The sequence below is a fragment of the Schistocerca nitens genome, chromosome 6 (assembly GCF_023898315.1).
Source record: "Schistocerca nitens isolate TAMUIC-IGC-003100 chromosome 6, iqSchNite1.1, whole genome shotgun sequence".
NCBI lineage: Eukaryota > Metazoa > Arthropoda > Insecta > Orthoptera > Acrididae > Schistocerca > Schistocerca nitens.
This window is the reverse complement of record NC_064619.1, coordinates 466,338,185-466,755,029: the sequence shown is the minus strand read 5'-3', so window position 1 is coordinate 466,755,029 and position 416,845 is coordinate 466,338,185. Positions and strand designations below refer to the sequence as shown.

At 41.7% G+C, this 416,845-nt stretch overlaps 4 protein-coding genes, 1 long non-coding RNA gene and 1 other non-coding gene across 11 annotated transcripts; 3 read left to right on the top strand and 3 right to left on the bottom strand.

The window, feature by feature from the left end:
* The first annotated feature begins 5,092 nt into the window (after positions 1-5,092).
* LOC126262881 (26S proteasome regulatory subunit 10B) lies at positions 5,093-73,406 on the top strand. 2 transcript variants are annotated; one of them, XM_049959757.1, is made up of 9 exons: positions 5,093-5,288; positions 5,407-5,486; positions 30,518-30,557; positions 48,593-48,828; positions 50,995-51,144; positions 55,047-55,170; positions 55,294-55,394; positions 69,941-70,103; positions 73,117-73,406. In XM_049959757.1, exons 1-9 carry the CDS (start codon positions 5,174-5,176, stop codon positions 73,305-73,307), a joined length of 1,200 nt encoding a protein of 399 aa, XP_049815714.1. In that variant the 5' UTR covers positions 5,093-5,173; the 3' UTR covers positions 73,308-73,406. The 2 variants fall into 2 exon arrangements, with proteins under 2 accessions (XP_049815714.1, XP_049815713.1); XM_049959756.1 differs by lacking the exon at positions 69,941-70,103 and adding an exon at positions 69,593-69,755.
* LOC126262883 (uncharacterized) lies at positions 60,285-61,945 on the bottom strand. Its single transcript, XR_007546773.1, has 4 exons — positions 61,811-61,945; positions 61,177-61,383; positions 60,652-61,017; positions 60,285-60,508 (listed from the first exon to the last, which is right to left on the bottom strand). It is a non-coding gene; the product is annotated as an uncharacterized LOC126262883 (long non-coding RNA).
* Positions 73,407-94,064: 20,658 nt separating the features above from the next.
* LOC126262882 (tRNA (guanine-N(7)-)-methyltransferase non-catalytic subunit wdr4) lies at positions 94,065-95,552 on the bottom strand. Its single transcript, XM_049959759.1, has one exon. The coding sequence runs from the start codon at positions 95,385-95,387 to the stop codon at positions 94,188-94,190; it is 1,200 nt and encodes a 399-aa protein (XP_049815716.1). The 5' UTR covers positions 95,388-95,552; the 3' UTR covers positions 94,065-94,187.
* A 520-nt stretch (positions 95,553-96,072) lies between these two features.
* On the top strand, positions 96,073-313,350 carry LOC126262879 (protein enabled). 5 transcript variants are annotated; one of them, XM_049959751.1, is made up of 11 exons: positions 96,073-96,471; positions 270,087-270,149; positions 274,719-274,884; positions 278,435-278,590; positions 282,612-282,724; positions 288,010-288,111; positions 301,369-301,457; positions 304,366-304,829; positions 309,403-309,570; positions 310,249-310,504; positions 310,757-313,350. In XM_049959751.1, the coding sequence occupies exons 1-11, from the start codon at positions 96,467-96,469 to the stop codon at positions 310,783-310,785; spliced, it is 1,611 nt and encodes a 536-aa protein (XP_049815708.1). In that variant the 5' UTR covers positions 96,073-96,466; the 3' UTR covers positions 310,786-313,350. The 5 variants fall into 5 exon arrangements, with proteins under 5 accessions (XP_049815708.1, XP_049815710.1, XP_049815711.1 ...); XM_049959753.1 differs by lacking the exon at positions 270,087-270,149; XM_049959754.1 differs by lacking the exon at positions 288,010-288,111 and having other exon boundaries at positions 310,757-313,349.
* Positions 181,559-181,631, top strand: Trnap-agg (transfer RNA proline (anticodon AGG)). Its single transcript has one exon. It is a non-coding gene; the product is annotated as a tRNA-Pro (tRNA).
* Positions 313,351-334,543: 21,193 nt separating the features above from the next.
* LOC126263410 (dynein axonemal assembly factor 1-like) lies at positions 334,544-335,902 on the bottom strand. Its single transcript, XM_049960504.1, has one exon. The coding sequence runs from the start codon at positions 335,900-335,902 to the stop codon at positions 334,544-334,546; it is 1,359 nt and encodes a 452-aa protein (XP_049816461.1).
* Positions 335,903-416,845: the final 80,943 nt, after the last annotated feature.

The window sequence follows — 416,845 nt, the reverse complement described above, 5'->3', positions numbered from 1 at the left end:
TCATGGGTAAAGGAGGTGGTAGACTTCGGTTTATTGATAGGATACTGGGGAAGTGCAATCAATCTACAAGCAGATCACTTAAAAATCACTCATGGAACCAGTTCTAGAATATTGCTCAAGTGTGTTGGACCTGTACCAAATACGACTAACAGAGAATATTGAATGGATAGAGAGAAGGGCAGCATGAATGGTCACAGCTTTTTTTGTTCTGTGAGAGAGTGTCACAGATATACTAAAGAAACTGAACTGGAAGACTCTTGAAAATAAACGTTAACTATCCCAAGAAAGTCTACTAACGAAGCTTCAAGAACTTGCTTTACATGATGACTCTAGGGATATACTACAGTTCCCCAGATGTCGCTCACTTAGGGATCGAGAGGTTAAGATTAGAATAATTACAGCATGCACAGAAGCATTCAAATAATCATTCTTTCTGCACTCCATGCGTGAACTGAAGGGGAAGAACCTCTAACAACTGATACAACAGGATGTACCCTCTGCCATGCATCTCATGGTGGTTTGCAAAGTATACATTGCAGAGCGCACATGTAAATTGAGCATGTCATAAATCTAAATTCAAATGAATTTCCTAGAAGGCCTTTATTGTTATTACCAGAGATTCAGTGTCATGGCAACGAAAGTGTTTTGAGTATTGCTTTTCAATTCCTATTCAGCTGCAAATTTACCACTATTATGACTCATTATTGTAACTTGACAAGGCACTCTTCCTTTACTTGGAACAAGGCTATTATGAACTAACTTTCAAGTTTCATCTAAGGAAATAGGTCCCAGTCCCGGGGTAATTAACCCCTGTATGGATTATGGGAAAAGGGATTTGGAAATGACAAGAGGAATATTATTTAAAACATTAAATTAGCTTTTAAGATTATTCTGGAATATAGTATTGGATAAAGCAGAGGTTTTGGCTCTCCGAATAGTCACTGTAGCTAATGAAGAAAAAATTTAACAATAAGATTTTTATAAGAATACATAGATATAAAAAATAAATACGTTCTTATATGCCTACTGGGAACATCTGAAAGCCGTGTCATCCTCGGTGGAGGATGCAGATAGGAGGGATGTGGGATCAGCACACCGCTCTCCCGGTCATAAGATGGTATTCTTTACCAAAGCCGCTACTATTCGATCGAGTAGCTCCTCAATTGGCATCACGAGGCTGAGTACACCCTGAAAAATGGCAACAGTGCATGACAGGCCAGATGGTCACCCATCCAAGTGCCGACCACGCCCGACAGCGCTTAACTTCGGTAATCCCACGGGAACCGGTGTATCCACTGTGGCAAGGCCGTTGCCCATTCTTATATGCCTTCTTGAAATAATTTCTTATACCTCTTCAATGCTGCTGTGAACGTTGGTGTTTCCTTCCATTATTACTGGTGTGCCTTGCAGGACCTCACAATCGTCCAAACATTACAATGGACTTTCAGGGACTAATAAATAAATATTCAAACATGTTTTTAAAACTGACTTTAATATATTTTCACCCACAACCTTTACATAATACATTCATTATGTTAATAAAATTTGGCATGCGTACATTTTTACACATGCATCTAGTCTCTTTCAGGTCTCAACACAGACATACAGCTACTAATCAATTAGTGCACACTGAGTCGCTCATTAATAAGTATCGCTATCCTCGCTGTCTTTTATTGTTGTCACAGATGTTATCGTTATATAGAAGTCAGGAGGCGCGTCTTTTGATCAACTTAAAAATTACGCCACAACGTTCAGCTAACACAAAATAAGTACTGAAATTGCTGCGTATGGTCAGATAGTACGAAACTAGCGAACAAAATTGAGACTGTTGCAAAAGAAGATAGCAATCTCGATCAAAACTTTCTAATCATGTCAGTGTGGTAGAACAAAACGTCAGTATATTAGTTGGTGGTCTTGAGAATTTTTGTTAATTGGAATACCGATTTAACTGGGACCAATAACGAACTTGATATGAAGTTTTCTAGTATGAACATGCAGGTTTGCCAAAAGTGTCAGACATTCAAAAGGAACAAAGAGAAGGTAGTAGAGGTGCAAGAAGCCTTGCAAAATGAGCACAAATATCTAACCGAATTGGTCACAACTGAGCAAAGATATATAGTCGAATTGGTATCAACTTGCGGAGAATTGCCGGATGATGTCCTTAAACTCACGCAAGATGTTGATCTTTTCAAGCTGAGTGATACGTTTCTAACATATGAATGTGAAGAGCTTACGTAGGATGTAAAGAAATTAAACGAAAGAGCCGAAGAAGGAATATTCGACAGCTCACAGAAAAGTGTATCCAGCAGCACAGGACTCTTGTGGAGGCTGTAGAGAAAATGATTGGTGAGTGTGAACGAAAAACGCTTGCTAAAATTGACAATGACATGGAAACGATGGAAGATAATATTCATTTTGAGCTAATAAGCGAAAAGGATACTTCAAACGGCCCATCTGAAGATACAAACCAGAACCAGTCAGCTATAGAAAATAATCACGCGAACTCGGTTTCAAAACGATCAGAGTGTGATACAGGCGAACCGGAATAATTTGCAAATAATTACGCGAATGTCTCAGCGCTGCCAAACACCGCCATGCCGTCAACGAAAAGCGCAGAACGAAATCGCAGTTGGATGAAATAGCGTAAGGAATATCGTCAGTCCTTATTGATCAAGGTTTGCTCAAACGCAGTCCATTTCCGATCTTTTCGCATGAATCGAAAAAGTGGTATTTGTGCGAGCATTTAGGAGCATGTCTCTCAAATCGGGAATAATAGAAATGTCAGGAAACAGAAGTTTTATGTCTACAAGTGGTACGAAGACTGGAAATATCTCCAAAAGAAAGCACGAGTATATCGAAGTGAGGTTCTCACAATGTTCCTATATGACTATCACAGCTCTCATGACGATATTCCTGAAACATACATCAACTACTCCAGCAAAGGAAAAGGATATGGGCAATTTTCTCCTACATCGCACCCGGCAGAAAAGTGGGAAGGGTATCTGAAATTATATACAGATGCCTCAAAAATGGGGACGGAAAATCATGTCCGATGTGTTTCTTCTGTCCAGAATCTGCAGAAGAAAGGAAGTTTCAACTACCAGGTGATGCTTCCATATTTATTGCTTAAACTTTCGCTATTATAGAGGCAATCAAACATGCAAGATCTCTCAAAATGCCCAAGGCAGTAATAATCACAGACTTACAAAGCGATCTGAAATCCATTGAACTGGGACAAAAGAACTAGTATATACACCCTCAACATACTTGATCATTATCACAAAGCTAAGAATACTGACCAAATTATAGAATTTGTATGGGTCAAATCACATTCCGGCATTCTATACAATTACAAAGCAGATCAACTAGCGAGAGATGCGATTAATAGTGGAACACCTATGGACATTAAACTCCCATACATATAATACTTCCTAAAAGTAAAACAACAAGCGATTCTCTCATGGTAGGAAGAAAGGAATGAAAGCTAACAAACAACAGGTAAACACTATGCACATATACAGACTTTCATACCAAGACAGACATGGTTTGCGAACTTCAAACATTCAAGGAAAATTATAACGTCCATTGTGAGAATGCGTCCCAATCATGGATCTTTCCGTGCCCCACTGACATAGAATCGGCGTATCGGGAACACCCTACTGTCAATGTGAAGAGGAAACAATTGGTGATGTAAATCACATCTTATTTCAATGTAGACGCTACGAGAAAGGCAGAGTTAACTTTTTAAAGAAGCTCTTAAGACTTGGTCACTGCCAGCCGCTTTGCACGATCCCAATTCTCGGAGACACAACCAGGAGTACATACGATGTCATATCCTGGTTTCTTGCGGAAGAAGACATAAAAATCTAAAATGAATTGAACTTAACTAAAGAACTTAATTAACAAACAAATTTTTAGTAGTCAACTGTGTTTTGTAATCTGGATACAATAATTTCGATCTGAAAACATATGAATGTATGCACAAAGCAGTGTGTATGACAAAGAAAATATGTTACCTTGTTATGTGTGTCCATGGAGGTATAAGGAGGGGAGATGGCACTATGGCCGTCTGCTGTACGTCTGTTTGAAGCCGGTGGGCCGCCATGTTTGATTGGTCAAAACAGTGACAGAGCTCTTGTTAGAATTGCGTGTTCTTCATATTTAACGTTATGTCTGCGAAATAATTTCAGATGATGAGTGTTACAATGTTTACATGCATAACACAACGTCAGAATAGCTTTTTCAGGTGTTTTCGTTTTGTTGTTAATGCGGTTTTGCCCCAGCAATACAACTGATTTGGTCTCGTTAACTTAAGTGTTTCTTTTGGATACGAACTTCGAATGATGAAAAATAACAGTGTACAAAGCTCTTTTCAAACTCAAATCACCTTTTACTGTATTTGTGTCGATGTAAACTGAAAGCAGAACCCGAAAGCTATGCTAGTTTACATACCGGATGATATTTCTTACTCGTTTACACACTTATACAAAATTTCATTTGTAAATACAAACATCGTTTGTGCTTTGTCAAGAAAAATAAGCATATGAACCCACAGAGCCCTACGAGCTTCATTGATCGGAAATCTGAAATAAAATAAGAAGAAAACAGTTTCACAAAACGTAAACAAGGCCGCACATCTCACGAATATAAACGACAATATTTTACGAACGGGGCCACTTATGCATGGAACGTGATTCCTTTTAACTTGGTAGCACTATTCCAACGGTTAGTGCACCCGTAAACAACGCAAACCGGCATTTTAAAATGAAAAAACCTTCAGCAGCTCTACACAGTAGCACAATCGGAAACGAGTCTTCTGACCAAACTGCAATGGCGGAGCTCGGTTTCTGTCGGCTTCAAGTTTGTGACGTCATGGCATCTCCCCTCCTTATACCTCCATGTGTGTGTCAGTACATTTATTTGTGGTGGCTAAAAGGTTTGTATGCTAGAAGCCAATTTAAAAAAAATAGGTAATTTATGTCTGTGGAGAGACAGCTGAAGGTCACTAACTCATAGTCATGGAGGTATGCTCGTAGTGATGGAGGTACTTCGACCGGTCGAAGTGGAGGTATTATACCTCCATGCTCTTAGTCATCCATTTGTTTACATATATCTTTGGAAGCGTACGAGTGTTTGTGTGGAAAAGTAGTTGATTGTCAATTGTACGAAGAAAATGGCTAAAGGAAACGTTGGGGCAGTAGTGACAGATCCTGCTAGAGAAAAAGCGCTACATGACTACAGAAAGAAATTGCTTGAGCACAAAGAAGTGGAAGGCCGTCTAAAGGAAAGTAAGTAAGGTTAAAGGATACTGCTGATTCACCGCCCTCTTCCTTACCTACCACGATGTTGAACGGCATCAAACCATATTATTAATTACTTACACAAAATTTTTATTTAATTTTACAGTGCGAGAACAGCTGAAGGAACTGACTAAGCAATATGACAAGTCAGAAAACGACCTGAAAGCATTACAGAGTGTTGGACAGGTAGGCAAATGACTATTTTGTATTGCATTTTGTCGTAGTTATTGTTATTCTAGCACTAAATGTAATCGGCGTATTAATATTGCTGTGCCTCAGTGTAGTGTATAGTCAAAGACCGCACAGAACTAGGCTACTACGTAACATAAAATATTGAAACTGACGAAACTTCGTTTGTATCCTAGCATACCTGTTATTTCAAGAAAAGTAAAGTACTCGCCATAATATTTCACAGTTCTCAATGTGTCGTCGTATCTATTTCGAATGTAAGGAGTAGTTTAATCGTGTTGTCATAAGGCCATGTTTGATAAAGGTGTATCAGCTGTGTTTGATCTATTAGTACTGAAAATTAGCATTGTTTCTGCATACACAGGAACTTGTGTTAACAGCGAAATGACTTCACGTTTCTTTCTGGGGTTCATACGTCAAATTTATGATGTATGCCATCAGCCTACCTACTACCATACCAAGTCCTTTCAACAATTGTATGGTAATTCTTCACCCTGGAGTTTTAATATACATGGAACGCTATGTAACTCAAATACCATATTTCTCAATACATGACGCTTCTTTGGACATATCTAACATTTTAGTCTTTAATTTCACCACATCATTGTGAGCAACATCCTTTCAGATGACTTGGAACACAGAAGTGGTTTCCATCAAGGTAGTGTTTGAAATGTGATGCTGCTGTTAATACCTGTTAATAGTATAATGTCCACATAGACTGAACAGATGCAAATAAGCCTTAGCATATGAGAATTCTCTCTGGTGTAAACAGTAGGTGAATACAAACTGCATTAAGTCATGCTTGGGTTGCAGTCAATAGTATTTGCATATGTTCAACTTGTTGTCATTCCTTTGGCAAACCACTAAAGAGAGATCATAGCTTCTCTGTGCCAGTGCAAGAAATACAGAAATCTTTCTTATGCTAACTTGTCTACTTTGGTTTAATGTGAGTTGCAAGGGCAGTGGATTGATCTGAAGAGAATGTAATGTTGCCAATCGAAGAACATAAACATCACAGATGCTTTTGAAATACAAGAGATCTAAAGTACAAATGCCAATGGGAAAGAAATAGTGGTAGAAAATTGCTAAAGCACTCGAGAGGTCCAACTAGGGACTTGAGAATGGTTATAAATTCATTAGAAGCTTACATCAGGTGGGAGCAGAATGAATAAACACAAGCTTTGTATTTATCTTTATTAGAAAGGAAAAGCACAACAAATTTTCTTGAATAATAATAAGTGCAGGTATGTTTTTATTATACTGATTAAGGTTAAAAAATACACAAAAGACCTGATAATTCTCAATGTTTACATTAATGGTGGCTGTGTTTACATGGCTGGTGAGTAATTGTTAGACTTTTTGACTATAAACAAAAGTGGTTTACCTGGTATCACCTTATCTCCCCACTAACAAATTATAAAGCAGATTTTATCAAGTAGCGTGTGTGACTGATCATATGTATATTTTATTAATCATGTTTTATTGGTATTGTCTTCTTTATATGTATTCTATTAAAACCCTCGAAATGCATTGCGTGTCACTATTGACATTCGGATACAGCAGCTTTTGAAATGTGAAACAATCACTACTGATAATGTAAATGTCTCCAGTTGCTAACAACCAGAGTGTACACTGATCAGCCAGTACATTATGACCACCGACCTACTATTGATATAAATCCATCCAGGCGATAGCAGTGTCACCTGGTGAGGAGTAACTGCTGGTCAGACAGCATGGTGCTTGTAATATCAGTGAGTGTGCAGACCGTGTGTGAAAGGGGGAAGGTGCACTATATATCTGAGTTTGAGTGAGGGCAGGTTGTGATGGCCTAGAGGCTCAGCATGAGCATTTCGGAAACTGCATGACTTGGTGGGTGTTCGAGTAGTTCTGTGGTGAGTGTCTTTAACATGTAGTGAAACCACATCCAGACATCGTATGGTTAGGCATCTGCACCTAATTACATATGTTGGACATTGTAGGCTGGGCAGACTGGTAAAATAGGACAGGTGGCAAACTGTGGTGGAACTAACAACAGACTTTATTGGTGGGCAGAGTACGGAACAACCTCAATGATGGGGCTCTGCTGCTGACGCCCCACACATGTGCCAACGTTATCACGACATCAATTACTATGACTGAAAGGGGCACATGACCATCGGCTCTGAACGTTACCACAGTGGCAGAGCATAGCATAGTCTGATGAATCCCAATACCTTCTTCATCATGCCATTGAGTGAGTATAAATCTGTCCAGGGGAATAGCTCCTTGACACCTTCACTACGAGACAGAGGCAAGCTGGCAGCAGCTCCATTACACTATGGGGAACATTCACTTGGTCATCCATGGATCCAGTAGAGCTCGTGCAAGGCACCACGATGGCCAAGGAATATCGTACTCTGGTTGCAGACCATGTACACCCCCTTCATGACAATCATGTTTCCTGGCTGCAGTGTCATTTTTCATCAAGATAATATTAGTCACAAGGCAAGGGGTGGGCTATAGTTGTTAAAGGAACACAGTGGTGAGTTCCAACTGATGTTCTGGCCCCCCAACTCGCCAGATCTGAACCGAACCGAACACATCTGGGATGTGATTGAATGTGGCATCAGAGCCCATCGTCCGCCTCCCCAGAATTTATAGGAATTAGATGACTTGTGTGTGCAGCTCTGATGCCAACTCCCTCCGATGACCCACCTAGGCCTAATTGCTTCTGTGCCGAAATGCGTCATTGCTGTTATCCATGCCAAAGGTGCACATATCGGCTATTACACATAGGTGGTTATAATGTTCTGGCTAGTCGGTGTAAATTTTAGCCTATCTTTAGTTTATACTGGTAATTGGTAATTAATGTTCTCCTTTTAAATTTCTCCTTCGTATGTAATGAGAAGCCAAGGAAAAATGTCAGTTGACATTTGTGCAAAATTTTGGAGTACCACTGAAGAAAGCTAAAGCTGCAATGAAGTGTTAAGTGAATTACCTGCATGCACTTCACACTTACAGACAAATACAGAGAACTTAACAAAAACTGTGTTCACCGTGCAAAATAGTCCTGTCTTAGCATCCATAATGGCTATAACAGAATAATGTTTTACCCTATGTGCCAGTTATTAGCACCAAAGAACACTATCACGCCGTTCATTGGCTATGCTTGTGATCTCCTGCACAGCTTAGGAGTTTGCTAGCCGTTTTACCTGAAGACACTTGCTGTAGTCCACCCTAAAAGAATTGGACTGGCAATAGGGAATTTCAGAACTATCTCCATTCTATCTCTGTGTGGATACCATTGGTACAACTAGCAAATGAAATTTACAGTACTGTGCAGTCCTTGGTATCTATTATCATTGCTTTCTTCCAAAAATGGATTTAGTTAACACAGGTGTTTCCTATACCGAGGTTGGGGTTAGAGGCTGGCTTAGCCTCTTAGAAACCCAGATTATCAAGACTGCTAAATCTGAGTACAGGAGAGTATTCAATCAACCAAAAATTGAGTGTTTTAGAAAACTGCTCAAATATATGAACTGGAAAGATGTTTATAGTGCTCATTACATGAATGAAAAATATAACACATTCATGAACAATGTCAGTACCATGTTTGAAAACTGTTTTCCTCTAAAAGTTACTCAAATTAAACAGAAGTCTATAATAAAACCATGGATCACACAAGGAATAAAGATTTCCTGTAAGACAAAAAGGAAAATGTATCTGTCGACCAAGAATATAGTGAAAGAGGAGACTGGTAGAATCAGAATGGAACAGGAGCAAATAGCACTAAGGGTAGATGACACATTAGTAATCGATGGGCATAGTGTGGCAAATCTATTTAACAAGTACTTTATATCCGTTACTGATAGAATGGGATTGTCAGGATCAGTAAATAATGCCCTTGAATATCTGAAACTAGCCTTTACAAATAGCTTCAGGTACATGATTATGTCACTCACTTCATCAAAAGAAATAACTTCCATAATAAAATCTTTAAAATCAAAGCATTCTAGTGGTTACGATGAAATATCAACAATGTTAATTAAGGCATGTTCTTGTGAGTTTAGTACAATTCTAAGTTACTTGTGTAGCCAGTCAACTGTAATGGGACATTTCCTGACTGGCTGAAATATGCAGATGTTAAGCCTCTATTCAAGAAAGAGGATAAAGAGATGCCATCAAACTACAGACAGATTTCACTTTTGCCAGCATTCTCAAAAATTTTAGAAAAAGTAATGTATAGGCAGATTCTCAACCGTTTGACCACAAATAACATATTATCAAGAACACAGTTTGGATTTCTGAATGGTTCTGATATCGAGAAGGCTATTTACACCTACAGTGAAAATGTACTTAATTCATTAAATAACAGGTTACAAGCAGCAGGTATTTTCTGTGATTTGTCAAAGGCATTCGATTGTGTAAACCACAACATCCTTTTAAATAAATTAGAATTCTATGGTGTCACGGGCAGTGCTGCAAAATGGTTCAAGTCATACCTCGCTAACAGGAAACAAAGGGTGTCAGTGCAAGTGACTAGTGAATGAAGTCATCAGAATGGGGAAAAAATTACATGTGGTGTCCCACAAGGATCCATCTTAGGGCCATTGCTTTTTCTTGTGTACATTAATGATCTCTCATCAGTTACATTGCCAGAAGCAGAATTCGTTTTGTTTGCAGATGACACAAGTATTGCAATAAATAGTATGTCGAGTGTAGTTCTAGAAAGATCTGCTAATGATATTTTCATGGATATTAATAAATGGTTTAAAGCCAACTCACTGACATTAAACTTCGAAAAGACTCACTATATGCAATTCAGAACCTGTAAGAGGTTTCCACCCAGCATATGCATAAAGTACGAAGAAGAGCAGATAGAAGAGGATGACAGTCTTAAATTCCTGGGATTACAACTTGATAATAAATTCAGTTGGGAGGAGCACACCACAGAACTGCAGAAACGCCTGAACAAGTCTGTATTTGCAATTAGAGTGTTAGCAGACATAGGCGACATAAAAGTGAAAAAGCTTGCATACTTTGCCTACTTTCATTCCATAATGTCATATGGTATAATATTTTGGGGTAACTCTTCAAGTCAAACAAAAGTTTTCAGAGTCCAAAAGCGTGTAATACGTATTATTTGTGGAGTAAATTCACAGACGTCTTGTAGAAACCTCTTCAAAGAACTGGGTATACTAATTACTGCCTCTCAGTATATTTACTCCTTAATGAAATTTGTCCTAAATAATATATCTCTTTTTCCAACAAACAGCTCAGTTCATACATACAATACCAGGAACAAAAATGATCTGCACAAGGACTTAAAAGCACTTACTTTAGATCAAAAAGGGGTCCACTACTCAGGAACACTCATCTTCAATAATTTGCCAGCAAACATAAATTTAGTTACAAATAAAGATCAGTTTACAAGGAGCCTGAAAGACTTACTAGTGGCCAACTCCTTCTACTCCATTGACGAATTTTTTAATAGAAACAAATGATGTATTGTATATATTCATACTATTAGTATCGTTATTTCAGCTTTTAAAATTAAAAAATAAAAAAAGGTGACATGTTCCACATCCACGAGGATCTCCTCAACACGGATCTATGGAATGAAAACCTAATCTAATCAGAATTATTTTAGATCGGACTTTTTTTTTAAGTAAGGAAAGCAATCAGTGGAGTTTCTAAGTGATCATTGTAAGATATTTCAGAAAACCACTGTGATTTTAGTGTAGTATATAGTGATGATGAATCCAGGCAAAGGGTCACACTTGACAGCTCTGAATTTCTTCATAAAGTGCCCTCAGAAACTGCCCACCAGAAAACATCCACAGAACATAGTTCAAAACTAAATGTAGCCATGAGAGTACTGGAGGCATGATTTGGAGAGTATTGAGTAGCTTCTGAGGGAGACATTCTAATTCGTGCTGTTCTGCCATGAGATATATTGCTTCTGCATCAGTTTTTCATTAGGATTTTGGGAGGAATAATGACTGTAAATGACAGCAAGCTGGTGAAATCAACAATCTAACTATGTTTTCGGTTTTTGCACAAAGGTACAAGAAAAAAGTTCTACTGACCCATTACATTAAATACTCGCCCTCCCCTCACCTCCCACAATGACATTCAAAAGTCCTTTGTGGTTATAACATGTGACAGCAAGGGGCACCAAGCCATTGCAGCAATTCCTGTGTGTTGCAGTTTTATTCCCTGTCTATCTCTTTCCCTTTGACTGCATACCTTCCACAGATGCCCCATTCATTGGCAAGTCAGTATATCTCCAGTCTTTGCTCTCAGTTACTCAGTATCCCCACCCCCAGTCGCCTTTGTACAACAACCATACTGCACCAATCAGTTTCCTGCAGTGTAATCACCTTCCATTATCAGAACAGAATTCACACTGAAAGACTCTGTGATGTGGTGTTTACTGCGGTATTTAAGGGACCACTTCTTGTGGCAAAATACCACTTAATATCATGGCGGAAGCAGTGACATTATGCATATGAACAAATACAGAGTTCACCCTTTGCAGCGTCTCTCCCCCTCCCTTGAGGAAGAAGTGAAATATGGAGAAATCATTGATTTGATCTCCTAGGTACCTCCATCATTTCTTTAATGCTCAGAACACTTTATGGGTCATCTCTGAGGCCCCTAACCATGGTAACTTTTTTTAGTAGAGTATGTGTTTTTAAATCTTAGCTTTTGTGTACAAAATAAAGGCTCCCAACACTCATTTCATTGTAGCAGACACATAACTTTCAACCATCAACCTTGCAGTCTTCTCCTAGGTTTTCTGTTTCATTCCATCAGTCAATCAGGACTCGTGTGTGTGTGTGTGTGTGTGTGTGTGTGTGTGTGTGTGTGTGTGTGATGAGCATGGAGCCCCAAGCTATTGCAGCACCTGCTTTCTTCCTTGTTGCATTGTCCCATCTCAGTCTATTTTTACCTCTCTTGTGGTGTCAACCTTTGATGGTTGCTTTCTTTCATTGATGCCTTTGTTTATTTTCCCTGTATCACTTTTTGGCTGAAGTAATTTTTGTCCCCATATGTGTTTGGTCCCCCCCCCCCCCCCCATTTTCAAAATTTTCCCCATACTGTGGATAGACTGGAGAACACCACCTTAAATAGTGTCTACTGCCTACAAGGGTAATGACCCTGTGCGCACAATAACTATGTAAATTCATGTATATATGTAAAAGCCAACGTGGTAGCAAATCTGACGTGGTGGATCACATTATTCTCACTGGTCACTTCTGCTTGGGGGAGGGGGGGGGGGGACCTTAGACAGCCACACTTTCCGCACGCTAGGCCTGCCAATCCATCGCTCGACCAGTCTCTTATTCCGCTCAAATGAGGCAACATTCCAAGCTGTGCTCTTGGCAGCTTGCCCGCGCAACTTTGTGGCCCACATTGTCATTCGCCCCATTTGCCTGGGTATGTGTGAACCACAACTCTTATCCCGTGCTTGTAACAGTTGTCCTGTCATGGTCTGTTTAACTAGAGGAGTGTTACCGCATTTTTTCCACGCCGCCTTCCTTAGCTGCGCCTTCTTGAGGCAGTTCTGCTGACTACAAGAGTACAAAGCCTTATGCCAGATGCCCAGTTCATCCCCCGGTTTCAGCAATTGGAATAGTGTGTGCAGTGTAGTGCAAATAGTGCAGTGCAGTGCCTGCCAGGACTATCAGTCCGATTTATATTACTGTCCTATCCCCAGCCGTTTTGGCACTCCTTTGCCACCAAGTGCGCCATTGAAGTGGTTTTTCCCACAATGCCAAACAAAGTTCACAAGCCACAGATTGTCCGTCTGGTACAGACCTTCCCGAATTAAGAGGTATTAGCATGTTTCGAATGTTACTGTAGTCATTAGCTTTTTTGGTTAGTATGTTAGAACCAGTTTGTGCTGCTTCTCCAGTGCGCCCATTCATGTAGTGCCATTTTCTTAACTAGCACACCACGTGGGCATGTATGCCACGTAAGTGTATAGAAGGAAACATAATTCGTTCTTTGAGCCCTTTCATTAGAGCCTACGATGACACATTTCTGATGCCTGAGCAGCTAGTTCCCACATGTGCCAGGGAATAGAAGCCCATCTTCCTGGGACATCAATGCTCCCAGCAACACCTGTTGTCTGATGACCTTTGCTGCAGCTGGGTGCCTTTCATGGGGAGAGCACATGAAACATATCACACTGAACCAGCATAATAGCCATTCTGGTTCAGCCACCTCAACAAACAACTCTAGATATTTCAACATGGATAACAAATCTACTGCTTTGTGTGCACTGGCTACCTCATGGGAAGGGCGACCAGCCAGACAACTGGGAGGGCAACAATTTATCCTATACCTAGTGTGTACCAGAACAGATCAGGATACTTTTATGGTGATAAAACTGTTATGTTTTGTGGAAAATATAGATGAAAAATTTGGAGAACTTGACATATTGAGAAAAGTGCACAATGAGTCATTACTGATTAAGACCTCTTTTGCTGCACAGTCTAAAGCTCTTCAGGCTTGTGAGTGACTCTGTGTCTCACATAAAACTTTGAATTTGGTGTAACGAGAACTTCCACAGAGGCCGTACGCTCAAGACAGACAAGGAACTACAAGCTAATTTCAAATGGCAAGGTGTACATTTTGTCTGACACATACAAGAAGGTTCCAAGGGTAACCACACTTTCATCTTAGCCTTTGAAGGAAATGCGCTCCCAGAAAATGTTGTGTTGTACAGGATCGATGTGAAACCTTATGTCTCACTGCCCATGAGATGTTTCCAACAGCATGGCAGATCCAAAATGTTGAAACTGCAGACACACTCCACGAAGGCCATCCCTATAAACAACCACCTTTGTGTGCCAGTTGTACTGAACACTGTCTTCCACATTCACTGGTTCGCCCAATAATGAGAACGAAAAGAAAATACCAGAAAATAAGTCATTAGGCCGCCTGTTATAAGCTAAGGTAAGAAAAAGACTTGTACTCCTGGATCGTATTGATATGGTGACCAATTATTCAAAACTCACTACTGTCCCCCCCACCCATCCACCCCAACAGTTCAGTTTTCTCCAACCCAGACCTACTACTGGCCTCTACTCTGATGGTTCCTGTGACATATTTGGGAACCATTACCCACAGCATCCTTTTCCAGCAGCTTCTGGTGACAGGGCTCCCTCGCAGCCCCTCTCCCTGGAAACCCACAATCCAGAGACCTGCCACCAGCCAGTGGTTGATGGAGCTGTGACCTATTGTTCCCAAGGCTGCCAGCACTTCATCCATCCCCACACCTGAAGGAGGAGAACAATAATAGATAGAAAGCTATTTTGGTGAACCTGAAGGCACCAGATCCCACCATGCCATAGGATTTGTGAGCCAGTTTCATTGATGTCCCGCCTGCACTGTTGACAGACAGGCAGTGGTCTTGAGCTATGATTGGTGCCCCTGGTCCCGTCACTCTTAACCAAGAAAACTTCACTGTGATGGTCCATTGGAACTGTGATGGATCCTACTGTCACCTGCCAGAACTACAACAACTGATTTCCTGTGATTCTGCAGTCTATGTCGGCCTCCGAGAAGCTCACTTCACTGATGACCATTTTCCAATGCTTCGTGGTTGCCATGGATTCTAATGGAATCCCTCTCAGGGGCTCAGCATTTGTTCATTAGGTATGGGCTTAGCGGCCCCAGGTTGCTGAGCTGGGGTCTGGTAAGCACTGCCCATACTCTGTTACCATAAGCTCTGGGCATGATTCAGTAACCACGTTGCGACATGGTGGTGGAATGTTGTGTGTTTCTGAGAATGGGAATCTTTTCTTCGCCGCCTGGGCCATGAGGGAGGTATACACCTTTATATAATAAAAAACCTCAAACTCAGTGTGTTCTATGTAATGATGAAGTGAATGGCTGTTGATATAAGTCTCTAGTGGCAACCCCTGGGGCACCTATCCCCCCTCCCCAGTTGTATGAGGCATGCTCAGGCGTACAGGGCTCTCCCTGGGTCGGTGTCTGTTTCCCTAGTGTCTCATTGGATCCCTATGGAACAGACTCATCAAACTACTACTACTACTACTACTACTACTACTACTACTACTACTACTGACAGGGCAGGTGTGCAATAAGGTAGCATCTACATCCACTCATCAGAGAGAGCTTAGTTCTCCCAATAAGTACTCTCATAATCATGGTAACAGGGCATTAGTGTGCCATAACACTTTCATTGTAATCAAGAGAACAGGGGGGAAACTTTGAGTATTCACAAGGCATTGGATGGTATTGCTGGGTTCCTAAAAAGTGTCAAATGACTTCCTAATGCACTTCTAGTGGAAACTGCTACTCCAAACCAAGTATCCAAGCTTCTGGTACGTAAGGTGTTAGATGACTCCCAGTCAATGCTGAGTTGCATAACACCCTTAACTTTTGTAGGGCATGGTTACTTTCTCCAATATAATGGAGATGGACCCTGTGGAGTTATGTAAAAAATGGAAAAATATTGGTGTCACGGAAGTGCAGAACTATATGAAAAGTGTCAGTGGCACATTGGAAAAATCTGCAATGTTTATTCTATTGCTTAGCACTCCAGAATTACCGGGAAACGTCCTTGCTGGCCGTATCTGTCTTAAGGTTCCCCTGTTTGTTCGTAACCAAATTTGATGCTTCAAATGCCAAAGATTTGGCCGTACTACTATAGGATGTAATAGAAAGGCTACATGTGGAAACTGTGGAGGCTCAGCTCACGAATCAGGCAATTCCTGTACACTTCCTCTGAACTATATAAAATGCTCTGGGAGTCACCCCATATTGAGCAGAAAGTGTGAGGTTTACAACAAGGAAGGGAAATTTCAAAAGTTGAAAGTTTAGAGACAAGCAACCTATGGTGAAGCTAAAAAAGCTTTTAAGAGCTATGCGACCTCCAGTTTTTGCTACTTCTACTTGCTACATCGGTCCTTAAGAAGCCAGTCACAAAGTGTGATGCTGCCACAAAAACTCAAACCACAGATTAAAGTAGGAGCACATGCACTTGTCGGGCTACTTGAGGGGGAAACACTACACTTGACCCAGAAATCATTTGGAAGCCGTCAGTGGTGGCCTTATAACACAAGCCACATACTGCTGCTCACCATCAGAAGTGTAATAAGCCATCCCCTAAACCCAAGCAACAAACTCCTTCCATAAGTAAGGAAAAACATCCTTCAAGAAGTAGTTCAAAGTCAAAGAAAGTGGCAGTTAAACCTTCGGATTGCTGAACTCTCTCCCTCTCAGATGGGGACTTTACTCTTGAGTACATGGATTTCCAATTGGAGGAACCACAGAGCTCTGACCTCCTTGGTAAATCACCACTCTTGAGAGAGAAAGAAAAGACTTATAATCACTAATCAGTGGCTCCCACAGGGACTTTCGTGTTGTAGTGGAATTTAAATGAGTACTGCTCACATTTGGAAGAATTACAGCTCCTTGTCCAGGAGAAACCATTCTGCATCTGCTTTCAAGAAACTCATTTTAAAGTCCCTGACACACCTGCATTAAGGTGTTCCACCCTTATAGGAAGCAAGGTATTACTGGAGACAGGGCTAAAGGTGGAGTGGCTGTTTTCATTGATGATTGATGTCCCTCTTACCATGGCCATACAAGCAGTTGCCATGCAAGTTCTAGCACATCACAATGTGTTCTTTATATATTCCGCCTCATGATACATTGGCTGCAGATACACTGGCAGAACTCTTCTGGGCACTCCCATGCCCATTCCTCCTTGTGGGAGACTTCAATGCATACAACACACTGTGGGGCTTATCTATCACATTCTCCAGGGGTTGAATTAATGAGCGACTTGTCCATTCTGAGAATATCTGCCTTTTTTAACTCGGATCAGACGATGCACTTCTCTACACCTATAGGGTCTTTTTCAGCCATGGACCTTTGTTTCTGCACCCCAGCTATTGCCAACTCAGTTTAGTAGAAAGTGGCTACATATTTACATTCTAGTTACTACTTCCTAGTGTGGATTTGTCTGCCGACTCAGATAGTGGTCGACAGGAGATCACGAAGCTGGATGATTCAAAGGGCAAATTGGTTGCTGTGCAGTCGACAGGCTGTTTTTGAACAAAAGGATTGTGCACAGGAGATGGTGACAGACATCACATGTGAGATCCAACGGGCTGCCGCAGAGTCCGTCCTCCAGCCTATCAACCTCCTCAGTTGATGACCTGTACCTTGGTCAAATGATTACTGTGGATTGGCAATCAGAGCTAGACGAATAGCTCTATGGAACTTCAAATACTATCCAACTACAGAAAACTTTCATGCCTTCAGATCTGTGGGAGCATATGCGAGGCGAGTGATAAAAGAATGGAAGAGGGATTCCGGGGAGGAATTCAAGACTTCCATTAATGAGTCTACTTCAACTTTGCAAATTTGGGAATAAATAAGGTTGATTTCAGGAAAGAGCAATACCTGTCCCCTTATGGCCTTGTCGAGAAATAGGGTCCTGATGGATGTGTCTAAAGACTTGTCTCACATTTTAACAGAACACTTTTTTACAGTCACTGCATCGTCCAGACAAATTCCTGCCTTTCAGGTGTTCTCTAGGACTGTAGAGATGGCAAAGCTCCATTTCTTCTCGCATAATGAGGAAGTCTACAACCTTCCATTCTATGTGTGGGAACTGGAATCGGTTCTTTCTGTGGCCAGAGACATTGCTCCAGGACCTGATGAGATTCATTATGACATGCTTCATCATCTCTGCTCTGAACTGAAAGGACAGCTCCTCTCTTGTTTTTATCAGATCTGGTTTGATGGACAGTACCCCACAACTTGGAAGGAGGCAATATTAATTCCATTCTGGAAACCAGGCAAGGATTGTGGCGTCCCTGACAGTTACCAGAGTGTAAGGCTTACCAGTTGTGTGGGTAAGACTCTTGAACGCATTGTCAGCTGCCACCTTGTCGGGGTTCTCGAACCCCGATGTCACTTGAGTCTCTCCCAGTGTGGTTTCAGGAGCTATCATTCCACCCTCGACAGCTTAATTCTACTGGAGTCTGCCTTGCACTGAAACCATTTGGTTTGTGTCTTTTTTTGACCTCGAAAAAGCTTACGACACTACGTGAAGGTACATCCTTTGCCAACTTCGTGAATGAGGATTACCATCTGCTGCTTCTTATCCAATCCTTCCTCGAGGACTGGCATTTTCGCTATCACATTGGTGATGTCTTGTGTGACTGTTATGTTCAAGAGAATGAGGTCCCCCATGGCAGTGCAAACAGTGTTTCATTGTTTGCTACTGTTATCAGTGGCATTTCCTCCACAGTCAGGAGCCCTGTCAAATGCTCTTTGATTGTGGATGTCTTTGCAATCTAGCCGGGAATCGAACCTGGGCCCTTAGGATTGACATTCTGTCGCGCTGACCACTCAGCTACTGGGGGCGGACTATAGTGCTAATAACATATGTGATAAAGGTAATGCTTTTCTCAACACATTTCTCACACTTTTCCATTAGAATGTTTAAAGCAAGGTACCAACACTAACTGGCAACCCTTATGCCTGACTACTGAGATGATGTAGAACAGAAAGGGAATTGTATCAAAACATCAAAAATCGCTACAATCAAGCTGCTGTAGGCCTTTACAAACAGGACTGTAAGTCGCTTAAAATGTTGAAGTTGAAAAGCATGTGGTATACAAATAGAATAGTTAATTATCAAGATAAAATTAATACCATGTGGTCAATTGTGAAGGAACTATCTGGCCAACAGTGCAAGGTTGAGGACATAAAGTCAGTACATAGTAAAAAAGTTTTTGTTACTGACATGTCAAATATATGCACAATATTTAAGTCAGTTTCTGAATACAGAAATTGACTAAAATAAAAACTTGGTCTCTACAGTGAATCATTTAACTTTAATAGAAAATTGCTTCACAAGACTGCTACTTGAAATACACTTCAGTGATACAAGAGGGAGACTGAGCCAGTAATTAAATCACTGAAGTCTAAGGACTATCATGAATAAGATGGGGTATCTAGCAGAATACTAAGGCACTGTGCTACATGCATATATGCTAACTCAGTAATTTGCAACATTTGTAATTTTTCCATCTGAAACGGTCAGTTTCACTTCTGTGCCACTGTTGCTTGTCATTGCCAACCATCTGGTGATGCACTTTGCCCAAGCATTGGTGTATATAAACCACACCCCACCGTACCCATGTCCCCCATTTCCACAAAAACTGAGCAGGTTGGTGTCACTCTAACACTTGAAATCATGTAACAACATTTTTCTGAGTGTGAGCCCCCACCCATTCATCTGCTACCAGCACATTTACAATGTGCTGAAACACAACTCTGGTTCGTGATTGAATATATAATCAAATGTTACACCATCTACATGTAAAATGCGAGCATTGCTTCCATGCTATTTTCAACACTGGCTGGAGGGTGAGTCCCCTTCCTAGCAGAGGTTAAGTACAATTATCCCGGTTTTGAAAGAAGAGAAAACCCTCAAGAAGGGGATGACTACAGATCTATCTGTATTAATGACCTTTGCAAATGGCTGGAGTGCATGTTAAGTTAATCACTGTGGTGGGTTCCTGAAATAAAAGACCTCTTATCTAACTCAGTGTGGATTTCAGGAGAGCTGGCCTACTAGTGATCACCTACTTCACTAGGAGCTTGCTATCAGAACGGCTTTTACCCATTGCCAACATCTCATCACTGTCTTCTTTTACATGTGTAAAACCTGTGAGATCTCATGGTGTCACCATTTCTCACCACCTTACATGAATGGGGCTTCTGTGGCACACTCCAGATTTTCATCCAAAATTTGCTGTCTCGGCAATCCTTCTAATACCAAACCAGTAATGCCTACATTGATTCCCACACACAGGAAAATGGAATCCCACTAGGGTCTCTTCAAGTGTCACCATCTTCTTAATAGTGGTCAGTGTACTCCATAGGCAATCTAATGTCTCATCATCCTTATACATGATGATTTTGGTATCTATTATAGTTCTTTCAACATGAAGAGCCACTGAACGATAACTACAGGATGCTGTAACAAAAGCCGAATATGTACACACAGCTTCAGATTTACCGCTATTGAAACTTCCGTCATGAATTTTTGCTGACAAGAACTGCTCATCCGCACCCAGATCTCTACTTCAAAATGAGCGCTTCATGTGGTCAACACATATGGCTTCTTAGGACCCATATTTGATGACAGGTTAACTTGGTTATCCCCAGACGGCTTAATTGGACATGCCGTTTAAAACATAATGTTCTGAGATTATGTCTCAATACCAGTTCCTGGGGTGTGGATCATTCCACTACTTTGCTACTCTCCAAAGCCAGGCCTGTGGATCAGCAGGACCATTGGCACTGCAACTCCTCGACTGGATTCACCATTGAGGGATCAGGTATAAACCTGGTGTCTTTTGTATGAGCCCTTTGGACAGTCTCTTGGTAGTCAGGGATTTCCCCTGTATGAATCAGATGCCACTAATTACTCCTCAACTATGCCATACGTGTTCGAAGACAACCAGAATATCCAAATCAATACCTTCTGTTTCCTGGTATGCAAGCAAAACTTCCAGAAATGATCTTGGTCTGGAAGCACAGTATTGGTCCCATCAGTTTTGACTTTTGCTTACCTGCTCTCAGTGTGTTACTCATAACACACCAATGATACATGTATGACACACAAATTAACATGGATCTTTCTCTCAACCCAAAGGATGTGATCAAAATCCTCATTTTTCTGCTGATTGTTCCTCTCAGTACTTAGTGGATAGTTGAACGTAGTGCAGGCTACACCTCTGTGTATAATGGCACCAGTGAACAACACACTCTGCCAGTTAGATGCAGTGTCTTTCTGGTGGAATTGTTGCCATTTGTCCATGCTCTGCACTACATCTGAGACCAGATACTCAGCAAGCTACTGTACGGTGCCCCCCCTGCGGGTTCGGGGGTAAGAATAGGCCCGCGGTATTCCTGCTTGTCGTAAGAGTCGACTGAAAGGAGTCTCAAACTTTTGGCCTTATGTGATGGTCCCCTGTCGGGTTTGACCTCCATATCTCAAAATTTTTCCGAAGAGTGAGCTGACTGGGGAAGGGCGCCTTACTTGGTGCATTGTGTCCATCTTGCACTGGGAACTTTCGCCAGCTTATTCGTCGTTGCATTGCAGTCCTGGGCATGGATACGTTCCTGCGTGCACTTTCCGCCATGCAATGTGCAGTGCCACTTTCTGCACTGACGGCCTCCATGGACTACATGCCACCTAAAATCCAGCACGGTAGCCAGTGCGTTGTGGTGGGGCCGCCATGTACCCTGTTGGTTGTAGCCCCCTGACAACACAGGGATCGCTCTATTGATGCCTGCACCATTAACTCCCCACGTATGCCAAGGAGTAGATGCCCATCTCCCTGGGGCATCAGGACTCCTGGCAATGGCCATCCTGCCAGGTGGCCTTTGCTTGTGGCTGGGTGGCTGGGTGGCGCCCGTGGGGAGGGCCCTTGGTCGGAGTAGGTGGCATGAGGGTGGATGACACGCAATGAAGCGTGGCACATCTTCTCTTGCTGGTGGCCAGCAACCAGCAGTCTCTAAGCGTTCAAAAGCTCACTTTAAGGCTAATGTGTATGACCCCAAATCGTTCCACTCCCTGGCCACACCATGGGAGGAACTAAAGGCTATGAATGACAGCGAAAGGTATTCGCCCCGGTGTCTCATCTGTACCAGAGCTGATGGAGGGAATCCTTTGTGTCCGTGAAGCCTCAGTTCTTCGTAGAACATTTAGAGGACAAGTTCGGGTAGATGGAGGGCTTGTCCAAAATGTGGTCAGGGTCAGTCTTAATAAAAACAGCATCTTCTGCCCAGTCACAAGCCTTGCTTGCTTGTACGAAGCTGGGGGATGTTTCTGTTACTATCACCCCGCATAAAAGCTTAAATATGGTCCAGGGCATTATTTTCCACAGAGATCTTTTACAGTCTGATGACGAGCTGCGCGCCAACTTAGAGCGACGAGGTGTCCATTTCGTCCGGCGCGTCCACCGGGGTCCGAGGGATCACCAAGTTGCCACCGGTGCCTTCATCTTGGCCTTCAAGGGTGACACATTACCTGATAAGGTCAAGGTGATGGTGTACCGTTGTGATGTCAAGCCATATATCCCTCCCCCAAGGCAGTGCTTAAAGTGTTGGAAGTTCGGCCATATGTCTTCCCACTGTGCTTCCAGCCTCATATGTCGCGATTGTGGTCGACCATCCCATCCTGATACTCCATGTGCCCCGCCTCCCATCTGTGTCAACTGCGGAGAGCACCATCCCCCTTGCTCTCCGGACTGTCCGATTCTGCAGAAGGAAAGGAAAATAATGGAAATAAAGACCCTGGACCGACTGACCTACACAGAGGCTAAGCGGAAATTTGACCGGCTTCATCCCGTGCACATGACGTTTTCTTATGCCGCCACTGTCACTCCTGCTACAGTTACATCAGCTGCAACACTTTCAGTCAGCTCTCAGAGTCGAAGGACCACACCTGCCCCCTTGATGGTGGAGGGCACTTCACTCCCTGTTGCTCCTGCTCCATCTACTTCAGGAGCAACCTCCCCCCCCCCCCCCCCAACCATCGGGGACATCAGTTCCCCCTTCCCAGCTGGAGAAGCATAAGACTTCTTCGGCTCCTCTCGCCAGGAAGGGGTCCCTTGGGGACCTCCCTTTGCAAGTTCAGACCAGTGGAAACGCGGATACCTGCAAGTGGCTGAAACAGCCACCGGCCGCTGGTCATAGGGCCTCATGGTCATCGTCCGTCCCTGAGACTGACCCAGGGAAGCCCTCCCAGACTGAACCACCAAAGGCACAGCGAGAGAAGCAGAAAAAGAAGAAGGTTCCCAAGAATCCCGACATTGCGGTGGCACCCGTTCCACCACTTCCTACAAGCTCCGCGTCTGAGGACGAGGTCGAGATTCTGGCATCTGCTGAAGACCTGGATCTCGCTGGTCCCTCAGACGCCATGGATGTCACTTGCGTGGGTACTGAATCAGTGGCAGCGAGTGAACAAGCGGAGTAAACTGCCTTCCCAGTCCCTTCACACCTTTCTCAGCCATGGACAATACCATCCTCCAGTGGAACTGCAGCAGTTTCTTCCACCATCTAGCTGAGCTCCGACAGCTTATCAGCCTTCACCCTTTCTTCTGCATTGCTCTTCAGGAAACTTGGTTTCCAACAATGCGAACCCCGCCCTCTGTGTCTATCAGGGTTATTATAAGAACCGGGCAGCTTATGAAAGGGTATCCGGTGGCGTCTGCATCTATGTCCTTCACCCTCTTCACAGCGAGTCTGTCCCTCTACAAACACCTTTAGAGGCTGTCGCTGTTCGGGTGTGGATGCCACAGGCTGTTACTGTCTGCAGTCTCTATCTTCCACCGGATGATGATGTCCCGCAGCATGTCCTGGCGGCGCGGATAGCCCAATTGCTGCCACCTTTCCTTTACTGGGCGACTTTAACGCCCATAATCCTCTGTGGGGTGGGTCAGTGGCAACAGGTCGAGGCGCCACCGTTGAGAACGTATTGGCACAGCTTGACCTCTCCCTCTTAAACGATGGTGCCTTCACACATTTCAGTGTGGCACATGGCACGTACTCTGCCATCGACCTTTCACTCTGCAGCCCTAGCCTCTTACCGTATCTTCAATGGAGTGTGCATGACGGCCTGTGTGGTAGTGACCACTTTCCGATCTTTCTGTCACTACCACAGCGTCAGTCTTCTGGGCGCCCTTGCAGGTGGGCTATGAATAAGGCTGACTGCAACTTGTTATCCTCCACTGCCGCTATTGAACCTGTTTCTCATGAAGCCATTGATGCGGTGGTTCACTCAGCCACCACCGGCATCGTTACTGCCGCAGAATCTGCCATTCCCAGTTCTTCTGGGTCCCCTCGGCGGAGGACAGTGCCTTGGTGGTCACCAGCGATCGCCGAGGCGATTAAAGATCGCAGGCGGGCACTCCAGCATCACAAGTGGCATCCATCTTTAGAAATCCTCATCGCCTTTAAACGGCTCCGTGCGCGGGCCTGCCGCATTATTCGCCAACACAAGCAGGAGTGCTGGGAACGGTATGTTTTCACCATTGGCCTCCATGTCTCTCCACCACAGGTCTGGGCAAAGATTAGAGGCCTATATGGCTATTGGACCCCTGTCGGCATCCCTGCACTCTCACTGAGTGGGGCAATTTGTACTGACTCCGACATAATTGCCAACCGCTTAGCAGACCATTTTGCTCTCGGTTCCGCATCTGTGAATTACCCACTAGCTTTCCGCTCCATTCAAGAGCGGTTGGAACATCGGAGCCTTTAATTTCACACGCGTCATCCTGAATCCTACAATGTCCCATTCAGTGAGTGGGATTTCCACAGTGCCCTAGCCGCTTGCCCTGAAATAGCTCCTGGGCCAGATCGCATCCACTGTCAGATGCTGAAACACCTCTCCGTGGACTGCCAGCGATGCCTCCTCGACCTTTACAACCGTATTTGGGTCGAGGGAGTGTTTCTGTTGCAATGACGGGAAGGTATTGTTATCCCCGTTTTGAAACCTGGCAAGAACCCATTGGAGGTGGACAGCTACCGCCGCATTAGCCTCACAAACGTTCTGTGCAAGTTGCTCGAACGCATGGTGAGCCGGCGGTTGAGTTGGGTACTCGAGTCTCGGGGACCTTCTTAGCTCCGTCTCAGGGTGGGTTCCGTAAAGGCCGCCCTGCCACTGACAATCTGGTGAGCCTAGAGTCAGCTATCCGTACGGCCTTTGCCCGCCGTCAGCACCTCGTCGCTGTCTTTCTCAACATGCGGAAGGCGTACGATATGACATGGCACCATCACATCCTCTCTATGCTTCATGGTTGGGGTCTTTGGGGTCCACTGCCGATTTTCATTCAAAATTTTCTGTCGAATCGCACCTTCCGCGTGCAAGTCGCGGCCCCCCATAGTTCCTCCCGAGTTCAGGAGAACGGGTTGCCACAGGGACCTGTTTTAAGTGTCTGCCTGTTTTTAATTGCAATTAACGGGCTCGCTGCGGCGGTGGGAACGTCTGTCTCAGCGTCCTTGTATGCTGATGACTTCTGCCTCTACTATAGCTGCATTGGCATTGCAGCTGCTGAACGTCAGCTGCAGGGCGCTATCCGTAAGGTGCAGTCGTGGGCTGTTGAGCATGGCTTCCAGTTTTCAGTTGCCAAGACCTGCGTTATGCATTTCTGCCGGCGACAAACAGTTCACCCTGAGCCACAGCTTTATCGTGCTGGCGAACTTGTTGCTGTGGTGGAGACACATCGCTTTTTGGGTGTGGTTTTTGATGCCCGGTTGACTTGGCTCCCACATATTCGGCAGCTTAAGCAGATGTGTTGGCAGAATCTTAATGCTCTGCAATGCTTGAGCCACACCAGGTGGGGCGCCGACCGCTCTACCCTCTTACGGCTCTACCAGGCATTAAACCAGTCATGTCTGGATTATGGGAGCCTGGCTTACTGTTCAGTATCCCCATCTGCATTGTGGGTGCTGGACCCAATCCTTCACAGCGGGATCCGACTTGTGACTGGTGCTTTCGGGACCAGCCCTGTGGACAGCATACTTGTGGAGGCAGGTGTCCCTCCACTGCGGTTACAGCGCCAACGTCTACTGGCCGCTTATGCTACGCATGTTTGTAGCTTGCCCGGGCATCATATTTATCATCTCCTGTTCCCGCAGTCGGTTGTCCGTCTCCCAGAACGTCGGCCCCGGTCGGGTTGTACGATCGCAGTCTGCGTCAGGGAGCTTCTCTCAGAGCTTGGGGTTTTCCCTCTTCCACCTCCTTTCCGAGCCCCTCTGCGTACACCCCCGTGGTGTGTGCCCCACCCTTGCCTTCAGCTGGAATTGGCACAGGGCCCGAAGGACTCAGTCCCTCTGGAGGCCTTCTGCGGCCGCTTTTATTCCATCCTAACCACCTATCAGGGCTCTGGCGTGTTATACACTGACTGTTCGATGGTTGCTGGTCGTGTTGTTTATGCTCTAACTCTAGGGGACCATTACGAACAACGATCCTTGCCAGCTGGCTACAGCATTTTCACTGCTGAGCTGGTAGCCATCATTCGTGCCCTAGAGTATATCCGCTCCTGCTCAGGTGAGTCCTTAGTTATCTGTAGCGACTCCCTGAGCAGTTTACGAGCTATCGGCCAGTGTTTCCCTCACTCTCGTCTGGTGATAGCTGTCCAGGAGTCCCTCCATGCTCTTGCCCGTTGCGGCCGCTCTGTGGTCTTTGTGTGGACCCCAGGCCATTGGACCCCAGGCCATGTTGGAATACCCGGCAGTGAACATGTTGACAGCATGGCCAAACAGGCCACCAGTGCACCAACTCTGGACGTTGGCCTCCTGGAGACTGATTTGCGAGCAGTCTTACGCTGCAAAGTTTTCGCGCTATGGGATGCTGAATGCCACAACCTGACCACACCAAACAAACTCGTCCTATCAAGGAGATGACGGATGTGTGCCGTTCCTCCATGCGAGCCACTCGTAGTGACTCAGTTGTCCTTTGTCGGCTCCGTATTGGCCACACCTGACTGACGCACAGCTATTTACTGCGTCATGAGGACCCGCCTCTATGTCGCTGCGGGGCGGTCTTGACGGTGGTCCACATTTTGTTGGCCTGTCCCCTTTTAACTATGCTCAGGCAGACATTGGCGCTGCCTGATACGCTCCCTGCCCTTTTAACTGATGTCTCTGCTATGGCAGGCTTAGTTTTTCATTTTATTCAGGCAGGGGTTTTTTATAACTTGATGTTTTTTTGTTTTGAGTCTGACCTTTGGCCTACGATTTTAGACTGAGTTTTAGTGTGTTTCTCGGTGGTTGGCTTTTCCGTTTTGTCTCTATGTTCGGCCAACCACTGTCACACTCTGTGTGATTTTAATTCTTTTTGTCCGATCTCTGAGTCTTTATTGTCCTGTGTCGTCTGCCGTCTTTTCTGTTGTTTGTTTTTTATTCTCTGTGGGTGTTTTTAGTTTTTGGAAAAAGGGACTGATGACCGTTGCAGTCTGGTCCCTTTCATCCCACAAACCAACCAACCAACCAACCAACCACTATACGGTGCGTGGTGGAGGGTACCCTGTACCACTACTAGTCATTTCCTTTCCTGTTCCGCAAACAGATAGTGAGGGAAAAAACGACTGTCTGTATGCCTTCGTATGAGCCCTAATTTCTCATATCTTATCTACATGGTCCTTATGCGCAATGTATGTTGGCAGCAGTAGAATCATTCGGCAGTCAGCTTCAGCTGCCGGTTCTCTAAATTTTCTCAATGGTGTTACTTGAAAAGAACATCGCCTTCACTCCATGGCTTCCCATTTGAGTTGCCGAAGCATCTCTGTAACACTTTTGTGTTATTCAAACTTATTGGTAACAAATCTAACAGCCCACCTCTGATTTGCTTTGATGTCCTCCTTCAAACTGACCTGGTACGGATCCCAAACACTCAAGCAGTATTCAAGAATAGGACGCGCCACTGTCCTGTATGTGGTATCCTTTACAGATGAACTTCCTAGAATTCTTCTGATAAACCAAAGTCGACCATTCACCTTCGTTACCGCAGTCTTCACATGCTTGTTCCATTTCATATTGTTTTGCCCAGATATTTAAACAATGTGATTACGTCAAGCAGTACACTACTAATGTTGAATCCAAACAGTGCAGGTCTGTTTTTCATACTCATCCGCATTAACTTAAGTTTTCCCTCATTAAGAGCTAGATGCCATTCATGACACAAATTAGAAATTTTGTCAAAGTCATCTTGTATCATCCTACAGTCACTCAACTTTGACTTCACACCATACACGACAGCATCACCAGCAAACAACTGCAGATTGCTGCCCACCCTGTCTGCCAAATTGTTTATGTATATAGAGAACAACAGCAGTCCTATCACACGTCCATGGGGCACTCATGATGATACCCTTGCCTCTGAACACTTGCTCTCGAGGACAACGTACTGGGTTCTATTATTTAAGAAGTCTTCGAGCCACTCAAATAGCTGTGAACTTATTCCATATGCTCATACCTTCATTAAGAAGCTCCAGTGTGGCACTGTGTCAAACGCTCTCTGGAAATCTAGAAATATGGGGTCTGCCTGTTGCCCTTCATCCATAGTTCACAGTATTTCATGTGAGGAAAGGGAAAGCTGAGTTTTGCACGAGTGATGCTTTCTAAAACCCTGTTGATTCATAAACTTCTCAGTCTTAAGAAAGTTTATTATATTCAAACTCAGAATGTGTTCAAGAATTCTGCAGCTAACCAAAGTTAGTGATATTGGTGTATAATTTTGCAGGTCCGTACTTTTCCCTTCTTATGCACAGGAGCCACCTGTGCTTTTTTCCAGTCACTTGGGATTTTGTGCTGGGTGAGAGATTCATGGTAAATGGAAGCTATATAAGCGGCCAATGCCATAGAGTAATCTTTGTAAAACTGAGTTGGTATTCCAACTCTATTAATGTGCAACAGTGGGCGGGGAGCCTGGTCTCTAGGGGTGCCCTTCCGCCACATGACAACGGTGGGTCTCAGATTGCTCCCAGCTGATGTCTACTGTACCATATTATATCTTACCCCCCTGACTCTTTCAACAATTTAGTCTTAACGTGTCTTATGACCATTCTCTGTATTTCCTTTTGCCCACTTTGTTTGTGGTTTAAAATTGAGTGACTTCCTCCCATGTTTCTGACATGCCCAGTATAGAAGTGCTGATGACCATAGTAGTTTGTTCCCTCAATATTCCATAATCCATCCACCCATGTAGGTAATTTTTCTCTGCTACGTGGCCTTCTATTGTGGTGAGAGGACCCACCGGTTTCTGATGCATGTGGTATATGTATTTCATTATGCCTCATTTTAATGGAGTACATGTTACATTCTGAGATGTTAATGGTTGCCATGCCTTCTGATTTAATGGAAGAGATTATTGTAGTTTTTATAATTCTGTGAACTGTCCAGACTTGGATCTAAACAAATAGCATTGGTATTGCAGTGAGTTGCAACTGTTTGCATAAAGAATAGTAATCAGCCAAATAGATGTACGTGCTGTAGTTTTTAGTCTCTCTCTCTGTCAAATTCCATATTAACATTTGGCTCAAATGTGATACTGGCTTCTCTTCTCTGAGTGTAGTAGAAGGGCTAGGTTTCAGAATGAAATTTCACTCTTCAGCGGAGAGTGCACTGATATGAAAATATGAAACTTTGTGGTAGATTAAAACTGCTTGCCTTTTGCAGCAAGTGCTCTACTGTCTGAGTTATGCAAACCCGACTCACAATCCATCCTCACACTTTTATTTCATCCACTACCTCATCCCCTACCTTCCAAACTTCACAAAAGGCAGGAGATGAGGTACTGACGGAAGTAAAGCTATGAGGACAGGTCGTGAGTTTTGTTTGGGTAGCTCAACTGGTAGAGCACTTGCCCGTGAAAGGCAATGGTCCTGAGTTGGAGTCTTGGTCCGGTATGCACTTGTAATCTGGCAGAAAATTTCAGGTCTAGGTTTGCTTGAAAGATGATTTTATTTTTTTTTTTTTTTTTGAAGTGCTGAACTCACTGAATAGGAGATCTTGTTTGTGTAAACAGACTAATAACAGCATACGATGGGGTCCAAAATAAATATTGGTTCCATTTTAACACATATTATGATAAGTGAATTATGCTTTGTCATTGGTTCAACCATTTACAGTTTTCAGTAGATTGCTGTACCCAACTCTAATTTTGAACTGAGCCTGTTTCTGCAAACATATGCTTCATGTTTAATATAATGTCCTCCATAAGAACTCATATCACAAGGTAAAGTATTTTGGTGCACGTACCATCGGCCTGCATCAACAAAATATTTGAGGAAGGAGAGGGTGTGTGTGTGTGTGTGTGTGTGTGTGTGTGTGTGTAAAAGGGGAGAGGGAGAGAGAGAGAGAGAGAGAGAGAGAGAGAGAGAGAGAGAGAGAGACTGCTGCTGAAAAGCCTTTCATCATTACTTGCAGTAGCATTTTGCTTCAAATACTACTAAAAATAAAAATTTCATTTGCAGATTGTTGGTGAAGTTCTTAAGCAGCTAACCGAGGAAAAATGTAAGTTTGTATGTTCATGTTGCATTCAACTACTTTGATTTAATTATATTTTCATTGTTTCTCTGAGTAGCACATCTCTAGTGACCCTGTGCAAATAAGCTTTTTGTTTCTAAAATAATACTTTCTTTAAATGTCATTGGCAAGAAATGTAATTTTAGTTCGATACTAATGCCAGTAACAATAAAAGAAGGGAAGGATCAAAGATGGACAGGACTTGCAGGCGTGCTGTAAAAGGAAAGAAAATATGGAAAGTTAAGGGGGTGAAAATGAGATATACTGGGACAAGAACTTGACAGAGCACTAAGAGACCTAAATTGAAAGTAGGCTTCAGGAGTTGACGACATTCTCTCAGAATTATTTAGATCTTTGGAGAAACCAGTACTGTTCCACCTAGTGCATTGATTAAATGAGATGGGCAAAATACCCTCGTTGTTGTTGTTGTTGTTGTTGTTGTTGTCGTCCTCAGTCCTGAGACTGGTTTGATGCAGCTCTCCATGCTAATCTATCCTGTGCAAGCTCCTTCATCTCCCAGTACCTACTGCAACCTACATCCTTCTGAATCTGCTTAGTGTATTCATCTCTTGGTCTCCCCCTACGATTTTTACCCTCCACGCTGCCCTCCAATACTAAATTGGTGATCCCTTGATGCCTCAGAACATGTCCTACCAACCGATCCCTTCTTCTGGTTAAGTTGTGCCACAAACTTCTCTTCTCCCCAATCGTATTCAATACTTCCTCATTAGTTATGTGATCTACCCATCTAATCTTCAGCATTCTTCTGTAGCACCACATTTCGAAAGCTTATATTCTCTTCTTGTCTAAACTATTTATCATCCGTGTTTCTCTTTCATACATGGCTACACTCCATACAAATACTTTCAAAAATGACTTCCTGACACTTAAATCTATACTTGATGTTAACAAATTTCTCTTCTTCAGAAACACTTTCCTTGCCATTGCCAGTCTACATTTTATATCCCCTCTACTTCAACCATCATCAGTTATTTTGCTCCCAAAATAGCAAAACTCATTTACTACTTCAAGCTTCTCATTTCCTAATATAATTCCCGCAGCACCACCTGATTTAATTCAACTACATTCCATTATCCTTGTTTTGCTTTTGTTGATGTTCATCTTATATCCTCCATTCAAGACACTGTCCATTCTGTTCAGCTGCTCTTCCAGGTACTTTGCTGTCTCTGACAGAATTACAATGTCATCGGCGAACCTCAAAGTTTTTATTTCTTCTCCATGGATTTTAATATATACTCCAAATTTTTCTTTTGTTTCCTTTACTCTTGCTCAATATACAGATTGAATAACGTTGGGGATAGGCTACAACCCTATCTCACTCCCTTCCCAACCACTGCTTCCCTTTCATGCCCCTCGGCTCTTACAACTGCCCTGTGGTTTCTGTACAAATTGTAAATAGCTTTTCGCTGCCTGTATTTTATCCCTGCCACCTTCAGAGTTTGAAAGAGAGTAATCCAGTCAACATTGTCAAAAGCTTTCTCTAAGTCTACAAATGGTAGAAAAGTAGGTTTGCCTTTCCTTAATCTTCCTTCTAAGATAAGTCGTAGGGTCAGTATTGCCTCAAGTGTTCCAACATTTCTACGGAATCCAAACTGATCTTCCCCGACGTCGGCTTCTACCAGTTTTTCGATTCGCCTGTAAAGAATTCGCGTTAGTATTTTGCTGCTGTGACTTATTAAACTGATAGTTTGGTAATTTTCACATCTGTCAGCACCTGCTTTCTTTGGGATTGGAATTATTATATTCTTCTTGAAGTCTGAGGGTATTTCACCTCATACATCTTGCTCACCTGATGGTAGAGTTTTGTCAGGACTGGTTCTCCCAAGGCTGTCAGTAGTTCTAATGGAATGTTTTCTACTCCCGGGGCCTTGTTTCGACTTCCTGACACTTTCAGTGCTCTGTCAAACTCTCCACGCGGTATCGTATCTCCCATTTCATCTGCATCTTCATCCTCGTCCATTTCCATAATATTGTCCTCAAGTACATCGCCCTTGTATAGACCCTCTATATACTCATTCCACCTTTCTGCTTTCCCCTCTTTGCTTAGAACTGGGTTTCCATCTGAGCTCTTGATATTCATACAAGTGGCTCTCTTTTCTCCAAAGGTCTCTTTAATTTTCCTGTAGGCTGTATCTATCGTACCCCTAGTGAGATAAGCCTCTACATCCTTACATATGTCCTCTAGCCATCCCTGCTTAGCCATTTTGCACTTCCTGTCGATCTCATTTTTGAGACGTTTGTATTCCTTTTTGCCTGCTTCATTTACTGCATTTTTATATTGTCTCCTTTCATCAATTAAATTCAATATTTATTCTGTTACCCAACGATTTCTACTATCCCTCGTCTTTTTACCTACTTGATCCGCTGCTGCCTTCACTACTTCATCCCTCAGAGCTACCCATTCGTCTTCTACTGTATTTCTTTCCCCCATTCCTGTCAATTGTTCCCTTATGCTCTTCCTGAAACTCTGTACAACCTCTGGTTTAGTCAGTTTATCCAGGCCCCATGTCCTTAAATTCCCACGTTTTTGCAATTTCTTCAGTTTTAATCTACAGTTAATAATCAATAGATTGTGGTCAGAGCCCACACATCTGCCCTGGAAATATCTTACAATTTAAAACCTGGTTCCTAAATCTCTGTCTTACCATTATATAATCTATCTGATACCTTTTAGTATCTCCAGGATTCTTCCATGTATACAACCTTCTTTCATGATTCTCGAACCAAGTGTTAGCTATGATTAGGTTAAACTCGGGGGGGGGGGGGGGGGGGGGGGCAATACACTCAGACTTTTAAAAAATAAAGTAATTCCAATACACTGAGGTTGCAAAAGTCATGGGATATCACCCTAGCGCGCTGCCTCTATAACTGTCCACAATTGCAAAAGTGTTGCAGTGCAGGAATTTGTGCACAAACTGACCTCTTTATTATGTCCCATATATGGTTGATGAGGTTCATCTTGGGTAATCTGAGTGCCCAAATAATTCACTCGAATTGTCCTGAATGTTCTTCAAACCAGTCGCAAACAGTTGTGGTCTGGTGACATGGTGCATTGTCACCCATAAAAATTCCATCCTTGTTTGTGAGAATGAAGTCCATGAATGGCTGGCTGCAAATAGTCTCTGAGTAACCAAACACAGCCATTTCCAGTAAATTCCAGTCCATTCCATGTAAACACAGCCCTCATAATTATGGAGCCACGACCAGCTTGCACGGTGCCTTGTTGACAACTTGTGTCCATGGCTTCGGGGGTCAGTGCCACACTTAAACTGTACCATCGACTCTTACTAACTGAATTCAGGACTCACGTGACCAGGTCACAGTTTTCCAGTCATCTAGGGTCGAACCGAGGATCATGAGCCCAGGAGAGGAGCTGAAGGTGATGTACTATTTGGAAAGGCACTCAAATTGGTTGTTTACTGCCATAGCCCGTTAACACTAAATTTTGCCACACTGTCATAATGATCATGTTCATTGCATGTCCCACATTGATTTCTGCAGTTATTTCACAATATGTTGCTTGTCTGTTAGCAATGACAACGTAATGCAAACGCCGCTGCTCTCCGTCATTAAGTGAAGGCCATCGGCTACTGCATGGTCTGTGGTGAGATGTTGTTGTTGTTGTGGTCTTAGTCCAGAGACTGGTTTGATGCACCTCTCCATGCTACTCTATCCTGTGCAAACTTCTTCATCTCCCAGTACCTACTGCAACCTACATCCTTCTGAATCTGTTAAGTGTATTCATCTCTTGGTCTCCCTCTACAATTTTTACCCTCCACGCTGCCCTCCAATACTAAATTGGTGATCCCTTAATGCCTCAGAATATGCCCTACCAACCGATCCCTTCTTCTAGTCAAGTTGTGGCACAAATTTCTCTTCTCTCAAATTCTATTCAGTACCTCTTCATTAGTTACGTGATCTACCCATCTAATCTTCAGCATTCTTCTGTAGCACCACATTTCGAAAGCTTATATTCTCTTCTTGTCTAAACTATTTATCATCCGTGTTTCACTTCCATACATGGCTACACTCCATACAAATACTTCCAAAAATGACTTCCTGACACTACCCCCTGCGGGTTCGGGGGTTAGAATAGGCCCGCGGTATTCTTGCCTGTCGTAAGAGGCGACTAAAAGGAGTCTCAAATGTTTCGGCCTTCTGTGATGGTCCCCTCTCGGGTTTGACCTCCATCTTTCTAAATTATTCCGAAGAGCAAGCCAATTGGGGAAGGGCGCCTTACATGGTGCACTGTATCCATCGTGTATTGAGACCTTTAGCCGGATTTTTCGTCGTTGCAATGGTGTCCCGCTCGTTTTCCATCTCTTGGGCTAGGATACGTCCCTGGGTGTGATTACCACGCTGCACTCTGCAGTGTTGCTTTTAACTGCGACGACGACCTTGGACATTTTTGCACCTAAGATCCAGCACGGTAGCCAGTCCGTTGTGGTGGGGCCGCCATGTACCCTGTTGGTTGTAGCCCCCTGACAACACAGGGATCGCTCTACTGATGCCTGCACCGTTAACTCCCCACGTACGCCAAGGAGTAGATGCCCATCTCCCTGGGGCATCAGGACTCCCGGCAATGGCTATCCTGCCAGGTGGCTATTGCTGCGGCTGGGTGGCACCCGTGGGGAGGGCCCTTGGTCGGAGTAGGTGGCATCAGGACGGATGACCCGCAATGAAGCGTGGTACATCATCTCTCGCTGGCGGCCAGCCACCAGCAGTCTCTAAGCGTTCGAGGGCTCATTTCAAAGCTAACGTTTATGACCCCCAAATCGTTCCCATCCCTGGCTACTCCATGGGAGGAACGAAAGGCAATGAAGGACAGTGACGTCTATTCGCCCAGATATCTTGTCTGTACCAGAGCTGATGGTGACTCGTTTCTATCCGTGAAGCCTCAGTTCTTTGTAGAGCATTTAGAGGACAAGTTTGGGGAGGTGGAGGGCTTGTCCAAAATGCGCTCTGGGTCAGTTTTGATAAAAGCGGCATCCTCTGCCCAGTCACACAGGTTACTTGCTTGTGACAAGTTGGGGGATGTTCACGTTACCATCACCCCCACATAAGAGTTTAAATATGGTCCAGGGTGTTATTTTCCATAGGGACCTCCTTTTGCAGTCTGATGACGAGCTGCGCACCAATTTAGAGCGCCGAGGTGAACATTTTGTCCGGCGTGTTCATCGGGGTCCGCGGGACAATCAGGTAGCAACCGGTGCCTTCATCTTGGCCTTCGAAGGTGATACCTTACCAGAGAAGGTCAAGGTGATCGTCTACCGGTGTGACGTCAAACCCTATATCCCTCCCCCGATGCGGTGCTTTAAGTGATGGAAGTTCGGTCACATGTCCTCTCGCTGTACTTCTAGCTTCACATGTCGAGATTGTGGACGCCCATCTCATCCCGATACTCCATGTGCTCCACCTCCCATCTGTGTCAACTGTGGAGAGCCTCATTCCCCTTGCTCGCCGGACTGCAGTATCTTACAGAAAGAACGCAAAATCATGGAATATAAGACCCTGGACCGACTGACTTACACTGAGGCTAAGCGGAAATTTGAACGGCTACATCCCGTGCGCATGATGTCATCTTATGCCTCCACTGTCACTCCTCCTCCAGCTCCTTCAGCTGCAAGATATACAGTCAGCTCTCAGAGTCAGAGGACCTCACCTGCCCCCTTGACGATGGGGGCCCCTTCTCTCGCTGTTGCTCCCACACCATCTACCTCGGGAGCAGCACCCACTAAACCACCGGGGACACCAGTCCCCACTTCTAAGCTGGAGAAGCGTAAGTCTTCTTCGGCTTCTCTCGCTTGGAAGGGATCCCTTGGGTCACTCCCTTCCCAGGTTCCTACCAGCGGCACAGCAGACACCAACCAGTGGCTGAAGAAGCCACAGGTCGCTGGTCGACGGGCTTCGCGATCCTCTTTGGTCCCAGAGACTGACTCCGATAAGCCCTCTCAACAACGGCAACCAAAGGAACAGCGAGAGAAAACGACTTTGAAGACCCGTAACTCCAAGACACCTGCGGTGGCACCTACTCCACCGCTACCTAAAAGCTCTGCGTCTGAGGACGAGGTGAAGATCCTTGCGTCCACTGAGGACCTCGATCTCACCGATTCCTCAGACGCAATGGATAGCACTTGCACGGGTGCTCCATCAGCGGCAGCAGGTGACCCAGCGGCGTAATCTGCCTTCCCAGTCCCGTCACGCCTTTCTCCGCAATGGACAATACCATCCTCCAGTGGAACTGCAGCGGTTTCTTCCACCATCTAGCTGAGCTCCGCCAACTTATCAGCCTTCACCCTTTCTTCTGCATTGCTCTTCAGGAAACTTGGTTCCAGCAATTATAAGAACCGGGCAGCATATGAAAGGGTGTCTGGTGGCGTCTGCCTCTATGTCCTTCACAGTCTGCACAGCGAGTCTGTCCCTCTCCAAACACCTTTAGAGGCTGTCGCTGTTCGGGTGTGGACGCCACAGGCTGTTACCGTCTGCAGTCTTTACCTTCCACCGGATGGTGATGTCTCGCTGCATGTCCTGGCTGCGCTGATAGCCCAATTGCCGCCACCTTTCTTGCTATTGGGCGATTTCAATGCCCATAACCCTCTGTGGGGTGGGTCAGTGGCAACAGGTCGAGGCGCCATCGTTGAGCATTTATTGTCACAGCTCGATCTCTCGATTTTAAATGATGGTGCCTTCACACACTTCAGTGTGGCGCATGGCACATACTCCGCCATTGACCTTTCAATCTGTAGCCCTAGCCTCTTACCGTCTGTCCAATGGAGTGTGCATGACGACCTGTGTGGTAGTGACCACTTTCCGATCTTTCTGTCACTACCACAGCGTCACTCTTCTGGGCGCCCTAGCAGATGAGCTATGAATAAGGCTGACTGGGCCTTGTTCTCCTCCAATGCCGCTCTTGAGCCTCTCTCTAATGACGACATTGATGCGGTGGTTCAATCGGTCACCACCAGCATCATTACTGCCGCCGAATCTGCCATTCCGCGTTCCTCTGGGTCCCAACGGCGGCGGACTGTGCCTTCGTGGTCGCCTGAGATCGCTGCAGCGATTACAGATCGCCGGCAGGCGCTACAGCGTCACAAGCGACATCCCTGCATTGAACACCTGATCACCTTCAAACGGCTGCGTGCGTGGGCCCGCCGCCTTATCCGCCAAAGCAAGCAGGAGTGCTGGGAGCGGTACGTGTCCACCATTGGCCTCCATGTCACTCCATCGCAGGTCTGGGCCAAGATTCGACGCGTCTACGGCTATCGGCCACCTGTCAGCGTCCCTGCGCTCTCACTGAATGGAGCAGTTTGTACTGACTCCGACGTCGTTGCAAACCACTTAGCAGAGCATTTTGCTATGAGTTCCGCTTCTGCGAATTACCCTCAGGCCTTCCGCTCCATTAAAGAGCAGATGGAACGTCGGAGCCTTCCGTTTCGCACCCACCATCCAGAATCGTACAATGTTCGATTCAGTGAGTGGGAATTCCGCAGTGCCCTTGCCGCTTGTCCTGATACCGCTCCTGGACCAGATAGCATCCACTGCCAGATGCTGAAACACCTCTCAGTGGACTGCCAGCGACGGCTCCTCGACCTTTACAACCGTCTTTGGGTCGAGGGGGAGTTTCCGTCGCAATGGCGGGAAAGCATTGTCATCCCCGTTTTGAAACCTGGAAAGAACCCTCTGGAGGTGGACAGCTACCGTCCCATTAGCCTCACCCAACGTTCTTTGCAAGTTGCTTGAACGGATGGTGAGCCGGCGCTTGAATTGGGTACTGGAGTCTCGGGGCCTTCTGGCTCCGTCTCAGGGTGGGTTCCGTAAAGGCCGCTCCGCCACCGACAATCTGGTGAGCCTGGAGTCGGCCATCCGTACTGCCTTTGCCCGCTGTCAGCACCTGGTCGCTGTCTTTTTCGACATGCGGAAGGCGTACGATACGACATGGCGTCATCACATCCTTTCTACGCTTCATGGATGGGGTCTTCGGGGTCCTCTGCCGATTTTTATCCGCAATTTTCTGTCGTATCGTACCTTCCGTGTGCAAGTCGCGGCTTCGTATAGTTCCTCCCACGTCCAGGAGAACGGTGTGCCACAGGGTTCTGTTTTAAGTGTCTGCCTGTTTTTAATAGCCATTAACGGGCTCGCTGCGGCCGTGGGAAATTCTGTCTCTGCTTCCCTGTATGCTGACGACTTCTGCCTTTATTACAGCTCTATTGGCATTGCAGCTGTTAAACGTCAGCTACAGGGTGCTATCCGCAAGGCGCAGTCTTGGGCTGTAGCTCATGGATTCCAGTTTTCGGCAACCAAGACCTGCGTTATGCATTTCTGCCGGCGACGTACTGTCCACCCAGTGCCGCGGCTTTATCTTGCCGGCGAACTTCTTTCAGTGGTGTAATCACACAGGTTTTTGGGGGTGGTTTTCGATGCCCAGTTGACTTGGCTGCCTCATATCCGGCAGCTTAAACAGGCGTGTTGGCGGCATCTAAACGCTCTGCGATGCTTGAGCCACACCCGCTGCACCAGCCCTGTATACAGCATCCTTGTTGAGGCAGGTGTCCCTCCACTGAGGTTACGACGCCAACAATTACTGGCTGCTTATGCTGCCCATGTTTTTAGCTTGCCCGGGCATCCAAATTACCGTGTCCTGTTCCCGCAGTCAGTTGTCCATCTGCCAGACCGTCGGCCCCGGTCGGGTTGTCCGATCGCCGTACACGTCAAGGAGCTTCTCTCCGGGCTTGGGTTTTTCCCTGTTCCACCTCCTTTCCGGGCGCCTCTGCGTACAACCCCGTGGTGTGTTCCTCGCCCTTGCCTTCGGCTCCACTTGGCACAGGGCTCGAAGGACTCGGTCCCTCCAGAGGCCTTCCGCCGCCACTTTTATTCCGTCCTGGCCACGTATCAGGGCTCTGGAATTGTTTACACCGACGGTTCGATGGTTGCTGGTCGTGTCGGGTATGCGCTAACTCTAGGGGACCATTCCGAACAACGGTCCTTGGCGGCTGGCTGCAGCGTTTACACTGCTGAGCTAGTCGCCATCTTTCGAGCCCTAGAGTATATCCGCTCCTGCTCAGGTGAGTCCTTTGTTATCTGTAGCGATTCCCTGAGCGGTTTACGAGCTCTCGACCAGTGTTTTCCTCGTTCTCGTCTGGTGATGGCTATCCATGAGTCCCTGCATACTCTTGCGCGTTGCGGCCGCTCTGTGGTCTTTGTGTGGACCCCCGGTCATGTCGGTATCCCGGGCAATGAACATGTTGACCGCCTGGCGAAAGAGGCCACGAGACAACCGTCTCTGGCTGTTGGCCTCCCAGAGACTGATTTGCGGGCAGTCCTCTGCCGACAAGTTTTTGCGCTTTGGGACGCTGAATGGCGCGATCGGATCACGCCCAATAAACTCCGTGCCATTAAGGAGACGACGACTGTGTGGCGGTCGTCCATGCGAGCCAACCGCACGGACTCAGTCATTCTTTGTTGGCTCCGCATTGGCCACTCCCGGCTAACACACAGTTATTTACTGCGCCGGGAGGACCCTCCTGTATGTCGCTGCGGGGCAGCTTTGACAGTGGCCCAAATTTTGTTGGCCTGCCCCCTTTTAGCTGTGGTCAGGCAGACATTTGCGCTGCCTGATAGCTCCCTGCCCTTTTATCTGATGACCCTGTTATGGCTGCCTTAGTTTTACGTTTTATTAGGGCAGGGAGTTTTTATTCTTTAATCTGAGTGTTTCTGTTTTATTTTATTGTTTTGTGTTGATTCTGGCCTTTGGCCTACAGTTTTCAACTAAGGTTTTAATGTGTTTTCGGTGGTTGGCTTTTCCTTTTTTTTTTTTTTTTTTTTTTTCTTCCTATGGTTGGCCAACCACCGTCACACTCCGTGTGATTTTATTTCGTTCTGTCTGGTCCTTGTCTATGTTTCTTTTGTTCTGTGTTGTCTGTCTCCTATTCTGTTGAACATTTTTTATTCTCTGTGGGTATTTTTAGTATTTTGGAAAAAGGGACCGATGACCTCTGCAGTTTGGTCCCTTTAATCCTTAAACCAACCAACCAACCAAGAACCGGGCAGCATATGAAAGGGTGTCTGGTGGCGTCTGCCTCTATGTCCTTCACACTCTGCACAGCGAGTCTGTCCCTCTCCAAACACCTTTAGAGGCTGTCACTGTTAGAGTGTGGACGCCACAGGCTGTTACCGTCTGCAGTCTTTACCTTCCACCGGATGGTGATGTTTCGCAGCATGTCCTGGCTGCGCTGATAGCCCAATTGCCGCCACCTTTCCTGCTATTGGGCGATTTCAACGCCCATAACCCTCTGTTGGGTGGGTCAGTGGCAACAGGTCGAGGCGCCACCGTTGGGCATTTATTGTCACAGCTCGATCTCTCGATTTTAAATGATGGTGCCTTCACACACTTCAGTGTGGCGCATGGCACACACTCCGCCATTGACCTTTCAATCTGTAGCCCTAGCCTCTTACCGTCTGTCCAATGGAGTGTGCATGACGACTTGTGTGGTAGTGACCACTTTCCTATATTTCTGTCACTACCACGGCGTCACTCTTTTGGGCGCCCTAGCAGATGGGCTATGAATAAGGCTGACTGGGACTTGTTCTCCTCCACTGCCGCTATTGACTCTCTCGCTAATGATGACATTGATGCGGTGGTTCAATCGGTCACCACCGGCATCGTTACTGCCGCCAAATCTGCCATTCCCCGTTCCTCTGGGTCCCCTCGGCGGCGGACTGTGCCTTGGTGGTCGCCTGAGATCGCTGCAGCGATTAAAGATCGCCGGCGGGCGCTACAGCGCCACAAGCGACATCCCTGTCTTGAACACCTCATCACCTTCAAACGGCTGCGTGCGCGGGTCCGCCGCCTTATCCGCCAAAGCAAGCAGGAGTGCTGGGAGCGGTATGTGTCCACCATTGGCCTCCATGTCTCTCCATCGCAGGTCTGGGCCAAGATCCGACACCTCTATGGCTATCAGACCCCTGTCAGCGTCCCTGCGCTCTCACTGAATGGAGCAGTTTGTACAGATTCCAGCTAAATTGCCAACAGCTTGGCAGAGCATTTTACTCTTAGTTCCGCTTCTTCCAATTCCCCATTGGCCTTCCGCTCCATTAAAGAGCGGATGGAATGTCGGAGCCTTTAGTTTCGTACCCACCACCCAGAATCTTACAATGCTCCATTCAGTGAGTGGGAATTTTGCAGTGCCCTAGCCGCTTGCCCTGATACCGCTGCTGGGCCAGATGGCATCCACTGTCAGATGCGGAAACACCTTTCAGTGGACTGCCAGCGGCGCCTCCTCGATCTTTACAACCGTCTTTGGGTCGAGGGGGAGTTTCCGTCGCAATGGCGGGAAAGCATTGTCATCCCCGTTTTGAAACCTGGAAAGAACCCTCTGGAGGTGGACAGCTACCGTCCCATTAGCCTCACCCAACGTTCTTTGCAAGTTGCTTGAACGGATGGTGAGCCGGCGCTTGAATTGGGTACTGGAGTCTCGGGGCCTTCTGGCTCCGTCTCAGGGTGGGTTCCGTAAAGGCCGCTCCGCCACCGACAATCTGGTGAACCTGGAGTCGGCCATCCGTACTGCCTTTGCCCGCTGTCAGCACCTGGTCGCTGTCTTTTTCGACATGCGGAAGGCGTACGATACGACATGGCGTCATCACATCCTTTCTACGCTTCATGGATGGGGTCTTCGGGGTCCTCTGCCGATTTTTATCCGCAATTTTCTGTCGTATCGTACCTTCCGTGTGCAAGTCGCGGCTTCGTATAGTTCCTCCCACGTCCAGGAGAACGGTGTGCCACAGGGTTCTGTTTTAAGTGTCTGCCTGTTTTTAATAGCCATTAACGGGCTCACTGCGGCCGTGGGAAATTCTGTCTCTGCTTCCCTGTATGCTGACGACTTCTGCCTTTACTACAGCTCTACTGGCATTGCAGCTGTTGAACGTCAGCTACAGGGCACTATCCGCAAGGCGCAGTCTTGGGCTGTAGCTCATGGGTTCCAGTTTTCGGCAGCCAAGACCTGCGTTATGCATTTCTGCCGGCGACGTACTGTCCACCCGGAGCCGCAGCTTTCTCTTAACGGCGAACTTCTTTCAGTGGTGTAATCACACAGGTTTTTGGGGGTGGTTTTCGATGCCCAGTTGACTTGGCTGCCTCATATGCGGCATCTCAATGCTCTGTGATGTTTGAGCCACACCCGCTGGGGTGCCGACCGATCTACCCTGTTCCGGCTCTACCAGGCGTTAATCCAGTCCCGTCTGGATTATGGGAGCCTGGCTTATGGCTCAGCTTCCCCATCTGCGTTGCGGGTGCTGGACCCAATCCTCCATAGCGGGATACGCCTTGCCTCTGGTGCTTTCCGCACCAGCCCTGTGGACAGCATACTAGTGGAGGCAGGTGTCCCTCCACTGCGGTTACGACACCAACAATTACTGGCTGCTTATGCTGCCCATGTTTTTAGCTTGCCCGGGCATCCAAATTACCGTGTCCTGTTCCCGCAGTCAGTCGTCCATCTGCCAGACCGTCGGCCCCGGTCGGGTTGTCCGATCGCCGTACGCGTCAAGGAGCTTCTCTCCGGGCTTGGGTTTGTCCCTGTTCCACCTCCTTTCCGGGCACCTCTGCGTACACCCCCGTGGTGTGTTCCTCGCCCTTGCCTTCGGTTCGACTTGGCACAGGGCTCGAAGGACTCAGTCCCTCCAGAGGCCTTCCGCCGCCACTTTTATTCCATCCTGGCCACGTATCAGGGCTCTGGAATTGTTTACACTGACGGTTCGATGGTTGCTGGTCGTGTTAGGTATGCGCTAACTCTAGCGGACCATTACGAACAACGATCCTTGCCAGCTGGCTACAGCGTTTTCACTGCTGAGCTGGTAGCCATCATTCGTGCCCTAGAGTATATCCGCTCCTGCTCAGGTGAGTCCTTCGTTATCTGTAGAGATTCCCTGAGCGGTTTACGAGCTCTCGACCAGTGTTTTCCTCGTTCTCGTCTGGTGATGGCTATCCATGAGTCCCTGCATACTCTTGCGCATTGTGGCTGCTCTGTGGTCTTTGTGTGGACCCCCGGTCACGTTGGTATCCCGGGCAATGAACGTGTTGACCGCCTGGCCAAACAGGCCACCAGTGATCCCACCCTGGACATTGGCCTCCTGGAGACTGATTTGCGGGCAGTCTTCCGCCGCGAAGTTCTCCCACTTTGGGACACTGAATGGCGCAATCTGCCCACGCCAAACAAACTCCGTTCTCTCAAGGCGACGATGCGTGTGTGGCAGTCATCCATGCGAGACACTCGCAGAGATTCAGTTGTTCTTTGTCGCCTCCGCATTGGCCACACCCGACTGTCTCACAGTTATTTATTGCGTCGTGAGGACCCGCCTCTCTGTCGCTGTGGGGCGGTTTTGACGGTGGTGCACATTTTATTAACTTGTCCGCTTTTAACTGTGCTCAGGCAGACATTTGCGCTGCCTGATACACTCCCTGCCCTTTTACTAGATGACTCTGCCATGGTGGACTTAGTTTTGCGTTTTATTCGGGCAGGGGGTTTTTATAGTTTAATCTGAGTGTTTGTTTTTTAGTGTTGATTCTGGCTTTTAGCCTCTGATTTCAAACTGAGTTTTTAATGTGTTCTTGGTGGTTGGCTTTTCCTCTTTTTTTCTCTATGGTCGGCCAACCACCGTCACACTCTGTGTGTTTTAATTTGTTTTGTCTGATCTCTGTCGGAGTCTTTCTCGTCCTGTGTCGTCTGACGTCTTTCCTGCTGTTCGTTTTTTATTCTCTTTGGGCAGTTTTAATTTTTTGGAAAAAGGGACCGATGACCATCGCAGTCTGGTCCCTTTACTCCCACAAACCAACCAACCAACTTCCTGACACTTAAATCTATACTTGATGTTAACAAATTTCTGTTCTTCAGAAACACTTTCCTTGCCATTGCCAGTCTACATTTTATATCCCCTCTACTTCAACCATCATCAGTTATTTTGCTCCCAAAATAGCAAAACTCATTTACTACTTCAAGCTTCTCATTTCCTAATATAATTCCCGCAGCACCACCTGATTTAATTCAACTACATTCCATTATCCTTGTTTTGCTTTTGTTGATGTTCATCTTATATCCTCCATTCAAGACACTGTCCATTCTGTTCAGCTGCTCTTCCAGGTACTTTGCTGTCTCTGACAGAATTACAATGTCATCGGCGAACCTCAAAGTTTTTATTTCTTCTCCATGGATTTTAATACCTACTCCAAATTTTTCTCTTGTTTCCTTTACTGCTTGCTCAATATACAGATTGAATAACATCGGGGAGAGGCTACAACCCTATCTCACTCCCTTCCCAACCACTGCTTCCCTTTCATGTCCCTCGGTCTTATAACTGCCATCTGGTTTCTGTATAAATTGTAAATAGCCTTTCGCTCCCTGTATTTTACCCCTGCCACCTTTAGAATTTGAAAGAGAGTATTCCAGTCAACATTGTCAAAAGCTTTCTCTAAGTCTACAAATGGTAGAAAAGTAGGTTTGCCTTTCCTTAATTTTCCTTCTAAGATAAGTCGTAGGGTCAGTATTGCCTCAAGTGTTCCAACATTTCTACGGAATCCAAACTGATCTTCCCCAAGGTTGGCTTCTACCAGTTTTTCCATTCGTCTGTAAAGAATTTGTGTTAGTATTTTGCTGCTGTGACTTATTAAACTGATAGTTTGATAATTTTCACATCTGTCAACATGTGCTTTCTTTGGGATTGGATTTATTATATTCTTCTTGAAGTCTGAGGGTATTTCACCTGTCTCATAGATCTTGCTCACTAGATGATAGAGTTTTGTTAGGCCTGGCTCTCCCAAGGCTGTCAGTAGTACTAATGGAATGTTGTCTACTCCCGTGGCCTTGTTTCGAGTTAGGTCATTCAGTGCTCTGTCAAACTCTTCACGCAGTATTGTACCTCCTGTTTCATCTTCATCTACATTCTCTTCCATTTCCATAATATTGTCCTCAAATATTGCCCTTGTATAGACCCTCTATATGCTCCTTCCACCTTTCTGTCTTCGCTTCTTTACTTAGAACTGGGTTTACATATGAGCTCTTGATGTTCATGCAAGTGGTTCTCTATTCTCCAAAACGCTCTTTAATTTTCCTGTAGGCAGTATCTATCTTACCCCTAGTGATGTTACTGATATGCACCTCTACATCCTTACATTTGTCCTCTAGCCATCCCTGCTTAGCCATTTTGCACTTCCTGTTGATCTCATTTTTGAGACGTTTGTATTCCTTTTTGCCTGCTCCATTTACTGCATTTTTGTATTTTCTCCTTTCATCAATTGAATTCAGTATATCTTCTGTTACCCAAGGATTTCTATTAGCCCTCATATTTTTAATGTTCTTTCAGTTTATCCAGGTCACATCTCCTCAAATTCCCATTTTTTGCAGTTTCTTCAGTTTTAATCTATAATTCATAACCAATAGATTCTGGTCAGAGTCCACATCTGCCCCTGGAAATGTCTTACAATTTAAAACCTGGTTCCTGAATCTCTGTCTTACCAGTATATCATCTATCTGAGACCTTCCAGTATCTCCAGGCTTCTTCCATATATACAACCTTCTTTCATGATTCTTGAACCAAGTGTTAGCTATGATTAAGTTATGCTCTGTGCAGAATTCTACCAGGCGGCTTCCTCTTTCATTCCTTACTCCCATTCCATATTCTCCTACTACATTTCCTTCTCTTCCTTTTCCTACTATCGAGTTCCAGTCACCCATGGCTGTTAAATTTTCATCTCCCTTCACTATCTGAATAATTTGTTTTATCTCGTCATACATTTCATCAATCTCTTTGTCATCTGCAGAGCTACTTGGCATATAAACTTGTACTACTGTGGTAGGTGTGGGCTTCGTATCTATTTTGGCTACAATAATGTGCTCACTATGCTGTTTGTAGTAGCTTATCCGCATTCCTATTTTTTTTATTCATTATCAAGCCTACTCCCACATTACCCCTATTTGATTTTGTATTTATAACCCTGTATTCACTTGACCAGAAGTCTTGTTCCTCCTGCCACTGAACTTCACTAATTCCCACTAAATCCAACATTAACCTATCCATTTCCCTTTTTAAATTTTCTAACCTACCTGCCGGATTAAGGGATCTGACGTTCCACACTCCGATCCGTAGGATGCCAGTTTTCTTTCTCCTGATATCAACGTCCTCCTGAGTAGTAGCCCCCCCCCCTCCCCCCTCTCTGTATACTCTAGACTGTGAATCTCAGAAGATTGGTTTCCCTAATGATTTCCAAAATGGAATGTCCTATTCGTCTAGCTCCATTTATCATTCCACAATCAGTTAATTCCCATTGTGCAGTCTTAATATGTTGGAAATATTCTAACATGAATCAGCTGAGTACAAATGACAGCTTCGCTAATGCACTGCCCTTTTATACCCTGCATATGCGATACTACTGCCATCTGTAAATGTGCATATCACTATCCCATGACTTCTGTAATTTCAGTGTGTTAAAGAATACAGATGTTAGCGTAACTGAGTCATCATTTAACAGAGTCATGTATGCAGAACACTAAAACAAAATATCTACAGAGGAATGGAAAGATTGGTAAAAGCTGGCCTGTGGGAAGGTCAGTTTGAGCTCCAGAGTAATGAAGGAATATGGAAGGCAATTCTGACCAGATGACTACACTCATTGCATTTGTAGATCCAGAAAAAGCTTTTGAACATGTTGACTGCAATATAAACTTTCTATTTCTGAGATAATAGGGATGAAAGACTTGGAGGAAATGGCTATGTAAAACTTAAAAGGGAACTGGACAGCAGTTATAAGAGTTAAACATGAAAGGGGAGCTATAGTTGAGAAGATTCAATCAGGATTGAGCCACTTCCTTGCATTATTCAGTCAGTAATGAACATCAAGGAGAAATTTTGAAAGGGAATTAAATTTCAGGGGAAGAAATAAAAACTTTGAGATTTGTGGATTACATTTTGATTCTGGCAATGATAGAAAAGGACTCGAAATGAGTAGTTTCCTGAAGTGGGTTACAGGAAGAACATTAAGAAAATGAAACAAGGGTAAGAGAGAGTAGTTGCATTAAATCAAGCAACACTCAGTGAGTCACTAAAAGTGATAGATGAGTTTCTATGTGGTCAGGAAAGCAACTGATCATGATATAAGTAAAGAAGATATAAAAGTCAGATTGGCAATAGCAAGAAAAACTTTTCTGAACTAGAAATTTAACATTGAATATAATTAAAATGTTAGGAAGTCTTTTCTGAAAGTATGTGTCGGGAGTGTAGCTTTGTGTGGAAGTGGTATGTAGATGCTTAACAATACAGAGAACAGAAGCTTTTGAAATATAGCGCTATAGAAGAATAAAGAAGACAAGGTTTGTGAACCTGCTAACTAATGAAGAGAGTTGAATCAAAGATTTGTGACACATCGTGACTAAACGGAGAATTTGATTGGTAGGACACATCCTTGGGCATCAAAGGATAGTTAATATGATAGTGGAGGAAACTGTGCGAGTTAAAATAATTGGAGACTATAGGTTAGACTGAAGTAAACTATTTCAAATGGATGTAGGTTACAGCGACTTAACAGAGATAAAGAGACTTGGTAAAGGTAGACTAGCATGGAGAGCTGCATCAAACCAGTCTTTGGACTGAAGACCACAACAACAATATTAATGCCTTTGACTGTTGTTGGTGATTCACTCTTGATTAGTTGCAGTTGTTACCTCCCCACCACTCCCCAATTTCTATTTTTCCTTGTCCACTGTCTTATCTCACTTTAAAAGTAGTGCATTGTAGCTGTATTTTAGTTGTAGTTTTTGCTTTTATCAGTATCAACCAAAAGTCACTTCAAAATTACAATAAATGTAGGAAAGCTATTGCTACACTTGAGTTTAATGTTGTATTTAGTAACCATCTGAAATACATAAAAAATGTACTACTTTATTTACGTATACAGAAATAGATTATGGAAGTCTTTGATATAGTTGTTTGTTTCATTGTGCTCAAGCAGTTTCTTTTAACAGTTATAGTGAAAGCAACAAATGGCCCTCGATATGTAGTGGGCTGCAGAAGACAGCTGGACAAAGCTCGCCTAAAGTCAGGTACGCGAGTAGCACTGGACATGACAACACTTACAATTATGCGTTACTTGCCAAGAGAAGTTGATCCATTAGTGTACAACATGTCACATGAAGATCCAGGAGAAGTTACATATTCTGCAATTGGTGGTCTCAGTGAGCAAATAAGAGAACTAAGAGAGGTATGGCTGATAAATACTGATATATTAATCGTAAAGTAGAGGCAGATTTAGAATTAAAACATTATTGTAAATGAAACAATTACTAATAAACTTACAAGTTATATTTTTTTCATGTATATCACATTGAAAGTTGACCGACAGTGCTTCAATTGTCTATTTGATGTAGCAATATTCTGAGTAGTAACTTATACATAATCTTCCCTTAGCTGTCAAATAACTTTACCTGATGACTGAATTCTAAAGAACATAATCGTTTCTCATTTCATATACATGAACAATATAATTGTGTGCATGTAGAGTGTTATAAAGATTTATTTTATGTCATTAAGTAGTTAATATCTATTTTTGTGGCACAATATACATTTCTGTTTTTGATTTTATACTGTCTTGGGGGATACAATTGTTAAACAATTTGCGTTGGAGCTCTCCTTTCCCACAAATCTCTGGATCTGATGGACGACCACTTTCAGAACTAAAATGATACACTGAATTAAACACAAGCTTCTTTATTGTCTTAACATTTATGTTATGAATGCATTTGTAAGGCACATGACAGGATCTTTCAGTATTGTTTGCCTATCTTCTTGTTGTGAATTTGATGACTAGAAATTGTCTCACTGCAGAAAATTGTAAAGCTGTTTCTCCTTTGACATTGCACAAATGTAGAACAAACAGATAAAGAGGAGTGATTGTGAAACATGTAATCGACTAAAATTACTCACCAATGAAAAGGCAATTGGATATGATAGATTACCTTAACAACTCTATTTGTAAATTACATGGGAGAAGTGACTTCTTTTTAGCAATAGTTTATTGTAAGTCATGGAGCGGTGAAGCATTCCAATTGATTGGAGTAAAGTGGTCATTTCTGCTTACTAGAATAATAGTCAGAAAGATTTGTATAAGTATAGGTCTCTGTATTGCTGACATCAATGTGTTCTATAATTATGTAATATGAATTGTGATTCTGTGTTGCAAGCTTTTTGCAGATAGAAAAACTCCTCTGCAGGAATAAAATGGATTTAGCAGAAAGCATCTCCCTCTGTTTATCCGTGAGATTTAGAAGATTGTAGGTAATGGCATGCAGATTGATGGCTGTCAGCAGAAGAGGAAAACAAAATAGCCTCAGGGATAGGGAGATGGTGGGAGAGGGAGATAGGCCAGGAAGAGAATGAGGGTATGCTGGAAGGTCAGATAGCATGCTCTGGGCAAACCACCTCACCGAACCGAAAGTAATAGTTTCAGGAAGCCTTTACCTAGTTTTTCAAGGGGCGTTAAGGTCTGTAGTTCATGCCAGGTCACACTTCACTGCAGAGTGAAAAAATCTCCGTGGTTACACTACTTATTATGCAGTGTCATTCCTCAGTTTACAAAACATTGCTTTTTTGTGCTTTTTTAATCAGGTAAATAACTTCAACTTGAAGTTCATTTCATTATGGGAACCTTGATAATATAAGTGCCATATACATGTTATAATAATCATAACTTTTCAGAAAGTGTTTAGATACTGAAATGATTATATTACAAACTAGAGGTAAATACAAGGAATTCTTATATGTTGTTATAATACACACACGATAATTATTTCTCACTTTTATGACATTTGTGATCTGTTCATCTATATTTATATTTACATCTGCATGGATATTCTGCAAATCACACTTAAGTGCCTGGTAGATGGTCTATCAAACCATCTTTACAATAATTCTCTAATATTCCACTCACAAACAACATGCGGAAAAAACGAGCACCTTTATCTTTCCGTGTGAGCTCTGATTTCCCTTATTGTATTTTGATGATCGTTTCTCCTAATGAAGTTCAGCGTCAATAAAATATTTTGGCATTCGGAGGAGAAAGTTGGTGATTGAAATTTTGTGAGAAGATTCTGCTGCAGTGAAAACCGCCTTTGTTATAATGGTGTCCATTCCAAATCCTGTATCATGGCCATGACACTTATCTCCCCTATTTCACGATAAGACAAAACATGCTGCTCTTTGTTGAACTTTCTCAATGTACTCCGTTAATCCTATCCAGTAAGGATCCCACACCGAGCATCACTACTCCAGAAGAAGATTGACAAATGTAGTGTAGGCATGAGTTATGACCTCTTTAGATTGTATTTGAAATTGTGTACTATGTACATTTGCATATGTGTTCTCATTGCAGGTTATTGAACTACCACTGTTAAATCCAGAGCTGTTCCAGAGAGTTGGCATCACCCCACCTAAAGGTTGTCTTCTTTATGGACCTCCAGGCACAGGAAAAACTCTTCTTGCACGTGCAGTTGCAAGTCAGTTAGATGCCAATTTTTTGAAGGTAGGTCATTTCACTAACCTGCGGCAGCAATGTTGAAAATACTGGAATGGTATATATTCAGTGGAATGAGTGTAAGGGAACTCCTCATTCTAGAGAGAAAGCAATTTGTATTAGTGTAAATGAATACCGAGATGATTATTTTTAATGGCTGTGTCGTTTTTGTCTAATTATCATCAAATTTAATGGGTGCTGTAGCTAATTAAGGCATTTTCAATAAAGTGCTAATAGTTCTGCAAAGGGAATTAGCATTTCTGTCACCTTCAGAAATGTAGCAAAGTAAGACAGTGGAAGGGAAAGGGAGTGACTTAGAGAGAGAATGGACAGCAACTATGCATTACCTCCTGTGTCAGGGTCAAAATAAATCAAAATGCAGTAAATAATTTCAAAGCACACTATCCAAGTATACGGAATGTAGTACATAGATGTACCATTGGAGGTTGATGAGAGAAAAATTTTATTGAACTCTGATGGTATTTCAGGAGTATGAAGTGGGATAACTGACACCAGCCAGTCGTAAATGTACTGTTTCAGAAAAGAATGAATAATAATATTTATTCACATTATCTGTGTGCCTTTCACTACACTGAGATACAGAATGTCACGGATTTTTAGGTTGTAAAAAAGTATATTTTAGGCACCTAAAATAGGCTCCTTCAGTAGTTCATTTATGCTATATAAAATCTAAAATAGGCTCTAATAAAAATGATGCACAGAAAATAAAAATAAATTAAAATACACAGTGTTGACAGTATGAACATCTTATTAGTCATTAAAACAAGGAGAATGAATATTTATACAGTTACAGAGTACAGCAATCTACAACATTAATGTTGAACATAACTCCAAATATTTTTGAGTTCCTGCAAGATAAAGGTCTCCATAAAAAAGATGTGGCAATAGTTTAATTAATACATTCGTAGTTTCACATATTCTGACCATAGTTGGCTTCACAATAAATAACCAGAATCTTTTCTGGGTTTTCTAGTGAAAAGCTGTGGCGCTTGTCAGTCAGAATCAATTTATATGCTGAAAAAGAATGTTGGACAGGAATGCTGCAGTCAGGAGTGCTGGATTTTCCACTAAGTATGTCGACAGCTGTACACAACTCCTTCAGGCCAGTGTTCTTCTGCAAAACCATTTGCATTTTTGCCCGTACTTTTCCCCCTACTTCACCTTGCGCTTCATTAATTTTCATTTTGACTTCTTCAAGCAAAGAAATATTGTCGTAGATAGGTCTCCCTGAGCCTTCTAATTGTGAAATTATTCTTGCCATAAATGTGTAATGGGCCCTAATGTAAGATCAAGTCCCGTTTTAAAGAAGAGTCTTTGAGTAACTCAATTGCTGCATTTACGGATGCAGCATCCTCCGGTATATTTTCAACCACCTTCTGGACAGCTGAGAGACGCGTACTATAGTATTCTGCTGCTATCAGCCACGTGCCCCAGCGGGTGACAACAGGCTCTGGCGGCAATGGGACATCTGGAAGCTGTTCTTTGAATGTCTATATTCTTGATGGTGCCTTAACAAAAATTTTCTTCACCATAGAGATTACTTTATTTACTTTAGGAAATTGTAGCCTTACTTGCTCTGCTATGTGGTTGATCCCATGCACTACACAAGTTACGTGCAGCATCAATGGGTAGAATAATTTTAATTGTTGAAACGCTGCTATCATATATGCAGCAGCATCAGTGACGGCCAGAAGCACCTTATTCTCATCCACTCTGTTTGGGTATAGCACCTTAAGCCCATTGTTCACAAACTGTCCTATTGTTTGTTGGTTAGTTTTTGCAAGCTGTTTTGAGTAAATCAAATGAGCCCTGGGTGGAGTGTATGGATCTAGCTTGCCAATAATCAGGTTTGCAATGTAACGGCCAAGACTGCCAGCAGTTTCATCCACAGAAATCTATATACAAGATTCTCCAAGAGTTTGCTTCAATTTTTACTTTCGTTCAACATTAGATTTATGTGCGATTCCATCTGCATGCTAAGTTAAGTGAGATTTCTTTAACACTCGAAACCTAATATGAGAGAAAAGGGAAATGCAGTTTAGAATCGCATATAAAGAGTATTTCGTATTACTAAAGGATAGCGATAAAAAAGAATCCTAAGTGACAGGAAAATAAGAAGTCTAAGAAAAACAGCAACTAACCTCCTTGTTGCATACTTGGCAGAAAATAATTTTCCCATCTGTTGTATAATGCGGAAAATCTTGCAGCCACTGCCTTACATGAGTAGACTTTGAACTAGCTGTTTTTGGCATGGTGTAGTATTCTCACACACAAACTAGAATTTATTTTGCACTTAGAATGTCAGTAACACTTGACATGTCGGTGGTTACACAGTGTTCTGAACTACTGATTTGTTTTCGCTGCGAAAAAGTGAATGATGACCCTTTTTTACTGCGGTGCATGGGAGCGGTAGGGAAAATACCGTACTCGTTGCTGGACATTTGGCACCTGACAGATGGCCGCCCCTTCTGAACAAGCGAATGGAATCTACCGGTGCTTCAGATGAAAACATCTCACTACTGGCAAATTATTTTTTGAACCGGAAAATTCACGTATAATACCGTTCACGAAACAGAGTAGTTTGATAGGACTGCCTGTAGACAGCAGCGAGAAAATGCGCGAAGGGCAGTAATTTAGCTATAGAGGGCGTCTACGATTAACATTGTGATTTTTTAATCCGTGCTCAGCTTAAGGCCTATGAAACCGTTTCTTTGCGAAAATACATAGCTGGCCAGAATCCTACGAACGAAATATTTTCAAATATAACATTTAGTACTCCCACGTTCGATTCTAATGTGTAACTCAAATCTGTGACTGGTTCCCATTCGCTCACCGAAGTTAAGCACTGTCGCGCTCGGCGCGTATTTGAATGGATGACCATTCAACCGTGCCGAGTGCTGTTGGTAGTAAGGCAAGCAAAGGAATTGTAAACAGTCTCTAACGACCTTCGCCTTCGACGAGACGTAAAGCCCTAAGTTTACTCCCTTTTTCTAATCTTTGAAAACACAAGAACTCTGTCAGATTAACGAAATAGGTACTATTTAGGATTTTGATGCCGAAATAGGCAAAATTAGGCGTCAACGTCGGAATACGCAATTTTAGGTCCTGTAGAACTAATGGTATTCAGTTTAGTTAGTCATGAGACGCATAAGTACCAACTTATATGCAAACTGGAGTTTAGGAAAAAAAAAAAGGTTTTAACCTAAAGATCCGTGACCTATTTTTTACATATGAATAATAAAACACCTATAAAGAGTATTTGGTATTATCAGGGATAGCGATATAAAAAAATAAAAAAAGACCGAAGTGTTAGGCAAATACAAAGCATGAGCGCATATCAACTAGCCACCTTGCTTCACACTGGGCAGAAAATATTTTTTCCATCTGTCGTATAGTGTGGAAAAACTTGGAGCCACTGTCTTATATGATGAAATAGGCACTTTTTAGGATATTAAAGCCGAAATAGGCACTAACGTCGAAATAGGCTTTTTTAGGTCGTATAGAATTAACGCTATTAAGTGTAAATAGTCATGAAACGCATAAGTACAAATTTTTATGCAAATAGGAACTCAGGAACAAAATAGGTTTTTACCTAAAATCCGCGGTCTAGTTATTAGCTGGGAGGTTGTCTTGAACACAGTAGTGCTCTATTTGCTGCTGTTTTATAGGTTTTGGGTGGGAATTGGCAAAATGTTGGGAGTATTAATCTGGTATGAAATTAGGTTAGTGAAGCAGTTATCATAATGACATAGAATGTGAATAATTCACTACTTGGTATTAAGGGGTCTGATTTGTTTGCATAAAAAGGAAACACATAAGTTCTCAGTATCTAATTTGACTGCTAATAACACTTACTGCTTAAATTAATTGGCATATTTTTTTGTTTCTAGGTTGTCTCTAGTGCTATTGTGGATAAATATATTGGAGAAAGTGCTCGTCTGATTAGAGAAATGTTTAATTATGCTCGTGATCATCAGCCATGTATCATCTTTATGGATGAAATTGATGCTATTGGTAACTATCTAATGTTCGTGAAATACTAGAGGATATAGCTATCAAAATATTTAAATAATTAACCTATCATAGACAACTGAAACAGCTGTACATTTTGGGTAAATAGTAACATATTTCATTCAGGTGGTAGAAGGTTCTCAGAAGGAACATCAGCAGATAGAGAAATCCAAAGAACTTTGATGGAGCTTCTTAACCAGATGGATGGCTTTGATTCCCTGGGTCAGGTATGTTTATGTTAAAGTAACTGCATCCTTTACAGTAAGCGTTAAAATAAGCTAAAAAGTAATTTTACTCTTTAAATACATCTGTCATATTTGTGGGATATGGATAATTGTAGAAAGTACACTGGGTGACTGATAGTTGAAGTATGTTAATAGAATGTCTACTATGTTAATTTTGGTGACTGAAGCTCAATGGCTGTTATCAGAAGATCCAGATTTTGCTTTATCTCTGTAGATGATACACTGAGGAATAAAGAAAATAGAAGGATACAAGAATAAAACATAGTTCTAGTCATTGGATGAAAAGGCTGTCAGGAAATATTTGAACTTAAACAGATAGTTCCTAGGAAAATGGGTTGTAATTAAATTTTGACAAGATTTGGTACATACAGTGCAGTAGTTCTCTACAAGCTGTAAAATTAGTATATTCACACAGTGAGGTGAAAGATGTAGATAGTGTTAAGTTATTTGGACTACAGATAGATCATAACCATAACTGCAAAACCCACATGCTAGAATTTGTGAAGTGTCTAAGCTCAGCCACATTTTCAGCATTTGCAGTTAATGCTATAGCTGATGTAAAATGAAGAAACTAGTGTAGTTAGCATATTTCATTGACCAATGAGTTTTGGAATCGTTTTTTGTGAAACTCAACTTAAAGGACTAATAAAGAGTCTTTCATTAATCCTTTAACTGCCCTGGTTGAGTTAATTGCTCATGTGCTGCCATTCCACATGTGCTGAGGACTTGTTTAAAACTGACCCCCTAGGTTTTCGTGAAGCCCTGTTGACATGTTTACGCATCCTATTCTGCCGACCTCTCACTGCTACAGATAAGTTATTTCTGTATCTCGGTGAATAAAAAAGTTTTGAGTATTTTATCAAACATCACATGTGCCTCTTTGCATGCTATCATTTGCAAAAAACCTTGGTTGATATCCTGAACAGTTTATGAAATATGATGACAGTTAAGACAATGATTCGTGATGCACTGGGATGGAAATGGGCGCCTTGCATGTGTCCGTTCATCAGATATAAAAATCAGCAACTCAAGACTGAAGTGAGATATCATTCTGATCTAAATTTCAAGTAAATTTTGAATGTATTACCTACATTTCATAAACTGCAATGTATGAGCTAAAATCTGTTATGCGCTAAGTTTACGTTATTACCTCTGCAAACTCTAAAGTTTCGTTCAGTGTTTCACTTAATATGGTGCAGCGCAACAATATATCATATAACGAAAAGAAATTCAATCCTTTATTGAGGGAAGGTGTTAGATTGTAAGGTGTGCAAAAATCGAATTTTTTTCACCTAATTGTTTTCTTAAAATCGGAAGATAAGTATCTCATAGTGGCCACATTATCGTTTCTCATTACAGGTATTAGCATTTTGCGAGCAGTACAGCCATAACAAAGTTGCACTTGGTGCAGAATGCAGAGAGCATGTCTGTAGCAGTGAAAGGATTAAGAATGATACTCCACTGCAGAGTGAAAATCTCATTCAAAAATGATACTTTTTAAAGTTTGAAAAAAGCAATAAACCACACAATGCATAAAAGTGAATGGTACTTTATTTGAAGCTTAGACATTGCAGTTATGTTGTGAACAAAATATCATTTGAAAATGTCCACCATAGCTTTGAACATGACAAACGCAATGTCTCCAATTGTTAGTCACTCTGTCCAACACTAGTGGTTTTAGCCTGTCGAATGTTCGCCTCCAAATGTTCCAAAGTTCATGGCTTGTCGGGATACACCTGGACTTTGATGCTACCCCAAAGAAAAAAATCCATGGATGTTAAATTACCTGACCGCGCAGTCAATGCACAGATCCACGCTTCAGATGATCTGGTTGCCAAACTTTTCTCTCAGCAAATTGAGCATAACATCAGCTGTGTGGCATGCTGTGCCATTCTGCTGGAACCACGTTTTCAATACCTGCGGTCTCAGTATCTGGCCACAGAAACTCACATAACATGGATCTGTAGCTGTTGCCGTTGACAGTAATGGTTTTTCTCTCATTATCTCGAAAGAAATAATGTCCGGTGATGCCCCTGCATCATAAACCGTGCCACATGGTGAGTTTTTCTGAATGCAGTAGTACTTCATGGACCACTTGTGGGTTCTCTCTCTCTCTCTCTCTCTCTCTCTCTCTCTCTAATAACAATTATTTTTGTCATTGAGACAGCCACTAAGACAAAAATGTGCCTTATTTGATATGATTTTTCCATTGTAATCTGTATCAGCTTCCACTGCTGTATGTCCCAATCATCGAACTTGTGACACAATCTGTGATTGTTTGGTTTTAACTTTTGAGTCGATACAACTTTATACAGATGCGGGCCTAAATCCTTTTGTAAGATTCAACAAGTTGTGTCAGATAGCCACAACTCTGAGATCATCTTGAAAATGATAATTTTGGCTTTGTCTCAATACTGGTTGCTATTACTGTGTGCTTTACTTTGTGACTTGATGACTTTGGTCATGTAGAGTGAAATCCCATTCAAAATTGGCCTCTGTGTGGCACATCGCTGAATACAGGAATGGGGTTTGTGACCCGATTCTCTGCTGACAAACGACGAGCACCCACAACTTAGCTGCCACTTTGGCATAGTTTTCTAATGAGTTATAAAAATTCAGAAAAAGTGAGTTACTGCATGAAGAAACTGCAAATTTTACTCGGTATTTTCACACCTGGAAGCACACAAAAAATACCTTAGAAACTGGAAATTACAATTTTAAAAAGCATCACTCTTAATAAAAGACCCTTTATTTTCAGAACACAGTAGCATGTCGTAAGAAACACACCAACATCCATACTTGGCAAACCAGTGTGACAAGCCTGGTAGTTGGTACTTGCCATTAAGTACAAACAGTGAAACCCCACTTTTGCACTTTTCAAGGGACGTTCAAAAAATGGTGTAAAATGCGCGAAACTGTAAAATGGGGGAAATAACATTTTAAGCTGTAAAAGTTATGTATAGGATACCCCCTTGCATTTTCAAACTTTGTGGATGATATACAAGGGATGGAACTTAAATAGTGGCAACTATTTATTCACAACCGATACAAGAGTGTTACATGTTTGCACCTGTTACTGTCCTTCAAAGTAGTCACCAGCATTGTGTAGAACCCATTGCCAGGCGAAGTATACCGTTAGCAGAGACTGTTACGTTGATGGTGCAAATGGAGCTGTCTAAAGTTATGGTGATTCTCATGAACGACTGTGATGGTGTTATCCTAATGCATTACGTTCGGGGACTGATGACCTCAGATGTTAAGTCCCATAGTGCTTAGAACCATTGTGAGCATTACGTTCCTCCACAGCAAACCGTCAATGCACAGTATTACTGTTCGTTTTTGGAGCATCACCTGCAACCAGCTTTGCGAAAGAAGCGGTGACACACTCTGTGGAACCCACCCATCATTTTGCAGGACAGTGCGCGGGTGCATACAGTGCAAGTTGGGCTGCTCTGTTTGGTCGATGGGACTGGGAAGTACTGTACTATCCACCATACTCCCCGGATTTAAGTCCTTGTGACTTTGATTTGATTCCGAAGATGAAGGAACCACTTCGTGGCATTCGCTTCAGAACTCTTCCAGAGATTCGACATGCAGTAGACCGCTCCATTCACACCATCAACAGAACAGGCTCTGCTAACGGTATACTACGCCTTCCACATCGCTGGCAATGGGTTCTACACAATGCTGGTGACTACTTTGAAGGACAGTAACAGGTGCAAACATGTAACTCTTTTGTATCGGTTGTGAATAAATAGTTGCCACTATTTAAGTTGCAACTCTCGTATGTACATAACAGGCATCAAAAGACTTGTCAGGGGCTTGTTTATCATCTAATAAAGGTTTATTACCCAATAAAAACCTCTGATATAACTGGAACTGATAAGTGTCTGGGAAGGAGGAATGTTTGACTCAATTTCATACATCATAATCAATGTTTTTGAAAGCCTGCAGCTGTCATTCATTATTTAAGTAATGAAATACTGCACTAGTTACGTATTTTTTCATGCTTTGCACGGCACATTTCAAGAATTTTTTTCACATTGTCAAGTGCAAATATGTAGCTACATATCTTGTGTTGTTTGCATTTTTGTTCTATCTCTCTCTGCTGTAATAGTCTTTTTGAGGTTACCAGGTACTGTGCCACTTTAGTTATGCAGAAAACCACACACACACACACACACACACACACACACACACACACACACACACACAAATTATCACTCACATTGTCTGTTTGTGTAACATCGCAAAAAAATACATATGTAAATACTGCTCTTGACAACAAGAATAAATTCAGCATGAAAAAAAATATGTAACCGGCACTGAGTTTATACTAAAAATGTTTGGGTGACGCAAAAATGAATGACAGTGTCAACTAGTGCTACAAGTGGCCAAATGCCAAAACACGCTAAATATGTTTTGACAAAGGTGTCACGATCACAACAATCGTGAAAGTGCGTTTGCACAGTATAGGCAATTTGGATGTGGCTGTGATTGGTCATAATTAGTGTTTGTATCGATATGCACTTAAAACCCATGAAATATGCGCCAAAACTCCTCGAAATATGCAGTTAAAATATGCTCTTACTGCCAGTATATGCCTTTAAATATGCAGCTAAAATTCTTTAATTATGCATGTCTCTTAGATAAATTCTTTAAAATATGCATCTTACATGGGAAAATTAATGAATAACCATCAAATATTTTCAATAATGGCTATAATTCAATGAATAAAATGAAGTACAACATAGGTACTTGCATGATAAGTTTGGTAAATTCTAAAAATTAGTTTGTTTGGACTACCAACATTTTTTCCATATTCTCTACATGAAAATTTTGCTGTGGTCAGATAACATTTTCAGTCTCTCACCAATATGACCTGGCCAACTCTTGCTCTGTGTCCTGAGTCCTTCGACAAGAGCCACTGCCTTAGTATCTTCCATGTTAAGAGTCTCAAGTTTCTCATTTAGGTCTGGAAGGCCACCCAATTGCGCTCAGATGCAAGATAGGCTGTGTAACACGCTGGAATTCTTCAGGGCATCCTTGGCTTTTCGTATGGCTAAATTTTCGCTATCTTCAAAGCCCTTTAAGGCCTGGAACAAGAAAGTAGTAATCTAGTGAATGTCGGTTTCAAGCTGAAAACTGCTATACAGAGAAATAAGCTTAATATTGAAATTATGTTTTGTTTGTTTTCTTTGCTTATTCAATTTATCCAGAAATACATATGCACCCATACCTCTTCAACTTTTCTGTGGTTGTCTGCAAAATAGTTTGCAGCTGAAATCCATGTTCCCCACCTCATCAAGACTGGCTCAGGTAGCAGAGGACAGTCAGGGAGAGCAGTCTTGAAAGCTCTCACTCTACTTGGTGCCTTGATGAAACCTTCTTTGCTGAAGATATAAGGCTGTTGACCTCTGGCAATGTGGTTCTGACCTCTTCAGCAACTCGATGGATGCCATGACCCAGACACGTGAGGTGAATAATTTTAGGGTAAAACACACGGAGACACTCTGCGGCCTTCAGCATATATGCAGCACTGTCCATCACAATGGCCAAAACCTTGTTCTCGCCACATTTCTGATCTTCCTTTCTCCATAGCACACTTGAAAGAAAATCAAAGGATTTTACAATTTTTTTTATTTTATTATTGGCTCAGTACATAATGTGAAAACCTAATTATTGGCTCGGGATATGATGTGAAAAACTGTGCTCTTATATTACCTACATTTACTTTAAACTATTCAATATTGGCAAAACTTACACAATGCTTCCTGCATTGTGCATGTAGTCATGGCGTGTATCGTTTGTTCCATGTCTTTGCACAGTATGAGGTGTCCTCATCCAGCCTCGTAAGCAGAGAGTTTTCCAATTATGGCGTGCACCATATACCGACAGCAAGAATCAGTGATTTCGTCAATGAATAGCCAGACTGGGGAATGGCCAATGTCTTCCTAATATTCTCCAATGTCTGTAATAGAGAAACTAAATTAAAAAATACATGTAAACATGTGGACACTACACAGGAGACGTACACATGAAAACAAACTATATCCATTTTAGCTCCTACCTATATTTTGACTGTCTTCTTATGTATATACAATGACCAAAATAATAGTCATTTAATTTGCAAAAAAAAGTTATATTCTTTAAAAATAAATTTAGTTCCTTTTTTTTTGCAGTGAACGTTCAGAGACAGACTCTCTTCTTCTCAAGTCCTTTCTTCATTTGTCTTTTCCTTTCTTGAAAAACTTCACATACTTTAAGTTTAGTTTTTTTTTTTTAATTCAAGTAACAATGTTCATTTTACAATAAATTTATTTTTGGAGTTTTTTAAATTAATGACTGTTATTTTGGCCCATGTATAAACCAAATTATATCCATTGATTTTCACATACCTATGTTCATAGAAATTACCAAAAACCCTTTTCATACAATGGGTCCACATAGTTCTTTCTGAGCGTTGACTCGTGAGGAATATCTTTTCCTGTGTATTTTTCAAGAAAGCCCTTAATCCTTCATTCTCCAACTTAGTCAAGGAGATGTTTGCTTTTATTAAAGCCTCACAAAGATCTTCATTGAACTCATTTTTGTTGTCTATATGCTTCAAAAATGAGATGATCAGTGGTTGCTGTGAAGTTTTAACAATGTCTTGGTTACGTTGTTCTGGTGCTGAGATGTCTTTTTATGCTGATCCAGTTGAAATTTTTTCCCATCCCTGACCTAAAGCGTTGGAGAAGGGAATAAATATCAATAAGTACATACAATTGTACAAAAATGTAAGAGAACAGTGTGTACCCGCGAGATGGTCACTCAAAAAAGTGAATTAAGACTACAAATTGGAACGTCTATCCTCTCACAACATTTAACATTTTTTTTTTATTTGCAATAATGCTGAAGGTAATTCCTAAATGTTTTTATCTTTTCTTTTCTTTACTTTTGTACATAGAAAACATGCACGCAAATTTACGAATGAATTTAATAATTGTTTTAATTTCTCGGAAAAATTATCTAAAAAGAAAAAAAATTAAACTTACCTCTTTTTCACATAGCTATATTATTTTTCCGTCCATTGTAAAAGCACAATTGCTCCCGATCCATTTCCGTAAATTATTGGTTTTTGGCTGGGTTGTATTCATAATTCGAAGAAGGTAGCAAAGTGTCAATGTGAATAGCACGGAAACATACGCAAGAATGATTCATATTTCAAAATGCCAACAATAACGAGTAGGGCAACACAAATACTGGAGCACGTGTCTACTCTGATAATCCATCTTGCATCATTGAACCATCACAAGTCCTTAGCATCCTTATCAGAGAGACTACCTAAGTGGAAAAACAAGACTGTGTCCCTCCATAAGCTACCCACGTTTACCTGAAAGGCTTTTATCCTGATGGATCATCTCGTATTATCTCATTTTGGAAATTTATTGGTCTAATATTCTGGGAGGTTCTTGGGTTGCCAGGGAACTAAATTAACCTCAATATGACCTCTAAATATCAAAAATATGCACCTTTATGGACATTTCCTCTAAATATGACAATAGTATGCTCAAACACTAAAAATACGCAAATATATGCAATTTAAATTTGAATTTAATATAATATCATAATTCGTAAAGACACAACACCAGGTACCGTAAGAAAATGATATGCAAAATCCAAACTCTAGTCATGATATCTTGAATAAACAAACCTAGTTACTCCCATCAGCCACCACGCCAAGTAGAGCTTGGCAGCTGCGGCAGATATGGTACAAATTGTTCAAACTTTTACACATTTACCGGTTCAAATCCCTGGTGTGAAGAAACTTAACCACGTAATATTTGTAAACACTACTGGATGGCCAACATCGTGCCAGAGTCATTTTTTTTCTGCACAAACAGTTTTTTGTAACGCGTAAATCGCAGGAAAATTCTAAATATGTTGACACAAAATCGGGTGCAAATTAATATTTTGGACATAGGAAATTTGACTGGAATGAAAAAAATGTTGTAAATGGCAGGAAAATGTTAATTCCAGGAATGTAAAACTGGGGTTATACTGTATAAGATTTTTTGTGTAAAAGGGAAATTCAGTTGAGTGCTTTATGCATTATGAGATAAAATTGTTGGCCAGTGCTTACCTTCAGAAGACTGGTGATAGACAGGTACAAAAGGACCACACTACCTAGTTTTTGGAGCTAATAGTTCCCTTGTAGGGGAGAAGAGGTGGGGGGAGGGAGGGTGGAGGGCTATGTTGGGAAATGTTAAAAAAGGAGGGCAGGTCACTCTGATCCCATGATGACAGAGAACCCAACATAACTCCCTCACCAAGGGAAATGTTGCTTCCTAAAGCTGCTTTGTGTGTCTCTTATAATTATATTTGTATCCATCAGTGTTACTATACATTTAGTCTCCTGGATGTAAGTACTAGCAAGCAGTCCTATCTCGTAATTTATTAGATTCTTTCCGTGCTCCATTTGCGTATGGAATTATACAGTGAGATAAGAGTCGTTGGATACCTCCTAATATCGTGTCGGAGCTCCCTTTGCCTGGCGTAGCACAGCAGCTCGACGTGCCATGGACTCAAGCCTTTAAAGGCCCCGTACAGAAATACTGAGCCATGCTACCTCTATAGCCATCCATAATTGTGGAAGTGTTTCTGGTGCAGGAATTTTGTACTCGAACAACCTCTCAATTATGTCCCTTCTATGTCCAGTGGGATTAATGTAGGGCAATCTGAGTGACCAAACTGTTAGTTCAAATTTTTCAGAATGTTCTTCACACCAATCGCGAACAATTGTGGCCCAGTGATGAGGCACATTGTCATTCTTAAAAATTCCATTGTGGTTTGGGAACATGAATTCCATGAATGAATGGTTGCAGGTGGTCTCTAAGTACCCAAACATAGCCATTTCCAGTCTTTGATCAGTTCAGTTGGACCACAGGACCTAGTCCACTCCATGTAAACACAGCCTACACCATTATAGTGCCACTGCCAGCTTGCATAGTATCTTGTTGGCAACTTGGGCTTGTGGCTTCACGGAATCTGCACCACACTTGAACCCTACCATCAGCTCTTACCAACTGAAATCTGGTCACATCTGACCAGACCACAGTTTTCCAGTCATAGAGGATCCAATTGATATGGTCACGAGCCCAGGCGAGGTGTTGCAGGCAATGTCGTGCTGTTAGCAGAGGCACTTGCATTGTTTGTCTGCTGCCATAGCCCATTAACACCAAATTTCTCTGCACTGCCCTAACGGATACATTCGTTGTACATCCCACATTGATTTCTGTGGTAATTTCATAAGGTGTTGCTTGTCTGTTAGCACTGACAACTCTATGCAAACGCCCCTTCTCTCAGTCCTTAAGTAATGATTGTTGGCTACTGCATTGTCAGTGGTGTGGGGTAGTGCCTGAAATTTGGTATTCACAGCACACTCTTGATCCTGTGGATCACAGAATATTTAAGTTCTTATTGATTTCCGAAATGGAATTACCCATGCGTCTAGGTCCAATGACTATTATGCATCAAAAGTCTGTTAATTCCCATTGTGCAGCCATAATCACATTGGAAACCTTTTCATGTGGGAGTCCAAATGACAGTTCCGCCAATGCACTGCTCTTTTATACCTTGTGTACACCATACTACCACCTTGTATGTATATGCGTGTCACTAGCCCATGACTTGTCACCTCAGTGTATGTGCTTAATTGCCTCTGTAAATACTATAATTATCTCAAATTGTCTTCACAGTCCCTAAGGGACCAGCATATGGTGGGTCATAGTGTATTCCTGAACTTCTCACTTAATGCTGGTTTCAGAAACTTCATAAGTCTGTAGATGTCTATAGATAATTGGTGTTTACCTTCAAGTGGCTGCCATTTTGAGTTTCCAGCATTTCCATTAGGTTCTTCCATGAGTCCAACAAACCTGTGAATGTTTCTGCAGCAGTTCTTTGAATACATTCAACATTGCCTATTAGTAGTATTTGACATGGCTGCTACACATTTAAGCAGTATTCTAAGATAGCTTGCAGAGTGTATTGAAAGCAATCTCCTTTGCAGATGGATAGCATTTTGCCAGTATGCTACCAGTGAAGTTGAGTATGTCACCAGCCTTTCTCACAGTTGAGCCTACATGATAATTTCATGTCATATATCTACAAATTGCTACACCCAGGCATTTGTATAAGTTAAATGATTACAATTGTCTCATTGATAATGTAGCCATAGGATACAGCATTTCTGTATTTTCTGATGAAGTGCACAATTTTACATTTCAGAACATGTAAAACATTTCACGATTGCACCATTGCACCATTTTTAAATCTTATCAAGATCTGACTGACTGTTTGTGCATTTTTTTCAGAAATTAATTAGACAACTACGCCATATGCAAAAAGCCTGAAGTTACTATTAAATTGTCTGCCATATCATTGAAATATATGAACAGTGATGGTCCCAACGCAGATTACAGGGGAATGCATGACATTAATTATACACCTGTCATCTAAGATAACAGGCTGTGTTCATCAAAAAATCCTCAGATCTCTCTCAAATTTATTCATCCCCTGATGACCATATTTTAATTAATAACAGTATAGTACTGAGTCACATCCTTTCAAAAGTTAAGAAACACTACAGCAGCCTGGCTGCCTTGATCCATGACTTTCAGGATGTAATGTTTGAAAAGCACGAATTGAGTTTCACATGAACAATATTTTCAGAATCCATGCTTGTTGGCATCGAGGAGGTCATTCTGTTTGAGACACCTCATTACATTTGATTTCGGAATACATTTTAAGACTTTTCAGCAGATGGATATCAGTGTCATAGGAGGGTAGTATTGAGGACCACTTCTGCTACCTTCTTGTAGCTGGGTGTGACTTAAGCTTTCTTCCAACTACTAGTATTTTATTTGATTAATCAACAGTGTATTCTATTTAAAATTAGGCTAACTCACCTGCAAATTCTGTATAACATCTGATATGGATTCCATGAGGCCCCTGGAGCTTTGTTCAGTTTTAGCAATTTTATCTCTTTCGCAACACCACTGACAGTAATATCTGTATTACTCATCTTTGCACTGGTGCAAGAATTGAACTGGAGCAGTTCTTGTGAAAATACCATTATTGCTTTTGCTTTGTTGTCTCCAGTCTCAGTTTGTGTATCAGCCAAGAGTATTTGGACACATTAACATTGGTGCCACTGACAGCCTTTACATATCAACCGAAATTCTTGGAGTTTTTTGAGAGTTATTGTGACAAAGATTCTGCCATAGGACTAAATGTTTAAAGTTCCTCATTGAGGTAGACATTGCTGCACCTTTATCCAGTGTACTAAAGGTCTAAATCTTTTTACAGTGTTTTAAGTTCCCCTCTGTATTTTGGTTCAGTATAGACGTCCTCAGAGAGGTCAAATCTATATACCGTTAGATCTAATGTACTGGGTGTTTTCATCACAGTGGTTACAAACTTTCAGGAAAGATTGAGTGCACCTAGATGATGGGAAATTACATAGCAATGGATGGTTGGAAACACTTTCTTAGCACGGTAGTGATGACGTGAATCACTAGGAAGGAAGGATACAAGCAGGGTAAGAAAACATGTTTATTATGTAAGAACAAAAGCAGACAACAATAACTATCAAAGAAGGTGTTCGAAATTACGACTCTGAACCGTGATGCAGGCCTCACATTTCTGGTGCAAGAAATATCTGATCGCCTGGAAAATGCTGAGCATGCCCCAGACTTCCCCAGCAGTTGCCATGATGCATGCAACAAGTTCCTCAGCACTGTTAATGGAGGTTTAATACACTAGTGTCTTGACATATCCCCAGAGGAAGTAGTTGAAGGCAAGTGAGGTCTGGCGGTTTTGCTGGCCAGTACACTGGAGCATCCTGGCGGATCCAATGTTGACGACACATTGCATCCGGATGATGACGCACATCAAGACTGTGGTATGTGGGGGACCATCATGCTGAAATCACATCGCAGAATGCATTGCAGCGGGTATGTGTGCATCGTCCAATAGCTGAAGCAATACTTGCTGAAGAAAGATGAGATAGGTTCCATGTGACAAATGCTGGGCACGAAGTACAGCCCAACTAGATGGTCAATATAATACTGGTCTATACAGTAACTGAAAATTGTCTGTGGACTGCACAATTCTTGTTGCGTCATATGCACATGGGTGTTGTGGAAGTTGGACATCTACCCCCACCCCCTCCTTCCCGCACTTGCGTCACCTCATCAGTGAAATAAATGGTGGCTGGAAAATGGAGATCTGTTGTATACATCTTTAAATACCGCCGTGCAATTGCGACTCATTGAGCAAAATGGTTTTCATCCAGTAGCTGCAGATGCAGGGTCTGTTAAGCTACAATAATTGCAAGTGCTCTTTAATAACTGCAGTAATTAACCTTGAAGAGACTAGTTTCTCTTATAACAAACGAAAAGCCTGGCATTAAATTTCCTGACTTCGTGAACTTAGTTGGAACGTTGATTCTCGAACTTTCTTTGTTTTAGAGGCTGTGTTCTCTAACAAGCTCAAAAATTGGGCAATTTATGATGAATGCACCTGAGACAACATTCTGCTATTGAAGGAGGAGAACATAGTATGGTATAACAGTTCCAGTCATTGCAAAACACTATTACGCCACAGAAGTTGCCTTCAAGAGATTTGTTTGTGTTGCAATCCTACACTTTCAAACACTTCCGTAGAACAAACTGGTTTAACAAGCAAAAAAAAGGTGGATATATTCTATTGATTACATAAATAGCTACACTACAATCAAGGGGAAATGATTTTCAAACCGGATATTGCTGCTGAACTGTGTAGAATACAGAACTGTAACTCACAGTAGTCAATTTACTATGTAAAATATTATGCACAACACTCTAAAAAAACCAAAAATATGTAGAAATATACCTTCATTTGTAAAGATGTACTTTAAAAGTAACTGGAAGGATTGTCTGCAGGACACTAATGCCAAAATTGTTTAGAGCACAAATGTAGATTACAACTAATGCTGCAGTACGAAACATGTAAGTAGATTTTAGTATTCAAAAATAGACCATTTATCATGACACATGCACAAGTTTTGATTCAGTCAACTTATATAGCGCATTTAAATTTAATCTAAAATGTTGGAGTCTAGACCATCTATAAATGAAACTTACACACTTCATCGCTATGTTGCAACATCTGGCAAAGACGTCTTAGTGCAGTTTGAGAAATACAACTAACATAATTTAAAGGGTTGTGGTGTAAGACAGTCATATCCAAGTGACAGAAAAGTTCAGTGATAATGTTGCACACTCAGATGAAATTGTATTACAGGAAGTACTCTCATTTCAGAGTGGAAGTTGTGTAGAAAGCATCACTACAGATTTTTCTATCATTTCTTATTGACTACAAATAATTTAATGGTTAAAGATAACTATTAACGGAATAGTAGATGGGCTGATAAGTTTAAAGGCACATAGACAAAAGTATTTTAGCTTTGGACAAATCCACACACACACACACACACACACTCTTCTGTGCAACTACATTATCCCTGCACATTGTTATTTGCATCATACTAGGACTTTCAATTACCATATTTAAAGCTTACTAGTGTTCCAACAGTGGAAGATCTGAGATTGAATAACAAGTGTATAAATTAGGTTACTGTTCACTACATAAGGAGGCCTTAAGTGGCAGGTAGTCACATTTAGTTAGATAACGTCCAGTAGTCTTAACTTTAAATGTGCCTTTCTGCCACTCAAAACATGTATGTGGTGAGTAGCAATCTACCCAATTTACAATGTGTACTGTTATTCCACTTGTCTGACAAGATTTATTTTCTCTGGTTACTTTTACACTGTTAGAACAAGTTTGTTTTTCTACATTTTCTAATGTGCTTAAACATTCAAAACGCTTGTTGACTAATTTTTGTGGCCTTACTTTACTTTAGTTTTTCAGTAATATATTAGTCTGTTATATACATAATATTGCATACATTTTATTTTTTAAAAAATTCTTTGTAAAACTTATACACATCACACATGTCAGTATTTCTGTATTTATAGTGAAGGCTTTTCCTTGTCACGCAAGAATTTTCACATGTAGTCAACATAGCAGAACTGTGTTTACTTTAACATAACAGTTTTAATTCATGCCAAAAAGCATATCTCATCTTCTAATAACAGGTGAAAATAATTATGGCCACCAACCGTCCAGATACTCTTGACCCTGCCCTGCTAAGGCCAGGCCGCCTTGACAGAAAGATTGAGATTCCTCTTCCTAATGAACAGGCACGCCTTGAAATTCTTAAGATACATGCTGGACCAATTGCAAAACATGGTGAAATTGGTCAGTGTTTCTTAGCTGTATTATATATCTGTATATTCAGAAGTCACATATCTTATCTATTAGTTCAGTTTTTGTGAACTTCCATAAGTGTACCACCTATATCCATTGAAGTATAAGGGTAGTTTAAGATGCAGATGTAATAATACTTCTTTTAATAAAGTAATGCTTGCCAATTTTTGTTACAGGTGAAAATAATTATGGCCACCAATCGTCCAGATACTCTTGACCCTGCCCTGCTAAGGCCAGGCCGCCTTGACAGAAAGATTGAGATTCCTCTTCCTAATGAACAGGCACGCCTTGAAATTCTTAAGATACATGCTGGACCAATTGCAAAACATGGTGAAATTGGTCAGTGTTTCTTAGCTGTATTATATATCACCTAGTCTATTCCATATGGTTGTCTACGTGAGGATGTCATTCATGTGCATTACTTCTTTACTAGTTGTCTGTATATTCTGTGAATTTTTGCACTTTCATTTATTTTTGAACCCATCTTGTTCAAGGGAAAAGACAAGGATTCTATGAAAATCACCTTGGCTGTGGGCTATTCAAACAGATTTTACTATTCCGCATATACAAATGGCACATACTTATTAAAGACCACATTCTGTGCAAATATGAGTCGCAAAGTAACTTAAATATACAGAGGACATTTAGCAATGGTTTTGTCATTTCTTATTGAAGAGTTCATTTGGTTTATCACTTAGTTGTGGTAATAATACACTGGGTTTATATCAAGTTTGAATTAGACATATTGACTACAGTAATAAAACTGCCTTAAGTAACTCTAGATATTTCTATATCACAATCTGATCGTGTTCGTGATGAGTGTTTATGCAGATCATTATGCATGACCCATATTAGAGCTATTGCTGTCTTTCATTGTGTAGTATTTTATGTAGGCCCATTACATTATGAATATATTTTGTGTTTCTGTGCTCACTAAATTACAAGATGTTAGTCGACTTGTTTACATGTAAATCATGCCAAAATAATTTCCTTGTCTCCCTTCTGGCCTTACACTACTGTTTTAATAACAAAACAGGCACTCTGGATGGAACATTGTTGTAATAAGTCACAAAGTTTATTTTACTTTACAAATATAGTACTAAGAGATTTTGTAAAATTTGTTGAGTCCAGTATATTTTTGTTGTGAAGGATCTGGATTTTTGTATTGGTTGATAACATTTTCCAGAGCAAATATACAGTCCAATACTTCAATGTAACCGATGTGTGGCAAAATGATCAATGTGCTGCACATCACTTGGAGTCAGTTGTGACATTTTTTGATAGGGCATTGTGTTGACACTACTTATCAAAGATTCATGAAGAAATTTTTCTTCCAAGTGACCATGCCGAACTCTTGCCTCCATTTTTCAAGTCATAAAAACTTGCAATTGTATTACAACAAGAATATTTCTACTATACCCTCTTGAAGGTACTAAGGCTTTCTATAAGTCCGTGCATTGTTAGATTTTCAAGCTTGTTCCTTATGACATAAAATAATGTTGCTGGCATTCTAATTTCTATTAATAGCGTAATTACAGTGGTATAAATGTTGCTATAATTCTACTTTCAAGAGTGTGCATATTTAGTATTCTATATGGTGGGTAAAATAAAACTGGCCTGGAAAATATTTGCAAAAGGATATCACAGGGTTGTCCCTTGTTAATGAACATCACAGAAGATGCTGGAAATGGTCACTGTCGACATTGATGCAGTGCCGTGTGCTCAATTTATCAATCTGCGAGACACATGTAGCAACTCTGCATGAGGGATAGCAGCAGTTGCATTTCGAATGTTCTGATGTAGCTCTTCAGTGTGTGAGGATTATTTTAGTATGTCTGATGGTTCAGTTTGCCACACAAGTAAAAATCTCAGGGCCAGATAGTTCTCTTCACCTTGTGCAGTCGCAACGAGGTTGTCAAGGCTGGGTGTGCTTCTGCTCCATCTTGCTGAAAATATCTGCACTATCATTCATCTTCTGTAAACTGATCCCCATATAGAGTAAACTGATTCTGAACATACCAGTTAGCATTATCGGTGTGGTGAAAGAATCATGTTGCGCTGCAAAGCAACAGCTCTTCGTAATAGCGATGGGGATTTTCTGATGCATAATGGCACATGTTCTGGTAGTTCACATACCCTGATAGGCTGAACCAGGCCTCATCTCAAGATATGAAAAACTGAGGAATCAAAAGTACTGATTCCACTTCACTCAGAAACTGTAGTCAGAGCTCAAGATAGAAAAGATCGTCTGGACGCTTTTGACTTGTGCACGACATTAAATTTCTAAGTATGCAGATGCAGGCTGTTTTTTGATAATTGTTCAGTGTAAGAATCTTTTAATTCCCACTTGCACAGATAAACTGTGTAGAGATTTCATCAGACTTTGTTCCAGGCTTCCCTTTACTTGAGCTGTTTTCTGGTGTTTGAAGTCTTTTTGGACAGTTGCAGTTTTTATTCATTGCAGAGCTTGTTTCACACCATTGTGTTTATAAGTCTTGCATTGCAGACATTTTTTTGTAGGTCTTGACAAAATATTTCTAGTCTTAAACTATTGTATAGGTATCTTCAACTTTTATAATCCTGTCTTCCTCAGTTGCGTGTAATATTACGGTATATTGATAATTTTTACTTATGTTGCTGTCAGACGGTCCATAAGTAAAAATTATCAATATACCGTAATATTGTATAGATAGTTCCACACACATTTTCCACAAATTGTGCATAACTCCTGACAGTGAACACGAACTGGTTTATCGTGAGCACCATTTTGTGTAGCATTCAGCTGATCACTAAACATGTTTGCTACTCTTACTCAGTTGTATGCGATTATGCATTGTGAGAAATTCAAACATAACTTGCAACAATAATTGTATGTTGCTATGGCATTAGAGAGTAGATGATATCCATTAAAATCTGCCCTCAGCAATCCATTCTCATGATAGTTTATCTGTTTTTCAGTTTCAAATTCAGCACTCTGAGCTTCTACACTAGGTGTCACGGTTGGTCAGTGAAATCAAAACATTCCAGTTCATTGTTTCTCATTTATTACTGTCACACTTCTGAAACAACATGGGCGTGTACCAGCACCTCCTTCCCCCTTCCCCAAGAAACCTTAAGCAGGCACTTCAGAAATACTGAAATGTTTGATTTAAGGATCTTGATCTAATGCTGACATTAATTATGTAGCAAATAGCAGTACCAGTTGTCTCTTGTAGTATGATTATCTGATAAACAGTGTGTTTTACACTGGCCTTCACTGTACGTCCCACTTATAAGGAAAAACAGATAAAGTATTTAAAAATATATCACCACATAAGAAAAACTATTAATACATAAAATTTTTGTGTTCTAGATTATGAAGCAGTGGTGAAGTTATCTGATGGTTTCAATGGAGCAGATCTGCGGAATGTATGTACAGAAGCTGGTCTTTTTGCTATCAGAGCTGAACGAGAATATGTTATACAGGAGGACTTCATGAAAGCTGTGAGGAAAGTAGCAGATAACAAAAAGCTGGAATCAAAGTTGGACTATAAGCCTGTGTGATTTTTTTTATTCAGTACAATTATTCTGCTTACTGTGTGTTAGCATTTTTTTTCCGATTTTGTGTTCAAATACAATGAAAAAGTAAAACTTTTAACCACATACCTTGTGATTAATCTCCCATGTTGTTCCTTCAGGTGATTTTATTGTTTGCTTTTTTTGTTACAGTGCAGATGTTTCACATTCAATAAATTATCATTTTTTATTAAATTCAAATAATATTTGTCATTATTCTGTTTTATACACATCAAAGTAACACAGTACATGATATCTCTATAAGAACCAACTGATACATAACTCAATTATATAAGTTGAACTAAAACTTAGACAATACCCTGCACGATTTACTCCAATTAGGTAAAAAGTTCTTTCTTGGTTAATTTTTTTGTAACATTTCAGAGGCCTTGTTATTTAGTAGTACTGTCATTACTTTAGTGTCTTTGTACATCCAGGTAAGAAGTAGAAAAAAGTATAATGATGGCTGTGCATAAATTCCAAATACTGCAAAATGCAAAGAGAACGAAGTCAAAGCTGACATTATGATATTACTATCAAAATGAGTCCCTCGGGAATACCAAAATATGTTTTAAATAAGGAACAATTGTTTACTTGAATTTTATAATCTGTCTTTTACGCCCAAAGATGTTTTGTGCTGTGTCAAAGGAAAATTCAGTTGAGAAAACCAATTAATTATGAGACAGAGTTACTGGCCAGTGCTTGTGCACTGGAGGCAAAAGTTTAGTAATGCCAATCACCATATAAAAGTGATTACATTATCCTATTTTTTTTAACTATAAATTCCTTCTTTGTGGGGAGGGGGGGTGAAGGGGATAATGCAGGGCAAATTAAAAGGCATGCCACTCAAATCATAGGTTGAGAAGAAGCAGAACAAGGGTAGTGTGTGTATCGGCAGTATTAAACATTATACTTCCTGAAGGTAAATCCTGGCCAGCAATCCTGTCTCATACTTAATACCTAGTGCTGTGTTGTTCTAACTATATTTAAACTCTTTCCACCTTCTTTGACCCTTAATATTCACAAATTTTATTTTTTATCAATACAGTTATCTTCAAAATTAAATAAATAATTATTAGTAATATTTGTGGCAGACAATGCACTTCATGTTACAAGCTGTTGATGCATTACCGACTGGAACACATGACAGATACCAAATGAATACGTTAAAAAAGGTTGGTCTTGTAGGAAGCACCCAGGTTATCTAAAATATGTCTTTTTATGCTATAACTTGTCCATATTGATATGTACAGTGGAACCTCGCATAATGAGCATAATTCATTACAGAATTTTACTCGTGGAATAAAACACTCGTCAACCAAAAAATTTTATCCCATATAAATTAATGTAAAATATGATGATGCGTCCCACACAAAAAAGTACTAAAATCTTTAACTTATTCATGTCATTTATTCAAAGAAAATTATATTCATGATACATAACTAATTCTTTTTTACTAGGAAGCTATCTAATCATTTGTTTCTGCCAATGCTTCAACACTTAGCAAAAATGCAATGCAGCATTATCGTCAAATTTGTAGCGTGCTTAGCCACTGTGTTGTTGGAATGATTTTTTTCATTGTGTGATGAAACCGATTTCCACGCTTTCAGCATTTCTCTTATTGTTCCAGTTTGCTGCTTTGCTGTTACTGCCGTCTCCTCTTCCACCTCTTTTTCTGAAGAACTCCTCTCCATAACTTCCTGCTGTGAAACACACTGCAACTCCATAAGTTCTTCATTTCTTGGCTGTGATCTTCCACAAGTTCATTGTTATCCCCTTCTAGTCCCATGCTCTTGCCCAAAGACACAATCTTGTTGACTACAGGCTGACTCAAATGCCTCAGTCACACTTGACAACGCACTCTGGCCAAAGCTTGTTCCAAGCAGAAGGTATAGTTCTCTTTGTAACCCCTTCCAATGCCTTTTCGATAATCTTGATGCAGGCAACAATGTCAAAGTGATATTTTCAGAACTCACTGAGATTGAGATGGGTAGCTTCAGTCAACTCAAAGCAATGTTCTAATAGTGCTTTAGTGTGAAATAATCTGCCGGTCCATAGGCAGGAGTAATGGAGTTGTGTTGGGAGATAATTCCTCAGAATCTACGCTCATCTTGAAGTTGCTGATGACGTTCTCTGCTGCCTTTGTGTCTGAGCTGGCTGCTTCGTCGTGCCTCATAATGCTGTGGATGCCAGTTCTTCTCTTAAACTTCTCGAACCACCCACAGCTTTCTTTAAACGCTTCTGCCCCTGATGATCCTTACAGCTTATTAATGAGGTCGGCAAAAATCATTCTTGACATCTCACAAATGATGTTTCCATTAATAGTGTCACCTTGCAATTGCTTTTCATTTATCCACATAAGGAGCAACCTTTCAACACTGTCCAGAATTCGAAACCATTGTTTAGACACTCCTGTCACTCCCTTTAAAGCATCTATCTCCTTAATCTTGTTCTTGTTCTTGAGAATAGTGCAACTAGTTGATGTAGACCGATTGTATGTGCGTGCTAAATCAGCAGTGCTTACACAACATTAAAGTTTTTCAGTGATTTTGTGTTTAATTTCTAATGTCATTTTCTTTCATTATAGTAGTCTTTTTGCGGTTTTATCTACAGGGACATTTCTACAAAGGTTATTAAAATTTGCACACAAAAAATGCCATGTGATCACAAGCTGCACTAAGATGGCAGCAGAAAGAGCGCTAAATCCAAACTGCTATGTGTACTAAAGACACTGTTCATATGCTGCTGCCAACAATGAAAGGTGTTCATATTGTTGAATGTTTCCTCTGCTGCACACGAACGGCTGGTGATGTCACACTTAATTGTCGTCACACATTATGCGAAACATCGCTCGTTAAGTGCCATTTTCTTAAGGTTTGTTTTGCTCGATTTGCAGATTACATGTTATGGGAGGTGCTTATTAACCAAGATTCCACTACAGTTCAAATTTTCATTATGTTAAGATCTTTGCTTTCTGATATTAATGATAGTGTTCAAATGAGATATACAGATGAAACTTCCATTCAGCTGTCTTTATTGTGCATAAAAAAAACTGGAAAACTAATTTTTTATTTAAATACATAAGAAAAAATGATTTATTTTCTTAAATTATTCATTGACACACTATCCTTGCTCATCCACTACTTACCTGTGCCTGTGCACATCTGGCTCGTCAAATGTAAATACCTTGTTTACAGTTATTAGTTCAAACTGCCGCTGTAGTTACTGTGTTGACATCGCTTAAATGCCAGGAATGAAATCTGTCCTGGAACTTTTGGGATGGACAGTGCAGGGTCCCCTGCAAGTCATTCACAGGGTTCGGCCTTCTTTGTGACTAATTGACACCCCCCCCCCCCAAAAAAAAAAAAAAAAAAAAAAAAAAAAAAAAAACAGAATTTCTTGTGAACTACTAGAGCCTTAAAAGTAGTGTCAAGTTACAGAATGGTACAATAGTGTAGGGATTACATTATTTGGTTGGTATGTTGAAGTTGAGTTAATCCTGTTATCCCACCTCCCCAATCTTTATTGGAGTGATTGTATCCATTATTGTTATTGAATTTCTTTGGTTGAAACACAATAACTTATTTCTAACTCGTGTCACATCAGTTTAATCATCATATTAAGTTATTAGCTTGTTCTCATTTTTTTAAATTTTTGTCTATGTGATTTTAATTATTTTTAATTATCTCTTGCAATATTTAAAGGTTTAATACTGATACAACAGTTTAAAAAAGATGAAATAATCTAGTTGTATTGCTTGTGCAATGGTGTCAAAAATTTAGTTTTCATTACGAGATGTAATCATTGTACAAATGTTTGAACATAAATTGTTGTTGCACCCTGGACAAAATAACGCAGACAAAGATTTTAATGAAAGAGTGCAGAGGTAATGGAGGACAGAAATATGAAATGATTAAAAGAAATTGAAATAAATACATAAAAATAATTAAAATATCTTTGTCAGTGATTCTAACTTGAAAAATGAGGGGGAAATAGAAAAGTAAATATGGTGAGTTACAGCAAAGTTTTAGAAATGAAAAAAATGTTTAAATATAATTAATTAAAATAACTTAAGACCCAATTATTTTGATAAGACGGGACTCAAACCCATAACCTTTAGCTTACCAGTCAAGTAACTTTGGTACTGCTATGCTGCAATGCTGTTCTGCAATTTAAGGTTACTTTAAAGGCTGTAGTAGATAGCAAAAAAATTCTGAAACTATTTTTTGTCAGTTAATCACAAATGACAACTACTGTGAATGGCTACAGATTGCCTGATACAAGGTATCCTACCCTTCCATCATATATGTGGTTTGAAAAGTTGATGCCATCCCAAGGGATCACCCCCTTATAAGTCTTCAGCTAATTGTGCATGCGCATGCCCCTCCTCCCTCGGCAGGCGCGCGCGCGCAGTTATCCAAGCTTTCTAAAATGTATTTCCTTCCACAGAGAGAAAAAAGGAAATGGTAGAAAAAGAGGAGCGGGTCACTCACAAGGGGAGGCCCTCGCACCCCCCACAGATTGAGTGGTAACATGGTCATTAGAAAACTGAACACAGATCAAACATGAAAACAGGAAGAAGGTGCACTGGACTGTGAAAAACAAAATAGAAATGGTGAATGCTCCAAGCTCAACAAATAAAACATAGAGTAGAGTAAAAGTGCTGTGATGTTGTGGTTAAGTGGTCATGGTGTGGGACTGCAAAGTGGGCGAGCCAGGTTGTAAACCCCCTCATGCTATTTATTTATTTTTTTTTCCCACAATTTCATGAAATGTCCAACCAGTCATTGAAATGTTTCTTCTTTCTGTAGTCTTGGCAGTTGTCATACTATATGTTGGTTATAGAATGTCTTGTGGTAAGAATACATTACCACCACAAGTAAATGTGATGAATAGTGAGAACAGGTGAGGTACCATGCAGGCATGTCACAGAAAAGAAAACAACATATAAACCAATGTGAACTATGTTACAACAATGGAATTGAAGAGTCAAAAGTTCCAAAACAGAATGCAACTTCAAAAATGTTAAAAACATATGTTTTGACAGAACAGAGAGAAACTGTGTGATTGTGAAACTGTTGCATTTATTTGTTGCAGCTTATGTGACGAACCATTGTTTTCATCATTTCCTTGGGAGTGATCACATCCACATTCATACGAACACCTAAATCAGGCAAGGAGGCGCATCTCACTCACTCACATACAAATTAGGTCCTTTCATATGACACACATACTGTCACTAATGCTGTGTATGGCACACCAGGCATGTTTTCTGGCGGAGGATTCGGTTGACTTGTAACCTTGTCATCAAATGTTTGCATTTCCCTTACAGAGGCCACTTCTTTTTGACTGTTAATAGAGTAGTTGTGTAGAACCAACTTTCATTACAGGTCCCTTCCTTATGCCTTTCTGTTGCAAACGGGTGTTACACTACAATGCAGACAAAGACTTTACTCAATATCGCACTTGTTAAGCTTAGACTGTTCACTATTTCCATTATTATTATTTCCCCACAGTTCAGTACACCTTCCTGTTTTCATGCTTGATCTGTGTTAAGTTTTTTGATGGACTGTCCACTGGGGCCTCTGACCACTAAATCTGAGGGAGGTGTGATGGGGAGTTTCCCCTGAAAGCGACCCACCTTTAGTGAGGACAGGGGAGAATCTCAAACTAAGATCATAATGACCTGCCTCTCATTTTGATGCTACCCCTCTTTTCTCCCTGCTCATGGAGCTAAAAGCTAGGTAAGATTTTCTACTTTCATAAATGCACATTGTTAGTACTTCAAATTTTGCTTTTTTAAGGTAAATGCTGGACTGCCTTTCAATCTCTCTGCAATTTTTCAGTGTTCTCGACTGCAGTTTCTTCTAAATACAATGTACTGGAAACATAATTTGTGAGGGGGAAAACTTAAAACTTCTGCAACAAGTGATCACCATTGTAAAAAGGTTGGTGGAAAAGCATTCCAATGGTGTCCATGCAGTAGGTAAGCTTCACTTACAAAAAAAGAACTGCGGGGAGAAATTTTGGTAATTTCCCACTTTCCTCCCACCATATTTGTTTAAATCCTTTGTTTCCTAATAAGGCAATTTTGGGAATAATTTTGCTGAGTGTATGTCACCAGCACCACATAGCTTTCGACATGCAGATTTTTTGAGTGCTGTGATGCATCTCGTGTAGAAATTGGTTAGCCAAAAACTATCCTCTGTCAACATCTGCATATGTGAATATGCAGAACCGTTTTGGATGATGTGAAGGCAGCAACTCACTGATGCAAATCCATGTGATCTCTCGTAATTGTCATTAAGCAAGGGGAAAACAAGCATGTACTTTTTGCAATTATTAAAATATGGATATAACACAGTAAACAAATGAGAATAACTTAAAATAATAAAAAACATCAGCTATAGTCCATGAATGAAGTTTTTTGTAGCACACACAGAAAAGTCACCATACGAAGACAGCAAAATACATAGGTTATAAGAAATTATGGCAGCACTCTCCAGTTGTAGCTGTATCAACTTCTGTAGCAAGGTCTCTTTCACCATGAAGAGTATAGACCATTTTGAAAGTCAGGATTTTGTATCGGAAGCGGCTGCTCTTCACTTCGACAACCACATCGTTATATGAAACTGGCATTGCTTGATGCATTTACCAAGTAAGGAGAAGGAATTTTACATACAAGTTAGTTTCTGAAGTAAAACAGAAAAGGTGCGAGAATCATTTAAGTACAAAACAGGCCAAAATTGACTGGGTATTTCACATGAAGGACAAATGCTGTGTCCTGCATTGTGTGGGGACCAATATCACAAAGGTAGCCTGTACATGCTGGATATGTTTGTGAGGATCACTCCAAAAGAAATAAGTACACACTATTAAAAAAAATCCAACTTTTGTTCTACACCTTTTCTGTTCAGCAATCATAAAAACATTCTTCCCAGTTATATTTAAATTTAATTTAACCTGTTTCTGCAAGCTGCGCCCTCAAAGCACTCCATTAATATGACTGCTGCACTTGGTGTTTTTCTAAAGCAATGTGCTGTTAATACAGTTCCAGTGTTGTGAGAAAGAGATAGTGACAAGTACTCGCAAGAGACTGAAGAATGTGTATGGTGATGACGACATAGCAGTTTTTTCCATCACTCGACAAGCAAATTATATGGTGAAAGTGGGCATGCCAATATTCAGAACCTCCAACACAGCAAGCAGACCAAGCAGTGCACAGACTTCCGAAAATGTTCGGCATATTCTCAATCTGATTTCGGCTGACAAATGTGTAACAGTGAGCAAGCTATCAATCTGAGTGGGTGTAGGAGTGTCTACATCTACATTTATACTCCGCAAGCCACCCAACGGTGTGTGGCGGAGGGCACTTTACGTGCCACTGTCATTACCTCCCTTTCCTGTTCTAGTCGCGTATGGTTCGCAGGAAGAACGACTGTCTGAAAGCCTCCGTGCGCGCTCTAATCTCTCTAATTTTACATTCGTGATCTCCTCGGGAGGTATAAGTAGTGGGAAGCAATATATTCGATACCTCATCCAGAAACGCACCCTCTCGAAACCTGGTGAGCAAGCTACACCGCGATGCAGAGCGCCTCTCTTGCAGAGTCTGCCACTTGAGTTTATTAAACACCTCCGTAACGCTATCACGGTTACCAAATAACCCTGCGATGAAACGCGCCGCTCTTCTTTGGATCTTCTCTATCTCCTCCGTCAACCCGATCTGGTATGGATCCCACACTGATGAGCAATACTCAAGTATAGGTCGAACGAGTGTTTTGTAAGCCACCTCCTTTGTTGATGGACTACATTTTCTAAGCACTCTCCCAATGAATCTCAACTTGGTACCCGCCTTACCAACAATTAATTTTATATGATCATTCCACTTCAAATCGTTCCGCACGCATACTCCCAGATATTTTACATAAGTAACGGCTACCAGTGTTTGTTCCGCTATCATATAATCATACAATAAAGGATCCTTCTTTCTATGTATTCGCAATACATTACATTTGTCTATGTTAAGGGACAGTTGCCACTCCCTGCACCAAGTGCCTATCCGCTGCAGATCTTCCTGCATTTCGCTACAATTTTCTAATGCTGCAACTTCTCTGTATACTACAGCATCATCCGCGAAAAGCCGCATGGAACTTCTGACACTATCTACTAGGTCATTTATATATATTGTGAAAAGCAATGGTCCCATAACACTCCCCTGTGACACGCCAGAGGTTACTTTAACGTCTGTAGACGTCTCTCCATTGATAACAACATGCTGTGTTCTGTTTGCTAAACTCTTCAATCCAGCCACACAGCTGGTCTGATATCCCGTAGGCTCTTCCTTTGTTTATCAGGCAACAGTGCGGAACTGTATCGAACGCCTTCCGGAAGTCAAGAAAAATAGCATCTACCTGGGAGCCTGTATTTAATATTTTCTGGGTCTCATGAACAAACAAAGCGAGTTGGGTCTCACACGATCGCTCTTTCCGGAATCCATGTTGATTCCTACATAGTAGATTCTGGGTTTCCAAAAACGACATGATACTCGAGCAAAAAACATGTTCTAAAATTCTACAACAGATCGACGTCAGAGATATAAGTCTATAGTTTTGCACATCTGCACGACGACCCTTCTTGAAGACTGGGACTAGCTGTGCTCTTTTCCAATCATTTGGAACCCTCCGTTCCTCTAGAGACTTGCGGTACACGGCTGTTAGAAGGGGGGCAAGTTCTTTTGCGTACTCTGTGTAGAATCTAATTGGTATCCCGTCAGGTCCAGTGGACTTTCCTCTGTTGAGTGATTCCAGTTGCTTTTCTATTACTTGGACACTTATTTTGATGTCAGCCCTTTTTTCGTTTGTGCGAGGATTTAGAGAAGGAACTGCAGTGCGGTCTTCCTCTGTGAAACAGCTTTGGAAAAAGGTGTTTAGTATTTCAGCTTTACGCGTGTCATCCTCTGTTTCAATGCCATCATCATCCCGGAGTGTCTGGATATGCTGTTTCGAGCCACTTACTGATTTAACGTAAGACCAGAACTGCCTAGGATTTTCTGTCAAGTCGGTACATAGAATTTTACTTTCGAATTCACTGAACGCTTCACGCATAGCCCTCCTTACGCTAACTTTGACATCGTTTAGCTTCTATTTGTCTGAGAGGTTTTGGCTGCGTTTAAACTTGGAGTGAAGCTCTTCTTTGCTTTCGCAGTAGTTTCCTAACTTTGTTGTTGTACCACGGTGGGTTTTTCCCGTCCCTCACAGTTTTACTCGGCACATACCTGTCTAAAACGCATTTTACGATTGCCTTGAACTTTTTCCATAAACACTCAACATTGTCAGTGTCGGAACAAATTTTCGTTTTGATCTGTTAGGTAGCCTGAAATCTGCCTTCTATTACTCTTGCTAAACAGATAAACCTTCCTCCCTTTTTTTATACTCCTATTAACTTCCATATTCAGGGATGCTGCAACGGCCTTATGATCACTGATTCCCTGTTCTGCACATACAGAGTCGAAAAGTTCGGGTCTGTTTGTTATCAGTAGGTCCAAGATGTTATCTCCACGAGTCTGTTCTCTGTTCAATTGCTCGAGGTAATTTTCGGATAGTGCACTCAGTATAATGCCACTTGATGCTCTGTCCCTACCACCCGTCCTAAACATCTGAGTGTCCCAGTCTATATCTGGTAAATTGAAATCTCCACCTAAGACTGTAACATGCTGAGAAAATTTATGTGAAATGTATTCCAAATTTTCTCTCAGTTGTTCTGCCACTAATGCTGCTGAGTCAGGAGGTCGGTAAAAGGAGCCAATTATTAACCTAGCTCGGTTGTTGAGTGTAACCTCCACCCATAATAATTCACAGGAACTATCCACTTCTACTTCACTACAGGATAAACTACTACTAACAGCGACGAACACTCCACCACCGGTTGCATGCAATCTATCCTTTCTAAACACTGTCTGTACCTGTGTAAAAATTTCGGCAGAATTTATCTCTGGCTTCAGCCAGCTTTCTGTACCTATAACGATTTCAGCTTCGGTGCTTTCTATCAGCGCTTGAAGTTCCGGTACTTTACCAACGCAGCTTCGACAGCTGACAATTACAATACCGATTGCTGCTTGGTCCCCGCATGTCCTGACTTGGCCCCGCACCCGTTGAGGCTGTTGCCCTTCCTGTACTTGCCCAAGGCCATCTAACCTAAAAAACCGCCCAGCCCACGCCACACAACCCCTGCTACCCGTGCAGCCGCTTGTTGCGTGTAGTGGACTCCTGACCTATCCAGCGGAACCCGAAACCACACCACCCTATGGCGCAAGTCGAGGAATCTGCAGCCCACACGGTCGCAGAACTGTCTCAGCCTCTGATTCAGACCCTCCACTTTTGAAATTAGATACAAAGAACATATTGATGCTCTAAGACTTGGTAACTTGAACAAATCAGCATTTGCAGCCCATATTGCTGATGAAATCCATTCGGTGGGAAACATGGAGGACAATTTAAAAACTTTGCATCTAACAGAAAAAGGAGCCACTATGAATATATTAGAAGAATTAGAAATACACACACACAAAAACAGCACCCCAGACTATATCCTTAACGAACAAACAGAGTTGGCTAACACCCCTTTCCTGAAAAATTTCCAAAAATTACTTTCCAGCCTCCAAAGCAAATAATATTAATACACCTATCTGCAGATCAAGTAGCAAATTTATATGTTACTATAATTCTCATGCTGCCAAATGTAATAAAAATAATATACTATTTTACCTATACAGTTCTAATTATATATAAAAACTTTATAATTAAATCAGCAATATCAGATTTAAAAAAAAAAAATTCAATCTCTCTGTACTAATGTAAAAGGAATTACAGTTTTGTAAAAGAATATATGATCCTTTCCAAACATAGGACATCATCGTCAAATGTCATGATATATCATAGCATCTGTGACACTCATATGTTTGTAAGCTCTTTGTATGTATCAAAACATGTGGTGCGTGGTTGAAATGATCTCAGCGACAAATCTAAAGTGTACAGTGAGAACTATTACGTGTGCAACAACGAGGATGCAGTGGGAATGCATTTACATCAATTGGACGAACGTTATGAAAACAATCACTCGAAACAGACGTTTCATGACTATTAATCTATAAAAACACACCAAATGTCAGAAAGAAAGCGTGTAAACCGTCTGATGATGAATCGCAACGATTCGAAACCGGTAACGGTTTCCTTTGAATAAAGGAACTCAAAGTAAATTTGTGGCTGGTTGCTGTCCTAACACCATCAACATACTGAGACTTTTTTTAAGTTGAAAAGGTTTTGCACCAGGTGGATCTCAAGTATCCTGACAGAAGTAGACAAACATGGATGGCAGTTTAGTGCAAACGTTTGGAACAGTATGAGAATTCTGGAGGTGACTTCATTGCCAGAATTGTGATGGGTGATGAAACATGGTTCCACCACTTTGAATCAGAGATGAAAAGGCAAGTAATAGAAGACATCCTGCCAACTCGTTGACAAAGAAGAAGAAGAAGAAGAAGAAGAAATTCAAAGATGCTCCTTCAGCAAGAACAGTAACTGCTACTATGTTTTATCAGAAGGCCTGTTGCTTGTGGACATAATGCCACAAGGAACCTCTATCAATTCTAATGTGCAAGTGGCATCCCTTAAAAAATTCCACATCAGTAAAATTACAATGTTTTGCTATTGCATAATAATGCCTGGTTACACCTGTGACATAATCACCACTGATACCACACAAAGCTTGGTTGGACAATGTTGCAAAACCCATCCTATAGCACTGATCTGGCACCGTGTGATTACCACCTCTTCGGTAAACTCATGAAATCATTTTGCGGAATGAGATTTGAAGATGACCCTTGTGAAGGCTGACTGAAAACATGCATATCCTGACTTCTTCTGTACAATTATACAGGCCTATGATTCCTGGATGTGTAAGGTAGTTGAAAGGGACAAAGATAATGGAGAAAAATGACATTCTGTCACGTAAGAGTATATTAACAAACCATAAAAATGTCAATGGTATTGAAAATAAATGTAATTTTAAAAAAAGAAATTGTCCATTTATTTCAGTGTGAACACCCATTCATTGGACATTGCAGGTAGCATTGCTAGACATCAATACCGCACATGGTTATTGCAGCCTGTGCTTGAGGTAGAGGTTTATCCTGAAGTGCTCTTTTTTCCAATGAAACATGGCTTTGTTAATCAGGGTCCATGACCTCTCAAAACAATTAATGTTGAAGTTCTGAAAATCCTCGTTAGTTATATCAAGTGCATCTGCATGATGTGAAAACAGGAGTGTAATCAGCAGTTGATGCAACAGGAATTATAAGACCATAACATCTGACAGATATGTGAACAATACACTGTAATCTTTTTTCAGAGAACTAACAAGTAAAGAACAAGACTTAAATTATTTCAAGCATGATAATGCAAAAGCAGACACCCTCAATGTGCCTGCGACAGTATTGAGATGTTTTTGATTATACGAACTATCCTTGTAATACTGTTGTAGGAAAAAAAAAAAAAAAAAAAAAAAAAAAAATGGATTAACTTCTCCAACATGCACAAACTGCAACAGCCAGGTGTGGTACTGATGTTGAGCACAGCATCTGAATGTCAGTCAATGCCCAACAGTTTACTTTGTAAGATTAACAATGTTTGGTACTTTTTATTATTGACAATGTAAAGTATTTAACCTCTTGATGGATTTTATGCTATTTAATGCCGTATGTTTAATGTCACAAAGTAAACTGTTTTAAATTATGTAAGATGTCAATACTTGATGATGAACAGAGGATTGCAACTGGTTATAATAAAGAATTATTTATTAGCAGCTCTTCATGAAGGAACTATGATGATGCTTTTAATTATTTTGTAAAGTTTCAGTGTGCACAGCTATGTGAGCAGATGTTATTGATACACTAAATGGTGCAATAATTTTCTCAATTTCTTCCCAATGATGTTCTAAACTTGTTTAATTTATGCCAAACTAAACCCAACATTCCACCTGCCAAGTCCAAGGCACAGCAAGACTGTATGAAGCTATCACAACCTGCCTCCCCATTACTGCTTCCCACATAATGCCACACGTGATCCATATGTGAAACATTTTTACTAACATTTGATGTAGTATGGAGGATGATTTTTAATCTTTCATGTGTGTTGTTCTCCAGATATATGCCTCTTCCATTTTTGTTACAACAAACTAGTTCACCTAGTATCACAGATTATTGCCTCCCTCTAAAGGATTCTATGACAGTGACCTTTAGAAAGGCAAGAAAACCTTGGAGAGTCTTTGATGCTTATAGCATATCCCATGACACGCTGAAGAAGAAAATTTATGAACCCCTAAGCACAGTACATATTAAATATTCATTTTCTAATGATTTTGCAGGCACTATCAGGCACAGTACCCATCTCAATGATAGATGACACAAGCAAGCACCAATCTGCAGGCTAATGTCCACAATTCCAGGATTTGTTGGGTAAATGTGGTGTGTAATGCAAAATTAATTCTGGAATTACTTTTAACATGATAACCTCTTTCGGGGGAACAGCATTAGTTTTAAGAAATGTTAAAATGTGTGTGAATTCCTAAGGGACCAAACTGCTGAGGTCATCGTTCTCTAGACTTAAACTAACTTACGCTAAGAACACACACACACACACATGCCCCAGGGAGGACTCGAACCTCCGGTGGGAGGGGCCGTGCAATCCACCACATGGCACGCCAAACTGCGAGGCTAGTTTTAAGACTGCATTACAATACTAGATTTTAAAACGGAGGAACTTCCTTTTCATTGACAAGGGTACATGGCACTAACAGTTGTCACGTTAATAAGGCATTAGATAGTATCTGAAAAAAATAAAGAACACCCACAGACTTACATTCAGAGGGCGCCGAACAAACTTAATTATGTGTGTAGATAGTTCATCCATGTTTTGATGATTGAGTTTTCAAAAAATGACACAGATGGCTGTATCTTTTGGCTACAGTAACTTAGAAGCTTAAATTTCTAACACTTCCTAGGGACAGCAGACCTACACACACACACACACACACACACACACACACACACACACACACGTCCCCCCCCCCCTTAAAAAAATAATAATGGAGCAAATTAATTGGGCTGCGTTCACTTGGCATGAACACATGAAGTACAAGCAGTAAACTGATACTTTAATGTTCATTTGGTCTACAGATTAAGTTTCTTGGAGCTGCTTATCATTTTTAAGCATATGTCTGGACTCATTCCACATACTTCAATGTTTTTACTGATAATAGAATGAAAGCTACCAGATGTAATTAACAAAGGAGAAATCTATGAGGGAAAGGTCAATCGCAGTGAAGTGTAAAAATATGTTGTGGGTCCCTGTTAGTTCAAATTCCTGTTCACAGTTTGTGCTATGAACTATTGCATATACTCAATTGATGAGTAAAATCATGTCATCTTAAAGCTGTGGTGAAGATATTGGAGTCAACTGAAAGCTGGGATACCACCTGTTGGCTTTGACTTGTGACGTTGTTTTGTGCGACATCATTAAGGAACTCACTGTTTGAAATGGACCGTTTCTGCAGAGGGCATGTTGGAGTAACAGGTGGCATACTCTAGTGTGGACATTTATGATTCAAAGCCGTTTGTGAGTGCTGTGTGTTACCACTGTTTTTTGAGAGTTTGTTTTTGTTCCCCAGTCCGTGAGTTATGTCAGTGTCATCAGTATTGGCTATTGATTGGTTTTCTGTCTTGAAATTATTAGTTCATCTTATTGTTAATGGTTTGAAAACTATTTTTTTGTGTTTTGGTGAATGTGCATATATGCATGCCCTTGCCAAAACCTGTTTGTCACCTGACTTTGGATGGTAAATGTGTTCTTATGTATTTCTCATCTTTATTGCAAGAAGTATAGTTTGTTTCTTTACATTCGTAATTTTCTTTGTTGTGTGGGTATTGAAAAGTATGTCGGAGTAGTTTTTCATGGTTTTGTGGTTGGTGTTGATAACTGAAGTTCATATAAGTTGCGATCAATATGTTACCATTTGAGGGCATTACAGCATACGGTATATGTAGTGTCGTGCAACTCTGATGTGGGTATATAAGCAGCAACATGTAAGCAAAGAATTAGTGTGGCATTTGTGTCTTTCAGACGTGGGTGCGGTAAATGCAGAAATGTGAACTATGGCAGTATTATTAACAAATGCATCCAACAGGATTCATGTGGTGTTACGTTTTTCTTGGCTGCTGAAGAACAAGAACTGGTAGACATCCACCAGAGACTGAAGAATATTTATGGGGCAGTATGTTTGTCGAAAACCATCATTGTGGAATGGTGTGCGAAGGGGTGTTGCTGCTTCATAATCCAGGTTCCCATATCGTAAATGCTGTAACACAGAGGTTACACCAACTCAGGTGGGAGACACTCAAGCACCTGCCCTATAGTCCTGATCCCTCCCCAATTGATTATCACACCGAACGCCATGAAGGGTCAGTTCCTGTCACACGAGGATGTGCAGTAGCCAGTTACAGACTTCTTCAGACAGCAGGACAATGTGTTTTACCAATCGGGTAATTTCAACTTGGTGCATCAGTGGGATAATTGGCTCAATGCTCATGGCCATTTGGCCTGATCGGCATACCGATTCTGGACTATAAGGCCTTCGAACAAAAACTTTTTGATCACCCCTTATGTTGTTGTTGTTGTGGTCTTCAGTCCTGAGACTGGTTTGATGCAGCTCTCCATGCTACTCTATCCTGTGCAAGCTTCTTCATCTCCCAGTACCTACTGCAACCTACATCCTTCTGAATCTGCTTAGTGTATTCATCTCTTGGTCTCCCCCTACGATTTTTACCCTCCACGATGCCCTCCAATGCTAAATTGGGGATCCCTTGATGCCTCAGAACATGTCCTACCAACCGATCCCTTCTTCTGGTCAAGTTGTGCCACAAACTCCTCTTCTCACCAATCCTATTCAGTAACTCCTCATTAGTTATGTGATCTACCCACCTTATCTTCAGCATTCTTCTGTAGCACCACATTTCGAAAGCTTCTATTCTCTTCTTGTCCAAACTGGTTCCTGACACTTAAATCTATACTCGATGTTAACAAATTTCTCTTCTTCAGAAACGATTTCCTTGCCATTGCCAGTCTACATTTTATATCCTCTCTACTTCGACCATCATCGGTTATTTTGCTCCCCAAATAGAAAAACTCCTTTACTACTTTAAGTGTCTCATTTCCTAATCTAATACCCTCAACATCACCCGACTTAATTCGACTACATTCCATTATCCCCGTTTTGCTTTTGTTGATGTTCATCTTATATCCTCCCTTCAAGACACCATCCATTCCGTTCAACTGCTCTTCCAAGTCCTTTGCTGTCTCTAAGAGAATTACAGTGTCATCAGCGAACCTCAAAGTTTTTATTTCTTCTCCATGGATTTTAATACCTACTCCAAATTTTTCTCTTGTTTCCTTTACTGCTTGCTCAATATACAGATTGAATAACATCGGGGAGAGGCTACAACCCTGTCTTACTCCCTTCCCAACCGCTGCTTCCCTTTCATGTCCCTCGACTCTTATAACTGCCATCTGGTTTCTGTATAAATTGTAAATAGCTTTTCGCTCCCTGTATTTTACCCCTGCCACCTTTAGAATTTGAAAGAGAGTATTCCAGTTAACATTGTCAAAAGCTTTCTCTAAGTCTACAAATGCTAGAAACGTAGGTTTGCCTTTTCTTAATCTTTCTTCTAAGGTAAGTCGTAAGGTCAGTATTGCCTCATGTGTTCCAACATTTCTACGGAATCCAAACTGATCTTCCCCGAGGCCGGCTTCTACCAGTTTTTCCATTCGTCTGTAAAGAATTCGCGTTAGTATTTTGCAGCTGTGGCTTATTAAACTGATTATCCGGTAATTTTCACATCTGTCAACACCTGCTTTCTTTGGGATTGGAATTATTATATTCTTCTTGAAGTCTGAGGGTATTTCACCTGTTTCATACATCTTGCTCACCAGATGGTAGAGTTTTGTCAGGACTGGCTCTCCCAAGGCCATCAGTAGTTCCAATGGAATGTTGTCTACTCCGGGGGCCTTGTTTCGACTCAGGTCTTTCAGTGCTCTGTCAAACTCTTCACGCAGTATCTTATCTCCCATTTCGTCTTCGTCTACATCCTCTTCCATTTCCATAATATTGTCCTCAAGTACTTCGCCCTTGTATAAACCCTCTATATACTTCTTCCACCTTTCTGCCTTCCCTTCTTTGCTTAGGACTGGGTTGCCATCTGAGCTCTTGATATTCATACAAGTGGTTCTCTTCTCTCCAAAGGTCTCTTTAATTTTCCTGTAGGCAGTATCTATCTTACCCCTAGTGAGACAAGCCTCTACATCCTTACATTTGTCCTCTAGCCATCCCTGCTTAGCCATTTTGCACTTCCTGTCGATCTCATTTTTGAGACGTTTGTATTCCTTTTTGCCTGCTTCATTTACTGCATTTTTATATTTTCTCCTTTCATCAATTAAATTCAATATTTCTTCTGTTACCCAAGGATTTCTACTAGCCCTCGTCTTTTTACCTATTTGATCCTCTGCTGCCTTCAACTACTTCATCCCTCAAAGCTACACATTCCTCTTGTATTGTATATCTTTCCCCCATTCCTGTCAATTGTTCCCTTATGCTCTCCCTGAAACTCTGTACAACCTCTGGTTCTTTCAGTTTATCCAGGTCCCATTTCCTTAAATTCCCACCTTTTTGCAGTTTCTTCAGTTTCAATCTGCAGTTCATAACCAATAGATTGTGGTCAGAGTCCACATCTGCCCCTGGAAATGTCTTACAATTTAAAATCTGGTTCCTAAATCTCTGTCTTACCATTATATAATCTATCTGATACCTTTTAGTATCTCCAGGGTTCTTCCATGTATACAACCTTCTATCATGATTCTTAAACCAAGTGTTAGCTATGATTAAGTTGTGCTCTGTGCAAAATTCTACCAGGCGGCTTCCTCTTTCATTTCTTAGCCCCAATCCATATTCACCTACTACGTTTCCTTCTCTCCGTTTTCCTACACTCGAATTCCAGTCACCCATGACTATTAAATTTTCGTCTCCCTTCACTATCTGAATAATTTCTTTTATTTCATCATACATTTCTTCAATTTCTTCGTCATCTGCAGAGCTAGTTGGCATATAAACTTGTACTACTGTAGTAGGTGTGGGCTTCGTATCTATATTGGCCACAATAATGCGTTCACTATGCTGTTTGTAGTAGCTTACCCGCATTCCTATTTTCCTATTCATTATTAAACCTACTCCTGCATTACCGCTATTTGACTTTGTGTTGATAACCCTGTAGTCACCTGACCAGAAGTCTTGTTCCTCCTGCCACCGAACTTCACTAATTCCCACTATATCTAACTTTAACCTAGCCATTTCCCTTTTTAAATTTTCTAACCTCCCTGCCCGATTAAGGGATCTGACATTCCACGCTCCGATCCGTAGAACGCCAGTTTTCTTTCTCCTGATAACGACATCCTCTTGAGTAGTTCCCGTCCCGAGATCCGAATGGGGGACTATTTTACCTCCGGAATATTTTACCCAAGAGGACGCCATCATCATTTAATCATACAGTAAAGCTGCATGCCCTCAGGAAAAATTACGGCTGTAGTTTCCCCTTGCTTTCAGCCGTTTCGCAGTACCAGCACAGCAAGGCCGTTTTGGTTATTGTTACAAGGCCAGATCAGTCAATCATCCAGACTGTTGCCCTTGCAACTACTGAAAAGGCTGCTGCCCCTCTTCAGGAACCACACATTTGTCTGGCCTCTCAACAGATACCCCTCCGTTGTGGTTGTACCTACGGTACGGCTATCTGTATCGCTGAGGCACGCAAGCCTCCCCACCAACGGCAAGGTCCATGGTTCATGGGGAGGGATCACCCCTTATATGTAGTAGTTTATAGTGGTGGGCATCATGGAGGGGTTTGTAATAATTTTGGTCTCTTTAGGTTCTGATAAGAGTTCTGCTAATGCTAAATTCTTGGTATCGTGGGCTTCGTTCTAGCTATACAGCTAAATCGAAATTTGTGGCACCAGGTTTTCGAGTTGTGCGTGGGATCCTGCTATCACTGTCTGTTTGAGCTATACAGGTCAAACAAAATTTGCGGTACTGGCTTTTCAAGTTATATGCGGCACCTGATATCACTGTCTTAATTTGAGCTAGCACATATAGGTCAAGTGAAATTTGCAGGTTTTCAAGTTGTGTATGGGTCCTGGTATCACTGTTTTAATTTGAGTTAATATGTGAAGTGAAATGTACCAATGGTGTATTTTTTTGCACATTTTGACTGGGTTGATTGTTGAGGACTTTGTGCACGTCATTTTTAGGTGTTCCCCCCCCCCCCCCCTTCAGAAAGGTGTCGCGTGGTGTTAATGTTGTACATAGTTGTCCCCAAGCAACACCCTTTACTTCCTGTAGTTGTCACGTTAATTTCATCCACTGTTGAAGTTAAATATTTCTCATATTATTGATGTTAATTGTGGGTGTAACAAGTAACATTGTGGTTGCCATATTCAATATGCTTAAAATAAGGTGTCTACCATATTGATGGCGTCACATTTCAAAACCAACTGGTGGTATCCAAACTTCTGGTAATCCCACATATTGTACAGTTGATGTAAATATTTAGCGAACAAAATAATGTTCACATTGTGGAACAAGACTGTGTTCTATTCGATGAGGTCGAGTCAACTTCGATGAATAAAATAAAACACAAAACATGTTATGTAGCCATAGTAACATTAATGTAGTTAGCGACATAGCTTCAGTTTGCATCAACTGAACTGACTGATGCAGGCTTTGTTCATTATGGAATGATGTGGTGTTGTGCGACATCATGTGTGTGCAAAAAGAAAAAGAAAAGAACACTGATAATATTTGTACGATATCTATATATATATATTTTTTAAAGTACTTTTTGTACTAATCTGTAGCATAGCCTGCGGTCTAGGTTAGGTTGAAAAGTAACAGCCTGGTTAAGAGTTGACAAAGCAGTACTTTCACCCAAGTAAGAAAACAGTATTTCTTTGCAAAACTGAGGAATGTGATAACAATAGTACCTGGTAACAGCATAGGCCTACTACACTTTGTTCCATAGCCATAGCAGTTCGTCTACTTGGGCTGCTCAGTAAAAAGCAGCTGTTACTTCAAATAACAGCCATGGTGATCATTAAACTAACCTGAAAATGGACATGTGCAAATACAAGTACCCTAATGGGAGTTTTCAGTCTGCACATCTTCAACCATCTCACTCACATGAAACCGACCAAAGTACTGTAAGGTAGTGGCTCTCAAAACAAGGATTTTATGCACAAGACGATATACTGTTACTGGCAAATTGAATGAAAAATAGTTTCCTCACTGATGAACTGCAAACATTTATTGCACTGATTACTACCAGCAAAGTAGTTTGGAAAACAAATGCTGAGACCCAAGGCAGTGTAAAATATATTTGACTGACGATTATTTTTCCAGTGCCATGGCAAGCTGGAATACTTAAACTGCAATTCTACGAGATTTCTGCATCAATTCATATTTAACACAGAATTGTAGTGGTAGAGTCTTATCTTAAATGTTATTGCAACAACTGTCTACCAGAGCTTGCATAAATCACTTACAAGATATCATAGAAATAAGGGAGAAGAATGTTTCCAATAACACATTCAGCACAAATACAACAGGCAAGTATTTAATCAATAGCATCTTACCGTTTAATTAACACTGTTTCACAACAACATTTCACAATGTGTGACCCCTTCACATTTACCTGCATACATTTAAAATCATCTGAGAAAGCTATAACGATTTATCTGCTAGCCTTTGCCGCTTTCTTTCCTTGTACTCTTGCAGGTCATCAAATCTCCGTTTATGCATGACTGGTTCAATCATTGGTGGTGGTACACTTTTAAACAAATCCCACTTACTGTTAAAAGAATTTGCAAGAAACTCCGATTTACAATCAACAGATTGTCCATTTGGCAAAAATTCTGATGTCTTGTCATTATACATGTACACAGAAACAGGGTGTCTTTCGACAGAAGCAAGGCACCACAACTCTCGATTTTCAGTTAACAAAATATCCCATGGCTCAACATCAAGAGCCAATACATTAAGCAAAACTGAGTGCACTGCAGTTATATTACCTGAAATACTATATAAAATACAACCGCTGAATGTAGCAAGTGTCACAGCTAGTATATTAACACCTTTACTACTCGCCTTGGCTGAAAAATGTCTTACTGCCAATGGCTCCTTGGAACCACAATTATCATCAGCTTCACCATTACTTTCTTGGCAAGATTTCATTTTTACATCACTATCACAATGTATAATGCCTATCTGCTTTCCTTCTAAGTAATCCCAAAATCTGACTGACCCATCTCCTGAACCTGAAACCAGAATGTTCCCGTCACCTGGAAAAAATTCTATCCTGGATACAAATTCCTCATGTCCCAAACAGTATGACTGAATGTTATACGCATTTGGGAATCTCGATACTCTTATCTTTTCATCTCTGTCACACGTAACTATAAAATTTTCACACGAAGATATAATCACATCTAATAATATTGAGAGATGTCCCAGTAACAATTGGCCGTTCTCTGTGTTGTTCTGTACAGAAAACAAATATGCATCACCTGTTTTGTCTGCAACCACAATACCTTGAGCAGTTGGCGTAAATTTTACACTACTTGCTGCTCGGTTCAGTATTCTTACTGACGATAAAGTCCACGACACAGTTCGCCACTGGTACAGTCTTTTGTCATTTGTGCAGGCAGCAAACCAAGTACCACAATCTGAAAGCGATGCGCAAGTGATGCACCTTACTTTGGTCTCTTCTTCATTTCCATGACTCTCGTGAGACACATGTTGAACACTTTCATTTAATTCTGCAACGTCAATAGTTTTAACTTCATCACAATTTTTAGACGTCAGCACGGTAGAATCAACTGTTACAACCGTGCATGTTTGGTTCATATGCAACGAGGGCGACATTATCCTTATGATTCAGATTCTTGAATGGGGAAAAATTACCTCATTTTCAGAACTTAAGACTTTTGTATTAGCAACCCATCCCTTAACAAAATTAAAAAGTTCAAATGTAACAAGTTAAGCACTTCACAATGCTGCTCCGTTTACCATTCTTACGCACGTGACTACATAAACAACCGCACCAAAGATGTTAGTTGAGATTGGTGATGTAATATCGAAAGGTATTGTGGAAAAATATTTACGTATGACGACATACCTACCTGGACAGTAATTTTGATTAATTAGGGCACTATATGTTATTTGATATAATAATAACGTCAAGATCGTGGGAAGCAATTACTGTTCACATTTTTTATTTCAGATTCACGCAAAATTGTACTGTCACTATTTTCTTTTCTGCACCTGCTACGGTCATCAATAGGAATGTACGCACCCAAAAACGTGATAATCGTTTACTGGATTGTAATTGACTGCTTACTTTACTATTGATTCTCCCTCTAATTGAGTGCTTTTAGAGTCTTTTAAAGATGATGTTTTATTACCTACCACTGCAGAAAAGTAATACTGCATAGTAAAATATTTACTCTTCTATAATTTGGCAGTATCGGAAGTCAGCAAGGTGCTTATGATAACAGACAAACCAAGAGTATTATAGCTTTCCCCAACACTTCTTTGAAATTAAGTCGATTTTGTACATTTGTGTTCAAGAGACATGTTTGTGTAACGCGTAAGTACTTCTTTGTGTTTAAGTGAAGAAGTTGTACGGAACAGCGACGTTTATGAACGTAAGACAGCGGTGTGTTGGTAGTGAATGATTTTACGTTATCTTCTCACTGTTCTGCTGGTTGGATACCGGGGAAATTAACCAATCAAACAGAAGAAAGGAATTTAAGCAAAATGGACCTGGCAGGACAGACGCGAAGAAGGGCGTGATAAATGAGTTTTCAGATGGCGTGTGGTTAAAGAGCTATAGAGTCGCCAATTCGTTTTCTGGGGAAAAGCAGCTGTTCTCTTGTTTCAAACGACTCGCAGATGTTTTGATGCCGTGAATTCTTCTGGAGTATTTATAAAGCCGATCAGATATGAGGTAAGTAAAAACAAAAAAAAAAAAAAAAAAGCATTAGTGACAGTTATGATAAGGACAGTATTTCATTGTGAAAATGATCAGCAGTTATCATCGCTTACAAGTAGTATATTGATGACTATATGTGCTAGCAAGGGTTGAACCTTACTAACAGTGTTTTTCGTGAGGTAGATTGTGTCGGCTTGTGTCAGTTCACATTGTGTTACAGGAATGTAAACTTTTTAATTCTGACATGCCTTGCCGCGTCACATCGTTCTTCTACATTACAGCAGGCTTATACTGCGTGTTGTAATACAGCACAAAAATGTGACAAGAATGTATCGAGTTGTAGCGGGGCTGATGTGCATAGTGACATCGTTGTACGTTTGCAAGCTTGTGCTTGTAATTGATTTGTAATTTAGACTGTTGATTCACATGGCAGGTCTTCATAGTTTAAGTTCGAAATTAACTAATAAATTAGTATTTCGTAATTTTATCTAAAACTTCGTACAAACCGATTCGTGTCATTGGATATGCTACGTATTATTTAGTGAAAGGGACGAAAAAGCAGCATAAACTTGCAGTACACAATACGTGCATTGATGTAAGAGTTGCAGAAATGAAATAGTGTTTCGCCGATCTCTCTTCCGTTTCTGACTTTTTTTCCTGTATTACGTACGTATTTTCATGTGATCATGATTGCGGAACGTAATAGATCAGAGCCGTACATAATGTACTGGCGACACTTTAAATGATTACACATATTTTAAAGTATTGCAGGTTCATTTTATCACATCATCAGATTCCAGCCAGATTAACTCATCCTGCATTGTACTGTAAGACAGTAAAAGTACTATAATCTATTTTACCAATCACATTATGTTCTTTTTTTATTTAATGGTGGTGGGGAGATTTCTACAACTGTGAAGTAATAAATGTTGTTCCAAGTTGTACTATTTATTTAAATTTTAAGTGATTCAGATAAATTATCTTAAACGTACAACAGATGCATTTAATTTTGGGACATGTTATTCTAAATCAAAGCAAGTGAGCATTTAGATCAAATTGTTATTTCCAACCGTAAAAGTTTTACAGAAGAACTTTTGTGCAGTTAACATATTGGAAGATAGGCAGTGTGACATTGGAGCTTTGAATTATGACACTGCATGTACTGGGTTGTATTTTGTCACCCATGGAAGGGAATGAGAGGGAAAAGCCTGGATATAGGTTCTGTGTGGCATACAAATCTGTTACGTATATAAAATACATTGCAATACACATTTGCTTTAGCTGTATGGATAAAGTACACTCTACCTATTATGAAAAGTATAGATTTTAGATTGCTACACGCTACATAGTGAAGATGTTGAATGACAGACAGGCACAACAAAAAGACTGCTAAACAAGTAAGCTTTCAGCCAAAAGCCTTCTTCTGATTTGTTGTATGTTGTCTAATTCAGGAGGTCTTTTTGGCCAAAAGCTTACTTGTTTGGCAGTGTTATTTCTTGTGAGTGTCTGTGACTCAACATCTCTGCTATATGGTGAATAGCAATCTATGCTTTAAATAATACTGCAAGGAAACAAAAATAAATATTACCCTTATGTAGTGTTCCAGTTCATTAGTTATGAGAGCAGTATAGCATTTAATCAGTGGTAATGGGAAGTACCAGCTTAACACATATTGTTTCTATACCACAATATTTTATATTTTTTGTTTTATATGTAATTTTTGCCTTTAACTGTGGCATTTGATCCATGTAGTCAGTTATGGCCAGAACAAGCTCTTTTAATGAATCAGATTTCCCTGATAAACTACAGTATTTTCCTAATCAGTGGTCATTTCACTGATGACGTATTTGTAATATGATATAAAAATTGGTCCAATGCGTGAGAGAATTCTGTCTGCCTAGTAGACCTATTTACAGTGAAAATTACGAAGTCCAAGAAAACAATCTGAAGTCTCTCTCCCTTATTGCTTGCAAGAAGTCTGCTTTCAGAGTTGATCTTATGAGCCGCCTACTTTCTAGTGTTTTGCTGTTTATTGCCAGTGACATACTTACACTTTTAGTTGAACATTATCTTGCCTTAGGCCAAAAGCCAAATAAATAAAAACGAAACAAAATTGTCAGTCTGTTGGAACTAAACACTTGGGAAATACGGAAGCGTCCGATCCCGCCCGTCTGCTTTGACCCATGACGTCACAAATATGGCGGACACAAAAACAAACACACACTCTTTCCACAAGAAGCCTATTGACACGAACGGGAAAAGCGCGGGAAATGGAGTGTTTTGGGTGGGGGGCAAACTAAATGTAAACAAATTTAGACGCCTTGCGTAGCTACAACGTGTAAGTGAAGACAGCCATGCATGAATACCCACCCACCTCGCCAGGGGTCGTAACCCCTGCAACCCATAGAAGATAAAGATACTTCAGTAGCTGATTAGTGTTTTTTTGTCTTTTTTTAAAAAAAATCTCACGGGATAGAACGTACAGATCAGAAAGATAAATATAATAAACTAAAACAGAAATTGGAGGAAACAGATAATTAAAATAAGTAATAAGTGTTTTTAAATTTAAAAAAATCTCACGAGATAGAACGAACAGATCAGAAAAGTAAATAAAATAAGATAAAACAGAACTGGAGACAGCCACACTCAAACCAAACTCCGCGCCGTCATGACGTCACACACGACAACACCCTTACGTCACGGGTCAAAGCCGACGCGTGGGATCGGACGCTTCTGTCGACCCACCGATTAATTTGACTAAAATTACCAAACGATGTACAGCGAACAACACTAAATTAACCTTCACACAAAATCGTTAACTCACTGAAACGAATTCCACTAGAAAACAGACCCGACACTCAAACAGAGCCCATTGCACCATACAAACGAAAACCCTGAACATACCACCAGAGCACAACAAACCACAACACGACATCTACAAACACGCCACGCTCACAAACCAAACTCCGCGCCGTCATGACGTCACACACAACACCCTTACGTCACGGGTCAAAGCCGACGCGTGGGATCGGACGCTTCTGTCGACCCAGCACTTGCACCATCTCTTAAACTTTTCTTATTGCAGGAAATATGATAAGTTTGGGAGTATAATGTTTTTGTCTGAGTAGTTGACACCAAAGTGTAGGAAGTCTTACTAAAATTTTCACCCAAACTGTGAGGAAAGGCTTGTGTACATAGGGAGCCAGTAGTTTGCTCCTAGAATTTTAAAGAGCTGCTCTACAGCGCCTATTCCGAGTAATGCTATACTGACGAAAATTACTTGAGAATGTCTCTCAAAATGGCACCACACGCATTAACAGCTGCACTGTCACCAACCGCCATGTATGCCCCTGATCTTGCGCCTATTCTCGTAATTGTCTTTTTTTGCTAAGAGAGATGGCTATCTCATAAACGACAGTATCGCATGCGAATTCTTAGAGCCATCGACATTACTGACTTTCTTATTTGTGTATACAGGAACAGCACTCGACTCTGTTAAATTTTCATGAGGCACACCCAATGGTATCTTTGCATCCTGCGGTGTGTCTGTGTACAGGACAAAATGAGTTGTAACCGACAGAAAGTCTCAATCCAGTAATACATTGTTTCATAATTCTCCTTTGTTTTAGTTCGCTACTAGTGGAAAACAATAGAGCGATCCTTCTTTCAAATCTTAGGTAATTGCATAGCATAGGTATAAATCTAAACAAAACTAACAATCACCGCTTTGTATCAATTTCATATGAAGTGGATAACAGAAAAGAGTGCTCGCACACTTCAGTACTTGTGGTTGACAACTTTTTTGAACCTTAAATTTGTACGCAGTCGCATGTGAACTGTTGCTATATTCCTCACGAATATCGTATTGTTGTTACGTATCTCTAAGCAGTACGCCGTCTTTCGTTTGAATCATGCTACATTGCTGTGGTAGTCGTTAAGTCTGTTCTAAAGGTCATCGAATCATAACATTCAAAAGAATATCAGTAAATATGAATTGCTGATTTTGGTCACGATGATACACTCTATGGATGACAATGTTATTCACTGACGGCTGATATGTTGTGTAGGTACGAAGTAGGAGTCGACGTATGAATCACGCCCTAGGATTTAGCGATCTGCAGGAAAGTGACAGGTTAGGTAATGCTAGAAATGATAACTTATTTGATAATTGTTGTAGCAGTTCAGATGCACTAGCTTGCGGTTCTTCTTTGCGCCCACATGCTTAATGATGTTGCACGCACATTGGAATAGATAATTCATGTATATTCTGAGCTGCTGTCTTTTTAGTATCTAAATTGTTGTTATGAGTACATTTTTATACTTCAGGATTATTGATTTATATTTTCGTTGGACCCGGTAAAATGTGTTGTTGAAGTCAGCCTCTTACAAGGATGCTGTGTAGGTTGTATTAGAATATCGCTTGCGAACTGAATTCGGCATTCGGATTATGAATGGTGCGTACAATGATCTGTAAATATACGTTATATTACGTATTCTAGTTCTTGTATAGTAATGTATAAATAATAATTGGTTGGTTGGTTTGGGGAAGGAGACCAGACAGCGTGGTCATCGGTCTCATCGGATTAGGGAAGGATGGGGAAGGAAGTCGGCCGTGCCCTTTCAGAGGAACCATCCCGGCATTTGCCTGGAGTGTTTTAGTGAAATCACGGAAAACCTAAATCAGGATGGCCGGACGCGGGATTGAACCGTCGTCCTCCCGAATGCGAGTCCAGTGTCTAACCACTGCGCCACCCCGCTCGGTATAAATAATAATTCTATAGTATGTGTTAAACAGCACCAGTTAATGTTCCTTTTAATTAGCTGCTAAACAGTTTCTTGGGGGGGGGGGGCGGAAACTACTTCTGTAATGGACTGCCCTCTCAGTTACGTAGATTGTATTTTATTTGCGAAAGTACTGAAAAGAGCGAAAACAATTCACTCGATTGGCTGCTTAGTGGACATCTTTTTTCCCCTTTTTACTGTTACACTGCACCTGTTTTTTTCAAGCAATAAGTTGTTTGTTTGTATTTTATTCACTATGGGCGTATAATTGCGAAAACATTGAACGGGCAGTAAAAATGCAGCGTTTATAATTTTCATCGAGTTATGACTTGATTGGTCGTTGAATGGATGCATACAATTTATGAATTAGTTTTAAGATTTTTTTTTAAATGTAACACCCAATGAAGAACTTAAGTCTACCAGTGATGTTGGGTAGCATACATGCACGGTTTCCTGGACACTAAAAGCAACTAATGGACCCTATATTATTGAAGCCACCATATGCTTAGATAGACTGTAAAAAGTGTAGAAGTTAATTCATTCAGAACAAAAACTAGCAGTGTGAATTTGAGTATAATTTCCTTGACACATTATCGTAAAATGGACTACTGCTGTTGAAATTACCTCACAGTCATCAATTTTTTGCGTGGATAGCCGGCCGTTGTGGTCGAGCGGTTCTAGGCGCTTCAGTCTGGAGCCGCGCGACCGCTACGATCGCGGGTTCGAATCCTGCCTCGGACATTGATGTGTGTGATGTCCTTAGGTTAGGTAGGTTTAAGTAGTTCTAAATTCTAGGTGACTGATGACCTCAGATTTTAAGTCCCATAGTGCTCAGCCATGAAAGCAGGCTTGCTTGTAACTGGCAATCAGGCGACGAGTTCCTTTGGGAGCATGGTGAGCAGCGATTCATAAGGTCCACATTGTATCGTTGATTCAAGCTGCATCGCGCTATCGCATCTTTGGTGATCGTCAGAAGGTTGGAAATTACCAGTCTTTATACCGATTTTCGATTTGTGTGACATAGGTTGCAGTCTTTCTGGCAGTGATTTTAATCTCCGGACGATAGCACTCACGGAGGATTGGTTTTTCCATACTATTATTTTTCGCTAGTTAAATAAATCTATTGTGCCTCCTAGCGCGGTGCAAGCCATTCGATTTGACGCCGTTGGATGGGTCGCTTGTCAGTTACGGCACTTATTTGATCCTACAGCTTCGTATTTGGCCTTAAGAGTGAGTGGTCCTCGTTCGAGATCTTACCTTACTACTTGATTTGTCACGAATTATGTATAACGATACCCCCATCACTTGCCCCTTTCTTCACCGAATATTGTGTTCAGCAGTTCGATCACATTTCTTGTCGCAAGCTTTAAGTGAGCCTCAAAATAAACACGCACCAGCAGTAGTAAATAAGTAGTAAAGAGATCTCCAATTTTGCCTTGGCAACGTCAGTTGACACTGAACAGATAACATTTCACCTAACATGACACACACAACACACAGTTCCCAGAATGAGGAGCTTCTATGAAGTTTGGAAGGTAGGAGACGAGGTACTGACGGAAGTAAAGCTGTGAGGAAGGGGCGTGAGTCGTGCTTGGGTAGATCAGTTGGTAGAGCACTTGCCCGCGAAAGGCAAAGGTCCCGAGTTCGAGTCTCGGTCCGGCACACAGTTTTAATCTGCTAGGAAGTTTCACACACACAGTTCATTGCAACCACAAACAAAAGTAGCAGCACCGAAATCAATCATTTTAACCACTCAAAAATATAAGTTCAGAGACATTGGATTCAAATCGAATGGAGGGCCATTCAGATTGGGGGGTTTCTGTGGGATTAAGGCAAAAGAGGAAAGGATCAATCGAAAAGGATGTGGCCGAATTTGTCCACTATCGCTAAATTATCACGTTGTCGACGGGATGAAACCCTGTTTTTTGTGTTGCTGTATGTAGTCAAAAACAGGTTTCCATTATTTTTATAACTGTTTGTTTAAAACTAATTTTAAAGCTGTCAGGAACGTGAAGTTTGGTGTTAACGGCACGCTAAAAACGCCGGTGTTCGAGTCTGCTCCTCTTCAGGGCAGACCATCACGGATCAGAGTTTCGCCTTCCACACGCAAGTTCTCCAGCTGCACATAAGAAACTGTGCCATGATATACTGGTGTTACGCAAAAATGCTGTTGCGCCATCTGTGGTAGGAGTCTTTGCAACTCCAACTTCTGTCATCTGACTTTGTGAAATTTTTTTTCATGTTGTTCGCGGCATAGAATCCACAAGTACCGAGCCAGTTTTAAATTTGTGCCACTTTCACGTTTGTGAACACGCCTAGCGTCTATACAGTGACGTGCAACGTGAACAACCATTCTTTCTCTTTATGCTTCCATAAATGATAGGCACCCAGTTGTTAACCATGAACGTGCAACACACACGTATTTCTTGCTACAGTCTGTATGTAGACTGTATGTTCATCTTTGTGAACACGCGGTTTGTGTAAGCCTTTCTAATTGCCAAATAACGTGATATCGTCATTAGTCTCTTTTTTATTCTCGACGAATATCCCGGCTGACAGTGCCCTTCTTCGTTAGAGCATAAGTAATATGAAGTGTTGAGGTTCTGAGCTGAACTTTTTTTTTTCTGCGGACATTGAAAACTACTAATACGATCTGTTTATCATGCCGTGTTCGACTCCAGCAGTGTCACTGGCTGTAATACCTGTATGTTTGCTGTCGCGAAGTCACTCACCTATATGTGACAGCACATGCGTCATCTACTCGGTTAGAAATCTCTCTCTCTCTCTCTCTCTCTCTCTCTTTCTCTTTCTCTTTCTCTCGTCGCAGATGGCAGATGTTTTGATTATCAAACACCACCCACGGCCCACAGTGTGTATTTGTAAGTAGCTGGTACACAAACGTTTTCTGTCAACCCCATTCAAAGCAGGCAGATGTTCTAGCGTTTGTTTTTGCTCCGCTAATCTGCCAGTTGTTTACGTCGACAATGACTGCCGATTTGCAAACGGGTCCCAAGTTGGGTTATTCCAGAAGTCGCGTTCGTCACGAAGTCCAGCTGAAATATTTTTATTCTGAGATAAACGGCTGTGGATACTTGTTTTCTGTACGTGTTGCGTACTTTGCATCGTTTCGTGTAATGTTAAACATTTCTTAGGTACGGATTACACTGTAAAAGATCTTTGTCAAATATATTTTATGCAATTTATGGCGTGGTCCTAGCTGTTATAAAAGTTTTGTCAATGAACTTTGACAGTCTAATAAGGGCCTTACCATGTAAAAACTATTTCCTGTGTACGAAATTAATGAATAACACTCGGAACTGCTCCCGTTTCAGCTCCATGACTTTTATTTACTTGTAATCTGTATCGGTGTTCCATTCTATCTGAAAAGCCAATAATGTTACTGTCCTTGGTGTAAAGTCTGAAACCTCAAACTTACTAGTTGATCCATATAGAACTGTTTCACATCAGTACTTAGTTGGTTGCCGAATTGAGTCACGTAATGGGCGTATGAACACAATTATAATATCGGTTAACTAACCCTTCGAGTTTGTTGTTGTTGTAGTCTTCAGTCCTGAGACTGGTTTGATGCAGCTCTCCATGCTACTCTATCCTGTGCAAGCTTCTTCATCTCCCAGTACCTACTGCAACCTACATCCTTCTGAATCTGCTTAGTGTATTGATCTCTTGGTCTCCCTCTACGATTTTTACCCTCCACGCTGCCCTCCAATGCTAAATTTGTGATCCCTTGATGCCTCAAAACATGTCCTACCAACCGATCCCTTCTTCTAGTCAAGTTGTGCCACAAACTTCTCTTCTCCCGAATCCTATTCAATACCTCCATATTAGTTACGTGATCTACCCACCTTATCTTCAGCATTCTTCTGTAGCACCACATTTCGAAAACTTCTATTCTCTTCTTGTCCAAACTGGTTATCGTCCATGTTTCACTTCCATACATGGCTACACTCCATACAAATACTTTCAGATACGACTTCCTGACACTTAAATCTATACTCGATGTTAACAAATTTCTCTTCTTCAGAAACGATTTCCTTGCCATTGCCAGTCTACATTTTATATCCTCTCTACTTCGACCATCATCAGTTATTTTACTCCCTAAATAGCAAAACTCCTTTACTACTTTAAGTGTCTCACTTCCTAATCTAATCCCCTCAGCGTCACCCGATTTAATTAGACTACATTCCATTATCCTCGTTTTGCTTTTGTTGATGTTCATCTTATATCCTCCTTTCAAGACACTGTCCATTCCGTTCAACTGCTCTTCCAAGTCCTTTGCTGTCTCTGACAGAATTACAATGTCATCGGCGAACCTCAAAGTTTTTACTTCTTCTCCGTGAATTTTAATACCTACTCCGAATTTTTCTTTTGTTTCCTTTACTGCTTGCTCAATATACAGATTGAATAACATCGGGGAGAGGCTACAACCCTGTCTCACTCCTTTCCCAACCACAGCTTCCCTTTCATGCCCCTCGACTCTTATAACTGCCATCTGGTTTCTGTACAAATTGTAAATAGCCTTTCGCTCCCTGTATTTTACCTCTGCCACCTTCAGAATTTGAAAGAGAGTATTCCAGTTAACGTTGTCAAAAGCTTTCTCTAAGTCTACAAATGCTAGAAACGTAGGTTTGCCTTTTCTTAATCTTTCTTCTAAGATAAGTCGTAAGGTTAGTATTGCCTCACGTGTTCCAACATTTCTACGGAATCCAAACTGATCTTCCCCGAGGTCCGCTTCTACCAGTTTTTCAATTCGTCTGTAAAGAATTCGCGTTAGTATTTTGCAGCTGTGACTTATTAAACTGATAGTTCGGTAATTTTCACATCTGTCAACACCTGCTTTCTTTGGTATTGGAATTATTATATTCTTCTTGAAGTCTGTGGGTATTTCCCCTGTCTCATACATCTTGCTCACCAGATGGTAGAGTTTTGTCATGACTGGCTCTCCCAAGGCCATCAGTAGTTCTAATGGAATGTTGTCTATTCCCGGGGCCTTGTTTCGACTCAGGTCTTTCAGTGCTCTGTCAAACTCTTCACGCAGTATCTTATCTCCCATTTCATCTTCATCTACATCCTCTTCCATTTCCATAATATTGTCCTCAAGTATATCGCCCTTGTATAAACCCTCTATATACTCCTTCCACCTTTCTGCCTTCCCTTCTTTGCTTAGAACTGGGTTGCCATCTGAGCTCTTGATATTCATACAAGTGGTTCTCTTCTCTCCAAAGGTCTCTTTAATTTTCCTGTAGGCAGTATCTATCTTACCCCTAGTGAGACAAGCCTCTACATCCTTACATTTGTCCTCTAGCCATCCCTGGTTAGCCATTTTGCACTTCCTGTCGATCTCATTTTTGAGACGTTTGTATTCCTTTTTGCCTGCTTCATTTACTGCATTTTTATATTTTCTCCTTTCATCAATTAAATTCAATATTTCTTCTGTTACCCAAGGATTTCTATTAGCCCTCGTCTTTTTACCTACTTGATCCTCTGCTGCCTTCACTACTTCATCCCTCAGAGCTACCCATTCTTCTTCTACTGTATTTCTTTCCTTCATTCCTGTCAATTGTTCCCTTATGCTCTCCCTGAAACTCTCTACAACCTCTGGTTCTTTCAGTTTATCCAGGTCCCATCTCCTTAAATTCAGTTTCAATCTGCAGTTCATAACCAATAGATTGTGGTCAGAATCCACATCTGCCCCTGGAAATGTCTTACAATTTAAAACCTGGTTCCTAAATCTCTCTCTTACCATTATATAATCTATCTGATATCTATTAGTATCTCCAGGATTCTTCCAGGTATACAACCTTCTTTTATGATTCTTGAACCAAGTGTTAGCTATGATTAAGCTATGCTCTGTGCAAAATTCTACAAGGCGGCTTCCTCTTTCATTTCTTCCCCCCAATCCATATTCACCTACTATGTTTCCTTCTGTCCCTTTTCCTACTGACGTATTCCAGTCACCCATGACTATTAAATTTTCGTCTCCCTTCACTACCTGAATAATTTCTTTTATTTCGTCATACATTTCATCAATTTCTTCATCATCTGCAGAGCTAGTTGGCATATAAACTTGTACTACTGTAGTAGGCATGGGCTTTGTGTCTATCTTGGCCACAATAATGCGTTCACTATGCTGTTTGTAGTAGCTAACCCGCACTCCTATTTTTTTATTCATTATTAAACCTAGTCCTGCATTACCCCTATTTGATTTTGTATTTATAACCCTGTAATCACCTGACCAAAAGTCTTGTTGCTCCTGCCACCGAACTTCACTAATTCCCACTATATCTAACTTTAACCTATCCATTTCCCTTTTTAAATTTTCTAACCTACCTGCCCGATTAAGGGATCTGACATTCCACGCTCCGATCCGTAGAATGCGTTTTCTTTCTCCTGATAACGACGTCCTAATGAGTAGTCCGCGCCCGGAGATCCGAATGGGGGACTATTTTACCTCCGGAATATTTTACCCAAGAGGACGCCATCATCATTTAATCATACAGTAAAGCTGCATGTCCTCGGGAAAAATTACGGCCGTAGTTTCCCCTTGCTTTCAGCCGTTCGCAGTACCAGCACAGCAAGGCCGTTTTGGTTAATGTTACACGGCCAGATCAGTCAATCATCCAGACTGTTGCCCCTGCAACTACTGAAAAGGCTGCTGCCCCTCTTCAGGAACCACATGTTTGTCTGGCCTCTCAACAGATACCCCTCCGTTGTGGTAGCACCTACGGTACGGCCATCTGTATCGCTGAGGCACGCAAGCCTCCCCACCAACGGCAAGGTCCATGGTTCATGGGGGAAGCCTTCGAGTTAAGCAAGAAATATTCTTACCGATACTGCCGCGTAATTCGAAGGGTTTTGTCATCCATGGGTTTGCTAAGGGAAATACGGGGAACTTCAAAACATAACTTATATCTGTTGTCCCACGCTAAGACAATTTCGCAACAAGAGTGACAAATTGTCAGAAAAACCTACATGGTCTGGGTTTCCTGCAGTTGTGTGTTACTGGTAACACAGGTGCATCACCGTGTGGGAACGAAATTGTACGACCACTGGAAATGTACCCCACAGTTGAAGTATGTGAGATAGTAAAATTCTTGTGCGCAAAACGTCTGAATTGCATACACATATGTACTTTGAATATTCTGGGGTTATACGGACCAGGTATAGTGTCACGTCCAGCCGCAGTGATATGGTGTCAAACAATTTTATCAATGCCGCACAGACGTGAGTTGCTGCTGATCGGACAGGAAGAAAAACGACAACGTCCCCGGGATCGAGGAAATGATTCGCAATTTTCCGATGAGGACGTTCACAAAGTTGTTCTCGAGTGGTTCCGTTAGAACGTTCCGACCGTTTTTTGCAGACTTAGTGACATTGTTGAAAAATGTCGGATATCTGTGTCCCTTTGTAATGTAGTGCACGATTCAATAAAAGTTACTTGGCCTGTCATAATAACGTGTAACTTACATTTTGAAGTCCCCTCTTTGAAAAATATTCTAATGATATTTTCAGATATAATGGTAAAATAACAGATTGAACTACGGAACATATTCTGCCACCATTCTATTCAATGTAATAGTGATTCTCGCAGTTGCGACTGAGCGATTTATTTGATACACAGTGAATACGCCTTCTAATTTACGTTAATGTACTTCCAGACCTCCACTAAAGTTTTTAGTAATTAATTACCGCTCAGTTTTGCACTCGGATGTCTGATATTCGTTTTTTAATGTACAATGGGTGTGGTAACGATCTTACCCCCTCTGGTGGACTCCTTTTTCGTTGTGCTATAGTCAGCTTGCAAATTATCATTGGCCGTCGAAGCGCTCTTCAACAATATTATTTGTCCATTTTAATTCCAGTAGGCGAAAAATACTAGGTGTTATTTCATTGTATCCGCAGTGGACAAACTTTCTTCAGACAACTTTTCTGTTTTGAAAACTGAGAAAACTGCCTGACAAGAGTCACAGTTCGGGTTTGGGCGATAATTTCTGTTTATAAAACAAGAATACACTTTTCGAAAACTGGTACGCACTGACTGAAATTTTATGACTTGCATCTGCTCATGTATTTCACTCAACACACTTCGGAATTGCGAAATCGCACTCACACAATAGGTTTTCAATAACTGTTAGTAGAACTACTACTTCCCCGTTGCCAAAAGCAGTTATCTTTAATTGTTCCCGCAGCGTTTTTATTTTTAACTCCGCACTTATTTACTTTTTAAAGAACACAATTCTTCCGACTTCTCTGATCCACTTGATCAGACAGTTATGTCTTTCGGTTCCACTATTCTACTATTTTTAAGTCCACACAAAAACAGAAGATATCAGTGTCACTGCTCTCCATTTTAACACACATTTTCGGCTCTCCCACTAACCTCTCAGACATCAACTCTCTCTCTCTCTCTCTCTCTCTCTCTCTCTCCACGATGTTCATCCCAGACGTTAGAAGAATTAATTTTATTTTGATGTAAACGCGCAACCGGTTATGAAATATGCGTGGGATGTCAGGTTACATCTTATTTTCGAAACATTCGGATAATGTGGACGGAGTGACTTATTGTGCAGAGAAGAAGCAGAATTATTAGACCGAGCATTAGGTCTCTGAGGAGTTTATAGATACTGCGATAAGGAATAGCACAGTAGGCAGTTCGGTTGAAGAGGAATGACATCTCTAAAAAGGGCAACCACAGAGTTTGGAAAGAAAACACAGATACAAAGGAGATAATTGCGAAGAAACCTGGGGTAAAAGAAAAAAAATGTTTCAGTTAATCGATGAAAGAATGAGGTACAAGAATGTCCTGGGAAAATCAGGAATATAGAAATAAGTCAGTCAGCAATGGAATAAATACGAAGTGCATGGAAGGTAAGGTGAAATGTCTGCGTGAAAAATGTGAAGCAATCTAAAAAGAAGTGATTGTCGGAAGGTCTGATTCGGCGTATACATAAGTCAAAACAATCTTCTGTGAAATTCAAAGCAAGGGTGGCAACATTAAGAGTGAATTTGGAATTCGAATGTTAAATGTAAATGCGAGAGCGGATAGGTGGAAAGAGTACATCGAAGGCTTCAGTGAGGGGGAAGACTTGTCAGATTACATGATAGAACAATAAACAGAAGTCGATAGAGAAGAGATAGAGCATCCAGTATTAGAATCAGAATTTAAAAGAGCTTTGGAAGACTTAGGATCGAATCGGCCAGGAAGGTTCGATAAAATTTCATCAGAATTTCTAAAATCATTGGGAATTGGCGACAGAATGACTTATTCATGTTGATGTGTGGAACTTATGAGTCTGGCGATATGCCATCTAACTTCCAGAATAATACCATCCACACAACTCCGGAAGTTGCAAGAACAGATAAATGCGAGAATTATCGCACAATCACCTTAATGCAGTCAAGTTTCTGACAAGAATAATATATAGAAGAATAGAAAAGAAAATTGAAGATCTGTTGGATGACGATCATTTTGACTTTAGGAAAGGTAAAGGCACCAGAGCGGCAAGGATTTGTCGGCTTGAAAAAAGCGTTCGATAATGTGAAATGGTGTTCGAAATTCCGAGAAAAATAGGGGTAAGCTATGCGGGAAGACGGGCAATATACGATATGTACAAGAGACAGAGCGGAACAATAATAGTGGAAGATCAAGAACGACGTGCTCGGATTAGAACTAGTGTAACATAGGAATGTAGCCTTTCGTCCCTACTGTTCAACCTATACGTCGAAGAAGGAATGACTGAAATAAAGAAAATGGTTCAATAGCGGGATTAAACTTAAAGGTGAAAGGATATCAATGATAAGATTCGCTGGTGACATTGCCATCCCTAGCGAAAGTGAAGTATTACGGGACCAGCTGAAGGGAATGAACAGCCTAATGAGCACAAAATATGGATTGAGAGTAAAACGAAGAAAGATAAAAGTAAAAGCAGCAGAAATGAGAACAGCGAGAAACTCAACATCGGGATTGTGGTGATCACGAAGTAGACTAAGTTAAGTAATTTTGCTACCTACGCAGCAAAATAAATCTAGATGGACGGATCAAGAGGACGTAGAAAGCAGGCTAGCACTGACAAAATGATCAAGAGAAGTCTATTAGTATCAAACATAGGCCTTAATCTGAGGAAGAAATATTGGAGAATATGTGTTTGGAGTGAAATATCAACCGTGGGAAAACTGGAAAGTAAGAGAATCGGAGCATTTGAGATGTGATGCTAGAGAAGAATGTTGAAAATTAGGTGGACTGATAAGTTAAGGAATTAGGATGTTCTTTGGAGAATCGGCGGGGAAAGCAATACGTGGAAAACATTGACAAGAAGAAGGGACAGTGTGGTAGGTACATCTGTTAAGACATCAGGGAATAACTATCGTTACACTGGAGGGTAAAAACGGCAGAGGAAGACAGAGATTTGAATACATCTAGCAAATAATTAAGGTTGTAGATTGCAAGTGCTACTCATTGTTTCTATTCATCTGTATAACTGTTTTTACAACCGGAAGCGTCTGTAGCGCAATAGATTGCAGCAAAATCAAAAAGACAGTTGTATCGTTTTCAGGTTTCTTAAGTATCCTGGGAGTTGTGAACTGCTACATTGCAGAACTTTATTCAAGATTTTCTTGTAACCTATAGATATATACTGAAGATCGTCGTTTTCTTTTAAGAACAAAAAATTGCTATATATCTACCGAACAACGTGAAGTTTTCTTGACTCCATTTCCAGTTAAATTACTGATCGTTGAACGTAAGAAACTTGTCTGGTATGCAATACCTGCATTATTTATCTTACCAAATAACCCAGCAGAGCTGTAGTCGACACAAAATCCACACAGTCGTGAAAATAAATCAACCGAAATATAACTCCTTCCCAACACAGAAGAAGAAAATTCTAAAATTGTTGCTACATCTGGACCACAAACGGCACATATATTCAACGCATTCATTTTTGAAGTAAAAGTAATTACATTCACAAAAATACTCAAGTATTAGAAAGTAGAGTGAATTGTAAGAAAGTGCGGATGATGAGAGTCCATGCCAAACGGCTGCATGTCACAAAAGCGCCTCTCATAATGAGAACAGACAACAACAGGGGTATATGCTTCTCTTACATGAAGTATGTGTTTATATTCTCTTGCCTTCAGCGGAGTAAGCTGCAATTATACACGTATTCGAAAATATTTCTTCACGAGTTAGTTGGAACTTAACGCCATTGAGTCAGTGAGACTGGGCTATTTTTACATTTATTTCACCGTCATTCACGCATCTTGATGATTTACTAATGCTTGGAACGCAAAAATATAACAACTATTTCGTTAATTGAGTAGAAAAATTATTAAAACCAACATTAATCTTACGGCTGCTTTCTCGCCGCCTGGGGCGCTAGTGTTGTCAGACGGTAACAATTTTCCCAGCAGTGAGGGTAGCGATTGTATGTGTTAGACTGTTTCATTAACATTTATATTTATATTTTAGATTGATTACGAACTTATCGATTATTCATACATAGAATTATGTGAACTTCGTCACAGCCTACACAGAGTGAGTTCTTTGTAGCGTGAGCATCCGTAAGATGTAGAAATAAAGTTTGTCCGTTAATAGTAACCAAAAAAGAAAATTGTACTGGGCAGCTAAAACTGGTAACTTCCGTAAGGTCTTACAGTGAAACTTACGGCGAAAAGCGTCAGTAAAGTAGCTGGTCTAGATTGCAGTGAGGTCAGATTTCACTTGCTTTGAGACATAACAGGCCAGTGTGGCGGCAACTGCGTTGATTCAGAAATCTTGGTATTAACAATTAGTCCTGTGGCGAAAAGTTTCATTGTAAAGAGTAAAAAGCATCCAGCCACTGCCGTACTAATTCCAGAAGTTATTGAGTGCTCTAAAAGTTTTTTTCAGTTGTTAGACACAACTATAAGCAACCATCTCTCGGAAGATTTAAATAGTGTTGCGGTTACGCCTAATGAAATGGGGTTATATGAAAGGTAAATGGTGTTTTATGGTATTTTGCATAGCGAAATTGCTGCGCTTTAGTAGCATTGTTGTTACTGTTGCGATCTTCAGTCCGAAGATTAGTTTGATGCAGTTTTCCATCCTGCTCTATCCTCTGCAAACCTCTTCATCACCGAATTACTACTCCAACTTACATCCTTTTGAATTTGATTATTGTATTAATCTCTTGGTGTCCCTTTGCAATTTTTACCTCCTTCTGCCCCCCCCCCCCCACACACACACAGTTCCGTGTAGTGATCCCTTGATGTCTCTGAATGTGCCCTGTCAACCGATCCCTTTCTCTTATAGGGTTGTGTGTCAGAAATTTCTTTCCTCGCCAAACAGTTCAGTACCACCTCATTAGTTACATGATCTACACATCTAATCATCAGTGTTCTTCTGTAGCACCACGTTTCTGTTCTTGTCAAAATTGCTTATTGTCCATGTTTCACTACCATATAAGGCTACATCCCATACAAAAATTTTCATGAAAGACTTCCCAGCACTTAAATCTGTATTGAATGTTAACAAGTTTTTCTTCGGAAACACTTTTCTTTCCATTGCCAGTCTACATTTTATATCTTCTCTACTTCTGCCGTCATCAGTTATTTTGCTGTCCAAATAACAAACTTCATCTACTACTTTGTGTGTCTTGTTTCCTAATCTAATTCCCTAAGCATCACCTGATCTGATCCGGCTACATTACGTTTTCTAGTTCTGCTTTTATTGATGTTTATATTATATCCTCCTTCCAAGACACTGTCCATTCCATTCAACTGCTCTTCCAAGTCGTTTGCTGTCTGACAGAATTATAATGTCATTGGCAAACATCAAAGTTTTTATTTTTTCTCTCTGAACTTAAATTACAACTTCAGATTTTCTTTAGTTTCGTTTTCTGCTTGCTCAATGCGCAGCTTGAATAACATTGGGGACATGCTACAACTGTCTCATTCCCTTCTCAATCACTGCTTCCTTTTTAATGCTCTTCAACTCTTATAACTGCCATTTGGTTTCTGTACAAGTTGTGAATATCCCTTCGCTCCCTGTATTTAGTAGCATTACAGAGTGAAAAAGATCTAACTAATATGTTGGCTGGCTGAAAAATTACTTTAAAAAAGCACAAGGAGAGATAGTGAATACATGTTGACGTCAAACGAAGACAATCCCCAGAAAACTAGGAAACTTGAACATGGCTACAGTGAATCAGAAGATGAGATCTAATGTCTTAAGTGGTCAGTTAAGGAGTTGTGTGGTTGGAGGAGTAGGTGGTTGCCGACAGAGAAGGAAATAGAGCTCTACACTGACAATGGAAGCAAAGAGACTCCGCTGGACCAGTAGGCACAAAACGTGAACACACTTGACGAGCAGACAAAACTATCTACAATCTGTAAATAGGTATGAAAAATTAGGCCGTGAAATATAATCTTATGACCGAGACTTTAATTATGTATTTACGTTACAGAAATCTCTTTCAAGTTTTATGCAAACTTTTTCTGCTATTAATTTTTTTTTTCAAATTTAGTAGTCGGTGTTGCACCATCTAGGTATACTTCAGCGACGAATAAATTTCTACAGTGTAGAAACAAGGGAGCCAGTATATCCATTTGAAGGCTATGAGAAACATTCGCAGTGGAGTATGCAACAGCATTCTCAGATGTAGCTTCGTTCCATACTGGTGTGGAGCTTCAACTCATTGCAGGACTGTGGATGCGCATTGTTTAGGAACAGTCGAGCAAGATCCATATGCACAAGAAGGTTCGAAACCATTGTAAAGGCAGAGGTGTCTAAAAAGCATCAGAAAGAAATGCAGCTGAAAGTATCAAACCACTGAGAACATGAAGGAACTGGTCAAAAAAAAAATTGCTGTACCAAACAATAGTCGTAACTAAACTGCATAAACTTTGTCGTCGTGTTGGTTTGGTGTTGGTGGGGAGGGGGGGGGGGGGGGCACGTCAAGTAATATGTTTTGACGTTGACGCTGACGTTAGAGGGTGGGACGCTGGTATAGACTGCTTAGTTCTAAAGATAACCCATTTTTAGAGTGGCTTTTCCGATTTTGTGTCTTATTAAAATCTCATTTTTTTTTTTATTTTGTTTTCGAGACAGTTTTCAAAGATTCCAGAAGGACTTGGACGTTTTTCTTATGAGTATTTTGTTTTCGATCACCTTTGGTACACAGAAAGAAACTAAAACGCATTGAATAAGGTAAAGAGGCTCTATGTATTGTGTTCTAAATATGGTTATACCCATATATTTTCCTGAGCACTTTAATGTCGACGTTTCGCAACGGTTGGATGACATTTTTTTCACTTCTCAGTAGTGTGGGAAATTTGTCTGCTAAACCTTTGTCAAAAACATCCGTTATGAAATTTGATCTGGCCATCAATAAATTGTGCTAGTTCCGTAATTCTGGCAATATACTCCCCTTTTAGTGTCGCCGATAGTATTCATAAACTCAGTTTCACAGTTCGGTATTAGGCAGTGTTACGTTCTCGTTCCGGTTCGTGTGAACACACCTTCATTTCACAGTAACACTATCTCCCGTTCTGCTGTAGTTTCTTGTGAACCGATTTTAAATTTGTCAGTTCATATAAAGTACTTAATGCTTTAATACATCCTCTTGTACGTGTATTTGTCATCTATCTTCTGCATAAAAAATATCTGCAGTAAATTGAATACATTAGCGCGCTACAGCAAACAACTCTGACTTGCCTAATTGCCTACTGCCTAGATTTCACTTCTTGAACGGTTTATGAAATACTTGTCGTGTCGGCTTTATGTGGGACACCCTGCCTATCTCGAAAGAAACCAGTCATGGCTTGTATGATAGGCTGCAGTGGTCTCCACCGATTGCACTCAAGAGAGCATGTGTGTGCTGCTTGCGCAAGATACCACAGTCGGTCCTGCAGGCTGACATTCGCCGGTGCAGCCCTGTTTCGTGTACAAGTCGCCAGTCGCGTTCGGTCAGTCGGCTGGCCTGCCCAGAACGGTATTTCCGTTGCTGCGGTCCTTCCGCTGCCTATTATGATGTTACGGGCGCTTCCTGTCACGCCCGCTTTGCGGCCCCATCTGTGTGCCTACCAGTAGCGTGCACACAGGATAACATTGCCAAGGCTGAATGCCTCAGTTTCTGTAATTTATATCATTTAGTATTTCATTCATTATGGGAGAGGTGGATGGGGCTAGAGAGAACAATTTTTTTGCTAGGGCGTTGTAACAGCGTGAAATGTAGTTAATATTTTTGATCGGTAGTGTAGAGTAGAATATTAATTTCTCAGCTGATGGCAAGGGTTATTAAATTAGGTGCATGCTCGAGCAGGAAACAGTATAGATAGAATGCAGCGCAATGCCATATTGTGAAGTGGTACTGTAAGTAGGCAAACGTACAAAGAGGGACGACAGACAGTGGTAGAAAGAAGACGACGACACGTTTCATTATGATCAGAAGCAAAGATCTGACCAACTTTCACGATCACCTACTGCACCAACTTTCACGATCACCTACTGCCAGCGCAGCCGTGTTGTAACGATCTCTACGAAAATGTATCAGTGCGCGCGCGAAAGTGGGATAAGCCGATAAAGAGTCAGGGTAATACTGAAGGCCGCAGAGTGGAAAATGTACGCCTCAATAATACTGCTGCCGCTAAATAATGAGAACAAGGATCGAAGCTTTCGCTGCTGTAGTGGGTTTGAAAGCGTAGTTCAGGACTGAAGAATTTTCAAGAAAAGTTGTCTACAGTGACAAAGTATGATTCAAACTGAACAGTGCTCTAAACCGAATCTGACGGGCGGTGATGTATGGCCCTGCTGTGTATCATCGCAGTGTTTGATCAGCCCATCCTTCTTTAGGTATAACTCACTACTCATAAAACATGGATTTTCCGGATCGTTTCAGAACTGTTGGGAGATAAGTGGTTCACGCTCCACCTCCCAAGATGTGGTTGTATGCCCGTAATTGTATGAGGCACTGCCTGAAAGATGGATAGGTCGAAGTAATGCTGTTCAGTACGCACCATACTCATCATGCCTAAAAACCTCTTCAATTTTATATCTGGTGACCGTGAAAGATGTAGATTGTTGGCTCAGGACAACTACGCACTACTAGAGAGCATCCAATCGTCATGTGCTGTTATCACGCTGTGTGTATTGACAGCCGTAGTTAGCTTAGCAGGTCGGCGACTCGACACCGCCTAGTCGATGACGGCGGTCGCTTCTAGGTCCCAACCTCTTTAATAATAACGCGAGAACGAGACCTAAATTTCTTTTCGCACCACCGATTTATATTATGTCATGTAGAAGAGAGAAACAATATTAACGTGAGCAGGCGAACTACTCTAGTGACTTACTCGTCTTTCAATCGATTGGGATACACTTCTAGCTGTTTCGATGTTATCATTTTAGCGTATTTGTAACGGATCAGTTTTTAACATGTTTGAGCCCGAAACAAGTAGCATGTTGGATAGATCTGGTCATTCTCGTGTCTGGTCCTGGTTGAGCGGAATTACGTGTAACTTTCTTTAAAAATGTGTGGCTATAAAAAATAATTGTCTTATGCGCAAAGACCGGTTTTCAGTTGAACATATTCTCATTTGTTGAATAGCAAAGTACCAATAATAATAATAATAATAATAATGTAGCCTGTGTATTTACAGAATCGCGTGACATCTGTCTGGAATGCAAGAAATGAAAATCTTTTTACAGTGCATTTTTAATCTGGCATTATATTACTTTTTCCTCACACTGAACTTAATTTTAATGTCTAACACGATTTAATTAATGTTTTATTGTAAACGTGTTCTCACTTTGATCCAGAGACACATCCATTTCAGGTGTCGACGTCATTTCATTTATATTCTATGTTGCGTCGGTCTAAGTTGCCGCCACTCAGAGGTATATAGCAATCTTCTTTGGGAGTTGAGTAACTCTTTGTAACTAGTAGTATGTTAATTGTGTTTGTGTTTCGCAGTACTCTTCGCATTTAGTTGTATAATTTCGATAGACCTTTTTAAATAATATTGTACAAATATGTCAGGGATTGCATTTCGTTCCGTTTACTGTATTTCCCTTAGGTCAGTTTCCAGCAGTACACGATTCCACTCGCCCTGCTGCCTCGCTCTCCTTTCTCGCATATGTAGCATACCCTTCTACCACTGACAGTTCTTTCCTTCAGTTGTTCGATATGCTATTGCTCCATTCCTATCGCTGTGGTCGTAAAATGTGTCCAACGAGTTTCTCGTTTATCATTGGAAATGCTTTCTGAAGAATTTTGGGGAGAGATCAGGCGATCTTGCTGGTCAAGGTAGGATTTGGCAAGCACGAAAACAAGAAGTAGAAACTCGCGCCATGTGCGGGCGGTCTTTATCTTGCTGAATTGTAAACCCAAGATGGCTTACCATGAATGGCAACAAAACGGGGTGTAGAACATCGTCGACGTACCGCTGTGCGGTAAGGGTGCCGTAGAAGACAACCAAAGTGGTCGCGCTATGAAAAGAAATCACACCCTAGACCATCACTGCTGGTACTGTACGGACCAGTTTTGGCGCTTCAGTGTGCCATGTTCAGGCCTTGCAACTTTGGTTGGCTGGAGTGCTGATTAGCAGTTCCAGATAGTCTGGGTAAACCAGTCATGTTGGCCGCTGATGCAGCGTATATATGGATCGTGATAACCCCTTCAGCATCAACTACGGCCTGAAGTTGGCGTATTGAATAAGATCATAAGGACCGCTGTAGGCGTTTCATTTTCGTACAGTAGTGAAACTCCCCAAGACCTCCAGTCAAAGGCTGGGCATACAAAAAATCACTGTTGGTTGTCGGGCCATATGGCGGGCCAAAGGTATGACCAGAGACGCTCTGGACATCGGTGGGATACCAACCTGACTGTCGCCCGCCATACGGCCCGAAAGCCAGGAGTGATGGTCTGGGGTGCCGTGTCTTTTCAAAGCAGGACTCCCTTGGTTGTCAACCGCGGCACCCTTACAGCACAGCCGTACCTCGACGATATTCTATGCCCTTCATGGCAATCCATCCTGGGCTTTCATCAAGCTAATGCCTGCCCGCGCAAGACGAGAGTTTCTACCATTTGCTTCGTGCTTGCCAAACCCTGCTTTTGCCAGCAAGGTCGACTGATCTCTTTCCAATTGAGAAATTTTGGAGCAATATGGGCAGGGCTTTCCAACCATATAACGCGCCAATGACGCGATATCCCTCAGTAGGACATCCAACAACTCTATCAATCAATGCCTCGTCGAACAACTGCTTGCCTAAGTGCAAGAGGTGGACCAACGCCTTATCTACTTGCTTAATTTATGTAGTTCTTTCTATTGAGTAAATCATCCAATTCTTTTCTGGAATTGTAATGATTTGTCTGTCTTTATATTTACATCACATCTACAAATTGTCATCGCATTTAGATAATTCCTTCGTGCTGCATCGGGTCTTTTTTACAGTTACAGACTAAAAATATAGGCAAGAAATAAGAGGAAATTTAAAATTTTGATGTCCAATTGCACCAATTTCAGTTGCTATCCTGTTGGATACGTGACACAGTTGCTGCAGTCAGTGCTTGAAGAGCCTCACTATTTATGCGATTTAGTTTTCACCAAGGTTCGTAAGGAAGATTGAAATCGGGAAGTTCGACAATCGTTGGATTTTCGACCACTTCGATTTCCAGGCAGTCTCGGGGTTGAAAGCACAGGCTATAATAACAAACTCATGGCGTTTCCCCAGGTTGTTTCACGCGTTTTCAGTCGGATTATAGATCCTTGCTGCTTTATATTTTGTGTAGGGAGAGATGGATTCTTCTGCATTCCTGTCCATAACTGAGCGAGATCTTGCGGTGTTCCCGAGTGATATTGCTTAGCACCTGGAGATACTTAACAGATATAAGCAGGAACTTACTAGATAAGCACACTGGAAAAAAAAAATGGTCACCGACTGGAGACATTAGACTAATATTGTGTAAGACCGCCTGTAACCCTGATAATGGTATCAATTTGGCGAAGAAGAGAACCCACAAGTTTCTTCAGGTACGCCGCATCCAGCCGAAGCCGCTCATGATTGCATCCCGTAGAACTACCAGATTGAGGGAATGTTAATTGGTTCAAATGGCTCTGAGCACTATGGGACTTAACATCTGTGGTCATCAGTCCCCTAGAACTTAGAACTACTTAAATCTAACTAACCTAAGGACATCACACAACACCCAGTCATCACGAGGCAGAGAAAATCCCTGACCCCGCCGGGAATCGAACCCGGGAACCAATTCACTGTTCCATGTAGTCCCAGAAAATTCCTGTGGCATTAAGATCGGATGATGTAGCGCGACAGTCGAGGTGCGATCGTGTGCCTGAGACTTCGCCATACCAGGTACGTATGTGTGCAACCCTGTGATTACGGGTGTTGTTGTCTTGGAAGACGAGTGTGACCACAGCATAGATCTGCATCGACATGACTACTCTGCAATATACAATTAAGTGCCTAGAAGAGGTTTTATTAAATAGCTTTCACACTATGGCTCTACCGTTCCACGCTCAAACAGCACACAGGAAAAACGAACACCTGAATCTTTCCGTGCGAGCTCTGATTTGTCGTATTTTTTATTATTATTTTTTCCTTTGGAAATGGCGTCAACAAAATATCATTCGGTGGGAGAAAGTCGGAGATTAAAATTTCTTTAAAAGATCTCGCATATGGATGAAAGGGCAGTACTTGGGCACCGAGAATGTCGAAATAAATATCGTTGTTCATGTTAAAGAGAATGAGAGGCCGCAAGTCACATTACATAAAACACCGTCATAACGCCACAAATCACGTTCGGCAGAACTACACCCACCACATACCGCGGGCTAAGCGCCTCATAGGGTCGTCAGTGCGGTCGATGCCTTGCATCGTTTGAAAAGGGGTAAAATAGCGAGTCGTCTGCCCACGATTTACGTGCCTCCAGTCATCCACTACCTAGTACAAGACAGCTAGAGAAAATCCGTGACAGCTGTAAGCGCTGTTGCCAGTTTCAACTCTGAAGCGCAAACGGCTGCAGGCGAAAATAGTAGTCGACAATAGAAGTGTTGTTGTCGTAGAAATGTACACAAAATAGCGTTACCTGGGTGGTTGAGGTCGATGTGCAAAGCAGCCGGGTCAAGTCCACTGCAGCTGTCACTGACCACCTCTCACCGACCCTACTGCTGTTCCTATTATTTGGCCCATTGAAGGCGTGCAGCTTAGTGCTGCTGGAAGCAGTTGCCAAGCAGGTGTGACTCATATTTTGTCAGGTGGGCATGTGACTTGTCGAAGCTGATCTTCAAGTAGAACAGACGAGCCGTATTGCTGAACAGTGTCCAAGGGGGGCGGGGGGTCTGTACGAACGTTTCCTCACGGGGTTGATTCATGCTGATAGGGTGTGTAGGGCAGGACCTAAACATGTGTAAAAGGGAAGATGCAACTCTCAAATCGACTCTGAACATTTTAGGCATGCTTATATACTGTGTATGATCGCTAGAATTCAGGGAGTCTACAGGTGAGCGTGAACGCGGTTAGTTTCGTAAGCGCAAAATCCCTGGATTGTAACTGGCTACATTTTTTTATTTATTTTTTTCACATTACGCTGGCAACGAGCAGTATTAAAGTAACCCTTCCCACTTGTCCACCGATGGTGCAGCCTTGCTACGTTAATTTTCACAGCAGGCGAAGAACCTTAGAAAATGACTACAGAATTGTGCTTACATCGTCGAACAGGATATGGAGATATTTTCTAGAGAAGATTGCATAAAAATTCAATCTATCGCAGACCTTCTCCCCCCCCCCCCTCCAACCGAGTCGTCTGTACCAGTATCCGGTGATACACGTCACATGCGGGATAGGCCGCTAAATGGTATGATGACCGAAAACCATTTGTGAATGTAAACGAAGTTTGTTTTGCAGTAGACACAGTGAAATTGAAAAATCGTGCCCAAGCCAAATTCGATGTTCGTCACACGTGCTCTATGTCGCGGTAATTATTGCTATCAATGTTTGTACAATCAGGTCATCCTGGTTCGTATAGTGTTCAATAGATTACTTTTTATACTTGGCACAAATATAGATACAGTAATATGAAAGAAATGATTATACTGATTTGGTTGAAATCTATCGTGTATCCTTTTTTTATTTTCAATGCCCTTACGAAAAAAGTTTTCTCCTTTTTCAGTATAAATGTTAAGTAAATAAAAAAATGAACCATTAAATGTTGATAATTTTCAAACTCGATTTTCTCGAAAAGGGTTGAGAGTTGTCTCTTCGTGTTTACACGCCCTGTCGATGAAATCGGTGTGGAAAAGTTCATACTATCCCCTTGTGAGCCGTCGAATAAACAAAGGTTAGTGTTGTTCTTAGTGGTTTGGCGTCTGCTACACTTGAAGCTCAGATAGCCTATGCAATAAATTATTGCGCGTTTTCACTTTGTCTGTTGCTAAGTGACGCAACCAAAGTAATCCCTTGATATTGCAGTGCTGTTATACCGTAATATATACCGTAAATGTTACCTGCAGATGGTAATTTGCATATTTGTTGGTAAGAGATAATGCTGCAACTTTATCAGTGGGTATTCCCAGACCGATAGTATTGCTGCCAAGATTCTTCTTGAAATAAATGCGATTTTGGTTCAAATTGGTTAATGCGTGCCATTGACTGATCACACGGTCCTTTGTCTGTTCGCATGCGTGGTGAGTTTCACCTCTTTTCGCGAATAGGAATAATGATATTTCGTAGATAGTGTATCGAGGAGTTTTTAGCTAAGACGCCTGTCTACAAAATCACATTATTATATAGTTAATATACAAATTATGTATAGTTAATGTATGATTACATTATATAGTCTCACTAGTAGTTTGACAATGTAAACTTTCCCGACGTGCGTGTCTCGGGAGGCGAAGTTGTCACCTCAGAACCTCCCAGTTAAGACAGCTTCTAATGCGCAGCACTACCGAGGTGGCGTAGTGATTAGCAGGCTGTACTCGCGTTCCGGAGGACGATGGTTCAAATCCTCGCCCTACCATCCTTATGTAGGTTTTCCATGATATCGTAAATCACTCCAGGCAAATACCGGGATGGTTCTATTGAAAAGGCATGATTGATTTCTACCCCAATCCTTGTATCAGTCGTCGCTTGTGCTGCGTTTCTAATGGCCTCGATGCCGAGGAGACGTTAAACACTAATCTTCCTACCGTCCAACGCGCAGCAAATGTTTGGCGTAATCAGCGCTACGCCGGTGAGTGAGTGTCGATAGCCACCGAACCTCTGCCTCTATCCGCGTGTCACTTTGGAGATGACAGCATTTCGTTGAGATGGCACACTTTAAGATTAGCCATTCTACTCTTCTCGTGGGTTCTGTTGTGTTGGTGCGTAGCGTTTGTCCATACGTTTAATAAGTGCAACAGATACACATAATAGAAACTTCATTCATCAATTTGTTCTTGCTATTTACAACAGTATGCCAACGCCGGGGTAACTTTTCGGTTCCGCGACGGTAGAAATCACTTGGTTTCGGGGCGAAGAACTCGTCGAGTCGTGTTCGGAGCGTGTTTTCACCCGAAAAGGAAGTTCTTTGAAGGTTGTTCGATAGAGAACAGAAAAGGTGAAAATCTGAGAGCGCAAGATCAGTTGAGTAAGGTGGCTGCGGAAATCCTATATAGAGTTTTTTGTCAGTGTAGCGGGATGCGGGCGGGCCTTATCGTGAAGTAGCATCATTTCACGCAGTCTTCGTGGTCGTCGTTCTTGGACTGCGTGTGGAAGACGTCTCAGTTGTTGAAGTGAATGTCAGCGGTGATGGTTACACCTCTGGAAAACAATTCATAGTACACCACACCTCCGCTGTTCCACCAGATTTTTAACATATTTTGTTTATCCGCGCAGGTCTCTCTACAGGGATCTGCTGCTTCGTTTGGGCTTAAGCATTTCTTTTTTTTCCCCTTATGTTAACATAAAGACACCATTTCTCGTCACCAGTAACGATATAGGATGGGAGGGGTCGGTGTTGTTCACAAGCCAGTTGATGATGAACAGGCAGTGGTGGACACATGGGCACCCGCAGGACACATGGGCACCCGCAGATTTTTTTGTGATTCTTGCTTCGAGCATGTGGTACCCATACACCCGATTTTTGAAGCTTGCCTATTGCATGCAAATGTCGCACGATGGTGGAATTATCGCAGTTCACACGTTTGCCAGTTCTGAAGTGCATAGACGTGGATTATTGTGGATTAATGCATTTAAACGATCTTCATCAAACCCTGAACGTGGATAGTCATTATTGTCAAAACGATCCTCCTCAAAACGAGAACACATTTTTTTGCCGTGCTCTCTGCCTCCGCTACCGCCATCACTATATTGAACTCAAACAGAAGAATATGTCCGAAATGTTACTATTTCTCCACTTCGCACTCCATATTCTAACGTCCACAGCCGCACTCACTATCTCCAAGTGACAAAAACTCAGATAGCAACAGTGTACTACAAATAAAAACGACAGTCGATAAATATACCCATAATAACCGGAATACCAACATGCATAACAAGAGCGCTACGAATAACTTCAATTGGAACGATCACATAGATAATGTTGTGGGTAAAGCAAACCAGACTGCGATTTATTGGTAGAACACTTAGGAAATGCGATAGATCGATTAAAGAGACTGCGTACACCACGCTTCCCCGCCCTCTTATGGAGTACTGCTGTGCGGTGTGGGATCCGCATGAATGGAATTGACGTAGGATATCGAAGTAGTTCAAAGAAGGGTAGCTCGTTTTGTACTATCGCGAAATAAGGGAGAGATTGCCATGGATATGATGCGTGAATTATAGCGGCAATCATTAAAACAAAGGCGTTTTACGTTGCGGCAGAATCTTCTCCTAAAGTTTCAATCACCAGTTCTCTCCTCCGAAAGCGAAAATATTCTGTTGGCTCCCACCTACATAGCGAGAAATGATCGTCATAATAAAATCTGAGAAATCAGACCTCTCACAGAAGTGCTAGTTTTTCCCACGCTCTGTTAGAAAGTGGAACCGTAGAGAAATAGCTTGAAGGTGTGATTCCTGAGTTTCTCCCGGCCGGAGATCCGTACGCTATGGCTGCTCAGGGGGAGCTGGGTTCTGTCGCGGCGGCCGTTCACAGGAGCTCAGTCCGTCAATTCACCTGATGATGGCGACATGTATGATCGCCGAAATATTGTGCCCGTTGGACACTGTAGACCGGCAGTACACCCGTCGATATTTTGATTAGCTTGAAGATGGGTCGATGGACCCTCTACCACTCAATTAATTGTGCATTGTAGAGTAATCGTGTAGATGTAGAACTTACGGATCAACCTAATACATAAAGGCCGCGGTTCATTGCGGGTCGCAGTCGTAGAGTGAGACGCGCGTGTGAGTGGGGCGCGACGGGCCCTGGGAAAGCTGAAGCTCGTGAAGTGAGGGCGAGGGTGGCAGGGGGAGGTGCGACCGCGCGTGCCAGCTGTGGGCCGGCGGCTGACTCAGCCCGGCTCACCAGGAAGTGCGGTGCGTGGGGCGCGCTGCCTGCTATTCTTGCCGCCGCCACCGCCCCCCTGCCCTACCCCACCCCGCGCCACTGCCGCTGCCCTCCTGTCGCGGCGCTCCAGCCCCTGCTCCCGTATTTCTGCAAACCTCGAGGGCCGTCTGCATCTACAGCAGCCCGCTCCATATATCTTACCTGCTCAGAACCTGAGTTTATCGCCAGCACCAGAACTCCACAACTAGCAGCCGCAGAGTGATGTTTCTCTTGGCTGTTGCACGCCACGCAATAGTAAACCAAACATTCTACCAATTTTAACCCTAGAAGAACCAAGTTATTGTCGGTTACATGGAGCACTAACCAAGAACAAAATTTGGCAGTGTTACAATGGGCTAAAAATCTTGTCATATGTGCGGGGTGTACATGAATTCCGGGAACACTTTCAATTATTTATTGCACAAGAACCAAATATTATACAGATATCATACATATGTCATGCCGCGCGGGATTAGCCGAGCGGTCTGAGGCGCTGGAGTCATGGACTGTGTGGCTGGTCCCGGCGGAGGCTCGAGTCCTCCCTCGGGCATGGGTCTGTTTGTTTGTCCTTAGGATAATTTAGGTTAAGTAGTGTGTAAGCTTAGGGACTGATGACCTTAGCAGTTAAGTCCCATAAGATCTCACACCCATTTGAACATTTTTTGAACATCTGTCATTTAGAAAAGAAACCCTGATAGTTTCGTATATACCGTCCACAGCGTACTTTTGTAATTTGCGTATAGTCAGCGCTAGTCGCAAACATGGCAAGTTCAAGTGCGGAGTGAGCTGTTTCATGAAATGGCCTCCCCGATCTCCAGATCTCACTCCATGTGACTTTTTTCTGTGGGGATACATTAAAGATCTGGTGTATGTACCGCCTCTACCACGTGATGTAGCGCGGCTCCGGGAGAGAATACGGGAAGCGACTGCCACAGTCAACGATGCCATGCTGGGACGGGTATGGCAAGAATTCGATTACCGTATTGACGTCTGCCGGGTCACTTATGGTTCGCATATCGAATGTTTGTAATATATATATATATATATTCAGAATTTCTCTTCCAAATACAATATACCGGGTGATCAAAAAGTCAGTATAAATTTGAAAACTTAATAAACCCCGGAATAATGTAGAGGGGTAAAAATTGACACACATGCTTGGAATGACATGGGGTTTTATTAGAACCACCCCGTATTGCTAGACGCGTTTTAGATCTCTTGCGCGCGTCGTTTGGTGATGATCGTGTGCTCAGCCGCCACTTTCGTCATGCTTGGCCTCCCAGGTCCCCAGACCTCAGTCCGTGCGATTATTGGCTTTGGGGTTACCTGAAGTCGCAAGTGTATCTTGATCGACCGACATCTCTAGGGATGCTGAAAGACAACATCCGACGCCAATGTCTCACCAGTACTCCGAACATGCTTTACAGTGCTCTTCACAACATTATTCCTCGACTACAGCTATTGTCGACGAATGATGGTGGACATATTGAGCATTTCCTGTAAAGAACATCATATTTGCTTCGTCTTACTTAGTTATGCTAATTATTGCTATTCTGATCATATGAAGCGCCATCTGTCGGACATTTTTTGAAGTTTTTTGTTCTAATGAAACCCCATGTCATTCCAAGCATGAGTGTCAATTTGTACCTCTCTATCTACATTATTCCGTGATTTATTCAGTTGTGAAATTTATACTGACTTTTTGATCACCCGGTATATGACATCTTTACAATGTTTAGTCCTTGTGCAATAAATAATTTCCAAGTGTTCTCGGACTTTATGTACACCCTGTATTTATGTAATTGTTTTTCCAATGTGAGATAAGTTTAAAAGTGCCCAGTAACATTATGACTAAAACCGTAATGTTTGGAGGATGTCCAAAAATGTGTTAATTTAATACACCATTTTTCTCTGATCAAAGGTATAACAGGTTGTTGTTGTTGTGGTCTTCAGTCCTGAGACTGGTTTGATGCAGCTCTCCATGCTACTCTATCCTGTGCAAGCTTCTTCATCTCCCAGTACCTACTGCAACCTACATCCTTCTGAATCTGCTTAGTGTATTCATCTCTTGGTCTCCCTCTACGATTTTTACCCTCCACGCTGCCCGCCAGTGCTAAATTTGTGATCCCTTGATGCCTCAAAACATGTCCTACCAACCGATCCCTTCTTCTAGCAAGTTGTGCCACAAACTTCTTTTCTCCCCAATCCTATTCAATACCTCCTCATTAGTTACGTGATCTACCCACCTTATCTTCAGCATTCTTCTGTAGCACCACATTTCGAAAGCTTCTATTCTCTTCTTGTCCAAACTGGTTATCGTCCATGTTTCACTTCCATACATGGCTACACTCCATACAAATACTTTCAGAAAGACTTCCTGACAAATCTATACTCGATGTTGACAAATTTCTCTTCTTCAGAAACGCTTTCCTTGCCATTGCCAGTCTACATTTTATATCCTCTCTACTTCGACCATCATCAGTTATTTTGCTCCCCAAATAGCAAAACTCCTTTACTACTTTAAGTGTCTCATTTCCTAATCTAATTCCCTCAACATCACCCGACTTAATTTGACTACATTCCATTATCCTCGTTTTGCTTTTGTTGATGTTCATCTTATATCCTCCTTTCAAGACACTGTCCATTCCGTTCAACTGCTCTTCCAAGTCCTTTGCTGTCTCTGACAGAATTACAATGTCATCGGCGAACCTCAAAGTTTTTACTTCTTCTCCATGAATTTTAATACCTACTCCGAATTTTTCTTTTGTTTCCTTTACTGCTTGCTCAATATACAGATTGAATAACATCGGGGAGAGGCTACAACCCTAGCTCACTCCCTTCCCAACCACTGCTTCCCTTTCATGTCCCTCGACTCTTATACTTGCCATCTGGTTTCTGTACAAATTGTAAATAGCCTTTCGCTCCCTGTATTTTACCCCTGCCACCTTCATAATTTGAAAGAGAGTATTCCAGTTAACATTGTCAAAAGCTTTCTCTAAGTCTACAAATGCTAGAAACGTAGGTTTGCCTTTTCTTAATCTTTCTTCTAAGATAAGTCGTAAGGTTAGTATTGCCTCACGTGTTCCAACATTTCTACGGAATCCAAACTGATCTTCCCCGAGGTCCGCTTCTACCAGTTTTTCCATTCGTCTGTAAAGAATTCGCGTTAGTATTTTGCAGCTGTGACTTATTAAACTGATAGTTCGGTAATTTTCACATCTGTCAACACCTGCTTTCTTTGGTATTGGAATTATTATATTCTTCTTGAAGTCTGAGGGTATTTCGCCTGTCTCATACATCTTGCTCACCAGATGTTAGAGTTTTGTTAGGACTGGCTCTCCCAAGGCCATCAGTAGTTCTAATGGAATGTTGTCTACTCCCGGGGCCTTGTTTTGACTCAGGTCTTTCAGTGCTCTGTCAAACTCTTCACGCAGTATCTTATCTCCCATTTCGTCTTCGTCTACATCCTCTTCCATTTCCATAATATTGTCCTCAAGTACATCGCCCTTGTATAAACCCTCTATATACTCCTTCCACCTTTCTGCCTTCCCTTCTTTGCTTAGAACTGGGTTGCCATCTGAGCTCTTGATATTCATACAAGTGGTTCTCTTCTCTCCAAAGGTCTCTTTAATTTTCCTGTAGGCAGTATCTATCTTACCCCTAGTGAGACAAGCCTCTACATCCTTACATTTGTCCTCTAGCCATCCCTGCTTAGCCATTTTGCACTTCCTGTCGATCTCATTTTTGAGACGTTTGTATTCCTTTTTGCCTGCTTCATTCACTGCATTTTTATATTTTCTCCTTTCATCAATTAAATTCAATATTTCTTCTGTTACCCAAGGATTTCTATTAGCCCTCGTCTTTTTACCTACTTGATCCTCTGCTGTCTTCACTCCTTTATCCCTCAGAGCTACCCATTCTTCTTCTACTGTATTTCTTTCCCCCATTCCTGTCAATTGTTCCCTTATGCTCTCCGTGAAACTCTCTACAACCTCTGGTTCTTTCAGTTTATCCAGGTCCCATCTCCTTAAATTCCCACCTTTTTGCAGTTTCTTCAGTTTCAATCTGCAGTTCATAACCAATAGATTGTGGTCAGAATCCACATCTGCCCCTGGAAATGTCTTACAATTTAAAACCTGGTTTCTAAATCTCTGTCTTACCATTATATAATCTATCTGATACCTTTTAGTATCTCCAGGATTCTTCCAGGTATACAACCTTCTTTTATGATTCTTGAACCAAGTGTTAGCTATGATTAAGTTATGCTCTGTGCAAAATTCTACAAGGCGGCTTCCTCTTTCATTTCTTCCCCCCCAATCCATATTCACCTACTATGTTTCCTTCTGTCCCTTTTCCTACTGACGAATTCCAGTCACCCATGACTATTAAATTTTCGTCTCCCTTCACTACCTGAATAATTTCTTTTATTTCGTCATACATTTCATCGATTTCTTCATCATCTGCAGAGCTAGTTGGCATATAAACTTGTACTACTGTAGTAGGCATGGGCTTTGTGTCTATCTTGGCCACAATAATGCGTTCACTATGCTGTTTGTAGTAGCTAACCCGCACTCCTATTTTTTTATTCATTAAAACCTACTCCTGCATTACCCCTATTTGATTTTGTATTTATAACCCTGTAATCACCTGACCAAAAGTCTTGTTGCTCCTGCCACCGAACTTCACTAATTCCCACTATATCTAACTTTAACCTATCCATTTCCCTTTTTAAATTTTCTAACCTACCTGCCCGATTAAGGGATCTGACATTCCACGCTCCGATCCGTAGAATGCCAGTTTTCTTTCTCCTGATAACGACGTCCTCTTGAGTAGTCCGCGCCCGGAGATCCGAATGGAGGACTATTTTACATCCGGAATATTTTACCCAAGAGGACGCCATCATCATTTAATCATACAGTAAAGCTGCATGTCCTCGGGAAAAATTACGGCTGTAGTTTCCCCTTGCTTTCAGCCGTTCACAGTACCAGCACAGCAAGGCCGTTTTGGTTAATGTTACAAGGCCAGATCAGTCAACAGGTAGTAGTGGTCAAAACTTAGACAAGGAAAATTTGTATATTAGAAGGATAAAGTCTGTATTTGAACAACCAGGCTGTCCAAAATTTCTTTTCACTCTTTGATCTAATAACTGAACAATACATTTATGTCCTTGACGGGAAGTTTCAAAAACAGTAATAAAAACACTTGCAGAAATATATGTTACAGTATCTTGAAATCTTTCAAGAAACACTCTTCAGTTGTAGAGAATTGTCTGTTGCCCGTCCGAAGTAGAGCGCTTCAGTTCACTATATGTATGAAGCTCATAGATAGTAACGAAATTCGTGAAATTACTCATGTTATGTAGTTTTATCGTAATTCATTTGAAAAGAAACATCAGTAAAAGTTGCTATCGTGCAAGTTATTGTAATACGAGGGGCGTTCAATGAGCAATGCCACGAACTTTTTTTTTGAAAGCAGGTTGGTTTTATTAAGGATTCCAATACACCGTATGCCCACTCTTTTGATTACAAAAGTCGTATCTTTCAACATAATCTTTCTCCGCGACGGCCTTACGTGGACCTTACCGGGAGGGCCTGGATACCCGCATGGTACCACTCTACTGGTCGACGTCGGAGCCAACGCCTTGCTGTATCTCCCCATCGTCCAAGCACTGCTTCCCGCGGAGTGGGAATCAGACCAAACAGATGGAAGTCGGAGAAGGTGCGAGATCTGGCCTGTAGGGTGGGTAAGGAATAAAAGTACAGTGAAGTTTCGTTAGCTCCTCTCGCTGCGCAAACTTGTGTGAGGCCTTGCATTATCATGAAAAAGGAGTATTTTTTTTTTGTGGCGACAAACTCGCTGAAGTTCTTTCTCCAATGTCAGGAGGATGTGTACGGCCCGCCGACTCTTGGGAGATCGGACAGGTCTGCGCGACTGTGTTGTCATGGTTTTGTTGCCGTAGAAATTCTGCAAGCGCCTATGAAAGTCTGCAATACTCTGGTTTCCGCCAAAAGAAACTCAATGACAGCTCTCTGCTTGGAACCCACGTCCGTTATAGAAGGCATTTTGAAGACTATGCATAGCACCACCACCTACTAGAGACTAATGAAACTATAGGCTCTGAATATTCCACAATGTTCCATAACAAATCCCTCATTCGTTTCAACCGAAGTTGGCTGGGGGAAAAGAGTGTGCTATTTTTTGAACACCCCTCGTATATGCCCTGAACCAGAAAATTATATGAAATGTATTAAATGTCTCTAAATATCCACTTACTCCCCAAATACCCAAAATACACAAATATATATTCAGTACACACTGATCAGCCAGAACATTGTACTACCGACCTACTGTCGATATAAACCCGTCTAGGAGATAGCAGCGTCACCTGATGAGGAATGACAGTCAGACACGCACGGTGAGTGTGCTGTCAGTGTGTAGGCTGCGGTCTATCTGAGTTTGATTGTGATGACCTAGAGGCTCGGTACGAGCATTTCGGAAACTGCGCGACTTGTCGGGTGTTCGAGGAGTGCTCTGGTAACTGTCTTCAACTCGTGGCGAATCCAACGTGAAACCACGTCCAGACGTCGTGGGGTTGGGCGGCCACCCCTCATTATAGACGTCGGACTTCGTAGGCTGAGCAGACTGACAAATGAGGACAGGCGGGGACCTGTGACCGTACTAACATCAGACTTTAATGCTGGGCAGAGTACAATTGTGTCTGAACGCACCGAACACTTCTAACGGTGGACCTCTGCAGCCGACGACTTACGTATGTGCCAATGTTGACACCATGAAATCGCCAACTACGACTGAAATGGGAGCGTTACCATCGGCACTGGACGTTGGCGCAGTGGCAGACCGTTGAGTGGTCTGATGAATCCCGATCCCTTCATCACCATGGCGATGGGAGAGAACGAATCCGACGTCTTCCAGGGGAACAGCTCCTTGACACCTGTACTGCGAGTCGGAGACAAGCTGGCAGCGACTCCGTTATGCTCTGGGGAACATTCACGCGGGGATCCGTGCGTCCAGTGGAGCTCGTGCAAGGCACCATGACGGCCAAGGAGTATCCTACACTGGTTGCGCTCTACGTACATCATGACTATCATGTTTCCCGAAGGCATTTTTCGACTGTATAACACACCATGTCACAAGGCCAGGAGTGTGACGGAGTGGTTCGAGGAACACAGTGGGGAGTTCCTATTGATGTGCTGCCCACCCCTCACCACCCAACTCGCCAAATGTGAACTCAGTCGCGCACATCTCGGCTGTGATTGAACGTGGCGTCAGAGCTCAATGGTCCCCCTCCCCGGAATTTACGAAAATTAGGTGACTAGGGTGTGTAGATGCGGTGCCAACATCCTCCAGCTACCTACCAACGCCTCAATGCTTCCAGGCCACACGTCCCTGCTTTTTCCGTGCGAAAGGTGAACAGACCAGCTGTTAGGCAGGTGGTCATAATGTTCTGGCTGATCAGTGTAGACACTGCGATAAAGAATACCTCGGCAGGCAGTTCAGTTGATGAGGAATGGAGATCTCTAGAAGGAGCAGTCGCAGAAGTCGGAGAGGAAAAACATGGGTACAAGGACAGTAACTGCGAAGAAACTATGGGTAACAGAAATATTTCAGCTGATCGACGAAAGAAGGAAGTACAAAAATGTTCAGAGGAATACGGGAATAAAAGTTGGAGCAGTGTAAATTTGCGTAGAAATCATGGTTGTACATGTAATGGTCAGTTTCTTGTCATGCAATAATTTTGTATGGCATGTAATGATTTTTACATCCTTAACTTCAATCGATTTTACACTAGATTAATTTCATTCAGTCTAGTTGCTTCATCTTTAACGGATGTCTGCTTGATGATTCCAAAATTGGTTGGTATGTTGTAGCAAGATTGCGAAATTTTATTCCGGGTAAATAGAGGAGCTGACATCTGACACGAGTTATCCAACTGTGTTGTCGACGCATTATAGGCACCTCCCATTGTGGAAGGGCACTTAAAGTAGTTCACGGTATTCAATTCACAATCCACGCTCTGAAAGGCAGTCGATGAGGGGACAATACTGTCTTGAAGTACACTTTGAAATAATCAACACAGTAAAATAAGAAATACAGCTGCAAGGAAATTAGCTATAAGTAGAATAAATAAATAACAGATGATAGGCTTGTGGGTATAAGGTTGTTTAAGAAAACATTAATGGACTTTGTTTCTTCTGCGACAGCAAAAAGTGTTACTCCATTATTATCAAGCCTGTGTTGCACTTTTCTCGCCGGCGACATTTGTGCCGGCTTATTTGGTACCTAAATAATGTAGGTACTGCATCTTGTATCAGTTTCCCATTTTCCGTATTTATAAACTGGTTTGGCTCGAAGTACAGTGAGCAAAACCTCACGTTGTTGTGCAAAGACATCTACTACAGAACGTCATGTCTTCTGCTGCGTACTAGAACTTTATTGCTCCTTTATAGATAGTTAATCTTCACTAAATGAATGTAGGTTACAGGAAAATCGTGGATAAACTGTCCTATAACGTAACTTTTAATACCTCTGAGTCCACAGTGAACCTAAGAATGACAAATACAATGTCTTTTTTTTATTACTATTTGCAACTTAATTACGATACTGTTCCCATTCACCGTATATCGTTATTCAACAGTGGCACTTGATGCGCTGCTGTCGTAGTGCATAACAAAAACAAGCTGGAGTCTGCGACAGTATTTAGCCACTAAGGACCAAGGGGAGGACTGACGCTATGCCTCCCTACAGAGTACGAGGGTGAGCGGTTGATTAAGGTTGTGGCATGGCACAGGAAGGATACTCACAATACACTACAACCCCGAGCTAAGTATTCCACCAACAGAACATCCTTTTTGTCCCAGGAAATTGAATCGATTAGTTTTTGGCCGATTTCTGGATGCGAAACTTGTGGGGGTCCATGCTGACGTCATCCATTGTCTGTCCCTTAGTTTCGGGATCGTAGATGTGGAGCCATATACCAATCTGTCACTGATCTATCCTAAAAGTCCTTTGGGCCGAAACAGTTCTGGATGTTTCAACGCGTGCCTTACTCTGTTCATCAAAGGAACAGTTTTCTGCTTTTTCTGTGTTTCATATCCACTTTATTTTCGATAAAATAATTTCTCTGTTTGGGAGCCATTTTTAAGCAGCTGCTTACATATCGGAACAACACGGTCGGAATGCCAAGTACAAAGCAACCACTGGTTATAGACACCATAATAAAAAGAGCACGCAAGATGTTTAACCCATTAAAACACAAATGTGTCGGTCACAGTCATGCAGTTTCATGGGCGGTGCATGATTGGCCTGTTCTGCAATAAAGTAAAATAACAATTAAAATCAAATAAATACGGAGAGGAACTGAAGTCGGCAATAGTTGAAAACATCGTTATTGGATACGCGGTCTCGTAACCCATTTTATTACAAGAAATTTTCAATTATTGGCAACTTAACATTTTTACGTATACTTAAATGTGTAATTTTTATTTAGGTTTATTGCAAATCAGCCCAACCACGCTCCACCCATAAAAACCAGGATAGTGCAGTCACTGGTGTGGCCTTGAGTCGCAAGTTGAATAGGCAATGGTTGTCTCACCCGTCCCACCACAAGTTTTACTTTCGTAAACAACCACAGAAGGGCACCTCTCCAACCCAGATCGCAGACAGCGTGAAGCGGAGATGTTTACAACCTTCCATATTAGTTTCTGCAGCTGAAAAATGATTACATGAGAGACCTCGAGTGTCCATTATAGAATGACACTTTGTCAAAGCCTGTTCAGCATGTGAACTGATCGTATTGAAATCCGTCCTTGATATTTAGAAGCAATCGTAGATACGCTAAAACTGCTGTGAAGTGCAGTTTTGTCGATGTTTAGCATTGGACATGGGTCTCACCACACGCTTAGGCCTGGGAAACTGGTGTACCGTGGCTAGGATTGTCGGACGCCACGTAATAGTCTGTATAGTCTGTCAGAATTGATCGCTATACGTGCGTCATGTGAAGTCTGTTTCCTTCCTTATCGTAGGTAAACTGAAGATAGAGAGTTATTAATAATAGTAACACATATCTTACGAGTTTTGCAACCCTCGAACAGAAAAAGTAAAAGGTGTACAAATACATAAAATTTATAGTCTTGTCCTCTCTGTTAAGTTCATTATAGATAGTAGATACCCATTATCAAATGGTAACATTAGTATGTTTGTTGATTAAGAAAGTAAGTTGTTTTCGATAGTTAACTTTTTACCCCAGTATTTTTTAGTTTTACTTTGTATGAAGATGTACCTAGTTTGCTCCCCTACTTCCCTTCCTCAGTCTTTACTGACCAGCAGGTAACGTTCAGATGCATGCGAATACTTTCTATATTCAATTTTTTTAGGAGTTTTCGACAATGGCTGGTAACACGAGAGAGAAAACATAGCAATTTGATTGTACAACATACTGGAAGTTTCTAGAATCCACAACCATTGCATTTTTCAGCTGCATGAAGAAAAGCGAAGGACGGCGAAAAGTATAGTTCAGATACTACAATAAATGTTCTGAGTTTCCTGTACTTAACACGTTCTGGCTTTCTTCAGGCAGATACTGAACTGATGTTTCTGTATATGGCGCGGTGCTGTTTTTGGAGATCAGGATTTTAATTTTCTCGGGAGAGGGTGGGGGACGAGGTAGTAACTGGATACGCCTGTATAATAGCAATTATTTCCCTTATTAGGCAAATGGACGGAAAAATTGTTTGGTGTGCTGTGGATGAAACAAATTTTTTCCTGATTGTGAAATTCGGGCCTAAGTGCACTGAAAAAATCATTTCGGTGTAAGATAGGTCACATGTATCCATTATCGATAGAAGCCTTAAGAATACAGATTAGACCTGCGTTGCCCACAACTGACAGATATGAAGTTGGGTATTCGACTGTGACAGCAAAAAAAAAAAAAAAAAAAAAAAAAAAAAAAAAAAAAAAAACAAAGGATTGTTAAGGCTTTCGTGGCCACTTGTTGACAAACTGCATTGTCAAAGCTTCACCCGAGTTCACCACCGGCAATGGAGGGTGAAGCTTTGACAATGCCAGCCACTTGTGCTGGCGAAACGTCAGAAAAATCGTTAGATGAACGTCGGCCGAAGAACCCGAGACAGAAGCCAATAGGCAGTTTGTCAAAAACAAAGGAGATGAAACATCATCTGAGAATGACTTACGACTTGCGGCGAACATCAAACCAAATAGAACAGAAAAGATGGTTTTAAATAAACAGTACCGAGAATCTCACTGTCTCGTCAATTCTTGGTTAATCCTGAGGACATAGTGCAGGCAACAAAGGACGAATAACCTTACTTAGTAAATTCTGAAAATGACGAATTCAAAGGAGAAACATAATGCTACAGTATTTTGTCCTTGCTTGAAATGTTACGGTCCTGATTCGGTGCGATCTAATGTACTTACACCTTTCAGTGCGTTTCGTAATTTTTGCTATCAAAATGTTAAAACATCATGAGCGTTTTTGGGTCACAAGAGTCTCATTATTTGAGAAAAACGTCGATTTTCTGTCGCCTCTCTCAGCTTGGCGTCCCCAGTGGCTGCTTCTGTCGCTAGGGCCTCAAACTAGCCCTGGAAATAGTACACGTTTGTGCCCCAACAATCTCTCTCTCTCTCTCTCTCTCTCTCTCTCTCTCTCTCTCTCTGATGACGTTTTGAAGATATTTGTGAGGAGTTACAAGAACCGTTAAACAGAAGTAATTCACACAAAATTTTAAGGGCCAACTTTAATGCAAAATTGAGGGGGAAATTGGAAATGAGTTTTGGGTAGGAAAGTTAAGGAGTTGATACCGGGGGCGAAAGAGAAGTAAGGAGGTCGAAGTTAATTGCGAAATGCCGAAGCTCACAAATCTTGTATTTTAAACAACATTTGAAGAAGTCGGAAGAGGAAGAGGCAGTGGATGATAATTGGCTGATAAAGTATGTATGTCTTATATGTGGCGATTCCAGTGAGCGCGACGATATTTCCCACAATAGCAAGGATAGTGCCTCTGTCATATGCGTTCTTGAGAGTGAGTTTCCTGCGACGTCGGGTGGGTGCTTGGTGAGAGGGGGAGGGGGGACTGCATACAACGTTCCCACGTGCTCAGAATGTAATAGCAGACGGATGATGGTGTTAGGATTGGTGTCAGAGTACTATAAACAGCGACTCGTTGTGCTCTACACATGTCAGGCTGCAGATGGCAAAACGGTATTGCACACCGAGACAATATTTCCCAAGAGAGAGAAGTTGGATGCAGAGTTAATGGAAAAAGCTTTCCCAATTTAAAAAAAAAATTAATGGGGAAATTACTACAAAAGTTTATAAGAATCAGCCTTTCTAACCTTTATGGTGATTTTGTTTTCAGCTCGTTTGTAAGGGCCGGTCGGAATATGTAAATGTGAAGTTCGTAGTTAATGTCAGGTAAGAACATCAAAATCTTAATTGCGGAAGTCTGATGGAAAGCGCGTGTCATTCGCAGCAACTACAGTGAACATCGGCAGCGGATTTAATTTGAAACAAATTCCGCAATCCGCGCACGGAGAGCGAACGACATGATGTACAGATAAATCAGGTAACATGTAACTTTGTGTCATACTGCAGATATAAAGGAATGTCTACTGTTCGAAATCGTTCCCATTTGTTTCTTGCATGACACTGCGAAAGAATGCGCTACTGCTGCCTCTTTGGTGCAGAAAGTTCATTTCTTTTGGCGTCCTTTTTATGTACGTGGCCTAGAATTCTAGTTTGTAGTGACCAAGCTATGGCGGACGGCGTTCAGACCATGGTTCTACGAATATCTTGATTTAGATTAAGCTTATCCGTTACGGATCTTTTAGAATCCGTGACTCTTAACTGAATGTAAATACATAAAGCTGCAACCGGTTTTCGAGCCTTTTTAGGTTCATCTTGAGAAGGTTTTGTGGAAGTTACATCACTATCTGTAGCATAACTGTAGGTGCTGGCTTGCGACATTATGGGCGGCTTTTTCTGTTATTGTCCATCTGTCTGCTTCCATATTGATGGGCACTTGGTACATCACACACCTTTATCAAATGTGTATTCATTTACACTGTGATAGTTGTTTTTTTTCGATATTTCGGCAATATTTTTCAGTTTTGTTTTTTAAGAAATTTCTAATGCTCGTTTGGAGCACAGCATTGTATGGTAATGAAATGTGGGCCGTGGGAACATCGGAACAGAAGAGACGCGAAGCATTTGAGATGTGGTGCTACAGACGAATGTTGAAAATTACGTGGACTGATACGGAATGAGGGGTTCTGCGCAGAATCGGATAGAAAAGGAATATATCGAAAACACTGACAAGAAAAAAGGACAGGATGATAGGACATCTGTTAAGACGTCAGGGAATAACTTCCTTGGTACTAGAGGGAGTGTAGATGGTAAAAACAGTAGAGGAAGACAAAGATTGGAATACATCCAGGAAATGATTGTGGCCGTAGCTTGCAAATGCTACTTTGAGATGATGAGGTTGGCGCAAGAGAGGAATACTTGGCGGGCCATACCGTGATATCTGACAGACGATAAAGAGCCTTGATGTTACATAGTTGTAAATAACGTAAGAGATGTGTTACTAATATTATTAGATTCATATTTAGAGTCTAAGGGATTGGGAGTACTGCATGTGTCAAAGGCAAAACGAGGAGTCACGGGACGTCGGTTGCCCACTGAGGTGACACAAGTCATGGGATACCTTCTAATATAGTGTCGGACCTGCTTTTGTCCAGCCTAGTGCTCAACTCGACGTAGCGTGGACTCAACAAGTCGTTGGAGTTCCTTGCAGAAATTTGAGCCATGCTGCCTCTATAGCTGTCCATAATTGCGAAAGTGTTGCCGGTGTAGGATGTTGTTCACGAACTGACCTCTCGGTTATGTCCTGTAAGTGTTCGATGAAATTCATGTCGGGCGATCTGCGTGGCCAGATCATTCGCTCGAATTGTACAGAACGTTTTTCCAGCCAATTCGTGAACAATTATGACGAGGTGATATGCGGCGTTGTCATACATACAAATTCCATCGTACTTCGGGAACATGAAGTCCATGAATGGCTTCAAATGGTCTCCAAGTAACGGGACATAACCATTTCCAGTCAGTAGTCGTTCATTAGGACCAGAGGACCCATTCCATTTCGTGTAAACGCAGCCCACAGCATTATGGAGCCATCACCAGCTTCAACAGTGCATTGTTGACATCTTGAATCCATGGCTTCGTGAGGTCTGCGCTATCAGCTCCTACCAACTGAAATCGGGACTCATCTGATCAGGTCACGGTTTTCCAGTGGTCTAGGGCCCAACCGATCTGGTCACGAGACCAGAAGGAGCGCTGCAAGCGATGTCGTGCTGTTAGCAAATGAGCTGGCATCGGTTTTCTGATGCCATAGCCCATTAAAGCCTAATTTCGCTGCACTGCCCAAACGGATACGTCCGTCGTACGTCCCACATTGATTTCCGCTGTTATTTCAAGTAGTGTTGTTTGTCTGTTAGCACTGACAACTCGACGCAAATACCGTTGTTCTCGGTCGTTAAGTGAAGACAGTCGGCCACTGCGTTTCTCGTGGCGAGAGGTAATACCTGAAGTCTGGTGTTCTCGTGACACTCTTAACAATGAGGATCTCGGAATATTGATTTCCCTATTTACGAAATGGAATGTTCCATGCGTCTAGCTCCAACTACCATCTCGCGTTCAAAGCTGTGCGGCCGTAATCACGTCTGACACCTTTTCACAAGAATCACTTGAGTACAAATGACAGCTCTGCTAATACACTGCCCTCTTATACCTTGTGTACGAGATACTACTGCCATCTGTATATGTGCATATCGCTATCCCATGACTTTTTGTCACCTCAGTGTACAACACGCGATGTATGAATGAGCTAGGGGTGAATTCGTAGCATTACGGAATGGTGACTGAAAGGCAGATTGTATGAATGTATTGTCAATAATTGTAAGTAGCTTGGTTGTGTATGGCATTTAAACGGAATTTTTTTTGCATTTGTGTGTTACTCATTTTCTGAACTTATTTGAAAGTTTTGTACAATAGAAATTGAATTATTGTAAAATACGGATTTAAAAAATTGGGTGTTATTCTACAAATCCGAAATGTTTCGGTATTTAATCCTCGTAGGTCCTATCGTATTTCGTCACTTTCAGCTCTGCCGGTGATTGGTATATGTAAAAATACGCGAAGTTGCTTCATGCTTCCAAGTCCACATTAAACTGTGCGTTCCCTGTATGTAGCGGCTAAGCCATTTCATAGGTCGGAAGAAGACAAACAAATACTACTTCAGTAGCACCTTTTGTAGGAATACACTGTGACAGTCGCGTCAACAGTCGAGTTTTTAATAACTTTAGTCAAGATAATTGTGTTACCGTTGTAGGATAGGGAATCGGATTGTCCTCATCTTGATAACTGTTTTCCTTTGGCACACAACAGACTTGTAGAAGCTGTGTATGTAACGTTGTATTTTTGAACGTATTAGTTTCTCGTATAATCACTTAGGGTTGAAGCGACCGAATGACCGACTTGATTTGATAAACGTTGTGTTTTCATCGTGATTTCTTCATCGTCAGACATTTAGAAATATCTAGCCTCACCCAATTCCATAAATCATGCTGCATTCAAGAGGATACTTCAGGGTGCTCCTTATATCAATGTCGGAGCTCCTCTATCGGCATATTCCCGATTTCTTCCTCCTGCCTAACAGCAAACCAGTATCGCTTTCACTGCACTCCCAGCTCGTCTCATCCCAATTTTGTTTCTTTCTTGCTTCCATCTCCACTGTTTCTCTTTCATTTTGTCTACTGCAAACGTGTTCCTGTTCTTTGCTACTCCCCAGATCTATCAGATTTGATTGTTTCAGGAACTGCTACATGCCGTTCCGTTGATATATCTGTTCGCATCCGAAAGCAGAGGTGTAGTCGTTACAACGACCATCATCATTAGTAGTATAAAAATGATAATGTAAAGAACTGATAACTACCACGAGTTTAAGCGCATCGTTTCCCTTGAAGTGTTAATAACGAAATAAAAAACTTATTTAATATTAGTAGTTAAGCATAAGTAGTCCATTATCCATTTTGCTGTTGTAGTTGTAATCTCTAATTATGTGTGTTAAGATTTAAGATAGACTTTGAAAGCCTTAATCATTCCATGTACAATAAATGTAAAAATAAATAGTTTTGATTTCTTCCCGGCCCTCGGTAGAAGGCGCACTTCAGCTGTTACTCTCACGGGACTGTTTCATTAGGCGTAAACCACATCACTAACTACACACTGTTGCCCTAGAATATGCCGATCGTGGGTCCAGAAAACGGTGCACGAATTACACTGATAAGATACAGAACTTAACCAGGAATCGGCTGGATTGTTACCTGAACGTTGATATACCGATATGCTGTACTTAGTGTGTGTAACTGGTTCAACTGAACTAGTCGATTGCTTGGCATGCAAAACAGAGTCTGAAAGTGACACGTAAATTGTCTCCTGAAATCTTCCCTAAAATCCATTTTCTTGATCTTTGGTACCAACCAAAGTAATAAGGGATCCAGAGAATGCGCACGCACACGCACACACACACACACACACACACACACACACACACACACACACACAATCTTCGTTTCATCGAAATTTCTTCCCTCTGCCAGAGGTAGTTGCAGGGGGTAGAGAAAAACGTGGAAACATTACCACGTTTCCAGTCATCTCGTGATAGATAAATATAGGTCTTATATTGTTTTCAACGGAGTCTTATACTATTCTACCTGCAAAATAGTGGCAAGCTCAGGTAACTATGATGAAGGAGGAAAGAGATCACGCACCCTTGTCTCCAATGTAGACCACAAAGGCTCAATAATATTGAGATCTAGTGACGATGGTAGTGAGAGGAGATGCGGCCATGTTAACAATAGCGTCTGTCGTCTTGGAATACAGTATCACCATTTGGGAACAAAAAAATTTTGCCATTGGATGGACCTGATCAGCCAGAACTGTCACATAACCATTACCAGAAATGCGACCTCGCAAGGTAACCGTGGAACCAATGGAATACCACGAAATGGCTGCCCAGATCGTCACCGAACCCCCGCCATATTTCTCACGTGGCAGCAAGTACACTCTGTTGTAGGCTTGGGACGGCGTACGCTGGACATAAACTCAACCGAAAGTTGGAAACAGTCATCCGACCAATTGACTTTCTTCCGTTGGTCCATAGTCTAGGTTTCATGGCTTCGGTACCACGTTTTCCTGTTACGTGCATTTGCATCACTGATGTATGGTTTTGGAATTCCAGCTCGCCGTGTAATTCCCAGCTTATGGAACACACTTCTTGTTGTTTTGGTGTTGAAGGGTTCGGGGTCCGCAAGTGCGACATTCAGTTCCGCAGTGACTTTTGCAGCTGTCTTCCTCTTTTTTTCGGCACAATCCTTTTCAATGACAGTTTGTCACGATCATTCAACACACACTTTCATCCGCGCTGTGACATACCTGATGATGTTTTTCCGCTTTCCCTGTATGTTGTGTAAATCTTCAATATGGTGCTTCTTGAAACACCAAACAGTTCGCGGCTACCGTGGTTACGAAGCACCCACCATACGAATACCAGCAATTTGCCCACGTTCGAATTCATTTAGCTCCGACGTAATGCACTCACTGGTACACAAAATACTATTCTGACTACAACTGACACAATGTATGGAGGACACTGCACAGGTGGTTCGCGGTCAAATACAGCAGTGCAACATCAGGCCTGACTAGCGTCTGCATTTATGTTCAAACATGTATTTCTCGAGATATTTCTATATTTTTGTCCAACTCGTGTGCGCTATGTCCTTTACACAGGATCTGTGACAGAAAGAAAGTATGAATGTGACAGCTTCGGCAGAAGCAATAAAACCTAAAACGAAAGTAAAAAAAGTTCACAATACGAGGCGTGCCTAGATTCCCGCGTTTATTGCCGCTCTGCTACGCAAACAGTGTGGCATAGAAGTCGAGGCAGTTTCAGACGGCAAATGTAGAAAAGTTAAGAACAGGGGCTGTAAATTTGCAATAATCTGAAAACGAATGATTGCAGTGTTTACAAGGAAACGAAATAACACTTTGATAAGAGAATACAGTATGTAAGTTAAAAACGATGGAGATACATTATGGATCCTAAGGAAAGTTCGGGCACCTAAAAGCAGTGAACAGAATTGTAGCTTTTCAAAAAGGGTCCTGAAAGATATGTGCGATACTTTATGAAAGGGTAGCATTGAAGAAAGGAAACTATACAGCGTACAGATTACACTATTTCAAATGAAAACTGGGTTATTGGGAAATTTGTATTTGTGGGGAGCACACTGCACGTAGCTTTTGAACTGTTACGATCCACCGTATCAGGTCGCTGTCGATTGAAAGCCTTTGCGATAACATTCAGAATTAGGTACAACTGTCCGTTCAGCATCCTTTTTTATTAAAACGTCTTTCCTTCGATTTGCAGTTAATGTTATCACACTGTTCAGGTTCTCATGGCTGCTAAAATGAACTATTAGTCACAGTTTTAGCTCGATTTTTGCGTGTTTTCAGTTGCCAAGCTGTGACGTTGAGACTTGACAATTCTTCCCTTACCTCAAGCGAAAAGTCAGGCACAGAACTAGAATTATCATTCTGCGGATTGCGTTTATGGTCGACAATTGGTTTAATTCCATTGCACGTCAAATTTTCCTGTAGGCTGATAGTCCTTTCGAGTGTATAGCATATATTTGCCGTAGGATGCTTGGCAAACACCGTGATGAAATGTAAATATATTAAAATACTCTGTCGTGACGTTGATGTGGGTACGCTAATCATGCTCCTGAATCTATATTGTCAGTAACGTCTTGTATGATGTCATACGGTGATGTGCTAGGTGCTTTCTGCGTCGACGAATGTCTGTGATTTTTTTAAATTAAGATATTTTCTAACGGGTGCTTTGAACATCACTCATTTAACCATCTTCAGCAAGTATATCCATTGTATAGGACAGAGTAAATTCTAATTTTGTTTAGAAACTCCTTTTCGTTTGTGCTCAACTATCATTCACATGCAGGCATTTGTATAGTTTGATGTCTCAGTTCTGTTGGACACGAACACCAAAGGGGACATTATAAACGTATTCTCATACCTATGACAGGCGGAATTCGTACTGGCTACACGTGCCTGAATAGCCGAATGTGTTAACGTGCTGCTTCCTGGTTCAGGGAGACGAGCCCGAAAACTGGGCCGGCATACAAGTCCCCTCAGACAGTTGTAACGCAAACATTTAGAACACATCCCACACTTGCTCATAGGATTACCTCGTGGACGCAGACAGGAGGGATACATTGATTCCATCCTTGTGGTTAAGAGGCTGATGACTGTGCGAGTTTAATTCCTTCAACTCTTAATCAACAGCAGCGAATTGGTTACATCCTCTTTACAAGGCATTAATAAGAGACTGTTTTGATAAGTCCGGTTAAAAAAGCAAGGAAAAAATGCTCTACATTGCTTTCTTTGATGGATAGAGACTTGGTCCAGCGATCCTCCACCGGCACGGCAACTATAACTTTCTCATTTGTTGAAAATTTCTTCCCAGCAAGCCAAAGGATCATCTTAGGGAACAGGAAGAAGTCACTTGGGGCCAAGTAGGGTGAATAGGGTGGTTGAGGAACAAATTCAAAGCCCAATTCATCCACTTTCGCCGTTGTTACCGCTGATGTGTGGCTTGGCGCATTTCCTGATGAAAGAGCACATTATTGCGTGCCAACCTTGATCGTAAGATAGATTTAAGCTGACGCAGGTTTCAGACAATCCAACAGTGACGCATGATAGGGTCCAGTTATGGTTCTGCCTTTTTCCAAATAATCAGTGAGGATTCTTCCTTTGGAATAAAAACAAGGAGGGGGGGGGGGGCATCGCCTTACCAGCAGACAAAATGGTCTTGGATCCAGGTTTCATCAAGTCACAAATCGGCGCTAAAGTCTTGCGGATTGCTATTAAACATCAACAGACATTTTGTTGAAATGTGCCGGATTCGCTTTTGGTTGACTGAGCAATCGCGGCAACCACCTCTACACAGCTTCTTCAGGATATTATTCACTCGTTCAGTTGAGATGCCTATAAGTCTCACGAATTTTTATTCGGCGGTCATGCGTTGCCATATCATGATTTTGTCAATGATTTCCTGTGTGGTGACCTGAGTTGGAGGGCCGGAGCGCGCTTCGTTTTTTCGGTGCTTGTCCGACAACGTTTAAACTCTTTACTCAAAAAATAGTCTTTAGTGATTGTGCGGAGTCCGCGTAAACATCATTCTGGTCTATTTCTACCCTACCCCAAATTAGTTCGGGTTTGCTTATTAGTTTCTCACATAGATATTTCATTTCGTCTATATCTGAGTATTCTTCGACAATCGTTTTCGTATTACTGAAACACTAAATAGTGCAAACGATACGTTAATTTCAAGGAAGATATTTCGGAACATTTTGAAATTAAAACAGGAATGAGAAAAGATAATGGACTCCTTATCGCCTTTTTCTTTGAAAAACAAAACCAGATGTGGCGAAAACTAAAAACGGTGCTCAGAATCGACGAACCAGTCAAATTAGAAAGATCCAATTTTAGGAGAGACTGCTTAGCATTTGCAACCGACCTGGCAGTTTCCTGTCACAACATTCGAACAACACAAAACTAAATTCTGAAAGGAACAGCAAAAAAAGTAAGTCTCTAACATCTTTTGTCAAGAAAAACGCGTGTCTAACAACAATCTGGCACCCTAAATCTAAAAACTAAGGACGGGAAAAATCGAGAGTTTCCCAGTTCACGTAATTAGGCAAAACTATTCGGAAAGTAGTCTGTAGAAGAATAGTTATGAAATCCACGGCCTTGAAACTTTTACAAGAGATGTCTGAGCAAAAATAAATGCAACACCAAACGCACAACACAGTCATGAAATCACAGTATCCTTTTGGGAGCTGAAACACTCATTTAAACAAAGAGAGAGACACTGAAGAAACCCAAAAGAGGATCCGTGGTATTTTAGGTCGAAAGTTTACCGAAGAAAGGAGCTTATAGACCAAGAACAGAAAAGAAAATTGAAAAGTACCCCAAAGTTTATTCGGATATGAACAAACGTAGCCTGAAATTCTGTGCGCATATTAAAAGAATGGTACCAAACAGATTAACTAGACAGGTTGTGGAATTGCACGAAAGTGGTAGTAAAGCTAAAATTGAAACAATAGAATGGATCGGCGGAATAGAAGACGTGAAGGAAGCTGCAGTAAGTATATGTAGAAGGTAACGGAAAGAGATAGGCAACGAGGCGAACAGGAAGGACACTTTTATTCAAAGACAGTAATTACGTTCAAGACATCGGGATTCTTAACGGTTGCTTGGACATGACAAAAGGCGGAACATGGTTCTTAATAGGGTGTGTTATCACCACGGAACACAATGCATGCTCTGCAATGTGCTTCCATTCTTTGTACGGTAGTGCGTAGTTTGTTCAATACTTCCACCAGCGCGAGTAAGTGCCGCAGAATGGTCGTTGATGCATATGGACGTGCTGTAATATGTTTGCAACGTATCCAACATGTGGTCGGTGGAATTAAAGTCGGGGAATGAGAAGGCCAGTCCATTCGCTGAGTGTCCTCATTATAAGAGCTGCTCCACCTGCCCTGTTCGCATATTGTCATCTGTACAAAGTAAATCAGAATCGAATGCACCCCTGAAAAGACGCACATGGGGAAGCAACATAGTGTCACAGTAACGTTGACCGGTGAATGTGCAGAGTTCAAAGATGTGCAGGTCAGCACGCCCATGCAGCATTATACCTCTCCACACTCTAATATTTCGGTCCACCAAAACGATGTTATGACGATAAGTGGAAACACGTAATGCATCCACGAACGCTCAACTATAACTCCTAACCAGCGTTGTGACCAGCATGGAAGTCTGTTGCAAAGCGTGCATTGCCGTCTGTGCTGATCCCACGCGCTATAAGAACCGTTTCCTGTCTTTTGTAACCTCCCTGGGACCATCATAAATCGCGGTTACTGCAGTGTAATTATTATCTTTGAATAAAATTTTGATTTCGTTTGTCTCATTGCCTATTTCTTTCAGTTACCGTATGTACCTACACTTTAGCAGTTCTTTATGTGTGTGGTGCAAGTTTCATCGATCTTAGCAGTGACAGCACGCGAAAGCTACTTTCGTCTTTAAGTTTCATACACAAGTGTATATAATAGCGACAAATATTGTTGCGCCTGGAACCTACAACTGCTCTAGAGCGTGGTCAGTAATATCCTCAGTAGATTTCGTGTTTCTGAAACCGTATTCAGCTTAATTGAAACTTTCTCTTCGCTGAACATGAAGCCTCTTATTCAGCACTTCGTCAGAAATTTTGCCGAAAACTTGTAGTAGTCAGATGGGGTATAAGATTTTGTCTGGATGGCACCCTTATTGTCTCCCTTTTGCACGATTATGACCTCCGCTGATTTAAAAGTGTTTGGAAATTACCGTTGGGCAAGGAACTCATCGAACAGCCCATATACAGAGGGAACAGTGACTGGCTAACACTTAAATATGCTGATGGTCAGCAGTACCGCTTTATCATCAACTGTTCTCTGATAGCTGGTGTCTACGTACCTGACCTCTTTCAAAAGTGCTCTCAGTAATTAACGAGATTCTATAATCGCACAATTAAGAAATTATTCTTGTGATATTGCTCTTTTCTTCCTTAGGCTGTTAGTGTGGGTATCGTATTATCAGCGATACAGTATTTTTCATTTGTTTTGTTTAACTGATAAAAACAGGTCAAATCCTGATTAATTGAAATCAACTTTTATTCATATTATAAAGCTTAAGTCATATGCATTTCGCTGTGTGTTTGTTATTCCAGTTTGTATCAAATACATCAAGCGTGAACACTAGCTTCTCTAGGACGTGGAGAATTCTAATATCTTCACGGCATGGTGATGTGTTTCTATACTTAAATTATGGTGTTTGGTAATGAGCCTGTGTGGGCGTCTAACTCTCTTACACTGAATAAACTAGATCACAATAATAACTCTTTCGTAGTGCTCATATGTTGACTTTCAATAATACTCGTAGGAATAAAACTTTTTATTTATGTTTGGCCTCCATTCATCATTCAGCTAGCTTCTAATTCCATACATCTGCTGCCCCCCACTCCCTCCCTCCTGCCTCCCCCCCCCCCACACACACACACGGCATGTGTACTCTAGAATCTTGAATTATAGTAAAAAAGAAGGTGCAACATTGTATTCTTTCCCCAGTGACAAATGTATTTTTAGAGCTCGCACAAAATAACTTGGCCGTTGGGCAGGAACGCGTTACCTAAATATTGTGTGATGAACAGGTTGTCAGGTGACGGATACGTGGTTTCCATTTATATATTTTATACTGTCAGTGTCGTCGTAAGTGGCGTTGTCCCCAACGGTTCATTTTAACCCTTTTTCGGTTTATGAGGCTTCCTTCTGGCCGCGCATGGTCAAAGTTGGTTCGCTTTGGTTGATCCTTTTTTTATGTAACTACTTCTTTTTCGTTAATGTAGTGAGAAACTACTGACTTTGAACGTCTGTACTTGTTGATTTATTTTTTATTCTGACGTAACCTGTTAAAACGATCGTTTGCAAACTCGCTAGCTGCAACTTACAACTAATACGAAGTACACTTTTTTACGCAAGCTTCAGCTGTCGAACTGCACCTCGCCCTCGCCCACCGCGCGTTGGCCGTCCGCCCCCCCCCCCCCACCCCCCAACTACGAGTGTTGTCACCACCCATACCCGCTGTCTGTGCTAGGTACTGGCGAAGTTATTTTGCGCGCACTCTGTATTACCACAGCATCAGTTGCTAACAGTGTCTAAACACTCCAGTCGAGTGATAGCTCTCACAGCAGCAGCCGCAGCAGCAGCTCATCAGCGTACTGTGAGTTGACACAGCTTCTCATAAAATGCAACTTGATTTACTTGTTGTTTAGCTTCAAATCTTATATTTCGTGCGTGTTCGTGTATTAATCAGGAACGCTTTATTAACTGTATAGTGCATAGAACCGCTGTCAGCATCGCGCCAAGCATTTGTTTTGTGTTTCAAGAGCCACTTGTTGTTGTTAGAGCCCCCAGTCGGCTGATAGCTCTCATTGCTGCAGTAGCAGCAGCTCCTCATCAGAGTACTGCCAGTTGACACAGCTTCTCATAAAAAGCGACTTACGTTACATTTAGTCAGTCTTCTTTAGCTTTAACTTCTTTATCTCATGTGTGTGTATATATTTATCAGACCATGTAGTATGGATAGGAACTGTGATTGCAGTGTTCAGATTGGAACCGAATTTGTGACCCTTCGCTCACATCTCCAAGAGGTGTTGGCTTCAGTCACGCAGCTCGAGGCAGGCTTCAGTCACGCAGCTCGAGGCAGTTGCCAATGGGCATCACTGTGAAGAGCCGGGCGGGGCGATGCGAGGGATGTCCAGTACCACTCACGTGTCCCGTGATCGGACCTCTAATGTGGCCGCCTAGCGTCCTGCCCGCACTGACGTTGATACCTCACCCATCGTCGAGTAGGAGGTCATTCCAAGCTATGGCCGGTAGCGAAAGACTTTCCGACGGGCTTCTGTTTGTCCGACGAACTGGTATCGGGCGCTATATGTGACTGACGTAACCCCTGAGCCAGATGAAGTCGCTCGCCCTGTTCCAGAGGAACCCTGTCGGCCTGCAATGTTTGGGTATTAACAAATTTCCAGATAAGGAATAGGTGCTTTCAGATGCCATGAAGCGTACAGGTTGCAGCCAACTGCATGTGATGGCTCATGTTGGCTCTAACGATGTGTGTCGCTTTAGACTGAAAGAGATTGGTTTTGGGCGGCTAGTTGAAGTAATAAAGATGGCCAGTCTTGGTTGCGAGATGGAGACGGAGCTCAACATCTGTAGCATCGTCGATAGAACCAACTGTGGTCCTTTGGTACGGAGCCTAGTTGAGGGTCTGAATCAGAGGCTCCGACAGTTGTGCGACCGTGTAGGTTGCAGATTCTTCTACTTGCGTCTTAGGGTGGTGAGTTTCCAGATTCCGCTAAATACACTATGTGATCAAAAGTATCTGGACACATGGTTGAAAATGACTTAAAAGTTCGTGGCGCCCTCCGTCAGTAATATTGGAATTCAGTGTGGTGGATCCACGCTTAACCTTGATCACAGCTTCCACTCTCTGAGGCATACGTTCAATCAGGTGCTCGAATGTTTCTTGGAGAATGGCAGCCCATTCTTCAGAGTGCTGCACTGAGGAGAGGTATCGATGTCGGCCGATGAGGCCTAGCGCGAAGTCGACGTTCCAAAACATCCCAAAGATGCTCTATGGATTCAGGTCAGAACTCTGTGCAGGCCAGTCCATTACAGGGATTTTATTGTCTTGTAACCACTCCGCCACAGGCCGTGTTCATCGTGTTGAAAGATGTAATCGCCATCCTCGAATTGCTCTTCAAAAGTGGGAAGCAAGAAGGTGCTTAAAACATCAATGAAGGCCTGTGCTGTGTTACTGCCACGCAAAACAACATGAGGTGCAAGTCCCCTCGACGAAAAAGCACGACCACACCCATAACACCACCACCTCCGAATTTTACTGTTCGCACTACACACGCTGGCAGATGACGTTCACCGGGCATTCGCCATACCGACAGCCTGCTATCGGATCGCCACATTGTGTACCGTGATTCGTCACTCCACACGACGTTTTTCCACTGTTCAATCGTCCAATGTTTATGCTCTTAAACCAAACGAGGCGTCGTTTTTGGCATTTACCGGCGTGATGTGTGGCTTATGAGCAGCCGCTCGACCATGAAATCCAAGTTTCCTCACCTACCGCCTAACTGTCGTAGTACTTGCAATGGATCCTGATGCAGTTTGGAAGTCCTGTGTGATGGTCTGGATAGATGTCTGCCTATTACACCTCACGAGCTTCTTCAACTGTCGGCGGTCTCTGTCAGTCAACAGACGAGGACGGCCTGTACGCGTTTGTGCTGTACGTGTCCCTTCATGTTTTTACTTCACTATCTCATCGGAAACAGTTGACCTAGGAATGTGTAGGAGTGTGAAAATCTCGCGTACAGACGTATGACACAAGTGACACCTAGTCACCTGACCACGTTCGGAGTTCGTGAGTTCCGCGGAGCTTCTCTCTCACGATGTCTAATGACCTAATATGAAAAACTTATGTTTTTGGAGGCGTCTGGATACTTTTGATTACATAGTGTAGGTGAAGAGTCCACTAGAGTCTACAGCAAGCGACTACACGGGTAGAGGGACTGGGCTGGGTGTTTTTTTAAAGGTTAGAGGGTCTAGGGAAAGTGCAAGACGAACACAGGAAGAGCGTAGACATAGGAACAATCAGTTCTGTTGTTGTAAACTGTCGTAGCTTTGTTGGAAAGAGCCAGAGCTCCAAGCGCTAAAGGAAAGCACTGAATCTCAAGTCGTTATTATGTACGGAAAACTGGCTGAAAAGCTAAAAATAAGTTCAGCCGAAATTTTTACGAAGTACGTAACCATGTTCAGAAAGGATAGATTTAGTACAGTTGGTGGTTGTGTGTTTATTGCTGCCTGAAATAGCTTACCTTGTAGTGAAATTCCCGCGCTGGATTAGCCGAGCGGTCTAGGGCGCTGCAGTCATAGACTGTGCGGCTGATCCCGGCGGGGGTTAGAGTTCTCCCTCGGGCATGGGTGTGTGTGTCCTTAGGATAATTTGTGTTAAGTAGTGTGTAAGCTTAGGGACTAATGACCTTAGCAGTTAAGTCCTATAAGATTTCACACACTTTTTTTTTTTTAGTGAAATTGAAGTAAATAGTTCTTGTGAGTTGGTATGGGTAGAGGATGTACTGTGCAATCGGAATAAATTAATAATAGTTGGTTCCTTTTGCCGATCCTCCTTCCCCCGTCTCAGATGATACGGTTGTTGAACAGTTTAAAGTATCAAATAGGTACCCCACTCACATGCTTATAGTTGGTGGCGATTTCAATCTACTCTCGAAACGTTGGCGAAAATACATGTTTAACGTCGGTGGTATGCATTAAACGGCGTCCGAAAACGTACTGGATCCCTTCTGAGAAAATTATTTCGAACGATTAAGTAAGGTGTTCACTCGAAGAGTGAATGGTTGCGAAAACACGCTTGATCACTTAGCAACAGATAATCCTGACCAGATAGGGAGCACCATGACAGATACAGGGATTAGTGACCACGAAGTTGTAGATTGACTGAATACCGTAACATCCATACCCATCAAAAATAAATGCAGCATACATCTATTTAAAAAAGCAGATAAAAATTCGCTTGACAACTTTGCAAGAGATAGTTTCCATTCCTTTCAATCTGCCTGTGTAAGCGTAGACCAGATGTGGTTGAAATTCAAGGAAATAGTTTCTACGGCAGTTGAGAGATATATACCAAATAAATTAATAAGAGATGCTACTGATCCCATAAGGTACACCAAACAAGTCAGAATACTATCGCAGAAGCAACGAAAAAAGCGTGCCAAATTTAAAAAAAAAACGCAAAATCCCCAAGATTGACGAAGTTTTACAAAAACTTTAAATTAAACGCAAATTTCAATACGAGATGATTTTAAGTTTCCACAACCAAAATCCGTCTCGAAATGTGGCAAAAACCTGAAGACATTCTGATCGTACGTTGTTCATACAAGTAGCAAGACGCAGTCAATACTTTCACTGCACGAAAACAGTGGTGATGATGTTGATGACAGTGCCACTAAGGCAGAGTTACTAAAAACGGTTTTCCGAAAATCTCTCACAAAAGATGTCGAAGTAAATATTCCAGAATTCGAATCAAGAACAACTGCCAAAACGAGTTACTTAGAAGGAGATAACCTCGGTGTAGCTAAGTAGCTTAAAATACTTATAGAAATGCAAGGCTTGACGGTTCAGATTGTATACCAGTGGGATTCATGTCTGAATACGTTGATACAGTAGCTCCATACTTAGCAATTATTTGCAACCGCTCGCTCGTAGAAAGAACCGTACCCAAAGACTGGAAAGTTGCAGAAGTCACACTAGTACCATAGAAAGGAAATAGAAATAATCCGCTGAATTACAGACCCATATAACGTCGATTTGCAGTAGTATTTTCGAACATATACTGTGTTCAAACATTGTGTCACTTCGAAGAAAACGAATTATTGGACAAATAGCCAACACGGGTTCAGAAAATGTTCTTGTGAAACACAATTAGCTCTTTATTCTCACGAAGTAATGAGTGCCACATGGGACGTCAAATTGATCCATATTTTTAGATTTTCAGAAGGCTTTTGACACCATTCCTCACAAGCGACTTCTAATCAAATTGCGTGCCTGTAGAGTTGTGTAACCGGATTCAGGATTTCCTGTCAGAAAGGACACAGTTCGTAATAATTGACGGGAAGTCATCGAGTAAAACAGAAATAATATCTGGCATTCCCCAATAAAGTGTTATAAGTCCTCTATTGTTCCTGATCTACATAAACGATTTGAGAGACAATGTTAGCAGCCCTCTTAGATTTTTTTGCAGATGATGCTGTCATTTACCGTCATGTAAAGTCATCAGATGATCAAAATGGTTGCAAAATGATTTAGACGAGCTATCTGTATAGTACAGAGAGTGGCAGTTGTCTCTAAATCATGATAGATGTGATGTCACCCACACGAACACTAAAAAGAATCCGCTAAATTTCACATGCAAATGTGAAATGCTGGCAAATAACCGATGTAACCGCCAGAACGTAAATTGCAAGCATGTAAAGGTGCCGATTGTCAGCTTGTGGGCTAGAGTTCCACGTCTGTTTCTCTTGGTCGGTCAGTAAAAGCACGATTAAGGGTGTTTGTGGTTGACGCTGGAGTTGTCGCTCGATCTCCCATATGTGCTCTATTGGAGACAAATTTTGTGTTCGAGGCAACATATTGACACTCCGTAGAACATGTTGGGTTACAACAGCGGTTGTTTTCCTGTTGGAAAAAACTCTATAATGATTTTCCTGAATGGCAGTGCAGCAGTCGAATCACGAGACTGACCCAGATTGACAGTCAGAGTGCGTGCGATAATGAGAAGAGGGCTCTCGCTGTCATACGAAATCGCAACCAGACCGTAACTCCAGGTGTAGGTCGAGTGCGTAGCACGCCGACAGACTGGTTGCAGATACTCAACTGGCCTCTTGTTAACCGACACACGGGTATCAGTGTCACCGAGGCAGAACTGGGTTTCATCAGAAAACACAACAGACCTTGACCCTCCCCTCCAGTGAGTTCTCACTTCACACCACTGAAGTCGCAAAAGGCGGTGGCTTGGGGTCAGTGGAATGCACGCTGCAGTGTGTTCGGCACGGAGCTGTCCTTGAAGTAACCGATTTGTAACATGTCGTTGTGTCAATGTGGTGCCAACTGCTGCTCAGATCACTGTTGCAGATGCAGTACGATGCGCCAGAAGCATACGCCGAACACGACGGTATTCCCTCTCGGTAGGGCCACTTGGCCGTTCGGAGCCCTGTGTTCTTGAGACCGTACATTCTCGTGGTCATCGTTGAAAGAAATCATGTACAGTGGCTACATTGCTGCCAAGTCTTTCTGCAGTATCGAGAAGGAACATCCAACTTCTCATAGCCGTATTTCACGACCTCGTACAAAGTCAGTGCGGTGTTAATAGCGTCTTAAGGCGTTCTTGACTAACGTCAACTCACCACGTCCAGTCTCAAAGGTTCCTAACGCTCACGACAGTTACAACGTATATTTAAAGCAAACCTGATTCGCATCCTCAAAGTGGCTCTACTAGCGACAGTCTTCTGCCACTGGCGTGAAATTTAAATACAAGGGTGGTCTGAAAAGTTCTCGGAACGAAATAGAAAAAATGTACTTACATCACTGAAACTTTATTTTTCGGTGTAGTCTCCTTGTAGATTAATGCACTCGGTCCACGATGTTCCATTGCCTTGATCCCATTATGAAAATCGCTTTCCTCCAGGCCTGCAAAATAATTGTCAGCTCCGGCTATCAATTCTTCGTTTGAAGTGAATCTTCGTCCACCAAGAAAAATTTTCAATTTTGGGAAGAGATGGAAGTTTGACGGAGCCATATCAGAGGAATAAGGCGGGCGTGGCAACAATTCATATCTTAGTTCGTGTAATTTTGCCTTGGCGACGGCACATGTGTGCAGGTGCGCATTGTCTTGATGGAAGATGGCTATCTTCGTTGGTAAACCTGGCCTTTTTTCGCGTATCTTTTGTTGCAATTTGTCCAGGAGGTTAGCATAGTATTCTCGAGTAATTGTTTGCCCAGTGGAGAGATAATCTACGAACAGAATCCCCTTCGCATCCCAGAACACAGATGTCACGACCTTTCTGGCCGAAGGAATTGTCTTTGCTTTCTTTGGTGGCGGAGAATCAGCATGTTTCCGCGGCTTTGAGTGTTATTTTGTCACTGGTGTATAGTAGTGCACCAGAGTTTCATCTGTGGTCACAAACCAGCGCAAAAAAATTTGTTCGTTTCCCCTAAAACGGGCCAAACGTTGTTCCAATATGTCCATTCTCATGCTTTTTTGATCCAGCGTCAAGAGTCGCGGCACCATCTTGCAGAAAATTTTTTCATTTCTAATTCGTCAGTTAAAATGTGATATACGCTTTTAGATGACATCTGGCAAGCGTGAGTAATTTCACGATCCTCCATGACCCTTTTGTGCACTTTTGCAATTATTTCTGGAGTGGTGACACATCTTGGTCGACCACTGCGTGGATCATCATCGAAGCTCTCCCGACCAAATTTAAATTAATCTATTCACTTGGCAACAGTTGAATACGAAGGAGCAGAGTCCCCCAGTGTATTCTGGAAATCGGTATAAATGTCCTTTGCATTCATACCTTTCTTTACGAAGTACTTAATCATTGCTCGAATCTCGATTTTTTTCATCTTCGAAAATCACTACGCGGGAACAGCTACGGAGTCACGTCACCTCCACAGCTCTCTTCCAAGAGCACTGACGTGGCACATGTTCGCAGGTAACAGTCCAGTGAATACCACGTGAACAACTCGTTGCGCTAGCGCTGATCTCTCGTGGTGATTCCGAAAACTTTTAAAATCACCCTTGTAACTATTATCTTTGAAATGTAAAACACGCCTACCATATTTTCGTTCATGTCGCACTACTTCTCCTTGGTGTTGCCTTTTTTTCGTCTGCACATTTCATCATGGATTTGGATGCTTACAATTTCTGTACAAAATACCTAAGGCAGAAACGAAGAATTAGCCTAGCATTTGTGTAAATAATCCCCGAGACTTTTGTAAAATCCTCCTGGGTAGCTTGTGAAGCAGACTCGCCAGGCGTGTGGATTCGATCCGTGTCTGACTCATCTCCCTGCGTGGAAAGCTGACGCTCGGAGAGTGCTTTACGCCGTAGGGACAGGTCATCCAGTTCCTCATGCTGCTGAGATATAAGTACAAACTTCCACTGAAACCTTGAACGCAGCCGTAAATTCAGTTTTTTACTTTTGCGTCAGATGTTACTTTTGCATCTTCATTATTATTATTATTATTATTATTATTATTATTATTATTATTATTATTCGCGTTGCCTAGTTTCTGATTTTTGTTGTTCTAGTGATAGACATTAATGCGATCGAGGCTTTCAAAATCGTAAAATGTGAAGTTTGCTCCGTTAGCTCTCATTACTACAGAAATAATGATATTCATAAACTATTAGATTTGCCTATATTCTCTGAAATTCTGTAAACTGCACCAACGAAGATTACTGGAATGAGCTGAAACCAGACTCACAGTGTCTAATAATTTCCTGGCACAAATATTTTCATACTGTTACCAGTTTGCAGTCCAAATAGGCACGGTGCAAAATGCAGTTTCTTTCGTTTATGCGGACAGTTAGCGCCAGAGAATAAACTCATGTTGGAGGGACTCTACAGTGAGAAAAGATTTCTACTCGATCATCCTCCTTAATGCCTGGCAGGCGTAAGAAAGCGACCTTGAATGCTGGCGCGACAAGTGGCCAGAACCTGTTAGCTTCTGAAAGCAGCCGTGCCCGTTATTTCTTATGAAGCCTAGCATGGGCATGGTGTAACGGGGTTTTATATTTTTGTCAAAACTTTTGTACATAATTTGCCGCCGAGTTAAAATTTCCGTACGATGTGATACTCATATCATAGAGACACCATTGACGACACAGCATCTTACTAGTGCTTATTGATTAAACTGTACGCACGCTACTGCAGGTCGTAATGTTTTAGCATTCATTTCACTGAAGCCGTCCTGATGTTATTAGTTTAACATTTCTGTAACTTTAACTGAATTGCCTGTCAGTGCTTGACAGAACACGACGACATAAAAAGTTAAACATTCTGTCGATGTTCTGCAGCTATTACGCGGTTAACATTTATTTTTTTAAAAAATTACTTATAATCCATGTAAAAATTTGTCACCGAACTACCTTTAATTGTTGTTTATCATCGGAAATACGAATCATTTAGAGACCTCAGTCTCCACTTGTAAATCACCTACGTTCGGTCAATGTTCTTTGTTTTTTCACGAGTGAGGATCTGCATTTTATATTTTGTCATAGTTCCAAACAATAATCTCGACGGTACAGGGTTTTATCGAGTATAGTATCGTCACAGAAACATAAAAGAAATTCAGTCGTGTATGGCGGCGATATATCCCCCTGCGGGTCCGGGGTAAGAATAGGCCCGAGGTATTCTTGCCTGTCGTAAGAGGCGACTTAAAGGAGTTTCAACCGTTTCGGCCTTCCATGTGATGGTCCCCCTTGGGGTTTGATCTCCATTTTTCAAAATTCTACAGAAGTACGAGCCTTTTGGGGAAGGACGCCTTACGTGGTGTACCACTGGTCCTCAGTGCACTAAGACCTTGGCACTCAGTGTTGTAACGGCGTAGTCACCATATCCACTATTCCTCAAATTGGGCCTAAACGCCTGATGGGTTGTACAAGTTACGCCCATAGTGCGTCCCCATCTGCACCTACGATCATGATGGACTTTCCATGGCACCCGAAATCCAGCACGGTAGCCAGCCCGTTGTGGTGGGGTCGTCATGTACCCTCTAGGTTGTAGCCCCCTGACAACACAGGGATCGTACTGCCGATACCTGAGCTGCACCCTCCCCATGTCGGCCAAGGAGTAGATGCCCGTCTGCTTGGGGCATCAGGAATCCCGGCAACGGTCATCCTGCCAGGTGGCCCTTGCTGAGGCTGGGTGGCGCCCGTGGGGAGAGCCCCTGGTCGGAGTGGGTGGTATCGGGGCGGACGTTTCGCAGATGAAACAACACGTATCAGGTCGCTCTGCGGCCGAGTCTTTCAAAAGGAAAGGTACTGTCTCTGGTTCTGGTTCTCCTGCCCTTTCCCCCTTGGCCACTCCCTGGGAGGAGGGACAGGCCCGCCGGCTTGGGGCGAAGTACTTCCCCCGCTATTTGGTCTGTTCTCGAACCGATGGGGGGACGTTCGCCACCTCCAAGCCCATGTTCTTTGTTCAGCACATCGAGGACATCTTCGGGGAAATCGTGGCTCTCAGTAAGATGCGTTCGGGGTCCGTTCTTATAAAGACCACCTCCGCCACACAGTCGGCGGCGCTCCAGGCGTGCGACCGACTAGGGGACATCCCAGTGTCCATTGTCCTGCATCTGGCACTGAATGGCCGGCCGAAGTGGCCGTGCGGTTAAAGGCGCTGCAGTCTGGACCCGCAAGACCGCTACGGTCGCAGGTTCGAATCCTGCCTAGGGCATGGATGTTTGTGATGTCCTTAGGTTAGTTAGGTTTACTTAGTTCTAAGTTCTAGGGGACTAATGACCTCAGCAGTTGAGTCCCATAGTGCTCAGAGCCATTTGAACCATTTGGCACTGAATAGGACGCAGGGGGTTATTTTTCATCGCGACCTCCTGCTGCAATCTGATGAGGAGCTCAGGGCCAACCTGGAGCGCCGAGGCGTGCATTTCGTCCGGCGAGTCCAGCGCGGCCCCAAAGACCGTCGCATCGACACCGGGGCCTTTATCCTCGCCTTCGAGGGGGACGTTCTCCCGGAGATGGTAAAGGTGATGTGCTACCGGTGCGAGGTGCGACCTTACGTCCCGCCTCCTATGCGCTGTTTTCGGTGTTTGCGCTTTGGGCACATGTCGTCACGGTGTGAGGCTGAGCCCCTTTGTGGCGATTGTGGACGTCCTCTTCGTGAGGAACATACATGCACCCCACCACCTCGGTGCGTTAATTGTCCTGGCATCCACTCGCCTAGATCCTTAGACTGCCCCACGTATCAGAAGGAGAAGAAGATTCAAGAATTAAAACTTTGGATCGTCTCTCTTATTCTGAGGCCAGGAAGAAGTATGACCGCCTCCATCCCGTGACGTTGACCACTTCGTTTGCCTCAGTCGTGTCCACTCCTTCCACGGTATCCTCACCCCTATGCTGTCCCCCCCTCCACCTCCTCCCCCCATCCGGGGTCTATGCCTCCGCCTCCCAAATCCCTCCCTTCCAAATCCTCCTCCCCCGCGGCCCCCGCCCCCTCTGCCCCAGGGGCCACCCTTCCAAGAAGGCCTCCAAGAAGAAGTCTCTATCCCCCTCTCCACCCCGGCGCGTTTCGTCTGACGCTCCATCCGTGAGTCGCTGCCCCCGGCCGTCCTCAGTTTCGCCGGGACGCTCTGCTGCCAGGCGCTCAGCTGGCCTCTCGTCGGCAAATGATGCTGCCCCTCCTACACAACCCGGGACAGCGGCCGCAGCTGGCGACGACTCGATGGAACAGGATCCGCCTCCCGCCGGTTGTAGCGTTGTTCCCTCGAAACCTGGCCCTCCGCGGCCGTCGAGGTGACCAGCTCTTCCCCCGTCTCGTTCCCCCTCTTTTTTGACTAGCGATGGCCTTGTTACATTGGAACATAAGAGGTATTCGATCTAATCGGGAGGAATTACAACTGCTCCTCCGCCTGCACTGTCCGCTCGTCCTTGGTCTCCAGGAAACCAAGTTGCGCCCGACTGACCGTATTGCCTTTACCCACTATACCTCGGAGCGGTATGACCTCACCCCTGTGGACGGTATCCCAGCTCATGGTGGGGTCATGTTGCTCGTTCGGGACGATGTCTATTACCATCCCATCCCATTGACCACCCCACTCCAAGCAATAGCTGTCCGTATTACTCTTTCTGCTTTTACTTTTTCAGTTTGTACCATCTACACTCCATCGTCATCCGCAGTTAGTCGGGCTGACATGATGCACCTGATTGTTCAGCTTCCTCCGCCGTTTTTATTGTTTGGCGACTTCAATGCCCATCATCCCCTTTGGGGCTCTCCTGCATCCTGTCAAAGAGGCTCACTCTTGGCGGATGTCTTCAACCATGTCAATCTTGTCTGTCTCAATACTGGCGCCCCGACTTTCCTCTCGGACTCTACTCATACCTACTCCCACTTGGACCTCTCGTTCTGTTCTACCACTCTTGCCTGTCGGTTCGAGTGGTATGTCCTTTTTGACACCTATTCGAGCGACCACTTCCCCTGTGTCGTTCGTTTCCTGCACCACACCCCATCCCCACGTCCTCCGAGCTGGAACATACCGAAAGCTGACTGGGGACTTTACTCCTCCCTGGCGACCTTTCCGGACCCCGATTTTCTCAGTTGTGACAGTCAGGTCGAATACCTCACGGCTGTTATCATCAATGCTGCCGAACGTTCCATTCCTTGTACTACCTCTTCTTCACGTCGCGTTTCCGTCCCCTGGTGGAATGAGGCTTGTAGAGACGCTATCCGTGCTCGACGCCGTGCTTTACGCACCTTTCGCCGCCATCCTACATTGGCGAATTGTATTGGATACAAACGACTCCGAGCGCAATGCCGTAGAGTCATCAAAGACAGCAAAAAAGCTTGTTGGGCCTCTTTCACCAGCTCCTTTAACAGTTTTACTCCCTCTTCTGTCGTTTGGGGTGGCCTGCGCCGGCTGTCGGGCATTAAGGCCCACTCCTCGGTACCTGGCCTAACCTCAGGTAATGAGGTCCTTGTTGATCCTGTGGCTGTCTCCAACGCCTTCGGCCGGTTTTTCGCGGAGGTTTCAAGTTCCGCCCATTACCACCCTGCCTTCCTTCCCAGGAAAGAGGCAGAAGAGGCTCGGCGGCCTTCCTTCCACTCGCTGAATCTGGAAACTTATAATGCCCCCTTTACTATGCGGGAACTCGAACGGGCGCTTGCACTGTCCCGGTCCTCTGCTCCGGGGCCAGATGCCATTCACGTTCAGATGCTGGCACACCTTTCTCCGGCGGGCAAAAGCTTCCTTCTTCGTACCTACAATCGCGTCTGGACCGAAGGTCAGGTCCCCATGCGTTGGCGTGACGCCGTCGTTGTTCCTATACCCAAACCCGGGAAGGATAGACACCTTCCTTCTAGTTACCGCCCCACTTCTCTTACAAGCTGTGTCTGTAAGGTGATGGAGCGCATGGTTAATGCTCGGTTAGTCTGGATTCTTGAATCTCGACTGCTACTTACCAATGTCCAATGCGGCTTTCGTCGCCGCCGCTCCGCTGTTGACCACCTTGTGACCTTGTCGACATTCATCATGATCAACTTTTTGCGACGGCGACAAACGGTAGCCGTGTTCTTCGATTTGGAGAAGGCTTATGATACCTGTTGGAGAGGAGGTATCCTCCGCACTATGCACAGGTGGGGCCTACGCGGTCGCCTGCCCCTTTTTATTGATTCCTTTTTAACGGATCGAAAGTTTAGGGTACGTGTGGGTTTCGTATTGTCCGACGTCTTCCTCCAGGAGAACGGAGTGCCTCAGGGCTCCGTCTTGAGCGTATCTCTTTTTGCCATCGCGATCAATCCAATTATGGATTGCATTCCACCTAATGTCTCAGGCTCTCTCTTTGTCGATGACTTCGCGATCTACTGCAGTGCCCAGAGAACATGCCTCCTGGAGCGCTGCCTTCAGCGTTGTCTAGACAGCCTATACTCATGGAGCATGGCAAATGGCTTCCGGTTCTCTGAAGAGAAGACGGTTTGTATCAACTTTTGGCGATATAAAGCGTTCCTTCCGCCATCCTTACATCTCGGTCCCGTTGTTCTCCCATTCGTGGAAACAACTAAGTTTCTAGGGCTCACATTGGACAGGAAACTTCGTTGGTCTCCGCATGTCTCTTATTTGGCGGCCCGTTGTACACGTTCCCTTAATGTCCTCAGAGTTCTTAGTGGTTCATCTTGGGGAGTGGATCGCACTGTCCTGCTTCGCTTGTATCGGTCCATAGTCCGATCGAAGCTGGATTATGGGAACTTCGTCTACTCGTCTGCTCGGCCATCCCTCTTACGCCGTCTCAACTCCATCCACCATCGGGGTTTACGTCTTGCGACCGGAGCCTTCTACACTAGTCCTGTCGAGAGTCTTTATGCTGAAGCTGCCGAATTACCATTGACCTACCGGCGCGACGTACTGATGTGTCGGTATGCCTGCCGGCTGTTGTCCATGCCCGACCACCCCTCTTATCAGTCCTTCTTCGCCGATCCTCTCGACCGTCAGTACGGGTTGTATGTGTCTGCCCTGCTGCCCCCCGGAGTCCGCTTCCGTCGCCTGCTTCGACAATTGGATTTTGCCCTCCCTACCACCTTCAGAGAGGGTGAGAGCCCGACACCACCTTGGCTCCAGGCTCCGGTTCATATTTATCTCGACCTCAGCTCACTCCCGAAGGAGGGTACTCCGGCTGCAGTGTATTGCTCACAGTTTGTCGAACTTCGTGCTCGACTTGCCGGTCACACCTTTATTTACACCGATGGCTCCAAAACTGACGATGGTGTCGGCTGTGCCTTTGTCGTCGGAGCCGCCACCTTTAAATACCGGCTCCTCGACCAATGTTCCAGCTTTACGGCCGAGCTTTTTGCTCTCCATCAGGTCGTTCAGTATGCCCGCCGCCACCGCCATTCATCGTATGTACTCTGCTCTGACTCACTCAGTGCTCTTCAGAGCCTTGGAGCTCCCTATCCGGTCCATCCCTTGGTTCAACGGATCCAGCAGTCCCTCCATTCTTTCGCTGATAATGGTTCTCCTGTCAGCTTTCTGTGGGTTCCCGGACATGTAGGAGTGCCTGGGAATGAGGCTGCAGATGCTGCAGCCAAGGCTGCAGTCCTCCTGTCTCGGCCAGCCTCCCATTGTGTCCCGTCATCTGACGTTCATGGGGTTGTTTGTAAGAGGCTTGTGTCGTTGTGGTGGGATGCTTGGTCATCCCTCCAAGGAAACAAGCTCCGGGCAGTAAAACCGCTCCCAACTGCTTGGACAACCTCCTCCCGACCATCTCGGCGAGAAGAGGTCCTTCTGACCAGGTTGAGGATTGGGCATTGCCGGTTTAGCCACCGCTACCTGCTCTCCGGTGACCCAGCCCCGCAGTGCCCTTGTGGTCAGGCATTAACAGTGCGCCATGTTTTATTGTCGTGTCCCCGCTTTAGTCAATCTCGTGTTGTCCTGTCCCTGCCATCTACTTTACCGGATATTTTAGCTGATGACGCTCGAGCAGCTGCTCGTGTTCTGCGTTTTATAACTTTGACTGGCTTGTCCAAAGACATCTAACCTTTTTACTTATTTTATCTGCATCCTTGTCAGGACTTTCTGGTGTTCCCCCCCTCCCCTTGAGTTTTACTAGATTCCGTGTGCTCTAACAACTGTGACTGGGCGCTAATGACCTCAGTAGTTGAGCGCCCTTAAACCCCACAAAAAAAATGGCGGCGATATAAAAATGTAGTGCACACGAAACAATTACTACAGTGCCTTTAGTGTAATGTGTGTAAAAGTATGGCCAAACTTAAGATGCAGATATTTTCCATGAAAAAAGTACACATTACGTAGAAATAATACCGTATTGTAATGCCAACTTTTATACATAAAGAATATGCAGTTGATTTCGTAAAATCTCGTGAACTCCTTTGGGTATCAACTTTGACAGTATTTACGGTATTAGAGATGATGCGGTGCAAACGCAACGAATGAGTAGCAAGGCAGTTTTTTTTATTATTTACGAAATTTGTAGCACCTGATGACAGGAAGAGGAAAATTAGGATTCTAAATAATAATAATAATAATAATAATAATAATAATAATAATGGGAGGTTTTAACGTCCCGTCGACGAGGTCATTAGAAAGAACTCATTCAGATTGGACGACATTGAAATGGAAAACAGACGCCGCCTTTTTCAAGGAACTATAACTGCTTTCATCTAAATGATTTAACGAAGAAAGAAAGAAAGAAAGGAAAAGAACCTAAAATATTAACGAATGAGCGGAGCTTTGAATTCTACTGCTCCCGCGTGCGAATCCAGTTACTCTCCGCGGCACCTCAGTAAACATTCGCCTAAACTACAGACAGATACAACTGAGATTAACAAAACTGCCAATAACGTGTTCATTAAGATGTCAAAAATAAAACCTCAGTCAATTAAGTCGGATCAACTTTCTCACGGCGAGAAGGAATGTGTTTTCTGCGTAAGTTCTTGTAAGCCGAGTACCTGGTTGTTACGAGTACTCAGTGCCACTGTTAAAATGGTTGGTTACAGTGACGTATTACAACGAGCAAATCGACCGACATTTTCGGAGTGCCAGAACAGGGGGAGGGAGCGAGGGGACAGCCAGCGATCGGTCTTTGGTAGATGAGCCGTGGGGAAGCCCACGAGCTGGGGTGACGGTAAGCGCCAGCCTGAGCTGAAGAAAGTGTAGTACGTCTGTGTGGTAAGAACATGCTCACGCCGCCTAATATTGACTCACTTGTTCTCTCTCCCTCTCCCACTCCTACTCTCCATCCTTCTGTTTCTCGCTCTCCGCATTTCTCTTCCCCTGTCAGCACATCTGAGCTTGCGAGTTAGTGCATTTGTCTTAACGAGGACACAAGGCTTCTTCGGACGCAACAACTGTTTCACGATGTTACGCTAAAGGACACCATTTACCCTGACTAACCGACGTTGGGCGTATTTGTGTGCAATAACCCCCTCACGCCCCATCTCTCTCTCTCTCTCTCTCTCTCTCTCTCTCTCTCTCTCTCTCTCTCTACGCTTGCGACAGTCTTTAATGTTGCCGTTGCTATTATTTAAAGTACCTTTGGTATCTCGTGTCAACCAAGTGCAGTTCCCACCTGACTGTTTTCCGTGAATCGACCCAAATATGCATGGTCCTCTGAGTTGTCGAGCAGGATTTAATTAACTATAGGTCGAGAAAATCCCTGTTGTTTTTGACTCACCCTTGGTGCAGAACTTATTTGCGGTTCTCACAGACATTGACGGTTGCTGAGTTTGCCCATATTGTAGTCACACATTGCATATATTAAAATGGCAAAATATCTGAGAAGTAGTGTAGTACGAGTAAGTGCTGTAATTTTCAGATAGATGCACTCGTATCCTTGTCGAGACGAGAAAGACAGGCCGCGGCGCGTGCGTCACGAACGTAGGCACGAGTTCGCTCAGACGGAACTGCGTTTCTAAATCCGTTACTAATAACTGGGTATTTTCGAACAAATGAGACTTGCAGCTTCTACAGGAATCCACCATTTTGGATTCTTAGAGATTTCTAGTACCACTACAATGATAGAAAGCCCATGGACCTACTCCTAAATTTTTGCGGCCGTACTAGGTACAATAAAACTAAAACCGTGCAAAAATGATCATTGTTTGCTTGAGGCACCGCATCTTGTACGAAATGAAGACTGTTAAGCAGAAGAGAATGAATGCTGAATGCGGTAAACAAGTCTGTAGACATTTATGTCGAGCACAGATCTTAAATTATAGCTTAGTGCAAAGTTGTGTGTTTTGAAGTAGTAGTAGTAGTAATCAGTAAGACTCCATAGTAGCGAATTCCAGTAGAAGATGCAATTCTAGTTTCTGTGTAAATACCCAATTAGGAGTAAATAGGTTTAGAAACGTAGTTCGCCTGCTGAGCTGAGCGAGCGCACTCACGCCTACCCTTGTGACGTACGCGCGCGATGGACGTCGCGCCGCGAAGTTCCTCAATCTTTGTATAGTTTTGCATTGAGATGATATGCGTTCTCACATCGAATGAAAGCAACACTGGATTTGTTCTGAAATTGTAATTTGCCAGACCTCTTAAAGTGATCAGCAACCTGAATATCCGATTAAACATCACCTTATTTCGCTAATCGTCGTCCTGTTGGTGGCGTGCCTTTGCATTTTCCATCGCGACGTCACTTGGCTTTACTTTCAATCTTACGTGGGAACCGAACCACCTAGGCATTTTTCGCATATGCGCCGCATTACCAGACACAAAACTCGTGGCAGGCGCAAAAATGAGGAACAGAAGCAGTGCAAATAGGCAACGGGCCTTAAACTTTCTGTTAATATTGTTCACTTATCCACCTAGCTACCAAGCCCTTAAATTGATATTAGCACTGATTGCTAGGGAAAATGGCCTGTTGCAATGACCATGTTAAGTGTCTGCCTCAGTAGCCGAATAGTCAGCGCTACAGACCTCCATGCGGGGGACCGGTGTTCGATTCCCGGTACTGCTAGGGATTTTCCCTCGATGGGAGGACTGAACCGAAATGCGCTCAGCCTCGTGATGCCACCTGGGGAGCTAACAGACTGAGAGGTAGCGGCTCCCACACGAGAGAGAGAGAGAGAGAGAGAGAGAGAGAGAATATGGGTTGATATATACGCAGATAGCCGTCTCTGTCGTTGGTTGGGGAACCTTGAGGAGTGTAGTCGAGACGTCGTAAGAAGATCCCCGACAGCTCGCAGTCCTGTTGCGTGCTTCCAACTGCAAAGCGCTAACGGCTGGAGTCGGAAACAGCAGCTGTCTACAGAGCTGTTTCCAATACTAAGGCGTTGCCATAGAGACGTTTACAAAACAGCGTTATATTGTTAGTTGAAGTAGCCATGCGAAGCTGCCGCGTCCAACACACTGCAGCTGTCAGGATCAACACTGAACTACAGGTTCAGCAACCTGACTGGACTTTCTTTCCCTTTTTCGCTCTGTATCGTACCTTTACTTCACATATTTAGTTTAGATGATTGATGACTGTAGTACTAGCGTGTGTATTTTTGTTATTGACTGTGATGGAGAGAGAGACTGTGATGAAACTCTGTGCCACCGCATGAATAACCTGTTAAAATGGAACAACAAAGAGGATCGCCAAGCCCAACGTTCCCATTTCACGGACGGATTACCATCAGTGTCACGTAACCCCACACCTTGATACATTGTGAAGTAGACCTAGACACAGAGTGTGGTGAAACCATGTTTTGGTATCGGCATTCGAATCTCCTTTCTGAAAATCGAGCGCCAACGTAAAATCTTGCGTTAGCGGCCTTGGTTACTGAAGGCTGGCTTCAGTGAGAATGCCTGTAATTCATAGTTATTGGAATCATTGACGACGGGCACAGTACTGCGCTATCTTTTGTTCGGCGGCCGTCGAAGTTCGTAATTTTCCTGTAGAGAGAGAACAACTCAGAGGCATGTACAGTGTTTGATCGACTGTCAGCATCCTGTTTTCCAAGTCCTCCATGATGTTCACGGTACTTATGCTGGACAACAGTTTGTACTTAATCAACAAACTCAATCAGTAGTGACCAGTGATTCAAGTAAGAGATTGTCATCGCTTCGGATTCGCCAATGTTTTTTTGGAATCAAGCTAATGTGTTTTGTCATCTCTGACGTATTGTCTCACAGAGATGTCTCCTTTCTTTCTACTCCCTTTTCACATTTTGCTCTTCTATAACCTCACTTGCTATCTCTAAGGTTGGGGAAAGAAATCAGTGGATTTCGTCTGAAACTACCTTACCAGGTTGGATTAATTGAGATGGAGATGATTTAACGAAGAGCTCCGTGTTTCGTCACGGGATCGTTTAGTCGGCACGAGAGCATTACGGAGATGCTCCACAAACTAAAGTGGCAGACGCTACAAGAGAGTTTTATTACAGAAATTCCGGGAGAGTATGTTCCAGGAAGTGTCTGGCGTCCTATTACTTCTTCCCACATACGTCTCGCAAATTGACAACGAGAAAATTCGAGAAATATGAGCGGAAACGGAGGTTTACTGACAATCATTCTTTCCATGACATTGGAGCAGGGAGGGGGGAGAGGTAGTGTTACGGAAGGTACCCTCCGCCGCACACCGTAAGATGGCTTGCAGAGTATAGATGTAGATGTAGATTTAGATATAATTTGAGACCAGCTGCATCAGTCAGATACGTAACAGGAGTTTTATCGGAAACAACGTCATCGTCGAAGGGTGCGCAACTGTTTGTCACTGTAGAAGACAGAGGTGGTATTTATGTAATTATCGTGACTGAATAACAGCACTGTCTAAAATTATTTACGCAATAAAATTAGTTCAATCGTAAATTATCTATGTAATAAACTACTGTATTACAATATACACTGAAGGGCCAAAGAAATTGGTAGAATTACCAAATATCGTCTAGGGCCCCTGTGAGCACGCAGAAGTGCCGCCACACGACGTGGCATGGACTCGACTAATGCCTGAAGTAGTGCTGGAGGAAAGTGACACGATGAATCCTGCAGGGCCGTTCATAAATCCGTAGGAGTACGACGGGGTGGAGATCTCTTCTGAACAGCACGATGCAAGGCATCCCAGATATACTCAATAATGTTCATGTCATGGGAGCTTGGTGCCAAGCGTAAGTGTTTAAACTCAGAGTTTTCCTGGAGCCACTGTGTAGCAATTCTGGACATGTGGGGTGTTGCATTGTCCTGCTGGAATTGCCCAAGTCCGTCGGAATGCACAAAGGACATGAATGGATGCATGTGATCAGACAGGAAGCTTACGTACGTTTCACCAGTCGGAGTTGTATCTAGACGTATTAGGGGTCCCATATCACTCCAACCGCGCATGCCCCACACCATTATAGAGCCTCCACAAGCTTGAACAGTCCCCTGCTGACGTGCATGGTCCATGGATTCATGAGGTTGTCTCAGAATGGTTCAAATGGCTCTGAGCACAATGGGACTTAACAGCTGATTTATCAGTCTCCTAGAACTTAGAACTACTTAAACCTAACTAACCTAAGGACATCACACACATCCATGCCCGAGGCAGGATTCGAACCTGCGATCGTGGCGGTCGCGCGGTTCCAGACAAGCGCCTAGAAACGCTCGGCCACTTCGGCCGGCGAGGTTGTCTCCATACCCTTACACGTCCATCCGCTCGGTACAATTTGAAACAAGACTCTTCCGACCAGGCAACATGTTTCCAGTCATCAACAGTCCAATGTCGGTGTTTGATGGCCCAGGCGAGGCGTAAAGCTTCGTGTCGTGCAGTCATTAAGGATACACGAGTGGGACTTCGGCTCCGAAAGCCCATATCGGTAATTTTTCGTTGAATGGTTTGCTCGCTGACAGTTTTTGAAGGCCCAGCATTGAAATCCGCAGCAATTTGCGCAAGGGTTGTACTTCTGTCACGTTCAACGATTCTCTTCGGTCGTCGTTGGCCCCGTTCTTGCAGAATCTGTTTCCGGCCGCAGCGATGTCGGAGATTCGATGTTTAACGGATTCCTGATATTCGCGGTACCTCTCGTGAAATGATCGTACAGGAAAAATCCCCACTTCATCGATACCTCGGAGATGCTGTGTCCCATCGCTCGTGTGCTGACTATAAGACCACGTTTAAACTCACTTGAACCTTGATAACCTACCATTGTAGCAGCAGTAGCCGATCTAATAACTGCGCCAGACAGTTGTCTTATATAGGCGTCGCCAACCGCAGCGCCGTGTTCTGCCTATTTACATATCTCCGTATTTTAAAATGCATTCCTACGCCAGTTTCCTTGGCGCTTGTGTATAATGGACATACACGTACTGAAAGTAAAAAGAAATGGGATCACCTCAGTTGATTGTGTGGCGTGAAACATTGGATTAAACGTTGAAATCAGAGACCCGCCACGAAATTAAACTATAAGTCTTGAAGGATAATTGTTCCACAATGCAGCTTGTCATTTAATTTTATTTAGGGTTCGGCGTATCCGGTTTTCTTTTTCTCAGCAAGGATTCTTTCAAAGTTAATGTGTTCCTTAGCTTCCCGTGACGCGGCCGAAGAGGAGAAATGCGAGGGAAACCTTTTTTCGTATTAGAGTTTCCTGCATACTTCGTCTCCAGTGGTGTTTAAAGATTGTAAATATCCTTTTAAAAAACCATCTGTTGCTCCATTTGTGGATTAGCTTTCCTCACAAATTTTACACTTGCTAGCACGTTCCTGGAGTAACACAAGATCACACACTTTTCATTATGAGTACTTTTCAGGTTCAGGAGTTGACGATAAAGGCCGATTGCTTCGCACATGAAGTAAGTAAACTGTGCATTACAGAAGGTGCAACTAATTCTGCATTGTGGACGTAACTAAGGCGATTCGTAAACAGCCGTATACCTTTGTGCCAGGGGAGACAACAACCCCCCCCCCCCCCCCCCCAGACGAACAGATTGGTACTTAGCTGGCAAACTTGCTGCTACCATTTTAAGTTCGAAGATCAAATTTTGAACTTTCACCTTCGATAAAATCAGTGACTCAAAACTACCGGACCTAGAGGCGGAGGTGAACCTCTGCGACTTTTCCGACGCATTTAGAGAGGTTCCCAATCTCTCTTGGACCATTACCCCTGAGTGCAATTAAGAAATTAGCTAGAACCTCCGCTCTCCTCCCCCCCCCCCCCTCCCCCTTACTGTCGTCTGTTGCCCACTCCCCGGCCTCCACCACACTATCACCAATCTTAGCACCTAACTAAATTGTAGAATGAAAAACTATTTTTGGAACACAGGTTTAAAACGATGAAAGATGAATGATATTGTGCGTGCGCGCGCGCGTATTTGTGTGTGTGTGTGTGTGTGTGTGTGTGTGTGTGTGTGTGTGTGTGTGTTGTGAGAGGACGAATTACGGAAAAAATTCGTGCTGCTTCGCAAGTGGTACGAACTACAAACCATCCACAGTCAGGTACACACCTGTTGTAAAATGTACGTCCCCTCTGTATGTACTTCTCCTATTCATTGCGGCACTTGCTTGACCTGCAGACCGCAACACCACTTAAAATGAACCAAGCTGAAATGTGTGCACTATACTTATTGTTTGTAAATCACTTGTTGCTACACTCCTTATTTCTGAACTGTCAGAAAATGGAAGACTTCAGACTGTTAACGCTTTGTGTCTGACCACAGCCACTAGTAGTAATATAATAATAATAATAATAATAATAATAATAATAATAGAGCCCCTGGAAAAGATAAAATAGCAAATTTCTGGCTAAAGAAGTTCACCTCAACACATTCACATCTAACTAAATTATTTAACAGTTACATTGCAGACACATACACATTCCCTGATACACATGGAATAACTTATCTGAAACCTAAAGATCAGGCAGACACACCAAACCCAGCTAAATATCGCCCCATAACATGCCTACCAACAATATACAAAATATTAACTTCAGTCATTACACAGAAATTAATGACACATACAACACAGAACAAAATTATAAATGAAGAACAAAAAGGCTGTTGCAAAGGAGCACGAGGATGTAAAGAGCAACTGATAATAGATGCAGAGGTGACATATCAAGCTAAAACTAAACAAATGTCGCTACACTGCGCATACATTGATTACCAAAAAGCTTTTGATAGTGTACCCCCACTCATGGTTACTACAAATATTGGAAATATACAAAGTAGATCCTAAATTGATACAGTTCCTAAACATAGTAATGAAAAATTGGAAAACCACACTTAATATACAAACAAATTCAAATAATATCACATCACAGCCAATACAGATTAAGCGTGGAATATACCAAGGAGATTCATTAAGTCCTTTCTGGTTCTGCCTTGCTCTGAACCCACTATCCAACATGCTAAATACACTGCTGGCCACCGTAAATGCAACACCCTGAAGGAAGCATCCGAATCAAGTGAAATTTACACCATGGGTTTGCAGCGATGAGATATGCAACTGATTAGAATTTCAGCGCAGACGCACATCACGCGCGTCTGTGGCGCCACCTCATAGCGCCATTTAAGGCTTGGCGATTTCGACGAGTGTACGTTCGGCACGTGTGTTTACCTTGTGGTTGTTTCACAAGACGATCAGTTATGCCTCGTAGACAACAGCGAACATCGTTTGATCAAGTATCCGAGTTCGACAGAGGAAGGTTAGTGGCTTACCGAGATTGTGGATTATCATACAGAGAAACCGCTAGTCGTGTTGGACGAAACCAAACAACTGTAATGCGGATATGTGACCGTTGGATGCAGGAGGGTACGACGGACCGACGTGGTCGATCGCATTCACCTCGGTGCACCACTGCACGTGCTGATAGGCAAATTGTGCGCATGGCAGTGACGGATCGCTCAGTGACATCCCGAACCATAGCACAGCACATTGCGTCTGTAACGCATCATCCAGTGTCTGCGCGTACCATTCGACGCCGTTTACAGCAGAGTGGTCTGTCCGCAAGACGTCCATTGCTTCGTCTACCATTGACGCAGAACCACAGACGTCTCCGTCGCCAATGGTGTGATGACAGACGGATGTGGACGGCAGAATGGAATGACGTTGTCTTTACTGACGAGGCACGCTTCTGTCTGCAGCACCACGATGGTCGGATTCGAGTGTGGAGACACCGTGGAGAGAGGATGCTGGACAGCTGCATTATGCACCGCCACACTGGTCTTGCACCGGGTATTATGGTATGGGGCGGTATTGGATATTACTCTCGCACGCCTCTAGTACGCATTGCCGGTACTTTAAATAGCCGGCGCTACATATCCGAGGTGCTGGAGCCAGTTGGCCTTCCTTACCTTCAGGGCTCGGCCACAGCCATATTTCAACAGGATAATGCGCGACCACACGTGGCACGCATTTTCCAAAGGTTCTTCGTCAATAACCAGATTGAATTGCTTCCCTGGCCGGCTCGCTCTCCGGATCTTTCGCCGATAGAAAACATGTGGTCCATGGTTGCTCAACGAGTGACCCAGATTACATCCCCAGCTGCCACACCAGATGATCGTTGGCAACGTGTTGAAGCTGCTTGGGCTGCTGTACCCCAGGAACACATCCAACGTCTCTTTGACTCAATGCTGAGACGTGTGGCAGCGGTGATCTCCAACAATGGCGGCTACTCTGGCTACTGATTCTGGCAGGAACCACATGTCACAGACGTTTGTAAACGTAATCATTTGATACTTGGTCAACATGTTATCTACAAAATAAATTTTGTTGTCCTACCTCTTGTCTTTCTTGATGTTGCATTTACGGTGGCCAGCAGTGTAATACAAATTATGGATACAATATCACTGGAACATACCCACACAAAATCACACATTTGCTATACATGGATGATCTAAAACTACTCGCAGCAACAAATCAACAACTCAACCAATTACTAAAGATAACAGAAGTATTCAGCAATGATATAAATATGGCTTTTTGAACAGACAAATGTAAGAAAAATAGCATAGTCAAGGGAAAACACTCTAAACAAGAAGATTACATATTGGATAACCACAGTGACTGCATAGAAGCGATGGAAAAAACAGATGCCTATAAATATCTAGGATACAGACAAAAAATAGGAATAGATAATACAAATATTAAAGAAGAACTAAAAAAAATATAGACAAAGACTAACAAAAATACTGAAAACAGAATTGACAGCAAGAAACAAGACAAAAGCTATAAATACCTATGCTATACCAATATTGACCTATTCATTTGGAGTAGTGAAATGGAGTAACACAGACCTAGAAGCACTCAATACACTTACACGATCACAATGCCACAAATATAGAATACATCACATACATTCAGCAACAGAAAGATTCACGTTAAGCAGAAAGGAAGGAGGAAGGGGATTTATCGACATAAAAAACCTACATTATGGACAGGTAGACAATTTAAGAAAATTCTTTATAGAACGAGCAGAAATCAGCAAAATACACAAAGCAATCACTCATATAAATACATCTGCTACACCACTGCAATTTCATAACCACTTCTACAACCCTTTAGATCACATAACATCAACAGATACGAAGAAAGTAAATTGGAAAAAGAAAACGCTACATGGCAAGCACCCGTATCATCTAACACAGCCACACATCGATCAAGACGCATCCAACACATGGCTAAGAAAAGGCAATATATACAGTGAGACGGAAGGATTCATGATTGCAATACAGGATCAAACAATAAACACCAGGTATTACAGCAAGCATATTATTAAAGATCCCAATACCACAACAGATAAATGCAGACTTTGCAAACAACAAATAGAAACAGTAGATCACATCACAAGCGGATGTACAATACTAGCAAATACAGAATACCCCAGAAGACATGACAATGTTGCAAAAATAATTCATCAACAGCTTGCCTTACAACATAAACTTATAAAACAACACGTTCCTACATACAAGTATGCACCACAAAATGTACAGGAGAATGATGAATACAAATTATACTGGAACAGAACCATTATAACAGATAAAACAACGCCACATAACAAACCTGACATCATACTCACCAATAAAAAGAAGAAATTAACACAACTAATCGAAATATCCATACCCAATACAACAAATATACAAAAGAAAACAGGAGAAAAAATTGAAAAATACATCCAACTGGCCGAGGAAGTCAAGGACATGTGGCATCAGGATAAAGTTGACATTATACCAATTATACTATCAACTACAGGAGTCATACCACACAATATCCACCAGTACACCAACGCAATACAGCTACATCCAAACATATATATACAACTACAGAAATCCGTAATTATTGATACATGTTCAATTACCCGAAAGTTCCTAAACGCAATGTAACATATACCGTACAGTTAAAAGGAAGTCACGCTTGATCAAGGTCCGCGTCACTTTCATTTCGAACCAGACCTAAGGTCTGAGAAGGAAAGAAATAATAATAATAATAATAATAATAATAATATACAGCACTCTAGTAGACCATATGTAGTTGCTGCTGTGTCGTGCTGTCAGTTAATTCGTTTATCTGCATGTTGTTGTGGTCTTCAGTCCAGAGACGTTTGATGCAGCTCTCCATGCTACTCTATCCTGTGCAAGCTTCATCTCCCAGTACCTACTGCAACCTACATCCTTCTGAATCTGTTTAGTGTATTCATCTCTTGGTCTCCCTCTACGGTTTTTACCCTCCACGTTGCCCTCCAATACTAAATTGGTGATCCCTTGACGCTTCAGAACATGTCCTACCAACCGGTCCCTTCTTCTAGTCAAGTTGTGCCACAAACTTCTCTTCTCCCCAATCCTATTCAGTACCTCCTCATTAGTTATGTGATCTACCCATCTAATCTTCAGCATTCTTCTGTAGCACCACATTTTGAAAGCTTCTATTCTCTTCTTGTCCAAACTGGTTATCGTCCATGTTTCACTTCCATACATGGCTACACTCCATACAAATACTTTCAGAAACGACTTCCTGACACTTAAATCTACACTCAGTGTTAACAAATTTCTCTTCTTCAGAAACGCTTTCCTTGCTATTGCCAGTCTACATTTTATATCATCTCTACTTCGACCATCATCAGTTATTTTACTCCCCAAATAGCAAAACTCATTTCCTAATCTAATTCCCTCAGCGTCATCCGACTTAATTCGACTACATTCCGTTATCCTTGTTTTGCTTTTGTTGATGTTCATCTTATATCCTCCTTTCAAGACGCTATCCATTCCATTCAACTGCTCTTCTATGTCCTTAGCAGTCTCTGACAGAATTACAATGTCATCGGCGAACCTCAAAGTTTTTATTTCTTCTACAGATTGAATAACATCGGGGAGAGGTTACAACACTGTCTCACTCCCTTCCCAACAACTGCTTCCCTTTCATGTCCAGAAGCGAGTAATGAAGCAATTTGTGGACTACTGCAGTTACTATGTACAATTTGTAGAAGACATGTTCTTGAGATGTTTAGCGTTCTTTACGTATGTGTCACACTTTTATCATTAGTGATGTACGGGAAAAAGCACAGCATAAGTGCGTAGTGGGTGGACCTATAACCTCCACCACATTAATACTACTGATTGAGAAAAAGTAATTATTGATATCTTATATAATCAATATTAGTCTCACACAAAATTGTTATAATATTAATGATCTTTAGAAAAAAATTAGTTTCGGGACTGAAACAGTATTTTTGTGCATCCGTGGGTATCCACAGCCTTAATTAGAATACATTGTCCGTTGTGGGAACTATTCTGCTTTATTAAAATCGTGCTGTTAGCTGATTTGAGCCATGAGTCATTGGCAAGCACATTTGCTGTGTGATGTATTACATATCGTGCTCATTGGGTGATGAGCGCGATATTTATTTATTTATTTATTTATTTATTGTTCCGTGGGACCACATTAAGGAGAAGTATCCATGGTCATGGAACGAGTCAATACATGAAATTATAACACGATTGTAGAAACAGATAAAATGGAATATAAGAAACATATTCAGGCGGCACGTCGTAAGTTTAAATAAAGAAAATCAAGAATGTAACACTGGAATTTGCTTAATTTTTTAGCTCTTCCAGGAGCTCCTCGACAGAATAGAAGGAGTGAGCCATGAGGAAACTTCAGTTTGACTTGAAAGCGTTTGGGCTACTGCTAAGATTTTTGAGTTCTTGTGGTAGCTTATTGAAAATGGATGCAGCAGAATACTGCACTCCTTTCTGCACAAGTCAAGGAAGTGCATTCCACATGCAGATTTAATTTCTGCCTAGTATTACCTGAGTGAAAGCTGCTAACTCCTGGGAATAAGCTAATATTTCTAACAGCAAACGACATTAAAGAAAATATATACGGTGAAGGCAATGTCAGAATTCCCAGACTATTGAATAGGGGTCGACAAGAGGTTCTCGAACTTACACCACACACAGCTTGAACAGCCCGTTTTTGAGCCAAAAATACCCTTTTTGAATCAGAAGAATTACCCCAAAAAATAATACCATATGACATAAGCGTATGAAAATATGCGAAGTAGACTACTTTTCGTGTTGAAATGTCCCTTATTTCAGATACTGTTCTAATGGTAAATAAAGCGGCATTTAGTTTCTGAACAAGATCCTGAACATGAGCTTTCCACAACAGCTTACTATCTATCTGTACGCCTAGGAACTTGAACTGCTCCGTCTCGCTTATAACATGCCCATTCTGTCTGATTAAAATATCAGTTCTTGTTGAATTGTGAGTTAGAAACTGTAAAAAACTGAGTCTTACTGTGATTTAGCATCAAATTATTTTCCACAAGCCACGAACTTATTTCATGAACTACATTATTTGATAATGTTTCAATATTACACACAAGATCCTTCACTACCAAACTGGTGTCATCAGCAAACAGAAATATTTTTGAATCGCCTGTAATACTAGAAGGCATATCATTTATATAAATAAGAAACAGCAGTGGCCCCAGCACCGATCCTTGGGGAACGCCCCATGTAACAGTGCCCCATTGGGACTGAACATCATTACCACTCTCAATATTGCGGAGAATTACCTTCTGCTTTCTGTTCTTAAAGTAAGAGGCGAACCAATTGTAAGCTACTCCCCTTACTCCATAATATTCCAACTTCTGCAGTAATATTTTGTGGTCAACACAGTCAAAAGCCTTCGTTAAATCAAAATACATGTCATAGCAAATGTGCTTGATAATGGCTAACTGCCGAAATTAGCTTGAGAAAACACAATACAGCCTACAACGACCAACGTATTGTTTTTTGAGACAGAATCGAATCGTTTGGTTTTTACCCCTCATAAAATTTAATTTTATCCTTCAGGTGGTAATTACCGCATGTTGGGAATCACTGGTTTAGGGGAATACTGGGATGGTGCTTAGGAAAAGGTCACGGTCGATTTCCTGCCATGTTTTTGTCAAAGTCTAGCCTGTGGTTTCTATCTGCATCTCCGCTACTCTCTTAATATTTTTTAAACAAAGTACCTGTACTATATTTATTCGGTAATCACCATATGCTGACCCACTTACCAAAGATGACGAAGTAAATACTCCAGAATTCGAATGAAGAACAACTGCCAATATGCATAACTTGGATGTATATAACCACAGTGTAGCGAAGCATTTTTAAATCACATAATAAAACAAGGCCTCCGGTCAGATTGTATACCAGTTAGGTTCCTTTCGGTGTAGGCTGAGACAATAGTCCATACTTAGCAGTCACATACAACCGCTCACTCGTCGAAAGGTCCGTATACAAAGACTGGAAAGTTGTACAAGTCGCACCTATACCGTAGAAGGGAAATAAAAGTAATCCCCGTAATTACAGACCTATATAACTCGATTTGCAGTAGTATTTTCAAACAAATATTGTGCTCGAACATTATGAATCACCTCGAAGGAAACGAATTATTGACAAACAACCAACACGGATTCAGAAAAAGTTTCACAGGTCACTCTATTACTAAACAAAGGAGACAGGATTAATCACCTCAATTACAGTCCCATCGAGTTGCGTTAGGATTTTTAAATACTGTGTTTGAATTTTATGAATTACCACCAAGAAAACGAACTATTGACAAATAGCCAAAAAGGGATGGAAATATCATTGTAGCTCTTTATTCTCTTGAAATAATGAGTGCTACCGACAGGGAACGTCCGATTAATTCCATATTTTTAGATTTCCAGGAGGCTTTTGAAACCATTCCTCACAACCAACTTCTTACCAAATCGCGTGCTTACGGAATACCGTCTCAGTTGTGTGACTGGGTTCGTGATTTCTTGTCAGAAAGATCACAGTTTGTAATAACTGACGGGAAGTCATGTCTGGCATTCCCCAAGGAAGCGTTTTGGTCCTCGGATGTTCCTGAAGATTTAGGAGACAATCTGAGCAGCACTCTTACATTGTCTGCTGATGTTGCTGTCATTTACCGTCTTGTTAAGCCATCGGATTATCAAAGCCAATTACAAAATGAATTAGACACGATATATGTTTGGTGCAAAAAGTGGCAATTGACTCTAAATAACGAAAAGTGTGAAGTCATTCACATGAGTAATAAAAGGAATCCGCTAAATTTCGGTTACACGATAAATTACACAAATCTAAAGGCTGTAAGCTCAACTAAATACTTAGGGATTGCAATTACGAATAAATGAAGTTGGAACGATCACATAGATAATGGTGTGGGGGGAAGAGAACCCTGCGATTTATTGGCAGAGTACTTAGAAAATGCAACAGGTCTTCTAAAGTGACTGCCTACTCTACGCTTTTCCGCCCTCTTCTGGAGTATTACTGTGAGGTGTGGCATCCGCATCGGGTAGGATTGACGGAGGACACCGAAAAAGTTGAGAGGACGACAGCTCGTCTTGGATTATTGCGAAATAAGGAAGAGTGTGCCACGTACATGATATGCGGATTGGAGTGGCAGTCATTAAAACAAAGGCGTTTTTCGTTGCGTTAGGGCCTTCCCATGAAATTTTAATCACTAAATTTCTGCTCTGAATGCGAAAATATTTTATTGGCGCCCACCTACACAGGGAGAAATGAGTGTCATAATGAAATAAGTAAAACCAGAGCTCGCACGGAAAGATTTAAGTGTTCGTTTTTCCCGCGCGCTGTTGGAGAGTGGAACGGCAGAAAAATAGCTTGAAGGCAGTTCGATGAACCCCCTCCCAGTCACTTAATTGTGAATTGCAGAATAATCACGCAGATGTAGATGCCTTCTCTCTTTGATCGTGTATTGTTTTATGGATAATGGACGTATTGAACAGTTATATCCGACATATTAAAAATAAAAGTTTTCGGCACCTATTGAGGAATTTTGCCATAATTGGGAAATAGGCCAATATCTGAGCTTGACAATCAGTTCCGGCCAATCCCTTATGGTATTCAAGGATGCATGTAGTCGTTTTTATTTTTATAAACTGTTTGTATATTTATTCAACCATAACTACACTTTTGTGTTTTGTTGATATCCTATGCATGTCATCCTTGTCTTTTCATTTCAGAGCCAACATATTATTACAACTTCTCCATGAACATTCTCATTTCTTTAAAGTTTATTTTTGTATAGTTTGACATATTTGTGTGTGTTTTCGTGGTGTAGTTTTAAAAAATACGTTAGGCGAGTATTACCTGTTGACAAGAAACAAAGTATACTTCTTATTCAGTATGGATTGTGACAAGTCCATGACAGCATTCTCAGATGCACTGTTATACCGATCGGTTTTGTTCTGGCCAGTATATATTTTGAAACCGTAACAATTACCGGTACTTACCTCACATAGTTTATAGCTTTTATTCCACATCTCGCTCTTTTCGATGTATTGAATTGTTTATATGCTAAACGTCCTTTAAGGTTTAGTCTATACTGAAATTTTCAACGGTGTGCAAATATCTTTAAATTTTATAATTAAATGTTTCCTTGAGGCATTTAAGTCTTTTTCATTACCTACGATAATGATTGAAGCAGAAGAAATGAATTAAGATTTGTTTGTGCTGCAGCCGGGACTCGAACCTGGGTCTTCTTCTTTGCTAGGCAGATAATGAAGAGGCTTAAATGTCTCAGGGAAACATTTAATTATAAGATCTCCTATGGTACCGGACTTTCCCATTACGTCCAACGCTGGGGTGCTATTCCAATGTCTGAGAGCCCTGACAGTAGTGACAATGTAAGGGAAAATAAGCTGAAGATATGAATTGAAGTTTGTGTAGTGAGGGCATTCAACTTGGCTAGTTCGACCAGCAATGTTGACCATTGTACTGCGGTGGTGTAATGGTTAGCATTTCTGCCTAGGAAGCAAGAAGACCCGGTTTCAAGTCCCGGCTGCAGCACAAATTTTATTTCATTTCTTCTGCTTTGATCATTATCGTCTTTAAGCTTGTCTTTCCTAATGTCTTTGTCTTACGAAGCCGGCCAGTACTGTCTGAGTTTCATTATTGCAAAAGTGAAGAATGATGTAATTGGTTTAAAGCTTTTTAAAACATTACTTTTTAAAAAATATTGGTCTTTTAGGCCAATTCATGTGGATAGTTAGTTTTCTGACTTGAGCCATCAAGAAGCACAGTGCAATAATATGCCTTCGTTTTGTGGAAAGTAACTGGGTACAAAGTGTCACACACTTCTTTTTCCTTCGTTGTTTATTATCTCACGCGCGATGAAATTTATTGTTCTAACAAGTATTTCCCACAATTTGTCATCAAACATATTAGAAAATCGCTCTAATAATGATAGGTATTCCCTTAAATGATTTGAAATAGAAGCTTTTCTGTCATTGGTTTCAGAATATTTGCTAAAGTTGGTGTATTTTTCTCTTCCCGCCAAATGCATGATACACATTATTTAGATATTGCATTTTGCTCTTCACTCTCGTTATCTAAAATTTAACGTTTTGGCCGCATTCTTTTTCTGCAGTCACGTCGCTATCACTGCATTCTTTATCACTACTTCCACGGAACCCCCTCCCCCTTGACGTTATGTAAGGCTTAATTAATTTTTTCTTCAATAACGAAGATACAAAATCACTAGCATGCTTGCTTTGTAAGGCAGATTTAACGAATTATGTCCAGTTCTCGCGGCGTGATGGTAAGAACTAAGCTCAGATTGTAATGGACAAGTGTTTGTCTCATGGTTTTTTTTTTTTTTTTTTTTTTTTTTTAAATCTCATTTTGTTCGTTATTGTTCGTTTCAATTGTTCGTGGCGGACGTCACCTGACGGCCGTTGAAGTTCGTTGTTGATCCATTAACTCAGTTTTTTTATTACAGAGGGCAGCTAACCCTCTGACCGAACACGCTGAGCTACCGTGCCGGCAGGGTTAGACTCGCGGTGTTTATACTTGGCTCGACCTTCGTTCCCGCGCATGTGACTCGTGATGTTTACGTGTGCCCAGCACATGGCTTCTGGAGTCTGACGAGATATTCATGTTTGGTCCAAAATTGTTATCACGAGGCAGTCTTGTCAAAGTACGGCAAGCGATAGTGCGGTTTACCGCTATCTGCCTACGAGCAGTTATGAGGCACCATCATGGGGAGCCAGCGGTTGTACAATGCATTTGGATTAGTGCTCGGTTTCATGCCGCATTCAGTTCGTGGGTGTAGCGAACGAAGAATGATGGTACTTTACAGTGCATGCTCGGGACGCACCCTAATCGGCCTTACCTTGTTCTGTCCACCCCTGATGATCTCATCGCTGATGACATTAAACAGTAATCTTTCTTTCTTCAACCTCGCTCATTGAATTGTTGGGTATCACAGGACTGTAACGGAAAATGTTTCACACAACGGCATAGAATTTTATCTTAACGTGAAAGATTTTTCGTGCTCAAATGTCAAGCTATTTCGGGATTATCTTGGGCAATATTTTCTGCTCTGTAATTCCTTGGATTAAGGATTCGTATGCGGTGAAAAATATTTGTGTTTATCTCGCTGCTGATAGCTGTGAGTTGATAGGTTGCTCTCACTGGAAATTTCGCTACACACTTTCATACATTTTTGACGTTGAAAGTCTCGAAGGTGCATATTCAGCGGGTTCCGATAATTTCTAAGAAACTTTCATTATACATAACAGCACTGTATTATCATTTCATCTTTCAAAGAGATTTTCGGGTTTCTTTCTTTCTAAGACTTTGCAAAGAATTTTGCCATACTTAGTCACTGAAAATTGTCTCGATAATACTGCGAATTCTTACATTAAGAATGCAGTCGTAGGGGCAATTAGCGATGACAATTATTTATTTATATTTTTATTTATTACTGTCTAAACCTCTTGTCTGTGCTTGTATAATAGGTATAAGTAGGTACACATATATAAAGTACACACATTTACACGTACAAAATAAATTAAATACAATAATTTTTGCGCATTGAATTACATTAGGAAAGGTTGATTGAGGTGCTTGAGTGAATAAAATATACTGGGTCTTTCCATCTTCTGTAAAAAGAATTTTCAGTTGTCTCACTCGTGAGCATGCAACATACAATTGACCGTGTGAAAAAATGTGTTTTCCACATTTAATCCTCACACTTGAAGCGAATGACCTTGTGGTTTTTTGGTAGTCATTGAGAATGCAAGGCGAACGGGGGACTGCAGTCGTTAGAAATCAAATGGCATGTAGACAGCGATGATGGGAATACGTGGAATCAGCACATCTTCTCTTTTTGACTTGTCATTCAAAATTGCCGCTTCCATGGCGTCTGCCATCAGTTTTTTGACAGGGAGCCCGGTTCCATTGCACGATCGTGATGGATTAATGTCGCATAAAAGAAATATTGGTGTGCCGACTTTTATTGGTAACCCGTGCGGTGGCATGGAAACGAGGCCGCTGACGCTGTTGCAAGGCTGCAGTCCTCGTACCTCGTCCCGCTAGTTCTTCATTCCCTCCAATGATCTCTGTGTTGCCGTCTGTCAGCAGGTGTGTCACTTTGGCATCACCACTGGGCCTCCCTTCGTGGGAACAAGCTCCGGGGAATGAAGCCCCTCTCATCGGCTTGGACGACCTTCTATCGGCCCTCTCACCGCGAGATCATTTTAGCTAGTTTGCGTATTGGGCACTGCCCTTTTAGCCATCGCCATTTGTTAAATGGTGCTCCCCCAACACTGTTGTCTTCAACCTATGACGGTTCGTCATTTCCTGAAGAAATGCCCTTTTTTAAAACTACTTACGTTCTTATTTACACTACTGGCCATTAAAATTGCTACACCAAGAAGAAATGCAGATGATAAACGGGTATTCATTGGACAAATATATTATACTAGAACTGACATGTGATTACATTTTCACGCAATTTGGGTGCTTAGATCCTGAGGAATCAGCACCCAGAACAACCACCTCTGGCCGTAATAACGGCCTTGATACGCCTGGGCATTGAGTCAAACAGAGCTTGGATGGCGTGTACAGGTACAGCTGCCCATCCAGCTTCAACACGATACCACAGTTCATCAAGAGTAGTGGCTGGCCTATTGTGACGAGCCAGTTGCTCGGCCACCATTGACCAGACGTTTTCAGTTGGTGAGAGATCTGGAGAATGTGCTGCCCAGGGCAGCAGTCGAACATTTTCTGTATCCAGAAAGGCCCGTACAGGACCTGCAACATGCGGTCGTGCACTATCCTGCTGAAATGTAGGGTTTCGCAGGGATCGAATGAAGGGTAGAGCCACGGGTCGTAACACATCTGAAATGTAACGTCCACTGTTCAAAGTGCCGTCAATGCGAACAAGAGGTGACCGAGACGTGTAACCAATGGCACCACATACCATCACGCCGGATGATACGCCAGTATGGCGATGACGAATACACGCTCCCAATGTGCGTTCACCGCGATGTCGCCATCATGATGCTGTAAACAGAACCTAGATTCATCCGAAAAAATGACGTTTTGCCATTAGTGCACCCAGGTTCGTCGTTGAGTACACCATCGCAGGCGCTCCTGTCTGTGATGCAGCGTCAAGGGTAACCGCAGCCATGGTCTCTGAGCTGATAGTCCATGCTGCTGCAAACGTCGTCGAACTGTCCGTGCAGATGGTGGTTGTCTTGCAAACGTCCCCATCTGTTGACTCAGGGATCGAGACGTGGCTGCACGATCCGCTACAGCCATGCGGATAAGATGCCTGTCATCTCGACTGCTAGAGATACGAGGCCGTTGGGATCCAGCACGGCGTTCCGTATTACCCTCCTGAACCCACCGATTCCATATTCTGCCAAGAGTCATTGGAACTCGATCAACGCGAGCAGCAGTGTCGCTATACGATAAACCGCAATCGCGATAGGCTTCAATCCGACCTTTATCAAAGTCGGAAACGTGATGGTACGCATTTCTCCTCATCACAACAACGTTTCACTAGGCAACTCCGGTCAACTGCTGTTTGTGTATGAGAAATCGGTTTGAAAACTTTACTCATGTCAGCACGTTGTAGGTGGCGCCAACGTTGTGTGAATGCTGTGAAAAGCTAATCTTTTACAGCATCTTCATCCTGTCGGTTAAATTTCGCGTCTGTAGCCCGTCATCTTCGTGGTGTAGCAATTTTAATGGCCAGTATCGTATGTTTGCCGTCTGAGTTATCGGCCGTTTTAGCAAACGACACGCGGACTGTCAACCGCGTTTTACTTTTTATCCGTCTTAGCAATATGGTGAAGAACATTTAATCTGTAGTTAAAGACCACCGTCTCTCTATGGCATATTTTATGGACCTTTTCAAGACCGTGTTTTTAGCTGATTTTCCTTACGTTGATTGGCCATAACGTGTAGTCGTTTTCAACTCCTTTTTTCCCCTTTGTGTTCTATGGTTCTGACATAGGTGCGTATGACCCTAGTTGTTTTTGCGCCCTAAAACAAAACAAACAATGCTCGGTGGCACACCAGAAGGGTCCAACGATTTTATAAACTCATTGGACAGTGTAGAATTTCGTCCGCAGTCATGGCGACGTCAATCGATTTGTAGGTGTCAGAATCGCCGGCAACTGACTACATTGACGTCGGTGCTTTTTGCTGCTAAAATAGCACGTTCGCAATGCCAATGTAGTTTTTAAATGGATGGCAGTTTGCGGGAAAACTTTTTGAATTGTTCGATCGATGGAACAATGACACAAAAGTTTAATTTTCATTTAATGTACACTGCCGGAAGAAAAGAATATGTAAAACCACCAAGGAACAGGTCATTTTATTGACATTTCAGTTGATAGGTAGTTAATCATTGTAAGAGTATACAACAAACGCAGACCAAACACACATGTCACAGTACAGGGTGCCTAAACAGTCGCATCAATACACAGTGCAAGTCGTCAACGCAGGGGGGTACCCCTGCATGAAAGCTTTCTTAAAAGCACCGAATGGCATCCTCCGATAGAATATTCGAAGCATCTTGCGCCTTATGTTGCAATTCGGCAGTGGTTCTTGCACGCCCTGGAGATCGAGTAAGTTCCCATCTCATCGTGTTCCAGTGATGACTGATCTGATGATCTTACTGGCCAGGCAGTAGCGTGCATCACGAAGAGCACGTTGCGCCGCAGCCGTCGTACGTGGACGTACATTGCCTACTGAAACAGCACGTCAGCTTCGTGTCGAAGAAATGCCATTAGCACGGGGATTTTACGCCGCAGGAACACCAAATATGATAGCGATTTGTAACTGATGCCTCCCCCCCCCCACCCCCTCCCCCCCCACACACACACACACTAACATGCACGCGCTCGGCATTGGAATTGTGTGTCGTGAGCGAATGCACTGTAGAATATGCTGTACACCAGGTCTTTGACATACACGTATAAGTTTAGTCCATACAGACTGAACCTGCTGTCGTCACCGAATACAACAGAACGCCAGTCCACTCTCCAGTCACGTCTTTCGCCACACTAGAGTAGCCATAGATCGCCGTGTCGTGGTGTCAGTGGTAGCCTGGTCACACATACACGTGATTTTAACAGTCAGACTGGTGTCTGATGACACTGCAGGTGCAACAGATGTCCAGAAGTCTTCCCTGAATGGTATTCGGTTGGTCAACGCTATTCGTACGATGCGTCGTTTTGACGTGCGTCTGTACTACGCGAACGTCCAGAACCTGGTCGACACGTGCGGGAATGTTACGCAGACCACTGTTGAAAGCAACGACACACAACCGATACATTGTGTCGAGATTTGTTGAGCTATCCGCCGATACGTCTATCCAACATCCTGGAGTCCCACAATGCGACCCCGTTCAGATAGCTAAAGGTGCTCTACAAGAGAACATACTCGTCGATGGGGAATGGTTTTACCCTAGAATGAATCTTGCAAACACTATTTGCCTCTAATCTGAGCACAGTTACTGTCTACAGGGTCAAAACAGACAGTGCACACACAGGCCTCCCGGGCGCAATCTGTCACCAAGGATCGTGACAAATAAATTACACCGAGCGAGATGGCGTTGTGGTTAGCACACTGGACTCTCATTCGGGAGGGCGTTGGTTCAAATCCGCGTCCAGCCCTCCTGATTTAAGTTTTCCGTAATTTCCCTAAATGGCTTCAGGCAATGCCGGGATGTTTCCTTTGAAGGGGCACGGCAGACTTCCTTCCCCATCCTTCCCTAATCTGATGGGACCGATGACCTCTCTGTTTGGTCCCCTCTACTCAATCAATCAAACAATCAAATGAACCACCAACATTACAACCCCTCAGAATGTAATCCTTGAGTGCGTTTTTTTTTTTTTTGCAGTGTCGGTATCAACTGATAGTTCTCCGTTACCAGTGCCGAATAGTTGTCTCGAAAATATGATTGGCGCATTGCGCTGAAGATGTGCGCGCATATTGGTCTTAAATGTTTCTGGACATGCCTCCAAAGATGCGATGCTTTGAGGGAAGTGATGAGTTCATCAGCTGATGTTGATTTTGTTATGCATGATAGAGACTGTCGTAAATCGTCTGCTAGAAAAAGATAGCTCCACTGAATGGGTTTTCATTTGCCAGTAGAACTTGAAGAGTTCGATAAAACGCTTCAAGCGTTTCTTGTACGCCTTAATTCATTCATCCATGGAAATCAGTTTGCTAGTTTTCAGCAATTTCGCCGTGTCAGAACCTTTGAAAATATTAAATGTTTGAGCTTCGGCAAATTGTATAGTCAATGGTAATGTGAGCGCTGTTCATCCACAATCCAGTGATGTAGCCGCAATATCTGATGACGCAAGGACTTCTCCTGCGCCAACGGTCGTATAACTGTCTTTTTAGCTCGCCTCTACCACTGGCCACCGCATTTGTGGTTGTGTCGTAGGACGATTTTTGGTCTGCAACTAAAAATTATTTGCTTCGACAAATGCACACAGGTCATCAGCATTGAATTGTTTGTTCTCTCAATAAATATGTATCATAAAGTTCATACGCAGAACGCTTTGGTGCAACCGTGCCAATTCGAACAAGTGTTTCTTTATTGATGGTTACGTGGATGCCTCATTTATATCCGCCCTTCACTGAAAATGATGTCCAAAAATGGAATGGTGTTACTGTTGCTAACGTTTCGAATACGGAGCAAAATGTCTTCGCTCAAGTACTCCCTGAATTTTTCCCGCCGATATTTGGGATTGGATGGCGAACATATTGTCAAAATGATAGAGAATGATGTTCGTATTGGTCGCGGATGACTGCTGACAGAGGCGTCCATCAATGTAATTTCCCAATATTGCCATTTTGGATAAATGAAATTTTGGCAAGTTTCTCTGTACGTCTGGGATTCTACGCCGCCGACCATTCTCAAATTTGCAAATGCTGTTCGACCTTTTGACATTAATTAGCAGTATTGCCAACCAGTAGACTAATTTCTGAGAAAGTACGCTTGGAGCACACCATTGTGTGGTAGGAAACATGGAACAGAAGAGAATCGAAGCATTTGAGATGTGGTGTTGCAGACGAATGTTGAAAATTAGGTAGACTGATAAGATAAAGAATGAGGAAATTCTGCGCAGAATCGAAGAGGAAAGGAATATTTGGAAAACACTGACAGTTGAAGGGACAGGATGTTAGGACATCTGCCAAGTCATTAGGGAATGACTTCCTTGGTACTAGGGGGAGCTGCAGAGGGTAAGAACTGTAAAGGAAGACAGAAAATGGAATATATCCAGCAAATAATTGTAGGTTGCAAGTGTTACTCTGAGATGAAGAGCTTGGCACAGGAGAGGAATTCGTGGCGGGCAGCATCAGACGAGTCAGAAGACTGATGACTCAGAAAAATTCGGCGTTATTTGGTTGCACTTTATAAATATTGCCCAATGCGTCAGCCGAACACAGATTCTTCAACTCGCGTGCCTTGCTTTAGTCGTTGGAATTTTTTCTATGTGGTATTCCTTGTAGATCCGCGTATGGTAATGTTTTAGCACATACGCCTTCGCAGAGAGCAAAAAAAAATACTGTCAGTGTTTGTGTGTGCTGGGGCAGTAGCATCATTTCGTGCAACCTCTTCCGTGATATAGAATATTTGTCCACTTTCAGATCGCACACTTAGGTGAACAGCGTTGAGATGCCGACTGTGACTTTGCAAACTCTAAATGCGCCACCCCGCCTCATTACTGCTGATACGTCGACCTGTCTGCAATCGAATAACTTCATCCGTTCGCGCACATGGACTATCAGTTTTGAATACTGCCATATCGCTGTCCTTGTGGATTTGATGGAATTGCATTACTTCATGTTGTTAAGCGCTTTAAATGTTTTTGATAAGAGGCGAATAAGGCACAATCCATTTGTTGTCGACTCCAGTATCGGCATTTCTTATTCTGATCGTAGCTGTGCGACCTCTGTCATCTGATTTACGGTGTATGTATGGAGGATAGCCGTTATCACCGGTGCGAACTTCATGAATGAATTCTCTGGGATATTTTTTCGTGCATTTGTTGTCTGCCATGCATGGTGATTGTGCGTTCATAGCACCGCATGGCCCATGCACTGTTATTTTCGGTGGTAGTATCGAACGGCAGTCGACCTCCTTCAAGATCTGGCATTTCTGCACAAATGACGTAATCAGTTTAAGCTGAGTGTATTTTCGTTATGCGCCATATTTGAATATAGGCATGAGGAAGGCCTCTCTTGGTCTTTCAATGGAAACATCCAGCATTGAGTTTCAGAATAAACGTGATGTTTCACAATAAAATCCATCAGTAGCGTGGGTTTTTGGTTAAAAATTCGTGCAGCCAAATCGTGCCGATCGGTTGGAGCCAGACCGGGTAGTAGAAGCTCTTTTATTACTCGCGCAAATGAAGTACACACTCCGCGCGGTGACTGACGGGAGTTCCTGTAAATGGGAAATTCCTTTACGGTCGCTATCAACCACCGCGACGAGTGTTAACTTTGTTTGCGCGTGTATCTCGTCCCATTCTGGGTTGCATGTGAATGTGATGAAAAAGTCGGCATGCCTTGTGCATATTCGTTCATTTGTCGCGGACTGCCTGTAAACGTTGTTGGAAGTATGACCATTTTGCCACTGTCGCTGATTCTTCCACCGTTCAGCCGCATGTCGCAAATGAGAGTTCTCCTCTGAGCGCAACGATTTTAGATTTAATGAAATGGAGACGTTATATCGGTTTTCGCATAACGTCTACCACGTATTGGTGAAACAGTTTGACATTCCAGAATATAATTTGTTCCATTGTGAGGGATCATTATGCAGTTTGAATAACACTTGGTAGCTGATACTTTTTTATTGCAAGAGGAAATAAAATTAAACAAGCGATAAGGTAAATGTAACTCGGATTTACGGATGCGTGAAGAGTGACCATTTATTCTTTTTATTTTTATTATTATTATTATTATTTTATGATAGAATGCGTGGATAACTGCCGTTTGGCAGCACAGTCCTGATATTTCATTGTTGAATTTGTATCCACAGCAGTGTCCACACACCTTACGTATTTTGTCGGTGTCTTTGCTTTGTGCATTCTACAACAATGTCGGTTAAGATTAAAGCTTGCATCCAAGATCCAAATGCACGGTTCGGGAGATGGAGTATCTCGTAAACCTTCTGTTTTGAGTCTTACTGTCCATTGCTCTTCTGATTCTGATACACCAACTGGTAAACGACGTGCTTCATTGCAGGCTTGTCGTTCCTCTCTTGTTTGAGAAGCTCGTAATCGCTTTTTGTTTCGTGCTCCGCTGATACAGCAGTCAATTGATGTCGCGTTTAGAAAGCGTGATTATTTTGGCGGAGAACGCAACAACTACGGCAAGCAAAGTAACAAGTAATTTAGAATTTAACAGTGTTTAAACAAACAGCGTCATTTAACCACATTAAAACACAATGTTTTTACAATTTAAACTAATTAAGTTAATTTAAACTAATTAGTGCAGTTTTTGGCAACACTCACAACGTGAACGACAACAAACGAATAGGCATAAACACTTTTGGAGTGATGAATGAAAAACAGTTAAAGTCAATTATAAATAGTGCAGCGCAGGAAATAACGCAAAATGCCAAAAACTGCAGATGTGAAATGAAACCTGTCGACATCAACCACTGCTAGCAAGAGGGAAAGGCACAGGCTATGTAAAGAAACACCGTAAGTAGCTTAAAGACCAACTTAATAAAGAAAAGGCTGTTTTTAACCTAAAAGAATCAAATAAATGTACAAACGTGTGTATCAAATGGTTCAAATGGCTCTGAGTCCCCCGTGTGTTTCCAATTTACAGAAAACCACAGAAGATGCTTTGTAAATAAATGCGAAATGGTGTAATTCTTTTTAATTACATTGCAGTCAGCTCAAGAAAAATAACCTATAATAACACATGTTAACAGCTGCTGCGGAAGATGGACTCGCAAACAAACGTATAACTTTTTTTATATTTGGCACAAATTATGGCTCACTGGTATTCTCGATATGGTTGAAATATTACGATGTAGCCTAAGATGCAAGGAAGACGACAAACGAACGAACATTCGTTATTACATTGCAGCGTTGGCTTAGTAGCAGTAATAGTAATAGGGGTTATAATAGCATAATGGTGGTGGTGGTGGTGGTGGTGGTGGTGACGACGACGTCGAAAGAGTAGTAAAGATGTTGTGTGTTAGGAGTACATTGAAATACACGTAGGAAAACTAAAAAAAAAAAAGATCAGTCAATTGTAAATGGATGAAATTAACAATACGGAGCACTATAAACATAGTTAAACATGACACGAACTACCTAAATGCACTGAAGTTTACTAACGTTTTTACAAATGAAAGTACGTTAGTCAGGGCATCTTTGTTGTCAACTTCTCTTAGCGGTACTAATAGAAGTGTGTACCAAACAATAGCGGCTGCTTGGACTGTTTTTGTTGAAATCCGTAGCTATTAAAGGACTTCAGGACTAACTGGAAATGTAACCGTGGGAAGTCAATCATGTTGTTGCCCACCCTGGAGAAAATATTTTATTTCGCGAGTAGATCCACGTTTTCAGCAATATTGTAGTACTGATACTGCAGGTGCGCAGCTGTTGCCTGGGGCGAGTGTCTTTTATGCTTTGTGGTTTGACCACTTCCTGAAACGAATGGGACACAAAGAGTATAGTAGGCATGTAAGTGTAGCGTGTTTCTGGGAAACGCCGAATATTTCATCACATTTTCTTGGGGGACGTTTTTAGTGTGGTTTATTTTAAAGATTAACTAGATATTCTCACTGAGAAATACATGAAATTAGGACTATGTCAGTTAGTTAAAACAATAAGTTCTCGTCTCCTGGACATATGTATTTTTTATTTGTCCTTTTTTAGCTTTTTGGGCACTGCGGAAAATGTAATGAGATTGAATGTACGGTTCCGCGGCAGCTGCTGGGCACACCGCGCGGCGTTATCTGTTGCGGGAATTCCATTGTGGGCTTATCTTGCAGACTCGCTGTGGCGCGCCTTTCATTACACAGCGGCGTAGCCGGCGTCGCTCCATACCTGTCGGCCTTGCGTGCTGGTTTATTTGTAAAACACCAACTCTCTGCTTGTTGCTAATTAAGGAGTAAATGAAAATCACCGTGTACAGTACGAAACGAATATTTGTGCGCTCTGATACCGTATAACAAGCCGCATGGAATGAAAACAACGAAATCTGACGAATTTCTTGTTTGGAGAGGAAGTGAATTTCTTTTATGAAGAAGAAGAAGAAGCTAGTGTAAAAGCAGGACGAAATGCGCAGTGAACAATAATCTAGTCACGACTTATCTACGATTTACAGGAACAGCGGCAGATGTAAATGTTATTACTTTTTTTTCTTTAACGTAAAAACGTTTTGAAGTTTAAATACTCTGTTTATAAGCACGAACGGTTTCATAGGATTTTAGCTGCACCATGAAGTGCAGTAAAATCAGGTCATGCGCCCTCCACATGAACCTTCTGTCTGCCACTATATGGCGCTCCCGCAGTTCCGTCTTACACGCTGCCTGTTAAACATCCAGTGCTCGCGCCGGCGGTGGTAAGTGCAGTCTCTTGCCGTCTGGCTTTGCAGTGCGTTGCTTTCTGCCGATTGAATTGTTTAAGCACGACACGATATTCAGTTTCATGCTAAGGCTTAAAATAGTTTTATATGGGATTTTTTGGGGGAATGAACCACAATTTAAGAATGAATAATTGGGGCTTTAACCAGTATGTTTTTTCAATCCTTTTTATGTAAATGAGGGACCGGTGCTGCTCAACTGTACATACAGGGTGTACATAAAGTCTGGGAACACTTTCAAGTATTTATTGCACAATAACTAAGCTTTGTACGAATGTCATACATATTGCATTTTGAAGAGAAACTCTGCAAGTTTTTTTTACAAACATTCGATATGCGAACCGTGAGTGACCCGCAGACGTCAATACAGTAATCGAATTCTTGCCATACCAGTCCCAGCACGGCATCGTCGTCATTAAGCTTCTGCACTAGCTCCAATTTGAATGGTTTCATAGACTCATTTTGTAGCAGGACACTGTCATTGGAGACATTTAGAGTTCACGGGATGCACGACGCACCGATTTCTTTGGACTCCTTATGAATGTCTCTCGTAGGTGCTCCACGTGCACTTCACTCAAACTGGGACGTCCGATTCTCTTTGCTGGCCACAAGCAATCCGTCGTAACGAATTTGTTGTGCCAGTGGTGAATGGGCTTCCTTTTTGGTGGCTTCTTACCGTACTTTGTTCTAAACATCCGGTGAACAGCTGTAGCACTCTTGTTTTTGTCGAACTTCTACGTACAGAAAGCTCTTTCCTCAGCTAAACTCTCCATCTTTGCGACAGGGCGCTACTATCGGCAAATTACCAAACTACGCTGTGGCAGTATACATGAAAACAAACTTTCAGAGTTACTCTTCAAAATGACATACGTATGTTATCGGTACAATGTTTGATTCTTGTGCAGTAAATAATTGAAACTGTTCCCGGACTTAATGTACACTCTGTAATATTAGATGCTCATATGTGGTCGGTTTTTGATCGCTTCTTCGGTGTAATATTACTCGTTAGCTGATCATATACTGGTACTCATGGTACCACAAGAACATTTACGTTGTTTTATGCTATTTTATGATTGACGTCCGCTACTCAGCGAAAAATTGACGACTATGAACGCTAGGTTAACCCGTTCTCTCTTCTGGTCAGAAAAGACTTGATTTTATTGGACCTGATGATGCAATTAAAATGCTGCAAACCGGTCGTGCTTATAAATAAAGTACTTACAGCTGAAGCGGTTTAACTTCGCAATGATATTAGATTGTGGCTGCCCCTGACTACAAAGTTTTCTGCGCAATATTGTTTTTATTCGATGCTTCGATTGACTATTTTTATTGTAACACTTCATGAAAGAAGTTCCGAGCCCTAATAATGCTCTAACCAAGTTATTAAAACAGACTAGTATTACTGGAAGGAATTATTTTGAACATTTCAAATCACTCGATGATTACAGTGCTGAAATGTCTAGCCACAATCGCTCTGTACCCCTGTGAGCCACACTGTGCGCCCTTGTAACTTCAGCAGCAGCACTTAGTCTTCAGGCCACAAATGGCCCATCGGGACCATCCGACCGCCTTGTCTTCCTCAGATGATGCGGATAGGAGGGGTGTGTGGTCAGCACACTGCTCTCCCGGTCGTTATGATGATTTTCTTTGACCGGAACGGCTACTATGCGGTCCAGAAGCACCTCAATTGGCATCACGAGGCTGAGTGCACCCCGAAAAATGGCAGCAGCGCACTGCGGCCAGGATGGTCTTCCATCCAAGAGTCGGCCACGCCCAACAGCGCTTAACTTCCGTGATCTGACGGGAACCGGTATATCCTCTGCGGCAAGGCCGTTGTCCCCTTGTAACTTATATATGCAAAAAGCAAAGTACAGACAATGGTCGGTCACTTTCTTAAGAATATCGAGAAAAATTCCACGGCTTCAAATACACCACAGGTCAAAAAAAATGGTTCAAATGGCTCTAATCACTATCGGACTTAACATCTGAGGTCATCAGTCCGCTAGACTTACAACTACTTAAACCTAACTAACCTAAGGACATCACACACATCCATGGCCGATGCAGGATTCGAACCTGCGACCGTAACAACAGCACGGTTCCGGACTGAAGCGCCTAGAACCGCTCGGCCACAGCGGCCGGCACCACAGGTCAGTCGAGGCTATATATCACTGGTATCAATCAGCATTTAAGTTTAGAAGTTGAGTAGTTTTGGATCATTTGCGACTACTACAAAAGTAGCTCTATCGTTAGACGCCTGAAGCGATCGTGGTGCTAGATATTCCCAAAATATAGCTTTCCTAAGTTCATCATTAGGCGTGAATTTTGCAATGAAGAATGATCTGTATCCATACTTTTAAGTCGTGCCCGAATTTTTTCTGTCATTTATGAAACTTGCTTCTTGTGGAGTGGTGGCTGAGTGATTAACTGTTAATTTACAAATTTAGAAGTTAACGTGATTATATCCGTTGTCGGCCCAGGAAACATACATGCTGTGTGTTCAGAGAGATTTAGGGGCCTGTGAGCGCAATTAAAAGTAGACTTATCTGAACGAGAGATATATCTCATAACAAAAATAACAGCTTTCTTGCTGGTCTCTTTTAAAGTTCCATAACTCTCGTGGAGGGTATGAGTTTCGCATTCGCTTGGAAATTTCGTCGTCCATCGGATATATTTAATTTTCTTGGATGTTCAAGAAAAACAGCGAATTATGTCAGAGGAACAGCCTCCATACGCATCTGAGCTGAGTGAACTATTCTCCACAAACCAGTTGCTTACTTGTACAGCGACTGACGTTTGTTTGCTAACGGTTGCGAAAGCGCGCTTTAAACTGATAATTTTTGTCCTGGTACATGTTTTGCTTATTCTCCGTATATTTTAGTCGCGGAATTTTTATTTCACACTCTTCATGGTCGCGCCTCATAATTGCTTTAGGCAAATGGCGATAAACCTCGCCCTTTAAGTTCAAAGTGGGCAGTACTCAAGGTGCGGCGCGTTTAGTGAATATATATATAGTACTTTGACAGTAAGGTACTTAAATCATAACCAGGCATGTGTGTTTTATTTGAATCGCGTAGAAATTTTTGTATTGGAATAGATCTTAAATGCAATGATTTAACCAGGAGAAGTAACTACCTTTTCTTGATTTGGACTGGTAAGATTGTATGTGACTCACATAATCAAGCATTTAGTCATGCTCTTACTGCTTGGGCGTTACCAGTGCACAAATCAAACTGTGACGGAAGCACACAGTTACGTTCTTTATCGACTACGTGGTGTACTGACCTTAACAAAGAGCTTCTCAGTCAACAGGCAGGTCGTTAGTCAATGAGTCAGAGACAACTAAGCGGCTGAGAAAGCTTTTGTGCCGCCGATGAGTAGTAGATGTAAGTAAAAGACATTTTTTCCTTCGTGCTTCGTTTTTAAAATAGTTTTTCTTTTATGCAGTTACGAATAGAAAAGTATGAGTGTTAAGGCGATAGCTTGTGAGCGAGTGTCGTAGGGACCTGTTAAGAAATTCTGGCGCTACAGGTGGGTCCTTCGTGACTTAGCCACGTTTCTGCGCCGTCGTCTTTCTTTACTGGCTAGGACCCCGCGTATATTAAGCGGGCCATTTACTAGAAGGTTGTGTAGGGACGTAAGACGCAGACGATCCGAGTAGCTCGAATATATTTGCTGCGTATCGTAACGTTTAGCTCAACGGATCCACAAACAAGAAGAAAAATTTCTATTCATAAAATTTGCGTCAAGATGTGGCTGAAGATTTTATTACACCCACCACGAATGAAAATGGAAAGTTCTCAGCCTTTCTGAAAGGCGCTATTTCTGAGGTATAAAATGAACTTCTATTTTACGTACTCTCCCTTTAGGACAGTGCTTGTCGACGCGAGGTGGTTTCAACCGGGAAATTAGATTCTGGAAAGTTTGCAAAATACCAGTCTAATGCAACGATAAACCTCGTTATTGAATTCGAAATGTTTTCCAGATGGAAATTTCGTCGGATGTGAGAACGCCCATTTTTTGAACATGAAATGGCTTTTCGATGATGCCTTAAATTGGGAACATTGTGTACGTAACGAAGTAAACGAGTTAATGTAATTTATTGTTGAAAACGGGAAGGAAGGCTAGAGTATGACGCTTTATCCACAGCGAGGTGATTAAAAATCTCATGAAAGAAAATCGGCCATATCTTTTCAGAGAAACCATCTCAGCTTCCTTCATCGATTAGAGAAACCACGGAAAAACCTAAATATGGATGGCATGAAGAGGTTTGGACCCCTTCTCCCTTCTCCTCCTGAATCCAGTGACGTAAGTTGTCGGCACACGCCACGAGATGGTTAACGTGATTTCGCGCTCTTCAGTTAAAGGTGTCGGCTCTATTTGGCTCACGAACCATACAGTTTGTTCACGAAAATTGATTTGTGTAGAATTCCTTCGTTAGCTCTGTTAAAAGGCACATATCCTTTCTTGACCTGTTACAAAGTCACGTTGTTCTGTATGTGGTATATATAAAAATATCAATATCTGTGAACAAAAATGAAACGTGCCCACTGAGGAAGGACATCAGCTTATAAAAGTTCACCAAATCGAACAAACTCACTCTTCACAGAGCGTACTTTTATGTACATAAAATATTACGGAAATTATTTCTATTAATTCAAAGGAAACTCCTATAGCCTTTTAGCAGACGTGAACGGGGGAAAAAAAATTGGGCACAACTGGACCTGAATCCTCTTCTGTTCCATTGTTGTTTCCGGATCGGGGCGCCTCAAGCAATTACGCTGTACAGAACATCAGCATTTATCGTTCTTATATTTTATATTAGAAACTTCTAAAGGCTTTAATCACAGAAATGTTATTGACATTTAGTTACAACAAATCCTAACAAGAACGTCATTTTTTAGCGAATTTTCAGTGCCTTAAAATGACTTAGTCTCACAACACGCGCATTATAACGTGAATCAAACTAAATTAGAAAATTGTTTAACCACTAGCATGACTCTTCCCTTTATTTTATTACATACCAGTAACGATTCGTGCCCGAGACATTCAATGTCCTGGTGCTTAGAAACTGCATATATTCAAAGGGTGTAACGTATAACATAAAACCAACCGAATATGGGCTTCTCATCACGCTAGTACTCAAACACGCCAAATACAGTATGGCGCCCTGATTTCTGCTTGTGAAACAGGGAGCGTTCTTGCTTTCTTTTGTTTCTGCTTTACGTGGCACGTTGCCGAAACATCGAAGAATTTATTTTGAGTTTCACGTGACGAAAAACAGCAGGAAGTGACGTCATAAAACTCGTAGAACGCCATGTCAGCGTTAACTAATTTGTCCTGTGCGCTGGCTGACGCCTGTAACAATTGCATCACCTCGCAATGTTCTTTCTTGAAGATTTGCCCTATGATTCAAGTACGTGGCAGCTGCAACCGCTGCTAGCATGTAGCTGCTTCGTGCTCAACTCCCCAGACTCCAGTAACTTTTTCGTTTCCTAACTAGGAAGACGATCTTGACATTATGAGGCATTTACGAGCGGTCATAAAAAGAACTCGTTATAGGAAAAGCGGGTTCATGACAGACTCAGTGGAATAATCCTAAAGAGTATTTCTCATCATGATTTGTAGAGGAAATTGGCGAAGATCCAAAGAAGAGCGACGCTTATCAATATGGGTTCCCTTAGTGAGTGCGAGAGCTTCACGATGATGTCCGTCAAAATCCAGATGCAAGATCTATAAGAGAGGCTTTGTACATACAGGAAATACACTGTTAAAATACCGAATTTGTAATTTTCAAGGCGGCCGGGTAAGCCCGAGCGGTTCTAGGCGCTTCAGTCTGGAACCGCGCGACCGCTACGGTCGCAGGTTAGAATCCTGCATCGGGCATGGATGTGTGTGATGTCTTTAGGTTAGTTAGGTTTAAGTAGTTCTAAGTTCTAGGGGACTGATGACCTCAGAAGTTAAGTCCCATAGTGCTCAGAGCCATTTTTTTGTAATTTTCAAACAGTGAGGCTAAGTATTTTGCGAAATGACATTAACGAGTTAGAGTTCCTACGAATTGCCAATCGTATTTCTTCCTGTGATTCGAACATGAAAGCGTGTTGCCGAAAGTGTGAATTGTAATTTCCTTTGTGTTACGGGACGTTTACGGGACACAAGTTAATCAAAATAACATTCCCCTCGCTGTTTTATATGTCGGCTCTTGCAGAGGCGTGATGTTTCATTTTACAGAAATGGCAGCTGCGCAACAGTGAGAAGACAGGAAAGTGGGTATGAAAGTGGGAAAGCTTAAATGCAGCGCTCAAATTCTGTGACGAGGAACTGAACTGTCTTTGCACATTATCCACCCTAAACAGTAGTTGTGAAATGCTTCTGAATTCAGCCTTCATTTGCGGCTAAGTCTCAATCTTGTACATCGTTTCCTGGCTGATTTTCCGAACGTTCTAGTGATGCCTCGTGCCAGTAAAACGAAACTTCAGCGCCCGCTCTTTCGAATTGTAGGCGCTTCATTCAACTACTATTACAAATTTTTAGATCAAGACATTAGGAATTTTGTGCAGCTTATAGATATGCCCAGAATATTCGAACTTTTTTGAAAGTTTCACCGCCTCTTGTAAACTATGTAATTGGTGTGGAAACGTAATGTCTACATCGCAGGACGCCGGTAATGCTGTTACACTGCGTAGATGGTGACAACGTAAGTTATATTGAAGCCTTATTCATACTCAGAGTGATGTCACCGAAAAGAAATAAAATGAGCCACCGAATGCTTCGCCGCTGCCTTAACGAGGCACCAACAGTATTTCTGAACTACTGTTAACTGTAGTAAGCACACGGCAAATCACCCTTCCCTCTGCGTACTACAGAAATGCGGTGTTTCTATGTATGTTCACGAAATGTTTGGGATGTGTCCGTCTTGTCACTTCTAATTCCCAGTCTGGAGATTAGTTGGCAGCAATACTTTTTCTCAATTCCTCTATTTTCATTGTTTGTCACATTTCTTCGTGTGAACCTGTTTCTACATAACCTCTGATCTGCACCAAATTCCAAGTGTCTCTCTGCACCTCTTACCGCATGCATCTGTAGTCGCAAGTTTACGACCCAGACAAGACCATGCTCCAGAAGGCGCCCTGAATAATTATTTTTTTTTGTTTCCTTATTAAAGTCTTTGGTGTGACAGTATCTTTTCATTACAGTAATCTGTCTTTGGCTGTGCGCTTCTACTTTTTGTGTGGGATAAGTTTTGCCATCTGGTGTGGTTTTATTTCCCAAGTAGTTGATGGTTTTCGTATTTACTTGCCTGAGTGTTGTTCTGTCTACCGCATTATGTTCGCGGTAGCATACTATAATTTTGGATTACTTTCTATTAATTTTTATTGCTTACTTCTCTTTTCACGATACTTCTTGCGAACATATTTTTAATTTTTCTTTCCGCTCTCTTCAATGGCAGCTCTGTCATCACGCCAAGAAAACTTCTCTTCTTCTTCTTTTTTTTTTCGCTATATTAAACTTCTTTCCATATCCTCTTCATATTCGTCGACTCCTTTCTTAATAGACATGTGGAACAACACTGGCCACAAGTTACATCAGTGACGTATTAATTTCTGTATTTAAGCCTCTCGTGCTTGACCATTGATGATATGTATTGTGTGAGGGGGGGGGGGGGAGGGAGGAGAGTCTTCAGCTAAATTTGGTTCAGTTTTATTGCGTGTTGGATTTTGTATTATTCGTTTCAATAACGACCTGGGCGACAAACTCAGCGTGCGCTTAGAATGCTACTGGGATTATGAGACATGTAGCAAAATCTTATCGACTTTCTCCATTTCACAGTTTCAGACATTTGCGTGATCAGTTTAAAAATATAGTATGTGTCATCACCCAATCATTTGTCCAGTCACTTCATGACACCGTGTGTATTGGGCTTTATGTACGTTGCAACCTTGTAATTTACCTGCACAGGTGTTTAATTTTTTTTTCTCCCTCTCTTCAAAATTAACTTCTAAAGTAATGCTTACTATTAAGTAACGCTAGTCTTGTTTTACATTGTACTCTCTCATTTACTGTTTTTTTGTTTTTTTCGAAAATGAAATATTCTAGAATTAAATAATTATGTATAAAAAAATAATTATCACAAACGAATATTTAAAACTTCTTTCACTGTATGGTGTAGTTTGTCGTTTCGAGTCATGAAAGTTGATAATTTGTGGTTAGGTCTTCCGGAATATTTTATGTTCAAGAGATGAGAGTGAACGTTCACTGTGGGAATTAAATGTAGTCTTCGGCATTAATTGTGCAACGCCTTAAAACTGGGGGTTCCACTGATCAGTTGCAAACGAATATTGTGCTATGAGCAGAATATCGTGTGACTGCGCTAGCTCCAGTCCGAGGATGTAGATGACCGCCTCACAAAAAGAAGAAAGTATACAGGTAGTAATACGGTCCACTGGACCACGTAAATAATGTAGCCTTCTCAAAAGAATTTACGTGTAGACCCAGAGTTCACGATAATTCTCGGGGAAACCATTATATCAAAGCCTTCGTTTCGTCGTTTATTTTTGTTTTTAAGATACAAATAAAATTGACCAATATTCCTGAATGTATTCGTGAAAAATAATTAGTGAATAACAGGTTAAATCTTCATTCTGGGAGAAATTGTGAATAGTTGTGAAATAAACTGGCAGAATCTTACAGAAATTTACACGAAAGTTTCGTAGATAATATTGAAGGCTGACAATTGGCGCTGAGGATTCGAGTAATGTGGCTAACACAGTAAGACGTACCGGGTGGTAATAACTAAAGAGCAGCTACTCACAGAGGTCCGGTATGTGCTGTAATTACGGCATGGCAGCGAAACGTGGTAGATATGCTAATGCGTTAATGCGGAGCCGGTTTGCGCTGGATAAAAATTGTTCCCTTCTTGGGCAACAGGCGCTGTGAATGCATTAAAGTAGTATAGAAATATTTCCATGCGTAACGGACTAGGTATGGGACGTGGGCATAAAAGGTCAAACAAGTGAGAAAGTCATTATGTTGCTTTTAATGTTAACCACAACTTGCACAATTTGTTCAGTATGAGCAACGAAGACGTCGATGATATGCTGCATCCGTAAAACGACGTGATCAGCAGTTCCTCGCAGCAGTTCCGGTGGAATCTTAGCATCAGGTAGAGACCGAGCGTGTTCCTGGTAACACTTTTTTTTTTATATAGATATCCCCAGAGCTACAGAACCAAGAGTCATATGAATTCAGATCAGATGATCTTGCAGGCCTTGTATCTGAAAAACCTCTGGAGATAACACATTCGTGGAAGGTTGCTTTAAGCAGATCTTTTACCGGGCGAGCGACATGAGCTGTTGCCCCATATTCGATGAAAACAATGGTTTCCACACAGTTGCGCTCCCCAAAGAAATTACATGCTGCACAAGGGGGAATCGATAAAGTGCAGATATCACTTTTACACCTGATAGGCCCTCTGGTTATATTCTCTTCAAACAAGAACGGACCGAGAATAAAGGTGCCTGGGAATCCACACATCTCAGTCACATATGGTGAGTGCAGTGGCCCGTCGTGTACAACAAGCAGTTTAACAGTACCCCTAATACGGCAGTTGAGTGTATTCACGGCACACTGCAGTGTAAATTGTGCCTCGTCACTCCATATAACATTGCCGGACCGCGTGTCATCAGCTTCGATCCGTGTTAGAAACCAAGGAGCAAATTCAGAACGTTGCTGCGAATCGTGAAGTTTCAGTTGCTGTACCGTCTGGATCTTGTAGCAGTACCAGCGTAAAACAGACAGCAAAACTCACCGTACGGTTGACCGTGGGTGGACAATTCTCGTGACAGTGCACGTGCTCCATGGTCGGTTACAGCAACAGAACAGTAATCAGGAACTTCCACACAACGCTCGTTCGCGTTTCGGAATTTAAACCATTTAATGACATCCGAGCACTCCTCCGATCTTTCAGTCGGCGATACTCTCTCAATGCAGCACTGTAACTGCTGCCGTTCACATCAAACAATTTCACTCGAAAGCCATACTGCTCACTAACGCTATGCCTTGTCAAATGACAGCCTTCATGTAATACAGTCATACAGTATACAGCGCCAGTTTTGCACCTCGTGGCTAAAATTTAATTTTTTTTTTTTTTAAGTGTAGATCGGTTCCTCATTAACGCATTAGAATATCTATCAAGTTTGGCTGCCATACGGTAATTACAGCCCACACTGGACTTTTAATTATAACCACCCGATAGTTAATCCATCCACTCAACTAATAATATTGTGCTAGCTGTCTGGCAGAACCATTTTAACAAAGCTCATTTCTCTAAAAAGCTTGGTCATTGATAGTTGTCCAGAATTTTGGTGCGTCGTGGGTAGTATTTTCATACATCAAATATTTTTTGCTCAGTGTGGTGTTCCTAAGGTTTTTAATGTCGTAGGTCTTGAGTCCTAACACGGACACGTAACTCAAGGTGCGCAGGAACAGTGAAGACCCTGGAGAGGAAAATATTTGCTGAGCGCCTCGTCGTGCTGCGGTCGCGTCCATCGCACGGCGCTGTGTCAACGGGTCGGTTTGCAAAACGCCAGCGGCATGCCACTGCGGTTTTTGTCCGCTCGTGACAAAACAAGCACACCCAGCTGAAGGCGAGCCGAGCCCTAAATACTGCCGCCGAGGGACTCATCCCGCTTTGCGCGCAGCTGCTGTTGGAGAACTTCCCGTGTACGGCTCGCCCGGAATTCCATCGCGAACGCACACCCCGGATATTTATTGCGATCTCGTTACCAGAAGTGGCGGTACCTACTCTGCGGCAGAGACTTGGACTAAAGAATGGCGTGGGAGGGTTTCGGACGTGTCCGGCTAAGTGGCTGGTAGACTAAAAGATCAAAGGTCCGGGGTGCAATCTTCAAGCCGTACGACGATTTATATTTTTCACTTCGGCGTTTTTCACCTCTGGCAATGAGTTGTAAGTGCGCAAAAATGTTGAGTTTCACCGTGGTAGGAGTCCGTGTTAAAGTGTAGGTTCCCAATCTCTTGTGCTGTTAGCGCACATAGTTCAGAGGTGTCTGCATGTAATTTGTCTTTATTGTTCTATTTTTCATGAGCGAATATAGTGTGCAATACACTTAGGTGACAAAACTCATGGGATACCTCCTAATATCGTGTCGGACCCCCTTTTGCCCGGCGTAGTCATGCGCTTAACATTTCACTGCAAGTCCCCTGCAGAAATATTGAGCCATGCTGTCTCTATAGCCATCCACAATTTCGAAAGAGGTGCCAGTGCAAGGTTTTGTACTCGAACTGACCTCTCCATGATGTCCCATAAATTTGCAATGGGATTCATGTCGGGCAATGTGGGTGTCCAGAATGTCCTTTAAACCAATTCGCGAACAATTGTGGCCCGGGGACTTGGAGCATCATCCATAAAAATTCCATCGTTGTTTGGGAACGTCACTTCCATGAATGGCTGTATATGGTCTCCAAGCAGCCGAACGTAATCATTTCCACAAAGCCTCCAAAATTATGAACAAACTAGCAAGACTCATCTCAGTACAAATTATCTGTTAAGACTATAAGGTCCTACCACATTGCGATATTTGAATCCATCGCATGCTTCGCCGCAAGTGCGTGGTCTCACAGCATGAACATACAGGCAATACAAGACAATTGCAAGACGAGGTCAACGTAGTGTACTCCTGAGAATGAGCGGAGCCTTCAACACATCACTAGAGGCACTTTGCGTTGTGATGGGGACCTGTCCTATAGACATAACAATACGGTATAAAACTGCACTTTACTGGCTTAAGAGGGACAGGCTTGATAAGGTCACCGAAATTACAGGAACCAACATTATGAACAAAACACTAATGAAACAATGGCGGATTCAAACATGGCAGGGAGAGTGGGACGCATCCGACAAGGGTCGCCGACTACACTCTTTCTTTCCTGACGTACGCGAAAGATTTCAACTGAAACATGTCGACCCAAGCCGGGGCCTGACAGGCCACGGGCCGTAATCGGTACATTTAAACCGCATGGGACTAAATAACGATGAAACATGCGTTTGCGGAGAAACTGGGATACCAGAACGTGTCACACTGCTATGCAACACGCTTGCTTAAGTGAAACCTATACAGAACGACAGTGAGATCACCAGAATAATACGTAATCCCGATGATTGGAACACAATAAAGAGCGTAGCCGATATTGTATCGAACACACTACATGAAGAATATAAGCGACAAAACCCATATGGAAGGAAGTGTAGACAAGCACAAACAACACAACAAACCATGTGGGAAGACACAAGCACGACCACGACCACAGGATCCGAAACTTAAGGAAGGAACCAATACACTATGTGAACATGCCTCAGAAGGGGGGACGCAAACAAACAACGCATGACACTGCATGCCACAACACAGATGCAAACAACACACCAGGCAGTAACAATCATAAAACAAAAACCGACACCACATACTGAGACTCTAGTAATAACGTAACGTCGCTTGGGAGGAGAAGGCTCGAAGAACTTCTATTCCGAGGCTCCTACTCCTCAACGACATATTGCAGTGTTTAAAGTATACTGCATACAAGCAGTAATGTATTGTTCGCCTTATTATGTGTAGATAGTATATTCTCTTCTCTATTTAAAGGTACAATGAATTAATTTTCTACATCAAATGTATTTTCTATATGAAGTACGTATAAAACTAAAAATATAATGTATTAAGCTATTTAAAGAATAATGCACTCAAGTAGCAATGAACTACGTTCTTTTTCTACTAACAAATTTACAAACGTAAGTGTATTTCTCATGTAAAGCTAAAATTCATGTATTCCATGTATCAAACGCTCAGTCAGTATTTAATCTTTATAATACCAGGTGTATGTATCTGAGGTATCACATAGAGTATACCGCAACTACCAAGAATAGGACAAACAAACAGCTGCCCTGGCTTGCAGCACTCCCAGTAATATACCAATACACACAAACACAGTCAATATACATACGCACAAACCATTTCAGATGAGAATAGCACGAGGTTCCACCGAGACTTTCTCACCTGAAATAGGTAGAAATAGGCCATTACCAGCAAACTCGCTACGTAGGCTATATTACACATCCAAATACAGTACATACTGCAAATTGTTTCCACTACACTCGTTGTATCACAGTTTTCTTCGACATTTGCGTGTATAAGTTGTATTCTCATCAGCTAGGCAGAAACAAATTGTATAGAACCATTTTAACAACTGTTAAGCACTCAATTCGCTGTAACCTTAGAGAACTTTTTATATTATGTTCTTTATATTATTTAAAAAAAAGCTTTAACAACTGCATACCAATAACATTGCAATACTGAGAAGTTTTTGCTGTTGGATTCAGAAACATTCGACCCACCTTACATTTCAAGGCGGTGGGTTAATCTGTACTATTAATGAAATAAATAAAAAATAAATAAATAATTTCCACTGAATGATCGGTTTCATGTAATGTAAATACAGCCCAGACCATTAAGGGGCCACGATCACCTTTCACACTGCCTTGTTGACAACTGGGGTTTATGGCATAGTGGGGTCTGCGCCACACTCGAACCCTATCAACAATTCTTACCAACTGATCTGACCAGGTCATGGCTTTCCAGTCGTCTACAGCTCAACCGATAGGATCACTAGCCCAGGAGAGATGCTGCAGAAATGGCATGCTGTTAGTAAAGGCATTCACGTCGATCGTCTGCTGCCATAGTCCATTAATGCCAGATTTTGCGCATTGTCCTAATGGATACTTTCGTCGTACTTACCGCATTGATTTCTGCGGTTATTGCGCGCGGTATCGCTTCTCTGTTAGCATTGACAACTCCACGCTGACGCCGCTGCTCTCGGTCGTTAACAGTAGGCCGACGGCCACTACATTGTCCGTGGTGAGAGGTTATGCCTAACATATGGTGTTCTAGACACAATCTTGAGACTGTGGTCCACGGAATATTGAATTCCCTAATGGTTTCCGAAAGAAATGTTCCATTCCACCTTCCAAGTCTGCTAATTCCCTTCATGCGGTCACTATCAAGTCTGAAACATTTTCACATGAACCACCTGACTACAAATGAATACCACCATTTCTATATGCGCGTATCGCCGTCCCATGACTTTTGTCACTTTCAGTGTAATTCAGAGTTGTCTGCTGTTATTTGTCTTTATTGTTCTATTTTTCATGAACTAATATAGTATTGTATTATTTGTGTCATAGTGATTTCTAAATATTGGATACTGGATGAAATTTTTAACGTGCTTGTCGTAATAACTCTAAGGTACAATATGTTCGCTACGTGCTTATCCGTAAGAGGGTGTAATGGCTCTCAACTTGACAAGTTAAACAAATGTAACTTCCTCCATAAGCCTGTTCTAAGACAGGAGGAAGGCAAGAGCATACGAGGTGTGATCGAAAAGTAACAGGAATTTTTATTTTTCTTAAGTACACTTATTTCCTCCTCAAAGAAATCCCCTTAGATACAATACAGCTGTGCGATCGCTTTTTCCAAACTTGGAAGCACATCTGGAACTCACTTTCCGTTATTGTGTTCAGCTCCTTCAGTGACTGTTTCTTTATCTCATCAGTGATGGCAAAACGACGTCCTTTCGCGGTTCTGGTGTGCCTCGGGAATAGAGTCGTAGAGCGCCAAGATCGACGAATATAGTGGCTAAGGCATAATAGTTTGTTTTTTTGCGCGTTTACGCCACCTGTTTATTATAACCTTCTTAGAAGTTGTGAATTCTCGTCGATTTCATTCAGTTGTTGCTGAGCGATATCCGAGCGATGTCGTTTTTGGTCGAAGAGGCAGGTCCCGGCGGAGGTTCGAGTCCTCCCTCGGGCATGGTTGTGTGTGTTTGTCCTTAGGATAATTTAGGTTAAGTTGTGTGTAAGCTTAGGGACTTATGACCTTAGCAGTTAAGTCCCATAAGATTTCACACACATTTGAACATTTTTTTTTTCGAAATTCAACAATTTCCGAACAAACTTTGCTGCTACGGTCTTTGAAACGTTTATACCAGTTGTAAACTCTTGTCTTACTCGTAGTAGATTCGCCAAGAGGCACAGTCAACATTTCGAATGCGGTGGTGCTCGTTATTTCATTTTTCAAGCTAAATTTAATTCAAGTTCTTTCAGTCATCTTTTTCGTAAGTAAAAATTCGCCGAGCACTCGAAAACACAACCGTTTCGACCATCATCAGTAAACTAAATTTTCAAAGCATCTGAAAATGCAAACATACATCAAGAATATACGAGGGTTGAAACTTAAATAGTGGCAACTATTTATTCACAACCGATACAAAAGTGTTACATGTTTGCACCTGTTACTGTCCTTCAAAGTATTCACCAACGTTGTGTCGAACCCATTGCCACCGATGTGGAAGGCGTAGTATACCGTTAGCAGAGGCTGTTCTGTTGATGGTGCGAATGGAGCGGTCTAAAGTTGTGGTGATACTCGTGTACGACTGTGATGGTGTTATCCTAACGCATTACATTCGGGGACTGATGACCTCAGATGTTAAGTCCCTTAGTCTTAGAGCGATTTTGAGCATTACGTTACTCCACGGCAGACCGTCAATACACAGTATTACTGTTTGTTGTTGGAGCATTACCTGCGGCCAGCTTTGCAAAAGAAGCTGCGACACTTCTGCTCAACCCACCCATCATGCGCGGGCACATACAGCACAAACTGTGGCTGCACTGTTCGGTCGATGGGACTGGGAAGTACTGTACCATCCACCATATTCCCCAGACTTAAGTCCTTGTGACTTTCATTGGATTCCGAAGATGAAGGAACCACTGCATGGCATTCGCTTCAGAACTGTTCCAGAGATTCGACAGGCAGTAGACCACTCCATTCGCACCATCAACAGAACAGGCTCTGCTAACGGTATACTACGCCTTCCACATCGCTGGCAGCGGGTTCTGCACAACGCTGGTAACTACTTTGAAGGACAGTAACAGGTGCAAACGTTTAACTCTTTTTGTATTGGTTGTGAATGAATAGTTGCCACTATGTAAGTTCCAACCCTCGTATGTACCAACAAGATATGTTTAAAGCTGGCGAAATTAAAAAATTGCAGTTATTAACACACCTCTTTCCCCGACAGAACCATTTCCAGTAAAGGCACGGTGATGGTCTGGCCAACTTCTTGAGCAAAGAGATGTTCCCAGTGATTGGATAGGAGCACAGGTCATCCATCTGCAGAAAAGGCAGTAGAACTGATCGTTAGAACTACCGTCCTATGTCACATTAATTGTTAGGTCGTATTCTAAGTTGGTACGTGATCTTCCTGGAACAAAATATCCTCCTTCGAAATCACCATGAGTTCTGTAAAAATTGTGTGAAATTCAACTCGCGCTTGTTATACACAGTGCTATGGATTGAGGAAATCCGGCTGGTATGCGGTTTCTGGTCTATCGGAAAGCATGTGACTCGGTTCTACATTGACGCCGCCTAAACAAAATATGTTTCTGTGGGACACACAACCAGGTTTGCAATGGACAGAAAGTTTGACTGACTGAATTTCATCCGTAAACGGTACTGAGAGAATCCTTAACGTATATCAGAATTTAAAAAAATCCCTCCCCCACATATTTCAAAGCGATTTCTACAGTGTCAATGTAAGTGTAATATCGCGAAGAAAGCCACTATCATTCGATAAGCTAAAATAGTTATTAGCACAATATACTCAACAACAAATAAAGGGAATTTTTTTCAAAATACTATTTATTCCTTTTCAGCAGATGTTGCAGTCCTAGGTCTATTTTAATGCTCCTCAACCACTCATACGGTATGTGGCGGAGGGGCACCCAAACTGTATGTGGCGGAGGGGACGTACGGAATCCACGTAGTAGATATCCTTTTAAAACCCACGCCCACCCAAGAGGTTAAAGTCGAAGCCGCAATGTTCGTTCTACGAAATAGCAATGTAAGCCTAAGACAGCCCGCACGCACAATTTCAATGATAGTCAGTATGGAGTCCTTAACATATCGGAGTAGAGAGAGAGAGAGAGAGAGAGAGAGAGAGAGAGAGAGAGAGAGATGGTGGGACTATTCATACAACATAATTATGAGTAACTAGCTAAGTACCCGGCGTTAGTCCATCTCATCCTCCCCCTTTCTGTAAATCTGTTCCATTTCTGAAATCGTTAGAGAATTATATATTCCGAGATCCACAGTGTCAAGGGCGTATCGAGAATACCGAATTTCAGGCATTACCTCTCACCACGGACAACGCAGTGGCCGACGACCTTGACTTAACAATCGCAAGCAGCGGCGTCGCTTAGAGTTGTTAGTTCTAACATACAAGCATCACTCCGTGAGATAACCTCAGAAATCTATGTGGGAATACGACGAACGCGTCACTTAGGACAATGCTGCGAAATTTGGCGTCAGCAGTAGACGAACGACGCGAGTGTCTTCCCTAACAGCACAAAGTCGCCTGCAGCGCCTCTCCTGGGCTCGTGACCATATCGAATGGACCCTAGACGGCCAGGAAAACGTGGCCTGGTCAGGTGACTCGTGATTTCAGTTGGTAGGACTTGATGGTACTGTTGTGTGGCACAGACCTCATTAAGCCATGGAAGCAAGTTGTCAACAAGGCGTTGTGCAATATGGCGTGGCTCCATAATGATGAGGGCTACGTTTGCATGGAATGGACTGGATTTACTGGAAATGGTTGTGTTCTGGTACTTGGAGAAGATTTTCAGCCATTCATGGACTTAACGTTTGCAAACAACGATGGAATTTTTACGGATGACAGTGTGCCTTGTCACAAAGCCACAGTTGTTCACAATTGATTTGAAGAACATTCTGGACAATTCGAGCGAATGATTTGGTCACCCAGATCGCTCGACATAAATCCCATGGAACATGTATGGAATGTAATGGAGAGGTCAGTTGGTACGCAGAATCCTGCACAGGCTATTATGGACGGCCATCATGACAGCATGGCTCAGTATTTATGCAGGAGGTTTCCAACGACTTGGTGAGTCCATGCGATGTCGAATTGCTTCGCTACGCCGGAGAAAGGAGGTCGGCACGATGTCAAATGTTCAAATGTGTGTGAAATCTTATGGGACTGCTAAGATCATCAGTCCCTAAGCTTACACACTACTTAACCTAAATTATCTTAAGGACAAACACACACACACACACACACACACACACACACACACACACACACACACACATGCCCCACGGAGGACTCGAACCTCCGCCGGGACCAACCGCACGACACGATATCAAGAGGTATCCCTTGACAATCGTCACCACAGTGTTTAGCACACTAATCAATTTTGTACACGTGAGCCTATAGCCATAACAAACTTTTCACAAAAAACGACATTCGGAGTGACTTAATCAGAAAAAGTATTTTTCATAAAAGTAGGAGCCCTTAGTCGCTTGTGTTTCTCTCAAATAATTGACTCTTTCTCGAATATCTGAAGGGCTCACAAGAAGGCATGGATTGGAAATAATAAAAGCGTTTCCACATTAAAGCCCGTTACGTATCCGAATGATGCTCATCGTATCCTTTACGTCTAAACCAGTACTCCATAATCGTGAGTCAATGAGTGAGGGGCGGGGGCGGCGGCGGCGGCAGCGGCAGGCAGGGAGTGCATAGTATTCAAAATTACTTTGCCGCGTTCTTGTACCAGGCACGAGAACGACTGTTGGTACGTATCTGTGTGCGGCCAACTTTCTGTAAGTTAATGATGATAATCTTTGCGAGAGATGTGCATAGGAGAAAGCAATATGCTTCTTGACTCAGAATTTTAACAGTAAAATTTCCAAAATGGTCATTATTTATTATTTATTTAAGTAAATAAACCAGTCACGAATCGCGCAGCTGTTCTTTGAATCTATCGCTTTCGTTAATCCAGTTTGGCAATGGTCTTGGATTGACGAATAATACTCAAGAACCATATGCACCAATGTTCAGTAATGAACCTCTTGTTTGAATGAAGTACCCTTCGTAGTATTATTGCAGTGAATCTGTCTGGCTTCTGCCTTCCCACAAATTCATTTTTGCGCTCGTTCCATTTCTGCATCTCTCTGGGTAGATACGAATATATTTTGACCAATTACATATAGTTCAGCAACCGTGTAGTTAAAAAAATATCAACTTTTTAGCTTATTTTCTCGAATGATGTGCCATTAGTTTCTATAAAGGCCCGACGTCCAGTCTTACAGGGTGAGGGCCTGACATGTGGGTCACTAATTTTGATAAAGTTTCGCAAGGACATTGCATATTGAAAGTAAAAAGACATACGACTTGGCTCCTTGCTAGACACTCCATAACTTTTGAAAAATCGAGGTCAAAGCTGATGATGGAATATAGTATTTTCACTGCTATACATCGAAAGAGCATATAAAACAAACATTTTTCATTTATATAATATGGGGTTCAAAGTTAATGTTAGTGTGATCAAGCAGTAGCTCTGGTACCTGTCATTCAAAGTGTCTATCAGAGCGAGATTGGAGGGCGAGGATTAGATTACCATACCGCCGCTCCGTGTTCGATTCTTGCTCGTGGCTTTTTTTTTTTCATTCGATATTTTTTTCGATGTACCTAATAATATTCTGATAATCGGATTACATTTCTTTGCCATTTTTTGAAGTAAAACGTCGGTAGGTGTGATTAATAATGAAATAAGTATATATTATAATGTATTGGCAGTTCTTTTCATCGTGATACATAGTTCAAAGTACATCTAAAGTATATTATTGCGTAATCGTAACTGATCGTCTGCTCGTGAGCGTTTTCGCAATGAAGGGGATGACACATATGATAGAAACAGGCAAAACATTAATATTTCTCGCATCATACGAACACACGAACGATATTTTACCGCATTGACGTGTTTTTCAGTACATTAAAACTGGTTCAAGCTGTTCAAAAATAACTATCAGATGTCAGTTTCTGTGCGTACCAAGCTTATAAAAGCATATCTTGAAAGACAGGCGTGAAATACTGGTTATGGGCCTATGCATGAATTTTTATAGCATCCGCCCTATCTTTCAATTCACTGCCCTGCAATGATGTCACATCGTTTTGAAGTCGTGCGATGAAATTTCTTACCGTCGGAAAAAGCAAATATCACACAGTTGACAGGGAAAAGTACATTTCGGTAGTATCAGTTCCACGGTGCAGGTCGGTTGGGCATCATCAGTGAAAGTCCTATATAGCGTGTCATGAATCACGATGAAAATTTGTTTACAGATTGTTTGCAGATGATGCTGTCATTTACCGTCATGTAAAGTCATCAGATGATCAAGACGAACTGCAAAGTGATTTAGGCAAGATATCTGTGGGGTGGAAAAAGTGGCAGTTTGACTCGAAATCATCAAAAGTATGAATTCATTCACATGAGCATGTAACGCTGCGCTTTGTGGCACACGATACTCAATAAAGCCTGTACTATGGTAAGTTGACTGGCTTCACCTTATGAGAAAGGATTTTCGTATAGATATTGACCGCGTGTACCTGAATGGAGGCAAATCAGACTTACACCCACTCAGTAATAACAATGATACGTCAGGCAAGTCCGAAATGCAACTACACGTCAGGACAGACAAGAAACAACACAGAAGATGCTACCAATTTGTTAATAATGCGGTCGCCAGCCTAATTAGGCATTAACTGAGTTTCTTCCCTGTACAAGTTGATGTACGTTCATGCAAAACCACACGTAATAACACTGCATAATATGGTAAATTTTAGAACCAGAAAATCTACTGAACTGATAATTTCACTTTCTGTACTAATATGGATAAACCATAAATACATAACATTACACTATAATCTTTACTACAAAACTTCGTACTGTCTATTGATCTGATTAATATCGGGCGTAGGTTACCCTAGAAATAGCGCTTTCGAAACACACACACACAATGTCAATTTTGATAAAGGTAAAACACTGATAAATTTTGGTTTTTATATTGGCTTTAACTTTGCTGGTCTAATCAGTTTAGAACACTTCAGAATTCAAATGAATAAGAAAAGGGGGGAGGGACCCTGAAACTGTTATGATCACTGTATAAAAAAAATTTAATTACTGAAATCATTGTGTGCTCAAAATTTCCACTATATGAGTTACTACTCTTTTTATCTTATTTCCAGCTCATTTAAATACCATTATATGTCTCGAAATAATTAAACTTCATTACTAAACCAATTTCAAAATTATCTTCCAGCTTTGTCAGACCTTTGTTATTCGTCTATTAGTTCATTAACAACAAAGTTCTTTAAACATCATTCTGCAGGTAATGATTATTAACATAAACTTTAATTCTTCATTTCGGGACACTCGGATTGCGCAACATTTGGAAAGGACTCTGGCTAGGTTTGTTGTGGGGATAATTAAATGATAGGACAGTTCTGGTAAAATTTAAGTTGTTATTGAACAGTATGGAACAAAAGTAACACCGGTCCACACGAATACAGTACTAAAAGTTTCAACCTGTTTGTATCGATGTGGCGGTTGGCGGGCGGCGAGATGGCGAGGCACAGAGCACACATACAACCACAGCAATGGCTCTTGATGTATCGGCACTTTACTTCTTCATAGCGTCACAATACTTTTCCATTTAGTGTCTATGGAATTTTGCCACGCTGTATAGGCGTCGGAACGGCATATCCGAGGCTCAATGAAACTACGTCTTCCAGGAGAGCCTCCTCGATCCAGAACTTGTTGCTCAGACCAATGCCCAACTCCGACTACTACTGCTGAGCCCGTTATGCCGTACAGCGCCCGTGTGCAGTTTCCCGCGCTCGCCTGCCATCCACCTTTTACCGCTCCCCTACAGACAGGGTATTCACCAGAGGTTTTGCATTCTACATATCCTAACACATTGCCTACGTATGGACCAGACGCACAATTACAATTTTAAACATGTTACAATAGATTCAACGTTTCTTACATTTCAATTCTGTTACAATGTTGTTTGACATTTGACATAAACATTAATATTCATATTGAAAATTGTTTACAGTTTCATTAACATAATGGCATGAAACAAAAAAGAAATGAAATCAGAACATCGATTACACTAATTTATCGAAAATCAGAAGAAAAAAAATTTTATATGTACAATAGTACAGCGTTGTTGTTGTTACAAGCACTAAAACGAATCCGCTACATTTCAGTTACACTATAAATCACACTTATCTAAATACTTAGGGATTACAGTAACTTAAATAGGAACGATCACATAGATAATGTTGTGGGAAAAGAAAACCAAAGTCTGCGAATAACGTAACAGGTCTACCAAAGCCACTAATTGCACTACGGTTGTCCGCCCTCTTCTGGACTATTGCTGTGCGATGTAAAATCCGCATCAGATAGGGGAGAGAGAGAGAGAGAGAGAGAGACATGGATGTGATACACGAAGTGGACTGGCAGTCATTAAAAAAAAAAAAAGTTCAAATGTGTGTAAAATCTTATGGGACTTAACTGCTAAGGTCATCAGTCCCTAAGCTTGCACACTACTTAACCTAAATTATCCTAAGGACAAACACACGCACACACACACACACACACACACACACACACACACACACACCCCCATGCCCGAGGGAGGACTCGAACCTCAGCCGGGACCAGCCGCACAGTCCATGACTACAGCGCCCGAGACCGCACGGCTAATCCCGCGCGGCGCAGACATTAAAACAAAGGCGTTTTTTGCTGCGGCAGGACCTTCTCATGAAATTTCAGTCACCAAAATTTCGCCTCAGTGTGAAAGTATTTAGTTGACGACGGCTTACATTGGGAGAAATGATCATCATAATAAAATAAGAAAAATCAGACCTCCCACGGAAAGGTTTAAGTGTTCGTTTTCTCGCGCACTGTTGGAGAGTAGAACGGCAGAGAAGTAGCTTAAAAATGGTTCGATGAAACTTCTGCCAGGCACTTGATTCTGAATTGCTGAGTGATAGTGTACATACACATGTAAAAAATAACTGTCGGTAGTCTACGTATACGTATTTGACTATTAATCACACCTCTCTGTGAAAGAAAGGTATTCCCATTATGGAATGGTATTCCCATTATCAGAATATCGTCAGATACACCGAAAAAGTCGAATGAAAAAAAAAATAAAATAAAAACACAATCAAGAATCGAACACGGATCGGGTATCCAAGCTACAGCATGAAACAACATAAACGTTAATAGCTAGGGCGTTATTATCTTTGGACCCCACATTATTTTAACTAAAAAATGTTTGTTTTTAGACGAACTTTCGATGTGTAGCGTTGAAAAAAAATTCCTTTATCCTCTTTGACCTCTATTTTTCTCAAAAATTTGAGTTTATAGCAAATAGCCGAAACCCTTACTCTTTATTTTCAATATAGAGGGCCGTTGCAAAATTTGATAAAAATCGGCGGATGTCAGACCCTCCCCTTGTTAACACGAAACAACCATGTGTAAGTATCGTTTCACTGCACAAGAGGTTTTTGATGAGTCAGCCTCCTTGTGCACATTAGTGTCGACCGCTTTCATTAAGAGGTATAATCTTACGTTAAAGTTTTATCACAGTGAGTCAAGTATTATAGTTATGAATTGTGTCTTGAGGCAATGTAACTTATGGCACGCAAGATACCCAGACTAAATTTATCCAGTATTGAGGATGAGAGCAGTTAGCGACTTGCAACAACCTTTACACAAAATTTCAGACCATTTCTAAAACTATTCTCGCTGAAAGTCCCCACAAAATAAAGAAAAGAAAAAAATTGTCGCTTGCTACATTTTCGAGGGATGTCGTTTTAATTTATTACTTCTTTGGTACTAACTCTGTTTATAACACGCTTTGCAAACAATATCCACCGATACCACAGAATTTACCAGCATAGTTATATCATTGTACGACACAGTTCAGGAGATATGAGATTATAAACATTGAGATGCTTGAAGAACTAGCCTTTCTTAAAACAGAGTTCTATTCTTTGAGGAATCGGGGGTCGTGGAGGTCATCTAGAACTGATGGTGATTAATAAGGAGTTATGTCATTCATTTTCAACAATTAAGAAATGGACAGTTGAATTCTGCTTCTTTTGAAGGTGCCTATTCGAAGGATGTCTTAAAAGTGGCATAACGGATAACATCGAATACTAAAGATATACGAAATAGCTAATAACATAGGCATTTATTTTACATGAAACCATAATTACTACGAAAAGTCTGTGCCAAATGTGTGCCACATTTGTCGAATGTAGTCCTAAAGTAGACACAAAAACAAAAATCGAAACAGTATCAGGGCCGTTTTGAACGAATCGAACTGGTTATGTGCGCCAATTTGTTATGATGAATGAGATGCAGGTCCACCTCTTCCTAACAGAAACGAATTTGCCGTCAAAACAGTGGTTGGGAACCGGTGGTGTTGTGCCAGATATTCTTAAGGCAATTTAACATTACGGAAATGGTAAAGACAATGTTTTCTGGATTGGAAGTGAATATTCTTTTTGATTGCCATTTAAAGCTTAAAGTAGAGAACTGTATTCTGCAGCAACTGGTTAAAAAATCGTTTGGTGAACCATTCGCCTGCAAAAGGAAGTCATCTTTTTTCAGGAAAATGCTCTGTCTACAAATGCGCCTTAGCAATTGGAAAACTGATGAATTTGAGTTCGTATTGTTAGAACGTCAATTTATCCCTCAGATTTGGTGTCCTGTGACTACCACTTACATCCAAAAAATTCTGGATTGAAGATGTGTGCAGTTTAATGGAGATACAATGGCTGCCTTTGACTGGTATTTTGCAGACCTTCAAAGTCGTTCTAGAGAGAGAGAGAGAGAGAGAGAGAGAGAGAGAGAGAGAGAGAGAGAGAGAGAGAGAGAGACTTTCCTAATCAGAAGAACGTTTTATAAAACTCTTCGACGTAAAAGGATTACATCTAAAAATAAGTGCGTTTTTCACTTGAAAAATAAAAAATAAACCTGTTTTCTGCAGCCACAATGATAACTTCTTACATTGCTTGCTGATAATCAGTTGCAGCGGTTATAGGAAACTGCCTTACTGTTAAGTTAGACATTGCTTTTACTTCTCTTACCATTGAGGCAAACTTCCTGATTTCAGTTCCGGAAGAAGTCTTCCATCCTGCGGTATAATTGCTGTTATTCCGGAAGTGTGCATTTTTCTCTCTAATGAATAGTGCGAAACGTTCGCGGTGCCATATCGGGCACGAATTCTAAGTCGTCATTACCTTCATTCTTCTGGACGCAAAGTTCATTTTACTGCCTAGTGCAAAAAATTGGTTGTCCAGTTATATAATGATTATATCATATGGATGTTTGTGGAACAGATACACCTGGAAAGAAAGTGTCTAGTATCAAAGAAAAAAACTTGTTTTCGTTATTGAGCATCAGTGGCAGGCTTCCATAGCTTCTCTGAAATAGGTTCAGCTGTTGGACGTAACGGCAGGCACTTTGTAATAGTAGGGACTGACGAGTACTCTGAATCGCACAACACTTGCTATCTTTGCTATACGTCAGACACGACGATCCAAATCTCAGACAGTTATGGCACATCCAGGTCGTTGTAAGTGTGAAGAAGGCCGGTAAGCTGTGGCAGTAAGAGGAATGAGAGGAAACAAGTAGGTGGTGGCAGTCGCCGGGTGATCCCGAGTGCCCCCGGCATTAATTGCAGAGCGGCGGTCCGGTCGTTGTCCCGCGTAGCTGGCCTTGCTCTCCTAGCGGCTGCGGCTGCGACGGGCGGCCCTGCTGCAACCACTGCCTGTTCACTTGTGGCTGGCTGAAGCTTCACAGTAGCCGTGTGGAACGGGGAATGTTCGATGAACGTCGATATTAACAAAATATCGATATGTCAGTATCGATACAATAGTCTTTGATACCTTGCAACATCAATACTAAGGCGAAACATCGGCCTCCGCTGTTGGCAAAAAAAAAAAAAAAAAATAAAAATAAATTGGATTTGTTCACACTGCCGGTAATGTATTCTTCATTTAAACAAATATTTTTCTGAACATTTCTCATAACAACGCGAGTGCAACACGTAATCCCCATGTAAACGTCGCCTTTGACGAGGACGGAGACTAATGTTTTTAAACAAATAGAGAGAGAGAGACATAAGCTATTTGCTAAGTATGCAGTAATGCCTTTCATTGTTCATTCTGTTCATGTTTCGTGATGGCAAGTAGTGGCAGATGTGGGCTCTGACCACAATCTATTGGTTATGAACTGTAGATTAAAACTGAAGAAACTGCAAAAAGGTGGGAATTTAAGGAGATGGGACCTGGATAAACTGAAAGAACCGGAGGTTGTACAGAGTTTCAAGGAGAGCATAAGGGAACAATTGACAGGAATGGGGGAAAGAAATACAGTAGAAGAAGAATGGGTAGCTTTGAGAGATGAAATAGTGAAGGCAGCAGAGGATCAAGTAGGTAAAAAGACGAGGGCTGCTAGAAGTCCTTGGGTAACAGAAGAAATATTGAACTTAATTGATGAAAGGAGAAAATATAAAAATGCAGTGAATGAAGCAGGCAAAAAGGAATACAAACGTCTCAAAAATGAGATCGACAGGAAGTGCAAAATGGCTAAGCAGGGATGGCTAGACGACAAATGTAAGGATGTAGAGGCTTGTCTCACTAGGGGTAAGATAGATACTGCCTACAGGAAAATTAAAGAGACCTTTGGAGAGAAGAGAACCACTTGTATGAATATCAAGAGCTCAGATGGCAACCCAGTTCTAAGCAAAGAAGGGAAGGCAGAAAGGTGGAAGGAGTATATAGAGGGTTTATACAAGGGCGATGTACTTGAGGACAATATTATGGAAATGGAAGAGGATGTAGATGAAGATGAAATGGGAGATATGATACTGCGTGACGAGTTTGACAGAGCACTGAAAGTGTCAGGAAGTCGAAACAAGGTCCCGGGAGTAGACAACATTCCAATAAGAACTACTGACAGCCTCGGGAGAACCAGTCCTGACAAAACTCTACCATCTGGTGAGTAAGATACACGAGACAGGCAAAATACCCTCAGACTACAAGAAGAATATAATAATTCCAATCCCAAAGAAAGCAGGTGTTGACAGATGTGAAAATTACCGAACTATCAGTTTAATAAGTCACGGCTGCAAAATACTAACGCGAATTCTTTACAGACGAATGGAAAAACTAGTAGAAGCGGACCTCGGGGAAGATCAGTTTGGAACACGTGAGGCAATACTGACCTTACCACTTATCTTAGAAGCTAGATTAAGGAAAGGCAAACCTACGTTTCTAGCATTTGTAGACTTACAGAAAGCTTTTGACAATGTTGACTGGAATACTCTGTTTCAAGTTCTGAAGGTGGCAGGGGTAAAATACAGGGAGCGAAAGGCTATTTACAATTTGTACAGAAACCATATGACAGTTACAAGAGTCGAGGGACATGAAAGGGAAGCAGTGGTTGGGAAAGGAGTGAGACAGGGTTGTAGCCTCTCCCCGATGTTATTCAATCTGTATATTGAGCAAGCAGTAAAGGAAACAAAAGAAAAATTCGGAGTAGGTATTACAATCCATGGAGAAGAAATATAAACTTTGAGGTTCGCCGATGATATTGTAATTCTGTCAGAGACAGCAAAGGATTTGGAAGAGCAGTTGAACGGAATGGATAGTGTCTTGATGAACATCAACAAAAGCAAAACGAGGATAATGGAATGTAGTCGAATTAAGTCTGGTGATGCTGAGGGTATTAGATTAGGAAATGAGACACTTAAAGTAGTAAAGGAGTTTTGCTATTTAGGGAGTAAAATAACTGATGATGGTCGGAGTAGTGAGGATATAAAATGTAGACTGGCAATGGCAAGGAAAGCGTTTCTGAAGAAGAGAAAGTTGTTAACATCGAGTATAGATTTGTCAGGAAGTCGTTTCTGAAAGTATTTGTATGGAGTGTAGCTATGTATGGAAGTGAAACATGGACGATAAATAGTTTAGACAAGAAGAGAATAGAAGCTTTCGAAATGTGGTGCTACAGAAGAATGCTGAAGATTAGATGGGTAGATCACATAACTAATGAGGAGGTATTGAATAGGATTGTGGAGAAGAGGAGTTTGTGGCACAACTTGACAAGAAGAAGGGATCGGTTGGTAGGACATGTTCTGAGGCATCAAGGGATCACCAATTTAGTATTGGAGGGCAGCGTGGAGGGTAAAAATCGTAGAGGGAGACCAAGAGATGAATACACTAAGCAGATTCAGAAGGATATAGGTTGCAGCAGTTACTGGGAGATGAAGAAGCTTGCACGGGATAGAGTAGCATGGAGAGCTGCATCAAACCAGGCTCAGGACTGAGGACCACAACAACAACAACAGTAGTGTAGGCAACACATTTATTCACTACTGGGAAACGATATATAAAATGTGTAGCGCAAGAAATAATAATTTTCGAACTGCATCAGACACAGTCGTACCATTGTCACCAAAATCCATTAGAAGTCTGGAATAACATAATCGGTACTATAAGGGGCGTTAAAATGAAATCTGGTCACTAGTTGTAAAGTAACGATAACAATTTAGCTAACTCAGAACTGTAGTTATACGCAGTACACATACTGAAAAATAGTCGCCAAAACTGTTGGCACATTTATCCCATTGCAACACTAGCCAGTCGATTCCATCCATGAAGAAGCTAGTCGGCGGCTGTCAGATCCAAGCCTGGACCCAGTAGCACACTACGTCGTCCGTGGCGAATCGACGTCCGCGAATAGCTTGTTTGAGAGGTCCAAACACCTGAAAGTCACACAGTGAAAGGTGGGGACTGTACGGTGGATGTTCCAGCGTTTCCCACCGAAACTGCTGCAATGTCCAGGACGAGCATTGTCTTCCAGTGTATCGCGCCACTCAAGGAACCTTTTGTGGCGTTCCACAACAGTTGAACGACTCAGACTGTACTCACCGTACACAGCCTTCATCCGTCGATACGTTTCACGGGCTCCAACTCCCTCCGCCGCCAAAAATCGAATAACTCCTCGTTGTTCCTGCTTACTCGCCTGCATGTTCGGTAGTGGACGGTAACTTGTGTGACCATCTTCTGTTCGGCGTGAAACCACGCTGGCGCTGTGCAGCAGCAAACGGTGCGTAAGCGTCAGTCTCTCTTGGCTCTATGGTGCCACCTTACTTGTAAGGCAAAGTTAGACGCGCTGACCAGGTTTCATTTGAATGAACATCATACCTATTCAAAGTTACAAAACATTTTCCATAAATATTTGTGCTTTATAGCCCATTCTCTGCCGTATTGGCTACCCTGCACTACAGTCGTGTTTTGTGGTAATAGTGTACCACTTGCCTATCAACTTGTGGCTGCCTACAAGTCAGGGACAAGAAACTGTTTTCCAACCCCCTGACATTTAGGCGCTGCCATGTGTGACAGGTGGGAGTTGTAGTGGCCTGCCTTATCGAACTAAACTCAGGGCAGCCTATATATCATGTGCAAAAAACATTATTCCAGCCTGCAGCATGTACTCTGTCCTGCACAACAGGTGTGTTGTGGGAATAGTATTGGCCTGCTTTATGGACCTCTTTTTTGCAGTGGCTGCATATGCAGATGAGCATGGCTGGAGGAAGATAGAGATGGATAGAGGAGGGAACAGATAAGGAGAGAGGGCACGAGGGGATAAAGAGAGAGGGGGACACATGGGGATGGGGAGATGTAGGGGGAGGAGATGGACAGAAAGCTGGAAGAGGACAGAAGATGGGATAAGAGGGAATAGGTGACATGGACAAAGGAGAGTGAAGGATATGGGCAGGAAGGATATGGCAGGGAGGCTGTGTGATGAAGATCAGGAGAGGGGGAGGAAGTGGTGTGTGCATTATGTGTGATAACCATGTACGCGGCAAAACCGCAGAAAAAGGCTAGTTGATAAATCACTATGGGCAGGTGCAAAATCCATTATCCACTTACGGAGTGCATGTATCTAGATTGGTGCTACATATGTCGATATGGAGTGTGCGTAGGGTTTGTGAGATGCCAGGCATGTAGGCAACAATCACAGCTAACATCATGTGATCGCAGCGGTTGCCACGTCTGTACTGGCTAGGCAGCATAACATTGCTACCGATGGCAGTGTCAACTATGTATCTTGATATTTCAGACAGGCCAATAAGTACGTGTGGACGAAGTTGGCGTTAGGCTGCAGAGCATTACTGGACAACCACAATAAACGAGTATGCACATTAAATATTTCTGGACCCGTTGAAGCAATAAATACTCTGATGGTATCCTAAGAGCAACGATTTTGCCCTCCGGTCATTAATCACAATTATACTGCGCAACAGAACTAAAGTTTCACCCTTTCGAAACCCCGTAATTGCATCCCTTTGGGCCGCATAAGTTTCAAATTTGCCTCAAAGGTGCCTACAATCTTCCGATATGAGGGTGCAAAATTCTCAAGCTCGGCGACGCTTCCTACAGCAAGGTGTCGACACATGCGAAAAAAAGGCCACAGCTCAAAAGTTCATGTGAGCTGTAAAGTGATTTAATGGTGTCACGTTGGCACCAAATTTCACTAAAATGTTGCCCCACGCCACCGTGAACGTCTCACACGATGATTAGGTTGTCACAGCCCCTCTTACCCACATTTCAACCCTTCCTTTGACTCTCTACGATGGAGGTCAGAAACGCGACACCCAGCGTTGAAATCGCGCCATTTTCTTACGGGTGGCCGAGGTAAACAGTTCGTAGTGTAGTGAGCAACAGAAAGATGTACTTGGCATCCTTTAACATTGCTGACGCCCTCAGAAGTTTCAACCCTTCTCTAAGGCCAGTGTGGGGCTGCTTCCCCGTTAAACGCTTTGAAGTGCAGCACTACTCAATATTTGCTCTCTTGTGCAGGTTGGAACCACTAGCGACCGTTCAAAACCGTTCGATGAAATATGAACGAGATCCGAAGCATCAAAGCTTTTTTCACCCCTCTGTTTTCCGCCGTGCTGTGGCGTGATCGTGCGAGAGAGCGACATTAACATTTTGCGCGAATAACACGGCAAAGTATCCCTCTAAGACTTCTCAGTTCGGCAACCCCCTCTCTGCAACCCACCGTGCTCGCCCCACTTTAAATCGCTCCTTACGTATGCTCCTAGATATTCTATGGATGTGACTGCTTCCACTGATTGTTCTGCAATCGTACAATCGTACATTAATAGGTCTTTCCGCCTATTGATGTGCAGTAAATTATATTTTGTTTATGTTGGGAGTCAATTGTCAATCCTTGGGCTAAGTGTCGCTTCTGTGTTAGGTCTGCCTGCATGTCGCTTCAGTTTTCTAGCGGTGTGACTTACCTGTGTACAAGAGCATTATCGGCAAAAAAAACTGCCTGGAATATCTGACGTTATCCGTTAGATCATTTATATAAATTATGAAAAGTGATTGACCCGTAACACTTCTTTATGAAGTCCGTCCGAAGAGACCTCGGAAGGCCCAATGGTACCGACCGACCGCCATTTCATCCTCAGACGATAAGCATCAGTGGATACGGGTGTGTAGGGGCATGTAGTGAGCACACCGCTCTCCCGGCCGTTCAGTTTTACATGACCGGCGCCGCTACTTCGCAGTCAAGTAGTTCCCTAATTGGCGTTACGAAGACCGTGTGCATCCTGCTTGCCAACAGCGCTTGGCAGATTCGGACGGTCACCCATTCAATCGCTAGCCACACCCGACAGCGCTTAACTTCGGCGATCTAGCGGGAATCGGTGTTACCACCACGGAAGGCCGTTGGCTAGTCGAGTATAAAACAGATTCCAAAATTCTGCAACGGAAGGATACCAGAGATTGTTTTTCCCCCAATCACTAGCAGCGTTTCAATCTTCCAGCTACACTGCTAGAAAAGGAGCAAGTTCTTTCACATACTCTAGAATCGTTCAGATATCCCATCAGTTCCAGTGGGTCTTCCTCTGTTTATCGATTCCATTGCTTTTCTGACCGTGGTCACTTATTTTTGTTGACGTTAGTGCGATGACTTAAGTGCGGACTCTCAGTAGTTCTCACAGGAATTCTCTGTGGAGCGCTTTTGTGAAAAGGCATTCAGTACTTCGGCTTTCTCTTTCTCTGTCATCTTCCTTTTCGATGTCATTGTGGTCACATACTGTCCGGCTGCATGACTTCGATCCGTTTACTATTTAAGAGAAGACCAGAAGTTCTTAGGATTTTCTGTCAAGTTGGTGGATAGAGTTTCATTTTCGGACTCACCGAACACTTCGCGCATAGCTTTCGTTTCGCCAGTCTTGTTTCGTTCGTTTTCGTTTGTCTACGAGAGACAAAAAAGACGCCTTTTCCGAAAAAATGTCAATGAAATGTGTTTTGTATCGGAAGATTTCAACGTACATGACCATTATTGACCTTTTCTCATAACGCACATTATAGATCAGATTTTTTTAACAACAGATATCTTGTTTTACCCACTGGCACCTCGTTGTTGTGAAAAATGTTTACAGAATATTCCGTACATAACTTGAACAACTCCTATAGAGATTCAACAGTCTAGGTAAACTAGACGATTCAGACGCTCAGTTGGTCGTTGATAAAGCGCCACATACCGATGTGACCAGCAGCTCAGATAAGGACTATTCAAACACCACACACAAAACCTTCGTACCCGAGCGCACGAATTATCTACTTCCAGGTCTCTTTGTGTCTTCTACTGTTCCATAACCCACATGCTCAAATTTAAAGCATATTCTGTTACATTAGTCTTCACTTAAACGAGGCGATAAAGTTGAAACACTCCCGCCCACGTGGTGGGCGTATTAAATTTTCTTTTGTAAAACACCCTCGATTTCTTATTTCTTCAGTTCTATATTTATTTTTCTTGGTAACATGCCGCACAGGCAAAGTTCCTAAGTTTTCTCGAGATCCGTAACGTTTCGTTTCGTACACTCCTGGAAATTGAAATAAGAACACCGTGAATTCATTGTCCCAGGAAGGGGAAACTTTATTGACACATTCCTGGGGTCAGATACATCACATGATCACACTGACAGAACCACAGGCACATAGACACAGGCAACAGAGCATGCACAATGTCGGCACTAGTACAGTGTATATCCACCTTTCGCAGCAATACAGGCTGCTATTCTCCCATGGAGACGATCGTAGAGATGCTGGATGTAGTCCTGTGGAACGGCTTGCCATGCCATTTCCACCTGGCGCCTCAGTTGGACCAGCGTTCGTGCTGGACGTGCAGACCGCGTGAGACGACGCTTCATCCAGTCCCAAACATGCTCAATGGGGGACAGATCCGGAGATCTTGCTGGCCAGGGTAGTTGACTTACACCTTCTAGAGCACGTTGGGTGGCACGGGATACATGCGGACGTGCATTGTCCTGTTGGAACAGCAAGTTCCCTTGCCGGTCTAGGAATGGTAGAACGATGGGTTCGATGACGGTTTGGATGTACCGTGCACTATTCAGTGTCCCCTCGACGATCACCAGTGGTGTACGGCCAGTGTAGGAGATCGCTCCCCACACCATGATGCCGGGTGTTGGCCCTGTGTGCCTCGGTCGTATGCAGTCCTGATTGTGGCGCTCACTTGCACGGCGCCAAACACGCATACGACCATCATTGGCACCAAGGCAGAAGCGACTCTCATCGCTGAAGACGACACGTCTCCATTCGTCCCTCCATTCACGCCTGTCGCGACACCACTGGAGGCGGGCTGCACGATGTTGGGGCGTGAGCGGAAGACGGCCTAACGGTGTGCGGGACCGTAGCCCAGCTTCATGGAGACGGTCGCGAATGGTCCTCGCCGATACCCCAGGAGCAACAGTGTCCCTAATTTGCTGGGAAGTGGCGGTGCGGTCCCCTACGGCACTGCGTAGGATCCTACGGTCTTGGCGTGCATCCGTGCGTCGCTGCGGTCCGGTCCCAGGTCGACGGGCACGTGCACCTTCCGCCGACCACTGGCGACAACATCGATGTACTGTGGAGACCTCACGCCCCACGTGTTGAGCAATTCGGCGGTACGTCCACCCGGCCTCCCGCATGCCCACTATACGCCCTCGCTCAAAGTCCGTCAACTGCACATACGGTTCACGTCCACGCTGTCGCGGCATGCTACCAGTGTTAAAGACTGCGATGGAGCTCCGTATGCCACGGCAAACTGGCTGACACTGACGGTGGCGGTGCACAAATGCTGCGCAGCTAGCGCCATTCGACGGCCAACACCGCGGTTCCTGGTGTGTCCGCTGTGCCGTGCGTGTGATCATTGCTTGTACAGCCCTCTCGCAGTGTCCGGAGCAAGTATGGTGGGTCTGACACACCGGTGTCAATGTGTTCTTTTTTCCATTTCCAGGAGTGTATATTGCTCAAGTGTAAGCAATCGATCTGCGGGTGACTTAACGCAAGATAAATACGCTCGGCAATTATTTTCTGGCTTACCGAGTTATTGCAAGTTCAGATGAACTGCTGCTTAGATTGCATTCCACGTGTGGGTAATGTGACCGAAATATAACGCGTTGTTTCGTCGTGTAAATATCCATTCCGGCGGCGCAATAAGATGCTTTGTTTACAAGGTTCGATCGGGCGCGAAATGTAAACCACACTGAAAATCAAGAATGTTTCATTTGCAACATTTAGTTAAACCTTCCATGTGCATAGTCGCCGCACATACTTACTTAGACATTTGTGATGGACGTTGTACCAACTTTCTAATACACTCGTCATAGAAGGCAGCCGTGTGTGGTTTGCGCCAATTCTCTGCACTGGTCTGAAGCTTCTTGTCAATGCAAAATGCTCTCCTCGTAACGAGCGATTCATGCGAGCAAAGAGACGGAAATTAGAGTGAGCTAAGTCCAGGTTGTAGGGTGTGTGATCAAACACTTCCCATCGAAAACGTTGCAGGAGCGTCTTTGCTGCAGCTTCAGTGCGCGGCCGATCATTGTCATGGAGGAGGACAGTTCCTGATGACAACGTTACTATCCGCATGTTCTGATTTGCCTTTCATAGACGATTTACTCGAATCGCCTGATCCATTCGCTGAGCCAAGATCATCGGTCGATATTGGCTACCTCCCCCATTTATCATGAACGTCTGTATGCCCTGCCGTTGCCGCATTTTGCCGTCGCGCTTGACAATTACTTTATGTGGAGTGCATGAAGCGAGGTGAAACCCCGCATCCCGAAGAAATCAAATGACAGTACGCACTTCGGGGGAACTCAGTTGTTGTAGATATCTTCACGTGCTCACTGTGCACGAGGAACTGAAAGGTGTGACGTGACGCGATCGACGTACTAGAGGCACCGCACATCTGCGCAATGTTAAGTCGTATTTTCATTGTAGTTTTAATTTCACGACCGATCAGACCTTGAGGGGGAAAAAATGCAAGTTGGATTCTGAGCAAGTCGATTTTTTAATCTTATTAAAAGTGTCGGCGCATTTGTAACATACAGAATCTTTATTGTTGTTGTTGTCTTCAGTCCAGAGACTGATTTGATGCAGCTCTCCATGCTACTCTATCCTGTGCGAGCTTTTTCATCTTCCAGTACCTACTGCAACCTACATCTTTCTGAATCTGCTTAGTGTCTTCATCTCTTGGTCTCCCTCTACGATTTTTACCCTCCATGCTGCCCTCCAATGCTAAATTTGTGATCCCTTGATGCCTCAAAACATGTCCTACCAACCGATCCCTTCTTCTTGTCAAGTTGTGCCACATATTTCTCTTCTCTCCAATTCTATTCAATACCTCCTCATTAGTTATGCGATCTACACATCTAATCTTCAGCATTCTTCTGTAGCACCACATTTCGAAAGCTTCTATTCTCTTCTTGTCTAAACTATTTATCATCCACGTTTCTCTTTCATACATGGCTACACTCCATACAAATACTTTCAGTATCAAATGAGGCTCGCTGAAGTGAAGCATTACGGTACCGTGGAAAGGCAGGGGACCGTGCAGTACATTTATCCGTTTCTGATTTTTGCTAGGAAGCTTCCCTGGAAGCTCCTGAGGTGCAGATAGGTTCGTCCCTAAATGATTTGAGATAGTTGTTTGGGCTTCGGGTGGAGTACAAATTTTTCCTCGTCTGTTCTCATTTCCTTGGAGACAGAGAAACACCTGTCTACCTCCAGTGCCGTAGAGGAGGCACAACTGCCTTGGGTACCACGTACTGCCTCTCACGGAGTGCATCCTTTATTGGACAAACAGATGGAAGTTGGAAACTGGGCTGTGGGGTGGATAAGGAAGAACAGTACAGTGATATTTTCTGAGCTCGTCTGGAGAGCGGAGATTTGTTTGAGCCCTTGCGTTGTCATGGAGAAGGAAAGTTCGTTTGCATTTTTGTGGCGACGAACACACTGAAGTCGTTTCTAGAGTTTCCTGAGAGTAACAAAATACACTTCCGAGTTGATCTTTGCTCTGTGAGGACGGACATGAAACAGAAAGAATCCCAGAAGACCGTCGCCGTGACTTAACCGGCTGAGGCAGCGGCCTTGAACTTTTTCTCCGGAGGAGAGATGGTGTGGCGCCACTCCATGGATTGCCGTTCTTTTCTTGTTCGTAGTGATGAATCCATGTTTCATCGCCTGTGACGATGTTGGACAAAAAAATCGTCACGATCAGCCTACCAACGCGCAAGCAATTACGCGCGCATGGCCCATCGTTGCTCTTTATGGTCTTGTGTTAGGCGGCGAGGAACACAGCGGGCGCACACCTCTGAGTATCCCAAATGGTGGACGAGCGTGTGAGCACTACCAACGGGGACGTCCGGTTGAGCAGTGGGATGCTTGATTGTGATCTGTCGACCACTTCGAATGAGTGTGCCTGCACGTTCCAACAATGCAGGAGTCGCAACTGTGAGCGGCCGGCCGGCACGCGGGAGATGGGACTGATTTGCTAGAGGCACCCCTGGGCTCACCGTGCTTTTGTTCACTGTAAGGCCTCTGAAGATATTCTGCAAACACCTGTGTATATCTGTGATTCTCTGGTTTTCTGTCAAAAGAAACTCTATGACATCTCTTTGCTTGGAACGCACCTTCTTTACTGACGGCATTTTGAAGGCTACGTATAGCGCCGCCACTATCGCAACTTCGTGAAACTATAGGGGTTGAAACGGGAGAATTCCACAATATCCCACAACAAATTTCTCATTTCGTCAACTGAAACTGTCCGAGGAAAAAAAAATTGTTGCGTTACTTATTGAACGCCCCTCGTATTTTTCGATCTTGTCTTGTCAAAAGTTTAATCAAAATCGATCTCAGTGGCAGTGTACTATAAATATGATTTTGCACTCAGTAAGAAGGCAAGAACATCCGAAACTCCAGCGCAACCTCATGAAAAGTGAAATGTTATGTTCTGAACATTGGAAGTAACAAATGCAGACCTATTTGAAGGTGGCCACGATAATTTTATCGTATAAAGTAAGTGCACAAATTCGAACCATCAGTCTCAGTTGTTTTTGTATAGTGTCTTAACACGATTAGCAGTACTACGTGACGACGCCAATAGTGTACCGATTATTTTACATATTCTGCTTCGTCGTGGGGAATTTTAACCTGACAATGGTTGGTTATATAGACCAATATTATCGGACGCAATTTTATGGTTCTTTTTGTTCTCAGTTTTTTTCCCTTGAGTATTTCGCAGTATATGTATTATCCAATATATCTCCTCTGATTTAGTGATTTTAAGATAATTCTCATACACCTGAAAGCGGAATTGAAAGAGCACCAGGACAGCACTATGGTTCAAATGGCTCTGAGCACTATGGGACTTAACTTCTGAGGTCATCAGTCCCCTAGAACTTAGAATTACTTAAACCTAACTAACCTATGGACATCACACACATCCATGCCCGAGGCAGGATTCGAACCTGTGACCGTAGCGGTCGCGCGGTTCCAGACTGTAGCGCCTAGAAACGCTCGGCCACTCTGGCCGGCAGGACAGCACTCGCCATCGATAAAAGCAGTGTTTCTGTCGAAGGCTTAAGAGGTGTCACGTATCACAGTAATAGCTTAACTTAATCTTCTTAACCGTGTAATTTGCGTATTGTGCTTGAATGAAAAGCTTTGAAGTGAACAAATGCTAGAGTATATAGCAGAAAATACTGGGCAGCGCAGGCAGTGAAGCGCTGATATGTTGTTAAACCGAGACTGCCCACATCGCAGTTTCTGCCCTTGGTCATTACTTCAAGAAATGCAAGCTGTGCCTCTATGCAGGATACACTCCACACATAAGGAAACGTGGACAGTAATCATTAGAATCAAAGGATAAACTGTTCCCTATCATAGCGTGAGTGGTTTATAATGAATCTGAAAGCTGGCATCGTGTATCGATACATCTATTGATTGAAGGCATTTAGTATGCTTCTGCAAAGATGTATACCTAAACGTTACAGCATGAGACGTAGAGACAAAATGTGTTTATCGCTCTGACTCAGCTAAGCATAGTCAAACTTAGCTTCAATGACAGATATGGATACGTAATTTCTTGCTTCTTTAGCAATTTGCCTAAGTTCATCAATCATTGTGGCAAGAGATTGGTGGTGTAACGGCGATCATGGACGACCGAGTAAACAGTGTCTATCCTGTTGGGCGCTAGTGAAGTGCAGCCATAGAGATCTTCAATGTCGTTAAGTGAAGGCTATAATGGAACGGCGTCTGGTAGGTCTGTTCACTTCAGTACAAGAAAGATAGTGCAATGTCCCAGTGAGGTGATACGTGTCGGCGGGCCACAAATAATCGAATGAACTCACATTCAGTTAAGTGTATGGCCTCCCATTCTGGTGATACGGTTTCAGATTGTCGTCCGATCATAATTTGTTGGGTTCTGCACCCGTTCTCCAAATCACTTCCCGCAAATTTCGCCAGGATGGCTTCTTTGTAATGTACACCGAGTGGCTCCATAGTTTATTGCACAAGATCTTGCACGGGAGCCTTCCAAGAAAGCTTATCTGACCCCATTCTTACTGAACAGAAATGAAGTGTGAAGGTGGGGTTATCGTGTAAGTTCCGTTATTGTCCCTTCGCCGAAATGTAGGGCACGGGCGACAGACAGGAAAGGGCGTGGACCGCGGAGCGGTTGCATGCGGAGGCGGCAGGGCGCATCCCGTGGGAGGCGGGTCACTGGCCGCGACGCCCGGCGCCGCCGTCTCGCCGGCGCGCCGTCCCAGTACTGCGGACATGTTAATGGTGGAGTCTCTCCTCGCGTCAGTGGCCGTATACTTACACTATCTGATCAAAAGTATCCGGACACTCTTATCTAATGTGTAATTGACCACTGAATGTCACTAGATGCTGACCCGCCAGTATAAAAGTAGCCGGGGCGAAGTATTGTTTTCAGTAGAGAAACAATAACAGGGTCGGTCAGGAGAGGTCAGCGACTTCGAACGTCGACTAGTCATTCATGAGGGACATTTCAACCCATCTAAAGCTGCCAAAGTTAACTGTCAGTATGTGTCTTAAGTGGAAACGAGAAGGAACAGCCGCGACTAGGTAGATCCCATATATTGATGGACACAGGCTGTAGAGCATTGCAGACGTTGGCTGTTAAAAATCGCATGAAATCAGCGGAAGGAATTAGTCTTGAAATCCTAAGTGTTACCTGCCGTCGATGTAGCACAGTGACCGTGCGTCGGGGTTAAAAAGAATGGGGTACAGTGGTCGAGCAGCTCCTTATAAGCCACAGAGTTTTGTAGTCAGTAGTAAGTGATGACGCTTCAGGTGGTGCAAAGAGCGATGCTACTAGACATGGAGGACTGGAAACGAGTGATTAGCAGTAGTGAATCACGCTATACGCTGCGACAGTCTGATGAAAGGGTTTGGGTTTAGTGAATGTCTGGAGAACGTTATCTACCATCATGCACAGTGCCAAGAGTGAAGTGCGGAGAAGGTGGTGTGTCGGTATAACGATGTTTTTCATGGTTAAGGTGTGATCCCCTTACTACGCTTGCCGGCCGCGGTGGTCTAGCGGTTCTGGCGCTGCAGTCCGGAACCGCGGGACTGCTACGGTCGCAGGTTCGAATCCTGCCTCGGGCATGGGTGTGTGTGATGTCCTTAGGTTAGTTAGGTTTAAGTAGTTCTAAGTTCTAGGGGACTTATGACCTAAGATGTTGAGTCCCATAGTGCTCAGAGCCGTTTGAACCTTACTAAGCTTAAGGAAATGTCAAATGTGGAAGTACACTACTGGCCATTAAAATTTCTACACCAAGAAGAAATGCAGATGATAAACGGGTATTCATTGGACAAATACATTATACTAGAACTGACATGTGATTTCATTTTCACGCAATTTGGGTGCATAGGTCCTGAGAAATCAGTACCCAGAACAACCACCTCTGGCCTTGATACACCTGGGCATTGAGTCAAACAGAGCTCGGATGGCGTGTACAGGTACAGCTGTCCATGCAGCTTCAACACGATACCACAGTTCATCAAGAGTAGTGGCTGGTCTATTGTGACGAGCCAGTTGCTCGGCCACCATTGACCAGACGTTTTCAGTTGGTGAGAGATCTGGAGAATGTGTTGGCCAGGGCAGCAGTCGAACATTTTCTGTATTCAGAAAGGCCCGTACAGGACCTGCACCATGCGGTCGTGCATTATTCTGCTGAAATGTAGGGTTTCGCAGGGTTCGAATGAAGGGCAGAGCCACGGGTCGTAACACATCTGAAATGTAACGTCCACTATTCAAAGTGCCGTCAATGCGAACAAGAGGTGACCGAGACGTGTAACCAATGGCACCCCATACCATCACGCTGGATGATACGCCAGTATGGCGATGACGAATACACGCTCCCAATGTGCGTTCACCGCGATGTCGCCAAACACGGATGCGACCATCATGATGCTGTTAACAGAAGCTGGATTCATCCGAAAAAATGACGTTTTGCCATTAGAGCACCCAGTTTCGTCGTTGAGTACACCATCGCAGGCGCTCATGTCTGTGATGCAACGCCAAGGGTAACCGCAGCCATGGTCTCCGAGCTGATAGTCCATGCTGCTGCAAACGTCATCGAACTGTTCGTGCAGATGGTTGTTGTCTTGCAAACGTCCGCATCTGTTGGCTCAGGGATCGAGACGTGGCTGCACGATCCGTTACAGCCACGCGGATAAGATGCCTGTCATCTCGACTGCTAGTGATACGAGGCCGTTGGGATCCAGGACGGCGTTCCGTATTACCCTCCTGAACCCACCGATTCCATATTCGGCTAACAGTCATTAGATCTCGACCAACGCGAGCAGCAACGTCGCGGTGCGATAAACCGCAATCGCGATAGGCTACAATCCGACCTTTATCAAAGTCGGAAACGTGATGGTACGCATTTCTTCTCCTTACACGAGGCATCACAATAACGTTTCACCAGGCAACGCCGGTCAACTGCTGTTTGTGTATGAGAAATCGGTTGGAAACTTTCCTCATGTCAGCACGTTGTAGGTGCCTCCACCGGCGCCAACGTTGTGTGAATCTTCTGAAAAGCTAATCATTTGCGTATCACAGCATCTTCTTCCTGTCGGTTAAATTTCGCGTCTGTAGCACGTCATCTTCGTGGTGTGGCAATTTTAATGGTCAGTAGTGTATATGCCTACAGTAGAGGAAGAATTCGGAGACGATGACTGATTGTATTAGAATGGCAGTGCACCCTGTCATAAAGCAGCATCTTTGAGGCAGTGATTTGTCGACAGTAACGTTTCTGAAATGGACTGACCCGAACCCAATATAACACGCCTGGGATGAAATAGAACGTTGACTTCGCTGCAGGCCCCAGAGCCTGACATCGCTTTTTTTTCCGGATCTTGAAGAAGAATGGATTGCCATTGGTCCGCAGACAATGACATCTGTGTAAGACTGCAGGCATTAGTAGCCGTTATCATTGAACCTAAAATCTTCTAGCATGTTAGGCCACGTCAGTTACACTTCAGTTTCTTGTAAACGATCGACGTTAAGATCCCTTTGCTGTAAATTTCAGGATCTTATGGTGTTCACGGTTGGTTGAACACAGCTACATTTTATCTTCGTTCACATACACCATTGAAAGTGTCCCCATCAGAGTTCAAGTGTGAACATATCTCATATCCTCTAATAGGTGTTCTGAAACTTTTTATAAGTTTAGATACTACACACATCAAAAAAAGTTTTGCATCACCTCGTTTCCAAGAGTTCCGGAACTTGTACAGAAAGTTGGAATAGAGATCAATATAAAATTAATTTCCGCCCTTTTTATTGCTCATGGAAACCACACATTGCGTGTTGTACCACCATACAGCGAGACCTTCAGAGGTGGTGGAACAGATTACTACACACGCCGGTACCTCTAATACCCAGTAGCACGTCCTCTTGCATTGATGCATGCCTGTATTCGTCGTGGCATACTATCCACAAGTTCATCAAGGCACTGTTGGTCCGGATTGTCCCACTCCCTCATTGTAGCTGGTGGGTCACGTCGTCCATAAATAGTCCCTTTCAATCCATCCCAGGAATGTGCGATAGGGTTCGTGTCTGGAGAACATTCTGGTCACTCTAGTCGAGCGATGTCGATATTCTAAAGGAAGTCATTCACAGGACGTCCACGATGAGGGCGCGAATTGTGTCCATGAAGACGAATGCCTCGCCAATATGCTGCCGATATGGTTGCACTATCGGTCGTAGGATATTATTCACGTACCGCACAGCCGTTACGGCGCCCTCCATTTTACCATCAGCGGCCTACGTCGGCCCCACATAATGCCACCCCAAAACATCAGGGAACCTCCACCTTGCTGCACTCGCTGGGCAGTGTGTCTAAGGCGATCAGCCTGACCGGGTTGCCTCCAAACATGCCTCCGACGATTGTCTGGTTGAAGGTATATGCGACACTCATCGGTGAAGAGAAAGTGTTGCCAATCCTGAGCGGTCCATTCGGCATGTTGTTAGGCCCATCTGTACTGCGCTGCATGGTGACGTGGTTGCAAAGTTGGATCTCGCCGTGGACATCGGGAGTGAAGTTGCGCATTATGCAGCCTATTGCGCAAAGTTTGAGTCGTAACACGACGTCCTGTGGCTGCACGAAAAGCGTTATTCAACATGGCGTTGCTGTCAGGGTTCCTTCGAGCCATAATTCGTAGGTAGCGATCATCCACTGCAGTAGTAGCCCTTGGGCGGCCTGAGCGATGCATTTCATCGACAGTTACTGTCTCTCCTCCATGTCCGAACAACATCGCTATGATTCACTCAGAGACGCCTGGGAATTTCTCTTTTTGAGAGCCCTTCCTGACACAAAGTAACGATGTGGAAACGATCGAACCGCGATATTGACCGTCTAGGCATGGTTGAACTACAGACGACACGAGCCGTATACCTCCTTCCTGGTGGAATGGTGAACAGATCGCCTGTCGAACCCCTCAGTCTAATAGACGCTGCTCTCAGAACGTCCAGAGGGATAGGACAGAACGAAACTTTCCATACTGTGCATATACGGTGTAGTTGAAAGAAGGTCGATCATTTGAGGTGTATGCAGGGGCGAATTTAATGCACAGGGCTGCCACCTATGGCAGCAATAGGCTATAACTCAGCTGGGCACACTCGAACTCACCCTGGATGACAGATGTCATTTCATGCTGCTTCAACTCTGTGGATAAGTTCATCAGTAGTAATGGTTAGTTAATGGTGGCATACCAGTCTCTCGGCAATCCGTAACCAGATGCTTCCAATGGGTGAGGTGTAGAGCATATGCTAGTCACGATAACTTCGTAACATCGTCTCTATCGAGGTACGTATGGACACCACGGACAACGTGCGCTCTTTGGTTACCTGTAAGAAGGATGCCGTCACGGAGATCGACTCTCTCTCTCTCTCTCTCTCTCTATATATATATATATATATATATATATATATATATAATCTTTTTCTCTACAAATCATCAGTCTTCTGACTGATTTAATACGGCCCGCCAAGAAGTGCTCTCCTGTGCAAAAGCTCTTCATTTCAGAGTAGCACTTGCAACCTACGTCCTCAGTTACTTGCTGGGTGTGTTCCAATATCTGTAGTCGACTGGGAGAGCGGTGTGCTGACCACACGCCCCTCCTATCCGCATCCTCAGTTAAGGATGACCCAGCGGTCGGATGGTCCCGATGGGCCACCTGTGGCTTGAAGACGGAGTGCTTTTTTATAGTTTTTTGCTCTCTATAGTTCCCTCTAGTACCGTAGAAGTCATTCCCTAATGTCTTAACAGATGTCCTGTCATCCTGTCCCTTCTTCTTCTCAGTGTTTTCCACACATTCTTTTCTTCTTCGATTCTGCCCAAAACCTCGTCATTCCTTACCTCATCAGGCCACCTAATTTTCAACACTCGCCCGTAGCGCCACATCTCAAATACTTCGATTATTTTCTGCTCCGGTTTTCCCACAGTCCATGATTCACTATCATGCAATGCTGTCCTCCAGAAGTACGTTCTTAGAAATTTCTTCCTCAAATTAAGACCTATGTTTCATACTAGTACACTTCTCTTGATCATATATGCCCTTTTTGCCTCTACTGGTCTACTTTTTATGTCGTCCTCGCTCCGTTCGTCAAGTATTACTCTGCTTCCTAGGGAGCAGAATTCCTTAACTTCTTGTGCTGTATGATCCCCAATTATGATAAGTTTCTCGCTGTTCTCACTTCTACTACTTATCATTACGTTCGTCTTTCTTAGATTCTCTCTCAATCCATAGTCTGTACTCATTAAACTGTTCATTCCATTTAACACATTCTGTAATTCTTTTTCAGTTTCACTGAGGATAGCACTGTCATCAGCTAATCTTAACATTGAGATCCTTTCACCTTGAATTTTAATCGCACTCATGAATTTTTTTTTTTGCCGGCATTGCTTCTTCGTGTATAGATTATCTTACACCCTTCTCAATCAGTACACTTATTTCTTGGATTTACACTCTTATTGTTCCCTCTTAGTTCTTGTACATTGTTTCCCTACAGCTTATCCCTGTTTTTCTCAGGATTTTGAACATGTTGCACCAATTTTCATTGTCAGGTCGACAAATCCTATGAACGTGAACGTGTCTTGATTTTTCTTTAGTATTGTTTCCATTATCAACCGCAACGTCAGGACTGCTTCTTTGCTGCCTTTAGCTTTCCTGAAACCAAACTGATCGTCGTCTAACAGATCCTCAGTTTTCTTTTCCATTCTTCTGTACACTATTCATGTTAGCAACGTGGATGCATGAGCTGTTAAGTTGGTTGTGCGGTAGTTCTCGCACTTGTCGGCTCTTGAAATTTAGGAATTGTGTGGATGACGTTTTTGTGAAAGTCTGATGTTATATCGCCAGCCTCATACATTCTACACGCCATCGTGAATAATCGTTTTGTTGCCACTTCGGCCAACGATTTTAGAAATTCCTATGGAATGTCATCAATCCCTTCTGCCGTATTTTGTGTTAAGTCTTGCAAAGCTCTTCTAAATTCTGATTCTAGTACTGGATCCCCTACCTCTCCCCTATCGGCTCCTCTTTCTTCTATCACGTCAAAAGTCCTCGTCCTTGTAGAGGCCCCCAGTGTAGTCTTTCCACCTACGCGCTTTCTCCTTTGCATTCAACAGTTGAATTCCCATTACGCTCTTAATCTTATCACCTTTGTTCTTAATTTCACTGAAAGCTGATTTGTCTTTTATATATGCGGAGTCAGTCCTTCCTACAATCATTTCTTTTTCGATTTCTTCGCATTTTTCATGTGGCCATTTCGCCTTAGTTTCTATGCACTTCCAGTTTCTTTCATTCCTAAGTGACTTGTCTTCCAATATTCCTGATTTTCTGAACTTATTTGTACGTCCTCCTTTCGTCAATTAGCTGAAATATGTTTTCTGTTACCCATAGTTTCTTCGCAGTTACCTTCCTTCTACCTACGTTTTTCTTCTCCGACTTCTGTGACTGCCCCTTTTAGAGACCTCCATTCGTCTCTTCAACTGAACTGTCTGCTGAGCTATTCCTTACCAGAACATTATGACCAGCTACCCAATAGCCGTTATGTCCACCTTTGGCACTGATAACAGCGGCGACGTGTCGTGGTATGGAAGCAGTTAGGCCTTGGTAGGTCGCTGAAGAGAGTTTGCACTACATATGCGCATACAAGTCACCTAACTCCGGGAAGGGGGCGTGGCAATGAGCTCTGGCGCCACACTCAATCACATGCGCGGATGTGTACGATCGGGTTCAGGTCTGGCGACTTGGGAGTGGGGGGGGGGGGGGGGGCAGGCAGAACATCAATTGAAACTCGCCACTGTGTTCCTCGAACCATTCCATCACACTCCTGATCTTGCGACTAAGCACATTATCTTGTCGAAAAGTGCACTACCGTCGGGAAACATGATCGTCATGAAGGGGTGTGCGTGGTCTGCAACCAGTGTACGATACTTCTTGGGCGTCATGATGCCTCGAAGAGTTCCATTTGGGCCTTGGATGCCCACATGAATGTTGCCCAGAACATCAGGGAGCCGCCGCCAGCTTGTCTCCGTTGTGCCTACTGGTGTCAAGGAACTGTTCCCCTGGAAGACAACGGATTCGCTCTCTCCCAACGTCATGATGAAGACGGTATCAGGATTCATCAGACCTTACAACACTGTGCCACTGTGACAACGTCCTGTGCCGTTTATGTCGTAGTTGGCGATGTCGTGGTGTGAAAATTGGCACATACGTAGGTCGTCTGCTGCGGAGGCCTATCGTTAGAAGTATTCGGTACGCTGAGAGTTAGCACACACTTGTACTCTGCCAGGCATTAGAGTCTGATGTTAGCTCCGTCACAGTTCGCCGCCAGTCCTGTTTTACCAATCTGCTGAGCTACGACGCCCGACATCTGTAATGAGAGTGACCGCCCAGCCCCTCCACGTCTGGACGTGGTGTCAACTTGGTCTTGCTATGTGTTGAAAGACACTCACAACAGCACTCCTCGAACACCCGACAAGTCTTGCAGTTTCCGAAATGCTCGTGCCGAGCCTCTGGGCCATCACAATCTTCCCTAGGTCAAACTCAGATAGATCACACGTCTTTCCTGTTCTACACACAGACAGCACCGCTCACCGTGCGTGCGTCTGACTAGCTGTCATTCCTCGCCAAGTAACGCTGTTACCTCGTGGACGGGTTTATACCTATTGTAGGTCGGTGTTCATAATGTTATGGCTGATCAGTGTACAGCCTCACGGAACTTCAAGTGTATCTCTTCATTTCTTCGTACTTCCGTATCCCACTTTTTTGCGCCTTGATTCTTCCTGAGTAGTCTGTTAAACTTCAGGCTTCTCTTCTTCACTATTAAAGTGTGATATGAGTCTCTCTCTGCCCTGGGTACGGCTTACAATCCAATATGTGATTCCGTAATCTCTGCCTGACTATGATGTAATCTAACTGAAATCTTCTTGTATCTCCCGGCCTTTTCCAAGTATACCACCACCTCTTGTGGTTAATGAACAGAGTATTCGCTATTACCACGTGAAATTAATTGCAGAACTCAATTAGTCTTTCTCTTCTGTCATTCGTACTACCAGTTCCATACTCTCCCGCAGCCCATTCTTCTGCTCCTTCCCCTATAACCGCATACCAATCCCCTATGACTGTTAAGATTTTCATCTCACTTTATGTAATGAATTGCCCGTTCAATATCTTCATATTCGCTATTACCACGTGAAATTAATTGCAGAACTCAATTAGTCTTTCTCTTCTGTCATTCGTACTACCAGTTCCATAATCTCCCGCAGCCCATTCTTCTGCTCCTTCCCCTATAACCGCATACCAATCCCCTATGACTGTTAAGATTTTCATCTCACTTTATGTAATGAATTGCCCGTTCAATATCTTCATATACTTTGTGTCTTATCTTCTGCTAACGACGTCGGCCTGTATACCTGAGCTGTTGTCGATTCTGATGAGAACTGTTCGCAGTATCCCAGTCTTTGTCCTACGACCCTATTCATAAAGAATCCTACTGCCGTTATGTAGTGCTGTTGACATTATCCTATAATCGCCTGACCAGAAATACTTTTCTTCACTTATTCCTCTTCACTGACCCCCACTACATTATATCTAGATTGAACCTTAGTATTTTCCTTTTCAGATTTTCTAGCTACCCTACAATGTTCAAGCTTAAGACATTCCATGCCCCGACTGGTAGAACATTATCCTTTCGTTATTCTGCCCTTTCGTCGGTTATCCTATCTTTTTCTCTTGGTCGCCTTCCACTTGGCAGTCCCCTCTGGGAGATCCGAATGGGAAACTAGATCGGAATCATTTGCCAATGGAGAGGCCATCATGACACTTTCTCACATACAGGCCATATGTCCTGTGGATACAGGTTATGTCTCTTTAATCCAGTGGTTTCCATTGTCTTCTGTATCCTCGTGCTGTTGATCGTTGCTGATTATTCCGACTTTTAGGGGCAGTTTCCCACCCCAATGGTAAGGGAGTGTCCTGAACCTCTGTCCACTCCTCCGCCGTCTTCTACAAGACCGTTGGCGGAATGAGAGTGAGTGACTTCATATTCCGGAAGTCTTAGACCGTCATTAATTATGAGTTTTGTTCAAAGTTTAAGCAATAGCAAGCTTCGAACTCGGGACCAGGGACGTTTTGATTACTAATAAAAGATGCTACCGTAGACCACGGGTTACCACGAACGGCAGTTGGTTGGTTGGTTGGTTGGTTGTTTGGGGAAGGAGACCAGACAGCTAGGTCATCGATCTCATCGGATTAAGGAAGGACTGGGAAGGAAGTCGGCCGTGCCCTTTGAAAGTAACCATCCCGGCATTTGCCTGGAGCGATTTAGGGAAATCACGGAAAACCTAAATCAGGATGGCCGGACGCAGGATTGAACCGTCGTCCTCCCGAATGCGAGTCCAGTTTCTAACCACTGCGCCACCTCGCTCGGTCGACCGGCAGTAAGAAATCAAAAATGTAACGGTTCTGTCCAGATTACCGCCTGTAGGAAACAGTACACCGAACTCGGTCTCGTCTTATAAGATGAAGTGCTGCCTCTTCTGTTTCCAGTGAGGCCATTTGGCCATTTGTAACCGCGCGTAGCTACTCAGCCAAGGGAAGCGACGACGATGGGCCTAGAACTATAATTCACCTGCCGAAAGAAGTGTCTGCTGTTTTGAGCTTCGTTGTGCTATAGGAAATGTGTGAATGACCACAATTGATACTACTATAAAAATTTCAGCAAGGACATACAGTGGACATGCAGGAGTCTCCATGGTCTTTCCGAAGAACTATCCCGATTCGTTGTCTTTGTAGTGCCACCTGTCTACCATTGTTAGTGCTGATGGCGTAAGGAAAGTGCTCACGTTTGTTACTGACCGCAGAGGTCTGTACTCTCCACGCAAGCCATATTTTTGGAACTCTGAAGAAAGATATCCGTGACCGTCGAGTTGCTTTGGACGAAGAGGTGTACGTGTGGCTACAACTTTGGTTCCGTGGGCAACCGCATTTTTCCGTAAAGGCATTGGTCGTCTTGTCTCACAGTGGGATAAATGTAGTACCAGTTATGGCTGTTACTTTTGAAATAATAAAGTTTACTTGCTTTTTTCATCTGTCCCGTTTTCATTTGACTGCCCCTTGTAACCTGACACTCGGCGCGGTGGGTGATGGGAGCGATGTTATTTCCCATTTACGGTTAGCCATCTCAGCAGTTGTTGGTAGTGCGACCCGAGCATGGAGCGCAGTCCAAGGGCACAGGAACGGTTGCCAGTGCAGACTCTCTCCTGTTAACCACCCAAAGCGATCGGCAGAAATGTCTCCTCTCTTTCCCTCCCTCCCCCCCCCCCCCCACTTGCACGATCAATGTACAGTATGCCAACTGAGCCGTAGTGGAACAGCGTCTGGTACGCTCTGTTCACTTTAGTACGAGAAAGATAGCGCAATGCCCTCGTAAGGTGGTACTTACTGGCGAGTCACAAATAGAATAGAAACTATTTAGTCACAGTGTCAGCGAATGTCATTGGGATGTTCCAGCGTTTCAGTTTACTCCTATGTGCTCGCTTCTAAACAACAGAAGGAATACAAAGTTTGTAACGAAGTCATCACGAACAACAAGAGCGCAGAGAAAGTGCTCCTGGAATGAGCAATGCAATAAATCGCTCACAGAGATCATTCGGGGCTCAGGTCGGCAAAGACATACCACATGTGCTGCTGCTTTTCTGATGGCCAATACTATACTTTCGTTAGCTGTGCGTCAGAAACTTGGCCCATCATTTGGGAAGTGAATAATGGCTGGTCATTAACGAAAAAGTCTAGAAATTCAAATAAAATGGCCAGTTACTCTTTAATCAAGCGAAAACTGTATTCATTACATCAGTCTAGTGGACTCGTGCATGCGAATGCCACAGCAGAACCGAAACGGCAATCGTTCTCTTCCTGACGACTGCCAACTGACTTACTTCGACCCATCAGGCGCTCCTTCAGTGCTCCGGGTCCGCACAAAATGTGACACGAGCTATACTGCGCTGTTTTACGTTGTTGTAGCCAACGGTCCGAAGACCAGTTTGATGGTACTCTACATGCTAGAATTCCTACCCAAGTCTTATCATCTGTGCACAACCGTTGCCTCCAACACCCCCCCCCTCCCTCCCTCCCTCCCTCTCTCTCTCTCTCTCTCTCTCTCTCTCTCTCTCTCTCTCTCTCTTCCGTCCATTAGCAAATTGACTATTCCTTTACGCCTCTTAATGTACTCAGTTTTCCTACCCTCCTTTCGAATTTGTGTGTTCAGCTTATAACATCTTGTAATAATCTCCTTTCAAAACACATTATTTTGTAGTGTATTTACTGGCAATGACAAAAACGTTCAACCTTGGAAACACGCTGACTGTGTGACGCTAGACGACGCCACACTGCACCATGCCATCCTGTTGTCTTACGTAGTTAACCCATACACATAATTTGCTTTAGCACGGAATGAGTAGAAATATCTAGAAATTCCGTGGAATTAAGCACCTGTTTTATAGAGTACTCAATTCCGTATTTAGAGACACACTTTTTACATAAATTACAGAAAATACCAAAACAGCAGTGATATGATGGAGAATAAACAGTTGACACTAATGTTCAGTACGTTGTTACTACAATAGTACTGCATAAAAATACTGTGTGAAACCAGTGCCCCTGCTATCCCCTTGCGTCATCTGTGCATAGCAGAACAACTTGGTTGAAAGCCGTCGAGGCATCGCTTGCTCTGTGGTATGGGAGGGAGGTGTTTTTTTTTTTTTTTTTTTTTCTCCGAGACTGGCAACAATTTCCAACCACAGGACGGTATGCAGGAGGTCAGCCAAGGCCTGTGACACACTCGAGTGAGTAACGTGTGCCATTTGTTCTCGAAGGAAGAGGCTCTGTCTGTAGCCCTGGAAGGGTGACACCTTGGAGTCCTGTGTACATACAGATTCATGAAAGTAATACGCTGGCAAAACGAGCATCGACGTGTGTATCGCGCAGTGGTCGACAAGGAAGGATCGTCTGCATTGTAAACGTCGATATGTACAGTGGGCTGCAGCTCAGTAGAAGTTCATCATATTAGCAGACGAACGCTTGTTTACCCTGAAACGTATTTTGATTTCGTGAACAGCAGAAACCCGTTACCATTCATCGAACACCTGTGAAAGGACGGCGCACTCTGATAATGGAAAGCTGTATCTTCAGGTTGGGTACAGACCGCCAGATCTCGTCCTCGTGTTGGTGTTGCTGTACAGTATTAGAGAGATGACGAACATAGTTATGTAAGCTTTTAGTACGTGTTGATTTTGTCCTACAAGACGACAGCGCTTTATCGCTTTTGGGCGGATATTTTCAGCAGCAAACAATGCACACCAGGCACTGCCCGTTCTCCCGAATCGGAACCCCCCCCCCCCCATGGAACATAAGGTGCATGCTCTCTGGAAGCGTGTTGCTACTCAGTGTGTCACCAGATACTTGCTGCACCGAGATAGATTTTCAAGATTGACCTTCGATAAGAGCCTTTACAGATCATTAACAGCTTCCGTATTAATGTTACTCACGCCATATGACATATTCATGTTTTTTAAGTATCAAACATGGTCTAAGTTCTAAAATAACTTAGTAGAAACAGTAAAGCTGTCCACAGCTCGAAAGTCGGTTTGAATATCGCAGTACTCTACTAGGAGCCCGTACGTCTAGCCGCACGGTCTGACGCGCTGCTACCCGAGCGGGAAGGTGTGCCGGTCCCCGGCACGAATCCGCCCGGCGTAGTAGTATAAAGATCCGGTGTGCCGGACAGCCTGTGGATGGTTTTTAGGCGGTTTACCACGTGCCTCGGCGAATGCGGGCTGGTTCCCCTTATTCCGCCTCAGCTACACTATGTCGGCGATTGCTGCGCAAACACTGTCTCCACGTACATGTACACCATAATTACTCTACCACGCAAACATTTGGAGTTGCACTCGTCTGGTATGAGACGTTCCGGGAGGAGGAGGAGGAGAGGAGGGGGGGGGGGGGGAGAACCGCGCAATAACCCTGGGCGTTGTTGAGGTGGGTGGACCTCTGTGGCCTGGTGTGGGGTTGTGAACGACTGAGGGCTACGGTGAGACGAAGCATCTCCATCGTTTGTAGGTCCCCGGTTCAATACACGATACATACTCTTATTAGGAACGGTCCTGTTAGAGGTGGTTGTACTCTCCGATCTTTGAACTGACTGAACAATCCAGTTATAGGGATGGGAAAAACCGACTGGCTAAAACCAATACCGGTATTTTAGTTCTTAATAACCGGTATTTCTCGGTATTTGTTTGGTCTCAGTTAGAAAAGGTGTGTGTTTATTTTGTACTCATAACCAGTAAAAAAAAAATCAGTTAGCCATTGCAGCAGTACTAAAAAATTTTGTATTTAAATAAACCGTTTTTTAGAAACAAGTAATTTTTATTCGTAAAATTAACATTGATTTCATATATTGCGTTATTACAGAAAATGGGGAAAGCGATCAGTGCTATTTTAATAACAATGCCGACAGAAACGAGCAACAAACACATGGCATAAGACTTGCTGAGACAACAAGGCCCCTGTTGCCGTGTGTCATGGCTTAAGCTACACGGGTGTATGTCCAGTGTGCAAGGCTTGGACCCCACCTGGTCTATACGGTTATTTAGCAGTTACTGCAGTGAAGTACAATGCTTCATTCCCTTTAAAAGGTTGGAGATTTGTTTGCCATTTCTATGAAATAAGAAATGAGGAAGGAAGTTATGATATCAGTGGAGAGAGAGAGAGAGAGGGAGAGAGAGAGAGAGAGATTTTAGTTTTCCGTGGTTTCCTTCCACATTATTGCCTAATCAGAGTTCGCCCTGCATCTCTAATGACCTCATTGTCGACGGGATGTTACAGTCTGATCTTTTTCGTTCCCTTTGACGCACAGCTTAATTCTCACGGAGTGATAACTGAAATGAACTAAAAACTCAACAAGAACAAAAATAGAAAGTAGCTGATCGCGTGCCTGCGTCTCCGTAATATACGGAACTGAAGGCTACAGCTTTCAGAATGAAATCCTCACTCTGCAGCGGAGTGTGCACTGATTTGAAACTTCGTGGCGGATAAAAACTGTGTGCCGGCCCGAGACTCGAACTCGGGACCTTCGCCTTTCGAGGGCAAGTGCTCTACCAATTGAGCTACCCAAGCACGACTCAAGACCCTGTCATTACGGCTTCAATTCTGCCGTACCTCGTCTCCTACCTTCTAAACTTCACAGAAGTTTTCCTGCGAAACTTGCAGGACTAACATCACTGGAAGGAAGGATGTTGCAGAGACATGGCTTAGTCACAGCTTGGGGGATGTTTCCAGAACGAAATTGTGAGGACGGGTCGTGAGTCGTGCTTTGGTAGCTCAGTTGGTAGAGCACTTGCCCACGAAAGGCAAAGGTCCCGAATTCGAGTCTCGGTCCGGCACACAGTTCTAATCTGCCAGGAAGTTTCGGCTACAGCTTTCCTCACTTGGCTGTGAATTATATCTACTGGTTTCACTCCCCGTTTTTGTCAAGAGCAAGCAGTGTGCTCACTTTTTAACCCCAAAACAATAAAATAAAGCTTGTGCTGAAGCAAGTTCCTAGAGTTCGGGAAAGCGCACACTTGGTTGTTGACCTTGGAACCAACCGAAATGTAATGCCAGTGTCGTTATCATACAATATTGTTTTATGTCGGAATTATTTTATTGTTACCGTTAATTAGTAATTACAGTTATCACCATTATTTGAGATGTCACTGGAATGCAAATTGTATGATATTTGAGGATAAACTCCAGTCTCCAGCCGGGTGACATCACTGAAATACCGCGACGTTTCGAAGGGTGTCGTATTCGTCAACCTCTCAACTTGTGAATTCTTTAGCTGTGCGTTTAAGCTAAAGAAATCTTTGGATGTGGCTCTTTTGGATCATGCTGCAAGAATTTCTAACGATCTACCTTGTTAATAACGTCTGCAATAAGAAGTTTTTGCATCGGAAGCAAAAGCGTAATTTTCACAAACGATAGATGTACATCGTGTGCCACTGATAAGCGCATATTGTAAAATATCGAAGTAGAAGACAGTTGTGATTTTCCAAAAATTAACAAACAGAAACGTTAACAAAGAATGTAGAAAAAAATCATTGGCTACGTTGCTTCCTTGCAGACCCATAACGTTATTTCTTCTCCCTTTCAGCCGCACTGAGTCAGCCAGCGCGATTTGTCTGGAACTTTTCTCTTGACGTAGAGACGTAAGCTATTTGAGATACTGTTATCTCTTCCGAGAGGCTTTACTCATCGATACATGGAAGTTGAGCAATACTCGATGATACGAGGATTTAATTTTCTTTGTTGATTTGTCAGACGTAAGTTGTTACAGATGTGGGCGTGAACGTTATCTCTTTATTTGTATGTCAGTGCAATGTTTACCGAGAAACTACAAGGTGGGAACGCTAGACGTACTTAGCGTTCATTGGCACCAAGTGAAGAGGCTTTGTAAAGGTATAGTTACAGCTCTGAAACACACTTCCGCTGATCTCGCCCTTTCCTACATAGCGTGGTGATGAGGTGGCGATGGATAAACTAAAATTACTATTTGGAAGTACCGTAATGCAAATTGTCTTCCGTCCAGCATGATTTAGATTTTGCAACGTAACCCAAAACCCCGTGATCTTAAACAAACCATGGCATAACCCAAAACCCCGTGATTCTTAAACAAGCCATGGCCTATGTTGTTTGCTGTTCTGTGAGAATTAACCTGTGCGTCAACGGGAACGAAGAAGATTAGACTGTAACATCCCGTCGACAATGAGGTCATTAGAGATGCAGGACAACTCTACACGTAAATAGGACGATAGGGAGTACCTGGCAGTAGGTGGCAGCACAATGCATGCACCTAATATGAAAAACGTATGTTTTTGGGGGTATCCGGATACTTTTGATCACATAGTGTAAGTTGAAGCCTCATCTAACCAAACGTACGATCTGCTATTTGTCAACGGCTGCTTTGCTCAAACGTCCGATGTAAGGCCAACGGGAGCAGGCTTTACTTGCTTACGAGAATATTTCAAAAATAAAGTTACACATTGTTATGGAAGGCCAGTGCTGAATTATACTAAAAAGTGAAATAGACACACGACACAATTTTTCTTCATAGTCGCCGTCTCTGTAAACAACAGTTGGAACGTTGTACCAATCGTTCAGTTCCTCGTCGATGAAATCCGCTCTTTGGCCCCGGAACCAATCGAGAACCGCTGTGTGAACGTCCTTATCATCGGAAGATCTGCGATTCTGCGAATTGGTTTCTCGATTCCATGGACGTTGTCATCTGTGGTCGATGTCGATGGTTTTTCTTGCCGAGCAGTTGCGGCATTCGTCAAATTGTTGACACTATTTCACCACGACAGGACGCGACATTGCATTTGGCCCCTTTGCCCCCAGAATTTAACGGTGAATCCGTGTACAATTTAGACGTCTTTCTCTCAAAAATCGTTCCGTTCCACGTACTTCCACTGTGGACAACGTTTCCCGTTTCTGCGCAATTTCAGTCGCACGCTGTAACGCGCCTGTTCAACCGTACCGGAGTTAAACTGCGTCTGCTGGAAACCTGCAACATCTACCCTCTCCTGACAGTTCACAACTCTTCTTGCGCAATGGTGTTAGCGAAGAACGATATGTACAACTTTGTGAAATTCGCTCGTATTATGTATTTTGTTGTTATTCTAGCACGAATTGAACAGTGACAAACTAAAGCATCGAAACCCCATTGTACAATAGCTGCCGTAAACAGTAAGATATAGATTTAGTTCAGCTTTAAGTACTTTTGAAAGGTTATACAATTTGTAATTTACTTACCACAGTTGTATGTTAGCATTTACCCGACCTGATAGCCGAGCGCGTTAATGCGTCGCTTTCGGGATTAGGGGGACTAGCTTTTTTTAGACGGTTTTCCACGTCCAACTAGGTAACCGCGCTGTTACCCACTCAGATACAGGCTACACAAACATTTAGAAGCTGTTCTCACATCTGAACACGAGACATATCCTTCTAGACGCAAACATATGGGAATTCTGTCCTGGGGTGAGGGCAGGAAGGGCATCCGACCACCAGCTGTCAATAATATTTCCATAACCTGCACGGGATGAGTCAGAAGGAAAGGTACATGCTGTGAGGAGTGATATACTATGGTGATTCTGAACAAAACAACTTCAAATGAATGTATGCCTTTTACTTAATCGTATCCTATATACAGCTGAAAATAATGGGCGTCAGTCGCATGTCGTCCTTCAGCATTCACATGTGCATACAATCAAAGCGACAGAAGCTTTACTGACCATTTAAATTCGCACTCCACACAGTACCTCACTGAAACGTCTGGACATTGGTCACCCAGGTCACCGGATCTTACCCATTAGATTACTGTTTGTCGGGTTAGCTTAAGAGCGTAGTCTACAAGTGGAAAATGGACACAGATGAGGAACCTCTCGCTCGTATTTTACATGCATGGTTCAAGTGAATGACCACACGAATGAGCTCAGACCAGCATCACAGCAGCTGCCTACAAGAGCTGCAAAATGCATTGCAATTGACGGTGGACTTTTTTGTTCAGTATCAGTAACGCTGTCACACCTCAAAGCATGTATAAGGGACATGTCGTAAATAATACGCCAGCTGGTATTACTGTGTATTGTTTGATTCAACAGTAATGAAAATTACGTCAGATGTAGTTGGTAGTTTGAGGAAGAAGTACTTGTTTTTGTTTTTGCGCCGAGTACTTTAACATAAAATTGGCGAGAGGTAGATATCGACCATGCAGAGGTCTCAGGTAATGTGACTGTTGAAGACCAGAGGTTGTAAATCAAGATCGCGGCAAAAACCCGACGGAAATCGGCAGCGCGTTAAGTGAAGTTTGTGGTGAGCTTACAGTGGAACGCCGTACAGTTTCACGTTGGGTTAATCGCTTTCGTGGTGATCGTATGAGCATAGACAATAATCCAAGACCCGGAAGACCAAGAACTTCAACAGATGAACGAAGTTTGAAACTCGTGACAGATACTCTTGAAGATCGTATTGCGAGTTGTGAGGAATCTGAAGCCACGGGAATTCTCCCAACATCAGTATTCGGTACTCTGACAAATGATTTGAAGAAGAGAGAAATTTCTGCGAGATGGGTCCCACACTGACTGCTGAAGAGAAGCAGAAACGCCTAAACATTGCAACCTTGCTCAAAAGAAGATTCGACCGCGAAGGTAAAGGATTCTTGTGTCGAATTGTCTCTATTGAGGAAACGTGACTTAGAGACTTTGAACCAGAGTTGAAATCACTGTCCAATGAGCGGAGAGCTTCAGATTCTTCACGTTGAAAAAAATTTCGCCGAGCTCAGTCAAAACTCAAGCAAATGACGATTTTTGCTTATGATCGCGTAGGAATCATCATGCCAGATAGAGCTCCATGTGGAACAATTGCCACAGCAGTTTTTTAATCGTAACTTCAGGCAAAACCTGCACAGAAAAATGCACAAAACCCGACCTCAGTTGCTCGAGGTGGGCCAATCATTCTCCACGACAATGCTCGCCCGCATATCGGTAATGTTGCAACCCAAAAAATGTGCGAATAAGGATGGGAAGTGTTGCCGCATCCTGCGTGCTGCCGGGACATGATATCGCCAGACTTCGACTTGCTCCCGAAATTGAATAAAACCTCTACGTGTACTTTATCTTTCTCTGTAAGAGCTATCACCGTTACCCGAGCCATTCGACAGATGAGCATAAGTGATGTCCTGGATGGAATAATAGAGCTTAAACTGGAAAAGGCAAGGAAGAGGAAGCAGAAGGAGAATGGTGTATTTAATTTGATGTATGCGATATTTCTTGTCAAACGTAGACTAGATACAAAATTATGAAAATTGGTTGATTTGTTAATCTGCGTGGAAAAAATTGCAGGTAGAAATTTTCAGGAAGGGGAGGGGCGGGCGCATTGGTAGATCTGCCGTGTTTCGCTTGATCACGTCGGTTTGGTTGTGTGTGGAATGGTGCATCTCCACCCGAGTTTTAAACTTTTCTGATTATTTGTTTTGTTCTAAAAGCCGCCCACCTAGCCTAAAGAGCGGTGGTAACACTTCCTTTAGTTTTTGTACGGTCTGGAACGTGGCGCTGAAGTGCAAGATTCTGGATGTGTAGTGGTGGACCACGGCTTGGACCAGCGGCGGCAGGTGGGGCGTCGGCGCTGGGCGCGGGCTGCCATCTGGGCGGCGCGGCTGATCGATAGCAAGGCAGCGCGAGCGGGCGCGCCCGCGCCGACACCGCCAGGCGTAACCCACTGCCGCCGGCCGGCCGAGGAACCGGCTCAAAACCTCACGCCTTCCCGCTCATGTTGTGTTTAAAACAACCGCTTTACACTGAGCTGACAAAACTCACGGGACAGCGACAGTCACATATACAGATGACGGTATCAGATATAAAACGGTAGTGCACGGTGGAGCTATCATTTGCACTCAGGTGATCCTTGTGAAACGATTTCCGACGCGACTATCGCCGCACAACAGGAATTAACAGACTTTGAACACAGAATGGTAGTTGGAGCTCACGCATGCGACATTCCATTTCGGAAATCATTAGGAAGTTCAGTATCCTGAGGTCCACAGGGTAAAGAGTGTGCCGACAATACCAAATTTCAGGCATTACGTCTCACCATGGACAACGCAGTGACCGAACGCCTTCGCTTAACAACCGAGAGCATCGTCGTTAGCGTAGAGTTGTCAATGGTAACAGACGAGCAACACTTCGTTAAATGACCGCAGAAATCAGTGTGGGCCATACGTCGAACGTAGCCGCTAGGACAATGCAGCGGAATTTGGCGTTAATGGGCTATGGTAGCAGAAGATCGACGCGAGTTCCTTTTGCTGACAGCACGGCATGGGCTGCAGCGCCTTTCCTGGGCTCCTGACCCTATCAGTTGGACACTAGACGACTACAAAACTGTGCCGTGGTCAGATGAGTTCCAGTTTCACTTGGTAAGAGCTGAAGCTCTTAAGAAGTGTGACACAGATCCCATGAAGCCATGGACCTAAGTTGTCAACAAGTCACTGTGCTTGCTGGTGATGGCTCCATAACGGTGTGAGCTGTGTTTACATGGAATGGTCGGGGTCCTTTGATCCAACTGAACTGATCATTTACTGGAAATTTTTATGTTCGGCTACTTGCAGACCATTTGCCGCCATTCGTGGACTGTCTTCCAAAACGTGTCACCGGGCCACAGTTTTACACGATTGGTTTGAAGAACATCATGGACATTTGGAACAAATGATTTGGCCACCCGGGTGGCCCAACATGAACCACATCGAATATTTATGGGACATAATCCAGAGTTTAGTTCGTGCACGAAGTCCTGCACCGGCAACACTTCCGCAATTGTGGACAGCTATAGAGGCAGCGTGGCTCAATGTTTTTGCAGGGGAATTACATGCCACGTCGAGATACTGCACTATGCCGGGCAAAAGGTGGTTTGATACGACCTTAGGAGGTATCACATGACTTTTTTCACTTTTGAGGTCGATCGATTTGTCCAACATTTACTACAACTGGTCATACAGTTTTAATTACCACCTCTAAAAAATCGACCTGTGATTGTGTTTCCGAATGGTGGAGAACATATCGGAGACCGTGGTTGTAGAAGTCGGCATTTCGGCTCTTCAGTACAGCTTGTACCTCGTGAACCAACTCGCTGTCTTTCTGGAAATGCTTCCCAGGCAGTGTTGAGTAGAGCAAGAAGTCGCTAGATGACATGTTGGGAGAAATCGGGGGAGGAGTGGGACAAGGGAAAAATTAAAAGCACAAAGCAGCAGTAGCTTGTATGACTGCTCCATGCAGAATGAGCTGGAGCGTTGTGGAGCAAAAACACTCTCTTGGACGGTTTCCCACAATGCCTCATCTTGACATCCGTAACCCCGTCAGAGGCTTTCTGTAGTGTGCTCCTGCGTCGGTTTCTCCTGTAACGAGCATAATCTATTAGCACCACACGACAGCGGGCTCAAACACCTGGCATTACCTTGTCACTGTGCGGCTGGTCCCAGCGGAGGTTAAAGTCCTCCCTCGGGCATGGGTGTGTGTGTGTATTTGTCCTTAGGATAATTTAGGTTAAGTAGTGTGTAAGCTTAGGGACTGATGACCTTAGCAGTTAAGTCCCATAAGATTTCACACACATTTTAACGTACACATCACCTTGTCGGATCTCAAATTACATACTCACATGATTACATCCAGGATATCTGACGAGTTATGAACCGATGCTGCAGAATATTCACAAAGGCTTTATATTAAAATTCCCATAATTTAGGGCGGAAACAGAAAGTTAAAAATCTGCTGTAGAAGAAGAACGAACAATTGAGCACAGCCTCATGGATATATATTAAAAAAAAAAAAAAAACCAACGAGAAATGGGAAGTTAATAATCCTCGAAGTGGACAGACAGGGAATATACTATATAAGGCTTATTCACTTTGATGGCACACAAAACTTTACATTTGATCATGTTTATAGTTTTATCACATTATTTCCATGCTTCTATTTTTCCATTTTTTATTGTTAACTGTAGTAGCGGAAGTTAAATAAAATCTGTTTTGAAAGCTACAGTTTTTGTATTTGTCAGATAAAGTTTATCCTAGGCCATTATATGACTAGATGAACGTGGAAAATCTCTTCCAAAATCACCCTCAAATTGGGCGTTAAAATTGATCTGCAACGGATGAACTAATTTCAATCTCAAGTCTGTCAAATTATTGTGCAGTCATACCAACATGATTTCAGAATTAGACTGACTGCAGATGGCACTGATTTGCATCCAACAAAATTCAAGTGTGTCTCAGTTCATGGAGTCTGAAGTTTAATATAATAACAATCAGCCATTGCTAGAAAATCATGAAAATACTGTAATAAATAAAAAGCCTTTATCCCGATACCAGGAGGAGCCAGTTGCCCCCTCTTTGCAGACGCCAATGGTTGGGTCTTCAGCTTTTTCGGCGATGGAAAATCCACAGGTTTCCACTGTTTATTTTGGTGCTCTGTCCAGGCAGCTAAAGAAGTCATCCATTGGCCGCACACAGCCACAGCATTACCACTTTTGCCTCATTTTGGAAGTTTTGAAAGTCCATCGCATAATCCAGCGGCCAGCGACCTTTGTCATGTTCAAAGCATGCACAAGTGGTGATATGTCACTTCTTTCTTGGTCACTCAAACTGGTTTGACCACACTGGAAGCGACTATGCAACCTAATCAATGTCTTCTGATGGTGCATTATTGCTGCACACTTGCACGAACTCAGTGTTTTGTATGACTTCGTACACAATGATAAGGAGATGTGAGCTAAAGAGTGGTGTGGCAACTGTCATCATAGGAAAGCTAGACAGGAGTAGAAATGATTAACGAACAAGTTAACAGAAAAGATTTACTTCACTTGTATTCCTCTAAGCAAACAAAGGTTCATTACAAATAATGCAGCAAGAAACAGATTCCATCCGTTTCAATATCAACAGCAAAGAGGCTCCGTAAAGTAAGCATGAAAGATGGAATCGGAGCTGTGATTGGGTCGCATCTGCATAGGGTCACTTGTCATCCTATACCGTGGTGGCAGAGGATGCTCGTAGTCAAGAGCTGCTGGAGATATGGCGCAGCTGACACACACCATTTGGTCTGGCAGACCCGGCATGACCACTGTCGGCATCTAACAGAAACTTGCAATTCTGTTACCAACTGTAGAATGTCGGTGGCTTGGTATCAATACATAACACACTCAGTAGCATTAGTCCTCTTCAAATTGAGCAGATTACCACACAATACCAATGCGTACAGCAGCCGGAGACAGTAGCCATCCATGTATGAATTGTGCTTGCGTGGTTTTGTGTGTGTGTGTGTTTCGAAGGACTTCTTTGCTGGAAGCGTAAATGTTTAGCCGGCTTTTCATTGTGCTTCCTCTGTGTGGTGAGTAGCAATTTGTCCTTTCCATAATACTCTCTAAAACAAAAATAAACAACGCACCACAAGGAATTACGAGAGTGGGATGGAAATAGGCAGATGTGACATGCATGTACAGACAAATGATAAAAATTTCAGAATAATTGGGTGTTTTCTTCAAGAGAGAGAGAACTTCACAAATTGAGCAAATCAATAACGTGTTGGTTCGCCTCTGGCCCCTATGGAAGCAATTATTCAGTTTAGCATTGATTGATGAAGTTGTTTTATGCCCACCTGTGGAATATCTTGCCAAATTCTGTCCAATTGGTGCATTATAGCATCAGAATCCAGTGCTTGTTGGGGGGGCCCTGCCCATAATGCTTCAAACATTCTCAATTGGGGAGAGACTGACGGCCTTGGTGGCTAAGATACGGTTTGGCAAGCATGAAGACAAACAATAGAAACTCTCGCTGTTTGCAGGTGGACATTGTCATGGTGAAATGTAAGCTCAAGATGAGGCAAGGAAGGGCAACAAAACGGCACCTAGAGTACTCGCAGTGTACCACTGTGCTGTGAGGATGCCCCAGACGACAACCAAAGGAACCCTGATATGATATGAAATGGCCCCTAGACCATACCTCCTGGTTGTCGCACCATATGCTGAGTGACAGTCAGGTCGGTATCCCACCACTGTCGGGGGTGTCTCCAGAAACATCTTTGCTGGTCACTGGGGCTCAGTTCTAAGCAGAACTCATCACTGCAGACAGTTCTGTTCCAGTCAATGAGATTCCAGGCCAAATGTACTCAATACAACTGTAAACGGGCTTTTTAGTATACAGAGGTCAGTGGTTGTCAGCACCAGGGATGCTGTGAGCTCAGCCCCCTTTCTGTGAGCCACCTATTAATGGTCCTTGTGGTCACAGATGCACCAGTTGCATGTTGGATTAATGATAATGTATCCAGGACTCTGAGTGCTTCTCTCAAGTTTGCTCAGCCCTCATATTCTGTCGTCTTTCTAGGTCGACCGCTTCCATTCCTGCCGACATCATCCAATTATGCCATCACTCCTATTCGAATGTCGCGTGATTTGCGGATGACTCAAACTGCCTTCTTTGAGCCCAACTTCATGTCCTCTATCAGGTGTGGACATCTGCGTATATTGCTCATGTGCCTGTCTGTGAGGCATAGTTACTGTCCAACTGAATACACGGAGTGAAATTTGCAAAGAATGTCTTTATATCAACATGTACACTGTTGACTATCCTCACCAGCTGTGCGGTGAAATTGCGTTACAGTATCGCACATTTATCCATCAGCTGTCAAAGTTTACAGTTTTGCATTTTCTGTTGATACCTGAATGAATATCAATTTGTGACCAGCTTGATAACTCCTTTGTAATGTGCTTTATTATTCCAGTCTCTGATCACAAATGAATTCTTTAGGCGATGACCGGTTTCAGTCTGTAATGACCATCTTCAGATCTTTTTTACACCATGTCCTAAAGTAATACGGCCATAATGGCATCGTCAAAACATATAAATATAATCAGCATAGCATCGTCACAGATTTAAAATATGGAGTAGAATAGGCCACATCGTCCACATAGTGGTAATTGCCAACTAGCTATTCAAATGTGTTGTAATGTGTTTGTTTTTTTCTTAGTATGTATTATTCCATCCTGGACTTTCCATTGTTAGATCCTCAGTTTTCTTTTCTCCTTCTTGTTGGTAACTCGGATGCATGAGATGTTAACCTGATTTTGCAACAGTTCCCACATTTATCTCCCTTTGAAATCTTTGGGATTGTAGGGGTATTAGTCTTGTAAAAGTTCAGTGATACCTGTATGTCTTCAGTTGCAAAGATCTACACACCAACTAGAATAATCACTTGGTTGCCAATTTCTTCAATAACTTTAGATTTTACAAAGTAATGTTATCCAGCCCTTCTGACATGTTTGATCGTAAGTCTTCCAAGACACTCTTGAAATCTAACTAAAATGGAGTCGCCTATATCTTCCAAGTTGACGTCTATTTTTTTCTTCAATCTTCTCAGCAAGCAGTTCCTTGTGGCCCTCAATGTTTCAGATTATCCATCTCTCCTCTGCTTTTAGTGGAGGTATTTGACTTGATTTTTTAATGCTGACGCCTTTGCGTATAATTTCACATTAGTTCCGCTGCTAAAGAAATAGGTTTGAGATTTCATGACACAGCTCTGGGTACTAGTCATTGTCCTGTACATGTTCTATTTCTCCTCAAACTGATTTGATACAATTATTGGGGCAACATGCAAGTTCAGTTGGCGAAGAGTTTTGTTTGTATGTTGTTGTTCCCCCCCCCCCCCCCCCATCTCTCTCTCTCTCTCCCCTCTCTCTCTCTCTAGAGGAGGGAGTGCAGCTTTGTACTTACTCTCACAGGGAACTCAAGTAGTATGTAAAGCTGGATGGTCAGAGAACGATTTTGACTTTCTAACTCCCAAATGAGAGTGCAGTGTTTTACCTCACTCAATATGCACATAGGAGACTATCATGCAGCTGCATATGAACATCATTTGTGAAATGAAGGAGAATACCACCCCGTAAAATGGGAGTTTACCATGTTATTCCTCAGAACAAATACTGGTCTCTCACTATTTAAAAGTATTTACAGGTATCTTTCACCTCTCGTTGTGTGAGAATGAAATGACCAACAGCGGTAAATGGTGTAATCCAGCATCATACATATCTTCCAAAGTGATCATCAGAGATATAGTCGATATGGATACAAATGTGTTGTAACAAAACTGCCATTTGAAGCACATCATCTAACAGTTCCGGTCACTTCTAAATGCCATCCCTCAGCCACAGTGTTGGGGACAAGTGTTGGATTTGCGTTTTATATATATAAATTAATAGACTGATTCCGCAAGACCCCAGTAACCTTTGCAGGAGCCTGGTATCACGCTGTTAGTAGCAGCATTGACCACCCTTCTTCTTGCATGAGAACACACATTGTTGTAAGCAGCTAGTGGACAATTTTTAACTGAACGAACATTGTGTATCTGAACTCAAATTCATGTCTACACCATCCTTTACGCATAATGCAATTCCCAAAACTGAAATTGCACAACGATCTTGAGTATCTTTCACACTTCTGCACTGTTAGTTGACTGGTAGAAAGAAAAAACACATGAAAGGAAATCTGTGGATCTGTTGTCTATGAATGTAATGACTAAGTTTCACAATTACCTCACTAATAATAAAGTTGCAGTAATTTAGAAATTGGGAGTTATCTTATCACACAGCTTGCAGGGCTGTTGCCACATTTCTGCCACAAAGTACAAAAGAAGTCGAACATGATTAAAAAGTGTGACACCATTGAATCGTTGTCATGGAAATGTAAACAAATTCAAGTCACATGATTGGTCGTGACAAACTTACGAAGGATGTGCACCAAGCCCACTTTAACTATCCCCTTTACGACTCTCTCTCTCTCTCTCTCTCTCTCTCTCTCTCTCTCTCTCTCTCTCTCTCTCTTAAAGGGTAGCTGAATATTTAGCATTTGTCTTCTGACATCTATCTTGCCGTAGATTGTGACAACACAAAAGAAGCATGCAAATTATATGCAGTTTAACAGCGTGTAACATTTAAATTGTTGAAATTATGCATCAAGAGAACTTGCACCCTTTCCACCTTTTTATTCTCTTTATTCTTGTTTATTTCTTGGTGTTAAAGCGCTGGCAGGTCGATAGACACAAAAACAAACACAAACATACACACAAAATTCAAGCTTTCGCAACAAACTGTTGCCTCATCAGGAAAGCGGGAAGGAGAGGGAAAGACGAAAGGATGTGGGTTTTAAGGGAGAGGGTAAGGAGTCATTACAATCCCGGGAGCGGAAAGATTTACCTTAGGGGGAAAAAAGGACGGGTATACACTCGCGCGCGCGCGCGCGCACACACACACACACACATATCCATCCACACATATACAGACACAAGCAGACATATACAGAGGCAAAGAGGTTGGGCAGAGATGTCAGTCGAGGCGTAAGTGCAGAGGCAAAGATGTTGTTGAATGACAGGTGAGGTATGAGTGGCGGCAACTTGAAATTAGCGGAGATTGAGGCCTGGTGGATAACGGGAAGAGAGGATATATTGAAGAGCAAGTTCCCATCTCCGGAGTTCGGATAGGTTGGTGTTAGTGGGAAGTATCCAGATAACCCGGACGGTGTAACACTGTGCCAAGATGTGCTGGCCATGCACCAAGGCATGCTTAGCCACAGGGTGATCCTCATTACCAACAAACACTGTCTGCCTGTGTCCATTCATGCGAATGGACAGTTTGTTGCTGGTCATTCCCACATAGAATGCGTCACAGTGTAGGCAGGTCAGTTGGTAGATCACGTGGGTGCTTTCACACGTGGCTCTGCCTTTGATCGTGTACACCTTCCGGGTTACAGGACTGGAGTTGGAGTAGGTGGTGGTAGGAGGGTGCATGGGACAGGTTTTACACCGGGCGCGATTACAAGGGTAGGAGCCAGACGGTAGGGAAGGTGGTTTGGGGATTTCATAGGGATGAACTAACAGGTTACGAAGGTTAGGTGGACGGCGGAAAGACACTCTTGGTGGAGTGGGGAGGATTTCATGAAGGATGGATCTCATTTCAGGGCAGGATTTGAGGAAGTCGTATCCCTGCTGGAGAGCCACATTCAGAGTCTGATCCAGTCCCGGAAAGTATCCTGTCACAAGTGGGGCACTTTTGTGGTTCTTCTGTGGGAGGTTCTGGGTTTGAGAGGATGAGGAAGTGGCTCTGGTTATTTGCTTCTGTACCAGGTCGGGAGGGTAGTTGCGGGATGCGAAAGCTGCTGTCAGGTTGTTGGTGTAATGGTTCAGGGATTCTGGGTGGGAGCAGATTCGTTTGCCACGAAGACCTAGGCTGTAGGGAAGGGACCGTTTGATGTGGAATGGGTGGCAGCTGTCATAATGGAGGTACTGTTGCTTGTTGGTGGGTTTGATGTGGACGGACGTGTGAAGCTGGCCATTGGACAGGTGGGACGGTGTAGGCCTTCGCCTTAGCCAGATTACACTCCTATATTCTATTTTCTCAGGCTTGTCTGACATTTGGTATTACCCCCAAAGGCCACACACTTAAAGTTCCCATCTCTGGCTGCAACCCTTCTTTCCATCAGTCCCTATACCAGTTCCAAACTGAACAATCCATTGCCCTCACCCATCTAATCCTTCACCTACACATCAACTCAGCCAATGAACACACCCGTCAACTCCTATACTTAATAAAAGTCCTCAATCTTTCCTCTCCCACATCCACACCGGCTGTTCAGAGCATCCTCCTACAGGCCAACCGCAAATTAGAACAGCATGCCACCCTTCACCTCAAAAAACTATCCAATCTGCTGGTTTCCCACCTCCGGAAAGGCAACTCACTCACCCTTCACAACCTTTCCAGCAAACCTCAACCTCCTCTCATTGCACACAAACCCAGTCTCTCCCATCTACTCAATCTCCCACTTCCAGCTCCACTCCCTCCAAAACCTCAAAATTCCAATCAACACAATCTGGTACCACAACACCCTAATTCAGTAGTTAACCTTTCCTCCAAACCTCTCTCCCAATCCGAAACCTCTGTCCTATCCAAAGGCCTCACCTTCAGCCCCACTCCCAGATTCAACCAAACAGCCCTCGTCAAAGATTTACTGTCCTACACTCGTACTCTCTGCTGGAAGTATCACTTTGCCACGAAGAAAAATGATCCTAATCCTACCCATAATGATCCAACTCCCCAAGACACTACCCAAATTGAACCCTGCCTGGAACAGTTCTGTCCTCCGTCACAGCGGGACCCACCTCCTCTTCCTCAAAATCACCCTCTCCAAACCTTCCAGGAATTTCTGACTTCCAGCCTTGCCTCTCAATCCTCTTAAAAAACCTTAATCGTACTCCCAACATCACCACAGCTGAAGCCCAGGCTATCCGTGATCTGAAGGCTGACCGGTTCATCGCCATTCTTCCGGCGGACAAGGGTTCCACGACCGTGGTACTTGATCGTCGGGGGTATGTGGCTGAGGGACTGCGTCAGCTTTCAGACAACACCACATACAAAGTTTGCCAAGGTAATCCCATTCCTGATGTCCAGGCGGAGCTTCAAGGAATCCTCAGAACCTTAGGCCCCCTACAAAACCTTTCACCTGACTCCATCAACCTCCTGACCCCACCGACACCCCGCACCCCTACCTTCTACCTTCTTCCTAAAATTCACAAACCCAATCATCCCAGCTGCCCCATTGTAGCTGGTTACCAAGCCCCCACAAGCAACAGTACCTCCATTATGACAGCTGCCACCCATTCCACATCAAACGGTCCCTTCCCTACAGCCTAGGTCTTCGTGGCAAACGAATCTGCTCCAGTCCGGAATCCCTGAACCATTACACCAACAACCTGACAACAGCTTTCGCATCCCGCAACTACCCTCCCGACCTGGTACAGAAGCAAATAACCAGAGCCACTTCCTCATCCTCTCAAACCCAGAACCTCCCACAGAAGAACCACAAAAGTGCCCCACTTGTGACAGGATACTTTCCGGGACTGGATCAGATTCTGAATGTGGCTCTCCAGCAGGGATACGACTTCCTCAAATCCTGCCCTGAAATGAGATCCATCCTTCATGAAATCCTCCCCACTCCACCAAGAGTGTCTTTCCGCCGTCCACCTAACCTTCGTAACCTCTTAGTTCATCCCTATGAAATCCCCAAACCACCTTCCTTACCATCTGGCTCCTACCCTTGTAACTGCCCCCGGTGTAAAACCTGTCCCATGCACCCTCCCACCACCACCTACTCCAGTCCTGTAACCCGGAAGGCGTACACGATCAAAGGCAGAGCTACATGTGAAAGCACCCACGTGATTTACCAACTGCCCTGCCTACACTGTGATGCATTCTATGTGGGAATGACCAGCAGCAAACTGTCCATTCGCATGAATGGACACAGGCAGACAGTGTTTGTTGGTAATGAGGATCACCCTGTGGCTAAACATGCCTTGGTGCACGGCCAGCACCATCTTGGTGCAGTGTTACACTGTCCGGGTTATCTGGATACTTCCCACTAACACCAACCTATCCGAACTCCGGAGATGGGAACTTGCTCTTCAATATATCCTCTCTTCCCGTTATCCACCAGGCCTCAATCTCCGCTAATTTCAAGTTACCGCCACTCATACCTCACCTGTCATTCAACAACATCTTTGCCTCTGCGCTTCTGCCTCGACTGACATCTCTGCCCAAACTCTTTGTCTTTAAATATGTCTGCTTGTGTCTGTATATATGTGGATGGATGTGTGTGTGTGTGTGTGTGTGTGTGTGTGTGTGTGTGTGTGTGTGTGTGTGTGTGTGTGTGTGTGTGTGAGTTATACCCGTCCTTTTTTCCCCCTAAGGTAAGTCTTTCCGCTCCCGGGATTGGAATGACTCCTTACCCTCTCCCTTAAAACCCGTACTAATTTTATGAAATAATAGTCCTGTAGCCTGACACAGTTTCTCATATGTATAATTTTGTCTGAACGTAAAGGCATAGGGCATAACTTTCTTGTACTTTTTGTTTGTTACCAAGCGATGTTATGCAGTCATAAGACAGTAGCCTAGTGTTCAAGAGACTGAGTGAGGTGGCAAAGTGGTTAGTACACTGTACTTGCATTCGGGACAACAACAGTTCAAAACTCCTAATTTGGGTTTTTCTTGATTTCCATAAATTGCTCCAGGCAAATGCTGGGATGGTTCCTTTGAAAGGGCACAGCTGATTTTCCACCCCATCCTTGACACAATCTGAGCTTGTGCTCCATCTGTAGTGATCTTTCTGTTGACAGGACGTTAAACCCAATCTCTTCCTTCCTTTTAGTGTTCGAGAGATTGGTGGTTCAAATCCCTTTCTCTGCGATTTTTCCTCTAAATCGTTCACGGCGAATGCTGAGGTGGTACCTTTGAAAGGGCACAGCCAATTTCCTTCCCCATCCTTCCTAAATCCGAATGTATTTTCAGTTTCTAATGACTTTGGCCTTGTGATTAAATTTTTTTTTACTCACTTGGATAGCTGTGCATGTTAGCATGCTGCTTCCGGGATTTGAAAGACATAGAGGTCACAGGTCGAATCCCCCAGGCAGATTAACTGAACTGTGAGGGCCAGTGTGCCGGGCAGCCTGGATATGTTCTTTCGTTTGTTTCTGACTAGGTGAGTACCGGGCCAATACCCACATTCCGCCTCTGTTCCATGATTCACAAACACTTCCAAAACTGTTCACATAGTTTCAAGTGGCATAACACTAGATGCAGACAGAGGGATTACATGTTCCATTCTGGAGGAGAAGGGGAGCGTGGGCATGGAGGGCATCTGGGCACCTTCTACCACAAACTTTCATTATCCAATTCAGATCAACATGCCAACCATATGAAGATATGGGATAAGGCCAGGAAAAAGAAAGGTGACTATACTGCAGATTACTGGACTTTTGGCTAATGCAAGTAGCCCAGATTGTCAATGGCTAATGGACTATATTACCCTTCAGTTTCCATCTGCAAACTAATTGTGATGGTGATATTTTGGCAGATATTGTATGGATGTGTAAGTGGATTGTTGACCGTCGTGGCTCTACATTTAGTTTATATGAAGTGACAGAGCTTCGGCATTCTTTGTCATGATAACAGTGTTAAAAGGGAGGAAGCCAGAAAATTAACAATAGATGATGCCAATAGAATTAGTGTGCTAATGAAGACTAGTGACTTTGATAGCTCACTAGGCTTATTAAAGCCTAAATTCTAGGACCAACCATGTATTGAACCTTAAATCTTCTGCATTGTAATCTAACACTTAACCACACAACCACCAAACCAAAATCATTATAAAGTAATGGATGTTGTTAATAAAAAAAAGACTGATCATCGTGCATTTATCAAGTGCCAGATGAACATGTTTGGACAGTGATTGATTATTACGATTATGTGGTCAGGTAAATGGTGGAAAAATCTACAATTATGTGAGGGTAATTGCTGGAAAATAATTTTTTCAGGTGATTCAGAGTTTAACACAGTATAAATGTGTAATTGCTGCAATGTGTCGAAGAAAAAATATGTATGACAAAGGGTTTTACATTTGTGGGTTTCTTTTACAAAATCCCTCTTAAACTGAAACAGCTTTTAGAGACCAGGTTCATTAAAAGGTCACCATCTAGATCGGGCATCCTTGCAGGTTAAACATTCCATTGTAATGGGGATAAAATTCCAACATTCTGACAATAATAGCAAAGGAACATGTTTCCAGAATGAGATTTTCACTCTGCAGCGGAGTGTGCGCTGATATGAAACTTCCTGGCAGATTAAAACTGTGTGCCCGACCGACGCTCGAACTCAGGACCTTTGCCTTTCGCGGGCAAGTGCTCTACCATCTGAGCTACCGAAGCACGACTCACGCCCGGTACTCACAGCTTTACTTCTGCCAGCTCAGATGGTAGAGCACTTGCCTGCGAAAGGCAAAGGTCCCGAGTTCGAGTCTCGGTCGGGCACACAGTTTTAATCTGCCAGGAAGTTTCAAAGGAACATGTCTTTATTTAGCATGTGTTCAGATTAGATTAACTTTGATATGGAGAATTCTGTATTCATAATACACAACTTTAGTGGGAACGTTGATGAAAGACACACACTATTTCAAAAATGCACCAAATCCACAGTTTTCGAGATATTGCAATGAAATTTTGTACCAAGCTTTACATGAAAGTAACACATTTACTTATAAAATTCTTTGATTATATGTATTCAACTTTTTTAATGAAATTTGAAGTTTTTTGCAAAATTCCAAGCACTTTGCTCCATATCTCAGCTTGCAATCATAATTTCAAAATTTGCTCTTGAGACAACATTTATTAGGTTTACAGAAATATGTGTACAAAATTTAATAATTCTAGCATTCATCGAATCTGAGGAAAAGGTACATAAACATTAAAAAAACAAACTTCTCAGGAAACACAATTTAAACTTACACCTAACTCTTTTCCTTACGTCCCTTCTTCAGAAGGCACCACATTTGTACTCTGGGTCGTCTTTCCCTTCAAGGCTTCTCTTCTGGTTTCTTGTTGTCTGTCGTCTTTCCTTTACCAGGTCTTCAACTGACTTTTCAGCTGCAGACACATGCTGTAAATCTATTTTTATCAGAATGTCTTGAGTAAAATTTCCTATCTTGAAGCCCATTCTTTCTAATACCTTCATCCTCCCGATGTTCCCATCATTAAATACAAAAACTGCACCATAAGTTGCAATTCTGACAACTGTAGCAGATGCAAATGTGTTTTTATGGCATCGTTTCCATATGCGTGAATTTAGAGACTCATTTGGATTTTGGGTTTTGCCATGAACACACTTTTTGAGAAGTGCAGGATCGGCCAGAAACCTGTAAGTTGACTTGACAATATCCAGGATATAATTTGGAAGCCTCTCCTTGTACTATCTGATAGCCTTGCCATAATACACTTGAAGAGAGTCTATCATCTTCTTTGTGAGTCTTTTGTGTCCACCAGTGCCCTTTCCATCTTTCAACTTTTTGCCCTTAATGTCACTGCAAGTTTCTTCAATCTTGAGCCCATTCTCTTCTGGATGTGACCTGTACATTCATTTCTCAATTGAGAGTTCTCCATAAGGTTTCCTCTCATTCACAGACTTGAATGCACTGGAGTCACCATCCCCAAGATATTTCACATATCTGACACTACGTTCCTTGACAGATTTCTTAAAAATAATTTGCATACCAGCTCCATCCAGTCCACCACTAGAACCAGAAAATGTTTTGCTTCAGTTATGTCCTTTTACATCTGCTTCACATTCTCCACTAAGTACACAGTTATGGCAGAATTTGCTCATAACTTGAACATCTAGTACCTTTCCTGTGTCAATACTAATGACACTTGATATGCCATATAAAGACGAATGCCATCTTTTCATGAATGTACCATCACATGACACAACAAGATCTATTCTAACATGACCAGAATCGTTCTCATCTAACGGGTAATTGTCTGCAATAGCTTCTACTGTAGCTGCTATCATACTGTCCTCACACAAGTCAGAAATTATGTTTTCCAGTACACAGTTTATTTATGTAAGTCTCAGATGTGGCACTGGCATATTCATTATTCCACACAATAAATTTCCCCCTTCTCTCCCAACTCCAGTGCACCTCAATCCATAGGTAAACCTCATATTAGCTTCATAGTACCAGTTTTTACATTTAGAAGCTTTGAATGAGCTATCAGCATAGCTTTTTTGGCACACAATATGAAGATTGGCCGCCAAGCCTACTCCCTTACTATCATGTATAATCTGAATGTTATCACTACCACATGTCTTACAAACACAAGAAAATTTCACTGCTGCAGTCAATAATTCAAGATCAATTAATCTAAATCCAATGTACCGAGATTCATTACTGTAGTATGCACCATTCACCTCACCAGTTTTTCACTTGGACCTGCTAGGAGACAAGTTCACATTTTCAGCTGATATTCTTACTTTGGACATGGCCTCATTGCTGGTTTGTTGTTGTTTCTCACGTTTTCCATTCATTAACTTATGTTTTGTCATAAACGATGCAGCTAGTTGTTATTGTTTATAAGATATGGAACAGAGTCAAATATTATCTATAAAATCAAAGATTATGTATCATGGCCTTCTAGATGTATCCCGCATATGTTTGGTTGAAAATAATACACAGAATCATTGTTCACTGAGCTGGTATTGAAGAGCTGCTTCAAAACATGGACATGGCAGGGTGGCCGCGTCACACTTTTAATTAATTTTCAGGCACTTCGGATGCGATTTCAACATTGAAACTTTGGGAACTTATTGTCCATGAGTTATACTAACAAATAAAAAATAAATCGAAAATTGACATTTTTGGCCAATTTCATGAACGTCCCCCCTTAAGAGACATTCCATTGGAGTTAGTTTCTATTTATGACCCTTTGTATTTTTATTGTGCAAATTATCTGAAATATTATTCATAATTTAAGTTTTGTTTTAAGTATTTAACAACTATATCCACAGGGCAATAACTCATTTCCCATGAAAATTGTAGTTTACATTATTGTGGACAGTATTTTTGACAAAATATGTAGCACTGTCTTCCTACATATAATACTGTGCTTCACTAATAGAAAAAAAGGTCATGAGAGAGTAGGCTGGAGCATATCTTGTAGGACCATAGTAACTATGTGATTTGCTGTGTAAATACAACAGTTCAACTTGTTTGAAGGTCAGGTCTTGCTTTCTGAAGGAAAGTATATTTTAGCACACCAGTTTAACAACTGGTAGTACATTTCCTTTGAATAGTTAAGTTTAAAAAATCAAGGTTTCTCAGCACTGTAATTACTTAATCTTATTCAAAAAAAATTTTTTTTACACGTTTTCAATACAAATGATACGAGAAAATGGCTTCTTTCTTGCATATACTTCTCTTAAAAATTCAAATTCACGGATTCATCTAATTCTGGCAAAATTAAAAAGGTAAATAAGACATTTTGACAGCAACCGTACTGTCACCAAATATAACAGCAGGCATAACTGGAAGCAGATATGAAGGGGCATGTGGTCAGCACACTGTTCACCTGGTCAGTGTCAATTTATGAGTCTGGTACTACTACTCGGTTTGCCTCACAATGGCTTGAGTGCAGTTGCTTGCCAACAGTGCTCAGTGAGTCTGGACAATCACCCGTCCAAGTGCTAGCCAACCCCGTCAACACTTAACTTAAGTAATTTGATAGGAACTGCTGTTAACATTGCGGCAAGGCCGTTGGCTGCTTCCATTATCACTTTGTTTCTACTGCTTAGAAAAATGCTAAATACGAACAATTGCATGTTGATGTAAATTACATCATTTCCATGAATTTGTGTACACTGCATAGATGACAGGTGGTGGGAGTGGATGGGACAAGAGGGGGTACTTGGCCCTCCCCCCATGTGAAATCTGGAGTACAGAGTTTTCATACATTACACTTCTAAAAGTGGATAACGAATAACGACCAGTTCTCTTGAATGTAATAACTTTTCGTGTTGCGTATAAAATTTAGTTCCTGTAGTGTCACACTTCTCGAAAGTGAGTAACTAGTCTATATCAAAAACAGCAGCAAAATTTCTCTGGATACTCGTGTAACTCTTTAGGTTGACAGGTGGAAACATGGCTATAATAACTTTGTACTACTGCCAGTACAATGGCATAAGCAGAAATATCAGATGATGATAGTATAACCTTCTCTCAAATTGCAGCAGACACTAAATGCATTGTACGAAGCTGTAATGCATATTAAGGTTTTCCATTGAAGTTGCATCACATGATGATATAGTGATACTCATTGTGTCAGTGGTTTTGTATTCAGTTCCAGTGTGTTGCCCGTCAAATGTTGGTGAACTCTAAGAATAGGCATTTGTCTGGGTCTGGAGTGTTTATCAGTGCTCTTTTCATCTTATAATGATTGAACCATATGTGGCTGTCTCCGTATACAGCTAAAATACTGCTGGAATCATTGTTGTCATATCTGTAAAAATATGAGTATCAAGCAAATTCAGCCAGCACTTTTTTTTCCTTTTGTTAAAAGTAATTATTTGTTACCAGTTCAGTTTCTCCTAGTCTTTGTAGGGCATAACAGACAGTGACAGTGCGGTATAGTTGGTAACACTTTGTATTTTGATAAATTTTAGTTAACTGTAATATACTCAGATGTTGGTTGGGGTGGGCGCAGAGGGAATTTCAGTGGAATAAGGAAAACCTTCGTGTAGCCCCAATAATTGTTGTTGTGGCTTAATGAAAAGGTTAAGGTAATTCTTCACAATTCTATTTTGCATCAGTAAAATGTAAATTCTTTTTTTGTCTCCATTAGAAGATGCTATCCTGTTGCAGAACCTTCAGATTTGAGACTTAAACAGTGATACTGTTGAATTGTGTGCTTTAAATCTAGTAGGTTCTTTCACTTCCAGTACTATAGCTGACTTTCTATTTAAGCTGTTATCTGTTCTCAGTTCCACGTGTCGTTCTGCAGACCAGATTCAGGTTACCTCTCAGGCACAGGAAGTGCGAAAAAGGTAGCTACTGGGCTGGCTTGCTTCATATTCTATTAGATTTGTGGCATGTTTCTTTCATAAACTGTTTTACTTTATAAATATCTTGCATCTGTGACTTTACTGTAACAGTGTTGGGTAGTGCAGCAGTAAACCTAGTTCCATTAAATGTTGGCACCCTTGGGTTTCATGTTAATTCTTTTCCTCGTTTAATTTCGTCTAGGATAGGAATGCAGCACAACAAATAAAATTTTAATTTTTAGAGCCTTTTGTGTACTTACAAGTGATAGAAAATGCAAGCATAATTTTTTTCTATATAAACATTGCCATTGTAATTTCAAAATCATATTATCCAGGTATCCAAAATCTCATATCTATTGTTTCAATCATTGAAAAGTTATGTATAAAATGTAGTTATTTGAATTAGTAAAAATACTTTTTCCACCATGTAATTGGGCTTCAGTTGTGCTCCTGTTTACACGAATGTTTTATCTAGTGAATGATGTAGTGTGCATGATATCACTATAATATCTAGCCATCTTCTTTCTACTTCTAATGGACACTAACAAAGAGGGTAATAGCAGAGAATTAATTCCACATATTTGCTCCTTTTAACTCTTCTTACCCAATGTATATAAACATGAGAAGTTGTGGAAACAGTGAGTACAGTTATTCACTCTTGGTCCTTCTGTTTTGGATTCTGTCGAAGAATGCCGAATGCTGAATAGACCACGAGGACAGAACTAGCACTAAGATACGGTGGGATTTGAATTGCAGTTAAAATAACGAATTTAGAAAGATTATCACATGTATCCCTCACAGTCACTAAATCGGTGCTGTCTGAGCATAAGAATATAGTATTCATATGGCTTAGGTACTGGACATATGTAACCAACCAAATTTCTTGCTTACATTGTCGTAAGTACTGTCCTACGTAGTAACTTTGCCTTGTCATGTGACAGAAAATCAATTATGGTAAATATAGAGAATGTGCTTGTCGGTGGGGTTACTCACATGCACCACTTTTGCTTTATACAGGGTGTTTATAAATGAATTTCGGAGTTTTAACGCTTTATAATATTTATTATATTAAACTTACATTTATAAATTATATGTCAAATGAAAGAGCAACTCAAACAGTTTTACCAAGAACCTTATAAATGTTCAATGTGAGCACCATGCGTCACATAGCACACGTCAAGTCCATAGTTGAGTTCTTTCCAATGTTGATAAGTATGTCTTCAGTGATTATAGCAACAGCTGCTTCAAACCGGTTTCTTAATTCAGGGAGGTCTGCTGGTAGCAGAGGCATGTACACACAATCCTCAATGAAGCCCCAAAGGAAAAAATTGCATGGCATTAGGTCGGGTGAATGAGGAGGCCATGCAAAGCAAGCCCTGTCATTGGGCCCCTTGCTGCCTATCCAGCACTTGAGTTGCTCTTTCATTTGACATGTCATTTATAACTGTAAGTTTAATGTATGAGCTGCAGCAGTATTTGTTTAGCAGTGACTTGGAAACTCTTAGTGCATTATGGTTATGGCAGTAATGAGGAATAGTGTGTGGGACTTTCTTTTCCCAGCATTACAACATGTAATCTCGATGGGTAGGCATTTTCCAAAGTTGTGAGTTTTAAATTTGCTTCCATTATTCTAAAAGTGTAGTATGTAGTCGTTGCCAAACTTTTGCATGACTTTTGTCAGTTACCATTGATAATGATGCAAGCCCAAACTGGGGAAAACGGCCAAAGCCTGTTACACCACTTTCACCAAATTTCACTGTCAGTACAACACACACTGGTGAATATAAATTACCAGGCATCCACCAGGGTCACATCTCATCCGAGTGACGCACCATATAACCTTCCTTTTACTAAATCATCATCTCCTACTTCTCACATTAAGACTGTTATTGTTACCACCAATGTAAGCAGTTTTGGCCATTCTTGTGATCAGTGACTTCTGGGCAGCAGAACAGCTTTAAAACAAGTCCTGTTGCATCTTTAAAGATTTTTTTTGTCAAATATTTATGTACGTCAGTTGCTTCATGTAGTTTAATAGTTTTGACAGTCCGTATCAGGTAATTTCTAAAGCCTTCTCCAATATTGATTGGGGTAGTGCTTCTCTGACTCCCAAGTAACATCACAAATGTTTCTTTGACACAGTCACTTCTCGTCTATAGTAGTTTAATTTGTAGTGCAGGCTTCAATCCATTAAGCTGTCAATGAATTTCTCTCTGTATGCACTGTGTAATGACAACATGGTGACCTGGTGTCTGTAAAATATAATAATCTAACTTCATTAGGAAAACGATAAAGATTGCTACTCACCACATAGAGGGGTCTTTATGTTGCAGACAGGCTCAATGAAAAAGATTGCTAAAATATTTGTTTTCTACTTTTGAAGGAGTCTGTCTGAAAACTCAAACACACATTCACACAAACACAACTCGCAGACACATGGCCCTCTTGGCACTGAGGCCCAAATCCCTTAATAGTAATCTCTCACGGAATGTTTAGATCTTATACAATGTTTATTACCCATTTCATTCAGAGATGGGGAAGACAGAAATTGACATACACTCAGCAAACAATTAAGGACATAGGATGCAAGTTCTACTGTGAGATGAAGAGGTTGGCACTGTAGAGGAATTCATGGCTGGCCACATCAAACCAATCAGAAGATAATAACTCAGAAAAAATTCAAAAGTGCCCAGTCCATGTATGTGCTGCAGTTTTCAAGCCCAACAAAGACCTGACTTCATTATTTGCTACTGAATATCTAATAATGCTTTTTGAATACCTAAATAAATTGTTGTATATCTTCACACAGCTTTCTTGCTTTTTTAAGCAATCTGATTGACAGGATTGTTTTAGTTCATAGAGAATCCTAGATAGCCATGTCCTGTTAAATTTATTTGTTGTTCTATGTACATGATTGTAATATAGGCATCTAGCAGAGGTATCAGTGATCAATATTGACCATGGGCCACTCAGTCTGGAAACCAAGTGAAGATAAATATGAAAGTGTCACAGCTGTAGAAAATTGAATTTGTAATATGAACAGGGCCCCTCAGGTTTCTCAAATTGATGTAATGTTGTAAATCTTCTCAAATGAATTTTGGAATGGACTGTTAAAGAAGTACAATAGATTGCTTCTTCTGTCCATCCAAAACTGATATAATACTTTGTGATGTTGATGGTGATTTGACATTATACCACACTGTGGAGTCAGTCACTTCTCAGCAATAGTAACACGAATGATGATAGAATTCTTTGATTAACACCGGTTTGAACTGATAAATATTATGAAGAATAAATCTTCAGGTGTAAATCATTACATCTCTTTGTGATACAAGAGAGATGAGACCATACTTATATTATAGTTATTTCACAGAGTTTCAAGTGTAGGAGTTCATGCTCACACGTTGTTGTTGTTGTTGTTGTTGTTGTTGATCTTCAGGCTTCTCTTCTTTACACTGGACAGTAACTGCCTCTAGTACGCAAAGATTGTGTCTTCACTTTTGTTGCTTGCCATCTCTTTATCTCGCCAGGAAGAGGATATGTCCAAACCTCCGGCTCTTTATCATCAGAGTTCACACAGCAGAAAAGAGAGCAGACTGACTTGCTGTCAAATTCTCATACCCACAACAGTTCCCCAGGGTTACTTGTGTACTGTGCACAGATTAAAGTTGGATGTTCTTTTGTTTGCTTTCAAATGTCTGTAATAGAGATAGTATTCTTAGTTAACAGTTTAGTCGTGGTTAGTGTGAAGTAATGTGCTGTGTGTGATTTCTATCCATACTGCACACACAATCTACAGACATGAGCAGTCAAAGTAATAGTGAGTGGGAAGACTATTGGGCGTGGCAAGTTTTATAGTATTTTGAGTTTATGTTTTAGTATCTTAAATAATTGTATCTCATTGTGGTTGACTGCATGTTTACCATTGACAGTATAATCGTAAAATGTTGCTTGTAGCATGCTTAATCTGACTTCTCTGTTAAATCTGTCTTATCTATTTGTAGAAATTTTTTGTAAGCTGCATAGCTTTTAATATAAAGGTTATTAGTTACTTGAATTGTTGTTGAAGTGCTTGGTCATATTGTTTCTTTTCTCTTTTTAAATTTTGTGAGGTTTGCTCTTACGTTTCACTCAAATATGTTCTAAAATTTTCCTTGTTATCTGACTGCATCTCACATTATTATAATTTGTGGTCCTTGAGGATGAATGAAATCAGTTAATGTAGTCATCAACAGGTACCTTTTCACATGGATAAGAAGAGTTAAAACTTTATTTCATATACACACACAAAATTGTAATGGTGTGCTTCCTTCTTTTCTCCTCTCATAATCATCATCATCATCGTCGTCATCATCATCATATATTACCTTGCCTGTTAAAGAAATTGTAGTAGATGTTTCACAATAGGTAAAAGATGAATGTGTGTTAATAGCATTGTTATGTTCAATTAGATATTTTTTACTTTATTTAGTTTTTTTACTTATACCATTGATCTCTTATTGTTTTGCATTTAGTGTACAACAGAACAGTTCCACATGTGGATGTTGGCAATGGCTTTTGCTTTTGTTTCAGTGAACTCAGCATAGCATCAGCAAGGGCATCGGTTATGGTGTATGATGACATCAATAAAAAATGGATTCCAAGTGGAACATCATCTGGTTTGTCAAAGGTTCATATTTACCAGCATCAAGTGAACAACACATTTAGAGTAGTTGGTCGCAAACTACAAGATCATGAGGTATATGTTCATAATATTTGTAATGTCAATAATTTTAAAGATTAAGGTGTGTTTTTAATTTTTCCTCTTCTGGTTGCTGATATCTTTAATGAAAAGTTTAGTGACATCATCCTCACTTTACAATATCTTAGCGACAATCCATTTACATATTTACAAATCATAGAACACATCAATCAGTCGTCCTCTTTTTTATTTAATTTATGTTCCCAGTTGTGATTTGCTGGTATAATAACTGCTTATTATCATTTCGTGAGCTGCCAAACATAATATTCTTGCCACTGTATGTTTTGTGGTACATTGTACTTCTGTTTCATCTCATACAGTAACTTGTAATGTCTGCATCTATTTCTGTGTTATGGAAAAATTTTTCTTTCAGGACTCTTTTTAATTTAGCTGTCCCTGCTTTTTTTTATATAATTTTATGAGTATGCTTGTTAATGTTGACTTAGATACCATTGATGCATTAAACCCTTAATCTTGTTTTGTACCCATCTCTTATTAACAGATAACTTCACCTTTAGCACCATTAGTTTCCTTATTTTTTTTCCTGTGGTTTAGGCAGGAGATTAACTATTATTTCTGTACATCATTAGTAAAACTGCTTCATTTTATTGTCTTGAATTTCCAATTTCTACCTTTTCTGGTTTCTTGAAAAAGACTGAGTAGACCGAATGCAGTTGTCATCCCAGCTCTGTGTTGTACGACTTAGTAGTTTTGTGATGCAAAGGCCTGAGTGTTGATCATGAGCATTTGGAGAAATTAGTCCAAGAGAGGGGTCAAGGATGATGTGACTTACCAAATGAAAGTGCTGGCAGGTCGACAGACACACAAACATACACACAAAATTCAAGCTTTCGCAACAAACTGTTGCCTCATGAGGAAAGAGGGAAAGGAGAGGGAAAGACAAAAGGATGTGGGTTTTAAGGGAGAGGGTAAGGAGTCATTCCAATCCCGGGAGCGGAAAGACTTACCTTAGGGGGAAAAAAGGACAGGCATACACTCGCTCGCGCGTGCGCGCGCGCCCACACACACACACACACACACACACACACACACACACACACACACACACACACACACACACACACATATACAGACACAAGCAGACATATTTAAAGATATACATATTTGGTCTTATATTTATATAATATTTGAAACAATTTTTCAGATGTGGTGCGCAGTGGGCAGATGTCATGTCATGTGAGGATCTATCAACAGATTTTTTTTACTACTATCATTTACCTTCTATAAAAGTATTTTGTTGGGAAGATAACATCATGCAGTGCAGGCCCTATTTTTCCCTTTTATGGACTGTTTGTTTTTTCTTTTGTGGCTGTGTCACTCAAAGAAAACACAGCACACTCATGTCTTTAAAACCAAAATTGCGGTACCTTCCATCCCACACTTTCCGCTTATCTATTGACACTGATACCCTTCTTTATATACCAGAATAAAAATGGTCTTGGTTGTGAAATTATTTAATATCAGTGATGCAGTTCACTCTTTTGGGGCGACATCAGATTGTGTAAAAGTAGTTGGATACATAACCCATGCATTATAAAGCCATGTAAAATGGAAAATGGACACAACAGTAACTGGATATGTCGGTTGCATCCATTCTTCCATTTTATGTGACTCTATGATAGATGGGTTACATATCCAGCTACCTTTACACTATCTGATGATGTCCCAAAAGGCTGAAATGCATCATTGATAGTGTATAATTTCGCAACCAAGACTGTTTTTATTCTGGAATAACTTGAAACTGGTTGCTGTAGCACCCTACCATGATGAAATGGAATAATTTTTCCCTTCTTTTTAGTAACATTTAATTTGTAATTGAAAATCTATAACGACTTCAATCCTGATTTTGATGACTCTCAAACGATTCTTTACTCAGTTATTCTTTTTTTGGTTTGAGCTCATTATCTGTCTGAGTAAATAACTTGCATATTACTTATTTTCTTTTGTGTTACAGCAAAATATGCATCATGTTGAAGGAATTTGAACTCTTGTTTCATTAGCCCACTCCCATCCCTCCCCATTGATTGTGTATGGCCATAGTCTCATTATTGTGAAATTCTTATTCTGATCAAGACTTGAATCGCTATAAATTAATACATACAAAGTAATAGATCTGTGAGAAGTGGCACCCTCCCGCAATGACCAACAGCAGTTTTCATATGCCTCACGAAGCAAAGTAAACTATGTAATACTGTCTTGGCACACCACAACTGATCATTATAGTTTCAGTGAAAATATGGCCCACTATTTGATGCTGCAGTATGGCACAGCACAGCATCCTCAAATTTTCTGACAATGGGGGGTGTTTTCCAGAAAGATGTGTGGACTTTCGGTTACCTAATTCTTGTATTTTGACTCTTCACATATCCACTAAGGTGAACTCCTACTTCACCAGTGAAGAAGACATATCAAGTACTGTGATTCCATAGATGTCAACAAATGACCAAAACCATATAGCCCACAGTATGCTAGATGGTTTTCTTGATCTGCAACTTTAATTCCTGCACACTAAGAGCACAATATGTGTGAAATTTTAATTTCTGCCTAGCTTTTTCACAACTACATTATGAAATCTGAGGTTGGACAGGTAATCTCCTGAATATTTTGGAAGGCGAATACAGTATCATATCACTCACCTTTGCCAGTTTGTTGTCTGCCAAAATAATTGGTTGACTGCTGCTTGTCTTGTATTCAACTGTTGAGTATACTGGAAATGGATGATGAAGTTCATTATTGTGAAATTGTTCAGCACTGTGGCATCTGGATATTTCCATTGAGGTGTGTTTACAACATGTGCATATGCTTTATTGGCAAAATACTGTTCAACAGTGAATATTTGTTGTTCATGGGAAACGTTCACAGGTCATTTTGGGCATATATAGATGTGGTTTGAAGACATCATGGAAAGTAGTCTTTGCGGAGATCACTTGTCCAGATGTGAAAATAAATTCCTTTCTGCTGCTGAGCAAAATTTTATTTATCAGTTAGTTCCATTAATAAACATTCCCTTTTTTCTTCTTGGTTTTATTTCCACTATTAACATCACGAGTTACATTAGCTCGAACACTTGGTTGAACAGCTATACTGCAGTCATTACCAAAACAACAAACGTCGCTTTTTAATACTGCAACAGTGTGGCTTCATACTCTGCTTATGGCTGGGTGCTCCTCCTATTCAAGTAAGGAAACACTGGAAACACGTGCTTCAAAATAAAGTTCAACTTGGAATTTAGTAGAGAAAAATATTAATATGATGATTTGTATCCTGATCATGAATAGAGTCAGGGTATATGCGGTATGCTATTTTTTATCATTGTTTGAGATGAGCCCTTATTCCATTGAGTCACACAATTGCTTAACTCTCAAATGGACTACTATTGTCTTGTGTCTTGCAGTATTGCTGTGTAAGGCATTCATTTTGGATTTTCTATTCATTAATAAATTGTCTAGTCATTTACCCCTCTCACATACTATGTGTAAATGCTTAACTTAACAAATAAAGTGTACTGTATCTTTTTTTTCTATAGGTTGTTATTAACTGTGCCATTCTGAAAGGTCTGAAGTACAATCAAGCAACTGCAACATTCCATCAATGGAGGGACAATAAACAAGTGTATGGACTGAACTTCAGCAGTAAAGAAGATGCTGATTCATTTGCAAGAGCTATGGCTCATGCCCTAGATGTAAGTCAATACATAAGTAAATGATATCATTGTCTACCTTGCTGATACATATTAATTACACTACACACACACACACACACACACACACACACACACACACACACACTCTTGTTTGGGGTTCTCATTTGCACCACCAATAACTTTTTTTTTCTCTTCCCTGACAAAATTTTTTTCGCTCCAAGCTATTAAGAGTTACCAGAAAACTCACATGGAGTTAGTCATGGGGAACAGATGAGGGCTCTTCTGTTCCCTGTATGGGGAGCTCCTATCATTGACCTAAGCCTCAGGACTACGATAGAATTTCATGTGAAGGGTATGAACTACATCTCTCATCTCTAGGCTTTTGTCTTATCAATGCATATCAACTCCTCCACCCCCTCTCTCCCCCCACCCACCCCCCTCGACTTTGTTGGCAGTGTCTGACAAGGGTTGTAGGATTCGATTTTGATCACAATAGCACTTCAAGCATTGTTCTAGTTGCTAGACCTGACACAGTATAAATCCATACTATGTTGCCTTGCTCTTAGCTTACTGAAGAGTGTCTGGCATTTCATGTTCACGCTCCTGATCCGAGATGTCCAAAACCCATATGCATGCCAGCTGTATTGCTTCTTCAGTTCTGGTAACAAGCATGTTTGGTGTAGCCATTCTCAGTATTGTCAGGTTGAAATGGAAGCAAAATATTCATTGTTTTTTTTTCAACAGTGGGTCAGGAAAAAGGCATAAAACCTGTTGTATCTTGATTTGCTGTGTTGTATACAAATAGCATTACATGCAGTAATGTGTCCCAGTCTCCCTGTTAGACAGCAGTGTTTATCAAGAACAGATCTGCTAATTTCGTATTAAAATGTTCTGTGAGGTCATTTGTCTGCTGGTGGTAGGCAGTTGTCTTCATGCAAACAGTTCTGCATCGTGAAAGTACTTAAGACACCGGTCTTGTCTTGAAAACTTTGCATGATCAGAGATTATTACACATGATGCTTCACACTTCCAAATTATGTCTTCTATAGGAAACCTGCTTATTTTTGAAACTTTGGTACTCGTATAGCTTCGGTGACTGCATAAGGAGTGAGATAGTGCACACTATTATTCATTTATACTGATTTGTCGATTTGGGAAACCTCCACCAGATATCATTTCCAGTCTGATGAAATGGAGGAACTGCAGGGCGAATTGATACCTGATATCGTGGGGGTAATGGAGACACGTGCTTTGATCACTGAAATTCCCTCCAGTGGCTTACACAGTCACTGACAGGCCAGTGAAGATCTGGCCAAGGATACTCCCTTCTAATTTTATAAAGGGTTTTTGCATATCCCAGGTGATCTGATGTCGGAGCATTGTGAAAATATTTCAATATGGACGGCTGTAAATGAGCTGGTATGACAAATCATTTTTGGCCCATTGAGTCATAATTTATTTTATACAATGTGCCACACATTACCTTCTATTCTGCTTTGATGGCTATTCTTTCTCTAAGATGTCTGTGGTCTTCAGTAAAGCTGTTCTTCCCTTTGTTCAGAGGCATTGTTAGTTGGGGCAGCAGTGTGACATTACCAGCACTGTAACGTTCCTCCACTCAATTCTATCAAAAATGTATTTGTACTTCTGTTTGTGTCCATATGTTCGTGTCCATTTTTGTCTACTACTTTGAAAATAATCTTTATGAAGCTTTAGTGCTCATCTTGCCAGTTGTCTTGATGGGAGCCATTAGACATAAAAAAAGTGACCCGTCACAGTAGTGAGTGGACTGCTGTATAAATAGGGTCGAAACTTACTGATTGCCCAAACAACTGCAAGACTTGGAGAGTACTCTATAGGTGTAAGTAATTAGTGTTTCAGTGCCTTCCTGGATTTGTAGTAGAAATACACCTATCCCAGAACCACAGCATCAGAGCATTGCTCCATCGCAGTGTTCTCATCCAAAAGTACGGGTGGTGAACATGTCAGTGAAATTTTGCGCCTCCCTGCTGCAGTTCATGTAGTGGCCATGCTTTGTGACTGAAATTCTTTATGAAGTGTCTGTAAGGGCACCTTCCAAGGAAACCTCTCACATCATGAAAATACTTAGGAGTTAGAAATTCTGTTGTGGCTTTTCCTTTCTTGGATGAAGACAGACTCCCTTCCCATTAACTAATAGCATAAGACTTTCTCAATTTTTTGGGGTAATGAACAGGCATTTTATTGGAATTGGGCAGAGAAGTGTATCATGGATGCTTTTCAACACAGTTAAAAAACAGCTTAACTGCTCCTCAAATAGCTTTGAGAAAACAAGAATGTCATCTAGGTAGTAAAAACGCATTATCCATTTACAGCCTTAAGGCAGGTAGTCCAATGTTTGTTCAAAGGTGGTTTCAGCATTGCACAGACTTGGAACATGTTAAGGCTGTTAGGTGTTATGAAAATCTTCACCATTGAGAAGAATTGTGTGTGTGTGTGTGTGTGTGTGTGTGTGTGTGTGTAACTGATGAAATATTTTTCTTGGAAATAACATCTCCATAGGTATACTTTTTATTTATGTTTATTTATTTCTTTGTTCACTATCCCTTTTGAGGTTGCAACCCCATTCACAGGCCATCTGCCACATCAGCCTAGCTGTAGTGCAATCTGGCATTATCGTTTCCCATAGTGTGAGTGCCAGTAGTCAGTCTGCATATTCGTAATAGAAAAATACTTTGCTCTCTCAGACATTTCCAAGGTGTCATCAATTTATGCCAATGGGTATACATACTTTTTGGTGATTTTGTTCAGCTACCAGTAATCAACATAAAAATGACATGTGCTGTGTTTCATCTTTGTGAGGGCCAAAGAGTCTCTTAGGGCTGGAGGGCTGAATCGTGTACTCTCACAGTATCTTCTCAACTTTGTTCAGTGGAAGACAACTATATAAATACTGACTGATGGCTTGAGGGGGGCCGGGGGGATGGTCCTCAATGTTTGGTATATGATATAGTGTTTCACATTGGATTGTGTGTTCTTCCTCGTCTCCGATCCATGTTTTAATGTGCCCAAAATTGATGAAAAATGGCCAACAATCACTGACTGTTCCTTCGTAGAACTTGGAAGTAAAGGAAGCTGTATAATAAATTCCTCCATTGGGCTGTCTAATGGCAGTGTAGCATGGTTCTTCACTGATGGCACTGAGGTGATTTTCCAGGGCCGCTTGTATTTGGCTTCCTTCTCAAGAAGATGACAGCTTTTGCATAGCCATTTTGGAGACAAGGCACTGATGACGTCAGAGGTAAAAATGTCATGTAGAAGCCAGACTTGGGGTACTAGTTATAACAACATAACTAAACAGTGGAAAATCCAAGGTAGAATAAGGACAGTATTAGGCAAAAGGTTAGATTGCTACTCAGCGTAAAGCGGACAGATTGCAGATAGGCACAACAAAAAGACTGCCAAACAAGTAAGCTTTCAGCCATAAAGGCCTTCATTGGAATTCGACACACACACACACACACACACACACACACACACACACTCACTTTCATGCAAATGTGACTCACACACTCAAGTACTTCACACTAAAAACGCATTTAAAGATCACGCATAAAAGCGCATGTGGAGTTATTGCCTATGGCAGCAGACAATGCTCCTGTTTATACATACATAGAATGTTCTGCTAAATTACAATATTCCATAAATAAGTAAATTCCAGAAAATTCTAGAAATGAAAAAGATTGCAGATGGCTGAAATCAAACTTCTGACCCACACATTGCCAGCTAGTAACTGCAGTAACTACATCATAGCAGGCAACATACAACACATAGCAATAAAATATGGAGGTCCTAAGTAAAATCCTATGTCAGATGAATATCAATTTTGATGACTCATCCTCTTTGTTTTTAGTTTACTCTATTTTGTGGACAAAACTTTTGTTTTAAATATTAGTTTTCAGCTTGTTCTGTTTGGTAAGTTGTTTTCTTGTTTCATTGTTAACATAGTTCTGACAAATATATATAAAATGGAGCATCTTCTACTTCAGTAGTAAGATTTTCTTGTGTAACGATTTTCCAGATCCTAGGTAACGCTCTGTCTAGGTCTCTAGGACAGCCTCCTTCTGTCTCAAGCACACAACCAATCTACCAAGTCTCCAGTAATGGGCAATATGAGGAGGACATGGGATACAGGTAGGACTATTTCCTTTGTGTGTCTTATCTTGGTTTGTCTTTTGATGTGTTAGGTTAAAGTGCAATCTTTTATAATGCAGTCACTTCACTTGAGTTCTGTTAAGCAATATGTATTTTGTTTCTTGTTGATCAAAAGGATTGATTTTGGCACATTGTTCAATGTGATATAGATTTGTAGAATTTTCTAGACAGAATAAAAATTGTTGCAAAAATATATGCTCCAGGTTCAATCATTGCCCATTTATGTATATTTCACATGCTGTATATGTTTCATACAGAAATTATAACAACAACAATTAATTGAGGAAAGCACTGGATTTCTCATTTTTGCTGAAAAGTAATTTTTGTTCAGTATCTAAATGTTGTTGATGCTCTATTCTTACTGTGTGATATTTCAAACTGGAAACTAAATACAGGCCTTTTTTTGTCTGTTGTGTATTTACTGTGTCATCCAACTGTGCAACAGGTCCCAGAAACTGCTACAGTTTTGCACAAATTCAGTTTTAATATGAGTACCTTAAAACACTGCAGAACCAACCAGCCTGAAAGGTGGCAGCACATTGGACTTGCAAAAATCAGTTAACTGATTGATAACATGACATGTACACAATTTCCTGTACAGAACAAAAATAGTGCTTAAATTTCTTCACATTCGCTCGTTAATTAAAGAGCTTAACCCACATTTGTAATTCCAACAGAGGGGGTCGTATAGGAGAATAATGTGATCAAGTATACTTTATACTTTCTATGAAAAATCCCTGCTGCTTTTTTTTTGTGTTCAGCCCTCACATAGGTAATCAAAAGTATAATATATGTTGCAGGTGAACTAGATTTGTAGCTGACACAGTAAAGTAGATACCCATGTTTCTTGGAAAAACTGTAAACCATCCTCAACTTGAAACTGAAAGAAGTAGAGATAATCATTTTTGAGTACTCACAGTTCACAAATTGGTATTCTTGATGGTTCCTAAATACAGTCATGGGCCACGTGGAAACAGGAAAAGATGTGTGGGTCAGTTCATGTTATTCACCTTCAGTTAACATTCAAGTTGATAGAATGTGCCATTGTGATTTAATAGTGTATCAGTAATTGGGAATGATTTTCTCCTGGCAATAACAGTTCTACAGGTATACTTATTACTTTTTTATTTCTCTGTTTGTTACTAGTTTTGGGTTGCAGCCATGATACCATGTTCCTATGCAAAAATGGTACACGAAGAGGGAGTCTCAGATTTTTTTTTTTTAATTGTGTTAAAATGTCATAATATTACTTAATTTATGTAATACATCATAGGACATTAATCCCTACAAAACCTAAAATATATGTTCGATAATTTATTACTTTGACTTCTATCCTTATTGTAGATAAAGTTGACTCTCCATTGTCTCCAGGAAAACATAATTAAATTCCACCTAAAATACCAGGTGTAGAAGAATGAAACTGGAATTTGCTTGCAATAATTACACATCTGTTGTTGGAAACTGATAAATAATATTTTATTCTAAATAACCTCCACTGATATTTATACATTTCTCCCACCCCTCTGGCAGGCTATGAATGCTATGTCAAAAAAGCAGTTCTTCTTTTGAAGCGAACCACTCAGTGATCCATTTTCGTATATTTTCATACGAATTGAAGCATTGTTCAGTGAGAGAATGTCCCAGTGATGGAAATAGGTGATAAACGGATGGAGCTAAGTCTGGAGAAAAGCTGCATGACATAGTATTTCCCAGCTGAACGCCTTGATGTTTCCCAGACCCGTTCTGCTGTGTGTCATGGGGTGTTATCATGTAGCAATATGACTTTGTGTTGCCTTTTTCTGTATTCAGATCGTTTTTCATGTAATGCTTGATTTAAATGAATCATTTGCTATTGTTAGCAATCAGTGTTATGGTTTCATCATGTTTTAGCAACTCATAATAGATGACACCCTTCTGATCCCACCAAACACCCAGCATGTCTTCTTTCCAAAGTGATTTGTTCTTGGAGTGGATGTTGATGATTTGCCCAGATTCACCAATGATTTACAATGCTTTGGATTCTCAAAATACATCCATTTTTCATCACCTGTCACCATTCGATGGAGAAGCAACTTTCTTTTGTATCTGGCGAGCAGCATTTCACAAGTGATCTTTTGATTTGCTTGCTGTCTTTATTCAGTTCATGTTGAACCCATTTCCCACTTTCTGCACCTTTCCCATACCTTTCAACTGAAGAGAGATGGCTTTCTGCATCACATTCAATTGTTCCACAAATTCCTGTTGAGTTTGAGTACCATCTTTTCCAACAAGGCCGGCAATTCGTTGTCTTTGAAGTTTTTCGGTGGTTTCCCGCACTTGTCGTTTCTCACGTCAAAATCACTACTTTTAAATTTTTTGAACCACTCAAACCACTGTTTTTTCCAAGAGCATGTTCACTGAAAGCTTCGACAAGTGTTCGATGTGATGCTGCAGCAGTTTTCTTCAAATGTTAAAAGAAAACCAATGCTGTCTGCAAATAGTAGTTTGTAGGCACAAAACTAGACATGTTTACATGTTTGAAATGGATACCGATATATGGAAGCTGGGTTACTGTGTGTTGACATTCATCATCAGCTGTTACAGGAAGCAGATGGTGGCACAGCAGACACAGTCTCACAGGCCCTACACCGATGGCTAGCACCTTCAATAAAGAAATTCTGGTTTCATACTTCTGCACCTGGTATAGTTTAAGTTCCAGATAGCTACATAATCTGGCAAGCATAGTAATAAAATAGGAATGGTGAACTGTGAAGGAGGATTAATAATAGTAGTAAAATTGACAAGAAGGAATAATGACAACACACCATATAGTCTAAATTAAAAAAAAGTATAATCAGCATACATTGTTCAGAGCAAAGCTTCTCTCATAATGTCCATTTGGCACAAATACAAAATTGTAGAGAGCATCTTAATCCAAGCTAAACATCAAATATTCAACAGCATATTATGGAAAGAAGTGTGGTTAGTACATTTAGATGTGTAACGTCTTGTTGTACCTTGTACCAAGAATGTAAGTATTTCAATGCTTGGCAGTGTTATATCACAGAAACATCTCAAAGATGTATTAGCAAATATGTAAGTCATTGGACAACACAGAGTTAGAAAATTTTCAAATGCACGTTAACTTAAATGGGATCCAGATGTTGACATGAGTAGATGACAGATGCTGGGCTTCACCAAATAATTCTCTCTCTCTCTCTCTCTCTCTCTCTCTCTCTCTCTCTCTCTCTCTCTGTGTGTGTGTGTGTGTGTGTGTGTGTGTGTGTGTGTTGGAGGGGGGGGGGGGCAAAATGTACATTATTCAAACAAGGCAATGCACTGTAAAGACTCTAATGTCTAGCCAGATAATGTTTCTGTAACACCTCCATTTGATGAGCTTGCAGTGGCTTGATGACTGGAATTCAAAATAGTGACTGGTTGCATAATGTACCCACACAAGTCATGATTATTATTACTTACATAGTTCATTACTATTTTCATGTCATGTAACACCTATTACATTACTCTTGAAGAGTGTGATAGTGAGGGGATTAAAAAAAATTACTTGTGACTATTCATGTACCAAGGTTTTTGTGTTCTTCATTAGATTAGAAAAACTTTCCATCCACTGCTCATATTGCTGGCCTTGTTACAGTAAAAATTTCTAGTTGCAAGGACTGGAGAGTAGGGTGTATGTTGAAGGAATTCAAATTCCGTATGCGTTATGGCAGCATTAGATGAATTGGCAGTATAACAGCACAGCACAGAAGCAACTGAATGAAGATCTCCATCTGCTGATAGCAGTATGATGACATTAAATGTTCTGTCTTACTCCTGTAGTCTTCAGCCATTACTGATCTTTCATCCCAAAAAAGAATTATGTTTGAATACAAAAATTTGAGAGTCTTAATGACAAGCTAAGGTGTTAATGCCCACTCGCTTTTCTGTCTAGTGCTGGTACACTTAAGTTCCATCTCCTATGACGATAGTTAATAGGAATTCAGAACTTTCAAACCTATAAATAACACAAAAGTTGCTCATAGCAACCATAATCTTGATTTTCCTTTCTGTTGTATACTCAATCAACATGGTACCCAAATTACAACACTTTGAATGACTTCGGGCCTTGTGGGCAATATGATGTACCAAACTCACTATATCGTACATTTATGTCTGTATGTGCATGACAAACTGCTAATTTTCTTTGAAAATACTTTCCACTGTCACTCAGTATGCCTAATCATGTTCTGAAGTAACCGACACATAGGTAAAGTAATTTTTTTTACCCACGACACCACTTAAAAACTTACTGTAGCCATACTGCAGGCCCATTCTGTGGCTGACTTGCTGTGTTTTACATTTTAAGAACACAGAAAGAGTTCATCAGATCATAACACCCCTTTTAGTGCATAATATCTATGTAGTTGTCATTCTTGCAGAGCCTCTGCGTCTTTATATGATGTTCCTGCACATTTTTGCCATCTGTCACCTCAGTTTTTCTGTTCATGAGCATTACTACTGTCAACTTTAGAAATTCTTATCTCGCATTCTTTATCTCACTTTTAACATGTTCCTTTTGTCCACCTCCATAAGCAGTGTTCAGCTTTCTTAGGGCCTTTTTATTATACTTATTGTATGAATGGGTTGTAAGTGTGTGGTTTCATATTTCTTATCAAATTTGGTAAACCAGCTTAATATCTGTATGTTCTTAGTGCACTGTATTATAAAAGGATTGTAGGGTTGAGATTTGAGCCAGGTACTAGATAGTATTCAAAAATAAAACACACAGTACAGAAGCTGCATATAACTGACTCAACAATTTGACAATTGTAATGATTCATTTATATGTTATAGTCCTCTACTATTTTTATTCCACACCCTTTCTGCACCATCTCTCACAATGGAATATAATGGGTTTATAATTTTGCACACACATCTTAATGGATTTAAAGTACAGTAGCGATAATTATAACAAAGTAAATTAAAAGTGGCTAGATTTAAGTGGGGCATATGTAACAAGATGATGTTACATACGTGCTTCACACACTACTTATTAAAATGTAAAATATAAAATCTCTCTCTCTCTCTCTCTCTCTCTCTCTTTCTCTGTCTGTATCCTATACTGTTTGTCATTTTGTGTGTGCAAGTGAAAGGACAAGCTGTATAAGTTCCTTTAAATTTATTGTATGAAGTAATTATGATACTGTGTATGCTGCAAACAAATATTTACAGCAACACTGCCAAGAATATTGTGAAGATAAAAAATTGGAATGGTATTATTGCAGTAAGACGCTATGCCTCCCTCGAGTGTCCCTTCATCAACAGATGCCATGCAGTGTTGCAATAGCATCACGAATCCCAAGTCCTGGCGGGGGGACCAGTTCGAGGTATGAGCTTAATGCTCAGGGTATAATTGGGTACATTGGACATAATAGCTAACAAAACGGTGTGGGCATACGTTTACAATAGATACTTTAGTATTAAATTATAGCTGGCAATGGTTGGTGGTATTTAAACTAACCACATTTGAGATTTCTGCGTATCACTAATAGCAGCAGTAACAAAATGCTTTCCAACAAGAATTTTGCATTGCCCATCATCACACAATATTTTCTGGTAGTGACCTGAGCAGTCAGTATTTTCATTATCCAAGGTGTTCCTGCTCAATAGTAGCTGCACCCATGTGTTAATGACTGAATAAAAGAGAGGGTACTTCCATTCCCTGAAACTGGGATTACTGGGGCCAACCCGACGTTGCAGCGGAAGATACTGAACCTTCAGCTTTTGCACCCTGTTCTAAAAACATGGCCCCTGGTTGTGAGTGACTGATTACTTCTCACATTTTCTCTCGCTTTCTTACTTCTATAATTTTCTTAATTGCTTTTTGTTTCAATTCTTGCTGTAAGCTCATATTCGGTGTCTGTTGTATTTATTTTTGTTCGTGTCAGCTAAGCTCTGCTTTATTTGTATGTAGGAGCTCATCTTTTCTTAATGTAGCCATTAGCATCTAGTTTGATATTTGTCAGTATATGTCCAAATTATATTTTAAGACAGAGATCCTGATGATTTAAGTAACATTAAACACAGAGTTGATTTCTGGATTCAGTTTTCTTCCTACACAGTTGAAAGAGAAAGGAGGAAAAATCAAGTTACATAAAATGTTGACATATTTTCTTAGGAAGAGTTAACATAAAAGATATTGCAAAGATAACAAATACGAACATAAATTGGCTAGGGTAAGGTTATGATCTGTAATGCATTTTTCCCCACACTTAACCTTTTGATTTAATATTTTATTTGCATTTTTTATTAAATAGTCACTCTAGACTTTCTAGACAGCAGAAGAGTAAATCTAGAATTCTAGAAGCTCTATTTACCTTCCTCATTTTTTTTCCAGCAAGCTCACCATTTGATGTTGTATTAGAGTGTATTGTCTACATTTATGAATTATTTGCTCTTCCAGTTATTGTAGTTTTAATATTTCAAGAATCTTCGGATATATTAATGTCATTTATATAAATGATATATAAAAATATCAGACATTTTTACTCTAAATTTGCAACAGTTTGAATGAACTCCAGCAAGAATTCATAAAATGCAGCTGTAATATGAGAAGTTACACCTCTCCCTTTCAGTTGCCTATGCCTTGATGCCAGGAAACCACTACTTGCTAGATATTTAAATAGATGAGTCCCACAAGGACAGTCAGTACACTTTGTTAAAAAAAATGCTCAGTTACAAAATACCCTGTCTCAAAAAAAAAAAATCCACGCGCACGCACGCGCACACACACACACACACACACACACACACACACACACACTCACACACACACACACACACACACACACACACACAAAGTTTGAGTCTAACACACTCAGAAATCTTACTGTAAGGCAGGAAAAGACACGATGTAACGAGTCATCACCGCAGTGTAAAGGGAGAATGATGTAAATTCTTCAATTATGTGTTAATGTTTGTTAAACTAGATAGTTTAGTATCACAGAATACAGAAAAGACGTGCAGTGAAACTTATCACATTGCAAGTCAAACATTCCATCAGGATGATTAGTTGGTTGTTTAGAATTTAAGGGACTAAACAATGAGGTCATCAGTGCCATTCCATCAGGACAAAAGATTTTAGTATGAAGAAACTTTGATAGCGTTCTTCCCAAGTCTGTACCTGAAGCACCATACTGCTGCCATACATTAAAGGCAACACTAACAAAAAGTAAATGTGTGTGTGTGTGTGTGTGTGTGTGTGTGTGTGTGTGACACACCAGTTCAAACATGAATTTTTTGAGTGGATACTAAATCTCCACTATACTTTCCAGAAGTTCACCAATGACGATGCCATTAAAACAATTTGTATTTTTGATTAGTCTCAAGAAGTTAGGAATAAAATTTTCTGAAGCAGTCTCTTAAAAAAAAGGGGGGGGGGGGGAGGTTGTCTTTTTTTTTTTTTTTCAGGGTCATCTTTACATAGACAGATACTGCAGGTGACAATATGTCTGTATGTGTGAAACAATTTTTTTTCCTCCTTCTCCCCTGAAAAATGGAGCTTCTAAAATTAATTTTTCTTGGCAAATGTGGATTAACGGAAGCTATAGAAGAGACATAATATGTTGATGGACATTCTGTTATGGAAACAATTGCCAAAACTGTGCATATGTGTAGGCTATGAGCTGCTGCTCGCTTTCCACTTCAAATTCACTCTCTCACACAAATCTGCAGATGGGTATATTTTAGAGTGGTGTACTTAAAGCAGATAAAGAGTGATAAGCCAGTAGCACGAAAGCTAGTGAAATACCTTGAGCTTTTAGTGTGTCTCTGTGTGTCAAGCTTTTAGTGTGTGCCTGTGTGTCGCATATCAATCAGAAACTAAGGTGCTGATTTTAAATTCCACATTTCCATGCTGCGGCTTGCAACATGGGAATAATGTAAAGTGAAATGGATTAAAAACACAAATGTACATATGTGGCAGAACTTCAAACAGCTGTGCAAATTTCTTAATTTGTGGACACCAGTTTCGAGACACACTAAATTTGATCAAGCTATATATGAACCATGCGTGGCATGTGACTTTTGTTTTATACCAGTTATGAGGATAATGTATATGCATATGTTATTCACTTGAATATGAGCAAAACTCAAAACTGGCTAGTAGTGCCCCAGAGATCAAATAAATGATAATTTTTGTTATGGACATCAAGGAATCATAATATCAGCCCAACACTCATGTGGAACAAGTCTTACAGCAACTTATCATCATGACTTGATATTTAATCTTTACAGGAAAAGCTTCCATAACTCAAAATTTAACGTTTATTTTCTATGGCAACATAACTTGTAACATACTGAAAATGCCTTGACCAAAAAGCCGTGCCAATATATTCGTGAAGTCTGATCATGTACTTTCTTCAATCTTGTTAAAACACGAACAGACTTAAACTTATTCCCTAAGAGGAAACAACAAATACCTGCACTTTGTTTTCCTTCTCTGGAAGAGTTTTGTGCTACTGTTATGCAGATCATCCAAAGAATGAGCAGGCATGGTGTCCTGAATGAAATAGCAAAATAAATATGTAGGTAATAAAGACACTGTTATACATGTCGCTCCTTTCTACAGTGAATTGCTTAAGAACTTGCAGGTATGTTAACGAATTGGAAAGTTGTAAAAGAATGCCAAACTGCATTGCCAAACTCGCATATTTTATGCTGGTCTTAAGCTTTGTTTCTCATCATTTAGTGTTTCTATGTTCTACATCTACTACTCCATTTACGTACATATTCTGCAAGCCACCGTATGTTGCATGGTGGAAAGTACCTTATACCTCTGCTAGTCATTTCCTTTCATGTTCACTTGCAAATAAAGAGAGGGAAAAATGACTGTCTGCATGCCTCTATACCAGCCATAATTTCTCCTATTTTAATGATCAGACATCATTTTGTGAGAGTTTCGTTGGTAGCAGTAGAATCATGTTGCAGTCAACTTAAAATCATGATTCTCTAAATGTTCTCCATTTTGTTTTGCAAAAAGAATGTAGTCTTCCAACCAGGGATTTCCTTTTGCTTTCACAAAGCATTTCTTAATACTCATTTGTTGATCGATCAAAAAGTAACAAATCTAGCAGCCTGCCTATGAATTGCTTCAATGTTTTTCTTTAATCTGATCTGGTGGGAATCTTAAATACTTGAGCAGTACTCAAGAATGGGTTGCATTAGTGTTCTGTACATGACCTCCTGTACAGATGAATCACACTTTCCTAAAATTCTCCTAATAAACAAAAGTAAACCATTCACCTTCCAACCATCCTCACAAGCTCGTTCAATTTCATAATACATTAGTTATGTGGATTCTGACCAGTAACAAGACAACTGCTTGTCACAGGATGTGTTCAAAATGACCACTGGCTGTGGAAATACACGCTTCCAGCTGATATGGAATGACTGATCCACACTTGTTAGCATTTCAATGGAGATGTCTGAGCAGGTTGCAGTAATACGTTGTTGAATGTCATTGGCTTTAGTTGGTATGTCCTTGTAGACAGTGTCTTTCAGCTTTCCCCACAGGAAAAAAATCTACAGGTGTCAAATCTGGGAAGCAGTCCGGCCAAAGTAAAGGTCCTCAGTGTCCAATCCTAAGATTTGGAAACAATTAGTGAAGACATGCTGTAGTACTTCGCACAGTATGGGCTGGACAGCCATCATGTTTGTACCACAGTTTCGTCCTAGTCTGCTAAGAAATGTCTTCTAGAACCCATGGAAGAAGATGGCCCTGTTAGGTGGCTACGATACTTTTGCACTTTCGGTGTTCCATCTATGAAACGTGGGCCTATGAGCTGATGGTTCACTATCCTGCATCACACGTTTACACACAATGGACGCTGACGTTTCACCTAACGTATCCAACAGGGATCGTCAGCAAACCATTAGTACATGTTTTGGTGGTTTACCTGTCCACGATTGGTAAATGGGGCTTCGTCATTAAACAAGATACATGATACTCTGGAGTATCTTGTCTTAATGCCCATTTACAGAATATAACAAGATTCTCATAATCGTTCCCTGCAGCTCTTGATGTAGAGAGATCTAATTGCAATGGAACCAATGTTGATGGAGAATGCATCGAACACTTGCCTGACTTATACTACTTCCTCGTGGTTGAAGATAATAACTGCTGAGACATCTGTTGGAATATCTTGCCACATGCACCATACTAGAATGAACTTCATTCTTCCTACACTCTCCATACCCTATGAGCATGTTGGTTTTTCACACACACACACACACACACACACACACACACACACACACACAAAGTGACTAGGAAGCTGCAATGCTCTCGAGTATTATTACAATCTGTTTGTTGGCTAACAATATGAGCCCCTGACTACCAACTCAATCTGTCAAAAGCCACACTTCGGTACCACTTTCCATTTCAACAATGTTTGTGGTGTAAGTTTTAGGCGATTCACCCTGTGTAGAGAAGAAGAGCAGTCCTATCACACTTCTTTGGGGCACTTCTGACAATATCCTTGTCTCTGATGAACACTTGCCATTGAGGAAGATGTACTGTCTTCTATTACTTAAGAAGCCTTCGAGCGCCACACACATCTTTTCCGCATCATTTACTGATATGTCTGCAGTGGGGCCCCATATCAAATGCTTCCCAGCAATCTAGGAATATGGGCTCACCTGTTGTGCTTCATCTATGGTTCACAGGATACTGTGTCAGAAAATGGCAACCTGAAAATTTCACTTGAGTGATGCTTTCTACATCTGTGCTGATTTATGGATAGAAACTTTCCCTTCTCAAGAAAATTTATTGTATTTGAACGGAGAAAATGTTGATGAATTCTGCAGAAAACCAATGTTACGGGTATTGGTCTATAAATTTATGGGCCCACACTTTTATTTTTCTTATGTACAGAAATTAACAGCACTTTTTTCCACTCGCATCGGACTTCATGCTATGTGAGAGATTCACAATAAATGCAAGCTAAATAAGGTGCCAACGCCATAGAGGACAGAGTTGTTGTTACAGTCTTCAATCCAGAGGCTGGTTTGATGCAGCTCTCCATGCTACTCTATCCTGTGCAAGCCTCTTCATCTTCGAGTAGCTACTGCAGCCTACATCCTTCTGAATCTGCTTTGTGTATTCATCTCTTGGTCTCCCTCTACAATTTTTACCCTCCAAGCTGCCCTCCAATACTAAATTGGTGATCCTTGATGCCTCATAACATATCCTACCAACTTAGCCCTTCTTCTAATCAAGTTGTGCCACAAATTCCTCTTCTCCCAAACTCTATACAATACCTTCTCATGAGTTACGTGGTCTACCAATCTAATCTTCAGCATTCTTCTGTAGCACCACATTTCGAAAGCTCCTGTAAGCTTGTATACTCTTCTTGTCTAAATTAGCATCATGATTCACTTCCATACATGGCTACACTGCATACAAATGCTTTCAGAAAAGACTTCCTGACACTTAACTCTGTACTCAATGTTAACGAATTTTTCTTCTTCAGAAACACTTTCCTTGCCATTGCCAGTCTACATTTTATATCCTACCCACTTCTACAGTCATCATTATTTTGCTTCCCAAATAGAGAAACTCATCTACTGCTTTAAGTGTCTCATTTCATAATCTAATTCCCTCAGCATCACCTGATTTAATTTCAGTACAGTCCATTATCTTCATTTTGTTTTTGTTGATGTTCATGTTACATCCTTCTTTCAAAACAATGTCCATTCCGTTCAGCTCCTCTTCCAGGTCCTTTGCTGCCTCTGATAGAATTACAATGTCATCGGCGAACCTCAAAGTTATTATTTCTTCTCCATGGATTTTGATTCCTACTCAAAATTCTTCTTTTGTTCCCTTTACTGCTTGCTCAGTATACAGATTGAATATCACTGGGGATAGGCTACAACCTTGTCTCACTCCCTTCCCAACCACTGCTTTCCTTTCATGCCTCTCGACTCTCATAACTGCCATCTGGTTTCTATAGAAATTGTAAATAGCCTTCCGCTCCCTGTGTTTTACCCCTGCCACCTTCAGAATTTGAAACAGAGTATTCCAGTCAACATTGTCATAAGCTTTCTCTAAGTATACAAATGCTAGAAATATTGGTTTGCCTTTTCTTAACCTATCTTCTAAGATAAGTTATAGGATCGGTATTGCCTCACGTGTTCCAACATTTCTACGGAATCTAAACTGATCTTCCCTGAGATCGGCTTCCACCGGTTTTTCCATTCGTCTGTAAAGAATTCATGTTAGTATTTTGCAGCTGTGACTTATTAAACTGATAGTTCGGTAATTTTCACATCTCTCAACACCTGCTTTCTTTGGGATTGGAATTATTATATTCTTCATGAAGTCTGAGGGTATTTCGCCTGTCTCATACATTTTGTTCACCATATGGTAGAGTTTTGTCATGACTGGCTCTCCCAAGGCTGTCAGTAGTTCTAATGGAATGTTGTCTACTCATGGGGCCTTGTTTCGATCAGGTCTTTCAGTGCTCTGTCAAAATCTTCACACAGTATCATATCTCCCATTTCATCTTCATCTACATCCTCTTCCATTTCCGTAATATTATCCTCAAGTACATCGCCCTTGTATAGATAGACCCTCTATATGCTCCTTCCACCTTTCTGCTTTCCCTTCTTGGCTTAGAACTGGATTTCCATATGAGCTCTTGATATTCATGCAAGTGGTTCTCTTTTCTTCAAAGGTCTCATTTTTTTTTCTATTTTCCTGTAGGCAGTATCTATCTTACCCTTAGTGAGATATGCCTCCATATCCTTACATTTGTCCTCTAGCCATCCCTGCTTAGCCATTTTGCACTTCCTGTCAATCTCTTTTTTTTTTTTATCGGTTGTATTCCTTTTTGCATGCTTCATTTACTGCATTTTTTTATTTCCTCCTTTCATCAATTAAATTCAATATTGCTCCTGTTACCCATGGATTTCTACTAGCCCTTGTCTTTTTACCTACTTGATCCTCTGCTGCCTTCACTATTTCGTCTCTCAAACCTACCCATTCTTTTTGTGCTATATCTCTTTTACTCATTCTTGTCAATCGTTCCCTAATGCTCTGTCTGAAATTCCTACCTTTTTGCAGTTTCCTTAGTTGTAATCTACAGTTCATAACCAATAAATCGTGTTCAGAGTCCACATCTCCCCCTGGAAATGTCTTACAGTTTAAAAATTGGTCCCTAAATATCTGTCTTACCATTATATCATCTATCTGAAACCTTCCAATGTCTCCAGGTCTCTTTCACGTATACAACTATCTTTCGTGATCCTTAAACCAAGTGTTAACTATGATTAAGTAATGCTCTGTACAAAATTGTACCAGGCAGCTTCCTCTTTCGTTCCTTACCCCAGTCCATATCCACCTACTAGTCTTCCTTCTCTTCTTTTTCCTACAATCAAATTCGAGTCTCCCATGAATATTCAATTTTTGTCTCCCTTAACTATCTGAATAATTTCTTTTATCACATCATACATTTCTTCAATCACTTCAACATTTGCAGAGCTAGTTGGCATATAAACTTGTACTGCTGTGGTAGGTGTGGGCTTCATATTTATCTTGCCTACAGTAATGCATTCAATATGCTGTTTGTAGTAGTTTGCCCGCACTCCCATTTTTTCATTCATTATTACACCTACTCCTGTATTACCCCTATTTGATTTTGTATTTTTAACCCTGTATTCACCTGACCAGAGGTCTCGTTCCTCTTGCCACTGAACTTCACTAATTCCCACTATATCTAACTTTAACCTATCCATTTCCTTTTTTTAAATTTTCTAACCTACCTGCCCAATTAAGGGATCTGACATTCCACACTCCGATCCGTAGGATGCCAGTTTTGTTTCTGCTGACATCCTTCTAAGTAGTCCCCACCCGTAGATCCGAACGTGGGACTATTTTATCTCTGGAATGTTTTACCCAAGAGGGCGCTATCATCATTGAACCTTACGGTAAAGCTGCATATCCTTGGGAGAAAGTACGGCTGTAGTTTCCCCTTGCTTTCAGCTGTTCACAATACCAGCGCAGCAAAGCCATTTTTGTTGATGTTTTGGGGCCAGATCAGTCAGTCATCCAGACTGTTGCCCGTGAAACTACTGAAAAGGCTGGTGCCCCCTCTTCAGGAACCACACATTTGTCTGGCCTCTCAACAGATACCCCCTCCATTGTGGTTGCACCTATGGTACAGCTGTCACTGAGGCACGCAAGCCTCGACACCAATGGCAAGGTCCATGGTTCGTGGAGGGGAGAGGATAGAGTACTCTCTGTAAAACCAAATCAGGATTCTATCCGGACCTAGCGACTTATTTGTTTTCAACTCTTTCAGTTTATTTTTGAACTTGTGCAACATCTCAAAATAAATCTTTTGCAAATATGCCCAACAGCAACTGAAAATTAGATCGTATGTTTTTCTTGTATTACTCATTTGTATGAGCTTTCCTAAGCTTATTTTATCTGATGATGATTACTGAGAATTTGTCAAAATAAAGTTTTTAGCAATCAAGATGTTTCCATGGAATTAGCTCGTGGCAGACCTCATCAGTTGGGTGGAAGTAAATGATGTCCATTCATAGTTTAAGTGGGATGCTAACAACTACTTACGTGCTCTTTCTATTATAAATACTCTCCTAGCTTTCTCAGTGGATTTATTAACTTCACCAAAAGTCAGACCCATGTATTCCACCTCACGAATAAACAAGTAGCTGAAACCCTTCAAATCATCTTGGAGGAATTTCTCTTATACACTGTCTGACTCCAAAATATCTGCGAGTGACTCTGGACAGTATGCTTACTTATAAGAACACTGTTTATTAAACATGAAACGAAAAGTGTCTTCAGGAATAACGTAGTGCACAAACTGACAGGTACCGCATGGGAGAGCTCACCCAAGCACCATGAAAACTAACAACCTAGCGCTGTGTTACTCGTTGTTTAAAACCTACGCCATATATAAACTCCCCTGGCATAGCCCTTCCTGAAATTAGGTGTGAGATAGCTGCTGAAGAGATTCTTGTGAACTGCTAGAGCTCTTACAGGAAAATCACAGCAAGCAAGGGCCTCAAAGTGGTGAGGAAATGTCAACATTTGGAGAACTGGATGGTTTCAAAGAAAGAGCTTCCTCCTGGTCATTCAGAGAAGTGGACAAGATGGAAAGCACTCAACAGACTATGATCCAATACCTAAAGATACAAGATCAACATATAAAAGTGGAGCCTTTCTGTGGACTCAGTTTTTTGCAATTGTGATGCTATGCAGTCTCTCAACGTTCTACTGCAATGTTAATCTTCGGCCACATGCACAATGAGAGATCTGATGAAGGTGACACCAAATGCACACAATATGGCCAATTTCTATTTGACCATTGTTTAAACTGATGTCAGTGATCGATTTTCTTTAGTTGATTATATACTTTGGACTTCTTACATTATAATAAATAAAATCATGATCATTAATATGTGTCGCTGTATGACACCGTCAGTAAGGTCGGTCTGGTTTGTAACTACAAATGTATAATACTTCCATTCTGTGTGGGGAATTTTTTGAGCAATTATTGTTAATCGAACCTGTTAGCTCAACATCAACTGCCAATAAATCTATCCACCGGACCAGGGAGTTGATGCATACTGTCCTTAAATATATGATGGAAAAAGTCAGATATCTTTATTCCGGCTAAGATATCGGATTTCCAAATTTTTGCTTAGCAGCTTGTCTAGAGAAGGACCTTCTCTTTCTGCTCTTTATTCCCAGTGTTTTCGAGGTAGCTCTATCACTGTCCTCAACTGACTTAAAAGTTGGTTGTGACACTAGGATATCATCTCTGAATTTCTGCAGTATCTTCCTACACACTACTTCTGATAGTAATTCCCCAAAATTCTTCCAATAAAATATTTCATGCAGTCAACTCGCTCCTTCCAGATGTTTGGTATATTATCTTGATACATGTGAGAATCTATGTGTGTACATGTGTGCAAATACACTTAAGTGCAAGACATATTTCAACATTTAATAGTGTTGCCAATGGATTTGTAGAGATGGCTTGCTTTTGTATTATATTTAAAGAGCTCTCTCGCTCTCTCTCTCTCTCTCTCTCTCTCTCTCTCTTTCACTTTAAATTAATTTAAATTAATTGGGATAATCACTGGAGAACTAAGCTACACTGAAGTTGCTAGTTGTTGAGCCAAGTCTTAACAAGGTATCTGCGTATACCTTTCAGTATCTTACATAATTTCATTTTGTTAATGAATTTGAATAAAAGTTTAATGTCACTGTTTACTATCACCAAACCCATACCTTTTTTTATAACCTTTCGTCGGAAGCTGCTGGTAGCAGTTAGCTCCACTCCATGACCAGTAATAATTGAATTACTTCCCTAAAGTCTGACCACATAGGTTAATTATTATTTGACCTCTCTGTAGCTAATAGTACCACTGATGTGATAATTGGTAGGTTCAGGCCACGTTAGTTCATAGCCTGACCTAGCTATTTAAGCATGTAAGACAGAAGTGCTGAACAGTTGCTCTGTTGACTAGCACTAGTTGGGTATGTGTGGCTTCTAAATGATTTGTCACATCAGGATACCTGTGCAGTTAAGTATTATGTATAAAATTAAAGTCCCTTTGACATCTTCATAGTGCAATTTTTATAGCCGGGCTTTATTGAAATTTAATGTTTGTGAATAAATTTTGTTGTTTTGACATTTATGAAGTAAATATGTATATATTTAGGTTCCACATTTTCATTTTTCTTTTGTAGACCTCGATGTATGGAGGACTGAAATGCCTTAAAAATAATCAATGAAACACCATGCTATTCAAGAACCGTTCTCTTGTCAAGAATTGTAATAATGAAAATTCAGATTGTACGTAATAAACAGAAATGAGGAAAGGCAACTATTCACAAGTAACTAATTGATGCATGGTGCATAAAGGTCCCAATATTTTTTTCTAATTTTACATGTCTCTTCATAAAAAGATGCAAATATATTTTAAAAAATATGCACCAAGAGGCATTGTGAATAAAAATGAAAAAAAAAAAATCGGTTTTACTTGTGGGAATTCTGTTGCATTTTGGTGTGTGTGTTTTGAGGAAGTCACACACACATAAAAAGAAAGAGTAAAAATACATGTAAGATATACCATCTGTGCGTATGTTTCAACTCTATGTGTAACTTTAAATTTCAGAAGTTTGTAAAATTCATTAATGAAAATTGAAATGAAGGAAATTTGTGTCCATAAAAGGGTTTCTTCTCTGTCATAATTTGTGAATGTATACACATTTTTCCTTAACAGAATAAGAGACATTTTGCTTTGATGCAGTTTGTACGCAAATGAGTCTTTGTTATTGACCTTTTAATGACTTCAACAAGAAATACACATGGTCTATGTCCATGATAATTATGGTCTTTGCAAATGTTTGACAAGAACAGAATCTTATAAATATTTGATGCTGATGTGGAGTCCTGGTTTACTGATTTGAACAATGATAAGTTTACAAGCCACATTGAACAAAAAATATATTGTCACGGTTGTGTTACATTGTCATTAGCTGAGATAAAAGTCGCCAAGAACGAGTTTTGGTCATTTGAAGTCTAAAAATGCAAGTCCTCAAAGATATGAGCAGTAAAACTCCATAGAACAACAGCTACAGAGAACAAACAATACAATAAGTAGCACTCAGTATTAACCGACATGGCACAAAATCACATTTGTAGCACATAAACGAGTACAGTCTGTTGCTGGTGGCATGGCTCCTTTATTCTTTGCTGTTACCATATGACTCATTTCTGGCAGGCTGGTCATGTTGTCACAGTCCTGGCAGTGGTCTGTGAAGTTAAAGTGCACCTGGGATCTCATATGGTTTGTTTAAATCTTCCTCACAGTGAGACCAGAATTTAATATGCAGTAACTGTAATTTCAGATTAAGTAACTGGCACTTGCTTCAAGAAACGATCTGCATATCACAAGATCTGAAAGGAAACTATAGAACTCTGTTAAAACATTATACCTGCTTAACAGAACAGTTAACATAGGCATTGAAAAAGGACAAGAAAAAATTTGTGACAAGAAATGTAAGTAAAAGTAGGGTTTGTTGGTCAAGAGTTGAAATATCTTTCCCATTTCACATGATGGTGTTATTCTACTTACTTCAATTGCAGTTGTTGTATCCTTGCCTCGTTTGGACAGTCTCTCTCTCTCTCTCTCTCTCTCTCTCTCTCTCTCTCTCTCTCTCTCTCTCTCTCTCAACATAAATCACGTTTTTAGCTTTTGGATCATTAGTCTTTTACATATATAGACCAAAGGTAAACATGTAAAAAATTCATAAGGGGGTTGTTGAAGGAAACGTCCATTTGTGCTGTGAATCAGGAAGAGGTATATATGCTACAGATAAGGATCAAAAAGCAATGGTGAGCTATAATCCATTGTTTGTGAAGAAGATTTCAACAATTACTGTGAAAGGATTAGGAAGTTAGAAAGCTTTTTAGTTAAGATGTAGAAGATATGTGTAATAAGAACAGAAATTCATTTTTGAAACCTGTTGCCTTTTGTTCTGTTACTGATATATATTCATGAGCAGTGATGATAATGACAGCCAGATAAAATTTTCTTGACAGGACAATGACAAGGGAAGATGTAGCAATCATTCAAGAAAGAAGAATGTCAACACAACAGCCACAACAAGAACAGCAACAGCGACAACAGCGTAAGTGTTACTAATTCTTTATTTTTGTTTGGAATGGCATTGCAGATGATTATTTTGAGTACCTCAGAGCATGACACCAGTGGCTGTTCAGATTGCATCTATCACAACCAGTTTCACAGTCAGTGTAATAATAGAAGACCTTAAATCACATGTCTTGCTCTGCCATTTTAAAATAGCCATTGTGACTTCATTTGTATGTTTCATCCTTCTTTATGGAACTGAAAATATATAGCCTGTTTACTTGTACAAATGTTGCTCTGGTATGCCACTCAGAACTATTATTGCATTATTTTTCTATTTTTTTGTGTACATACATGATGCACACAGAATAGCACATCTGGGAGTGTTAATAGTGCTTCTTCATGAGAGGAGAGAGAGAGAGAGAGAGAGAGAGAGAGAGAGAGAGAGAGAGGTGGTACATTGGTAAGACACTGGATTTGCATTTGGGAGGACAGTGGCTCAAATACTGATCTAGCCATCCAGGATGATTTTCGTGAAATAAACACGACCAAATTCTTTCCCCAGCCTTAGCATTTATTCCTTTTCCAATGATCTTGTGTGTTAAACCCTAATCATTCTTCCATTCTTCACAAGAGAAGTGAACCAAGTTACACACATATGCAGACATAGCTACATTTTATTGAATTGGCATGAAAGGTCATTAGCAAAATTGTTCATTTTATGAGGGTAAGGTAGTTGATCTTGTGATGATAAACTGTTTAGTGTAGGTCAAAATGGTCCATGTGTTTTGACAGTCCCCTTTTTGGTCAGTGTGCTTTGTCCAACCTTTTCCTGTGAGTAGTTTCCATGCCTGAAACTGAGTTGTTTTATGGTTGGGAAATAACCACCCTTGGATTCCATAAGCTTGTCATCAGACTCAGATCTTGTTTTAGCCACAAAATTCTTTAGTTTGGGTAGGTAGACATCATAAAACGCCAAATCTGTTGAATAGGGTGGGTTTAGATGAAACTGTACTCTGCAGTGAGACATTTTTAAAACTTCTTGACAGAATAAAGTTGTTTACTGAACTGGGACTTGGATCTTTATCCTTGCCTTTGCGGGTTTTGCTTTTTCCAGCTGATCCACCTAGTCACAACCCACATTCACAGAGTCAGTTCTGCCAGTACTCCTCAGTTTTCTTTTTGCCCATGTACTATTTGGCAGTGGACTATATGTTACTTTAGATACACTTTACTTGTGAAGGATTTGCATAAATGTTTTATTTTAAAAACTGTTCATAAACTATTGTGTTTCGACCTTCTGGAGATTTGGATTTAGTGCAATGGAACAACTGTCTTGTGCATGACATATGTTGAGAGGTATTCCCGAATTCATTTACAGTATGTCAATCATAAAAATATTTATATTGGATTAATATTATGGTGACCTGTTGATGATAAGGTTGTACACAAGCTCAAGATTGGAGAAGAAAATTGGTCACCTACTTTCAAAGGAATAATTGTGATATGTGCTTTAAGTGACACAGGGAAATCACAGAAAACATAAAGCTAAATGAAAAACTGGTGATTTGAACCAGCTATCTCCTGAACGTGAGCCTAGTGTCTTAAGACTGCACACGTTTGCTAATTTGAATGTACAGTATCTACTCGAAAACAATAACATTGTTTTACGAAGGCCTTATTGTAGATAAAATTCAATGTATCTTTCCGTACTGATACATTGATTAAACTGAATTTCATGTAAATCGTCTGAAGTCCTTTACACAACTTACATGAAATTCGCATTTAAAGAGGGCCACCTGCTAGTTTTGCTTATATATTTTCCCAACAAAGTTGAAGACGTGTAAGACAACAGACACATGAATCACTTAAGTACATATCTGCAGAAATCATTTAAATAAAAATTTCATATTATTTTGTTTTGATAACTTTCTTGATAGTTTCTGATGTGTATTCTTTTTATGAAGTTCTTAACTATTTATTTTTATGATATCTCCAGCACAGTGTACATGCAGAGTGCAAGTAGATAAAAATGTGCAGTATTTGAAGTTTTACTTTAATGAGATTTTCTGCAGAAACTATAAATATTAAGCACCAGTGAGTAATTAAGCCATAGGCCTCTTCCAGCTGGTTGACTGCTGTCTGTAAGGCGATATAAGGAGCGATCTATGATCGTGGGACATGTGATGAGCATGTCACCAATCCCTCCAATCATTATTGCCAGTAGATGAACCCTGAGGATGCTGCTGCTTCTTTATTTGGCCTCATGAGGCCTAATGGACACTTTTCCAGATCTCTCTACTTCAGGAGAAATCTGAGGATGTACCAAGAATCAAACGTGGGTTCTTTTGCACTGAAGCCAGTGACACTAACCATTTGGCTATGCAGGAGGTCAAGTAGTAAGATCCGAACAAAAAGAGGAAAACAACTGCAGTTTAATTTTCTGGAGCACTGTCGTGTGTTACCAGTCCCTGATGATTTTACCCATTATTTATGAATATCTTTAAAAATGACATTATGTAACACTGTAAGCTGCAGTTAAAGATATTCTTTAATATTTTAATGCTTTTGGAAGAAGCTTGTGGTGTTGCATGGTTATATTTCTGAAGCTCATCAAAGCTGTGGAACACAACAGACTTTAAATATTTTGGATATATGAATATGTTCATTATGCTTTTCACAAACAGTTTCATATATCAGTGTAACACACTTAAAATTAGAAAAAATACTTTCTTTATAATGGATATGTAATACCAGATGCAGACACGTTTTGTGGTCTCAGTGCAGCCTTTTGGGTTTCCATTATAATAATTTATATACTGATACAATCTAATGTGGACATAAAATATTTAGTAGAGGAAGTTTACTTATTCCATTAGAAATATTTATTGTAAATTAATTATGTTGTCCTTAATATTGTATTATTCACACATTTTCAACCTCAACAGTTGTCGGTGGCGGTTCTTCACCAGGAAGCTCTTCACCCAGTAGCACTGGTGGGCCGCCTCCTTGTCAACCACCACAGCCCCCACATCCTCCTGGGTCTGGTCTTCCTCCGGGTCACCATAGGGCATCATCTGCGCCGCCGGCTCCTCAGCCCCAACCACCTCAGGTGGCTCTCCAACAGCAGACGCCTCCCGGTGGTGCTCCACCAATTACGACTGTTGGCGGCCCACCTGCACCTCCCCCGGCACCACCTGCTCCCCCCGCACCACCGTGTCCTCCATGGCTGGGTGGTGGTTTACCTTCCTCAAATGTGCCGCCAGCTCCTCCTGCACCCAGTGCCGCACCACCTCCACCACCACCACCTCCAGCTCCGAATGTCACACGATCTTCTAGCAATGATGGGCAAGAACAGGGATCGTCTCTTGCTGCCCAGCTTCAAAGTGCTAAGCTACGCCGTTCGAGCAAGGTAATTTATTGTCTTGAAAGATTAGCTGAAGCTTATTGTTCATTTTAAGTATGTTTTTCATTTATGTGATGCTCTGTAGGGAAGGAAAAAATGCTGCATTTCATCAAGTTGCCCAACTTACATTTTTGTATCTCAAGTGCTGAAATCTGTATTTTTCTCATAGGAACAACTTCATAGTTAGTGCTCCTACCAGAGGTATTAATATTTAAAATACGGTTTACAGTATCAAATGACTTAATTTGTAATAGGTTTCTGCTTGGTGCTTTCTTCAGACTATGTACTCAAAGACAGACAGCACCTATTTTCACCTTCTCCCTTTGCCAATAGTGACAAAACAGTAACCTACATACAGTCCTCTCAGTTATGTACCCTATACAGGCATATTTAGGAATCTGTCTTCCTACACTACAAAAGAAAGGTTATTTTGTCTACAAAGGAATAACCTTATCTATTTAGACAGCTGAACAACCCCTTAATCTCTGTTTCATCATGCACACACTCTCTCTCTCTCTCTCTCTCTCTCTCTCTCTCTCTCTCTCACACACACACACACACACACACACACACACACACACCTCCCTCCCTCCCTCCCTCCCCCTGTGCTGTCACCTCTGAGCCCTTCATCAGTGTCTGGATATGATTGTTAACTTTTGAACAGAAAAAAAATTTAATTTCTGTTCGTCTACATCAGTTCTGAAGTGCTTCATTGATAACTTTCACATGTCGGTTTCATTTAGATATGAGTGCAAGCACTGTCACAAAATGTGTTAAGGAAATTAAGTTCATGCACACCTTGAACTGAGACAAACAGACTACGATAGCATTCTAATTGAATGAATGTCTTCAGTTTTTGTCAAAGCTGAGAAATACTTTGCAACATTTCTGAATCTGTGGTGGACCGAAGTGTTTGTAATAACATACTAAAACCTTTAGATTTTTGTGGGTATTACTCAATTTGCTCCTGTTTTGTAACATATTTCATTAATAAGTATAAACTGCTAAAATCAAGTCATTCTGTTTGGAACACACTATATGTTCGTGGAGTAACACAATCTTTATTTGGGGTGGTGCCTACAAACTCATACGACTTGGATTTGATTCACTTTTCAGTTTCTAGTTGTTTTGTTCTCCTTTGATGGAACACTCAAAAAGGAGTTCTCTTATATCTTAACACAAAAACCCCGAACAAAACAGTATACACACACATTTCTTGAAGTTTCCCTGGCAAATTGAATATTCCTTCATATTTTAGCCATTCGTCTGGGATATTACTTATTCTTGTTCAAATATTTCAGCTGACAACCTTACAGCCATTCCCAAGCTGAATCGCAAGATTTTTAAATAACTTAACACAATACTGTGAACTAAAGCTGTGAGTATCAGAGATAATACTGTTGATAACAAGTATGTCAGTTGTAAGTCAAATTTTATATGTCTAAGAGAAAAACAAAGTACCGGTATGAAATGAGCTTTGAGATACAAATGTGTCGATAGGGAACATTTGTTGTGAACAAGCCTTAATTTTTTTTTTCTTTGGTTGGTATGACATCTGTCGAAGATATTTAGTATACATCAAGTCATGGAACAAACATCATCATATGTTTTCATCGTGTTAACAATGTCGAATATTGTACCAGAAAGTGATGATTTGCAGATAGCATTCATTTCTTGTTTTCATTTGAAAAAAAAGTGCTGCAGAGTCGCTTCGAATGCTTGTCGAGGCATATGGTGGTCATGCTCTATCAGAAGCTACATGCAAAAGATGGTTTCAACGGTTCAGAAATAATGATTTTGATGTAAGAAATGAAGAACGTGGAAGATCACCAAAAACGTTCGAAGACGCCGAATTGCATGCAATATTGGATGAAGACGATACTTCGCGTCAGAAGCAAATGGCAGCAATGCTAAATGTTGCACAACAATAAATTTCTGACCGTTTGAAAGCTGTGGGAAAGATCCAAAAGTGTGGAAAATGGGTGCCATATGAATTGAATAAAAGACAGATGGAAAACCGAAAAACCATTTGTCAAATTTTGCTTCAAAGACATAAAAGAAAATCAATTTTGAATCGAATTGTTACTGGCAATGAAAAATGGATTTATTTTAAGAATCCTAAATGGGAGAAATTGTGGGTTAATCCGGGATAACCATCAACATCGACTGCAAAACCAGATCGATTTGGCAAGAAGACAATGCTCTGTGTTTGGTGGGATCAGAAAGGTGTGGTGTATCATGAGCTTCTAAAACCCGGTGAAACTGTGAATACTAATCGCTATAGACAACAAATGATCAATTTGAACTATGCATTGATCGAAAAAAGACCAGAATGGGCCAGAAGACATTGCAAAGTAATTTTTTACACGACAATGCACCTGTACACAAAGCAAAACTGGTTGAAGATACAATCAAAACACTTGGCTGGGAGCTGCTACCTCACCCGCCGTATTCACCCGACTTGGCCCCTTCTGACTACCATTTGTTTTCATCAATGAGACACGCATTGGCTGAGGAACACTTAGATTCCTACGAAGAAGTCGAAAATTGGGTGTCTGATTGGTTTGCTTCAAAAGACGAACATTTCTATTCCCGTGGTGTCCACAAATTGCCAGAAAGGTGGTCAAAATGTATAGAAAGCAATGGTCAGTACTTTCAATAAAATGTTTTTACTTTTCAATTCAAAATTAGTGTTTCATTTTCACACACACACACACACACACACACACACACACACACAAAATAGAAGTCATTTCATACCGGTACACCTGGTAAGTGCAGAGTCATGAAACCTGCAGTGCTTATGAAGTATGTGGTTGATTATTATGCATGGCATATGTTGGAATGTCAGGCAGTGAGGACTTGGAATAATATTTCCACTGAGAGCGCAAACATGAAATGAGGGGTTTCCATAGTTTTTCGAGCTGGAAAACCTCATCTCTTTGGATCAAGTTGTTTGCCAATTGTATATCCACAGCTTCCTTGACCAGTGAATACAAATAGGGTGAGGCTCTGGCCAATATCTTACTTGCTTATAATCCATGGAATGGATGCAGATTTATTGGGCTCTAAGAGGTGGGTGTATTGCTGGTGTTCAAAGCAACATTCTTGTGCAGTGTGTATTGTTTGTCATATGTAACTTTTACCACACTCTCAACGAATTACATATGTACCCAGACTTCCTAAAAGCAGCTCATCTTTCACAGATCCCAGAAAAGCTGCTGTCTTGGCCAGTGGAAGGAAGATCACATCCACTTTATGCTTCTTTATTATTCATGCACTTTACAAAAACATTTCCCACATATGTTAGAAAGGCCATACACTTCTCTCTTCTTGATTAAACAGCCAACCTGTTGTACAAAAATATTAGGTACATTGATCTAGGTTTCAACACCTACTAGGGGTGTCTTCCTCAGAATGAAATTCCTTGAGAGTGTGGTAAAAGGTACATAGGACAGACAATACACACTGTACAAGATCAATGCACTGAACACCAGCTATACACCCACCTTCTACAGCCCAATAAGTCTGCAGTGGCTGAAAGTCTTATTTCCACTCATCCTATTGGGATACAATGGTCAAGGAAGCTGTGGAAACACAATTTGCAGACAAACTTCTCAACTGACATGAGCATTTTCAGCCCGACAAATCATGGAAATTCCTCCGTTCACGTCTGAGCTCTCAAAGGAAATGTTCTAAGTCTTTGCTGCCTGGCATTCCAACATATGCTATCCATAATAATCAGTAACATACTTCATGAGCACTATATTTTTGCTGGCTCTGTGCCCGTTTTGTTTTACTCTTAGACATGTAAAGTTTTTTCTATGGTTGATGCTCGCTACCAACAGTCTTTATCTCCAACGCTTGCACATTTACTCTGAAGTATTGTGTGAAGTGATTTAAAAATTGTGCAACTCATCTTGAGAATGGCTATAAGGTTGTTAGCCAAAACATTGAACCATAATTAATAATGTCCCAAATACGTTCCTGGAAGATGATAGAATCGTATACACACAGTCCACGCCAAGTAACAAGCCCGAGCTGTCAAATTCATAGGCACTTATGTTGACCGTTCCAACACCGGCTGGTTAAAGGCAGTATAACTTCCTAAGTATGTCTGTGTCGGCAAATAGAAATTGCCAATTTTTGGTACCTATTAAGTTTTGAGCATAATGTGTACAAGTAAAGTTTGCTGATTTATGAATGTTAACATCAATTCAACATTATCCGTAACAGATCCCTTGTCATAACCTATGCATATGTAGTGAAAAAAAATTGTGATAGAGACCTGTCCCATTTACAAGAGTTACTCGAATTCCTCACTCCCCACATCCTTTGAAACTCATTGAAATCAGAGGGATATATATTGCCATTCCAGTCTTGAGATGTCTAGTTAACAAGAAACATTAATTTATTGCCTGACACAGATTTATTATAGGTAGAAGTACTAACATCCTTTTTAAGTTGCTTAGAAGAGGGCAGCCCTCGCATGGTTTGTCAGCAGTGATCAAACTTTGTTTTTACAGAATAGTTTTTCTTGGCAGAGTAAAAGATCAGAGTCGTTTACTTCTGTTAACAGCAATCAGCTGAAAACAGTGGATCAAGTACCAGTAGCAGTGGTAGCAGTAACTATGGAACTATTGGGCGCAGTGGCATGGCGAGCATGACTAGTATGATGGATGAGATGGCAAAGACACTGGCTCGCCGCAGGAAAGCTGTTGAGAAGAAAGAGCCTGCAGAAGCACAGGTACATTGGGACACATAATGTAAATGAGATATCTCTCGTAATGAAGTGTGGAATATCGTAGCAGAAATAATAATAATAATAATAATAATAATAATAATAATAATAATTGGGGACATGTGTTAATAGTGCAATTTCTTTTCCATTTGTATGTTATATTGTTTCTAGTGACAATGAGAGGTAATGGAAATGATTTTTATTTCACCTACTTCATTTAATTATTGTGTGTAAGTTGAATAGCAAATTTCAACAGGATTGAAGTGGTAGCACAACTAGCATCCAACATTTCTTGTGTGCATACTGCCTTGCTATTGGTGTAATGGAGTAAAAATAATAATAATAAAACTTTTCTTGCCAGTTTGGTTGATACTATGACATAGGAACTGGTTCTGACTGTGCCATAGGAATAATTGATAGAATTTTCAGTTGAGTAGGTAAGGTTTGAACTTCAGATCGGAAGGTGCTTGTGGGGAGAAAATAAATAAATAGCAGACATAAAATTCATCTAATGATGACAGGATTGTTGATTGAACTTTTTATCCTCATGCTGTGCAAGGCACATCAAGGCACATGTGCGTTTTCTTACCATATCACTAGTTGTCTTTGAGAAGGTGTGTGTGTGTGTGTGTGTGTTTCTTTGTAGTATAGATCCTGGTTATATACATACAAAAATATTTTCAGGATAGTGATGCTAGTCAGGACAAAAAGTCATGGGACAAAAGTGCTGGTAATGGAAAGTTTGCCAATGGTTCTGGGTCAGAATCACCGAAGCCTTCTAGAAAACGCTTTGGATCCTCTTCAGAAGAACAAGGAATGAAAGTTAATGGCGTACAAGAAGGCACAGGCACTGGCTGCACTGACCTAGAGAGCTTGAAACAAGAAATACTCAGAGAAATGAAGAAGGAAATTAACAAAATGAAGCAAGAAATAATAGATGGTAAGACCAGCTTTCCACATATATGCAGATTAGTTCTCTCTCTTCTCTTCTCTTCTCTTCTCTTCTCTTCTCTTCTCTTCTCTTCTCTTCTCTTCTCTTCTCTTCTCTTCTCTTCTCTTCTCTTCTCTTCTCTTTTCTCCCCCCTCCCCACCAAATGCAAATGGTTAACATATGATGATGTAATTGATTTTAATTGCTAAAGTTAACAGTATGTATAAAAACATAAAACTGTTACTTTTTTTCATGTTTCAGCTTTGAGACAGGAGCTTAACAGAAGATAATGGCCGCTACTTAAAAAGTCTCCAAGTTCCTAAGCCAGGTCGTTTGGTGCTCCCTTCTCTTCCACACCCTTTGTCGATTTGGCTTTTTGCGGCCTATGTCGCAGAGTTAATCACTGCTTTTTGGTATGTGGCCAACATATGTTGGAGGAAGAGGCAGTTGTATCATTTCTCTACAGGCTCAGTGCTGTTCCCCCATACTCCAGCCATATAAATTCCAAGTGATTAGTAGTATATGTAAAAGTGGAAAATATTTAATGGTGATATTATTCAGTCTGCTGCAGTATGAGAAACAATTTCAGTCAAACTTGCATACTATTTACTTTCCAAATTTTTTACATAAAGTATTTGTTTACATTTCAGTACTGATATTTATTTTTAATGTGAATAAATGTATTGTAACATTCACTGTGTTTTGGTTGTATCATGGATTTTCTGCTTCAATGGGAACATGTGTCTGATATTTACTCTTTTTTGTAGACTGTTGAAATCTCATTGCAAATAAATGTTGTGGGATGTGGCACGTATGTTCATACTCCAAAAAAGAAAAAAATAGAATTGTTTCTTAAAAAACAAAAAAAGAGCAACTGACATAATTAAATGCTTGCAGGACCTTGCAGGGTTATATCAGGTTTGTCCATTGCCACTCAACCTAGATTAAGGCAGTGGTCAGCATTGCATCTGTCCACAATCAGTAAGCACCATTGCAGTGTCACTACTACAGATTGGTTTCATTGTATCAAATATTATATATTAATGTTGCCATGCTCCTCTGTGTGTGTGTGTGTGTGTGTGTGTGTGTGTGTGTGTGTGTGAGCGCGCGCGCGCATTGTGAGCACTGTTGATGAAAGCAGAGGGGAGGATTGGTGTATTTCATCCAGTATTCATTGTTTTTATGTAACTGCCCCAAAAGACTTGTGAAGATGTGTATCTTTCACACCTACAAAACAGCACAAGCTTGTTTTCTGAAATTTGTACAGTAGTATTACAGAATATTCAATGATCTCACTATGTTTTATGTGAGTTGACTGTTGGCTGAGTACATATAGCCTTGATTGTGAAATAAGTATCACCAAAAAATTTTGCGCATACTCAACAGTAGCTTCCTCTTGATACTGTCTGTTAAGACATATAAATAAATACATATATATGATCATCAGTGTTTATAAGTAAATATGTTTGCTGGATAAATGTGTAAAGGATAATTTACTGAAAAGATAATGTAAAATTTCAAATTTTACTGTGTGAGTGTGTGTAAAAGATATAGTTATGGATTTACAGCCATTTTTACATTCACTATTAGGCAACCATACTGCAGCTGGATCATTTATGTTGATAAATACCTCTGCATATTCATTACATCGTACAAACAAAAATCCTACTTCTGGAGCAGTTTCAGGCCTTTAATTTATTCCTTGCAGGTTCCAAGGAACTACTCAGAAGATATAAAAGAGAAAATGGCTGTAGCTTTGTTTGTACTGTATAGGTGTGTGTAAATGTGCTGTATTGATTGTCTAAGATGACAATTGGGCTCTTGCAGTTTAAGTTGATGCTGTTTTTATTGCAATTTATTCATAGTGCAGTCAGTGTATATGTGTGAGTGTGTGTATATAATATAATATGGTTTTGACAGGCAGCAATCAGGCGCATGGATTTATTTGCATTTATTTAACAGTGTTTACATTTAGGTACATAAGTGTATTATATAAACAGCAGCATTATTTAAAACTAAATGACATTCCGGAGACAACAGTCATTCCTTAGTGATGTCCAGAGTCATAGGAATTTGTATTGACATGGAACTGAAAACATTTGAAAATAAAAAGTTTTTGAAGTGATCAGTTATTACATTTAGACTAATCATGAAATTTATTTATTTTATATAGCATTGTAACTGATTATAATATGCTCAAGAATTTACTGTGGTACATGCCTTGTGAAATTATTACAAACCTATTTGATACCAATCCCCATTTTTCAGTTAAGGGCTGATTGTTTTACTTTTGTATAACAACATACTGTAGTTTGTAAACACGTGTAGTATATAATTTCTGTGAATATTGTTTGAATTATAAAAACCCAAACTGTTTCGTTTCAGTATTATTAAAAATAAAAAACCACACAAGACAAACAAAATTAAGAAGTACCACTAGCTACAAAAATTTGCCACCGAATGACTGTGCTTCCAGCAGGTGTCTCCTGTGGTAAGTCTTGGTGGTTGTCAGCACACAAATGTTTGTACAATATATATATTCTAATTTCTGTGAGTCAGTAACATTTCTCAGAGGATAAAGTGATTTGTGTTATGTCACCCTGTGATTTGAGAATGTTTCTTTAAGCACAAAGGAAGTTGTAGAAAATCATTTTTGATATGTCTTCTATATTTGTAAAAAAATAATGTTTTAATTGAAACATCTAAGACATTTAGAAATTGTTTTTAATATTATTTGTTAATATATTTATTTTACTTTTTTTGTTAATACCTGTAATTTATGCCAAATATATTTTGACTGTGTGAAATATTCTTGGACTGTATATTTGTAGCAGTGTTCTTTGTTTATATGCAAACTTTATTAAATAAAGTCAGATCAGTAGACAAATGTACAAGATTATTTCATCTACCCAGCAGACTTTTTCATGTGGGGCTGATGCAGCCTTAGATTGCTTACCCTCGGTTATTGTTCTTACTCGATGTAATAAATATCTCTTGAATATATATATTTTTTAATAATATGTACATGAAAAATCTTTTTTGAGTTGGGGCCAATTGGTTCAGATGTTTTTCGAATGGGAAATTTAAGTAGAGATTAACAGCCAAAATTCTTTTAATCTACATGGTTTGTAATTGTCTAGCAAGATTGAAAGAATGAGGGTTGGCTGCTTCTTCTCCCTTCTCCCTTCTTCTCTCTCTCTCTCTCTCTCTCTCTCTCTCTCTTTCCAGCTCTCTGCTATTTGTATTTCAGAAAAAAAAGCAATGTTCATAGATCTGTCCTCCTCTTGCTCAGTATCTGGAAATATTAGTAGATGCCTCTAGAAATGTTGAAAGACTTTCCCAATTGTCAACAGAGGTTATACCACATTCTGTTTCTTTGTGTGCTAACAGACAATTTGAAGAATTTAGGAGAATTGTTGTAAACACTATTAAAATATCCCACTGAAGAATCCAAATAAATCAAGTCTTTCTGATTATTATCTGGATGCTCATTATGATCTGAGGTACAAGACCAGTGTTGTGGCACAGACTCAGTTTTCAGTGACTGAGAGTCTGTCAAAATAAGGGTGTTGTAGAGACTAATGCAGGCTGTTCCATCTCTGCCCCTTGGGGCATGGGTGCCTGCAAACATTTGCAGGGCAGTAACCAGACAGAGACAGATGGCAGGCTTTTCAGTGCAGTCAGATGCACACAGCCCCACTCACTGATGTCACAAAACACTTAATTTACTTAATTATGACCCTTCAAGGGAAGGGTCTACTAATTACAGACTTGCAGAATGAAATTAATGCATTCATGGACAAGCTGATTCTATTTCAATGGCTTTTTTTTTTTTTTTTTTTTTTTTTTTTTTTTTTTTTTTAAGCCTTTCAACTCCACAATTACCTCCAGGCACCTATTTCATGGTTTATCAACAAAACATTGTGCAACTTCAACAGAGTTTTGAGACAAGTCAAAACCCTGAGAATTTGGCAGTTTTCTCATGAACAGGAGCAGCAACATAAGGGCGAGCATTGCCGTGAAGAAGTTTGGCACTTTCAGTGTTAATGCTGTGACAAAGGGAACAACGCAACTTAACCAAAGTTTTAATGTAGGCTGCAGCATTCACAGAGGTCCGGCATGCAGCATAGTTCCCCAAAACACCCCATGCATATCCCAGAACACACTGTCACATGTGCTTTCCTTGCAGATTGAATCACTTAGAATTTTTGTCTTGCTGGGGAATCAGCATATCTCCATTCCATAGAGGCCTGCTTGCTTTCAGGCATATAGGTAGGTATACACCCATGACTCACCACCAGTGATGAGTCCTTTCAGAAAGTCAAGCCCTTTAGTGGCATAAGACGTTAAGTGATTCAAGCTTGTCATTATTCGACGGCCCTTGTGGTTATCTATCAGGTTTGTAGACACCCAGCGAGTCCTAAGAGTCTTAACTTTACAAAATTTCACCAGGTCATGAACAACATTATTGTACACTGCACCATAGGAAATGTTGAATTACTGCGATGATTTCCACACCTGGCCATTCAAAATTGCTGCCTCAATGGATCCAACATTCTGCAGGGTTGCAGCTGTTACTGGTCGCCAGGTGTGTGGCGAATCGCTAAGGTTCACGGGGCCCTCTTAGACGAATGCACACCACTTGGTGACATTGTTTCAGTCCATACAGTCATCCCCATATATGCCACACATGTCCCTTTGAATTTCACTTGGTTTATGCCCTTTGGCCCACAAATATCGAACTACTCTTCACAAGTGGATGACGGTAACGTGAGCTTCATGTTTGTTTCATATTTCAGGCTTCTCTCGCTAGAGCTACAAGTGAAAACAAAATGCCCTCTGTAGCACTAACTTCAAACTATAGCATCACAAAATTTTGACATTTCAGCTGCAATAACAGAGGAGAACCTCCCTCCCCCATGAACCTTGCCATTGGTGGGGAGGCTTGTGTGCTTCAGTGGGGTATCTGTTGGGAGGCCAGACAAACGTGTGGTTCCTGAAGAGGGGCAGCAGCCTTTTCAGTAGTTGCAGGGGCAACAGTCTGGATGATTGACTGATCTGGCCTTGTAACACTAACCAAAATGGCATTTCTGTGCTGGTACTGTGAACGGCTGAAAGCAAGGGGAAACTACAGCTGTAATTTTTTCCAAGGGCATGCAGCTTTACTGTATGGTTAAATGATGATGGCGTCCTCTTGGGTAAAATATTCCGGAGGTAAAATAGTCCCCCATTCGGATCTCCGGGCGGGGCTACTCGGGAGGACTTTGTTATCAGGAGAAAGAAAACTGGCGTTCCACAGATTGGAGCGTGGAATGTCTGATCCCTTAATCGGGCAGGTAGATTAGAAAATATAAAAAGAGAAATGGATAGGTTAATGTTGGATATAGTGGGAATTAGTGAAGTTCAGGAGGAACAAGACTTTTGGTCAGGTGAATACAGGGTTATAAATACAAAATGAAATAGGGGTAATGCAGGAGTAGGCTTGATAATGAATAGGAAAATAGGAATGCGGGTAAGGGGCTTGTTGACTGGAATACTCTCTTTCAAATTCTGAAGGTGGCAGGGGTAAAATACAGGGAGCGAAAGGCAATTTACAATTTGAACAAAAACCATATGGCAGTTATAAGGGTCGAGGGGCATGAACGGGAAGCAGTGGTTGGGAAGGGAGTAAGACAGGGTTGTAGCTTGTCCCTGATGTTATTGAATTTGTATATTGAGCAAGCATTAAAGGAAACAAAAGAAAAATTTGGAGTAGGAATTAAGTTCCACAGAGAAGAAATGAAAACTTTGAGGTTCGCCAATGACATTGTAATTCTGTCAGAGACAGCAAAGAACCTGGAAGAGCAGTTGAATGGAATGGACAATATCTTGAAAGTAGGATATAAGATGAACATCAACAAAAGCAAAACGAGGATAATGGAATGTAGTCAAGTTAACTCGGGTGATGCTGCGGGAATTAGATTAGGAAATGAGACACTTAAAGTAGTAATTGAGTTTTGCTATTTGGGGAGCGAAACAACTAATGATGGTCGAAGTAGAGAGGATATAAAATGTAGACTGGCAATGAGAAGGAAAGCATTTCTGAAGAAGAGAAATTTGTTAACATAGAGTACAGATTTACGTGTCAGGAAGTCATTTCTGAAAGTATTTGTATGGAGTGTAGCCATGTATGGAAGTGAAACGTGGACGATAAATAGTTTAGACAAGAAGAGAATAGAAGCTTTTGAAATGTGGTGCTACAGAAGAATGCTGAAGATTAGATGGGTAGCTCACATAACTAATGAGGAGGTATTGAATAGGATTGGGGAGAAGAGAAGTTTGTGGCACAGCTTGACTAGAAGGAGGGATCGGTTGGTAGGACGTGTTCTGAGGCATCAAGGGATCACCAATTTAGTATTGGAGGACAATGTGGAGGGTAAACATTGTAGATGGAGACCAAGAGATGAATACACTAAACAGATTCAGAAGGATGTAGGTTGCAGTGGGTACTGGGAGATGTAGAAGCTTGCACAGGATAGAGTAGCAGGGAGAGCTGCATCAAACCAGTCTCCGGACTGAAGACCACAACAACAACAACAACAACAACAACCACCAGAGGAGGACAAAATTATTGTGCATTACTTTCCGAACCTGCCTCATATATGTGATAATTTCTTGTGCAAATGTGAATTAATCTTGTGCTCAGATGTGAAAGTGGGGTTTTCAATTTTGTTACAAATATAAATGTTTGAGCACAAATTTTGTCTATCAGCAGTAAGATTCAGGCTTCATTTTGTTTTTATGAGGCAATGACTATAATTTGAAGAGCACGCAGTTCGCAGTGTGGTGATTCGCTGTTATCCCACAATGAGCCTGGATGATAGTGGGTGACAGTATAGAAACTGGTAAAGTAACACTTACTCTCACATACAACAAAAGTTAGTAAAGGGGAATTTGAAGATTGGGCCTGAAGAATTTTGGAATTCTCAGGGATATCTCTTGATGAAATATTGCTTTCAACTTGCTAGAAAGTGAATTACAACAATTTAGCACTTTTTTTTCAGTTGCACCAGATATTGTACCTTTGGGAAAGCAGTTAGAAGGGGCTGATTTACAAAATTGCACTTTGCTCAATGACAGATATTATATCATACTAAAATGTAGACTTTCACGGCCGGAAATATCGTATCCATTATAATTATCCGGGCTGTTATGCCGTGGTCGGTTGATGAATTCTGTGTCGATTCAGAAGGATGTAGATTGCAGTAGGTATCGACACAGAATTCATCAACCGACCACGGCATAACAGCCTGGATAATTATAATGGACAAGATATTATATCAGCATAAATTTGTTATGATAGTAACATGACATACATATAGAAATCTTGCCCAACCTAGATAGAAATGTGGTTGACATAATGGCTGTATTTGGGTCAACACCTTGTTTCGACAACTTTTTTTTCCTTAAAAAGAGGGTCTGCCTTCATAATAAAACACTAAAGAGCATTCTGTATCTTGCAGCAATATTTTATTAGCTATGAATAAACATAACTTGTTTCACAGACGTAGTAAAATGTTAGTATTTTATACTTTGGTTGAATTTTTCTGTTGCATACATCATGTTAATTTGCATTTGCATAGTCAATGTTAACTCAACAGCTAGTATTGCTATGTGCAAAGTATTAACTATCAATGCACAGTCCTTTTGTTCACCCTTGCCCACAGGTGCCCAGCTGCCTGGTTGCTCATGCATCAGCTGTTTGCCTAGGTTTACATTTAAACAAAGAATCTAGTGCCCATATTCCTAAGATCTCACCAAGTGCCTTCTCAGTCAGTTTAGAGAATATAAGTTTCCTGAAACGACTGACACAGATGCCACAAAATAAATGCACTTCAAACGGCTGCAGCCAGTAGCAGGAGATTAAACTTTGGTATAGATAGCATTGTATCATCAAAATACCTCAGTTCAAGAAGTGCCAAAGCAAGGTATCGCAGTGGTTAAGGCATTGTGATTAACATTCAAAAGTAGTGGTATTGAAATATCATTCTGGTTGTACAGATTTTGTTATGTTCTTTTTCCTAAATTGATTAAAGTTAATGTTGGAATGATTCCATTGAAAAGATATTGTTTATAATCTTCCCCGTTCCTCTCCAGTTGGAGCATGTGCTTTGTTTGTAATGAGCTTGTCAAGAGGATGTTAAACCCTTCCTTCTGTCCTTTCCCAGGCAGTGAGACCTTTTGCTCAAACTGTCTGATAGATATCCCTATCTCTGCCATCTAAATATCTTATGGAATAACGTAATCATCACCTCAGTTTAACACCCAGAAATATATTACCAATCACATTGAGGAAACTTTAAGTTATCACAGTGCTTTAAATTAGTGTGTGCTTACAATGTTGGACTAATGATGTTTTTAGCAAAAACTGAAATTGTCATCTAATAGTTGAATTGAAGGAAGGTAGATAGGTCCTCAACTACACTATCCTGGTACCCTGGTGGCCATTCATAGAACTTATTCAAGATTTTTACCCTGCAGCTGATTAATTTTATTATAATATTGGATTCTTTTACAAGCAGAAAATATTGACACTAGGTTGGCAGGCTTCTTATAAACAGGTATATACCTTGTGGACAACATGATAGCACCCCAGTACATTAGATCATCAGATGATGATGTCTCAGTTTGATGTCGAAATGTTGTACCACTTTGACTTGAACTTACAGTATAATACCAAAGAATTTTGCCTTTGAGATGTGTGCTAGGAAAGTTCCCCATCTCATATGGTGCTTTATCAGATTCAAAATGTACTGCTGGATCTCTAAAACAAATATCCTGTGCTGTAAGTGAGCTATGTGCAAGATTTGTCAGGTCATGGACTTCGTTGCAGAGATTGACTCCACCTCTACCTCATCACCTTTCGTCACGTGCAGTTTCTCTATACTAGACAGTTTTAGAAGCACCTCTTCCCTCATATAGCTCTCTCAGCTGCATGACCATTTTTTATTTGACACTGTGTTTTATAATGACTGTTTTTTAGTAATAACCAAATGCTCTTATCAAACATAACGTACTAACACCATGGATATACTGGGACAACCACAATGGATTTTGCCTCTTTATAGTGACTGAATTTTTCATGTGTCCAGTTGTTTTATAATATAAGATATTATGAAGAAACTTTTAAAGATGTACTATACTTTTTTGGATGCCATATTGGCACAAAAAAAAAAGGAAAATTTGGTCTCAGTACTCGTCACATGTACCTTGTTTAGAGTACACAAAACAGTTTCAACTTCACAGAAATATTCTTCATATTGTGTAACCATTAACATAATAGAGTTGAAAGTGAATGAGAAGGCAAAGACAAATTTGTAATGCAAAAAATGTTAAATCATTGTCTACTAATTAGTGAGCGTAAAAATACTTTTTTTATATGGAAACAAAAAGAGCTAAACCTGTATATGGGCTTTTACCAGTTCCAGCGAAATGATGTAAACTATGAGAAAGACACATCAGAAGAACAATTTAGAAGGGAAAAACTTCTACAAAATTTCAATAATAGAGGAAGTGGATCAGTGAGAAGTAACAATACATTATCATAGCATATCTCACTTCGTCCCAAGAAAGCTAATAAATCATTGAAAAGATTTTGCTTAAGTAAACTGATTTACTTAGTTAAGTATTTTTATATTAACCAGGCAGTAGTGTGTAGGTGTGTGGTACACCACTTTGTGGTTCTAGGCAGCTGCTACGAGATGTGTGTGTGTGTGTGTGTGTGTGTGTGTGTGTGTGTGTGTGTGTGTGTTATGGGCCAGAAGGGGCAAAATGCGAGCATTGATTGATCAAGTACTTGCTTAAGTGTCAACTGATTCCAATGATGGAGATGAAGAGGATGCTATTATTGTCAGTGATCACGGCACATCATCAGAGCAGGAAGGAGAAGAAAATGATACAAGATGAAGCCAGTGATAGTTTTTACATCAGAAAAGAAGGAATTACTAAATGGAGAAAAGAATTTTCACGGCTAATGTTAGAAAAATGTTGCATATTATTACCCATCTTCAAGGCGACATTGGTAATGCTAAACAACATGCTACACCATTAAAGTGTTGCAATGTTTTTATATTTTCTGATAATATTGAAGAAATTGTTATGTTTACAAATAAGCTCATAGGGAGTCGGAGAGAAAGATGTACTCACAAGAGAACATACAAGAACTTATAATGGAGCACAAAATGAGGGCAGTGTGCCCCTGCATTTAGCAGCAACCCACAAAGCAAACAGATTCAATTTGGAATGGCTTCGGACGTCTCATGGAACTGGGATAAAGTTTTTTTGGGCTAGTGTGTCCCTCCAAAGATTCAGATTACTCTTGCAGTTTTGATGACCAAGATACTTGAGCAGCCAGGAAGAAACCAGAAACGTTGGTTCCAATTGAAAATTTTCTATACCAGTCACAAATATTGTGATTGGTATATGGCCAATAATTAATAAATAATATCCCACTTTATTATTGCTACTGTATACTAATAATATACAGTTGATAAAACCACTAATTTAAAATATTCAAATTATGTAAAAAAAAAAAACTATGTTAAGAAAAAGAGAATTCACGTAAATTACTTATTAATGAGTAAAATGGAAATTGGTGATGGAAATGATGGATAGGAGTGAAATATACATTTTGAAATGACTGTCCTAGGTGCAATAGTGTATGTTAAAATCAATAAGTAAAATCATTTTCCTGTGGAATCAAAATTATTAAACTTGGTTATAATAAACATTTTATGAAGGTTGTTTTAATGTAGTGTTCACCTTTAAAAGGATGGAAAACAATATGCATTTTGTTTATAAAGCTAGGATCTAATTCTTAAAAATAAGCATTGGAGTTGTTATTTATGACTATCTCTGTTACTCAGCAGTCTGTGTACACAACAGCCATATAAAAGGCTTCTGTTTGATCAACCATACTGTTGACGATATTTCAGAGACTGGGTCATTGGGACAGGGTCCATGCAGCCTAATGAGGACAGTTCAGCAAGGGAAGTAGCTGCTCTAGTTTTGAAAGCTGACGGTAATGACCAGAACAGTTGTGACAACACAGTCATCCAATACTCCCATTCAGCAGCCAGTATGTTGTTACATGATCAAATTGGAGCATAAAAACTGTCTTCAGCTGATATTGCTTGTCCATAGTTAGTGTTGTGTTACGCAGTTTTTCCCTCAATAGCAATTAACAGCTATCAAAGGTTTTCATCTGATATACCTGAAAAGTTTTGGAACCAGGCTAAGTAGGGCTAGAGCTACAATTCAGTGATAAATGTATTATAACCATACTTGTGGGAAAATTCAAACTGTCACTCTTTTTGCTTATCCTCTGCTGTTTGTTTACTTCATCATCAACAGCACATTCACCATACAAACTAAGAGTTGCCACAAGTTCTGGAAATCAAGGAAATCAACGAATTTCAAATGTCACCGGGAAATATCTGGGAAATTTGAAGAAACACTGGAAAAATCTCGTTTTTCTCTCAGTGGACGAAATGGTTTGTTTACTGAGATGTCGTGCATCATCGTTGGCAGGGAACAGCTGAGAACGTGCACCACTTTCCTGCTCCCTCATTCTTACTGCTCCTCCACCTCCTACTACTCGCCTCAGCTTGCAGTCTGTCCTGCCACCACTTCTTGCTGCTAGCCTAGCAGTTGCTGATGAGAGGCGGGGAGGCATGAGGAGTGGTTTGTTTGGATATGATTCTCAGAGATTGTCGACACAGTGGCGGTCATATGTGCATGAGTTGTGCCTGAATGATCATATGAATGTGTGTGCGTTGTTTTCTGACAAAGGCTGTGGCCGAAAATTTAGTTGTGAGTGTGTGATTGTCTTTTCTACATGCCTGTCTGCAGCTCAGCGATCATCTCTATGGTGAGTTGCTACCTATTCTCATTAGTATTGATTCTCCGAGTACTTGCACAAGTTATCTGTTGCATGGATTGTCACCACAGTCTCATTTCATCAACATGGCATCTGTGACACATGAATAGCTGGCTACACGAGTGGATTTCCGCGAAGGGTCAGATCTAGTTCACGAATCTGCCCGCAGGCCAGGTCTGTTTGTGTGTGCCATAATGCGGCAGATTTTCGTGGTTTATCCATGGATCCAGGACCGATGTGCTCCTTGGCAGGCAACAGGCCACGGGTGATGGATTTCAGAAACTGCAACTTTCTCACCACAAGTACATTGTACAGTGCGGCATTTTATAGACATTTTATTTGTAGTAGTACATTTTGACGCTTCGGATGTAGTTTATATATTAGAAAGTATGGGTGATAAGAGGAAGAAATTTGGGGCAGTCGCTGGTGGTTTGTATGCTATGTACTCATATATTTCTCAAATCGCGCAATACCTGCAAAAATAATAGACATAACACGGTGGGTAATAACCGACAATAATGAACACAGTAAAACCAACATTTCATTGGCGGTCACCTACAGTGTTGGTTTACACAACTCTTCACTGCCTTATACACTTCTTTCAAGAGGCCTACTTTTTTTCTGAGGTTATTTCTGAAATCATTGAAGGTATTTTCAATCTGTCTTGCAACTCCAAGGAAATACTTATTTTTGTCAGCATATGCATTACGTTTTATTGAAGTAATATAACAGTAGTGGTCTTAATGAAACACATATATCATTTGGCTTCCATTCTCCATCTAAAAACAGTTCATTACAAAAGATGTTGATGTTAGTACTCAAGATTTTTGCTCACGCTGGAGAGAGATACAGAAGTTCTTACATTTTTTTGTCAACTTCCATGCGTCTACTTACCCTTGTAATCAGGGAAAAATGCTACAACTTGTCTGAAAATGAGGGAAGTATCAGGAAATTTCACATGGGGAAACTTGTGGTAACCCTGAAACCGATCCTAGTAGGATATCAGAGTTTTTGCATTGTGTTCATTGAAACCCATATGCTGATTACTACAGCACCAAAGAGATATAACAATTGCAGTGTTTGCTTGCTTTGGTGCTTGTTCTCTCATTTTCTCTTTTGTTCCCTCCAGTGCAAACACTTGTTTGTAGGTACAAGTGAATAGTAGTGAACAAACTGTTCTGTGAATATGTTTTCATTTGTGTTCACTTCCATTTAGTCAGATGTAAACAGGGCTTAACAGAAACTAGACTTTATGGTGTGCTTTGAGATATATTGATGTAAGTATGTACACAAAAACATAGAAGGAGAAACACGAATTTCTTTATAAAATAATAATTTGAGATATCTGGCTTGCAGTCCATTATACTTTTTTTCATCACTCTTAAGAGCCATGTTTGTGTGTGAGGAAAATCAGTACTTCGTTGGTAACAAAGCATCATAATAGTGCAGAGAAAACACCCATGGACTAGATGCTGAGAGGGGTGAACATGAAAATTCTGTGTGATCAAGCAAGTTTTTGCTGCTGGTGTAGTAATTTGTACTGATACTGCACCTGCTGCATACAATAACTAGGGGGAGCTCAGGGGTAAAGACAGTAGTGTGATATTTTGGCTTCCATTGTATTGGATGGTGGGAATACAACTGTCACACGCTTTGCAGTTATGAATAAGCTGGACTCTGACTGCAAGGATAGTTATTAACTTCTTTATTGCCGAATTAAGCTTGGGACTACCACTCCCGTCTTCAAATGCACCTTAATTGGTTAGATGTATATATTATAAGGTGCAACTGAAGATAGAATCAGTAGTCCTAAAATCGATATGCAATAAATAAATTAAAAAACATACGTGCAGCCAGAGGACAATTTATTTATGATTGCAAAGCATTATTTTGAAGTTAGAGATCAACTACATTTAGGTTTAGATTTTTCTTGTTAATTAGATCATACTACATTAACACCTGTAAAAATTGCAATACAGAATACCTCAAATTAATCAAAATTCTGATTGTGTGTAAAAGAGTGTACCAGCAATAAGTGTTTAATGCAGAGGTAACATGAAATTAAGCAGCAATACACTGATGTGACAAAAGTCATGGGACAGCAATAGACACATGTACAGAGGGTGATAATATTGTGCAGACAAGGCATGAAAGCGCAGTGCATTGGCGGAGCTGTCATTTGTACTAAGGTGGTTCATGTGGAAAGGTTTCTTACATGATTACGGCCACGTAACAGGAATTAACGGACTTTAAATGTGGAGCAGAAGTTGGAGCTGGGTGCTTGGGGCATTCCATTTCGGAGATTGTGAGGGCAGTGCAGTAAAATTTGTTTTTAATGGGCTATGGCAGCAGACAACAGATACAAGTGCCTTTGCTAACAGCACAACATTGCCTACAGCTTCTCTCCTGTGCTCGTGACCATATCAGTGGACCCTAGATGACTGAAAAACTGAGGCCTGGTCTCATGAGTCCCACTTTTACTTGGTTTAAGAGGTGATGGTAAGGTTAAAGTGTTTGCAGACCCCATGAATCCATGCACCCAAGTTGTCAACAAGGCACAGAGCAAGTGGGCGGTGGTGGCACCACGAAGGTGTGGGCTGTGTTTTTAAATACAATGAACTGGGTCCTCTGGTCCAACTGAACCAATCATTCACTGGAAATGGTTATGTTCGGCTACTTGGAGAACATCTGAAGCTATTCAAGGTCTTAATGTACCCAAACAACAAGGGAATTTTATGGACAATAATGTGCTGTTTCACTGTACCACAATTGTTTGCGATTAGTTAGAAGAACATTCTGGACAATTCGAGCAAATGATTTGGCCACCCAGATCGCCCAGCATGGATCCCATCGAACATTTATGGGACTTAATTGAGAGGTCAGATCATGCACTAAATCCTGCATTGGCAACCCATTCGCAAGTATGCACAGCTATAGAGGCAGCATGGCTCAGTATCTCTGCAGGGTCTTCCAACAACTTGTAGAATCCATGCCACATTGAGCTGCTGTGCTACTCTGTGCAATAGGAGGTCTGACATGATATCAGGAGCTATCCCATGACTTTTGTCACCTCAGTGTATGATTCATAAGCCTAAAAAGGTGTCAAAATTAGTTTTTGTTGAGTGTATTCTATGGCTTTGATAAATCTTAGAAATGACATAATGTAATACATGAAGCTCCTGATAATTTATTTTTAATTGTATGGCCAGTTTCTGTCAGAGATCATTTTCCGCTACCTGATGTATAACGAAATGGGTACAGGAAAATTTTCATGCAAAAGGACTTCTGAAAATTGTAGAAAAATACAAGGAGTGCTTAAGTTAATAGCAAGTTTTACTTATATAGATATCGCAAAACAAATCTCAAAATATAATATTTGTATATATATATATATATATATATATATATATATATATATATATATATATATATATATATATAATTATGCAGACATAGCTGCATGGAATGTCAAAGACACAACTATCCAGAGAATATATAAAATAAAACAAAAAAGAATTGCCATTATGACTAGCATTATTTTTGTAATAAAATATCACAAATTTTATTATTATTATTATTTATAAATATTATATTTTGACATTTATTTTATGATATATATTATAAAGCAGCTTCACATGTTACAATATGTCATTTCCATGATAAAAAGGTGCATCATTAGTATGTGAGTGAATCTGAACTGGGCTGATCCCAGGAAATGAATTTATCATATTAGTGAAATTCAACGTGTACAGGAAATTGTGCAGTTACAATAGCTTTGCAAATGTGGAGCCATTGGTGGTAGATCGTACATAGCAATGAGTGTGTACTGGATCATGCAATATGGCCACAGTGGACCATATAGCTCCGTTCAGTGTATGCTTAGTGTGAAAGTTTTTCATCACCTTTGGAACAATTCCATCGACACCATCTGCTGTCATCCAAACTGTCAGTAGCATGCCATTATGCTGGTTTCCACAATTCCCTTAGGCATAAATGCATTTTGGATTAGTATTCTTTCGACCCACAGCCTACAGTGATGGCACATGCCAGCAAAACACTGCTGTAGGCACTGTGTGCTTCAGTCTGGATTGTCAAACAGCGTAGTGGAGCAATGCAAAGGGTAATGATTATGGGCACCACATGATGCTCCGTGTGCTCTACATTTAAAATAATATGAACAGCAGCTCCTATATCATAGATAGTATGGAGCCCCAAGTACTGCTGCTCTTTCAGGCTATTCTACAAACCATTATCTCTGCAGGTCAATTACCAATCTTAGTGGCGACAAATTTTGCATCACTTCTTTGATAAAAAAAGTGGTGGCACTGCTTCCTTATTCTGCATATTTGCCTGACACTTTGCTCATCAAACATATCCAGAATATGGTCGGTTGGACACTTATTCATCATTGTTTTCTGTAAGCCACTGGAGATAAAGTGAACATGCATACAAACTGTGTAAACGGAGATATGGATCTCTCTTGATTCCATTGCATTGCAGAGGTCCTGGCTGCAGTGTGTGTTCACTTCACACAATACTGAGCTCTGAGTCAGATGCCATGCACAGTGTTGTAATCCTAATAATGTAGACATTGTTATTAATATTATTTCATAAACTCTGGATCCTAGACCTAATAGGATCTTACTGCATTCTATATTATGGGACTCATTTTATGCTAGAATATAATGAATTTTTTGGACTTGGTAAATCTCTGAAAGGACTATTGTGGGTTCTGCACTCTATAACCATGCAAAGTAAACAAAAAGTAGTTACGAGCTATCAGCCCATGTAACACACTAGATTGTGGAATCCTGTCAGATAGAGTATCTGTATACATATTGGCTTCAAAGAGATACTTCGTCATAAGTGAAAGTTAAGATTATCTGAAGTAATTATTCACACTGTGATGTAGTGCATAATGCTGGGAGTTATCAAAGATCTGTCCCAGATGATGCTGCATATGAAGATAAATGGCAAACAATAACTTCTTGGTATGGAGATCTGTTGCTGACTCCTCATGTAAAAAGAATGTATTGTAATTGGGTACAGGAAGCTCTTTGAGGTAATTTACCAGTCAGTCACGATTCAAATAGTTGAGTGTACTTTCTCAAGATGGAACTACCACATAAATGTAGGGGTCAAGATATCTATAATAGAATAGGATGTGTAAGAATAATTATTGAAAGGCTTAACTCATCTTAAGAATCTGATTACTTACAAAACTTGAGCAACCTAATTTTAATGTTGTTCATGTGTACAGAAGTGCAGACAGAATAGGACTGGGGCTAATTATACTGTTACACTAAGTACCATCACCCACACGCAATAAGGTAGCATGTGGTATAAAAGTGTACATATAAAAGTGTGTGTGAATCAAAACACACATTCAGTATATTGCTTTCCCTTATTGTTTGACATTTAGAATGGAAATGCATTAAATAAATGTAAATAATAATGTGCTTGGGCAATAATGGTGCATGAGAAAAACAAATATTCATCAATTTAAATCTGATCTGTATACAGCCCTCAAAAGGCTATAAAGGTGAATAAGATTTTTCCACAAACACATAACTTGAAAATAAATAGGGAAAGAGCAGTCTTGGCATTGTTAAAATTAATAATTTTCAAATAACTGTTTTCACTGAACCATTATGCTCGATCATACACTATGCTACAAACAGTGGAACACAGTATTTGGAGATGCTTTTCTTAGCAGTAAGTGCCACCAAAGTTACTCAATACTTAATTAAATACAAAGATATTTATAATTGTTGCACTTTCCCTTATGTAATTAAGCAAGAAAGGGGGAAATAGGAACCACACATCAACATGAAATATCCACTTTACGACATAAAACTGAAAGTCTTGGTTTTGATAGGAGGTTTGTCAATGTACCTGGCTAGCTGATCTTCAGTTGAAATATGCTGAATGTCTGACGGTTCTCCTATCACTTTCTCCCAAATAAAAAACTGCCTTGTTAACACATTTTGTGCAATGACAGATTTCAGGATCCTACGTGTCTCTCTGTTGCTTTATCATCAACTTTAAGGATTGGAACTTCTATCAGCTTTCTCATACCCCCAAAAAGTCTATACAGATAAATTATTTCCTTTGCAACTTTTGTTGCAACTAATAATACTGCTTCAGTAGTAGACTTAACAGTCATTCCTGTCTTTGGCTACAGCAGGAATCAGCTCCGCCTGCAAGTGTAATAAGGAGACTAGATACCGACCGATCACTTTTGTTGCACCCCCTAAGTCCATATCACTATTAATCTAATATGCCACTGCCCAAATCTGGACAATAGATTCTACTTACATCACATGAACCTACTACATACTGAAATACTCTTATAGTCTCAATACATCTTCTGTTGATGCCGAATCAAGTGTTCTAGACAGGAAGCTCACGCTGTAAGCCAAATCAGATCTCGTTCCAAGCATCAGGTACATCACTGTTCCAACTGCTTTTCAGTAAGGAAAATTACACCTCTCTCCAACCTTTGCTTTTGCTTGTAATGCATGTGGTTTCTTTGCAGTAGTTGTCGAGGCAGTTTTGTGCTCTTGAAAAACTGAAACACTTCAGAATCTTCCTTGCATTAGCCTATTGATTCATCTCAACTGCACCATCATCAAAGCATATCTCAAGTCCAAAAAAGTACAATGCTGGTTTCACAGTGAACTTAAATTCAGTTTTCAGCTATTCAATGAACTTTCTGGAATAAAGCTGATCACTCACCATAACTAACCCATCATCTAGGTTACATAAAAGTGACTAACAGTGTCTTATCACATTCTTCTTTGGTTTATAAGCACAGATCTACATCATTTACCTCGAAACTTGCTGACGAGAGAAATGCTCCAAAAGGTTTACTCCAACATCTCTGTGCTTGCTTAAATATATACAGACTTAAAACTTCACCTTAATTTACAAACTCTCTCTGTCCTCACCATGTCGTCCTAGCTGCTGCATATATGGGGTGTTTGACTATTAGAGGTACAAATGAAAAAGGTGAGCGAAAGACAATGAAATAAGTAAATAATCTTAATAAGCATAGGCCATAAACAAATGGTTATGAATGAGTATGTGAACACCTTATAACCGACTCCCTGAGGATATGCACTTGAGGATAAACACGTTATTACAAGTGTTCTACATGGGAACCATTATTGTGAAGACGGGCTTTACCACATACTCTTTGATGGCCGTACACATTCAAAAATCCCATGCATTGACAGCCGTCCACAATGCATTCCTGGTGTTCATTGACACTATCAACAGCACTGGAATACATTGCTGCTTTTAACTGTCCCCACACAAAAAAATCCAGTGGCTTCAAGTCAGAGGACCCATGAGGCCACGGTGTTTGCAAGCAATGCCCAATACACTTGTTGCCAAAACTCTTTACCAGTATTTAAGTATCCTGAAAAATGTTAAAATCAAATGAGGGTAGTTTATCAATCTGTAATTTACACCTCACTTGTTGTGCTTGGAAATAAACCTAGCCTTCTACAGTAATAGTGTTGCAGCAATGGCATGATTGCCTTTGATTGTAAGTTTATGTGCTTGTTTATTTCCTACACTAGCCCCTTTTAGTTGTAACTATAACAGTCAAACACACTGTTTAGTACTAATTGTAGTCCCTGGAACAACAAAGCTGTAGACATGTCAGACTGTATTAAATGCATCTTCTCAACTGCAGCAAATTTAATATTTCAGTAATTGGACTGAAAGTTTCAGTGTAGTCTACACCATAGTATTGATTAAACCTCTTGATGACAAATCTTGTTTTAGATTTCTCAAAACTTCCATTTAGATTAGTCTTTACATAAAAAAAAACTGCCTTGAATTATGTGGCTCCATCTCCTTTTGGTAGAACAATTAATTGTAGTGACTTCATTTCATTTTCCCTAACTTGCTTCCAGCAAACAGTTTGTGTACTAATGACACCTTCTTCATATGACTCTGGATCTCTTTCAATGAGCATTACAGAGTCATTTAGCCACGAAGACTTAATGTTAAACATTTTCACAGTAGTCAATGAGTCGGGATAAACAGGCCTTCTTTTGTGTTACCGGCACTGGCATGTTCAATTCATCACACTCTTCTTTGTCTGAGTATCTCTTCCTTAATATCTTGAGCTGTGTACTTTCCCTGGTTATTTTGTTCAACTCTGTGCAATGATAATTTGCCCCGTTCTTCATTACTTCCCATGTCAGAAGCTTTCATGAACTTGGGACTGTACTTGTGAAGAGTTCAGGCCAATTCTGTCTTGTGTTCACTCACTGCCAGCCTTGGTGGTCAAACAATACTGTGTACAGAAACTCATTGTTGAATGCTATGTATAATTTCACTGTGCTGGCTGAGTAGTTCAAGGCAGAATGAATGACAGAGCAGGTCGTGCCTAACATGGACATTTCAGTTGTTTATCAGAAAAGCAGCTCATTACAAGCAGTAAAGGTAATTATTCACTATGAAGTGCGAAGTGCACATGAGGTAGTGTACTGCGTGAGTCAGGTGGACCCTTATGTCTCCACACCAGTCAGGTGTGGATCCGATGTGAAGGGGTGGGGATAGTCATGTCTCCTCCTCCCCCCCTTCACTCACACACACACACACACACACACACACACACACACAAAATGATGTTAGTAGAGGCATTTATGTTTTTCCACATACCAGTTTTCAAGAATCACAGGTAACTTTAGGAGAATATTGTAATATTAAAATTTGAGTCTCAAATATGGCAAAGAATTCTATAACTTAACCCTTTCTTCGGCTGTGGGGGATATAATTGCCAGTAACTGTATTTCTTTACCATGTTTAGGAGACTTCGTCACACCACTTCTGTACACTGCTGGCATCTAGTGGTAAGGCCACTGCAGCGTTTGTTTGTTATGAAACATAGCTTTTAAGGCTGTGGAAAATACAGATTCCACCAAATAACAATGTTTAAAATGTTCTTGGGAAGTACGCTTAGCATCAAAGTAGGTTCTCTAAGGGGCTTGGGAGTTTCTGATTGTCTTGCGACCACTACTGTTATCGGAACATAAAGACTTTGTTTTGCAGTATACATTCTTGAGACTTGTATCAGTTCACATCTTTATTGTGTGACACACACAGTTTCTTGGATTTGTTCACACTGTAGTACGTAAATTTTAATATCGTAACAAATATCATCATTTATTGTTCATTACCTTTTGTAGTGAAAATGTTGAAGAAGCAAGTCTACCCAAAGAAATACATCCCAGAAGAAGCATTGGAATTGCTATTTTCACTACTTAGTGATCCTTAGGATTCTGAAACAAAGTAATGTAGTTACAGAAGATGAATTCATTTCAGATATTGTGCAGGACTGTGATGCATGTTTAGTTTCACAGCCTGATATCAACAGTAGTGTAAAACAGTTCCTGTGCTATGGACATTGAGGTTTCTAGTGGTGGTACCATAAGTAAATAGAAGAGGAATGGCCAGATAACACAGCTATTTTCGACTTGCTTGACACTGATATACTAGGAGATGTGTTCTACATAAGCTTGAGATGAGAACACAAAATACACATGCTGCTTCTGCAGAGTACCCATTTGTACCAAACTGTGCTTCTCCCAGTTTCATGAGAGAAAAAAAAAAAAACTGTGATAATCATTTGAACATTTGTTTGGGAAAGAAATCTAACATGTTTATAGGCACCCAATTGTTAACACCAAATATAAATCACTTGTAAATATGAAATGTAAATATATTTGAAATAAAGTTAAAACACAAGTTCTGCTTCTTATTCTTTGCATGTAATGCTGAGACACATCATCTGACAAAAGGAGAGTGGGAAATCCATTTACCACCATAGTTTTAACAGCTCTCAAAGATGCTGTGATGATATATACACCACCATTATTTTTGGTCCTACATCACAAAAATAAAATTATCAAAACATAAATATAGTCAATTGATCACAATTCTAATAACATACCATAAAAATTATTTGCTGAGTTGCTACAAAAAATGCACCGCAAAGGGTTAAGAGCTATGTTTAACACAGAGTAGTTTTCAGTTGCTTGTGTGAGTGTCTGCCAACATGGATGAGCTTACGGCCTGACCATTAACATTTCAGCTAGGTAAAGATGCCATTTCACAGGCTGACTTGCTGCCAACAACAAATCGGACACGGTTCGTGAATCCAAAGATAGAATTCGGAAACTGCAGAAAACTTGAATAAGGGAAGACAGAAATGAAAAGCATCTCCATTAAGGAAAATAACAAAAGAAAAAATGACTTCCCAAACATAGGAGGAAATTATTAAGAATATGGGCATTACACTCATTTAATCACAGTCCGCTCTGTTCACAATCATAGTGCTTAGTGAAATACTGACAACTGTAAGTGCGCATTTTGATTTTATATTTTGTAAATTAAGACTTTTAAGTTGTGGAAGTTTGTGGTTATTAGTTCTTAAACTAACTGCGTTGACACTTGTGCTTCTCAAATTCTCAGACATATGCATTTCTTTACCTACATTTTTTAGATTGCAATTTCTATGCTAGAGCAATGTACTGTTTGCTGATGTAAACAAATTATTATTACTATATTAAAAAGTTTTAGATTTTTTATTGTTGTCACAATTAAAATAACTCATATTTTCGGTGTGTTAAAATTAGGTTTCACAGCAAGTTACATTTGGTGGTGTGGGATGAGGGGAGGTGACAGACAGAGTAACATACTAGTGACCCCTGCCCCAAATCAAATTGTAGATCTGCACCTGACTCCAGCTTTCTCCCCACTTGAAACATGTAAAACTTTGTCCATAAAATCAAGGAACAGTTTACAGAGTGGACATCCCCTGCCGTAAACAATTCAGTTATGGCTACTTTTAAAATAAAATTTGCTTTATTTCTTCTGTATACATTAATACTTCCATTAATAGTACATTCTTAATGAAATTCCAAACAGAACCTTTCAATCAATATCACTTTTATTAGAATATCACCATTTATTTAAAAATGACAAGTCAGTTTCTGAGTTTTAATTTTTATTGTCACACACAACTATCAATTGTAATGTTCTTGTAAACATATGAATTGCTATAATTTGATAGGATTCAGCAAGACAACATTTCTTGGAACTCATCTGTCGTGACAAAGGTAAATCAAATTGAACGGTATATATTGTAAAAAAAAAACAGATAGCTATATAAATTATTGAAAAAAACTTATGAAAAAAATGATGCAACAAGAAGAAAATGAGTTTCTGGTTTTATGTTACCACTGACTGTCTGTAATGTCAAAATCTGCAGATTGTGTAAAATTAGGATGCTGGCCAATTTAAAGAAGAAATGATAACCAATATTCTGGTGGGGTCTAAACTGAATTATAAATACCAGGCAACAATAATTTCTTAATCATGGCACATACTGACTACCACACCAAAATGTTCAGTTATGTTCCTTACTAACAACAGGTGTCAAATTATATTCAGATCTTCACAAACTAGCAAAAGAGGATAGTCACTCAGCAAAGTTGGAATAAAGAGAAACATTCAGTATGAGTCACTGGCTCTGACCAGAGACTTAAGAAATGAGTGACAAATGGCATAAACAACATGACTATAATGTGATATCAGAGCTACATATCAGGCTGTGACCACAACCATATTACATTAGTTTCACGGTCTTGGCTTTGCCAACTCTTAACCAAATTGTCACGTTCCAAGTTAACCTAGACCTCGGGCTGAGCTCCAGACTGATCTGTCACCATAACCAGATTATTTCGCTTTCACATTCCAACAACAAAACGGAGAATATATGCTCCCAAAATGTGACCTCACAAGAGTCATTAATATTCCACCGCTGGTCATAGCCGAAAACTAATATTGAATATTCCTCTCGACCACAAAATTTTACAAAAGTAGATAGTTCAAAGGTATTCACCGCTAAAAAAAAAAAAGAAGCTAACTTCAATTTAAAGCACGTGTAAGTGAATTATTCAATGCCGTTTAATATGTTCGTCATAGCAGTTTATTACAAGCAGTCATACATGACAAAATAACCAAAAAAGTCACATGCTTGTTAAATAATATCTATTGCAAACTAAACATAGTTTAGGCGTTATAATTTAAAATTATTCCTGTAATTTGTTTTAATTAAAGTATCCGACAGTGCCGCTGGCTGGTTGTGATCCTCCCTTGCTTTCAGTTAACTCCACAATGAGCGGACGGTTGGCGCGCACTGACATATAACATTCATCGTCATCTGATACTTTTAGTGTGTCACTCGAAGATCTAATCTCGAAATCTTCACCATTACAAGTAAGAGTCTCGTTAGTGATACTTACAGAACACTCATTTGCCACTTCTAACATTTCACGGTGAGGTACATGCACTGCTGGACTTTCAGGCCTTTCCGTATTTATTATTTCCTTTTCGCTACGATGTGTACATTTTGTTTCGATTATTTCCTTGCTCAACGCTGATGCCTCATGAGTGTTTGCCTGTGAACTTTTTTCTTCTTGGTCATATATGCCTTGATTTAAAACTGTATTGTCTTTAGCATCATGTAATTCCGCCTCAGAGTCTGGGCTATCACTGTCACCAACACAATTCATATTGTTGTCTTCAGAGGCGCAACTGACGGCTTCCGACTGTCCCGCAAAGAATCCATCTGATATCATTTCGTCCTTTACGTCTGAATAATTCTGAAGCTGACTTTCCCTCAGCCTGGTTAAGCCCAAAGTACTCTGGCGTAATTTCTCGTATTCTTCTGCTTCATATTTCTCTCTAACTCGTCTTTCCGCTTCAGGTCCTTGTTTATGCCATGCTTCTGCGCATAACCGGTCTTTTTCAAAAATTGGTCGGTCATCCAAATACTGCAAATTTTTACAGCTCACAGTTACAATCTTTCTATATGGTGATATCATCTTCACCACAGGATTTCCGGTCAAAGTCAATACTCGCAAATTTTCCATTTCATAAAAAACATTCATAGCTTCCTTATCATCAATTTGATTAAAAGAAATATCCAGGACGGAGAGTTTCTTACACATCCTTAAAATTTCAATATCTTCACTCGTCTGCAATTTGTTGTGGCTTACATTCAGAGTATTGAGAGACGTTAAGTGTTCTAAATTCTCTAGTTTTGATATACAATTATGACTCAACACTAATGTATCTAAATGAAATAAAACATCCAAATTTTCAATCTTCTTAATCAAATTATGATGCAAATACAAACATCTGAGTTCTTTCTGGTTATCCAGGTTTTCTATTTTACGTATGCCGTTGCACTCTAACCACAAACACTTTAAACCCGTGTATTCTTCGAGATTTTCAATTTTGCTGAACCCTTTATAATGTAGATACAACACGTCGTTGAGGTACGGCGATGAATATAAATCGAGCTTCTTGCATAAATCACGAAGAAATTTTTTCGTGATTTTGCCGAACTTGTCTCCTTCGCCTCCGTGTGCATCAATATTTGTTGCTGCAGCTGCGTCCGTCATATTTCGTGCTTGGTAGTGTGATCCACTGGCAACACACTTCTCTCTTTGACTGCTCAGAGCGCACTGTTGACAACACGCGACGTGTTACCATACCAACAGACAAAAGCGTTCACAATCCGAAAGTCTGCACTCGTAACTTGGAAACTTTGTCGTGTGCATTCTACTACACAGGTTATATAAAAAAGAGTAATGCAAATGTATTACAATTTTTCCGAATACATCAGTATCGAAATGAAAGAAAACCAAAAGTGCTGCAACATTGATTTTGCAGCTGAAAATTCTTAGAAAAGAATGGAAAAACGACGCTTCCAAGTTCTCAAAGACGTATCCAGAGTTTCAACAGCCGTCATTTATCAGGGCATGTACTTTCGTGAGCACATGCATTAACGACAGAGAGAGCAATTCTGTTAAAGAGAGTCTTGCTGTCCATGCGTGCCGACTACGTAGATGCACCGGGGCTCGAGCACCCACAAACATAATCTTGTGGGTGCGCCACACCCAAAAAATTCTTAGTTTGATAAAAAAAAAATTCTTCACTTGCCATTATCAAAAAGTAATGAACTATTAAAATACTGAGATGCAAGTTCAAATTTCTGACTTCTAAAGCATATCTATAATTTTCAATGCGATAGGGTCCGCAGCTGCGATGAATTTTTTGAATGATTTCTTGATGCCTTCAGCTGCCTTTTTCTTTATTTCCTGTACGTTGTACAGTTTAGGCCATTTTCAAGTATTTTACGGATGATTTTTTGGTAAAAGATTGTCATATACGTCGTTGCTCCTATGACATCATGTTATGCTCATAAATTAGTTCCAGGTGTTCAAGCAAAGCTTTGCAACAACTGCTCGAAAGAAACGTGCTCCTAAAATAGCGTGAACACCTGGAGGTGTTGGTCCAGCCCTTAGCCTTGACGACAGCTTCCACTCTCGCAGGCTCGCATTCAATCAGGTTTCTTGGGGAACGGCAGCCTATTCTTCACGGACTGCTGCACTTAGGACGTCAATCGGTGAGGCCTGGCAAGAAGTAGGCGTTCGAAAACATCTCAAAGATGTTCTATAAGATTCAGGTCAGGAATCTGTGCAGGACAGTCCATTACAGGGATCTCATTGTCGTGTAACTACTCCGCCACAGGCCGGGCATGATGAACAAGTGCTCGATCGTGTTGAAAGATGCAGTCACCATCCCCGAATTGCTCTTCAACAGTGGGAAGCAAGAAGGTGCTTAAAACATCAATGTAGGCCTATGATGAGATAGTGCCACGCAAAACAACAAGGGGCGCAAGCCCCCTCCGTGAAAAACATGACCATACCGTAACACCACCGCCTCCGAATTTTACTATTGCCACTACACACGCTGGCAGACGACGTTCAAAATGGTTCTGAGCACTATGGGACTTAACATCTTAGGTCATCAGTCCCCTAGGACTTAGAACTACTTAAACCTAACTAACCTAAGGACATCACACACATCCATGCCCGAGGCAGGATTCGAACCTGCGACCGTAGCAATCACGCGGTTCCGGACTGCAGCGCCTAGAACCGCATGACCACCGCGGCTGGCAGCAGCAGACGACGTCCACCGGGCGTTCGCCATACCCACACAACATTTTTCCACTGTTCAATCGTCCAATGTTTACGCTCCTTACACCAAGCGAGGCGTCGTTTGGCATTTGCCTGCATGATGTGTGGCTTATGAGCAGCCGCTCGACCATGAAATCCAAGTTTTCTCATCTCCCGCCTAACTGCCATAGTATTTGCAGTGGATCTTGATGCAGTTTGGAATTCCTGTGTGATGGTCTGGACAGATGTCTGCCTATTACACATTACGACCCTCTTCAACTGTCGGCGGTCTCTGTCAGTCAACAGACGTGATCGGCCTGTACGCTTTTGTGCTGTACGTGCCCCTTCACGTTTCCACTTCACTGTCACATCGGATGCAGTGGACCTAGGGATGTTTAGGAGTGTGGAAATCTCGCGTACAGACGTATGCCGCAAGTGACACCCAATCACCTGGCCACGTTCGAAGTCCATGAGTTCCGCCCCAGATCACGTAAGAAACTGGGATTCTGCGGAGCGCCCCATTCTGGTCTCTCACGATGTCTAACGACTACTGATATCGAGTGCATGGCAGTAGGTGGAAGCACAATGCACCTAATATGAAAAACGTATGTTTTTTGGGGTGGCCGGATACTTTTGATCACATAGTGCAACAAGTATAATTAAAATCATTCGAGCAAATGGCACAAATTCTGTGACCATTTCATGCATGGGAGCCCTGTTTTCTCTACTAAAAATATTTACAATGTGTAACAAGTTGGCCTGTTCCACTATCTTCGTTCCGCTCACATCTAGAAACTTAGCCCTAAAAAATTTTAGCCTGTCAATATAAAAGTATGCCCCATAGAACTGCAGGTTTCGATCAGCACCAATTTGACCAGTATCAAAAGCTTCAAGTTGTGACATAAGTTCCAGAACCACTGAGTCAAATCTATGATTTAGCGAATACACGGCCTCATCAGTTATTTTTTAAAAAATGTCTGTATATTTTCTCTAGCGTTTGATACGTATGAGGATCACATTACCTTCGTCGTTGCGTTTTGGCATTTTCCTTTTTCTAGGCAAAATTGGTTCATAAATGTTAAGATGCTCCACTTTCCTAATGGTTTCATTCCACATCTCAAAAAATATATCCTTTTGTGAAGCTATACCTGCAGACAAAGTTTCCAGCAATGTTTTGATTTCCTGGCATGACAACGATTTCTACTGAAAAAAAGAATGACGTTTCTCAATCCTGCGGAAACAACAAATCTGAATCGACACATGTTTGAAACATCTCCACTAACTATCTGACCGACTTCACTTTTTTTTCTTACAGATCTTCCAATAATTTCACGAGAAAATCATAATTACTTTGCAACGATTTTAGTGATTTTATGCTGACATACCACCTCGTAGGGCAGAATGGTCGCGAAGTCAGTCTGTGAACGTTTCTTACAACGCCATCCTCGTTGTCTTCTTGTAGCGATTTTGGTACATCGGTAGCCTCTTTGGCGATTGTCTTACAAATGATATTATTTCACGAAGAATCACCAAGATTTCTCGCACTTTGCATCGCATCTTGTACTACCAACATAACATTGACCACGATAGTATTTTATGTCGAGGTATGAACGACGCCGGCCGGAGTAGCCGAGCGGTTCTAGGCGCTACAGTCTGGAACCGCGCGACCGCTACGGTCGCAGGTTCGAATCCTGCCTCGGGCATGGATGTGTGTGATATCCTTAGGTTAGTTAGGTTTAAGTAGTTCTAAGTTCTAGGGGAATGATGACCTCAGCAGTTAAGTCCCTTAGTGCTCAGAGCCATTTTGATAAACGTCCTATGACATCCTGGGCGACTTCAAACGTGTCTTAGAGCTTGTTGAAGCTCCTTCGGTGAAGACTATAAAAACTTATTCAATTTGATGATTCTTATCGGCATCTCTGAAACATATGGGTAATTGTTCCTTCACTGATATGTCGGAGGTCTCATCTACAATAAGAGAAAAATATAGTGCCTCCTTAACAGATTTCACAACGTTTTGCTGCACATATCTGGATAACAACGAGGTAATTTCATTCAGTATATCGTGAGAAACGCATATACGTATATCAAGTTCGCTGCAGCCAAGATGTCAAATCAGTAGCACCATCTGTTCTAAGCAGCAGCAACTTATAAAAACATTTGATGCTTCATCGGTATGACTGCGAATTACTATTCCTTGCTTACTTGAAAACTGGCGGGACGTTATCTTTAAAATCGCCTTGTGTGCATTTTTCATATCTTCTAATTTATGGTGTACACTTTTCAGAAACTCTGAGACATTCAATTTCCTTTTGCTTCTGGGAAAATCCATTTCGAACAAACGCATTACACGACACCTTGTCTGCAGAAGTAGCAACTGCCGACGTAAGCACTATACTGGAATCAAAAGCGCTTTTACACACACTACAGAACACTTCGTTCAATTCTTTGACGTAGTAAATCAGAGGAAATGTGTCTTTCCATCCTTCATGGTATGACTTGCCTGACAGCTTCTTGATAGTTGTTGCTGTTGTACCACAGGAAGTGGCAGAAGACACATTCTCAGGTTCCTTTCTTTTTGGCTGAAGACGGTTTTCACTATTGTCGGTGTTAGTAATATCCACCTGTGGTGATGACGACAAATGTAGGACGAATTTACCCATAGCGACTAAGAAACTGTTCGAATTGGGAAGTATGTATTGAAGCAATACTCACTATTGCGCTTCAGCTTTCCACGCGCTTCCAGTTTCCACTTTTGAAAACTGCGAAAATTTTGTGATGTTTAAAGCTTTCCCGGCGTACTGCTGCAAACAACATCAAACGTAAAGCAAGCATGGCTTTGGCGAGAGAAAGGATTCGTTTTACTCGGCGTGAATTGGATTCTGTGTCAAAGGACATGTTCCACATACATTTGGAATTGGCAGCAAGAATATCTTCTCTGTCGTGGGACTGGGTGGATTGTGTGACATGGGCTAAAGCAAACTGGAGCCATGATAAAGCTGTGACGAGGCAAACTGCCAAGATTGACAGACTTTCTAAACAGATGCAGCAGGAAGTTCCAACTCGACGATCTTTTGTTAATTTGACCGAGAAAACTTTAGATGACGTGACTGTGTCTGTGCTAGCAAAAGGACTGAATTTTGCTCCCACACCTGTTTCACCGCCACTAGTGGATTTCATCAGTGCCATCGAAGAAGCTGTACGCCGTCTTGATACAGATGAAGCGGAGGAAGTTCGTCGAGAGTCTTGCCGTGTATTGACCAGGGGTGCACCAATGAAGAATAACATCTCGCCCACGGAGAGGATAGCCCTCCGTAACTTACGAGCAGATGTGGATACAGTAGTCTTAAAATCTGACAAAGGAAACGCTGCTGTCCTCATACCAAGGGATGACTATATTAATAAAATCAATGTTTTATTATGTGATTCAACGTATCGCAAAATCGATAAGGATCCCACGAGTCGAGTAGTGCGAAAAACAGCAGAACTTTTATCAAATAGTTCTCTACCGAAGGAGGTCATCAAGAGACTGAAACCAAACAGTTCAGTTCCACCTAGGCCATATGGACTGCCTAAGATCCACAAGGAAAATGTGCCATTACGTCCAATTGTGAGTAACATTGGAGCAGCCACCTACGACCTAGCAAAATTCTTGGCATCTTTGCTCAAACCAATGATAGGCAAGTGTGCACATCACATAAAGAATTCTGGTGAATTTATCAGTCGACTTCAGTCACTACAACTGCAAAGTAGTGATTTATTGGTCAGTTTTGATGTGGTTTCACTGTTCACAAAGGTGCCTCTGGTGGACTCACTACACCTCATTGGCAATATGTTTGGTGCAGGCATTACAGCGTTGTTTGAGCACACTCTCTCTTCTACATATTTTATATTTAACAACGAATTTTACGAACAATCTGATGGTGTCGCCATGGGGAGTCCTTTGTCTCCCCTGGTGGCCAATCTTTTTATGGAGGATTTTGAGGAGAGAGCACTCGACTCTGCCACTTTTAAACCGACAGTATTTTGGCGGTACGTTGACGACACTTTTATAGTGTGGCCTCATGGTCTGGACCGTCTCCAAGAATTTTTACGTCACATGAACTCCATACATGAAAACATAAAGTTTACCATGGAGATAGAGAGAGATGGTTGTCTGCCATTTTTAGACGTCTTGGTGCGACGGAAGAGTGATGGCACACTTGGTCACTCAGTGTACAGAAAGCCCACTCATACAGACCTGTATCTACAAGCTACTAGTTGCCACCATCCAGCACAAACAATGGGCGTTCTCAAAACCTTGGTCCACCGTGCCCGTACTATCTCTGACGCCGACAGTCTTCAAGCGGAACTGGAACACCCGCAAAAAGTATTTTTGAAGAATGGCTTTTCACCTAGGCAAGTGAACAGAATGATGAAGACCTACAAACGACGGAACAAGGAAGAGGAAGAGGCCTTCAGGTCGACTGTTTATCTACCATTTATTGGGAATATTTCCTCACAGATAGGCAGAATATTGAGAAAGTATCAAGTGAGAGTCATCTTCCGCCCTCCTTCCAAAATTTCATCACTGGTGGGATCCGTTAAAGACGACCTGGGCCTGCGTAAACCAGGTGTTTACAAAATTCCGTGTGAATGCGGCAAATCATATATAGGGCAAACAACACGAACTGTGCAGGAACGCATTGTGGAACACCAACGGCATACTCGCCTTCTCCAACCCATCAAGTCCGCAATCGCCGAACATTGTATTTCCACGGACCATTCCATGAATTACAACGACACAAAAATTTTGGCCCATACATCAAACTTTTGGAGCTCGATTATCAATGAAGCTGTGGAAATAAGATTGTCTGACAACGAGACTCTCATCAATCGAGATAGCGGTTATTAGTTGAACTCTGCTTGGAATCCTGTTATAGAGAAACTTCGTAGTCGACGTAGTTATCTGCATAAAGATGGAAATCGACCTGACACCGATACGCCAGGCTTTCACAGTGGAGGGCGCGAGGCGCAGCGCACGGAGCCGTTATGAACGCGCACGCTGAGCTGCGCATGCGCAATGTCAGCTCAGAAAGCTTTAAATAGCGGAGCTCAGCGCGTACTCGCCTCTTCCTCAAAGAAAAGGAAATCGAACACTACACGTACAGGACCGCCGAAGAACGGACACAGCAGTACGTGGTAAAGGGGGTGGACCCCAGTACCCCGAACAACACAGTACAAGCGGCGCTTAACTATCTTGGATTCGACTGCAAAAGTGCTTCCAGGATGACAGGCTTCCGCTCCCACCACCGTCTACCACACTACCTGGTTGAGATGGCCGACACGGCCACCTCCCGCGGCCTTCTGCAGATAAAAAGCCTTCTGCGGATGGACGTAAGGGTAGAAATCTACGAACCGCCACAGGTCCCCCAACAATGCAACAACTGCCAGCGGTTCGGTCATTCGGGCCTCCGCTGCGGCCTGGCACCCCGTTGCCGCGGATGCGCTGGCAAACACGCATCCAACACATGTACACTGATACATGAAAACATACGCCGTTGCGCCAACTGTGGCCAAGCCCATGCGGCCAACTACAGGGGCTGCAACGTGTACAGAGAGGCGCAGAGGCGCAAAAACCAACAGTCAAGGCCAACCAACGTCATAACACGACCAAGGCCCGCACCAAACCCTGTCAGGAACGGAGTGTCGTTCGCCATGGCTACACGCCCTGGAGGAGCGGTGCAGGCCGCGGAACCTCTGCGCCCAGCACACGCACCTATCACAACCGCTGCGACAGCAACACAATCGTCTCAGCCAACAAACGACACTGCACCCACACCGGTACCAACACCAGCCCCCAGAAACAACACGACCCCACCCCCTGTAGCCACTGCCTGCGAAACTACACATACCACACAAGAAAACACACTAACACAAAGAACCCCAGAACCAAAAACCCAGAGAAGGCGTAAACGAACACATGGAAACAGGAGCGGGAACACACGTGCACCACAACAACGCACCCAGCGACAACAAAACACCAACACACAGACACACAGTCAGCAAGCCAGCGACACTACCACACACACTACCCCACCCCCGACCACATCTGACACACAGGCACCTCATGTTCCACATAACAACAACACAAGCGCCAGCCCACACATAACGCCAACACCCGCACCAGCGGCCGCCAACACCACAACCGAGCCACAGGCCGACACACACAACACCAACACAACATTTGGGGGCTTATTGGAAACAATATTCCCCCGTCATACGACCGGCCAGATCCTTCACAAGATCTGGACGACCGTCACCACACTCTGCACACAGCTCATGACTGCTCAACCCGGGCAGTACTTGACTGTCATACAAACAGCATTCACCACACTGTTTGCACCCATACATGGATAATACGCCACACCCCGCCCCCATCGCAAACAACCAGACACTAACACAGATCCTGTTCTGGAATGCAGACGGGATCAACAACAAAAGGGCGGAATTCGCCGCGCTCATGGAGCGTAAGGGTATCCTTATCGCACTGTTGAGCGAAACTAAGCTCAAACCACGCAACCAACTAAACTTCACCGGCTACTGCGTCTATCGTACCGACCGACCGGACGGCTCCGGTTACGGCGGAACAGCCATCATCATACACAAAGACATAGAACACACAAACATAGTGCTCCCCGAACTTGAAAAACTAGAGGCAACCGCCGTCAGGGTCAAGTTCAACGGAGCCTACACTACACTGGTGTCAGTATACAATAGCCCTAAAAACATCAAAACACGCGACATCAGCACAATACTCAACATATCACCGCGCGTAATAGCCGCTGGAGATCTTAACGCAAAACACCCGGACTGGAACTCACGAATACGAAACTCCAACGGCAAGAAACTATACGATCACGCACTAGGACGAAACTACATCACACTAGCGCCGACCGAACCGACGCACATTCCCTACCGGAGGGGACACAGGCCAGACGTGTTAGACATGGCCCTCATCAAGGGCATAACAACGACACTCAACGTTGCCGTTGAAAACGATCTGCCCTCAAATCACCAACCCGTTATACTATACATTGAAGAAACACTGCAGCACATGGAACAACGCAGGATGTTAGACTACAGGCGCGCGAATTGGACCCAGTTCAAGGAAACGCTTGACAGTCGCATCCCACCTATCCACGCAATTAACGAGACAGCCCAAATTGACGAGGCTGTCGAAACCCTCACCGGCGCCGTCCAGGACGCAATAGCCGACACCATACCAATCCTCACGCCACAACAGCACAGTGCTGCCCTGCCCCAGGAAATCCTGGGCCTAATCTCAATGAGGAACCGCCTCAGGAGATACTGGCAGCGTACCAGGCGCCAGCACTTCAAACGGCACATTAACAGGCTCCAGGGTATAATCCGGGAAAAAATACAAACATTCAAGACACAACAGTGGGACCAGAAACTCGAAGGGCTAGACACCACGCGACCTGGCGTGTGGCAGCTAGCCCGACACTTCACCAGGGAGAAACTGTACACCCCCACGCTACAAGGGCCAGACGGACCAGCATATTCTGCGGAAGAAAAAGCGGAACTGATGGCCCACACACTCGCAGCGTCATTCACACCGAACCTGGATCCTTCAGACCCAGCGTTCACACTTGCTACGGACCAGGAGGTCACACGCATCCTGGCCCAACCGGCGCGCAACAACATCCGACAAGCTAGTACAGCAGAAGTCAAATGGGCCATCATGCATACCACCGCTAGGAAGGCCCCTGGTCACGATGGCATTCAAAACCGTGTCCTCCAGGAGTTCACGGACAAAGCTGTAGATTACCTAGCACACATTACGAATGCCATACTCAAGCACCAACACTTCCCCGCCTTTTGGAAGACGGCCAAGGTCCTGATGTTCAGGAAGCCGGGGAAAGACCACTCCCTCCCACAAAATTACCGACCCATCAGTCTGCTGAGCGCGCTCAGCAAGATCGTTGAGAAGGTAATTTTAAAACGACTCACCAGGCACTGCATAACAAACGACACCCTGAGACCGGAGCAATTCGGTTTCAGGAATCACCACTCAACAACACAACAACTCCTCCGCGTCGTTGAATACATAACACACGGATACAACACAAGCAAGGCAACTGGGGCGGTGTTCCTGGACATCGAAAAGGCTTTCGATCGTCTATGGCACAACGGCCTAATACGCAAACTTAGTGACGCAGGGTTCCCCGACGGGCTCGTACGTCTCATACACTCATATCTCACGGACAGGAGTTTCAACACTGACGTGCAGGGCAAACAATCGACACGACATGGTATACAGGCAGGAGTACCCCAAGGAAGTATCCTAGGGCCCTTACTGTTTAACCTCTACATTAACGACCTCCCAGCTACACATAACACGACGGTAGCAATCTACGCGGATGACACTGCCATCCTTGCGCAAGATTGGAAGCCGTCTAACATTAACTCACGACTACAGACCGCACTCAGAACGGCGGAGCCTTGGCTGGTGAAATGGCGTGTTAGAGTAAACGTCGACAAGTGCGAGGCCGTTCTGTTCACTAGAAGACCGAAGCAACTGCGCAAACATCAGCACTGCAACCCAATAACACTACACACACGCCCAATACGTTTCCGCGAGAAGGTCAAATACCTCGGTGTCTGGCTGGACAGGAAACTACTCTGGGGGGACCACATTCAAAACGTGACCAACAAAGCTAACGCGAGGCTCAAACAACTCTACCCTATGCTTAACAGGCGTAGCACACTGAACAGGAGGGTGTCTAGGTCCACGTACATGACACTTATTAGACCCCTGATGACGTACGCAGCCCCTGTCTGGGGATACGCTGCGCCAACTCGCCTGCGCCGTCTGCAGCTCATACAGAACAAAGTACTCAAAATCATAAGCAACGCTCCGCGCTACACACGCATCGCGGACCTTCACCGGGAATACCGGCTAGATACTATCTTGCAGGTATTCCAAAAACTCTCCACACGACTGTACAATAACACGAGACACTCGCGCAACCCGTTTATCCTTTCTCTGGGTAACTACGACCACAACCATAGATGGAAGCATAACAGACCAAAGACATTACTGGCTAGGAACTGAACATCTATGGTCCATAGAACACTAACAGGACAGTACTGGCGAGCCCCTGCAACACAGTCATTACTGGAAACCCAGATGTGCGACAAGCCGAAAAACAGGCAACCGCAGGGAAACCGTACTGTACACAGCACGCAAACCAGCCACACACACCCCCTACACCGTCTGTGAGTCGATCTATGACCGATCGCCCACTAATCCACAACGACCTTGAACTGTTGCAGGTACGCAGCAACTGCAGCGAGCGCCGCAACAGGCTCCAACACCGACAAAGGTAACGATGCACGATACCTCGAACTAACTCAACCACACCTTGCATGCACTGTCGCAGATAGCAAGCCGCTACTGCCCTTACTACCCGTCCTACTGTCGCAGAGGTTTTTTTCCCTTGGCGCTGGCCTTGGCACTTTTTTTCCTCTGCTCTTAAAACCGCTACCCTTCGATCGTTTTCGACCACTTCTATCTCCTGATGGACCATGTTAATGAGTAGTCTTACCCAGACGCATGGACAACATCACAGCCCGCATCCTGTGACGCCTGATTCAAAAACTAACATGTTTACGGAGGTGACAGTAGAACTTTTGTGTTGGTCACCACGTTGGTGTGGGCGTGGAGGGGCCCCATCCTTAAAAAAAAAAAAAAAAGCGTACTCGCCTCACCCTCGACCGTCGCCTCTCCTGGACTCCCCATCTCCAGACAATCCAAGCCAAGGCACGTTCCCGACTCCGTCTCCTCAAGCTCCTTTCCGGCCGTACGTGGGGTCTGGACCCCTCCACCATCCTCCACACCTATAAGTCCCTCATCCGCCCTATCCTCTGCTACGCCCATCCAGCCTGGATCTCCGCCCCCCCTTCCTTTTATAAATCCCTCCAAATCCTTGAACGCCATGCTCTCCGCCTTGCCTATCGCATCCGTCTCCCCTCCCCCACGCGGATCCTGTATGATCTTATCCCCTTCCCCCACCTCCTCCTCTTCCTCGAAAGGATACGAATCCTATACACCTCCCGTAAACTCGATCCTCCTCACCCGCTCGTCTCCCCGATCCTCTCCCACCCCCGCCCGCTGCCGCGCCTATACTCCCATATCCCACCCGGTCTCCATCTCTCCACCCTCCTTACCCTCTCCCAAGGTGGCTTCCGCCAGCTCCCCCTCCCTGATGATGTCCTCCTTCCCTGCATCTACCCCTCCTATCAACTTTGATCCACCCCCCCACCTCCTGTGTCCTATCCTTTAGGCACCCTCCCTCCCTCCCTTCCCTTCCCTTCTCCTTCCTTTCCCCCTTCCCTCCTCCCCTCTCCCCCGGGCTTCCCCTCCCCCTTCCTCCCTCCTCCTCTCTCCTTTGTCCATGGCATCTCTGCTCTCCCCTCTCCCATTCCCCTTCCCCTTCCTCCTCCTCCACCTCCTCTCTTGGCAGGTCCCCGGACTCGTACACGCTCAGTGAACATTCGCGCGCCGGAGATCATCGCCGTCAGTGTTTCGTGTGTGTGCCTTCGTTTGTGTGTAGTGTTGTTCGCCGTCACGCCACCACCGTTCACGTGCCGTCGCCATCATCATCCGTGTTCTGTGCATCGTGTCGCCCAGTGTTAGTGATGTTTCTCGTCCAGCGTGAACGGCTCCATGTTTTTTCGATTTTTAGTGTCTACCTTTTTTGACCACCGTTTTTACTGTCTGCTCTGTGCCATCTTTCTGTACTACTTGTTGCCAAACTCAAGGCTGAAGAGCGGCGTATTGTGCCGCTGACAGCCCGCCTTTGTATAAGGTGTTAAAATAACAATAAAGGGAAAAAAAAAAAGCGTACTCGCCAGTACTACTACAGTGGCATTCACCTGAAGATGGCCAGAAGACTCTGTGCCGAAATATCGTGGCAGGAAGTTACTGATATCCGGCAGTTCTCCCATGTTTTTATGCGAAAATTTTACCCGGCGAAGAGCTTATGCTCAACGCATTCCGTCAGTAGACCCTCTTCTTTGTACTACAATCCAGACTACATGAAAACAATTTCACTGAAATCATAAGCCACACCGTTGTTATGTTAAAAAAAAAAAGAAAAAAAAAGCTATTGAGGTAGTCTGTAACAATTGGCTTCCTTGTATCTCGGATTTTTCTTTGCTCTTGCTCAATACTGGCAAGCAGATATTTTAAAACAATTGTTGACGAATGGTCTGGGCGCATTGTCGCGTGTCACTTGTAAGGAGACATGAAAGCAAGCTAAAAAGACGGGATTCCATTAACAGTATAGTGTGACTGTTATTCTGGGGAGTACCTTTGGCCTGGCCAGTGGAATGCGAAGAACGGGGGAGTATGTTGTTTGTTTGCCTTAGCTCAAAGACATCTGAACAAACAGATATGTTTTATTTGAATGATTTCTTGAAGCCTTCAGCTGCCATTTTCTTTATTTCTTGTACGAGTGTACAGTTTCACCTTTAGGCCATTTACAAGTATTTTACGGATAATTTTTTGGTAACAGAGTATGTCAAATACGTCGTTCCTCCTATGGCATCGTGTTATGCTCATAAATTAGTTCCAGCTGTTTATGCTATTTTAGGAGCACGTTACTTTCCAGCAGTTGTTGCAAAACTTTGCTTGAACACCTGGAAATAATTTATGAGCATAACATGATGTCATAGGAGCAACGACGTATATGACAATCTGTTACCAAAAAATCATCCGTAAAATATTTGAAAATGGTCTAAGGCCGAAATTGTACAACATACAGGAAATAAAGAAAAAGGCAGCTGAAGGCTTCAAGAAATCATTCAAAAAATTCATCGCAGCTGTGGACCCTATCGCATTGAAAATTATAGATATGTTTTAGAAGCCAGAAATTTGAACTTCCATCTCAGTGTTTTAATAGTTCATTACTTTTTGATAATGGCAAGTGAAGAATATTTATTTTATTTTGTTTTTATCAAACTAAGAATAAGATTATGTTTGTGGGTGCTCGAGCCCTGGTGCATCCACGTAGTCGGCACGCATGGACAGCAAGACTCTCTTAACAGAACTGCTCTCTCTGTCATTAACGCATGTGCTCACTAAAGTACATGCCCTGGTAAATGACGGCTGTTGAAACTCGGGATACGTCTTTGAGAACTTGGAAGCGTCGTTTTTCCATTCTTTTCTAAGTTTTCAGCTGCAAATTCAGTGTTGCAGCACTTTTGGTTTTCTTTCATTTCGATACTGATGTATTCGCGTTTTGGAAGGCAAACAAGATCTTCATTTGTGCTCGGTAGCACCTGCATGTGCCTTCTAGATTGTTAGGATCTTCCGATATTGTGTGATGTTCTGCAATTTTTTCTTGGTAGCGCTGTCTCACAGCTACATCTTTTAATTTTTCCTTGTCAAAGCAGACCATCCTTACCGCATTATTTCGCCATTTGGTGGACAGTTTCAGACGTAGTTTGGCTACAAACAAAAAGTGGACGGAGTTCATATCTGCCCGGCGGAAGGTTTGTACATGTTCGACACTTCCATGATGCCTTTGGTCAACTAGAACATGATCGATCTGGTTCTTCGTACTTCCATCTGGGGACATACAGGTAACCTGCTCTTCTTTACGTGGGAATACGTGCTTCTGATGGTCATTCCTATTGTTTCAGCGAAGTTAATTAACATTACACCGTTCTCATTGCATTTTTCATGCCTACTATCAGGGCCAGTTGTTGAGCGATAGTCCTTTTCTCTTCCCACTTTGGCAGTGAAATCTCTATTATCAGCTGGATTGAATGCCTAGGTAGTCCATCTACTACATTTCCTAGCTCGAGATAAAAATGATTTGTTTCTTCGTCAGCATCCTCTGATGGGGCATGACAATTGACTAAGCAGATCTTGTATGATTTAGCATTTAATATCATCTAGCAGATGCGGTCATTTACTGGGGACCATTTCTTGACACTCGATATCATCTTATTATAGCCAGCAAATCCAACTCCTGAAGTGCACGCTTGACTCAGCTCGTTGCTGTTGAGGAGCGTGTGCGTATCTCCAATCTTCATGACTCCAGTCTTGTTTCTCTAATTGCTGTCACTAGGCATTGTTATTTATCGAGTGCTTCTCCAAATTATTTCATTCCACCAATCATGACTGACAGTACATTCTATGTTCCAGTTCTAAATCCAGAGAATCCATTCACATATCCAGTTGTGTCAATGTTTTGATCCATCCGGTTCCTTTTGTCTTTTTCTTTAACCAGGTTCTTTTTTTTGTGCAGAAGTGGAGCATTGGCCCACGTTCTAACCCTCCTCCTTTTTGATTCGGACTTGGGACCGGCAATGATGGAGATACATAATGCCACATGGTGACAAAATTTGAAAGTAGATAAGTGGCTTATCTGTTATTTCCTACAGGGTGGGTTGAATACTTAGATTTTTTCATTTTGCATGCTTCTTGGATCTAGAGGTAAGTGTAGGGCAAAATATTTTCCCATGGACGCGAAAAATGTTGTTTCATGTGTTTTGGAGAAAGGATGGTCTGCATACAAGGCATCTAAAACTTGCAGAGTGACTTACATGACACTTCAAGATCGACTGAAGGTTACACCTTCTGTTGCAGAAACTGTTCAATAAGTAAAAAAGGGGAGACCATTTATTTTTTCTGGTGGAACAAGAGACTAAACTGGCAAGTTACACCATACGAATACAAGAGTTTGGTTTCGGGTTAACTGCCACAGATGTACGAAAAGAGGCATTTCAATTGTCAACCCTAAATGCTGATAAGAAGAACTCTTTCAATTCAGACAAGGGTATTGCATTACGGGATTGGTGGGTTGGTTACAAAAAAAGATACGAGCTTGTATTGCAGCAAAATGAAAACATGTCTATGAGTAGGGCTTTTGCGTCCACAGAAAAAAAAAATGGATGGTTTTACGGCAGTTTTGAGCAGGGACTAGACAAGACAGGATTACGTAACAAAGCAGAAAGAATTTGGAATCTCGATGATATTGGGTTCAGTTTTGTTCCAAAAGCCTCAAAAGTGGTTAGTCACAGAGGTGCAAGCATGGAAATGCAGCAGACGACTGCTGAAAGAGGTGAGACAACCACAGATCTTTTCATCATAAATGCTGCTGGAAGAAGTGGTCGAAATCTAATTTTGAAAAGGATGCGTCTTGCTGCTGATATTCAGAAAAGTGCTCCACCTAAATATCTCGTAACTGTCTCCAAAAACTGGTGGATTGATTCTGAAATCTTCATGAAGTTGCTTCACCATTTTCTGCCACTTTTCCTTCCGCGAGACCAATAATGTTAATTACAGGTTCTCACTACAGCCATTTGTCTGCTGAAGCATTTCAGTTCAGCAAGGAAAATGGTTTTTGTTTTGTTACTTTTCTCGGTCACACTACTCACTTGCTGCAACCCTTGGACGTTGGAATATTTGGACCACTGAAGGGATCATGGAGGTCAAAAGTTTAACGTCACCTCAAGACGAAGGGCTGTAAACCAAAGCGACAGGACTTTGTTTCTCTCCTCAAGGAAGTTTTAACTGAAACCAAACCCTGTCACCCTTGAAGATCATCTCTGCTTTCGCCAAGACTGTTATTCATCATTTGAACAGGACCACAATTCCAGGCACTGCTTTGAAACTTGGCGAGGTGCTTCACGTAGTAGAAAGAAAAATTCCAGCCCCAGCTGCCAATGCAGGACTTCTCCCAACCGTGTCTGCTCCAGGCCCAGTTGTCAATTCTGAAATTCCTACAATAAATTCAGCTTAAGTTCTAAACATAAACACAGGAATTCTTACTCCAATTCATCTTTTCTGTCGGACGCAGAAAAGGAGAAGTGACACAAAGAGCACGGTTGTTCTACAAAGAGAACTCCGGTGCTGCCCTTACTATTGTGCGACAAGAAAATGGCTCTAAGCACTATGGAACTTAACGTCTGAGGTCATCAGTCCCCTAGGCTTAGAAATACTTAAACCTAACTAACCTAAGGACATCACACACATCCATGCCCGAGGCAGAATTCGAACCTGCGACCATAGCAGCAGCGCGGTTCCGGACTGAAGTGCCTAGAACCGCTTGGCTACTGCAACCAGCCTGGGCGACAAGAAAACTAGCTACAGCTACCGAGGGACCCCAAAAAAAGACGAATTGGAAAGAGTGACTATGAACAGGCATCCACTTCAGGGACAAGACCAAAGCCTCAGAAGACAATGCCAACAAGTGATTTGTGCGCTTTTTGCTCTGGACATTTTAAGGACGATGTTCCAAGAGAAAACTGGATAGAATGCCTACAGTGTGACCAACAGTTTCATTTCAAATGCCAAAACTTGGTAGACCCTGAATGGGACTTCAAATGCTTAAGGTGTAATGCAGACAGTGACAAACATCGATCCCTGCTTTTTTGTGATGCATCACGAATTTATCCGAGTGGTATCACGAAATTATCCGAGTTCACATACCATTCTGGAAAAGAAAAAGCATATTTGTATTCTCATCTCACTAGTTCTAAAATAAACTCTTGCCTTATTTGAATATTACAATCCATCATCTTTCACCTTTCTTAGCCTGAAGACCACAACAACAACAGCCTTGATATTGTATTTACTTCTTTGGAATCGTAGAAGTCATTAGACCTCAGTATCACGAAATTAACCCACGTTTGCCTTACCACAGAAAGGTGGACAGCAGTAGTGGGATAGAGTTTGTATGGCCCCACTATCCATTGTTGGCAGATATATCCAAGGAAAAGTAAAGGGACGAGAGAGGCAATTCTGACGTTACAGCTAATAATGGAAGCAAGACTAAAGAAAAATCAGGACACTTTCATAGGATTTGTCGACCTGGAAAAAGCGTTCGACAATATAAAATGGTGCAAGCTGTTCGAGATTCTGAAAAAAGTAGGGGTAAGCTATAGGGAGAGATGGGACATATACAATATGTACAACAACCAAGAGGGAATAGTAAGAGTGGACGATCAAGAACGAAGTGCTCGTATTAAGAAGGGTGTAAGACAAGGCTGTAGGCTTTCGCCCCTACTCTTCAATCTGTACATCGAGGAAGCAATGATGGAAATAAAAGAAAGGTTCAGGAGTGGAATTAAAATACAAGGTGAAAGGATATCAATGATACGATTCGCTGATGACATTGCTATCCTGAGTGAAAGTGAAGAAGAATTAAATGATCTGCTTAACGGAATGAACAGTCTAGTGAGTACACAGTATGGTTTGAGAGTAAATCGGAGAAAGACGAAGGTAATGAGAAGTAGTAGAAATGAGAACAGCGAGAAACTTAACATCAGGATTGGAAGTCAATGAAGTTAAGGAATTCTGCTACCTAGGCAGTAAAATAACCAATGACAGACGGAGCAAGGAGGACATCAAAAGCAGACTCACTATGGCAAAAAAGGGATTTCTGGCCAAGAGAAGTCTACTAATATCAAATACCGGCCTTAATTTGAGGAAGAAATTTCTGAGGATGTACGTCTGGAGCACAGCATTGTATGGTAGTGAAACATGGACTGTGGGAAAACCCAAACAGAAGAGAGCATTTGAGATGTGGTGCTATAGACTAATGTTGAAAATTAGGTGGACTGATAAGGCAAGGAATGAGGAGGTTCTACGCAGAATCGGAGAGGAAAGGAATATGTGGAAAACACTGATAAGGAGAAGGGACAGGATGATAGGACATCTGCTAAGACATGAGGGAATGACTTCCATGGTACTAGAGGTAGCTGTAGAGGGCAAAAACTGTAGAGGAAGACAGAGATTGGAATACGTCAAGCAAATAATTGAGGACTTAAGTTGCAAGTGCTACTCTGAGATGAAGAGGTTAGCACAGGAAAGGAATTCATGGCGGGCCACATCAAACCAGTCAGTAGACTGATGACCAAAAAAAAAATCCAAGATCACGGCGATGACGTCATCCAAGATTGCGGTCGTGGCGTCATCCAAGATGGCGGATTTTGGCGGAAATAAGGTCAATTGAGCTACCTCCACTAACCTAAGCCCCCTCCCTACCCCCAGAAAAATAGCGGGAAGTTCAAATTCCAACAGGATAATGCAGCACACCAAGGTTATCTCTACTAACCTAAGAAAATGGCGGGAAAATAGGTCAATTGGGCTACCCCCACTAACCTAAATCATCTGACGCCACCTTATTCTATGAACTGGCACCAAGTTTGAATTTTGGCAGGAGGATAGGTCAATTGGGATATCTCTACTAAGCTAAGAAAATGGCGGGAAGATAGGCCAACTCCACTAACCTGAGTCATCCGACTTCCATCTCCTCCTAGGAGGAGCTGTAAACTACTCCTAAATAACGCTCTGCAGACACGCAAACAACTCCTAATTTACCGAAATAGTTTCAGTACAGACATGCAGACTCCTCTTAAATAATGCAGTTCACTGGCACCAAGTTAGAATTTTGGCGGTAAAGAAAGTTCACTTGGGCTATCTCTACTAACCTAAAAAAAATGGTGGGTAAGAAAGGACAGTTAGGCTACCTCCAGTAACTTATGTCACCCAACCACCACCTCTTCCTAGGTATTGGTGGGGAGAGGACTCGACCTGTGTTTGACATAAGTCTTTATTCTTTTGCGTGCACTATTTTATTTAAACAATTAGAGGCACTACCGCCAACCAATGTGTTTGCCACGAGGTCCAGAGCCCAACTCACCTAGTACACAGTACCATCACCAGAGGGTGCTGTTGCCTGTTCTGTGAGATAATCCAAGTTGGCAGAAATGATGTCAGCTGATGACGCAAGTATCGTTATCCAAAATGGCGGCAAACAGTGTGTTCACCACGAGCTACACAGCACTGCCACCAGAAAGCACTGTCATGACAAAATCCAAGATTGTAGGGGGAAATGACAGGAAACAGTTTGGCTACCATGGGGTTCGGAGTCCAGCTAACCTAGTACACAGTACTATCACCAGAGGGTGCTGTCATCCATTCCGTAATGTAACCCAAGATAACGGCCTGTGGTGGGGGAAAATGGCAGAAAAACGACTCTGCCTGTGCTGGACATATGTCTTTATTTTGCAGGCAGTGTCTCCACCACAGGATCTAGGCTCCAACTGACCTAGTACACAGGACAGCCACCAGAGGGCGCTATCATCCCTCCTGTGATATAACCCAAGATGGTAGTCTGGAGGGGGAAAATGGCACGAAAATGTCTCAGCCTGCACCGGGTTGCTGGAGAGAGTAAGGAAGGAGTGTACTTTATTTTGGGACAATTTATTTAGGGATTCAGTATATTTATCACACTGATACAAAACACATGCTTGGGGTCACGCCACACAGCCCACAGAGCTGTAAACCACTCCTAAATAACGCTCTGCAGACACGCAAACAACTCCTAATTTACCGAAATAGTTTCAGTACAGACATGCAGACTCCTCTTAAATAATGCAGTTCACTGTTGTGTAGACACACCCAGTACTAGTATACTGTCCAAATAACACATAGTGCAGCCTACAGACCTGCTCGCAAAATAATACAACAGACACGCAAACAACATACGCAGACACTGCCCGCGGCCCCCTGTCCATTGGACTGCACTGGAAGCTACTGCACACACTCCCAGAAGTTGGGATGCACTGACACCCCCCACGAAGTGATGCATGCATGAGGCGGTGACATCCCTTTCATACTTGCTACCTGAGAAATTCCTCTTGAAATATGTGTTCACCTAGGCACTGTTGCTGACGCGATCGGACAGGAGCAAAGACCTATTTACATAGCGCAGATGCTTCATAGTGGGCCACACAAGAGTGTGTTCACCGCTGCTGATGTGAACCTTCCCTCTACTCGTGGTCCGGCGAAGAGCTAATTGCTGAGCGATGCTGCAGAAATCTGTTCCAGAATAGCACAAGCTCCCTAGTGATTTCAATGGACAATGTGTGACGTGTGGCTAATCCATCACCTCGCGTAGCTACATATCATCGCAAGCGCATCTAGCAATGTTCTCAATGTTATACTGAAGCCACATGACTATCTGAAATAATAACCAAGTTGAACTCTAGTAAATTGCATAGTGTCCCAGAAATACGTAACATCCGCTTTTGTAGGAGTTTTTGTGATGTCTCAGCTTGTATTCACTGAAATTCTTGCCCTAACAGAAGCTATTTACAAAAATAGCGCAGAATAACATCGAATGCAGTCTTCCTAGCTGTCTTAATGTGGCGCCCCATCCATCACATATTATCCCTCCTGGTTTCAACATACACAAACGTTCTCACTGCTGTGTAGACACTCCCATATCCCTGCACAAAGGATGTCTTGTGAATGAATGGAGGATTATGACTGGTTCTTATCGAATTTACCCACTGAATTACTGATGCTGTCAGTGTGGAAGCACCGTCTGCCTTTTCTTTTTCTTTCTGCAGACGAGAGTTTGAGCAGCAAAAAACTATTTTACAATGATTGCCATATTGCAGCGACAACTAAACCATCAATGTGCCATACATATCGTCAAATATGGAAAGACTCTTATTCAATTACACTGCCCTCCCACTTAGAGCGTGAAACTGATCTCCAACCCAGCAATATATCACCGCGTACCGTGTCGATGTAGTAAACATACAATTCGCTTCTTACACAATTACAAAAATCGCCCCTTTTACATCATTTGTACATATAATGCAAGACAGACAACACCGTAGATATACTCATGGCACTAGATTGTTCCCTACGAGGTCAGGGGTCATCCACTCCCAACGTTTGACCAGAGCACCCTCAGTGGGCTTAAGTCACTCTCAGAACTGTTTTACAAATTCAGGCTCGTTCCCTCTCGACTATTTCTGGCCCGGACCTGCTTCCCTGATTAATGTGAGAACTGCCAGCCATTCACGAGACATGCATATACACAGACATACAGAAAACAGAGCAAACGCTCTCCAAATGTGGAGGTGACTGGTCACAATCGAGTACAGTGCTATACTACACCTCCTGATCTGTGCATTTGGGCTAGGTGTTGGCAGCTGAGCTACATTTACAAGCAATTTTAGAACACAGAGCGAGAGGTTATGTCATGATCGCGTGAATAGCAATGACATAGACAATCGACAGAATTGCGAAAAATGACGTGCAAATAACTGTAAATTTATCAAATATACACCAAAATGCGGGGAACTTGAGGAATTAGTTGCGTATCTCCTGGTTTGCGCAGAAAAATTTATACATGGGGACGAGTATGCGGCAGCAAGAGTAATCTGAGAAAACGTCAACATGAGAATTGGGGAAGCAGTCGATTTTTTCTCCATCAAGAGAGCATTATACTGTTATGTCTATTGAGGTATCACTGATACACGCAAGTTGACTACTGCATTTGATGCTTTTCCGGAAGACCAAGAACCATCTGACTCAAAACATACATGCATCTGTGTTAAAGGATAACGGGGAGTGGATGGGGTGATCGATTGAGATAGAGCTATAAGGAAGTACGATTTAATGGTAGACTGATGATGGATTCTAGAGAGGTGTGAAGTTGCTGCAGGTCAATTTTTTCACTGTTCTGTCAGGATGCATCAGTCGTATGACATAGCATGCATTCAACTCATAAACAGCCACGTGATCTGTATGTGGTTTAAAGCACTGTCTACTTGCGATCGTTAACGGTAAACCTGTCGGTCATCAGAGGACATCCATCTCATGTGTGATGAAAAGAGGCACATTCCTCTAAACAAACTATGGTATATGTGATGTACTCCGACCCAATATCACATCGTGGGTGTAAAATAAAGACTTCAGTTTCATAACTAAGTTAGTGATAGGTGCTTGTGAGGCGCTGCAATCCCCATGTATACATTTTCCTGACAAATGTGCTGTTTACAGATGTAGTGATGGAGTGAGTTGTAATTTTCACATATCAGACGCTGTTGCTATGCGTTTATCTGTTTTCTTGTAAGAGGTATTCGCCGTTACTAACGATCATTTTATGTAGGCCTTATGCAGGCATCGTACAGGGCTGATGCAGGCATAGTATAATTTCCGAACCGTGATGAGATGTGAACAGTGCGCGCTATATATCTCCAGAATGCTATATTGTACTGCATACAACAGAGCCAACCTTTTAAGGAAGTAGTTTTTTCGTTTTGCGGTTCGATAACATAGTTTATTGTAGAGAAACCAGGAAGATGGATGTATGTCCTGTGCTTGAAATGTATGTCTTATATTGTAATATTGAAAGCGCTACATTCCATACGACTGATAGGTCGGAAATGCAGGCGATCTAGCATTGTAGCCTGTTTTAAGTGCGGACCGTCGTAGCCTTAGAGTGCGTGTCTTTATGTTCTCTCTTACCAGTACCTTCCAAGTACCGATTCTAAACTCTAGAAAAATACTTTAGAGTTGATAGCTTGGTTGATTTACATAAAAATACGTCGAACTCCATCTGTCTGGAGCTCCAACGCGCATAAAAATCATTCGTTTCTTGTTCTTCATAACTGTCTGCTATTACATCACGACACTTTGAAATCTGTTACTAAACATCGCTAAGGAGTGCTAACGTCCATGACATGGGTGCATCTCGAGAAATCTTGTGCCCTTGGATGGGTGAGGACTCTGAAAGTTCCATTCATTCACAAGACGTGGAGAGTAGCGGTCTACTTCTTGTCGGTTGCAGATTAATTCGGTATCGCTGCTGCAGGGTGTGTTTGTCAATGACAGTGGGATGAGGGTCTTTCACTCTCTAATTTTACCCTAAGACAGTGTGAATGCTGTATGACTCTCATACGCAGAGCGATAGATCGTAAATTAAGCACTATGCTCGAGATGTTAAAAATATGTAGAGTGCTGCCTGATATACATTGATGATTTACGTGTCCGAGAATTAACACTATCCACATTCGAAATGATACTCGCAAAGTAGAGAAGGGGTGGTTTAGCTATGATACTGAGATTGGGAAACATGCTGTCACATCATTGGTTGGTATTGAAATTACTGTAAAATTGCTAAAATTGTTCGCACTATCAATTGCGATGCTTATTATTAGAGTACTTCGATGGTGTCTTTTCCATCCCATTCATGCACTGGCAGGCTGTTGGTTACCACATAATGATTGACTGATGCTGCTTGTTTGAGTTGGAGAAAGAGTTTTGGTGGATGAACAGCACCTTCTGGGATGGATAGCACTCAAACAGTGATCATGTACATGACTGCAATATGATGAATCAATCGGAATGGAATGTAGAGTCATCAGCTATTCTGTGACTATGACAGATGAGTTTAAGAGTAGAGCTCGTGAATCACTTTAGGACTGTAGTTTTGAAACTCTCCACAATGCCACAAAAACTCCCCCAATTTGCTTACGTTGTAACTCTCTTTTATTTAAGATCACCTGATGTGTGTGGCATGTTATGGTATCAGCAGTAACAATATGATTTACACTGTGTGAAGTCTAGTTTTCTGCGAGAGACCGTGGATCAGAACACCTGACACAGACCTTGAAGTCGTGGCAGAAAAACAAAATGTATGGCAGTGTACAAAGCATGTTACAGCAGAAAAAATAATGTTTCAAACAATGAGACAGGGCCACAGGGAGTGTTTCTTGCGATTTACGGTATAGTCCATGGGTTATGATCATCCTTCTACAGTACAGGTGATGAAACTTTAAACTGGCTTCTGGAGTGGCTCAATACCTGTATATTTAATAGGATCGTCCTACACCAGCAGCAGCAGCAGCAGTTTGAGGTGTAAATTCAGTGAGGGACGGGGTGTTCTATTAGGAGTGCTAGGAGGAATGCACACTGTGCTATTCTGGGAAGCATTGGAAAATCTGTCCCTGAGCGCTGGACAGCACTGCAGCTATGTGTCATTGCACGAGCAACGGTGCCTAGGTGAGTTCTATATCGGATGAAGTTAGTGGAGCTTCTATAGTTCTTAATTTTCCTGTGTTGGAGGGTAGAGAGTAATGATGACAACATATCGGGCTGATAAATTTGGATCTGCTTCGGAGTGTAGTATCTGTATCTAGTTTGGAGACGCATTTCTACCGAATGGTCAAAACTCGGTCCTGTTGCAGTAACTTGTGTTACTTGTGTTAGTTACATAATACGTTCAATCAGGTGCTGGAAGGATTCTTGTGGATTGGCAGCCCATTCTTCACGGAGTGCTGCACTGAGGAGAGGTATCGATGTAGGACAGTGAGGCCTGGCACGAAGTCGGCGTTCCAAAACATCCCAAAGGTGTTCTATAGGATTCTGGTGAAGACACTGTGCAGGCCAGTCCATTACAGAGATGTTATTGCCGTGTAACAAGTCCGCATAGGCCGTGCATTATGAACAGGTGCTCAATCGTGTTGAAAGATACAATCGCCATCCCTGGATTGCTCTTCAATAATAGGAGGGAAGAAGGTACTTAAGAGATCAATGTAGGCCTGTGCTGTTATAGTACCAGGCAAAACAACAAGTGGTGGAAGCCCTCTCCATGAAAAACACGTCAACACCATAACAGCACGGCCTCCGAATTTTAGGGTTGGCTCTACACACACTGGCAGAAAATGTTCACCGAGCATTCGCCATACCCACACCCTGCCATCGGACTGCCACATTGTGTACTGTGATTTGTCACTCCACACAACGCTATTCCACAGCAAACTATGCAAATGAGCATGTTTCAAGTATTGCAGAGAAGTTACAGCAAAAATTCCCCCAAACAAATATAACACCTGTAAATAATGTTGCACTAAATAGAATGATGTTTCTTCCAACCACAGAGAATGAAGTCAGTAAAACAATTCAAAAATTAAAAAATAAAAATCAGTAGACTTAGACGAAGTACCAATGTGTGTACTGAAACAATGCATAGGGATTATACAGGGCCCCTTAACAAATATACCAAACGACTCCTTCACATCAGGGACATTTCCAGAGCAGTTAAAACAGGCAAGAGTTGTACCTTTGCTTAAGAAAGGTAATGCAGAAGACATAGAAAATTACCAGCCCATTTCCCTACTGTCAGCATTCTCAAAAATAATAGAGGCAATTATGAAAGAGAGATTAATGAATTACCTGAATAAATACAATAATTTAAGCGAATCACAGTTTGGTTTCCAAACTGGCAAAAATATGGAGTCAACCGTAGTAGAATTCACAAAAGTTGTACTTGATGCTCTTGATAAAGATGAGTGTGTCATAGGCATACTTTTGGGTCTTTCTAACCCATTTGATACAGTCGACCACAAGATTCTATTAAATAAATTAGAAGAAATGGTTTCGATCATACCTAACAGATAGGATACAAAGAGTAGAGATAACACATACTTCAAATAGATCTAAACATTTAGTAAAACACTTATCAGAACCAAAACACATTAATATATGGGTTCCACAAGGTAGCATATTAGAACCAATACTGTTCCTGATATACATCAATGACTTTCCCAGTAGTGTTACTCATGGTGAAAAAATCCTCTTCACTGATGACAGCAATATTATAGTCACCGAGGAAACAAGAGAACTCCTTGCTGTGAAAGCAAATGAAACTCTCAAGGAAGTTTATGATTGGTCAATAAGTGATAAAGTGACATTGAACATGAAGAAAACTAATGTCATGAATTTCAGTTTGAAGAGGAAAAATGACAATGTTAAATTAAATGTAGATGGCACCTCTATAGACTATGTAACAAATGGAAAATTTCTAGGAATGAATATTGACTCTCAGTTGAAGTGGTGTGAACACGCAAAGGTACTTACAAACAGAATGTCATCAGCATGTTATGCCCTTAGAAGCCTGTCCTCAGTGTGTAACATGCAGTGTCATTTAGTTTCATATTATTCATATGTACACTCAATTCTTAGCTATCGAATTCTTTTTTGGGGAACAAATGCACAAAATATGAACATATTTTTCAAACTACAGAAAAGAGCCATAAGAATAATAACCAAAAATTCTAGTCGAGCTCATTGTAAAGATCTGTTCAGAACACTGGGGATTTTAACTGCTCCATGCGAACACATTATCATCAGTTGTACACATCAAAAATAACATTGGTAATTACTGCACAAACAGCTCTGTTCTTGACCATGCTACAAGAGATAGACTCAACTTACATTTACCAAGATAAAATAAACATAAAACTCAAAACATCATTTTCTACCAAGGAATAAAACTGTACAGTAAATTACCAAAAGAGACTAAAGAAATTGCCAAAATATACTTATTTAAAAAGGCAGCTAAAAAGTACCTGTTGTGCAATACATTTTATACACAGAAGGATTACTTAGCTAAAACAGAGTAGGGGATTGATAAAAAATGTTATACAAATAAATAATAATAATAATAATTATTATTATTATTATAAAATATCCAACATTCCACATAACACTTTCACTTTATGTTTTTTTCCTTCTTTTTTCCTTTCTAGAAATACTTACCTCCAAGCTATGCATAGCACAATACTAACACCTCTTCCTCTTTCTGAGCTCAACATCTCACTCATTGTGGAGGGATGCTGACTCAGTTTTTCAGGATAGCAAATGAGAAGTTGCGGTACAGAAAATGGCCCAGAGATTTCGTGTGTGTGTGTGCGTGTGTGTGTGTGTGTGTGTGTGTGTGTGTGTGTAGTGAGTGAAGTGTTATGAAACAATGTGTGTATAGAGCGTGCTGTGACTGATAGTGAGATATGAGTGAACAATGTGGCATTACATTATTTAATAAGTTATTTGTAAAAAAAGTATTGTATACCAGGAGAAAATCTAATGATTGTCTCTAACTAGAAGTCTGTAAATATATTTGTATACGAATTAGCTTATTATTAAATTCATCTAAATTTGTAAATACTTTGACATGTCCTATATCCTTGTAAAAAGAGATCTACAGATGAATAAAGCTACTACTACTACTACTACTACTACTACTACTAATATGCTTTACTTGTATGTGGTATAGATCTCCTATAGACTGCCTCTTGATACATCAAACACTTCCGCTACCTTGTTTACGGAAGTACCCAGCATATGAGCACCAAAAATTTGCTTAAGTTCGAATTCACTTAGCTCTGACACGAAGGACTAACTGAAATTAGATTCATTACAAATCCCCTCAGATAAGTTAACTGCTGTCAATCACAACAGTACACATTGCTGCATGTGATACAGAAGTTTCCTATTCTCACCAATATCTCTGTTAGTCACCAGAAACACGCCAAATGATCTTGCCACTGTTTTGCAGGAAGAATGGTATAAGTCTCAGATAGAAGTTGCAAACGTGAAACAAGATCAGAAAGTCAAACTGTTTATATATATCCGCCTAATAATCATGTCATCGTCAGATCGCTCCTCTTGATTCCAGACTCGCACCAATACGTGTTATGTAGTGTGGAAGAGTTCGCACTACTTGCTTTATTTAGCACTAATGCCCAAACTTATCTAATTTCAGTCCTTCTTACTTCCTACTGAAATTATTTTTCTTCTTATGAATTACTATAGCCTCTCTGTACATCCCCGCATAATAACGAATTGTCCCTTCGTGACATAACTGAGTGTGTTTATGTGTGAAAGAGAGGCTTTGGTTGCGAGCGACGTTTGAATGGCGCGGCTTCCAAACGTAGACTCTGGCCGCAGTGCCACAGATCCTAGTGAGAGGTCGGCTGCAGCGCAGGAAGCGTCCGTGTGCTACCTTGTGTCGGCCCCGTTCCTGCGTGCGCTGACCACTGTCCGGTGGCTGCGCCATGCGTATCTGTCAAGTTGAAATAACACGGACGTGACGTCAGCTCAGCCGTTGAACGCATAATGGCAGCTAACTATTGTTTGAGTTTGCGCTCATACAAAGCAAACGGTTACTCCTACAACATAGGACGATACGTCATATGAAAGAGGGGAGCACCACGATTGTGCCAGTGTGCAGTTCTTATTTGTAATCATTGTTTATAAAAAGATACAGCATCGAGAAGTTTTTCCTGTAATCGCCAATCAGAAGAAGTATAATAATTCCTTTACTAATTAATGTACAACGAATATCATCAATTAATTTGTAGCTCTCGGCGGAGTGCTTCGACTAATACGTTGACACGATTTGTGGCATAATTAATTCAGCAGTAAGATACATTTTAATTGTTTTTTTTTGAAAATGGATGTAAAATCTACCACAAAACAAGTACACATGCAGCAAGGCAGTATGCTTTGGTGGAGGTTTAACACACAAATTACTATCATTAGCGTTTAAGATTTATAATTTTTATTGTATGTTTGTTTGTTTATAATGTTGCTTCGCCCATAACTAATGAACTATCAAAGATATGTAAATTCTGAGTAGTGCAAAGAAAAGAACAGTAAAAATCGGTTAGGGAAGTGGTGCCTTGTTAACAGCTGTAATAAAATTTAATGGCACAAAGTGAAAGAACTCTTTCAGTGCATTACAACGATGTTTGCAATAGTCAGCTTTAATTATTGGGCGAATTACACATACGACTTAATTTCAGCGCGCAGCTAATGGCGCAGTCAAATCATTCGTAAGTACGCTCTACAACAAGATGTAAGTGAAGCTGGTGAAACTGCGAACCTCATTAAGTGACGTGTACAGGAATTTCGCGGAGGGCGTGAACTGAGACTATACAGGGTGTTACAAAAAGGTACGGCCAAACTTTCAGGAAATATTCCTCACACACAAAGAAAGAAAATATGTTATGTGGACATGTGTCCGGAAACGCTTACTTTCCATTTTAGAGCTCATTTTATTACTTCTCTTCAAATCACATTAGTCATGGAATGGAAACACACAGCAACAGAACGTACCAGCGTGACTTCAAACACTTTGGTACAGGAAATGTTCAAAATGTCCTCCGTTAGCGAGGATACATGCATCCACCCTCAGTCGCATGGAATCCCTGATGCGCTGATGCAGCCCTGGAGAATGGCGTATTGTATCACAGCCGTCCACAATACGAGCATGAAGAGTCTCTACATTTGGTACCGGGGTTGCGTAGACAAGAGCTTTCAAATGCCCCCATAAATGAAAGTCAAGAGGGTTGAGGTCAGGAGAGCGTGGAGGCCATGGAATTGGTCCGCCTCTACCAATCCATCGGTCACCGAATCTGTTGTTGAGAAGCGTACGAACACTTCGACTGAAATGTGCAGGAGCTCCATCGTGCATGAACCACATGTTGTGTCGTACTTGTAAAGGCACATGTTCTAGCAGCACAGGTAGAGTATCCCGTATGAAATCATGGCGGTGAATCGAGGAAGTACAGTACATACTGAGGAAACTAAAATGAGCTCCAACATGGAAATTAAGCGTTTCCGGACACATGTCCACGTAACATCTTTTCTTTATTTGTGTGAGGAATGTTTCCTGAAAGTTTGGCCGTACCTTTTTGTAACACCCTGCTGTATAAGGGCGTTCCTCTTTGAAAGTCGGTCGTACGAATATCAAGTGGTGTCATTTGGTCTGTGCACTTCTGTAGCGGTGTTTGTACTGCCAGTGAATCATGTCCTGGGACAGACTCCATCATGTCGCCGTATAGTCTATGGAGACGACACTTTCGTGGCAACACAACATAGCAAGAATAGCCGGTAGGAGGAAGTATTCTCGGGGCTCAGAAGGAAAGGATGAAATTAAAAGTGATAAACTGCACTTTCGTTAAAAGCTGAAATGGACTTTTTAGGACATTGACCGTCGGCAGAGGGCATTACTCCTAAAACTGGCAGTCTTGTGGCGATTGCAGGGTGTGCAACTCCCCGGGATGGAAAACAACTAAAACCGTTTCTAGAAAAGCGTTAATACCACCGCAGATTCGTAAGCAATTAATGTTTAAACTTCCCAACTCTATCTAGACGCCTGAAAAAAAATTGTGTCATGGCTGTGGACGAAGGATTGTGATGATAGTTTCAGGGTTATAAAAGACAGTTTGTGCCACAGTTAAGTTCTGTACCACCCAGGCATGATGCTACCTTTCTGCTTGTATGTTAATTACAGACAATTTGAATTTTGGTGTGGGCGCGGCGTTGTTCTAGAGTGTAGAAGTGGAGGGACCACGGAATATCGGCAATTTCATTTGTCAGTCGCATGCTGTCTAAGCAGAAGCGGGTGTATGTGATTTCCGAAAAGGAGCTCCTGGCGGTAGTATGGGGTTTCACGAAATTCCGGGTGTACCTAGACGAACGTGAAACGGTCGCGTTAACCGACCATTAAGCACTTAGCTTCCTACAAGAATGCAAGCTGCTAAATGAAAGGGTGATCGGATGGGCTCTGTTTCTTCAGCAGTTTCAGTATACAGTGGAATACATAAAAGGAGCCGACTGTGGTGCAGCAGACGCTTTGTTGCGGCTGCCGTTAGTAGGCAAAGAATACTATTAGGAACGCAACGGCTCAGCAGAATACTGTGGTATACATATGAAGCGAAAAGGGTATTCGAGGAATCTGCAAAGATATGCGGAGGATGCAGAATGCAGATCCGGATCTCAAGCTGGTTAAGACACTGTTTGACGGACGCGGTGACCGAGCGCTTCTAGGCGCTTCAGTCTGGAACCGCGCGACTGCTACGGTCGCAGGTTCGAATCTAGCCTCGGGCATGGATGTGTGTGATGTCCTTAGGTTAGTTAGGTTTAAGTAGTTCTAAGTTCTAGGGAACTGATGACCTCAGATGTTAAGTCCTAGCCAGCCGGAGTGGTCGAGCGGTTCTAGGCGCTACAGTCTGGAACCGCGCGACCGCTACGGTCGCAGGTTCGAATCCTGCCTCGGGCATGGATGTGTGTGACTTCCTTAAGGTAGTTAGGTTTAAGTAGTTCTAAGTTCTAGGGGACTGATGACCTCAGAAGTTGTGTCCCATAATGCTCAGAGCCATTTTTGTTAAGTCCCACAGTGCTTAGAGCCATTTGAACCAAGACACTGTTTGGTACTAAGGGAAATGAGAAGTTGCAATGCTTCTACAAAGTTTAAAAAGGAGTTTTGCTTCGGAGGAAGAATAAGGCAAGGAGGAATGGAAGCTCTGTTCCCCGAAACAGCATTTGGGATCTTTCATTTAGTATATCCATCTCAGTCATGGGCGCTGCGGGTCGCAGAAATGCCTGGAGGTGCTTCAGGATTATGCCCTTTTCAAGAACATGGCAAAGAGAGTGAGGCAGTGGCTCAGGGCTTGTGATCGTTGCCAGCTGGGAAAGCCTGGTACTGTGGCGAGTCAGGGAAAGATGCAGAGCATTATACCTGATAAAGCACAAAACATACTTGCGACTGACGTTTTCGGACCTCTTCTCTCAGGTCGTGGGGTCTAAAATACTGCTCATAGTTGACGTACTTTCCAATTACGTGGAACTGTACACTATGAAGAAGACCACCCGCAAAATAATGCGAAATAAGGTAGAAAACGATTATTTTTTCCAAGGTAGGAAAGCCTAAGGCCAGATTGCCTGACAGTGGGTCGCAGTTTGTGTTATGGGCAGACTTAATTACTGAAGCAGGTATTAAAAATGTGCGGAGATTGGTGAGCAACCCAGCTGAAAATCCCGTTGATCGTTGTAGGAGAGGATTGGGCAGGCTTGCGACAACATATTGCTGACATTCAAAGTGGACCGAGTATGATACCGACGTTTGAGAACGCATCAACAGTGTCAAAAGTTGCGCCACTGGATTCACTCCGCATGAAGTAATGTTGCGTGAGAGACCGGCGAACCTGTTGATACCAGTGCTTTTCCCACCAGGATAGCAAATCTCTCCTCAGGATCTTGAGGCAAAAGTAAAGCAACATATGGGAAAGAAGGCCAAGGGAAGGCAAAGACGGCACGATGGGAGATACAAGGCTGTGTGATACAATCTGAGAGACATGGAGCTCGTCAAGGCGAAGGAGAAATCCGGTGAACTTGACATAGAAATAAAGAAACCACTTGAGTTGTACCATGGACCTTTTGTGATTACGGAGTGCCCACACCCGAATTCTTATTGCTTTGCTAATCCAATTCCAGGGGAACTTCTGAGACTAATATAACCGAAATAAGATTGTACATTCAGAAGTGAGCAGTGGTTCGTATTCTGAAGCGTGTTCATTGTATTTTCATTAAGTTTGTGTGTAGGTAGTAGTTAAGGTTTGGGGTTTTTGTTTTGTATGTACGTTTATTATGGAGTAAATGGTATTCAAGCAAATCCTGTAGATTAATTCGGGTGGTGCATGGAGGTGGCACTGGATTTAATGATTCTTGGTGGTCTGTGTCTGACAATGTGTGTTCTGATATTTTCGTGTCGTATTTAAATTTCTTATGGAGACAGTTGATATGGAGATTTATTTGTTTGGTTGATTGCTTGCAACGATCGAGGCAAAGATCCCGTTCTCTGACTTGTGCAGTGTTGTGGTTGGTGTTCTTTCTGAGTGAACACACTGATCTCAGCTTGAAGTAAAAAACTGCAGTCGCATGCCTTATTCTCGGCACCACACTGCACTTGTCTTTGTTTTTGTCCTAATGAGTTCCCTGCTGTGTATGATCTGCCAAGAGTGGAACTCTCACAACCTCACCTATGGGGCCACGTTTGTATTAAGGTTCAAATGGCTCTGAGCACTATGGGACTCAACGGCTGAGGTCATTAGTCCCCTAGAAATTAGAACTAGTTAAACCTAACTAACCTAAGGACATCACAAACATCCATGCCCGAGGCAGGATTCGAACCTGCGACCGTAGCGGTCTTGCGGTTCCAGACTGCAGCGCCTTTAACCGCACGGCCACTTCGGCCGGCTTTTGTATTAAGGGATCAAATAGCTAATGGGTAGTGTTAGTTTCTTTTGTAGAAAATGAAATCGCTGACTAGTTGCAAGGGGCTTCGCAACAATGTTGTCTCCACTGAGCTTGCTGTCACTGCAGAAAGGGCTTATACTGTGAGCAGTTCGTCTCCGCAAGTGCTGTCGAGTGAGTGTGATGTGTAAACTGTGCCACGAATTTAATTGAATGGACAAATGAGAACAAATTGCGGAGTATCACTAACATCAGACTGAATGAAAGCCGCACGTAACGCCAAAAAACTGTTTTTTACAATTTTGTTATTTTCCATCAGCTCAGACTGGAGCACAAGTTGGTTCGAGTGGCTCTGAGCACTATGGGACTCAACTTCTGAGGTCATCAGTCGCCTAGAACTTAGAACTAATTAAACCTAACTAACCTAAGGACATCACACACATCCATGCCTGAGGCAGGATTCGAACCTGTAACCGTAGCGGTCGCTCGGTTCCAGACTGTAGCGCCTAGAACCGCACGGCCACTCCGGCCGGCTGGAGCACAAGAACTGTGTAATCTAATGTGACAACTGACATGATATTTAGCTGGTTTTAATTTGCAGACGAAGGGTTGCGTTCGTACAGAAACTATTACACTTGGTTTATGTATTGTTTATATTGTAAATATGTTGTTTGTCTAGGTTTAATATATTACTCTAACAAATTGATACATATTTAGACTAAGATGACAAATACACACTGCACACACTCACTCTGACAATGCACAAATGTTACACTTTCGTTGCAGACTACTGTACGGTATCTTCGACAAATCTTGTATTTCTTCGTGCTGCTTCCCTTATCTAGGACAATGCGTGAAAGACAGGGTAAGCGGAGGTATTGTGACGCGACGGATTGTGTTTATATGTGAAAGAGACGCTTTGGTTGCGAGCTGCATGCGAATGGAGCACGCTCCATGACGTAGAGACTGGCCGCGATACCGGCTGGGCTTGTGTGCAGTCCTCTGCAGCGCTCAATATGGTCCGTGCGTTAACTTGTGTCGACCCTGTTTCTTAGTGCGCTGACAACTGTCCACTGGCTGCGCCATGCGTTTCTGTCAAAGCTGAAATAACGTGGACGTGACGTCAGCTCAGCCGTTGAACGCATAATGGCAGCTCACTATTGTTCGCGTTTGAGTTCATACAAAGCAAGCTGTTAATCATACTACGGAAGACGCTCAGCCGTTGAGCGCATAATGGCAGCTCACTATTGTTCGCGTTTGAGTTCATACAAAGCAAGTTGTTAATCATACTACGGAAGACGATACGTCATATGAAAGAAGAGAGTACCCCGATTCTACCACTGTGTAGGTCTTCTTTGTAATCATTGTATATAAGAAGATACAACATCGAGAAGTTTTCCTGTAACCGTTAATCAGAAACGTACAATAATTTCTTTACTAACTAATGTACAACGAAGATCAGACAACCCATTTGTAGCTCTCGTCGAGGTGCTTAGAATGGTACATTCACGTGATTTAGGCGTAATTAATTGAGTAGTGAGATACATTTTAATTGGAATTTAATTCAAAATTGATAAAAAATCTATCGCAAAACAAGTACACATGCAACAAGGCAGTATGCATTGGCGGATGTCGTAATAAATAAATTACAATCATTAGTTCTTAAGATCTATGATTTTTATTGTATGTTTCTTTCTTTGTTTATCGTTCTGAATATTTTCGTCCATAACTAAGAAACTATTAAAGATATGATGTAGAGAGTGGCCACGGTACCGGCTGGGCCTGTGTGTGCAGTTCTCTGCAGCGCTGAATGTCGTCCGTGCGCTAACTTGTGTCGTCCCTGTTTCTCAGTGTGCAGACGACTGTCCACTGGGCACTGACTGCGCCATGTGTTTCTGTCAAAGTTGAAAGAACACGGACGCGACCACAACTCAGTTGTTGGACGCATAGTAGCAGCTCACCTTGTTCGCGTTTGCGTTCATGCAAAGTAAGCTGTTAATCGTACAATGGAGGACGATACGTCATATGAAAGAGAGGAGCACCACGATTCTGCCAGTGTGCAGATCCTCTTTGTTATTATTGTATATAAAAAGATACAACATCGTGAAGTTTTCCCGTAACCGCTAATCAGAAACAGTATAATAATTTCTTTACTAACTAATGTATAACGAAGATCAGACAATCTATTTGTTGCTCTCGTCGATGTGCTTCGACCGATACATTCACACAATTTACGGCGTGATTAATTGAGTAGTGAGATACATTTTAATTGGACTTTAATTGAAAACTGATAAAAAAATCTATCTCAAAACAAGTGTACATGCAGCAAGGCAGTATGCAATGGCGGAGGTCATAACACACAAATAACAAAATGGTTCAAATGGCTCTGAGCACTATGGGACTCAACTGCTGTGGTCCCCTAGAACTTAGAACTACTTAAACCTAACTAACCTAAGGACAGCACACAACACCCAGCCATCACGAGGCAGAGAAAATCCCTGACCCCGCCGGGAATCGAACCCGGGAACCCGGGCGTGGGAAGCGAGAACGCTACCGCACGACCACGAGATGCGGGCCACAAATAACAATCATTAGTTACTAAGATTTATGATTTTTATTGTCTGTTTCTTTGTTTTTTAATAGTTTTGAATATTTTCCTCCATAACTAACGAACTATTAAAGATATGTAAATTCTGAACAATGCAACGAAAAGAGCAGTAAAAATCTCTTATGGAAGTTGTGCCAAATTAATAGTTGTAATAATACTTAACGGCACAAAATGAAAGAACCCTTTTTGAACATTACAACGAAGTTTACAGCTACTCAGCTTTAATTATTGGACAAACTATTACCCATACGACTTAATATAATACATCATTTTAGACTAGAGCGTGCAGCTATTGGCGTAGTCAAGTCAGTCGTAATTACTCTTTATAAAATGTTGTCAGTGAGGCTTGTGAAACTGCAAACTTCATTAGTGACGTATACAAGAATTTCGTGAAGGAATGTTGAATCGAAGCTATACAGGGTGAGTCAGGAGGAAAGGTACATGTTTTGAGGGGTGATAGTATAAGTGATTCTGAACAAAAAACTTCGTGCGTCAGTCTGATTGAGAAGCGGGATTTCGGGCTCTGTTTCTGAACAACATTTAATATCACTTTTGTACTTTTTTCTTGAATAAGTCGAAAACCGAACCCTCCAGCGAAAACGTGTTGCAGTACAAAATTAGACTATATTAAGTTTCCTACAAAAAAGGTTCGCCGGCCGAAGTGGCCGTGCGGTTAAAGGCGCTGCAGTCTGGAACCGCAAGACCGCTACGGTCGCAGGTTCGAATCCTGCCTCGGGCATGGATGTTTGTGATGTCCTTAGGTTAGTTAGGTTTAACTAGTTCTAAGTTCTAGGGGACTAATGACCTCAGAAGTTGAGTCCCATAGTGCTCAGAGCCATTTGAACCATTTTGAACCAAAAAAAGTTCTATTCATTTTTTTTCTCTCAAACTAATGGTTTGTGCGAAGAGAGCGCGAGAATGTTGAAAAACTCTCTCGACGCGCGTGCGCTATAGCTTACGTAGTTATTGTAGGCCAAATTGAGGTAGCAAGTTGAGACGAACAGTTTGATACAGGACACTTGTATCAAGTCGCGAAACTACCTCAAATTGGCCTACAAAAACTATGCAAGCTACAGCGCATGCGCGTCGCGCGAGTGTTTGAACATTCTGGCGCTCTCTTCGCACAAACCATTAGTTCTAGAGAGAGAAAAAAAAAGAATAGAAACTTTTTTGTAGGAAATTTAATATAGTTTAACTTTGTACTGCGACACGTTTTCGCTGGAGGGTGCGGTTTTCGAGTTATTCAAGAAAAACGTACAAAAGTGATATTAAATGTGTTCTATCTCGGAAACCATTCGAGATAGGACGAACGTCTATATGAAGTTGTTTTTTGTTCAGAATCACTAATACTATCACCCCTCAAAGCATTTACCTTTCCTCCTGGCTCACCCTGTATAAGGGCGACTGCCATCATGATATGGGGAGAAATCAACACGACCTGGTTGGGGCTGCACCTGTGCTGGTCGGGAGTGTTCAGTGTGAGCTCGCTGAAACGTCTTGGTCACACTGAGCACTGATTCCAGCCGCGCAAGCTTTTACCGTTAGACTAGTAGCGGAATTTAAAAAAATGCAGGAGTCTAATCATTTTTTGCCAGGTGACCGTGTGCACTTGCGATTCTCGTGAGAAGCGCGTTTCGGGCTCTGTTTCTGAACAACAAAGTTGGACTTTGTCTCAGTTATACCTGTGATGCACTATAATGATTTTTGGTACAAATTGGCACTTAGAATTTACCGTCGTGCGTCAGTCTGATTGTAATTAGGTGCGAGTTAGTCTGCGGTATATTCTTCCTTAATTATTAGAAGTGAACATAGTGAATGTTTTGCAGCAATTTCTTAGTTTATTAAATTTTATATAGCCAGCTTACATGCCGTATATTGGGGCCTTTTAAGCACTTACTGAGATAGTTGGTTTCAAAAAAATGGCTCTGAGCACTATGGGACTTGACTTCTGAGGTCATCAGTCCCCTAGAACTTAGAACTACTTAAACCTAACTAACCTAAGGACATCACACACATCCATGCCCGAGGCAGGATTCGAACCTGCGACCGTAGCAGTCGCGCGGTTCCGGACTGAGCGCCTAGGACCGCTAGACCACCGCGGCCGGCAGTTGGTTTCACCAGTCTTTAATTTTGTGAGAAAATTTTAAGGACAATAAAGTTTTATTAGTGAAAATTGAAATATTGCAGTTGCTGTATTACGGTATATTGTTCATTTTTACTTGTTGACCGTCTAACTACAACGGAATGAAACACGATTTTCGTGCCATTTTCGCCTGGAAATAACATCCGACAATCGGCAACACATAGCATGAAAACAAGTTTTCAGTTCCTAGTGCTGTGAAGTGTGGAAAACAAAAACCCAAATGGCAGTTATAAGCAGAAGAACAGTGCCAAAAACGGAACTAAAGCATAACATGTAGAAAATAATCCACGAAAGCTTTAAGAATTTTAAAATACATATTACTACGCCAAAGAAAAACCAGCCACCGGAACTGTTTATAACCTGTATATACATTGTCCCAAAACGTAAACCCATTGCATTATCTAGTACTGGCGATTTATCTGTGTTGCAAAATTGCTCTTGTGTTCTTTAAGGCTGTGTTTGCCAAATATTTGAACGTGTATGATTTTGTTTGATGTGTTTGTCAAACAGAGAGTGTGTTTGCTAGAAATTTTGATTGACGGAAAACTTGATAAAATAACAGACGTTGCTTGTGTCGATGTTTGACACACGTTTAATGAAAAATTCTTTTATAACAGTTTACCTCTCTGCAATGCGAATTTCCACAACTATGGAAAATCATCAATGATATAAAGAAAATAGCACTGGCAATTACCAAAATGGTTGCAGTGTAGCATCTTTCCTAGCCATATATTATGCAAGAAGTGGTTAAGAAGAAAATCAATATTTTACGCATGTCACACAAGCGAGAGTGCAATGAAATTAAAAAAAAAATCGTAGGTCTCCGGTCCTTCCAGGACGATATGGGCTATAAGTTCCTACAGTGTTATATATTTTAATGGTTCAAATGGCTCTGAGCACTATGGGACTCAACTGCCGAGGTCATTAGTCCCCTAGAACTTAGAACTAGTTAAACCTAACTAACCTAAGGACATCACAAACATCCATGCCCGAGGCAGGATTCGAACCTGCGACCGTAGCGGTTTTGCGGTTCAGACTGCAGCGCCTTTAACCGCACGGCCACTTCGGCCGGCTATATATATATTTTAATGAACTGTCATTAGTGGACCAAATAGAAAACACTAAATTTTTCCCATACTTTTCCAGTGTCAGGGTGAATTCACCCCAAACAAGTTATTAAAAGTTGCACTGTCCATCTGCAGAAAGTTCGTGTAATCCCCATGTTATAACATTTGCTTTAACAGATTTTCCTGTGTACATTTCCCTCTCATTTTTAAGCATTCCCCGCACCAACGTCTTGTTTTCCCCCTTCTTCTTCTTCTTCTTCTTCTTCTTTAGACACAGTACCAAAGGCACTGTTAGAAGTGCTTTATGTCCATTTGTAGTCATTCCCACTATCAAATATCAAAATACGGCGTACACGAAAAGCATCTGCTTAAAAGGTAATGTTAAACTGACAAACTTTGTTGGTACATGTATGGATTTGTTTGACACATCCGTGACAAAATGAGAGCGAATATGACAAACAAGTTTTCTCGTTTATGGGGCCTTAACAAGCTATTAAAAGTTTCATTGTCCATTCAAAGGAAGTTGACGTAGTAATCGGTTTCTGAGAGTATTATTTCCTTTAGCAAATTTAATGGCTAAATCTCTCTCTTACTTTAAGCGTCTTGTTTTCTTTGTCTTCTTTAAACACGGCGCCGAAGTCAATGCTTTGTTTGCATTTGTGGCTACTCTCACTAGTGTCAAAGTACTCAAGGAGATGAACAGCGTCTGCTTGAAAGTGAGTTCAAACTAATCAACTTTGTTAGTACGTGTACGGGCTTGTTTGACAAATTCATGGCTACGTAGGGGCGAATTTGGCAAATACAGTTTGCTCATTTATGGGGGCACTGCAGCCGGGAGATAACACTAATTTCAGTAACAACATATAAAGGGCACACAAACGAAACCACAGTCTGACGTAATAGTCACGACACACCGTATGTTTTTTGTTATTCACTGCGATAGTAGCACGCCAAGTGGCCATCAAGCGACGCTTCTGAATGCACGAGTGCGAATACTATTGTTTATATTGATTTTTAACATAGTTTATACAACAGGGTCCGTATGTAGTGCATTAAAATCGACAATAACTAAAAAGTGCCAACGCATTTGTCATTGCTTAATTTCCTAAGGTCCTTGAGGCATATGAAACAGCACTTGACAGGACAAGGAAGGAGGGCCACACAGCAATCAGTCACAATCCCATTACTTTTTATTATTATTGCAAATCTAGATTTCAGCTATAAATAGCCATCTTCAGTCCATTTGAATTAAAATTCAACAGACTCGCAGCAGTACAGGTCTCCATGTGTTCTTAAGAGGTGTGTAGGCAGAAGGAAAAAGACGGTTGCAAATGGAATTGCGACTGACTGCTGTTGTGTCTCTCCTTCCTTATAGCCTACCGTCGCTGAGCACAACGGTTCCTTATGGAATCAAAGTTAAGGATAGTTTATTTCCGATTCTGTTGTAACGTACAGATATTTACTGAAGAATACCGTTCTTATTTACTAACAAAAAATGCTAGTGAACACCAGAAGACCGGACATTTTGCAGAAAGATGTCGTATATCTCTCCAACAATGTCAGATTGTGTTCGCTACATTTCATTCCAATCAGTGAGTGACTGCGTGTGGAACGTAGGTAACCTGTACAGAATGTAATACCTACCTTATTTAACGTACATAAGAAGTCACCACACCTGTAGCTGAAGGGAAAGCCACACAGACGTGATAATATAATGTGGAACGAAATAAAATTGTTTCCCAACACAGTAGAAACCAATTCCACAATAGCTGCTACCTCTGAAGCCAACTGGCAAGAAACTTCAACATATTCGCTTCTGAAGCAAAAGATATTGCATTTACAAAAATATTCGTGTATTACAAAGTCGAGTGACGTGTAAGAATAGGCGAATCATTAGATTCCACAAAAATTTTTATATATCAAGGGAAGTCCCTATCATAATGAGAACAAACAACAACAGACATATATTCTTCTCAAGCTAGAAATATGTGTTTATATGCCCTTCCTTTCAGTGGAGTAGGCTGCAGTTATGAAGATATCCGAAAGTAGTTGTTCGTGAGTAAGTTGTAGTTAATATTGTTGAAGCGGTGAGATTTGGCTGTTTTTACATTTCTTTCACGATAATTTATGTGTCTTGGTAATTTATTGATGAATGGAACGCAAAATGTAACAGCTATTTCGTTAATGAACCCTAGGACCACTAAGGGGGGGGGGGGGGGCAAAAATTGCCCGCAGTATTTGTTTTATTTGTGTAATATATTTGTTGGAGTGAAGAAGCAAGAATTTAGGCAGTTGTAGTAAAATATCCAGAGTATGTGCTGTCACTGTTTTATAATTTTTGTGAATTATTTCAATCTGCCTATTATATTTAATTTAAGTGCGGGCAGTTTTTGTCCGCCCCCCCTCCCCCCCCCCCCCCCCGCCTTAGACATCGGTGCGACAACTTTTCTCATTAAAATATTTCGCAATATGGCAGAAAGAAATGCAGTTTCTGACTCTTGGTACCATTGTATTGTGTAGCCACTGTTGTTTTGAAATAAATCTCCTTTGTTGTTCGAGCAGTTGTACATCACTCGCAGTTCTAATATAATGTCTCGTCAGTATCAGAGGTTTCTGACAGATAAAGAGGTGTCAGCTATAGTGCATGAAGCAAGTGAAGGTGATGAAAGTGATCCAGAAGAAGATGATACAGTTGTGCCATACGATAGTGACACAGCAATTGAAAATGAGTCAAGTTCATGGAGTTCATTCCCTGATGAACAGCATGCAGTTGCTTCCAGCATCATTGTTACAGCAAGAAGCGGTAGGGAATATATTACTGCACCTCCAAGGCAAGTATGCAGGTCAGTACAAAGTATAGTGAATTTTCGTGAAGGTTAGACTCTTGAAGGCTTGACCTCTAGTGTGTCAGAATCTTTCAAAAGGCTTATAACTCCCAAAATAATGAAGATTATCGTGGACTAGACAAGCCAAGAAGCTCGTAGTAAGAACTTAAAACTTACAACCATAGAAGAAATATACGGCTTCATTGGTGTTTTGATACTCATGGGCACAAATAATGACACTAGACTGCGTGTTGAAGATTTATGGGGGAAAGTACTGGGAAAGAGTATCTACATAGCTACAACGAGTCGTATTCGATGTGGAGAACCGAATCCTGTCTCATCAGTAGATTGATTCATACAGTTTTTCAGATGCTTCCCATCAGTTGGAACTGTGTATAAGATAATTGAGATCCTTGCCAACTCTGTATACCTCCCAGTAACAGTTCAGACATAAGACTAAATGGAGCTGCGTATTGTGGATCAGGATAACCAACTCGTCGACTTTCGTGGTGAGAAAATCGTTGTACCAGCTACCAACAGTGACTTCGAATGTGTAGAGACCTGGAAGTGACGGCGACCTCCAACTGGCCAGGACCTGCTGTGGACCCACCCCGATCTCGCAGCGAGAACAAAGACCCAGCTTTGCTGGGAGACTGGAAGCAGCAGCTACCTTCAAACAGCCGGGACTCACAGCAGCTTCCCAGCGTCCTCGTATTGTCAACACAGACAGGACTGGCGTTAGCTGTAAAACCAAAGTGCGCAACGCACAGTGCACAACGCACAGTGCATCAGATACGCACAACGGGACGCACTTGCGTTGTGGCTGCCGAAGCGTGCGGACGGTCTGTGCTGACGCTGCCGAGGCTAACCCTTTGCTCGTGAGTTTGTACCGACCGGTCGTGCGGGTTCACGCAGTTGGCTACTCACCTTGAGTGTTCTCGCTCACCGGCGTTCTTCTAGGGACTCGGGTGGCAGAATCCACGTGGCGTGACCCCCCTATCAAAGAAAGCAAAAATTGTCGTCGTTTTGTAAAAAAGCGAAGTTGACATGTTGGGGGCCACGACATGGAGGAGGAGCTGAAAGGAGACGATCGCTCCGGCGAGACGCAGGGTGTGGCAGATGACAGTTCAAGCAAGGTTTCCCGGACGACGGCAGCGTCTGACCCCCCCCCCCCCCCACCGACGAAGACGACGAGCGAGAGTGATGTGCGCGGCCGCCGGATGGACGTGCCGCGAACGGACGGCGCCGCGCCCGCACACTCTCAGGACGGAGACGACGCATCGAGCCCCCCCCCCCCTCCCCCCTGACAAAGGAGGAAATTGCCGCCGCCATCGCCAGGCTGACCCCAGAGGAGAGCTGCATTTACATGCAACGTTTGGCCATGGGTACAGTAGAGGACAGGGAGGAGGTACTCTCGAGACTCCGGTCCAGCAGTCGCATCAGCCGCGCCGGCTACAGAAGCCGCCACGCCTTCACCAACGTACAGTCTGGCAACACCGGACGAGCCTGCAGAGATCGAGCAAACCTCGCAGAAGCGTCCAGCCGCGGCCGTAGAGGACACTCCTCCCCCCAAGCAAGTTCCGGTCGCGCCAGGCGGAAGAAGAGGAGGGTGTTGAGGTGGGCCAAACGGTTACTCCCGAGTAACCGTTATCACAGTTCCAGTTATTCTTTGATAGCCGTTATTTTTAATGGTTATCAATACCTGTCAAGTTATTTTTCACTACCGAAAATCGAATACTCCGACGGGATTACAGTTAAATAACGATATAGTTGGAATCCATCAGTTTAGTTATCAGTATAACTGCGATTAGTGCGAGATGGCAGGAATGTCGTATGAATCGTGTCATAACCTTAGCTAATTAACTCCAGGAACATTTCAGTTATTGTTAGAACGATTATTAGTGTTTCATATTATATGTATGTAGGTTATCGGTCGCTATTAGATATATTATCCACGCAGCTGCAACTGAAAGTACGCGGAATTTCGCCACAGTACTGTTTAGGTAAAATGTTAACAACGAGCGTTTTTAAGTATGAAGTAATATGTAAACTGAATACTGTAGGTTCAATTCGAAGCTTAATTTCTTGTGCCTCCCCCATGAACCATAGACCTTGCCGTTGGTGGGGAGACTTGCGTGCCTCAGCAATACAGATAGCCATACCGTAGGTGCAACCACAACGGTGGGGTATCTGTTGAGAGGCCAGACAAACGTGTGGTTCCTGAAGAGGAGCAGTAGCCTTTTCAGTAGTTGCAGGGGCAACAGTCTGGATGATTGACTGATCTGGCCTTGTAACACTAACCAAAACGGCCTTGCTGTGCTGGTACTGTGAACGGCTGAAAGCAAGGGGAAACTACGGCCGTAATTTTTCCCAAGGGCATGCAGCTTTACTGTATGGATAAATAATGATGACGTCCTCTTGGGTAAAATATTCTAGACGTAAAATAGTCCCCCATTCGGATCTCCGGGCGGGGACTACTCAGGAGGACATCGTTATCAGGAGAAAGAAAACTGGCGTTCTACGGATCGGAGTGTGGAATGTCAGATCCCTTAATCGGGCAGGTAGGTTAGAAAATTTAAAAAGGGAAATGGATAGGTTAAAGTTGGATATAGTAGGAATTAGTGAAGTTCGGTGGCAGGAGGAACAAGACTTTTGGTCAGGTGAATACAGGGTTATAAATACAAAATCAAATAGGGGTAACGCAGGAGTAGGTTTAATAATGAATAAAACAATAGGAATGCGGGTAAGCTACTACAAACAGCACAGTGAATGCATTGTTGTGGCCAAGATAGACACGAAGCCCACGCCTACGACAGTAGTACAAGTCTATATGCCAACTAACTCTGCAGATGACGAAGACATTGAAGAAATGTATGATGAAATAAAAGGAATTATTCAGATAGTGAAGGGAGACGAAAATTTAATAGGCATGGGTGACTGGAATTCGGTAGTAGGAAAATGGAGAGAAGGAAACATAGTAGGTGAATATGGATTGGGGGTAAGAAATGAAAGAGGAAGCCGCCTGGTGGAATTTTGCACAGAGCACAACTTAATCATAGCTAACACTTGGTTCAAGAATCATAAAAGACGGTTGTATACATGGAAAAAGCCTGGAGATACTAGAAGGTATCAGATAGATTATATAATGGTAAGACAGAGATTTAGGAACCAGGTTTTAAATTGTAAGACATTTCCAGGGGCAGATGTGGACTCTGACCACAGTCTATTGGTTACGAACTGCAGATTAAAACTGAGGAAACTGCAAAAAGGTGGGAATATTAGGAGATGCGACCTGGATAAACTGACTAAACCAGAGGTTGTACAGAATTTCAGGGAGAGCATAAGGGAACAATTGGCAAGAATGAGGGAAAGAAATACAGTAGAAGAAGAAGCTTTGAGGGATGAAGTAGTGAAGGCAGCAGAGGATAAAGTAGGTAAAAAGACGAGGACTAATAGAAATCCTTGGGTAACAGAAGAAATATTGAATTTAATTGATGAAAGGAGAAAATATAAAAATGCAGTAAATGAAGCAGGCAAAAAGGAATACAAACGTCTCAAAAATGAGATCGACAGGAAGTGCAAAATGGCTAAGCAGGGATGGCTAGAGGACAAATGTAAGGATGTAGAGGCTTATCTCACTAGGGGTAAGATAAATATTGCCTACAGGAAAATTAAAGAGACCTTTGGAGAAAAGAGAACGACTTGTATGAATATCAAGAGCTCTGATGGGAACCCAGGCCTAAGCAAAGAAGGGAAATCAGAAAGGTGGAAGGAGTATATAGAGGGTCTATACAAGGGCGATGTACTTGAGGGCAATGTTATAGAAATGGAAGAGGATGTAGATGAAGATGAAATCAGAGATATGATACTGCGTGAAGAGTTTGATAGAGCACTGAAAGACCTAAGTCGAAACAAGGCCCCGGGAGTAGACAACATTCCATTCAGAACTACTGACAGCCTCGGGAGAGCCAGTCCTCACAAAACTCAACCATCTAGTGAGCAAGATGTATGAGACAGGCGAAATACCCTCAGACGTCAAGAAGAATATAATAATTCCAATCCCAAAGAAAGCAGGCGTTGATAGATGTGAAAATTACCGAACTATCAGTTTAATAAGTCACAGCTGCAAAATACTAATGCGAATTCTTTACAGACGAATGGAAAAACCGGTAGTAGCCGACCTTGAGGAAGATCAGTTTGGATTCCGTAGAAATATGGGAACACATGAGGCAATACTGACCTTACGACTTATTTTAGAAGCTAGATTAAGAAAAGGTAAACCTACGTTTCTAGCATTTGTAGACTTAGAGAAAGCTTTTGACAATGTTGACTGGAATACTCTCTTTCAAATTCTGAAGGTGGCAGGGGTAAAATACAGGGAGCAAAAGGCTATTTACAATTTGTACAGAAACCAGATGGCAGTTATAAGAGTCGAGGGGCATGAAAGGGAAGCAGTGGTTGGGAAGGGCTGTAGCCTATTCCCAATGTTATTCAATCTGTATATTGAGCAAGCAGTAAAGGAAACAAAAGAAAAATTCGGAGTAGGTATTAAAATCCATGGAGAAGAAATATAAACTTTGAGGTTTGCCGATGACATTGTAATTCTGTCAGAGACAGCAAAGGACTTCGAAGAGCAGTTGAACGGAATGGACAGTGTCTTGAAAGGAGGATATAAGATGAACATCAACAAAAGCAAAACGAGGATAATGGAATGTAGTCGAATTAAGTCGGGTGATGCTGAGGGAATTAGGTTAGAAAATGAGACACTTAAAGTGGTAAAGGAGTTTTGCTATTTGGGGAGCAAAATAACTGATGATGGTCGAAGTAGAGAGGATATAAAATATAGACTGGCAATGGCAAGGAAAGCGTTTCTGAAGAAGAGAAATTTGTTAACATGGAGTATTGGTTTGAGTGTCAGGAAGTCGTGTCTGAAAGTATATGGATGGAGTGTAGCCATGTATGGAAGTGGAACATGGACGACAACTAGTTTGGACAAGAAGAGAATAGAAGCTTTCGAAATTTGGTGCTACAGAAGAATGCTGAAGATTAGATGGGTAGATCACATAACTATTGAGGAGGTACTGAATAGGATTGGGGAGAAAGTATTCGTATGGAGTGTAGCCATGTATGGAAGTGAAACATGGACAATAAATAGTTTGGACAAGAAAAGAATAGAAGCTTTCGAAATGTGATGCTACAGAAGAATGCTGAAGATTTGATGGGTAGATCACATAACTAATGAGGAGGTACTGAATAGGATTGGGGAGAAGAGGAGTTTGTGGCACAACTTGACTAGAAGAAGGGATCGGTTGGTAGGACATGTTCTGAGGCATCAAGGGATCACCAATTTAGTATTGGAGGGCAGCGTGGAGGGTAAAAATCGTAGAGGGAGACCAAGAGATGAATACACTAAGCAGATTCAGAGGGATGCAGGCTGCAGTACGTAGTGGGAGATGAAGAAGCTTGCACAGGATAGAGTAGCTTGGAGAGCTGCATCAAACCAGTCTCAGGACTGAAGACCACAACGACAACAACAATTTCTTGTGCTGCTCACTTACTAGAATAAGTGTACAGCCTGGTAGTACAACAACAAAAAATGGTTCAAATGGCTAAGAGCGCTATGGGACTTATCATCTGAGGTCATCAGTCTCCTAGAACTTAGAACTACTTAAACCTAACTAACCTAAGGACATCACACACATCCATGCCCGAGGCAGGATTCGAACCTGCGACCGTAGCGGTCGCGCGGTTCCAGACTGTAACGCCTAGAATCGCTCAGCCACCCTGGCCGGCTGTTGGAGACATAAATATAGAAAAGCTTACGTACTTTCATTCTATTGTATCATAAGGGATCATATTCTGGGGTAACTCATCAAACGGAGCACAAGTTTTTAGCACGTAAAGGCGTGTAATAAAAATCGTTTGTGGTATAAATTCCAGAACATCGTGTAGGCACCTGTTCGAGGAACTTCGTATTCTAACCACTGCTCCCTAGTATATTTATTCCTTAATGAAATTTGTTGCAAGTATTTCCAACCAATACTCAATACATAATATCAATACTAGAAATAAGAACAGCAGTCTACATAAAGATCTAAAATCACTTACCTTGGTCCAAAAAGGTATCCAATATTCAGGAACACGCATTTTCAATAAACTGCCAGCAAGTCAGCAACCATTAAAAACTTGGTTTCAGATTTTCACCTGTCCCCGTTGGTATATATCAACGCCTGTTAGCAGCTGATGGGGTTGATATAATTCTAATTTCGTTCTAGACGGCTGCAGGTCATTAGTGGTGTATGTTTTTTCGGATATGTCCGAAAGAACAGACACCATATCCATATAAGTATAACATCCTATCTCGTTCTACATAGAAACAAAAACTTCCGAGATGGCTGCAATATGCATCTTAAAGTTAGATTACTGTTGGCGGTGCCCGCATCGTGAGTATTACGAAAATGTGAAGAAGATTTGATAAGTCAAACAGCCCTACAGGGTGTTGAACAGCAGTATGTCTTCTCCATCATGACATTATTAAAAGGCGTAACATAAAATATATAAATAGCACATGATGACTACTTACAGGTGACAGGAGTAGCAATATGCTTTTGATATCCAATGTAGGTGGCTCGCACATCATGTGCGCTTGCACACTCATGGGCCAAGAAATTTTTAATTTCACCACGAAATTCGTTGTAGTTATAAAATTAGTAGATGTTTCTTATTTTCAGAATTTAGTTCTTTGTGCAGCTCACATGTGATGAGGCTAAGGTTTGTGGCATGCAGCAATGAAACTGAATGTTTGAAGATTCCCTGAATGAGCTAGTACTGACTTGTCTGCAAAAGCACACATGTATTTTTGTCGAGTTGGAAATATGAAATACTTGGAGTTAGCAAAAGTACCTACTTGCTGACTAAACCAAACAATAGGTAAAAGCGAGCAGCCACAAGTAGCAGTAAGTCAATGATGCATATTGCAGGAGGCAGACATCTTACTCAAGGTAAGAAAACTTTTCTTGTGCTTTAGAAGGAAGATATTTTCTTTTTTTTTAAGTGTGAGATTGCTCATTGCTTTGTTTTCTTTTTCAGAAAAATAAGCATCGTCCTCTTTGATTGGCAAGGAATCCACATCACAGAAAATCAGTTCGATCTGAAGGAACTTGCTTTTGAGATGTTGGGTGGTGCTTACTGGAGTGTAATTGCATCTGTCGATTTTATGCTACATTGCACAGTGCTGTACTATGAGCCACATTCTTCAATAAAATCGTTAATGGAAAATTTCAGCTTCGTTGGTGTGTCTTTCTGGTGTGTCATTGGAAATCTGACTGAATGATTTACTCTCAGTTATACTGTCGGAATGGCATGTCTTCATGAAGGGTTTGTAGAAAATGAAATGAATAAAGGACTTGTTTTTGCCAGAATATGATGAGCAAAATATAGAGTCAAGGGTTGCCCCTCACTTCCTGCATTCCAGTTAAAACACTTGTTGTCTAATACAAACCAGGGAGTGATAATTTCAATGTGAAGTTGTTGTTTCAGCAGGGCTGCAATTGTCACTTGTGAGGTATTCCATTAGACACCAAGAAGCTGAGTGGATCTTGTTGCTGAATAAAGAAAGCAATGTTGTGTTTTATAATAATTTTATATGTAGAATACTTGTTTTGTTTTCTCCGTCCATCCGTAATTTTTTTTATTGTTAATGCCTCGTTCCATTAAGATCTTGTTCTTGTGTAATCAGCATGTAAGATGAAGAAGTGAACGGTAATTGATGTGTACTCTAAATATGCATAAGTTGTTACTCCAGAAATAGTAGAACTGGTATTGAGACTACAAATGTACCTAGAAAGGTATACATTAAACTTAGTAATAGGACTCTGATTCATTAGCAAAAAGAGTTCGATAAGAATCATTTCTAGTAGCTGATGCAAAATCACTACTCATCGTTTTACACTTTGAAAGCTTCAGTTGTACAGCGACTCAATACAACGTTTAAGAGCAAAGATGTAAAAACGGTTGTTGTTGTTGTTGTGGTCTTCAGTCCTGAGACTGGTTTGATGCAGCTCTCCATGCTACTCTATCCTGTGCAAGCTTCTTCATCTCCCAGTACCTACTGCAACCTACATCCTTCTGAATCTGCTTAGTGTATTGATCTCTTGGACTCCCTCTACGATTTTTACCCTCCATGCTGCCCTCCAGTGCTAAATTTGTGATCCCTTGATGCCTCAAAACATGTCCTACCAACCGATCCCTTCTTCTAGTCAAGTTGTGCCACAAACTTCTCTTCTCCCCAATCCTATTCAATACCTCCTCATTAGTTACATGATCTACCCACCTTATCTTCAGCATTCTTCTGTAGCACCACATTTGGAAAGCTTCTATTCTCTTCTTGTCCATACTAGTTATCGTCCATGTTTCACTTCCAGACATGGCTACACTCCATACAAATACTTTCAGAATCGACTTCCTGACACTTAAATCTATACTCGATGTTAACAAATTTCTCTTCTTCAGAAACGCTTTCCTTGCCATTGCCAATCTACATTTTATATCCTCTCTACTTCGACCATCATCAGTTATTTTACTCCCTAAATAGCAAAACTCCTTTACTACTTTAAGTGTCTCATTTCCTAATCTAATTCCCTCAGCATCACCCGATTTAATTTGACTACATTCCATTATCCTCGTTTTGCTTTTGTTGATGTTCATCTTATATCCTCCTTTCAAGACACTGTCCATTCCGTTCAACTGCTCTTCGAAGTCCTTTGCTGTCTCTGACAGAATTACAATGTCATCGGCGAACCTCAAAGTTTTTACTTCTTCTCCATGAATTTTAATACCTACTCCGAATCTTTCTTTTGTTTCCTTTACAGCTTGCTCAATATACAGATTGAATAACATCGGGGAGAGGCTACAACCCTGTCTCACTCCTTTCCCAACCACTGCTTCCCTTTCATGCCCCTCGACTCTTATAACAGCCATCTGGTTTCTGTACAAATTGTAATTAGCCTTTCGCTCCTTGTATTTTACCCCTGCCACCTTTAGAATGTGAAAGAGATTATTCCAGTCAACATTGTCAAAAGCTTTCTCTAAGTCTACAAATGCTAGAGACGTAGGTTTGCCTTTTCTTAATCTTTCTTCTAAGCTAAGTCGTAAGGTTAGTATTGCCTCACGTGTTCCAACATTTCTACGGAATCCAAACTGATTTCCCCGAGGTCGGCTTCTACCAGTTTTTCCATTCGTCTGTAAAGAATTCGCGTTATTATTTTGCAGCTGCGACTTATTAAACAGATAGTTCGGTAATTTTCACATCTGTCAACACCTGCTTTCTTTGGGATTGGAATTACTATATTCTTCTTGAAGTCTGAGGGTATTTCACCTGTCTCATACATCTTGCTCACCAGATGGTAGAGTTTTGTCAGGACTGGCTCTCCCCAGGCCGTCAGTAGTTCTAATGGCATGTTGTCTACTCCCGGGGCCTTGTTTCGACTCAGGTCTTTCAGTGCTCTGTCAAACTCTTCACGCAGTATCGTATCTCCCATTTCATCTTCATCTACATCCTCTTCCATTTCCATAATATTGTCCTCAAGTACATCGCCCTTGTATAAACCCTCTATATACGCCTTCCACCTTTCTGCCTTCCCTTCTTTGCTTAGAACTGGGTTGCCATCTGAGCTCTTGATATTCATACAAGTGGTTCTCTTCTCTCCAAAGGTCTCTTTAATTTTCCTGTAGGCAGTATCTATCTTACCCCTAGTGAGACAAGCCTCTACATCCTTACATTTGTCCTCTAGCCATCCCTGCTTAGCCATTTTGCACTTCCTGTCGATCTCATTTTTGAGGCGTTTGTATTCCTTTTTGCCTGCTTCATTTACTGCATTTTTATATTTTCTCCTTTCATCAATTAAATTCAATATTTCTTCTGTTACCCGAGGATTTCTATTAGTCCTCGTCTTTTTACCTACTTTATCCTCTGCTGCCTTCACTACTTCATCCCTCAGAGCTACCCATTCTTCTTCTACTGTATTTCTTTCCCCCATTCCTGTCAATTGTTTCCTTATGCTCTCCCTGAAACTCTCTACAACCTCTGGTTTAGTCAGTTTATCCAGGTCCCATCTCCTTAAATTCCCACCTTTTTGCAGTTTCTTCAGTTTCAATCTGCAGTTCATAACCAAGAGATTGTGGTCAGAATCCATATCTGCCCCTGGAAATGCCTTACAATTTAAAACCTGGTTCCTAAATCTCTGTCTTACCATTATATAATCTATCTGATACCTTTTAGTATCTCCAGGATTCTTCCAGGTATACAACCTTCTTTTATGATTCTTGAACCAAGTGTTAGCTATGATTAAGTTATGCTCTGTGCAAAATTCTACAAGGCGGCTTCCTCTTTCATTTCTTTCCCCCAATCCATATTCACCTACTATGTTTCCTTCTGTCCCTTTTCCTACTGACGAATTCCGGTCACCCATGACTATTAAATTTTCGTCTCCCTTCACTATTTGAATAATTTCTTTTATCTCGTCATACATTTCATCAATTTCTTCATCATCTGCAGAGCTAGTTGGCATATAAACTTGTACTACTGTAGTAGGCATGGGCTTTGTGTCTATCTTGGCCACAATAATGCGTTCACTATGCTGTTTGTAGTAGCTAACCCACACTCCTATTTTTTTATTCATTATTAAACCTACTCCTGCATTACCTCTATTTGATTTTGTATTTATAACCCGGTAATCACCTGACCAAAAGTCTTGTTTCTCCTGCCACCGAACTTCACTAATCCCCACTATATCTAACTTTAACCTATCCATTTCCCTTTTTAAATTTTCTAACCTACCTGCCCGATTAAGGGATCTGACATTCCACGCTCCGATCCGTAGAACGCCAGTTTTCTTTCTCCTGATAACGACGTCCTCTGGAGTAGTCCCCTACCGGAGATCCGAATGGAGGACTATTTTACCTCCGGAATATTTTACCCAAGAGGACGCCATCATCATTTAATCATACAGTAAAGCTGATGGTGCAATATTCTTTCAGATGCACTACCGGAAAATAATTAGTATACACGGAAAGCCGACATCGATTTTGGTCCCACGATGGCATGGACTACCTGGGGGATAGTAAAAGTACTGATAATGGTTTCAGCGCCGTCTGCCAACAGACAGCATAGTGACATAGCTACCAGAGCGCCATTTTTGTCTACCGTTAACAGGGAATGCTCACAGCTAGAAGGCTCAAAGTGGTGCAAATATGTGAAGCAAGCAGGCAACCATGCCATGGAGAGACACTCATACTTCCTGCAGGCAGCTGAGCGAGGCTGAAAGGGGTCAAATTGTGGCCTTCCGAGTGGCGGGTTGCTCATTTCAGAGAACTGCCACACAACGGCTACGCAGTTGGCTGTGTTGCGTCAGTTGTGCAACGGTGCTGGTATCAGTGGTCACGTGAACATTCCCACACCTCTACATGAGGTTCTGGACGTCTACGCAACACAGGCGTCCCCAGGATCGTTGTACTGTAAGGGTCCAATGCCAGATCGTATAACTGCCACAGAACAGACAAGAGGGCTTGTAAGATAAGATGCGTCAACACAACTGTTGCAGACCGGTTACTAGCAGTGAGACTATGGGCACACACACATCTGGCCCATCTGCCACACATGAGATAGCATAGACGTGCATGGCTCGACAGGTGCTGTCAGAGGATCATTGCAAGATGTACTGGTACTTCCTGATCTTGAGTGATGAAAGTAGATTCTGTCTGCATGCAGATATGACGGTCACTTGCAAGTACGGCATAGACCTGGTGCTCGCTGTCTCACAGAGTGCATTCGTTCAAGTTACACTGGTCCCACCCTAGGCCTTATAGTCTGGGATTGTCATAACCTCACCTTTGATGTTTCTGGAGGGTATGCTAACCACTGCTTGGTATATGCAGAATGTTACTGCACCTGTTATTTTGCTATTCTTGCAGCAGAAAGATACCACATTGTTCCAACAAGCTAATGCTCGCCTACACACTGCCTGTGAAACTCAACATCCTCTGCTAGTCCTGCAACAACTTCCCTGGCCAGCACTGGCCTCCCATAGAACAGTGTGGGATATGATGGAACCAACAACTTTTACAGAACTACATGAACATGTCAAGCAGGCGTAGCAGAACACATCCCATGACAGTATTCGCCATCTGTATGGTCGACTGGATGTCAGAGTCAGTGCCTACATTGCTGGCTATGGAGGCTACACCATGTACTAATATGGGTGGTTCCTCAGAACTGCTGGTGCTACTGATTCATAAATGTAATATTTTCATGTACTCCATATGCACTGTTACAACAATAAATCTGGAGTGAATTGGAGACCGCTAAAATGATGTACTAATTTTTTTTCCGGCAGTGTTGATTAACATTGCACAAGTTATAGTGAGACAGTAAAATCAGACAAATAATAGAATTTATTAATATGAAACTTGTTAATGTGATATGCAGTAAGGGGTAATGCCAATTACACTACTTGCCATTAAAATTGCTACACCACGAAGATGACGTGCTACAGACGCGAAATTTAACCGACAGGAAGAAGATGCTGTGATACGCAAATGATTAGCTTTTCAGAGCATTCACACAAGGTTGGCGCCGGTGGCGGCACCTACAACGTGCTGACGCGGGGAAAGTTTCCAACCGATTTCTCATACACAAACAGCAGTTGACCGGCGTTGCCTGGTGAAACGTTGTTGTGATGCCTCATGTAAGGAGGACAAATACGTACCATCACGTTTCCGACTTTGATAAAGGTCGGATTGTAGCCTATCGCGATTGCGGTTTATCGTATCGCGACATTGCTGTTCGCGTTGGTCGAGATCCAATGACTGTTAACAGAATATGGAATCGGTGGGTTCAGGAGGGTAATACGGAACGCCGTGCTGGATCCCAACGGCCTCGTATCACTAGCAACCGAGATTACAGGCATCTTATCCGCATGGCTGTAACGGATCGTGCAGCCACGTCTCGATCCCTGAGTCAACAGATGGGGACGTTTGCAAGACAACAACCATCTGCACAAACAGTTCGACGACGTTTGCAGCAGCATGGCTGCGGTTACCCTTGACGCTGCATCATACACAGGAGCGCCTGCTATGGTGTTCTCAACGACGAACCTGGGTGCACGAATGGCAAAACGTCATTTTTTTCGGATGAATCCAGGTTCTGTTTACAGGATCATGATGGTAACATCCGTGTTTGACGACATCGAGCTGAACGCACATTGGAAGCGTGTATTCGTCATCGCCATACTAGCGTATCACCCGGCGTGATGGTATGGGATGCCATTGGTTACACGTCTCTGTCACCTCTTGTTCGCATTGACGGCACTTTGAACAGTGGACGTTACATTTCAGATGTATTACGACCCGTGGCTCTACCCTTCATTCGATCCCTGCGAAACCCTACATTTCAGCAGGATAATGCACGACCACATGTTGCAGGTCCTGTATGGACCTTTCTGGATACAGAAAATGTTCGACTGCTGCCCTGGCCAGCACATTTTCCAGATCTCTCACCAACTGAAAACGTCTGGTCAATGGTGGCCGAGCAACTGGCTCGTCACAATACGCCACTCAATACTCTTGATGAACTGTGGTATCGTGTTGAAGCTGCATGGGCAGCTGTACCTGTACATGCCATCCAGGCTCTGTTTGACTCAATGTCCAGGCGTCTCAAGGCCGTTATTACGGCCAGAGGTGGTTGTTCTGGGTACTGTTTTCTCAGGATCTTTGCACCCAAATTGCGTGAAAATGTAATCACATGTCACTTCCAGTATAATATATTTGTCCAATGAATACCCGTTTATCATCTGCATTTCTTCTTGGTGTAGCAATTTTAATGGCCAGTAATGTATCATCAACCATTCAGTATGTTAATTCTATCAAAGTGTCATGTTGTCTCCAGTTATGAGAGAGCATAAGTTCTCCTTATCAGTAGAGTATGACAAACTTTTCTACTCCAAGATAAAGTTTTCTTACCCAAGCATGGACTCACTACGATGTTTGGTTGACTCTGAAAAGTAGTTGAAACTGGATAGTTTGAAAGTGTAGATACTGTACAAGATCAAAAAGTTGTCATCATGTTTGTAGCTTTAATTGTCTCAATTTCCAATAAATGCTAATAATTATGTGAAATATTGCTTAAAATAATGTAAAAAGTCTTTGGCTCTGAGATGGGTACTTATACATCTCGGACATAAATCTGTAAAAAAAATGATAAAATGCAATTTCGATACAGTAAGCTGTTGGCTCGTCTACAGGCAGTAGCCTCTGCATCACGTATCTCACATCACCTAACTCCTGCAGTTACTGACTTGACAAGGCTTTGCAGATATGTGCAATATCTAATGTTAAGATAAAGTAGTCAACTAGTCAACATTTTCTCTGCCTTGCTCATTCAGCCAAAAGACTTGAAACGTGTGCATAATAATGTTACGCAGAAGGTGTAATTAGATGAATGACGAACACTAACTTCAATTAACGAAGGTTTATTCAGCACTTGCGCATACAAGAGCGCGGAGCGAACTGCCTCAGGCCAGAGAACACATACAGTAAATATACAGCTACAGAACATTCCAGTACAACGATTCTTGCCATTTGTGGGTACTTCTAGAATGTACACGAACCGAATACAGAAATTAAAACTTTAGAGTTCAGCTGAATTTTGAACTGACGACCCTCCATGCAACAGTTTAGTATCATAACCACCACACCACGTTGCTACCCAGCTTCTGTTGCGACATCGCTCCCTCCTTAAGCGAACAGCATCTCGGTGTTACGTCGTCCTAGTCCGGGAAGGAGTCATCGGTCCTGCATACTCCAACTCCCGATGACTGATGCTCGCCCTGGCGGTGATCTTATTAGAACTTCTTTTGCGGCTACGCTCTTCGTCACCTTTCCGCTTGTTGCCTGTCGCTGGAGCTTCAAATTTTCCAATTTACCCTGGGTGGCAGGATCCTTGTAGAGCTTCATTCGAAGGACCGTATCTCTGATCGTTTGTCGTCTTGCGTCGGGGTCGAAATCTTCAACTTCATAAGTAACATCAGACAACTGTCTTACAACCTTATTAGGTCCAAAGAAGCGCCTGAGGAGCTTCTCAGAGAGACCAACAGGAGTGAAGATCCAGACGAGGTCACCAGGCTAGTAGACAACAGGGCGGTGGCTCGCGTCATACCTTCGGCGATCGTTTTCTTGAGCCTGCAGCGTGCGGAGTCGAGCTAACTGCCGAGCTTCCTCAGCTCTGGTTAACACCTGGCCGATGTAGTCGTTGTCTACGTCATCAAGATGTAACGGAAACACAGTGTCCATCGTCGTAGTCGGCTCACGCCCATGCGCGAGGAAAAAGGGCGTAAATCCTGTTGTGTCCTGTTTGGCGGTGTTGTAGGCAAACGTCACGAAAGGTAGCACCTCATTCCAGTTGCTGCTCAACATTGACGAACATTGATAGCATGTCGGCCAAGGTCTTATTAAGGCGTTCAGTAAGCCCGTTACTTTGCGGATGGTAGGCAGTCGTCATGTGATGAGTAATGTTGCATCGACGGTTTATCTCTGTCACAAGATTCGATTGTAAAACTTTCCCTCGATCCGTAATTAACGACCTTGGGGCACCGTGTTTCAATACAATGTCTTCCACGGTGAATTTGGCTACCTCGAATGCTTCAGCTGTTTTCACGGCTTTCGTAATGACATAGCGTGTCAGATAATCAGTGAAAACAATAATCCATCTATTGCCATTAACAGACGTTGGAAATCGTTAGAGGAGGTCAATCCCAACATGCTGGAAAGGCGTTTCGGCTGGTGGAATTGGTATGAGTGGGCCAGGTGGTTTTTTGAGGAACTGCCTTCCTCCTCTGGCAGTCTTGACAGTGGGACACATAGTGACGGACATTCCTAAATAAACCTGGCTACAAAACTCTATTGCGGATTCTATCGTAGGTCTTAATAAATCCTAATTGTCCGGCCTTAGGTGTGTCATGGAATTTCTGTAGAACATCTAAGCGCATGTATTTAGGAATCACTGGTAGCCACCTCTTTCCAAACGGATCAAAGTTTTTCTTGCAAAATAATTCATTAACTACGTTAAATTGTCCTTTTACATCCTCTGACCGATTTAAGGCAAACATAATTTGAGATATCTTGGCATCCTTCTTCTGCTCAGCAGAGAGTGCAGCGAGACAGTCACTATCTTCATCAAAGTCTTGATGGTCTTGCACAGGGTTTCTTGAGAGACAGTCGGCATCTTGGTATTTTCTTCCACTTTTGTACACTATGGTAATGTCATACTCTTGAAGACGTAGTGCCCACCTGGCGAGTCGTCCTGTTGGATCCTTAAGACTTGTCAGCCAACAAATTGAATGATGATCTGTAACAACTGTGAATATCCTTCCATAGAGATACTGTCGAAATTTGCACATGGCCCAGATCACAGCAAGACATTCTCTTTCTGTAGTTGAGTGGTTTCTCTCGGCTTTTGTAAGTGTCCGAGAAGCAAAGGCTATAACCTTCTCTTTTCCATCCGAAATTTGCACCAGAACAGCTCCGATCCCATACCCACTGGCATCTGGGTGTAGTTCTGTAAGTGCTCTCTCATCATACAGACAAAGTACAGGGTCAGTCGTCAGAGCTTTTCGCAGCACATCGAAAGAATCTTGTTGAGCACCACCCCAGATAAATTTAGCATCAGCTTTTAACAACTCTTGGAGTGGCATGGTTTTGATAAAACGACGGTAATAAGAACATAATCCGAGGAAGCTTCTCACATCTCTAATACTTTTAGGAATAGGAAATTCCGTTATAGATCTCACCTTTTCTGGGTCTGGTCGCACACCTTCGTTTGACACAAGGTGTGCAAGTGTTTTGATTTCTTTTGCTGCAAAGAGACACTTTCTTGGATTAAGTTTCAGTCCGCCTTGTTGGAGACACTGAAGAACGGCCCTCAGTCTTTTTATACGTTCATCAAATGTCTCTGAGAACACTATAATGTCATCTAAATTACAAAGACACATCGTCCACTTCAGGTGACGTAGAAGATTATTCATCATCCGTTCAAAAGTTGCTGGTGCATTACACAAACCAAACAGGCTCTCAGGGGTGACGAATTCAGTTTTCTCACGATCAGACTCATATACTGTACTTCGATTTGATAGTATCCCGAGTACATGTCCATGGTTGGGAAAAACTTAGCCCCCTTCAGACAATCTAGTGTATCGTCAATTCGTGGAAGAGGGTAAACGTCCTTTTTAGTTATCTTATTAAGCTTCCTGTAATCAACACAAAAGCGCCAACTGCCATCCTTCTTCCTGACGAGGACCACTGGTGACGACCATGGGTTCTGCGAAGGCTGAATGATGTCGTACTTCACCATGTTCTTTACCTCGTCGCGAATTATTCGACGTTCCGTTGCTGACACACGGTGTGCTCTCTGGCTTATTGGTTGATGGTCTCCAGTGCTAATCCGGTGCTTCACCGTCGATATGTCTACTTTGCTCTTCACCAGTGGATTGAAGCATTCAGAGAACTCTTGAAAAATGGCAAATAGCTTCTTCTGTTGTTCCTGAGTGAGATCTGGTGATAGTCGAGCTAGAAGATCTCGTCTCGTAGTGGTAGCGCTAATTTCGCCCACAGACTCGACATGGGAGTTTTCCATGACGCTCAGCTGTTCTTCAATTTACGGCTCAGTGTTTGCTATGCACATGCGTCTTGGGAGGATCTGCGGTTCTCAGCGACAGTTAACTATCCACAATTCACCGAATCCGATCGTAAACGAGACGACAGAGGCTGGGATGACCAAGTTATTCTTCAGTGGTATGCTTCTCAAACATTCCACTACAAGATCCATGGGTTGATGCATGGCATGACACATGTTAGTTATCTTTCTAGCGCTGACTGCAGGAATGATCACTTCATCCAGCACACATAGTCTCCACACACACTAGGATGCGCACCTTCCTGTCCACTGTATCTCATCTCGTCTAGCATAATCTTCGAGCGACCACAATCTATAATTGCCTGAGAAGCTTTCAAAAAGTCCCATCCGAGAATGAGTCATGACTACACTCTTGTAAGATGATGAATTCTAAGGGCTGAGGAATGACACATCGAATGACATCTTCCTGTAGGTTTTACCTATTTACCATTAGCCACCTTCAGCAGAGATGTTTTGTTGTCGACGAATAAGGTTTTCTGCAACTGGCGACGGTACTTCTGCGAAAGGACTGAATATTATGCTCCTTAGTCCACAAGACATTGAGCTGGTCGGCCACCCATGAGGATATCGACGTAGTTTCCTATCAGTTTTATAGTGATCGACGGCGGAGGATTTTTCTCTTCGGCAGCCGCACCTCCAAGGAAGGTCGTACCCTTTAGTTTTCCAGGTTGCGGTGGCTAGGCGACAGGCTGGAGCTTCTAAACGTCGATGGAGATCTTGATCGGCGTGTTGGGGAGCGTCCTCTCCAGCGGCTAGCTTTCGGCGATGGTGACCTGCGTCGTCCTGGACCCACATCTTCTTGTTCATCTTCGTCATCCCGGGGTTGGCGTCGGCTAAGATCGGTCTGCTGTCTTCTGGCGCGGGTGTCATCAAATATACGCCGCCTTTCTCGACAATAGCGCACCACATGTCCCGGTCGTCCGCAGTGGAAACATACTGGTTGGTTATTCTGGGTCCTCCAGACGTCATTCTTCCTTGGTGCCAAAACAGGTTCCTCATGCGGCATTGTAGGAACGTAACTCCGCCTGGTTCTCGACTTTTTCACCGTTTTAAAGGGAAATGAAGGACGAGAAATTGGGATCAATGTCTGTTCCACTTCCTCCCTTATGACCTCTTGAAGCGTCTCGATTTTTTGTTCGCTGTGCAATCCAAGTGTCTTCTGAACTTCCTCTCTCACTATGTGACGAAGAACACTTGTGAACTCAGTTGCTTCCTCCATCAGAGACATCGATACGACGTTTGGAAGCCGTCAAACTTCTTGCTTGTAATTTTTTTTTTTTTTTTTTTTTTTTTTTTTTTGATGCTATGTCTCGATATACTGGCACCATGAAGCCGTCTGCTGTCGAAACCTCCTTCAGGAGTAGGGCTTGATACATGTCCACAGCAACACCCTTCATGAGATGTGCAACCTTATCTTCCTCCTTCATTCTGGCTCCAAGACGTCTTGAATGTAGGATGCTGTAGTTTCTCCTGGACGCTATGCCCTGCACTTTAATTTATCTTCAGCCTTGCACTTCTGTCGTTGTGTGTCGCCGAAATACTTGCACAGTTCCGTCTGTAATACTTTCCAGCTTGTGAACTTCTCCTCGTTGTTGTCATACCACTGCTTGGAAGTGCCCTCCAAGTAGAAAAATACGTTAGCCAAACACACGGTGTCATCCCATTTGTTAGATTTGGCTGTACGCTCATATGCCTTCAGCCACTTGTTTGGATCTTGGCCATCGTCACCAGAGAACCCGGAAGGATGTCTCATGTGGTGTCACACAGTTGCTGTCATCGTAACGTCCTCTTCTTCTTCTGTCTCCGGTAGATTGAAATCTGTTGAATATGGTTCGAACTTGGATTTCTCGCCACGTAAACGGCGGCTCTGTCGTGGCCTGATGGGAGCCACTGTGTCGTCGCGCTATCACAAGTTCCAATACCCAGCGCCTCCACCAGAATAATGTCACGTAGAAGAAGGTGTAATTAGATGAATGACGAACATTAACTTCACTTAACGAAGGTTTATTCAGCACTTGCACATACAACAGCGCGAAGCGAACTGCCTCCGGCCAGAACACATACAGTATATGTGCAGCTACAGAACATTCCAGTACAATGATTCTTGCCATTTGTGGATACTTCTAGAATGTACTCGAACCGACTACAGAAATGAAAACTGTATAGTCCTTGTGAGTTTTGGACTCACAGCCCTCCATGCAACAATTTAGCATCATAACCAGTACACCACAGTGCTACACAGTTTTTAATAAATAATTAAGGTCATTCAGATATTTTTTAGCACAGCACCAATTTACACTATTCATCTGAAACTAAAATAACTTTTTGAGATGGAAATAGTGTAGTATAGTGAATATCTTTACGTATTTTGATAAATAATTCAGGTCGTCTGGTTACTCTTGTATAGGGCGCAAAAAGTTCATATCATTTGGATACTTTTGAACGTGGTTTCTGCACACTGGCTGCCTGTTTTGTTTTAATGGCTGGTAAAATAGTGTGCTGTCATTATCTGCTTAATTTTATGGAATACTAAAATTTTTAATCATTCCACCATTAGCATGGTGGATTTTTAAATGTCCAGCCACCACGATCTTGTATTTCTAAACTTCCCACCAAGGACCTCATGGGATTTGATGCCATTGCCTATAGGCAACCCACAAATGTTGGCAGAAATACGCACACGGGGTCCTGAAGCCATGACTTCTACATCTGAACCCAGGACTGAGTACTATTACTCCTTTAGAAAAGTGTTTTGCTATTTTCTTTTCATGTTAATGGATTTTGTTTTGCTTAAATATTTCTGATCTTGCTATCATCGTTGTCTGGTGTAATTGCGGTTATCTCTGTCACGACTTTTTTGTTATCTTCATAAATTAATTGTACATGTTATTTGAATATGCCTAGTGAAGGCCTAATTTGCTTTTCATTGTATGATTTTGAGTTGATGCCAAACAAATATATAAAAATCCAAACCTCTATAGGTAAAAAATCTCAACAAATTAAGTGAATAGCAGCCGTACCAGCTGTGTTAAATGTTAAGAGTAAGATCTTATCTGCTGAGTGGCTCAAAATCATTAAAAAGTTCGGTCGAATGTAATATCAGTCAGTTAAACCATGTTGACCACAAGGGCACTGAAGTGAAAGATGATAAAATAAGGCCTAAATACTAAATTTTATCTTTCGAAACATTCACTAAGAAATCACAACACATTTCATACTTCTGCCACATATATTTGCGATAATTATGAGATACTGAAATAAGTGAGGACCTGATGCAGTGTCCTATAAATTCTACACAGAGTATCTAGAGGAACTATTCCCTCCTGTAGCATCAGTTGACTGTAGTTCAGTGAGACTATGGAGGATGCCACATGAGTGAGAAAGCGCCTAGTATTCCAGTCTGCAAGAAGTATCACAGTACTGATATGTGGAACTGTAGACCTATGTAACGAACATCAATACTGTACTGAAATATGGAAAATACGAGGGTCATTCTAACAGTAAACTATGCTAGTTTGTCGCGATATTTTTATTCTAGATAATGAAAGAAATCTGATATTACATACGAAGGTTTCCCAGAAAGTAATGCACTTCATTTTTTTCAACAATTCTCTACTGAACATAATGAGAACTGCACACACCAAAGAATGGTGTTTTATCTACACACCCTATTTTTTCATGTAATCTCCATTCTGTTCTATGGCCTTTCTACAGCGGCAAACAAGGGCACGTACACCCTGTCAGTACCAATCCTTGCCCTGGTGGCGGAGCCAGTGCTCCACTGTGTGAACCACCTCCTCATCGTCCTCAAAATGTCATCGACGAATGGTATCCTTTAAGAGCCCAAACAAGTGGAAGTCCGAGGGGGCTAGGTCAGGGCTGTAGGGTGGATGGGGTGACACTGTCCAACCCCATTTTGTGGTGTGTTCAAGCAGTCTTCAGTCTTGTGTGGGGCCGAGTGTTATCGTGTTGTAGCAAAACATCTCCTGTGTTGCCATGTCACCAAAGTCACTGGCAGCGCTGGTGCAGTTTTGTTAATATGTTGATATATGCTTCTAGGTTAATGGTACCATCTCTTGGCATCACATTGATGAGAATCACACCTTCACAGTCCCAGAACATGGTGATCATGACCTTACCGGTGGAAGCAGTTGCTTTGAATTTTTTCTTCTGTGGGGAGTGGGAATGGCGCCATTCCATCGATTGTCGTTCTGTTTCAGCCACAAAATGGTGAACCCAAGTTTCATCACCTGTCACAATCCGGGACAAGAAGGCTTCCCCCTCAGCTTCAAAACACTGCAACAAATGAAGACAAAATGGTTCAAATGGCTCTGAGCTCTATGGGACTTATCATCTGAGGTCATCAGTATCCTAGAACTTAGAACTACTTAAACCTAACTAACCTAAGGACTTCACACACATCCATTCCCGAGACACGATTCGAACCTGCGACCGTAACGGTCGCGCGGTTCCAGACTGAAGCGCCTAGAACCGCTCGGCTACTACGCGGCCGGCAAATGAAGACAAATGTTTTTTCTGTGTAATTTGTACTCCACCGTTAGACACTGCGGAACCCATCGTGCACACACTTTTGAATATCCAGGAGTACAGATAATTGCATCCACACTTCCTTTGCTGAGTGACAGATCCAGGGCCAACTGCCGAGTCGTAATGCGTCTGTCCTCGCGAATGACATCAGCTCGCTGCAACATGTCAGGCGTGACAGCCGTTTATGGTCTCCCCGGCCGCTGCAAATAGTGAAGCTCCACCAAACCGCCTTCTGGTGACCTCACCCTCTGTGCCCAGCGGCTGACTGCACTTCAATCGACAGCAGATGGTCCATAGAGTATGCAAAAGCGTTTGTGAATATTCCTCACAGTTTCTTTCTCTACAGTGAGAAATTCAGTGACGGCACATTGCTTGTAATGTACATCACCTACAGACGCCATTTTGAAACTGTCCTGCAGCTACATTATCTATCGGAAGTGGCAGAAGTTCAGGAGACTTCAAATAATACATACATAAAGTTTTGCATTCGTAGCATTGTTTTCGGCTGAGAAAAAAAAAATGGGGTGGATTACTTTCTGGGCAACCCTCGTATTTTGATATCTTAGCTATTTTTCTACATAGCCACTATTCTCATTTAAACATTCGCCAGAGCTCTTTACAGCCTTTCTTATGCCTGTGTACTGAGTTTCTGCCAAGTTGATGAACCAGTTACTAACGTCATCTTGTTTCAGAACTTCATCAATTGGAGAAGAAGACTGAATTACTCTTTGCCGACTCCAGTGAAACAGTTGTATGTTCAAAAACTGATCACTTAATTTTCCAAAGCAAATCCTAAGTCAACACAGCAGAATGCGGTTGAGCATTCTCGTAAAGGAGCACAGCACCGCTGGACAACAATCCACGCCGTTTCTTTTGGACGATGCACCGCAGTCAGTAAAGAGTGTCACAGAAGGCTGCTGCATTTATGGCCTCTCCTCTAGGCGCGAAGTCGACGAGTAGGACGTCCTCTTGATCCCAAAACTCTATGGCATAAGGTTTTGTTACTCAGAATTTGTTTGGCTTCTTTTGGTTTTGTTGGGGATCGCGAATGATACCATTCCAATGAGTGGGGCTTTGTTTCTCGACTTTTATGTGAAACACAGGTTTCGTCAGCAGTAACACTGTGGTTCAAAAACTCCTAGTTATTATTATTCTATTGACTGAGAAAAGTCAGTGCTGCTCCTATTCGTTGTTTTTTATGTTCATTTGTCAAAAGTCGAGAAATTCACCGGGCACACACTTTTCTATAGCCTAAATCACCACTAACAAGTTGATAAAGAACTGATTTTAGGAAAGTGTGAGCTAACTTCATCAATAGAGGGACGTCTGTCCTGTTGCAATTTTTCCCCAGACGGCTTTTTGTTATGAATTCGTTAGTTCGTTGTCAAATATGACGCAGCATTTTCTAACTGAAGCTTCATTCTTCACAATTCCGTAAACATTGTTTGTCTGTCTGTAAATATTGGGAGTGTGGACTTCTTTTTGCATTCAGAAATCGTATTTCACTACGAACCCTACTCTTGGCGGGACCACTAACTCTGTCGCATATGTTAAAATCACACAAATATTGGAAACAAGAAACGACTATTCCTGCTCGCTGCTTGCATCGTAGTGGCGCCAGCGATTAGGATGGTGAAGGAGGAGAACTGCACACCAGGTCAGATCAAAACGTTATTTTCTTTTTAGAATGACCTACGTACACCAACTTCTCGTATGAAGACTTTTATGGAGATTTTACGACTCCTATGTAGGAATCAACATGGCTTCATTGACTACTGTTCATGTGTAAACCATAATGCTTCCATTATTCATAAAATCCAGAAGGCGGTCGATTGTGGGGATGTGGTTGACGCAGTTTTTATTGTCTTCTAGACAGCCTTCAATGCAGTTCCGCTCCGTCACATTGCAAACAAAATAGCTGCATACGGAATATTCAAACAAATATGCAATTGGACAGAGGACTCCCTTGCGAACAGACCTCAACATAACGTTCTTAACGAAAAATTATCGTCAGAGTGAAGATAGCATCTGATGTAACTTAAAGTAGTGTCATAGGACAGCAGTTTTTATGACATATTTGAAAGATTAGGCAGATAGTCTGTTGCACACTGTGATTTTTCGCGGGTGATGCAGCTGAGAATAAAGAAGTTGCTACGAAATGTAGTGACAATTGGCATTTAGCCCAGAATGTACATACCTGTGATGCAACGCGCGTAAATAGACGAAAGGATTCTGTAACGTTTGTCTACATATCAGCATTAACTCACTGGTATCAGTCACAACCTTCAAGAACCTAAGAATTTCTGTCCAGAGATACTTAAGGTTGAAAGACAACACATTAAACTGAGGAGGAGGACACAGAATCGAAACTTAGTTTTCATCGCGTAATCCTAAGGAAATGTAGTTCATGTGCAAAAGAGATCCGTTACAGAAAGTCCTTCGATAAATTCTTAAGTATTGTTCTTCGATCTAGGACTCTTGCCATGCTTAATTTATGGAAGGCATAGAAATATACAAACAAAAGCTGTACAATTCGTCTCTAGTTTATTTAGTTACAGTCAGAGTGTCACAGAAATCCTCAACAAACTATAGTAGGCGATGTTACAAGAAATACTTGTGTGTCACAGAAAGCCTTACCTACAAAATTTCAGGACATTATTTTCAAAATGACTCAGAATCATGTTGTTTCCTCCAAGATCTCGCTCAATAACCGTTACACAAAATTAGAGAAACCTTGGCTCATACTGGAGGGTAGCAACAGTATTTCTACTTCGGTACATTTTCTAAATGGAAAAGGAAGGAGGGAAAAAATACTGACAGACATTGTGTCCTCCACCACACATCATGGGGAGGTATGCTGAATACAGGTCTAGATGTAGATATTTATATATGATGATTCTGTTAATAGTGTGGAGATGCTGTAGTATTTCCAGTATTTCCCCCTGGCTTATTAAGGTGAACTCAAAATGTACTCAAAATGTTCCCTTTGTATTTTTCATTGCAATATATTGGCAAAGGAACATGAAGTAATTTTGTATATGTAGCTCAATGTAGGACACTATGCCCATAATATTTTTCCTCCTTTATGACATTGTGAAGGCTCCACATGGTGTTGCATAAATAACAAAAGTTATAATTTTTACAACTAGCTTCCATACCGTATGCTGAAAATACTGACTCTAAAGAAAAGACACTGTAACTCGTTTTTTAATGAAAATATGCAGCAATATATAGCTAATCCATTTTTAAATCGACTATAGTATTATTATTATGTACTGTGAACATGAGTTAAATAAGGCGATTCATTAATTTTAGGCAGTGGGTTGCCTAATGAATGTTGTGATCCTTCTGTACCCCCAAAAACTTTCTGTTTCTACATACATACATACAGACATACATTAATACTTGTTCCATAGATTATGAATACATTTTGTAATGATGTGGAACATGTCGCTTTAACAGAATAATTAATTAATAATTTTTTTTACAGTTACTAGTACATATCTAAAAATTCATCAATTGAGTAGGAGATGTCATTCAGAAATTCTTTTGATTTGCTTTTAAATGTTAGTCAGCTATCTGTCAGACTTTTAATGCTATTTGGCAAATGACCGAAGATCTTTGTGGCAGCATAATTCACCCCTTTCTGTGCCAAAGTCAGATTTATCCCAGAATAGTGAAGATCAGCATCTCTTCTAGTGTTATAGCTATGGTCTTCGCTGTTATTTTTGAATTGAGGTGGGTTATTGATAACAAATTTCATAGATGAATATATGTATTGCGAAGGTACTGTGAATATCTTGAGTTCCTTAAATAAATGGCTGAAAGGTGATCTTGGGTGGGATGCAGCTACTATTCTGATTACACACTTTTATACAATGAATACTTTCTCTCTTAATGAGGAATTGCCCCAAAATATGATGCCATATGAAAGCAGTGATGAAATCAGGCATAATAGGCTAATTTACTGATATGTTTATCTGCAAAATTTGCAATATTTTATAACTAATAACTTAAGTAGCTGAACCTAACCATTTTCACATATCATTGATATGTTTCTACCAATTCTGTTTCTCATCAATGGACACACCCAGAAATTTTGACTATTCTGCCTTAGTAACATACTTCTGTTCATAGTCTACATTTATCAATAGTGTTATGCCATTTAGTGTACAGAATTGTATAATCTGTGTTTTCTCAAAATTTAGTGAGAGTCCATTTGCAAAGAACCACTTATCAATTTTCTCGAAGACATTATTTACAGTTTCCTCAGCTGATTCTTGTTTGTTCAGTGTGATTACTATATTTGTATTATCAGCAAAAAGAACTAGCTTTGCATCTTCATGAATATAGAGTGGCAAGTCATTAATATATATTAAGAAAAATAAGGGACCCAAGACTGAACCCTGTGGGACAACATTCTTGATACCTCCCCAGTTACAGGACCTTGCTAATTTTTGCAGACTATCTGTGCTGACAATTTCAACCTTCTGCATTCTTCAAGTTAAATGAGAACTAAGCCATTTACGCACTGTCCTACTCATACAACAATACTTCAGCTAATCTAGGATAATTTCATGAATCACACAATCAAAATCTTTTGAGAGATCACAAAATATCTTAATGGGTGATGTTGAGTTATTCTGTGCATTTAATATACGATCAGTGAAAGCATATATAGCATCTTCTGTTCAAAAGCCTTTCTGAAAACCAAACTGACATTTTGTTAGTGTTTTATTTTTACTAATATGTGATGCTACTCTTGAATACATCACTTTTTCAAGGATTTTGGATAATATTGTCAAAAGTGATATTGGGAGGTAGTTGTTAGCATCAGACTTATGCCATTTTTATGCAATATTTAACAATAGCGAGTTTCAGTCTATCTGGAATAATGCCCTGTTCCTGTGAGCTACTACATATGTGGATGAGAATCCTACTTATTTGTTGGGAACAATCTTTTAGTACTCTGTTGGAAATGCCATCAATTCCATGTGAGCTTTTACTTCTGAGTGAATTTATTATTTTCCTAATTGCAATAGGAGAGGTTGGTTGAATTTCAATTTTATCAAATTGCATAGGTATTACCTCTTCCACAGACTGCCTTACATTTTATAATGAATACCTGGATCCTATTTTCTCTACAATAGTTAAAAAACGATTGTTAAAAATCTTTTCTGCTTCTGATTTTTTGTTAACAAACTTTTCATTGAGTTTGATACAAATACAGTCTTCCTGGCTCTTGTTTACCCTGTTTCCCATTTAACAATGATGCACAGGATTAGCTGAGTGGTCTAAAGCCCTGCAGTCATGGACTGTGTGGTTGGTCCCGGTGGAGGTTCAAGCCCTCCCTCTGGCATGGGTGTGTGCGTTTGTCCTTAGGATAATTTAGGTTAAGTAGTGTGTAATCTTAGGGACTGATGACCTTAGCAGTTAAGTCCCATAAGATTTCACACACATTTGAACATTTTTTGAACATCTAACAATATTCCATATTGTTTTAATTTTATTATCAGATGTGCTAATCTTAGACATAATGCACATATTTCTGTACTTTTTAATAACTTTTCTTAATACAGTACAGTAGTTTTTATAATGTTTCACTGTTTCTAAATCATTACTCCTCCTAGCTATAAGATACATTTCCCTTTTCCGTTTACAAGATATTTTTATCCCCTTTGTAAGCCATGGTTTTAACATGGTTTCTTACAATTATATTTGACTGCTTCCTTGGAGAAACTGTTTTCAAGTATACTCACAACAGTATCATGAAATATGTTAAATTTTAAATTAGCATCATGTTTCCTGTATGCCTCTTCCCAGTCTAGCTGTTGCAAGCTTTCCCTAAAATTTTCAGTTGTCAAGTCGTTAATTGAACCCATTACTTTGGAGGACTGTTTTGCACTACTGTATGGAGCTATGTCATATACTGTAACTTACTGTGGATAATGATCAGACACACCATTCTTAATAGGAAAAGTTTCTATTTGATGAAATTAATCTTGGTCTATAAAAATGTTATCTATCAGTGTGCTACATTCCTGTACCACCTGAGTAGGAAAATAAATAAATGGTGTCAAATTGAAAGAACCAAGTAATACTTCAAGTTCAAACTTTCTATAGGACTTTATCGGGCAGGTAGGTTAGAAAACTTGAAAAGGGAAATGGATAGGTTAAAGTCAGATATAGTGGGAATTAGTGAAGTTTGGTGGCAGGAGGAACAAGACATTTGGTCAGGTGAATACAGGGTTATAAATACAAAATCAAATAGAGGTAATGCAGGAGTAGGTTTAATAATGAATAGGAAAATTGGAGTGCAGGTAAGCTACTACAAACAGCATAGTGAATGCATTATTGTGGCCAAGATAGACACAAAGCCCACACCTACTACAATAGTACAAGTTTATATGCCAACTAGCTCTGCAGATGATGAACAAATTGACGAAATGTATGATGAGATAAAAGAAATTATTCAAATAGTGAAGGGAGACGAAAATTTAATAGTCATGGGTGACCGGAATTCGTCAGTAGGAAAAGGGACAGAAGGAAACATAGTAGGTGAATATGGATTGGGGGAAAGAAATGAAAGAGGAAGCCGCCTTGTAGAATTTTGCACAGAGCATAACTTAATCATAGCTAACACTTGGTTCAAGAATCATAAAAGAAGGTTGTACACATGGAAGAATCCTGGAAATACTAGAAGGTATCAGATAGATTATATAATGGTAAGACAGAGATTTAGGAACCAGGTATTAAATTGTAAGGCATTTCCAGGGGCAGATATGAATTCTGACCACAATCTATTGGTTATGAACTGTAGATTAAAACTGAAGAAACTGCAAAAAGGTGGGAGTTTAAGGAGATGGGACCTGGATAAACTGAAAGAACCAGAGGTTATACAGAGTTTCAGGGAGAGCATAAGGGAACAATTGACAAGAATGAGGGAAAGAAATACAGTAGAAGAAGAAGCTTTGAGGGATGAAGTAGTGAAGGCAGCAGAGGATAAAGTAGGTAAAAAGACGAGGGCTAGTAGAAATCCTTGGGTGACAGAAGAAATATTGAATTTAATTGATGAAAGGAGAAAATATAAAAATGCAGTAAATGAAGCAGGCAGAAAGGAATACAAACGTCTCAAAAATGAGATCGACAGGAAGTGCAAAATGGCTAAGCAGGAATGGCTAGAGGACAAATGTAAGGATTTAGAGACTTATCTCACTAGGGGTAAGATAGATACTGCCTACAGGAAAATTAAAGAGACCTTTGGAGAAAAGAGAACGACTTGTATGAATATCAAGAGCTCAGATGGAAATCCAGTTCTAAGCAAAGAAGGGAAGGCAGAAAGGTGGAAGGAGTATATAGAGGGTCTATACAAGGGCGATGTACTTGAGGACAATATTATGGAAATGGAAGCGGATGTAGATGAATATGAAATGGGAGATATGATACTGCGTGACGAGTTTGACAGAGCACTGAAAGTGTCAGGAAGTCGAAACAAGGCCCCGGGAGTAGACAACATTCCATTAGAGCTACTGACGACCTTGGGAGAGCCAGTCCTGACAAAACGCTACCATCTGGTGAGCAAGATGTATGAGGGGTCAACAGAAAGGTCCGATCTTACTCGTCGGCTTTGACCCGTGACGTAAGCGTGTTGTGGTGTGTGACGTCATTACGGCGCGGAAAACCTAATACATGGTTTGATGTACTCTTGTTTAAAGAACATGTATACGTAATATGAAGCAATTTGATGAACATATTGATCTGTAGCGTAGCCCATTTGAGGTTAGGTTGGGAGTTTTTTTTTTGGAATGCGGCCGCGGCAGCGGCCGCCTATGATTCGAAAATATTGATTTGACACTAATGAAGCCTGTGGGGGGATGGGGGGGCACTGCAGACTCCCCCCACCGCATAACGACATATTTAGTTTCTCCCCACCCAAAAACCCCCAATTTCCCACGCTTGTCCCGTTACAGTCATTAGGCTTTTTGTGAAACTTGTGTATTTCAGTGTTTACAATACGTATTCGATGTTTTTATATCCACCATATTGGAATTGTTGTTTATGGTCGTTTCCGCGGTATTTGTGACGTCATGGGTCAAAGCCGACGGGTAAGATCGGACGCTTCTGTATTTCCATGAGACAGGTGAAATACCCTCAGACTTCAAGAAGAATATAATAATTGCAATCCCAAAGAAAGCAGGTGTTGACAGATTTGAAAATTACCGAACAATCAGTTTAATAAGCCGCAGCTGCAAAATACTAATGCGAATTCTTTACAGACGAATTAAAAAACTAGTAGAAGCCAACCTTGGGGAAGATCAGTTTGGATTCCGTAGAAATATTGGAACACGTGAGACAATACTGTCCTTAAGACTTATCTTAGAAGAAAGAATAAGCAAAGGCAAACCTACTTTTCTAGCATTTGTAGACTTAGAGAAAGCTTTTAACAATGTTGACTGGAATACTCTCTTTCAAATTCTAAAGGTGGCAGGGGTAAAATACAGGGAGCGAAAGGCTATTTACAATTTGTACAGAAAACAGACGGCAGTTATAAGAGTTGAGGGGCATGAAAGGGAAGCAGTGGTTAGGAAGGGAGTGAGACAGGGTTGTAGCCTGTCCCCGATGTTATTCAATCTGTATATTGAGCAAGCAGTGAAGGAAACAAAAGAAAAAATCGGAGTAGGTATTAAAATCCATGGAGAAGAAATTAAAACTTTGAGGTTCGCCGATGACACTGTAATTCTGTCAGAGACAGCAAAGGACTTGGAAGAGCGGTTGAACAGTGTCTTGAAAGGAGGATATAAGATGAACATCAACAAAAGCAAAACGAGGATAATGGAATGTAGTCGAATTAAGTCAGGTGATGCTGAGGGAATTAGATTAGGAAATGAGACACTTAAAGTAGTAAAGGAGTTTTGCTATTTGGGGAGCAAAATAACTGATGATGGTCGAAGTAGAGAGGATATAAAAGGTCGGCTGGCAATAGCAAGAAAAGCGTTTCTGAAGAAGAGAAATTTGTTAACATCGAGTATAGATTTAAGTGTCAGGAAGTCGTTTCTGAAAGTATTTGTATGGAGTGTAGCCATGTATGGAAGTGAAACATGGATGATAAATAGTTTGGACAAGAAGAGAATAGAAGCTTTCGAAATGTGGTGCTAGAGAAGAATGCTGAAGATTAGATGGGTAGGTCAGATAACTAATGAGGGGGTATTGAATGGAACTGGGGAGAAGAGGAGTTTGTGGCACAACTTGACAAGAAGAAGGGACCGGTTGGTAGGACATGTTCTGAGGCATCAAGGGATCACAAATTTGGCATTGGAGGGCAGCGTGGAGGGTAAAAATCATAGAGGGCGACCAAGAGATGAATACACTAAGCAAATTCAGAAGGACGTAGGTTGCAGCAAGTACTGGGAGATGAAGAAGCTGGCACAGGATAGAGTAGCATGGAGAGCTGCATCAAACCAGTCTCAGGACTGAAGACCACAACAACAACAATAAGACTTTTTCAGAAAATCGACATTGAAAACCCTACAAAGCGCCATTAATTAGTTTAAGCTCAAACCCAGATGCTTCTATATGTTGCTCTACACAAAAATTTTTAGTTTCAACATTTTTCACACTGTGACAGATTTTAACATATATAGGGCAACTACTCCTCTCTCCATAGTGTCTCTACTTGTATGTGCTGAAAGCTTATACCCAGTTACATTTATCATTTCCATACCTGTGACTACTCTTGTATTTAATTATTTGGGTATACAATTTTTATAGCTTTTACAGTCCTGTGAGAATTAGATTTGTGTGTCCTGAGTTTTGTCAAAATTTAACAGTAATCAATTTGACATGAACCATGTTGATGACCAATTCTTAAGTACTGCTCATCTATCTGGGATCCCTACCAGGTAGGACTGATAGAAGCGATAGAGAAGATCGAATGAAGAGTGGCTCGTTTCGTAACTGGGTCTAAAGCTGGTGCGAGAGCATTATGGAGACGATCAACAAACTCTATTAGCAGACGTTGCAAGAGAGGCATTGTGCTTCAAAGAGGGATTTACATCGAACTTTCGAGAGAGCACTTTCCAGAAAGAATTGGACTACATATCAATTCCCCTGACATGTTTTACGTAATGAACATGAGGAGAAAATTTGAGAAATTAGAGCCAATACAGAGGCTTGCTGACAATCATTCTTCCCACACATTATTCGTGAGTGGAACAGGTTTGGAGGACTCAGTTAGTGGTACGAAAAGTACCCTCCGCAACACACCATTAGGTGGCTTGTGGAGTACAAGTAGACATAGATATAGATGTTGTTATCGAATATTTCGTTAGATGGTGTTTCGCCAGGAGGTCTGGAAATATTTTTTTTCCTGTACTTGTATTATCTGCTAGAAGTTTTGACTTTGTGTCTTCTGACAATGCAAGTGAAAGATCATTTATGTGTACCAGAAATAGTAATGGAGGCAGAATATTACCCTGAGGTACAACATGTCTGATGGATACAAATTCTGAGCTCCTATTTTCATGTGACTGAGATGCAACTGATGCCTTCTGCTTTTGTACACACAAATAAAATAACAATTGTGAACCAACTGTGATTACTATTCCAAAACGCGTTGCCTAATAATAAAGGGAGGAGGAAATTAAATAAAACTTCACGAATTGAAATGGTATGTGATATTATTTCATTGATTACAATATTGTATCAAATTTACAAAGGACTTGGCAGTATAAGCCCACTAGTCAGTGCATTTCATATCCTCTGGCCTGAATGCATGCATTGACTCAGTTGTGAAGGGTATAGTGAAGCTGTTTAATACTCTCCTGAGGCAAATTGTCCAAAAATTTTGTAACTGGTCCTTTATATCTCATTAGTGGCACTGGGATAGAGTTGATGTCTGAGCTGCACCCACGTCTTTTCTATTGAGGACATATCGGGATATCTTGCTGGACATGTGATTTAGACAGTCCATAGAGACACATCCCATCTGGAGACAAATATTGTTCTGCTAAAAAATTGCGCCACAACACAGTCACATGAGAGGTAACACTTGAGGATGCAGACTGTCCATGATGTACCATTGTGCTGTCAGAGTTCCCTCAATCACCGCCACCTGTAACCTGAAGTCACACCTGATTGTTCTGCACATCATGATGCCAGGAGTAACACTGTTGTGCCTTTCCAAAACACTGAAGGAGTGGAACCTCTCCCCAAGTTGTCATTATACTCACTGGTGTGATAACACAGCAATAGTACTAACACCACTTATATTTCGCTATGGCGCAGCTGACTGAAGAACTTCATAGCACCAGGAAATCTTTATCTTTATCTTTTAGCCTGGAAATTGGAAGGAGATCTAGAATAAAGAACAGTTCCTCTGTGATAATTCGTCTGATATTTTAGTATACAGCCTTGGCTAGAATCAGATGATATTATCTTAATAGGCTGCATTCTAAAATAGCATTTTGCTGTGTATGTTGAGTCTGTCAGTAGAACACCGGTTTTTGATTAAGTCTGGCCACAGTGAAATGGGATAGCTTACATGGTACTACTCTTGGAATATCATTCAGTGCACCAGAACATATTTGTTTCCACTTTGTACAAAAAAACAACTAAACTTTATGATGTAAGCCCACACATTACTGGGCACCCAGAAGCAGTTAAGTACACATTTTTGAACACAATTAATACATAAGCTTTTATCGTGGCTGACTATCCACGTCCAGTCCACGTACTCTCAACAGCAGTTCAACATCTACTAAACAGTCACTATTTCGAGTCTCTCCATTTGTTTTTTAACAATACAATACTACATTAATATTTGCAGCTGGCAACGGAGCTTCCGGGCCGTATTTGATTATTCTTGGCAGGTCGCGCTGAACATTTTTCAGCGCCGACGAATTAGCTCCCTTCCAGTTTCGCCTGCACAAGCAATAAATGGGTGCAGTATACCATGCTCATCCTTATGCCCTGCTTTCAAATAACGTGTGTTCGAAATGGTTGGAACACAAGTGTCTCCAGACTTTCGTAAAATTCTGGGGGCACTACACAACTTACCAGAAAACATTAAATGTCATGCAGATAATTCTATGGAGTTTAAAACTGATTTAAATGATTTTCTATTGGGCAATTCTTTCTATTCCATTGAGGTGTATCTTCACTGAAATTCCTTGGTTAATGTGCTATTAAAATGAGCAATATAAAACAGTAATGTAATGCCATTTTACTGTACTGCACTCAAAGTTAATTTAATATATGTTCTAAATTTCTGTCCACATTCCAGAGACCAGTCTCTGTGAGATCCCTGGACTATGAATAATGTTATGTAATTAACGAAAATTAACCGACAATGAAGTCATAATTATCAGAGCTGACAAAGTAAATACCTTAATTATAGTGACAGAACACAACACACCCCAAAGCCTTTCAGTTCTTCACTGAAAATGACGTTGCAGGGATGCATAAAGATTCCACAAAACTTTTCAGACAAAACATGAACCACAGCTCAAAAACACGTTGTCTTATTCAATGATAGTAAGAAGAACAAAGTCACTATTGGACACCCACTAACATCATGGATAAGAGTCCAAAATATAATTCAGAAGTGGACTGTCCAATCAGACCAACTGTCAACTCGAGAAACATCCTCAGCTATAAAATCACCCAAAAGTTTAACTGGACAATAGCTAAGAGTTATACATATATAAAACGCTCCACTACATTATCTTTTCACTTTTTTTGGGAATAGAGAAATATAGCTAACAACAGGTGATGTAATGAATGTTCACCAATACATTTTGTGAAGCAGTTTTTAAAAACATCTAATTTTCTGAAGACATTGGTGATGGATGTTTTATAATTAACACCAGATATTGTTATTATTATTATTAATGTAATACACATTTGTATCTTTATGCACTAATACTAAGAGCAGCGTGTAATGAGCTGCATTTATATGAAAATAAATTATATGTCTCAATGGTCACAAAATAAAACAAAGGGAAGCTCTACTGTTATGGCTTCTTGGAATTGAAGGAGTTGGTTGCATTACCAGGACCTGTTATCAGAAAGTAGACACAGTTATTGGTCTTTGATAAATGATGTCTACTATATACAAGCAATAACCTTTACATAATCACTGCTTTGAGAAAGATGGGAGATGATCATCTGATGACAAATATAGCACTTACTAACTTGAAGATATAACTTGATCAGAATAACATAGTGATTGACATCTGAGTTTGGAAGGGGACAATGTTGTTGGTTCCTGTTTATCTGTACATTTAATATGGCTGCAGCAGCAACATCTGTGCATTTCCTGTTTGGATGCCTTCACACATCCAGTATTGTGTCTGCTTAGATGGACTGTAGTGGTCTTACCGCCTTTATGTGCACTTTCGTAACTAGTTTAGGACATTATGTCATCTACAGACACCACTGCAAAGAGAAATAATGTAACAACCAAACCGAATCGCCATTGTTACATTACTAACTGCAAGTTTTGTCTGCAACTGACTGTAGCAACTGGCACTTGAGGTACAATAACGATATTACCACACTGAATAGAATACAAGCCTTGACTTAGCCTATCCTCTGATTGTTTGTTACTATGGTAGCTGTCCTGTAAACATGTAGCTGTCAATCACATTTTTATTCTGATCCAGGTATAGTTTTGAACGCCTGACTGCCACCCTATGCAACGTTCTATTGGATTAGTTATTTACTAACCTTATGACCATGGCATATAAGCATTCAACAAACTGTGTAAGAATATATAGTGTAACAGTAATCAGAATTGGTACACAATTCACATCTTTTATCAGCAGAAGGTTCGCACTGAACTCCCGATTCAGCTTCAATGTTATTGGTTGGCATTGACACTTAAGTATACATGTTCCATGGGCGAGATCAATTACAGCTTCTCTGTCCCATAAAAACTCAAACCAAGTAATACTGGTATTGACAAGTTTTCCATTAATAGGAATGTGCATAAAACGCTATCATTTCCAAAGGAAACTTCAACCTGTGTCTGGTGCTTTATAATCTGTGCCTTTTTTCCCAGCGCTCCTATAACCTTACAATTCGGAACAGGCAATATCGGCAGTTTTTTATTTGCATTACCTTCTTGAAGAATTGTGTATTCATTACTGACACACTCGCACCTGTGTCGAGGAGAATAATAGTTGCTACACCATTGATGGTTCCAGTGACACTTGCTTGAATATTCTCTTTTTCTTGCCTATCAGGGACAAAAGATTCTTGATAGAGTTCGTCTGTGATTCTCTTACCATCCTGATAGCGAATCATATTTATTTTCTGTTTTATTGACCCATTGCCTTCATTCTTGGTCTCGGTTGCCTGGTGAAGGCCTACAGGGACCAAGCTTAATTTGTTGGCTCCTGTATATTCTGCTTTAGTTCCGAGGGTATCTCCACTATTTTCACATTTTGTGAGTCTACAGTCAGAGGTGGCGTACTTGGGTCCCACCATTGTGGATACTGATTATTTGTCATGGGTACAGCCTGTATATAATTTATTGGCTGACCTCGATTCACAGAGTTTTGTTGTAGCTGCCAATGACTTGCCCCTGGTTTTTGCCAATACTCATTGTCGCCTCATATGTTTCTAGGTTTATCCTTGTACAGACTGTCTGATCTACTGTCATTTCGTCTTTTACGATTACTATTGTTGTTATTGTTATTAGAATTTTTGTTATTATACTGCCTCTCATTACCATTCAGATGCTGGTAGTCATTGGACTTCTGGTAATTATTGTTATTATTGAAATAGTCCGAATTTTGGTTGTAGGAATGTCTACTATTATTATATTTCCCATTATTATAACTCTTGTTTTTACTTTTCTTGGGACTACCTTAGCCCCTATTTCCACTGTTTCCATTCCAGGAAACTTTTCCATTAGGATTGTTGGTACTACTTTTCAAAGCACACAAGCAACCAATGCCAATTGCGTTTGTGTTGGAACATTAACATGAACATGTGTTCCTACTTTTTTTTTTACATCTGTGTGTGGATGGACACCACTGCTTAAACAGTGTTGGACGGCTCTCGCTCCACAGTTGACAAACACTCACACAGCAAGCTCAGTGATGAAATAAAGAACAACACAAACAATAATATTTTCTTATGGTACACTGTAACTGTAAGAAATCCCAATACTTAATCAATAAATAAATAAATGTGCATTGGTGGCCCCACGTTGGGCGCCAGAGTGGCGGAATTGGTTTTTAGTATTTCGTGACTTTAATTACCTATAAATGATATTTCAGGTGGATCAAAAAAATATATAAAACCATTTACCTATTGTCAGCGTAACAATTCGTTTGATCTCAAAAATGATTATCCTGGCTTATATTTGTCACTCTGCTAAAGAAATCTCCACTTGACATTGTGTAGAAATATTGTTTGTAAAGTCGTGTGAGTGGCACTAAATTGCATATCATTTACCAGATTTTACACAACTGTTACTTAAGATGGAAGCACTTTTCTCTAGGAAAAAGAACATTTAGTCACAAAATACTACCCACACGCGATACTGGCATATATCTCGTATTAAAGTATTTCATGTAAATCGTGAGCACTATTTTTAAGGATTCAATCTGAGTTGAAGTCTGTCTTTTAAAGTAGATTCAGGACCACTGGGGCACATTTATTTCCATTCATTTATATCTAACAACATTTATGTTTGTTAAAATTCTCTATTCAAAACTCGTGGGGATATTTTTGCTAAGGTGGCAGCAGACAGACGATAGTCAATTTGTCTATTGTTACTCTTGATTCCTTGTATATCAAGTTAATATATTCAGATAAAAGTCTTTAATCCTTTTGTTCTCTATTCTTTAGGATTTAAAATTATTCTTGATGAAAAATGTTTCATATTTTTTATAGCAGCTACTAGTAAAGTCCACTGCAAGTTACTAGCGCTAATGGCTGTGCTGCTAACTGTGGAGTTAAAAATTAACACTTAAAAACATTAATTAGATTGGATTACAATTGAAATAAATACAAATCCATGTCTAGACAACAGCGATTCTATTTTTCAAGTAATGATTAACAATATAGTTATAGGTTGTCTCCTTATATACCTTACACGTCTCATATCCAAACAGTTCATCGGTTAGCAGAGGAAGAACGACCGAACCACAATTATCACAGATAACGAAAATAAATTATAACTGTTGTTGTCTATGAATGTAGTTCTCTAATAATAGTTTTATTTCACTCAGAAATTAAATTATTACAGAAATAATGAAATAACTATCGTCATTTTTACACGATAGACTCTTTTTTATACGTAATATCGATAATATTCGTTGAAGGTTTTACACTTAGTTCATTTTAAGGTTGGCAGTAAAATTGTACAGAGTGCAGCAAATTTTTGTAGTTAAATCATAGGAGTGTAACCACCGAGCGAGGTGGCACAGTGGTTAGCACACTGGACTCGCATACGGGAGGACGACGGTTCAATCCCGCGTCCGGCCATTCTGATTTAGGTTTTCCGTGATTTCCCTAAATCGCTCCAGGCAAATGCCGGGATGGTTCCTCTGAAAGGGCACGGCCGACTTCCTTCCCTAATCCGATGAGACCGATGACCTCACTGTTTGGTCTCTTCCCCCAAAAACCAACCAACCATAGGAGTGTAACCAATTTAACTACTGTGCAATCTTAATTACCGAAAGAAACTGGAATTCTAATTAGATTTTTAAATTCAATTGAGAGTTTGTTCATG

What these genes read in the sequence shown, in the direction of transcription:
- LOC126262882 (XM_049959759.1), bottom strand. Translation starts at nt 95,387, where the DNA reads ATGTCGCCCTCGTTGCATATGAACCAAACATGCACGGTTGTAACAGTT.
- LOC126262879 (XM_049959751.1), top strand. An exon ending in GCAAACTACAAGATCATGAG is followed by an intron (nt 274,885 to 278,434) that starts GTATATGTTCAT and finishes TTTTTTCTATAG; the next exon opens with GTTGTTATTAACTGTGCCAT. An exon ending in GAAGCAAGAAATAATAGATG is followed by an intron (nt 310,505 to 310,756) that starts GTAAGACCAGCT and finishes TTCATGTTTCAG; the next exon opens with CTTTGAGACAGGAGCTTAAC.
- LOC126262881 (XM_049959757.1), top strand. Translation starts at nt 5,174, where the DNA reads ATGGCTAAAGGAAACGTTGGGGCAGTAGTGACAGATCCTGCTAGAGAA. An exon ending in CATTACAGAGTGTTGGACAG is followed by an intron (nt 5,487 to 30,517) that starts GTAGGCAAATGA and finishes TTTCATTTGCAG; the next exon opens with ATTGTTGGTGAAGTTCTTAA. An exon ending in AAATAAGAGAACTAAGAGAG is followed by an intron (nt 48,829 to 50,994) that starts GTATGGCTGATA and finishes TTCTCATTGCAG; the next exon opens with GTTATTGAACTACCACTGTT.
- LOC126263410 (XM_049960504.1), bottom strand. Translation starts at nt 335,902, where the DNA reads ATGACGGACGCAGCTGCAGCAACAAATATTGATGCACACGGAGGCGAA.